The 453,831-nt window shown below is 43.0% G+C and overlaps 59 protein-coding genes and 1 long non-coding RNA gene across 128 annotated transcripts; 35 read left to right on the top strand and 25 right to left on the bottom strand.

Annotated features, from left to right (window-relative positions):
* Positions 1-20,295: 20,295 nt before the first annotated feature.
* Positions 20,296-32,995, bottom strand: LOC108113123. Its single transcript, XM_017223626.2, has 13 exons — positions 32,725-32,995; positions 32,583-32,665; positions 32,373-32,519; positions 32,221-32,313; positions 31,960-32,162; positions 31,735-31,900; positions 31,507-31,669; positions 31,392-31,449; positions 31,244-31,327; positions 31,044-31,176; positions 24,158-24,257; positions 23,186-23,864; positions 20,296-22,289 (listed from the first exon to the last, which is right to left on the bottom strand). Exons 1-13 carry the CDS (start codon positions 32,851-32,853, stop codon positions 21,463-21,465), a joined length of 2,865 nt encoding a protein of 954 aa, XP_017079115.1. The 5' UTR covers positions 32,854-32,995; the 3' UTR covers positions 20,296-21,462.
* A 432-nt stretch (positions 32,996-33,427) lies between these two features.
* On the bottom strand, positions 33,428-48,562 carry LOC108112999 (pikachurin). Of its 3 annotated transcripts, none has more exons than XM_017223410.2 (15): positions 48,056-48,562; positions 42,140-42,556; positions 40,471-40,587; positions 38,932-39,739; positions 38,579-38,721; positions 38,164-38,510; positions 37,916-38,105; positions 37,722-37,858; positions 37,442-37,659; positions 37,303-37,378; positions 37,089-37,241; positions 35,613-37,024; positions 35,444-35,545; positions 35,274-35,377; positions 33,428-35,212 (listed from the first exon to the last, which is right to left on the bottom strand). In XM_017223410.2, the coding sequence occupies exons 2-15, from the start codon at positions 42,264-42,266 to the stop codon at positions 35,058-35,060; spliced, it is 4,089 nt and encodes a 1,362-aa protein (XP_017078899.1). In that variant the 5' UTR covers positions 42,267-42,556; positions 48,056-48,562; the 3' UTR covers positions 33,428-35,057. The 3 variants fall into 3 exon arrangements, with proteins under 3 accessions (XP_017078899.1, XP_017078900.1, XP_017078901.1); XM_017223411.2 differs by having other exon boundaries at positions 38,579-38,697; XM_017223412.2 differs by having other exon boundaries at positions 38,579-38,694.
* Positions 48,563-50,585: 2,023 nt separating this feature from the next.
* Positions 50,586-52,154, bottom strand: LOC108112414. Its single transcript, XM_017222256.1, has 6 exons — positions 51,929-52,154; positions 51,732-51,854; positions 51,528-51,674; positions 51,135-51,252; positions 50,908-51,077; positions 50,586-50,805 (listed from the first exon to the last, which is right to left on the bottom strand). The coding sequence occupies exons 1-6, from the start codon at positions 52,125-52,127 to the stop codon at positions 50,627-50,629; spliced, it is 936 nt and encodes a 311-aa protein (XP_017077745.1). The 5' UTR covers positions 52,128-52,154; the 3' UTR covers positions 50,586-50,626.
* A 522-nt stretch (positions 52,155-52,676) lies between these two features.
* Positions 52,677-56,139, top strand: LOC108113017 (FAS-associated factor 1). Of its 2 annotated transcripts, none has more exons than XM_017223440.2 (13): positions 52,677-52,847; positions 52,997-53,065; positions 53,157-53,391; positions 53,465-53,593; positions 53,648-53,837; positions 53,894-54,095; positions 54,158-54,365; positions 54,429-54,574; positions 54,632-54,786; positions 54,844-54,989; positions 55,050-55,324; positions 55,386-55,505; positions 55,562-56,139. In XM_017223440.2, the coding sequence occupies exons 1-13, from the start codon at positions 52,809-52,811 to the stop codon at positions 55,718-55,720; spliced, it is 2,073 nt and encodes a 690-aa protein (XP_017078929.1). In that variant the 5' UTR covers positions 52,677-52,808; the 3' UTR covers positions 55,721-56,139. The 2 variants fall into 2 exon arrangements, with proteins under 2 accessions (XP_017078929.1, XP_017078928.1); XM_017223439.2 differs by having other exon boundaries at positions 53,450-53,593.
* On the bottom strand, positions 56,082-62,838 carry LOC108113018 (putative ferric-chelate reductase 1 homolog). 2 transcript variants are annotated; one of them, XM_017223442.1, is made up of 8 exons: positions 62,718-62,838; positions 58,331-58,810; positions 57,930-58,261; positions 57,717-57,868; positions 57,038-57,659; positions 56,859-56,971; positions 56,511-56,666; positions 56,082-56,449 (listed from the first exon to the last, which is right to left on the bottom strand). In XM_017223442.1, exons 2-8 carry the CDS (start codon positions 58,798-58,800, stop codon positions 56,330-56,332), a joined length of 1,965 nt encoding a protein of 654 aa, XP_017078931.1. In that variant the 5' UTR covers positions 58,801-58,810; positions 62,718-62,838; the 3' UTR covers positions 56,082-56,329. The 2 variants fall into 2 exon arrangements, with proteins under 2 accessions (XP_017078931.1, XP_017078932.1); XM_017223443.1 differs by having other exon boundaries at positions 56,511-56,639.
* Positions 62,839-62,993: 155 nt separating this feature from the next.
* On the bottom strand, positions 62,994-63,558 carry LOC108112448. The gene is made up of 2 exons (XR_001772653.1): positions 63,506-63,558; positions 62,994-63,443 (listed from the first exon to the last, which is right to left on the bottom strand). It is a non-coding gene; the product is annotated as an uncharacterized LOC108112448 (long non-coding RNA).
* A 243-nt stretch (positions 63,559-63,801) lies between these two features.
* On the top strand, positions 63,802-64,845 carry LOC108113369 (ER membrane protein complex subunit 7 homolog). Its single transcript, XM_017223936.1, has 4 exons — positions 63,802-64,193; positions 64,249-64,395; positions 64,456-64,584; positions 64,639-64,845. The coding sequence occupies exons 1-4, from the start codon at positions 63,861-63,863 to the stop codon at positions 64,762-64,764; spliced, it is 735 nt and encodes a 244-aa protein (XP_017079425.1). The 5' UTR covers positions 63,802-63,860; the 3' UTR covers positions 64,765-64,845.
* Positions 64,830-65,960, bottom strand: LOC108113368 (exosome complex exonuclease RRP42). The gene is made up of 4 exons (XM_017223935.2): positions 65,842-65,960; positions 65,598-65,794; positions 65,380-65,545; positions 64,830-65,328 (listed from the first exon to the last, which is right to left on the bottom strand). The coding sequence occupies exons 1-4, from the start codon at positions 65,896-65,898 to the stop codon at positions 64,858-64,860; spliced, it is 891 nt and encodes a 296-aa protein (XP_017079424.1). The 5' UTR covers positions 65,899-65,960; the 3' UTR covers positions 64,830-64,857.
* Positions 65,961-66,132: 172 nt separating this feature from the next.
* Positions 66,133-67,233, top strand: LOC108112788 (proteasome subunit beta type-6). Its single transcript, XM_017223069.1, has 3 exons — positions 66,133-66,296; positions 66,354-66,828; positions 66,994-67,233. Exons 1-3 carry the CDS (start codon positions 66,252-66,254, stop codon positions 67,146-67,148), a joined length of 675 nt encoding a protein of 224 aa, XP_017078558.1. The 5' UTR covers positions 66,133-66,251; the 3' UTR covers positions 67,149-67,233.
* Positions 67,230-72,757, bottom strand: LOC108112787 (monocarboxylate transporter 13). Of its 2 annotated transcripts, none has more exons than XM_017223068.2 (4): positions 72,593-72,757; positions 68,977-69,092; positions 68,436-68,909; positions 67,230-68,380 (listed from the first exon to the last, which is right to left on the bottom strand). In XM_017223068.2, exons 2-4 carry the CDS (start codon positions 69,052-69,054, stop codon positions 67,508-67,510), a joined length of 1,425 nt encoding a protein of 474 aa, XP_017078557.1. In that variant the 5' UTR covers positions 69,055-69,092; positions 72,593-72,757; the 3' UTR covers positions 67,230-67,507. The 2 variants fall into 2 exon arrangements, with proteins under 2 accessions (XP_017078557.1, XP_017078556.1); XM_017223067.2 differs by lacking the exon at positions 72,593-72,757 and adding an exon at positions 69,206-69,366.
* Positions 69,508-71,652, top strand: LOC108112786 (transcription factor grauzone). Its single transcript, XM_017223065.2, has 4 exons — positions 69,508-69,827; positions 69,885-70,831; positions 70,886-71,267; positions 71,325-71,652. The coding sequence occupies exons 1-4, from the start codon at positions 69,708-69,710 to the stop codon at positions 71,604-71,606; spliced, it is 1,731 nt and encodes a 576-aa protein (XP_017078554.2). The 5' UTR covers positions 69,508-69,707; the 3' UTR covers positions 71,607-71,652.
* Positions 72,758-73,226: 469 nt separating the features above from the next.
* Positions 73,227-74,011, top strand: LOC108112789 (ubiquitin-fold modifier-conjugating enzyme 1). Its single transcript, XM_017223070.2, has 3 exons — positions 73,227-73,451; positions 73,515-73,814; positions 73,878-74,011. Exons 1-3 carry the CDS (start codon positions 73,329-73,331, stop codon positions 73,947-73,949), a joined length of 495 nt encoding a protein of 164 aa, XP_017078559.1. The 5' UTR covers positions 73,227-73,328; the 3' UTR covers positions 73,950-74,011.
* On the bottom strand, positions 74,003-79,144 carry LOC108112785 (transmembrane protein 131 homolog). Of its 2 annotated transcripts, XM_017223064.1 has the most exons (4): positions 78,395-79,144; positions 75,423-78,339; positions 74,649-75,362; positions 74,003-74,593 (listed from the first exon to the last, which is right to left on the bottom strand). In XM_017223064.1, exons 1-4 carry the CDS (start codon positions 78,971-78,973, stop codon positions 74,154-74,156), a joined length of 4,650 nt encoding a protein of 1,549 aa, XP_017078553.1. In that variant the 5' UTR covers positions 78,974-79,144; the 3' UTR covers positions 74,003-74,153. The 2 variants fall into 2 exon arrangements, with proteins under 2 accessions (XP_017078553.1, XP_017078552.1); XM_017223063.1 differs by having other exon boundaries at positions 74,649-78,339.
* A 557-nt stretch (positions 79,145-79,701) lies between these two features.
* Positions 79,702-87,250, top strand: LOC108112827 (ATP-citrate synthase). 4 transcript variants are annotated; one of them, XM_017223134.1, is made up of 9 exons: positions 79,702-79,806; positions 80,904-81,069; positions 82,825-83,010; positions 83,072-83,798; positions 83,857-84,180; positions 84,742-84,889; positions 84,960-86,193; positions 86,256-86,596; positions 86,662-87,250. In XM_017223134.1, the coding sequence occupies exons 2-9, from the start codon at positions 80,911-80,913 to the stop codon at positions 86,828-86,830; spliced, it is 3,288 nt and encodes a 1,095-aa protein (XP_017078623.1). In that variant the 5' UTR covers positions 79,702-79,806; positions 80,904-80,910; the 3' UTR covers positions 86,831-87,250. The 4 variants fall into 4 exon arrangements, with proteins under 4 accessions (XP_017078623.1, XP_017078622.1, XP_017078620.1 ...); XM_017223133.1 differs by having other exon boundaries at positions 84,739-84,889; XM_017223131.1 differs by having other exon boundaries at positions 84,691-84,889.
* Positions 87,251-87,338: 88 nt separating this feature from the next.
* LOC108112831 (transmembrane protein 208) lies at positions 87,339-88,443 on the bottom strand. Its single transcript, XM_017223137.2, has 4 exons — positions 88,339-88,443; positions 88,118-88,273; positions 87,920-88,056; positions 87,339-87,864 (listed from the first exon to the last, which is right to left on the bottom strand). The coding sequence occupies exons 1-4, from the start codon at positions 88,342-88,344 to the stop codon at positions 87,639-87,641; spliced, it is 525 nt and encodes a 174-aa protein (XP_017078626.1). The 5' UTR covers positions 88,345-88,443; the 3' UTR covers positions 87,339-87,638.
* A 241-nt stretch (positions 88,444-88,684) lies between these two features.
* On the top strand, positions 88,685-89,696 carry LOC108112830 (peroxisomal membrane protein 11B). Its single transcript, XM_017223136.2, has 2 exons — positions 88,685-88,967; positions 89,021-89,696. Exons 1-2 carry the CDS (start codon positions 88,790-88,792, stop codon positions 89,572-89,574), a joined length of 732 nt encoding a protein of 243 aa, XP_017078625.1. The 5' UTR covers positions 88,685-88,789; the 3' UTR covers positions 89,575-89,696.
* A 62-nt stretch (positions 89,697-89,758) lies between these two features.
* On the top strand, positions 89,759-91,547 carry LOC108112828 (palmitoyltransferase ZDHHC3). Its single transcript, XM_017223135.1, has 4 exons — positions 89,759-90,207; positions 90,563-90,784; positions 90,859-91,071; positions 91,140-91,547. The coding sequence occupies exons 1-4, from the start codon at positions 89,920-89,922 to the stop codon at positions 91,296-91,298; spliced, it is 882 nt and encodes a 293-aa protein (XP_017078624.1). The 5' UTR covers positions 89,759-89,919; the 3' UTR covers positions 91,299-91,547.
* Positions 91,548-91,726: 179 nt separating this feature from the next.
* On the top strand, positions 91,727-119,731 carry LOC108112494 (titin-like). 2 transcript variants are annotated; one of them, XM_017222362.2, is made up of 10 exons: positions 91,727-91,857; positions 92,050-92,284; positions 93,491-93,668; positions 95,561-95,852; positions 96,010-96,494; positions 96,668-96,759; positions 97,103-97,315; positions 97,372-111,909; positions 118,110-118,820; positions 118,882-119,731. In XM_017222362.2, exons 2-10 carry the CDS (start codon positions 92,254-92,256, stop codon positions 119,679-119,681), a joined length of 17,340 nt encoding a protein of 5,779 aa, XP_017077851.2. In that variant the 5' UTR covers positions 91,727-91,857; positions 92,050-92,253; the 3' UTR covers positions 119,682-119,731. The 2 variants fall into 2 exon arrangements, with proteins under 2 accessions (XP_017077851.2, XP_017077853.2); XM_017222364.2 differs by lacking the exons at positions 91,727-91,857; positions 92,050-92,284; positions 93,491-93,668 and adding exons at positions 93,965-94,078; positions 95,229-95,455.
* Positions 112,475-121,514, top strand: LOC108112497 (muscle M-line assembly protein unc-89-like). The gene is made up of 8 exons (XM_017222376.1): positions 112,475-114,355; positions 114,416-115,198; positions 115,371-116,129; positions 116,288-117,910; positions 119,753-120,460; positions 120,524-120,696; positions 120,846-121,127; positions 121,276-121,514. The coding sequence occupies exons 1-7, from the start codon at positions 112,669-112,671 to the stop codon at positions 120,876-120,878; spliced, it is 5,766 nt and encodes a 1,921-aa protein (XP_017077865.1). The 5' UTR covers positions 112,475-112,668; the 3' UTR covers positions 120,879-121,127; positions 121,276-121,514.
* Positions 121,019-134,307, top strand: LOC108112495 (myosin light chain kinase, smooth muscle-like). 9 transcript variants are annotated; one of them, XM_017222370.2, is made up of 16 exons: positions 121,019-121,127; positions 121,603-122,926; positions 123,127-123,259; positions 124,235-124,403; positions 126,193-126,238; positions 126,300-127,171; positions 127,250-127,667; positions 128,102-128,480; positions 130,030-130,338; positions 131,006-131,280; positions 131,347-131,853; positions 131,910-132,251; positions 132,311-132,412; positions 132,469-132,646; positions 132,769-133,312; positions 133,848-134,307. In XM_017222370.2, exons 2-16 carry the CDS (start codon positions 121,707-121,709, stop codon positions 134,180-134,182), a joined length of 5,829 nt encoding a protein of 1,942 aa, XP_017077859.1. In that variant the 5' UTR covers positions 121,019-121,127; positions 121,603-121,706; the 3' UTR covers positions 134,183-134,307. The 9 variants fall into 9 exon arrangements, with proteins under 9 accessions (XP_017077859.1, XP_017077858.1, XP_017077857.1 ...); XM_017222369.2 differs by having other exon boundaries at positions 133,845-134,307; XM_017222368.2 differs by having other exon boundaries at positions 132,769-133,459.
* On the bottom strand, positions 124,411-125,988 carry LOC108112499. The gene is made up of 3 exons (XM_017222378.1): positions 125,783-125,988; positions 125,528-125,721; positions 124,411-125,464 (listed from the first exon to the last, which is right to left on the bottom strand). Exons 1-3 carry the CDS (start codon positions 125,917-125,919, stop codon positions 124,434-124,436), a joined length of 1,362 nt encoding a protein of 453 aa, XP_017077867.1. The 5' UTR covers positions 125,920-125,988; the 3' UTR covers positions 124,411-124,433.
* Positions 134,308-134,443: 136 nt separating the features above from the next.
* Positions 134,444-138,381, bottom strand: LOC108112498 (probable cytochrome P450 4aa1). The gene is made up of 4 exons (XM_017222377.1): positions 138,201-138,381; positions 136,014-136,197; positions 135,571-135,954; positions 134,444-135,511 (listed from the first exon to the last, which is right to left on the bottom strand). Exons 1-4 carry the CDS (start codon positions 138,216-138,218, stop codon positions 134,565-134,567), a joined length of 1,533 nt encoding a protein of 510 aa, XP_017077866.1. The 5' UTR covers positions 138,219-138,381; the 3' UTR covers positions 134,444-134,564.
* On the bottom strand, positions 136,873-137,484 carry LOC108112501 (cytochrome c oxidase subunit 6A1, mitochondrial). Of its 2 annotated transcripts, none has more exons than XM_017222381.1 (2): positions 137,034-137,484; positions 136,873-136,991 (listed from the first exon to the last, which is right to left on the bottom strand). In XM_017222381.1, the coding sequence occupies exon 1, from the start codon at positions 137,367-137,369 to the stop codon at positions 137,085-137,087; it is 285 nt and encodes a 94-aa protein (XP_017077870.1). In that variant the 5' UTR covers positions 137,370-137,484; the 3' UTR covers positions 136,873-136,991; positions 137,034-137,084. The 2 variants fall into 2 exon arrangements, with proteins under 2 accessions (XP_017077870.1, XP_017077869.1); XM_017222380.1 differs by having other exon boundaries at positions 136,873-136,979; positions 137,034-137,479.
* LOC108112500 (trypsin alpha-3) lies at positions 137,703-140,673 on the top strand. Its single transcript, XM_017222379.2, has 2 exons — positions 137,703-137,920; positions 139,676-140,673. The coding sequence occupies exon 2, from the start codon at positions 139,804-139,806 to the stop codon at positions 140,584-140,586; it is 783 nt and encodes a 260-aa protein (XP_017077868.1). The 5' UTR covers positions 137,703-137,920; positions 139,676-139,803; the 3' UTR covers positions 140,587-140,673.
* A 339-nt stretch (positions 140,674-141,012) lies between these two features.
* LOC108113067 (myeloid leukemia factor) lies at positions 141,013-145,202 on the top strand. Of its 7 annotated transcripts, none has more exons than XR_001772696.2 (6): positions 141,013-141,178; positions 141,844-142,064; positions 142,122-142,650; positions 143,208-143,408; positions 143,812-144,092; positions 144,518-144,627. XR_001772696.2 is itself a non-coding variant. In XM_017223506.2 (5 exons), exons 1-5 carry the CDS (start codon positions 141,123-141,125, stop codon positions 144,633-144,635), a joined length of 1,125 nt encoding a protein of 374 aa, XP_017078995.1. In that variant the 5' UTR covers positions 141,014-141,122; the 3' UTR covers positions 144,636-145,202. The 7 variants fall into 7 exon arrangements, 4 of the variants coding, with proteins under 4 accessions (XP_017078995.1, XP_017078997.1, XP_017078994.1 ...); XR_001772695.2 differs by lacking the exon at positions 141,013-141,178 and adding an exon at positions 141,660-141,792; XM_017223506.2 differs by lacking the exon at positions 143,812-144,092 and having other exon boundaries at positions 141,014-141,178; positions 144,518-145,202.
* LOC108113068 (thioredoxin domain-containing protein 15) lies at positions 145,148-146,263 on the bottom strand. The gene is made up of 2 exons (XM_017223509.1): positions 146,184-146,263; positions 145,148-146,125 (listed from the first exon to the last, which is right to left on the bottom strand). The coding sequence occupies exons 1-2, from the start codon at positions 146,209-146,211 to the stop codon at positions 145,254-145,256; spliced, it is 900 nt and encodes a 299-aa protein (XP_017078998.1). The 5' UTR covers positions 146,212-146,263; the 3' UTR covers positions 145,148-145,253.
* A 275-nt stretch (positions 146,264-146,538) lies between these two features.
* Positions 146,539-148,992, top strand: LOC108113252 (death-associated inhibitor of apoptosis 2). Its single transcript, XM_017223800.1, has 3 exons — positions 146,539-147,074; positions 147,340-148,372; positions 148,431-148,992. Exons 1-3 carry the CDS (start codon positions 146,703-146,705, stop codon positions 148,517-148,519), a joined length of 1,494 nt encoding a protein of 497 aa, XP_017079289.1. The 5' UTR covers positions 146,539-146,702; the 3' UTR covers positions 148,520-148,992.
* A 542-nt stretch (positions 148,993-149,534) lies between these two features.
* Positions 149,535-158,832, top strand: LOC108112937. 3 transcript variants are annotated; one of them, XM_017223331.2, is made up of 8 exons: positions 149,535-149,677; positions 154,243-155,113; positions 155,179-156,365; positions 156,429-156,596; positions 156,667-156,946; positions 157,008-157,792; positions 157,866-158,101; positions 158,160-158,832. In XM_017223331.2, the coding sequence occupies exons 2-8, from the start codon at positions 154,312-154,314 to the stop codon at positions 158,686-158,688; spliced, it is 3,987 nt and encodes a 1,328-aa protein (XP_017078820.1). In that variant the 5' UTR covers positions 149,535-149,677; positions 154,243-154,311; the 3' UTR covers positions 158,689-158,832. The 3 variants fall into 3 exon arrangements, with proteins under 3 accessions (XP_017078820.1, XP_017078821.1, XP_017078819.1); XM_017223332.2 differs by having other exon boundaries at positions 149,535-149,755; positions 156,432-156,596; XM_017223330.2 differs by having other exon boundaries at positions 149,535-149,755.
* An 859-nt stretch (positions 158,833-159,691) lies between these two features.
* Positions 159,692-213,857, top strand: LOC108112676 (protein slit). Its single transcript, XM_017222820.2, is given in 22 exon segments — positions 159,692-160,191; positions 174,982-175,050; positions 191,798-192,764; positions 196,975-197,046; positions 197,114-197,185; positions 197,620-197,691; positions 197,790-197,933; positions 198,789-199,024; positions 200,372-200,513; positions 200,606-200,749; positions 201,900-202,115; positions 203,419-203,576; positions 203,669-203,822; positions 203,914-204,132; positions 204,305-204,376; positions 205,851-206,219; positions 206,291-206,362; positions 207,006-207,149; positions 207,212-208,736; positions 208,800-208,959; positions 209,659-209,801; positions 209,863-213,857. Coding segments are annotated over 20 exon segments (6,480 nt in total). The 5' UTR covers positions 159,692-160,191; positions 174,982-175,050; positions 191,798-192,444; the 3' UTR covers positions 211,909-213,857.
* Positions 180,894-184,634, top strand: LOC108112677. The gene is made up of 4 exons (XM_017222821.2): positions 180,894-183,771; positions 183,834-183,989; positions 184,042-184,209; positions 184,263-184,634. Exons 1-4 carry the CDS (start codon positions 183,709-183,711, stop codon positions 184,428-184,430), a joined length of 555 nt encoding a protein of 184 aa, XP_017078310.1. The 5' UTR covers positions 180,894-183,708; the 3' UTR covers positions 184,431-184,634.
* A 563-nt stretch (positions 213,858-214,420) lies between the features above and the next one.
* Positions 214,421-219,303, top strand: LOC108112709 (telomere-associated protein RIF1). The gene is made up of 4 exons (XM_017222933.2): positions 214,421-214,643; positions 214,707-217,188; positions 217,250-217,533; positions 217,729-219,303. Exons 1-4 carry the CDS (start codon positions 214,542-214,544, stop codon positions 219,103-219,105), a joined length of 4,245 nt encoding a protein of 1,414 aa, XP_017078422.1. The 5' UTR covers positions 214,421-214,541; the 3' UTR covers positions 219,106-219,303.
* Positions 219,304-221,009: 1,706 nt separating this feature from the next.
* LOC108112711 (glycerol-3-phosphate dehydrogenase, mitochondrial) lies at positions 221,010-226,421 on the top strand. Of its 3 annotated transcripts, none has more exons than XM_017222935.2 (8): positions 221,010-221,073; positions 223,311-223,461; positions 223,518-223,674; positions 223,736-223,845; positions 223,917-224,029; positions 224,207-225,066; positions 225,349-226,052; positions 226,159-226,421. In XM_017222935.2, the coding sequence occupies exons 2-8, from the start codon at positions 223,360-223,362 to the stop codon at positions 226,291-226,293; spliced, it is 2,181 nt and encodes a 726-aa protein (XP_017078424.1). In that variant the 5' UTR covers positions 221,010-221,073; positions 223,311-223,359; the 3' UTR covers positions 226,294-226,421. The 3 variants fall into 3 exon arrangements, with proteins under 3 accessions (XP_017078424.1, XP_017078423.1, XP_017078425.1); XM_017222934.2 differs by lacking the exon at positions 221,010-221,073 and adding an exon at positions 221,919-222,052; XM_017222936.2 differs by lacking the exon at positions 221,010-221,073 and adding an exon at positions 222,206-222,331.
* Positions 226,422-226,435: 14 nt separating this feature from the next.
* Positions 226,436-229,357, bottom strand: LOC108112712. Its single transcript, XM_017222938.2, has 5 exons — positions 228,866-229,357; positions 227,928-228,041; positions 227,252-227,865; positions 226,974-227,184; positions 226,436-226,908 (listed from the first exon to the last, which is right to left on the bottom strand). Exons 1-5 carry the CDS (start codon positions 229,035-229,037, stop codon positions 226,436-226,438), a joined length of 1,584 nt encoding a protein of 527 aa, XP_017078427.2. The 5' UTR covers positions 229,038-229,357.
* Positions 229,358-231,222: 1,865 nt separating this feature from the next.
* LOC108112713 (protein N-terminal glutamine amidohydrolase) lies at positions 231,223-236,850 on the bottom strand. The gene is made up of 5 exons (XM_017222939.2): positions 235,688-236,850; positions 232,628-232,781; positions 232,409-232,557; positions 232,222-232,346; positions 231,223-232,160 (listed from the first exon to the last, which is right to left on the bottom strand). Exons 1-5 carry the CDS (start codon positions 235,744-235,746, stop codon positions 232,030-232,032), a joined length of 618 nt encoding a protein of 205 aa, XP_017078428.1. The 5' UTR covers positions 235,747-236,850; the 3' UTR covers positions 231,223-232,029.
* A 1,224-nt stretch (positions 236,851-238,074) lies between these two features.
* LOC108112202 (solute carrier family 2, facilitated glucose transporter member 6) lies at positions 238,075-241,334 on the top strand. Of its 2 annotated transcripts, none has more exons than XM_017222018.1 (4): positions 238,075-238,273; positions 239,264-239,740; positions 239,797-240,105; positions 240,432-241,334. In XM_017222018.1, the coding sequence occupies exons 2-4, from the start codon at positions 239,278-239,280 to the stop codon at positions 241,226-241,228; spliced, it is 1,569 nt and encodes a 522-aa protein (XP_017077507.1). In that variant the 5' UTR covers positions 238,075-238,273; positions 239,264-239,277; the 3' UTR covers positions 241,229-241,334. The 2 variants fall into 2 exon arrangements, with proteins under 2 accessions (XP_017077507.1, XP_017077506.1); XM_017222017.1 differs by having other exon boundaries at positions 239,261-239,740.
* A 9,429-nt stretch (positions 241,335-250,763) lies between these two features.
* LOC108112212 (paired box pox-neuro protein) lies at positions 250,764-259,326 on the top strand. The gene is made up of 5 exons (XM_017222029.1): positions 250,764-251,110; positions 254,580-255,088; positions 255,739-255,879; positions 255,947-256,026; positions 257,974-259,326. Exons 2-5 carry the CDS (start codon positions 255,076-255,078, stop codon positions 259,012-259,014), a joined length of 1,275 nt encoding a protein of 424 aa, XP_017077518.1. The 5' UTR covers positions 250,764-251,110; positions 254,580-255,075; the 3' UTR covers positions 259,015-259,326.
* Positions 259,327-265,796: 6,470 nt separating this feature from the next.
* On the top strand, positions 265,797-268,400 carry LOC108112324 (serine protease hepsin). Its single transcript, XM_017222154.2, has 7 exons — positions 265,797-265,999; positions 266,066-266,111; positions 266,168-266,331; positions 266,532-267,017; positions 267,078-267,132; positions 267,188-267,321; positions 267,374-268,400. The coding sequence occupies exons 1-7, from the start codon at positions 265,810-265,812 to the stop codon at positions 267,733-267,735; spliced, it is 1,437 nt and encodes a 478-aa protein (XP_017077643.1). The 5' UTR covers positions 265,797-265,809; the 3' UTR covers positions 267,736-268,400.
* Positions 268,401-269,384: 984 nt separating this feature from the next.
* On the top strand, positions 269,385-270,554 carry LOC108112086 (snake venom serine protease KN13-like). Its single transcript, XM_017221835.1, has 2 exons — positions 269,385-269,646; positions 270,025-270,554. Exons 1-2 carry the CDS (start codon positions 269,385-269,387, stop codon positions 270,552-270,554), a joined length of 792 nt encoding a protein of 263 aa, XP_017077324.1.
* A 2,836-nt stretch (positions 270,555-273,390) lies between these two features.
* LOC108112518 (PDZ and LIM domain protein Zasp) lies at positions 273,391-330,489 on the top strand. Of its 28 annotated transcripts, none has more exons than XM_017222420.2 (16): positions 275,587-275,774; positions 287,550-287,676; positions 308,827-308,978; positions 309,050-309,206; positions 310,462-310,595; positions 311,303-311,397; positions 312,990-313,395; positions 314,078-314,272; positions 315,323-315,431; positions 317,245-318,357; positions 318,820-318,970; positions 319,551-319,754; positions 326,304-327,891; positions 329,177-329,360; positions 329,432-329,671; positions 329,743-330,489. In XM_017222420.2, the coding sequence occupies exons 2-16, from the start codon at positions 287,566-287,568 to the stop codon at positions 329,818-329,820; spliced, it is 4,917 nt and encodes a 1,638-aa protein (XP_017077909.1). In that variant the 5' UTR covers positions 275,587-275,774; positions 287,550-287,565; the 3' UTR covers positions 329,821-330,489. The 28 variants fall into 28 exon arrangements, with proteins under 28 accessions (XP_017077901.1, XP_017077900.1, XP_017077903.1 ...); XM_017222426.2 differs by having other exon boundaries at positions 275,589-275,774; positions 327,567-327,891; XM_017222427.2 differs by having other exon boundaries at positions 275,590-275,774; positions 327,762-327,891.
* A 504-nt stretch (positions 330,490-330,993) lies between these two features.
* Positions 330,994-366,727, bottom strand: LOC108112777 (cyclin-dependent kinase 12). 2 transcript variants are annotated; one of them, XM_017223051.2, is made up of 7 exons: positions 366,170-366,727; positions 361,076-361,964; positions 356,928-358,798; positions 337,162-337,346; positions 335,254-335,482; positions 334,615-334,707; positions 330,994-332,365 (listed from the first exon to the last, which is right to left on the bottom strand). In XM_017223051.2, exons 2-7 carry the CDS (start codon positions 361,874-361,876, stop codon positions 331,855-331,857), a joined length of 3,690 nt encoding a protein of 1,229 aa, XP_017078540.1. In that variant the 5' UTR covers positions 361,877-361,964; positions 366,170-366,727; the 3' UTR covers positions 330,994-331,854. The 2 variants fall into 2 exon arrangements, with proteins under 2 accessions (XP_017078540.1, XP_017078539.1); XM_017223050.2 differs by having other exon boundaries at positions 361,076-361,952.
* A 13,153-nt stretch (positions 366,728-379,880) lies between these two features.
* On the top strand, positions 379,881-382,627 carry LOC108112317 (melanization protease 1-like). 3 transcript variants are annotated; one of them, XM_017222144.2, is made up of 4 exons: positions 379,881-380,121; positions 381,822-381,867; positions 381,934-382,088; positions 382,144-382,627. In XM_017222144.2, the coding sequence occupies exons 1-4, from the start codon at positions 379,896-379,898 to the stop codon at positions 382,551-382,553; spliced, it is 837 nt and encodes a 278-aa protein (XP_017077633.1). In that variant the 5' UTR covers positions 379,881-379,895; the 3' UTR covers positions 382,554-382,627. The 3 variants fall into 3 exon arrangements, with proteins under 3 accessions (XP_017077633.1, XP_017077632.1, XP_017077634.1); XM_017222143.1 differs by lacking the exons at positions 381,822-381,867; positions 381,934-382,088; positions 382,144-382,627 and adding exons at positions 380,212-380,257; positions 380,320-380,477; positions 380,537-380,977; XM_017222145.2 differs by lacking the exon at positions 379,881-380,121 and adding an exon at positions 381,477-381,731.
* A 3,420-nt stretch (positions 382,628-386,047) lies between these two features.
* LOC108112409 (CLIP domain-containing serine protease B15-like) lies at positions 386,048-387,262 on the top strand. Its single transcript, XM_017222250.1, has 4 exons — positions 386,048-386,278; positions 386,335-386,380; positions 386,438-386,592; positions 386,652-387,262. The coding sequence occupies exons 1-4, from the start codon at positions 386,053-386,055 to the stop codon at positions 387,125-387,127; spliced, it is 903 nt and encodes a 300-aa protein (XP_017077739.1). The 5' UTR covers positions 386,048-386,052; the 3' UTR covers positions 387,128-387,262.
* Positions 387,263-397,415: 10,153 nt separating this feature from the next.
* LOC108112222 lies at positions 397,416-398,142 on the top strand. Its single transcript, XM_017222040.2, has 3 exons — positions 397,416-397,489; positions 397,550-397,743; positions 397,797-398,142. The coding sequence occupies exons 1-3, from the start codon at positions 397,443-397,445 to the stop codon at positions 397,904-397,906; spliced, it is 351 nt and encodes a 116-aa protein (XP_017077529.1). The 5' UTR covers positions 397,416-397,442; the 3' UTR covers positions 397,907-398,142.
* On the bottom strand, positions 397,995-399,831 carry LOC108112221 (serine protease grass-like). The gene is made up of 6 exons (XM_017222038.1): positions 399,492-399,831; positions 399,277-399,440; positions 399,008-399,221; positions 398,910-398,949; positions 398,658-398,851; positions 397,995-398,602 (listed from the first exon to the last, which is right to left on the bottom strand). The coding sequence occupies exons 1-6, from the start codon at positions 399,586-399,588 to the stop codon at positions 398,193-398,195; spliced, it is 1,119 nt and encodes a 372-aa protein (XP_017077527.1). The 5' UTR covers positions 399,589-399,831; the 3' UTR covers positions 397,995-398,192.
* A 498-nt stretch (positions 399,832-400,329) lies between these two features.
* LOC121530518 lies at positions 400,330-400,706 on the top strand. The gene is made up of 2 exons (XM_041819688.1): positions 400,330-400,541; positions 400,615-400,706. The coding sequence occupies exons 1-2, from the start codon at positions 400,384-400,386 to the stop codon at positions 400,643-400,645; spliced, it is 189 nt and encodes a 62-aa protein (XP_041675622.1). The 5' UTR covers positions 400,330-400,383; the 3' UTR covers positions 400,646-400,706.
* A 14-nt stretch (positions 400,707-400,720) lies between these two features.
* On the top strand, positions 400,721-401,504 carry LOC108112293. The gene has a single exon (XM_017222117.1). The coding sequence runs from the start codon at positions 401,077-401,079 to the stop codon at positions 401,212-401,214; it is 138 nt and encodes a 45-aa protein (XP_017077606.1). The 5' UTR covers positions 400,721-401,076; the 3' UTR covers positions 401,215-401,504.
* A 509-nt stretch (positions 401,505-402,013) lies between these two features.
* LOC108112085 (chymotrypsin-like protease CTRL-1) lies at positions 402,014-403,670 on the bottom strand. The gene is made up of 5 exons (XM_017221834.1): positions 403,443-403,670; positions 403,343-403,388; positions 403,085-403,263; positions 402,545-403,016; positions 402,014-402,071 (listed from the first exon to the last, which is right to left on the bottom strand). Exons 1-5 carry the CDS (start codon positions 403,657-403,659, stop codon positions 402,014-402,016), a joined length of 972 nt encoding a protein of 323 aa, XP_017077323.1. The 5' UTR covers positions 403,660-403,670.
* A 570-nt stretch (positions 403,671-404,240) lies between these two features.
* LOC108112271 (serine protease grass) lies at positions 404,241-405,354 on the bottom strand. Its single transcript, XM_017222094.1, has 4 exons — positions 405,134-405,354; positions 405,026-405,071; positions 404,786-404,964; positions 404,241-404,723 (listed from the first exon to the last, which is right to left on the bottom strand). Exons 1-4 carry the CDS (start codon positions 405,348-405,350, stop codon positions 404,281-404,283), a joined length of 885 nt encoding a protein of 294 aa, XP_017077583.1. The 5' UTR covers positions 405,351-405,354; the 3' UTR covers positions 404,241-404,280.
* A 1,316-nt stretch (positions 405,355-406,670) lies between these two features.
* On the bottom strand, positions 406,671-407,737 carry LOC108112319 (serine protease grass). Its single transcript, XM_017222148.1, has 4 exons — positions 407,521-407,737; positions 407,414-407,459; positions 407,191-407,342; positions 406,671-407,134 (listed from the first exon to the last, which is right to left on the bottom strand). The coding sequence occupies exons 1-4, from the start codon at positions 407,732-407,734 to the stop codon at positions 406,734-406,736; spliced, it is 813 nt and encodes a 270-aa protein (XP_017077637.1). The 5' UTR covers positions 407,735-407,737; the 3' UTR covers positions 406,671-406,733.
* Positions 407,738-408,074: 337 nt separating this feature from the next.
* LOC108112084 (serine protease grass) lies at positions 408,075-409,106 on the bottom strand. The gene is made up of 4 exons (XM_017221833.1): positions 408,890-409,106; positions 408,792-408,831; positions 408,552-408,733; positions 408,075-408,472 (listed from the first exon to the last, which is right to left on the bottom strand). The coding sequence occupies exons 1-4, from the start codon at positions 409,104-409,106 to the stop codon at positions 408,075-408,077; spliced, it is 837 nt and encodes a 278-aa protein (XP_017077322.1).
* Positions 409,107-409,201: 95 nt separating this feature from the next.
* LOC108113380 (serine protease grass) lies at positions 409,202-410,466 on the bottom strand. Its single transcript, XM_017223952.1, has 4 exons — positions 410,143-410,466; positions 410,042-410,081; positions 409,801-409,976; positions 409,202-409,730 (listed from the first exon to the last, which is right to left on the bottom strand). Exons 1-4 carry the CDS (start codon positions 410,363-410,365, stop codon positions 409,333-409,335), a joined length of 837 nt encoding a protein of 278 aa, XP_017079441.1. The 5' UTR covers positions 410,366-410,466; the 3' UTR covers positions 409,202-409,332.
* Positions 410,467-410,766: 300 nt separating this feature from the next.
* On the bottom strand, positions 410,767-411,964 carry LOC108112181 (CLIP domain-containing serine protease B9). Its single transcript, XM_017221990.1, has 4 exons — positions 411,748-411,964; positions 411,643-411,688; positions 411,386-411,564; positions 410,767-411,330 (listed from the first exon to the last, which is right to left on the bottom strand). The coding sequence occupies exons 1-4, from the start codon at positions 411,953-411,955 to the stop codon at positions 410,897-410,899; spliced, it is 867 nt and encodes a 288-aa protein (XP_017077479.1). The 5' UTR covers positions 411,956-411,964; the 3' UTR covers positions 410,767-410,896.
* A 604-nt stretch (positions 411,965-412,568) lies between these two features.
* On the top strand, positions 412,569-414,458 carry LOC108113118 (protein Cep89 homolog). The gene is made up of 3 exons (XM_017223618.1): positions 412,569-413,049; positions 413,110-413,619; positions 413,679-414,458. The coding sequence occupies exons 1-3, from the start codon at positions 412,831-412,833 to the stop codon at positions 414,390-414,392; spliced, it is 1,443 nt and encodes a 480-aa protein (XP_017079107.1). The 5' UTR covers positions 412,569-412,830; the 3' UTR covers positions 414,393-414,458.
* Positions 414,404-419,237, bottom strand: LOC108113117 (importin-11). The gene is made up of 2 exons (XM_017223617.1): positions 417,026-419,237; positions 414,404-415,596 (listed from the first exon to the last, which is right to left on the bottom strand). The coding sequence occupies exons 1-2, from the start codon at positions 419,147-419,149 to the stop codon at positions 414,493-414,495; spliced, it is 3,228 nt and encodes a 1,075-aa protein (XP_017079106.1). The 5' UTR covers positions 419,150-419,237; the 3' UTR covers positions 414,404-414,492.
* LOC108113119 (chymotrypsin-like protease CTRL-1) lies at positions 415,871-417,008 on the top strand. Its single transcript, XM_017223619.2, has 4 exons — positions 415,871-416,096; positions 416,164-416,209; positions 416,266-416,447; positions 416,504-417,008. Exons 1-4 carry the CDS (start codon positions 415,880-415,882, stop codon positions 416,902-416,904), a joined length of 846 nt encoding a protein of 281 aa, XP_017079108.1. The 5' UTR covers positions 415,871-415,879; the 3' UTR covers positions 416,905-417,008.
* Positions 419,238-419,827: 590 nt separating the features above from the next.
* Positions 419,828-420,927, top strand: LOC108113376 (serine protease grass-like). Its single transcript, XM_017223945.1, has 4 exons — positions 419,828-420,048; positions 420,111-420,156; positions 420,216-420,334; positions 420,392-420,927. Exons 1-4 carry the CDS (start codon positions 419,877-419,879, stop codon positions 420,751-420,753), a joined length of 699 nt encoding a protein of 232 aa, XP_017079434.1. The 5' UTR covers positions 419,828-419,876; the 3' UTR covers positions 420,754-420,927.
* Positions 420,928-421,023: 96 nt separating this feature from the next.
* LOC108113374 (prostasin) lies at positions 421,024-423,503 on the bottom strand. Of its 2 annotated transcripts, none has more exons than XM_017223943.1 (7): positions 423,415-423,503; positions 422,730-423,092; positions 422,603-422,669; positions 421,772-422,499; positions 421,668-421,713; positions 421,488-421,609; positions 421,024-421,429 (listed from the first exon to the last, which is right to left on the bottom strand). In XM_017223943.1, exons 2-7 carry the CDS (start codon positions 422,941-422,943, stop codon positions 421,059-421,061), a joined length of 1,548 nt encoding a protein of 515 aa, XP_017079432.1. In that variant the 5' UTR covers positions 422,944-423,092; positions 423,415-423,503; the 3' UTR covers positions 421,024-421,058. The 2 variants fall into 2 exon arrangements, with proteins under 2 accessions (XP_017079432.1, XP_017079433.1); XM_017223944.1 differs by having other exon boundaries at positions 422,730-422,867; positions 423,415-423,501.
* A 187-nt stretch (positions 423,504-423,690) lies between these two features.
* On the top strand, positions 423,691-424,624 carry LOC108113229 (V-type proton ATPase subunit F 1). The gene has a single exon (XM_017223766.2). It carries the CDS (start codon positions 423,799-423,801, stop codon positions 424,171-424,173), a length of 375 nt encoding a protein of 124 aa, XP_017079255.1. The 5' UTR covers positions 423,691-423,798; the 3' UTR covers positions 424,174-424,624.
* A 111-nt stretch (positions 424,625-424,735) lies between these two features.
* Positions 424,736-426,739, top strand: LOC108113228 (mannose-1-phosphate guanyltransferase alpha). Its single transcript, XM_017223765.2, has 4 exons — positions 424,736-425,239; positions 425,443-426,145; positions 426,204-426,468; positions 426,529-426,739. Exons 1-4 carry the CDS (start codon positions 424,992-424,994, stop codon positions 426,627-426,629), a joined length of 1,317 nt encoding a protein of 438 aa, XP_017079254.1. The 5' UTR covers positions 424,736-424,991; the 3' UTR covers positions 426,630-426,739.
* Positions 426,740-427,260: 521 nt separating this feature from the next.
* Positions 427,261-447,536, top strand: LOC108112512 (RNA-binding protein fusilli). 8 transcript variants are annotated; one of them, XM_017222406.2, is made up of 13 exons: positions 427,928-428,571; positions 431,901-432,194; positions 436,464-436,718; positions 438,507-438,783; positions 439,135-439,224; positions 439,297-439,351; positions 440,237-440,347; positions 440,505-440,775; positions 440,841-441,167; positions 441,261-441,407; positions 441,474-441,720; positions 445,966-446,204; positions 446,371-447,535. In XM_017222406.2, exons 2-13 carry the CDS (start codon positions 432,066-432,068, stop codon positions 446,806-446,808), a joined length of 2,586 nt encoding a protein of 861 aa, XP_017077895.1. In that variant the 5' UTR covers positions 427,928-428,571; positions 431,901-432,065; the 3' UTR covers positions 446,809-447,535. The 8 variants fall into 8 exon arrangements, with proteins under 8 accessions (XP_017077892.1, XP_017077891.1, XP_017077890.1 ...); XM_017222405.2 differs by having other exon boundaries at positions 440,841-441,407; positions 446,371-447,536; XM_017222404.2 differs by lacking the exons at positions 445,966-446,204; positions 446,371-447,535 and having other exon boundaries at positions 427,924-428,571; positions 441,474-444,744.
* The last annotated feature ends 6,295 nt before the right edge of the window (positions 447,537-453,831 follow it).

Below are 453,831 nucleotides of genomic sequence, written 5' to 3'. Positions count from 1 at the left end.
ATCACTAACACAAAACGATGAACTAAGCTGCATATTATTTATTTAGTATGTACTCTAATTTATATGACAACCACGCGAACACAAAAACCCATCCACAAGGACACAAAAGGAGTTTAGTAGGCAAGCATTAGAGCTTGAAAAACACACACACACACAAGCCCATTTTATTAAGCATAGCATTTAAAACTCTTTTTTACTAATTAAGTTGAAAGTGGGAGAAGATGGCATGTCCTTTTTCCGGAATTTTTGGGCAGCTAAAGGACTTTCAGCTTGATTTGCTTAAGCTGAATTGTTTGCGTGTTTATTATTGTAATATGGCCATAATCATAATTGGCAATGTGCTGCATAATTAAGGGAAATTTCGAGCAAACGATTATGGGAACCTCCGAGGCAAGTTATGCACTTGCAGATGGTGGGTTTCTGATTGAATTTAGTATTTTATTTGCATTACGATTGGTTTTATATGAAATTAGAAAACCGGATGAAGGACATGTCGACGGGAGCTTTGATTATTTAACATTTTAAGAAGCAATCAAACCCACAATAGAGCTGCCAATAATCCAGGTACGATGCTCGGATCGTATTAGCCGTTTAAATACCAATCAATTCCTAATTGCCCACAAGTGCTTCCCACAGACAGACAAACCAACAGACCATATCCACCAAACACAACACGACACTCACACGAAACACAAATATTTATACGAAAATGGATTACTTAAAGTAGAACTTAGTTTTAAAATGATTTTTATGCGCTCCCCTTTGGATTATTCTATATGAAATCTATAGATTAGTTTATAGCTGCTAATTGGGCAGTACTTACTAAAACTACCACCCGTCCCCCTTCCCTGAATCGAACTAATACGTAGTGAGTAAACATTGATTTTATATGAACATATATATAGAGGAAGTCCAGGCCCTAAGTTAGAGCAATAATTGCATCAAGGGAAATTGAATTACTTTACGAGGACACTGATTTTGTCGTGTAAAAACGTTCACGCAAGTGCTACGTAATTGCCTATTAAACTAAGTATAATTAACTAATTTGTGTATTTGCATAAGCTCAACCGCTGAATTATTTACATTTTGTAATTTGTAATAGCGCAAATCAGCGACCGCAACAGCAATAGCAATAACAACAAACAACAACAGCAACGGTATCAATTTATTTTGAATAAAAAAATGCCAAAGATACGATTCTATTTTTATTATTTGCCATCATTATTTGGCTATATTTTACACACACACAGTAACACACAAACAAACACAAGAAGTAAGTAAAGAGCTAAAAAATAACAAAAATTGGTATTTCTCTAAATCAAATAAATAATTGTGCATATTTGTGAAAAATCGCCAGGCCATGGTCGAATTGCAAATTTAATTAATATATTCACACACAAATAAAGGGAAAACTACTGTATATTTAAATGCAAGCCATGTACTAATGCAATATGTTTGCCATTTGATTGGCTTTAATTGAGCGAGTTCTACCCTCCACACAGACACGCAGGCCGAAACAGACCGAAAAAACCAACATACAATAATTATAATAATTATTGAGAATAACTAAACGTGAATATAAGTACATATATCCGTATAGGATATATGCATGTATGGATTCTAATAAACATTTATATATATTTTGATACAAAAGAAGCTGAGTTTTATTTTTAATTGCTACATCTCAACTTCCACGTTCCATTAGTAATATAATTTGGGAAAAAATTCAATTTATGGAAATTCTTTAGCAAATTATGGAATCAAAGCGAGCAGGAAATCGAGGTGGCTTGGCAGGTGGCAGAATGGGGGGTGATGTGGCATGCGAAAAAAAGTCGAATCAAAAGCATTGCCATAATGAAGTAATACAAATTTGTTTTTCTTGTTGCTTTTGCCGCCTAATAAAGACATCCTTCCTCCATCACTCAACCTACCACCCAACAACACACCCACTCTTCTCGCAAGCTATTGATTCCCGTTACTTTGGCAACCAATACACGCCGGATGCTGGCACACATACTCATGCTAGCACATCCGAGCGTACATATTTGCTTGGCTTCGTTGACGCCAGCGGAATATTGTCTATCACGTGTGTGTTTGTGAGGTTGCATGGAAAGAAAATTTGGGATTTTTATTTGAATTCAAATCGGTGATCTTTAATTTGGAATCAAAAATTAATTTAATTTTAACGTCAAAAAGTAGACTATATATTTTGAATGCCTTTAAAGAGTATTTAAATTTACTTTTTCGAAGTATTTGAGCCATTTTAGATTTACGGAATTTAAAAAATAAGCTGAATCACTTAGATTTTTGAATCCCAATAATGATTTGATTTTTAGATCTTGGAGAGTTTTTCAAGTGTTCTGCTACTAAAAGTTAATACCTCCTTTCACAGTAGTTTAGATTCGAACATTTTATTTTTTTTAATAGGACAAAGTACTATAAATAGTTTTTACTTTTTTACAACCTTATAAAAATCTAAATTTACCTCCCTTTTGGAATAGGTTAGGTAATGAAAGGTTTTCAGTTGTTCCAGGAATTACTTATTCTTCCCAGTAAATCCTTTAATATTTTTTTCCATGTAAGGACACATTGTGGAGGTGGCTGGCATTGTTGTTGCTGTTACGGTTATTGTTATTATTATGTAATGCAGTCATTTAATTGGTAACAAATTGTATTGTTTGGCTTTGGCCTGGCTGCGAGCGAAACGACATTTCTTGCTTGTTTCGTTTGTACGCTTTTACGACTTTCCTAGGAAACGTAAATAGCAGCACCTCTGCCGTATCCTCCTCTCTACGCGTGTGTGTGTGTGTTAGCCACCCGGAGTGTTCGTATGGCAATGGCTTTAATGCCGCCCCCAGGACACTCCTCCTCGGAAAACAAGCTCACACCTGAACTGACTTTTTCCAGCGGTGGGAAAACAAAAAACTTTTTTGTTATATGGCGAATGTTTGGCTTTTAAACTTTGCCTGCTGAAAACATTTGTGCTCAGGGCTTTTCTCATCGCAGCTCTGATTTGGAAAATGCAAATGATAAAACCCTCGTATGACCTGTAATTAAAAAGTCAAACCACCGAAAAACAAAAACAGTAATGCTTAAAATAATACCAACTGCATAACTAGATTAGTTACATATGCAAAAAAGAAATTTTTTGCTGTGGCGAATTTTGTGCTATTACTGCGTGGGAGTGTTTTTACTATGGCTTGGGTGTCTACTAGGAACATTTTTCATCATAAATCCGTTGCTTGATTAACCTGAATATATAAGTATAATGATGCAAAGGAAATCCCTTGATTTTCTTTTCCATTAATTAACTTATCTGAAAGGTTATTTCATCTTAAGAGCAAACTTAAACGTATTCAATTTCCTATTTATTTAAGTTTCAGATGTCAAACATGTATTTGTTACTGTTTTATATGTATGTTAGTAATTACACAATTAGATTGTATAACTAGATTCGGTTTCATTTGCTGGAACTCTGTGGGGCGGGGTCCTTTATCACTGGCCGAACAGCTGCTGACATCGCGGCCCTTTTCCTTTCCGTTGCCATAACGCTCATTATCACCACCGCCATTTGACCCCGTCTGCCGGGCCAACTTTCTCTCTGTCATTGCTGACAGCCTTTTGGTCCGAATTGCGACACTGGCCATAATCATTTTTCGTCTCACTTTGACCTTTTATCTTTTGCGTTTTAAGTTACCAAACGAACAACAAAGCGTATAATTAACTTATAATCTTACATGCTGTCCGGCAAATTCTATGTTTTTCGTTTATAATAAAACTAGAAAAATGCACAAAAGATAGAATCCGCATTGGAAGTATCTTACACGTGCTTGGTTCATGTTCATACACACATATTTTTGGGAAGCAAATCTGGAATTTGAAAATAAAAAGAATCGGATCTCCCTTCAGTGGAACGTGCAATTTCAGTTGGCTTTTGTCTTTGGACATGGCCAATACAATGGGGCTTGAACGAAACGAAAACCATGCCCCTTTGTTTCCTTTGAAAGGATTGATTGTTGGCCCAGCAAAGAGTTAAATATATTTTCTTCTTTGAATACCAGAATTTTTCATCTCATCCTGCCCAGAATTCCTTCTGAGTTTCGCAACAAGTTTAAATTACATCAAATGTTTTTGCTTCTTGGAAATGAAATCCACACCTCCTGCCCCGAGTGAGAGAAAGAAAGACCTGTCACCAAGTCAATGTAAACATCCAGCAATCCGGCAGAGAAGATGTGGCATCAACAAATTGAGATTAATCACAAAGCAAACCCGGGCCAAAATCTCAAAAGGTGACAAATGCCGGAACAAACAGCACTCACACACAGACTTGCAAGCCGAGAAAGTTACAAATCGAAGTGAAATATTTGTAATGCCTGGGCAAACCCCATGATTTGTATGTGTCCACATATCGAGATATAGTTACCTATGTATCCTATGTATATATATATTTCATACACATTTAAGTTTCCTGCAATTGAACAACAGGGGACTGTTGAAAATCGTTTGAGAGGTCCCACGGCCAGGACACAAATCAATTATGTTGCCACGGGACAAAGGCGAAAGCGTCGAAAAAAATAATGGCAATACAAAAATGAAGGAGGGTTCGGGGCGTCAAAAGGAACAATGGCCAACATTGCCAATGTTGCTGCTGCGCTAATGCCGGTCTCAGACAAACAAACCCCCCGCCGAATCTCCTACTTCTATTCCCTTGAAAACATGCACAGTGAGAGATAAGTCTATATCTTTTTCTGGAAATTTAAATCAGGATTATTTTATGCTTCCTTTTTTGTAAGAACTTATAAAAACCAGTTTAGCTGACTTCATATTTGTAAGCCATAGCTTATGATAATTGGTGTTATAGAAGTTGGATTCCATATTTCTGTACAGTTTCTAAAACTATTTTTGATTTTTAAACTTCGATAGCAAAAAATCATAGATTTTTCTTGCCATGTACACTCTGGGGCACACGTATGGTGACACGCAGGAGGCTAACTCAAAGGAGGCGAGCAGCTGGCTCTGTCAACCAATTGAAAGAGCTCCGAGGGTCGGAGTCGTATACTCTGCCGGATACTCAGGATACTCTGGACACTCTATTGGGGGCTTTAGGTAAATTGCTTTTATTGCACACAGTTCGTGTCGCCGTTCGAATTGCACTTAATTTCAATCAGGCGCCCGCTGCTAAGCCACTTCGGCTAATTGTTTGGCTTTCTGGCCCCTCGCCAGCAACGTCTTTGTGTATGTGTAAGAGTATGTTTTATTTTTTGGGGGTCATGCCAATCTAGAATCGGGGGAATCTCTAGTCCTTCAGTCTTGGAAGCCTGAGCTAATTTGCAAATGCTGTGCAAGCTGCTAGGTAACAGCGTCCTCGAAGCGAAGGACTACTCCTGCAGCCTGCTCAGCGCGACTTAAGCTGGCTTAAAAATCAACTAGAGCGAGGTCGAAGGTCGTGGGGCTAGGGAAATGCGGGTCTTGCGTGCCATCCTGCAATGCTCCGAAATTAATTGTAGTGGATGCTGCGCACTTTATAATTTCACTTGGCGCGAGTGTATATCATTAGCCTCGGAACACTCCCACTAATCCGCGGCTCTGCCCCGTCTCGAAAGTCAATCTTCTGCGGCTAATGGAAGTTGCTTGTTGTTGGAGTTCTTAGCTCCTGCTCCTCATTTCCCCTGAAACCAACATTATATAGTTGCATACTTGAAGGCGCGTGGCCTGGCAACGCATCAATAACGCGTATCCTCCCCGTATTCAGATTACGTTCGGCTGAAATTCAAAACGCGAAACGAAAAGTATGTTCGCTTTAACCATTTGCCAAAGCTTCAAAGGCTGCAAAGAACAGTCAAACAATTCCCATATGGCTGGCGACTGTGACCTCATTTTCAAATCGAAAACTCAGCCAGCGCAAAGCCCCAAAGGAAGCTCGATCAACTTAGATTTAATAAAGTTACAAAACCCAGGGACCGCCAGCATATGGAGCCGGGGTGGATGGGGCCAGACTAGCTTGGGCCCGGTCAGGAGTTCTGGTCCCCGGTTTCAGGTTGCCATTGAAGCGGCAACAATAAGTAAATTAAAACTAGAGCTAGCTAGCTGCATGCCGCACGCGCTTTGAATACGTTTAAGGCGAGTAAATTAAAATGAAGCATAGCGGAATGATTTTTACACTTGCCACCCCCTTCTTTGGGAGGAGGAAGTGGGTGATGATGATGATGAGGAGGAGAGGCTGAACTGGGGTCACAGGGACATCCACTTGTCGTTCACGCATCCGCACGCACAGCTGGCGAAGCAGCAGACTGGCGCCAAAATTGTGGCTGACTTCACAGATTTCTCGCGACGATGACAGACAAGTTGATGCTGTGACTTTAGTTGTGCACTTAGGAAAATAATTGCTTTATTCTATATTCACATATTTATTGATTTATATATAGCTTTATGAGATATAAATATTATGTGGATAAAAAGGATTAGAAAAGTTGAAAAAGTACAAATTTGCAATTAGATGTAGCTTTCTGAAATTTTGAATACTTTGCTATAATTTCAAAATAAATACTAAAATAATTAAATATTTCTCCAAGTGCAATGGTGGAAGAGGATTATACATAAACTAGGAGCAGGGACGAGGTTTTGGAACCCGGCAGGCTGGTCGTTCGGGCTCGTTAATGCCGCCAGAGCGCCGCAGGATAGTGGCATTCGTAGCATGCGGCTCCAGTTATAGCTCCAGCCCAGCATCGGCCCAGTTCCTGCTCACCTCGATGCCGGAGTCGGGCCCACTTTGTGACCCACTGTACATGTGTGGGTGACATGATGTCTCCTTGTCCTCCTCCAACGCGCCGCAGTCGACGTTGTTGGCGCCAGCTCATCAACTAGTCCTGCCCCCTGGTCCTCCGTTATCCTGGCAACGCTCTGATCCTTGGGGAGTCGAATAGAGGGGGGAGGTGGGCAAAAGCGGAGGTCGGGTCGGTCCTAGCAAAGTGTCATTTGGGGGTTGCTCTTGGATGTTTTGTTTTTACTTGTCGCCGCATTAAAAAATAGAGAAAAGCCAACAGCAACTTGCTCCATATGGAAGCTTTGGCGCGACACAGCGCCATGCCACGACCCATGTCGAAGGTGGTGGTGGCAAAATCCAAGGGTCTAAACGCGGGACAGACGCTTGTGCCACCACCCGCTGGTGAACTCTGCTCGTTTTCATAATCGGGCGGTAATTGTACACCAATTTGACTTATGAATATAAATTAACTGTGAAACGTGCGACAAAGACATGTGCCACTGTCCTTATCTATCTCGTTCTTTCCTTTCTATGCGACCCAGGGGTTGGTTGAATGAATGAATAGATATATATATATATATATATAAATATCTAAAGGCGAGACGGAGCTGTGTAGATCATTATACAATATTGTGGACAATTGAGATTATTGCTCTTTGACAGCGGGAAGTATTAAAAAGCAAAATCCCTTGCATGTCGGAATTGAGGCGAAGAGGGATAAGAACTCCATTGAAAGCATTTGAATTTGGTTTCCTAGGACTACAAATATACTTTATGATAAGTACTCATAATGACCAATTATCTTAATCTTTTACTATTTTGTAAATCTCTAAAGAAATTTGTTACTAACTTAAAAGCTAACTACTTCTCTACTTTTGGTTTAACTTAACTTAAATAAATTAAACTTTACACTTTAAAAACTCTTAAAGTAATGCTTACTTAAATCTAAAAATTAAAAAAGAACTATAATTTATGCAGCCCAGCCACACAAACTTCATTCCATCTAATTGCCAGCCAGCCAACTCTAGAGATTTCTGTCTGCAGTGACTCATCAGGGCTATTGAATCCTTTTTCATCCATCATTAACAACTTCATTCTGGCTCACAACACATTCATAGCTCTAATCTACCAGTTTACCTCCCCCTATCTTTGTTGGCTAACTGCATTACGTATACGCCATGAGTGAAAAAAACCTCGGAAAGTAATTACACTCAGCCAGTTGTCCAATCGAACGAGAAATATCTGGACGGGATAACACATGTAATTGCCTCAAATTGTCGCAGTGTCCAGTACTCTGGACACTCCGGCTTAGCCAACAGCTTCTCGTTCTGTTCGGTTTTTTTTGGGCAAAAAGAAAATGCTGTGGAAGTGGGAAAGGAAAAGTACGGACACACCAAGAGATTTGCATTCGTAACTCGATTTGCGGTGTGAGCTCTCATCGCCACTCTCAGTCGGTTGCCCAGGATCCTGTGGCATGCAAAATGACAGCATGGGGCAGAAAGAGTAGGCGGTGCAGAGTGGGAGAACTAGAAGGAGGTCGCAGGACATAGACAGATGTCCCTGGGAACGAAGTAAAAGCAAGGGTGGAACCACCAGCGAGTGTATGTCAGCTTCGAATAAATCAAGAAAGCCAATTTATATTTGGTATATGGCCCATTAAATGAAATCTTATGAAGTTCGGATGACAATTACATGAATAATTACATGAAAGGGTAGACGCGAGAGTGTCTGCTTAGATTTCCCGCCCACACAAGGACACATATGCCGAGGGTTAGGAGGGAGGTGGGACTTAAAGGAAGATGTGCCATAGTACCACCATGCGACCATGCGACCATGCGAACCATAGAACCAAGTGGCAGTCTGAGCCCGAGTCTGGCTTTCTGTATTATTTATGTCGCGCACACGCATACCGCAAAAACCGAGCAAGGATATACAATTGCACTTAAAGCCTGCTCCATATGTGGCGGCACACAAGCGCCTTTGCCCCGGACACCAAGCTGTAACTCAATCCTGATGGGGTGGGCGGTGGCATGATGCTGCTGCTGCTGGCTTGTCACCGTTGCGTATACGCCCAGAACGCCGCATGGGTTGCCAGCATCAGCCTTAGCTTTAGCTCCAGCTCCAGCTTCAGCTTCATGTTCCGGATGCTGTTCACCATTCTCCTCTGGCCGTGTCCTTCTCTATTCCAGCAGCATTTCAAGTGCGTTTCATTTACAATTTCCTTCCTCGTTTTATGCGTCCGCCGTGCGGCACACAATGGCACACAAAGTGCAGTTCCAGGATACCGGGAACCCTGTTCACTTTGGCTTTCATGTCATTGTTATATGCTTATTGTGCCCATTGATGCCATTTCTCTGCCACTCCACCGCCACCACCAAACACCCCACAGTTCTTGGCTCTTGGCCTTTTTGGTGCCATTTTTTCTACTCTGGCTTCTCGTTGCCGTTGCTAAAACCGTTTGGCTGCAATCGCAATCGAATCACGGCGGCCGTAAAAAGATGCAAATGGCAACAAACCAAACCAAATGCACCCACCTAGACAGGAGTCAAAGCGGCGTGCCCGTACCTTCATCTGCATATCGAATCGACCAGGACACGCCTGTTGCTACACTGAAGGAAAATTGTTTACTGAGTATAATTAATGGTTGAAGAGGGGGAGTTCTTTTATAAGGATACTCATTGAAATTTTAATTTTAGTTATGAATGTAACAATATTTATGTTATATTATATAATATTATGGGTAACTGAAACTTTTTGGGATTAAAATTCTAAGTTTAAGATGTTTTTTACGTAATGAAGGCGCAAAACTAGAACTACAAATAGATTGAACAACCCATTAGGTGTTAAGGTAACAAAATTCATTAAAAGTTATTCCCTTTTCTATCACCAATCCTTACCTATCCCCTTTTAATCTCGGTGTATGCATATTAGAGCAGTCGAGAAGAGAACGCCAAAGAGGAGCAGCTGTTGCCAGATGGGCGTGTAAATGTGTTTAATGCCAGACAGAGGCTGTCAGGGGAGTCCCCTTTGCTTCTGCCCAGCGAATCGCGTCATAAACAAAGTGACGCCGAAGGATGGTCTGGGTGGGGCAGTGGGTGGCGGTATATGGCGGCGGCATCGTACAAAAGTAGGCCAAACACTCACAGACACACACATGCAGCAGCCCGTAACCCACACACCCATACATTCGCATCCACACCGATGAACAATCGTGGATTGTTTGGCTTGCTCTAGTCTGTTTGTTGTTGTTGTCTGCTTTGTCCGCTGCCTCAACAAGTTTATTTAATTTTTCCTGCGGCTCCGGACAAGGATTTGATTTATGATTGTGTTGAAGATTACCGAAAAGTCCTGCCAGTATCGTCGTGAGTCCTTGGAGAAAAGAAAGGTATAAGCTGGAAGACTTTCTCTGTTGAGGAAGCTCTTCTTTCAAAATGAATATGTTCCTTGGGTTATGCAAAATCCACTGAAAAAGGCGTAAGAGGTAATATTGCAAATCTCTAAGTAAGGCTGGCTTAATATTATTGTTATCTACACATTAATTATTGTGACTTCTGCAATATTTTGTTATTGGTTGCATGTCTATAGAAAGACATCTTAAACTTTTCATTTCCTGAACTACCAGATGTTATATAAAATAAGTTAATATAAAATTCTGTGTTCAGATTTCATCCTATGGTAAATTCATACTTATGTCTCATAAAACTCTATCTTCTTTTAGTGTCGCGACTTTTGAGTACCATCAAAAGAAAAGCAAAAAAGAACAGGACTGAAAGGTAATAGGATAACGAAAGTTCGCTATGCAGAAGTGTGAGAAGAAAATTGGATAAATGGCTATAACGACTTACGTCATGTATCTAATAAAAGGAGAATTTACTTTAAAAATTATAAACTTATTTAAAAACCAATCTATCTAGCAAATAAAAGATCGCGAAAGGTTAATCGATCGTTGGTAATTATCCTTTCAGAACTTTTTACCCGCTACTTGCCACTTTCCTGCATCCGGCTAATTGCTTTTGCCGCAATTTCTTTTGCCACTCAATTTCAAAGATCTACAGCTTGCCAAACACTCTATACTCCACTTTCCACATTCCTCCTCTCCCCCACAAAACTGCACTCCGCATCTCCAATTTCAGCCACAAGTTGCGGCAAATTAAAGTCGCTTAGCAAACTTCGATAACTTTGGCAGCAACAAGTTTCGCAAGGACTCCATTCCACTCCGGAAAACTAAACTCATTGCCGGATACATCCATCCGTTGGGTAGGTGGGTTTGGGACCCGATGGCTGCTATATGCTCGCTCGCAAAGTTATGCAGACTCGCCTCCAAAGCAGGCACAAACAATTGACTTTTGAGCATCGACTCTGTCGCCGCCTTAGTCTGTCTCCAGGTCCTCTATCTCTTCCTGCTCCTCCTGCCAATTTCAACTCATTTTTTTTTGTTCCTCCATCCTTGAGGTCCTTGTAGTTAGGTCCTCAGCGCGGTTGCCTTTGGCCTCGCTAAGTAAAAGGCAGAGAGCCAACATATGAGACATACTTGTTACTATAGCTCAAAGTCTCGCAACCGCCACCTCTTACCTTGCACCACATATGTAAGGTTTATCGAGTTGGAGGAGGAACAGGTGGAGGCCGGCGGCAAGGGGCAGGTAGGAACTTGGCTATACCGCACTTTAAATGCCAGCTCCGCCTCCATCGTCTTGTTTGCTTTTTTTATTTTTTTGTTTTTACAGCTTCTTTAATATATGTTAAAGCAAAGCGAAGAAAAAATCTAGAGACTTTGGAAAGCAAAGTTGGGAATACGCTTACACTTTTCTTTTACTACTATATGATGTAAGAATTAGGGTTAGGGTGAGAACTAAGGTTACATTTTAAGCCAACGATTTTTTCAATACCTTTTTTCATAGAAATTTAAAGTTAAAATTAATAAATCGTAAGAGATAAGTTACTTCCAGCGTGTGATCATACGCTATATCTCAATATGTCCTCACAGATCTTATTCTTTTTGATCTAAAACACAAAATCCTTAACAAAATGAATAAACTTCCTCCTAGAGTATAATTAAGCATAATAATAAGTAGACGAGCGGCGACCAAAGCTCCTAACAGCTCCAAACACACCCGCAGCCACAGCCAAAGCCAAGGCAGCAGATCCGACTCCGACTCCATCGCCAGCTCCAGCTGCGTCTCCAGCTTCAGTTTTTCCTCCAGAAGTTAGAGGAAAGCTGGGAAAAAAGCGCCTCCAGCTGCCCTGTATTTCGTATTATTATTACTCGCAATCGCACTCGCATTTTGCGTCTCTGTCCAACCGCTATTGACTCTCTCGCTCGCACCCAGTTGCCGACTGTTGCTTTTTCCTGCTGCTTGTTGCTTCACTTGTTGGCTAGCATCGCGCATGCGCCCTGTGGGCGGCGGTAATAACAGTAAGGCAATAGAATCCACACCCAAAACCCCACAAACCCAAACACACACACACATACCGAGAGAAAGAGAGTGTGTGTTACAGGTGGGTGGCATTTCTGGCGCCTGCAACAAATGCAAGCGGCTGGTTCCGCTTTTTTGTGCCGTGCAGGAGGTCAAGTGCTGCCCGCCCTCGATTTTCCATCAACTGGTTGCCGTTGTGGAATCCATTTTCCGGCAGAGAGACAGCAGAGACTGCGACAGAGGGAGCGACAGCGGCAGCAACAGCGACTGCGACAGCAGCCTCAACAGGCTGAAACGATTTTCATCCCTTTTGGTGAACCGTCACCGCGCCCAAGTAACCATAGATACCGAAGTGGGGAGACCACCCAGAAAACACCCACGGCCAACCCCCTTTAACCGCCTGCTGCCTGGCGGAAGGTGACGTCGACGGCGGCTGAGGCAGCGGCGGACCGGCGTTACCTAGACTTGCTGCCCGATAAATTATCAAACTTCATAACAGTCACAGTCTGACTGCCAACGGTTCTGGTTCCGCTCCTCCAGTCCTACAAAAAATCAAGAATAAAAACAAAGTGTTGCCCTCAAAAGTATGCCTTTAATCGAAGTCTATGAACGAGAGCCTATTGTTATAATTTTCCACCAACAACAAAAAGTTCGAGTGTCATTTCACGCCACACACAAACACACTCACATGATGATAAGTCAAAGCTAACAACGTGGCGTATACCTAACGCTGGCTGGCGGCATTGCCATATGGAGCTCGAAGTTCGAAGTGAAAACGAAATGGAAGCCGGTAACGCGAGATGGGGGCCACCATATGGTCGGGTAAGTAGATAGTACTCACGTTATTGCCACCGCTTTTATCGTATTAAATATTAAATATGAGTCCCGCTTATCGCACCTCCAAAAGGAAGCGGAAGTGGGCTCTTGCCAAAAGAGGCAAAAGGGGTGGCTGTTGTTGGTGTTGGAAAGCAAAAAAGAACGAAAAAAAAGAAGGCCAACATATGGCAGCAGAATTTATGACACAGATATCGGAATGAGTGAGCTAAAACCCCAAAAAAGCCAAACAAATCAAGCTGCAAATTGAATTGCACCGAAACCTTGGCCACAAGCAATTTGACATGTCCTGTTCGGCTCCTTCCGTTCCTCCTTTATGTTGGAATACCTATGTATGTGTATGTGTGTGATTGATCATTGTGATATATCGCCAACTGGCAGTGCTAACACCTAGACGTCAACTTTAATTAATGTCCTCCGGCGGGGGCCACAGCCAGGATTGGTCTTTGTCCCTGACATGGGTTCTGGTCGAATTTAATTTCGTTTAAATTAAAAACGACCAGCACACAGTAGGTTGGGGGGATATTGTTGGTCCGATGTTGGTTTAGTGACAGATAAGCCATAAACAAGGAATTGAAACCCAACACCTGTTGATAACCCATACGACCACCACCGACGACCACGACGACGACGACAAGCCTCGTCGGCCTCATTAATTGCGCTAAACAAACAGGAAAAACGAAGGCAATGAATGAGATTGAGGTTGAGGTGTCAGGTCAGAGGAGCCAGCGGAGGAAGCCCAGTTACTGGGTGCAGCAGTGGCAGCAGTTACGCCCTCGGCTGGCTCACAAAATTTATGACCAGCTCATATGCAGCCGGATGGCAAGGACAGAACCAGAGTGTGGCTGTCTGGCTGGCAAGGATACCCAGAAACTGCAGCTGATATTGACTTTTTATGCTGACTGCAGGGCAATAAAAAGAGGGAAATTATTTACCTCTCGGCTTATGCTACAGACAGCAAACACATCCGCATGTGTGTGTGTGTGGGCGAGGCCAGGACAGGGGGAGGAGCTAAAAACCATTCAGCCAAGAGTCGAATCTAATCCCAAAATACAGCTTAGCTTTAATGGTCTCAAATTTAAATATTTGAGCTAGCAGCCAGCGATAAAATCTAAGGGATCCAAAGGAGACGTCTAGGAAATACACATAATTCGTAATTGAACTGATGGTAAGTGATAGAAATCGTTCCTACGTGCTTAGAGTGTCAGAGGTGGTGAAGCCATTGCGGAAGTCTTTGATGGTGAACCCCGAAGAGAAATTACAATAAAATTCCATTAAATGCCAGCCTTACCTTGTAATAATTCCCCCAAATTGCCACACCAATTAATCGCACTTTCATCTGAAATCTTTTCACAACTTTTCGCCCCGACAGCTAGACATTTATTTCCATATAGCCAGCAAGACTTTTGGCAACTGGCTGGCTGACAACGCTGCGTATGCTTAATCTGCTTTAATCCCCCGCCAGGCGAAGTAAGTAAGCTGCTCCGCGTAAGTATCCGGCCAAGATTATGGCTTATAAATCTTTATATATATATTGAACATATATACACCCTTATATAGCAATATCAATATCTATAAAGCCATCGATAGTTACTTTTTTTCAACTTTTTTTCAATGACATGTGAAAACATCAAAATTGTTTTCTAAAAAAAAAGAGGCGAAAGTAAAGCTTTCAGCCAGCGGAACATTAAATGCCTTTAAGTGCCAATTAATGTTTGACTTACACGAAGGCAAGGAGGCGGTGGAGATGATGGTTGGTTGACCGAAACATGAGCGGAGCATTTGCGGGGTTGGTCCTTCGTCCTTGTACATATATTCCATCCTGTGGGTAATGCCCCAGCTGCCGGACTTATGACAAAAGTATATACTATAACGCCTGCGGCTCTATATTGTTAGCACATACTTATCGTAACTTTGGGAGCGCGCAGTAAGACTTTTTAAACATCAATTATATTTACGTATCGGAGCGTATTAATGCCGGACACCCCCCAACCAACTTATGTTATATCCCTCCGCCTCCTTCTTGTTGTTTCCGTGGAAATTCCAGCTTGCATGGCCACACCTGATAAGCCTGCTCCATCGTCCGGTATTTACTGGTCGTCAGTTTCATTTATGACTGAAACTAATTAAACAAAGCCACCTCAGTCCTTTCATATGCGGATTTCCCTTCTTTTTGGCCACTTCGTTAGCCTCGACATGGCCAGAATGAAGAAGGAGCTCAATTTGCTTACACTTGTTTCGGTGTTCAGACCTCGAGGTTTCAGTTTCACTGACATCTCACGTAATTAAAAAAGAGTCGAGCTGGAAGAACAAACTCTTGATTAAGTGGGTGCAAAGTGTCAACAAATTATTCATTTACTCTGTAGTTGCTTCACCCTACCAAAAAAAAAAGAAAACACAAACAAAAAGCCAGTCAGTTGCAACAAAAAAAGCCAAAAGATAACAGTGAAAGCTTGGTAGGAGGAGGTGGAAAACTGTGGGCGAGTCTGGTGGCAAACTGAATGGAGTTTTAATTAACAACACCCTCTAGACAGAACCAGACAAAGCTTTAAACTTAATCCCCTTTACTGTCTGTGCTGTGATTTCAATTTGCCATTAAAAAATGCACACAAATGTCGAATCCTCATGGCTCTTTACGAGTATATATGGCTCTACTCTTCCTATACCTCCCTATAAACTTGAGTGGAATTCCTTTCGAATGGGGCAACTATCGACACGGGCAAATATTTTAAGAAATGATCAAAAATTCACCCTTGACATGCGTATGTATATACGCATTTTCCGAAATCCTAAAAAAACCCGTATCCTGAAAATCCCAACCAAACAAAATCAAAGTTCCTTTCTTTTCCTTTTTTTTCTTCCACATACTTTGTTTACTTTTACAACATTTTTCATCCATTCTTTGTTGTTGCTATTGTTGTTGTTGTTGCTGGCACTGTTATTGTTGGGGCAGCAATTTTTGTTTGCATAAATAAATTTGGAATGAAATCATGTGTCACATTAGCAGCAGCATCTATGCGCTGCTGTTTCTATCATGGCCTCCATTATTCCGCCGCATATCGATCTGGATTGACGTATATCCTTCGAGTTATATTATCATGATGTTGGTGTGGTTGGTGGCCGCCACATCTAATGCCATGTCCAGCGGGAAATTTGATTACAAATCAAAAATAATAACCCTGGAAATGCATTTCCAATGTTATTTATCCCTGCAGTGGTCCTGAATGCCAGGACATTGCTTAATTAAGTTCAGCAAATGATTTTTCAATTAACACTGGCGGCGAGGCAAAAGAAATGAAAGCGGAATGAAAATATTTATATTTACACAACAGGGACGACAGTGGCAAGAATAAGGCGGCATTTCCTCCTCGGGGTCCACTTGCAGTCCTCTCCATTCGATGGAGGGCAATAGCAATGTGGGCGGTACGGAAGCGGATGCGCTGCTGTCAATGTTGGCACAAATTGTTTGTCACGCAGTGCAAATACTTCGTGCTGTTGCTCTGGTATGCGGTATTATGCGCGATTTATTTCTCTGTCTGTGTGGCAGGAGCAACAGCAACAACAACAACAACAACAACAACAGGAGCAAAAGCAAGAGCACAACAAGGAGCAACACGAAGACAGCAGCAACATCAGAGAACACCAATGCCCCGCAGCAATGCCAGCACACAGTAAATTTGATATTTGTTGATTTTTCCGTTTTCCTACGCATTTGACCCAGCCATTCCACCAGCTTCATCTCGATCCCTTCTCCAGCTTCCCTCTCATCCTATTAGTATTTCCAACACAATTAAAGCCAGAAAAATGTGTAATATTAGACTTAAATGGTGAATAATGTTATAAGCTTCGAGGGAAATCTGTCAGCTTATTAACTCAACTTTACCTGGCTTCGAACAGAAAAAAAAAACATCCAACTCGCACCAACTTTTAATGCATTTTTATGAAGTTTTAGTACGCCGGTCTCATGGACCTGGGACTTAATTTTATTTACATTTTGCATTTTGCGCTCTAAAGTTGCCAAAGTAGTTGATTGGCTTTGCCTGCCACCAAATTGCAAAATAATTGCCAGAGCAAAAAGTGAAGACGACGACCGAAGGAAGTGCTAGGGGCACGGGGCAAGGGGAAGGTGGCAAGAACGATTGCGAAACAAGCTAATTTCATTGAAAGTGATGCTCGTTTGTGGGCTGCCACGTGGGTGGTCCATTACAACCTTTTGCAGTTGCAACAAAGGCAACAACACAAAACACAAAAAGCACACAAACACACTGCCAGCCAAGCACCGATGACGGCAAGTTTGTGTAATGTAATTAATTAATTACGGTGAAACAACGTAGTTACATGTACAGTTATGGCAGGATGGAAAGTGGTGGGTCACCACCATCACCACTACCACGGCTACAACGATAGGACAGCGATATTCCTTCGGTTTTATTAGCCAGCCAAGAAGCGAACCCTTTCTCTTTCCCTTTCGAGGACATTCCACCACGCATAGTTTCGTGTTTGCCCGGTAACTTAATTACAAATTATAGTGCAATTAATTTTGCGGCTTGGCATTATTAGGCGCATCCGGTGGGTAACACAAAACCTAGAAATGGAACCCATTCTCAGACACCTGGGACGGCGTTACCTTTTGGTAAGTAGATGAAAATTAAATGGAATCTGCCGCAAAGTGACCGGATCCGATTACCAAACGAAGTGAGTGAAAGTGCCAGATCTTAGTTATCCCAGTTAACCGCCAAGTGGATTAAATGGTCGACGGCAATCTCCAATGGCCACGTGTATACTCGTAGCGATAACCTGATATCCAATGTTATTGCTTGAGAATACACGTAGTTCACCGAGATTTGTTCAGCAATCAAACCAAGCCACTGAAAGCTATAAAAAAACTGCAGTTACTAGTTAATTTAACTGGAAAAACAGGTAATACCATAAAGTTTTTTAATCTGGCCTAATCTGGAGGTTCTAATGGATTATAAAAATAAATCGAGAAACTAACTTAGAGATGTGTGTTTTTTAGGTTAAATAGATTTTTTTACATACTAAATTATGGTTTTGTCGTTACTAGTTACGTCTGTCATCATAGTTGGAAAGTCGATTTATTATTATGGTGTTTTTTAACATTTTAGCTGTTTAGTTATTTAGTAATTTTTTAATAGACCTTTAACGCAATATCTTCAAACCACAAATTAGGGAAAATCTTAAAATAATTAACATTTAATCCGTTTTATTTACATTTAATGAGAAATTATAGAGAGAAATGGATTCTCATTTCCTTGTCTAGGAGTTTTACGTTTCTTACTTTTTGCAGGAAAAATAAGGTTGATTTAGGTTTTAGACTTAGCAGCGTAAAGTTTCCTTTTATATTTAATAAATATTTCTGTGTTTTTTTTTATAATTTTTATACTGAATACATATGCCAATATATGTATATGTGCCAGAGCAATTGATTTCGATTTGAGTTAATTGAATGGCATTGAAAGAATTTGTGAATTCAATGCTATCAAAGTGAACAATAATCAATATAAAGAATTTTTCCTATTAGCAGATTCACACAAAAGGCGCCAAATAATTGAATACGAGTACAAAGGCAAAACAAAGCACAGGTTTATTACTTTGAACTGTCAGTTGTAGTTATTAAAATTTTAATTACAATTCCCAAATATAACATTCACCGCAGGTCCTTACAAAAACTAGTAAATTAGTGTGTATGTAGATATGTTAGTTATTAACTTGGGCCTTTATTTTTGTCGAAAGCCTTGAGGAAATATTTGCTAAGGAAATATAAATACCCAATTAAAATGTTGTGCCTGTAATCACAGCTGGAAAGTAGGCAACACTTTGTTTGACTTCTGATTAACAGCATCCTCGGGGGTTTTCCGGAAGGATAAAAGGGGTTGGGGTGGTTGAAAAAAGATACTGCCGCGAGGGTGGCTCTCCAGGCTTGTGGAAGGGGAATGGGATTTGACAAGCCTTTTAAAACATAAAACACACCCACACGCGGAGGGAGCTATGTATGTATATATGTATGTGTGATTTGCATTAATGAGATGCAAATGATTTGTTTATTTATTTTTTTTTTTTTGCTGTCAGTTGCCAGCTTTTTTGTGGGGTTGTCTTTATTGAAAAGTTCTTGGCTGCTCCGGCCTCTGCTTCTGCTCCTGCCGGATGAAATGAGCAAATAATAAGAAAATATTGATAAAGATGTTAATCAAAGGAAGCTCACGTTGCTCATATAGGCAGTCGAGTACTTGCGACATAATAAATATGTATGTTTTTTTCTCCTTCCCCCGTCTCCCAACAACGACCCATCGGCATTTCTTGATGGGATCGCTCCATATCCCTCTTATCCATCTCCCCCGCCGAACCGAATGGAATTCTCCGGCTGTCACGGCTGTCTGGCCCGGAACGCCAACACTCCGTCATCGTCGCCATGATGTCCCTGCTCCTGTCTGAAGTCGCTCAGTGTCGGCACATACGACACAACACGACCCGCTGTTTATTATTGTAAGATACTTGGCTTGCTCACATCAGCGAACTGGAAGATATGCGCTGTGACAGCACAAGTTGCCACGACCAGGAGCAGCAGTAACGTCAATAGGAGTAACATCCACCAGGAACAGCCGTCGAAGGAAGATGCTCTTCAGACAATTTGCATTGTTTTATTTACACATTTTTTGTGGCGAAACTTTTGGCAGAGTGCGCGAAGGAACATTCCAATGGCTATGGATCGTTTTGGTTAGGATTTTCACATTCAGGCGAATCTTTATAGTTAAATGTATACTCATATCCAGCTGCCGTCCACTTAAAATTGAGTTTGGCCTACATGAAGTGACATAATCTAAACTCTAAATCATAGTAAAGCGTACAGAAATTAAAAGTAAAGCTAGATGGGGCATCTGGCACGTGCCTCAAAAACTCATAAAAGACTGAAATTGTAAAATGAATGTTCTTTTTCAAAATAGTGCTGTTACCACTCAACCGAGCAATCTCTGTGTAAAATTTGATCCCCAGAATTGTTCGCCGTAAAATCCTTATCCTAGAAATATCCATCGTACGACTACCACGAATTGGTTTCGCTCAGTTTGTTTATAAGACAGAAATATGCAAAACAGGCATCAACTTCTGATGAAGCATAATTTGTTTGTGTTCCAGTCAAATTAAATTGCCAGCGAGGGCTATTAACATTTATGTAAATTACATAACCATTTTCGGATTCATTAGACCCAAAAACAACGTCCAGCTGGAGATGTTCACCCCGCAGAATATAAAAAAAAAACGTACGTATACTTGATTTATGTGGTATATATTTATACACATTTAGAAATAACATTTTGTTTTTAGCAATAGCAAATAGTCATAGCTACTAGTATTAGTTTAGTGTATAAAGTTAAGAATTATAAACCGTTTTCGAACTTCGATAATCCGACCTCCATTGCTTATTGAATAGCTAGTTCTACAAACATGTCGCCACACTCACTCAATCTTGTATTATAGATTGGAGTTACAATCAAATAAACCATGTACAAAGTAGGTATTAACTTAAAAGCAATCGAAAAACAATAAAATTACAAATAAAATAACTTCACAGTTATAATATTGCAAACTATGTGTATATATGTGTCAAACATTCAACGATATCTTCTTTTTTCATGAATATTCACAGTGTTGTTTTTGTGATGCCTTTTCTTGCGGTTTTTAATGATGTTTTAACAAACAAACAAAATATATTACAGTTGACAATTTTATGGTATTTCATAAAGTTAAAGCAAAGAGCTTGGGCTAACAGCAGCAGTGTTTGGCATAGGCATGGTTATCGGCCGGAAGGGCTTACGGCTGTTTGTCCGTCCGTTTGGTTGGTGTTGGGGTTCGAGGGTGAGCTCGGGATTCGTCGTGGGTTAAAGGCAGCTCGAAAGTTAATTAAAAATGTTCAACGCATTTTTCTCAATAAGCGGGGCAAACAAAAGATGGGTAAAAAAAGAAGGAAAGTTTAAAAAGCGACTAGCTTGTGGTATATTTCTCCGTACATGCGTTGCGGCTTCTCACGTATTTGGCTAATTAAAAAGGCGTGCAACATTATTAATATGTATATATGTATATCCTGACTTTTCCTTGCAGGTGCAAGCAGGTCAACTACGCGTTCCCGTTACTCGTTTTTAGTCGGAGCTCAAACACGTTCTCACACACTCACACACTCGTTTTACCCCACTCAGAATACCCATATCTACCCATCCATCCAGACCCTTACAGACACACACACGCACACACACATTTACACGCTCACATTCGAATCGGAGAGGGGCGTCGTGAGTCGTGGTTGATCTCCGGACATAAGTACACCAGACAAATTATCTAAAATTTACTAGCTCTTTTATGTATAGCATCTTGTTATGTGGGTAGCTATTTTCGGGATGGTTGGGTTTGGTTTTCGGGGGCTCGCCACTAATGCCTTGCTTATTCTGCTGATGTTTCTCCTGTTCCTGTTCCTTTTCCTGTTCCAGTTGTTGTTGTTGCTGTTTCTACTGCTGCCGTTGTCACTTGGTTTGATGTATGTTGTGAAGTTTTCATTAGCTGCTGCTCCTGTGCCTTGTGGTTTGTGCCAGCATTGAGTTGGCAATTTGCTGCTGACGTTGGGCTGTCGCCTTCTATAAAATCAACTGTTTGCCTGTCATCCATCATTGGCCTGGCTGCTGGCGGTCCCTCTCCAGCTCCTCTCGCTCCTACCTCTGTTGCTCCTGGCTCAGAGGATTGTTTTGACGTGGCAACTGCTGATGTTGCTGCTCCTGCTTCTGCTGTCGCGGGCTCGTCCGGTTTGTTTTTCTGCCTCTGCTGCTGCTGCTGGTCATTCATAATGCTGTGAGCTTGTAGTGGGCAGCTTTGCTTTTCACCTGATGCCATTGCTGCTGCGGATGCCCCCTCAGCTTTCAGCAACTCTGGCAAATTATTTTCTAATTGCCTCGCCTTTGGCTGGGTCTGATGGACACCGACGTGGGTGTGGATCAGGGTCTGATGTGGCTGTTGAGTGCCGTCCATTGAGGGCGTTGCTGCAACAGTAGTTTCATCCGACATATTTATAATATCCGCCGCAACGGAATTTAGATTTTCCAGCGTCTTGGACATGCTTGCTTCTGGCCCCTCATCCAGTTGTTTTTCCTGCTTCTCCGGACGCCCAATCTCCACCTCTTGAACGCTCTTGTCTTGAGCTGCTTCCGCTCCCGTTGCTACTGCATCATTTATGCCCGATGTTGTTGGCTGTTTGCGTCCCTGATTTGTTTCGACATCTGAAATATGCAGAGAATTTGAAGGCAGAGTGAAAATAAAACAGGAAATGACAAGCGAAACATTTACAGTGAATATTTTCCTGCGAATTGAGAAATAATTTCATGCATATTACGATTATTGTATACAGACAGACAGAAAGACAGACGTTAAGAGCAGCTTTGGTGCTCTTACTCTCTCTCTCTCTCCCTATGGCTATTGAATGTTCTTCAAAAATTGAGGGTTCCTTGGATCCCGGTTTTACTACCTCCATCACCAAGCCAATCCTCTACAGTTGGCATTTATTGCCACTGAATCCGTTATTTGCTTATTTGTATTGCATGTTTGGTTGTTACCAACTCACACACGCGCGTCCGGGGGCGAAAGGGATTTCCCGTTTGTCGAGTGGAATTCAAATTTGAATTTATCTTCCAAACGATTTCACACACAGCCAAAAAGGACTCTTCGTGGCAACCAAAACTGGTCTGGCAACGGAAAAAATGCTGGCTTACAATACTACTAGACGAAGTTAAAATATTCTTTAAATTTAAGCTTGCACTATGTAGTAATGTGAATAGTTAAGATTCAATTATGATAACCTACTTTTAGCTAATTACTCAAAGACTGGATTTTAATAAATTTTACTTTTCCACCTAAAAACAAGCTGATAATGCTAATAATAACATTTTATAACTCAATTAGTTCATTCAACGAACAGATGCAATTAAAATGCGAATACTGACGGCTTATAAAATCATATATTTCTTTGAAAAAATATCCTTTGATGCGAGTATTATGCCCACTGAAAGGGTATGCAAATGGTGGCCGCAAAAGTTAAGAGTTTAAGCCCTCAATGCGAAAGGCAATGAAGTGTGCTGGCCCCACTCAATTAAGGCGAGGGAATGTCGCCAAAGCTTACCTGCTGCTTCGTTTGTTGCTGTTGCTGTTGGCGTTGCTGTCGTGGTCGATGTTGCTGCTGCTGATGCTTCTGTAGTTGCAACATTGCCGCTGGTGGGTTCATCATGTGCCACCGCCTCGCCCCTTTGGACAGCTCCGGCTGCTGCCATGGCGGCTGCCACCTGATTGCGCAAGCCAGGTATATCGGCCACGTTAATACGCTGCAGACGCACCTGCATCAGGCGTGCGTTTCCGCCGTGTCCCAGAAAGACTCGGCGGACGGTGGCGAATTGCTCGCGGCCCTGCAACCACTGTCCCACCACAGGCAGTCTTCTCAGATTGGCCAAGGCCACGCCCACGGCGGCAGTGGGCCCAGGCTGTCGCTGTTGCTCTTGATGTTGTTGTTGCTGCTGCTGATGTTGCTGTTGCCCCTGGCGTTGTGCTGCAAGTTGGCTGAAGAGACGAGTGACTATGAGACGGGCACGTTGCATGGACGCCTGCTGGCCAACAGCTTCTCCTCCTCCAGCTCCAGCTCTTGCCTCTTCTCCAGCGGCAGCGCCACCAGCACCTCCTGCTGCCGCAGCTCCTCCCGCTGCAGCTGCAGCACCAGCTGCCCCCTGATTGCGTGTGATGATGAAGACCTGGTGCTGGGCCATGATGGCTGGCAACTCGTACCGGTGAAAGAAGAATACCATTGAGTGCTGGAAAATCGAGAGTAAGAGAGTCAGTCTCAGACAGATATATGGAGCAGATAGGATGAGAGGTTATGCCACGGTCGCCGGGCACGTGAGCCACGAATCGGTCTGCACGTGAGCCTCTGCCCGGCTGGAAACAATGCCACAATGCCAAAACCGGAGAATGGAGAATGGCAATTTGTCATGCACTTGACAGGCGTAAACATGGCCAGAGTTCGTTTCCATCATTGTCGCAGCGGCGTTGCATAACGCATTCATTACTCGCCATGGTTACGCCATGCGGCTACGTGTATACCCACCTGGATGAACAGGTACGACGAGAGCAGCGCCAGCGTCCTGTACTGTCCACTGAAGCGATAGTGATACGCATAGAAGGCAAAATGGTACAGATAGAAGAATCTGCAAGTGAACAAACAAAAAAGGTTAGCGCCAGGTTCAAAAACAATTGACACCGGGATAGGATGCTAGAGTCCTTTTACAGTCAATGATTTGGGAAAAGGTAATTACTTTAAGGCTGATGATTATGATTATATCTATATTCTTGGTAAAGAATTAAATTAAAATAGTGATAAAATAATATAGACAAGGGCACAATCTAGGGTTGCTATGTAAAGTGGAAACGGCATATTACTTTATCTGACGCTAACTAAAAAAACATTTACCCCACTTAAGTTGTGACCAAAGTGTCAAGCACTTAAGGAAATCGAGAACCAATCTTGGTATTGAACAGAAACAGTTTACATAAAAGAAACAGCTCTACAATCTGTTTTAAAGTTGCTACAAATCGTGTCTGTGGCTTCGGAACCCACATCAAATATCAACGATCGACGGGGTTGATGTTTTTGGAGCGTGATTACCATTCCACAAAAATGTATTTAGCTGACAAAAATAAAAAGCGAAAACATATTGGTTTCTATTTTTCTATTTTTCCGCCACCTCCTTGAAGCTGCCATTCTGTTTTTTTGTTTTTTTTTTTCGATGGGCTGAGAATAAGCTGCGGAGAAATGGGTCAGACATGTGGTGGATGGAGGAACGGCCCTGGGAAGCACGGGCCATGACATAAGAGTAACAAGTAACAGTAGCCGAGGCGGACAAATATCAAACTGCCAAGACAACAGAGGCGATGGCTAGAAACGGAAACAACAATGGCCGAAGGAAGGAGGAAGGCTGGCTGAAAAAACACTCAAGAGGATTTAATAATATAAATAATTGCTGGCCCTGTTAGCTGAATTGTTGCTGGCCAAAGACAACAAATAAAAAACACAATGGATGGCCATAACAACAATAACAACAAACAGAAGCAACAATAATGACAACGAAGGCGACTCATTGATAAGCAATGGACGAGCGGACAAACAGCTTGACAACCGGACAGAAGACCTTTTGGCGTGGCCAGCGGAATTCAACTTTAGTTTATTTTTACAGCCATCAGGAACGAGGGGGATTGGATCCATATCGGAATCGGGATACGGATAGGGTTTTGGGGGCATGTGGGCATGGCCATGATTGAGTTATGTTATTGAATTTAATTCGAGTTGATTGTGTGCACACACACACACACACGCACAAATACATAGACCGACAGATAGACAGACAGAGTAACCCAGAACTATCGACCATCAATATCAACAGCGACAAATGAAGACACACGACTCTTATTTAGCAAGCCTTTCCAGGGCATTGCGCAAGCAGAGGAGCATTGAGCATTATGGACATATCCCCGCCAAACGCTTGCTAGCAATTTCCTCAATTTCCCTCCGCCGCTCTGACACATGGCCACATGGCTATACAACACCACAGAGGACCCGAATCCTCGAATGCCGGGAAAAGGAAGTGCGGGCTGCAGACACGTAGACAACACTTATCGCCCGTTCGTTTCCGTTCCATTCGCTTTCCTAATGTAGCGTAGCGTTGACAAGCAGCAACGCCTTGTGTCCCCGCTTCCGTTCCTTTCCCTTTCCTTTGCTAATACTCCTTACCCTTTCTCTGTCGCAGCTCCTCATCAACCCACTTGCATTGCCTGCGGTGGCACAGTGCACTGACATCATCGTATCCTTCTTATTGTCATTCATTTTATTCATGTTATTGTGAAGTATTCTCATAAGGACACTTCAAGATTCCTTTTGTGGATGACCCTTTAAACTCCTAACTTTTCTATAAGACCTTAACCTTTAACCCTTTCTGTAGTAACTATTAAGATGTGAAAGATATTTAGTTTAAACTTACTTTTAGGTAACTTATAAAACTTAATTACAATCTTTGCAGCAATCTTGCTTTTACTGATAAAACAATCTACCTGTAATACACCTGCAAAAGGGTTTAGCCAAACTCCTTATATTTACCAGATATTCCCATTTGAGAAAAACAAATCTCAAAACAATGTATTAAGTCCAAGTACCTTTATTCCCTCCAAGAATTGTGAATCCCTATTCTCGTACAACTCTTTCACTGCAATGGCTCAATCAGTTTCCAGTCAACATAGACCAGTGTGCGATGTGGCAGGACGGATGTGCGCCAGGCAAATACTGTTGGCTTTCATATCCTTCGAACCGAGAGCGGAAATGGTTGGGGCAAGGGCGGAGGTAGGATGGCAAATAGGACAACTGTTGCATGTGTCTGGTTCTGAGTATGAGTACGAGAAGTAGGAGGAGTCTGAGTCTGAGCGTGGTTAAGTAAGCACCACAGCTCAACCTGATGGCAAGTGTGAAACGGTGCTGTTGGTCGTGTCAGTTCCTCCAGCAACGATGATCCGATCTGCGTCATAAGTGTTTATTTGTTGCAGGTAAACAGAAAGGGAGAATGCGAAGGAAGATGAGCGGGATGAGGAGAAGCAGCTATGTATGCATATGGGGGGATTCGTAATAGTTAAAGTGCTCAATGAGCTTGTAAGCTCTTCTGATGGTATGGTTGCTTTTAATAGCATTTGCATAGATGGGATTGCATATCTTTGGCACTAGTACCGAGTGCTGCAGGGTTAATAGCAGTATCAATTCCGCCTGATGCAAAAGGTGTATCAATGGGGTCGATTCAAGCGGGAGAAATTCAAAGGCGGGCTATCGCGGTGAATGAATGCAACTCGAAACTTAATTGAAATATCACAAAAAGTGAAGTATTTGTCCTGCAAACACTACTCTCCTCTCGCTCTCCTTCTGTCTCTCTTTGTTAAATGCGTGAAAACGACCCATTTTCATGCATAAATTGGAACAGAGATGTCGCATATGCAAACAGTAGACAAAGGCACGTTGCGCATACGCCATGTTAACAAACAAAACAAGCTGAAACTGAAACAAACAGAGCACAAACACACACAACAATGAAGCGATTTTGCCTCGTTATGAGCACTCATCAACTGCACCTTTGAACAACACCCAACCAACAAGGATACGCCCTGCCGCTCGCCCTAGTTGCCACCCATCAAAGACCTACCCACCCCTCCTCCCCGTCCCTTTATTTTCGAGCCACTTCTGTTGATGGGGGTCGCCGCCCGCGCGGTTGGACAAAAGTTATGGCAGAAAAACAAACTTGACGCAATTATACTTTGCGTAACATGATCTCAATCAACACGAAAACAGCCAAAGGAGTGCAAAGCGAAAGGAAAATGCCAGCCCATTCCCTTATTCCCAGTTTTCCGGGACCTCTTCACCATGGTTGCCAATGCCGTTGACGTTGAGGCTAACCCGCCGACACCGTGGCCACCTTTACAGACCGAGAAGCAATGGCAACAATGGCAGGCGAATATATATGTTATATGGTACCTCTACCAATCCTATATATATAAATATATATATATATATATTCTCTATGTTTGTTAGCGTAACAAGCGTGTAAACAGCAGGGCGAAAGCGGAGACGAAGGCGGCTACTTGAGGCGCGCTACTGTAACCGACCTAAACCCCTTCCCAATCATTTTAGCCCCCCTGGCTCCGGGTTCCTGGCATTTGCTCTTTGAAGCCTTGGTCCTCAGCTTCCTTACCAGCTTTCTTGGTGCGACAAACAATCTGCGCAAGACTTTGGATTTTGAGGAGGCAAAGGCGAAGGCAGAGGAGTTTGAAGTGGGGCCAACAGGCAGGTGTTTCTTTTAGCTTTTCCTGTGCGTTTGCAGCTCATTTAATACGTGTCGTCTGCCCCGTGCCTGGCAACCAGATTTAAGCACAAAAGAAGCATTACGCGCCACAAGAAGCCACAGGGCAAAATAAGAAGCCTGGGCCGGAGTGGTGAAAGGGCTGAGAGATTGGGGGTAAAGTTGGGTGTCAGGGGCTTATTATACTCCCATTCGTGGAGCGAGTATAACGAGTGTAGTTAGGGGGTAGTCGGGCGGCCTCGTTAAACGGCGATTAAGAAGAGCCAAGGCAGTCGCTCCTTTGATGACTTTAAAGTCCCTTAAAAGTCAATTAGAATGAATTGAAGGCAATTGACAGGAAGTTCAGAAGGTTAGTTGGCTGGCTAAAAGCCGAAGTACAAACTGGCTTTGTTGCCCCGCTTCAACGTTTGGCCACTTGACAGTTTTAAGCTTCCAACTGCCAGTCTGCAATTGCCATTTGCAATTCACGTTGATTGCAACTTTTAGCAAAGTTTAAGTACACAAATTAGTCTATGCAATGAAATTAATACCATTTGGCGGACTGCAAGGGAGTGGAGAGCGGGTGGCGGGTGGAGGGGATGGCTGGGCTAAAAATGTAGCTAAAAAGCGAAAAGCGCCGCCAGCTTGTTTGTCTTGTATGCTAACTTCAATGCCAGCCGGCTTGGGCCTTAACTGACTGCCTGCCTTCCACAGACCAAGTTAACCGCAAAAACAGGCGAGCAAATACGGAAGCAGGGAGCTAAAGGATCGAGCGAGTCATCCCCAACTCCTTGCTGCCAACAAGTCAGGAAGGAAGTCAGGAAGGAAGCAGCAGAACAAGCAATCCCGGCCCTGTAACCCATAACCGCAGGACCAACAACAGCGGCGCCAGCAAGAACAAGAAAAAAGCTCTAATTTGCAATAACGAAATCTGGAATACCCTTGTGGGTGAATATGGTAAGGTTGAAATCGCATTCTTTTAATTTGTTTAACTTAACATTGTGCGAAATATTAACTTAAGTTAAAGATCTACTCTCTAAAATCAGTTAATAAAGCGGTCGATGGAAGCAAGTACCAAAATCCGAATGTTTCGCCAACAAACTCCGCCTATATCAAATTACAGAACAACCCTTTGATAGGGTATAAAAATACTGTTCCGGAAACCCCTTTCACCGCTTGGGGCAGTCAATAACAGCAAAATTAAACCGTAGGAAAGCACACACACCACACTCCAACTCTCCTCTCACCCTCATCCAGAATACACCCTCCAGACATACAAAACACTCACAAACATGCATTTATGGTTCCGGTGGAGTGTCCTGGCCATATGGCATATGGATATAGCGAGGACCTAGCACTGAATTAATTTTACTTAAAGCAAAGTCCAAGCAGCTGCCCCCAAGAAGGAAGCTCCTTGGACTTGGACTTAGGACTCAAGCCCATACCCAATCAATGTCCTTTATAGCTACCTGTAGCACAAGCAACATCAGATATTGTTTGCCATTCAATTGCACAGAAAAGGATTCACCCCGGTACATTGCAATTGGATATTTTTTCATTCAAAAGTTTTGCAAAAAAGTTTGACAATCTGGGCGAGCAAATGATGAGTTATGCGAAACTCCAAGGAGCAGCCAGACACAAAAGATATTTCTTTTGGCCAGGTGCACATCACAACCTAACAGATTAGTAGCCTGGACTCGTCCTGGGGGAAACTATCATCGGAATCTAGACTACCTTTTCATCTTCACTGTCGATATTCGAGAGTCAAAGATGCCTTATGCGTGCCTTCCATAAATTTTTAATTTGTGGCCCAGTAGACATAAGAACACAAATATAGACAGCAAGGGAGCTGGAGGAGGTGCGCTATGTCCTCCTGTCTAAATGATGTTATCGTCTGGCCTTTTCCCAGATGCTATTTCCATAAAAATCCATGACAAGCTGTGGACAAACAAGCCGGGCACATTTAAAATCATTCGCGGCAATGAATCTTTAATGAATATAAATACGACAAGTGGTCCTCGAAGAGACGAGACACTCCACTCCTCGGTTGCCAACAAGATTTTTCGGAGCACTGATAGCCTTTTAATTCGGCGCAAATTACGCAAAATCAACACCGCAAGGCGGCGAGGCCAGTGATTGAGGATGGATGCATGCACATGAATTCATAATCAAGGCGTGCGGACCTTGGCCCATGGTAAAAAGGGAATTTTCGAGTGTCTTCTTGAATTATTGATGGTCCGTTCGGCGCATCGTGGAAATTGATGTCCGGAAAAGTTGCCGAAAAAAAAAAATAAGATGAAAATAATTTTTTGCGGCGGCCGTTCTCAATTATGCAAAGTGCGCGTAATAAACCGCAAAGTAGCTCCGCTTCTCGTGAAGATGGGGTTGTCCATCCGTTCCTGACGTGCATGGTCATTAATGTCGATCGAACGGGTATGAGCGACTCTAAATTTCCACCGTTTTTTTTCACTCTTCGCATTTCCCCCTTTTGTTATGGGGCAGCAGCGAGTTTATTTAAATGTTTGCTAATGGTGCGGCTCAGTTGGTTGGGGCAGATGGTCGGGAGCTATATGGTGGCTATATGGAAAAGAGGCGCTTGGGTTACGCTTGTTGACTTAAGTGATGAAATTCTCTGTTTGCCGGTGTCTGTGTATGAGTGGGTGGATGGACGAACTGTTAGAGGAACGGACACCCGGCCCCAGGCGAAGGGGTGGCCACTGGTCGATTTGTTCTGGCCCCGGGGGAGGCTTGCGCAAGCCAAGTTAATTTTCAAATAACAACCGGGACGCCAGCGGTTTGGACTGGGAGAAGAGTGCAAAATACCCGGACTGAGACCAAAAGGAAAGGAAAATATGCGAACCGAACGAAATGAACTGTTAAGTGCTGATGACGGAGGTGGGAAATGGGACGGATTGGGATGGCCAAGATGCCGGGTGGAAGCTATTATCTATGGCTGGGCAGAGGCAACATAGATGCTGGAAAGGATTGCAGACTTAATGTAATTGAATTTGTCATTTGTTCGAGCCACGGACGATTTCACAGTAACAGAAAAAAATAAACATGGTCGGAATGGAGAAACTCTTTTGGTCACAATTGAGAGAGTGTTGTTGCCAAATTGGTACGCACCTGAGCCAATGACGCTTGGTGATGCTCGTGTGACAGCAGATGGCATCATATTGATCCGCAATCCAGACAATCAGTATGATGTAGAAGGCCGTGGTAGTGTCATTGAAGAACTCTGACATGATGGCTTCCATTCCTGCAGAAAAACACATACAAAGGTTAATGGCAATGCAAATTAATCAGTTGACAGGGGTTTTCCACACCTACGAGCGCCAGTATGACAGTAAGCAAAGGAGCAATAGGAAACCGCGCGGACACGTTGTATTCCAACATCTGTAGCAAATCGACTGTAAAAGAAAATTGAGTCTTTAAAGTCTATCAAATCTTGACGAGGTTGTTGAATTTTACTACCTATGAAGACAAAGATCTGATGATGAGAGTAGCGCAGCAGCATGGACACCGAAAAGGTCTGAAACAAAATGTAATTTTAGTAACTATTTAGTCCTCATAATCTCAATTAACTTACAAATAACAGCATCACACAAAAAGCAGCTGGATAGCTGCTCCAGGCTGCCCACCACATGGACACAAAGCGATAATGCTCGCCGGTAATCACATTGCGCAAGTATCCCTTGTTTTCCTCCTGCTCGGCTATTGTTCTTACGGAGGCCATCAGTAAGTCATCATAGCTACAAGAGTAAAGGAATTGTTTAACAAATACAGCTTATACTCATAACAAAAAATCTATTTTTACCCCAGCATACGCTTCAGCAAGTATCGCGTCAGGCTGTCTCCAAAACACTTGTCCGTATCGGGATCCAGTTGAACAGTGAGAACGGGAATACGTAAGCGCTTACGCGTTGACGACGACAGCCGTAGGTGACCGTATTCCAGCGAATACTCCACAATGTACTGCTCCTCTGCAATTGAAAAGGTTATTAGAATGGTTCGTATGTAATCAATTAATATAATAACCTACCATCATCTTCTTCGTTCTTGAGCTGTATTGCATTGGGATGGTCGTAAGTGTCAAGGATGTTGACAGCATCAAAGTAGTAGTACAGGGATTCGTTACTGTAGGCAAACGTGGGTCTAACGGGCAGTCCCAGCCTGCTCAGAATAGACTCATACCGCTTGAGACTGTTGTGGTTTTCCAATGTTTGTGGTCCAATATTGTAGTAACTAAAATATATTAAGTAATGAAAATCAACTCTTTACTTCTAATGCCCTGTATGCTCACTAAGAATCTTTCAGGGAACGGACTATTTCTTGGTCCCGCTTAATGCCCTGCCAAATGGCCCGCTTTTCGGCGAGGTGGGGAATGATCTCCACTCTATATAAGGATAAATCAATTAAGAATGAATGAAGAAAGATTCCAAGATAAATCCCTGCCTTATGACGCCTTCGCGTGGCCAGTTTTTAACGCCCTCTAGGCAGGTACAGGGGTTCTTGATGAAGGAGTTATGCACGTAGGCGAGCGTGAAGAAGAACAGCAGGGCCTTGGCCAGCAGCAGGAACTCAATGGTCATCTGCACCTTTCTGGAAGAGGAGACATGTATGTAGAGATAAGGGTGGATAGATAAGGAGTCCAATGACTCTTACCGTGGAACCAACTCCGCATAGGCGGCCGCCGCCCGAAAATAAATGGCATGGAATAGTCGATCCCGCATATTCATCATGTTATTCTGCAAGTCAAGGCAAAGATAAGGGTGCTAAACAAACATGATGATCCATGGGTAATTACCTGGCCTCCACCGCCAAGTCCGCCAGGTAGCACCCGATTGCGCCCGTTCCCATTTACATTGCCGTTGATGTTATTGATTGCGTTGGCCACCGCGATCTCGGCAGCATTGTCCGGCAGCACAGCGGCCATGGTTGGAGTTGAAGGCTGTTACTTCCGCGTCTAGTTGGACGCTCTTCCGCAGTCCAATCCGATCTCAGTCTTTGAATATTCTCAATCTTAATCTCAGAGAGTTGGCTGAAATTCACTTGGCGGACCACAACAACAAAGTCCCCTGTAGCCACCACTACTGCTAGCGATAGCACTATCGATAGATTAGAAAAATATTTCAGTCACGAGATAGTGGAAAGGTAACAGTTTAGCTTTTTTTTTTAAATTTTGTAGTATGATATTTATAAAATAAGATTGTATTAAATAATACTTATTTATCCATCCACCAGATTTAATATACAAAAACATGTATTGAGAACACTTTAAATCACATTTAACAGTTAAAAGCTAATATGAACGAACACAAATACTGTTTTGAGCCAGTTCCAAAAGTTCACCGCAAGTGAGGAATCACCTCCAGCTATTATTCGGTTGAGCTAAATCAGTTTCATCGGTTAACCGGTAAAGTTGAATCAGTGCCAACGGGTAACCGCAAAAGAGAGCGGAATTCAAATTCAAAAAGTCTATTACTTAGAACACCAAAAAATAAACATCGTTTAGAATCTTTTTATCTTTATTTTCTGCAAACCAATGTACGAAATTAAATATCTCAATGCCTCGACTTCCATTTGTCATATAAATAAGCTACATTGAATGTCGTTTAATTTAGTTTTACATTGATTGGTGGTTGTGATTTCTTTATTCATTTTACGCCATTGTTTCTATAGTTTCTCATAGTCATATATAGTTACGCATATGTGTTTATGATGTATATATAACTACATACGTGGTTGTTATCTCATTAAGCTACAAAATTATACTCATAAGACGAATACAAACGTTTTCCCTCCTTAGTTAATTTTAATTTACCATTATTACCATACTTTGTTCGCTCTTTTACAATTGTTTCAACAGGCTATTCGGATTAGTTGTTTGTTTCGCATTTTAAAATTTCGCTATGGGATTGTTAAATTGCTTTGCTTTCGTTTTTGGTTTGTTTTCCATTAGCTAGTTTTTGAGTTTGTTCTTGTTGTTGTTTCTGTTTGTTGTTGTTGTGTATGTATTGTATTAGTATAAATTGTTAAAAATCGCTCACAAGTTTCAATTCTGGTTCAGCGTGTTTTCAAGTGTTTGTTTGTGTGTTTTTTGGTGTCCTTACGTATGTCTTAAGTTTCTTTGGTGTCTTTAGTATCTTACGATTTTGATATAAAAGTTAATATAGGCAGGCATGTGTTTGTGTTTGTGTGACTCTGTGTATATGTGTGTGTACGAGTGTGCCGACTTACGAGCTAATACACGCTACACATTTATTAACTTACCACTTAATATGTTTGTTTCTTCTTCTAGCTCTCATCGCCTCCTATTTCTTTCATCTCGTCTACCATCTAACCATCCTCCCACCTAACGGTCTTTGATTCGTTCGATTTTGGACTAGACCTTCCAAGAAGCGCCAAATAGTACAGAATGTACAGTTATACAGTTTACAGTTCATAGTTTAAGGTACAGCAATGCGAAGAACGAAAGAATTGCCAATATGCATTTGTTACCGTGTTAGTCGAGTGCGTGTTAGTGTACATGTTATTTTTGTCTGTGTGTGTGTGGTACAAAAAGATGGCAGCTTTGCATTTAAAGCGTAACGGTTCGTTCAAAAAAGCGACCACACACTAAAGTATCGCTATCGATATTCGTAATTTGTCAATTTCGTTAATTCGCCAATAGCAAATCGCGCCAAATGGACAGCTTGGTTACTCAGATTCTTCTGCACTTGTTTCATATTCTATATGACATACTTCTCTGATATAAATCCTTTGCTAAAGTTATATATAAACTATTCCGATCTGAAGTATTGACAGTCACAGGCTCTATAAGAAGCGTGCCTTGGTTTTTTTTGGATTTGGTTTCCTCTGCTTTAAATATATATATATATACCTATGTATGCCTTTGTATATATACTCAATATGCTTGTATATAATATGTAGTATGTTTCCCTTCTAGATTTAGTTCGTCACTCCTCCGTCTTCTGGTGTAAAAAAATGTTCCTCACCCTTCCAACTCTGCGTTTTCTCTCTCTGTTTTCGTTTTAAAAGCGTATTTGTACAAACACAAACCGACGAAGGACATTTGTGTGGTTAACATAACATTTAAACTAGTTGATATCAAAAGTCTTGAGGCGTGCGTGCAGTGTTTCATAGGAGGCCCGTCTCCACGTTGTGCTCCGTTCCCAGCGTATTCGGGTCGAAGTTCAGTTTCATTTCGCCGGCTAAAACGATCTCCGAGATGCAGCCGACAATGCCGCTGAAGTAGCGCTGGTGCGTAAAGTATCCCACATCGGGCATTCCACCTGCAAATATAGTATCTTATAGACTCCTATATGGGGATTAATTTATTTGTTAGATACTTACCCACATACAGGCCCGTGTCTGTATTAAGCTGACGGAGTTTTCCAGGGGCTCGTAGTGTGGCTGTCTTTCTTCCATCTACCTCTAGATAGCCCTCTTGAGAGTTCCTAGAAATGGCATGTATAAAGTTAGTGAGGATCAATAATCGTAAAGGTTTTATCTTTGTTCCTTACCTTATAGCTCTTACGCGATGCCACAGGCCATCGCTGACCTTGGTGCCATTAAAGCGTATGTCAACCTCACCAGATCCCAAATCATATCTGAAGTGCAAGTACCTGGTATTTATAGACAAAATGATTATTAAAGTTATTAATGCTTAATGAAAATCCACGAAGAACTCACCCTTGTTCGATGCCCAACGAAAGATAGTCATCGTGTTCCTCCGTCGTTCCCTGGCGACCTGTCCACAGGATCACGCCGTTTTCCGAATGCGTCTTAATACGCAGGTTGAGGTCGATGCTGTAGCTGATCACCTGGCTCATGGTGTCCGCGTCGTTGTAGTGGAAATAGCTGTCACTGCCAGCGAAGCAAGCTCCGAAATTCTTTCGAACTCCTTGAACTTGCGATTGATGTTCAGCGGATAGGTCGATCTTCTTCAGAAGACTCCAATCGGTGTGGGTCTGTGGTGTGCTGGATACATGCTGATCTGTCTTAACTTCTTCTCCGGCCTGCATAACAGGTGTCAAAAGCTCATCATCGTTGTAATCATCGCTGTACTGAGAAGTATCATCGTTGGGAGAACCCTCGTCTTGATTTGGCTGCGATGGGAACTGGACCTCAGCCTTCTTGTGGCTAGAGTGCGTATTCGAGTTGGACATGATGCGCTTCATGTCCTGAGCCAGCTGCTTGCGTTGGTACTCCTCTGTGCCGTCCGAGGGGTCGAACAGAGACTCATCAAACACAAAGGCGTCCTCATCATCATCGTTGTTTTCGTTCGACTTGGGGTTACCAGGGTTTCCATCCTCAAAGGCCAATGGCGCCTGACTGGCCGCCATGGCATCGCCATACTCCTGCTGCTGCAGACTGGCCACCCAGTCGTTGTTATCGTCGAAGGTAAGGATGTCGCTGTCGGGGTTCGTCTGGAAACTCTCATAGTGGGTGGGCAGGCGACTCAGCTTGTGGGTGAATGCTGCGTTTGGCTTCTGATGGTGCTCATGCTTGCTGGTGTGGTGCTTCCCTGAAAGCCTTGGTTTTGGTTTAGGCGAGGCAGTGGAGGTCGAAGTGGAAGAGGCTGTAGTAGACGTCTGCTGCCTATGCTTCTTGAGCTCTCTTTGCTGTTGTTGCTGCTGCACAAAACGGAATATGATATCATCTTCGATTTCCTCGTTGCTTAGCGCCCCAGCAGTGGCTTCCTCCGACCTCTCAGGAGCTTCAGTGGTTGTGGTGGAGGTTGAGGTGCTTGTGCTTGTGCTCGTGCTCGTGGCAGGGGTTGGCTTATGCAAATTCCTGTGCTTCTTGGAATGCTTCTTGTGCACCAAACCAGACACCTTCTTCACTGCCTCACCATTGTCCTTCGACTCAAGGACCTTGGACTTGTGAAGAGCCAGTTCGGGCAGTTGCTCGGGCGGCACCTCGGCGGCCTTGTTGCAGCGCTCGTTGTGGATGCTGCAGCGGCACTCGTAGCTCTCCATTTGCGGCACACACTCCGCCAGGGGGCCGCAGGGTCGCGCCACACAGGCGTGAGGGCAGTTGCCGATGTTGCTGCCACCCAAAGCCTCCGCCACAATGCCCAGCGAGTGGCCATTGATGTCAATCTGTGAGTGGTGAACAAAGGTATACAATGGAATTGAAAACGGAAAAGGGATGTTTATTACTCACCCTCTGGATGCAGCCAACGAAGAAGGGTTTGTACTTAAGGTCCAGAGGAAGGCGATCCACGTGGTTCACGCCTCCCACAAAGAGATTCTGGTCCAATGACAAGTGCCAGAAGCCGTTCGACGAGATAGTCATAACCTCCTGGTGCTGATCCACCTAAGAAATTGAAAATCAAGTGGTAAGTAAAGGAAGTTGAAAGACCTTTAATACTTCTTACCTTGAGCACTGCCAGTCTAGCTGTTCGGGAGATCTTAATTGTGTGCCATTGACCTAGACTGAGGGAATGCTCGCTCCTGGAAAGAAAAATCAAAAAGTTTATTTATAATCTTATTTAAAAACAGACCTAAACTACTTACCTCACTAAAGCTGGACCACTACCGAGATCAAAGGCAAACTCTACAAAGCCATCGCTTAGGTAGAGGGCTATGAAGTCTCCTCGATGTTCTGGACCTGAGTAAAGAATCAAACCGTCTGCCTGTTCGGGCTTTAGGGTTACCTTAAGCTCTAACCAGATGAGCGCTGTATCGCCCAGTGGAGCATAGCGTAGGAACGATGAACCATTAAAGGCGGGAACCTAGAAAAAACGATTATATTTTACCCACCGAAAAAGAGATCGATTATTATAGGATAACCCACCTGTAGGTCCATTCGAATCTCGCAAAGATCTCCAACGAATCCAATGGGACACAGGCATATAGCGCCCTGATCTGACGGCAGGCACTTGCCACCATGCTGGCAAGGATATCTCACGCACTTGTCCGTGGAACAGTCCTCTGTGGTTAGTTATTAATATTAAAGTTGGCTTAAAAGACAGTCATTAGCTAACTTACGTATATCAAATCCATTGATGACATCACCCAGAGGGTGTTCTGTGAACTTGTAATCATGTTCGTTGGCTACAAAGCGACGAATGCAGCCGGCGAAGCCCTCGGCTAGGGGCAGTCGCTTGGCCAATCCAGTGATGTTACCTATTCCACCCAGGAAGACTGGTTCCCGGAAGGTAATGCGTGAGAATAAACCCTAAGAGAGATTGAAGTCATGGAGAGAAGGCTTTCCAAAGTTAGAATAATCAACTTACATTCGATCTGCCCTGGACTTTTGTGCCATGATTGAGCACCAGCCAGGCATCCCATCGATGACGATAGATGATCACGGAGTTCCATTCATTTAACAAGATGGTCTCGCGAGATCTGACGCTGCCCACGCCGGAACCGCAGTCAAACCAGAACTCCACGAATCCCTTGTTTAGTAAAAGAGCCATAAAGTCTCCGGTGAGGTCATCGCGCTCCCCGCTCAATAGGATAATGCCGTCAAAAGACTCTGGACGGAATTCGATGCGCAGTTGAACGTGCTTGTAGGCGCCATGGAGAGCGGGAAATGCTAGCCAGGATCGCTTGGCGAAACGAGGCACATGGGCTCGAATATCTAAAGAAGTTAAATAGGAAATATAGTAGATTATTTTTTTATTCATTTTCCTTCAGATATTCACTTACCTTCCTGGCAGCCAGTGCCCGTTTTACCAAATGGACAAAGACATCGTGAGCTGGCGGCAGTGGCTTCCAAGGCACAGATACCATCGGAACCGCAATCCAGATTACATGTGGGAGTGCTGCTGCAGTTGGATAAGTTGATTAAACTATATAAATTTAATTTTAAAATACAGTTTAGCTTATGCAGCTTTGTCAACCACAATATGCACATTTAAGTGGATGGAGAATTCGTACAATTTCTGCATACTTAAGTTGGACATAACCAACAAAGAAACGTTCGCATGGAGTCAAAGGATTTTACATCCGAAATTGGTTAAGGAATTTTCCACCCCCCACGTTACATTTTTATGACCCACCTGTCTGTTGTCATGGTTGTTCCCACTCCAATCTGCTCCGCTGCTGATATGTTGCCAAGTCGGTTGGTCTCCCTTGTGATATGCATTTGAACCTTATTGCTGGTTACGTTTGTGTTCTTCCTCCTGTTCTTGGCTGTGTTAGTATTGCTTGTCTGCTGATATGTTTGCGATTTGCTGTTGCGTCTTAAGTTTAATTGATTATTGTTGACATCGTCGTAGACGGACATGTCCGACTTATAGCTGTAGCTGTAGTCATCACTGCCATCACTCTCCCCGTAATCCATATCCACTTGGTTTTGGTTAACCCTGGTGGCTCCAGTTGCCGTTGGGGATCTTCTGGTTGTTGTGGTGGTTGCTTTTGTAGTGCTTCTGCTGGAAGTCGGCGGCACTGAGGGTGTGGGAGGCATGGTGCTGGCCGCCTTGAAGTCGGCCACATCCTGCTCCTGGCCCTCGGACTCCGAATTGAAGTTGATGCTCTCCGCTGATATGTAGTAATCGTTTGAATTGACTTTCTGTTGCTGTTGCTGAAGATTCAGCGATTGCTGCTTCTGCTCCTGTGTCTCCGAATTGCTGTCCTCCAGCTCGCCATAATCGTAGCTGTCGCTTTCTGACCCAGACTCATCCTCACCGTTTCCGTTGCCCGAAGGCGAGTTGGATTGCGATGCAGATCCTACGAACGGAGACTTGGCCATCGTCTTGCCACCATCGTCATTAGCCAACTTGGCACTGAACGAGGCGCCCTTCTGGTAGAGAACATCCTCGTCCGATTTGCCACGCCCATCCAAACCATTGGCAGTGGCGTTAATTACTAGAAAATCAGAAAGGATATTGTTACAAGATCCACAACAGAATGAACGCCTCGTATCTGCTATTTTAATTAAAATCGGTAAATGAAGAGGGTAAACTAAGGAGATTCAATACGCGCTTTCCCTAAGTAATGAATGCTTGCATTAATTAAAATGTAAACTTGCATAAGTTCGATAATTAGAAATACCTTCAACTTATTGCTTGATAACTTAAAACAACTTAAATAATAATTTATTTAATTTCAACATTTTGATCTAGCTAATCATCCCTTCTATTAAATGAGGGTATTGCCTATTAGAAACGAACTAGTTGTAAATTTTTTTAACACGTTGTCGAAATGCACAAATTAAATGCAAAACGCACACACAAAATAATGGCAAAGTAACAACACAAAAATATCAATTTGTCGGCCTGCTGGGGGGCATCAACATGGTAGAGGAGCAGACAATTGCAAAATAATAATTCCCCAAATAAGTCTGGACAAAAATGAATAATAACAGAACGGTGAATGCAAATGTAATCGGGGGCTAATCCAACCCACTTGAATGCCCAGTTGTCCAGTTGCCCAGTTGCCCATCCATTACAGGTGATTTCCAAATAATAACCAAAATGGCAAATCAATTTTGTGGCCTGGCAGGATCTGCATCTATGTATGCACTGTATCTATGCATATCCCTACCCATACACATAACATTCCCAATCCCACGTGGGATGTGCCCATCCTGAACGCACCTTGACAGCTGTAACCGTTCTTGTTCAGCTCATAGCCCTCGATGCAGTCGCACTCGTACATTCCATCGTGGATCTCGTAGCATAGTTGCTCACAGGGGCTGGTGTGTCCGCAGTGGCCTGTTTCGTGGGGAGGGAAATAGAGGGTTAGGATTGTGAGGATTGTTCAGTTAGAATTGTTCCAAATAGATGGACGATGAACGATAACGGGGCGGAGCGTTTTCAGTCTGTTTGCTGGCAACTTTGGGTTTGGGCCGTTTTCTGGTCGAGCCGAGACTCGGTTTGGTTTGGTCTAGTTCATAATTTCAGTTCACTTCAGTTGAGTTTAGTTTCAGTCGAGTGTCCCTGTCCTGTCTGCCTGCGTGGCTGTCTACGTCTACGAGTACGTCCATGTCTCCGTTTATTCCTGTTACCGAGTGTGTGTGTGAGTGTCTTCCTGGGTGTGACCGACGTGTCCGCAATAAATTCTAATAAGCTTTAAGGACTTTGGGCCTGGTTTCGGTCTGGTCCTGACTATGGCATACGTTTTCTGAAATTTACTGCTGGCCATGGCAGCATTTCAAATTCACCTCCCCCATCTCGCCCGCACCTGACCGCACAAATTCATAATGACTACTTAAATAAGTCAGTTGGCCGATAGTTTCTTCGTAGTTATTTTTAAGGGAAAAGTTTTTCGTCCTCAGTTCGAGGGCAATTTAAATGCAAATTCCATAGGCGGAGCAGGAGGAGAACCAAAATCACAGCCATTTGGCTTGCATTCTCCAGCACTCACTTGACACCGAAATTGTGCCAGTGCAAAGAAGGAAACGGTTCAGAAAATATATAAAAAAAAGAAAAAAGGGAAAAACATTACAAGCATTACGCATACGCCCGAGTGGCCCGGCACTTACGTCACACACATTGTATTAAATGGAACGAACGCAGAGGCACTTTCTGAAGATGGAGACACGAACACGTCAGCTACTCTGTTAAAGTGCCATCCAAAAAAAGGGAGGGATTCACAGGGGCGTAGATGTGTGGCTGTGGGGGAAAGGCAGGGGGTGGACAAAGCTCGTGCATGCATGCAGGCTTGCTAGTTGATTAAGCAACTGTGGGGACGATTAAAGTGCACTGGACACAGAGGACAAGCACACAAACCCATTTGCATATGCACACAAGCCAGCTGGGCTGCCACACAGCGCTGGCCTTCCCCCTTTGAAACTTCTTTGCCCGCTGGCCATGCATTGCGTATTCAAATTGAAATTGAAAAATCGCATTTTGTATGCAATTGAAATCGAAGTGTCAGCAGCACACATCAGCATCGTCGCCAATGACTGATTTCGCCCCCATGGTCCTGAAAATTTGACAACCGCCATTGCATAACTTCCGATCCCTCACCGTCTGTCCTCGTTTGGTTTGGTTTGGTTTGGTTTTCTCTGGTTTTCTGGTTTTTGGCCCACTCTCACGCATAATTAAGTCGCTCATTAATGTCAAAGAACATACAATAGAGCCTCGTTTATTGATATGTCGAAGAGGGTCTGTCGGGCGGTCGGTCGTGCTCTTCAAAATTGAACTGCCAGTGCCAAATACCGAATTCCAAATACCCAGATATTCACAATTAGGCACTTGGCACAGACATTGGGTTGGGTCGTCACATTAGGGGGCCTCCGGGTGTACCGGATCTCAAACGCACCTTGAAAGGCCGCCTCCTCTGGCTCTGCAATCGCACTCACTGCGGCGCTGGCCGATGATGATGTTGATAGCAGGAGAAGGAGCCACACGCAGAGGACTCGGTAATGGTGATGCTTTGAAGTTGACATGCTGCACTCTGTCCACAGGTGTGCGCAATGGGGCGTATGCTTGATGCGACGAAGGGTTCCTCTTTTTTTTCGGCTCTCAATTCAATTGAGTTCGACTGCTGCTATTGCCGCTGCTGGTAGTGCTACTTTCTCTGGAGTCCCAGTTCCGTATGCGATTCCGTGGAGTCCTTTGGCCATCAGCCAGCAGCGAGCATGGAGCGTGCATGCGTCTCGACGTTGCCTCCGCGACTGTTGCTCCTGTTCCTGCTACCAGTCCTTGTCCCACCCAGCTGCTCCTACGGCGTCAGCACCTGAAAGTACACACACACAAACGCAAAAGCGACACAAGCGCGCAATTAGTAGGCGGTAAAAGCAAAGGCAAGAGCTCAAGCCAACGCAAACGCAAATCAAGTGGTCATTATAATATAACCACAAATTGCTAAACACGCAGTGGCCAAATGGAACATCGCTGGTGAAAGGGGGGATGAGGTGTGGGAAGAGGGCTGAACAAGGTGGCGAACATTAGGCACGTACACGAAAAATAAAATAAGGTATATATTAAGGAAAAAATAAAAATAATATGGAAAAACAACTTTTAAAAGTTACAAATTCTTGAAAAATATATAATTTTTTAATATTTTTATCTAGGTTAAGGTTAATTTTATCTCTCAGGATCCCACCTTACTGTTCCTCATAAAACGGAGTCTTATTTCTCTCCATGTAGACAGGAGCATAGGCTTGAGCTTTGGCATGATTCATGGTGTTGGTAAAATCAATAGGAGCCACCATGGCAACGCCGCCACAACAAATAGACAAAGCCCCACATCAAGCGTGGCCACTCCTATTACCCAAACCCAAACCAAACCCATCAAGCCCAACCGCCCAACCTCCCACCTGCCACCTGGCGTCCTACCTTAAGCCAAATACTGTGTGGCCGAGTAATTAGAAATCAATACGAACACAATTCGGCAAAGTGTCTACCCTGCATAGCAAATAAGCGGGCATGGTTACTTGCAGATAGCAACAGTAGTTGATGGGAAAATCGAACATGGAAAAATCCAAATTTTTCGTTTCCCATTTTTTTGGGCCTTTTCCTTTGGCCAATTTGAAATTGAAATGTCAAATGTCTCCAAGATGGAAGGAAAACGCGTGCAAATGTTGTTAAGCTTTGGTGGCACACATCTCCTTCCTCATTCTCGTTTCCTTTTTGTCTCTGTCTTTATGTCCTTCTCTGCCAGGGTATTGCTATCTCTTTCGCTGGCATCGCACTTAACCCGTGCTCGAGAAATGTGTAGCATACTTACTGGGGCAAACATTGCAGCCGCAGCATCTCCGCTGTTTCGGTTTTGGCTCTGCTGTTGCGATTGCTCTTCTTTCCTCCGCACTCTTTGTGCTTTCTGCTTTTATTTATTTATACTCTTTGGTGCCCCAACGGGGGAACGAGGCATCCAGATTCAGGAAGTCCCCCAGACGAACGGATGTTTGATTTGATTAATTAAGCTAAACCAACTGGAAGTTGCTTCTATTAAGTGTTTGCGCTGATGTGGCTTTATTCTGGTGTTTCGTTTACTATATCTATATATATCTTCTTTGTTTACTAAACGTAACTGTCTAAAAATAGTTATATAAAAGAATATCTATATCCATAATCTATTGGGTCTATTAGGATAGTAACTTATTTTATTTATTTTTCTTCAAATATATAAATGAAACGCAAAACGGAACTGTGAGAAAATTGACGTTCGTAAAAGATCATAAATGCTTGGCGATATTGGTCATCTACTTTGGCTTTAAAAAACCAATCCCTAAAGATTAAAAATCTAGCATAATATACAAAACTAGAGCTTAAATAAAAACCACTCTTAACTTCTCTGAAATCTATTTACAGCTACCCCAAAAAAAGATAGTGTAAGTTTGCAATCGCTGTTAAAACCCCGTTGCACGCGGACTATATATTTTTATGGCAATTTTCATATGCCTGCGCTTAAACTCGCGTTGACTGCCTATGGCCTCGGGAGGTTTTCCCCAACCTCCACATTCTTCTCCCCTCTCCCCTTTGGGGTTTTCCTTTGCTGCATAAGTGTGTGTGTGTTTTTGAGGGGTATGAGTGGGTAAGCACTCGCAATGGTTGTGCGTGCAAAAAAACTTTTCGTTTTTTATAAGTTTGACGTAAGGGCTAAAAAACCCATCGCCATTCCGCACTGTCTCAAGTTGAGTCAGTCGAGGTTTCGTTTTTCGTATTTTTTTTTGTTTTTTCGGGGGCGACCAAATGTTCCCGTATTCATTTATATCGATTTTTCCACCTTGGCTATTTACACACACACAGTCTCAGACACACACTACACTCATACACCCACATACCCACAGAGACAGAGACGGTGCACAGAGGTTGACATACTACCCACATACTTCTTTTTGTACGTTTGTATTTGCACACTCTCTACGTTATATTTTCGCATTTCTTTCATTCGGGATTTCCCCACTACCAACCCCTTTTTGTTATATTTTTTTTTTGCATTTTTATTGCGTTTTTAATGGCATTTCTTTCCGGTACGACGCCTCCGAATGGCCAGCAATGTAGAATGTTGAAGCCCGTCGCCCAGAATTCGCTTTTGTGTGGGTGCCAGTTGGGGGATTCCCCCAGTTTTACCCTTCCATTTTCCAACTTTTATTTTTTTTCTGTGAAGAGCCAAAATCCATGCCGTCGATGTGTGGATGGAAAAACTCATTATTCAGGTAAGCAGCGACACAAAAACGTGCGCTCATTTGCCTGGAAAATGCGACCTCAGAAACTAATTAGAACGCATCGGTATCGAACTTAATAGGCAGTCGCTCAATCCACACAAAACTTGACTCCTCCAAAACTACCATGAACATCCATTCTCAATTCTCATTTTGCGAAAAAGTTGATCCACCCAATTAGGCTAATGGACAAAAATGAATGCTTCAAGTGGCAGTGATTTAATTACACAATTAAGAGCTCATTGGGCAGCGGCCTTTCATCGTCGATGTCTGATATCTGATAGTTGGCTTTACAGAATCCATATTCGCCATAGTCAAAGCCTGGGTCATTTATCACAGATTACCGACTTTTATTTGAGTTGAGTGAAAGCTCTGGTATAAAGTTTATGCATCGTAAATCGTAAACTCAAAACTTTCGCCCACTAGATACTACGTGACCGACCACAAAGTGAGGAGGAATTTTTTGCCCGAATGCCAGAGTTTCCACCATAACAAATGATCAAATTGCTCTGGAGAGTCCGAAAACTTTTGTCCAGAGATATGCCCGAAAAACTATGGGGTTGCAGTGAAAGTGAACCGGATAAGTGGTAACCGAATTATTTGCATGCACATAAAGTGTTGCCTGCTTTTGAGCGATTTTTCCACTGGCTAAGTGGCATTTGTGGTTGAAAAATTCAAGAGGGCCAAATGCCTAAACCTCAGCTGCCTTTCAATTATTTAGGAACTGCTCTCGATACCATGGCTAGTTTATTGATTCAAAAGGCAAACAAGGCCAAACAAAATGGCAGCCAGCGGAATAATATCCATGGCTGATGTCACGCAAAAACTTTATACAGAAAGCCAATAAAGGGGAAGTCCCCGGGCGTACAGTATCAGACCCACAGAACGGAAAAGTTAAGTTGAAAACGAAACGAAACAAAACAAAGCGAAAACTATAACAGCAACAGCGGAATACAATAAAAGTGAAGAAAAGAAATGGAAACAGGAGCGGAAAACAGAAAACACAGAAAACAGAAAGCAGAAGCTGAAGCTGAGGCAGCAGCCAAATACAAAGGGAAAACGTTAGTCCAGCAATAAATTGTGTTTTTATAAGGCAGGTAAATAGAGCACAAAATCCGTGGAGAGCCAATTGGGTGGCCAGCAACCACAAAATACACACAAAAACAATGTTGTGGATAGGGGAATCTTGAGGGGAGGAACTCGAATCAACTCGATTCACGCATGCCAGACTTCTGACTCCCCCAAGCTGGCCAAAATGACAGGCAAGAGACAACCGAGCGACCACAGTGGAGATACGTTAATTGGGCTAATCTGCGACGCTATTCCAGAACATTAAAGCGGTTTCAGGGGAAGCCCCAAGAACACAGCAGATTTAAGAGGAAAAGTGAATAAGTAAATTACTCTCTAATTTTACTTAAACACGAAATCTGATAAATATGACCTTCTAACACAAGGCTTTTTCTTGAAAAATTCATAAAAGGCACGAAATCTAATAACTATAAACTCTTACTCCAAATATAATATAAACACCCAAAAGATTGAAATCTAAAACCTGTTTCAAAGCCCCTGATAACCTTAATAAATGTAACACAATAATTGAATGACAAATGTTGATTATTTTGCCTTTATTTTAATTTTGTTTGACTTTTAAACAATTAGTTAGTAAAATTAATCCCATTAAATAAAAAGTTGTGCGGCCAGCAACAGATGTAATCCAATTGGCTACCTTTGATCTACTATCTGCATCCGTTTTAATTAACTTAAAGTATTCGATTACCAAAGAAAAAATACATTTGCAGCTTTTATGTATGCAATATTCACAGCTTACATTGGAATCGTATATCTGTTTATTTAACTTTTAGTCGTAAACTAATATTAAAAAAATGTGATTCAAATCCAAATCGACGAAAATATAATACTATACAGTTGTAAAAACTTGTTTGTTCTAGTTAGCTTCCATAACAACATACGAGTATATGTTATTTTATAAGTATTAGGTAAACAGAAATATGCGATGATGCACTGAGAACAATACAAACAAAGTTCACTTACAGCATCAAACATTGTTTGCCAAATAATCAAAAGATAGCAAGGTAAGGTAGCTTCATATGGCTTTGAAATTATTCAAAAAGTGAAATTTCCAAAAAATAGTCTTTGTCCCTAGCTAAGAAGCAACAAGACTTTCTGCCTCAAAAAACTTTGTTGCATACTTAAAGACATATTTATAAAGGTTTTGAAAAATGTATTAAAGTTTGTTAGTAGTTTCAAATGAGACATAACAAGTTAGTTTAAAATTAATATACTCGTACCTATATTTAAGAGTTGGTAACAAAATTAAACGCTTTATATTTTCCCAGATATGTTAGTAGGGGTACTCTATCTTTAGTATCCACTGTAAAGCCCTGAGGTTTGGCGCGTTTTTCTTGCGGCTTATCCTGCCTGGTCTTTGAGTGCTTAGACAACGGGCTAACGTCGCACTAAATATATATCCTCCTATATGCGGGACGCGGGCCTAATTTATGGCGAATTCGCAGGTGCGCGTTTTACTTGAAAGCTGTCAAAGACCGCGTTCCTTGCCACAACGACAACAAAAGCAATACCAACAACAAAGTAATTTCCCAGCAAGGACCCAAGGACTAAAACAAAAGCGAGCACCCACACACACACACGCACCCATATACATATATACTCAGCTCGAGGGGGCTTTCTATGTATATGTTCGGGTGATTTTACGTGAGTGCTTGTGTGCGTTTGGATGGAAAAGGGGAACTCCCCCAAAAGACTTTTGAACTGCTGGCGATGTGAACGAACTGGTAATTATCAACATCATCATTGCAACTTTAGTTTGACCCAAAAATCGCAATAAATAAAAGTGGTGCTATGTATGAACGTATTGGTAAGTGTGTGCATGTGTCTGGTTATGTTGTAATGTTTGTGCGGAAGGGCAGTGGAGTGGCCACTTGAAAAGCGCTGGCCACATAAATTTCCATTATTTCATTTCGCATTTTTCCGTCTCCTTAAACTACACTCACACGCACACACACATACACACAGAAGCAAATCCTTACGGTTGCTGTTGCTGTTGCTGTTGCTCCTGCTTCTCTTTTGCTTCTTCTTCAACTGCCTCTGGCTTCGTCCTCGCTGATTTCTGATTCCTGCTATCCTCTCCTCTCCTCCTCCTACTCCTTCTTCCTTGTGCTTTATTTTTCGGCGTTCAGCGATTTTCGTGGTATTTACATTTACACACTCCTGCACACCCACGCACACTCTCACTCACTAGCACACACACACGGACACATTCAGCTGTCGTATAAGCTGACTTTCACATTGCACTTGCGAATTTTCAATCGTAGCACTTGAAAATCCACAATTACGGGGAATTTCCACGTTTTTGGCTAGTTTCCTGCAATTGCTTTATCGTATTCGTTGTGAGACTGTGTATATATATATATATATATTATTTTGGTTGTATCCTGCGAACGGATGTCTGATGACGGCGGATACGGATGATTTCTGGCGTTTCTGACGATTCCGTTTGTTTTCCGTGGAGCGTAACGTTTTTACACTCTAATTGACGGGAGACTACTGAGCGTATGAGTGTCGAACTATGGAATGGAAAAGCCACTTGCCACACGGGAGAGAAAACCGAAAAGAGAGTGTGGAGTACTAAGCCATCACAGGAAAAAAACAAACCCTCGGCTGACAGCTCGGAGAGAGAAAGTCAAACTCGGAGAGTCCTTGGTTCTTGACGTTGTTGTAATATCCGTTAGCCGATTATCCGTCCATGTAAAGAGGCGCCAATTCAATTCGCACAGTTAGCTCGGCTAATAGAGTTGTCAGAGTGAATAATTTTTAAAAACATATTTTTGCTTTTAAGTTTTAAAAATTTTAAGTTGATTCAGCTTCATAAAAGTTGTGCCTTGCTATACATTTGAAAAATTTTTTTTTCTTGTCTTTGCTTATTTTAAAATTTCTGGAAATAAAGTAAGTGAAAGTTAAGCAGCCTTTAGTACTAGAATCGAGTAGTGGTTATTAAGAAACTACCTTGCAACCCTAAACCAGGACCACCAGCTCCCACTCTCCCAATATGTACCCCCTTAATGTCCAGCCTGGTGGGAGCTCTCTCTATGTCTCTTTTTTGGGAGCTCTCCCACGCACGCATGCGCTGCAGCAAAGAGAATGCACAGAAAGAGAGGAACCAAACATTCCGGGCTCGCACTACAACAACAGACAGGCGAGACGTTAACGGTGAAGGACGTTGACGCTATGGAGAGCCGTGGAGAATGTTAAACAACATCTTGTTGTTGCCGCTGCCAGCGAGTTAACAGTTAACAGCACAATAAACACCTCCGGAGAGCCACACAGCCACACTTTAAGGGACATAAGCCCATAATGAACTCGACGACACGCGTGGACAAAAACAACACGAGACGCCTTGCGGTGGATGGGGGGTATATACACGGAGAAGGGGTAGGTGTGTGCATTGGCCAGTAAGTCAGCTGATCAGGTTGCAAGGGTTGTTGAAGGGTTGTTGTTTGCCTGCCGAAAGGAATGATAAAAAAACGAAAACATATTGAAGAAGGAGCAGGCATGTCCAGGCGGACAGGACCCAATCCTTCACCCCATATGCTCAACCCACTATGGTAACCGAGACTTGGCAAGTCTGCGGCAATGCTGTTGCTGCTGTTGTTGTTATTGTCGGCGTTGTTGCTGCATTGACAAGCCAACGTTACTAATGACCCAGCGCTATTCATGACCCCCGACAAAGGCAACGACATATAGGACTGATGTTTATATGTCTGTCTGCACGTAAAGAAATGTCTACTTAAGATTAGGTTGGTACTTTTGATATCTCACTTTAACTATAAGTCTCCTTAAGCTTTTAAAGAGCCTTATAACCAATGGTAAAGAATTTAGTATTGTTGTTCTTTTATTTTAGAATATTATTAACTTTAATTTTGCTGGTTGAAGATGATAACTTATATGATAAAATAAATTATAAGAAATAAATTTAGGGGCACTAAGTCCGAGCCTTACGAAAAGCAAGTTTATGTTTTTAGCATTACAAGGACTATGCGTTTTTCGCAGTGCATTTCCTTTGTTGCAGGCTTAGTAGGTGCATTCTCCCGTCCCCTGTTGCAATGCCAACCCTTCGACATTCAGCAAATGAGGCATTAATATCCAGCCGGGGACCTCCTGAACCCAGAACCCACAAGTCAGAGCCCAAAACCCAGCCGACGACCCCTTTCCTTCCGCAAGCCCTTGGGCTTCGCTGCTCCGGCTTCCATGTTTTCGAGTATGTCAGGGCAAATATTAGTATTCCACTTCAGTGTGAGCATTTTGTAATGGAAAGTGTTGTCGTCGTTGTTGTCGTCCTGCTGCATATCCATCAGTCGGGCAGCCAAGCGCAAGTAATGTGTCACATTACAAATGTTGTTTCCGTTCCGCCACTCCATTCCAAGTGTCCCCATACCCACTGAGAGTTCCTCATCCGCGATGCAGTTCAATAACAAAAGTATTAGCTAATCTACTGCTGAAATCGACACAACCATAAAAGCAATAAGCGGTACTTTATTAACTTATCAAGCACAAGCAGCAAAATTATGGAAGAGGAAGGAGGAGTTCAATAGATTAGGGGCTTAATGCAGCAGCAGCAGTGCATTTATATAGAAGACCAAGGCCAAATCGCTTATGTGCTGACTATCTCCGTCAGCAGCCAATATATCCTTCGGCGAATCCCCTTCCAGCCAGCTGCCAATTTCCATTACGTTGCGCCAGTTGACAAACTCATTGTACCCAAACAATCCGCAGATGGTGGCTGTGGTGTCAGAGATACGTATGTGTGGCAGAGATATGTGTCAGTGATACAAGCAAGGATAGCCCTTAATATACCATCCACAGCCCAGTGACCCAAGCTTACCTTGCTCCAAATACAGATCGCGATATGCGACAGGCAGCCCCAGGCTCCGGATGGCGTTCTGTTCGCGTTCCACCTCATCGCACTGACTCCTGGCTAGTAGTTCGTACACCTGCGGTGGACTGAGATGAGGGGCACACACCTGGTGCTGCAATACATAGAGCAAAAGAACCCTAGGAGAAGATTAAGCTTGGATGGGTCATAACGGGAAGACACTTATAATCACTCACTGGTGTGTCCTCTGGTATCCATATGCTGGTGCATCATTGGCCAGTATTTCCAAACATTTCGACGATAGCAGCTTGCATTTTGGGGGCTTTAACTCCACAATGTCCCGCAGGCAGAGATCTGCAAATATTGTAATAATATATATTTTAAAAGAATTTTTTGAACTTTTCCTTTGATTTTTAATAATTGTATTAAATTACTTTAAAAACTATATATTTCAATAAATTATTCTTCTCTATTGGTTAAATTGGTTAAGAATGAACAATCTTATCTTTAGTACATTGAAAAATTCGTTCGAGCTCGCTTGTTTTAGGATAGCTCACTTATTAACTACCCTACAATTATTATTAATTTGTGACCAACCAATATAAGAATATAAAGTATGGCTTACTCACCCGATTGTGTCCTGTTGAGCTGTCCCTCGTTGACGACTTTCGAGTAGATCTCAGCTAACTGTTCGTACTCCGCGTTGGCATCCAATTCCCCCAATCTCAATGAGGGAGGCAAAAGTAACACATTCTTCTGAAGAGCAATGTTTAGAACTACAAAGAAATTTCCATAAATAATAATACGCAGTAAGTTGTAGCAAACAAACATACTATCCCCCTGAACACCCTGCTCGCGAAGCAATCCAGATCGCTCCCTAATGTGCTCCATCCTGTGCAGCAGATGGTAGTAGAGCTGCCTCTCGTAACGCGTGGGCGCCACGTAGCGTAGTTTTTCTGCAATGGACAGGGCATAAATAAATACGCACATCCGTCATCCGTATCGCGAGTATACGGTTCATTGGGCTTACGTTTTATCAGGAACTGGGATAGCAGCAGGGCGAATATGGAGCTGGCGCTCAGGCTGCGTCCGTCGGAGAGTCCGTACAGAAGTCGGTAGATGCGATGCGGCAGCTCCTGGTCAGTTTGTGTACCAACTCCATTGATGGGGATCAGGGAACAACAGCTAATGGCCAGTATCAGAGTGTATTTCAGGCCCACAAGCAACATGTTGTCAGCTTACCAGTCCGGAGGCTTCTATACTACACTTTTATCCTGACTACCTCGAAGTAACATCGGACCGCATCTTTGATTTCGCCACTTCATGAAGATTAATTGAGCCGCATTTGTTCGCTCGGTAAAGCGGGGGCGAGTCCGGCTCTTTTATTCGTCCCCGGGGGGCAAAGTATAAAGTTTCTCATATTAATCACAATTTACAGCTGAATAAATTTCGCAGATTGAAGGATTGGCTTTCAGTTTTGGTGAGAATTCAAGATATACACATATATGTATATCCGTTGGAAGTCTTGTAAAACCGTATCCTTTTGAAGATTTCAAATTTGCTACGATTTTCGCGCCTTATAGTTTGAAATTAACATTACTCGGTTACGGTTAACAGAGTTAAAATTTAAGAGTTATATTTCTTGTCCCACATCCAGTGTGTCGTTTGTCATCAAAATTATTCAATATCTAATAAACAATAAGTATAAAAAAAGGAGAATAATTTAAATTAATCAAAAATATAAATGCAATGTGCCGTTAACAGAGCTTGCGTTACTCCGCATTAAACGCCTATTGCCAACTGGTCACACTGACCTGCCACTTTTTCTTTGTGTAATTTTTTGTAGTGAAAATCGTTAGAGTTTAGAGCACAGTTTATCGGCTAAATAAAGAGAACCACAAGCCTTTCCAATGTCGGAGAACAAGGAAGATACCCTGGCCAGCTTTCAGGTAATGCATTTCATCATAAACTACCAGGAATTATTTCAATTTCGCTGCGCACATTGCGATGCGTGTGCCTTTTTGGTGGTGTGTGGGTGACTTTGTCAGATAGTTCCAATATCGAAATACTATATGGTACGCTTTTTGGTCTTCCGCAGAACATCACAGGCATCGACGATGTGGGCGAGGCCTTCTCCCATTTGGAGGCCGCAGACTGGAACCTGATGGTGAGTGCACAAATCCTTTGTTCTCCTGCTTTGCCTGTTGGGTTTCCCATCTCCGCACATGCGTGGTCCTAATTGCGTTGTCCCTTTACAGGACGCACTGAGTCGGGTGATGCCGCACGAGGATGCGCCACTGGCCAGCCCTCATCCTATCCAGCAGATGGAGGCCCCAACTAGGAATCCCGTGGAGAGCACCAACGGCTTTCGGCCGCCTGGTTACGATGAGCTGCCTGGAACTTCGAATTCTTCGGGATTCTATGCTGCCGCCCTGCAGAACCACAACCAGAACCTTAATCTTAATCAGCCGCACCTCCAGCAGAGATTTCCCAGTGAGTTTAACATGATTGCGCCGCATTTGTGCCTTGACTTGAAACATATCTACTATAGCGTCACAATTGCTAGCCCAGCTGACGTCCAGCATCAACCTGGACCCTGCATCAAGCCAGAACAACAACCAGAACGTGATCGCCTTCAATATCCACTTCAACCAGCAGCTCTACCAGATCCGATTGCCCTCGGAGGCCACTGTTGGTAAGAATTAGCTGGAACCATACATTTCGTTTTAGTGATAAACCCTTTTATTAGAGCAACTCAAACGCAAAATCTTCGACGAGACCAGTGTACCGGTGTGCAGGCAAGCCATTCGCGGCTGGCCGCCGTCCAAGGCTAGTGATGCCCAGCAGCTGGGAACTCGTATATGCAACTTGGATCTCGCCCCGGAAAACGAATTGATCCTGGTGGATCTCACCGATGACGGTTTCATGGATACCGAACAGTGAGTTCAGAAGGAAAATAACTTAAAATGTTTGTAACCTATTTAAACTATTGCAGGGATGAAGTGACGCAACGAGTTGATAAGACCTTCACCATTCTCATACAGTTTGAGACGGGAAGTCCACTCACTCTTAACCTGCCAGGTCGAACAACAATGCAAGAGTTGAAGATGAACGTGTACGACATTAATAGTATACCAGTTCGCCACCAGGAGTGGACAGGTTGGCCCAATGGTTGTACAAATGAAACCACTCTGGCGGTAAGACGAAATTTAAATAATTAATTCAAACTTGTTGCTTACTAATGTTTTGATCCCTTTAGCAATCCGGAATAGAGCTGTCGCACAGATTTGCCGTACGCAGCACAGCGCGGGCGCCTCAAACAAATTCCAACCAGCACAATGCATTCGATGTGGTGACCGTGGACAGCGAGAGCTCGGCGGATGAATTCGAGGATGCCACGGACTTCAACAATGCCGAGTACATATTCACTGACTCGCCACCCGCTCAGCCCCTAAACAGACACTTAAGTAAGCATCTTTATTACTGACACTTCTCGTGCAGTGTAATATATTTATATTTGGATTTTCCAGTACCAAACAATACCGATGACGAAACTAGTGGCTCCACGCAATTTGTTGAGAACTACAAGGCGCGTTATGGTGAGCCATGTCCAGACTTTTTTGTTGGCAGTCTGGAAAGCGCCAAGCAGCTGGCCTGCCTCAGATCGGCCAAAGAGGTAATTTTCGTTATGTACTTCTCATGAGAATACACATTAAGTTTTCGTAAATTTTAGCGTAAGCTGCTGGCTATTTACTTGCATCACGGCAAGAGCATTCTCATCAACGTTTTCTGTGATCAACTGATGAAACACGAGAGCATTATCCAAACCTTCAAAGAGAAGTTTGTTCTTTATGGTTGGGATATGACTTACGAGAGCAACAAGGATATGTAAGTTGTGTTCGATGTCTTTTTATGTAATTTAATTAATAATCCATAATTCTGTAGGTTTCTTTCCTCGCTGACCGCTTGCATAAGCAGCAACGCCTCTATGACGGCCAGGAACATTAAGCTGGACAAGTTGCCGGCCATTATGCTGGTGGGGAAGAGCCGACAGTTGGGCAGCAATTGCGAGGTTTTATCTGTGATTCATGGTATGTTCACTGAATGTCTCATAAAAACTTTCCATTCAAAATATTTATTTACTTTTTTAGGTGACATTGGTCTGGATGATTTGCTTACGAGGCTCATTGAAACCTGTGAGATGTTCGAGGAACAGCTTCAGGTTGAAATACGTCAAGAGGATGAACGAGCGGCCCGTGATCAGGTGAAAGCCGAGCAGGACATGGCCTACCAGGAAACGTTGCAGGCCGACATGGCCAAGGATGCCGCCAAACGTCAGAAGGAAGCAGCTCAGTTAGCTGAGAGAAAACGAATAGAGTCCGAGCGAGCCGAAGAAAACGCTAGACGCGAGTCCATTAGATTAGTTGTAAGTTAAGAAGGCTCCTGGAACTAGATAAAAAAATTTTTTTAAAAAATCCACCCCTTAGGCTCAACAATCACTACCTCAGGAGCCGTCCGAGCAGGAAGCTGGTACTTCAAAGATCCGTGTGCGCAAACCCACGGGCGATTTTCTGGAACGACGATTCTTCACTAACAATAACCTGCAGGTATGTTCCACTGAATTAAATTTTAATGAATACCTAAAAACTTTGTATTCATCCAGGATCTGCTCAACTTTGTAACGGCCAACGGATTTTTAATCGAGGAGTACAAACTAATTAGCAGTTGGCCGCGACGCGATCTCACGGCCATTGAGAGCAGCCAAACATTAGAGATGCTCAAGCTCTATCCGCAGGAAACGGTCATCCTGGAGGAGCGATGATTTCGCTCGGTATTTTAAAGAAGTTTCGTTCGATTGGGTTTAGTTTTCACATTAATATTTGAGAAATGTAGAGTTACCTATAATTTACGTATTTGAATTAAGCGGAGCAAGCAAAAAGTTTACAAAAAACATACACACCACATACATACATACATATAAATCTATATCTAAAGATAATGATAATGTTTAGATGCAGTTAGAGTAAAGGTTTTATACAACTGAATACAACTGAATATATACATAGGAGATCCAATGCAATCGATCGAACAGCACGCCACAGCACCAGATAATACCGGCAAACATATACATATGCATATAGCGCAGCATAAAGAAAAGGAGCAAAGAAAGGAAACAAAATTACTGCATTTATGTTGGCTTGTTTTATTTTATTAATAATAAATTATATAACATGTACTGAACGCTCCGCCCTAGGTTACACATGCGCCTAATTACACTTAACAACACAACGCTGGAAGGGAAACAGGGGGATTTGGTGGGGGACAAGGGCAGAGCCGTGGGCGGAAGGGGTTAAACAATGAGCACATAAAACTGATACGAGTATTGGGAGGGGGACAGGGGGACGTGTCCTGAAACATTCAGATTGGGCGCCTAGGACTTGCCCAGGAATTGTTCGATGGGCGCCAGCACCACCAGCAAGATCAGCACCACAACGAAGAGAAGTAGAACAACGCCATAAACTCCCAGCAATCCCTTGCGCATTGCCGCGTACTAAAAAAGGGGAATCACCGGATTATAGGATTATGTATTTACATACAGAAGCTATACTCACCGGAGCATCCATCTTCCGCTCCATGCTCATGCCATTCCGCATGGCATGCTGCTGATGATGAGACATATCGCCCATTTGGAAGGTGTTCGCTCGCTGGCTTAGATGACGTTCTGAAGCCATGCCCGCAATCTGCCAATGATTAAAACACAAGCCGATCTACATGTTAAGGGACGTAGGCACGAGTTCTCAAGGGGATGATGGGTGACAGATGAATTAGTATCGAATGAATGAACTTTTAATGACACAACTAGAACCACTGTACAGGCAGGCGATGCAGGGTCTACTCTTTGTACATTTCAGGGTCACATGAAAGGGGAAAACCGAACCACCAGTGAACAATTCACTTACTGAGAATATCAGGTGGACTAATACGTGCACCACCACGAAGCCGACCAGGATCCAGTCCATCCACTCGGGCAGCTCTGCCTTTGGTAGTTTTACAGAGAAGAAGATGGTGACAACTGCAATGGAGACAGGGTATTATACATCAGTTGGGGTGATCCCTGATCTCTGATCTCTGAACTTACTTCCCAGGATGTGGGCCAAGTTACCGCCCAGCCAATGCCCCCAATTGAAGTATGGCCGCTTCTTATCGTTGGGTCCTGGTCGGAAAAGGGCTCCAATGGGCTGGATGAAGCACAGGATCACCGTGATCAGACCGATTATCGAGTGAGCATGCCACACTGCCCTCTTTAGCTCCACCCAGATAAGCACGTACGCTGCAATCGTTAGCGACCAGGTGGTAACCATGAGAAGGCGATGCCAAGCAAACCATTGATCTTTGCCGCAGCTTTGGCTGCCCACCCACGTCTGCTTGAAATAGCGTGCGAAAATTATGCCCAAAGATGTGGTTCCAATCCAAGCAGCAATCATGAAAGCTCCGTGGAGCTGCACCAACAGCTTGCTAGAACCGCCCAAATCCTGAACCTCCGCCAAATTGATTGCCTGTGCTGACGGCAAGCGTCCAATGTCATGGTAGCCCACACTGTTCTCCTTAAGGCTGCTGCCGGATGCTACGAGTAGATGGTATTTGCCGTTGCGCAGGTCAAAGGTGCGGCCCTGGACATTAGTCACTGCATCCCTTTGTACGCGGCAGTAAATCACACCATCTACAATGGAGGCGTCCAGAAGACGGGCTGAGTTTTGACTCTGAGAAAAAGTATGCAATGAATACTCATATTTTCTGATAAGGAACTCCCAACTTACCACACTAGATCTCACAGCCGCATAAGGAGAAGCTGAAGTCAAGGAAGAATAAAGATTGACCCTTCCATTCTCTGGTACACACTCGGTGGTCAAGTCGTCACCCATCTTAGCATCATCGGAAAGACCCACAGCAACGTAAGCGGCATTTGTTCCTGGAAAAATGATAGAAGAAGAATAAGAGCAGAACTAGATAGAAAACAACTTGTGACTCACCTTTTCCAGACTGAATCTCGAACTCGAAGACATCCCCCCTTACCGTAACCACGGTGATGGATGTGCAGGTCTTGGATGCCACGCAACCGTCTGGGAAACCAAAGCAGTTTTTGCTCTGTCCGCAGCCATTGTATATGGGATCCGCAGAAACTGCAGCCACGTTGTTAGGTGCCACGTAGTTAGGCGGAACATAGGGAGCACGGGTGGTTCCTGAAGCGGCAGAAGGACTCTGAGTGGGCAGTGTAGGTGCCGACACATCACGACGGACTATCTGAACAGGCTGGGAAGGCACTCCCACCCAGAATTCATTATAACTCTGGGCAATTGTAGCACTGAGAGTTACATATTCATTATACTCATTATCATTATATGTATGTATATTAAAAAGCCAATTGACTTACTTGAAGACCACCTGACCGAGGAAGTCCACTGGAGATTGCCACTCCAGGAGAACTTGCTGCTTGGGGCCAGCATTGCTATGAGTAGCCGAGTTATTTACTGAGTTTTCGCAGTTCATCAGTTTGATGGTGCCATCACGGGCAGGTCCAAATTGACCAACGATCTGATACGGTGGGTTACGATTCCTTGCCTGGATCATGTAGCCACCAAAACTCAAGCCCGCTGGTACGCCCGTAAGATCCACGCGAAGAGTTTGACCCTGGCCAAGGGTCGAGGAGGAGGTCTCTACGCTGAAGGGCGAAACGCTATTTTGTGGCAGCACACTACCGCCGGAGTGAAACGGCAGCATGGTGTCGCACACCGTTTCCGGAGCACCTTGCGGGAGACTCTGGCCCGGATCCGGCCAGGTGGCCACCGCCAAGAGCGCCGTCATCAGCGTCAGCCAACTCCGTATCGTCAGCGGCCGCGTCATCGTGAAGCACCTGTTGAGCAGACAATGCCGGTTAGAGTTGGTTGGTATCGAATGGAAATTGAGTGATCAGAAGCGAACCGTGTCCCGGCTTCCGTTCCCCTTTGTTTCCTACTGCCCCCGAGACAAACTATCTGAAGCCCTCGTCAGACATTCGTCATTTCCATCTTCTGTCGTCTGTTTAATTACCATGGCATAAATAATTGCTACCCCGCTTATCGGGGGCACGTTTTCAGCGAACCCGCAAACAATGAACTGCGAATGTATCTGTGCATCTACATATTTGATAACGATCAAAGTATCTATAACTACTGCATGGGTGGGCACTTCAAATACCCTGAATGGACTTATGAGTTATTGGTAAGTTATGATAAATATTATAAATTATATTAGAATCTCTTTAAGAAACAGCTCTCTTAAATATTTGAAAAGTTTTGCCATAAGATATTTACTTCCTGAAGGTAATTCAAAGAACTCTATACCAGGAGTATACCAACGTCTAACATTGTTAGCCAGCAGACTCCAAGAAAACTTTCCAGCAAATTATGCTGCACTCATTTAATTAGAAATGCTTCCGACTCTGGTAGAGATTGGGTCCCCCCGATATGGTTATATTTAGAGGCGGACGTATCGCTTAACACCGTTTAGCTTTCAGTTTGCTAGCCACTCAGCGCTTATCACTTTGGGAATATCGCTGGTCGTCAGGCTTCGCTGCGTATGCGTATTATTCCTAATAACTGCAAAACTGCAAAATATTACGCATAAGCTTATAAATCGAGCTAATGGCTAGTTAAGATAATTACCCGCTATTTGGGGCCATAAATTAACGATTAACTTTTATTGCACGTAAGCAAATCGCTTTATTATTTTCTGCTGCACTCGTTTCGTCATGGGGATTTACGGGTTACGGGTGCTACTTCTTACTTGGTCAACAAAATGTTTTTATTCGCAGGTTAAAAAAATATTAACGAGGTCAGTTCCCTTGTGAGTCAGAAGATGACTTTTGCTTTCGTTGTGATCGCCCAATCCAAGCCTTGATCAAGATCAATGAGGAAGTGAGTGGGCAGAATACATTATGTGCCTGGGACTTTCCCAAGTGCGGTGGGAATACAAACGACTGAAGTGATTCATCGACAACCTCACAGGTATCTGTATCTCCATTCTGTATGAAAGTCTCTACATATTTATCCCGCTCCATGTCAAGAATTCGAATTGAACTTGAATTTGAAAGCATTTACGATTAACCTTGACGAGGTTTATAGCTCATGTATCTCAGCGGCCATATATGAGTGTTTTTGTGTTTTAAATTAATTTGCCTTTCTTTGAATTGCCAGTAAAATGTTAATTAAAACGCGGCCTGAGCTTTAGCTCGATACAGTCATTGTTTTGACCATATTTTGGCCGCTGGTTGTTGGACTTTTGGGTTTTGGGTCTTTTAAGAACCGCACAATGGGTGTTCATATTTATCAGACCTTGAAAGTTAAAATTATTGATTGTGAGTGATTTATCTAAAAAGCATTCACCTAGACCTTCGGTATCTTTTAGGTATACACCTAAATACCTACTGCGGTGAGTACGCACAGACAAATGTATCTGGTAGTTCGCACTCTGTAGAAGGTAAAGTGAAAACAGAGAAATGAAATTTCACCAGCTGCCGTGGCATAGCAGCAGCGATAAATGCTTTCCATTAAATTCTTGGCACATTAATAAGTTTTCTGCGCTATATAGCCAATGGCCTACCCATATAACCACGACTCTGAAAATTCAACTTGGACTCGGCTTTTGTTTTTGAACGTGAGACAAAACTGATTAGCGACTTTTCCACAACAACAATGAGCCATTATGTGGGCCCGAACACTTGACTCTAACATGCTCATTGTGAGGGGTATATATGGTATATACATACATCGTATATATATAGCATTCATATATATGCATTACACACATAGAGCTTGCCATGCCCTTGTTAAAAAGCCAGTTTTGAAACTCATACAAAAAATAATCGCAATTTGAATGCCGTCGGTGTGTGTCTACACGAAATATCCACTCGTACGAATTTGACAGTCCAACTCTAATTGCTTCGATCAATGCGAAAGGTATGTAGATCGCGTAAAAAAGGTAAACGACTCGATTTAATTTGCTTTCCTGAGATGGTGACCACTTCAGGTTGTTTGCTGCAGATTGCTGAATCATCCACTTCACGAATTGCGTAAATTCTCATAATTGGCAAACGCCTGTAAGTTTATAAGAGTGCTCTTGACTTTGCTTAGTCCGTTAGATTATGGCCCAATCAGACCAAGAAATAAGGGTATATCTACACATTATTTTCGCTTTATCATCTATTAACCATGCTGGGTGGACTATTTCTGGGTAATTTTGTACCACACGCCAACTATTGACTTTTGACCCCAGTAAAAGAGTTCGAGGGGCATGCTTTTGGTATGTGGGCTGTTGGTCAAGGTGGTCAACCAATTTCCTTGCGTTGCAGCAATCTTGGACGGACATCGCGTGCCAGAACCTGTGTAAACTGGGTTAACAACAAGCCTGTAGTGCGCAGTTCCAGCGAATCCAAGCACTATACCCTTCCATCCAGAAGGTAAACTCACTAAAGAAACCAATCACTGAGGGTACTGAGGCTCCAGGTTGCCTCTATGCTTACATGGTAAGATTGATCAACATTTGGCGAAAGATAGTGATTGACATATGTCAAAGAAGGTGTTATAGATTAATGTTTAATCAAGCGATAGACTGACTATATGCCGTAATGTTGATTTTATATAGTTCATTTTTGAGCGATTCTTGGGTAACGTTTATTATAAGATAAGGGAAGTTAATCACAAAACAGAACATTTGTGTTACGGTTACCACAAAGAGTATACACAAATTCAAACCAATTAGGAAAAATGTGATTATTCCACATAAAATTTCCAAGCTTACAACCAAACATATTTCAAACGTAGTGCAAATTAATTGTTTGAGATCCAAACAGGTGTTCTCTGAAAAACCGCGTAAAATGCGTAAACTGTGCTAGCGGGGGGCCGAGTAAAGAGCCTTAACGACTTGAATATTGATTCATGGTATGCACATAAAACCTCCATTAGATGACATCACGAGTCGCAGATCGAGGAAATCGTCGATGAGTTAGGCCATAACAAAAAACTGTACCAATTGTTGTCATTAATTATAACTATTGAGCAGTTTTATACGTAGAAAGTGACTACTGTCACCGTTGATTTATCAACAGCGAATTGCATAAGCTATTGAACTCATGGCCGCGAGTGTGCCAATTCCTATAAAGGGACCAGGGCACGTACCGTGATTACCCCCGAATAAGTTCGTTCGTTTTGTTTTCACCAATTTTCCGCCGCGACTTGTTTACATCACCAACTTTGCGCAGGCGCGACGCTTGACATCACTCACTATTTCAGTTGCTGCTTAATTAATTAACCACTGCCATTGTGCTAGAAGACTTGCATTGCGTCTTGCCATTGAAATGTGTGTGCGAAAAAAAATAAACATAAATCTATGCAAGTCTACCGAAAGAGGGTGGAGGGGGAACTGTGATCTCAGCATCATTAAAATTACTGAAACCGGTTTCACTGTACATGCGACACAGTTCAAGTGGATAGAAACAAAAACACAGCAGCAACTTTGGAATTTTTATGGATTGATTAGGGGATCAGCTTCAAGTTTGATATCCCATTGACATTGCATATATACACCAGGAGATCTAAAAGTTAAACCTAAAGATTGTAGTTCAGCTTGAGCTTCACTTTCGATGAGTATGTTTCACGTTGTTATATTGCATATTGCATGTGGTATGTGGCACTTATTGATCATGGGCACACCTGCGCCCAGTAGAACTCCATCGCCATTCATTGCGAATAACTCAAAACCCGTTTGACAAAGCACGCACTAACCTAAAATCGCTGACAACAATATTCGAAAAATCACTTCGAACTCTTATAGCTCTTAGTTTTGTCCAATCAACCGCTTGGAAATAGCAAGGTACCGAACGCAACGAATTGCCGCCAACGACTGAAAAAGACGTCGGAAAGCGCCTAAAAAAGCTGGAAAGAAATATAAATGCTTCGGTCGTGTTACGATAGTTAAGTCAAAACAGCGATATCTCAAACCGCGAGCTATTGAGCTCTTTGCGTTCATCAGAGAAACTGGTTTAGAAATATTTCACTAACTTTCCGCAGAACATTTTTAAATTTATTTTATCAGCAAAGTTTTTGTTTTACATGTGTATAAAGCGGAGTAAACAGTTTTTCATTTTTTTGGTTTACTTTGGAGCATCCCAACTTTTTAAGAGGTTTCGATTCAATGTCTGGGATTATTCCGAGGCTTGCTATCGAAATTTGAAATTTTGAGAATTTTCTTGATTTTTCGGACCTCGCGTATCAGACGTTTGATCAAAGTCCTTGAATGCCGATATTTTTTGGAAAGGATTCTTTGAACTTTTAGGTTCTTGGTAATCATCTTAGCTTGCTCGCTAAAATTTCCGAAGTCGAAAGGATCCAGAGGATAGCATCTTACAGCATAAGGAAACGTCTTATGCCAGGACCATACCGGATGGGACAAAATAGCATTTCGTTCTTTGCTTTTATTTACGGGCGCCATTTGTAGTACACCGATTTCACCTGAGAATATGTTTTATTAAAATATATATTCTTATCGAATAGTTTTTTATAAATATTTTTACTCTAAAATTGATTGTTTCTTTCTGAGCGCGTTAGCTATACTAAGAAAGGCAAGGGATCCCTTTAAAAATGAAAATGCTTTAGTTATTCCAGGCTACTGTGTCGACATTTTTCTAACCCGCCATTAAGCCAAACGGAATTGCTTACAACAAAAGACAACTTATTTAAAAAATTTAATTTTTGATTTTTTAATAATTTATTTAATTAAAAAAAAAGGTTTAATATAAATTTACTTTATAAATGATTTTTAAGAAAATTATCCAGCCCTAAAATTGTTATTTTTCGCCAACCCAATAACGGTCACATTGTCGGCTGATAATTGAAAAATTAGTGGAAAAAATCAAATTGGGCTAGAGAATGTGCTTAAAGTTACTTATTTTCACGGCGCTTTTCGCCCTAGTTAACTGCGAGGTTGTCATTGGCCAGGATGAACTGGTGGACGAGATCTCCGGCCTGTACACAATCGAAGGACGAGTTTCCCCTCCCGATTCCATTTTTCCACCGGCTCAAGGTGGACGAGGTGCTCCGGAGAACAAGGATATTCCCAAGTGGCAAACGGAGGTTACCCTATCCATCAATGACGGCGAGTTCAAGGGATTCGTCCGCGAGGATGGTCAATTCATGATTAGCGGAGTTCCCTCCGGAAGCTATATCCTGGATGTCCACCACCCAGATGTGTTCTATGAGCCGGTAAAAATAGAAATCCTGTTAAGATTCATCATTTAATCAAAAATCCACCCTATAGGTGCGCGTCGAGATCAATCCGAAGGGAAAGTTCCGAGCTCGCAAAGTGAACTTTGTCCAGCCGGCTCAAATTATGCAGGTGCCCTATCCACTGCGTGTGAAGCCCCTGATGCCTTTCAAGTATTTCCAGACCAGAGAGCAGTGGAAGGTAAATCTAACACTCAAGATTTTTAAATCGTGAATCTAACTTCTTGATTTGTTGTGACAGATTACCGACTTCCTGTTCAGCCCTATGGTGCTGATGATGGTCCTGCCCCTACTGCTCATGTTGGTCCTTCCCAAGATGATCAACGATCCTGAGACCAAGAAGGAGATCGACAATTTGCAGTTCCCTAAGGTAAGTCAGATTTATTTACCTTTAAAATTATAAAAACAATTTTGTGTTTCACAGATGGGCAACGACATGCCCGAAATCAGCGAAATGCTAACATCTCTGCTGACTGGCAAACAGCCCGAACCCAAGGAGAAAAAACCCGCTCCGGCCGCGAGGCAGACCAAGAAGCGCAAGGAACAGTAGATCGTGTTTAGCCTTAAGCCAAAAAAGAGCCATCGAGCTCAACTTAAGTCAGTTTGAGTAAATAGTACATTTTCATTATAAGCCACGGCTTCTTTATTTAAGAAACCCAACGGTTTGCGGTCGCTTCGGTCCAACGCGTTCCTGCTCCAGATTTAACATCTTAGTGAGCAAGTGATTTAGGTGTTCTCCAATGGACAGGCCCAATTGAAGACAGTTGCGCATTGTGTCCCGGTGCATGGCGCCGCCACCGGTCAAGTGGGTGCCCGAAAGGAATGCCTTTCCATTGCGCATTGACACTGACACAACCACGCTAACTGTGCTGCAGACTTCCTCCTCTGCCGATGGATCCACAAGGCAATAATCGCCGATCTTGCAAACAGTAACCAAAAGCGGGACAGTCTCAATCCCTATACGGGTGCAGTCGTACGGGTTGTCTGATATGATGAGGTCTGTGATGCCGGCATCCAACAATGTTGCCGTCACCCTAGGTAACTTGGTGTTAAACAATGCCGCCTTCGCGGCCAGGGAGACTGCGTCATGGAGATTTCCGCCGCACTCCAAAATCTAGAATGGTACATTATAAGACTAGAATATCAAGGCCGATTATTGCCATACCAAGATATCTATGTAGAGTTTCCAACACTGCTGACCTGGAATGAGGCACAAGGTGCGGTAGTCGAAGGCCAGTGGTGATTCGTAGGCGTTCTGCAAGGACAGCACTAGTTCTTGAGCCAAATCTGAACCTCCGCGTCCCTCAAACTCTGGCGTTGCATTAGCAGAGCTGAAATATTTTTATGTTTTTATATATTCGACCAAATATACATTCTTCATACCAATCCACAAAAAACTCCAGTTTGCCGAATTCCGGCGTTAACGGATTGGGAACATCAATCTCCGTTTTCACGCCCACCAAGATATCTGTGTTAGCCAGACGCAAGCGAGCAGAGCCACTAGCGTTACTTACCAGTCCGGTTTCGAGTTCCATGGGCCGGTAATCCCGTCGAGAACGTCCGTCGCAGCGAAAATCATCCTTCAAACAAATTATAAAGGTAAGCCGAAAATTTCAAACTAACTCACCTCTACACCGTGCAATATATAGGTTTTTTCAGCCTCACTCAGTGCAACATAAGCCATATTAATCCTAATTTCATAAACAAAACAAACTCAACATGTGCCGCGGCCGATGATTTTTGATACTACTACCAAATATCGATTGTAAATGCGAAAGCTGAAGCATTTTTAACCATTGTATACGTTTATCCAAGTTCCAAACCAGGGTTGCTATATACTCTTTTTATCGATAGCAACTAAATTTCCATTATCATAATCAATTTGGCTGTTATCGATGATATAGGCGATAGCTAGGTTGTTGTCCAGCACTAAAACTGGGCTGACTTGCAGCACTGTCGAAAACAAGCCAGTCATTTCGTGCGGCTTTTTAACAAACAGCAACTGTAAATTGAATTGTGACAAATTTAAGGATCAAGATGCTTCCCGACTTTGACTTTACCGATACTCCGGTCAGCACTGGCGTAAGTAAATCTAAATCCCTTCTTTTGCCCATCTATTAAGAGCCCCATTCTTTACAGACCACCATCATGGCCGTGGAGTTTGATGGCGGAGTGGTCATTGGAGCTGACTCCCGCACCAGTTCGGGCGCATATGTCGCCAACCGTGTTACTGACAAGCTGACCCGCATCACGGATAAGGTCTACTGCTGCCGCAGTGGTTCCGCCGCCGACACCCAGGCCATTGCCGACATTGTGGCATACTCTCTAAACTACCACGAGAACCAGACCAACAAAGATGCGCTGGTCTTTGAGGCAGCCTCTGAATTCCGAAACTACTGCTATAGCTACCGCGAGTCCTTACTCGCCGGTATAATCGTGGCTGGCTGGGATGCCCAACGTGGGGGCCAGGTGTACAGCATTCCATTGGGTGGCATGCTCACACGGGAATCGTGTACCATCGGCGGCTCCGGCTCCAGTTTTATCTATGGATTTGTAAGGGAGCACTACCGCCCCAACATGCAGAAGGAGGACTGCGTTTCATTCGTCAAGAAGGGTGGGTAGTCCATTTTTAATTAGCAGTACCTAAAATTTAAAAGTTCAGATGGTAGGGATGCTTAAAATTTATTTTGTTTTTTGTTTAAACAAATTATTCAAAAATTACAAAGTAGACAGATGTATAAAAAGTCCCCAAAAACTGATACCATTGCTCTTTCCACAGCTGTCCAACACGCCATTTACCACGACGGCAGCTCAGGAGGTGTGGTTCGCATCGGCATCATCACCAAGGATGGTATCGAACGCCGTATCTTCTACAACACAGAATCGGGCGCATCCGCTGTCTCTAGTACTCCCAGCTTTGTGTCCGCAGAATAAATAGTAGGCATACCCAAATAAGATCGATTAGAGGCAGAGTTACAAACTCGCTTCATGGTAATAAACTTGGTTTTTGTAATACGGATACTTGGTTAATGTGTATTTTGGCTCTTCAGGCGGTACAAAAGATAAGTCTCTAAGAGTTAAATGGCAATAAATAATCGAAAACCTTATCCTAAGATGCATAGTTATACAAATAGTGTTGTTCCTGGCACTGGTCCTTTCTCACAACCCAGATAACTACTGCGGCGGGTTCTAAGGTTCCCTCCAGGGAACCCATTCTGCCGCCTATCACATGACAGTCAATACAAAACTCCCTCGCTTAAACACTAATCCAGACCAGACCAGTTAACAGCGTTTTAAGAATGGAGTTTGGTCACCTCTTCGGCTGCGTCAACAGTCTGTGTCTCCATGGACTTGGTGGTAGAACGTCTTTGCCTGCGGTGGCGGTACAAGATCTCCGGGGTCCAAACCAAAACAACCAGCAGCAGAATCGCTCCCTGAACGTACAGACAGATCAAGTAGGAGTCAGCGAAATCCCGCACCCATCCCAGCACCTGGCCCACTGTGATTACAATCACTCCTTTAGACATCATGCTTAGTCCCAAACCGCCTGCCAGTTTTTCAGAACGACAATGCGCTGATATAGTGAGATTGTTGTTAATCACAGTGGCTGACTTCATTATACCCGTCAGCACAGACATTGTAATGATGATGGGTAGCTCTGGGTTCTCGGCTAGCACACAACGAGCGACAAAGAGTCCTGCGATGCCGATGAGGAATACAACGCGATAGGGTATTCTCAAATAATCGGTTATGATGGGTAAAAGAAGCCGGCACACGATATCGGCTCCTGCTACAACAGACATGCAGAAGGCCACCAGCTGGCTGTTCAGTTTCGCTGTCTGTGCAAGAAATCCAGGAAAGATCATCGTAAAGTTAATTGTGGCCGTGTAGACTAGGGCCATGCCCACTATGATGCTCCAGAAAACCAGATCCTTTAGCAGTTCCAGATCCATGGCCTGAACTAGACGTTCTCCCATTCGGCTACACAGAGTATTTGTCTTTGGTAGACTAGCGTCGTACTTGCTTTGGCTAGAAGGAACAATCACCACTTGGAGGGGACTAGATTGCCTTTTCTCGCCATCCGTTTCCGCCAGAAGCCGAATGTGTTTGCGATTGTTGTGCTTAGCAGGCGGATTTAGTGGTTTTAGGAAAGCAGCACCGAAAAGCTGGAAATTTAATAGCAATAAGTATTGGTTAAAGAATAGTCTATTCTAAACTTACTCCAAGTAGTGACAGAGAGGACATGGCTAGAACTGCATATCGAAAACCGTAGTTTTCCAATAGGTAACGCACTAAATGAGGTATAAGCACCTGGCCAAGACCAGCACCAGCTAGGGACACACCCACCGCCCTTCCTCGCTTGCTGGTAAAGTACGAGTTGATTGCCATGAATGTAGAGGGTGAGATGAGGCCCAATCCGAAGCCCACGAAAAAACTGTAGCCCACAATAAAGTGCCAGCTCTCAGTAGCAAATGCGCAAAGAGCTAAACCTAAGGAGACTAGGACACAGCCTGAGGCGGCCACATTTCTTGCCTTGAAGCTTTTGATGGCGGGTCCAATAAAGAGGCCTGAAAAGTTTAGAGCCAGGCTGTTTAAATTGGTGATCAAAGCCGCCGTAAAGGTGTCCTCCTGCAGCTTCTGGAGTTCCCCCACAAATAGTTGGCCGAATACAGACAGAATGGACTGATTGGTCATCTGTGAATAGGGTATAATACAAAAATATATTAATATGTGATTCCTATAAGTAGTAATCACCACATACATTGATCAAGGCCACGGCGGCCACAACAATCCATCCGTAGCCGCCATCGGGGACAACGCGACTTGTCTGTACCTCCATCTCCGTGCTCTTCGGACTTCTCAAAGAGATTAAGCTGGCTGGAAATAAGCGAGCAAAGATAAGTGAGCCGTTAGTACATTTGTTTTTGTTTATGGTTTCTAAAGTCAGGTGTCGACATGTGCGTCCCGATAAGCAAGTAGATTTGACTTACACATAGGAGACGATGTGAACGGCTCGTCTCAATGTTTTTTTCAAACTGCGTGGCCATTTCGTAAACAAATTAACAAATTAAGCCGAATTAGAGACTAAATTAAAATAAATTAATCCCAAAGTCGCAAAACTTTGTGACAGTATGACCTGAGTGTGAATGAAATAAAATGTTTCTCTCCAAAACTGCGCATTAATACAATTGTAAATCAAACTACCAATAGGATGTGAAACATTTGTATTTTGAATTGTTTTGACTATTTCATCTTTTACTCACAATGTTTAACAGCGATTTAAAGCGAATAAAAATAAATTTAAAAAAAAAATCTATAACCAAAACAACCAATTACGCTGTGGGCATTTAAACAAACGCATAACGGTCTCATTATCCGCGGTTGGTCTATCGATAGCCGCTAGTGATGGTACCAATCAGCTGTGAATCCATCAGCTTTTATTTCTAAAATAAAGCGCATTTTAAAGCATTTCGTGTATTTACAGGCGACATTATGCCTTGCTTTCTGTGCACCCAGTGCACGGATGGCGCAGACGGAAACATAGAATTCGCGTCGGAGGAGGCTGATTCATTGGGACTGCGTTGCATGATCGAGAAACATTTCTGGCTTCAGGTAAACAAACCACTGATATATTTTAATTTGGATTGTATTACCAAGAACTCCCCACAGATTCCTGGCTCATGCAGTGGATATGTGTGCGGTAGTTGCTGGGGTCAGCTGTTGCTCTTTCACAACTTTTACTTGAGTGTGGAGCAGGCCCACAAGACTCTGGAGCAAAAGGTTGTGGAGAATGCACCCTTCCCAGAAGTGGATACTTCCGCAATTGAAGGACACTTGGTAAAGAGCGAGCAAGTTGAGAGCGTTGCCGCTGCCGTAAAGCGTCGAAGAGGACGTCCCCGCAAGGCCGTTCCACAGAATGACAACGAGGAATTAAAGCATGTGCTGGAGCAAATTAACCTAAATGAAATAAAAATCGAGTACCCGGAGGCAGATTTAACAATTGCTGATGTGCTGGAGGATCAGGAAGAACATGATTTCCTCGAGGACGAATGTATCAGCGGAGACCAAGAGGTAGATGACAAGCAAAACAAAAAAGCCCAGCTCAAGATTAGAAAAAAAAAAACACGCGGCAGACCAAGGGGTCGTGGGCGTGTTCGACTGCCGGAACGACCAAAAAAAACCGGCCTTCCCAACATTAAAAAGTCACAAGAGTTTAACGAATATATCCGTGAACATTATAAGGTCCAGTGCCACATTTGTAGTTCGCCCATGGAAGGTTTCTCTGAGATGTTGATCCATGTAAGACAAGAACACAAGCAGCGCGGTTACTCTATGTGTTGTAATCGCAAGTTTTTTAAGCGTGGTATCCTTGTCGATCACTTGCGCCGCCATCAGGATCCTGAGTTCTTTAAGTGCTCCATATGTGCACGCGTAATGGGTCATCGCCGGAGTCTAGAACTACACATGCGGATGCACGAAATTAAGTCGCGAGGACGCCTCTACCGTTGCGAACACTGTTCTAAGAGCTTCTTCAGCTCCGTCGTCTGCGATCGCCACAAGCTGACGCACATTCCTCGGGAGCAGTGTCAAGTGAAGTGCACCCACTGCGAAAAGACGTGAGTGCCCAAAATATATTAAAGTCCCCAAATTTCTAAATTTATATTCTTCAGATTTCCAACTGAGTATACGATGCAGCAGCACGTGAAGTTGGTCCATTTGAATTTATATGCCAAGATCTGTGATGTCTGTGGAAAATCCATTAGAGGTCGCGCAGCTTTAGTCAGGCACATGGAAGAGCACACGGGAACGCCACAAGCTGCTATTAAGTGCCACTTGTGTGATTCTATGCTAACTACTAAGTACGGACTGGCCCGCCACATAAAAATGATGCACACTGCCGAAAACCTGCAGCCGATGCAGTGTGAGTTCTGCCTAAAGATCTCGCCGAGTCTGCAGGCGCACCAGCACCACATTAAGTACACCCACAATACGGCGCGTAGTCATCAATGTCCTATGTGCGAGAAGGCCTTCAAGCGACCGAACGAGCTGAGGGTAACCTTAGGAATATTAATAATATACTTTATCTGCTATTCATAACCCTCTTTGCAGGAACACATGACCACTCACACGGGTGAGGTTTTATACACATGTCCTCACTGCCCACAGACTTTTAATTCAAATGCCAACATGCATGCCCACCGAAAAAAGGTTCACCGCAAGGAGTGGGAGGAGATCCGCAACCAACGGATAAATCGTTCTCGGAAATCGGACACAATCATAGCCGCTAGCGTACGTAAAACCACTGAGACAAGACAGGACTGTCCTACTACAGTCCCGTTAGTAGAAGCAAAGGCGATAGATACACCCAATAGTCCTGGAGCAGAGTGCTAGCTCTAGGCGACCCTTTGACCCAATAAAAACCAAATGAGACACTGTATGGCAATTGTTGTGATCAGAAGGATGAGCCGGGTAAACAATTTGTAAGATCTTTAATTGAAAACCCTGCTTTAATGGGATAAACCAGCTAAAACCGGTTTGTCCATCTGCACCCTGATCATCGCGAACTGGTATAACGGACATCGGAGCCGGCGTTATCAGCGATTAAGGTCGAATCTGGTAATTTATATAGACGCATATAGCACATGGTTCAGTTTTAATACTCTTATTTTGACGACGATCAAGACACGATGCCAGGCTCAGGCAGACGGGCAAACTGGTTTGAGTCGGTTAGAAAAAGTGGATTTTTTCCTTATCAGTGAATTGGTATTATCATGCTCAGTTCAAAGGTACCATCAATCGACGTGTGTGTACATATTCTAGTCTTCTGAGAAGACTTCAATCTGTGCCATAGAAATGACGAGCAAATTCTGGTGGTTTGTTTTTCATTCTTTGGTAACATCTTATTTACCAATGGAATTTTTTGCACTCCACAAAATTCGTCGACAACCACTGCCCCTATCTCTAACCTTTTTTGTACCTTCCCTACGTTAATTGTGGTTCCTATGGTTTTAAGTGATTTCCAGTCTATTTTTTTCATATTTAAATGGGAAACTATTATATGTAATCTTGGAAAAACGAATCGCAGAGCTTAACGAAAACAACCCTTAATTATTCTCTAAATGATAATATTTTATAATCTTAATTCCTAATCAATCGTAATCTTAATAAATCAAAAGCTAGAATCTAATAATAATATTTAAAATCGTAATATTGATGTAATTAAGCGTCAAAATAGGTAACCGTTTATTTTGCAATAACTTGGTGGAAATTATTTTAACTTCTAGAGAAATATATGTTATACTCTTTGTATTTCGCAAGGTTTTATTGCACATGTTCTTAATCTTCTAAATTAAGAAAGAATCAAGATTGACACTTACTTGTCGTAATTAGGTATTTTAAATATTTGAAGAGTCACTGGAGCCAAATCTGTTTACTTTTCAAGATTTTGTTTGTTTAATTTCACACTATCACTGTGCCGGTTTGGCTCTTCTAGATTTGATGCTTATCGCGCGACGAGCAAATATTGTTTAAACAGTATGCCAGTCCAAGCAGCCTTTATATTCGTGAATGGGATCTCAAAAACAATGCAAAATCGGCTATTTCCTGTTTATATGGCGGGATTTTATTTCGCAACGTAGTTTGGCGCCAAGGAATCGATGACTATCGATTACAGATTTATTAAATTACTACATTTTTGTTAATAATTTGCAGGTAATTTTACTGCAGCCAATTGTAAGCTTCAAATTACAATACTAATGACCATATATATTTTTCTTGAACATTATTCAAGCAGCAGTTGCTACACTCAATAGTTTGTTTGAAATACATGTAATAATAGGGGTGAAGAGTACGCTTGGTTATAATATAATGTTTTTTTCCATAAATAAATTGTAATCCTTTAATCAATTATGATGGAAATTCGGGATTTCTCCTAGAATAAGGTGTTTGCCAACAAACCAAACCCTTTAAGCAGTATACGACTACGCCTATGTCTGCACCCACCTCGCTCAGCTGTTGCAGTTGTCTCTTTCACCAGCACAAACGTGAACGTGTCAACTCAACGCATTTGTTTTCCTTTGCGTTTTCCTTAATTTTGACCATATTTCATACAAAATGGTGGACGACAGCACTCGGAAAACTCTGAGCAACATTCCCTTGCTGCAGACTCGCGCTGGGCCACGTGAAAAGGATGTCTGGGTGCAGAGACTTAAGGAGGAGTACCAGGCGTTGATTAAGGTATCCCAAATACAGATAAACCAGTGGTCCCTACAGATATCAGTAGCCCTTTTTTATTTGCAGTATGTTGAGAATAACAAACAGTCCGGCAGCGATTGGTTCCGACTAGAATCTAACAAGGAGGGCACCAAGTGGTTCGGAAAGTGCTGGTACATGCACAACCTGTTAAAATACGAATTCGACGTGGAGTTCGACATTCCAGTGACGTACCCAACAACTGCGCCGGAAATCGCCCTTCCGGAGCTTGATGGCAAGACAGCGAAGATGTACCGTGGTGGCAAGATTTGCCTGACGGATCATTTTAAACCCCTGTGGGCACGCAATGTTCCTAAGTTTGGAATTGCCCATGCTATGGCTCTAGGTGTAAGTATTCTCCATTTAATAATCAAGTTTAAAAATGTCTCAATGAATTATCTTTTTTAACAGCTTGCTCCTTGGCTGGCTGTGGAGATTCCGGACCTCATCGAGAAGGGTATCATCACATACAAGGAAAAGTAACTAACCTAATTATATGGAATTACTGGCAACAAAAAAATGAACAAAGTTTGATATGAAAGTTATTTATCTTTGCGTTTATTAGTCAAAAGTCAAATTGGAAAAGATCATTCAGCGTTCCTCCATCGTCGCGTATCCTAAGTTCCTAAGTGGTAAGAATTTCATTTGGTTGATTCAGTTTGATCAGTGAGCTTGCTCCTTATTTCTTCAGTTCATGTGGTTATGGTTGTTGCGTTGCGAGGACTGGCGCCATGTATCGGACCAGATTGAGCTGGGCGAGGTGAATGGATCGTACTGCGTAGGCAGGCTTTCACCGGGAACGGCAGGCCCAATTCCAGATGCCGCTCCCGCCGAGGCCGAAACTTGTGCAAGGTTATTGTGCGTCTGCCGTGCGTTCTGCTCCAGGCCTGGTGGAGGACGAATAACACCCATGCTAGATGTTGTGTCCGGCCAAGAAGAGTATCCCAAAGGTGACCAGTTAGTGGACCAGTTGCTTGGGTCCATAGCCCCCATATACGAAAGCTTTTCCTGCTGCCTTGGCTGAATCTCCAGTTGCTGGGACTGTTGAAGAACTATCTGCTGCTGCAAGACCAAGTCGCTTCGCTGCTCCCACTGATTCTCATCGCGTTCCCTATGCTCGTAGTTAACTGTTTGTGGAGGGGAATATTAGGAATTTAACTTTAAATTTCTAGTGTTACATACCATCTACTGGAGTCATTCTGTTGGCAAACAACGAACTGCTGTCCGTAGCTGAAAGCGGTTTCCAAGGCGATGGCAACGTTGGTGGCGTGGAGTTCTTGCGGCTGTCCCCAATTGGACCGAGGTCACTCGAAGTCGATCCATGACTCCAACCGAAGCCATGGTCCGATGGTGCAAATTGCGTTGCCTGCAGTGCAAATGGTGAGGTCACCATATCCCTGAAGGACACCCCACTGCTTGTCTCCCAAGTACTTATGCTCTTGAGAGCATCTGGCGATGCTGGTGGCGATGCGCTGTTTGTTGTAAGCCCAAAGTTTAGCTTTTGGCGCTGCTTCCGTTCTGGTTTTTTGTATCCCACTCCCGTCCCTGAACCGTTTGTCATCTTTTGGTCCTTGCGGCGCTCTCTTTCCCGCTCTCTTCCTGGAGTCTTACCAATTTTCTTGACCGACCCGTTCTGTTCCTTAAGCACGCGTGCTTCAGGAGTCTTATTGGGCTTGGGGGATATGTTCTCCTGCTGTGGGGGACTCGATTTGGCCGAGGGTTTTTCAAGTTGTTCTACAATAGGAGTTCCGGATTCCGGCTTTGGTTTAGGTAGCCCAAGGGGCACTACAGTCGGTTTTGCTTTTTTCTGGGGTCGAACTTGAACTGAACTGACAGCCTGGGGCGATGGAGTAGACGGTTTTTTTACGGGTTTTGCTTCTGGTAGAGGCGCGGCAGCTGGTGGTAAAACTGGAGTGTTTACTACTGTCTTTGGTTTTGATTTTTGAAGGTGCTTACTTAGCGCATTCATGTCCATGCTCCATGGTGACCAGGAGGACTTTGACTTTGACTTAGTTGTTGAGTTAACTACACTTCGTTTGCGTAGTTCTTTAAGTTGGCCATTTCTGGCCTTTTGTTGTTGCTGCATAGCCTCCGCCTTAGCTGCTGTTTCTTCCGCCTGCAGTTTCACTATATTCCGTAGATTAAAAGTGGGTTGCAAGGGTCCTTTGTTCCTGGCCGCATCATATGCACTTTGTTGAGCCATAATCGCTTTCGCATCAAAAACTGCCGCTACCAAAACAAGTCCAAAACTGACCATCAGCACTAAAAGAGCGGCGTTTTTTAAGGAGGACTCCCACGCAGGCCTTACCAGAAGAGAGGCGCATAGTTCCACACTTTCCGCAGGCATTTGTGCAAGGAGAAGATAGCTTATGTCGTAAGTGAGGTTCGTTAACAACGTCAGGGAGCGTTTTACCCTCGAAGAAGTAAAGTCCGCGCTGAAAGCTATTTCCACTTTTTTGGTTTCGTTTTCGCCAAGATCGAATCCTTCGCAGTCCATCACTTTGAAGCCAAAATCCTCACATGGCAATGAGCCAATTAGGAAGCCTTCGATCCTCATGGGAATTACACCAGAATTTCGAGCCGTAAAGCTACGAGTTGCTACCACTGCTCCGTTCCCAGACTTACAGCCCAGAAATTGGTCGGTAGCCATTTCAAACAGTAAGGGCGATGCTGATCCCGGTCGACGATTTCCAAACCGGAACTGCGACTGTACCGCACGGGCCTGCAGCCAAACTGCCTCATATAGTGTAAGATTGCTTCTCACGTGCAGCAGGGTACAGTACTTCTCTGGCAGCTGAGCGCTGAAGGTGATGGGGATATTTAGACTAGCACCTCCTGGAAGCAAAATGGGATCTCCAGCATCTGGCAGGGAAAAAACTTCCTTGTCGGTGAGATAGCAACTCGTAGAGCTCACGTCAATAACCTCGTGTGGAAGGGATAATTGTGTGCGACGTGCAAAAGCCGGATCCGAAAGGAAGTAATCGATCAGAAGCGGGTTTTGGGATGGATTTGTCAGCGTGATCCACTGGCGCTGCACTTGGCCAACTTCTATAGCCGGCGTTGGTGGAATTGGTTGAAACTGCACCAGCTTTGGCCACTCAATGGTTATGGAAAAGTCCAGCTCCAAAGGCGGTAATTCCCCGCTATGTAGCGTTAAAGACATGGATGACAGTTGGCGCCGCAATTGCCTAAAGAGTTCAGTGCGTTGTCTCAACTCCACTCCATCATAGAGGAGATTATTGTTGATTACGCCACCGTTTCCATCGCCTCCACCTGGAACATTGGGAAAGATGGCTAGATTATCCGTGGACTCCTTGATGTAGCACTGATTCCGACACACAGCTGCCGGCTCGAAATAAATGCGCCCAACCTTCGTCAGAGTTTGGGGGGCAATCGTAGTGCCCTTGGCGTTAAAGTCTTTGAAACGCAGGCCTACCGAAAGGGCAAAGGATATGCCTTTGACGTGCACAGGATGTGTGAAACTCGATCGTATGCTTAGCACTGCGGTGCACATTTTACCGGGAAAACAGTTTTTAAAGTTAAGCTGCTCCTGTTCAATCTCCAAGTGGCCAACAGAGGCCTCAAACTTGACGCGCACGCGAATTACCTCGTGCGGTGTCCACACCTTAAGGGTTCCAGACGTGGCATCCGCTTCGTACGTTTGTATGGCCACCTTAAATACGGCGATTTCGCCGGCACGAAGTTCTGTGCATAAATGCCAACCCTTAGTCTCGTTATCGACATTCACAAGATCTCTGCTTCCCGTGGCCCGACATCCCAAAAAGGTGCTCTGAGAGTAAACTGTTTTTGGGTGCTTGAAAAACCAATTAGTGATCTTTACGGGCACCGGGTTATCGTTGCGTAAAATCACGAAGCCGTCGCGCGACATCTCAGCAAATGGCACAGTGCCTAGATCTAGCTCCAGGTTATTTGATTTTTCCTCCAGCGGTTCCTGGCGAAAATTAAGCACAAATGGCTGCGTGGACACATGTAGGCGTCCACTGCATGAGACCAACGGAAGCTTAAAGACAGTGACGTTCGTTTCGATCTTCAAAAAGGAATTGAACGGCACCTGGTCGTTTAGTAGGTTCAGATGAAGCAGTTCCACGGATTCGCCTGGCTGAAGCTGTATTCTGGTATCGCCCAATAAGGTTACTTCTAAAATGGATTCGTCAACGGGCTCGGTGAGGCTTACGTTGAACAGAAGGAGAGGCATGGCGAAGTTGTTCCGCACCACTAGGGATCGCTTCATCTCCAGCGGTGCACCCTCTCCGCCTTCTGGTGAGGTGGTTACAAACTTTGTGACGTTTCCATCAAAAATAAGCCCTCCGTGGAAGATCTCTGCTCTCACCAGCACTGTGAATGACTCATCTGTCTCAGGACTGGAACTAGACTGGTTACTTTTGATCACCAGTAGATCATTTATGATTTCGCTGCCTTCAAGCATTCTAGGATCCAACACGATACTCGTGTTGTTGGCGTCAAATGAAAGACCCGGAATCGGACGAAGGTAGGTGCCGAAGAGTAGGCGGCTATCATCGTTCCGAACATCCAACTTGAACTGCAGGGCATCAGGGACATTTGAAGTGGCCACACGGCCGAAGTCCGCCAGCGGATTGCGGGCGTACGGAAAATGCCGTGGCAAGATTTCGAACTCGACTGGAATAACTAGGACATTCTCCAGGCCAAGATCCATTTCCTGCTCGGCGATCTTGATCCGTATGTATGCGCTGTGGTTGCCAGCGGTGCGGCCGTGGAAAGAGATCCTTATGACCGGCTTCAAAGTGTGTGGCGGAATCTCCCACAGATTTTGTGGACCTTCCGAACCACCGGTAGGCAGTTCCAACTGGAATTCGCCACCGCTGCTGTATATCTGAGGGAAAGAGTGATAATGATTTCTGGAACTACAAGTTTTTAAACCAGCTAACCTCGAGTATCTGCAACGGCCGTTCGTGCGGATTGTACATATGTATCTCCGGCGTAAGCGTCGCATTCATGGGCGCCTTGATACCCACCAACGGCTTTAGGCGGTACGGACACTCGCTGCCCTCACCTTGTACTGCCAATTCGGCCTGGCCGAAAGAGGTATGGATGAGCAAGTCGGCGGCAATGGCGCCCAGTTGCCGTGGCAGAAATACCACGCTGAAAGTGGTATTACCCTGTGGCGGCACCTCCCTAGTGCCCAGAAAGCTGCTGTAGAACGCCGGGCTTGGCCCTGCCACCGCATTCAGCTGGAGCGTTCGATTGGCGTGCTGATTGAACAGCGTTACCGTTTGAGAACGCGCCTGGCCGACGGACCACGTTCCAAAGTCTAGGCGGGACGGCACGAGCCGAAGGTCGCGCAGCAGTTCGCCCAAGTCTTGGACTGGTGGCTCCTGGAGCCCTAGAAAACCCTCTTGCAGAACCTTTTCGCCGCTGGCGCCCAGGGTAAGCAGGAAGATCAGAATGAGCAGGAAGGGTTCTGCGAATAGCCGCTGGAGCGGCCCCAGCTGGGTTTGTGTGGGCATGGCGTGTGTTTCTATGTATGTGTTTGGGCGGCTGTTCGCTGCTCCTGCTGGCCCACTTTCTGTCCAGCTGCTAATTTCGATCGAGGTTTCCTTGGCGATGCGCTTTATTTATATTATCCAATATCGCTGGCCAAAAATTATTATCGCTTTTCGGTGTGACCGTCGAGTAACAGATAAAACAAACCATCCGGCTCAAGATAATACTGAGTAACTGTTTATTTTTAAATACCACAAAAATACCATTAGATCAAATAAGTCTAGATCAAGAAGCATCAGGTGGGAGTGCAGTAATAGTTATTTGATTATTTATTATATGTTTTCAGAACGGATATGTTAAAAGTATTTTTTTTTAAACTACTAGAAATCTCAATGTTGCTATCATACTGTAACTGTTTGGTTACATAGATCGATGAACTTTAGGAAGAAAATATATTATTTTTGATGTTAATAAACCAAATCGTTTACCCATTAATCATTACAAAGTCTTATATGAATTGCCAGCTATAAGAAAGTATATTACACGTAGCATATTCTTTTATTCAAAGTTCTTATTCTCTCTGCATTGCTTAAGTACTGTATATGAACTTCCCAAATATTAATATTGCTGTATACCACCATGCCTTTTATGATTGCGCCGAAAAGTATGCTGTTGAAGCTTTATTTACAACACATATCGACATGTATCCAGGAGAAAACAGTGAAACAGTTATCGAGTTTCGACCATCGCGCATTTTACCATCTCTAGGTTTATAAGAAACGACAAACCAAAAGAAAGTTGCAGTTTAGTTTACGTGTTAAAATTAATCGCAGGTCGTGAAGCTGATTTAATTAAAGTGAGTGTCCCCGACTTAGGTAGTCCTCCGTGGCTATATCCGTCGTGTGAATTTAAAAAAAGAAGAGTTGGGGCAGCAGAAAACATGACCAGAAGAGATTTCGCACAGATCGCTCCGCTTGCTATACAAACACACGCATACATATCAACACATTTTCGCAGTCTTGCAGAATTATTAATGCGAAAATCTGCAAACGTTTTTCAATAAATAGTGGAGAAGACTGATGGCTATTTGACCCACGAACAGTGATGCAACAACCTTATTGATTTTGCCCACTTTCACCGCTTACAACATTCGAGCAGCGCCAGTTTTCGGTTTCGGTTTTAGTTTTTAGTTTCACCAGCACACCAGCCAATTTCCATACGCATCAGAAAGGCGTGAACTTCGTTTCCAGATGTAAATTAGATCGAGTGTGTAGGTACTTGCAAAGTCATCAGCCCCCTTAAAATGTGCTCTTTTTTGTGAATTAGATTCCAAGTTTTTTCCGTTTTGCGAGCACTATACGTAGCCTTAGCTCTATAGGTATTTTGGAGAAAGTTGAGCCCTCAGTTAATGTGACCCACTGACTAACTGGGCTTGGGTTTCGTTGCAATGATATGATGATAACCGGTTCCAACAAAATAAGTTCCCCCCACTTAATGGTCCAGGGTAAGATAGAGATCCCGTTGTAGCCCTAATCTCTGGGTAACTGGAAGAGAGCGAAAGCTATGCATATCACCCGAAATTCTAAAAACCCGAAGCCGAAGCTAAAGCCGAGGCAGCGCCACGAAATCGAAATCAGAATACGCCTGTTGCTGGCTCATTTTCATGGCTGGTGCTGTCGCATATTCGATTTCAGTTTACTCCCAGACCCGACGACGTGCAGGTTGACTAATTGCTTGGTTCCCCAAAGCTAAGGCCCAGCACGCACACTTAGAAACGAACTCAAAACCTATTGCACCTGCACACAGTCGCGCTCTAATCAATTCTAAGTAAATAAAATCAAAGTTTGAAAGTACAGGCAAAGTCAAACGGTACGCGCGAACACAAGACCTCCTTTATTCGTCTTTGAAGAATGCTATAAAAATCTATATTCCTTCAATCTTTTATAATTGCAGCTCCATCATGTCGGCGAAAGCAATCACGGAGGCCTCCGGCAAGGACATCCTGAACCGTCATCTCAACACCCACGGCGCAGGCGCGGCCACCTGCCGTTTTGCCACAGTGAACTCTACGACAGATTGGTCCAAGCTCGCAGTCGACCAGCCCTGGCTGCTGACCACGGTGAGTGCCAGTTAAAAATAGCTACGCAACTCGCCGATTGCGAATCAGCCGATATGCAAAAACAACAATTGGGCCAGCGACAACAAACGCTTGGCGGGATTGTCATTGAACTTGACCTCGTGGTGGACGCTCTACCACGCCGCCGGCGGATGACTAAGCGCGACTCTTGATAAGAGCTATTTGGGCGCCAGTCGTGCGAGTTATTCGTCGGAATCTGCGGCGTAGACAGACGGACGCAGGCTAAGTCGAACAGCTCACCCGATGGTGCACTCTAGTTTTTCTTTTATCAGACAGCCGGTCTCCCAGTCGCAGGTCGCGTGGCATGGCGTGGTCTTGGCCCGATTGGTTATCCGCTAGTGGATCAGGCTCACCTCATTTGTGAACACGATAAGCGTGCGTGGAGATTGGGATTCTCGATCACGCACCTATCTCTGATTGACCTTCCGATCGATAGTGGAAAATTTGACTGTAGCCATGTACTTATCTAGAGGGTGACGGTTTATTGTTGAGGTTGAGTGGGCAATTCGGGAAAGCTAATATGTCATGTTTTTGCAGAAAAACCTCTATCACTGAAATCCAAGTATTCAAAATCTTATCGTTAAAATATTTGTTGATTTTGGCGCGTTTTAATTTATTGGTCTTATCTTGCAGTTTTGCGAAGTGAAATGTTTTTTTTTTATAAATCCAACTAGCTACAGTGGCTAGAAGAAGATAGTATACCATGGAAACCAAAGATGTTGAAATCTTATCTTTGAATTATTTGTTGATTATAGAGGGAGCGTCCCAATTGTTTACCCAACCTAAAGGGGAATTTGTTAGGTGGAAATCCAATAAGTGGGAAATTGTTAAAATCCCATTGGAGTATTGGGGTTTTACTTTTTTGGGGAATAAACCAATATTATGATCAAAAAATTATAATCTTATCTCAGACTTTGGGTTCACTATCACTTAAGAAAAAAGTATTTCATATTTTAAAAATACTTCGATTCTTATCTTAAATGTGTGAACTAAATGTCAGGGCAAATTCTTTTCGTTAAAAGCTGCCAAATAATAATAATAACTTAGTGATTGTATTTTCTAAAGAATCCCCATTGTTTACCTCTCTGAAGAGCGATGGGTAAACACTCACTTCTAGTCTTAATTCACAATAAAAAGCAAACAATAACAATGCACGGTAGTATATTTAAGGTATATACGCTTTAATTCAGATGTTTTTTTCTTTTATTATTGACATACAAAAATTAATTTACTCTCATTTGTATAATTAAATTATACTATTTTAATGTTTGCTCTTGGAAAAACCGGAAATTTTAGGAGTTTTTTTATTTTATAAATTAAAACTTTAAAGGTACAAATTTATAATTTATTAAATAAGTTAAAAAAACTTCGCTGAAGAGATCTTTTTCGGCTATAATTACACTACAAAGATCGCCTGGCAACTCGAATGACATTTTGTACTCGGACTGTTTGCTCAATTTACACTCGTACGATCTTCTAATAAGCATATGAGATGTGTTTTTGTGTGGGCACAAGTACAAGTTCGGGTAAGGGTACGAGCGCTGGCATTGTCATTGCCAATGACGCGGGAACGACCCCTGGTGTTATCGGCTGATCTTGCTGACAGATGCTGATCGTTGGAACCGGCTTTTTGCTGACGCCCAGCTCAGAAGGCTTTAGTTCAACGATTTGTCGCTTATACTATTATATGTATATTTAAAAAACATTTAATTAGCACTGTCCTTTCCTTTGTTGCAGCCTCTGGTGGTCAAGCCCGATCAACTCATCAAGCGCCGTGGAAAGCTTGGATTGATTGGTGTTAAGAAGAACTTCGAGCAGGTGAAGCAGTGGATTGGTGAACGTCTCAACAAGGACCAGAAGATAGGAAATGCCGTCGGCAAGCTGCGGAACTTTATCATTGAGCCTTTCGTGCCGCATACTGATGTGAGTTATCAATGGTTTCTTTGTAAAAATATATATGTAATTTTAATATGTAATATATTAGGCTGAGGAGATGTATGTGTGCATTTACTCACATCGCGCAGCTGACACCATCCTGTTTTACCACCAAGGTGGCGTGGATATTGGTGATGTGGATTCTAAGGCCGTGAAATTAGATGTCCCTGTGAATTCAGCTCTGTCGCTAGCTGATGTCAAGAGCAAACTTTTAAAGGAAGTCAAGGACGCTAGCACCAAGGATCGCATTGCCAAGTTTATTAGCGCTTTGTACACGACTTATGTTGACCTATACTTCACATATCTCGAGATCAACCCTCTGGTGGTGACAGCCGACAATCTGTACATCTTGGATTTAGCGGCCAAGCTGGACTCGACCGCTGACTTTATATGTCGTCCCAAGTGGGGTGAAATTGACTACCCACCTCCATTCGGACGTGATGCCTACCCCGAGGAGGCGTACATCGCCGATCTAGACGCCAAGAGCGGAGCTTCGCTCAAGCTGACCATCCTTAATCGTAACGGACGCATATGGACAATGGTTGCTGGCGGTGGTGCCAGTGTCATATACTCGGACACCATTTGCGATTTGGGTGGAGCCTCTGAGCTGGCCAACTATGGAGAATACAGTGGAGCTCCTTCGGAGCAGCAGACTTACGAGTACGCCAAGACGATTCTCAACCTAATGACCTCCTCGCCAAAGCATCCAGATGGCAAGGTGCTGATTACAGGAGGTGGCATTGCCAACTTTACCAATGTGGCGTCGACCTTCCAAGGTGAGACAAAGTTTTCTTATCTTATCAACAATCAATCTAAAATTTATTGTCTGTACAGGTATCATCACCGCCCTGCGCGAATTCCAGCCAAAGCTGGTGGAGCACAATGTATCTATCTTTGTTCGACGCGCTGGGCCCAACTATCAGGAGGGTCTCCGGAGGATGCGCGACTTTGGCAGCACCCTGGGTATCCCACTCCACGTCTTTGGACCCGAGACCCACATGACCGCTATTTGTGGAATGGCACTGGGCAAGCGGCCCATTCCCCAAGTGGCCAGCGTTGAGTTCTCGACGGCCAACTTCCTGCTGCCCGGTGGACAGCAGGCCCAAGCGGATCTCAAGTCAGCCAGCGATGCCACCGAGGCTTTGACCTCCGGTTCCGGTAAGTAGTGTAGAATGGATTGTGATGTAGATGGGTGTTTTATGAGTTTATTTATGGATAACCAGGGATCTCACTAATCCATTTAAGTTGTAATTTAGTTAAATGTTTGTATCCCCGCTAAGGATTGCAACGCATCGACCGACCTCACTTATCTGATCTTTCTCTTTTCTCTCTCTGTATTTTGTATGTTTGCATTGCTCGCCCTCGACTACAATGACAACGAATCTTGTCGCCACACTCACCAAAAAACAAAAATATATATATCCACATAATCCTTCACCAAATTATTAACTAATCGAAATCAAATACCAATTTGAAATGCTCGTTTGGCCAACCGATCTGCACCCGAACTGATCCCTCATAACCCCGTGTTCGTGTAATGTTTATGTTTGTGTTTCGTACTGGTTTGTCAATCTTCTACACGTCCTGATCTCGCTCTCTGCTCCTCCATCATCATACAATCGATTCCCGACATCGATCTCGTCTCTCGACTCGTTCCATTTGGGATAGCCCTGAGCCCGACCGCAGCTAAACCGATTAAACTACCACCTATCTCAGCAGATGAGGGCGACAGCGCAAGCATCGCCGGTGCTCAGCGTAATGGATCGAGCGTGAACCGAAAGTTCTTTTCCAACACCACCAAAGCGATTGTATGGGGCATGCAGCAGCGGGCAGTGCAGTCGATGCTCGACTTTGACTTCATCTGCAGGTAAATCATAGTTTTGTCCAAATAGTGGAAGGAATAAATCCTGTAAAATACTTATCTTTTCATTTTTTAGACGCGACGAGCCTTCTGTGGTGGCAATGGTATACCCCTTCACCGGCGATCACAAGCAGAAGTACTACTGGGGACACAAGGAAATCCTCATTCCCGTCTACAAGAAAATGTCCGATGCCATCCATAAGCACAAGGATGTCGACGTTATGGTCAACTTCGCTTCCATGCGCAGCGCTTACGAGTCTACGCTTGAGGTGCTTGACTTTCCCCAAATCCGGACCGTAGCTATTATCGCCGAGGGAATTCCTGAGAACATGACCCGTAAGCTGATCATTGAAGCGGACAAGAAAGGAGTTGCCATCATTGGACCTGCTACCGTTGGAGGTGTAAAGCCCGGTTGCTTCAAGATTGGCAACACTGGCGGTATGCTGGACAACATCCTGCACTCGAAATTGTACCGTCCAGGCAGTGTGGCGTATGTTTCCCGTTCCGGAGGAATGTCTAACGAACTGAATAACATAATTTCTAAGGCAACCGACGGCGTTATCGAGGGCATTGCCATTGGAGGCGATCGCTATCCAGGCTCCACTTTTATGGACCATATTCTGCGGTATCAAGCTGATCCAGAGACCAAGCTGATCGTTCTGCTTGGAGAAGTTGGTGGCACCGAAGAGTACGAAGTGTGCGCCGCTCTAAAGGACGGGCGCATTACCAAGCCGCTGGTGGCATGGTGTATTGGAACCTGCGCTAGTATGTTTACTTCCGAAGTGCAGTTTGGCCATGCCGGATCCTGCGCGAATTCCGATCGTGAGACAGCTACAGCTAAGAACAAGGGTCTGCGGGATGCCGGCGCCTACGTTCCAGATTCGTTCGATACATTGGGCGAGCTCATCCATCACGTATATAGCGAGCTGGTGAAGACTGGTCGTGTGGTGCCCAAGGAGGAGGTGCCGCCGCCAACCGTACCTATGGATTACTCTTGGGCTCGTGAGCTGGGTCTTATCCGCAAGCCTGCTTCCTTCATGACGTCAATCTGCGACGAGCGAGGCCAAGAGCTGATCTATGCTGGAATGCCAATCAGCGAAGTGCTCAGCAAGGATGTCGGTATTGGCGGTGTCATCTCGCTGCTGTGGTTCCAGCGTTGCCTGCCTTCCTACGTGTGCAAGTTCTTCGAGATGTGTCTGATGGTCACTGCCGATCATGGACCCGCCGTTTCGGGAGCTCACAACACCATTGTGTGTGCTCGTGCTGGCAAGGACCTGGTGTCTTCAGTCGTCAGCGGTCTGCTAACTATCGTAAGATAACCTGATTAGCTTAAACATTCCTGTCCGCAACTTTATATGAAATTTCCTTACAGGGCGATCGATTTGGAGGTGCTCTGGATGGGTCGGCCCGACAGTTCTCTGAGGCGTACGATACCAACCTGCACCCCATGGAGTTCGTGAATAAGATGCGCAAGGAGGGCAAACTTATCTTGGGTATTGGCCACCGAGTAAAGTCCATTAACAACCCAGATGTGCGAGTAAAAATCATTAAGGAATTCGTGCTGGAGAATTTCCCAGCGTGTCCCCTTCTTAAATACGCCCTGGAGGTAGAAAAGATCACTACTAACAAGAAACCGAATCTTATCCTCAATGTTGATGGCGTGATAGCCACCGCATTCGTGGACATGCTGCGCAACAGCGGCTCATTTACCAGGTGAGCAGATGACTCTGGAGGTGACATAAAAATCCAAAAACTTACACACTCCATTTTAATTTCAGTGAGGAAGCGCAAGAGTACATCAATGTTGGCGCCATCAACTCTCTATTCGTTCTGGGTCGCAGCATAGGATTTATTGGTCACTACATGGATCAGAAACGTCTCAAACAGGGCCTGTACCGTCACCCGTGGGACGACATCTCATACGTCATTCCCGAGCAGTACAACTAAGGCGTGCAGAACGAGTCGCGTCGATGTTATATATTTACGTATATACAGCATATATATTATTCGGAAGTTGTTGTAGTTAAGCACAGATGTATGATGTTAGGCAAGGAGGTCACCGCTCCACTGGTTGGAAGGATCCATCCCGGTCTATCCGCGCATGTGCCTCTCCCCAGTTCCCTTCCCCTCTCACTTAACCTGCATTTAAAGTTCTTAAGTTACCATCATTGCCCTCGTTGTTTTTGTAAGCGGTGCGTGTCTCAGAGCCCGTAGGGGTTTTGGAATCTAGACCTAGTGAAATCTAGTGCTCTGAGTCGCACAACACAACAGTACCCAAAACATAACACTATTTGATACTTTTATACTTTAGTTTGGATGCTCACATTTGTCTAGCCAACAAGAGAATAAATTGTTGCAAAAGCTTAATTTTATTTTTACCGCTCTTTTACTGCTTATTATTTGAATCCCACACTCCTTTCGCCAGCATCTCAAAGAGAAACGGACACTGCACTAGTTCCTGCTGCACTGAAGCACATTTATTTATAAACAATAACACGAATATATTTACAATGCACCAAAAATTGGCGGCAACCTTGAGGAAATCCATTTTCCTCGCGGAGCCAGTCATCTTCGAAAATTCACCGTAATTAAATCGCACAAATGCTTTGACTAACTAAATCCGTGAATTGTCTTTTGTCTCGGTCAGTTTAATTTGCTGAATATCTAACAATACGGAAACGCACACACAACTAAGCATAGAATCTCATTAAAACCAGGAATTCCTCAACCGCTAGAGCACTTCGAGAGGTGGCTCCTATCTCATGCGTCGCATCTTGCGCTCCATCTTCTTCTGCTTTTTCTCGTCAACTTCAGGATTATCGTCCTGGCTGTTGCGCTGCGACAGCCATGGCTGGATGACAGTGCCCCAGAGCATCCAACCAGCACGAATGGGCGCCAGAAGCAGCACTAGCCAGAAGTAGTTGGAGATGAGGGCCAGCAGCAAAGTACCGGATGTGAGGATGATAAGATCCTTTACGTTTCTGCAAGGGAAATCACATAAGCAAATATGTTGTAGGCTTCATTGGTTACACTTACTCCGCTATGCCTCCCTCCATATTTAAATCGTTGCCGGAGTCAACTAGGGCACCGCTCTCAGAGTACTTTGCCTTCGACATGAAGGCCATAAACTGGTACGAACTGCCTAGGATCAGCAATGCCAAGATGTGCATAAACTAACGAAGGAGGAAAACAAGATTATTATATTATTATTAAATGGAACTCATAACGACTTACTACTGAGGTTTTGGTGACTTCAAAGACCAGGAAGCTTAGAAGCAGGGCGGGTGCAGCGCATCCAATAGCCATGTTCCGGTAGAAAGCCAGTGTCGTCTTGTTTTCCTCTACGATTTGCTTGGCGCCTTTCGTACCCTGTTTGCCCTTCTGTTGGGGCTGCAAATAGGGAAAGTATTTTATGTAATCCTCGAGAGCTATGTCATCCTGCTGGTTACACTTACAGCCATGGTTAATTTGTTAGTTGTGTGTCAGGTATTTTGAAAAATAAAATCGTGCCACTTTTTACGTGGCGAAAATACAACAATAAAAGTGTTGAAACAACAGTGTTGAAAAACGACGTCTCTTTTATGAGCATAGGCGTACGATTATCACTGGCTACTCATATTTAAATCGTGAATAAGAAATCATTTTATTTTTAGTACTTCTATTTTGGAATTCTTTCAGTCTTACCTAAAAAGCTATTTTATTTAATAATGTAGTTGAATTAATTTGTTTGACCCCTACCAATCATTCAACCGGCGACCATGTCTGCCGCTCTTTTAAAAAGAAGGCCTTGCCATTCACATGAAATCGAAGGAACAGCTGATGGCTCCCCAGCAAAACATTTGACCTTTGGATTTTGGATCTAGCTTAAATTTGAATCTGCTCCACAACTAGCTAAACGGTCACAACATGAGTATGGATCGGCTAGTGCAGTTGAACAACCAGGCTGGCGGTCGGGACAAAATCGCCCGCCTTATCCAATATGCCTCGCGAGCGATGTGGGACTCTTTAGAGTCCGCCAATTCCAGCCCATCGCTTGTGGACAACTTCAAGACGATCGAATACATTCTGAGCACCTTTCGGAAGTGTGGGTATCCGTGTACACCTCCTTAATGACAAGCTAATCTCTTTTAATTCCAGTGCTCCGATTTGGCAAATGCGTCGATGTGTTCTACGGCACCCTAAAGACAATTCACTATCCGGATCTCACCATCCGGGTGACGCTCACATTGAGCAAACTGTCACAATCACTGTTTCTCTTCGCCGATCATTTTCTCTGGCTGGCCAGGACGGGACTGACGGCAGTGAACGCCAAGCGTTGGTCCAGCATCGCCAACAAATACTGGCTCTTTTCAATCATCATGAACCTGTGCAGAGATTTCTACGAGATCATGAGGGTACTTGACCTTCATAGATCTGGCTGTAAAGCCGGAATTTCGCACTGCCGCATCCCCACGAGCATTAACTCTCCAGAGGATTTAAAACGCCTTGCACTACAATCATACGTTCTGATGCAGGGACATAAGGATATACTGGTAGACACGGTGAAGAACTTATGCGACTTCTTCATTCCGCTGACGGCATTGGGCTACACAAGTCTCACTCCTCGTACAATAGGACTACTAGGAGCGATTTCATCACTAGCTGGACTCTGGGCTTTATTAGAGCCTAAGGCCAAGTTAACGCCTGCATAACACCTGATACTGGAAACCTTGTAGATAGGAGCCCGTATTTCCTTGTATCTATTTTAATTGTTGTATTGTAAATGTATTTGTATTCGGATTAAGTTGAAAGATAAACGAACAATTTTATGAAACGCCACCTTACTTATCCTCCCACTGGCAGCGGCTCGTGGCGAATGGCTAGCAGCTGACGCCACCTCCCCCATCGCGAATGCCATATTTCTCTACGATTGTGTTTTGTGTTCCGTGTTTCCCTTTTATCAAACGCCTTTTGGCTAATGGTACGCAGTCCGGTCGCGTTATCAGGAAATTGACGAGTCCGATGCGTCACCTGTGCGTGTTCTGCATCCGGACACCATGAACTACTCGTACTCAGCTCTCTCTCCCAGTGGAAGCGGTGGATTCGGTGGCGTTGACCAGCACAACCGATGTTGTGGGAACAAGGCTTGGTGCGTTAAGGATATCTGCGGGATTGTCTGTGTGGTCATGACATGGCTGCTCATCCTGTTTGCCGAGTTCGTGGTCATGCGGCTAATCCTTCTGCCTAGTAACTATACGGTCTTTAGCACCATCAACATGATCGTATTCCAGGCTCTTGCCTTCCTCGCCTTTGCCTCCCACATACGCACAATGCTCTCGGATCCGGTAAGTGGGTTACGGCTAGTGATGATGGAGTTTTCACCTAGGTCGTTGTACTTTCATTTCATTTCGGTTTATCTATGTAGGTAGCAAAAATGCCAAATGAGCATGAGTTTTAAAAATATGTGCCCTATTATTCTAACCGCAGTATAATAATTCTATGTTATAATATTTAAAGTATTCTAATATTATTTTTACTTCACATAATATGTGTGTATGTGTGAATTCCATTATTATTATGTTGAACATAAATAAATTAAAGAGACAATATTTTATATTTTATTTTATTTTATTTTATTTTTATAATATTTAGCCAAGTTACTGAATAATAATAAATCTGATTCTCCTATATATATTTCAGGGCGCTGTACCACGAGGGAACGCCACTAAGGAGATGATCGAGCAGATGGGCTACCGTGAGGGTCAGATGTTTTACAAATGCCCTAAGTGTTGTAGCATAAAGCCAGAGCGGGCCCATCACTGCTCCGTTTGTCAGCGGTGCATCCGAAAGATGGACCACCACTGTCCGTGGGTCAATAATTGTGTGGGCGAGAACAACCAGAAGTACTTTGTGCTCTTTACCGTAAGTGCATAACTCATAGCATATTAGTCTCGCAGTTAATTGCTCTTTCCTTCCTTTCCCCTTTTGATCCGTAGTTCTATATAGCTTCGATCTCCGTGCACACGCTCTTTCTGGTGCTCACCCAGTTCGCGGAGTGCGTAAAAAACGACTGGCGCACCTGTTCGCCGTATTCTCCGCCGGCTACTATATTCCTGCTGCTCTTTCTCACCTTCGAGGGCCTTATGTTCGGCATATTCACCATTATCATGCTGGCCACTCAGCTTTCGGCTATCCTCAACGATCAGACGGTGGGTGTTTCGCTGACTCTCTGCATTGGATTATCCGGATAATATTCTCCCATCTCTCTTACCAATAGGGCATTGAGCAATTAAAGAAAGAGGAGGCCCGGTGGGCCAAGAAATCTCGCCTCAAGAGCATCCAGTCGGTGTTCGGACGTTTCTCACTAGCCTGGTTTTCGCCATTCACGGAACCCTCGTGTCGCACAAGATTTAACTCGCACTTCTACTCGGTCTGAGGGAAGCATTTGGAATTCGGATTAGCTTAATCGAACAATACTAACAAACTAACGTACAAGGTAACAAGTTGCCGCCACTTGTTGCACCGCTGAGTGCAATTTTGTATTTTGCAATTGCTATTTTTCGATCAATTGTCAACTATATTTACTATAAATTGTATGTATGTGTGTTTAGGCCTAAGCCAAAGGATTAAATATTCATTGCCTTAGCCAGGTTGAGATATGTACTTACCTGAGAGCCCTACAAAATGTGTTGTGTATATTTTTTATTTACCATCGGAAGAGAGTCGTCGAACCAGAAGACATGCGCGGCATCTCTGATCATCTTCAGGAGAGTTCGCTTGTTCTCGGAGCAGCCAAAATTATCCGACATTCAACATGGACAGACGACGCTGCTGCTGCTGATCTGTCTGTTCAGTGAGGTTCAGTTTAGTCTGAGAAAAACGATCGGAGATCCAGGAGGTGTCTGCTGGACGTGGTGTGCGCTATTCGACTGTCGATGCTGTGTTGTACATATTGTTTATATATAGAAAGATAGAACATCTTTGTGTTCCCAAACGTGAGTGTGAGTGTGCGAGTGTCTGGTGGATTTCAAATTGGAATTGAAAGAGGAATACGTGTATATCCGCTGCACCAGCACAGTTTTAAATAAAGCCACAGGCCGAAAATGTGAATATATCCTAATTACACATTTTCCGATCCATTGTGCCCGACGAATACGCGTAATTACCAGCGGAAAATTTCATTTCAGTGAATCGGAAACGGAAAAATTCAAATTTTTACCATCGTTTGTGTGCGGCGCATTCTAAATATAAATAAAAAGAAATAGCTTTCGGTTAATGCCGCATTGAAAATACCCATCCGACAATACTGCCCCCTAATCCTACACAGCAAGTCCTGAAAGTCCCATGCCAAAGTGGCCCTGTTTCGTCTAATTATATAGTGAGACCTGAGCATGGAAAGATCGCCAGCAGCCAATGCCGCGGGTAAGCATCATCCAAGTGCCCAGCTCGAAATGCCCGGCGCTGGGAAAGTGAGAGATTCTCCTGTTTTTTCTTGCTACTGTTCCCGTTCCCGGTCCCAAAACAGAGTACTATATGGCTATTTGTGGGTCTATTAATGTATTTTTAAGGCCTGCCACGGGCTCCGTCTCCGTTTTTCTCTTCTTTGCCATTTGTACGGCCACAGTGCGGTTACGTAATTGTGAATTGAGTATGAAAAATTTTCATAATTGTACGTTGGAATATGCGCTGGTCGAGTGTCATCATTGTGTCCGTATCCCGGCGAGGACCGAACCGTTCCCAAATGCCGAAATACTACTTACGAATCACATTTGATTACGGCTCCCATGCAGAAAGATTCGACATGCTAGCCAATAGTGCTTGTTGACGCGTATGAATAATATTTGGAACTATTTTTAGTGAATATTCTGAATACTCGATGTTTGTGCAGGGTATGCCGATGAGCACGGGACAAACGAACTTTATAGTGTAAACACAAACATTATTAGTCCAAGAACTAGAGTGTTTATTGAATTTGAATTGGGAATAAACAAATTTATTTTAGCTCTTTTAAGGAGAATTCCTTACATTAGTAGTTCAATTATTTTATAAACAAAAATTAAAAGTACTGAAAAATTATATTTTCCAAATTCTATTCTGTAAAGTTTTAATTTCTGGACATTTTCCTGATATTTTATATGAAAACATGCTTTACTTTCGAATCACAAATTATTTATGATTTTTTTTTCTGAAGTTAATTAAAATATATACTACAATTCTTTAGCTCATATTTATAACTTGTTTACACCAACTAAATTTTTGAAGATACATATTTTAATATAAAACTTTATATTATTATTACTGTAATATTTTTTTATTACTATTTTATAGTAATAATACTATATTATTTTTTTATTATTAAAAATTAAGAAATTTGTAGAAATTATTTTTATAATCCAATTATTACTCCGATTAGGGTATCCTGAAGGCGAATTCAGTTAGAGTCTACGACTCTTCGCCTTTGTTGCCGGCATAACTATGTGTGTTTATGTCTACCCGTGGCTACGGGCAATTCTTGACATTTCGCAAATATTTATGATAATTTGCTCTACGTCGGCATCCTCAGCCATCCAAACTTATAAAGCGATTAGTCATGCTTATAATTAACGCACTATACTGTTGATTTTGCAGAGCCTCCTGGCGAGGATGGAGGATTCGAAACGGGCCAACGTCCACCACCTCGCATCACGTTTAGCGAAAACTCCAGCTCCCTGATCCGCTGCATCCCCAACGAACGTGCCACGTTCTTCGTGAAGATCGACTGTGTCGAAGAGGATTTGCCGGAACTGCTGCCCTTCAAATTCGAGTGGTAAGTCATAAATCATTCGAACAAATATATGTATCTATTTTCCTTCGCTTACCTGTGCACTCGGCGCGTGAATCACCGTCCTTGCTCCGCCCGGTCTGCTCTGTGCATAATGCTAAAATTTGCGCATTAACATATGACTTCTCCTTCACGGCGACGGATTTGCTCAATTGAGCAGACCGAGAGGAGAGATCCACCGGCGTCTGCGCCGCCAAAGAGCAACAGTACATCTTTAGGTTTCCCAGCTTTCTCTGATTTTTTCGCTATGGGCACCCAAAGCTCTTGAGCGGCCAGTTCCACTTTGACGATCGGCGCATTAACATATCCGTTGCCCAGCGGGCGGACATAAAGAATTGTAGCAGCGGCAGTGCTATACGAGAGTTCTATATATACACCACTGCGTATACGTACTGGTTCGTGGAATCCGGGGGTGTCCATGCGGCGTATACTTAATAAATCACCTGCATATCGAAATCAATCAAATTGCGCGATAGTTCCTGCGGGACACGTTTTAAAAAAAAAGGAACATCAACGTTAGATGAGGGTGGCGGGATCGCTGGCCGAGATCTGTAACGAACGCCTAAATATAGCCACATTAACAAATCGCTGGCTGTCGCGTCCGCGGAACTTTCGTCTGCCTTGGATTTTCTTTTTGTTTTTGGGGGTTGACTTGGGGCAGCGAAAGGAATTTCGGCGGTGTGCGTCAAAAACGTTTCCATTTAATGCCCTAAAAGTGTTGAAAATAGTTTTTCTCAAACGAAATTGAAAATTACATAATAATACAAATGTGCCTGGCGAAGATACAAAGAGGAATACCTATGTAGAGAGTGCGTTCGGTTCGGTCAGATGTTTGGCAATATCCGCGAGAGCAAACGATAAATAAATAAACTGATTCTGGGCCCCCAAAAAATACAACAGACACACAAAGGAAACAAGAAACAATTTGAAAATTCTCGATCTCGAGGAAAACGACAGCGAAACAACAAGTTATTAGCGTTCAACATCAAAAAAGAAAAAAAATACACACAGCCCAAAAATAAATTGGCAAACTCGTTGTTGTCTAGCTAACGTTTAAATTATTGCAGTCCGCGGCTTTTGCCTAGTGAAGTGACTGAAAACGCAAAATACAATTAATAGCGAAGCTAAGCAAGTTCAAGCATTTATTTATAAACATTCTTGCTTCGATTCACAAATATTTTGGTCAATTTTCTCTTTCACAAAATTTGTTATTATGGTTCTCGTGCGATGGTGCTTGTGGCTTTTGTTTGTTTCCGTTTATTGAGCAATAATTATGCCACATAAATTAATGACTCTTACGCCTCAAATGGTTTGTTAAATGTTTGCACGTGCAACTCGAGTAATTAAGATAACCGGCTCATAAAAGAACATATTTTTAATTGTGATTTTATATATTTTTTATAAACTATAAACAAATGGCACTATATTGAAGGCTATGTAATAATTGGGTGATTAAAAAGAAAATTTAATTCAGAGAAATTGAATTTTATTTTCCTGTAAATCGCAAAATTTAATTTTGTATCTTTGAAATATTATTTGATTCAGACAAAACCATTACAAACTTTGCCTATATTTGGAAATAATGAAATAAGTTTAACATTCCGTGGGGCATAAATTGAAATAGTATTGAACAGTGAATCTTGGTTATTGGTAAATTTGGTCTAAACCAATTTCATCGCTATGGGCAACGGATGTTCCAAATGCTGCCAGTGCAATGAGCACAAGCAAATCAACGGCACACTCTCCTCGGCCTCATCGGTTTATAGAAAAAGGTGATCTAGTGACCACAATTATTTTTATAATGATTTTAGCGTTTTTATCAAGCTATTCTATATATATGGCCAAAATGTTGGTCCTTAATCCTTTGCTCCTCCCAGGACCCGAGGTGATGTCCCCATCGAGAACTCCGACCGCTTCCGCATTACGGCAACCAGCAATGCAGTCCAGCTGGCTGTGGAGCATGTGCAGCGGGAGGACGCCGGCCACTACACGCTGTTCGCCAGGACGAAGAGCCACGATGTGGTGCGCAGGCACGTGGAGCTCATTGTGGAGGACAGATCCACGGGCGATGATCCGCCGGTGTTCCTGCGCCGCCTGCTCGACCTCTCCGTCAAAGTGGGCACCCGGACACGTCTTCTTACCGAAATTCGAAGTTCCACAGATCTTAAGGTAAGTCAATCATGGAAACAAATTTAGTACATTTGGATATCCTTACTCAAAAATTGTTATATTAATTTTTTAAATACTTTGCGATTAAACTCTTTAAAAATTAAGATTATTTTTATTGTTGTCAATTAAATGAATAAATATGTTCTTTTAAAAATAGCTCACCTGGTACAGAAACGACCGGAGGGTGTGTGCCAACGATCGCATCGTAGAAATTAATGAGGGCACCTTCCATTATTTGGAGATTAGTCCTGTGACGCTCGATGACGGCGGTCAGTGGATGCTAATGGCAGAGAACTTTGGTGGTCGAAACTCATGTTTGGGAACGCTGAACGTCTTAGTGCCAAAGGCTTACAAGACTCCGGAGTTTGTGGAGGAGCTGCGTGCGGTGCTTACTGAGCAGGGAACCGTTTCGCTGGAGTGCAAGGTCGTGGGCGTGCCAACGCCGCATTTGCGCTGGTTTAAGGACTCCAAGGAGATCAAGGCTGGAGATATCTTCGCCTTGACTGCCAACGCAGATGATCCTACCTCACTTGGAACGTACACATGTGAGGCTCGCAACTGCATGGGCGTTACTTATTCCAGCTCCAAGGTACATGTAGTGGGACGCGGAAGTCGCGAAGGATCCCTCAAGCCGGCGGATAGGTAAGGGATTTTTATTTTCCTTTTTAAAATTAGTAAGTTGTATCTTTCGGACTATTTATAGTTCTAATGCTAAACTATTTTTGTTTCTATTGAAAATATTTTTGTTAATTAATCATTTGTAAGGCCATTTAGTGGAGTTCTCTTATTTTACGAATGTTCTTATCATTCCGCAGCGTGGCGAGCAATGCGCCGCCTCCGATATTCACGAACGAACTGCGAGATATGAGCATTCTCATCGGGGAGACCATCATTCTCGGTTGTCAAGGTGAGCACTCAGAGTGTAGTAGATTAGAGAAGATCTCCTGCTGGCACCGGGCCAACGTATTTTTGTTTATCTTCTCTCGGGCACTCGGACGTGCTAGCAAATTTGGTCCAATTCTCGCCGGCGCTTGTTGTTTTTAGATCGTGCTCTAGAAACTTGAACTCGATCGCGCGGTTGGAATGTCTCGAATGTTGAGGTGGGTCATCAACATTTGCGGCAAGTGGCGAGCAAAACAAAACCGCTAATTGCCCGCCAGAGAGAAGAAAACAAAATAACAAAAATTTCGAAGGCAGAGATCAGCATTTGAGTAGATTGTTTACATGATCATTCCTCCATTCCTTCGCAGTGGTGGTACCGCCGTGGCCAAAAAGCGTCTGCTGGTACAATGCAAACGGACGGGTGGATACCGCTGAGCGGTACAAACTGATCGAGGACGGTCTCGGTGTCTATATGATCGAAGTAAAGCCCTCGGAATCCTGTGATGCCGGCGAATGGAAATGCGTGGTGACCAGCTTTGACGGCAGTGTCGGTATTTCATCGTGTACCGTTGCCATGGACAGTGAGTGAATTTGATATCATTAAAGGATGATCGATTTCAATCCAATTATTTCTTAGTTCCCAGGAACTATCGCAAGCCCAGGTTCATGGAGAGTCTGCGCGCCGTTCTCACCGAGGAGGGACTTGTGTCATTTGAATGCAAGGTGGTGGGCTTCCCCACGCCACTGCTTAAGTGGTTTAAGGATGGGCACGAGTTGAAGCCAGGTGATGTCTACCAACTCACGGGCACCAACTCTTTGGGAACCTATTGCTGCGTTGCCAGTAATTGCATGGGAGGAACCAGTAGCACTGCCGTTCTCACCGTAGAGGACATCCAAAACCAGCTGACCGATGAGGAGCGTCTTGTCTTCTCCCAACAAAGCCAGAACCAAGCGCCAAAGTTTCTCACTGGACTTAAGAGCACGGATGCCAAGATCAACGAACCTTTCCAATTCAAGGTGGTGGTAAAGGCCACTCCGGATCCCATACTTTCTTGGTTCCGTGACGAGCTTCCTATTGATCCGAACGAACGATATAACCATTACCGGGGCGAAAACGAGGACTGGCTGCTGGACATTAATTCGGTGGAGTTTGTGGATCAAGCAGAGTGGAAGTGTGTGGCCGTAAATGATTTCGGCACTAGCATTACATCCTGCTTTCTGAAGCTGCAGATCCCCCGGCACTACAAGAAACCCCGCTTCCTGGAATGCCTGCGAGCGGTGCTCACAGAAGAGGGAGCCGTCAATCTTGAGTGCAAAGTCATCGGAGTTCCCCAGCCAGCCCTTAAGTGGTATAAGGATGGCGTGGAACTTAAACCCGGTGATATTCACCGCATAATTTCTGGACAGGATGGCACCTGCTGCCTTGGCACCTACACTTGTGAGGCCAGAAATTGCATGGGTGTCGTTGCCAGCTCTGCATCGCTTCTGGGTTTTGAAGATGCCCAGAAGAGTCAACAGCAGAAGAGCGAACAGTTACATGAGAACGAGCTGCAGAGGAATTACTCTTTGTCCACCATTCAGGAGGAGCGCACCTCACAGCTGTACGAGACGCCTGTCGGTGACATAACCATCGATGAAAAGGGTGATGTGTCGTTCTCTTTCGATGGCAAGGAGGTATCTGTTTCCCTCTACGAAACTCCTGACCTTACGGAGGAAGAGGCTCTCAAAATTGTGGAGATGTATGCCGATCAAATCTCTGAGCATGTCACTGAACACAATATTGTGGAACTGCCACCGTTACGTTTTGTCAAGGAGACATCGCAATCGGGAAAACTTCTGATGGAAGCCGTGGTCATCGATATTTCACCCGAATATTTCACAGTCGAAGAGGATATGCGTACAGAGGCTGATATGGATGACATTTCCATAAACGAGATCACAATACACGGCTCGTCAGGAAGGGAAGGAATAATTGACAAGGAGACTGAGCAATATGTCCAGGAGTCCTTTGATAAAATGGAGGAGGAATTATCCCTTTCAGCTCCAATTCGTAAGCGAAAGAAGTCCAAGCCAACAGAGACAGATGAATTCTTCAGCCTATCCAAAGCATCACCATCTGGCAGCCAAGGCGATGAGGAGGCGTCCGATTTGCAAACCTTTGCCAGTGCACAAATGTCCGCATCCCAAAAGGCCGCGTCTGAAGCTCAAACCAGTCCCGAAAAAGACAAAGATTCTGTGGCACCGCCGAAACGGAAGAAGTCAAAGAAACCGACAGACAGTGATTCATCCAAGACAACTGAGGATGATGCTCGATTGCAGGATATTTCGGGTGCAGTTGGCGATGGACTCTTGTTCACACCATCTTCTCAAGCAAAGGTGGTCACCGACGAGAGTGAGATCAATAAAAATTTAATTGCTCTCGTTCCTCTGGCCAAGTTGCTCAAGGTTATTGAGAATCATTTGGCAGCAGTGGAGAATGAGGTGATGGAACAGTCCACCATGATGATGACCCCGTCAGCAGCAGATCAGAGCATTGCCATCATTCGGAATATCATAGATCCCATCAAGCAAATCGAATCAAAACTGCGGGTCTACTCTGGTGAGACTCACATCGATGCCCTCATCCAATCAATGGACGAAGATATTCGGCGGTTGCACATGGGTCTGCAGGTCATCGAAAAGTGTGTGGAGATCGACGAGACGGGAGCAACGCTCATCCAACGCACAAGTGTCTGTATCATTGACAGCGTAGCTGACCAAATGAAAAGAGCTCTGGACGAGCTGAAAATTGTGAGCAGAAAGTTCGAGTCAGAGTGTCTTCGTGCCCAAATCGAACTGACTGCCGATGACATCCAACAGGGACTAGAAATCACGCAGGGCACTATAAAGTCGCAAGCCCTTCTCCAGGAGGCCCAGGAATTGGAGGCAGCTAAGCACTTTTCGGAAACTGTTGAAAAAATGCAAGAAGTGCCTGATTCCATATCCTTTGCCACCATATCGGAAGCCAATCTTCCCAGCGAAGCTAGTGCACTGAAGGAGATTTGCAAGCCAGTGGCTAAGATTCAGGAAGCCCTAGAACGCGTTGAAATGGAGCTGTCTTTAGAAGAGTCAGAGGAGCAGATTTATAAGAAAGTGCACCAGAAGGTGCTTGAGAGTATTGTGGAACCCATTAAGGAACTTCAAAACACTCTGCAGTCCATTGAAGATAAAACCGAATCCCTTGTGGGTTCTGAGTCAATGGAACAGAAAATAAACATGGCCATTCTTGATATTGTGACCCCTCCACTTTTCGAGCTTAATAAGGGTCTCGAAGTTATCCTTAATGAAAAATCAGACAGTGTGGAGGGAGGAATGCTGACCGTTAGCACTGTGGAATCGATGGTACCACCATTGCAGGAGATTCAGAATGGTTTGGCACAGCTGGGACAAGATCTGGAAAGCGGTCAGTCATCCATGCCTCACGAGGAACACCGATCTGAGCCTGGACTTGATGTGGCTGACACCCAGAAATTGTTGCAGTCGTTTGCTCAAGGTGTCTTGCATTTTGAGACGAATATCGAGAGGATCTCTCCGCGTCTCTCCTCCAACGTAAAGATTCGCTTACTAAATCTAAAGGATGAATTGTCAGTTTTAATAAGCACTATTTTGGAAAAAGACATAACCGGACATCATGTAGAGCTGCTGGATAGACTAAAACGACCAGTCGACGAGTTGAACTACTGCATCCGGCAGACAGAGGTTAAGAATATGACTGGGTCTCTAGCTGACCTTATTGAACCCCTCAGCATGTTGCAAGAAAACACCCAAAAAAGTCACGGCCGCTTGCTAACAGCTAGAGATCCCGATCAGCAAGCTCTTCAAACTTTGGACAATATACGCAGCATAATTCGTAACGTGGTTATTGACATAGAAGAGCATGAGTTTAAGATCCTTCAGCAGGAGATTCAGCAGGATGAGGAATACGCGGCGCAGCAGCAGGACAAATCATTTAGTGCCTTGCGGAAGGTACTAGAAACCAAGGTTTCCCTAGAGGAAGCAGTGGGCAACATCGAAACACTGCAGGAAGCATTGAACAAAATCAGCGAGAGCCCTAAATCTTCGGAAAGGGTGAAAACCTCCTCAAATGAAGCACAGGTATATCTCCTACGTATCCTGCAAATTGCCAAGGGTTTGGCAACATTTAGCGAGGCAGAGACAACGCTCGATGTCAACGAGGCCAACACAACCAGAATTCTTTTCGAGTGTGGCAAAAGTTTTGCTGACTTGGCTAAAGCCCTGGACAGTCCTGAATCTTTGACTGAGAATGAATTTTTAAATGCCCTGAATCAGTTTGGTGATATTGTTGGCCAACAAAAGCAATCAATGGATGAGAAGCTGTCTATTGCCAGTCCCCTCTCCAGCCTGATTCATGTGCTTGAAAATTTAAAGCCTTTGAAAGCTTCAATGGAGGACTTATCCACTTTGGATGATGTGTCAGTGCTTAAGTCAGCCGCAGAGTCTTTGCCCACTGATCCGGAGGCGGAAGTACCTTCAAGTGTCGAGAAACCCTCATCTGTTGCCGTCTTACTGACTGATTTGAATCAAGGAATTACTTCGGTTCTTTCACATTGCGAAGATCCTGACGTGGTATCTTTATCGGGTCCTGCTGCCCAGCAAGTCCAGGCGGCCCTTGTTAAGATGCAAGAACTGCAAAATAGTTTGGCTTTGGTGCAGGAAACACACGTGGTGGAAGCCGCCCATTCTCTGTCAGAGGCAAGTCAGCAGGGTACCTTCGCCGAAGCTCTCTGCAGTTTGGAACGCTGTGTTGTTCAGGTTGAGGAGTACATGGCCCACAGTGACGTTGAAAATTTGAGTGATCTTGAACTGTCCAAGCTCAAGGCATTGGCCAACCCAATACGTGATGTAAGACAGTACTGCGAACAGATTGATGTGCAACTCTTGGAAAATGCCATTGATATATCCACCCAGGGTGATATCTCGGAGTTAAAGAGCAGTGGAAATCAGCAAACTGTTTCAGATCATATCCAGGAAGTAGCTGTTGTAGAAGAAGAGCCAATTGTGGAAGTTTTTGATATACAACAAGGTGTCGCCAGTGGCATTAAGCAACTAGAAGCTTGTTTAGAAGTCACCCAGGCTGATGCCAACAAGGAACTCCAGCAAGTTGGTAAAATAATGGAGCAACTCAAGTCCGACTTAGAGAATATACAGACTGCTCTTCTAACGGATAGTGTTCAGCAGGAAACTGTTCTGGCTCAAGCCGAAATAGCCCGTACCATGTTTAAATTAAAGGAATCTTTGGTACATACTTATGAATCTGGTCTGGTTGATTCTTTGGAGAACGTGGAGAGTGCCTTCGAAGACATATTGCTTTCGTTGCCCATTTTAGAATCTCAGCTGGCAGAGGAAATGTTTGGAAAAATCGAAAAGTCTTTCGGAAACTTCGTTATCTACTGTGAGAAGTTAGAAGGTGCGGATTATCAAAACCTAAAAACTCTTAAGAGTCCTATTGAAAATCTTGTACGTTCCATTGGAGCTGTGGCCGCTCAACCCACCGTCGATGTTGATAAATCATCTGCGGTTGTTGTGCAGCTACAGACAAATCTAATGGCTGCTTTTCGAAGTCTAAATGAAGTCAGCGAGAAGGTAACTAACGAGGTCTTGGGTGGTCTTTTAAAGACTCAAAGTAGCCTAGTGACTGTCTTCGATTTCATTGAGAATAACGAAAACACAATTCGCGTCATAGAACTTTTACAGGAAATTGATTCCATTACCGCGGAATTGAAGGCATTAACTGAAATTCCAGTGGAGCCTACGGTGCCTATCGATATTAGTATTATTATAGAAAATGTTTCGTCTGGCAAAGCATTCCTCACCGAAATCGAGGAGGGACTTAAAGCTAATAATCCGCAATGTATCCTTTTGCTCGATGAGAACACGGATGATATTGCTCAGCTAGAGGCAACTCTTGTGCAAATTGAAAAAGAAATCCTTTCTCAGCCTCAACTTACTCAGATTACTAAGAAGCAATATACTCTAATAGAAACACTGCAGTTGCAGATTAATGTTTTACAGGAAAAACTGAACAAGCTAAACGTATTCCTTTCCGAACTTCAAAGTCAATCGGACGTATCTTCGCCTGAATCAGCCTTTGATACTGACATAGAAATCAAAGAGAGTTCAGAAAGCCCAGAGGATATTGGCCCAGAAGCCAAAAGACCCAAAATCTTGGAGACTGATCAACAACAAGATTCTAGCAAGCAACCCGAAACACAAAATATTACTCAGGATTTAACTAAAGAGGCCAAAGATGTTACAAAGAAAACGAAGGATACTGAATCGCAACTCCAAAGCGAAAAGAAATCACCTGAAGAGGAAAAGTCAGCTGACCAAAAGGCACAAGAATCTAAGCAAGAAGTTGAGCAAATTAAGGAACCACAATTGGTAGAAAAAAATATAGTCGAGTCGGAAAAACCATCAGATATTGTCCCTCAAAAGGCATCTCCACAAATTGTACTGGAAGCTCTAACGGAAAAGTTATCCCAATCTCTTAATAATGAAACACTTAATGAATCCATTAAATCTATTATCACAGAAGGACAAGATATTCTTGATAACATTAATGATGTCGACAAAGTTTCAAAATCTATATTCAAATTGAGAGAACATATAGTTCATACTTATGATGGTAAGCCACCTGAGGATCAGGTAGACAAAGAACTTGTCGAAGACTTTATAGAATCACTTTTGGAAGCCTGCCCAGAAGCCTCTGCACAAGTCATTCAAAACTACATTAAAGAAATTAAAACCAACATTATTTTAACAAAGGCAGCGATTCAACTTATCGATGATAGCAACTTGTTCACGAAGCCGTCCCTACTGGTTCCAAAATTGGTTAATCTAGAAAAAATTGCAGAAAAAACCCAGACGGATAAACATATTGATAAATCATCTGAAAAAATGATAAGCTTGCAGCAGAATTTAATGGACATTTTCATTGTATTTGATGACCTCTTAGACGAAAATACGGAAAAAATAAATCCTAAGATAGAAGAATTGAAAACCATATTGCTTAGCGAATATGATTATATTGAGAAAAAACAGGGTCAGCTCCATACTGCTGTGCTTCAAGGGAAAATACAAGTAATTACTCAAAGGATTCTTAATATTTGTGAAGAATTTAAGGAATGTATTGAAAAACAAAACGAACAGCAGGAAAAAGCAACTGATACAAATCTTCCTGAAGAAAAGACCGAAGATGTTGTAGACCACTCAAAAGCATGCACAGTTTTAGAAGATCCCAAGAAGTCGGAGATTATCGAGCCTGCAACTAAATTAGAGGCTGCCGATTCTTTAGTAGAGCTAAAGCCAGAAGATGTACCACAGCAACAAGCTGACATAGAAGTTGAACAAAAGTTCCAGAAACCAGAAGGATCTGATGATGTTGTTGAGAAGATTAGAGAGGAAAAGATTGAAGAACCACAGAAAGCCGAAATAAAGGACACTCAAAGCAAGTTAGAGAAGGGTGAAGCTTTCGATAAGCAAGTTCTTGAGGAAAAGCAGTTGGAAGTTGAGGCACAAAAGTCTGCTGACAAGAATGTCGATCAAAAGTCCCAGAAACCAGAAGTATCTGAGGTCGTCGCTGAAAAGATTTCCGAGGAAAAGATTAAAGAACCCAAGAAGCCTGAAATAAAGGACGCTGAAACGAAATCAGAGAAGGGTGAAGCTTTCGATAAGCAAGTTCTTGAGGAAAAGCAGTTGGAAGTTGAGGGACAAAAGCCAGCTGATAGAGATATCGATCAAAAGTCCCAGAAACCAGAAGTATCTGAGGTAGTCGCTGAGAAGATTTCCGAGGAAAAGATTGAAGAACCCAAGAAGCCTGAAATAAAGGACACTGAAACGAAATCAGAGAAGGGTGAAGCGTTCGACAGGGAAGTTCTTGAGGAAAAGCAGTTGGAAGTTGAGGCGCAAAAGCCAGCTGACAAGGATGCCGATCAAAAATCCCAGAAGCCAGAAGTATCTGAGGTCATCGCTGAGAAGATTTCCGAGGAAAAGATTGAAGAACCCAAGAAGCCTGAAATAAAGGACGCTGAAACGAAATCAGAGAAGGGTGAAGCTTTCGATAAGCAAGTTCTTGAGGAAAAGCAGTTGGAAGTTGAAGCACAAAAGCCGGCTGACAAGGATGTCGATCAAAAATCCAAGCAACCAGAAGTATCTGAAGTTGTTGCTGAGAAGATTTCCGGGGAAAGGATTGAAGAACCAAAGAAGCCTGAAATAAAAGACGCTGAAAGCAAGTTAGAGAAGGGTGAAGCATTCGACAAGCAAGTTCTTGAGGTAAAGCAATTAGAAGTTGAGGGACAAAAGCAAGCTGACAAGGATTTCGATCAAAAGTCCCAGAAACCAGAAGTATCTGAGGTAGTCGCTGAGAAGATTTCCGAGGAAAAGATTGAAGTACCCAAGAAGCCTGAAATAAAGGACGCAGAAACGAAATCAGAGAAGGGTGAAGCTTTCGATAAGCAAGTTCTTGAGGAAAAGCAGTTGGAAGTTGAAGCACAAAAGCCGGCCGACAAGGATGTCGATCAAAAGTCCCAGAAGCCAGAAGTATCTGAGGTCATCGCTGAGAAGATTTCCGAGGAAAAGATTGAAGAACCCAAGAAGCCTGAAATAAAGGACGCTGAAAGCAGGTTAGAGAAGGGTGAAGCGTTCGATAAGCAAGTTCTTGAGGAAAAGCTGTTGGAAGTTGAGGGACAAAAGCCAGCTGATAAAGATATCGATCAAAAGTCTAAGAAACCAGAAGTATCTGAGGTAATCGCTGAGAAGATTTCCGAGGAAAAGATTGAAGAACCCAAGAAGCCTGAAACGAAAGCAGAGCAGGGTGAAGCTTTCGATAAGCAAGTTCTTGAGGAAAAGCAGTTGGAAGTTGAGGGACAAAAGGCCGCTGATAAAAATATCGATCAAAAGTCCCAGAAACCAGAAGTATCTGAGGTCGTCGCTGAGAAGATTTCCGAGGAAAAGATTGAAGAACCCAAGAAGCCTGAAATACAGGACGCTGAAACGAAATCAGAGAAGGGTGAAGCTTTCGATAAGCAAGTTCTTGAGGAAAAGCAGTTGGAAGTTGAGGGACAAAAGCCAGCTGATAAAAATATCGATCAAAAGTCCCAGAAACCAGAAGTATCTGAGGTCGTCGCTGAGAAGATTTCCGAAGAAAAGATTGAAGAACCCAAGAAGCCTGAAATAAAGGACACTGAAACGAAATCAGAGAAGGGTGAAGTTTTCGATAAGCAAGTTCTTGAGGAAAAGCAGTTGGAAGTTGAAGCACAAAAGCCGGCAGACACGGATGTCGATCAAAAGTCCAAGCAACCAGAAGTATCTGAAGTTGTTGCTGAGAAGATTTCCGAGGAAAGGATTGAAGAACCAAAGAAGACTGAAATAAAGGACGCTGAAAGCAAGTTAGAGAAGGGTGAAGCATTCGACAAGCAAGTTCTTGAGGTAAAGCAATTAGAAGTTGAGGGACAAAAGCAAGCTGACAAGGATGTCGATCAAAAGTCCCAGAAACCAGAAGTATCTGAGGTAGTCGCTGAGAAGATTTCTGAGGAAAAGATTGAAGAACCCAAGAAGCCTGAAATAAAGGACGCAGAAACGAAATCAGAGAAGGGTGAAGCTTTCGATAAGCAAGTTCTTGAGGAAAAGCAGTTGGAAGTTGAGGGACAAAAGCCAGCTGATAAAAATATCGATCAAAAGTCCCAGAAACCAGAAGTATCTGAGGTCGTCGCTGAGAAGATTTCCGAGGAAAAGATTGAAGAACCCAAGAAGCATGAAATAAAGGACGCAGAAACGAAATCAGAGAAGGGTGAAGCTTTCGATAAGCAAGTTCTTGAGGAAAAGCAGTTGGAAGTTGAGGGACAAAAGGCAGCTGATAAAAATATCGATCAAAAGTCCCAGAAACCAGAAGTATCTGAGGTCGTCGCTGAGAAGATTTCTGAGGAAAAGATTGAAGAACCCAAGAAGCCTGAAATAAAGGACGCAGAAACGAAATCAGAGAAGGGTGAAGCTTTCGATAAGCAAGTTCTTGAGGAAAAGCAGTTGGAAGTTGAGGGAAAAAAGCCAGCTGATAAAGATATCGATCAAAAGTCCCAGCAACCAGAAGTATCTGAGGTAGTCGCTGAGAAGATTTCCGAGGAAAAGATTGAAGAACCCAAGAAGCCTGAAATAAAGGACGCTGAAACGAAAGCAGAGAAGGGTGAAGCTTTCGATAAGCAAGTTCTTGAGGAAAGGCAGTTGGAACTTGAGGGACAAAAGGCCGCTGATAAAAATATCGATCAAAAGTCCCAGAAACCAGAAGTATCTGAGGTCGTCGCTGAGAAGATTTCCGAGGAAAAGATTGAAGAACCCAAGAAGCATGAAATACAGGACGCTGAAACGAAATCAGAGAAGGGTGAAGCTTTCGATAAGCAAGTTCTTGAGGAAAAGCAGTTGGAAGTTGAGGGACAAAAGCCAGCTGATAAAAATATCGATAAAAAGTCCCAGAAAGCAGAAGTATCTGAGGTCGTCGCTGAGAAGATTTCCGAAGAAAAGATTGAAGAACCCAAGAAGCCTGAAATAAAGGACGCTGAAAGCAGGTTAGAGAAGGGTGAAGCGTTCGATAAGCAAGTTCTTGAGGAAAAGCAGTTGGAAGTTGAGGCACAAAAGCCCGTTGACAAGGATGCCGATCGAAAGTCCCAAAAACCAGAAGTATCTGAGGTTATTGCTGAAAAGATATCTCAGGAAAAGCTTGAAGAATCAAAAGACATAGAAACTAAAGAAGGAAAGGGAGTTCCTTTGGACAAGAAAGCCTTAGAGGATGCGACAAGGAGAACGAAAACCGAAGAGGATATTCTAAAGACTTTAAAGGACAACTTCACTAAATTAAGCAGGGCAGCGGGCTGTAGTGAAATTTTGACAGAATGTGAAAATATAATCAATAACCTTAACGAAGTTGAAGCAGTTGCCAAATTACTATTTAAATTAAGAGAGCAAATAGTTCACACCTACGATGGAAAAGCAGTCGAAGATCAAAATCATAAAGAACTCTTTGAATCTTTTATTGAATCGCTGTGCGAAGCCTGTCCCGAAGCAGCTGATCAAGTAATTCACAATTATCTTAAAGAAATTAAAACCAATGTGATCCTTACAAAAGCAGCAATTCAACTTATTGACGATAGCAATATGTTCACAAAGCCATCCTTATTGATACCAAAAATACTAAATTTGGAGAAAATATCGATAAAAATTCAATCGGAATCATTTGTTGATAAGTCATCGGAAAAAATGATTAGCTTGCAACAGAGCTTAATGGATATTTTCGTTATTCTTGATGACCTCTTAGATGAAAAGACTGATGTATTGAAACCAAAAATAGAAGAAATTAAAACAATACTACTGAGCGACTATGATTATATTGAAAAGAAAGATGGAGAGATTCATACAGCTGTTATTAATGGGAAGATTAAAATAATTACGCAAAATATTTTAACTATTATTGAAGATCTTAAGCAAGTGTCTGAAGAACCATCACCAACCATCAGAACGATTTCCGAAGAAAAGGTGGAAGAAGGCCAAAAGTCCGAAGTTAAGGACTCTGAAGAAAAGTCTACAAAGGCTAAAGTCCTAGAGAAGAAGTATGTTGAAGAAGAACAACTGGAAGAAAAGTTACATAAACAGGATGAGATCGCTGCTGATAAGAAGGCTCAAAAAGCAGAGGTTTCCGAGGATGTTGTCGAAAAGGTCTCCGAGGAGAAGGTGGAAGAGAGCCAAAAGTCCGAAGTTAAGGACTCTGAAGCCAAGTCTAAGAAGGCTAAGGTCCCGGAGAAGAAGTCTGTCGAAGAAGAAAAACTTGACGAAAAGAAACAAAGGCAGGCTGAAGTCACTGCTGATAAGAAGGCTCAAAAGGTAGAGGTTTCCGAGGTTGTTGCTGAAAAGGTTTCCGAGGAGAAGGTGGAAGAAAGCCAAAAAGCCGAAGCTAAGGAATCTGAGGAAAAGTCTAAGAAGGTTCAAAATGCAGAGGTTTCCGAGGTTGTTGCCGAGAAGATTTCCGAAGAGAAGGTGGAAGATAGCAGAAAGTCCGAAGTTAAGGACTCTGAAGCAAATTCTAAGAAGGCTAAGGTCCTGGAGAAGAAGTCTGTTGAAGAAGAAAAAATTGACGAAAAGAAACAAAAGCAGGCTGAAGTCACTGCTGATAAGAAGGCTCAACAGGCAGAGGTTTCCGAGGTTGCTCCTGAAAAGATTTCCGAAGAAAAGGTGGAAGAAAGCCAAAAGTCCGAAGTTAAGGACTCTGAAACCAAGTTTAAGAAGGCTAAGGTCCTGGAGAAGAAGTCTGTCGAAGAAGAAAAAATTGACGAAAAGAAACAAAAGCAGGCTGAAGTCACTGCTGATAAGAAGGCTCAAAAGGCAGAGGTTTCCGAGGTTGTTGCCGAAAAGATTTCCGAAGAAAAGGTGGAAGAAAGCCAAAAAGCCGAAGTTAAGGAATCCGAGGAAAAGGCTAAGAAGGCTAAAGCCTTGGATAAGAAATCCGATAAAGAGGAAAAACTGGAAGAAAAGAATCAAAAACAGGTCGATGTCGCTGCTGATAAAAAAGTTCAAAAGGCAGAGGCTTCCGAGGTTGTTGCCGAAAAGATTTCCGAAGAAAAGGTGGAAGAAAGCCAAAAGTCCGAAGTTAAGGACTATGAAACCAAGTCTAAGAAGGCTAAGGTCCTGGAGAATAAGTCTGTCGAAGAAGAAAAACTTGACGAAAAGAAACAAAAGCAGGCTGAAGTCATTGCTGATAAGAAAGCTCAACAGGCAGAGGTTTCCGAGGTTGCTTCTGAAAAGATTTCCGAAGAAAAGGTGGAAGAAAGCCAAAAGTCCGAAGTTAAGGACTCTGAAACCAAGTTTAAGAAGGCTAAGGTTCTGGAGAAGAAGTCTGTCGAAGAAGAAAAAATTGACGAAAAGAAACAAAAGCAGGCTGAAGTCACTGCTGATAAGAAGGCTCAAAAGGCAGAGGTTTCCGAGGTTGTTGCCGAAAAGATTTCCGAAGAAAAGGTGGAAGAAAGCCAAAAAGCCGAAGTTAAGGAATCCGAGGAAAAGGCTAAGAAGGCTAAAGCCTTGGATAAGAAATCCGCCAAAGAGGAAAAACTGGAAGAAAAGAATTTAAAACAGGTCGATGACGCTGCTGATAAAAAAGTTCAAAAGGCAGAGGCTTCCGAGGTTGTAGCCGAAAAGATTTCCGAAGAAAAGGTGGAAGAAAGCCAAAAGTCCGAAGTTAAGGACTCTAAAACCAAGTCTAAGAAGGCTAAGGTCCTGGAGAAGAAGTCTGTCGAAGAAGAAAAACTTGACGAAAAGAAACAAAGGCAGGCTGAAGTCACTGCTGATAAGAAGGCTCAAAAGGTAGAGGTTTCCGAGGTTGTTGCTGAAAAGGTTTCCGAGGAGAAGGTGGAAGAAAGCCAAAAAGCCGAAGCTAAGGAAAAGTCTAAGAAGGTTCAAAATGCAGAAGTTTCCGAGGTTGTTGCCGAGAAGATTTCCGAAGAGAAGGTGGAAGATAGCAGAAAGTCCGAAGTTAAGGACTCTGAAGCAAATTCTAAGAAGGCTAAGGTCCTGGAGAAGAAGTCTGTTGAAGAAGAAAAAATTGACGAAAAGAAACAAAAGCAGGCTGAAGTCACTGCTGATAAGAAGGCTCAACAGGCAGAGGTTTCCGAGGTTGCTCCTGAAAAGATTTCCGAAGAAAAGGTGGAAGAAAGCCAAAAGTCCGAAGTTAAGGACTCTGAAACCAAGTTTAAGAAGGCTAAGGTCCTGGAGAAGAAGTCTGTCGAAGAAGAAAAAATTGACGAAAAGAAACAAAAGAAGGCTGAGGTCACTGCTGATAAGAAATCTGAACAGGCAGAGGTTTCCGAGGCTGTTGCTGAAAAGATTTCCGAAGAGAAGGTGGAAGAAAGCCGAAAAGCCGAAGTTGAGGAATCCGAGAAAAAGTCTAAGAAGGCTAAGGTCTTGGAGAAAAAATCCGCCGAAGAAGAAAAACTGGAAGAAAAGAAACAAAAGCAGGCTGAAGTCAGTGCTGATAAGAAGGCTCAAAAGGCAGAGGTTTCCGAGGTTGTTGCCGAAAAGATTTCCGAGGAGAAGGTGGAAGAAAGCCAAATGTCCGAAGTTAAGGAATCTGAATCAAAGTCTAAGAAGGCTAAGGTCCTGGAGAAGAAGTCTGTCGAAGAAGAAAAACTTGACGAAAAGAAACAAAAGAAGGCTGAAGTCACTGCTGATAAGAAGGCTCAAAAGGCAGAGGTTTCCGAGGTTGTTGCCGAAAAGATTTTCAAAGAGAAGGTGGAAGAAAGCCAAAATGCCGAAGATAAGAAATCCGAAGAAACGGACTTGGAGAAGAAATCCGTAGAAGAAGAAAAACTGGAAGAAAAGAAGCAAAAACAGGCTAAGATCACTGCTGATAAGAAAGTTCAAAAGGCTGAGGTTACCGAGGTTACTGCTGAAAAGATTTCCGTGGAGAAGGTTGAAGAAAGTAGAGACACCGATGTTAAGGAGTCTGCGGCAAAGTCTAAGAAAGCTAAGGTCTTGGAGAAGAAACCAATCGAAGAAGAACAACGGGGTGAAAAGAAACTTGAACAGGTTGAGGGGGTTCCTGAATCGAAAAAGGTCGTGACCGAAGACTCAAATCTGACTAGAAATGTGTATGGCCTTGAAAACAAGGAAACAGCGATTTTGGACGAGGAAACCCTTCTTGTGAAGCGAAAGCCTTATGATGCACAAGATACTGCCGATTCTGTTAGCCTGCAAACGTACAAGTCCATGGATTCAGAGTACAAGGATAGAAAGGAATCCCGTAGTGCCAAACGTAAGCCAACTGTTGACATCCAATTGACTAATCGAAACACGGCGTCGGGCAGCGACCTCAAATTAACATGCGGACTATCGGGTCACGACATGAATGTGCAATGGTTCAAGGATAAGAGTCTCATCGAGAACGGTGCCAAGTACAGGAGGACATTGAACGACGGACTGTCGTGCCTTGAAATTAAATCGGCCGAACTTAGTGACTCTGGCATTTACCGCTGCATAGCGTCCAATCAAAATGGAGAAGTCGAAACTAGCTGTCTTGTGACTATATACGAAGCACCTTCAAGTAAATTTGGCACCCCTCCAATATTTACACGCAACATTCGAGGTAAGTGCCAATTGTACCTAGTGATCTAATGCCCGAATTTCAAACTTAATTAGTTCTTAATTGCGAATGAATATATTTCTTTTATTTCGCATTAAGCACCTTGCATTTGCTTGTATGTATTTGCATTTAGTATAGTGTTAGTATATAGGAAGCTAGTTCGTAAGTGTAAAGCGTTAATTTTATGATATGTCGGGCGTATTTACTTCTTGACTAACAAATCGATTCGCACTTTCGGTTCGAAAAAATGGCAAGTGCTCAATGATAAAGGTAAACGATGCACTTTATCATCGCACCCAAATAGATCTCTCTTTAAATAGCTAATTAAAATCAAATGGCAGCCGCGTACTCTCACTTATATAATTTCGTTTACTGCCTGCATTCAATAAAAAATAGTGGCTAGTACTTAAATAGAATCGCATTTTGGCAATCAATGTTGCATGCGTGTGTTTGTGGGACGTCGGCAGCGAACAAAACAGAATTCGTAAAATTGTTTTTAGCATAAAAATCGATCGATTGGGATTCGATTCGAGAAGGAATGTGTTTTCGAAATTTTCACCACGTTCGGTGACAGTCGTGAATCTTCTTTTGCATCGAACGGACGTCTCACGTCCTAAAATCTCGATCGAACCGTTGCGGGCTATATATATTGATTTAGAAAGTCATACATATACGACTCGGACGGATATCAATATTTTCGGTTTTCATTTACGAGTTTTATCCTTTTAAAAACCTAAAGAGGCCGTACGAAAACGATCCGAAATGGGAGAAACGGAGAACGGAGATATCGAGCCACGGGCCTCGGCCGAACCGGAGGGAGCATCTGCCCAGGATACTCTGCAGGTGCCAACGCAAAAAAAGCGCAAGCTTAAGTCCCCAACTCCTGGAAGCCTACGTGGACGCAGTGCAACGCCCATTCATGGCCGTAGTCAGACCCCGTTCACCCTATATATGACGCGACGCAGTGCAACGCCTTCGACATGGCGCAGCATTACTCCTTTCCTGAAACGCGAGGAAAAGGAGAAGACTCCCTTCGAACTGGGAAGGGATATTAAGAGCCAGACCACCTGCAATATCGCCGTCTTCGATCGCGCCCTCGTAATGGATATTTCCGAGCCGTTGGACGTGCAAAAACCCGTACGTTACATAACGTCCGATTTATCGGTGATCGATCGCGCTGCCGTAATGGATGTGTCCAACGTTGAGGTTATCTACGTTGTGGAGGAATATGAAGAGGTCGAGGAAGAGGAGATTATTGAGGAGGTTAAGCCGAAGAAGAAGGAGAAAAAGGCGAGAAAGCCCCGTGTCCAGCGAAAGTCTATTGACAAGGATATGAGTCCTTCCGGGGCTGAGGATGGCGAGGACTTGGGTGACTATGGCGGCGAGGACAGAGAGGACAGTGTCGATTTGGATGAAGGCGATGAGCCCGTCAAAAAGGGCAAGAAGAAGGCACCGCCCAAGAAGAAGGAGAAGAAAGAGAAATCGCCCAGTCCGAAATTGACCTTGAAACTGGAGATCGGCGGTGGTCAGAAGGCTAGCAAAAAGATGTTTGAACAGCAGCAGCAGCAGGCCAAGCCACCGCCGAAGAAGAGCAAAATGGTGCTCCAGATGGAGGAGCAGGCAAAGGCAGCAGCTAAGGCTGCCGAGGAGGCGGCTGCCCGTGCCAAGCCCAAGGGCGAAACCTATGAGGAGCGTCAAAAGCGACTCCAAGCCGAAAAGGAGGAGCAGGAGCGTCTGGAGGCCGAACAGCGTGCCCAGGAAGAAGCTGAGGCCGAGGAGGAGGAGGAGGATCCATCCGCCGTGGGTGAGGAGGGTGATGATGGCACCGAGGCCGGATATGGAGACGAAGACCAGGAACAGGAATATCCTGATGAGGAAATTGAAGATCGTGAGCCCGAAGAGGAGGAGGAAGAGGTGGCTGATCCAAAGAAGAAAGAAAAGCGACGTGGCAGCGACTCCTCTGACGACTTTGTGCGCCCTGATCCACACGAGGAGGAGCGCTGGCAGCGCATTGCCGCCGTTGAGGGAGAGGAATTCATGCAGCAGATGCGCAAATATAGCCAGGCCAAGCGGATCAGTGAGAAGGAGCGCGACGCCGACTGGCAGCGTCGCCGAGAACAGGCCCGCAATCCCAAGTTCATTAACTTCCTGTCCGACCGAGCCGTCGAAGCCGGTCAAAGTGTCCGCCTGGCCTGCGCCGTCGACGGTCCGGAGTTGTCAGCCAAATGGTACCATAACCGTAAGCAGTTGGAACGCGATGGATGCCACCGAATCATCAATAACAACAACATCCTTGTTCTGGAGGTGCTTAACACCACCATTCTGGACTCCGGAGAATACTCGTGTGTGATCTCGAACCAAAACGACGAGACGTCTTCGTCTTGCATTGTGACCGTCTATGAAATTTTCAAGGACGAACCCAAACCCCCTTCCATTCAGTATATCAAAGGTATTTGTCGGCGATTTCGATAACGCGGAGTCCCTAAGACCTTCTATTTGCCCATTTCAGAGTACTACCATCTGCGTGACGATGAACTGACCATCGAGTGCCACGTTCATGGCTATCCACGACCGGTGATCACTTGGTGGCGCGGTTGCTTCCAAGTCAAGCCCAGCTACAAATTCACCATGCTTGAGGAGGCCCACGGTGTGTGCAAGTTGCTGATCTACAAGCCGAGCAATAAGGATGGAGGCATCTATACCTTGAAAGCCATCAACTCCAGTGGCGAGGTGCAGATCAACCATACGGTCGAGGTGGCCAGGAATCTGCACTACCACGTGCCCGGCATTTTCCACGCCCGCGACAAGATCCAGCTAGACAGCTTGAAGCAGGCCAAGAAAGCCATGGAAGCGGCCCTCAAGTCCAAGGCCGATTCCGACCAAAGAAGGGCGGAAGCGGAAGAGGAGCAGCAGCGCCTGCATCCTGTCAGGGCTACTCCCGAAAAGCTGGTGCCTGCCAAGCAGAAGCTGGCATTTGCCACCCAGCTGCGTGATCGCATGGCTCTTGAGGGTTCCACCATTAAGTTCGTTGCCACTGTGATTGGGCCTGATCCCAATACCCGTTGGATGAAGGATGACAAATGGGTGGTAGTGGGCGGAAACATAAAAAATCTCTCTGAGGAGGGCAAGGCCATACTTGAGGTCAGCAACGTCACTAACGCCGACTCCGGTGTCTACAAGTGCGTGGCCAAAAACGATCTCAGCGAGATCGAGACCTCCTGTTACTTCAAGGTGTATGCGGCACAGGCGGATGGCGACGAGTCGGAACCCATTTTTGCCCTACCCCTGAGAGGTATTACCACCCATCTCCCATTCTATGTGTGTGTGCTCTGTGGCCAAGTGTTCTCGATTACACGATCCTCAGAAAGTCCCATGTACTTGTGTGTCCGACGTTCGATGTTTTTTGCAATTGAGGTCGATCGTGTACAAAAATAGCCAAATTGATTGATTGACTTTGTTCTCAGATGTGTATCATGCCTCGCAGAACGATCTGATTCTCGATACGAAGGTGCGCGGCAACCCCCGCCCTGAAATTTCGTGGACCAAGGACCAGATACCCGTGGTGCTCGACGATCGTGTTGTTCAGATTGAGCACTTGGACGGCATTTGCGAGCTGATTATCAACAAGCCGACGATCAATGACAACGGCATCTATGTCTGCACCGCCAAGAACAAACTGGGCAGTCAGTCGACCACCCACACGGTTGTCGTCGACACCACCCACACTTCGCGCCGATCAAGCATCCTGTCCGCCATCGCCATGCAGGAAGGAGGTGGAGAGTCTGCCGAGGGCCCCAAGGCCAAGGGCAAGAAGAAGAAGAAGGACGACGAGCCTGAGGCCGGCGGTGATGGTGGCTACGAGAGACGTAGCCGAATGCCTGATCCTTCGCCCAAGCAGATGTTGTACTTCACGGTCAACCTGTCCAACCGATATGTTGCTGAGGGCTCCAAGGTCAAGTTGCAGGCCGTTGTCGGTGGCCCGCAGCCCATGATCAAGTGGCAGAAGGATGATCAAAATGTCACTTACGGTCCCAACATTCGCAACATGAACCGTGATAGTTTGGCGGTGCTGGAATTCACCAATGCTCAAGTGGAGGACTCTGGCACCTACTCGATCATTGCCCAGAATGAGTCGTGCAAGATCACCACCTCGGCCATGCTGCATGTGTACCAGACCAAGGTCAACACGGATGTGCAACCCGTCTTTATTCGCTCTCTGAAAGGTAAGATATTGGGTAACGGATGAGTATTCGATCGATCGAATCATCTATATTTAGCAATCGACATGTGTATGATTGTGCAATGCCATTGATTGCAATCATTATGCAATATTTTTTTTGCACTGCTTTTTATATAACCAGTCTCGGTGTTTCTCTCTTAGAGACCTATCACCTGAACACCAATGAGCTGATCCTGGAGACAGCTGTTAGAGGTCAACCCACCCCCGAGGTCCAGTGGTTCAAGGACAGCATTGAAATCCAGAGTGGTGGTCGTTACCAGATCATTGAGCATCAGGATGGTACCTGTGAGCTCATCATCGATCGACCGGACAACAAGGACTCCGGCAAGTACGTTGTCAAGGCGGAAAGTCGCGCCGGCAAGATGGAGATCTCGCACTACGTGCTCTTCGAGGGTCAGGCCCATCACATTGCTGACAACATCCATGGTGTGTTCCATGCAGATAAAAGCTTGCTGCGACCAAAGGAGGTGGAGAAACCGGTAGAGAAGAAACCGGCTCCTGCTGCCGAGCCTGAATCCGAGGCTGAGGACGGCAAGGCGAAGAGGCGTGGCCGCAAAGAAGAGGATGACGGCGCATCCTCCGCCTACGCCACTGACTACGCCTCCGATACCGCTAGCTTGTCGAGCAAGCGTCGCGAAAAGAACATTGCGATCCACTTCAGCACTTCGATGAGAGATCGTGTGGTTGCCGAGGGATCCAAGGTTAAGATTTCATGCTTCCTGGAGGCCAAGGAGCCACAGGTCAAGTGGTTCAAGGACGGCGAGCAGATTCAGAACTCACCGAAGCTAAGGGGAAGGTACAGCGAGGGTCTGTGCCTGCTGGAAATCATGAGCGCCACGGCAGAGGACAATGGCGAGTACAAGTGCTGGGGCCGTGACGAGACTGGAGAGGCATCAACCTCATGCCGACTTGAAGTCTACGAGAATCCGGGCACAGGTGATGTACCACCCACCTTCACGCGCAACATCAAGGACACGATGCACGGCAAGATCAATGAGCTGCAGTTGGATGTCCATGTTCGCGGGCTGCCCACTCCATCGGTCACGTGGGTGAAGGATGGCGTCAAGGTCGAGAATAGCGACAAGTACCAGCAGGTGGACCATGACGATGGTACATGCGAGCTCTTCATCAGCCATCCGAAGCCATCGGACAGCGGCAAGTACGTGTGCCAAGCAGAGAATCGCGAGGGCAAGACAGAGATTGTCCACATGATCACTGTGGAGCCGCGAGTAAGGGCACCACGCATCTCGCCGCCAAGGGAGGGCAGGCCTCCACGTCCGGGAGGCGATGAGGAGGCTCCTCCAGCTGGAGAAGAAGGTGCCGAGGGAGCAGCTGAAGGCGGTGAAGGTGGCGAAAGGCGCCGCAGGAAACCAAAACCAGATGAGGAGGAGCAAACCAGCTCCAGGCGCGAAGTGCCACCACCTCCTGATCTAAGAAAGCGTCTGTACTTCCGTAACTTCCTCTCCAACCGTACCGTCAAATCGGGCAGCAATGTCAAGTGGATGGTGAATATTGATGGCCCGGAGCCAACTGCCAAGTGGTTCTTCGGTGAGCAACCGATCGCCTTCGGACCGAAGAGCAAGATGTCCATGCAAGACGGTATCGCCTGGTTGAACTTAGTCGGAGTTACGGAAGAGGATGCCGGAGAATACACTTTGAGGGTTAGGGGCAGTGAAAATGAAATCGTGAGCACTTGCAATTTGTTTGTGTACAGCACGGGCAAGCCGGAGGTTATATCGCCTACCTTTGTAGTGGGTATCAAAGGTAGGATTCTGTGTGTAATGGTGGGAGTCGTCTAACTGAGTGCGTTCAGGTGAATGTCTTTGTATTTACGAGTTAAGTGTATCTCTATTTGTAGTCCTAGAAATATTTTAAGAATCTAACAACCTTATTATACCTTCTCCTTCAGTACTTTGTCTTACGTGTCTTGTGTCTTGTCTCTTTATCTTCGTCCATATTCCAGATGCATATCATTCCCAGGGCAATCAACTCACTTTGGAGTGCAAGGTTTCGGGCAGTCCCAAGCCAAACATTTACTGGCAAAGGGATAACACTCTGTTGCCCGTTGAGGGTAATAAGTACCAGTATGCAGAGCAGAGTGATGGAGTGAAACTCCTGACCATAGCCAACTTTGACAGCAATGATTCCGGCTTGTACACTTGCTATGCGGAGAGCGAGAATGGCCAAATGAAGATAAGCAAGTTTGTGCAGGCCTCCGATTATATAAGGGAGCGAACTGCTGACAAGAGACCTATTGATAAGGTCATCCAAGAAATGAAACGGGAGGAATCCTCTACTTCCTCCGTTAACGACAATGCTGCAGCTAAGGCAAAGGCCCGTGAGGCCAAATTGAAACTGAATCTGGAGACCAGCTTAAAGACTATGACCATTGCTAGTGGTAACAAGGCTCAGCTCATCTGCTACGTGACCGGCATCATCGAGGATGTGCACTGGCTAAGAAACGAGGAGCGTGTAACTAAAGATGCTCGCCATAAGATCTACAACATAAACGGAGCTATCAGTCTCGAAATTTACGATGCCCGTGTGGAGGATAGTGGCCACTACAGATGCGTGGTGAAGAACAGCCGGCAGACTGTCGAAAGCGCTGGTCAGCTAAGTGTGCTCGATCAGTCGACTGGGAAGTTGCCGGAAAGCTTCTCCAGTGGCATAACAGGTAATTATCTGGGCACGTTTATCATTTTACCCAGCTGACCATTGAAATCTTTTACCTTCAGAATTCTACGATGCCCAGAAAAACGAGATTATACTGAGCTGCCAGGTCAATGGTCGTCCCAATGTTAGTTGGATGCGCGATGACCATTCGATTTGTAATAACCGCTACAGGACAATCGAAGAACCCGGTGGTATAAGGAAGCTGATTATTCGCAATCCCATTTCCTCCGACTGCGGCATCTTTGCCTGCTATGCAGAGCACGAGGATAGGATTGACTCCACCAGCACCACCATTAAAGCGGCCGATCTCAAGCGTCTAATCAACGTCAGTCAGGAGGAGAATCCAAGTATAGCCGATCAAGACAGCTCTCATTGGTCTCGCAGTCAGTCGTATTTGAGTTCGGGAAGCCAAGTAAATGGCAATGGAGAACTCCATAGAGCTGGAGATCGTGTCCTACGCAGCGTTGGAAAGGCCAAACCGCTTTTCCATACCCTACTTCACGATCGCACTGTTTGGGAGGGAGCAAATCTTCGACTGTTGTGTGCCGTATCTGGTGACGAGAACACTCACATTGAGTGGCTAAAGAATCACAAACCTTTGCCCACGGGAGACAATCGCTATCAGACCCTCTTCCTTAATGGTGAAGCTTCGTTGGAAATCTTTGCTGCGGTAGCCGATGATAGTGGCAACTATACCTGCTGTGCCACCAACGACTTCGGCGAAAGTTTAACTCATGCCCAACTTCGGGTATATAAAAACTTCAAGGAAGCCCCATTACCAAGTACTTTTACGCAGCCAATCCGAGGTATTACCCGTCTAAAACCAGCTATGGAAATCACCTTCGCTTTTATACATATTTGATGTTCTAACCGCTTCTGTAAACCCAATTTTTATGAAAATCAGATCCACTAACATATATCTCCCTTTTACAGACACATATTCTCTTAACGAGAATGAGTTGGTTCTGGATTGTCGCGTACGTGGTCAGCCACGTCCTGAGATCCAATGGGTCAAGGGAACCGAGCCCATTGAAAGCAGTGAAAAGTATAAGCTGAGTGACCAGGCCGATGGCTATGCCAAACTGGTCATCGTGAATCCCACGGAGAAGGACTCCGGCATCTATTGGTGCGTGGCCCGCAACGAGGGAGCAGAGAACAAAATCTCTCACCAGGTGGACTTCAAGGGTCGCCAGCACTACTCGCTGCAGCAGACTCACGGATTCTTCCACCGTGACCCCAACAAGCCGCACTTCCTGCTACCTTTGGGTAACCAAACTGTCTGCAATGGTGGCACCGTGGCCATTTCGGCGGAGTTCATGCAGACCAGCACACCCATTGAGGTTAAGTGGCTCCGCGACCGCCGGGTGGTGGACGGACCCAATGTCAAGGCCCTGTCCGATCGTGGTGTCTACACGTTGACCATCATGAATGCCGGACCCGAGGTTGAGGGCACCTATACCTGCCGCGCCTCCAATGCCTTTGGTCGCATTGAATCCAACGTCAATGTGGACGTCGCCGTAGGAGCTGAAAAGGATGAGCGTCCACCACTGTTCTTGTCGCGACCGGATACCGAAATGAAGATCGCCGTGGGTGATCCCTTCTCGCTGTCCTTCCGTATTGCCGGCGACCCGAAACCAAAGCGTAAGCGGGAGTTACTTCCTCTGATGTGGAGTTACTTCTTAAATGGTATTATTTATTTTGCAGTTACCTTCATGAAGGGCACGAAGGACATTACCACGTCCGATCGTGTCAGCAAAGAGGTGTCCGATGACTACACAAGATTCTCAGTGCAGCAAGCCCAGATCTCCGATTCTGGCACTTACTTTGTGGTGGCCCGCAACAACTTTGGCACTGACAGGATATTCGTCACTGTCACGGTAGGCTGTGTGTCTATATCTGTGTCCTGTTGGGATTCCAAAAAGGATTCCATTTGCTGTATTGCTTGTGGCTGTCCCTCTATCGCTTTCGCTAACTAACCTCTGCAATTCTTTCTCTCTTCTCTGCTTCTCTTTTTATTTTATTCCAGATTAAAATACCGAAAAAGAAAGAAGAAGAATAAAGCTTATTAATACAATTTATTTTGCAAATTTCAAAACGCCTCCCTCAACAAACACCAAATACAATTATATTTATATTACACTTAACCCTTGGTCTACTTTCCTGACTCTATGTGTTCATTCAAAGCAATATAATATATCGTTCTGACTACACAACTTATAGGTAAACCCGCGCGCTCGCTCCGCTACTCCAACGCAAACACGCTGGGGCCTTCCCCTGGACAGTTATAGTGACACTTCGTACTTCAGAGGTGAGTTATATTATGTTATTTGATTATAAATGGACCTCTAGACCATGTGGAAAGTCCCTTCATGTCCGTTACGTTCCGTGTTGTCCGTTGGTGTCCGTTTGTGTTCCACTTGAAACGAAACCAAAGACCCAATTTGCATCTCTTCCAGATCGGTTTAATCGCCCCAACAAACCACCAACGATAAAAGAAATTTCCTGTGAGATCGTAGATACCCAGCACATAAAAAACTATTCCTGTATTTATCTTTTGTTAGTATTTCTGAACGATTGACTTAATTACTTTTATTAACGTACCTACATATATAAATAATGTATTATATAAAGCACAGCAATCCAGCTTATACATTTACGTAGTGGAAACAAGAAAATAAAAAATATTTCTCCGGGGCGTAAAGCGTTTTAATTGAGGTCGTACTAAGTAGCATAGTTCCCATTTGGACTTCATTCATTTAAGAATCTTTTCTACCATCCCTCAGATCCACCGGGTTGCATTTCCACCGAACCACTGGTCGTTGATTCCGGACCCACCCACATCTCGTTGTCATGGGGCAAGCCGGTTAGTGCCAACTCGGCTCCGGTGATGGCTTACAAGGTGGAAGCCTGGATTGTAGGTCACGAGGGCGGAGCATATTGGCGGGAATTGGGCCTGACGCCCATAAACTCCTTTGACGCCTTTAACCTAAAACCCAATGTTGAGTACCATTTCCGAGTGACACCTAAGAACCGATATGGTTGGGGACCTACCGTCCAGACCAGCAGTCCTCTTCAAGTGGGCGGTGTTGAGTGCTTGCCTGAATTCGTAAAGATTCTGCCAGGACAGGCCAAGGCTCTTTTGGGATCCTCTTTCACCCTGCAATGCAATATGCGTGGAGCTCCAAGGCCACAGGTCACATGGTTTAAAGATGGCATTCAATTGAGCAGCAGTTCGGAACGCGTCAAGATCCGACAGATCGGTTCCACCTGTGCCCTTACCATCTCCACTGTCAGCGAACTGGACTCGGGTCGTTACACCTGCGAGGCCACGAACTCGAAGGGTAGAGTTTCTACCTTTGCCCGGCTCCAAGTTGTCTCTGATTCGAGGATCTATGAGGCGGACTCGCGATTGAAGGAGATCACCCAAGGTCGCAATGTGGCTGATGTGGGCGACTCGCTGCCCATCTTTACTATGCGTCTAAGGGACCGTCGCGTCCAGGTTACATATCCAGTTCGACTTACCTGCCAAGTTGTTGGCTATCCCGTCCCGGAGATCCTATGGTACAAGGACAATGAGCTCATTCATACTGATAGGAAACATCTCATCAGCGCCGAGGGACAGTTCTTCACGCTAGAAATTGCCGCCACCACGCTAGACGACAGTGGTACCTACACCTGTCTGGCGAAGAACGAACTGGGTTCCGTTTCGTGCCACAGCACCCTCGTCGTGGACAAAGGCATCAGGGCATACATCTCTCCAGATTTCTATGTGCCTTTGGATCCGTTCTATATATTCCGTGAGGGCTCTGAAATCCGTTTGTCCACAAAGGTTGAGGCATATCCATCCGTGGGCGTCACTTGGCATCGCAACGGCATGCGTCTGCGTCCCAGTCGTCGTCTAACCGCTACCTTGGACTCCAATGGATTTGTGGAGCTAATTATTGCGGACGCTACGGTGCGAGATGCTGGAATTTATGTGTGTGTTGCATCCAACGTCGTGGGAAAGGTAGAGACCATATGCCGGGTAGCCATCGAGGAGGAAGAAAACAAGTCGGTGGTTTCGCAGCGAACCCTTGAAATTCCTAGCATCAAGACTGATGATCTGCCGTGAGTATTCCTTAATTTATTAGAAACAATTTTAAACATTAAACATAACTTAAAAACTTAATTTTCTCATATTATTACATTGAATATTTTAATTTAATAATTATATAATTTAATAACCCCTAATAATAGTCAATAACAATTAAGAGAAAGGAAACTATTTCAAATACAAAAAGCAAATCTAATGATTCATCTTCTAATAGTTATTCCAAGGAGCCCCTGTTTGTGGTCAAGCCACGTTCCAGCGAAGCATACGAGGGCGACAACGTCATCATATTCTGCGAGGTGGTTGGCGATCCCAAGCCCGAAGTCGTTTGGCTACGCGATTTTTTGAATGTGAGTATGTGACGTAGCGCGAGAGTCGGCTTGTTGCACATGCGCAGTTCTCCCTCGGTCAGTCAGTCAGTTGCATTCGCGCCGTTAGCCAATGTGGGTCGTTTTATCACTACCTCCTCTCGGTTTTAAACCCGTTGCTTTATCAAAGCCTCAAGTTCAGGTGAAACAGTAACGTGGGCCCTACTGGCATTAGGAAGTTTAGATATAATTTCCGCTTATAAGTTAACTATAAAAAGGCAACTCCCAGTGGGCCACATACTTTAGTAGACTGTTTTTTTAAGTTGCCGCAGTTGCTCGCGCGGATAGAATTTGTATTTTTTGATTGATCCGCGAGCGCGAACAAAGTGTCCAAACAAGCGAAGCATCCCTCCTAGAGGTAACTAGCCCAGAACCCGATACGGTAACAAAGTGGCTACAAAAGCACGTGAAGAATAGAGTGCAGGGGCATCTGGCTCGGATTACGGACAAGTGCGTCATACTGAAACGGTTCGCGTTATACAAGACCACAGTCACTCAGATCTTACAAATCCGATTCGCTGTCAAACGCTAATTCAAGTTCAACCCATATCAAATAACAGGCTTGTTCACAACAAACAATTACGCTAGCCAAAAAGGAAAAAAGCGCAAAAAAACAAAAATATTATTAGCCACTGTCGTGCATTGTCGACCAAGGAAGCGAGCAGGCAGGCAGGAGAAGCAGGAGGAGTAGGAGGTCAGGGTGGGCAACGTATACCCATTACCAGTTTTCCTATTCGACAGTCTCGAAACTGAATTTTGTGCTTATATGGCCATAAGCTTAACACAATAATAACAACGACAACAACACAGCCAGCGTCAACTGCACCGACATTTGTATAAAGACAGTCGTGATTCATACTCTGCGGCAGCCGCACAAATCCTTATAGACGAATCTCAACTCGATGTGACCTTGAGTCATCCAGTCCACTCATCGCCAAAATTTTATTTTTCCCGCAGCCGGAGTACTACAAGGACGCGCCACACTTCCGGCGAATCGGAGACGGACCCGAATACAGATTGGAAATACCCAGCGCCAAGTTGGATTTCACTGGCACCTATTCCGTAATAGCCAGCAATTGCCATGGCGAGGCCAAGGCTGTAATATCCTTACAAATATTCGCCAAAGGTGAGTGTTAATTCTTTCGCTCTTTCTTTATTAACCGAACGAAGGGTACATGTTGATTAGGCGGGGCAATACAACATCACGCCAGAACTCCTCGGTCATGGCAAGCAAACTAGTCACGAATTCCTGATCGGCCTGTACCCAAACGTAGTGCAGAGCACCGTTAATTTCGAACGTCGGACTCAGCACACAATAGAGTGCTTTTTGCACGTTGGCTGCAAACATCTGGATCTGTATCTGGGCCATGTACTTGGGTGCTATAGATTCGCGAGCCTCAAGGTACCTTTCGAAGTCCTCTTCAGTCCTTGGCGATTTGATTTCGACAATGTGATCGTCAGTAATGCCATCAGGAGCAGCGCACACATATGGGTAGCATTCATGCAAAATAAGGCCACATTCGGTATACTTCTTGTTCTCCAGTTTCTCGGTCTGTTTCAATATGAATCGCTTGTGCTCTTTGTGCTGCATACGATCCTCGTTGTATTTGTCCCGTCCCTTGCAGAACATCATATTAAAGATCCGATCATCGTCTTGGTCACTTTTACGATTAATAATCAAGTGCATCATGGAGCAACGGATTCGCATGTACTGTGCCTCTACCCACAGTCGTGATTTGTACTGGCTTCGCGTTGCGTCGTAAAGGCTCTCGATGACTCCCATCTGAGCTTGCAGTTCCATGTGCTGTATGAAGCTGGGCAGATCGACGACGTTGTATTCTGCGGTTCGAAGCAGCACATGGTGAATAAATAGGGGCTCGAATTCATCGGTGGTTTCCACACATTGGCGATAGAGCGCCGAGTCCCTGCCACAAATCCCCAGTTCCTCTAGAACAGTCTCCAGGAAAGCCTGTCCCTCGCTAGCACTTAGCTCCTGAGAATTATGTACGCTCTCAATTCGAACATCGTCCTTTGGTATCAAATCGCAAATGCGAGTGGCAGTTGCAGGCCCTGATTTCACCAGATTTTCCAGTTCGTGACCCCAAAATTCCAACACAGCACAGGGATTTCGTTCTGTGCTCTTGTTAAGTAGCCAGAAAGTAAAGGCCACAATGTGGGCACAAGTACCTTGGGGTTATATATTAGAATATATTAATACTTACTTACTTACTTTAAAATTAGATCCCTTACCAGCTGTGCCGCACAGGCTGCACTGGCCATTCGTGATTATCCGCTCATTTTCCACGACTTTTAGCGCCACATTAGCATGGGTTTCCGTGTTGGCGAAATCAGCGGCAGGGAAGACAAGTCCTTTTAGGTCGCAATGATTTCCATATCGACGCATTTGAACATAATCCGTTAAGAGATCATTTTTATCCGTAGCTCTATGGGGAGAATTGGAATATTTTTAATATATTATGTAGGTGCGAAAGGGATGGCACTTACATTTGTTTTGATTTCTCTGAGGCAGTGGATAGGCAAAAATTATACACCATTCCGCTGTTTACCGCCGGTATATTATGATAGCTTGCCTTGCGGAAACCGGGTTCCAGGTCCATAGGTACTATAACCATGCCCTTCATTTTGTAACATTAAAATTCACAATGAAAAAGCACAAGCGCTACGCTAAAAATAATTGTTAGAGATGGAAAAATATTAGATCATTATCGATCTTTGAAAATACAACGCTGATGGTCACAGAAAAAATTCACTAGCGCCTTACTTAGCAAAGACTCGTACCTAAATAAAAACTGCTTGATATACAGGAAGCAGTTTATAACGGTCGCCAAATAAAAATTATTTTTTTTTGTTAAAAACATTTTTTTTAATATTCATGAATTTTGCAATCTCACCAGATATTCTCAACAAAAGCCGCATGGATAAAGTGCATACAAGGCATGGGTAAGAACAGCTTTATAGATAAATAGTATTAAGAAACAAAGCCAATATTTTTTAATCGCAGCAACATCGAGACCCTTCCCCGATTCGTTCGCAACTTGCGAAACCTGCGCTGTTGCGATGGGGATGCGATATCGTTGGAATGCCATGTCGAAGCAGATCCGGAGCCATTCATTATCTGGGAGAAAGATGGCCATGTTTTGCCCAGCGATCGGGACTACGTGATGTCATTCGATGGAACGAAGGCAACCCTGAGCATTCCGCGTGTGTATCCGGAAGACGAAGGAGAGTACACATGCGTGGCTAAGAACTCGGTTGGTCGCAGCCTCTCCTCCGCCTGCATTATTGTGGATGTCCCCGAAGAGAAGGAGAATATGTTGAGTCGCCAGCTAACACGTCCCACTGGGCTGCTCTCAGCGCACTCCACGCCTCGTTCCACGCCAAGATCAACGCCCGCAAGGAGCTTCTCCCCGCTGCGTTTATCCTACCGCACCAGCAGCATTGATTTGTCCGGAGTGGCGGAACGAAGACGAAGTGACGCCCGGAATGCCATTACGGCGCCCAAGTTCCTTGCCATTCCCTACAATCGAGTCGTCGAGGAGGGCGACAGTGTACGTTTCCAGTGCGCCATTTCCGGACATCCCACTCCATGGGCCACCTGGGATAAGGATGGCTTAATTGTCACACCCACGCCCCGCATAGCCGTCAAGGAAATCGATGATCTACGCATCATTGAGATTGATGAGGTGTCCTTCGACGATGCTGGACTGTATCGCGTCACGCTTGAAAACGATTTCGGTCGGATTGAGGCCACCGCTCGTTTAGATGTCATCCGCAGCTCCCGCTACTCCAAGTCCCCTTCCGTGCGCAGTGTGCGCGCATCGTCCTCCCGCCGAAATGCTCATTTGTACAGACGCATCATGGGTCCATCCACAGGTGAGTGAAAATTTAATATGGGTTTCCCTTTGTAAATTTGTATTTGTATTCCCAAAATCCCATTCTTAAATTCAACAGCAATTGGCGGACGCATGGCCTTGGCAAGTGGCTATCGGGGCTCATCGGTGCCCTCTGTGAGATTCTACCACAACAACGTGGAGATGGAGGCTTCTGAGCGAGTTCACATCCTACTACAGGAGGAGGAATCGATGGCACTGCTAATTGTAGACAATGTTACGCGAGAGGACGAGGGCGTATACACCTGCATCATAAGCGGCGACCACGACCCACTGATCAGCTCGACCACAGTCACCTTCCACGAACCGAATGCCGAGATTCAGAGACGTCGCGCCGTCATCACGGAACCACTGCTTGAGATTACTAAAGCGCTGGAGGGCGAGGTGATCGATCTGTGCTGCGCCATCGATTGTGATGAGCCCTACAGCTACGTATGGCTGCGAAATGGCGAAATTCTACCGGACAGCGATGAGTTCAAGTGAGTACATAATAGGTGATGGGAAATCACTAATTTGTTGTCTATATTGTTAATAGTTGCTTTAAGTTATAATAATTTTACTCTATTTAATAGCAAACTTAAATAATAAGCCATATTTAAAGTAAAATGCTGTACAAAATTGATAACTGATATTAATAATTGTCATTAATGGCTTGGTTAACATAAATAGCTTTTTAAGTTTCAAAACGCACAACTTTTCATATTCACTGAACCATTTAAACATAAAATGTTGTAATATTTCTCACTTCAATTAAATTCTGAGAACAATGCTAATGTGCTGACCACAATTGAGTGTTTTATAAGTACCCATTTTCGAACGATTAGCTTCGATTGAATAACAACATCGCTTTTTTCCCTTTGTGTTCACCATACGCAATGATAACTATTTATTTTACGTTTAATTCATATTGCAGTTACATTGATCACGGCAATGGTCGACTCTGCCTGCGAATCAACGACGCCTTCGACATTGACTCGGGCATTTACAGCTGTCAGGTGTTTACCTGCCTTACCAATGACTCCACCTCCGACTCCAATTCCATCTCCGATTCAATCAACATCTCCAGCGAATGCGATTGTTGCAGCAGCGGGGACTTGTGCGTTTTGGAGCGTGATCTCCACAAGCAAGATGAAGAGTGTGTCCAGCTTTTAAAGTCACCACTTCCCGTGGTCTGCGGATCCGGCGAAGAGGCCCTATTCTATGCCCGTGTTTTCCCCTGCGAAGCGGAAGCCGAATGGTATCTCAATGGACAACTTTTAGTAGCCCAAACAGATGACTCACTTAACATGACGGTGCGTATGCGTATTTATCGTAATAAAACCCAAACACAGTGATTCGCGTGCTCGCTTTTTGGCCCAAAAAAATAACAGAGCTCTTCATTTTCAACTCTTGCCTTGCCCCAGGCTGCTTGCTCGCACTTTTGGCGGTGAAAACAATAATAATAATTGTGTACATATAAATATATATATCTGGTCGAATGGCCGAAAGTGTGAGAGCATGCTCATTTGCATAAGCCACATATAGGAGACCCAAAAGATTGAAATACGGCGGCATGCGAGCTGCATGCCAACGATGTTGCTTGAGGGGAACACATTCGCTCGTCGGCGCTCAAGCGGCGCACATCTCGGTCGCCAAAGTTCCCGGTTTTTTTATTCATATAGACCCCGACAAACAGTCCTACTCCCCCATCCATTCATCCATCCAGATGCTTGGCAAATCAAAGTCCCAATCACTATCGACATCACAATCGAAACCTGAAAAACGGCGGCACAAGGGCGTGACAAGATGTCACAGGTAGGCAAAAGGCGAAACAAATGGATTGCATCCGAGTGAGAGTATCAATATCGATGGCATTTTGGTTTTAAGCCCTGTAACTATTCCCTTTCGATAAGGTATACGGATTGGGTGCACTTCTCGTGTCGTTTGTGCTCCAATGAAAATGAGAGCGGGCATGAAAGTGTCATTGTCACGATCGGTGGTCGGGTTGTCCGCTCATGGAATTCCGTTTGGCGAGGTCCGCTCGTAGTTCCATTCCCGATTCTCGCTTAATTGGTGCGTGCCACGGAGAGTGCCTTTCAGTTCTATAGCAACCTCAGAACGCGTCGCGTCATCGCTACCCGGCTCCGGATACGGTTAGGTCGCTCTCTCTCCAGACACTTGTGCATACAGTATATAATTGTTTACCCATGTGAACGGGGTACACCGAGAGAAAAAGTTATTAACCTGATTTGGAGTAATTTTGTGAATATGCTGTGTTGTTATTGAGTCAATAATCAACATTAAGTTGATTTTAAACATATTTATTCAGGAACATTTTTGTATAATAAATCTACTGAAAATCACTCATTTTCAAGATTATAAAGGTGTCTTTCAGTACGCACTTTCACGCCATAAAGCTGTAACTTGATGTATTTTATTATATATTTTTGGAGACATCAGTTTCGAAATCTACCTTTTTTTTTTAAAAACACCATTCTGTTTGCATTTCACACTTGGCATTCAATTAACGCAAAGTAAATATTTGATGGAACTAATTTCACTTTTTGAACAATATTTATGGTTGTTTTTAAGCACTTTTCAAGATGCTTAAAATACATTGGCTCAATCAAGACAGTAAAACAAATAATTCCAAACAATTTCGAACAATGACCATGCCTAATGACATTTATGGCTCAATAAAATTTCAATTAATAATGCTTTGAGAACGCTCAATAATGTGGTTCACTTAAAGAACAAATAGTTCTTTAATCAAGATTTTGATCATTAAAATAAATAAAGTCTTTTCCCGCAGTGTATAGAAGACTTTTAGCTAATCTTCCTTATGTTTTCTCTCTCCTTCAGTTGGAGTCATATCCAGAGAACGGCATTCGGCTACTGCGCATGCGTGACGTCAGCGCGTCAAGGAGCGGAGAGATCTGTCTGCAGGTGAAGCATCCACAGGCAGAATCCCGGCGTATACCCGCCACCCGTACTTACACCAGCCTTCTGGTACTGCCCGCCATCAGGGGCAACAGCTCCTGTTCCTCGCTGGCGGCCAGAAGCTGCATTTTGACACGCCCCGAGGATTGCACCGCCCTAATCGGTGGACATGTTCGGCTGAGCGTACGCTACGAGCCATTCCCGGGCACCAAAGTCATCTGGTACAAGGCGGTAAGTGGTCCTCAGAAAGTGGTGGTTATATTTAGGAATTTATAATATATAATATAATGGTAATCAGGCAGTAGGCTTATGGTAATTGGTCCGGTTTCGAACCAGAGTGAGTTGCGTTGTGCAATCTTGACCTAATTTGGCCAAAGCAGGCAGACTTAGGGATTACGGATCCATATTCTTTATCTGCCATAAGCCCACTCTGCACCCTATCTCGATAGCTCACTGTCTCGCTTTGGGCATATTTAGCCTAGGTCTCCGTCTCTGACTGCCATTGTGACTGTGTCACGATCAGTTTGCGGTGTTGTTCGGTTGGGTTTGCTGGGCCAGTTGGGCTGCTTGGGTTGCTTTGATTGCCTAGACTGTCTACGTAATGGTTGCAAACCGCAAATGCTGGGCGAGCCGCACCAACGAAGGTTGGCTGTTAGAGCTTCAGCTACACCATCTAAGCATTGGCAAAATAAATCACCCAAAAATTTAGTAATTCGTCATATCTTTATCTTGAAGAGCCACAAAAATTTATCTAATTTTCACACTAGAGGATATACAAACAATAACGTTTTTTGGGAATATATTACTTACATTTTTGTTATTTTGTGTTATAAAAGAACATTTTCTTAGAATCTTTAAAGATTCTTTAAACTTCAACAAATCCCTTTTTCCCCCACAGTGTCATCCCATTGTTGAGAGTTCCAATGTGACGATACGAACCACGGGCCAACAGTCGACGCTCTATATCACGGACATCTCAGCGGATGACAGTGGCAAATATACAGTGGAGGTGATGAACGACTACGGTGTGGAGGCTTCGGCTGCTTCAGTTGCAGTTGAAGGACCTCCAGAGCCACCCAGTGGCCAACCCAGCGTATCTCTGGGACCAGATCGCGTAGCAGTGGCCTGGTGTGGTCCACCCTACGACGGTGGTTGTATGATCACAGGCTTTATGTGCGTATCTAAACATTACAACGTTCCTATATAGACAGTATAATCCATATTGTTTTAAATCTCCAGCATTGAGATGCAGACCATTGGAGAGGATTGTGAGAAGGACTGGCAGCAGGTGACACGAGTGGTGGACACCTTAGCCTACACCGTCAAGAACCTCCAGCCGCAGATGCAATATAGATTCAGGGTTCGTGCTGAGAATATTCATGGACGCAGTGAACCTGGTCAGGCCAGCGAACTGGTACAGATAACCAGCAAGCCAGTGAGGTCTATATCAGAGGTCACCGATCATTTTGGCCAGTCGGTGAGCGTACAATCCGGCGGAGACTTCAAATCGCGATTTGAGATCATCGATGAGCTGGGTAAAGGCCGTTTTGGCATCGTCTACAAGGTGCAGGAACGTGGACAGCCAGAGCAACTGCTGGCCGCTAAGGTGATCAAGTGCATTAAGTCCCAAGATCGGCAGAAGGTGCTCGAGGAGATCTCCATCATGCGTTCCCTGCAACACCCTAAACTACTTCAGCTGGCTGCCTCCTTCGAAAGTCCCAGGGAGATTGTCATGGTGATGGAGTAGTAAGAATAATCGAGAATCTCTTAAAGATCTATACTAATCCTTAATGATTTCCTAGCATCACTGGCGGCGAATTATTTGAAAGGGTTGTGGCTGATGACTTCACCTTAACCGAAATGGACTGCATCCTGTTCCTTCGACAGGTTTGTGACGGAGTAGCCTATATGCACAGCCAAAGCGTGGTGCATCTGGACTTAAAGCCCGAGAATATCATGTGCCATACCCGAACGAGCCACCAAATCAAGATCATTGACTTTGGCCTGGCCCAACGACTGGATACGAAAGCCCCCGTCCGCGTTCTCTTTGGAACCCCAGAATTTATACCACCAGAGATCATTAGCTACGAACCCATAGGTTTCAAATCCGATATGTGGAGTGTGGGCGTCATTTGCTACGTGCTGTGAGTGGAAAACCTCGGTTATTGCATTCCAGATTCCCTTTAATGGGTTTATTTTCTAGACTGTCGGGTCTTTCACCTTTTATGGGCGATACCGATGTGGAAACCTTCTCGAACATCACAAGAGCGGATTACGACTACGATGACGAGGCCTTCGACTGCGTGTAAGTTACAAAATATAGCTAGTCCTTTTCTGTATATATTTAAACTTTTGCAATAGTTCCCAGGAGGCCAAGGATTTCATCTCGCAATTGTTGGTTCACCGAAAGGAGGAGCGTCTGACCGCCCAGCAATGCTTGGAATCCAAGTGGTTGTGCCAGCGCCATGACGACAATCTCAGCAACAACAAGATCTGCACAGACAAATTGAAGAAGTTTATCATAAGGCGAAAATGGCAGGTTAGTAAATGCTTCACACTAAATGCTCCTCCGGATCCTAACCCAGTGCTGCTACCTTTATAACACTGCTCCCTCCTGCTGCTTGCTGCTGCTGCTGTTGCTTCCTGCTGCTGCTAATCCAGAAAACTGGTAATGCCATCCGTGCTCTTGGCCGCATGGCCAATCTGTCGGTTTCACGAAGGAACTCCGCCATTGCCATGGGAGCACTGAGTAGTCCAAGGCCATCGATATCGGGCTTAAGTATGCTGACCGCTACTGCCATCGGTAGTGGTATGAGCTCCCAGATGTCTTCCTTGCACGAGGAGGAGGACGACTTCAGTGTAGAAATGCCGCCAGTGGAGAAGCGTACCGTCCTCAAACTGCGGGATAAATCACAGTGCAGTGAACGAAGTGATTCGGGTTACAGTGAGTGCTCCAATTGCAGTGGAGCCCAGGAGACGTTGCTTCTCTCACTGGCCAAATCCAAGCTAGAGGCGATAGCCAAGGCGAGCAGCTCGCTTACAGTAGTCCAGGATACAGAGCATCCGGACACCCTGGAGTTGCCCACCAAGGGTGAGGCCATCATGCGATCCGACTTCACCAATACCGTCAAGATGCGCAAGAAGTCACTGGAGGATAGCGCTGCTCGGGAGAAACCGAAGTCCAAGCCCCAAGTCAAGCCTCTGTGTGAGTCCAAGCTGAAGGTGTCCCAGCTAAAGGACAGGTTCCAGGGGTTCCCTGCTCCTGCTTCTGCATCCGCTGTTAACAAACCTCCGCTTGCCTTTGAGCCCATCAAAATAGCCAAGGTGGCGAGTGTGGGACGAATCAGTAGAAGTAATCTTTGCCCATGACCCAAAACGGATCTTCAAAGTATTGCAAAAGCTCTAAAATCTGTAACATTGAGAACGAAACTCATCTTAAATTTGTTTTTGCTTCCTTTTTTTCCACTTGCATAGGGATGCTCTAATCTTTAACCGTATTAGGCTTAATATAACATCATGTCTTTTAATATGAAAGAAAATTAAACAATTAACTGATAAATATTATATTAACTTTTATAAAATCCCTAACACAAAGTCTCATTATTACATTCACGGCTTTATCTTTTAATATGTTGAGGAGCCGCTTTACCAATCATGATCATATCTTTGAGAACCGTTTTGGGCTAGTCCTTAAATCCATCTGCACCACTAACCCTTATATTTTATTTACTTTTCAGCAGATGAGTCAGGAAAAGCTGGAAAAGTCACCGTATCCAGCATCGCCAGTGTCTCCTCTAAAGGCAAACCGCCTCAGGCTAGATCCATGCCAAGTTCACCGCTGCCCCAGCGATCTGCCACGCCGACGCGGCTGATGAGCCAACGTGTCCGTGAGGCGGCCGAGCGTCTTGCCCAACAGCATACGGTGGCCAGTGCTCAGCGGCAATTTAGCAATGGGAAAAGTAATGGCAATAGTAATGGTAATGGTAATGGGAACACGGCGGAGACAAATCGCGAATCACGTGCGCGACGTCTCATCAACCGATTCAACAACGAAACGCAGCATATCACGTCCTAGATTAAGTCGGTTAAATGCCGACCAGCATAACTTTATTACAGATATAGCAGATATAGCATTGTTTAAGCAAAAACAAAACCCCAAAAATGAAACTCTACGAACACTCGAATATATGAAGCGACCGCGACAGCGAATGCGAAGCGATTGGGGAGCACAAAGCACCCACCCAGCATCCAGGATCCATAATCCAGACCCGCACGCTCACACATACAAACACCCACTCACAGTAGGATATGTCTGCATCCGAGCGGATGCACTCCCTCCAGTCAGAGGAATTGTACTTAGGCTAGAGGAAGCTAAGTGTTTAAATTATTGTATCGATTTATATACATATTTACCGTACTAATTAAAGTTAATATAACGAAACAGGATCACATTGTTCTCAATGATCGGTTAGTGAATGATCGCGGGGCTTTAGGCGTACCCACAGACCACCGGATGCTCTCAGTGTGATACGGAAAGTGGCTTCAACGGTCGTTTTCCCAGAAACAGGGAGCAACTGGAAACTGCGTAGCAACCTGGAGACTATAGTCTTGATCTCCATAATGGCAAAACGGTTACCAATGCAATATCTTGGTCCAGCGCTAAACGGAATGAAGGCGTAGGGATGGCGGTTCTCCGAATTTTCTGGTGAAAATCTTTCCGGTACAAACTTCTCCGGATCGGGATAAATGTGGGCAAGACGATGGGTGGCATAAGCACAGATAAAGACATTGCTACCAGCGGGCAAGGTGTGCTTTGCCAAACGCACTTCCTCACCAAGTTTGCGGGCAATCAATGGGACACTGGGATAAAGACGCAGTGCCTCTTTGATGCACATCTCCATGTAACGCATCTCGTGCAGGTCAGTCATCGTGGGTGCTCTATTACTACCATCAAAAATTGATTCCAGCTCTTGGACACAGCTATCTTGACACTCGGGATTCTGGGTCAGCAGGAAGAGAGTGAAGGCCACAGCTGCGCCCACTGAATCCTGGCCAGCTAGCATGAACGTGCAAGCTTCGTTGACGATATCCTCCTCCGTAAAGTCCGGATTGCTCTCGGAGATTTCGATCATATGGTCCAGCAGGCACTTTCTCTCGCCATTCCCATTATTATTGTTTTGGATCTGACGGCGTCGCTGAATCATTTGGCGGGTGAAATCGTTTAGACGCTTCTTCTGGTTCAACTCATCGTTGGCCATCTTGGTCCAGTGGTAGATTCCGTCCAGCAGCAGCCAAGGATGGGTAAACCGCGTAGGCATCATAATCTTGCCCTGTCGGAAGGGTGAGTCCTCCATTATGTCCGCATCCTTGCCCCTCTTTATTATTGGCACACCCAAAACGGCTTCTGTAAATGGTTAAGAGATTTAACAAGGAAATAATTTAGTAAATCCCCTAGAGACCCACCATTTAGAATGTCCAGAACGCAGTTGTTCACGTATTTGGCAATGTTTATCTCTGTGCCTACGGCGGAGGCATCTAGATTCTCATATAGGGACTGCGAGGCATCCACAAAAGTGTCTATAAACTTCTCCAACAGGTTGTGATGAAAGGCAGGCTGAATGAGCCGGCGATGATTGCTCCACTTGGAACCACTACTGGTTATCAGACCATCTCCCAGAAAATTGTGCATCAGCCGGTAGAAGAAAACCTTATTGGTGTGCTTCTTAGAGGAAAGTATCACCTGCAGATCCTCTGGCTCCAGTACGGCAAAAAAGGGAAAGAGAAGAACCCAAATCCTTACTAGAGATCCATATAGATCAAAGGCCTTGCTTGCACATTTGCGCATCACTATTAAATAAATATAATTTAAATTTATTTCTAAAGAAAGTTTGAAGGTGAGCTCTTACAGTCCTTATCCGTGACCAGCATGCAGTTGCCCAAGAATGGCAGCGATGGTGGACCCGTGAGTCTTAGCGAAAGGAGCACCGATCTCAAATACGTATTCAGGGTGGCATAGAAGGTGTATATACTCAGACTGATCACCAGAAGGATCAGGATTGAGCACAGCTCTGATTTGGTAGCTCGTTCTAACTGTGGAGAAGATATACATAATGGCAAGTCAAATGGATAATTAGACATACTCATGGGTCAATATTTAGTTTGCTATCGAGAACTCAAGCTCTTGAACGCACTTCATCAGCTACGCACTTTTCGGCGTATTTGGAGTCTAATTAACTAAGATCTCGGAGCACTTAGATATTCGAACTTGGATGCCAGTACTTGCCCTTGCCGCGTGTCGCAAGTTTTCGGCAAACAAACGCTATCGTAATCGCAACGAAAGTATAAGTTATGTATCTAACTGCGGTGTGAATTGCTTGGGCCAACACGGCGTATGGGCGATGCCGTGCGATGCGATGCGATCTTTGGCATCGATGTAGATATGACAACGCGTACGTGTGTCTAAAAGATCGATTAAAGCACCTCGGGTCGTACGTGTTGGTGTTTGGTGCTTTGGTTTTTCGGCACATTCGAGTCAGTGGTGCAACAGGTTACGATGAGCACAAAAACATGACAAATGATGATCATCAGCCAAAAATCCAGGGACAGGCTTTTGTTGTCCAGTTCCCACACAGACATGCCTTTCAGCACCCCACACCTTTTCCCCCTATGTACCCCATTGTTCTCTGTCATTCTTGAGAAGAGTAAAAGCCCCAGATCATTAGCCAAATGCGACAGGTTCCATGGCCAAATGAAACCACAAATGACTCAGATCTCAATGATTAATTTATTACTTCGGAAGAATCTGCAAACCATGGGCTACAGTTGATATAATAGTTATTAATCCAAAATAAAACCATTAACCGAAGGGTATTCTGGAGTAGTTACTATGCAGTTATTAGGATAACGATAAGTTCTATCATTCTTACCGTTCGTTTTGTCGAAAAATCGAAACAAAAAGGTTATCACAAATGATAATCCTAGTCCCCTTCAGCAACTTCATCCTCATAACCCTCGGGCAAGGCATTCACTTCGGCATTGTGAAAGAAGCTCTTATTGCCGTCACCCCATGGAAATCGCTTGGTCCTGCGCCTCAAATACTCATACTTAGCGAATGGCTCTCGTTCGACGTGTTTGTGTCCGGAAAAAGCGTTTACGGCGCACAGGACAATGGCCGGAAGGGCCAGCAGGAAGGTCACCCGCTTCCACAAACCAGCGGTATTGGCGGGCATGTTGCCCAATTGCCGAATATCCAAGTTCGGCATGAATCAGGAAAATCACAATTTATTCTGAAGTAGTTTCGATAGGCTTAGTTCAGGTTTGGCAGCCCTGACGGACCAAATCAAGATACTGTAGACTGAAATCCAATTTAAATCTGATCCATAACGCCCACGCCTACTGCTCGAAATATAGTTTGCAATTAGGAACTCTCAAGGGGATCCAACACAAGGTCCAACAACCTCCCGTATCTTTGTTTAATCAGCTAAATGTTTGACCAAAAACCATTCAAGCGTCTAGAAGGCTTCCGCTCCACTCTGCGGTTACTTCTATTTCTTTACTTTAATATTATTTTATTTATATTTTTTGGGCACGGCGTATCCAGGCTGCGAGGTGTGCAGAACCTGCGTGTTTGCTTGTCAATTGGCACTTGGTCTCTAATAAATACACATCATGATTATTTCCCACTAATTTCATAAATTATCATAATGGTCTTCCGAAACGAGATGCTACTTGCTGAGACGGCCTGCTTGAATCTAACGCCCCAAAGTAATTCCGGTTAAAAATGTTTCACGTTTAAGATGCACCACAAAAACAGGTGAGATAATTCAGTTGAAAAATTAATGGATTTATATCTTTAGTTCTAATATCCTCAAACTATAATAAAGTTCTGGTTACTAGGATCGTTATTTGACTTCTAATAGGTTGGCCATTATGTAACTTCCTTTTCATATGTTCATATATCTAAATCCTTGGCAAACATTTGCTCATAAGTTAAATATTAGATTAGATTTTCAATCCCTTGATATTTCCGAATCTTTTCGTTTTTTCAAAAATTTTCTTCTTTAGTAATTATTTGTATATCTTTTCTCACTCACCACTTTTTCCACAAACATTTTCAGTCACTTTTTTTAAATCCGTTTAAAAATATTTTTCTAAATATTTATTCACATCTAAAGTCCTTGCCACAAACACTTGTCTGAGCCGTACACAGACGGTCAAGTCGATAGAAGGGTAAATCCGTGTATTGGTCTTTTTATCCAGAGTCACATCCGCCGACTGATGAGCTGCAAATGCGGGACCTCCGTTGGGCGGCATCTATTTATAACCGTTTTGGACCGATCGAGCTCGGCTTAAACCCGCCGAAAAAAAGATGCGCGGCACAAAATGCTTCCGAGCGTACGTGAGGCCGGACCTGAAGCTCTGCCTCCGTCCCAAATTCCCCCCTGTAGCCACCACGTCCAGATACCCCCCTAGAGTATCGAGTATAAGTAGTAATTGCCAACTAGTCGGCACTCGAAGTGCTAAGTAGCTAGAAGTAGAGGTGATGATGCTGGATACCCCGACCAAGTGGCATAGCAATTAATTATCCGTTTTGTGCCCTCTCTGGATCTCCGCTTGTTTGATGTACCCAACTACCCTATAGAGTTGGCCCTACGACTCTAAAAGTGCCACTACAATCTCAACAATTTGAGTGGAGATCTCCAGACGCGTGCCCAGTGGATTGAACTTTGCTCAGAATTTTTCAATCCGCTAGACGGGCTTCGTCAAGATATTGATTACATCAATAATTTATGTTTACAGTTTTGTCGTCAGATTTTGCGTATTACCATACTCAAGCTTTTAACGTCATCATAAATTCCTAAAAATTATAAATATTTGGGAATTATTTCCGCGAAAGTTCTGTTTACAATAGCATCTTATTCCAATATTTATTTGTTTGCGGAACTCGGATGTTCAAACTTTTTTATTCATTCACTAAAAACATTTTGATTTGCGGATAGGTGATAGGTGAAAGATATTTTAAGAGATAATTCTCACAGCTTTACAGGAGTGCCGACCCCGATTCCCTTACCTTATCTCCAAATTTTCCATATACACGCCTATTTCTTTCTTTAAAGACCCCATTAAGTAATTGCCTTATTTTAAATCGTTATGAACGCTTAAATTATTATTATGGTTATCAACGTGATTAGACTATCGTTCTACTGTTTGTACTGTATGGGTTTTTGTGCACCATCGATTAATATAGTAAAATAAATCTCTGCCTAGCTTTAGGACGCCACTTATCTGGTGACACGATTCCATGGATTTCGCGACTAAGATTACAGCTTTAGGCTAGACATCTTCGTCAGTGCTGACGAGTAAAGTTCAATGGTTAATGAAATAGGGCCGATCAGTGAGTCAACGGAACGATTTGCTGATAATCCCCATTGGTTTCCCCTTTACTAGCCAATTGACTTTCTTGTGGCTTTCTTGGTCAGTTGGTCTTTAGAAGACCACCGCCCAGTTTATAATGGATATAAAACGTATTGAGCTGTGTAGTCCTATAAACTTTACGATATCGTTGCAGAATTTTATGAAAATCCAAATTACCTATCGGGGATGATCGCTAAATTCGTCGGTTTGGTGATAAGTGATAAGCAGGTGACTTTAAACCTATATAAGAAGGCCAAATCGAACCACTTCTTATGATTTGAAATGTCGCTGTGCTTGGGATTGTGTCTATTGGGTCTATTTGGCCTGGTCATCCTTTCGGAATCCGCCTCTATAAGCCCTCACATTGTGGGTGGCGATCAGGTGGACATTGCGGACTATCCGTACCAGGTTTCCGTTCGTCTAGAGACCTATATGCTGCTCCACATCTGCGGAGGCAGTATCTATGCCCCAAAAATTGTGATCACTGCCGCCCACTGCATCAAGGGACGTTATGCTTCCTACATCCGGATTGTTGCTGGTCAGAACTCCATTGCCGATCTGGAGGAGCAGGGCGTAAAGGTCAGCAAGTTGATCCCCCATGCCGGATATAATAAGAAGACATATGTGAATGATATTGGTTTGATTATCACCCGAGAGCCCCTGGAGTACTCTGCACTTGTACAACCCATTGCCGTGGCTTTGGAGGCACCTCCTTCGGGAGCCCATGCTGTAGTGAGTGGATGGGGCAAGCGTACTGAGGAGGATGAGGCTCTGCCCGCCATGCTCCGTGCAGTTGAACTAGAGATCGTGGAGAAATCTACCTGTGGAGCCCAATACCTCACTAAGGACTACACAGTTACAGACGAGATGCTTTGCGCCGGATATTTAGAGGGTGGCAAAGATACGTGCAATGGTGATTCCGGTGGTCCTTTGGCCGTGGACGGAGTCCTGGTGGGAATTGTGTCCTGGGGCGTAGGATGCGGCAGAGAAGGATTCCCTGGTGTCTACACCAGCGTCAACTCCCATACAGCTTGGATCGAGGAGCAGGCAGAAGCATATCTCTAAAGCACTTAAAAGAATTTTTAACCTAAAAGCGAACAAATGAAACGAACAAATTATTACTTTACTACATTAATAAATTCCAAATGAGCATTTAAAAGTTTTTAATTCGATATTTTTGCAAGAATTTAATTACATCAACATTTAACGAATTTTCTAAATTCACATACCATTTTAAGAAAGGTTAGAGATCGTATTTGTGCAGTAGATAGCAAAAATACGTTACAAGTCATTTTTAAATATTACCTTTTTAACAGAATATTAAATATATATACAGATTCTTCGCATCTTGTACTGGATTTTATGGTTCCAGATCTTTAGTATAACCCACACACATAATGAAACCTTAAAATTTAAAAATATAAAAATTCACCTACTGTTTTTAAGCTAAGAAGTATACTTTTGGTATTTTTAAGTCACCGGTATTTTTAAGCCCCTAACGAACGGTCACACTAATAAGGAAATCTAGAGTATTCGTGAAAATTCTGCATACGGAAAACGGAAAATCCCAAGCAATTAACAGTTTATAAAAAACCACGAAAATGTCTTTATTCGGAGCGCTGATGGGGGACTTTGATGACGATCTTGGTTTAATGAAGTAAGTACAAAATGCTACGATATACTGGAAAATCATGCGGTTCTTGTTGAAGCCCCATTTATTTCCATACGTGTGCATTCAATGACGCCTTTTTAGGGCGTGTAAAAACAGAAAACCAATTGCAGAATGAAATGCAAGTCAGTAATTGGCCCATAATTCCCGAATCCATGTCAATTAAAAACCAAAAAATAGTAATAAATAGCGTGCCAAAACTTACATTATCCATCTGAGTGGGCATGCATGTGTGTGTGTGAGTGTGCAGCATGCGTGAAGAGAAGACGTAATAATCGATAATTTGAATCGAGAGACCGCAGGGAAATGCAATTGGAAAACGGCACTCACAACCGCTTTTTCAAAGGTTTCCCCCTGTCACTCGGTTTTCAAATAACAGTCCAACCACAAAGTGACCCATGAAATTCCTATCGGACCTTATTTTTTATTATAAAACAGCAGGCTATGTAGTGGCCTTTATCACTTCAAAACTTTGATATCGGGCTGCAAATTATTTAGTTTGGCTGTGGCAAAAACTATTTTTAGGCTCAGTTCGAAATGAATAACAAACGTAAAAAAAAATCACTTAGTAATCGTGGTAATCGCGCGCAAATGGAGCCCGAGTAATACAAATCTTACTCAAATCTTACAAAGTACTCATCTCTACTTTCCAGCAATCACATGAACCACACAATGAACGCGATGAACATGCAGATGCGATCAATGAACCGCCTGATGAACACCTTTATGCCGGATCCCTTCATGCAGGTATCGCCCTTCGATCCAGGCTTCCAGCAGGGCGCCCTAATGGAGCGTCCGCAGATGCCGGCCATGCCCGCCATGGGACTCTTCGGCATGCCCATGATGCCAAACTTCAATCGCTTGCTAAATGCTGGTGAGTATATAAGGTCTTCCCCCTCAAGGTACCTCTTTAAATTCTATTGCATTTCAGATATCGGTGGCAATCCGGGCGCCTCCTTCTGCCAAAGCACCGTGATGACCATGTCCTCGGGTCCCGACGGACGCCCGCAGATCTACCAGGCCAGCACTAGCACCAAAACCGGTCCAGGAGGTGTTCGTGAGACTCGCAAGACGGTACAGGACTCGCGCACTGGTGTAAAGAAGATGGCCATTGGTCATCACATTGGTGAGCGGGCCCACATCATTGAGAAGGAGCAGGACATGCGCTCCGGACAGCTAGAGGAGCGCCAGGAGTTCATCAATCTGGAGGAAGAGGAAGCTGAGCAGTTTGACCGCGAGTTCACATCGCGCGCAACGCGCGGAGCGGTACAGTCAGGACCTCGTGGAGGTGCGATGCAGGCAATCATGCCCGCCCGCCCGGCGGCTCATACCTCAACGTTGACCATTGAACCGGTGGAGGATGACGACGAAGATGATGACTGTGTGATCCAGGAGCAAACGCCAGTTCGCTCCTCCGCGGGCCGGCACTATTCCACTGCACCAACGGCACCGCTGAACAGGTGAGTGTAACGGATAATATATATCAATTTCTATACCTAAGTCCCTGTCCCGTGCGCGTGACTGTGTAGGATTAGCCAAATAGCACTTGCTGAAGCCCAATCCAAAAAGTACCCCCAACTAACCACAAATCCTGTCACACAACTGTTGCTAAATTGAAACGTTTGTATTTACTTGCAGATATAATTACTAAATCTAAAGTACATACAGTATATTTTACTAACTATCCGATAAAACTGAAAAAGAATTGCATACTATAAATTTCTGCTAATTACATTCCCAACTGCGTTCAAACGAAACGAATCGAATCGAAATCATATAATGCACAGAGGTAGGCGGCAACTTAAGCTCTCAAAATCTTTCGTTTGTTCCGTTTTCGTTTTGCCCAAGACTCCTTTCGTTCGCCATGATCTCACCCACTCACAACGTACAAAATCCCCGCGTTGAATGAACTGGATTGCCAACTAGCATAGCCCCGAATCCCAAAAGTATTGTTGTAATCTTTTCCAACTTTTCTTCGAATCGATTCCATACTACGACAACAACGACATCGAATCAGTGGCAACATTTCAACAACAGCAGCAGCAACATCTTCGCCAGTTACCTACGATATAAGCAGCGGAAACAACAACAACTACGTGAGCTCTCGTCGTTCGTACCTGCGAAATGGCCATGGTCATGGGCATGGCCTCGCCACGCCCCGTCGCCCACTCCGGACGCCCCCATCCTCGCCGCTGGCCACGGTATCCACTGCTCCAAGGTTTGTTTAGTTGAAATCGGCGGGAGCCGGCGATTTGGGTTTTCACCTAGTAACATAGACTACGTTAGCTTTGAACATCATCCAAATATGCTTGTTAAGTCCTAACCAAATCCGTATTCGGAATACCGAAGTTCATTACAAGAGTTTTGTCGTCCGACTTAAAGTTCAAATAAGAAAAATTTAGGTGTTGTTTATTATCAACACTCTTGATTTATTTGTAAAGATTAATTGACTTCAATTTTTTAAAGCTTTACATGTTCCTATTATTGTTTTAGAATTCGACGTAGACTCTCTGGGTAGCCACGATTTGATCTTGTAATATACCATTTAACCCAGTGTATTAACGACATCTCGATCTCTCTTCTCTTCTCCATCAACATTTTGTACTTTAAAAATCATGCAGAGACTGGCGTCTTTATAATTCACGGTACCACCGCAAGTAGAGCGGAAACCGTACCACAAACATAAACAGAAAACTTTATGCTAATCCAGATAATAATCATATATAATCAAAACAACGACGAGAAACACTTTCGGCGGGCCTCGACGTAACCACATGCACCACTACTAACTGAAGGCGCCACCAACGCTACGCTCCGTCTCATCGCCACAAGAACTTCGAACCAGCAAAACAACACCACATCTCCGTGCCGGCAGCGCAACATAACGGCCACAAAGCTACGTGTAAGGCCGCACTTTCCCACACACACCTAATTCTCTGTCTGCATACTCGCATTTTGACCCGCCCAAAAGTGCCTCGCCAATCCGTAATCCGTAGTCCACAATCGGCGAGAACCACACTCGACGATTCCCCACACTACGCGACGATCAATTGGCCATCGACGCTAATCAAAATTTTAACGTTGTTGCTGCTGCTGTTGCTGCGCCTCCACTAACGACTCTACGCGCGAATCCTACGACTCCATTACTAGCTTGCCTCATATCACTCATCATTGCTCTTTTGACCTTATCTTCCCATCATTAAATTTTCACTTGCGTTCCAATTGGCCTATGTACGAATGATTATGTGTATCTTATGTTTTGTATACATTGCCCAAAGATTTGTATGTAATAATATTAATTAATATATATTTTTGCTCCTCATATAGCATTCACACACATCCCTATGCCGCCAATCCGAGGCGCCATCAGCGCTTGAAGCATCAGCAGCACACGGAGGACGACGAGGCTAGCTCCTCTAAGACGAGCAAGCGCGGCAAGAAGTAATAGAAGCAGCGTGATTAGCTCCATACCAACATCTTCCAAACCGCACACTCACAACCACTGGGAAGCAAGCGTTGGTTCTGTTCCAGAGCATCTTTATGTTACAGCAGAATAACCATTTCAAATATTGTAAACCTTTTTCTTGAGTTGTTCTGTTATATGAGACAGCCTCACTTTAGCATTACACATTTGGCAAGTTGATGCTTTTTTGATGTCCACACTGGATATAGATCAACTAGCTTGCACTTACTTAAAACAAAAAGGACTATTCAACGCCGAAAGCATTACACTCTCACATCTAATCGAAAAATTCAATGAAAGTAATGAAAAATATATGGAAATCCTAAATATAAGTTTGAATTATTTGGTTAATTCTCAAGTTTCTAGATTTCGTTAGCAACTAAGCTTTAAATTACGGAGACCAAATCCTGATAGATGATGATTCAACGGCTCCAAAACCATAGAAAACTATAATTACCATTTACCAATTCCCCAATACATGTAATTCGTAAGGCTTAAGTAAATGTTGATGTGAATTTAATTAAACGGTAATTACATTATATTAGTGAATCCAATGCGTTCTACTTAAACAACTTAACGGGGATTAAACTAAATATCTGACTAGTCCACCATCTCCATCTGCGTCTCCTCAGATTCCCGCCAGTTTCGTTGCACCATCTCAACCAACTGCTTCCAAAATATTGTTTGCCGCATGTAATTAGCCAAGCAAGCTAAGATGAAGGCCCAGGACAAGCCCAAATAGTAATCCGTTTGCACAATGGGTACATTGGATAATGGTTCTCTTTTTGTCCGATTAAGGATGTCCGGATGAATCGCTTGCGGATCCACGGTCTTCACATTGGTATGCCTCATGATAAACCGCGCAAAGCTGCGTTTCTCAGAGTCTGACCACGACGGATCGTATTTGATGAGGGGCCTACCCTGGTGGAATATCATCAGAGTGGGCAGAGAAACGATACCGAACTCGGCATTGAAGCGTCCAAACTCGTAGGCATCTACATAGGCGATAGGCAGTGTGGGAAATAGATGCGGCAGCAGGTTCATCACCGGGGCCACACGGGCGCACTCCAAGCTGGAAGCGGTGCAAAAGTGGACCACCACACAACTCCCCGGTTCGTGGCGCTTGGTGGCATTCCCTACAGGCTTTAAGAGACCGACGATATCTTTGGCGCTACGCATTATCAGAAGTCCCGGCTCGGGTGCTGTTTCATTCTCTGGAGGATCCTGCTGTAGGCACTTGATCAGAATAGGTGGTTTCCGTACCGGAGGAAGCTGTGTCAAATGCAAAATGTGCTCGTCATCTGGAGCACAGGTCCGACGATCCTCCAGAAGCGCAAATGTCTCGAAACTGTATTGGCATTGGCCTCGAGAAACTCCCAGAGAATCCGATGTTCCATTTGAGTAGAGTCCAAAATAGTGGAGGGCACTCAAAAGTCCGGATAGTTCCGCCTGTGCCTGTGCGGCGCAAACCACTACGGGAGTCGAGAATGTTATTCTTCCAAAAACGACTTATTGTCAAAAATAACTCACAAAATATAAACAATAGATTTTGGTGCATTTTGTCGATGGTTTGACAGCTGTAAAATTAGTAGGCTGTAATATGATAATCGAAAAATCTATGCAAAATGCTTGCTTTTAAATATAAAAAAACTCAAGTTGAACTGCTTGCCTAGGTGTGACTTAAGTAAATTTACTTTATTTTAAAACTATTAGGTTATAAAGTAAAGTAAAAATTAACAAAAATTATAGCTAATGATATATTTTATTCCCAATATTTTTTACTTAAATTTAAAAAAAAAGTATTTTGTACTATTATTAAAAAATAGAGTTCTTTAGTGAGTACTGCTTTAACGTTTCCATTGCCCCACATTCGTGTGGCACCATCTCAACCTCCGGTCACACTGTCACTGGGATCAATAAGTTTACTTTTCTTCTTTTGCCTTGTTTTTATTTCCCTTTGGCGTTCGCTGGTGGTTCCGCTGGTGGTATTACATCATTGGAGGGTGAGGATTCGGGTCCGGCCAGCTAATCCCAACCAGTTGCGACACGATGACGGAGCTGCACTTGGAGCTAGAGAGTGTCCGCCTATCGACATTCGGGGAATGGCCCCTGAATGCCCCCGTCTCCGCTGAGGATCTGGTGGTCAACGGATTTTTCGCCACGGGTAACTGGCTGGAGGCCGAGTGCCACTTTTGCCACGTTCGCATCGACCGTTGGGAGTACGGTGACCAGGTGGCTGATCGCCACCGTCGCTCTTCTCCCATATGCTCCATGGTACTGGCCCCTAACCACTGTGGCAACGTTCCGAGGAACCAGGATAGCGACAAGGAAGGCAACAACGTAGTGGATAGTCCGGCATCCTGCGCCTGTCCCGATCTCCTGATTGAGGCCAACCGCCTTGAGACCTTCAAGGATTGGCCTGTAAGTAACCAACTTTGGAAACCCTCGCTTTCAATGCGATTGCTTGATGTATGATTCACCAAAGCGTGATCTTTTTAATTACAACAGGGCTTCAGTTTCAAGCTGAGCTATAAATACATACTTATACTTTTACGTACTTGATAAGCTGCATTAACAGTCCTATGGGAATCCCAGCCGAAATGAATACGTTAATAGTTACTCGGAAGTTAAATTCAAATTTATTTAACACTTAAGCATTTTTTTAATAAAATTGTTCTACTTTTAGAATCCCAATATCACTCCTCAGGCTCTGGCCAAGGCTGGGTTCTACTACTTGAACCGCCTGGATCATGTTAAGTGCGTATGGTGTAACGGAGTAATCGCCAAGTGGGAAAAGAACGACAATGCATTCGATGAGCACAGACGATTCTTTCCACAATGTCCTCGGGTACAAATGGGTCCACTTATAGAATTTGCCGCTGGAAAGAACTTAGACGAGCTTGGAATCCAGCCCACTACTTTGCCGTTGCGTCCAAAGTACTCCTGTTTAGAAGCCAGAATGACAACCTTTTCCGATTGGCCCATTGCCAATATCCAGCCTGCAAACGCGTTGGCTCAAGCTGGTTTATATTATCAGAAGATTGGCGACCAGGTGCGCTGCTTTCACTGTAACATCGGTCTGCGCTCCTGGCAAAAGGAAGATGAGCCGTGGCATGAACACGCCAAATGGTCGCCAAAGTGCCAATTTGTTCTGCTAGCCAAAGGTCCAGCCTATGTAAAGGAAGTTCTCGATGCAACGGCAGCCAACGCCAGATCCCCACCTGCCACTGCACCGGCTCCATCGCTCCAGGCAGAAGCACTGATGGACGAAGTCCCAGCCAAGGAGGCCCTGGCATTGGGCATAGATGGAGGAGTTGTACGAAATGCCATCCAGCGCAAGCTCTCGAGTTCTGGCTGCGCATTCACCACCCTCGACGAACTACTGCATGCGATCTTTGATGAGGCGGGCGCTGAGGCTGCCTTGGAGGTGCGCGAGCCACCCGAACCGAGTGCGCCATTTCTGGATACATGCCAGGCTACCACTAGCAAGGCGGCAACGGTGCCACCATGGGTGTGCGATTCCATCCCAGCCAAACCGCAGGCACCTCCAGTTGCTGAAACGTCCAAGATCACGGACCAGCTAGAAAAGCTGTCAGTGTCCACACCAAATGGCAACCTGTCATTGGAGGAGGAAAATCGTCAGTTAAAGGATGCACGCCTCTGCAAGGTGTGCTTGGACGAGGAGGTTGGCGTAGTTTTTCTGCCTTGCGGTCATTTGGGTAAGTCGATAAAGTACACTCCCATATATAATTAATTTATCTGTTGCTATCCTGATAGCTACCTGCAATCAGTGCGCCCCTAGCGTTGTAAATTGTCCAATGTGCCGCGCCGATATTAAGGGATTTGTTCGCACGTTTCTGTCATGAATCGGATTTCCACACCTTACCGAGTTTATCAGCTAGTTGTTAAGCGTAATGATTGATTGCACCCACACAAACTACTACAGAGAAGTTCAAATAATCCGGTGATTACCTAATGAAATACCTTTTATTGTCTACTAAGTACTTGGCCAACTGCAGCTATTTGTTTTTACCCTAGCTACTGTTGTAAGTTGTCGTTACTAACTATCGTCTTGTGTCCAAGCGAAAACCTTTTAGACCCGACATAAGCTCTAAAAGGACTTTATATTGATAGACAGCTCTCTATTTCACACTGAAAAGGGTATCAATGCTTCGGCACGACCGCAGATCACTTATTTCTTGTTATCATACTCTTATTAACACATATGTATATGTATTTTTGTTGATCATGTTTATAAGCCGCTGATAGTAAGGTCTACACACAACTATATGCAAAATGCAACCGCAAAATACGAATATATGTATATGTAAATGTTAAACGTGACTTTTGTTAATTGGTGGGGAAAATATGATGACTGTATTGCTATGGTATCACAAGAAGTGCGTTTTTTATTATTTATCTTAATTTTTGGATAGGGCAAAGTGAAAGTATGAACAAGAAAAATGTATATGTTATATCCATTTATCTGAATTATTCAATTATATTTGTTGGGATTACGCGTGATTAAGTACATGAGACATATTTAAAATCTTTATGTTGTTTTACATTTTTTTAAATTATACAAGTTGGTTCTTATGTTTTCAATATTTAATATATTTAAAAAAAAAACATATCTTAAAATATTTCTGCCAGTTAAACGGTGCGAAATTTGAAAAATATTTAAAAATAAATAAATAAATTTAAAAGAACCGCCAAGTTTTCTGAAGTCGATTTGTTCTCTTGTTTGTGATATTATGTGACGATGGAATCAGTCTATTATAAAAAAGGGCAATCTCGATATTCGTTGGCGGTCGATAGTCCTGCCCGTCATTAAACTATCGATACTATCGATAGTTACATCGATGTTTTGACAGCTCTGTGCAAAAGTACCAAAATATTGGTAACCAAGCAATCGTTTTCTGCTCTCCGCGTGAAGTCGTGTGCGCTGCTCCAAGGCGAGCCCCAATGTAGCTCTGGTCGCGAAAAACGCAGAAGCTTCATCGCGCCAAGCAGTGCATAACATAGTGAGGAAAAAATTAAGAAAATTAAAAGAACAAAACCAAAGTTACGGGGAATATTAAAATTAACAAACGCGCGCTCGTGTGAGTATTCTGCGTGTCAAAAAAGAATGTAGTGCAAGTGTGTGTGCTTGTGTGCTTCTGCTGCATTTTACAAACTGTGGGCGGGTGTGAGCGGGACAGAGAGTGCAGTGTGGCAAGCGGTGACCATTTCCCGCCCCAACCCCTTCCAGCTTGTTACCTTTTCATTTTGGAATCTTCTTTGAAAAACACTTTTTGTACGGTGAGAAACAAAGCGACGCACGCACACACACGCTCAGGTTGGAAGAGGGATGGAAGGAGATAGCGAGGAGGAAAAGAGAGCGCGACACGTATCTGGAAATCTCAATCTCGCTTCTACCCACAAAATACACACCAAAATTTCGTTTGTTGAGCGTGCTGCGCATACTCGCTTACGTTTATTCCATTTTCTTTTCGGGTCAGTCGCTGGAAACAGCTGTGAGCTACCCCGCCCCCCTTTCAATTTACCTACCACTAGAATGACCAATCCACCCATTAAGGTATTCCCCAGCGAACCGCAAAAGCCCAATCAGCGTTTTTTTATTTCATTTTCAACAGTTATTCATTTAAAACTCTGGATAAGCTGTGCGCTTCTGTGTATGTGTTGCCAATGTTTTGCAAATACACACAATTTCAACAGCGAAAAAAAAAAAAAAAAAAAGAAGCAAAAACAAAAGCAGGGCGGACTCTTTACCGTTCTCTTTCTTCCGCCTGCCAGAGGAGAATGCAAAAATAAAAAAAAAAATAACAAAATCCCGCTATCTCTGGATTGCGAATGTGCTCAGAATTTCTATATCCATGTGTATATATACAAACATGTGCGCCATCGTTTGTTTTGCAATTGACCCAGTGCTTCCCTTAAATATTGAACTCAATTGAAGGCGCAGTTGCAGTCTGTCGGGACTTTATTGACTGTATTACTCATAAGCGCAAAAGAGGGGGAAATGAATACCGCACCCCCTTTTACTCGCTTCACCTTTTTATCAGCTATCTGGGAAAACTCACATAAAAACGTGCCGATCCTTACGTTTGATGTTTTACAAGAGTAGATAGCTTAAGTACAGTGAGCATAAGCTAACATAAATTAAAGCTCAATTCTGGGAAGTATTATAGTGAAGCTTATAGTGAACTGAAGCTATGGAAATCTAAAGTTTCATTCAGTCAGCATGTGCTAAGAAAAATAGAAAGTTAATTCTAATAATTGCTGAATAGTTAATAGCTTAAGTACAGTGAAAATGGGCAGTTCTAAAGATAATAGTTGCTAAACCTTAAAATTGTCAAGTCATGGCTAATTGTTAGCTCTTTTTAAACTTATTGCAATTCCATTGACACAATGTTAAGAAAAAATCATTAAATATAAGGCGATTAAACGATTGCTTGTAAAAATAAATTGAAATTATAATTATTTTACTGCAAATAATAATTAGTTTTTTTTTGGCGTTTATTAATATAAAAAGGCAATAAATTTAAAACAAGGCATAATTTTAGTCATAATAAGAACAGCGTTTGAAGTTCATTAAGCCCATTTAGGCAAAATAACAGTGCTACTTTGTAAGTGATAGCAAAAACAAAAAAATATAAAACTTCATTTAAAATTCAGTTAAGTCATTACCTTTAGGATTAGGATTTTAAATTTGGACTGTTGCAGTTTGTCTTATCTAGCTCCCACTGTACGAGGGATGGAACACCTGCTTGCATAGCAGATTTAACCGTTGAAAAGCCCGCATCTCGCGATCAGCATAAGTTGCAACCCTAGTCGCTCACCAACACAATTACACATACATATGTACAACTCACGCACGATAGAGCCAGCTCCCCAGTTTAAATGTGTGTGTATGTATGTGCGTGGCAGCATTAACTTGTTTTATTTGTTTGGTGAATGTCAATTTCATTGTAATTGCACACTCTGTACAGATAGAAAAGGAAAACAAGTTGGCCAGCAGCGATGTTTGGTGATTAGTGCACCTGGGTGTTGCCATTTTCGACATTTGGCGAAGGTCAGATGGCCAGAGTTGCCGATTGATTGTGAGTTGCACTTGGATGCGGCAGCTCTAATTGTTTTGTTTACTTTTGTGCGGTGCGAAAATGTGAGAAATGCGAGAAAACGACAGCGAAATTTAACGGTACGTGGTCGCTATACGTTTGTATATATGTAACTATATATGCATGTGTGTGGATATATATGTACATATATATGTATGTGAATTTGCGATCAATGGCGCTGTTTCGCTAAATAATCTGACCTCTGGGCCAGCAATTAATGTGTGGATGCTGCCCATTCTATTACTACTATACCATACTATATACTCCGCATGTACATATATTATCATAAAGCAAAGAAGTGCAAGACAGGTTTCGGAGATTTTATGGCGGCGCCGAAGGTCACGGCTAAGCGTATGCAAAATAATATAAAACAAAACCAGACCCCGTGTTTAAGACTTCTGTGATTCAGTGAGATCGCAGAAAAATGTTAAGAGAACTTGACCAAGTCGTATTGCATATACCCTAAAACCTTTTAAAAGTCGTTTAATAGGAAAACCTAAGAAGTTTTCTAAAAAATGATTAAAGGAAAAGTTCATAAACAAGCTTCATTCCTGGTCCCTATGGAAACTATACCAATAGCTTATATGTTTTCAATATAATTAAAAATATTGGCCTACTATAGAAAGTAGTTATACAGTTTCATATTTTATTTCAGATACTTTTCGGTTTCTTCAACCTAATGGGTTACTTTACTAAAACTTTACAATTTCGTTTTATGTAAGGAGAAAGAATATAGGTAAATCCTTTAAAATGGTTATACTCTGTTGAAGGGTATATAATACAAATAAACAGAAACAGGGCAATAAAACAATTTTGACTTGAATCGAGGTAACGTGCCAACGATCTCCCCCTTTAAGGCCTAGACTCCAGCACTCCCTTTCCGACTGATTGTTTATATCGTGCTTTAAAAAGTTATTAACGGAAGTACATTCACCTGATAAGTTGAATGAACATGCGCTCTGCTCTTTTCTACTTTTTTTTTGCTTTGCTCACTTTTATTTATTATTAAAACTTTTTTCATATTATTTCTCTGCCATTTGACAGCAGCTGTTGTTGGCTTTTCATATTTCATATATTTATTTTTTTTATTGGCGGACGCTATTCACTCACGTGCAAACATCCGTAAAAACGTAAGAGCACGCGCTTGTTTGCATTTGATTGCATTTTTGCATATAATGCATAGTGATATTGTGATCTCGCCACTGACCTGTCGCAATCGGTGGTTCTGATTTGATTTGTGGCTTAGAAAGAAACGTTTATCTTGGTTTTGAATTAGTACGAAAGTGATTCCACTTTAATCTGTAAATGAACCTTGGATTTCCCGAAAAAACAACAGCAGTTTTGATTTGACGTAATCTGTATTTTAAATTAGAGCAGCTCTTATCGCTGGTAATACACGCAATTAAATGTTTTATAGCTTTGAGCTACACGAGAAGGTTGGATTACTCATAAAAATAATTTGATTTCGACTAATTTGTATTCCATTTGAGCTTAATCTTTGCTTGATGCCGAAGAATCTTCTTTTCATTGTCTTAAATTTTTTTATTAGCACATTTTTATTGGAATTCTTGTTCGCTAATTATCGTCTTTCGCTTCGGTTATTAAATTGTATGCTTTCAGCTAAATAACTTGTTTAATTTAGTACAAGTTGGTTAGTTAGCTTTTATAGCCAGAACAAATGGCTACTGGCTATTGTTAGTGGTCTAAAAAACAAAAGAAACTAAATTGGAAAATTCATGTCAATTAATTAGCTTAAGAAAATGATTAGTCATTACTGAATTAGTCACCATGCAGAAATTTCTGAGTGAGTCAAACTTTACGAAAAGGGTTTACCAGGATGTTCGTTTCTTATTGACCAACTTTCTCTTTTGAAATGTTCTACATGACTTCATTAAAAAGCATTCTGAAAGCATTTTTGCAAATGTTTTTATCCAAAAGTATTTAATCATAAACGTGTTGTTCCTATATAACTATCTTTATTAAGTCTTTATAAATCAATTCAGCTCTCTTAATGAATCATAATGACGTTAGACTTGCTCTTTCGATCTGCAAACTCATAAAGTTAAGCCATAAAAGACGTCGGTAAACTATGATAAATAAATATACTGCATAGGTTATTTCTCTAATTAATCGCATTATTAGTTGCCATTTCACATTTTTGAAACTTTCACCTTCAAAATGTTTTACACTTACCTTTTCCGGTTGGATTGTTCACCTTTTAAGTTTGTTATTTAGTTCTTAATACAAGCATATAAGCTAATCACCACTGGTTAGTCTATCTAGAGTTAGTTAGTAAGTTTCATCTTACTAAGAAATTATGAAAACTAAGAGAAAATAAGTTAATGGCCACTTTTACGCGATTCTACTTAATTTTCTCTTTTTTGGCTAAGCAGTTTGTTAATTAAATTTACTTTTGTTCCCATTTGAAAAAATGGATATTAACCAACACTAATTGTTATTCTGCGCAGGAACGAAACTAGAGCTTTTTAACCCTGCCGGAAGGACTAATCAGCTGTGACACCCGGCAATGCACCAAGATGAGCAGTAAGGAGCAGCATGCATTAGGCCGGGATTTTAAACGCAATTCGAACGCCTACGCCAGTCTGCCGCCATCAGGATCAGGAGTAGCACCCTCGGGAGCGGGGTTAGGAACGGGAACAGCGGGCAAAGCGCGCAGTAGAAAACAACAATTGGAGCAGGAACAGTATGGATTATCGAACAGTCTCTCCAGCGAATCGATACGACAGGCGTGTGCCTATTACGACGACGAGTTGAGCGACGAGGACCTCATTGAGATCCAGCAGACGCCGCAATCCTTTCACCAGCAGGCTAAACAACCTCTTCAGCTACAGCCTATTAGCTTCAGATTAGGAGATGACCTTGGAGACGAAAGAAGTGCCTTTTGCGGTAGCCAGGAGATGCAGCAGGCGCCATTGAGCACGCCCATTAAACAAGCTGCTGAAACGGACGAAGCCCTATGTGTGCTTAGCGAACTGGATGCCATTCTGGATGTGCATGATGTCTCTCAACTGAATGGCACTTGCTCAAGCTCATCCATGAATTCAGGCAGCGATGATGATAAGGTGGAGGATTACCTCATGGACCTGGACAACTACCTGGAGGAGATGGATAATGCGCTGAGCCGCGAAGAATCCCTGATCATTATGGGCCGCAACTCCAGCTTAAAAAGAGAACCCAGAACTCGAACTCTACCCTTAAGTAGGAAAAAGAAGTCCAATAAAAAGAAAAGCGAAGATCAAGATGTTTCTGGAGATTTTCAAAGGGAGCATCAAATAAGGAAGACCTTTAGCTGCTCGCTGAGGCCCACAAGCCAGACAGGTCAGTATTCTTTATAAACTATTATTATTATTGTCATAGGCCAACTAATCATCTCTTCTTTTTAGCTTCTTCTACTGCATCACTGGAGGCAGCCACAGAACCCGTAATGGACGTTTGGAGGCGTCAATCCTTGCGTCGGGCTATGGAGCAAGAGCAGGATAAAACCAAAGTTACAGCTGAAAGGGAAAGAGAGGAAGACGATGTGCCTACCTTATTGGTAGAGCTCCCACCCAGACGGGAGGCTGAGATTCGTCGTTGTTTCTCTCAAGGCGACTGTCAGACTTCAGCTGGAACTTCAGACGGATCACAGATGCTCACCGACGCGCACATCTTTGACAACCTGCTACAGACGTCCGCAAGGGCTTCAAGCGAGGAACCGCGACCCCGGCAATATGGTCGCCGCTTGGAAGGACCTCCCACACCAGTTCGCAGCTTGATTCTAGCCCAGAGTCGACCGCAGAGTGCTCCCACGCGTGTACAGATGAGAGAACCTCAGATACAGGAGACACCCACGCACCCCATTATGTCCACCTGCTCGGAATTGAGTTCGGCGCGTTCATCACGAATGCCCAGTCCTGTATCCCTGCCCTCAGATAGCAGCAGCAGTGGAAGCAGCTCTGCTGAACAGGAACAGGATCCGGTGCAGACCACGACAATGTGCAGTGCCAGTAGCACCACGCCCCTGGAACCCCTACACCAACTCCAATTGCTTCTGCGCGAGAAGTGCGGCTTCAACAGCCAGTGGCCACACTCTGGCAGTCGCACTCTGGCGCTAATTGGATGTACTTTAGGAGTCTTTAATATGTGCCGATTTGCCGTGCTAACTATTAATTTTGGTGGCAACTTTCTTCTGCAATTTCTCTTGCTCTCAGTGATTTTCGGAATCCCACTGCTATGGCTTCAGATGTGCCTAGGAGCTAAAATTCGAGCTGGTCCGGTTTCAATGTGGAAGATCAGTCCGATTTGTGCAGGAGTGGGTATAGCATTAGTGATGGAACAATGTTTCCTTGCCTTGTATTCCACGGTATCACTTGCCTGGATTTTAGTCTATCTAAGGGATGTGTTCCCGACAGCATCGCGGAGTGGATATCGCTGGCAGGAAATGGCATTTCCCTATCGATATGATGCCTCAAATGCAACCGGAAATCTCACGCAAACAGTGGCCGAGTACTTTAACGTGGTAGTGCTGCAGCGATTGCATCTGGCAAAGCATCCTGATGTAAGCGGAATCCGTTTCCATGTCAACGATCGGGTAAGTTCCTCCATCCCCTCGATCCCGCTTCTTATCTAACTGACTCACTACCACGTCCTTCAGCAGCTGGCCTTCTATCTGGCCCTCATCTGGGCGGCCGTGTTCCTCATCCTCTGCAAGGGCCTGAAATCCTTAGGCAAGTTAGCTTACATTATCTACACTCTGTCGTTGGTGGCTCTTGCGGCGGTGACCGCCAAGTTTGTCTATGTCGTGGACCCCAGCAGGATACAGGTGAGCACTGAAGATCTAAACGAAAAAATAGATTAAAAACAAACTAATATATATATCATAATTTTTTTAGAACATATTTGCGGCCAGCGATTTTGACGATTTTCTCGTAAATTCAAATAGCTGGACGGCTGCTACACAGGAGACCTTCCTTACCTGGGGCCTCTTAGGGGCCTCTGTAATCGCCATTACCAGCCGGAGCCACGCCAATGCGAACAAGGCGGCACTGAGAAGAGATGCTATTCTTCTCGTCTTGTTTACCCTGATCGGATTAGGTTTAATGGCCTTACTAGCTTTGTGTTGTGCTCAAATTCTGTGGCAACATGGATACGTTTATGTGCCAGGATCATTTGGTAAGTTTTTTACACTTTTAAAAAAAACTGAAAACTAATCTTATAACCCTCTCGTTTATAGAAAATCCTGATTGCTACACTTCAATTTATTCCCTGCAATCGAACACCAACCCTTATCTGCTTTCCTATCCGCGATCGCTGATTCCGCATTACTCCTCATTCATTGGAGAGACCTACAGAAGAAACAGGACCATGATTCATGTAGAAAGTGGCTTCCAGGCTTTGCGATTCATATCGGAAATCTTTCCGGCCGTACTCTCATTGGCCAGCGATAGTATTTCGTGGGTGTGGGCCGCAGTTGCTTTTGGAACCTTTGCGGGATTTGGTCTAGCGCAGCTGTGCGTGATGTGGAAACCCATCTCAAGTGCCTTAGGAAATTCCACGAGTTCGGTTTTGCTCAGCTGTGTTACTGGACTGCTATTAAGTATCCCATTTGCCACCGAGATGGGAATTGGGATCCTATACTATGTAGACTTTCTACTTGGGGGCTCCTGGTTTATTCCGATCATCTGGACCGCTCAAATCTTTGGTGTATTTCTGATACGAGGACGTCCATACAACGGAGATGATTTGGTGAATGACCTTCGGCTTTGTGGTTCCATGTCAGCTTTCCTGGCTTTGTCGTGGAACGTTTTGCTGCCCATTGGCTTGATTACGTTGTCTGTCGTAGACTACAAGGCCTCTTTGTCGAATCAATTTTACTATTGGCGTGGCAAGTCGTACTTTACATATTGGTCCAGGAAGATGGGCAGCCTTATTCAGATTGGAGTTCTATTGGTAATTCCTGTGACTGCTATAATTCAGATCTACCGGTATCTGGCGCATGGTCCTTCGGATATCTTGGAGGTAAGTTACTACATACCGTTTCTATTACGGTTTATACTAAGAACTTACTTGTATCTTTCTATAATTTAATTAGCGCATACAGCTGCTTTATCGACCGCCAGAGGATGGAGAAGAGCCTCGTCGTCCCTCTGCTCGTCAAAGTGCGGGTCAAGGTCGTCGCAATGCTGTGGGTCAGACATCTGATGGTACCCCGCACGATGCCCAAAACGATGCTCCGCCAAAGTACACACCACCTCCGTCCTACACCACGGCCACTGGAGCCCGCCTTGCCAAGCTTCTTCGTCAGAGCATTCGCCGTAGCGTTCGCAGGTATAAAACCAAATCTTTTAATGAAACCCAGAATTAATGTTGACCTATCCAACAACAGAGTTCTTGGGGACTCAAGTCGCACTCGCCCTGTGCTCTCCCTCGATGCAGAGTCCGCATCGCCGGCGGCACCGCCTGATTACCTTACCATACTGACCAACCCAGCTGGCAGTAGCTCCAATGCAGATCCTTCGGCTGCATCCAGCAGCAGTCCCGAGTCCATTGAAATTGGTCAGCGTCCCGCTGGCTACGCTCAACGCTCGCAATCGCTGGGCAGAAAACTGCATCGCTCAGGGGCTTCGACACTAGAGAGGCGCCCATATACGGCGGAGGATGTGGTGACCATACTGCGCTCCTCGGTGCGACACCGCCAGTCGCAGGGAGGTGGGCATGTGGGCACTGCCAGCACCCTGCCCCGACCCCCAACCGCCGCCATGTCCACCCATTTGGAGGACGCCTCGTTCCGTTCCATAGAAAATCTTGTTCTTAACGCCGAGCCACCAGATAGAACGCCCGGCGTGGAGCTAGAGCTCGAACTGGAGGCTGGACAAGCGGAGGAGTGCGCGCAAAATAATACATCTGTGATTTAACTGACTAATATCGTACCGTACATAGCGTAACTCTTATGCGATCCACATATCCGCTTGCTTTTTTAGACTTGATTAGCGCTAGTTATCTAAATACGAATATTACTTTGTAGTTATGCGAATAATAATGAAAACAACTAGTTGGTATTCCCAAGTGTGAGCTCTTTCTTGATCCCTATAACCGGTCTCGCCAGTCGATCGACCCACCCTGCTTTCGTTCCATATTTTAGGCTTAGGGATAGGGCCTGTCGACGCAGTTGCCCTTTAAATTATCCCAACAATGGGAGGTCTACGTGCCCTCTAGTCGAGGGCCATCTATTTAAAGGAAAACGTAGTAAGTCCTAAGCCGATTAATAAACGTGACCGGTCAAAAAAGTGAAAAATAAAGCGGAAGTCCAGAAGGGCATAGCCAACAAAGGCGCATAATGAGGCGGTTCGGGAAGTTAGTGCGTATTTTGATTAAAATGCACGCAATTTCCCTATGTTTTCTTTTGTGACTTGCAATGTTGCATAGGTTTTTGCCTGCAAAAAAGTTAATCTGGGGAATTTTTAAATTGGCACGTACTGGCGGTAGGGATTTTGAAGATCTGGCAACTATATCGAAATGAACCAGTTTGCTGGTTTGAGTCTTAGCTAAATTTTAAACATGAATCATAATTGTATTATTCTAGGTATCCTCGAAATATAAACTTAGATTTCTAAATAACTGTATGTTAATTTTAAAAATAAATGTATTTTTAAGTGGTATGCCAATATTATAACCAATGTAAAATACAAATTACAAACTAAGTTAACAAAATACAAAATTAGAAAAGATAATTTTACAAAAACTAATTTAGAAATAAGGTCAATAATTATTAAAAATATATATTTAACTTCATTTGAAATTTTTTGCGCGCTGAACTTTACAGGATTTTTTAGTAAATTTATGATTGCTCACAAGCATTTTGAGTTTAAACCCACTTCATCATCTGGTAACACTGAAGAACCATCAAAACAGAAAAAAAAAACTTCGAACGGCATCGGAAGTGAGCGGACGCACGCATCATTTTCAAACGCGTCGCGTCGAGCGTCAAACAAATTAAAGAGTGAAGCTAACAATTCGCAATTGGAAAAGTTTAGCCAAACAAAAAAAAACAACAAAGACTTGTTTATTGGCAATTAGAAGCGCGAATTGCTTTAAAGCTGATATTTGCATTAAGCCATTTTAAAAGCGAAGTTAAGGCCAAAGTTTTCTGCCGCGCCGCTTTTTGCTTCGCAAGTCGCAGGTCGAAAAGTGCTCAAACGAGATTTCCACTTGAAATTCCTGAATTTCGTTTGTCTGCGCGAATCGTAACGAATCGAATCCACAAAAGTCGCAAAAGTCGAATTTAAATTTGCGGCAACAGAGGTTTTTCTTCTTCTGCAAAGTGCCGAAATTAGTGTCTTTGTGTTAGTGCTGTAATTCTTTGTCTGTGTGGGTGTTACGAATTTGGATTAGCGGTGTTTTTCGCCTGATTAAAAACGGTAAGTGTCCTTTACGATGTTGCGATCCAGCGAGCAAAGTTAGTTGTTTGCTGGTGTTAAGTTCTGCACTCGCACACAACACACTGGCAAACTTATTTTGCCGCAATTTGCTCTAGTGTTTTGTATTAGCATTTTTATGTCCCGCCTCGCCAAAGTTGACAAACAAAACGTACACACACTGGCACACACGCACAGCGCACGCACACAAAGGATTTCATTACACTTTGGGTGGGACGTTACCGTTGTAACGGTATAACCCTCCCTCGCCATCGTACCATCTCTTTTCCTCACAATAGCCCCGAATGCTGTGCTACCGAATTTGTTTTTTCGCCTTCGCTCAGTTCCGTTCGTTCTGTCCTGTTTTTATTTATTTTGATGGCGTATTTTGCCATTCCGCTTTGTACGAATTGCGTAGCTTGTCGCCTGCTCTATCCTTATACAGTCCAAACTTGCTAAAAGGAACTTAAATGAGTCATAAGGGTTTCATGAATTAATTATTATTCACTATTAATATTCAGTTGTCTGTTTAACATAAAATATTGAAAGCATAAATTCGTGTTATAAAATCATCTTTTAAATTAATATTATTCAATATATTTTCATCGAATTCAAAAAGGAGCTGAGAAACATAATAATGAATATAAAATCTTTATTATCCTAATAAAAGCCACATTGAAATTAACATTTTTCTAGGGCAAATGGTTTCTTCCATAAAAGCTCCACTGTATATCCTTGGCTGTCAGCTTTTCCTGCTAGTTTCGGCCTGCATTGAAATGAGTTCGCAATAAATATTGCCCAATGTCAAATAAAAGGGCGATGAGCCAGCCTTTTTCCGCCGCCGCCTCTCTTACATCTCTGCCTATCTTCCTACATTCGCTCTAATCTCGGGGGACACTAATGTTTTACGACAATTCCTATGCCGCCCAGTACAAACTTAATGCACACATCAATGGCAAATTAGATATACTCCACAGCAAATGTACTAATAACAATCATCGAGTGTGTCTGCGTAAGTGTGTGTGTGCGGGCTTCCCACACCATAACGTACTATACGATACCATACCGTCCCACACCATAGGTCCTCTCAAGACGATTGTTTTGTTGATTTGGCTGTTACTTCCAATACATTGGCATTAAGGGGCAGAATTGGGATCCACTTATGCCTGCCTTATGTCTCATTTGTCGTCGGGCAAATGGAAATCGTTTTGTTTTTGTCTTGTCAAGTGACAAATTTTCATTGTCTCCCGCCACTAATCGCTTACTTAAAACAAAAAAAATAAAGAGAGAAGAAAAACGTACCGAAGACTTCAAACAAGAAATAAGACATAAGACAAGTGTAAATAAACACTTGAAGAGGGGAGCCAGGGATCGGCGGGAGCCACGACTAAACGATATCCTGTGAAAAGTGTGGGCGGAGGCAAATTCAATATGACATTATCGTAAGGAATGCCAGAAGTGTTTTTGAGGTATTACCTTATATTTAACTTTCTGGTTTAACGTTCAACGGCCTTTGTTATTTACTGCCATAAAAAGCTTTTTGATCGATATTCTTAACTTTCTGTCAATCTTTGTTTTTTCTTGGTAATGGATGTCTTTTTTAAGGCTGAATAAATTAAGAACTTTACCCTCATATCCTGGCATGCCCGCCTTTATAAAAAGTATGAGAAGTGACGCAAATGTATTCCTCCCTTTCAGTGTACTTTACTGTACACACCAAAAGGTTATTTGAATATTTTTTTATACTAGGACCTTAACCTTATCCCTAACTATTTCAATGTTGTCAAGGTACTTCATTCCCTCCCTATAAACTTAATAGGGTATTCCACCCAAATTTCCTGTTACTAATTATATTGTAAATGAAGGTCAATAGATAGTTATACTATTATTAGTTTTGAGTTATTACAAAGCGATTTAAAAAGTGCTCCTTTACCATCCTATATATACCTTTCCATACCCTCTAAATTCCACTGTACTTACTGTACTCACATGTACTTGCCTCCTTTGGTGGCATTGCCCGCGGCACCTTCACTTTGCGCAGCTTGCTTTAATTTCCAGCGGACAAACCACTTTGTTATCGCCACGCCAAGGGCCCTTTAATCTCTGGTTCTGCTTATACCCGCTGGTCAGGCCCTCCTCCGTCTGCCCATTGATTTACGTCTTTATTTTCCGAATGTAGTGCAATCGATTTAGATTGATTTTGTTTAAACAAACTGCACAGGGTGGGCAACAGCAGCAGCAGCATAGCAGCAGAAGCAGCCACATAAAAGGCAGCACTAAAAAAAAGTGTAATAAATAATTGGAATCGGATTCTCTGGGCTGATTTTAATGCCAGTGTTAATTGCGAGAGCCACCCAATTTCATTTCCATTTCCATGCCCAATCGAAATCCAAATGCCCTCCACCTCAATCCCAATCCCTTCAACATTTTCATGTCGGATGTCGACTGTCGAATGCCGATACCGATGCCGATGCCTAGGCCAATTCCAATTCCTATTCCATTCGATGCTTTGGTAATTAGTTGTGAATTGGATTGGGGATCACATAAAAGTGTTGATTACACACTCCGATGGCTGCGCCCCCTGCCACGCCCCCAAACCTCACGGCTGGGTGCCAAGTGTTTTGGTTGGTTTTTTTCTCTCTCTCGTCTTCGATGTGTCTTTTTGGGGTTTTTCTGAGGGAATTAGGGTTAGCCGTGCGTAGTGAAAGTCTTTGGGACTGCAGCAGGTGTTGGGTCCAACAATCAACAAAAGTTGGTCAGCAGGAAGCGCTCCAATTAATCGCTTTTATCGCAGGGAATTTCAACTACGCAGCCAATTAATTGGGAGCAGTTTAAGATGCCCAGATACAGATACAGATACTACAGATACAGATACAGAAATTCCCACAGTTAAGCGAGTTTAATTGAAATTGCTAGTTGGCTAGACATTCAAATTATACAAATGTTTCAGCAGATTTGATTAGCGGCAGGCGCAGTAAAGGCCAGGGCGAGGGCCTAACGCAAACACAAAACCATTTTGTCAATTACAAAAATGTTGAAAATTTTCTTTGCAAGTCATGGTCGGGGGTGGTTCCAGTGGGAAACATCTTCGCATAGTTGCAGCAGCAGCAGCAGCAAAAACATCAAAGTCATTTCATGTCTTCATAAATTCACTCACCAAAAAGGCAAAGGCAAAGGCAAAACCAGAAAGAAGTAAGGAAGAAGACCCTAGCCATCTCTTTCAGCCTCCCTCACTTTTGGCTAAGTGAAATGACCTGCCATTTTGTAAAAGGCTAAGAAAAAAGTAACCAAGAAAAACCGAAAACAAAAAGCTCAAGTCACAACTAATAAGATTGAGTTAAAAAAAACAGGTAAGAAGAGAAAGAGCGATCAGCGAGGGAAGGTTAATGTCTTATCGACATGCTGCAATCTATGTATTTAATTGACACGACTGCAATTATAGTGTACACTATATATATATATATATAAATGTATATATATATATATATATTGTAGTGTCTTCTTCCTGCAGATAAAACGTCGTAAAATGAAAAAGAAATACTTGCCTATAATGATTTCGCATAAATCGTGACTACTCGCCAAAATGAAAGGCGAGAATTTATACTAACAGTGTACGAGGTTGTATTTGTTGGAGCTACAACAAGTTACAATGTAGGCAACGCTCCATTCGCAATTCAGCGTGGAGTGTCGGTCGATGTCAGAGGCTAGTACCCCGACTCCCAGCATCCATTGGATCACCCCTCCCTACCTACCTACCTCCTCCCTCCCATCCTCTTGACTCCACTTGGCATGCCAATCGTTCGACGTTCCCCGAGAGTCTGTTGCTGAAGCTGGAGCTGGATTTTTTAGCCAGAGTCTGATGCCTTTGGTCAGCCAAAGTCAGGCAAAAAAAATCGGAGCCAAAAAATAAAATAAGAAATCGGCAAGCTGGTTTTGTCAAGTCGGAGATGGGATACTCTCTTTTTTGATGTTAATCATCATTTATGATGATTTTGATATAGGTTTAATAAGAGCTTATGACTGATCTATCTAACAAATGAAAATGTAATATGGGAAGGAATTTTTCTATTTTCTTCTGATTAGAAAGGTCTGGAAATCACATAGTAATGTGTCTAAGAGTATGCAACAATATATTTTAAACCGATTTTAGCATGCTATATAAGTGCTTTCAAATCGCTAAAGATTTCTGTGGCACTCCCAACTTGTATTTGTTGCCTTGCAAAAATCCCACCAAAACCTCTAACACCCTCCGCAAGGGTATGGAAATAAAAGAAAAGGCAACGAAACCTGTAAGCGTCCACAATTCGCGGCCAGGTCCTAGAGATGCGCACGTGACTTGGTCATCCTTAAGATTCCCTTTCTCTTCTATTTTTTTTCTTTTTTATCCCCCACTCCGAATCACGTTTGCCAACAAATTGAAATTTATTTGCGTTGTGCCACACCAGTTAATGCTTATTTATAACAACAATTAATCGCCCGACATAGATAAAGCGAAGGGAAGGTCTAAAAAATCAGAGCAAGAGGAGAGATACATATATACATTTTTTGAGAAATTTTTTGTTGTATTTGTGTGTGTGGAAATTAAAAGCAAATATAAAATATGTCCAACTATTTGCATATTTAATTTGTTTAACATAAAACCCCCGCGCTTAGTGGAATATTTGACAAGTTTATTGGTGTCCATAAACTGGGCTAAGTTATGATTTATGAGTGTGGATTATGCCATATTGTAGGAGGAGTGCCGTTTCCCACGTTCACGTCACCATCTCTAGGAATCAAAAGCTGCAAAAACATTTAGCCAGCGCTGGGTTAGGGACACTTGGACTGGCTGACAGACAGACGGATCCACAGATCCAAAGACGAGGGACAATGTCTCTGGCCATTGCCAAATCGTTAGCACTTGGCACTCTTGGCACATCGCATCCGCCAGATACTCGCTGCCTCATCATCATCGTCATCATCATCGCAATCCCCCAGCTCTCGAGACATGGTTCGTTTCGGGGCTTAGACTTTCAAGTGTGTAATGAAATAAAAATATGTATTTAAACTTTATTTGATTGTCGTTGATTTCGGACGACAGCTCACAGCTCACAGCTCTCAGCTCTCCCGTTCCTAATGAAAGAATGTAATAAACCAATTTAGTTTCTCTTTTTTCCTCCCTCCAAGCCCCCTGCCATTTGCATTCTTCCGGCCAGCCGGAGAAGAAGGAGGAGGCAGTCTTGTATAAATTTTGGGAAGCTAACCAGACGCGACATTCCCCCGGAGACCCGGAGTCCACTACCCATCATTAGGCCTGACAAAAGTTGTTCTTCCAACTCATTTGTACAATGGGAAATCTTCCCATAATTAACGGCAGTGCTTGGACAACTGAATCGGGTAGGAGGTGCGGGGGGAATCGGACTTGGAATTTCTATGCCTCGCTGCACACAAATGACGGACGGAGACGGAGACGGGGATTCAGGGGCAAAACCGAGGGACACTCAGACGACGGGCATTGCAATTGGATTGCCTGGAGTATATTCCTATTGTTATAGTTTGTCATTCCGATTGCCGTTGTGTGTAGGTGACCATCCGTTGACGTTCCCTCGGGGCGGAATTATTAAAAGTGAGCCAGACAAAACACAGAGAGAGAGAGAGAGAGTTGCCGGTTGAAACAGGAGGGGGGTAGCGGGACAGATGCAATGGCCAGTTTGAGAGTCCGACTCCCATTTGATATATTGCAGGCATCCGGTAGACAACGTTGACGTAGACGTGATGCTGCAATAAAATCTGCGCCGACTGACTCCTCATTATACATAATATACCCTGCCCCCTAAATGGGGTATGCCCATGAATTTATGGGATTTGTATGAGAAACATTTCCCTTGATTTCAAAGAATACAACTTTATTCAGAGTAAACATAAAATTAATGGTCGGAAAACATGTTAAGACATTTTTAGTAGTCATCAAGTTGTTTAAACTTTAATATTTACATAGTTTATCTTGGTATTCCAAGGTTTTCAAGTTCTTCTTTAATTTGAAATGACATTTTTTAAATGACTAACATGTTAAATATTATTCATTTAAATATTATTAAATGAAAATAGAAACAGAAATTTAAAACTACAATAAAAGGAAGTTAAATAAATGGGGCAAAGCAACAGCCCATTTAAGAGCTGTAAAAATCATGAAATATCCTTTGAGGTTTCCCCCACTTTCCCATTAGGGTATTCCCATTTCGAAGTAGAAGCTCCTAGAGCATTACTCTCTTTGCAGCAGCCTGTCATTGTTGTGGTTGTCACATTGTCGCCATCGTTGTCTCCATCTCATCATTTGAAGCCTACACACAAACTCACAAACAAACCAATAAAAGGCGCTGTCTGTTGTAGTTTTGCTCCCCATCCCCCTTCCCATCCCCGCCCTCTGCCGCCTTCTGCCACGGAACAGCTTCTTTTCTTCTTTAATTTTTGTTGCAACCAAATATTTGAGCCGCAAACAGTTAAAGCGAGACACCAAACGTTGTCAACCCACGTTGAAAGCCTGGAAAGAAGTTGAACATTTCTCAGGCTTTCCTCACCTTCCGCCTCATTTTCCCGAAATGTGTCGCATCGTTTTAATTAAATATTTTCAATTTTATGGGCTTGTTTGCATTTGCATTTAAATTTTCGGTTCGGTTTTTGGTTTAGTTTTTCCAGCTCCTCCACCGCGACGACGAGGGCCACAAAAATGTTTCTATTTGTTTGTTGTTTTTTGATTTGATTTCGGTTTATTTATTTTTTTTCCAAGTTGGTCAGCAGCAGAAGCAGCGACCAAGAAACAACAATAGGAAACCGTGAGATGGTGACACCTGGTGGTCTATTCCCAATCTCTGAGACTGGAGCTCAGAGACTGGTCGGCTGATCTTCATTTACATTCCCCAATCCCATTACGATGCGGCGGGCAACACATTTTCCATTTTTCATGTTCATCTTCTGTGTCGGTTCATTAGTTAGGATTACTGGACAATTATGTCGCATTTTGGTGCCGCTAATAGTTGTTTATTTATACAATTATAAAATTGAAAGCTCACATAAATTTGTCTGATTTTCATTTCAGAATTTCCTTTTGTTGGAAAGTCTTTCATGGCAACGAGTGAAAGTTCTTAAAATTTGAAAATCTCCCATTATGAGGGAAGTTGTCTTCTGCTTCCTTTTGAAACGAGATTTTTGGGGATGCGCCCGCTAATGGCCCTCATTCGGGTCTTATAGCGGTGGCTTATATCGAATTATGTCTTTCATTTGCCTTGCCCTGGGCTTTGTATTGGCATTTGAATTGATTTCAATTTGATTTCATTTAAAAATGATTTCAAATTAAGACTCTCATTCAGCATTCATTTGCGGGGTAAATTTGATGGAAATGTGAATTAAATAAACCGAACAAATTGCTTTAATTTTAACATTTTGCAATCAACGATAAATATTTACCATTCCCAAACGCTGGCTACTGATTAGTTATCAATTCCCACGAATGCATCCAGCACAGGCTTTTAGTATCCTGATCTGAACTAATGAATAATGCACTATCTTTTATAGATAGGCAAATTGTTTGCAAAGCTCCTAGAATTCCCAGTAATATGACTCTATATATGCAGCCTTTATCCCTCCCTGGCCATATCTTTTCATTTACTTTGGTTATCAGAAATTAAGTTTCCCAAGCTCTCTATTATTTTCCCCCCCCTCACTAGCCTTTTGTGTGTGCTCAGAACTTTAATAATGTAAGTCCAAAACCCCTCCCCATCCGAAAAAAACAAACACCGGAAACGTGGGCAATATTAATCGGTTCCCCCCTATCCCCTCCCTAAGCTTACATGTGCCTTACAGGCCATATTCATATATAATAAATGAACTTTATCGAAACCCCAAATCAATTTATTTATGTGCGTTGTGCGCTTTAGTGGAGCAAACAAAATGAAAAAAGCTTGGGCTTATCTTCAACACGGTCTTTAGCGTTTGATAAGGAACTCCTCCCCTACTCCCCCCTCCTACTCCCTGCTAACCCCCGATATGCATTCAGACGAAACCCGCTCGCAAAACTCAGAGCCAACGAAGCGTTCAAAACTCAACAGTTGAACTCTACCCCCATCCGTTTCTCAGGCTTTCTCCGCTTTGGTGGTGGTGGTTCTCCACGATCCCGGTGCAATAAAAGTACAAAAAGCAAATAGGTTCGACCCATGGGTAAATATATATATAGGGTTATGGTGTACTATGTCTACCCAGCGAGCGCGCAATGAATGAAATGTGTTTCCGCTTCGCCTTGCAATAATAGTTGGGAAATTGGAAAAATTGTGGCTGTCCTCAGGGGGATCCGTTAAATGTGTCTCATTAGGCGGCTGTTGGAATGTGGGCGTGGCTGGGTTGAGGGAAATCTCATATAGCCCGCACGCAGATCACTTTTCAGAATTTTCAGTGAGTGAGTGAGTGAGTGCGTGCCATGAATTGTCGTTTAAATTAAATTAAAGCCAGTTGACTAGGCGCAGGAATAAAATATAAAATATAAAAGGCAAAAGGGGCGAGCTACGGGAAATTGCAACTGCAACCCACCACCAACGATAGATGAGGATGCGGATGAGTCACCCCATCCTCAGGTTCATGGATAAAAACAATCTGTTTGCTGCCTGTCACAAGGCAAACACGACGTGTGTTATAAGGGGGGGGAAGTGAATCGGAGGACGGCGGCGAAGGAAACTCATAAAAATCCACAACGATTTGTTGTCGTTACGGCCAGGAGACGGATGACGAAAGGCGAAAGACGACCCACCGTTATGTGTGGTGTGTGGTGAACCTGATGATGGCACAGTGGGCCAGGCCAACGCCCGAGGGATGAATCCCATAATCGCAGATCGAATTGCCCAAGCCCGAAAGGGGTTCTGGGAATTATTATTTCTTTAATTAATTATTTGTATACATTGCCGGGATACCAGTATATTTTATAATTCCTATATCCTATTTCAGCCAGTTGTTGTTCAAGAATTATAATTGCTATGCACGTGATCTGTTATTAAATTACAGCTTGTCTAGGATTAGGAAAGTATTAGGATATGAAAAATTTAAAAGAGATCATTCTTTTAAGGAGTTTTAAGTTTCAGTTTCATCTTAGAACTTAAACTAATGATCCTTCTGTCTTAAGATGGGAATTTCTTATAGAAGAAAAGGGCTAAACTTACTTAAGCTACAATAATAATGAACCTTTTAAGGACATCATATATATCATCACACACAAAGATTAAGCAAACAAATTTATATCGCTCAACATGCATACATGTTTTTTTTATTAACCCATTGAGGCCGTCGGCAAGTAAAGAGTTATCGGCTAAATTTAATATCCTTGAACCCCAGAACTACCATTCCAAATCCCCTGGGTTCCACTGTAGCACCGTGGTTGATGTGTTTTTTGTGGGTTTTAATTTTTTCTCTCTTTCTCTCCCTTTGCCTCTTTTCTTCCGGGCAAGGTTATTGCAATCGCAACACCTCAGCCGCCGGCAGGGAACGTCCTTCGACCCAGGAGCGCTGTGCAACAGCCCAACCCACACAGGCCAGCCCATCTCATCCAATCTATATCCCGAACCGCTCCACCTCCCCCCTCTCGCTTCTGGGCATTTTTAATGCTTTTAATTTTTGCTGCGCCAACGAACAAGGAAGAACGGAATGAGCACTAAAAGTAAGCCCAAAAAAAGAGGAACTGGCAGTGGGATATACGCTTTTCGGGGGTAAGATGTTCAGTTCTGTTCGGTTAGGGGTTGCAAAAGTCCTGGAGAATGTCCATATATATATATATATATATATATATGTATTAGTGAGGGTGTGCATCCTTTGATTGCGTGTGTGAGTGGGTGAAGGCAACCGAAAATGTGCAAAAAATGGGCGTTGCTCGACGCGATATATCTAATGGCTTTGTTTCCGAGAGTTGTCGCCCCAACTCCGCGCACTTCTTGTTGCTGCTGCTGTTTAATGCATGTTGGCAAATGTTGAAATGATGTACTTGCCACCACTCTGCACCACTCCCAACCACCGCACCACCTACCTCCCCCTTGCCATCCCCTGCGGTGCGGAGGCATATGCCAGACTGCTAAATATGCAGCTGTTAATGGCTCAAAAATTAAAACATTAAGGCGGAGCACTCGTCATCATCATCGTCATCACAGTCAACGACTTTGATTGGAAATGTGTTCGGGGCTTCATCTAAGCCACCACATCGTATCCACCCACCGCCCTACTCATTTTCCCGGGAAAGCGCTGAGTAATGGGAAAAGTGCACCTTGCATGGGAAAGATTTGAACGGGCAGATAGAACTCATATTTGGGAAAAAGGGGACCCGCTAGTTGACTAAATAATTACACACGTGCTTCGAGCTCTAAAAGGTTGCTATATCTAAAAGGGTATTCCAAAAATATCAATGGTCTATATAGGTCTTAAGTCAAAAATAAAACTAGATCAGGGTTATGATGGTTTCCCAATATTCTTTTTACAAAAATCATTTCAGTATTTTTTATGGTAGTGTCTTTGACAATATTAAGCAATTCAGTCTGGAATCATTTCATTTTTTCTTCTCACGGTCTGATAAAAAGAACTGAGGAGATGACAGATCTGCAAGGTCTTGTGTAAGATTATTTTCCTTTGCTTTTTTTTGATTTGTTTTCCAATCTTTTTTCGAAGGGTCTGAATTCTTCGTTGTGGCCTACTTAGATTTTCCTCATTGAGTTATTTTTTTTATTTGGTTCACCTTTGTTTTGGTTGGTCTTTTGAAAGGGTTTTTTTTTTTGGGTCACTTTGCTGCCCCCCGAGTGCAAAGGGTTACGACTGCGAATGGTAAGGGAAATGGAAATATGGTAAAATATGTTAATTGAAGTAGAGACCCAAGTTCATAACGAATGGCGTTAGAACCCATTTACTTTGTGTGGTGAAAGTTCAATTACCTTTATCCGATCACAGCTCTGACAGCCGGCTGAGCACTAACTATAGTTTAGATTGTTATACATTTTCTTGGCTCATTCATTGTAGAAAGAGGGAAAAAAATCAATTAAAAGTGAATTTTTGGGGTGGCATCATCATTATTATTAATCGAATATGGTTTGAGAAATATTTGTATAACGGCACGGCAAACTCAAAAATTAATTTCCGTTCATTCACGAACCGATGTTTCTAACTGATTTCCTCTCAATGGCCAGACATCCGAGGGAAATTTCCTTGGGAAACTGTTGTTCTATTGTAGCATTTTCTTTGCTTTCCTTCAATTTCTGAGCCCTGCTTTGTCCTGCTTTATGTTTTCCCCTTCGTTTGCTCTCGGCACATTCATCCTTTTCATTTTTCGGCCAACTTTTCTTGGACTTGACTGACTCAATTCCCCAATTTTTGTTCTATACACAAAGACATACACACAATTCCCTTGGCGAACATTTCCGAGAAGCAACAATGCACCAACCAACCACCCACCCACCACCGCCGTCCGTGCTCCCCTTTTCTCTTAACTTTCCCCGGATTTTCCAGAGGCAGACAATAACAACGTTAAACAACATTGAGGCATAGACAAAGGCAGGCTACTTACAAGCCGCCAGTCACCACAAGATGGCCAGAACTCCCAGCCCCTTCTCCTGATTGCCTCCCCTCTCCCTTCTTCACCTGGCACATCTTATCTTATCGCGCAGGTGCACGCCACACGGCTCAAAAAGCGACAAGGCAGCGACAGTCGAGACGCAAGAAAAAAAAAGAGCAATTGCCTTGTCCCCAGGTGCCTACCAAAGCCCACCTCCTCACCGATCCCCCATTGGCCCCTTCTCAACCTGCTGCCCATGCGCACAGTACACGACATAAATGGCAATTCTTTGGGCAGCAAGAATTTATGAGGCGGCCTCTAAGAACAAGCTCAAAGATTCCTCAAAATGACAGAGACACACTCAGACATGCCACACAATTAGTCATTTTTGTGGTATGATCTTTCAGAATGCCGCTGTGGTTTTTAACTTTATTAAAACTAATTAATACTTTACGGTATAGTATAGTGGGTTGAGTTAGTTGCTGAATTAAAGGAAGTGTTTTTCATAGTGTTAAATCCAAAATTCCATTTTGAAATCCCAAAAGATTTCTTTGATAAATTCAATAAAGCATTTCATTTTTTCCTGTGCAGAAACAGAAATTTGAGTTTGGGTCATTGCTAGGGAATGCAAATCACTTGAAGTGAAAATGAAAATGCCTGGGCATAGGCATGGGGGAAGCGTACACTATATAGGCGTATATATATTAGCGTGGCCGAAGGAGAACATCAAAGGCAGAGACTGTCTAATGAGGAAAATGCATTATTTGACCCCTGGCCTCACCGAATTAGCCTTGTCTGCTCGCGGCTCTCGTTCCGTCTGGACCTGTATGTTCTTGGCAAATGGAGGGAAATTCCTTTCAGCGGCAAGGGAATGGGAGAATCAGAACAGCCAACAGCCAAGATGAGGCGAATTTATCAAACATATTTCAACATGCGGCGGGAAATGTGTTTCTGATGAAGGGAAAGCCAGCAGTAGCATCGACAGCGGCAGCGGCAGCTAATTAAAATGGCTTATAATTTTCATGATTTACACTTGCAGGCTGGTTTCACCAGTCCACCCATCCCCTGTTCTTATTCTTATGTTTGTGTTTTGGGTTAAAAGCTCATAAAATTAAAGGCCCCAAAAACATGGCGTGGGCTAAAGGGAGAATTTTTAGAGATGTGAACGGAGGAAAGTTTTTTTTTCAGAACAATGAAAATAACATGGTACGAATGAAATGAGGAAATGGTTATGGAATTTTAAAAAGGAATCTTCAATATTTCACCCGCAAGCCATATGTTAACCAAAAACATTTCTTAATTGACTTCAAATCAAGACTTTCTTGATTTAAGTGCATGGCCATAATAATCATCTCTTACTTTTAGTTACTAACAAATAAAGTAATCAAAGGTTGTTTTAGGGTTGGGCTGTACTTAAAATAAATGTCCACGAATTGCCATAAATTAATTATGAATTCAGTCAAATAAATTATAATCGCCTGACTTTGGCTTGGCATCATTTCGTGTCACGATTTTCATCCCTAGGAGACCCAACTTGCTTAAGCTTTTTGATTGTGCAAAAGCCAACAACAACAACTTAGTTGGAGTTGAAAAATGAAGAAAAAAATATGGAAAATTGTAGGCGCACATTTGGTTTTTATGCTATCCGGTGCACAAAATATAATTCAATCAACGCCAAGTGCCACGCCCCTCAATGCCGCCACACCATCCGCCAAGAGTGAGGGAATTCATTTTCTATTTTTTAGTTATTTTCGACTCTTGCATGCCGCACGTCAGCAGATGTTGGGCTAAGGGAAGGGAGGACTCTGGGGGGTTAAGGCAGAAGAGAAATGTTCCTCAAGATAGTATATATCGTCGTGTATATGAAAAATATGGCATATGAGCTGCTGCTGGTGCCCGACCCCCAAGACCAGATGATGGTCTTCTGACTTCACCTCGTGCCGCTGCTGCCCCTTTTTCGTTTGGGTATTGAGTAGGGGTAAGGTGAGGTGGTGCCCCTTTTGGTAGAGGGTTGGGGAGTGCTAGTAGTGCTGCTTTTGGTTCTGGGGTTCCGGAGTTCTGGGGCTGTCAGCTCACGGCGCGCGCAGCAGCATAAATCAACTTATTTCATTGGAATTTATGTTTTGTTGTTGCGCCTGTCGTTGATGCAGTTGCAGTTCTTGTTTTTGTTGTTGTTGCTGCTGCATTGGCATAGCCCTGTGCAACAAACACTCTGACGACTGACGCCACCATCATCATCCTCAAGCGATCCGGCAATCCAGCAAATCCACGAGGGGATTACACTTGCTTCCTCCTTGGATACTCTTTTTCCAAAAGCTGATTTGCTGTTCCTGGCAAAGCAGGATTTCAATTTGTAAGATAACAAGATATTTTAGTCAATCTTTAAGGATCTTTAGAATGTATCTTTAAAGTTGAATTTTAAAGTGTTAGATTGCTGCTTAAATTCCAAGAAACTTTAACCAAGCTAGTACTTATTTCCTGCTCACAGATATAAATAACCATTAGGCAAGAGTATCTCAAGTTCGATTAAATGTCAAAGATATTTTTCCCGAGTATTTCATGCTTGTTGGCTGGTTGTGTGTGCAATTGCTTCATTTGCGGCAATGTCTTCCAGGGGCATGAGGTGGTGGTCGGTGGGAAAGTGAAGTGAAAAGAGGTGGAGTGGTAGCAGATTCAGGAAAGTATAGAAGGAGTTGCAGGAGGAGGCACAGGCCGCGTGTTAAAATGTACACTTTGCATTTAAATCATTCCGGGAAGTTGGGTTCGTTATATTTATCTGTTGCCATTACCTTACACTCAACTTCTTTATGCCTCCATGCCTCCATGCCTCCATGCTCCATGTGCAACTGGCGGCAAAGCCTTCATCAGGAACTCAATCAGCAGGGCCAGTGAAATAAGCAGAGAATTGAAAAGCTAAGCACTTTCCTTTCTTATTTTCATCAGACTTTTGCTTTTTGGTTTTGCTGCAGATCAGCAGAGTGCTTAGAATGCGGCTGACTTGTGGCAGGAATATCCACTATATAATCCAGAGAGTGCGAGATTAAAGGCTCATACTAAAGCTGCCACATAAATTAAACTTACTGAGCTGATTTGAGGAATTGTTTGGTGTTGCTGTTGCTGTTGCTGTTTCCCTGGCCTGGCCAATAGATATGCTCGTATGGAAAGTTGCATTTTATTTTAGAATGATTTATAACTGAGTCTAGCTGGAAGGAATACTAAAAAGTTTATTCTTTATTTATTTGCAGGTATGTTGAACATAATGGCCATAAATACGACGCGTTGAAGGGGCAGAAGTTTAAGTTTTTACCAAAGAAGTAAGTCTTTACCAATCATATGGAAATTGAGGTGAACTTTAAGATAAGGTTGAAACTTTTAAAGGTGTGACCCATTTTGATAGAAGTCAACTAATCTATGACATTTGATTGATGACTTGGTAATAGTAAAAATAATGTTATTGGAGATTGAAAACTTATAAGTTAGTAAGTTACTTTTCCTTCATGAGCACTTTACTGCTCTTAAATTGGCCTTGGTAAATGAACTTCTAGATGTTTATAGATCCGAGTTCTGGCTATATTTCTCTGCCTGTTATTCACTCTTCACTCCATTTAATTTTTCCGAGAGTACTGCACTTATTCCAGACATTTTTCCCAAGAATATTTCCCTTTGACTTGGTAAATGACTTTGTCCGGTAATTTGCCCCGATGTTGTGCAACGTCTCTCCGTCTCTCTCAACAGGGGAGTATTCCCACACCCCCTTCTTCCCACCGTATAGCGGATAATTATGCCATGCTAAACATTGTCTCACACTCGTCAAGTCTTCTTCTCTTTCGCCCACACTTGGATTTATGGAATACTTAACGAACAAAGTTGTGAATACAAAAAACGGAGAAAAAAAAAGAAACAAAACAGAAAAATCGCTTCCCCTTCCAGCAATTAGACGCCATTTCCATTAGCGTTTAACCATTTAACATTTTTCTTCTTCATGAACACATACATTTTTTTCCTATTTAGTTGGTTTGTTTAACAAGTCTTCACACCTGCCCACATCTTGAGCAAATATATTTGAGCTGTAGAAGCATGACAAAAAAACAAAAAAAATAAAAAAACGAAGCAGGAAAAAATCTTGTCACTTGTTGCCAATTAAGAGGAAAAACAACGAGCACAGCCTGAGGACCCCGTGATGATCGTACATCAAGTGGGTTGTGGGGTGGGCATCTTTCACTGTCTCTCTCTAGATATGTCTGACTCTCCAGTTCTCCAAATCTCCAGTTTTGTGGAGAAGGAAGGACGGACAGAGGCGGTCAACGTCTGACGCTGGCGGCGCAGCTGCTTCAATTAGCTCAGTCTGTTTATTTGCAGATTTTTTGCCAGCTTTTGTTTTGATTTTCCCCCTTTTTTGTTTTTGAATGTGCAGATTTTTTTGTTGCCTGGAATGGCATGGCACATGTGAAAAAAAGCAGAGAAGGCGATCCAAAAAGAATCATTTCTTCAACTGTTTAATTGCAGTTGCCTTTGGAGCGGCTCCTCCTGCTCCTCCTGTTGATGTTGTTGTCTGGCTGCCTGGCTGCCTGGCTTTTGCATTTAATTACTTTGTTTATGGCCCCAGCAGCAACAATAAAACTTCAATTTATGTGTGTTCTCTTTGGCACCCACCCACCCATACCACTCTCCCTCTGCTGTAGTCGAATTCCAATGCACAAATTGACAGGCCACCCTCATCCTTCTCCCCTTTTCGCTGGCCTTTGTTATGTAAACAACGCGAACTTTATATTTTTTGTGTCGACGCTGCAATACTAAAACCAACTTAACTTAACTCAACTCGCCGCTATGCTCGCACCCCAACCCACCCAAAAAAGGAGAAGAAAATATATATAAAAAAAAAATTGAAGGAAAAAAAATAGAAAGGGAAAACCACCCACAATTCGCATTCTAACTGAAGGCAAAAGTTTTTCCTTGCACAAATAACTCGACTTCTGCGACTCAACTCGCTTTGAATGCTTTGCAATTTCCGCTCTTCTAAATTTGTTGAAAATATTTTTTACCCCTCCTCACCACCCCCTCTCCGGAATCCCTCGGAAATGCGAGAAAAACTTTTCTGCTGTGCTGTGTATGGGCCAGTAGAAAGCAACAACAACAACGGGACAGCAACCCATGACTGACTGCCCAACCTTGCGTAATATTTTAATAAATTTTGTCGCCAAGCATTGCCTTACCCTCAGAGCAAGCGGGACAGATAGAGCGGTGGGAGTGGGAGCAAGAAGGCAGAGCCTGTACACAATACCAACTCTGATTGCTGCCACTAACCTTTGTGTTTCGCCGTTCGCCGTTGTTCGGCGCCTGCGTCCTAATTAAAAACGCAGGCAAAAAGTAGGATAAAACCAGGCAAAAGTGCGTCGAACCTGTCAAGCAAAAATATAATAAAACACCGAAAAAAAATAAATTATGTGGTTGGACTAAAATTAATTATGATCTGCGTTAGCCTAGGCTTTAACTACTTTATTTTTATATATTTTAAATTATGCTAATTATTTTATTATTTAAAAAGTTAATCATTACTATCGAAAAGTAGACTAAAATTTGCGACTATTCGACCATAAAACATAAAATGTTCCCATTCATAAATTGCATTTTTCTTTTCTTAGGAGAGAAGTCCAAACGGAAATCCCTTTTTAGGATTTTTCTTTAAAAATATATTTGTGACATTTTCATTTCCTTAGAAATCAAAACAAATCTAGCAAGACAGGACATTAAAAAAATATTATTTTAGGTCAAAGGTTAGGCAAAATGGACAAAAATAAGTTATTTCAGAATAAAGTCCAAACAAATCAAAATCAAATCAAATCTTTTTTGTAGATATCTCGATAAGTATCTATTTACATAACCATAATTGTAATTTCCTCCCTGCGGAAAGATCAGCTAAGCAGCATCAGCAGCAGCAGGACATGACCTGTCAGTTGATTCCTGCGACAGAGTGGAGTGTGCTCCGTTGGAATTTCCATGTCAAAGCAGATTTTCTAACTGATTTCATGTCCAGCGATTTGAAGCGCTCAACAATTTCTAGTTTGCCATCGAAAGTGGCGGCCTGGCATCCCGCTTGCTCCTGTGTTGTCCTGTTCCTGTTCCTGATTCTGATTCTGTTCCTGTTCCTTGCCGATATGGTATGATGGCTGATGGCGTTGGCGGCGGCGCCCACTGATGTGGTAATAAACACCCCTTGTGCAGTCTAATGGACCGTAATTAACTCGTACGTCGACTGCGACTGCGACGGCAACAGCGACAGCGACAGCAACGTCGTCGTTGTACAAGCGATGAATAATAATTTTTTGCCAAAGCCACATAGCCGTAGAGTCGTCCAATCCAGTGGACAACAAACCAGGACCCAGCCGTCCCCTATAGAATATATATCCACAAGGCACAGTGGTAACGATTGCCAATTTAATGGCCAATAATTTTCGGTGCCTGATCGCCGGCCATTCGCATCGCATTTACATATGTAACTTGGTAAACAGGCAGGCCAGATGGTGGAAATTACTTATCGCCTGTCATTTCGGGTAATCACCGTTCCACATATTTTTGTTCGATTATGAGGCAATCTTTATGTCCACACCATATGATTTGTTGATTATCTGCTGAGTTGATCTATGTACTGTCGGGTAATTTCAGGATGAGATACGAGCTAGTTTTTATAAGGTGACAACAGATGTCAACAAAATGGAGATGGTAATTCGACCAAAGCGAGTGTTATTACCAGTCTAATGTGCTCGGGTTTTATGGATTGCATATATTAGGCTTAATACAGTATTAATATCTCAGATAGATTTCGAGATTAGTGCTGAGAATGTAATATAATTTACTAATATTTCGGCCTTGTTAGAATGTTAATAATAGTGCCATTTATATGATTATTTTAGAGAGATTGTTAAGTTTACTGTTAATGGTATAGTGGTAATGGTATAAATATAAGGGAGGGAGTATGGTTGTAGTTATAAAAACTAGATTGGGCTATTCCATTAAATCAGATCTCAAGATAGTGTTCTTTGTGAATGTTGATTTTAGATTAATATTTTACCAGAAACTCTTATAAAGAACAATATTCCAAAGAGCAAACCACCTACTCAATTATACCTGCCACTTGTGGTTATTTTCCGCTCCTTAAAAGCCCTTTTGAAAAGAAACTCCTATTCATTGAGATATAAAAATAAGCGTGTCATAACCCTATTCGGAGACAATTGCCTCTTCTGGTGGAACCGATTCTTACCATTGTACCACCATTGGCTCCAGATTACCATTGTTGTTGCTGCTGCTGGTCAGGGTGTTGCTGTTGCCGCTGCCGCTGCTGTTGCCGTTGCCGTTGCCGTTGCTGCTGCTGCTGCTGCTGTTGTTTGCGTGACGGATATTGCCTTGTCACTTGCATGTACGAGAAATGTTAAAACGTGGAGCCGCTTGGCTTGGGTTTCATCGGCTTTTGCTTTTATTTTTTTTGCCTAGCTCTTTTCCCCCAACATTCACGTCCACGTCCACTCAGGTCCTCCGCTCCTCGGTTGTTACCCCGCTCCTTGGTTGTTACCCCTTTTTGCGACCAGCGACCGCAGCAACCGCAGAGCGGCAATCAACGCACAGCAGCAACAGCAACATCCATTGAGTTTTTGTACCGTTCGAAAGTTGTGCTAAAATTTAATTAATTTCGCAATTTGCCTAGACGCTGGTCGATTGTAGATTGTCAATTGCAGGCTCGTCGACCAATTTCTATCTTTTCCCCTCACAAAAAAATAACCCCTTCTAAACCCCCTCCAAACCCCCCTCCATCGACGATTTGCGCTTTTTGTGCTTCTCAGCTGCGGCTGCCGAAAAATTATGATGATTGCCATCATCATCATCATCATCATACCGCTCGCTGCATTGCCTTGCCTGCACGTAATACCCATAGACGTATGTACTCGTAATACCCCACACTAAGCGCGGGGCGTGGCAAATGGGCGGCGATTTAGCCATGGCCATTATAAATACCAATTTAATGAGCGCAACATATGCAACGGGCACAAACCAGAGGCGCTGGCAAACAGGGGGTGTTGTGTTGCAAACGGGGGGGGCAGGGGGATAGCTGCTGCAGCGAACGTTTAATGCGATTACATGGCAGCGGCACATTTGTCATCGGGGGCAGAGTCGTCCAGTAACGGGCGTACACTGAGCCAAATTCGAAATGGACAGGGATTAATCACTTCGATAATTCAATAAGGAATTATTAATGGGCTTATCTTTGCAGTAGTAGTGGTTGAATTTTATTTTTGTTACGGTAAAGATATGTTTTTAAAAATATTAAGGGGTTGTGTATTACGTCTTAGCTTTAATATTGATTTATGAAGTATGTTAATTGTGAAATGAAAATGGGAAAATGATTTACTTTAAGACAAAGTTTAGTAATAATAGGTTTTTGGTAGTAAGAACTTCTCACTTGAAAATAATATTAAACTTTTTGTCTATTGAAGTTAAAGAATACGAAAACCAAATCATTTTCTTTCTGTAATTTAAGTTTTACTGCAACTTATATTATTTATTTTCACTGCATGTTACTTTATGATTTATGTAAGTTTTGTTCATTTATGATGTTATATTTTTGTGGACTTTTTATGAGCAGATTTTTAAGCAGATTAAAGGCATGTTCCTTTTGACGAGATTAATAGACAGTTTATGTAATTTGAAGCGATTGGAATGAGTGATAAGTGTTGCAAGTGGCGCCCAGAGTTAACTGCCATAATGACTTAATCCGCGAAAGAACTGCCTTAATAAGCGCATAATTGCGGCAAGTGCAGTGGCCCCCTGTGAACTTCAACTTTAACTGCAACTTGCAACTTGCAACTAGCAACCTTCTACTTGGTTCAGCATCTGTGTCCGTGTGTCAGCTTAAACAAATCAAGTCAAATTACTGCAATGCTAAACAACGAGTTGAGGAGAAGCAGAAAAAGAAACTGTGGCAAAACGAAATGTAACGAAGCAAAACAAAATGAAACTGGCGTACCAGCCGCAAGGTTTCGCATCCGTAAGATAGATTCTGCTATTGCAGATGCTACTGCTGCGACTGCGACTGCTACTGCCACGCCAATTGCATGGCCATCGTGCATAACTCCAGCTAGATTGTCTCTGGTCTGGGGTTCTGAGGTTCTGGGGTCTGAGGTACTGGGTACTGGGATCCCTGTCCTATCCTCTAGTTTTAGTCTGGCATGCGGGCCACTGCAGTAACAGTAGCAGCACAGCGGTGGAAATGCCAGTAAGAGGAGCTCCAGTCGCCGCTCATTAAGTGCCACTCTACGACAGTTGTCGCTAATGCCGCCGCATCGTCCCATCCTTTCCCCGGGTCGCTCACTGAGTCAACGTAAATTTGCAAATATTTGCTGGAATCGGACGAGAGCACAAGTGCGCCACCATGTGAAGCTGCTTTTGCTGCTGTTGCAGCTATAGAAGGGCAGTAAAATTCCTAGAATTTTTGCACCCAGCGCGAGCGGGACTTGAACTTAAATGAGTGTTAGACGAAAGAGTTGCAGATGATGGGCGGGCAGGAGGATCTGCAAATATGTCTGCTCTCCATTTCCCCTTTTCCGAAACTGCTGCTGGCCCTCGAAAGCCCTGAAGAAGTTTGGCACTTTAAATGCCAAATGCCAGCCGGGGGAACCACTCTCCACTAATCCAGTCCCTGAGTCTATTTTCCCCTCCCGCCTGCTTCGCAAACAGTCCGATGCAATTATCCCCGCCTGACCAAAAACCCACCTGAGGCTATCGGCGAATCTCTTTTTCATTTCCTTTATGGCCAACCGCATATGGTATATGGCTATAGCATATAGTTAGTGTGCCTGCTCCCCGCCTCTCTCTGGAAAATTTTCCAACAATTGTCATATTATACTTTTGGGTTCTATTCACTTGGTTCACTCCATTGTCCTCCTGCATTCAGTTGGCCACTCCCTGGTTTCCCTTTTGATAACCATGTCGGCGAAGGGCGCCACTTGCACCCTGTGTACCTGCAGCTGCAACCTGGATGGTTGGGATGGCTTAAATGGCGAGGAGTGCTCGAAAGTTATGGGAAATCTGTGGCAATGAAGAGAAAAGTAACGCCTTAAACTTTGATTAATAAACACGGTCATAATCCACTTATTAAGATGAAGAATCGTAAATGGAAGATTTTATAAATCATTTCTTAATTTGGAACACAACACCCACTCCCTTTTCTCTTGAATAAATAAACAATCTTCTCCAGTTCCAGAAAATATCCATATATATTGGGATCACTTATTTTCTTTCTGAGTTTTTTGAGTAATTTGATCACTTCCCAGCGATTTATTTTGAGAAGGGTGGCCACCAAATTGGGGTCAACTTTTGAAAGCTTGCATCCTGCGATTTGATGTCACCTTTTTTTTGAAAATTTTCGTTTGCCAAGATCAATTTTATAAACACAGCTAATTGGGTCTTTCATTTTCGTTATTGGAGGTCATTTTGGATCAATTTTTTAATGGGTTCTCCTTCCAGTTTGTACCATGGTATGTGGAGAACATTTGACAGCCAAGTGTGAGAACTTTTTATGGCCTCTACGGGGGTCCAACCACAAAGAATAGAATGAATATATATTTTACCACTTAGGATGGGGTCATCTTGTGAAGAGAAAGTTTAGACATTTGGCTAACTGTCTATGTGGAGCGTAGGGGTGTCACCATTTGACGGGGTCACCCCACAAATGGGGTCATCCAACAGGCATTTTTAAGACATTTAAAGGCACTTGCAAGGTGTCAACTCACTTGACTTGCCAAAAAGGAAAAAAGAAGTGGAAAAAAGAACATTCCAATCCGAAATAAGAAATCATCCCTGACTCTTGAGCAACCCTCGCGTGGACTAGGATCAAAAACTGGCGGGGTTTTCCCTTCGAAGCAGGGCGGTTAATGACCATTCATTGTCTTACCTGACCCACTTGTTCCAGTGCCTCCCGAGTTACGACTTCGAGTGGCTTTTGAGTTCAGGTGAGTCACAGTCTCGATGTATAATTTGTATTTAAAATGCAACAAACCATAATTTTAAAGTCGCCGCTGTGCGTGCAGTTTGTCAAAAAGGACAGGCAGAAGGGCATGATGATGATGAAGAGGCGGCCGAGGCAACCTGCGGTGCGACTGAAGAAACGGAATGAAATTATTAAGTATTTGCCTGGGCTGGCAGTTGGAGGAACAAAGGCCAAAGCTTTTAAATATTTAATAAGTATACAAAAATGGAGAGGCAGCGAGAGAAGGGAGTCGCAGAGAGTCGCAGGGACATTCGCCTGTTGTTGAGTCATGTCAATTGACTGACTGAGTGCCCCGCTGTGGCGAAAGAAATGGAAGTGGGAATGGGAATGGAAGTGGAATCAATACCATGGATGGCCGCCTGCAGGGTTCCCAAGTACTCGTAAGGATATATATACACTCACACACACACACTCTCTGACGTACTAACGGTGACAATAAATGAGTAAAAATGACTTCAACGAAACGAAAATGAAACGACAAACCGACGGACAGACGAACGGACGAAATCTGTCATCAACACGCCGCCAGTGAAGAGCAAAAGATACGCACCGAGATACGAGGGATACGAGGCACTCTCACAGATACCCGCGCACACCCATGCGACAGCCATGAAATTTGATACGATGCGTGTGCGTCAGTTGGATTGAAAATGGGGAATGAAGGACACAGGCAGGACACAAGACACAGGACAGACCAAAGAAATTTCCATTTAATAATATCAGTCGCCAGCTTTCGTGTATTTTCCAAAAATCTTATTTAAAACTTTAAATTTTATACGTTATCTATATATTATCTTTACGGTCTATTAGCCCGCCATCCGAATCATTAAACATTGATAATAACTATAATTAACCAACGATTTTTTGGTAGTTATTTTGTCTACAAACCGAATTCGTATTGAGATATTAGTAGCAGTGTGGTCATCGAAGTCCTATGATGTGCAAAAAGTTTGAATTTCTGCTTAATATGTTTTTGATCATATTTTTGGCCAGAGAAGTAAGTAGTTATAACTTTTAAAAAGCTAGAGATGTCTTCCTCAAGGCTAAGTTATATTTTAGGCGATTTCTCGGGTTGATTTCAAGAATATAAAGTGCGAATCAGTCGATAAACAGTTCTGTAGATTCGATACCTGTGCTTTGAAGTCAGTGAATAGGTCGTACAAGTATTTAACTGTTTACGTCAAACTCTTCAAACTTCCTGTAAGCGACGTTAAGGTATGAAAAGAAATGGTGCCTCTTTTCCAAAAACTGCAAATATCTAATTTAGGTTGATTTTGGACTCTATCAACGTCTTAATGGATACAAACCCTTTCTGTACAATTTCACGGTCGACGCCTGTAAATTCTTTAAGAATCAAAAGTCAAATCCAGTTGGTAGTTACTTTTATGAGTTTTTCAGAGAAACGTCGAACTTAAAATATTCATGTCCCTACAACGTAAGTGGTTGTTCAAAAAACAAGGAATATATTAATAAATTACTTATTTTCAGCATGATATTGTGGTGGATAAGGTATCTACAGAACTCTTTAATCACCGATTAACAAAAATTCTGCCATTTCCGGAGGGAGAGTACATGGTCCAAATGAATTGGCATGCCTATGGAATCAACAGAGGAATATTTAAAATATATTTTGCACTCTCAACGCCTATACTCTGAGTGCTTATTTGTTTTTGTAAATGCTCGGCTCATATCGACTTGCTCGCCCATAGGCTTTGAGCGCTAGCCGAACTATTACACTAACAAATTTTCGTTTTCCTCTTTCCGCTTCATTTCGTCGATAACTGTTCTTGTTTCTTCCTGGATCATCTACGGACACTTGCACTGGAAATCATTCCTTATAACTTCTGTTTGCACTTTGGACTTTATTTCTCATTTGGCAGATCAGTAAAATAAATGGTGAATTGGTTAGCAAAAAAGTTGTTCTTTCTCTCAGTGTACAGCTGCAGACGCTTTCTTATATTTGTGTTGGTAAATACTGTGCCGTAAAGCGAATTTGGGCACTCGTGCTCTTAAGTTTCTGCGTTACTGTTTCTCACAACTTAATAGTATTAGCCTTTAAAAATGTCTTCTAAATATATCACAATCGAACCGAAAGAGGGTGGCTCGTAATGTTATGACCCTCTAGATTAATAGAGCTCCAAAATTGGTTTTATTTGTTTTGCTGCGTCTGCCAGTCCTTAAAGATATTTACTTTATGCCTCGTCTAAAAATTAATAAGGAATAACGTGATTTATGTTGCTGGCTGGGGCTAAACTTCCGCTTTATTGGCCAGACATATGACGAAATGACAGTACTTTGTGGTTATGTTTCATTTATGCCTGTGTTTTTATTGAGCCTGGCAAAATATGAACCATTGATGGGATTTTATTGTTATTACCAGATAAACTGCGGGGTTCCCCTGCTTTTGCAAAGTAAAACATAATTTTAGTGTGCTGCGAAGCCAGGCGAATTGGTGTAATAGAGATTTTCATTAGGATATTTCATAGGTTATGTTATTATGTGGTTTTGGTTAGGATATTAAATCAAGAATTTATGAATTTTTCCTTGATGATTTGTTTAACCTCGTTGTGAGTTTGCATATACTTTGGGTGTAACAGCATTTTTAAAGAAATAGCAAGAAATGCCCTCCTTTACTCGTCAACCTTTTGACTCTAGAGGGCAACTCTGGTGGCTGTTGAAATTTACAACCTTACCTGTCCTAATCCCGGTGATGCAGCATGCTCGCAGCAACATATTTCACTTCTCCCGGCGAGAGAACAATGCGAAGGCTTTTAGGGGCGGCGAGGAAGATGCTACGCTCTACCTGACCCGAAATGCGGAAAACAAAAGCCGAGACAAAAACAAAACTACGTCGCAGAGAGCTCAACTGCAACACGCATTGCACCTGGGATTTTAGATGGGTTGGGATGGAATGGGATTGGTCCGGGGATTGGGTGGACCTAGCGCACGCCTCAGATTCTCTCCCTTTTGGTTTTCAGTTTTTTTTTTATGGATTTGTGAAACATTTTATAACTTTACATGGAAATGATGTGTGTATGCGAGTGTCGCAGGTGGGGCTGTTTATTATTATGGTAACCTCGAAAACAAGTTGAAACCGGAGACATAGCGACAAACTAAATAATGCCCAGCTTTGTATTTGTCCATTTCGATGATGAGCCCACACAGTCGAGATAAAGATAAATACGAGATAAACGAAGATTGCGTTTTGGGGCACTCGAGGCGCCATTGTAATAATAAAGCCACCAAAAAAAAAAAGCAAAAATAATAATAATAAAATCCAAGTCTAAATCAAATAGAGCATAATCTGCTCAGGGGACGACTTGATCGTCATTATCACTTGTTTGGGGGCAGATCAAGAAAAGACGAAAATGAAAACGAAATGAAAACGAATGCGTGGCACAAATTGAATCTGATTGTTGAAGTAGTCCGGGTCTCGGTCTCTCTGTATCAAATGTAAATCAGAGGCGGGCATCCGCCTCCCTCCCCCTGCAATCGCTTTATTCAAATTCAACTCAAAAACAGCTGCTACACTTCATTACCATAAGGTTCGCCTTGGCTAGCACTCTCAATCCCCTCCAGATTCCTCCCTCTCTCTCTCCTTCTCCTGTATGCAATTTGATGTGTGTGATTATGCCTTTTTGTTGCTTATCAAAATGAAAATTCAAATTCAACTATAACAGCACATTGTTTACAACGCCCCCGAACCCCTTTTGGCGTTGGACCGTGTGGACCCTGAAAACATCCAAACAAAACCCAAACAGACATAGCAAGAGGCAACATCGGCATCAACGGCAGCAACACTTGGAGAGCTGCAAAAGTGACACTTCTGAGAGATTAAAGTGACATGTAGTGGTCCGTATATTCAGGCTATATAGCGATGGATACCGACGGACTGTCTGACAGAGAGACCGACCCGCTGCCAACACCTTCCACCACTCGAAAGCAGTGGGGAAAGTTGAGGGGCACGGGACAGTGACAGGGGGAATTACGAGTCGAGTACGAGTATTTGTTGGGCTCTATGCATAGATTAATAAATTATAAGCCGCTTCTCTGAATGGAGTCGCTCTGATTACACTCAAAGAAAATGGGTGAAAGGCCTAGCTTACGCTCTCTTGAACAATAACAGAGGAAGAGAGATCGAGGGGGAGGAATTGTATGCCCAGAAGCAGGAATTAATCAGATTAATTAAAAGGGGTTGGATAAAAAATGCGAAATATCTAAAAATAAAACTTATGTCGTACCTTAATTAAGGCAATCAAAAAAAGTTTAAAGAGAAAACCGAAAATTTCGGGGAATTTAAGTTTAAAAGGTTAGTAAATTTTTCAGTTTTTCCTGTGCACCTTTCGCTACCCTGACCGCTTTCTTTTCCACTCAACTCCTGAGGGAAAACGGCAGTCAGTCCCCAGAGCATATGTACTCCACCCGTCGTCCCCTCTGGATCTCCCCAATTCATCCATCTGATTTTCCACAGCCGCCTTCGCCCCCGCCCCCGCATCAAAATGTGAATGTGAATGTGGAGCAATTAATGTTTGTGTTTTGTCATTTCAAGCCCGACATTGCCTGCGTCTTCTTCTCCTTGCTCTTGATGGGGATGCTGTTTTTGTTGTTCTTACATTTTATGCGCATAATTAAGTCGGTGTATCCGTAAAAGTATGCGACACTTCCGGCTTGGACAACTGTTCGGAACGAGGAGCAGTCGTCGTAGTCCCTATTGGTACCCAGCTTTGTACTCCCTTTTTTTTCACTGATTTTATTATTTCTCTTTATGTTTTCCCTTGGCTTGGCTTTTCCATTGTAATACAATTCATTGGGCATTGGACATCGGAACTCTTTCTTTCGGACATGTTCTTTGCCCTGACATTCTTTGGAGGGGGTGGGAACCAAAGAAGCTGCGGAAATGCCAAAGCACGTAAAGAGAAAGATGATGATGATGATCATGGGTATGAGCGTGAGCATGGAGAATCGTTGAGAAGGAAATTGGGGAAATATTTTGATGTGCTGTAAATTGTCGATTATATCGCTAGTCGCCCTTCATCAAAAGATACAATCTCGATTATCTATGTTGGAAATTATCATTTACATTTGACAGATCTTTCCTGTTCTCAGCCCGTAATTGATATCTGGTTTTTGTTTTATATTTTTTTTTTTTAAGGAAAATTATCATTTAGAACCTCTGCTTAATGTAATTATGGGTCTGTTTGACATTTCATCTCTGTTTTATTTCAGTTTTTAACATTTTATAGATCCATAATGTTGGGATACTTGAGCACTAATTGAGGGTCTCATGGCTTGTGGATTGGCCCCAGAAATTAGGGTGAACCTGTTTCAGGGAGTGGGCACCAATTCCAAATAGTTGTCTGGCTCTTCATAGCCAGCTTCATCTCCTTCTCCATCTGATATATTGATTGTTTGCACTTTGTTTTCCCCGTTTCTGCTTTGTCAACAATTTCCACGTATTTATTGTGATTTTCTTGCTTTTTATTTTGTTTTTCTGTTCCCATTGATTAAGACCTCCCGACATTTACTCCATCTGCAGCTCCGACATGTTTGACTTTGGCCACGCTGACTTCAGCTTAATCCCTCGGTGAGGGTGGGGCGGTAGAACTTTGATATGGCTTATCTCTGTCTCGGGTTGGTAGTACAAGAGCAGAGCGATTTTGACACATGTCATAGGCAATGGACAAACATAGACCACCTCCCCCATGAGAGATTCAACTTGCCCAGCACTAGCCACTCGCCGCCACTCCTCCTCATCCATGTAAGCCACAAAAAAACAAATCACTTGAGGGCAACCCCTCCATCTGGTTGGGGGCGCCCCCTGTGCTACACTCCCTACCGCCAAACCTCCCTTTCCCCAGTGGCATTATTTGAATTAAGTGCATACTTAAGCGTAATTTATTGGAAAATCCACAAGAGCCTCCAGGCGACTCTCGGCGGATTGAGCTGGGCGCCTCCTCCATCTCTACCATAAATCTATTGTTTCAGTTGGTGCGAGGTCGCGTCATTAATCTGCAGACGACTCTCTTAGTCTAGTCCGAGATTTCTGAGCAGCAGATGACATTCTATCTATCTATGTGTCTTGGGTTTATTTGTCCGGTCTCTATTTGACTAGTTCCCCCAGAAAATTCGTCTCAACCCGTCTTATCTGCTGCTGATGGTGATGGTGTCACACCAAATGGCAGTAAAAAGTCTGGAGATGTGGTGTGGAAAAATCGTTAGATAGGCTACAATTTACGGAGGATGGCTTGTAGTTGGGTTTAGGTTTTGGTTTTGGCGGGGGGGATTCCTGCAAACGACATCGATTTCATTTAATATGCCAAGTGCCCATTTTAGAGCCATGTTAACGGTCATTGTTTATGCATTAAAATAATCATTTCTGCTCATAATAATAAATGGAAATAATCGACAAATCAGAAAATTGATGCCAGCATTAGTGTGCCGAGCGAGAAATGAAATTGAATTCAACACATATTTTAATTACTTCTAAATAAATATTTATGCCAAATTGACACAAATATCTGCTTTGGTTTTAGTTTATTTATTTAACCAGAATAATGTTGGTGAAATTATAATCTTGTATGAGGAATAGTTGGAGGCAAATTTTTGGCAGACAATTATTGGAATTGCATTCATATCAAGTATTTTGGTAGTATTTCTAAATAAAAATTAGTTTATAATTTCTGTTAATGTATGAAGAGCCTATAAACTTGTTTATTTAACCAGAATTCTAATTGGAAATTTGCCTGTTTTCCATTTAATTTGCAAACACAAATCACTTTCTGGTTATAACTCTCAACTAAATTGATATTGAGTGCTTTGGATTCTTCTTGGTATCAAATTATTGTTGTTTTCCTGGCTTAGCTTAATTCATTGGCACTCTTCTGCTAGACCAACGACGTCCGCCCATTGGCAATTTCCAGTTTTAGTTCGACTTCAAACCAGGCTATGCCCTCCCTCCCCCTTTGGATTCTTAGGCTTCCACATCTTGGGCACAAGAAGAACGAGTTATTGGCATGCATTGAATTTGCTTCGGAATTTGTTGGGTTATGAAGAGTGAAGACCAAGGGATATCGGGGGAGGTGGGCTGTAAAGCTGTAAGGAGGAGTAGTCGAGCAAAAGAGTAGACAATCAGTGGCATGTATAGAATTTCACTGATTTATGTTTCATATGAGCCGACTATGAGGCACAGAGATTCCCTCAAGGCAGGAGCGTGTAGCATAACCATAACCGAGGGATGAGCAGCAAGGATGAGCTGCAGGATAGAGGAGCTCAATCCTCCGGGCCGGGTGACAATGCAGTGATTACATCTTTTGAGCATACATATATACACTCATACACACGCACACACACACGCTCGCAATTTCCGTGATGTGAAAGGCATGCCTTTGCCGCCGTTCAAAAAATATTTTCTCCAGAGTTTCGTCTTCGTGTGGAAAAGTGGGGGGTGGGGGGCTATGTATGTATGATAAATTTTTGATTAAAGGCCCCCATGCCTGCTCTTGATAGGTTCTCTGTGTATAATATGCATTCCGTTTGTATGGGAAAGCTTGCTCAAATTACGTTTGACATTCAATTGAGTTTAAGTTGATTGCCAGTTAAGTGAAACAGAGGAAGATATATCTATCTATATATATTCGAAACGAGGAAAGCGATTTTTGACAGCCCATCGCTGATTACTCCAGTTATCCAATAACTGAAAATTCCGCTTGGCATTCAGAATCCGAATCAGAATCAGAATCAATCGCGGCTGTCATTTATCCAAATGTTAATTTAAACAATTAATATCAGAAGCTGCCAGCGAACGGGATGGAGGAGTGCCTTAAACATGTCAATTTGCAAATTAAGTACACAACATGACAGACCAGCAGCGAAAGAGATGGCACTAAAGGGAGAGAAAGAGAGAGAAAGTGCAGACCACACAGAGCCAAATATAGATCGAATCTGAATAGTTAGCCTGGGGAATGTAAATGAAGACTGGCACTTGAGAGGGCAGAAGAAACAGAAACATAAAGAGAACGGGACGGGCATCCAGAGGGTCATTAGAAGAAACCAGAGATTTAATTGGGCCAGAGTGCTCTTAAATATGATTTGTGAGTTCCCCAGAGGAATCGAAAAGCGGAAGCCCAGAGATTACAGATGCGAGTAATTACTAGATGAGCTTCTAGATAGCATAGTTCCTTAGTTCTGGTAGGTTAGGGCAATATATAGTCGTTTAAAATGGAATATTAGGTCGAAGAAAACTGTTTTTTTTTCCTAAGACAACTTTGCCCTGAGGAGAGATGTAGACGAGAGTGATCTTAAATATGATTTATGTTTTCCTTAAAGAGAAGGCGGAAGCCTACAGGTTTCCAAAAAGCATGTTTCCTTAGTTTTGTCCAAGGTTATTACAAACATTAACTTGGACTTGTCTTTGTTTATAAGTTCTGGCTTTGATATGTAATAACTAGATATTGTAAAAATACCGAGAAATAAGTTCGATTTTAGATAACCAAGTTCATTGCTGCTGATAGGTTAAAGCAACATAATCACTCAAAAAGAAATTGTTTATCCAAAGAAGAAAACTCTTTTTCAATTTTCCCATGTTTACATATTGATACCGAATTTTCCCTAGGAAAACCCTGCCATATGCTATCCAAACAACTGATAATTGTAGTTTTTCTGTAGATGATTAGTGGTCGTTGCTACCGCTCATTCCGACAGGTGTTTCTGGGGATGGTTTTTCCTCTAAAAAAGAAAACATAAAAAGAGAGAAGCTAATTTGTGGCCAGGCCATATATCATGACATTACAGACGACAGTTGAGTTTTCGTACGTCCAACTTCTGCCACTCAACTTCTTCGTATATGTAGTTTTTAAGTTAAATAAGTATATATACTATATATATATATGCAGCTCAAAGCGCATAGGTTTATATTTAAACGCTCAGTCAATGGCAATTTCCTGCTGTTGCCGGCGATGCCTTGCCGAATTTATAGATAATTTTTCATGATTTTCCCGACACATTCTTTCCCAATCTCGTTGCAGATGTGCTCAGCAGGTCGCTGCGATGCCTTCGAGCTGGTGCTGCCGGCGATGCTGATGATGATGAAGTTGCTGCCGCTCTCGGTCCGCTTTAGCTGCTGACAGCCAAGTGCAGTATCCGAAAGATACCAGATACCCGAAACAAAGGAAAGGAAAAGTGCATTTCCTGCTGCTACCTAACTTGTGCGTGGAGTTCTACCTACAGACGTTGGATTCTACCTATATACGATTTTTCGGGAGGGAGTTGAAAAAGAGAGTTACTCGTTGTAAGAATACTCGCTACTCGTTACATTTTCGAGCGCTCGACGGCAAGACATCTGCCAGCCGCTCAGTTTGGTCAAGAAGCGCGTTCGCGACGGCTGCAAAAGAGCGTGTACCGCCGCCGTAAGAAATACCCGAGAAAAGAGAGCGCCTTGAAGCGCGAACGGACGGGATATTCAACCTCTATATTCGCCTGAAAGCAAAAAGGATTAACAGTGAAAATCAGTGAAGTGAAAGTGCCGGCAAACGCATCATCAATCCTTTTTTACCTTACCATCTCCCCCGATCTTAAATATTTACCCAGTGGTGATTGCTGTTGACAAAGTGGATTGGCATTCGGGGGACACTTTCAATTAGGCACGTTGCCGCTGCTTCATAAATGTGCCACAATGGCCACGCCGTCCAGGACGACGTCGATGCCACCACCCTTCCGGCTCCATCTTCGGCTATTGATACCTCTACTCCTGCTGCAACTACTCCTGCGCCATGATGCGGTCCATGCGGAACCATATTCCGGTGGATTCGGCAGCTCAGCGGTATCCAGCGGTGGCCTCGGTTCAGTGGGCATTCATATACCCGGCGGCGGTGTGGGCGTCATCACGGAAGCCCGCTGCCCAAGGGTCTGCTCATGCACAGGATTAAATGTGGATTGTTCGCATCGAGGACTCACCTCTGTTCCAAGGAAAATCTCAGCGGACGTAGAGAGACTGTGAGTATTAATCAAAATAAATATAACCGAATAGGGATTACCCTTTTGTGTGATTGAGGAATCTGTGTGTTTGTATGGGGGAAAGGATTTACTTTTAAGTTGAAAGATTCTAGGAAAGGTAGGATGACTTTGTGCATCTTAAGAGATGTTTTTATTTCCCAGTTTCAAGAACAACCTATTGATCTTACAACCCAAGGTTATTGGTTTCCCATAACTTCTTGCTTCAGCCATAAAAATCCTTCATTGATTTCAACTTAAAAATCACTTTGAATGTGACTGCTACTTTCAGCATTCAATTACCACTCCCCTCTGCAAATGCAGCCATAAATCAATATTAAATTCACAATTATATTGAAATTCCATTATGCAAACAATCTGGGCCTGGGCAGACGTAAAACCAACAGAAAGACACTTCCCCCATGGGACAACAAAGACTCTTCCGTTAAGTCCCGCACCAATGGCATATTGGTACATTGCCATTTCGATACGTTTAGTTAGGATCGCCATTCAATGATATATATACTTCCTTCTAGACAGTCGAGTCCATGACAAATTTCAATTATGGAATGCCCCCCCCATTCCTGCCTGCCCCATTGCCAATGCCAATTGTTCAAACATTGAGCTCGGCACACTCTATTAAAATAATAAAGCCGGACCCGGACGCACACGCCTGCTACTGGCCGGGATTGTTCCGATTTGTATTTATTTAAAAATCAGCATAGGCAAACAACCGAGCAGCGGTCAGGGTAGTTGGATTGGTATGAGGGAAATAAATAAAGCCGTGACCATGTCGTCGTGTCGATAGCGATAAAGGAAAAGGGTCCCCAAGGGTTTAGGTTCCGAGCCAAGTCCAGAACCATGTCCATTGCCAGGACCAGAACTAGCCTCAAGCCAGAAAGTTGCACAAAAAGAGAGTTGTTCCTGTTGCGAGCTGCTTACATTAAATCGCCATTAAGTTTATTAATTGTCGCCGAAGGAGCCGAGCCGCATAAGCGCATCAGTGGCCAGGCGGCAATAATTGTTGCATGTTGCGGAGTCGAATGCATTAAGCCAATGTGGCTGGCTGGCTGTGTGATTGCCATTCCGACTCCATCTCCGTCTCTGTCCATCGCTCACAGTCGCCACATAAATTAACGCGCCGGCAATTAGCAAGTGTATGCAAAATACCACCTCCCAGTTGCCTCCTTCTTCCCCTTCTCCTTCACCACCTCTCAACTCCAACCTCAGCGGCCTCAAAAGCCTGCTGTCGTGGCTGCAGTTTTTCTACATAAATTAATAACAGATATCAGCAACGGCAGTGGCAGCATTAACGTTATAGCATTATAGCCCAGTTATAAGCAGTCGGGCCAGCCAGCAGCAGGCCAACTCGGTTGCAAGTTGGCACTGGCAACGTCGCTCAGGGACACATTTGGCTGCTGCGTTGTTTGCACTCTTTTATATTTCTTTTTTTTTTTCTTGTATTTATTTCGTTTTTAATGCTGAAAACAGAGAGTAATATAAAACACAGAAACGAGCATTGAGCCAACAGAAACAGAAAACATATCAACATGCACGACATATTTGCATTTTAAAATAGAGAACCGAACTGAACACCCCACTGAACTGGCCACGACATACTCGTTCTCTTTATCGTATATATACTATGCACAGGGTGCCTCAGGGCCCCACGGCCCAATAATATAATATATGTTTCCATTTTTTGACTGACATTCCATTGGGCGGAGATGAGATTCCGGGTGTCAAAGTGCGCCCGAGAGAATGTGTCAAGAGTCTTAAGTAGAGCTTAGGCTGGGTCAGGGGGCGAAAAAGAATCAAAATGAGCGGCAGCAGCAGCCAGGTGAGGATGTGATGGAAAGGCTCTTGGGGGAATTATGATTTCAACAGATTATATACAAGCGGAGGAATTAATTCCCAAAAGCCATCCAGCGGGGGAGACTCTAAAGGTGAAAAAGACTTTTGTTTCAATGAAATTGAATACGGTCGGTCCGCTGTCTCCAAGTCGCATTGTCTGTGGCACGTATGAGTTTAAGTGACTATGAAAATAAGTGAGCTCAAATTTCTTTATCTTTTATTTATGTACTTAGCATAAAATCAAAACATAAGTCTCTTTGGCTGGCAATAGCTCAAGAATTCTAGTTAAATTTAAAGATTTTAAGCCTTGCAGTTATTTAAAGTCCATTATACCTCAGTTGGTTACGAGTTACAGTAAGAAATCTTCATGGATTATTTAGATTTCTAACACTAAGCCCAACCTTGAGTCACCCTAGTGCTGCATCGGGCAGAACCTTCTAACCCGGCACACAAGCATTCATCAAATATTGAACATGCCCACAACTATTGGGCCTGTCAATGTGCACCCAACGAGATGGCGAACGTAGGAAAAGATATACATATATACTATATATATATAGGAAACTATAGAGGAGCCTGAACAAAAAAACAATGGCAAGTGCAAACTGGGGCTCTGGCAAATTGTGTTCTTACCCCCTTTTTCATAGGGGCCCCTCCGCTCATGTCATTGCCATTTAATTACAAAGCCCCCGAGCGGTGAAAGGGAAGTGACCCCGAAGACCCCGAAGAGAAGAGCCGGAATAGAAGAGTTCTAAGCTGACAGGCTGCCAGTCACCCACACAGTTCATTCAATTGACACGACAGCATTTTTGCATATCTAATTTGTGGAAAACGGGGGTCTTGGCAAGGCAAGAGGCTTTGGTTAGCAGAGAAGGAGGTGGCCCTTCACACCTGAGAACGACTAATTTATAGCTGAGGTAACTGTGGCAGCTGCTTTTGATGTTGCTTGTTGAGTTACCAAAACTAAAAAGAACTAAAGATAAAAAGGAAAAAGGGAACCAGCCTGGCCGCAAAAGAGCAAACCCCAAGATGGCATCTAATTGGCAACGGAGAGGGGGTAAAACCAACAAAAGGCTTTTATATATATATATATTGGGGCCCACACGCATCTAATGAAGTTAAATGCTTAATTATAAGCCAGGGAAAACGGCAAAAATTATGCATACGACGGACGACGACCATTCCAACCAAAAGTGATTTAAACAAATTACATAAAAACGAGCGCCAGAAGCGTTTGAAAAATGTTTGGCAATTAGACGGCGACGAGCAATACTTTTGTTTTTATTTTTTACACGAACAAAGCCATAACAAAGCATATTGAAAATCTTGTACGACTATCTGATGTTGTTAAAGTTACAGAGAGAGAAAAACTGTTAAGAAAAGTGGGAAAAATCAATCTTAAGATAACCCTTAGCTTAAATATAAACTTATAGCTTAAAGCTTAGGCAACTTCTTAAACTAAAGAAAGTTTATTAACTAATAAGCCATCATCAAAATGAGATATCGTTATAGATTTTTCCCCGTGTAGTTACTTTGGTCGGTCGGCTGTAATCAGTGGGATCTGAGCAAGAGATGCCCACATCTCAAAGAGATATTAAGCTCATTAAAAAGACGTGCATGTGTGTGTGGAGCGGTATGGGTGAAGCGATGAGCAGGCTATAGTCGCTTCTTTTTCTTCGGCAACTTGATGCGAGATTCATTAAGGCTTAAGCCGCACAGAAAATATTTTACGTTTGGGTCGCCGAAGGTCTTCCTACCTGTTGGCTTGGGCCTCGAGACCCAGACTCGAACCTTACTCAAAAAGTGAGCAGCAGCTGAGAGACGAACTTGTTGTTGGGTTACCCGGTTGCCAGGTTGCCAGGTTGTTTTTGGTCGGATGTTTGTAGATGGTTGCGCATGCGCACACGGTTAAGTTAAGTCTTTTGTATCTCTCTCTCGGTTGCATTTCATTGTTATGACATCTACAGGTAACAAATTTTCTGTTTCTGTTTCTGTCCGAGAAACGAGTTCTGGCTTCGTTGGAGGGTCGTCGTATACGATGGGAGGGAGGGATATCTCTCGTACCGTGTTCAATGATTAAATATCATATTTTCGTTATCAGCAACAAGCGGCAGAAATCTCTTACTCTTTTCTCGCTGGATGCCCCCCTTTGGGTTTACCCTTTGGCAGCTGCATTCATATCTCAGATTGCTGTTGTCTTCTTGTCTTACAAGCAATTAAAAAAAATTATCGCCCTGTTTGTGTGTGAATGCCTCTTGGGTTGCATCCTTCTTTCCAGCAAGCAGCATCTTGCGACCAGCAAGTTGCAACATAATTAATGCAATTTCTGTAATCGTAATTTCTTTATCTATATTCGCAGCGAGTTGCAGGGAAACAATTTGACCGTGATATACGAGACGGATTTCCAGCGGCTGACCAAGCTGCGAATGCTGTAAGTTATAAATTATAGTAAATTAAATCAAAATTGACCGATTAACTTTGTTTTCGTATTTCCACAGCCAACTAACGGACAATCAAATCCATACGATCGAAAGGAATTCCTTCCAAGATTTGGTTTCCCTAGAGCGACTGTGAGTAGCCTTCAGTCAAGAATATGGAATAACTTGCTTCCTAATAATGCTAGTTGCATGGAATATATATACATTTTTGAATATCGAACTCACTACTAACCGATTTTTGATCATCTCCATATTGGATTTTAATCAATATATATATTTTCTTAGACATAGATGATATAGCTAGCGTGCAAATTGAATTTAGCTTGATGCCAGATTTAGTTTGAATTATTAACATTTTGTATCTGATTCCCGTTTTCATTCTTGTTTATTTTTATATTGCATATCTCTACCGTTCTTTGTCTCTCTCTGCTTTCGTTACGTTTCGTTTTGCGTACCTAAAAAATGCTCGTCTCTACACCAAAAAAAAACCAAAAAAACCAAATCAAACCAAAATCGATTTTAAAACACCAAAAATCAAATACAAATCCAACACTGTAATCAAACAGACGTCTAAACAACAATCGACTAAAGGCAATTCCTGAAAACTTAGTGACAAGTTCAGCGAGTCTTTTGCGATTGTAAGTAAACTCCAAAGTATCCGATAGTATTTATACACCTTTAAACCAATCTTATTCCAAACTATATAATCAAACTATAATTTTGATAATCCCCTTAGGGACATCTCCAACAATGCCATCGTCACGGTGGGCAGACGCGTCTTCAAGGGTGCCCAATCGCTGCGGAGTCTTCAGCTGGACAATAACCAGATCACCTGCCTGGATGAGCACGCCTTCAAGGGATTGGTGGAACTGGAGATACTGTAAGTACTAGAATATATCAAAGTGAAGGGACAGAATAACCAAATTAGTTGGCTAATCAATGGAACTGCGCGGCGAGTCGAAACGCGTAATTAATCAATAAATTAGTGGCTTTTTGGTTAATCAATCAAACTGGAATTAGTGAATGAATTAAAAATCAATCAGTTAATGCTCTGCCTAAATTACATAATAAATGGCTTAGCTTTGTGGCCAGATAAGCCAGCCAATCGCAACCGAAATGGTTGGTCATATATCAACTGATTAGAAGGGAGAGCCAGAAAGGCGCGACCAAGTTGATATATGGCCAAGTGCTAGTGCAAAAGTTAAACAGTTTGGTAATTGAAGGTTTAACTTTATTTATTATTTATTTATAGAATAAAAGGACCAGGCTTTAATGTATTATTTAAAAGCAATAAAAACTCAATTGTTTGTAAACAAAGAAATAAATCTGGGTCACATTGAGACTAAACAAAGCTAATTTCCTAGTTAACTGATTATAAATTCTGAACGCTTTAAATGAAAATGAATGTTAATTAAATATGGTATTAGCCAAGAGCAATGTAAAACAATAGCTTGTTATTGACTGAATCCTTAATTAAACGACACTTAATGCAGCTTGGGATAGTATCCATAAACCATTTTTAGTAGCTTGTACTAAAGCAAGATTAGGAAATTGAAAAGTCAACTCCATTTATGAATCAGGCAAAGCGATAGATAGTAACAACTTTAATTAAATTTCTGCGCTTTTGGCCAGGCCAAACCCTTAGAGCCATAACTGGCCTATAGATATAGTTAGTTGATAAGGCCGGATCATCTTCGCCATACTGACCATCCTCCTTTCCCACTCTCCATTACAGCACGCTGAACAATAACAACCTGACTTCTCTGCCGCACAACATCTTCGGCGGATTGGGACGTCTGCGGGCACTCCGGCTGTCGGACAATCCGTTCGCCTGCGACTGCCATCTGTCCTGGTTGTCCCGGTTCCTTCGCAGTGCCACCCGCCTAGCGCCCTACACCCGCTGCCAGTCGCCATCCCAGCTGAAGGGCCAAAACGTGGCGGACCTGCACGATCAGGAGTTCAAATGCTCGGGTATGTAATGGCCAATGGCCCGGTGTTTTGTGCAACATGTTGTGGCAGCTTCCACTCCCTCGAATGCTACCAAATATGGGCAACATTTGGCCGCTCCTCCACCCACCATCCTCCCCCTCTGCCATGTCCCCCCGGATATATATCCACCCGTTTCATAGTCGAAATTAATTAGTTTTTTGTATGCCAAAAAGCGAGGAAAACAAAGCATTTCGGGTATAAATCATAAGCAGTCATATGGGCACGCCCCCGCTGCCACGAACGCCCACGAACCAACCACCACATCAGCAGCATAATATCTGGCGAGAACCACTTGGTGCTTTTGGTGGCTTCATCCATTGGATTAACCCCCACTTCTCCAGCGAGGTCGTGTGTTTGCCAAAACGTTTAACGCCGTCGAAATCATTGCCTGGTGTTTGTATTTTTTGGCTTCTCCTCTTACCGAAAGATGCCGATGCTGATGCAGATGCTCAACGAACGGCTTAAGACTTGAGCAGGAGATGGAGATGAAGCTGCGGGCCAAGTGAATGGGTATGGGAAGTGGCCAAAACGAAAACCAAAGCTAAAGACTGAGCGTGAAGCGCTCAATGAAGCGGAAAATGCGCCCCAAAACGATGCAGCCATGAAACGAGTTTCTTGGCTCAGCCATTTCTGCTGAATGGTTAGGGTATCGCATTGTTTTGCGTTGTGGTTTCTGTTTTCTGAGGTTTTAGGAGCCTGTAATCGATATGAGTATGCAGATGAGAAGAGGTTTATATCCCTATATGACCCGTGTCAAGTTGAATAATACTTTAGTGGTGCCTATGGGAAATTATTTGGCTGAAGTTTTGTAATTCTGAGAATTTTACCTAGGGTAAGATTAATAACTTACTAGTTCGTATTATGGGTTAATTCAAATCGTTTTCCTTGTGCTTTCTTAGCTTAAAATTTCCACTCAAACTTAGTTTTCCTTCATTTAATACCAAGCCATAGACAAAGAGTATCCACACTTCAACCTCTCCATCAAATTGAACTATAATTCCTTGCTTGTTTGACTTTCGTTTTGTATGAAATGCTATGGAATTATGTGGGTAAACATTTATGACCAGCGGCTGGTTATAGTTGCACCTCCCCAAACCTCAATTCCTCAGACCGCTTTATCCCCTTTTCCCTGCCACCGGAGCGGAGCAACTGTGCAGTAGCATTGATAATTATGCTACTGCTTGTTGTAAAGCAAGCCAGATCCAAATCGGATGCTCGTTTGCTCAGCTACCGGAGCTGGTTAATGCCCAGCTTGATCTCGAACCGGAGCAAAACTAAATTCGCCAGCTACTTATCCCGATCTTGCAAACCATATTGTTTGTCCATCAGGTCTGACGGAGCACGCACCGATGGAATGCGGGGCGGAGAACAGCTGTCCGCACCCATGTCGCTGTGCGGACGGGATCGTCGATTGCCGTGAGAAGAGTCTGACCAGTGTGCCCGTCACCTTGCCCGACGACACCACCGAACTGTAAGTGGTGCATCTCATTTTGGATGAGGGACTCCTCACTGATTTTGCATTGCAAATCCCCCTTTTGTTTTTTCTTCTTCTCTGTTTTACAGCCGCCTGGAGCAGAACTTCATTACGGAACTGCCACCGAAATCGTTCTCCAGCTTTCGACGTTTGCGACGCATCGACCTGTCCAACAACAACATATCCCGAATTGCCCACGATGCCCTAAGCGGCCTAAAGCAGTTAACCACTCTGTAAGTAGATAATGCCCGCTGGTGCTGTCGGTGTTGGAGGTGGTGTTTGCCACTTTACTTGCTAGTGCAACAAGTAGCCATTGCAGAACAAAATGTGCACTCACTTGAGCTGCCCTGCTTGCTGCACTGGGGTAAACTCACCTGAACCACTGAGTTCCATAGAGGGGGGGAGTACGGGTATGAGGCAAAGAGCTGCCTTCGGGCCAGGCCAGAAGCGAGCTAATCGGCCCACGCTAAGCGTTCCTGCCAGCTCACACCGCAAGGCATTGGGCATCGGCTTACCTGTGTGTGGATCTCCTTCGCCCTGACACCCAGCTCTAGCTCCATCTCCTGCCCCCCCTTGTTCTTGACAAGCACGTGTGTGTTGGAGCTGGAAACGTGACACGGACTTAATTAATGGTGGCCACATTAAAAGGGGTTTTCTGTTTTGCATTTTTAAGTATGTGACCTTTTTAGGGGGTGTGTTTTTTAGAGTTTTAACTTGTTTAAGAGCTTATGGGTGTGTATTTATTATCGGGATAATGGAATTATAATGAAAGCTTAAGAGTAAAGTAGGTCCTTTGTAGAAGGAAGTATATAATTTGTAAATTTAAAAGAGATTTTGATTATATATTAAACGTTTGTAGACTTTCTTTTCTTTACAGTTCATATATTAGTTCCACAGTTTTAGAGATATTTTGTCAGGAGAAGACAGATATTAAAAATTATATTATAGTAGCATTAACTCGGATCGTAAAGTAAGGAGAAGGGCTAGTATTAGATCTTCCAAAATCTTTAGAAATAGAATAAGAAACCTAGAACTCTAGCGTGTCACGGTTCACGATTCAAGCTCATCTCTTAGTTTGGCAAAGCCAAACAAACCAGTTGCCGCCCGCAACAACATCAGAAGAAGAATGACAGCAGCAAGAACAACAACAGCAAGAACAACAACAGCAACAACAACAACTTAACCACTTTGTCTTTGCCCGCAGAGTGATTTTTATTTTTTGTAATTTTTTGTGCCACCTCCTGGCGGGGCTTGTGTATTTCTTTAAGCTTTTTTTTCGAGCTTTGTTAACATTCGTCGTGTGTTCTATTTGTGTTCTTTTCCATGTCGGCTCCACCCATCGTCAATGTGCGGCATTGTACCATCGTGGCATCATCCCATCAGCGTGCTGTATGGCAATAAAATAAAGGATTTACCCTCGGGCGTGTTCAAAGGACTCGGCTCGCTGCAGCTGCTGCTGTTGAACGCCAACGAGATCTCGTGCATACGCAAGGATGCCTTCCGCGACCTGCACAGTTTGAGCCTGCTCTCACTGTACGACAACAACATCCAGTCACTGGCTAATGGCACATTCGACGCCATGAAGAGCATCAAAACGGTGTAAGTACATGGAGTCCTCCACTCCTCCTCAACGCCTCCTCCTCCTTTTGAATGCCGCCCACTATCATTCCATCCATCCAGCACTTGAGTGGGGAACCAGGCCCATGTCGGGATCCCATCTTGAATGGAGCAGGCACTTTGGTGTTAAACCTCTGAAGTGCATTTAGTAGTTGCCTTTGACTGCGTCCCGCCTCCCTTTGCCTTCTCGTCTTGAGTCCGCTTCAGAGTTCGCGTTGACATTTGTTTAGCAGCAAACAAGAAGCTTCTCCCGCCCCCTGACACATCTTTCAGTATCCAGTATCCAGTATCCACCATCCAGCATCCACCATCCATACCCTACTCTGTGAACCGTGAAGACTTTCGGCCTTACCAGCGAACAAAAGACGAAGACGCCGAGAAGAATTCTCCTTTTGGCATCGATAAATGTACGCGAGGCTACGAGGTTGCAGAGAGCGAAAAAAAACACACTTGGATGGGCGACAGGGTCTGAAAGATGGTGTTTGGGGGGCAGAGGGGTGCCATAAGAGCCGCAGCCGAGGGGCTTTTTATGCTTGAGTGGGTTAAGTATTTGCCAGGGTTGTCAGCTTTCCGGTTAGTTGCATACGCATATTTCAGCGGAAACTTCAGAGATCTTTCGGTGGTCCCAAGAAGTGATGATGTGCTAATGATCGTATTAATAAATTGGCTTAACTAATTGAGGTGCTTATGTTTTGTTTGTATATGTTTAAGAAACGTTACATTAAAGGTAAAAGTAGGTTAAAGTATATTCCATATGAGCCTTTATGGTACATATGCACTTACTATATATGCTTTCAAACTTTTATGGTCCACAACCCTATCAACTCTCCCCCAGAACGCATAAAAAGCATTTTAAATAGTTGCCAATAAAATCGATTGAGTTGCGTCTTGCTAACAAGCTAAAATATTCTTGGGGGACTTTCGTCCTTAACTCAATTGAAATACTAAAAATAAAAACATTTACTATTTGCACAATCCCCCAATCGCTACGGCAACCCTGTTGGGAATCGCTTTTAAATAGTTGCAAAACAACAACGGCGAGCGAGGGAGAACAACAACGGAAATGTCGTAGCCACAAGGCTGGTGCACTTTTAAGACGTCTCAAGCCTCCACGGAAGCTTTCGTACCCTTCCCTTCAGTTACCCAGGCAACGTCTTGGTACCCTCCTCTATCCTCAAAAAAAAGTCCTGCTGCATAACCGTTACAGCCATTCAGTCGAATGCTCAATGCTACTTTCTTTGCTTACTTTCTTTCCATTTGCGCACGCACACTCGCCCATAAACAGACATCTGGCCAAGAATCCTTTCATCTGCGACTGCAATCTGCGCTGGCTGGCCGACTATTTGCACAAAAATCCCATAGAGACGAGTGGAGCCCGCTGCGAGTCACCGAAGCGGATGCATCGTCGTCGGATTGAATCGCTGCGCGAGGAGAAATTCAAATGTAAGACTGCACAACCAGCGTCCTTGTACTTAACCAGCCAACTGAAGCGCTCCCTTCAACTCTCCTCTTCCTTCTCCACTACCTCTTTTCAGGCTCCTGGGATGAATTGCGGATGAAGCTGTCCGGCGAGTGCCGCATGGACTCCGACTGTCCGGCCATGTGCCACTGCGAGGGCACCACCGTGGATTGTACGGGACGGGGACTGAAGGAGATTCCTCGCGACATTCCCCTGCACACAACTGAGCTGTAAGTCCACTTCCGGATACCATGTCCCTGCATCCTGCCACTGCCGCTTACCCCCCGCATCCCTAACTCAATATATTATTTCATTTGGCAGTTTGCTCAACGACAACGAACTGGGACGCATCAGCTCCGATGGCCTCTTTGGTCGCCTGCCGCATTTGGTAAAGTTGGAGCTTAAGCGCAACCAGCTAACCGGCATCGAGCCTAATGCTTTCGAGGGTGCCTCCCATATCCAAGAACTGCAGTTGGGTGAGAACAAAATCAAGGAGATCTCCAACAAGATGTTCCTGGGATTGCATCAACTAAAGACGCTGTAAGTCTATCTAAGTCTGTCTAAGATAAAAGCGGTTTAAAAACCATAACAATAAAACAACCTAATATAGCAATTATACTTTCCCATTTAAAACCTGATTACCCTTTAATTAGCGTAACCAGTAACCTGTAAACGTATACACCTGACATTATGTAATCTCTTTCCGTTGCAGCAATCTGTACGACAATCAAATCTCATGCGTTATGCCCGGTTCCTTTGAGCATCTCAACTCACTGACGTCCCTGTAAGTAACCAGATTCCCAGATTTCCGTCTATCAAGATGCCTCCGCTGCTATGCGTAGCAATTAAAACTGTGCCAAGTGCTCGGGATGCACTTCAATAGATAAATGATTTGGCTTAAGCATTAATTGCCAGGCGGGTGAGGATGGTGAGGAGAGCATCATCAGCTCCTCGCTCGTAAAATGAGGTTAATGGTTCTGATTGTTCTCCAGTTGAACTCTGTCTGATGTGGCTGCTCTGGCTCTGGCTGCTCTGTGTCTGCGTCTTCGTCTCTGTTATGCCTTCAAATCAGTTTTGCTTCTTCATGTGCCAGCCACCAAAAGCACAGCAAACTATTGTATATAATTCAATTGAACTTCAATTTATAGCATGGCTTGCTCCTCCCAATGTGTGTCTGTGTCTATGCCGCTGCTGCTGCTGCTGCGATAACAGATACCACTAGCTCCTCTTTCTTTCCAGCCAGCCACTGCTCCCCTCTGCCGCCCAACTTTTGTTGCTTGTAAATCATCCCCCAAGCACACAAAACCAAAAGGGAGAACACATACACTACCATGTGTGTCTATGTGTGTGCGCCTTCGATGATTTAATTAATTAAAATTGAGTTCAATGGAGAGCGCCCAAGCGAGTCGGCAGCAGCAGTAGAGAGAGACCGAGAGGTGCTGTGTGGTCCGCTGGGCTGCTCGCAAATTATTGTAAAATTCATTTAAGTAGCTAATAAATAGCATCAATGAAATTCATTAAGTGCTGTGCACCACATGACACCCACCACCGAAAGCTGCCCACCAACCACCGGGCACCCCACTTCGCCACCTTCAAAGGTGTTGCGTTTAAGGAGCGCAAAGTGTTAGTTAGCTGCCTGCGGCCTACACACAGTTATACACTGGGAGAAAATATTAAGAAGATAAGTCAAATAAACTGAGATAGTTTTGTTAATAATCAGAACATCATAATAATCGTTGATAGTAGAATCTCCCAGAGGAAGTTATGTCTGTTAGTCCTTGATTTAGAATCAATAAGTATCATATTTTCTTAATATAAATCTAGAAACTTTGTTTCCAGTGTATACTTTCTAACATATACACACATGTAATAGGTAGCTGGCATAGCTAGTGGCATGACAAAGCAGAATTGCTTATTAAATTAGTCTGGACTCGGCTGCAACTTTGGAATTGCCAATGTAATTTGTGCGCCATTGTTTCACTTGCTCCGCTCCTAAAACCCCTGGTCCGCATAATTAAAGTGCCTTGGCATGGGCATGGACATGGATTGGCCAGGGCGAGTAAGGAAGGAGTAACATATGCTGACTATATGGCACCCACCGAATGAATACGAAATTAATTTATCAAAACGCCCATATAAAGCTTTGGGTGGGAAAATTGAATTATAAGAACCCTTTATCAATGCCGTTATCGTAATCGTTTTTTGTGTGGTCTGTCACATTTTTTTCTTATATTTTTTGGTTTATCCCCTCCTCATAGGAACCTCGCTTCGAATCCATTCAATTGCAATTGTCATTTGGCCTGGTTCGCGGAATGGCTGCGCAAAAAATCGCTGAACGGTGGAGCGGCACGTTGTGGTGCCCCGTCGAAGGTACGTGACGTGCAGATCAAGGACCTGCCCCACTCGGAATTCAAGTGCAGCAGCGAGAACAGCGAGGGCTGCCTGGGCGATGGCTACTGTCCGCCGTCCTGCACCTGCACTGGCACTGTGGTCCGCTGTTCACGCAATCAGCTCAAGGAGATCCCACGCGGCATACCCGCCGAGACATCGGAGCTCTATCTGGAGTCCAATGAGATCGAGCAGATTCACTACGAACGCATTCGTCACCTGCGCTCCCTCACTCGACTGTAAGTATACATGTAAAGTTTCTATGCCCGAGGTTTTTTTAATAATGCGCTACTTGGCATTCCATTCACAGCGATCTCAGCAACAACCAGATCACCATTCTCTCCAACTACACCTTCGCCAATCTGACCAAGCTGTCCACGCTGTAAGTGCACCTAGGCCTAATGACTTTTTAATTGCTCCGCCGCAGCACGGAAACCACGAAATAACAGCAAAAGCAACACAAATCGAAGGCTCAAGAGGGCTTGACACAATTCTGTGCCAATTGCATCGTTTGTCGACCTGGTCAGGGTATTGGGGATTGGGTTTGGGCCATGGACCGGCGTCGGGGCCCGGTCTTTGGCTCGAGGTCTGTCCCCTCTGCTCAAAAGGCAGGCCCCAGCAGAGCAATGCAAGCCAAGAAGGCGCAGGCACGAAATTCATTCCGAGACGTAAAGTCGAAATCGTGACTCGTGCTTAAGCATTAGTCGTTGACGCGGACGTCGACGCCAACGTCAGTGGCTCCTAGCGGAACAGTGGGTTCTAATAAAGTAATCTTTGTGGGTAAAATGGTATTTCCCATAGATAGTCAAAAAGTCGAACCTTTACCCACTGTATCCGTTGGTGTGCGCTATCCACAATCAAAGCTTAGCCGTTATTTCTGGTGTTTCTCCTCCGTTTGCGAATAGAAAACGTTTTGCAATTACTTTCATTTCTTCATCAATTGCCGCATGTGTCTGTTTGTGACTGTATGTGTGTTGGTCTAATGCAATTTGTAAACGTCTTTTCGATTCTCCTGCCCTTTGCAGCATCATCTCGTACAACAAGCTGCAGTGTCTGCAGCGGCATGCGTTGTCTGGCCTGAATAACCTGCGCGTGCTTTCGCTGCATGGTAACCGCATCTCGATGCTACCGGAGGGCTCCTTCGAGGACCTCAAGACGTTGACCCATATGTAAGTAGATAGGGACAGTAGGAAGCATTTTGGACAGTCCACTGAACTTTTTTTTTATACAGAGCTCTGGGCAGCAATCCTTTGTATTGTGACTGCGGCCTGAAGTGGTTCTCCGACTGGATCAAATTGGACTATGTGGAGCCGGGAATTGCTCGATGCGCCGAACCGGAACAGATGAAGGACAAGCTGATCTTGTCCACACCTTCGTCGAGCTTCGTCTGCCGTGGTCGCGTGCGTAATGATATCCTGGCCAAGTGCAACGCCTGCTTCGAACAGCCTTGCCAGAATCAGGCCCAGTGCGTGGCTCTTCCTCAGCGAGATTACCAGTGTCTCTGCCAGCCGGGCTATCATGGTAAGCACTGCGAGTTCATGATCGATGCTTGCTACGGAAATCCTTGCCGTAACAACGCAACCTGCACAGTGCTAGAGGAGGGTCGCTTTAGCTGCCAGTGTGCCCCAGGGTACACTGGTGGTCGCTGCGAGACCAACATCGACGACTGTCTGGGCGAGATCAAGTGCCAAAACAACGCCACCTGCATCGATGGAGTGGAATCGTACAAATGCGAATGCCAGCCTGGTTTCAGTGGCGAATTCTGCGACACAAAGATCCAGTTCTGCAGTCCTGAATTCAATCCCTGTGCGAACGGAGCCAAGTGCATGGACCACTTTACCCACTATAGCTGCGACTGCCAGGCGGGATTCCATGGCACCAACTGCACGGACAACATCGACGACTGTCAGAACCATATGTGCCAGAATGGAGGAACCTGCGTGGACGGCATCAACGACTACCAATGTCGCTGTCCAGATGACTACACTGGGAAGTACTGCGAAGGCCATAACATGATCTCGATGATGTACCCACAGACCTCACCTTGCCAAAACCATGAGTGCAAGCACGGTGTCTGCTTCCAGCCAAACGCTCAGGGTAGCGACTACCTGTGCAGGTGTCATCCAGGATACACTGGAAAGTGGTGCGAGTATCTCACCAGCATCAGTTTCGTCCACAACAACTCCTTTGTGGAACTGGAACCTCTGCGTACACGCCCCGAGGCGAATGTGACCATAGTATTCAGCAGTGCAGAGCAGAATGGTATTCTCATGTACGATGGACAGGATGCTCACCTCGCAGTGGAGCTGTTCAATGGACGCATACGCGTTAGCTACGATGTGGGTAATCATCCTGTGTCGACGATGTACAGCTTTGAGATGGTGGCGGATGGAAAATACCATGCAGTAGAGCTACTGGCCATTAAAAAGAATTTCACGCTGCGCGTAGATCGCGGATTAGCCAGATCCATCATAAACGAGGGCTCCAACGACTATCTGAAGCTCACTACACCCATGTTCCTTGGCGGTTTGCCCATGGATCCAGCTCAGCAAGCCTATAAGAACTGGCAGATCCGCAACCTCACAAGCTTCAAAGGCTGCATGAAGGAGGTGTGGATCAACCACAAGCTGGTGGACTTCGGCAATGCCCAGCGCCAGCAGAAGATTACTCCAGGATGTGCGCTGCTCGAGGGAGAGCAGCAAGAGGAGGAAGACGACGAGCAGGATTTCATGGACGAAACGCCGCACATCAAAGAGGTGGGTGTTTTTAGGTGTACCCCTTGGTTTGGTATTTCTAAAGTTATGTTTATCTCTTTTTAGGAACCGGTAGATCCATGTCTGGAGAACAAATGCCGTCGTGGCAGCCGCTGTGTGCCGAATTCCAACTCTAGGGACGGCTACCAGTGCAAGTGCAAGCACGGCCAGCGCGGCCGATACTGCGATCAAGGTGAGGGCAGCACAGAGCCCCCAACAGTCACCGGTACATACATCTATCATGCTTTTGCTACTCACAACTCACACTCTGGGGGCCTATATGGGGGGTGTATGCCATTTATTTCTAACCATAAATATGGGTTCCGGAAAGCTACCCATAACTTATACCAGACTCGAAGGAAGGCTTATGTGGGGTCATTTAAAATCTATATAGCTGCCCATAAAACAGGTGTCCGCCTGCACCAGGCAATCAATAGAGTGCTGGCTTTTTTATGCGTTTCTTTTTTATGGGATTATGGATATTTAACTTAAAGAGCCAGTCATTAAACTTACATTTTGAAAGGGGGATTTTTAATTGTCCACAGGAAAAGCAAAAGTGGAAGTTTTTTGCGTCTTGATTATTTTTGAAAAACAAATTACTAACCTAAGAACTTGCTTGAATGTGAAAACATAGCCTTGTAGTAGGCAAAGGTGAAGTGAACTCTTAACGAAAATCAGTGGTATATGGCGAGATATTAACACCACCCCGTAAAGCTTAATTATTGGCACATATTCGCACACCCACTTACATTCATGACATTCGCTTCTCATGCTACTCATCCATCAAAGGAAAACTTCAAGGGGTTCTTGGGGAGGTGACACTGTGCACTTTGTTAGTTCTAATTATCCAGCCGCAAGGCTCACATTGCAGCCACTGCCTTAACCCACTGACTAATTGCGCTATGTTGACTCTTTCCACCCACAGCAGCGTCCACCTGTCGCAAAGAGCAGGTGCGCGAGTACTACACAGAGAACGACTGCCGTTCGAGGCAGCCGTTGAAGTACGCCAAGTGCGTGGGCGGCTGCGGCAACCAGTGCTGTGCGGCCAAGATTGTGAGGCGGCGCAAGGTAAGTTAAAACTAAAACTAAACTAATACAAAACTAATCGATTCCCCATTTCCAACTACAGGTGCGCATGGTGTGCAGCAACAACCGCAAGTACATCAAGAACTTGGACATCGTGCGCAAGTGCGGATGCACCAAGAAATGCTACTGACTGAAAGATGCGACTACCCAATTGCTCGAGCGGAGCAATAGCAGCTTAGATGTTAGTTTAGGAACAGGTTTAAATCTAACTTATAGTAGTAGTAATAGTAACGATAGTCTTAGCCATAGCACTAGGGATAGCACGGATGTTAGGGGGGCGAAGGATGATGTGGAGGATAATGTTGAAGCGGGGGTGACAACGGAGGAGGTGCGGGATGATAGTGAAGATTACCCCACGGATGGCATGCAGTCCGATCTCTACGACGACACCATCGATGATGATGATGATGATGACGATGGTCTCGATGATGATTATGCAGATGAAGAGGATGGGGAGGAGGATCCAGAGCAACTTCCCGATCCCAAGGGTCTGGTAAGTGTTCCGGACGAAGAGGAAGACATGGGCTACGACGAGGATGACGAGCGGATCGCCATGGAGAGGCCAAGAACGGTTAGGCCCAGGCCCGATGAGGAGCACTTCCTCAACGAAGAGGGCAGCGGCTTCGGTGGCTTTCGGTCACGGTTCAGGCCGAGCAACAGCTTCCGTGAAAGTCAGCTGGAGAACATTCGCAAGAAGCTGCTCACAGAATCCCAAACAGCTCCGGAAGCGGCCGTTGCGGTGGCCGTCCCGAGCACTGCGATCGATCTGCGGGAGAGCAGCGGCCACTTTGCCAACGATGACGAGGATGGCGAGGACGGCGATGACGGCGTCGACGACGAGTTCGCTGACACGGGTGAGAATCAGGGGCGCGGCTTCTTTGGCTCCCAGCAGCGCAAGAATGGTCCGTATCACCGCAAGAACGGCAATGATGCGATAAAGATCATCTCAACGCCACTTGGCAAGGTGAGCATTGTGTACCAGCAGACGGACAAAGACCAGAGTCCAGACAAGGACGCGCAGCAACCGCAGCAGAAGAAGCCGGCGCTAACCGACTTCGACGCCCTGTCACCGGACCCCGAGAGCAGTCATCGCTTTCCGTCGCCCCACCCCAAGATTACACCTGTTCTGACGCCCGATGGCAAGGTGGCGCTGCTCTATCGCGGAGACTCGGAGAGCTCCAAGTACGAGCCCATTCGCAACCTTACGCATAAGTTTGCCGGACAGCCGGCAAAGGAGCCAAAGGCTAAAACCGAAGACTCTTCATCCTCAGAGGACTCTGTCTACACGGACAGCGAGGATGCAGAGGACAGTAAAGGCGAATCAGGTGCAGGAAAGCCTTCCTTAGTGGCTAGCACACCAAAGCCACTGCAGCCGGAGATCTTAGAACCGCCGGATAATGTCCAACCAGGGGGATCCTTTATAATTCGTCCCACCTCCGACTCACTGCTGCCAATGATCAACCGGCCGCTGTCGGAGGTGCTGGGCATCAAGAAGAACCAGTTCCAGGAAACGAGAGTACGTGATCAGTTGCCCACGCAGCAGCCACCGCCTCCACTGCCGGAGGCTACGTCACGTAGTCCCGTTTCCGGACATCAGTTCCTTGCCAAGGTGAACCTGGCTGAGTTCCCGACGTCCGGAAGGACGTTGCAGACGCCGCTGCTCCCCAGTAGCCACGACTTTGACTTCAGCCGTGACAACACGATGCTGGATGAAAGGTCGCGGGTGCGTGAGTTGGAGAAGCAGCGGGAGCGAGACAAGGAGCACAACGAGGCCACCAGCAAGGGAGCCACCGAGGCGCACACTATTGCCAATGAGCAGCTACTCTCCAAGACGGAGGTTATCAATTTGGCTATTGTGCCGCAGTTCGATGAGGACATGGAACGGTTACAACGGCTGCAAGAGAATGGTGGTCGGCGGCACCATAGGGCGCGGCATCGTCATCGCCAAAAGACCGAAGAGGAACTGTCTGGCATCCATTGCATCATGCAGGTCATGATGGGCGTGGCCGCCGTGTCGACGGTCTTCGGCATGCTGGGCACCTTCTTCAAGCAACGCATCCTTGATCAGCTGCGAATGATGCACTGGTAGTACAACACGGGGGATTCGATGTCTGATATCGAATGCCCCACATCCCCTCACCCCATATCCGTTCCCTGCATCGTCATGATCATCATCCAGTCTATGGAGGCTAGTTGCCTTTAAGATGCGAGATCCTTCTACTACTAGCGCTCCTCCAGCACTCATATACTCCTATATATACTCGTACTCGTACTCGTACCATATGCCATATAATAATCGCATAATCTATGTAACACAGCGGCATCGATTTGCTTTCGTCCCCTTCCGCTTCTTTATATATATATATATATTTATATATCTATCTTATCCTTCGGCAATGTGCCTGCTCTTGCAGGCACTTCCTTGCCACACATGTATTCTATATATTCGCATTTATCAATTTACTAGTGCAAGCTACCCAGGCGATGTACATAATAACTAAACCATAATATGTCGATCGATCGATCCGGATATCTATGTATTTATGTGAGACGCAACTGTAGCCCCTGCCAAGTCCTCCGGAAATTAGCTGACCCCCAGTCACTTCTTCCCTGTTCCAATATTCTTTCGCACGTTGTGTGCCCCTTTCCCGTAGAACAGCATTCACATCACATTCGACCACATCAGCGTAAACAAGCTTTAAGCAAGTCATTGCATGTGCCACGCCCCCTTGAAATGAACGCCCTCCAACCCCCGCCCAGCATGAGCCCCACAGAAAATACATTCCCTAAACCCCCAACCATCCGTCATCAGAAGGCCAAGTCGAAGAACTCGGAATTGGACGTAGAACAGATTCCTTTTGTAGATAGAAAACGAAAAAGAAAAACAGTTGTTGGGAGATAACCAGATGAAGGTCGCATGACAAACGATAAATAATGATAAACTAAAAACTAAAGTTATAAACAAAACAAACAAACAAAAAAAAAAAACAGTAAAATCGCACAGAAGCACACGCATTACAAAACACAATCCTGCAACGGTCGTTTAAAACGCGCCGTTCAGGGGTCTCAAAGAAACGAGTTAAATGATAATAAGTGCATAACGAAAACCTTCTTTAGTCTAAGTTGCTCAAAGGAAAGTATTTTGATAGAACCAGAAATGGAACGAGAAACCAAGTAACCAAGAAACCACTAAAACCACAAAGAATCGAATTGAAATGAAACGAAACAAAGGCCCCCAAAACGTGTAACGAATTTCGAGCAAATTGTTGCAAGTGTTTTTCCTAGATATAGTCCTAATTAAACTAAATGTGTGCAAATCGAAGCGTAACTAATATTATAATTAATCTAAACTAATTGAGGAAACAAAAAACCTAAACATAAATCGGATAACAACATCTAAGCTGGGTAGTCGCATGTAAATCTCTAACAATTAACAATTACCAACCTAAGTTAGACCTAAAAACAAAAATCGAAACAAAATCGAATCGCATTTAAAGAAACCTACATAATAATAATAATTTATACTAATCTATATATACTTATATGTATGCTGTATGTATGTATGACCCTATATGTATATGTAAAATGTTTTTGACTATTTTTCACTATTTATATCCATATATATTATATATGCATATACGATACATGTGTAATAGCCCCTTTTGGTCATTTTAGTTGTCTTTTATATATATATTTAATACGTGTATTATTTTTATTAATTATTCAAGTATAACTATGCGCACCAATTACACGCATATTTTTATGTATAACCTATTGACAAATATATATATATATATATTATGTGTAATAGCTGTTGCTAAACCAAGTTTAATTATCAGTTTTTCATTTTCCCTTCATCCGGCGAAGCTTTCGACGGTTCACAGCCGCAAAATTGTGTTCATGCTAATCAATTAGAAAGAGAACGTGTCCCGCAATCGAAGTAATTCGAGAAACATTCGGGGAAATGACAATTATAGTATTCATTTCTGTGTGTAATATTTATTTCCTAATAAAAATGACAAAGAAAAATGTTTAAAATATAATTGATTTTTGTTTCTACGATGGTTTTTATATTCTCGAGGTTCTATTCTGTAAATTTCAATGTAAATTCAACACGCTGAATATCTCACTTTCAGGATATAATGTTGTTAAAGCTAGTGCAGTTTTTGGAAACTCAGAACTATGAACATGGTTTTATAATTAATTTATTCCAAAGGCCTTTGGAACCTTTACCAAAATGTGTCATTTTGGTTTCACAGAAATAATAGAAAAATAAAGATTTTTAGTTGTGACACATATCTCCGAGATTTCGTTATTTACGAGTGAATTATAGAACTGCATTGTTTTTTATTTGTCTGCTTCCGAAAAAAATTATAATATTCCTCAAGTTGACTTGGTCCTCCACATTTAAAATTCAAATTTTAACTCGAAATGTTAAAATGTTAACTTTGTAAGAATTTTTGTTTTGAATGACCTCAACTTCCCGCGCATTGCACATCTGGCAACTCGGAGTTTTGGTATATTTGGTATTAAGATATTTGGTATTTTAAGTGGACAGTAAGTTATCAATAATATGCGGAACTGCTTTTGCCATCTCTAGCTAAGGCAATTCGCGCGCTTTTCACTTCCACCTTCTTTAAACTGCGGGAAAAAACTTGTGGCAGTCAGATACGGAAAAGAATTAAATAATTAAATAGTATATAATCAAAGAATCCACTCGTCATGGACATCGACTTCGGCGCGGAGGCGGGGCAGTCCTATCGAACAGTGCAGCTCTCCGCGAAAGAAGTGCTCGCTGCTGGCCGCCGTCAGCATTATTGTAACGTAAGTAGAGCACCCAATTACAGAACTCCCTCACATAACCCCCATTTCACATGTATCCACCAGATGATTGACCTGTTAGCCAGTAGTTGCAAGAGCTCCGGATTAATAGATACGCTCTTCACGGACGATGAGCTGGTGGAGTTTTGGCTAGGTGACATCGTACCACTCATGTTCGATACGGACCGCAAGATTCAGGACTGCGCAGTCGCAGCCCTGGCGGAGGCATTGGTGGCCCTTGATGTCGCTGTCATCCACTCGACCAAGTGCTGGCCCCAGATTCGCAATGAATTCGTTAACAATTACACCACGCGAATTGGGGAGATGCGCGATGCCAAAAACTCCAACTGGCACAAGATCTGGACGCTGTTGGTGCAGATCATGGACGAGGATCTGCTCAGGGGCTGTGTATACATCAACAAGTTTCTGGCCCTTGTCGAACTGGGTTTTCGCAACCCCGACAATGGTGTTCGCTCAGAGGCCTTCCTTTGCTGGCGTGTGTTGATCAAGATCTTTGCCGCCTACGATGAGCTGGCATCCGTGAAGAGACTTCGCTTGCTTCTAATCCCCTTGCGAACCTCACAGTCACGATCCTCTCACGTGAGTGGCATTAAACTGCGTGTGTGGTGGTACCTTCTCAGTTGCCTGGATCAAGAGATGCCCAAATCTTTTGACAGTGCTGTGGAGCACTTTCTGGCCTTCATGTTTGGCGGAGGTCCTCGTAATCTGCCCACTGGTCTGGCCCATAACTACCAGACAGCCAGGGAGTTGGCTTTGCCCTGCCTGGTTTCACTTTGGGGCGTGGAGCCCAGTGAACCACTACAACGATTGCTAAGGGAACTGCGTCTGGAAACCTTGGGTCAACCGTCGCCTCTAATGAATCGAGAGGTACTGCAGCAGCACTGGGAACCACTGTTGGCATCAGCTGTTGCCGGTATGAAGCTACTCACCGAAAACGACGCCACAGAAGCAGAACAGCTTCTACTACAGCTGCTCGTACGGAATCTCTGCGTGGCCATGTTTCGGTTTGCATTGGCTCCCTTTAACGTGGCATGCTGCAGTGAAATGGAGAAAATCCTGGTTGCCGAAAATACCTCGGGTGGTCGGGTAGTACGTGCTTTCTTCAATACCATAGCCGGAGAGAATTTGGTGATGGAACGTGTCGCTGGAAGCGACCACCTTGATGTTCTAGAGGCTTACCTAAAGCTGATCATAAAGTCCAGGACAGAAGTGCCAGCGGCAATTCTGCAAAGGAGTATAGCATGGATCTTTGCCGTCGAACGCATTGAGGCGGGTAATCAGAACGAGTTCCGGATGCTTAGCTCTTTCGCTGAACTTCTGATGCAGGCCAACGATGAGGAGGACTTTGAGGGATTCGCAGTTAAGCTACAACTGTGGCGGCAAGTCTCGCACGCTTTGTCGAACTATCTGCGAGCCAACGCCCTTGAATACCGCGTGGCACATAATGCTGCTCTTCTGGACACGTGGCTTCTATGGCCGCTTCAGACATTGGCTGCATTTGCTGGACGTCGTGCTAGCAACTCCTTCGATAGCTCTTTTTGCGAGCAATGGCGCCACCTGCTAAATGCTGGCCAGAATGCATCAGAAAGAAAGAAGTTCTTGACAGACCTGAAGGCTACGCTTGCGGACCTTTTTAAGAGCAAAGACGAGCCGCTATTTGCGGAGCTCTTTGATGCTTATGTGGCCTCTGTAATCAAGCATGGACTCTGCAAGGAGGCACCTTTGTACAAAGATGTCTTTGGCTTGCTTCAAAACATTTTTGAGCACACCTCCTCCCAGCAGATGCTTGAGGCCTGTTTGAACACCCTCCGCAATTTGGTACTGGAGTTGCGCCAAAATGAACTTATGGTTGTGTTTGATACCCTGAAACCCACTTTGTCCTCTGCCATCCAGTGCTGGAATAAGATTAAGTGCGAGGGAGGATTTCTGGAGGAGTGGAAGCGTGCCATCCAAGAGAAGTTCCGGAAGTTACCCATGAAAACTATGGCCAATCAGCTAAGAGATCTTTTTAAAGGAAATGACCTATTCGTGATCATTCCCTCAGTGTGGAGCCTGAATCCCGAGAAGCTTACGGATCGTCAAAAGGAGCGCTTTGCCGAAAAGTCCGAAATTCCAGCTCTATACAATGACATGTCACAGTCACAGGATTCGGCTTCTATCAAGCCCTGGACGCCCAAGAAGGTAGTTATCGCAAAGAGCAAACAGGGTGAGCTGGCCTTAACCGGCAAGGATAACAACGAGGAGGTAGTCGATATTACAAATAGCCAGGAAACGGAAAAGAATCCAGTAACAACCGATGTATCCACCCCCATTCGAAAAGGACCCGGCCGTAAAAGTCGAGCTCAAAAAGAAGAGGAGGCCGCTACCAAGGCGTTGAATCCAGTTGAGGAGCTGCCAAAGCGTCAGACGCGTACACGGGCGGCTCAAAAAGATGTGGAACAGACGGCACAACCATCACCAATTCCTGATCGCCAGCTAAGATCACCCAAGAAATTGCCACCCCCACCACTCGCTCAATCCACAGCAGGTAAGAGTACCAAATAACAGGTGGGCTTAGGATGTTAATCCAAATACTTGAATTTTTGCAGCTGTCGGAAGACAGACTAAGGTTGCAAAACCCACCCCCGTTGTAGTAATTGAGCAAAGCGAGGATCTTTTCCCAGAATGTACCGCTGAACAGGGACCTGACACAGAACCGGTTAAGAAACCAGATGCTGCTACCGAACCGCAGTTAACGCCGCCACAAATTCCCGTAGAGTCCGTGCCCTCCACCCAACTGCCAGGAAGCAGTGGTGATGTTGCTCCTGCTGCGGCTGTGGTGGCTGCCGTGGAGACTTCTCCCAAGAAGCAGGGCACTCGAATATGCAATTTGGTAAGTGAAATCGAAGTTAATGAAAGATTCGGAATTTTTGTTTGTATAATATATACTTCTTGCTGAGATAATTATACAAAACTTGAATTAAGTCGTAAAAGTATATGGCAAACCGGTTTGGCAAAGCGACATTTAAAGATTGATTGAATTCTTTCCTAACTAATAATAACCTTCCTTTTTTTCTCCCCCACGCAGAATTCCCCACCTGATCGTAAGCAAACGAACAATTCCTCGAGTCCCACCTTAAGGCCAAAGCCCACAGGCCATCTTACCGGACGCGGTGCCCAGCTGATCAACATGATCCGCAACAAGAAACTTGACGCCGCCGCCGGTTCCCCTTATGCTTCCATGTCCACCTCTCGCCTGGTGCACCAAGTCACACCAGCCCGTGTCCAAGATCGCTCCGAGCAAGTGTCCACACCCACCAGCGAACTGAACGAACTGACGGGCACCGATCACACTTCCACACCGATTCAGGCTCCTGCCTCAAAGGACCTGCTGGTGTTCTCCAAACGACTGCCCTCGCCATCAGCCAGTCCATCGGTGAGCATTTTGAAACGCAAGCTACGTTGCGATAGCCTCGATGATGTCACTTTGGATTCGCCGGCCATGAAGCGAAAGCGGGTTAGCTTCCACGACCCACCGGTGTCCGTGACCAAAGAGTACCTGCGGGATACCGAGGAGACACGCAGCAGCTTAAAGCCCAAGCGATGCCTGCTAATGGACAAAGTGGCCCAGACCACCGAGATGCGCCAGGCGCTAAGGCGACGTGGTCGCCTAGACAGTATAATCGAGATCGAGCGATTCGCTAGTGAACAGACGGCCAGAACAGCGACGACAGACAAGGCTCTAGACAAGTCCACTGGAGATGCTGCCGAAGAGGACGCTTTTACCAGCCTGAAATGGAACGACACTGGAAACGCCCACAACACTAGTATTAGTGAAGAATCTGTTAAGGCCATGGAGGTGGAGCCAGAGTCAGAGCCAGCTGGTCAGGATCTAGACATGGATGCAGATGCCGCTCTTGAACTGGTCGTAGAGCAGTTACCACTGGAGTCCGTTCTGCAGCGGTACTTTGATAAGAGCCAACTGAAGAACGCCGGCATCTTGGCCAAGTTCCTGTCCGCTCAAATGGCAGGCAACGATAAACTAAAGACCAACGTATTAGAGACTCTGTCGGAGAACCACTCCAAAGACTTCCTGGACCACGCTGTGCGGGAGAACCTTTCATCGGTGGTGTGCGACCGCCTGAATCCCAACTCTGTGCTGGAATATGTTTGTGCCAAATCCAAGATCAGTAACAGTTGCCGCATCGGGCTGTTGGCCCAAGTGCCGGAAATCCTAAAGAGCGGCCCACGTTCCGATGGCGAGCGGCTGGCTTTTATGCAGCAGCTGCTGGTTCAGTGCAGCCCTGGTGACGACCAGCTCATCGATCTCATTGACCTTCTAATGCGTACGAGACGCGAGCGGAACAGCAGTATCCCCAGCCGCATTGCAAAAAGCGTTGTATCCGCAGCTGGAAGCCCTGACAACGTGGCCGAGACCGCGGCAGACTCCTCATCCAACTTATGAGTTGAGTTGAAATTTTACATGAAATTTTGCTTAGTTTGCCATTGACTTCGGATGGAAAATAGTTTTTATCTACTTAGTTTTAGAAAGTTAAGTTTAATTTGCATTTTGTTTAAGATATATTTTATGCCCGTTGGTGTATTACGTTTCGGCTGCAAAATTTTGCTTCATTTTACAATAAATTCAACATTTTATTTTTAATTAATAATGGAAGCAATGTTTGGCTAAAAATATTTCGTTTTTCATAGGACTTAATTCAAAGCTGTCACTAGTTGCAAAAAATTGATAAGGGAATCAAAACTCTCACGACTACGCATGTTTATCAATTATATAATTGCGATCTTTTGTTCAGATAAAAGTGAATGTCAATTTATAAATAACAAAGTGATTGGTTAAACTTTAGGTCCAAAGTCTAGACTTACACATACAAACATCATAACATAATCGCTTACCATTAAAACTAATCAAAAGTAATCTAATCTCTATAATGTTTCTGTTTATGTGTCATTTCGTCTGCGCCAATGCTGACGAGGCCGAACTGACAGATAAACAATTAGGATGATTAGTGGGTAATAGTTTTTACTATTCATCGAGATCAATGAATAAATTATTCAGTGATAAAATGCCATTAATAATATTTTGTTTAGGTAATGATGATGCAGAAAGATAAGCAATTAGGATAATTAGCACTTAATAGTAACCACATATCAAAGAGATCTATGAATGGTCAATAAATATCATTGATAAAATGTTGCAGGCAATCATGATGTTGTTAAATAACATTTTCTCTGTAAGAAACAGCAGATGGAACATGGTAGGAGATTCAAAAGTCGACGTGCTAAGGCTTTACTGGCGATAAGGTTTATGCTGGATATTTTGGGGGTCAGGCAGTGGCACCTTCAGTGGAGGGCAAGTTATACATAGGAACCTCCACCGGCGCCGGTCCAACCCTATCTGGTCGGTTTGTTGTTCTGGTCGCGGCAAAGTCAAATTACCCCGCCCTCCGTCGCGTCCACTGATAATGTTCACGTGCTAGCAAACAACGCGTCGTCGCCGACATCGGCAGATAGAGATACGACTGGCGATGCCGACGTGCTTTTAAAACATACTCGTATATATAAGACTATATGGCATAGGTATACACATATGTATATGTCTCCGACGTCGTCTTGCCATTTGTACAAATATACTAATATTCCAGCGTGGGCGTAGAGCGCCTCTGCACGATGCTGGTGCGTGTTAAACGTTCCGCCGGACAATCCGTTGGATACTTTGTATCAGTTACAGGCTGCGTGATAACTGCGCTTTCGGCACAATTAGCCAGGCGTTTCATTTTGGGAATGCCAAGGTCGTTTGTAGGTCTGTACTTGGGTTTGTCGATCGCCCGTGGATCGACGACGGGTCTCGCTGCGTATAAATAGCTATGGAAAGTTCTTGCTTAATTGCGCAAGTGAAACTGACCTACCTAACCCAAAACCATCTCGTGTACGATGACGTAGTCGAGATTCGCGTATATGTCCGTACTTGAGTCTCCTGGCTCGTCTGCTCTCTGTCTGCGCAACTGTCTCGCCAGCCGAACGAGAACTGGCTAATGGCCCCGCGCCCCCTAAAGATACTCATATATATTCATCCGCCGGGTGGGCCTTTCGTATCCATGATTCATTCATAAATGCGATGCCCTCGAAATGCGTAAGGCACTTGTGAAATGGCTGTTATCAATAGAGTGGTTCCTGATTCGATTTCGATGTGCCGGGGTGCCGTGGAAATTCACGGAAGAGCCAGCCGCCCCATGTGTTGGCAAGTGTTGTTGCTCCGCGATTCTATCAGCAATCGCCACATAATTGAATAATCTGCCGTGCCGAAGAGCGCGAAACAATAAAAATATCAGATACGCAGCCCGTCCGCTGCCAGTTACAGAATAAATACGCTCGGAACACAACGTGGGCGCATCTCGCAGGTGCCAAAAACGAGGTAGAAAAGAGAAAGAAGTGCGAGAGTTTAATACATATTTGAGGATCTCTATAGATGTGAGACCCGTCGGTTGGTTTTGCTAAATTCTCGGTGAAATAGTTTGTGACACAACATATACGTTTATATATATAGAAAACGGATGTTTTCTTTATCGCTTTAAACATTCTTGGGTTGTATTTCCCCAAATAAAAATAATACTAAAACGTTAAAAAATATATGATTACAAAGTTGTTGTGGAATGGAAAATTTCAAGCACTTTTGGCAAATTTGTTATGTAGTTGGACTACATTGAAATACAATTGTTGGTTGTTCATTAAGTGTTTGTTCTATTTTTTAATATCCAAAGTGCTTAAATAAAAAAAAATCTGAATATAAAATATAATATTAAGCAATATTGAAATTGAATGGGTTAAAGCACTTTTAGCGAAATTTCTAACATCATCAACGGGGATTTCTAATAAATCTATATTTCAACCCAATATATGGATATTACCTGCCTTAAATGATTTATTGGATATTATTTCTTGAGTAAAAACTTAGATAAAAATATTAAAATCCCTTAAAGGATATAGCCGTGACACTTAAGTTTTTTGAAACCACTTGAAATTGCAGTTCAAAGCGATTTCGGGGACATCTCTAATAAAAACAAGAATAGCCGCTGCAGCACGAGAATCTAGCAATTTGCATCTTGAGATCTGCCAATTGGCTAATTAGGTATGGCCAGAAGGGGAGCGCCGGCTAGCAAGGGGCGTGGCTCAACAGCTGATTGCGCCGAGCACGAGCCACGAACTGCACTGAAAGTTTTGTCGGGGGCAAAAAAAAGCTGCAGGCATTGCAGTTTTCGCAGAGCGACGGTGACTGGCGATTCAAACGGACGGAGCAAGCGGAGGATTCTCGCTTCCAGTTCTCAGCTCATCAGTTCCAGAATCGGAATCCGGAATCGGAATCTCCCTTCTAGAGTTATCATCCAGAGCAGTAGGTGAGCTCAATAACCGATTTGCCTTGGCCGAGTGCGGATGCGAGAAGCGGGAAAAACGTTGAAACGACGACGACGACGACGGTCGCGGAAAAGTGACTCAAACTCTGATGTAATCATTTTCACATGCTGTTACGCCCGCTAAAAACGTTCCGTTCGCATTGGCATTCACATTCGCATACTCATTATTCTCAGTCGTCGGAAATCGGGCGATTTCGGTTTTTTGGTTTCGCTTTCGGATTCAGTCTGTTGCTGAGGCGCTAGCGGGCTGGAAGACAAAAGGTAAACATGGTCTCAACTCTCGTCGAATCGGTTTGGATTGGATTGAATCGGATGGATTGGTACTGGGAACGGTTCGGTATGTGTTGGAACCCCTCCGAAAAGTGCGTCCAACCCGGAGCTGTGCGAATTACGTTCTGTTTTTGAATCGAGTGTTCCATATCCCAACTTTCGCCACCACCACACCGTATCTTCATCTGGTCATCATCAAGTATTGATTTAACACACATTCGGACTCCGATGGGATGGGATTTGGAATGGAACAGCCCTTCCAATGAGAGGAGAGAGCAAAATGTTGGCCAAAAGCTTTGCGCAAAAGCTTCAGTCAGCTGTGGACGAGAGCATTGAAACACTATGGGAGTGCAGATGACATGAGAGTGCAAATTAAATTCGGAATTTAATTAGCGCTCCCTAGTTTAAAGCGTTCTCTACGTTCTCTTGCTCTCAGAGTTATTTGTTGTTTAATGTCTGATTTTATGGTGTTTGTGATATCATCAAATGTGTATAAAAATTGATAGATATACACAAAACAAGTTCCAAGTTTAAGATTTTCAATCAGGTGTGTCACGGCAATATCGATAGCGGTTATAGAGTTCAATAGGTTTCAATTAGGCAATATAATAATTGTCTTATTGGCATTATAATTGCAACCCTATCATTGGGGTATAACTAAAACGAATATGGGTAACAAGATACAATATACCTCTATACAAAAACTATCTGTGAATATGAAAAATCTGAAAATTGGCTGAAGAAGTTTAGTTTTGAATAGTATATTCGAAAAATGTGTTAACTAATTGTGAAATGCTCCTGTATTCAAAAAACAAATATATTTTATTGTGAATAATGAAGATAAAAGAAAGTTTAATAATTTGAAATTCTGGAATTCATCCGTGTCACTTTTAATTGCATACTTATGAGCTGTGCCGTACTAAAAATAACTGGAATTAATTGTTGCGGCATTTTCTTTTCCCCTTTTCAGCACAATAAAATACTCGATCGTTTCTATAGTTTCGTGAGAGATCCCCGAGATGACCTCGCGAATGTTTAAGTTCGGCGTAACCGCCGCCAGCGCCTGCGTGGGTTCCGTGCTGGCCTCATACACCCTGGACCGCTGGAACTCCCCTCATGTGGTTCGTAATCCGTATACCATGTATACCTATATACTTAATTCTTTTTCTTTTTCAAGGTTAACAATGCTACGCAGCTGCCACCAAAGAGGAAGCGCACACTTCCCCCACGAGCGGATCAAATCAAATCTCTGATGAGCGGCGAGGAGTTCGACGTGCTGATCATTGGCGGTGGAGCCACTGGAGCGGGTTGTGCCCTTGATTCGGTTACAAGAGGTGAGTTTGAAATGATTCTAAAAAACTAGAAGAACTTTTAAGAAACTTCTCTCCAAAAAAGGTCTAAAGACTGCTCTGGTAGAGCTGGATGATTTTGCCAGCGGCACCTCTTCCCGTTCCACCAAGCTAATTCACGGCGGAGTGCGATACCTGCAGAAGGCCATCCTGGGAGTAAGTTTCTAAACTCAAGGCCTTTGGGGGCTTTTCCATTGTAGAGTGCTAATTATCATGTGTCACCTTAGCTAGACCTTGAGCAGTATCGCATGGTAAAGGAGGCGCTGGCGGAGCGCGCCACCATGCTCGAATCGGCACCCCACTTGACCCACCCTCTGCCCATCATGTTGCCAGTCTACACGTAAATGGAAACAATGTTCTTAGCAAAGATCTCACAGAAAGCTTTCATTCCTTAATCTATTCTAAGAGTACGCTTCATTACTCTTTAGCTAGTTTCAGCAAAGTAACTGGCTAAAAATCTGTGAGGTCTCTGCTTAATATTTTTGACTCCTCTAACAAGTTAATCGAAATTCCGTAGGTGGTGGCAGGTACCCTACTATTGGGTGGGCATCAAGGCCTACGATCTGGTGGCCGGCGACCGCAACGTAAAGAGCTCTTACTACCTCTCCAAGAAGGACGCCCTTGAACTGTTCCCCATGCTCAAGAAGGACAAGCTTTGCGGCGCCATCGTCTACTACGATGGCCAGCAGGATGATGCCAGGATGTGTCTGGCGGTGGCGTTGACTGCCGCTCGCCATGGAGCCACCGTCTGCAACCACGTTGAGGTTAAGGAGCTGCTCAAGAAGGATGATGGAACCGGCAAACAGGTGCTTTGCGGAGCCAAGGTCAAGGACCATATCTCCGGCAAGGAGTTCACCGTGAATGCCAAGTGCATTGTGAATGCCGCCGGACCCTTCACGGACTCCATTCGTAAGATGGACAATCCCACGGTGAAGAGCATCTGCTGCCCCAGTTCCGGAGTTCATATTGTACTGCCCGGCTACTACAGCCCTGACCAGATGGGTCTGCTGGATCCCTCAACTTCCGACGGACGTGTCATCTTCTTCCTGCCCTGGCAGAGGCAAACAATCGCCGGTACCACTGACCTTCCCTGCGAAATTACCCACAATCCCACGCCCACCGAGGACGAGATCCAGTTCATCCTTAGCGAGATCAAGAACTATCTCAACGCAGATGTTGAAGTGCGCCGCGGAGATGTGCTCTCTGCCTGGAGCGGTATCCGCCCGCTGGTCTCTGATCCCAACAAGGACGATACTCAGTCACTGGCTCGTAACCATATTGTCCATGTCAGCCCCTCCAATCTCATAACCATCGCCGGCGGCAAGTGGACCACCTACCGGGCAATGGCCGAGCACACCATTGATGCGGCAATCAAGGGTGAGTATCTGAAAAGTTTTTGTTAAATATAGAAGAGGACTATAGTCGTTACACTATCCCGATATTTGTTTTGGTGCATGTAAAAGATTTTCTCACTTTTTCTGCTGATAGTGCAAACAGAAAACCAGATAGTAGCCAGACAGACTACCAACTTTATCTACGCTTATCTAGGCTTATAGAAAATAATTTACAATAGCTGAGGCAAGAAAACAAATAAGGGAAAGCCTTTTTTTTTACCATTCTTACGAAATCAACTAACCCATACTAAAACCTTTTTAATAGCCTGCAATTTAAAGCCTGAGCGTGCCGAGGCCGTAACCTCTTACCTGAAGATCGAGGGTGGACAGGGCTGGACCCCGACCATGTACATCCGCCTGGTGCAGGACTTCGGGTTGGAGTGCGAGGTGGCCCAGCATTTGGCCAAGTCGTATGGCGACCGTGCCTTCGCTGTGTCCAAGATGGCTTCATTGACCGGCAAGCGCTGGCCCATCATTGGCAACCGCATCCATCCCGAGTTCCCGTACATCGATGCCGAGATCCGTTACGGAGTTCGTGAGTATGCCTGCACTGCCGTTGACATGATCGCCCGTCGTCTGCGTCTGGCCTTCCTCAACGTCCAGGCGGCCCAGGAGGCATTGCCAGTGATAGTGGACATCATGGGTGAGGAGCTGGGCTGGTCCAAGGACGAGAAGGAGCGCCAGATTAAGAGTGCCACCGAATTCCTGGCCAACGAGATGGGACACTCGGTCAACCGTACCTCCAAGGAGCGCATCCCAATCAAGCTGTCCAAGGAGGAGATTCAAACGTATATCAAGCGCTTCCAATTGATCGACAAGGACAAGAAGGGCTATGTCTCCATCAACGATATCCGCCGTGCCCTCAAGAGCTTCGGCGATGGCGACGTATCTGGCGAGCAGCTGCACGAAATTCTGCGCGAGATCGATACAAACATGAACGGCCAGGTGGAGCTGGACGAATACCTTCAGGTGGGTTATGCAGTTTATAACGTAATCATTCTATACCTCATAGTTCTAGAATAATGGTGAACATTATAAATTTATAACATTTATTAAAACATTCATAAAATTTCAGATGATGTCGGCCATAAAGACGGGCGACGTGGCCTACTCCAGATTTGCGCGCATGGCGGAACTGGAGGAGCAGAAGCACGAGGCTGCCAATTTGAAGCAGAAGATCAGCGTGGACCGGTCCGGAGGCGGCCTGTAAGAGCACAAGCGACTTAACAATGACGAACACATCACCCGGCCAACGGAGGCAAGGACTAGGCTTAAGATCGAACGGTTAAGATCAAACTTATTTTCATTTTGCTGTTAATAAAACTCTTTCAACTCACAGTTAAGCGATTGTCCTAGTTTATAAGGCATTTGGAATCTTCTTTTTTTTTTTCATCCGGAGTTTGTTGTTGCTTGGAGTCACCTCTTTTATTGGCATTAGTTTTCGGCTTCTCCCCAATCCCATTTGGATTGGTATTTTTAACGCTCACTGGAGAAGGAGTATCCACGTTGGCTGCCTTCTTTTCATTCGGTTTTGGATTTGGTTTGATATAATCGGTAACTAACTTTGACTTTGGCTTGATTCCTGTCTGGGCCTCCGCAGACTTTGGTTTTTCAGAAGTTTGACCCTTTGCCTCATTCGCTTTTGGATTGGATATGGTAGGCACCGTGCTGCTCTTTTTCTCATTCGCTTTAGCAGGAGTTGGTACCTTGACCTCTGTTTCGGTTTCAATGTTCTTCTTCGCACTGCATTGCTTTTGCATCGGTCTGGTCTTCTCGCCCTGTCCATTCGCAGGCTTATTTTCAGCCCCCTTGTTGGTGCTGGCACCTTTAAAGAATAAGCATATTATATTAATTACAGTTTTGATTTGGAAACACATTTTGTTTTAGTACAGAAAGAGGTCTGAACAGTGTTTTCGATGTCATCGGTAAGATTTCCGTCGGCTCGGCGAAAGGTGTATCCGACCTTACACACACAGTTATACATATCAGCTCGCTGGTCAACGGTTAAGTCGGCAAGCATGTCTAGTTTGGGATCCCAGAAGAATAGCAACTTGCCCTTTCTTGGGCTTACGGCTAAAGATTTTTCCAACTTGCCCAGCATCTGAAAAGATGAAAGTTTTAATAACAGATAACTCCTAAAGCAAGCGATGATATTTTGAGATATTTACGTCGATCGTAATCTCTTTGAGGGGCTTCTGCCAATAACTATCATGCCGTTCCTTCACCTCCCATAGGAAAAGCGTCTTGATGTAGTAGCTCTTTAGGTTAGCTTTGTTCTTGACGTTGCGGTGCTGTTTGAGCAGACGGATGGCGTTTTTAAGGTTATCTTTTCCGTGGAGAAGGGTGCGTTCAGCGTCGTAAAAGGAGGCCCTGAAGGACACATTATTGGGCAGCGCCGGCTTCATCGGTTTTGGAATGGCATCCCAGTATGGCGTACTGCCGAAGTGTTTCCTCTGCTCCGAGTCCAAAAAGACCTGTGCCGCTGACAGTCTGATGGCTGGAACAAAGTCCACGGAGTACTCATAATCGCCCCTTACAAAGATCGTGTGGGCCGGACCGCACTTTTTGTATGAAAGAGGCGAAACAACGCCGCCCACCTCAATCTGCCCGCCCATCTTTTTAAGTGTCTGGGTCATCACACCCTGCAACAAGCTCTGCAACTTGTCCTCTAGCAGCTGATTCTTGTTGTTCACGATCTTCTGCAGCAACTCGAAAACGGGTTTATTGTGTTCCTGGTTTCCGATGATCTCCATTACCTTAGTCATGTCCAGAATCACGTTGCCTATGCGAAACGGTGTTGTTACGAAAATAGAATCCATAGTTACATTCTAGGTTTATCCTTACCTGGCTTCCGGGGATCGCCCTTAACAATGATCTTATCGTTTTCCGGAAACGACAGGTGAATCACTAAGTCAAACTCATCTGGATTAGATACCTTAAGATTGTCGCCATAGCCACCTAAACGGAATAAATAAAATGTTTTGTAATCAAAGAGACCAATGTTGATAACGTCGGTCTTTATTTATTTATGGGCTTTTATTGCCTTTGAAGCCGTTTTCCAGGAATCTGCTTACGGAAGTTTGATAAAACAGCTTTGAAGTGTCTTGGAAAATCGAATCAATACCTGTCAAAAGTATAACGTATTTGCCTAAAGTCAAACGCAATGAGAATCTTTTTGTTGTATATTTGCTTGAGAAAAAGTTGTACTGACAAGAAGAGAAGTTTCTAGATTTTCATGTTCACTACACTACACTTACAGTACATGGATATAAGTATTTTTGTGCTTGCAACAGGAAGCTGAGAGTCACATTCTGCTCCATGAAATGTATATTTCTGACGTTGACCTTGATCTCGTCAAAAATCAAAATAAAATTCGAATATTTTTAAGAATTTTGCCTTTCCTATTTGTAGTAATAAGATTGTAAAATATTATGTATCAGGTCAGCGAAAATTGGTTAGAATTTAACAATATATAAAATTTTTTCGATTTACTGACGTGTTCCTTAGATTTTTAAACTTAACATCTTTTTGGAAGTGAATTTGCCGGTCAGGGTATTCCACTTTCGGGTTCCTCATTTCGGTCATGTTTAGTGAAACGTTTTTTCTTATCTCAGCTTAAAAGTGACGCCACAGCCAATACCAATTTTTTTTCTTATGCCGTATCTGAATAGATTATAACATCTTTGTTGCAATTTAGTCTCACTTTCCCGTTTCCGAACACTCAAACGTTGCATACGCAGACTGGAGAATTGAGAACCGACAACTTGGAACTTGCAACTTACCGCCCAGTGTGCATCCATTGACCAGCTTGCCCAGAACTTTGGCACCCTTCCACTCACTGTACACCTTGTTCCGCAGAGCATTGTAATGGGTGGTGTACTTCTCGCGGTGCTCATCGAAGTTAACATAGTTCCCATTTGCGTGGTTAAGGCTATTTTCCAGATTTCTTCCCATATTGCTACTGCTTCTGAATTGCTTCCGTCGTCGAACGCCGCCGAGTGCTATCTGAGCAATCAATTAAGCCGGTTGCCCTGAGGAAACGAGCTGAGGGCCGCTCTCTTAGTCCGCTCTCTGGATTGCCATATTGCCAGCTGATCAATGCTGCTGAGTCTCTCGGTATGCGAAAATGTGTCGACTTGAATTGTTTATCCTTTATGAAGAGAGAATCCCATCCTATTTATGTTTTCTTTATTGGATCTGGGGAATCACAGACTCAGCAGGAAGGGTTAGATCCATTTTGAGGATTTCCCTAAATAAGAAATGCTGACAAAACTCCTAAAAAAAATCAAAAGAAAAAATAAAATAAAATAATTTATGCATTGTTTGTTTAAAATGCAATTTCAAGAATATTTTATTGATCGGTATTTTAAATTTAAGTGGTATTCATATTGATTTTTCATTAGCGCGTCACATTTGCAGAATTGAGAGAACAATCATAATCCATTGATCCATAAATTGAGTGTTAATACAATTGCTTGTTGCTTGTGTTAGACATTGGTTTTTCACTTGCTTTATGTATTTATGCACATATGTATAAGTACTAGGGAGTTGCAAAAATATTTTACAATAACAATCAAAAGTACGATCGATAGTTGGTACATTGGATAATTGATAGATAAATAGATTAACAAAGGCGTAGGCCAATAAAGCATGGAGTCCGTTGTAAATCTTAGTTATCAACTAATGTGCGGGGGATGGAGGATTATGGAGGGTTTGTTGTTGTTTTTTTTTTTAATAGAGACAACACATGGAATTGAAACCACTTGCAGCTAGCGGGGTTGAAAGCGGATTTCTGATGGTTGAGGAGGAGGAGGAGGAGGTCGGAATTCGGAGGAGGTTAGCCTGACCTGATCTGATCTGAATTGTTCTTCTGCCGTCTCGGAGGTTAACTTTACTAACAGATGAATCTGAATGTTTGCGTTAATGCTCAGTTGCGATTTGTTCAGTTAAATATATATATATATATATACTTATGTAAAAAAGAGTAAAAAGACGCACAGCTTTCGCACTGGCGCCAAAACTTAATGATTAGCTTATAGCTAAGTATATATATATATAACTATATATATATATCTGCCCTTTAAATATCTATGTATTTGCCCAATATTGTTAATATGCCATGTTATATCGGGTGGTAGTAGAAAATTGGAAGAGAAAAAGAGTGGCGCATATGCTAAGTTACACGATAAGTATGTATGCTCTATCTATGCGAGTGTCTGTGTTTATTTATAATTGATTTTTACACACTTCATTTGCAATCGTTTGCTTGGTGTTCTATCGATTCAGCGATAACAATAGACGATCACCGATATCAGCCATCAGCCATAAATACAACACAAAGTTAATCGTATAAATATATGTATAGGTATCTATCTAATCGCAGATACTTTGAGAACATTGAGAAAAACGTTTCATGTTTTTTGCTTTATGTTTTGCTTTTGGTTGTTTTGCTAGAGTTGTATAATTAAGAGTTTAGGTTTAACTTTGAGACTTTTGCACAGCATTTATTTTTATACATTCTCGTTTATGTTCTATATATTCATATGTCTATATATGGTATTTCCCCGTACAAGTACAAATCGAGTAAAAACCTTTCTATACAAATCCAAAATCAATGTGTAAACAAGTTAATCAAAAATAAATGCGAGTTTTTGTTAACTAATCCGAGTGTAAAAAGTTTGGAAGCCGGACAATAAACCAATCGAAAAAACTCTAAAAGGACACTCTAGGAACGGGATAGATAGGAGGGAGGGAGAGAGAGAGAGAGAGAGTTGGGAGATAGGACTAGGATAGGCTAGGGGGAGCTGCAGCTACCGTAGAGCGTATAATGAATCAGTCTTTGCGCGTCACAAGTCATCAATCGAACGGGGAAACGATACGATAAATATATCGAAATCAACGCTAAGCGGGCGGGGGTTCGGTTTTACGGATTTGGGATATTTGGGGTAACTACTATAATGTGGATTCGGCTGAGGATCCTCGGGCATACAAACCGTACAAAAACTAGCTAGATACAAACATACAATACACATCATCAGTATTATCATCGATTCGATTCGATTTGGTTTCCGTTGTATACAAAGTAGATAATATTCGAATTACAATTATAATTGCGGTACGAGTACGTAATTAGTGTAAATACGGTAAAACAAGTTAACAAGCTTTAATGCAATAATTCCACCTCGAATTCGAATTCGATATCGCTTAGAGTCGAGGCTAATGTTAGTTTAGATTTAAGAGTGTAAGTTAGAGTTAGGTGTGGGTTAGCTTTGAGCCTAGCCAAGAATTGAATTACATAATCGAGAGCGTAGCGAAGTATGCAAAGTGGTAGTAGATTCATATCCATATCCATATGTATATCGGGCACATCGGCGTATATCCGATCAGATATCCGCCAACCGCCTTGTTTACTCGTAATTGGTGCTTTTCCATTTTCATATAGGTTTAGAGTTACAAAAAGTATTTGGAGGAGAGTAACGAATAAAAATCTCATATCTCTGCCTGCCCTCGGCTATCATATATGTGTGGTTGCCATTATCGAATACAATACAATACAATACGTACAATAAAAAAATGTATAATTAGATTTATAATTTCTTTAGAATTGAAGTTCAATGCAAATGAACGCCGCGAGCGGTCACGGCGCGTTTTAACCTTCTTCTGCATTTGATTTCTGTTAACCTGAATACAAAAATACATTATCATAAATATATTTATATGTTTGCGTGTATATGTATGTATATGTATATGTATGCAATTGGTAATTAACTGTCTTGTAACGACAACGACAAAACGATTTCGATACGGATTTGTATTTGCATTTTGGATGTGGTTGCGTTGCTGGATGCGTTCACCATCTGTGGGATGTCGGATGCATTTGGTGTGCATGATCCGGGTTTCAATCTGAGATTCCCCATTTCTGGATCCTCGATCCTGGCCCCTTCCTCTACTTGTTGTTTTGCGCCATCACGTGTGGCGACTTGTAGAAATTCTGCACGAACTCCGAGAGGCTGTATACCGCTCCAGGACCTTTGCCTGCACTCATGCAGATAAAGTCTCCCAGACAGTGCATGTTCGCTATGTAACATAAATAAGGATATAAGTAAGGGGTAATTTGATTTTGATCCACAATACTTACTGTTGGAGAGTATGGGTGGATACGAGGGCGGCGGCTTAATCCAACTGCCATCCGGCCGACGCATGTGACGTCGATCCGACGAGAACTCAATGAGATATGTGTCTGCGGGTATGACTCTGAAGAATCTATTGGATACAAGCAGCGAACTGATTATCTGACTCTTTTAAAGATCTTTTAAAGATCCAACCTGTGGTGCTCCGGTCGCAGGGCCAGATCGGAGCGGAACGTCTCCGTCACGTACTTGTGGAAATATGTGGGAAAGGGCAGCGTGGTGTCCAGATCGAACACCAAACAGCGATTCAGCGAGGGATTGTGCATGAAGAAGACGTGGTAGTCCTAAGAAAGAAATTCATATTAATAATGTATAAGATCAACCCGTTTAACAACTATATATTCCATTACTTACCCATATCACAACTTGATCATCGCCGCGACCGGCCTTCTGGCGCCACAGTGGCACGGTGCGACCCTCATTTGAAACGAAGACGGCGTAGCACTTGGACAACTCCTCCGGTCGTGTCCGCTTCACCTGCTCACAGAGCTTCCACACGTTCTCCTCGCTGGTTGGGTAAAACAGGGGATTAGCAATCGATAGATGCAGTGCTTAAGAGCGAGATTAAGTCCAAGTCACAGAACGAATTCCAGTCCGGGACTAATCCCTGCACGAAATGTCAAGTGGCTTAACTCATTCTAACCTTTATCAGCAACAGGCCGCCACTTTGGCTTTATTATTATAATAATCGATTTTCCCTGGCACGCGGCTGACTTTTGGCCCGTGCCTCTTACAAGTTTAGTGTTTATGGCGGCTCTTTCAAATAAATTCCAATCAATTCTGCTGCCACACATTGTTCCTCGCATGCTGGCAGGATGGATGGAATGGGCCGTAGTCTCAGGTGCATGTGAGTGGGGCATTAAACTAGGTGGCACAACAAAAGCAGCCATATCAGCAGTAACAGGTATAACAAGGACTCGTTGGGGTGGGTGGTTTGAGTGGCAAGAGGGCGGCCTAAAGGTGGCACAGCCCACTCAAGTGGCGCGGTCAAAAGTCGCGACTGAAAGTGGCTCGCGGCGATATCGTGAGCTGGCGTTATTAATGCCGTCAGGCAGAGATTGCTTCAAGGAGGCGGAAAGGCAGAAGGTTCTGTGGGTGGGTCTGGGGGTTTTCAACCCAAGACCCAATTTGAGTGGCTTCCCCGAAACTGCACAGAAAGAAAAAAATCCAATTTGTTAAAGCTATTTTCTGGATAAAGTAGTTTGGATTTAAATTGATTTTAAAATTACACACAAAATATCAATATTTAAACAATATATATACAATAGTTTTTCAAATATTTATGATTATCTTCATTTTTCCAAGTGCAGTGGCCAAAATGCCAGAAGGCAGTGTCTAAAACTTGCCAGTCGTTGCAATACGCGACCCACAGATGGCGCTGCTGTGGTGTGTATGCCGAGGAGAATGAGGAAAACGAGAGCGGAGGTGTTTTCCAGAGTTCTCCTGGAAGGAGAGATGAATCTGAGTGCAAATGTGAGTGCGCGAGCAGTTGCGAATTAATCAATGAACATGTCCTGCGGGAGAATGGGAGGAGGAGAGGTGGTGGGCGGTTGGGTGGCTGGGTGGTATGAGGTCAGAGAACGCGACGACATTTTATCTGGCCATGTAAATGGGTGTGCGTGTGTAAAAAACTTTTTTATGTTCTGCGCCTTTTACTTTATATTTTTTGCCGCTTTTTTTGTACATTTCTGTGTGTGTGTGGGTGGGAGGCGGCAGAACATAAAACTCATATCACGCGGCAGGATAAACAAGTCCCCGCCGCCAATTCATTGGGGGACCGCCTGCCAAGTTGCCATTACCTTGTCCTCGTCGTCGCCGCCATTGCCGCCATTTTTGCAATTAGCATTTTAAATATTGCACTAACACAGGGACATACATGCCACACACCACTACATGCATACACACATACAGTTTGTGGTATAGTATGTGTATTTTGTTTAATTTTTGCTTTGGTTTTCGAATGTTTTTGCTGTTGGCCGGTCGTTTGTTTTATAGTCGAAACGCGCCTCTCGCATGTGGCCATAAAAACGAACCCCCATCCTTCAGCCCGTCCTACCCCACGTTCACACACACATACAGATACAGCGGGCATACACCAACACAGTGGCACGCTTTTCTTGTTAGCAGACATGACCGTTTGACCTAATTTCTGGAGCTGCGCAGCGCCAAACGGCGCCGCATCAGGATTCTCAGAAACTGGATTCAAACTCGGGATGCCACAACGGAAAAAGAAAAGGGAAACGGAGCCGAAAAGGACGGTTGAGACGAGAAGCAGGACTCACAGGAGTGAGTGAGTAATGAGCGAATTTGAATGCAAAGCGGGCACACATCGACGACAGAGTAGAAGGAGGAGCGCTGGGATAATGAAAATCATCCGAAAAGAGGCGGCACAGCACGAAGGACATGGCTGCTCTAGAGTGGCGAATGTTGTTGCCAAAAGAGATAACGCACAAAAATAAAATATACATAATTAAAAGAAGAAACGCTGCTCGGCAGTTGGGACTGGCCAAGCATGAGATAATCATTCACAGAAGTGTGAAAGGCAGCGGGAATCATATGCATCAGGGGGTTTGTTGGTTGCCTAATCCCCGAAACAGTGGCCGCTTGCTAATAGAAACTTGTTGGTTTTTAAACAATCTAATTAATTGAATAAACTAATGCCGATTAACTTCATTTGACTATCAATATAGGAATAAGACCAAGATTGGCAAAGATATGTATGCAATAACCTTAGGTTAGTAGATGTGGTCTAATATAATACTAATTTCAAATCATTTTCTACTATCATTACGATCTGTTCTTTAGAAATCTGTTTTAATAACACTCTTTGTGATGATCCCTTAACTGATTACAGTTATTAAACTAACTTGTATGACCAGAAAAAACTATAAAATTGGTAATTTATGTACTTATTTGGAAAGAGTTATCTAATAAACCCATTAAGTTTGAGCCTAACTATAGACTATAACTTATAATTTCATTTTTAGCATTAGTAAGATGCCAAAAATAAACCTTACTAATCAAAAACAAAATTCCCATAAATTTGTAAGCCACTTAACGTCTTACTCTTTTTAATGCCTATCTGTGACATAACGAGGAGTGACCACTGTGCCTTAGTTTATTAGGCTCAGACGTATTCTCCACAGCTTTGAAGCTCCCCTGGGAGGTATCCTATATATCATAGCCATTAGCTGTACTGCCACTGTGTGTTAATATTCAGGTGCTGAAGGTTGGGTGAATGATTTTGGCTGCCTAATGAAAAAGTTTTCCATCTCCCCTGGCCCACTGCGTTCATCATTGTTGTTGTTTTCGTTTTGTCGTTGTTAGCTGTTGCTTTTGTTCCTGCCCGAGGGGATATAGTCGTAGTACTCCCGACTCGGCCATATCTCTGTGCATACATATATATATACTCACCAGTAACAGGACACGTAGGAGCAGTCCGCTATTTTGGGAAACAGAAAGTCCGTGGTCATCTTGATGCGTTACGGGATCGGTTGCCTCTATTGCTATTGTGGTAACGGGTTTTGGGTATGATGGCTATGGATATCCTGTGGGTGGATTTGCCGGGTGGGCCAGGAGCTAATTGTCACTGGGGGCTGGGAGTTTGCACGAGACACGAGACGAGCGATATATAATCACTGCATTATGCGCCGCTGCCTGGACAAAAGCAGGGTGTGTGTATGCGTATCTGTATCTATGTGTATGCGGTGGCATCGGAGGATGCTCTGGCCAGGCTAGTCCTTAGTCCTTATCCCGATCCTGCTGCTGTTGCTGCTGCTCCTGGCACTACCCTTAGCGGCATTCCTCCATTTCCCAGTCTATGCTGTTTTTATATTTTTGTTATTTTTCCTGTCTTTTTCGCTGGCTTCCAGGATGCTGCTCACTCACACTCTTGCACAATCACACACACACATACACAATTCACATGCACTGGCTCTCTCGCGAAGGAGCCGATTTCTCGTTTTTCGTTTCGTTTTCGATTTTTGCGAATTAAATTATGCTAAGGATGCTGGAGCTTTTATCTCTTGTCGCCGCTGCCTTGGCTGCCTTTTCACTTGTTTTGGGAACGCACACCTGCCCAAAAACAAACGGGCTCATCCCCCGCAGATTTTGCTCTTGTTTCGAATGGGGAGGGGGAGCAGTGATGGGCGAAACAAGGATTGGGGGGCGGATTGACCAGGTGACAGAGCCTGGGGCAACACACTCAGCAAACCATGCAAGTTTCTTCTTCGTTTAAATTTCCAAATATTTTTCAATCTGCTAATTTGGACGAATAGAAACCTCTTGAAGAGTCGTGAAGAATGCAGGTGAAGTGCGATTTTGGGAACCCTCTCTGTCAGCTTTTCCTTTTCCCTTCCACGCTCTGGTGGTGGCTTTTCCGCTTTTTTTTCTCGGCACACTCCGCTCCGTGTTGTGTACGCGTTCCCGACTTCACACAGTGTGACCCAACTTGGGGCACATCAGAATTCCAAAGGTGGTTCTATGCTAAATCTGACCAACTTCAAGTTTTCCACTGAACCGAAAAGAAAAACGCGCGAAATTTCAAAAAATGTACAAAATAATTTTGGGTAAAGGCTTAGTTTAATATCTGAAATAAAAAATAATTCTACTTTTGGTTTACAAAATGACATTTAAATTTTGACATTTTGTAAAGTTAAAAACATAAACAACTAGAACTAAAAAATTAAATATTAAAAAAAAATTCTTTTAAATTTTTTTTTAAATTTATTTTTATTTCATATTATTAACTATTTAAAAGGAATATAAGATTTAAAATTATATAAAAAAAATTAAAATAAAAGCTAACCAATTCCAATAAGATTCTCTCCATTGCAAATTCGAACAAATCCATTCAATGAGCATCACTACCAGAGCAGCGACTGACAGTGCTGCCCATTGCTCAATGATGAAAGCTAGCTTGCTATAGCATTCAGCAGACCTCACTGACAATTGTCCGTAGTTACAGTTCTGCAAGCTAACTGACACTAGTTATATGTTACAAAACCATTTAACGTTTTTTCGAATTTTCCTCAAGTTTTACTACCATTTGTTTGCCGCTAACACCTCCGTTAATCATTGCTATCTAATCACTCATAATAGCTAATGGCCAATTGACAGCACGCAGTTTCGGCAAAGCCAATTAGTATTGCCCGTCACTGTCTGTTTTTTTTACAACACTCGGCAAATATTGCGGCAGGCAAGGCGAAAAACCTTTCGTTCGATAAGATAAATCTGCGCAGTCTGTGTTGCCATTGTAAACGCTTCTTGAGTGGACTTCCTCCGCCAACACACCCAGGCAATGATGATGATGAACGCATTGCCAGTTAATCGGCGAAGCTGATAAGCGGCATAATATCTGTACAATATATATATGCCGCAGGTTGACTTAACCCACCCAGATCGGCAACAAAAGTCCCATTCGAAAGTTATGGACGATTTGATAGGTCGCTTAATGTCCCATGAACTGATAAGGGCGGGTGAAGGAGGTTATATACCCGAATGTATCGGCATATTGCCAACCCTTTATTCATTAAGAAGTCCGATCCGATCAGCATTAGCCCCATTATCAGTGATTGAAACGATCATGACACACAAAACGCAAATCTATTGGCGGGATGACGTTTCTTATATGGCACTAGTACCGCCTGTTTATCGCCTGTCTCTGTGCTGTTCTTGTTGTTGTTTTTGTTGTGAGCGGAGAGAGCCGCAGCAGCAGCAGCTAGCAGGCAGCGGCGACTATGAAATCCGTATAGTTTGGGGAGCCCAACGTGGCAAGCGGCGTTCAGTTGGCTCCAGCGCTTTACCGTCGACGGGTTCGCTCCGCTCCACTCCGCATTGCCGCGCATTTCGTTTTCGATCTCAGATCTTGGATCCATCCACATTTCCAGTCACGACACATATTTTTTGGTTAGCGGCGCAGAACCTGTTTACCCGTCTCGTGGATTTTTGGGCAGCAGGTTCTCGAATCCGGTGAAAATCCCATCCATCCCATCCACATCTGTAAGTAAGAGTTCCCCCAGTTGATTCGCCTGCCATGCGGACTCATTGAATGTTAATTGGCATCGATTGATCAAAGCAACGCGCTCAACTTGCGTTCCACAAACAAAACAGAATCACTTAGACTGAATCAGCTGTGAGCCAGTCCCACTCCCAGTCCCACTTTCCTTACCCAGTGGTCACCCAGAGAGAGAGAGAAACAGAGAAGAGGGTCAACAATCGCCGCACTTCTTATCGGCTATAAGTTAGTACTTGTATTAGCTGGCTGTCGATGGCAAGGCCATCTCGTGGAGGCACAATTATAAAAGTAATAAACAAGAAAACAGGAAAGGAAGGTTAGAAGCCCACACCGAAGTTATGGATACCCTTGTAGATCACTATTTTTCTAGCTCTCACATTTAGGAGTAATCCGGTTTTGGTTCGGATTCGGGTAAGGAAACAAGTTTCATAGTTCACTGATCATGGTGCTCACGATTCTGTAATCTTAAATGTTATAGTTTATAGACTAAATATAAAATGAAACTATCTTAACAAAGAGTTCATGTTAGCAAACTTCATACCTCACTCATTTCTTATAGTTACCATGTCATTTGGTGACTTAACCTCTCCATAATTAACGCTCTTAGTAAAAATATGATTCTCATAGTTATCTTGGTAACAACAAATGGGAAACCTACCTGTAATCTAGTGTGTAGTTAGCCAGGCAAATATACAAACCCTATACTTTTTAGTGGCTTTATAAAACTTAAGCTCTATGCAAAAGGCAAGCAACAAATGTGTAATCAAAAATGATGAATTGTTTGTTTGCTTTTCTCGGGACAATGGCATTTCGAGGCAAATTTGCATTACCCTTTGCTGGGATTTGGAGAGTAGCAATTCGCTTAGGACAAGTTATCTGAGCGGGAAGTGTTTTCCCAGCCGTGAGAATGCCAGCAAATGGCCAGGGCAGAGAAATCAAAATCATTTTCATTAAAAAGTTCTCCCTTTCAGCAGAGATAAGCCAAAAAATGAATGCGGAAGACCAACATCTTAATCAGAATGGCAACGAAGCCAATGGAAAGCAGGCCAAGATCGTTTCGGGATTGGATCGACCGCTGAAGACTCCACCGCCTGGTGAACAGACAAGAGCAGTACGCCGTCAAGTCATCGCTGTTATCCTGGCCAATGTGGGTGTTTTCTCCACGGGAATGACCCTGGCCATGCCCACTGCCACTATGTATCAGCTTAAGGACATTACGGAGCCAGTTCATCTGGAGGGTTCACAGTTCACATGGTTTGCCTCGGTTAATGCTTTGTCGGCCCCTCTGGGAGGTTTACTATCCGCGTTTCTGCTGGATAGAATAGGACGAAAGAGGTCCTTGATCGTGCTCAATGTACTCACTATCGTTGCCTGGATATTATTGGCTACACCAAGTCAAAGCGACTCAAAGGCCTTCTTCTGGCAGCTTATTGCCTCGCGATTCTTGCTGGGTGAGTCTAAGTCCTCTATTTTTCTGCTTATAAAATAATGATTCCTATATCTTTAGGCATTGGCATGGGACTGGCTAGTGCCCCTCCCGGAGTCTATGCAGCTGAAATCAGTGTGCCCAAGACGAGGGGAAGTCTCATCCTGGGCACATCCATTTCAGTGGCTGGTGGCATCACCATTCTCTATGCGATTGGGTACTGCATACGCGATGATTTCCGACTGATTGCCCTAATCTGTTGTGGTTACCAACTGGTGTCCCTGCTCTGCGTTCTACCCCTCATGGAAAGCCACTGCTGGTTATTGTCGAAGAAGAGGGTGACGGAGGCCAAGCGATCACTCAACTACTTCCGTGGATTTAACAAGTCGGGTAAGTTTTCTCCTGGTTTAACCTTCAGGGGAAACATGAATGAGAATTTGCAATATCTAGATCTACGTGAATCGATTTCGTCACAAGTATTATTTGTTTATAGCTGCGAACAAATCAAAGTCAAGTGGCGTCTTGTATCTAGGCAAGCCATAAAGTTATGATAACCTGCGGGCTTATCTTTATAGATTTCAAATCTAAAACGCCAAAGTACGTGAAGCTTCCCCAAAAAGTTTCACTTTTGGCACAGATATTATTATACGCTTATACTGACGAAATAGATTCCTAAAATCTATAGATTATATAACATTCTCATACTTCCCCCACAGATGAAATCACCCACCCTCAAGTGCTGGAAGAGTTCCAGTTACTACAGAAAGCCCTGCAAAAAAGGGACATGGAGGTGAAGAAGCCATTCTGGAAGAGTGTAAAAGAACCGGAGGTCCACAAGCCTTTACTCATCCTGATGAGCTTGTTTGCCTTCCAGCAGCTAACTGGAATCTTTGTGGTCATCGTGTTTGCCGTACAAATCTCCTCAGAAGCGGGCATCCAGATCGATCCCTTCATGTGTGCCTTGTTCATTGGTTTGGCCCGCTTGGTCACAACCTGTCCAATGGGTTACATCCTGGAAATGTGGGGTCGTCGGAGGGCTGGTATTATCTCCACCTTGGGCATGGCTGTCTGCATGTTTCTGTTGGCAGGACACAGCAAGATTGAGTTCTTGAAGGCAGTTCCTTATCTCCCAGTGATTGCCATTGTGGGCTTCATTGTGCTGAGCACCTTGGGCCTCTACACCCTGCCCTTCTTCATGATCTCTGAGCTTTTCCCGCAAAGAGTTAGGGGTCCGGCATCAGGTCTGACAGTGGCCGTGGGCATGTTCATCTCGTTTGTGGTCCTGAAGACCTATCCCGATTTCAAGGAATCCGTTGGAATGTCCAATTGCTTCATCTTCTTCGGGGTTATGGCTGTATTAGCTCTGATATTTATTTACTGGGCTCTCCCAGAGACCCGTCGTCGTACTCTTCTGGAGATCGAAGAGCAGTTCCGTTCGGGTCACAGTCGTAAATCTCAAAACCCAGTTGATGTAGAAATGAAGGAGGTTTTTGTCCGAAAGCCAGAGGAATAATGTTTGTAAGAAGATAGATGTCTCGTTGAGAGAGATTAATATACTTAAGTAGATCCCGACAAGTGCTTAGGACTGTGATAGACAATAAAAAATTAAACAAACAAAACTAAAACTAAAAGAAAATGTTATGATTTTGGTATATTTAACAAAAACTGTTTGGGAAAAAATGAACAAATTGGTTTGTGACACTTAAAATATAGTTTAAAATAAAGCAATCACTGCCGAAGTTTCAAAATAAACTTTAAACTTTTTGTCAGAAGCTGAAACAAACCTTTTTTGCTACCACTTAAAGCATTTTTAAACTTTAAACATCTAAGAACTTATCTAACTAATGTCTAAACAATATTGAGCTAATAATTCCTTAAGTATCTTTTGTTTACTTTGAGTAAGCAACGTGGAATCAAGTAGATTAAGTCAACCTAGACGGGGGACATTCACTGATAAGAGTAAAGGTAAATTCCTACCTGCTCACAGACACACTCTCACTCTCTCTCCCTGATACTCTCACGCACCTGCTCTCCTAGGCAGTGATATAAATTAGTGGCACGCACACCTACTTTTCCTCGTTCTAACCTCTCAATCATTCACGGATCTCAATCAGAACTTTGCTCTCTTTGAAAGTCAAGTTCGTGGTCAACGTCATTTGTTTTGCGATCGAAGAGAGCGAGTTTGAATATCAACTTTTAGTGGCAAAGAGAGGGAAATATAAAGCGTTAAATGAGAGTCTAAATCCGATTTGCATATTATAGAAACTGAACGATTATGCAAACTTTTAAAGGCGCGTCTGTTACGAGAGGAATAGAATATTTGAATAGTTATCTGCAGGTGAGACAGCGTATTATGTAAGTATTTGAGCGATTATGTGGTTGCACTTTTTTATTGCATTTCAGCCAGAAAGTAACCAGAAACTGCAAAATGCCAAAAACTATTCCTTAAAAGTGTATGGTTTAAATTATATGAAGTAAAAATCGCAAAATACATTTAATGATATCTTGGATAATCTTTTTGATCTACCTTTTCGTTCACTTTTCACTAATATCCCGTAGCCGATGATGCTTAATGAAATATTAATAGTAATTAAAAGACATTTCATGATAGTTAAAGAAGAATAAAAAGGTGTCCAAAGGAGTCTCCTCGACATGTGTGGTCAAACTGAAATTCTTTTTTCCACAACTTTTTTCGACTGCTTTTCAATGGAAGCGTAGCAGATGCAATTGCTAGCAATTAAGTGCCGATTTGCTTTATGGTAATATTAATGGTAATGGTCATGTCGATAATGCACGACTGCTGACAGACAGCCAGCTTCAGACTCGGTTCGAAAACTCAGCCCCAACATTACGCCAAGGGCATTCAAAAAATGAAGGAAAAATCTGTTATGCTTTGGTCGTTAACGAGCAGGAGTTTCGGCCAGATCTTCAAGATGCGTGTGCCTCGAAAACTCGAACTCCCTGCGAAGAGCGCGTTAAAAGCGCATTCTGCACTGGCCTTTCCGTTCCAGACCCTTTCCCTTCATGCCATCCGGATGTGAGCACTTGGAGAAAAAGATTATAAAAACAAAAAAATTTGAACTAACAAATTGATATGTAAGTAGCTGCAAGCTTAAAGGGCTGACCGAATCGAAATCGAATGTTAAAATACGAAAATATTCATAAAGTTATTAACAAATTACTTAAACTTAACTCCTTTTCGTACGTTTAAATCTCCACAAATATAAGTTTTGTTAACTAAATAAAGCGAGAAAGGTAAAACTTAAAAAGCAATTCCTCTCCGTGCATCACGTGGTTAGCTCCAGGCGTCGAGGCGTACGTTTATGTAATTATAATAAGTTTTCAATTTTATGGCTTAATAATGCGGTGGGCAGCGGGCAGCTACACCTCCATCCTCTCCATCAGCAGCTTCTTGGACCAAGACCAGGACCAGCTCTCAGGGCATCCGTCGCCGACTGGAGCTGCCCCGTCATTAGACGACAAGCGTTTAGGCCATGTCAGAAGCGGAGCAGCCGAAAAATGGACAAATTGTTTTGGGGCGATTAAGTCAACAAGACGGCGCTAACATGGACCAAAAAGGTTGAATGAACTGAGGCTGATGCTGGACGGGATAATGCCGAAAATTGATGAGCTGCAAATGTGCGAACATTAAAGTTTCCGCTGGCGATGTGCGGCCCAACCTCCGGACCACGAACTCGATCCATACCAGATTCCCTTTGCCCGCGTGATAATCCAGCCAACACCTGCCGTAAATTTCGCACTTGGGCGCATCAATTACGGGTTGGCAGATAGAAATGTCAACAAGGACCACAAAGGTACTCAATGGGATGTAACGATTGCTGTGCCAACAAGGAATTGGACAATCGTTGGAAGTTATATTCCCCCCGACTGCAGTCATGACATATGCGTAACTCAAAACAAATGCAATCTGTGCGGTTTTCCAAGGATTCATGGGCATATGCCCAGGAGGTGGAGGCCATTCGGGGCTATTCAATGATGTGTAAACCGCATCGGGGTGGGATGATCTGCCTCGGAAACATATCCTTGACGATCATCCCATTGCTCGCTCTTCGGATCTGTCATCATTATCCTCACAGACGACTCACAGCACGACGCGTGTTTGGGGTGGCGGCTTTGTTTTGTTTTGATTCGAATTTGATTATGTTTATAAGGTAATAAATTAGAAAATCAACACCACAACCACAGCCACTCGGGCATAGTCCCAAAACTATGACTATAACCGCTTTGTAGCGCTTTTGTTCGCAATGACAATGCATCGAGTCCATTAAACGGGTAATTTATGGTTGGCCCCGGTAGTTGAGTCCTCTTTTAGGGTCCTGGGTGGGTCTTCTTCCTGATCAACCCCTTGCCACCACCTCCCCCCGCGTAAATGACATTGTTAAAACGCCCCAAGTGTCTGCAATTTGTTGGTGCACTTAATGTAGTTATAATTCTTAACAGCACTGCACTTTCATCCTGGAGCCAATGGGCGCATTAAGGGCTAACCCTACCCCAGATCGCCGGAGCTGATTGCACACCTTGAGGATCGGGGCTCGTCAGCAAATTACAAGTACGCCAAAAAGGGGATCGACATAAGGATCGCTGGATTTGCGGATCTGGGGACTTATGCAGCTGCAAGTCGATTTAAAAAGTAAGAAACGTTTCAGGGAAGTTGGCAGACTGACAAATACCTATTAAAGTTGCATTTGGAATGCATTTCTAGGACTCTGAAAGGATCTTAAGAGTCTTTTTCTAAAGTTTCTTTAGTAAGTAGGTCAAAACTATTTCAATTTTATCTATGTTATTTATAGATTTCAAATCATTTCTTTAGTTCAACAATTTATAACAATTCCTCCTTAAATAAATCATTTCAAATGTCAAAAATATCATAAACCGATTGATTTAAACCCCAATCGTTTAAGCCTTTATAAACTGAAATAAATTTTATAAATTGAAATGACTGGAAATAAATCGTCGAATGCCTTGATTTATGTCGATTCTCCCAGCTGTATCATAACTCTAAACATAAACTTAATATACCCATTCGAGGCAGCCAGTACCTGGTATAAAATATAAACACACTCCCAAAAACCGATCATCGCACATCGATCAGCGAGGTGGGCAAAAACCAGAAGTGATTTTTGGCAGCATTACAAATTCGGCACTTGCAGGGGCTAGGAGGGCAGAGGGACTTGCAGCAAGGGTCCTGACCAGAACCTGTGTTTACCTTCGATCCGATAATCGCAGCGGCAGCCGGGAGGTTTGGCCTCACTCTTTAAAGTGTCTGTCGAAGTGTGCAGACTGCCACATTAGCGAAGAAGCTGGAGGAGGAGCTGGAGCAGAAGTGATTCAAGTTTTGGGCTGAACACCTTCAGAGGTGGATGTTGGGCTGGGAATGCCATCTCAGCTAGCCAACTAGTCTCCTAGTTTTGAATGTTCTGCCCCCTCCCTATTCCCAAACAGATCGAAGAGGAGCGTTGAGATGGGGACCAGGAATGCCGCAAGATTTATGAACGAATGGGGCGGTGGGCGTTTCCACCTCAACTGCTGTTGCCCTGGTGTAAGTACTTTGGCCAGACTTTAATTTTTCAATTAGTCGAGCTACCGTATTTGACTTTTTCTCTTCGGCAGCTAACTTATCCAGCCAAAGCCAAGCAAGACGACGACGACGACGACGACCACCGCCAAAGGGGCCAACGAACTGGATGATCTTCTTGGGTTTTTGGCTTTGAGGATTGAGCCTGGGATCGCACTTCACTCTGGACTCTGGAATTGACTGGAGACTGGACTGGGGGGTCGTAAAAATATTGCATTTAGCAGGCAGAGCGGCGGACGCAAACGCTTTCCGCGTTTTACGATTACGATGCAGCAGGATCATTCAACAGAAGCACCAGAAGTACCAACGGATTCGAACTGCCAAAGTTTTATGGTTACTTTAACACTTTTGCCTGTGCCTGGTATTTGGGATATGGGAACTGGCATCCGACAAACGGTTCTAGATGACCAGCGGATGAGTTGAAGGGCAGGAAACGGAGCAAGCTCGATGGCCTAGACAACCGTATAATTGATTTGGATTCTATGATGTGTACTGGCCGATTTCCAGAGGCGTTGCGAGCCATAAAACCATAATTACAGTCACACACAAGTGGAAGAGGTGAGATCAAGGAGTTGCCAGAAAATTGGTTTTGGATTTGGAAGGTAAAGAGGTGTTTGGGTAAGTTCTGGAGATGGTAAGTTTAAACTTAACTACAAGGCTGTATTCTTACTTATTTAACTATTATCTGTCTCTCTTTTCTATCTATAAAATGATTCTTAAGTCTATAGTAAAAGATTCCTGAATAATTTAAATTGGAGTTTCTACTTCTAGTCGAAATGTTCAAAGGTTTATGTTACTTTTAGTTTAGATCAAAAATGTTAAGGAGGAAAGACTATGGATTTAGCTCAATCAGTCAAAAATGGCATAAAACTCTAACTAACTAATAACTAACTAAAGATTCTTTACAACTTTTTAGATCTGTTTTGGCTTGAAAGAAATACAGCAAAGAAGAAACTTCCAAATAAGACTCCAAAGATTTCGAGTTCAATAATCGTGAAGAGTCCCAAAGGTAAGCCCAATTAAGGGAACATTTTTGGGAGCACCCTGTTTTCCGGCATCGATTATAGTGGCTCAATCTATAATCTGTATGTCCTTTGGCACATCCTATTATTAGCCTGTCAGCGGTTCAAGCTTCGTTGTTTGCCTTTGTCTCTGGCGTGTTTATTGTGTTTGATCAAATAATTTCTGTTTTTATGGCACAATAACTGTCCTGTTCGCCAAGAGAGTCCTTTAAGTGCCATGTCTCCTTCCCTCCTTTATTTGCCGACTCAGCTCCTTGGATGGCTTCTTCTTGTTCTTTTTTTTTCAATTTAGCCATAATTATGTCAGACATTTAATTTATCGTAAGCAAAAGGTTCTCGTCCTTCCGCTCGTCTCTTCTGGCACGCAAACTTTTTGGGCCACGACTCACCCTTACTTAAGGACTTTCTTTGAACTCTCTCTTTCTCTCTCTCTTTCTGTCTTTTTGGGGCGGCCATTTTGTGAGTGTGTCAGGGTTCAGTGGAGCGCAGGACGCGGCAGGACTCGTCCGGACCCGTCTCTTAATGTGAGAAAATGTTACAATTCGAGCGCCGCCAGCAAAGTCCTGTCAGAGTTCCTCCCGTAATTGCTCATTTTGCTTATCGGCCCGCCCAATCCATGGGCTCTGCAGGTGTGGAATGTCCTGCTCTATATGTAAGGGGGATCAATAAAACCCTGTAAACCCTGTAAACTCTCTATAAAAATTTCGATTTGTGGAAATTGCGTTTTTATTAATTGGCTCTGACATGCCAGTCACTCGAGTGTCCCAAATTTCTGTTTTTATGGCACTCGAAAATCGCGTGCCCTTTGTCCACCTACAAGTCGATGTCGAGGGAGGGAGGACATTACGACTATTTGTGCGACTCCTAGGAAAGGTTCATGATCCTTAGATCATTTTTATCTTATCGTTTGTCGGCAACTGTTTACGAAATTGCCTGATTGTTTCTTTCGATCTGTTTTTCTGCCACGCGCTTCTTGAAAGCAAGGTGCAACAGGATTCGAGGCAAGGAGGCTCCGAAGATCGGGAATAAGGAACGAGGAGGCGAGGCTGCAATGCAACCTGCCTGCCTGACTGCATCCATCATCGCGTGGCAGCAAATGCTCATGATTTCAGGCACATGCGTAACCTGCGCCAATTTGGCGACCCGCACACACATATACCAAAAATCGCCTTTGTCTTTATATATATATATATAATTCTTTTTTTTTGTCCCTTTTTTCGGACAATTTTCGGGACTCGGCTTGCATCTGCTGATTGCACAGAAAACGGGGGCCCCGAAGCGAACCCTCAATTAGGCCGCCCCTGCAATTAGAAAATATATTCCATACCAGGCTCCGTTTTTTCTCCACTTCAGAGAGGCATGCAAAAAACTGAAGAACAAAAAAGGGAAACCAACGGCAACTAATTTGAAGCAGGGTTGGGCGCAGCAGCTAATTTCAAATTAGATGGGCGCCCACGCCAAAAAGTCGCAGTTTTTGCTCGTTTCCCAGGCACATTCCTGCGGACACCGCTCATTAATGACCATGAAATCTAGACTCTGCCCCGGAGTCATTCGCCCAGACTGACCTCCAGGCACGAGCCGCCCTCAAATATAGCTCCTAAATCGGGAGCAGCTTCTGTTTGCTGGAGGTTTCTTCTTTCTTTTCGATGATCTAATGAGTTAGTGGCACGCAGTGTGGAATGCGTAGCCTGTGGCTGGATGAGTTCGAAATAATTTGATTAGCAGTAAAAAAAACGTTGATGTGGGTGTCGTCCTCAACCAGTCTACCAGTTCTTTCTCCTACCCTTTCCCAACCAGACCCAAATCACACAACGGCAAGAACTGGATTCCATTTCAATTACAATATAAGCGAGTGTAAGTTCTGCGATTGCGATCGCATTTGGGCGCGTGGTAAGCCAAGTCAATCGGAAGAAGTTAAGCCGCTTGTCCCGCCTCTTTTCATTACAGCTCGTTTTTTGCCTTGCCGGAGGTGCTCAACCCCTGACACCCGCCTAATAAAACCCGAAGCAAACCCACTTCCGTTGCTCATTTGAATGCCCTGTGATGGGAGAGTATGATGGAAGTTGCAATGGGTTGGTAACTAAGCAGGAAGAGTTAGGGATCTAAAACTTAATCCGAAATGTATAAAATGTTGGTAACTAAAATTGCTTAGTAAAGGTAAAATCATTCCCAATTATGTAAACAAATTTCTTACGCAAAACAGAAACTGAATACAGGGTATTTCCTAGTTGAAAGATTTCTAGAACATCCTTTTTTGCCGCCCTGCTAAACGCACTTCCCACACAGATTTGTGTGTGTGCGCCTTAATTGGGGCGTAGTTGGCTTTTTGGGCTCGGGCCAGGGTTTGGGTAATTGCTGCCACTTGAAAGGCTTTCCGTCGCATAATCGCCTTGTCAGATAGAGCAAGACACACGTTGAAGGACCCGCGGAGGGGGTGGGCGCGATGAACAAGCTTGCTGGGCGTTGGGCGTGGCGAGTTGGGTGGGCCAGAGGATTGGTAAAGGACTAAAGCACCAAAGGACTCTGCCAAAAGAGACAGAGAGGTGTGTGTGTGTGTGTGTGTGTGTGTGTTGATGCCACCACGCACGGCTGACTTGGTTGATCTTATTACGCCGCGCTTGGTTGCCTGGGAAAAGTCAGTGAGGCAGCTGCTCCTGGTTGCTGGGTATCCTCTTGTAGCTTGGTAAATGGCAAATGGTTACTGGTTGGCCACTGCTAGTAACCCAGCCCTTTGTGACAGTTTTATCTCTGGCCAGCAGAAGTTTCAGCCAAGCTTTCTCGCCATCATCCTTCCCTCTGCTCTGCCATGGAAAATCCTCGCTAAAAATGGGCCTAAGAATTATGCATGTTTTCGCACAGGTTTTTGTGGCTTTTTGGTGGCAAGTGGATTTGCATGCGCCACGCGGCTACAAAAAGGGTTTCGTTTCGTTAGCCAGTCTTAGACCGAAGAGTTCTTTAACCATTCCATGGCCCATTGATTTTCAAGTCATGGAAACTAATTTCCATTCATCAGGTTATGTCCCCTCAAATGGATCAATATTCCATTCTCCTCCCACGGAACAATCAACAGACAATATGACAGTTTTATCTTTCGGCAACAGTCGCCGTTGCCGTTGCCGTCGCCATCACAGTGTGGAAATTCATTTTCGATTGTGAATGCCGAGCGACAATTGTCGAATTCAATTAACGCCTGTGGCACCACCGAGCGTTACTTAACGCCACCACCCACCCAACGACCTCTGCCTTTCCCTCTTCTCTCCCTTGGGATGGTTTCCAGTGGGTGGGCAAGGACGAGCCGTAGCTGTGGCCGTAGCTGTGGCTGTTTCGCCAGGGTAACGGCTATGCAGTGTCACAATGCCGATGTGGACAGGGGGGTGGGAGGTTCTTCTTGGTGTGGGATATTATAGTATCTGTATCTCTTTAAGCTCGGGGAATGCAATAGGAGTGGGAGAGAGTAAGAGCGTTTGCGTGCTGCGTTGCCTCCGCCGATTGGCCGGAACGCGGCTGCAACGGCAACGGCAACGGCAACGCATCGGCTGCGGAAACGGCCACGGCTAAGGCTACGCTCTGCCGCAACGCTCTCTGCCCGGAACTCACACAGACCATCAATGTATGTGGACAACCCTTAAAGCGTTTACCGAGGCGAAGGCGGGCTGCACGGACGTCATGCATACGCACAGTGGGATGAAGGCTCTAAGGAAAGGAGAATATAGAAAGTTTAATTCCTTCTATATTTTTGATTTTAACTTTTATTATTCCATCTTATTTGTTTTTGATTCAGAGTTTTATTTTATAAAATCTCTTCCAAAACTCATAGTCATCGATAGTAGAAGCTCTCCTAGAAGAAGTACCCTATAAAGAAGCATAAACCTTTTTTAGGGGCAATAAAACTTTTAACTTTAACTGCTAAAAACATAACTAAATGATATTCAAGACACACCAAGACTTTACCTAAAAACAGTTGAGCAATTCTTTCACCATTAACTTCAATGTGATTTTGAAAGCTGTTAAAATCCGATTAAGCGTAGACCTAACCCACTAGCCTCTTCACACTTGACCCACTGTATCCGTGTCGATTTCGCTCCCAGAGGACGTGTCACCTGGCCCACGCCACTCTATGCGGAATTTGGCCAATGGCAGATCTCCATCAACGCAGCGGGCAACGCATGCGCACCGTGGTAGCTTGTCGTTGGGTTTTCATTGGCTGGCGACGAGCCAAATGGGGCTGGAACTGCGTTCAACGTCGCAGCCGTGAAAAACCGGTTACACCAGAAAAACGGTTCGTCTGTGAGTCCGTGAAGGCAGTTGTCGATGTGTGTGTACTTCAAATGTGTTAGTGTGTGTGAGCGCGGCGGTTTTTCGGTGGCGTTTTGGCCTGCTCTGCTTGGCGGCGCCTCAGTAGAAATCGTTGGCTGATGGACCGCGGGCGAGGCACGAAGCTAACTCTCAATTTCCACTGCCACTTCAACGGCCACTCCACTGCCACTGCCACCAAATTGATCTGATCGATGCGCCGGCACCGCGATTCGCGTGCAGTTAGTCGAATTTTTGACGGTCGAGTGACAAGGTGCGTCGCGTCGCAAACTCCCAATAAAAAGAATTAAACTAAAAAATAAGAGACTTCAGCCGTCGCGCCTCTTAACTGATTAAATAGGCCATTATCCAAGGGATAAGCCCACTGTGTATGCAAAACTCAAGCGAAAAGTGTTGTGATCAAGTGCTTAAAGGATCAAGTTCTAGTTTTGGATAGCCGCGAATAAAGTTCTTAAAGATTAAGGTGAGAAGATCCTTGAAACATAGATCTAAATATAGATTTAACTGGGAAATGTGTTCTGAGAAAAGGTTTTTTAATTACCACTTAAATGTCATTTAATCATTGGGAAAGTTATCATTGAACTTTTCAATATCTGCTAAAAGTTTTTAGTACTGACAAAGAGTTTTTAAATTTATCATTATTAATTAATAATATAATGGTATTTTAAAATTTTTAAACTGTTTTTCTAACCATTGAAGAGAATTTGTAGTTATTTAAAGGATTTTTTAATGAGACTTTGAAAATAGTATTGCCTGATAGCAGAGATGTAAAGATGTAAAGACGATTTATAAATGAAACTATTTTAAGGAGTTATTCAAAATGGTATGGCTAGAAGTTTGAGATTTTATGGGATTATTCCTAAAATTGGTAGTTCACAAACTTAAAGTGCTAGAAATATGATAATTTGTTTGTTTTTATTTACAATTTGAATTATTCACAAGCCAAAAACCAGTAATCAAGGAACTCAAATTCTATTTCTTGGTTCATTTTAAAATACATTTTAGCTTCACTTCTTCAGGAGTTTGTATGCATGGTAACTGCTTTATTAGTTCGCTGTAAAGGCCATTAGCTTACATTTAATATGTATAGCACAGGTGATTTTCCGGCAGATGTTTCTATCTAGTTCCCCATTCAATACCAGATAAGCCAAACTGCAATCGCTGCACTTGAATTTGGCTAAAAGAACATACATTGCTTTTAGAGGGCAGACCATATTAGCCAGACATATTGCCCGAAACCTTTGTATTATACCAACACTTGACAAAAGCTAACGACGATGACTTATCGACGACTTAATTAAGACCTGGCCGCATCGATCGACCTGCCCATAATGACCACCATAAACGATCGTAATCAATTTGTTTGCGCATAATTTGCTTTCTCAACAACTAAATCATTAAATCGAGTCGCTCCCGAGCAGGTTGCGGCATTTTTTGAAAGGCTTTAATAACGATATTTGCTTATCGTGTTCGACACATCGGTCTCAAGTCTAAAACCCCCTTCTACCTCAGCCCCTCTTAAAGCCGCATCGGCTTATTTCTTAATGAACGACGATCTGATCTAACGGATCGGAACGGAACGAGGTGATCGCCATTCAAGCGGCGGTGTTAGCTTAGACCAAGATTTGTTTTTCCAATATTCATATTGTGAATGAACTTAAAGATGCCACCGGATGGTTGACCGACCGGAGAGGCAAGAAAAAAGCAAGCAAATTTGCAATGCAAAACTACGGCCAATTGAACTTCCGCCGGGCTGAGATAACTCATTTGAAGCGGCCCAAATGATCGTTTGGCAGATCGATGACTGCCCTGCCATCTCGGCAAGCTTTTTTTTTTAGTTTTCCCACGAGTCCGGCGAGCGACAAAAGTCAAAAATCGTATGCTAATTAATTCTTTGTCATGCCGTCTTGAGACTTGGCCTGGCTACCATTATGGCTCATTGATTTGAGAGCTTTCTAAGCCACCGTCTTGTCGGCCAACGAGCTGCCGGACAACTTATTTAAGCGTGGTCCAGAAAGATCGAGCTAATCATATTCAAATGGTGAAGCGTACGTTTTATTATAATTTTTTTATTTTAATTAGCGGCTGTTAATGCCCCGGTTCGATCTGGCCATCGTTTCGGCCAAGCAATCGATCGATGTATCGATCCGCGGGGGGTACCAAAAATCCAAAAAAAATAAATAAAAAGAAGCATAGGGAGAGGGTCCGAAGCCGAATACAGAAGCTCGGCCAACCTGTCGGTTCCACTTTCGGTAATCGCACGAATTTAAATTATTGTATGTTTAACTAATTTCTATCGGTTTTTATGTCTGTTCCGCTTGACATGTGCACGAAGCTAATTGAGACTTACGAGTTGAATTCGATTGGGAGAAATCGGTAGCATATATACTAGTTTATATATTATCCCCCTTAAAAACCTGAATGGGGTTCTCCAGGCCGAGATTAGCTTCAGCTCTATATATAACCCGTCATTAAGATGGGAGATCATATTTAAAATTAAACTCGTAGCAGTTGAGACGACTCTGGAAAAAACCTTTGCTACACGTTTACATTTTATAAGGTCCGTTAAACTAAATGGGGAATTTTAGGTACTTCAGTTTAATTACCATACACTTTGGAGCACTACCTGGTGATTTTCTTATAGATAGGTTTGGGTACTAGATCTCAACTTCAACTTAGATTTCCCTAAGAAGATTTTAAGAATTATTCCCGCTTTAGCTCGTTTTCCAAACCAAAAAGAACCCCAAAAACATAATTAGATGAAGGGGCACAAAGAAGCCTGATCTTTGGCCATTTCAAGGGGTTGGCACCTGCCCGGAACTATTTAGTTTTGACTGCTCACTGGCCTCGATTGGGCCTACAAACATTCCAGCGAAATGGTCGAGCAGCACGACAGCGGGGAAATTAACCCTTTCATTGCGGCCAAATTGGATTTGACCGGAATGTCTTTTTCACTTTCTACTACAAAACTGGATGGAATGGAATGGAATCCTTATCGCACTGTTGGCCAAATCTTGGCCCCGGGCCAACTGCGAACTTTATGGCCTTAACGGCCAGCACGAGTTTCCCGTTCGCGGTGAGCGGTAACCACCAACCAAAAAAAACCAAAAAAAGGTGACTGAGACTGAGGAGAGTCCAAAAAAACCTAATGAACAACTTAATTTCGAGTTTTTTTTGTGGCTTTTCTTGTTCTGTTCTTTTTTTTCCACTTCAAAGGGGGAGTATGTGGTGCGTGTGGTGGCACGGTGGCTTAAACACGCGCATTTCGGTGGCTTTTACGAGCTGAAAAGTGGCAAGAGGCAGCAAAGGACTTCGGGCTCGGCAATTAAATCTAATGTGAATTCCATAATAACATGGCCATGACAAAGTGTGGACCGTCGCCAGGCAGTGGCCAGTTACACTTTTTGATTTATACGGTTCTTCAGCGCGTTTTCATGCCTCTGACAGGCTGCCGACAGGCCCAAATCCTGGCCAAAATAGGAAAGAAAAAAAAAACACAGGCATAAGTAGGGAAAACAGGAAGCGGAAACCACCGGCCGCAACTCGGTGGTGCTGAAAGCCCATTTGCATATCTCTTTTTTTTTTGGCCGGTTGCATATTTAACGAAATGAGCAATTGGCCAAAATTCATTTTAATTGTTACTCCTGCCTGGCCCTTGGCATTTGCATAGTTGGCCTATGGTTATGGCCGAACTCCTTTTTTTTAGAGACTTTGGGTTGGAGGGTTGTCGGGGTGTGGGGGAATTTCTCGATAATGGGCCAGCAGTTCACGCTGCGTTGGGAATGTGCCTGATAAGCAGCTAATTTGAGATACTCCCTGGCACTGGTCACCGGTCACTGGACATGGCCATTGAGCACATAAACCACTGCACATTAAACTCCCAGCCGCGTAGTTTTATAAAATAATTAAGTTTTATGTATTTTCCTTACTAGATTTTCACTGTTCACCAGAGAGCTCGGTTGTTCGGCTCGGTTTTGGTTTTGGTTTCGGATCGGATCGGATCGGTTTTGGCCCGGCCTGGACGCCGTACGATTTCGTGGAAGCCGTAAAAAAGTCTTCGGGGAGTGGGCCGCCAGCATCATCATCCAAGCATCAGTACGAGCATCAGTGCTGAGTCAAACAGCATTTAAGTCTAAAGACTGAGCATCCTAATAGCCCGGCGACCACGACGACATCCATCAAAGCGTTTTTATGACGTTCTTGCTTGAAATTTGATTAAAATTCAGCGATTAACTAAGCAGCAGCCTCACCAACGGGACGAAAGACAAAAAAGAAAAAACTAAAAACAAAAAAACAAACAGCAAATAAACCAAAATACTTTACGGAGGCTAAGCGACTGCGAACGAACGACTACCGATCGAATCGGATCGTATCGAATCACTTTCGGATTGGATTGGATTGAATTGAATTGTTGATCACATTTCAGCCATGCCGCATACAGGTGAGTCCCGCTAATGAACTCCGAAAGGAAATTAAACAAAAGCGCCAGATGCGATCTCTGGTCAACCATTTCTCCTCCTCAACCAACTCCTCCTTCCCTTCCAAATGGCCCCCTTGAGTATCCAAGATTCCATATAGAGAGCCAGCCACGGTTATTACTGGCGCACTTTTGCCGCCTGCGTTTACGATCCAGCCAGTTAGGTAAAGGTGAGAGAGAGATTAGCCAAGTCAACAGGGCAGAGCGGTTGCCAAACTACGGGCATTTAGCCCAGACGCGTGTGCCCATTGTAAATCTTCCTGGCTTAACCCGCTTTAGTAAATTACTTAGGAAACTGAGTGTGCTCAAACCATAAACTCTAAATATTTGTCAAGCTAACATTTGATCTTAATGCTTGTATACCTAAAGGTTTCTTAGATGAATTATTAGCTTTGCTATTTTATATACAAAATGTTTTTAAAGGTTCCTATTTTTATATTACTTAATTTAGATTAGGAAAAGACTTCTTCATGCTGCTTCTTGTACAGCAAAAACTTGTTAAATTTTAATCGATTGGCTCTTAAATGAGATTTTGGTAGCAGAAGGGAGCTTGGCTAAAGCTATCCATCTTAAGACTAAAAAATATTCTTTTTTCGTTCTCCTCATCCTTTCAGGACAAGCTGGTGTCAATCAGTTGGGTGGAGTTTTCGTGAATGGCCGCCCTTTGCCGGACTGCGTTCGTCGCCGGATCGTGGACTTGGCTTTGTGCGGAGTTAGGCCCTGTGATATATCCCGCCAGCTCTTGGTTTCTCATGGTAAGTCTACCAAAGAATATAGTCCTAACGCAGAGCTAAAACATTACATTCTGCTATTCTACAATAGGTTGCGTTTCCAAAATACTGACTCGCTTTTATGAGACGGGCTCCATTCGACCAGGTTCCATTGGCGGCAGCAAGACCAAGGTAAGTTGGTTCCAAATGGCAATGGGTCTTCGTATTGGACGGGGGGATGGAAACCAGATCTGGGGGGACGGGAAACCACATGTGGTCTGCTGTGGTGCATGAAATCAACAAACGATTATATAAAAATCAAACGCACAGCAGTAAATCCATAAAGTATCACAGATACACGGAAACAGATAGCCCAGATAAGCTTTGTAACCAGCAGCTAGTTTACATGTTCTCCCATTTCGATGACAGCTTTTATGGCCGCGTGGGAGTGGCAGGTGGAGGAGGTGGGTACTAGGTGGTAGGAGATAGAAGCTTGAAGGGCTTGCAACGGGGCATAGAGGAGTGGGCGTTCGAGTGGAGAGAGCGCAGCAAATCAATCTCGCCTGTTCGAGGATGATAACTGGAAAGTGGGCTAACCGGGCTGGTTGGGAGCCACCTGTGCGGTTCGCACGCCCAATCAAGTGTGGCTGCTACCGTTTAAGCCGCTGCTCGGCCGCTTCACGGCACCAGAAAAAAAAGTGACGACAATGGCACGTTGATAGTGGTGATTGCGCACTGGGTTACGGAATCAGCAATCCACCAGGAGCCACGCGATAACACCGAATCACGACCCATACGCACCATAGTTAACGATTTCCATGCGGTTATTGTAAAAATATTGCTTCTTTTATGGAATATTTTCATAGTTGTTAGGAATTTTTAAACTGTTTTTTTTTTAGCAAACTTTTTCATTTTATCTTTAAATTCTGATGTAAGTTCTAACCCGTCAACGCTAAGTTTAGAAAACTGAACTTTGGTTTCGAATTTTCTTGGCTATAGCGTTAGAGTTACCCCTCTTACGCTGTCGTTACTCTAATCTTTAGTTGGTTATGAGATTATAATAAAGTTCATATAGTGTAGTCTCACATTTATTTATATCCTTCCAGGGATATTCCCATTTTCTAACCCTAAAACAATCCATTCCACCATAAGTTCCCCTTCCTCCAAAGCAAACACTGGTTCAGGTGCGATGTTTGCCGACGGAACAGAACGCCTAATTAACGGTAGTTGCAACGCCCACAAAGTGCACAATGTACGCGGTGGTAACCCCCTACCACATCGGTTACCCACCCGCTTACATGGTGATTCAATAAGTGCCCTGCACTAGCTCGAACAAAACGCGCATTTAACACCTACGCTGGGTCAATAAAGAAGTTGCCCCCGCCCCTGCCCTTTATTTCCTTTTCCCCTTTTAGTGTATAGGAATAGAGGGCAGCGCTGGGGCAAGGACAGTGGTTGCAAAGAGTGAGCGCGCGTGTAGATTTCCGATAAGATCTGGCATGCAAACTTTGCTTCGCCAGAGGGGCTTCCGACCCCTCCTCGAAATCCCCCCATTACTCCCCCTCCCCCACCGCCTTTGATAAACTCCCTTTTAAGCGTATTTATGAATTTTTAATGAATTGCCGCGTCACACGTGAAAATCGGGCGCCAGAGGAAGGTCCTTTGAAATACTCGAACAAATTAACATATGCAAAAGCAGCTACAACGCCGCCCGTTGTGGGTCCGATGCAAATCTCCCCGCGAACATGACAGCTGAAAAGGGGGCGTGGCTGCATTCGCTGTCAGCCCTTTTTGCAATTGTTGCAAGTGCGCTTTGGTTTAGTTTAGTGCACAATTTAATTTCACGGTAATTAATCGTAGGGAACAGAAACAGAGACACCTGGGAGGTAAGGGGTTGAAGGCATGTAGTTGGGGGTTTTTCCTCTATGTAAGAAATGTTGTCACGGAAAATGTTTTCATGGGGAAAATATAATAGATCTGCGAGCGATATGCAGATTAATGAAACTATAAAAATATTGTTATCACGGGAATATATACCTAAGCCTTTAAGAATTGAAAGAAAACTTTCAACAAACCATTTTAAATAACTTTCTTTCCTTATTCAACCCATTTTAATCCCTTATATTTCTTCCCTTCCAGCAAGTGGCCACTCCCACCGTGGTAAAGAAGATCATCCGCCTGAAGGAGGAGAACAGCGGCATGTTCGCTTGGGAAATTCGCGAGCAACTGCAGCAACAGCGTGTCTGCGATCACAATTCGGTGCCCTCGATAAGCTCCATCAACCGAATTCTGCGCAACAGTGGTCTCTGGACGGACGAGATGACCTCCAGTCAGCAGAATGCGGCAGCTGCAGCGGCGGCGGCGGCAGCAGCGGCTCATCAAGCGGGCAATGGTCCAGCCAATGGATATGGACCCCAAGCTCCTCCTCCTCCGGTTACTGTGGCTCCACCCACTCCGGCAGCCACGCCCTCCGTTGCACGTTATGCAAAACCGCCGGCGATGATGATGAATACCGCCGGGGAAATGCCCATCAAACCCGCTCCCAAAATGCCGCCCAGCATGGGACATGGCCACAATCATGGCCTAAATCCCAATGTTTCTGGCTTGGATTTAAGTTACTCTGCTCTGCACAAGCACTGGCTGTGGAATCCCTCCCTACTCTACTACACCCAAGCTCACATTCAGGCTCAGGCGGCTGCCTCGGGTGGACAATTCCTGCCCTATGCCGGCGGCTATTTGCCCCATGCCATGGCAGCGGCGGCCGCATCTTCCACATCGTCTATGGGTGGTTTTACCAAGTCGGAGAGCTCCATCGATCTTTCGACACCCGGAGCTGCTGGCGATGCACTTAGCGATTGTGATTCCGGCAAATCTTCACCAGCGGCACTTTCATTAACCGCTTCTGGTGGTGGAGCCGGATCAGCTCCAGAGGCTTCTCCTGGCTCGGCACTGAGCCATAGTCGCAAGCGTAACCCTTACTCCATTGAGGAGCTGCTTAAGAAGCCGGAGAAGCGACTTCGACTCGATAGCAATCGTCTGGAGTGTCTGGAGTCTAGTTCCTGTGAAAGCAGTCAGGATAGTCCAGCTCCCCAGCCCTTGGAAATTCCAGAGGACGAGGATGCTGTCGAAGCGGAAGAGGATCAGGAGGAGGAGGACTGCAGCGTGGAGGTGGTCAACTGAATCAAAATGCACTATCCCTCTGACCCAGTTTTATGATCTGTGTATATATAGCAACGTAGTTTAATCCTAAACGCCCCTTTAATCAAGTTTAAAGTCAATCAATGGAGGAAAATGAGTTCATTTTTTTGGCATTTTCTTTTCCTTAAAACTGGATCTCTGATAATGAAGTTTTAAAATGGAAAATTGCTGGCTTAATCATAACATTGTTGAACTTATGTTTCATCAAAAATGATTGGTTAAATATTGATGAAAAGGGGTGATAATATAATAAAGTATTTAAATAAAAGAATTCGAGTATTTGTGCTGAGTGAATGATGTGTTTTCCTTGATTGGGGGATAAAGAGATTATAAATCTACTTAAAACTTCCTTAAACTATATCGTGATGGAGATAAGCTAGTTACTTAACTAACTAGTTCATATGCCAGTTTTAACTTATTAAAGAGTTAAAAGTATGTTAAACACAATAAAAACAATCAAGACAGATAATAAATTAAATTTCACGTTATTTTCTGCTTCACAATTCATGTAATTTGTATCGCGATGCCTATTTAAATGATGACAAAATGAAGTGTTTGCCACCGCCGGTGGTCGACGGTATCTGCGGCTTCTCCTTCTTAATTAACTTGCGCGCCAATGAAGTGTCAACAAGTTGCCAACATTACTGATGTAGGGATGAGGCAGAGGGAACGGCGAAATTACAGGATGTCTGACACGACCATAACTATCGATCGCCCGCGGAGGCAGTGGAAGATCGGCGGGGTCGGGTCTACCCCAGAAAGAGGCGACAATGGTTGCCAACTTGCAACTTGCAACTGCAACTTGAAACACTGCCACTGCAACTGCGAAGTGCGAAAATGGCATTGGAATCGGCATGGTGTGGCGGCAGACAATGTGAGCGGAATTCGTAAGCAGGTGCCTGGGGAGCAGAGAATGGCCATCCTGGGCAAAGGTGTGAAGTTGCGAGAAACTTTCCCAAGACCAATACTCTGAATATGCCAACAATAAATCAGTGGCTAAAAATAATTGCCGCGACAATTGCGCGCAGTTAAATTATGCAAAGCGGGCAAAAAATATTCCGGAAAAAAAGGCGCTGCCATAATTGTATCACGTGCATGCCGCCGCGATTCCGCATCCTGGCTGGCCAATGACCAATATAGCCGCTCCTTGCTCCACTCTCCACACACCACTTCATAAACAATGCTAAAAGGCGTTGAGGATGCGCGCAAGGAAACTGACGGCGAGGAATGCACAGCCAGCCAGCCAGCCAAGCAGAATATGCCAAGGAATCGCCAGAAGAAGCCTCCTGATCATGGCCAGATTGGAATGCCCTGGCATGACTATGACTGACAGCCACTGGGAGCATCAAGCATCAAGCAAAAACTTGGCACAGAGAGAAACAATGAAGGTTTCGCTAATTCTTATTATATAAAAAGTAATTTTACTTAAATCTTAAACCTTGAAAACTTATACATTTTTCTTATAGTGCAATCATCGAAAAACGAAGGGCTTCTGGATCGCCGGATCGATGATGATGATGACGATGATTTCTGCTGATCGCTGATCGCAGCGACGATCCCGCTCGGGCGACACTTTTAGGCCAGGCCAGGATTGGAATCAGAATCGGAATTGGAATCGGGATCGGGATCTCGGGATCGGCCGCGACAGAATATTTTTATACGCTCGCGCTCGAAATATCAATGAGGCTGAAACCAGGCAGATAGACGCGTTTTTGTTGTCGCACATTTGGCGCGGCAAAAAACGCGCGCGCCGCTCGCGTTTGGATTTCGCGCTCGCTTTTAGCCTTTTTTTGTGTTGCTGACCAGCTTGCTGTTGCTCCTCTTGTTAGCCAGGCAGCATTTGTGGGCCGGAGCTGAAGGAATCGGAGCTGGACGAGAAGCTGCAAGAAGCCGGAGTAGAGCCTGGCATGGATTGTTGCAATGTTTCGTCGCGCTGTTTGCGTTTGATTTGTGTTTTGCGGTTTTTGCCCGCTCGCCTCGGCGATTTTGGCATAAATCAAAATCCAGTTGGGGCATTGGAAATTGGACTCGGACGAGGAATGGGACACAAGATGTCGTCGTGGACGTTTCACCGAGCCGAGGCCCTTTCGCGCGACAGATATTATGGCAGAAAATTTATTTTATGGCGGTAATGGTGTTATGTTTTACGCGATTAGCAGATCCAAATGTTTGACATTGCGACGACATCGAGCTGGGAATGGAATGGAATCGCCAAGCGGATTTGCCCAGCCAATGAGGATGGTAATGGTTATTATGATGGCTTGACAGCAGCATGTACTGTAATTAATGGGTTTCAATTACGGATAAACTTAATGGATTATGATTATGATGGTGATGGAAAGCTAGGACATGAAGTTGTTGGGTAAGTTAGAGCTTTATTATAGTTTATATGTTTAATAAATGGTTTTAGATATATGCTTGTCTTTAGTTTAAACTAAGTCCTACCATTAACTTATATACAGTTATATATATAGTTATATATAGTTATTAAAAGGAAAGCAAACCTTTTAGGAAAGTTTTTCAAATGAATTCCTTTTCTATAACTATTCATCTCTTTCAGATCATTTGCCTATTATTTTCAGTTTCTAAAACAAAAAGAATCATTATTTTATATCTTAGTTTTTCTTTATAGAACTTGTATCTTTACTGCTTGTGTTTAACTCTTATCTAACGCTTTCTAATTAAGCTGTAAGAAATATGTCTCCAAACTGTTAATTTGCTTTTTATTAACCCCCTTCTTCCGTTGTAACTTGACTTCCTTCCCCAAAACATATATTATAGCAGTGGGTCCATCCATCGCTTCCGCTTTCTAGGCCAAAACCTCTGGCATCCGAACCCAGAGATGTGACCCAACGTCACTCTGGTTTTCTTTGGCATTTGGCTTCTTCGGCTGGCCCTGCCTGTTGGGACATTGTCTGGGTTGGTTTTTTTTTTCTTTTTAAATGAAGCAATTTTTTATGGTTAATTTCCTAAAGGTGCACTTAAATGCACCTCAGGGTTTGGGGTACGGGGTGACTCCTCGCAATCTCCGTCTGCTCTTCGGTCGGGACCTGAATCTTGGGCCTGCTCTTGGCCTCACTTGTCAACGCATTTCGAGATTGATTTCTCTGTTTTGTCTCTGGCCGTGGGCACAATTAAACCGTAAAAAGCGGCAAGCGGTAAGCGGCAGCAACAGGAGGAAGGGGCATCGCATGGCCAGGGAGGAAAGGGGTTAATTGGCGGTGCCAACAGAAGCAGTTATGTTCTCATTTAGAACGCTCCCGACAACAGGTTAGGACCCAATGTGAACTAATAAAAATTGAAACGTTTCGAGACCATTAAATTGTGAGTTTTGAGCGCGTTTCGGAATTGGATTTTGGAATAGGAATAAACATCACAGTGGGAATGATAATGGTAATGGGAATGGGAATCGAAATCGAAATGGGAGTAGGGGAAATGGATGAGAAAATGGAAACGACCATGGACAGTAGCAACTGTGTGACATTTACATAATTAACCTTTATTGTGCCCATTGATTGGGGCCGCAGGTACGGAAATGAACTGGCCCTGGGTGTGAACCGGCCGAAATCGAAAGATCTTTCGCAAAAGAGAGGCAATCGATCGATGGATGGTTGGACTCGATGTCCAAGTCGGAGCCAATGAGCCAATGACCCTTCGGTGGTCCAGCAACCGACTGTGCGGCAATAAAAGTCGAGTTAACAACTTACAGGAGCCAAACACGCCACACGTTGATGGATATCTCTGCGACTCCCTGCGCGGCTCTCCTTGAACAGCGGTGCTAGCTTTAGCTGGCTTGCAGACAGATTTAGCCATTTTTCAAGCATTTCATAACAATTACACTAAGATTTTATAGTATTTAAAATTGACTTAATTTGAGAAGGTGTTAAAGGTTGTAACGTTTTAACGTAAAAGCTACTGTGAAGATTACATTATTTTTATACTCCTTCTCAATGTAAAAGCCAAATTAATCTCTAAAATTCCGTCATCACTGTCCTGGATCGCTGATTCCCATTCTCGTTCTCCTTCTCGAGCTGGGACATCGCACCATCGCCCGCTGCGCCGCCGAAGTGGCACTCTCCGCTGGATGGTTGGATGGATGGATAGATCGATGGATGGATGGATGGATGGCATTCCCGCCCCTCAGATGCAAATGAGCCCCCGGACGGATGAGGCCCGAATTACGAATCACGGCTCCACCTCCGCTGGACGACGACGACGACGCAGTTAATTGGGAGCTTGTGTTATGACATTCTTATCGGCAAATGCGCGTCGACCCCACCTGGCGGCTCATAAAAGCGAGTTGAGAGCGTTTGGGTTTTAGGTGGCTTAGGTGATTCAGGCGGCTGGGCAGCTGCGGAGCGGCATCCTAATTGGCAGTAAGCCGCCGAAGTGGTAAGGAAGTGAAACGTTTCGGACATTCCATCAAATGCGGATCGTATCGAATGCGCTGCGAATCGGGCGAAATGCGCATACTTCCGCATTTTGTCAGAGGTTGGCCTGGCTTGCCGATTCACCTGCTCGTCAGCCTGCTTGGCGCGTTCTGGCCACATTAACACGGCCCGCATTATCCTTGGCCATCATTAGTTGCCGCTTCAGCTCGACTCGACTCGGCTCGGCAATTACGCCACTCAATTGTCTTTGACTTGCACTCAGGATCTCGGCGCAGGATCAGGAGCACACCTTACCTTGTTCCTGTTGCTCCCCTGGTAATGGAATTATAATTATAGCCTCACTTCCTCCACTGCTAATGTTGTCAGCGGACACGAGTTAGCTGCCCGATCCTCGACCCAAGCTTCAGTTTCAGTGTCGAGTCTTCAGCTTTAGGTTGATGACTGTCGCCACATTAAATTGTCAAATTGTTTGTTCCTGTTATCGCGATATCCTCATGGGCACGTGCCCAGCACTCTGCAGCTCATCATCCTCTTTCGGCCTTTACCACTCATAACGGTAATTCATGCTGACAAGTGCTAACAGTAAATAGTCGATCAATGCCTCAGACTAAAGGTATTTCAATGGATAAGAGGAAATGTTTTTAGAATTTGGCACAATTTTGAGTATCAATTCAATATTTTGTTTTGAAAATCAAACTAAATAAATCATCTATTTTTAGTGACTATTATCTAAGTAGTAGTTTGGCAAATTTCAAGAAGGAATTGTTAATTATAAATAATTATATGTTTATTTTCGATCTTAGAAATGAGATTTTCTGAATCAAACTTCTTATATTTAATAAGAATTTTCTATACCATAGCAAAGAATTTCAAAAGATTTCGTTACCATGCCTTTTTTGTATGTCTTTTAACTTGAATTCATTACTCATGAATTTCATTATTATGATAGCATTATCTGTGAAAATATTTTTTTTTTTTAAATTTTTGTTATGAATGGGGTTTTTACGGAAGGCGAATAGGAAGTAAAAAACCACATTGTACGATTATTATGTACGTTTTTACTCTTTATACAAGCTTACAACCACAACGTACTTCATTTCACAAAGTTAATTTATAAACCTATATTAATCACTTAAAGTATAATTTTAATTTAACACCAAAAGCAAACTTTCAATTAAATATTTTTGTGCAGATATATCTCTATAAAAATCCTGTCACTGAACATAACCTGTCTGACAGAACCGTTCTTAATTTAGTTAGTATAAATGATAGATTTAAAAAATAATGAATCCTTAATAATGAAATCCATTAATAATGAATTTAGTTTAAAAGGCATAAAAAGTTAGCAACTATTTGGCAAACCTACAGCTCTACCAAAAAGTTACCTAATCTTAGGAAAATATTTCAAAAACATGAACTGTAGGCTATCTACGTCTCTATCTACATGCATCTTACAACAAAATCTACAACCTTTATGTCCCAAAAACCGGTCCCAAGCAAAACGCCATCTATATTTTATGTTGTTGCCGACAGGTGAGCCAATTGCAAGTCGATTTTTTTTAAATTTGTTTTTGCACTGTATTTCTAAATTACAAGGATTTAAATTAAATTAACTTTAAAAAATAAAATTTATATTTAGATCAAATTGCATTATCCAATCTTCAATTTGTGAAATAATAAGAGCACCAACGATTGGTTTGACACTAACAAAAAATCGTTATCCACACATACTTCGCAGTAAACTTGCTTTTTTTTTAATTTTTATGTCGGGGTAAAGCTTAAGAGATTGATGTTCAATTGCAATATAAATGCGAAAGCTTTTCTGCCTATTACTCGCGTTTTATAGGGTAGTCTTGACTAACAAGCTAAGTCTTTGAACAGAGCTAAAAATAATTTCATTGAAAAACTGAATTTCTCTAACTGAAACGAAGGCTGGCTGCCTGTTTTTGGGGCTTGGGTAGCAAGAGATGTGTTCAGTTTGGGATTATAGGCTTGAAAGAGAGATTTTGATACCTCTTACACGGATGTGATGCACCACAAGAGACGGACAGCTGATGAGCTGCGCAGTTCTCAAGAGAACATTTATTTTTTGCGTTATTTTTAAAATTAAAGTTTAAACTAATATATAGTACATATTATTAGATATTATAGTTGAGTCAGATTTGTTTTTTAATTTTTAAGTATTATAACTAAAACTTGACTTTGGTTTGAGTTTCTCAAATACTATACATTTATGTTACTCATATATCGTATGAAATATATAAGACATTCTTTCGCAGTATTTGTCCCCAAGAATTGATAAGGCTCTCTGCCGGCTTCTCTTCTGGTTATGAGAATGAAAATTGTGATATTGTGTCAGTAGTACAGAAACTTTTCGCCGGGCATAATGTTTAAGTTTCTTCCGCTAGCTTTATTAACATTAGTGATTTGTCACATGAGCTCATCTCAACTCCTGGATGAAGAATGTTTGGACTCCGAAAATGTTGGGCACCAACGTCAACTGGAAAGTACTCCCTGGCTGGCTAGCGTATATAATTATAATAAATTTATATGCTATGGAACACTCATAAGCAATCGTTAGTATGATAATGTACTGAATATTTTTTGATAAGTTTTACTATATTAACATTTACTGCTTTAAGTCTTCGTTTTATCGTCGGCGAGTTGCACATGGAAACAAAACCAACTGTAAGTAAAACAAATATACGAATCTGATTGTGTTTAACTTTAATATAATTTATAAGATATGTGCGCTTGGGGCAGTATCATAGATCCTGCAAGGACTCGCGTTGCAATACCGTCGTACTGTTCGGAGTGGACGCGGTTAATATACATCGTAGCTTTCATCCAATCAGTGGCATAGGCGATATTGCTCTCCTAAAACTCATTGATGAGGTTAAATACAATGGTAGGTCTATGTACTTTTGGAGTATAAAAATACAGTACGTTCTCGAAAGCTTAAAGAGAAAATTACTGCCAAGAACAATAGAATTTCTCAGATAAAGATTTCAAGGCTTTGTATTCGAAATACTACTCTGCAAAGTTCTTCCATGTTTATATTTCGATTTTAATCAATTTACTAAGATTTTTTTTTTACTTCTTCTTTAGCATACATCCGGCCTATCTGTATAATCATGGATGACCTGGTTAATTCAGAAGAAATTCAACATTTGAAGGGCTTTGGATGGCACCATAAAAGACAATCGCTGGAGGCCATACAGCTGACTAAGAAGCCACACTATTATTGCGATCGAACTAATGAACCTCTGCAGATCTGTGCTGAAAATGAAAATAACTACTGTGGTATCCTCTCAGGGGGTCCACTGGCAGGTAATTTCCATTATAAGGGGGAAAAACTAACAGTACAATTTGGACTCGTTAGCAACGCCAATGAGTTCTGCGAATCGTATGGGAAACACACAAATGTGATGGCCTATAAAACCTGGTTATATAATACTATAAGCCATCAGGAGTCCCAACAAAATCGGGTTTTATACGACGATTGTTCGAGCAGTTGGGCTGATGAAGTCCTCGTTCGCCTGTGGGAGGTGTCACTGTTTCAAAATACTTTCACTGGTGCCTTGGTCACAAATCGTAAGTAGTTTACGAAAGGAATTTAAAACAGCATAAATATAGATTTCGGAATTTCCAAAGGTTTTGTGGTGACTGTTGCAAGTGCTTTTTATAGAAGTTCTTCCCTAACTCCAGTGTAAGTTTTATCTAAGTTATTTTAAGCATAATATTAATCATAATCTTACTTTCAGTAATGTAGTAACCAAATACGGTGAAAGTCTTAAAGTGGAATCTATACACATGCACGAAGAGTTTGGTTATTCCTCAACATCACTAAAGAACAATATAGCTCTGCTAAAGCTGGCTAAAAATGTGCCCAACTCAGGTAACTATGATTCAGTCCACTGCTTTATCTATTTAACGTTCTTCTGCTTCAGATCTTGTAAAACCAATCTGCATAGTCATTAATCCTAAAATCCCAAGGACATTGACTAAAATTATCAATAGAAACACCGAAGATTTCATGGGCTTTAAAAAAGTGACTTCCAGTCCCGTTGATAACTTTGTTTGTGGCCAACAGATTGGAATACCAGTAGAAAGTAACCAGTTTTGTGTGGAAGAATCTACCGATTTCTCTCATAAGACACCTGGCTCAATATTAGGCACATTCAGGAATATCAGCGACGTGAATAGATATATTCTTATTGGCATATTGAGCTTTGATAGGAACGGCATGTTCGTTTATACAAATATACAAAGTTATGTATATTGGATGGTAGATACTGTTAACTTATTGTAGCTACGAAAATTCATTAAAAAAAAATTTGTTTTTAGTAATATAAAATAGATTTTTAGTTCTAAGAAAAAGTTTACGACAGAGATTTTTTTGAGAAGTCCCAACATATAAATTCTTTATTCTCCATTATTTATAATCAGTAATTAATCTCATTTGTCAAGTAGATGTTGAGTAAGTTGAGCTTTTAGCCCAAAGCGCCATTGATAAGCAACTGTTATAAGTCATAGCTCACATTCCATTGTCAGAAATTATGAAATAAATCACTTATATGAAAGAAAAAGAATTTAAAATATCATCCTTTTTTTTTATTATTAAAAAATGGGAATTTTAGTTTTATGATTAGCACACTGCTACCCTATTGGCAGCTTAATCTAATCAGTTTCGATATAGATAATTACTGAGTCTAAGGGTTATTTAGGGTAAGATTTTTTTTCTTTTTTATGACATACCAACGAGTGAGTTTAAATTTTTATGTCAAAATCCGGTCCAGCAGATCTTGAGGGTAGTGTCGTTTAAGTCTTCTTTTGACTCGGTTGCTTGGTTCAGAGCTGTTTATAGCAGCGGTGCCAGCGGTTATCTGGTTAGGCTATTGGGATGCAAATTTATCCTATCCATGGTTTTCGGAGCCAGTTCCTGCAGCTTGCCTCCAAGTTTGAGTACGTTGAGATCACAATCAGTGTCTCTATTTCGGATAAACCACGAAGCCCCAGAGATCCTTCGTAATGTTTTCGATGGCAAAACCCGTATATTGTTTAGGTTGGATTCTGCCGCGATGCGAATATTCTTCAGCATTCATAACATTGACGTATTGCTTGTCACAGGTCAGCGCATCTACTTACCAGGCTAACTTATTTACCATGCCGATCACCCCAGTGGTAATAGTAAAGGCGGTTCTGAAGTTATTATAAAGGACTGTCTCAGAATTTAAAATAACATAAAAAGGTTCTAGCCCATACAAAAATTTTGATTTTAACAAAAACATTTTCGGCGTTACTTTTATTTGCCAACGTCATAACCTTTTATATTTAGTCGTTTACATTTTCTAATACTTTTTTAGCACTTGCAACACTAACTTAAGTATTAAAATGTAGTGTATAAATAAAGATTGTTTTTTTCCAACTAATCAGTAAACAAATACATTAGGTGCTGTAATCACTGCCGTAGCTCGTTGATATGCTTAATAAATTAATAAACTAGCTCACACATTCTATTGTGAGAAATTATAAAATAAATCAATTTCATGAAATTAAGTACTTTTAAAGATTTGCTTGACACATTTCGAGTGACATAAAAAATTTATAACATTCTAATCTTTACAAACTTAGGGTTTTAACAAAATTAGAGCATACATTTCGGCGCTGTTTATATTTGCCAAAGTCATAACCTTCTTTTATATTCATTCGGTTAGACTTTTTTCATACCCATAATAAAACACTTGCAACGCCAACTAAAATATTGAAATGTAGAGTATAAATAAATATTGTTATTTTACAATCAATCAGTACCAAGTTCAGCTCTTCCTGCTGTAAGCTTGTGTTGCACGTCAAGCAACGGGAGTCGCGAAAAAAAAAATATGATTAATGAGTTATGAATAAATTCCTTATCGGAGAAACAGTTGCACATATTTATATCAAGAATATATTGAAGGGAACATGGTGATTGAAAGTCAGTCATACAGGAACATAACTCAAGAAGCAATGCACTCCGCCGTGCTCTCATCAACACTGTTTATATTAATTCTCTGGAACGTGGCTTTCTGTCAGTTTCTGGATGAGAAGTGTCATGGAAGGGACACCTCCATGCGCCAGAGAATAATTGGAGGACGAGACGCCACAGTGAATTCAACTCCTTGGATGGCTGGCATTTACAATATCACAAAGGATTTTATTTGCGGCGGATCGTTGATTACAAAAAGTGATTACAAAACCAATTAAATAAAAGATATATTAACTTTGCCTACTTTTAGATTTCGTCTTGACAGCTGCACATTGTCTCCTTGAGCAGAAATTACTGTAAGTTGCTGTCTAGTAAATACTTAGTTAATGCTTAAACTACCATGATTCAGATTTGTGCGATTGGGGGAGAATGATAGATCATGCCCCGATAGGGAATGCAGAAGGGAGTGGCATAATGTGAAGACTGCAATGTTGCATTTTAATTTTAATCTAAGCACACTGATAAATGACATAGGACTTCTTGAGTTAAAAGAGGAAATAAGATACAGTGGTAAGCAAGTTTATGAACTAACAAAAATGAATATTAATAATTTTATAAATTACTTTGTATTCCCAGCACAAATTGCACCGATCTGCATTATTTTGGATGAAGGCCTTACCTCTGCGGGAATCGATAGATTTGCGGCCTACGGATGGGGTAAAACCCATCCAAATAACAGAGAAGGAAGCCAAATACTGAAAGTCATCTTATTGACCCGAAAGAATACACAGGAGTGCTATTCGAGGGGGGAGATAGTTCAACCCTCTGATAAACTGTTCTGCGCTGGAGCCGATGGAGGCGACACCTGTGGTGGCGACTCTGGTGGTCCCCTGGTATCAAGTACAAGGTACATGGAAAGGGACATCCGAGTGCAATTTGGAATCGTCAGCTACGGCACATTGTCTTGTGATGGTAATGGTGTCTATACGGATGTTATGTCCTATAAAAACTGGATAAAAACCCGCACCTCCGGACAATTTGATGAGAAGTTAGTTTTGTATGATCAGTGTGGGAGCAGTTGGTCCGGAGGGGTTAATATTCGCCTTTGGGAAGTCTCTCTATTTGAACAAAATTTCACGGGCTCATTGATCACAGACCGTAAGTAAAACCATTTAACCTAGCATTTTCCCTTGTTATGTTATTTTGATTCCAAAGGTTATGTCCTGACTGTTGCCAGTGCTTTTGTAACAAACCCCACTAATATGTAAGTAATTTATGGTTATATTCATATTCCCTTTTATTAATAAATCTACGCAGACAAGTTGAAACGAGATATAATGAGCGCTTTGATGTTGAAGCGATCATTAAGCACCCAAAGTTCGAAGCATCATCCTTGAGGAACAATATCGCTTTGCTTAGACTAAGTAGGACGGTGACCAGTTCATGTAACTACTTATTAGTTTAGACTCCTAACTTATCCTAACAATTTACATTTATTTTAGATTTCCTAAACATGATCTGTCTTGGCTTAAAGCCAACTCCCCCAACCTCGCTGACAGCCATTCTCTACAGTGATCGAAAAGATATAATTGGCCCTCAACTCGTAAATTTTAAACAAATTAGCAAATTTTATTGCTTTAAGGGAACTCAAATGCCAAAACAGCCGAACGAATTCTGTGTGGAGAAACCGAGAAGCGATTATACCTACGATATACCTGGTTCAGTAATGGGTACATTTTATCCCATTAAAGGGGCTAACAAGTACCATTTAGTTGGCATGATTAGCTATATTAGGAATGATTTGATTGTCTTTACAAACGTTACGAGCTTCATGGATTGGATTTTAAAAACAATTATCTAGAAAAAAAATTATAGAAAATTCAACAGAAATACTTACTATGAATGGCAAACGGAAATATGGAAAGTTTTCAAAGAATTGACAAGATTACTACCGATAGAGATACTTCTACTTATCTTTGTATTTATTATTATAAAATAAATTATTCTCTACTACTAAGTGATTATTGTAGTTATAATTCTGGGAATCACTGACTCTCTGGCGGATGAATGAAAATTATTAGATGGTTCAAGGTTAAGAGGCGTCTGGATGTAGGAAATTATCTGACCATTAAATAAATGAAATAATCAACAAGTTAATAATATAAAAATTAATCAAATTAGTTTTTTAATTGCAAGAAAATAAAGCTCTTTACCGAAAATCTAAAATCAATACATTTAGCTGTTTCAAAAACCTTATACAAATCGAACTTCCAGTTAAGGCCGCTCAGGTGGCGCTGTTATAGTGTAAAATAGATGTATAAAACGAAAGTTCTGCAAATGAACGCTAGATGTCTGTGACGAAGGTTACAACTTGAAATGTCTATTAAACGTTTGTTTTAGCGCCACCTTAATAAAAAATGAGTTTAATATTGTAATAGTAAGAGAGAGGGGAGAGAGAGAAAGAGAGAGAGAGAGAGTTATATCATAGATCATCTTTTAATTAAAGGAAAATACTATTTGCAGGAAACTCGCAAAAGCATTCATAAAAGTCACTAAAATTCATTCAGAATACATATGTCAACAGCTTATGGCTTATTCCCAGGCAATTTCATTATTTTACCCCTCATTAAATTGTGAAGCCAACTGTGTCCCACCATTGGATTATATAGTTGGACACATCCTCTTGGCCGCCGCACATCCTCAATGCAATTACGCGCATGCCGACAGCGCATGCGTGACATTTTCAAGATGACTGCGCGATGTCGTCGCATCCTCTCTGCCTCTTTCCCTGAACTGTTCTAAAGTCTGTCTTTGGGCCAGAAGTCCGCATCTGTGGACTGATCAAACAAAATAGCTGGCAAATGATTTATTGACGCTTTCGCGTGCATTAGCCAAAGTCATGGGGCCTAGCACTTTTGGTTTCTGTTTGTTTGTTCTTTTCACCTCCAAAACGAGTGGCCCGCTTCTTGCTCTTGGTCAATATCACTGCAAAAAGGCCCTTAAGCAGGCGTTCTGCAAGGCGGACAACCGGTTTCGGCCAACTGCGCAGTTTGATCGCTTTTTTCTTTTTGCCTTTTTTTGGGAGGGCCTGCATTTGGCGTAGTGTTACCCTTACAAAGGGCATTTCCATTTTGGCAGGGAAGTTGTTTACTGTTCTCGTGTTTTTTTTTATGAAATCTTCCGTTAATGACTTTGTAGGGCATTGTAATTTATGAAAAATCAACTTAAAGATAACAAATTTTAATAGAATGCATAAAAAAGTTAAGGAATTAAGTTATAAAATCCGAAGTCATAACTTTAAAATACATATTACACCCTAAAAGAGTGATCAACGAATATGCTTTTAATGACTTTTCAGATTTTTATTTTGGCGCTAAAAAGGAAAATCAGACATTGGTGGCCAATGGAGCGAGCCTTTTGGCCTGACCAGAATCGGGGTGTTGTGTTGGGGCCGCGGCCGCTGTTGTTTTGGGTTGTGTAGCCGTCACCCAGATTATCAGGAAACTGGAGGAACCAGTTTCGGTGCGATGTGGCATGCAACCTAAATATAGAATTGCAGCAAAAACAGCACGATTTGCTGCAAATTAGCTTGGCCAAATTATTGATCCAGGCCAGTTTACACGATTCCATGGCTAAAATGCTATAATCATAGGCTGCCAAAATCATGGCTAACACTTGCGTGTGCTGTTTGTTTATGTTTGCCTTGCTATTTTTCGGCTTTTTTTTTTTTTGTTTTACCTTATCTTATCAGCAAGTGGCGCACACGAGTGCCGCACATGCACAGATACATTGGCAGATACAGATACAGATACATTTGCGCACCTTTCGGCTTTTCGCTTACCTGTTGATTGAGCAAAGGAGAAAGAGAGAGAGAGAGTGACAAGAAGAGAGAGAGAGAGCGCGCGTCGAGTGCTCGAGTGTGGGTGAGCGGGAGTATCTGTGTGAGTCGCTCGTCTTACAATGCGACTCCAAACAACCCGTCGCAGCCGAGATCCATAGCCATCCCATCATTCGCTCGAACGCAACGATCGCGCGCGGTTGTCTCGCCCAACAGCAAAGAAAGATATTTAAACCCGGAACGAAAGATATAAGCCCGAGTAGTATCGAAGAACTGCAAAAAGTACTCAGAACGTCCAGCACTCGCCCGCCCGGTCACCGTTCCCGAAACGCTTTTCATTTTCGCAAATCAAAAAAAAAAAAATACAAAGAGAGACCCTTACGAATTGCGATTCCAACAAGTGCGAGTGAAGTGTAAGTGTCTTGGCCAGTTTCTTGTTATTTGTTTGTTTGCCTGCCTGCCCACCCCCTCTCCTTCTGCCAAAAAAGTTAATAAAAAAGAAATTCCAAAAAAAAATAATATAAAAACTGCCGAGAAAAGCCGGTTTGGAGCCACAGGGCTCGTGTGATTCATAATCATGGCTTCAAAAAGCTTGACCGTTGACTCAGCATCCCCGAAAAAATCAAAGACAGATTTAAGCAATTAACCCCTTAATAAAAAAAGCAAAAGTGTTAACCGCAAGTTATTGTGTAACTAACCGTTGTCATCGTTGTCATAAAAAAAACCAAAAGCAACCTAAAGATCATCTAGATGCGGTCTTTAAACTTAATTACGTCGGAATCTTAATCGACTGATAAAAAATATCGTAAAAAACCGCAGAAACAATGTTTTTTTGTGATTTGATTGAGTTGCGCCAGAATTGCCAGATTCTTGTTGTATTTTTTAGAGCACTCAACATGATTTAATTAAAAAGCCGAAATTGTTTTTTTCGCCCAGAGATAGGTGGCTGGCGGGTGGATTTATTATTATTTGTTTACTTGTTTGCCGTTCTTGTTTAAATCGCCTGAGCTTTTTACGCCGCGCTGGTTTAAAACATTCAAATATTATATTATATTATACATATTTATCTGCATAGTCAGCCATGTTTTCGTGGGCTTTTCTTTTATCTATTTTTGTGAATTGTTTTGCCTCGATTCAATTCAATTCGTTTCGTTTCGTTTCGCTGCTTGATTGAGCACATCAGCGCTGGCCAAAAAACATATTCGCGTTTATTTTTGTAAGCGTAGTGGCTATGGATACATTTTAACATATTAATGTTTTATGGCTCACTTTTCTCGTGCACTCGAAACTGAAATATTTTGGTGGAAATTCCGATTTAGCCAGAAGATGTTTTCCCAAAGCGACCTTCGATCTCTGAAAAAGGGTAAGGGTATGGGGGAATGTGTGACCCCGACGGAATGATTAATCGTTTATTGGGAAATGGATAATGGATCGGATAGATCATAGTCTCCTCCGATGGAGTCACCACCACCGCTGATTCACGCACTCAGGATCTTCTATTGTGACCCAAATTTCATTAGACTTTCCGGGGTTGTTGTTCCCATTTCGGCTTACATTTTGTTGTGGTGGAAAACAGATCACGGGAAATAGTTCACCAGCAGAGACTGAAACTGGTGGCAGACGAAAGCACCTGAACTTGTTCTCAACTTCAAAGAAACGTTCCAAATGTGCGTTTCATAGACATAAGGATGTCTATAATATAATATATGGATGTGAAAAAGGAACTAATGGAAAGTTTTAGGGTTTAGTTTAGGGTTCTCAGCGTAAAATTTGCAAAATTTTAATATTTTATTTCGGGATTTTAAATAAATAAACTACAATCGACTATCATATTAACAAATATACATTATTTTCTAATAATAACAATATTAATGAAATACTAAAATCCTTTTAATTAGCTGCCATTATCAGATTACTATGAGTTATAGCCACGAAACGGACTGATTGCACATCGGCATTTAGCTAGCTGCGCCGTTAAAAGCTTGGGAACGAAAACCAAATACAAACAATTAGCCAAATAACAAAATATATATCCCGAAACAAGAACAACAAATACAACAAAACCAAAATAACAACAAAAACTAAAGCATCGGCCACAAAAGCCAGACAGACATTGGCAGCCGTCTCCGTCGCCGTTGCTGCCGTCGTCGTCGTCTGGCGTTTTGTAGCTTTGCGGCTCTGCCGTCGAATCGGTTGGGAATTGAGAACCAACAATGTCTATATAGCTGCTATATAGCCAGCCTCTCTAGCACGGCCCAAAAGCAGCGACGTCGACTGAAAAGCCAACGGCGACAGCGACGGCAACGATGTGGTTGAAAAGATTTTTGTATTCGAAAACGGCACAAAATGCACATAAAAATTTTCTGTTTCGGTTTTTGCTTTAGTTGAGAGAAAATCGTCGCTTAGTTAACGTCGCCCCTTAAGAACTAAACTTTGGCAGTGCACCACGAAAACGCCACAAATATACGAAAACCGATCTAAAAAGTCAAACCAAATCGAAACCGATTCGAAATCCCAGCCAAAGCCAACCCGATCGGAATAAATATCGGTCAGTACCAGGTCGCATGTGAAATAAACAAATCTTTAGGGTATACATCTGCTGGTTATACAATAGCCAATAGCCAATAATCAATACTCAAGGATCGCTGATGAATCAGAGTCCGCAATCTCCTCCTATCCCCCATTTCCTCTGATTAGTGTGTGAATTTTTCTGTGAAGGTTAACAAAAACGTCTTAAAAACCCTTACGAAACCGAAACCGAAAAAAACGCGATTATATTCAATTGGTAAATTATCAAGGGAATTTCTTTTCGACTCATATATATCAAATTTGTTGGCCAGAGAGAAGAGATATATATGCAGAGGTACAGATACGTCGTAGATCTTCGGCTCGTTGAAATTAAATAAAATTATATAGTCAAAAAGCGAGAAAATTTTTAGAAACTTTTCAAGGTGAGTTTATTTTTAGCGCCCCGAAATGGCTGCGCGGATTGGATTTGTTTCCGAATATTCTCGCTCAGTCAGTCAGTCAGCGGCATTCGCCATCCGCCAGATATCAAGATACAATATCTGCCAGATACACAGATATACACAAATTGCGAAAGTGCTGCTGCGGATGTGGCAGCCACCTCCTGCGCCTTCTTCCTATGCTCAAATTGCCACTGCTGCTGCTGCGGTTTGGCGCCACAGTTTCTAAGACATTTTGAAATGTTTTTGAGCGATATATAGTCTATATATCCGGCGACAGCATAAAGCATCGCATATTAATGAAGCCGAAGCTCTCTAGGTCGCCTGCTCAAAAAATAAAAGTAGTTTCTTGTTGTCTTGGCAATAGCAATTGCGATTTTTCAGTGGCTGCTCTTTGGTTTTTCCTCTTCGCCTGATCTATTTTCAGCCATTTTCTATCTCTCGCTCACTCTCGCGGTGGCTATCTCCTGACATCACGTATACGCAGTGGTTGCTCTCCATTTCCATTTGCCATTTACCATTTACCATTTCCCATTTTCCAAATTCATGCCAGGCCACCAGCAAGCTGTTAGCCAGCCGCCTGTGATGTAATTTAGCCATGACCAGAACTTGTTGATTATCGTTCTTTGCCTAAGGTTCAGTGACCCCCAAAGAAAAAAAAAAACTATAATTAATCACCCACCTTCTTATCTTCCGCTTAACTTAACTGACGGTTGGTCACCTCTCCCATAATAGCTGTAAAGCAATCGAAACTTCTGCCGAATCAATCTTACAACGCCTCAGAAAACACCAATGAATCAATGCCCGATAAGATAGTAGTTCTATAAACTTGAATGAGCTAATAGCCATTGCCACTGCCCACTTGGACGAATGAATGAAATGTCTTTGTTTACACACTCGGGTTTATCAGTCCAGGGCGGAATTAATTACCCAGAGGATGTGGGGAAAGCGAAAAACACGAAAAAGAAAAATTTGTTCTAATTTATGAATGGAATTTGAAAATAAATATAGAAATTTGGCAAAAGAAAGGAGTAACAAAGAGAGAGAGTTTCTTAAGATAAGAAAAGGGAGGATTATTTTCGCTACAATTCTTAGATTTTCCTTATAAGTATAAACCATTTTCTCTCAGTGCCTAAGAAATACTTGCAGTTTCTTCCTTCTTTCGGCCGGGGATCGTAAATTAAGGCCGTCGCGGAAATGTTGCTGAGCTCATTAGAATGGCACTTCTCGCTCAGCTCACATCCTATTCCGTTCCTGGGTGCGTGACAATATTTCATGGCTTGACTTCACTTGACTCGGATTCGTGCACACATTGCAACAATCAAGGGGGTATATAGAGGGATTGTTGGGAAAAAGGAAGAAGGGGAGACATGCTCTAAAAATTTCAAACAGCATTGCGTATATTTTAATTAGTGCTCCGCTCTCTCTTTCTCTTTCTTGCATTTGGCAGTTCGTCTTTCTGCAGTTTGCAATTCGCTATTCGCTGTTCTCTTGCCACCAAATCATTTCTCAAGAATTTAACCTTCGTGAACTGTCATGGTAGATTGCATTCTCGTTCTCGTTCTTTCCCCTTGCTGAGACGAGCATTTTTCTCGTATCTTTGTTGGCTCTTTGGGGTTCGTATGTCATTCATGGCAAAACAAAGAAAAACGAAAGAAAAACAGCTAAATAACGCGAAACCAGACCAAAGTTAATGATTACAGAAAATTTTTACAGACTTTAATGGGTGGTTTCCCTGAGAAAGGTTGGGGTGTAGGTTGGTTAGCTTGGTAATTATGATATACTTTGGGTTGATCTTGAAGTGTATCTGTATCTGAAAGTTGACTTAGTAATGTGCTGTTCCTAAACTTTTCTTAAGAAATGTTTAGGCGTTGGAACCTCTGAGTCATACTTATCAACTTCTTTTATAGGAAACATTTCTGATTCACAATGTTTAGGATTTCCCAGTCATCTGCATAGGACTTTGGAACTCTTAAAGTATGATTTGATAAGAGCAAAGAAACCATTCAAATAGTGGTACTTAGTATCAGAAGATTCCCATAAAACCAGATCAGTACACCTTGCTTAGCCGAGATGACTGTTAGTTTCTTCAAGTCACTCCACTTCCAAGATTAAATGATATAAAAAACGTGATTTTCCCAAAAATAAAACTTGATATCTCCCACTTACCATACCCAACTTCGATCTGCAACCCTGACCTTAACTTCTGGCAACGAGTTTATCACTTTCCCCTGGCCAGCAATTTCGATGGCACACTTTCGCAGAGATATCTGAAATCGCAAGTGAAGGAGGCAAGTGGAGAGACAAGACAACGGAATTACACAATATTCGAGCGGCAATTTGACTAAAAGTAATCACGTATCTGACGCCTCGCAATTACATAACCGCAGTGCGTTGAAAATAAACGCCCACAGACGCAAAATCTTCCACGAAGAAGTGCAGACTCAACTCGACTGTGGATGTAGTTAGATGTGTAAGCCCCCTTTTTTTTTCTTCTCTGTATACTGGGGGAGCCACTGCTCTTTCTGCACCACAAACGTGACTGGCAAACAATTTTTGGTTTCATCGCCTCGCGCAAAAGCCACAAAAACCCATCGAGAGATTGCGATTGAGTCGGCACTATGGGCATTCGGTTAAAAATGGGGAAACCCGCATCATCCCAAGCCCAAACCCCAATCCAGACTTGATATTTTGTTTATGAATTTAACGAAGGGAAAATATTTATTTTGGCCATACCACGTTACGTTGAACAAATTATAAAATCTCGTGCGGCACGCGCTCATAAATCACAACAGCATTTACGTGCATCTCTTTTTCGGGAATCGAGAATTAATTGCTCGACATTTGCCAGCGCTTAAAAGGGCGATTGGAAATTAAAAGATAGAAAAAAATGTATAGAGGCAACATACCAAGAGTTTTCCTTGGAAAAATAGTTCAAAACGCGCTGGCCTTCCGCCCACTGAGATATCTATTCGAGGGGCATATTTCTGCGCCAAGTCTATTTTCGATCGACAGCCCCTGCAGACGACGTTGGACGTCAATGCCAAAGTCACAAATATCAAAAATATGTGATTGGCGAAAGCGAAAGCTGAAAGGTTGCCCGTTAAATCTCAATGAAAATTACTTTGCCTTAACCCCTTGCTGACCAATGCAGCTCCAATTACCCTCGAAAGGCAACAACACTTTGTGTTTGCCACCGAAATAGTCTACTCGACGGAATTCGTGCGGGGGAAAATGTGTAGATATATTTTGTTAATGTATTTTTAAAAGAATGCGACTGTGACACTTGCCACTGTCCATTACGAAGGCTGACAAATTGTTTGTTGAAACGAGCTGAAATGCAAATGCTAAGCATTTTATTTAGTCTTTGATTAATTCATATCTAAAAGATACTCGCATGCCAAGGGGGAAGATGTTTTTAACAAATTCATTCGGGTGTTCGCACAATGTTCTTCTTCAGAAAGGCAAAGAAGAAACAGCCCAGGCAGCCCAGGAGGAGCCGGGCACTTTGTCAGCCCTAATTGCAGCACTTTGTAAACTGTCACAGGGCAGGCGGCAGTTAAAAGGGGGAGGCGGTACGAGGCGGTACAGCAACAAGTGGAGGAGCCTCCTCCTGTACTGGAGAGTCACCATTTTTGATGGTGAATTATTGCCGCCCCGACGACTTTATCTGCCAGTTTCAATCTGCTGCTTGTCATTAGCCCAATGGACTAGGGGATATATATATTCGATGTACAGATGTATTTTAACCCTCCAATCATCCGAAAGAGAGAAATTTGCATTTCGCAATTGCATTACGCTTAATCGCATTTTGTTAACCCATTAAAGCCCACCAATTATGCACAAAAGGTAATTACAAACAACAAAAACAAAAACAAAAAAACAAAGAGAAAGAATGAAAATAGTTTTTAATTAATTTCATTTTGTTCATTAATGTTAAATCAAATGGCAAATCCATTCGATCCGTCCGTCTGTTTCGCTTTCAGGCCGATAATCTTGTTGACTGCATAATGCATTCGGCCAAATGTGATAAGTGGAATGAGATACAGATTGTCTAGCTAAAGATACTTTAAACATAAGCCAAAGAAGGAGAGTTCCTTATTTAAAGTATGTTTTTTTTTGGGGGGGTTTTAGGAGACTCTCCAGGCTGGGATTAAATTAAATTACCGCACAAACAGCAGCAGATTGACAAGCCTATTAAATTGTCATTATATATGCCACACAATTTGTAGACAAATTGCAAGTGGCGGGGTTAGAGAGAGGGAGTTGCAACTGATTGAGGGGCTTTGTTCTATGCACTTTGTGCGGCTAATTAAATAAATGCGTTGATAATTACGCTTTATTAGCTCAGAACAACTAATATGGCATTAACTATTCCAGTGACAGATTTAAAATTGTATTATTTTCTCTATATTTTTTCACAATATAATCTCTCTTTTTTTTGCTTTTGGTGTATTTGTTCAATCGGTAAAGCCGAGCGAGAGTTTAATTTATGGGATTTGGTTTTTTGATTGTTTTCTATTATATTTAATTACATTTTGTGCTGGCAAATAATGTGATATTTTGCCATATTTATGGTGGCATTTATCAGCGATCTCCCACCACTTATTAGCCTGCTTTTTGAATCCGTTTGCTTATTGATATCAAGGCTGGCAAAAAAGGCCCATATACGGGTATATCTTTCAGGGCCCAGTGAATTGTATCTGTAACGTGGAAAGTTTACATGTGTCAGTTTGACTTCGAACTTTAAATGCCATACAGACGGCTTAATAAATATTTACTTGCCACATTTTGCTTTTGTTCATGTTGATTTACTTTGGATCGAACGATGAAAATAGGTGAACGCGCGTATGGAAATTGCATTTTCAACATACCGAACTGTGTGCATCTCTGATTAAAATTTGCATTCGCATTGAATTTCACATTTCTCATAGAAAATATCCGCGAAATATTAATCAATTTTGTGCACAGTCATAGCACAATTATAATTCCCATATATACAAGCAATCAAATTGCCGCATAAACTACGCTTCTCACCGGGGAATGCTCCGTATATATATATGTTTGTATCTGTAGAATTTACATATTTTATTTGTGAAAATTTATGCAATTACAGGCAAATATTTGAAATTGCCAATTGAGAAAAAATTGCGATAAAAATCGAATGGAATTAATATACACATATGTATATATAGCATATAGTATATATATATCACAATGGCAGTCTGTTCAGTTTTTGGTTTATTAAGGGAATGCCGAAAAGGGATTCAATTGTGGTAACGAACTTATGGCCAACTAAAAAGTGTTACTGCAATCGTATCTCTATCTGTATCTTTATTTTTATTTCTATTTGTATCTGAGCGAGAGAGTTTTCCATGACTGTCGGTAAAATTGCCACATTCAATGTCACTTGCATTTTTCCCTCTCCCACTCTCTCTCTCTCTTACCATTTCCACTCTCTCTCGCACTTGAAAAGCAAAGAAAATAATCACAAAAGAAACAGCAAGAATGCATGCAAAGTGTCACTTTTGTCAGCTTTTCTCTCGGCTTTTTTGTTTTTCCCGCTGCGCCTAGTGCAGAAATATTAAAAATATCATACAAGCACACACGCAGCAACAAAAACAAAAACAAAAACAAAAACTTTTCCCTTGTGTTGTTTTTCCCCTATTTCTCCTTCTACATTTTTTTCAAATACTCAAGTGTTTTGATGCACTGACAGTTGCAGACGTGTGTGTGCTGGTGTGAGAGTGATTGCGAGTGAAAAACTTTTTTAGCTTTCAGCGCTTGATAAGCGCCGCGAAAAATACAAAAAGAACGAAACGAGAAAAAAATGAAAATAGGGGGAAAAACATGAAAAAAGGAAAGAAAAAAGTCGAGTCGTCGAGCCGTTGAGTTACGCCCATTTAGCACGCGCATTGCATTAGACAGACTGAAGAGCAACAGCGTCGTCATCATCAGCGGGGGAACGCGGGGGTGTTCTCTCCGGGGTGGCAGAGAGGCGAGCAGGGGCTTCCAGGCGGGAGGAGAAACATGTCCTGTTAGCCGCAAGCACGAGCGCACACATGACGTCACGTCACGTCACATTGCATCAGTGCAGGAAGCTTGGGAAAACTAAGTTCTGAGGTGACATTGGGGGATACCCTGGAGGAACTAAAATAATCTGACAAAAGAGGATTTATATATATCAAGCAAAGATATGATATATCTATATAAAAAACGGGATATTCTGCATTTTTTAACACAGTTTTATAAAGTTAGCATTAAGCTGACAGCAGTTTTACATTCTGAAATATGTTTCTAGGAATAAGCCTAAATCTTTGATGGCTATTAAGAGTCATTAAGATAGTAAAATTTAAAGATCATAAATTATAAAATATAAACCTTTTGTCCAGTAACTCTGTCAATTTTATACCAAAACATATCCAGTAAGTTAATATAAATAATAAACAAACCTAAAACTATAAAACCCAGTAAAAATATGTTTTCTGACACCCAAAAAAGTTGACTTCGCAAATATTTATGTTCTGTTGAGTTACTGAAAGACTTTTATAAGCTTTATTCTTGAAAACCGACAGTCTTGATGATCTACCTACCTCAATCAGACCGTTAATCCCATATACCCCAGTTTAGGGCTGTCTGAACGGTATTCAAAAATCACTCGCCCCCAGGCAGAATTTCTACGACTCGCCACCATTGAAATTCCCTCCACCACCTCCTCCATTACCATCGCCCCACCGGCAACTTCAGTTTCACTCAGCAGCAGCCAAAGTTTAGTTTTGGCCAGGCCAACAAAAGCGCGTCTGCGAAAAAAAAAGCTAAACAACAACAAAAAAGTTAAAGCGAAGAAGTTGAAGAGGAACCGAACGGGGGAGCTGCAAAAAAAAAAATAAAGACGAAAAAACGTTGAGCAGTTTGAAGTGTACGTGAAATTTGCATAAATGCGAAATCAACGCGTTCACTACTTGGCGCTGCCCTCCGTTTCGATTCGCCCCAAAAACCTCCTCCGCTCCCAGAGGAACTGCAAAGCACTTTGCCACACATATGGATATGGGGATGTGGCAGCATGGCAGCATGGCATTTGCATGGCTTGTTATTCCCCGACAGACGACGGGTCTGTTGACTGCGTTTTTCCACTCCTAATTTCAGCCAACTTCTGCCAGTTAGTGGGTGAATATGTCGCTCCGGCTTCACTTTTGTTTGGCCCAAAGAGCCAGCACATCAGGAGCAGCAGAGGCAGAAGCAGAAGCACCAGCAAAACCAACAAGATCTTTCAAGTAGTTTTCTTGGGCCTCTTGGACCACTTGACAGCCGAAATGGGGAAAAATGGAAATGGGATAAAATGGGATATGGGAAATGGAAAAGCTGTTGCTGCCTCACTCGAGTGGCTTTTTAATGAGCTGTTCCCTTATGCAGTTTATTAATGTGTTGAAATGGCCATGGCCATCTAGCCAAATGCACAATGTTTGCCCAATACCCGATTTGTTTAGAGTCTGCAGCACGTAATTAGTTGGCTCATTACAGATTGAAGCTGTTCCGTTTGATAAACAGATATTCCAGAATAAACATTAGACCAGACCAGACTGACTCCTCTATGTTTCGAAAGCGATTCTAATTTCGATTGGGATGTACACCGAAGGGAAAATAGTAAAGAAATTAAAGCTACAGATAAATATTTATGGTATTGGAGAGATTTTAGTTGCGTTTCTGGAATGCGAAAAGAAAATTATCTATGATTACCTAAGGCTTCTCATTTTCTGAGTATCATTAAAAAAGGTGATTTGGGATTGAGATGGCCTTTGTTTTCCTTTAACAACATTCTGTTTTTATAATCATTTTGCTTATATTTTGAAAAAATGTGATAGTTAAATGACTTCTTAAGATTTTATCTGAAAATCATTCAAGTTATCTGAACTACTTTATCTTTACCATCTTAACTATCAAATTAAGATAGTAGTTTTCTTAAAGTGTACTGTAAAGCAGCGTGCGAAATGGCCAAATCGAATTGTCGACCCCAAAAACCGCCTTCTCCTCTACTTCCCGTTCCCTTTTTTTGCCCCTGACTATGTATACCCACCATGACATCATCGGTGGCAAGCAGGCAGGCAGGCAGCAAGCCAGCATCATCATCATCATCATTGCCATCGACTTTGACTGCTGATGGTTCCAGTTTGGTTTCGGTTTCCACTTTTTGTACCCCCTCCGCCTCTTTTGTCTGTTTTCTACTCTATTCTGTTCCCACTGTTATTATTCTGGCTTTTATGGCGGGGGCCAAACTGCTAATGATGCTGTGTGCCCTGAAATCAATTTGATTCCTGCTCACTTGCTGCACGCCGCTGGTAATGGCAACTCATGAGCTGGCTTGCGATTTCCATTATGGTGCTCTTTCAGTGACAGGAAATCGGCTTACAAAATTCACTCACCAAGAACTTTTATAAATTTTCGGATATTTTACAGTTTTTGCATACCAAAAACATGCCACGCCCTCGGCTCTGCTCGTTCCGCAAAAATGTTGGCAATAAATCTTTGGAATTACCTCATGCAAATTGATTTGTTGCTCTCACCCCGAATCAAATGCAAACTGCATTTCAGGGGGGAGGAAAGGAGGTGTACGAAAAGGGGTGACTAACGGGGCATTGAAAAGTTGCAAGTGCATGGGGGGGGTCGCAACCATCAGTGGCACATAAATAAATTGTAATTTGCCAATTGTGTGTGTAAAAGTTATTAGCGATAACTCGTTTTATGACACTGCTGCTGCTGCCCCAGCACAACGTGCGATGTTTCACTGTACCCGGAAACGGACTACGCCGCTACGTGTTCCCCTTGGCTTTTCTGTTTCTCTCCCTCCTTTCCAGTCCAAAACCTCTCCATGATCCAGTGGCATTTGGTTATTAGTCATAAAGCTGCAATGGGATTGCCAACTGGACAACTTTGTTAATGATACATGGTTGACCAAGTTTGGATTTGTTGCCGCTCGTTGTTGTTGTTGCTGCTGTTGTTGTTTGTGCGGCGTCAAGTTGATAAGTTGCTGGAGCAACTTGAATGTTTGAGGATCAAATAATTTGTTTGCAAATTGCTTGCATATGGAAAGTTTGCGCCGCAGTTTGCCCAAGGCCGACTTAAAGTCGGAAAAGTGGGTCAGGCCCACACTCTGACGGGTTGAATGCGGAAAAGGGTTTTAAGATGAGAAGCAGAAGGAGTAGTAGCCTAATCCTGGGTCAAACAAATTTCACCATTTATTAAGTAGCTGCCTCTCTTGTCGTCACTCCAAGAGAAAAGGGTTTCTAAAAGCTGAGATGGAAGTTTGTCAAACAGATAAGTTAAAGTAAAGAAAGAGAAATTGAAAAGGTCTTTTGGAGTTAATCAATATTTTGGGATTAATATTTAATTATAAAGAGGTAAGATTGAGTAATTGAAAAATTAAATCTTTTAATTCTGAAAATTATCTAATCCAAGTGAAGTTACACACCCACACTTTTAACTCGCAGTGTGCTAAATCGTCGATGACATTTTGTCAGCCACAGAGCATCATCGTGGCAAGAGCATTTGAGCTAGTAATTAGCCAGGACTTCAAACGACTCCTTTAGACTCAGAACTCCCATTTTCCCCCTTTCACTCTTTCCTTCCCCTCAGAACTGAAGAGACGCGTTCGTGTTTGCGTTTTCGTGTTGTTGCGCTTTTAGCCTCTTTCAGTCTGGCACTTTGAATCCGTGGAAGAGTTTGCCCCACCTCCGCCACCGATCCACTCCGCATTTATTTAATATTTTAATTAAATTATTCCCGTGCATGTGCAGTTGGTTTGCCGGGGCGTCTAATGGCCCAACTTCATGGCGTACAAAGTATTTACATGCAAATGCCGTCAACGTGTTACGGCCTGTGCTCTTGGCTCTTGCCAGGAATTCGAGCCGGAAACCTGGAACCTGGACTCGAGATGGAGCCATTACCACCCGCACTTAACGTTAATTAAACTGCTGTGTGTGCTAAAATGTCTCTTTTCCATATGTGTATGAGTGTGTGTGTGTGCGGATATCCCAGGAACCCTTACACTGCCCCCTGGAATCCGCCCATCTCCACCGGCAGCTGCTGTCGTTTTAATAGCTTAATGTAGTTACTTCCACTTTGAGTGTCTTCTGTGGAAAGAGAGGGGCAGATGGGGAGCGAGCGAGACCGTAGAACACAGGGCAAATGTGTCTTTGCTAATAAAAAACACAACACTCAGCAAAATTGTTATGCAGCAAACTAAATCAACAGACACCCATGTTCCGCCCACTTTTTCATTTTCCCCTGACCCCTTTTCCATTGCTATATCTCCCTTCGTCTCCCTCCCCCCTTTCGACGCACGTACAAATTACAAAGCTATGACGGGAAAAAAGTGCGGCAGGACATGGAGCAGGACAGCATGAAAAAGGGGGAGAATGGGAGATAGGCAAGGGGTTGAGCAAGGACGTAAAGAAAGACGGGAACCCGTGTAAGCCACACTTACAACACGGCTCCATGTGCCGTTTGGGGTGCGCTTACTTACAGCACTCACTGTGGCCAGGACGAGGAATGCAGCGGGTCTTTCGCAGTCCTAGTCCTATTCCAAGTCCCCGTTTCCGTGGTGTGAGTTTCTGTGTGTGTGCAAAAAAAAGGCGATATCTAACAAAGTTTAACTCGTTTTATGTCCAACACCCTGTATAGGGACTGGAAAGATGGGGCATGATAGGATGCTTCAAAAGAGAGGGGAAAGCTGAAACCACTTTTAATTCAAATTGACACGACACCAGCCTTTAAATTTAGAAAATGTGATATAAATATGACCAAAGAATGATATAACAATGAATCAGATATAAAATATCCCAAACTCTGTAATCTTTCATACCTCTTCTTGCTTTTTGAAACCCCCAGGATATCACCCGGGTCGATCCTACCCTTGAACCACTTTCCTGGCTGCCTGCTGCATTCAGTCAGCCGAATATGTTGGCTCAGTTTGGCACACAAAACGACGCAGCAGCAGCTTTTCCGCATGCAGCTGCATCTGGCAACCGGTCCGTGGGTGTGGGGGAGTAAAGTGGGGCAGAACTTCTCTCTGTTTGGGGTGGCCTATGATTCGGGCACGGATATGTGATGGCAGGAGCAGTCTGACTGCTGGCAGGATTAGCCTGGACATGCCTGAATAATGTCTTTATTAGTGGCCAAAAAGGAGCAATTCGCAGCAGTCATATGTCTGCGTTGTTTTTTCGGTTTCGTTGGAGGGGGGGTTGGTTTTGATTTCATTAATTAGTCGGCTACGTGATATCAAGTATACGCCATGTTATCATGATTATTACTTACGATTGTTTCTCTGTCTCTCTCTCTCTCTCTCTTGTTTCGCCCCACAGTCAGCGCTAAAAGAAGATGGCCCAACCACAGCTGCTGCAAGTCAAATTGTCACGTTTCGATGCCCAACCCTGGGGATTCCGCCTTCAGGGAGGCACGGACTTTGCCCAGCCCCTGCTAGTGCAAAAGGTAAGTTTTCATATATATTTTTTTTCATTTCCCAACAATACCAAACATGTGGGAGAAAATCTGAAACAATTCGCTTATCGGGCGATTGACAAATGGAATTTGTGTGTTTCGGAAACACTCTCCGAAAAATCAAATTAAATTTACGCTGGCAACAAAGGCGAAAAAAACGAATATTAGTTGAGCAGTTAATTTATTTATGTATTTAAGTGCTCGCGTTTTTTTTTTTGTTTGTTAAAAATAAATCCATGGATATAAGTTTCACTTTTTGTGGTCGTTTTCTGTGCGATTTTGCGCACGTTACCCAAAGCAAATAAAAGCCGTATTTTTCCCAATTTTCAACAAATTTCCTCTTGCCATATTAATGCCGACATACATATAGATATATATATATATATATATATACTCTCCGTTAGATAAACCCACACAAACACAGAGTCGTCAACACACGGACACAGAAACCCAACTAAAAATTTGTTAAACATTCATAACAGATCTCGAAACATTTTACATTTGTGGCGACACGCAACTACAAAATTTGCTAAATCATTTTGACAACTTTATGAGCGCTTGCGGCGCGAAAATGTCGAAGGAATGAATGTATATGCCTAGTTTTATATTGATGTGCAGTCCGTTTCGCAACTGTAAATCTGCAATTAATTAATTGGACTTTAATGGATGCAGTTTTTGTTTAGCTCAAAGTTTATATGGATAAAATGGATTTAACTAGAACTACATTCCTATCTAATCTAATTTCCGTTTAAAGATAATATCGCAAGCAGAAAAACAACCTCTAACTTTGATAAACTAAAACATGAGCTAATACTTTAGTTAACCAACTGAAAATGCGACTTCATACTGAAACAAATTGTGAATCATACTTGTATATAAATATAGTATTATATATATGCATACAGCAAGAGCAACCCATAGCGATTTCATTTATGACTCAAATTACCTCTGATAAGTGAGACCTTTGTTTGTGTGCAACTCTAATCAGTAGCTAAAGTCGGTTGAATTCTTATTGCTCTCGTCATAAAGAGAATTGCGTTATTATTTTTTGGGAGCTAAAAACAATTGGCTAAATAATTTGGAATTATTGATTCGTCGTAGCTAGATAATTTCCGCAATGTTCTTTTGTTTTTGCCGCATCCAAACAAATTGTAAATATTTTTGTTCGTTCAGAAATAACACGAATTCTGGTGCGCTCTTTTTATCTGTTTGCTTTTCGTTTCGAGTGGGCGGCACTAGACATGGTGGGCGTGGCCCGAGCTAAATGCGCAATTTCTATTTAAACAGCTGTGGATTTGTGTCAATGCTATGCTATGCGGTCTGGCCTGGTCTCTTTTTCGAGCTGCATTTGAGGGCTATTTAAAACAAAAAAGTAAATAAAACAAGCACGGATTATCATGGAATTGAGCTGTTTCGATTAATTTCAATTGGGATAAACTGAAGCACTTCGCCCAATTAGCACACACACACACTCAGTCATCCCTGTTAGCCACTACAAAACAATGTTGGCCACAAGTGCAAAGCAGAACGGTCATTTAATCGAGGTGAAAAATTGACTAGGCAAATTTGTTTAAAATTTATGCGAAAATCACACAGCATGCATAACGCAATTTGAAATGGAAATATTTATGGATTACATAACGAAAAACAAAGCCAGACAAATCCCAATCGTTTTGTTAGCCACTCTCAGGTTCTCCTCTCCCCCATCCTTCTATCAGTTCATAAATCCAGACCAGTCCCGAACCCGAGATGAGTTGAGCTGCCTGGCGGCGGTGCGACATCTCCTGGCTGGCTGCCTTTTTGCCTCTTCGAACACTTCAAGCCCAATTGAATTTGGAATGGCGCACTTAAGCCGCATCCTCCTCCGCAGGATTTTGCGTAAAAACTTTGCTCGTAATGAGCCACACAGGGAAAAAAGGATAATCAGTTGGGAAAGATGTTTTTCTTTAAATTTGACGAAAACTAAGTACTACGAACAAGACAATTTGTTTAAGTTTCCTCTTTTTTTATATTTTAATTAATATTTACATTGTTTTAAGGGCTTTTAATATATCCTAACAATATCTCATCAAGAGCCCTATTGCCATAGAAGAATGTCATAATGATAACAAGATTTCTATGACATATTTCTCCCTGTGCCGACGCTGAGATCGTTGGTTGCCAGGACACAAGCTCCGCAGCGAAACTAAAACCTCCAACGAACTCGAATGAACTCCGCCACTCTGCCCAACTGAGCACTGGCACTGGAGAGCTCTCCTACCTTGACAACGAATCATCATCATCATCTCAGTCATCGTCAGCATCCAATCATGTCAGCTTCCTGGTTCTTGAGCCACTGCCAAACAAATTGGTCTCTTCTTTAAATGCTGCCGCAACTCATCAAGATGCAACACATGACATGGGGCCAGGAATAAATCCATCTCTTTCCCCTTACCCATCAAATTGCTTTCATCAAACAACAAAAACTGGTGGTTCGGAGTTTCTGGGTTGGCATAAAAATAAGCTACTGAGCTGCTTAAATCGGATTAATTTATGATTTCTCGCTGCGAGTTTCGAACCCCCTCAACAGTACAGTATATAAAGTCCTTTTCCTGTTGCTTCCGTTGTTGAATGTCCTGTGTCCTGTGTCCTGTGTGTGTTATAAGCCTTATGCCCACGGATTTTCACCCACTCGCACGAGAAGCCACGTTTATATATTTCATTATCAAGTGCAGGGTGGTCCGCTTTTTGGAGCGCCACAAAAAGCGTCGAACAAAAGGCCAAAGTCAAATAAAAGCGAAAGCACAAATAATGGACCAAATAAGTAATACAAGAGCACAAATTCGGTTTACTACAAATTTCTGGCTTTCTGACCAAAGTGCTCGTTCCACATACCACATACCATATCATACCAAATAAAAAGACAAAACCATACAAAAAAAAAAGAAGCATCAGTGTCGGCTATTAGCCAACTTAAAGTCTAGACTACCCCGGGAAAACTGGAGAGGACAGTGTATAACAAGCTACTGACGGCATCCAAGGCAACCGACGTGGCCGCCAGTCCCACTCACACACACACACATGATCCTCCAAGCCCAGCATCCTTTTGCCCGCCGAACTCCGCGTTTCGCTCATGCAAATCCGTTTGGCTTGTTTTTTTCTCGATGCCCTTGCAAAGGGTATGCTAATTTTAGCAAATTATTTCTAATAGGTATTATATTTATAAAGAATATCTATGCCAAGGTGATCTTATCTTGATATTTCCAAAATAGATTCGCTATCTTCCAAGATAGCTATATCAAGGTTATTTCAAGAAATAAGTTTCTTGACCTTTAAGTATTTTAATAATGAAGGCTCTATCTTAAGGTCTATATTGGTATATATAGTAAAAATTTTATATTAAATCACAGATCAGTAAAACTTCCTATTTAACAAGAAAGTGCATTCAAAAACATCGCTTTTTAGTTGACCTTCCTCTCGAGATTTTTTCTGGTTTCGCCTCGTTTCGTTTCGGTTCAGTTTCTGTTGTGTTTTTGCTCGTTTTAAGCTTGTTTGTTTGCCTTCCCCGGTTGGCCATTAATTATTTGACTCCTGTCTGGGGGCAGCCTTTGTGCTGGTGGCCGTGTTTGTCTTTGTCTTTGCCTCAAACTGTGGAATTTTCATAATTCGGACCTGCCTCTCTATTTTGTGGTACATCAGTTCTAGTAGAAAAGGAGCCACTCCATTTTCGGGGTGTACAGGGTATGCCACTAGCTGTTGTCACCCTGCCTCCATGTCAATGTCTGTTTGTGATTTATGCGAGGCAAATTATAGAAGCAAATTTCCTTTTGCTTTGATTACTGGCTTTTGTGTAATTGAATCAGCCATCAGCCCAGAGACTCAGATTGAGACACCCTGCTGTGGTCTCCACTCTCGATTGTTGACTCTGGATTGCAATGTATGGAGGAGCCTGCTGATTGAACTTGCACTTTTCTCGACCACAATGTCAACAGATGCAAGTGGTGAAAGAGATGCAGCTCTTCAGGAATCTCCGGCTGCGGTTGCTCTCAATTCACTCGGACATTTTATTAATTGCAATGAATGCCTCAAGTGGCATAGCTATTGCAGTTGTTGTTGCACATTCGTAATAGAGACATGAAAATTGCATTTGTGCACTTGGCAGGAAACTAAGAATGGTTGTTGAAATTTGCTTTTGCGGTTTGTCGCACTCAAGAACCACAGAAGGGTGCTGATTATTGGGAACATAAGACCCACCTGATCCCCATAGGCTTTTGACTTGAGTCGCCGGCTAATTCCACACCAATTACCAGAGCAACGTTAATTGAATTAATAAAGAGCTCTGGCTCAGGCTACGGCTCCGGCGGTGCAAACAAACAGCAACTTCGGTCTCGATGTGCAATGCTGATTTCCTGTGATTCATCTCTGTCAGTCGCAAAAAGGCGTAATTGATAAAAGTTAAGCCAGCGAAACAAAAAGGATAACCAGACAGTGATTAAGTGCCTGGCTGCGTCAGCGGCGCATTTGATTGATTATCAATTTTACCGGGCACCGCTTTAACGGACCCATGACTACTGACTCCGCATTGGCCCATTGGACATCGAACATCGGACATCGGGCATCGGTGCATGCATGCCACTGCATCGCATTGCCAATTTAAGAGTGTTGAAATTTATTGAAAAGCCCTCATACCCATAAAACCAGGCTGCCATCCCCACCAGGTTTCCATTTCCACTTCCGCTCTAGGGAATCGAGTGGTGCTTCCGTTTTGTTTTACAATTGTCCAGGGGAAGGAGTGGTTTCGTGAGCTAAGCGAAAGCTTTTTAATTGTCTCTCGGAAATTGCTTATATGCAGAAAAAGAAGTAAAGACTTCAAATAATTTTCCAATAATTCCAATATATTAAGAAATAACTTTATAAAGAACATTGTCTTTGAACAACTTTACCAAACATATGCTCCTTAAACGCCCAGCACTTCCAAACCTCACTTATATTTAGCAACTCTGTAGAATCGTGTCTGGAATCCGCATACCCATCCGCCTCACGTGCTCATCTCTCGTGCGGTCAGGTAGTTGGGACTATCTTTAGTCGCTTTAAGTTCACTTGCACTTCATTGCACAAATTCTCTGGCTCTTGCAGCAACTTCCATGCCGCAGTGTTGCTTAGGAGCAGGAGGAGGAGGAGGCCAGGACCGGAGTCGAGGCACGTCTTATTTAGATTTATCCTGCCTGCTACGCTTCAGTTGAGTTGTCGAATTCGTGCCTGCTGGTGCGCCGGTATCTGCCGATTTCACTCACCCCACCCAACCAACCACTCTCCTCGTCTTTGTGTGTGATATCTCTTTCGGGTTGCTGGGCTATATCTTTAATATATTATTGAATATTTTGTGGCCTGGACCGGAAATTGTACTAATGTCTAGCCAGCGCTGGCTATATCCTGTATCCAGCAGCAGCAAACCTCCACATGCAAAAGTCACATAAATTTCTGCTCCTTTCTTGTGCACACACTCCCATTCTCCTTGTGGCCTAATCCTTGTGCTACACAGAGCATTGCATCTCTTCTCCAATTGTTGTTCCGACTGCACAAGAAAAGTATCCCGCATAAGGAAAGTTTTGCAGCTTCTTTCGTCCTTCGTCTGGTATCTGTTGTCCTTGCTTTTAAGTTGCATGTCAGCGAGCATAAATCCTTCAGTGGAAAATGCTCGCTCCGCTGCATCTGGAGCACACACACACACATATATATCCGTACATTTAGTAGGGGATTCCAGATATCGCAGAGCTGTAAGCGGAGAAATTATTGGCCAAGCTCAACGCGTTGCATTATGTGCACCATAAATATTTATAACTTCTAAGCGTAAAGAGCAAACGCTTAAAGCGGAATCGATTCCACTCTGGTCGTTTTCTGGCCTGGAGTGGAATTGCTGGTACGGGGAATGGCGGTGGTTGGCAGCCAACTCTTGGAGCCATCGATTAGTCAGCTAATGGTAATGCATGGCGGCCTTTTGTTACCTGCTTGGGAAAATGATTGGGAATGATTCACTTCAGGTAGCCTTTGTCTTTCTTTCAGTCCTTCAATCCTCAAATTTATATCTCTGAGTCACTCGAGGGGCACAGTGAAAACTCTTGTAACGCTAACTCTGGTCATTTTAATCATTGTACTATCTAATTAATAGTTAATAGTTGATAATTTAGCACCAGATTTAAGGTATAATAGTTAACCTATTGTCAGCCAAGTTATTTACTGACTAGTCTGTACTGTGGCCACTTCTCTTACATTGTTTCCACTGCATTCTCCGCTTTTATCTCACCGAGTTGCTCTCGGGAGTCTGTGATTTAATTGTTGCTTAGTGGATTTTCGCAGCATCAGCGCTGGATAAGGGCAAACCAAGCGGAAACGGAAATTGCGCGATGCGCGCACACTTATCTCTGCCCCTGGTGTGCCAACGACTCTCCTGGTTCTCCTTACCCTCGACTCCTGGATATCTCACTTCCTGTGCGTGTCCGTGTGCTTGAAAAGGATGTGCCCGGCGAAAATTGCGTGCTGCGGCGTAATCGAAATAAATTATGAGCCGCACTTACATTGCGGCTGGCTCTCGGGATCCCTGGAATCCGGATTGAATGAGGGCTTTTAGCGCTCTGGCCGTATTTGTTTGGCTTTAATTGGCGACGAGCTTAGAGACGGTGGCGACAGGCGAAGTTTGTTCGGCAATTAGAGGCAGGTAATGACTCCCGCCGACATATGCTATTATCCGGGTTATTACTTTATTCTGATCTGCTTTTGGACCGTCTTTGTGGCCCCGTTGGGCATTCACATTTGCTGTAAATATATGTCATTGATTTGCCGTTAAGAAGACGGAGCTCGACCGGATCGATGTCATCCCCCTGGCAGCCATTACGCATCACTGTCCTTCGAAGTCGTACTCTCCATCATTGTGTGTCGTCAGGCGCCTTGAGGCCATGATATATTATGGCCTGTCGCCTTGTCTTGTTTATTTGCCGCACATTGTGTAGTAGGGCGGAGGATACGGAAAATGGGAAAATTTTTTTTTATTGTTATGACGCATATCTGCCTCGGAGAAATTGAGACGCTCTTGATTTCCTGGTGATTTATTGTCCATCCAAATTGATTGAATATTTACTAAACGTCTCCGGCAGTGCCAGCTAAATGGTTTACAGCTGCGCCTGCTCCATCGATCCCCCAAATCGAAATCGATTGGTTTGAACTTCTGCTTGAGCACGGGGGGGAGGTGCTGTTGGAGAAGGAAAATCTTCTCTGCAAAAAAGTCAATTTTGTTAATCAACACGAACGACTTAATCCAAATTGAATGAACTCGAACCTGGGAGCGCTGCCAAAGCGGATCAGCCGCTACACATCATCCGGGCCAAATGCGAGAAATAAAAGCGGGCGCAAATTTACACATTTTTCGCATTTCTGCACCAGATTCCGCCCAGTTTTTACCCCACAGATTTTTCCTTCCTTCCTCTTTTTATTTCATCTACGAAACATTTGCCAATAAGTGACTGCGAACCAAACTGAACCAAACCGAACCGAAACAAATCGGCTCAAGGCTCAGGGCTCACCGAGCTCAGGTGAGAGTCCGCAGGCCTAAAAAAGCGAAAATTGAAAAACGCAGCTGCCAGGGCCATAATAAAGCCCCCAAAATATCCAACAGAAAAAAAACTGGAGAAATGGGAACCAGCTGCGGGCACTGAACTTCGGTATACCCTAGCAGACTATAAAAATGTTTTTATAAATATTGTATTTTGGGTAAATTTGATTAATCTTTCATGAGGGTCTATAAAAAACGCTTATCTGGGAATAGGTTTTATTTTATAAACTTAAGAACCAAAGAGCCTAGAGCGTAATCTAATACTAAGAGATTACTTAGAATTGGGTAAGGGAAATCAATCTAAAAACTTAAAGTAATATGGTTTACCATGGGTTTGATCTTCAAATAAAACAATTTTTAAACCGCCAGAAACGTCCAGAAAGAAGGGTCAGGATTTAACAATTAAGATAAAGATCTGTTTACAGCCTTATAAATGGTACAGTTTCAGATCTTGAGTAAGGATAATTGCTTTACAAAGAACTTTTCTAAAGCAAATCACAGGTCAGGTCTATCTCGCAGCAGTAAAAAGGATGTAAAAATCTCCATACCCTTCGAAAGGATAAGAAAAATACGCAAACACACACACAAAGGGACTGAGAGGGAGAGTGAATTGCGTTTGGTGGACGAAACAGAGTGTGTGTATGGGTGGGCGTGGCACTGCCCATTGCCAGCTCAGCCACGCTTGAGGTGATAATGTAATAAGCACTTTTTATGACCCTGCCGGATTTAGACCTAAAATTCCACTCAACTCGAAATCCGAAGGGCATTGTTCTGTCTGCAAAGTTCGCTAGTTTTTCGACGACCAACAGGCACATCCTGAATGTTAGACCCCGACTTTGGAATCTCCTCCCCTCCATCCTCATACTCTCAACATTTTTTTTTTATAGACGGGCATGGATTTAGATTTTAGCCTGCAGTTGTTTGAGCTCAGCTGAACATATTGTCTTGCCTTTTTCTTTTTTTTTTTTGGAAGCAGGACTCTCGGACTCTGCTAATTGGTGGCATTCACAATACTGCAGAATGGGGAGCTCCCAAAATGGCAAGGAGTGCAGGTGTAGAAGTACAAGGGCAAATGGAAAATATGGAAATTCCAGACTTACCGACTTTAAATTGATGATGATGCTGCTGGATATGTTGCCTACCTGTTGGAAAATCAAATAATTGGTTAGCAAGTGCACGCAATTAGGGAAAAACATGTGATGTTTCAAATTACCTGTCTTTATTATTCCTTTCTTAATTAAAACATTCAAATTGATTCCATTTCACAGCAGTAAATAGCAGCAATTAAGAAACGATTGAGCTTTTTGTTGTGGGTGGTATTCAGTAACAGTTTACAGCCATTATTAAAAGATTTATTAAATTGTTTTACTTTTCACGTGGCTTTAGGAACAATACAATGAACTAATTCTTCACTTTTCACGGTTAAAATAGCACAAATCGTAACCAGAAACTTGTATTATCAAACGCTTGACACTTTTCCCTATTAACTTTCAACACTAATTTCACTTTAATTGGCAAATATTTGGCCAAATATTTCACTTTTCAACTTCTAGTGATGACAAAGCTTAGTGATGAACTATCGGCTTAAAGCTAAGCAGATTAAAATCGCTAGAAATAATGTTTGCTAATTGAAATGGGAAACCAATGAGCACAGCTATATATTATTCAACTAGTTTTTGGCAACTGCATTTTCAAATTAGATATTGCAATTGTCCCGCCCACAGTCACACACACAATTGAAATTAACTTTTCAACCGAAATCGATTGTCACGCGATCCCCCCACTCTAACGATGAATTATCGATGCCTTGACTAATTAGTGCACATTTTCGGGTTTCGTGTTGACAAATTTGCAATGTTGTTGCTTTTCGGAGTGCCATTAAATCGAACAAAACCGTAACATATTTTATCGAGCAACTCGCCATTAACGGTACCCATATGGCACAATGTTTTTTCTGCATTTAAGAGTCTTAAGTGATTAAGCGAGCGAGACGGAGCATATGAAGGGACATGCATCAAACATACTGTCATTAATATAAAAATGAAATTACCTTGTCCAACGCCAGATGCCATTAAAAAAAGAAGGTAAAAGAAAAGCGCTCGGGGAAAATAAGGACGAAAGCACTGCCCACGTTGATGTTTTTGTTATTGTGTTTTCTTTTTTGTTTTTGTTCTTGTTGCGCATCATCAAATTGAAAAATGTCAACGATAGAGAAGAGGAAAATGGGAAATCAGAGAACAATGCGGACAGAAAAGGACAGGTAAAACGCAAAGGTAAAGGTAAACTGCCACGCCCTTGGGGGCGTCCTGTTGTTGTCCCTGCAGCAAGTTGATGTTGTTTTTGTTGCTGTTGTTGTGATTCTGCTGCGGACGCGGCCCAGTTGCATTGACAATCGACAAATGAGGAAAGATAATGCAGGCATTAATCTTGCTACCAGCAATTTGTCAGCGTTCCTCCATCCTGCTCCTCTATTGCCATCTCTTTCCGTTCGAGATGCCAGTTGCAGTTCGAATTTCTCGATTTCCAGTGGCTACTAGTTAGAGGGGTTTCTTAAGCAAACTTTTAACAAACAATTTGCAACAATATTGCTGCTTTAGTGCTCAAAAGTGACTTGAGGGTTCAGCTATTACCTAAGGATATTTTCTTTTTGTTTTCCTGTATTTTCAATCATACATTTTCTCCCTACATTTTGCCTTAAGTATAGTTTTCGGGTATTATTTAAAAATTTGATGAATTTCCAAGTTTTTTCATGGAATCTACAATCTCAATCTTGCCTGAAATATAAATTCTAAACACAAATGAAGAGCTCAATCCCTGAACAATTTATTTAGCCACCACCCTTGCATTCCAGAGCCCGAGAGTTTGTCCCTGTCCCTTCTAAACGTTGCCTTCATCAATTAATTTACAATTTGCCAGACTACCGTGTCCGCATTCAGAGTCTCCAGCTCTCCAGCTCCACGTTCAGCTTCTAGTTCTCATTCTCATCTGTTTTATCCTGCCCTGTGTGGTCGGTCAGCTTGGCATAGTTTTTTCTATTCCTCTCGTGGCCCACTAATGGCCATGTCCTTGCATCCTTGCAACCGTTCCACTTCACCCATTTCGCCGCCCCCTGCATCCGTAAATTGCATTGCTTGCCAACTTGTTGAAAGGCGGAGCGAACTTAAATGCTTTTCAATGTTTTTCCATGCAGTGGTACCCACTTAAGGTCACAGATAGTGCACTGGAAAAATAGGATTATATTAAAGCATTTTAAAACCTTAAAAAAAACGAAAGTATGGTTGGTCTTACCAACTAAAGTTTGTACAATTTTTAAGCATAACAGATAGATCTAATCTTAAGCTTCTATATTAAGGGTACTAATTGATAAAGATAAAAAGGCACGGTTGATCTATAGCATTATACTCCAATAAATTTCTTTACTGTTTCCCAGAAGATTTTTTTTTCTGTAGGTAAAGCAGACAGTGACGCTGTGAACCCCGTTTAATGGTCACAATTTAGCTTTTAATTAGATCGGCAAATTTGTTTTCGAACCATTTTGTTCGCTCGTGCGGAGGACGAATACGGAATACGAATTCGATGTCCACGGGGAGGACCCCGCTAGGTTTTCCCACCCGGAATTAGAGTGCTTACGGTTTTTCATTTTAATTGTTTTTGTGCGGCGAAGACGACCCTTTGGCCTTCTCCTCCCCTGAGTTGCTCTGCCGTGTCGCTGATTTATTTATTTCTATTTGCTGGTTCTTGTTGCTTCTTCGGTTTTTTTTATTTGTTGTTGTTGTTTTTACTTATTTTCATTTTCCGCCAAACCAAGCGAGCGCAATTGCGGTCGCTGAGCGTCTGCCCCCCTTTCCTGGTTTTCCTACTTTTCCGCCCCGCAGAAAACCCCTCTGCAGCTGTCTGCGTGCCATGCTCTAGTTTTCTATTTTTGCTTTCCCGGCCGTAATGGCAACCTTAATCACGTAATGATTTTGAGCGAGTGAGTGAGAGGAGCGGGTGTCCGAATTGTACGCTTTTCCACCCAACCCACACTATACTCCTCCCACTCCACCTCCCAACCCCCATGATTTTCCCAGCGATTCTCCTCCTGCTCCTTGCTGTTTGCTCATTCATCGCAGCTCTTGTTTTTGTATTCCGCATTTCGCAATTGGCACAAATCTCGGCACTCGCCACGCTAATGGCCAAATGCTGTGGCGCTAATTGAAATTACATTTCTTAAAGTTAAATATTTAATTGAGAGCTGCCAAGCCGAGCGGACATCATCAGCAGTCCGATGAAGGCTCAAAAGTTGCTCGACTGCAAACAAGAGTCTCGGAAATTGGGCAAAATTTTTTGGGGGAGAGCAAAGAGAGGTCCTTTAAGCATTTTACAGAGCCTTCCATTTGGAAACTTATTTAATATGAAAAGCCTTTAAAACTTTTATTGAAAGAAGAAAATAAACTAATGACATTTGCTGACCCAATTCTCAATTTCAAATTGAGAAACCTTTATTATTTGTCTATTTGATTTTCATATTTGAATTTTCAGTTAAGGAATTGCTTAGGAGCCTAAAATATTAAGCTATAAAAAGCTTAAAAAGTACTTGTAGTTTGCCATATTGAAATGTACCCTAAAAAGGATGACATAATTAAAAACTTACAATTTATCCCTTTAAAGATACACAAGGAAATAGAGAGTTTAATCAGAATAAAACAAGGCTTTAATTGAAAGTTTGGAAAAGTGTCTCCTCCTTCCCACTTAGGGCAGCTCTGAGCTGCTCATTTCATCCTCGTGGAACGACGACATTTCGGCGCCTTTCATGTCAATTCCCCGGTGACAAGCGTTGGACCTTGCATCACGGCATCATGTCTGTGCTTCAACTTGGGCTTGTTGCATTCATTTTTGTTCCCTTTGGGAAATGCTGAGGGGAATCCGGAAGACCGGCAACTGGCAACCGACGACCGGAGAGCCGAAAAAGAATGACGATGTGGCATGCTTAGAATGCCCGACACGAAAGCGTCGCCAAATCCTAATTGCATTTGTCTGATTGCACCCGTTGCAGCTGCAACTTCTCCGATATCTGCAATGCTGCATTTCGAGAGGCCTATCCAAAGTTGGATAGCTATAGCCGAAACTCTGGAGTTGGCTGATGATGATGATCATGATGATGATGATGATGATGCCGATTCATTAAATTGGTCCCCGGCTCCCCTTTCGGCCTTATGACAGGAACATGTAAATGCCATTTACTGTTTCCATTTCGAATTCGGTTTCTGTTGCTCTGTTGCCCCGCCATTGTCTTGTCATCGTCATTGTCATTCTTGGATTGGAGGCTTGGTGGACCGTTCGATTGGAGGACAGCTGAGGCGGAGTCGGAGGACTGTCGGGTCTTTTGGCTCAATCGAAATTCCATTTAATGTAATTTGAGTGCCATCATTCATGCCTCGGATAACTGTGGCATAGAGATGTGTATGGGGGTGATTTTTGGTTAGTCTGAGATTACGTTTAACACGATTTCACGGCTGTCAGAACTGCGCCCAGGATTGATGGATGCCAGAGAGAACATCTTTGGCATTTCCAGGAACCCAAAAATCTTCCCTCGGCCTCTTGGCCCTATTAAGCCATCAGTTGTGTTTGTGTATAAGTGAAACATCAAACAAACAGGCATTTCCTGCACTGCCATGGAGTTTATTTAAAGGCTGACCCAAATATGCCACACACTGCAGTCCAGTTGCAATCATAGATACCAGATACTCGAGCATACATACATGTGGATGCAGATACTTTGGCAGCTGACTCACACGCCTCGCATTTCGACACGTTCGTGGGCAATGCGTAAACAATGGCCCAAAACCATTTGGCCACCGGGAAATTTGGTCGAGATGCGTGCCGGGAAATGCGAAAACACATTGCCGCCCAGCAGGTAGCAGGTTGGGAAAGTTTTTCTCTCTCCCATTACCATTATCATTCCCGAAAATTTCCAAAAAATCCACTGCTATAGAGCGAGAGTGTGTGGGCCCACACGTCTTGGTTATTTCCCGCAACCAATTTCGGGCTTCATTAGAAATTTCCACAGTCCCGCAGAAAATATAATTTATGCATGCTTCTGACACAATACACAAAGGGTTCAAGGCAACCGCAGCCGCAAAACCAGCTGAAGAAATAACAAACGGATTGCCTGGTCTCGGGAAATCCGAATTGGATATACCCAGTACAAGTTAGTTAAATTGAAGTCATAGAAAGGGATTTCCATTCATCATAGAATTTACATGACCTGTGTTTATAAAAAGCCTCGTCCCACGTAACTTAAAAACATTATCTTGTTATTTTTTCTTTGTCATTATAACCAAAATTAGAACAGGTCAAGGCAAGACTATAACCCAGTTAATGTCAGTCTTATCTTCTGGCATTTAAACCAACATACCCTTTTAATCTCAAATTAGGTACTGGGTAAAATCAGTAACAAACGACAGCGACAACGTTGACGCTGACGACACTAATTAAAAATGTTGGCCAACCCTTCAAATGGTTCATGCGGCGACTGACAAGCGCAGAACTCTGGTCAAAACCAGGATCCAGAAGCCAGAAGCAAGAGCAAGGCCGGATCTAGAGCTGCGGCCGTGGCTGAAATTGAAAAGCTGGCTAAGCTCCTGGCCGCAGTCAGCAGAAATCCGCTAAATTCCCAAACAACAACCCGTCGTCGCACAAAAACAAACACAGCGCACAGGGGTTAAAAGGTGATGGGGGCAGGACACCTTTCGACCTTGCGACCCGCGGCCCATTGATGATGTTAATGGAAAAAATCTCAACACCCTTTTGCTAACACACACACAGGCAGCTGAATAGAGATGGAGATCTATCTACCAAGGGACAGAACCAGAAAGAGAGAGACAGACAGAGAGAGAGGGATTCAAACAATGGCGCGTAATTTTGCGAAATTTACATTCCTTAATTAATCTTGTTTGCGCTGCGGCAGTTGGCAGTTGTCTGCCAACTCTGAACCCCTTTTGCACCTCCAACCCTGTTTGCCTTGGTTTTTGGGGTTCCATCCGCCGGTGGATCTGCCTCTGGGGGCAACTAACACCAAGCCACGCTAATGACATTCAAGTCACAAGATGTCAGCAGAGGTGGAAGCTATATACACACACACACACATCCTGTTCCCGCCTTATTAACCCATATATACTATATACATATATATATTTAGATGGAGGAACTGGATATCCTGTTGCCTAATGAACCCTTCTTGGCCCGGAGTTCAGGTTCAGGTTGCTGCGCTCGCTTTAATCAACAACTTGCGTACGCAGGCAACGCGGGACATGTGACATTTATTGAAATTCTAGTTTAGCCGGGTAAGAGGAATAGGAACTTGGCTAGGAACATCAGCTGAGAGCAATTTAAACTCAATTTCCAGTCTGAGACAGAAAGCGGGGCGACTGGAGCCGTAAATTGCTCCAAGAAGATGAGCCGCCAGATGAGCTTGTGTGTGAGCCAGCAAGTGGCGATGATTAAATTGGATCCAAGATGGGAGAGCTTGTTAAAGGAAACTATCTTTGAGAGTTAGCTAAAAAAAATACAAGCTAAATTGGATCAATTTTTTACTTTGGGGAGTTATAGAAAAAGAACCCTTTTAGAGTGTCAATTATAGAAAGATTTGATTTATAAAATGGAAAGCGTTAATTGGAACATAGGGTTGGAAGGTGACTTACGCCACATGTTGCAACAATGTATAAATCGTGTGCATATCTGCAGTAAAACACTTTCCATGAGTGACCGTAAAAAATCGCAGAAATTACAGAAATGTCATGCGTGAGTGGGAATCGTTTAAATTGTATCTCAGACTGAAAACCTGTCCCGGGAGTAATCAGCGAATCTATCACAAGCTCGTGCGTGAGCGGGACTTTCACCTGGACCATTTCGTGACTTGGTTTCGAGCTCCACTCACTGCCAGCTCCGCAAACTGCAATTGCCAATTTCTCACTCGTTTTTACACATTTTGCTGCTGTCACAACTCACAAGTGTGTCCAGCACAAATCCAAAGCTGAAGTTGAAGCCAAAGCCAAAGCCAAAGCCATAGCCAAAGTCAAAGCCAGAGCCAAGCCCCTCAAGGCGATTGTCGTTGCTTGAGAGGTGTTGCCTCAGCTGTCCAGGAAATCCACACACGCCATCCCACAGATCCGGAGATACCAGATACGAAGATACATCCTACCCATATGTTGGATTGGTTGTTTTTTTCCTCTCAGACCTGCTGGCCAAGTCCGGCATTAGCGGCAGATTAATGATCGGCAGGCTAGCTGCGCCCACGCAGCGGATTAGAAAAGTCCCTGGGTGGAAGTGGAAATGGAATTGGAATCAGCCTGCCGGCAGTAACTGCTCCACATACGAATTCCTGCTCATCCTCTTTCTCTTCTTCCTCCTGGGTTGGCCAACATTCATTAGCCGGGAGCTGGTTGCCGCAAAATGCGCGGCATTGTGGCAAACTTTTTCCCATTGCTCCTCGTTATGAATATGCAACATTTATATAAATTGTCACGTTTATTGCAGTCAGACTGTGTTTTACTCTCACGCTCTTTTTGCCTTTCCCTCCATTCATTTCCTGGGCCTGTGTGTGTGTGGGTAACTGCATCTGTCATTCTACCAAATCAGAAAGGGGAGATCTATAAAGTGATAACTTACTTTATACCCTAATTGGAAAATTTGTGTTTTTTGTTTCTGTAATTAAAATGTGTCTGAAATGGAAAGAGAAGTGTAAAGTTAAAGATTTAAGCTAACTGAAAATGATCAGATTATAGAGTCAAACAAAGTTTCAAACTTCTGAAGATCCACCTCTATCAAATGGGGATCCGATTATTGTTATTGGTTAAAGGTAATATTTCCATATTTGAAAATTTCATAATTCAAATTTCTTAGAACTCTAAAAGTTAGTTTCACTCAAATTTGAACCACTTTTACTCCCCAATTTATTGTTCAAAGAAATACAAAGAGAAAATTCCCAACAGAACTCCTAATACCCAAAATATTATAGAGTATAACAACCGACTTACAACTCGTCCTGAACGAAACGTAGCCTGCCTGCTGATGGTGGAACGCGCTTTTGTTGAACGTTGATTGCAATCATAATTTATAAATGTTGCCGACAGTTTGGCGGGTGCCACGATGTTGCAGTTACTGCCGCCCATATTTCGCCATCAATAAATAAATATTATTTGTCTGTCTGTCTGGCTGGCTTGCTGGTCAGCCCTGTAAAATGGACCGACGATGTGATGGTTAGAGGAGCGACGGTCAAAGCCGAAACCATTAGCAAGTGATTTGGTGACTTTTTCCAATCTAATTGAATGTGACTGTGGGACAGGAATAAAAAAAGCAAAGGAAGTCGAGGGCTTTAAGTTGAAGTATGGCTTGAAATGGAAAACCCAGAGACACAGAGATAGAGGGATTGCGAGGAGCACTTTAAACTGCCAGGAAAAGCGAAGTGGTAGTGAATTGTTTCTCTAGCCGGTAGTTTGCTGTTTTTCATTCACTCTTTGGCTTGGTTTAATCGCTGGCAGCTCAGTCTAGTTGCAAACTGTTTGCCCATCGGGATCCCAATCCCATTTCCCATACCATTTCGTTCCCATTCGCGCTGGTCAAGTGTTGTGGTTGCCATTTGTTTGTGCCAGAAAGCCGCATCACCAGCAGCGGCAGTGGAGTTCTCGGGGTCTCTAGTGATTTACTATGGCGAGGCTTTCTAGAGAGAGTAGGGGGGACAACGTGGCGTATGAGTGATGCGCCATGCATATTCATACACATTGAGATTCATTGTATTTGCGCTGCATTTCCGCAGTATTTTGTATTTTATCTGCTTTGTTCATGTTCGCTCTACTTACGACTTTTCCGCAATTTCTCTTTTTCGCTTTTTACGGCCCCCAAACCCCACTGCGGGCTGGAGATAGAGGTCTAAATGAGAGAGTGAGAGAAAGAGAGTGTGGCTGTCATATTGCTCGCCTCAGCTGGGGCTTTAAGCAGATTTATTTTCAATTAAACAAGCTCATAACTTGGCCGACAACTTGGCAGAACTTGGCTGGCTGTTAGGCCTCCACTTCACAAGTCCTGCGAGTGTGTGTCCTGGCTCTTGGTCCTGGCTTAATTTACGCCACAAATTCAATTTATTTGAGATACACCTAATCCACAAAAGCAAACTTGATTTATCAACATAAATATTTTGCATACAATGTGTGAGCATTTCCCATTTCCCATTTTCCTTACCATCCTTCTTCGATTTTCCCTCTTTAAGAAGAGAATGCATTTTCGGTTTTCGGTTTTTGTTCCATTGTTGTTATTTTGTCTCTGGACCATGTCGATGTGTGTGTGTGTACTGAACGAAATTCAATTTTAATGCACTTGAATGGATTTGAGCAGCGCTTAGTTGACTTGATTACGGGCCTTTGGCTTTGGCTTCGGTTCGGTCCACAGAATTTCATTTGCTTTATGGATTTTCCGATTCTGGATGGCCGAAACCATTTTTCCCTCGACTCTCTCACAAAATCAAACACTTCAACAACAACTCAGCAAACGAAACGAGACCGAAATTCTTCATACTTTTGTGAAAATGTTTGTCAAGCTGCCATCGACAAACCAACATCGCCACGAAAGCCACTTGGCCATATCTGGGAGTATTTGTCATAACGCATATAATTTCAAGAGCTCCTCTCAAGTGGCCACCCCACCGACGAAAGAAGCAGAGAACATACATATGCAGATGTGGAGTAAAATGCTAAATACATGCCAGGGAAATGCTGATGATAATGCAAATGAAATTATTTTTACAACATTTACTCTCTGTCGGCCAGGCATGTTTCATCCCAGGCTCTGTCCAGTCTCCTATATAAATCATCATTTAGTTGTTCTGGCCCCTGTGAGCTCCCACACACATGTAATGTGCCAGGACAGGGCATTAATGTTCTGCTCCCTCAGCGAGGGATGCCAAAAAGGAGCGGGATGATGTGAGGTTATGAGCTGTGGAAGTACCTAAAAACATTGCGTTGCATAGTGGGTGTGCCCAAGCGTTTTTGACTTTATGAAAAGTGCAGAGAAAGGTTTTAAATTGCAAGGACTTTTCACATTTGTGAGAAGCGCAGAGAAGGGCCTCTAAAAAGTAAGGAGAGTTTTTATAATAATATCAAATTATATACTACTGGGAACTAAGTTAAATCCTCAGTGTTACAATTTCTCCCTTTCGACTGATATACTCCACAAGGAAGATAAGTTTGTCATAACAAACAGCGCCAAATGGCCAACAAGCTCGACCTGTGGGACCTGGAAACTGGCAGCCAAACTAATAATGTGACCAGAAGAGGGTGGAGCTCAAAGCTCCTGGTAATGCCCTTTTCGGCCTTGTCCATCTCCTCGCACATCTGGCCTGCTCATAAGTCATTCGAAAGAGCAAAAACAAATGCTCTGTCAATTGTCGGCCAGCCGCAAATGCTATAAAGCTGACAAATGTCGAACGAGAGCGCCCAGAGAGATATTCGTATGGAAGGGGGACACAAACACGGATCGCAGGTACTCATAAAACTGTCCAAATGTCAATATCCCAAAACCACGGAGCCGTGCCAAAAAAACAAAAAAAAATACTTTTCAGGCCGCGTTCGCTTTGATTTCGGTTGCCTGACTGGCTGAATGATGAGGGGCTGAAAGGGGAGGGGGATGGGGGGCCGGGATGAGCAGGACGAGGAGCCAGGACTTATTTGTTGCTGTCTGGAAAACACCTTGGCCAAGCAATTTCAATTTTCCCCACAGCCGACAACAAGAAAATGAACATGTCAACGGCACACGTCGGATATGGACTTGGATTTGGCTTTGGTTTTGGCTTTGGCTCTGGGATTGGTTATGCACTGTATGAAATTCTGGTTAAGTTTGTTAAGAAAGCAATCCATATTTTTAGTAAAAATAAATCTTGAAAAGTAAATACCGAATCTCAAAAGATAGATTCTGAAGATTCAGATACGAAATATCACTTCAATTTCTTTTCTAGTATTTCTCTCAGTGTACATTTTTGTGGCTCGGTTAACCTGTCGGCTCTGCTCGGCTGCTCCGATTCGCTGCGCTTCGATTCAATTCGATTCGGTTTTCGGGCGAGGGCTTCGACGTTTTTTGGCAACTTTGTAAATATTACAAAATTTAGGTGTCTCGCTTGGTGAGTGCGCCAATGAAATATTTATGCTCACACACATACACACACACCGATGCCGCGTATCTGTATGCGAGTGTCTCTGTTTGTGTTTGTTTTTGCACGAGCGTCGCCCCGTTTTCTGCAAATATCAACCGACCACAGAGGAAAGGAGGGGGTTTCAAGTACGGGTGGAGTTGAGGGGGGCTTAGGGGGTCGGCGTCGACTGACTGACTGGGCCTGCCAGTTGTCTGATAAACAGACAATTTGCCAAAGTGGATACGTGCATGGCGCGTATAATTTTGGGGCACACCTGAGCCCCCGTTTCGGACCTCCTTTCCGATTCCACCCAACTTTTTGGCCTAGACCCCGAGAGGAGCAACAGGAGCAGTTGTCGTTACCATCCTGCCTCCCCTCCAACGTTGCTCCTCTGTGGCTGTATTTTGTGGCTGTGGACTTTAGCCTGATGAGTGTATCTATGTGTGCCAGGGATTGAGTGTGTGCTTAGTTGGTTAGTTTGGCTGATGAAGCGACATTGACAGGCCAAGTGACTTTCATACTAAGCGGCTTTAAATTTGCCGAAAGAACGATGAGTTCAAATGGAGTTAGAAAGATACTGGTTTTAAATAAAGAATTCATTTATAACCTTACCTAATCATTCTAAAAGACTTTTATTGGCTTTCCAACTTTGTAATTCACTTTTATAAATTTGTCCCAAAACATATTAGTATAAGTCGTGTATGCAATAGGACTGCTCAACGATTTGAAAACATTTTCTGCCATTTACATTGACTAACTTTATTTCCCCAAAAACTGAAACTTGGTAATGAATAGTTATTCAGAACCCTTCGTGCCTGAGTCACTACTACTGCCTTCTATTTCCATTTCAATTTCAAGTTTGAAATTTGAAAATTCTCTGCCGGCTGTATGCGTCAGTTCCGCCCACATAGCTGCTGGCCATATAGAAGAATCTCCGGCGTAACTTTTACGATTTTAATCGTGCAAATTTATGGCATTTTCCCGCACGATTTCCCCGCGGACGTTGAAGCGAATGAAAAACATACATACATATATATTCGGAAATAAATAAATGATGAAAACAAACAACCAAAAACGCACACAAAGCAACGCCTATAAAACTAAACTTCGGCCAATAGTTGCGGGCCAGAAAACACAGATATATAAATATATATATATATCTGTATCTGCATGTTGGGCATGTGGAATATATATATTCAGCTAAAGTCAGCGCCACCGCGAGTTTTGGACTCGGATTGCCGCTCATAATTTTTGCAGTTGCAGCATAATAAATTTAAAGCCCAGTTTGGTCAACTGGGCATTTTTCAGAGTAGTGAGTTATGGCCATGGCAAATCGAAGTTGAGTTGAGTGATGGTTACATGCTAACTGGGTTTTTTTTTCTACTCTGTTTTTTAGGTGAACGCCGGCAGCTTGTCCGAGCAGGCTGGCCTTCAGCCCGGCGATGCCGTGGTCAAGATCAACGACGTGGATGTCTTCAATCTACGGCACAAGGATGCCCAGGACATTGTGGTGCGCTCTGGCAACAACTTTGTCATCACAGTGCAGCGGTAAGTGGTTTAAATTACTTGGCAAAACAAAATGTACTAAATAACTTTCTGTTTTTTGTGCGATCCTTTAGCGGTGGCTCCACCTGGAGGCCGCATGTGACGCCCACGGGCAATGTGCCGCAGCCCAACTCGCCGTATCTGCAGACGGTGACGAAGACCTCTCTGGCTCACAAACAACAGGACAGCCAGCACATCGGCTGTGGCTACAACAACGCTGCCCGTCCCTTCGTAAGTGTACTAATTTGCAATCACGCAGAGAGTAGTATCCCCAAACTCCCCTATCCTTGCAACACCACATCATTTATAAAATTCATAAACTGGCAGCCCAAAGTTGGGAATGCGGAAAGTTTTAGTGGCCCAGCTGATGCTGACGTCCTGATGATGACCAATGATGTTGATAGTTAGTTCTAGACCGACCACCCCATCACCGCCACCACCCACATTTTGCGTTTATTTTGTTGTTGTCTGTCTGTGGCTTTTCATATTCATTCATTTCATTTTCGGTTGTTGGGCCAGGGAACCCCCGTAACCCCTGAATGAAACCCCTGAAACCCCAACCCCAACTCCAACACCAAACCCAAACCCGAAAAACCCTCTGTATGAGTTGACAACATTTGCATTTATACGATGTCTGTCTGTCTGACGCTCTCAGTTTGTTTGTGCGTAGTTTTGAAAAGTGTCAGAATGAGTAATGAATATGAGTGCTAGGATTATTTGCCTGGCAAGAATTAATGTGCAAAAGGTCCCTAACACACACACACACACACATACATCTGCATTAGTATCTGTGCCATGCCATGCATAGTAATGTCTCTGTTGGTGTGCTTGTGTGTGTATGATATGCATACATTTACGTATCTTTTATTGTTATGAATTTGTATAATAATAGCTCCAGCCAATGACAACGGACATGAAATTGATTTGGGATCATTTTATGTGCCAAGTTTCAGGAACAACATTATGGCAAGCATAGCAGCTTAATGTGATTTAAGGCTATGTGTATATGGCACAGTTGAGATGGTACCGAGTTATTGGTAAACACCTCCGGCTTTCGAATATAATTTAATATGCAAGTTCCAGGGGCAACCGGATACAGAACTCAATTTGGACTTAGAATATCTTCTTGCTAAGGCAATATTTTGAAAGACTTAAGAATATTGTATGAATATTTTGTGGGATTGTTATTGAATATTAATAACAACAGAAATCTATATCAGTTTAAAACATATCCATTTTACGAAATATAAAACAAAACAAAGAAACTTTTATAGACTTCAGAACAGGCTCCGTTTCAGTTAGCTAAATATTGTGAGATTCTCAGAGAAGAGCTCAGTAATGGAGAACAATAATCCCAATTACAATAAGTGCATGGGGGGATTTCAATTTTCCTTTATTCATTCCACCAGAAACTTCACTCATTTTACACTTTCTTAGACTGGCAGAAGTTCTCATGTATTTTTCACTTTTCCCACCCACTTTTCAGTCGAACGGCGGCGATGGCGGCGTGAAGAGCATTGTCAATAAACAATACAACACCCCTGTTGGCATTTACAGCGATGAATCTATTGCGGAAACACTCTCGGCCCAGGCGGAGGTTTTGGCTGGCGGTGTGCTCGGGTAAGTTTTTCCGGGAAAAAAAAAAGTTCAGATGGAAAGCTGGGGAAAAGGCAACAAACAACTGTCTGGGCCGCAGCCATGACAGTGCGAAATATCAGGAAAAGTTTTACTTAAAAATGTTCTTGCTTTGCCTTCCTTTGAGTTGAAAAAAGAACAGAAAAACCTGCAAAAAAGAAGAAAACTGAGAAGGCCAAAAGCAGGGCGTGCGAAGAACCGCAGGCCGGTCGAAACGGTGTGTGCAATTTGGCAAATGATAGCCATAGCGGCAGAAGTCGGGCCAAATGCTTGAGTTTGTGCCAGTTGTCGACTTCTGCGGGCCAAAATGCACGCGTGGGACCGAAGCTCGCGCCTTTAGCGCTTAATTTCTTTGGGGGATTTCTGGGCAACGCGGCGGATGCGTAACAATCTTGTTGCCGCCACTGACTCACTTAGTGGAGCATACTTTCGGGCTGCGCACTGTGCACGCTCGAAAGTATGCTATACCCAAGCACAAGTGCTCTTGGTTTCATTTACTCCTGCGTTGCGGGATTTCTTCCAATCGTTAGAGCTCACTTCACGCTGCTTTCTAGGTTTCTTAAAGAAGAGTTTTGCTTTGTTCGAAAGTCTCAGAAATTAAATAGTTTCCAAAGTGGTTTTTATACAATTTTTTAATATAATATATTTTTGATATAACATAATTAAAAGCCAATTAATTTCCCCCATTTCAGCGTCAACTTTAAGAAAAACGAGAAGGAATACCAGGGCGATCGCTCCGAGGTTCTGAAGTTCCTGCGCGAGGAGGAGACCGGCCAGTCCACTCCAGGTAATGAAGCCAACTATGAGTTGGCCCGCCTGCTGCTCATCCTAAACGACGGTATCAATCCGTTTGTTGGCGATGTTCTGGGCGATTAGCGATGGGAGGAGGGCTAGGTGGGCGGGCAGTCTGCCAGATGCTAGCCAATGTTGTCTTTTTTTTTAAAACGCCCAGCAGGGACCTTGAAATTGGGCTGCTTTTTATGTGCCAGACACAAACCAAATGTAACTAAATTGTTTTGTTCTTTTGTCGTTTAACCCCATCAGACCAGCAAAAGGAAATGGACTTTCGTTTTCTCTATTTGAAGACACATTTCTAGTGCCCACACACAGTCATATCTATAAATATATATATATATTAACCAACAGTTTCAAAGTCACCTGCACGGACCTAATAAGTCGTAGATATTAAAGTATTATTTCCAGTGAAGCGCAGAGTTTTGTATAGACAATCAGTTTGGTAGTTGATTGATAGAAGGGGTCATGTAGTAGTGTAGTTATCTTACTTTCAGGTCTGATTGTAGTTTAGAATATTGAATTATTTACGGTTATTTAGAGCTTTTTGTTTGAATTGCCAGCTCATTTCTGTCTCTCTCATTGACTGCTGAAGAAAACTTTAAGACACACCCATTGCGAAACCCACTTTCTGTCTATCTTTCTGTCTAACTCATGTTTGTATTTAAACTGTTTTTCATACGAACCAAAAACCGAATCAAACACCGCCCACAACAAATACATAAACAAACAGCATTCGGCAACAGCCACTACGAGCATGATGCACCACAGCAACAGCAACAGCAATACAACCAACAACAACAACATCAACACTATCATCAGCAACACCATCAGCAACAAAAACAACAACAACAACAGCAACAACTGCAATCGAGTGCCACTCGCCATGTCAGCGCCCCCGTAAACTCCCCCAAGCCCCCGAGCACCGGCGGACTCCCAACTGGCCAGAACATTTGCACCGAATGCGAGCGTCTCATTACGTAAGTGTCGCTAATTGGTTCTAACTTTCCTCGTGTAAAATAATACAGGGTATTAACATGTACTGATTGGGTGATAAATATTAGTAGCTCAGAGGCTTAAAGGGAATTATAACTATTGGAAGTGGGAAACTCAAACTGATTTTCATAAGTTTTCGATTTGTGGCAAGAAGTATTTTAACTTCTTTGTGCTATGCACATGTGTTTGTATAAAGTAAATAACTTAAGTTAATAATTACAAATTTGTTTCATAGCAATTCTATTGTAAAGTAAATTGTAAGTCTTCTTCCAACTATTTCACATCTTTTGTTCTTCTGAGAATCAAACACCTCTTTGTACTTATATTTATCACCTTATCAGACCGACTAAATACCCCACCGTCACGTGTGTGAATTAGCATTTGTGTATGCACATTGACTAACAGCAACAAAGGCGATGCTTTTGCATTATTAACTAATTCCCAGCCATTAGGGGGGTGCTTAGGGAATCAGTTTCCAGGAGCAGACTTTAGGCAGGTTCTATATGTATGTATGTATGTATGTACATGTACATTTTCCAAATAACTGACTGAGCTTTTCCGCTTCAATGATGATGCCATGCGAATATGTAGAACCACATAGTCCCGCCAACTTTTACTGGACACAAAGCCATGCAATTGGCGGCAATGAGCGACGCACTCCGCTGCACCATCAACATCAGCAGCTGCCGCTGCAGCAGCAGCAGCCGGATGAACGGATTGGGGTGCCACTGCAGTCGAACACATTGGCGCCGGAGGCATCACATAGGCCCAGTTTGCCAGTGGCCCAGAAGGATAAAGAAGAGCAGACCAGACAGGATCAGGAGCAGGCCGATCCGCGCATCATTGTCATGCCCATCTGTCCCACCCTCCAGGGACCCGAATACAAGGCCGAAATGGAAGCGGCAGCGGCGGCATTGGCCATCGACCAGGATGGACGACCACGTCCATTGGCCGCCAGCGGACATCCGGCCTGCCAGCTGTGCGGCGTGGGCATTGTGTAAGGATTCGTTGTTCGCCGTTCAATGATAATTCATGCGTCTGTTTCGATCTCCCCGCTTCCCCTTACCACCTTGTGTCTGCATTTTAATTCGCTTTTATTCCAACGGACCGGGACCGGGACTCAGGGCGGCGAAGTCAATTGTTTGCCATTCATGCAACATACCCAAACACCTGAGCACCCAACAGCCATGCCGCACGTATAAAGCTCCTGATCCAGACCAGATCCATGGGAACCATCATTTGTATTAATTTGTATGCCAATTTAATTGGCTCGCCATCAGAGCTTAACTCGATAATGCATTATAGCTTTTTTACATATTTCTCGCATTACCTCCCAACATGGCTAACAGCTTCGCCAGGGGAGACTGTTTTCGATGTACACACACAAATGCACAGCGAACTATCCAGAGTAGTAATTCAGTTATCAAGTGCTGTTCGATCATTCATTGAGTTGAATGTCTGCATAGTGTTCGAGGGGCTCTTCAATGTGGGAGAATGTGATTTGGCTTTATAGCAAACTAATGGGTAATAAACACCCTTTTTAAATAATACATTTGTAATGTTTAAAATTCTTCTTTGTTGCCGAATTCTGGACGTTCTCCATGAAGAGCTTCTCGAACTGCCCCTCCATTATTGAAATCCCTTTAATAATCCAAAATATACCTTTACCACTTTTCCAGTGGCGTGTTCGTGCGCATCAAGGACAAGAACCTGCACGTGGAGTGCTTCAAGTGTGCCACTTGCGGCACCTCTCTGAAGAACCAGGGCTACTACAACTTCAACAACAAGCTCTACTGCGACATCCACGCCAAGCAGGCCGCCATCAACAACCCACCCTCCGGCACCGAGGGCTACGTTCCCGTTCCCATCAAGCCGTAAGTGATCATCGGAGTTATCCCCGAATATTTCCTTTGATTTTATTTGTGGCATGTCCTTTTTACACGGCCAATTGGTCAGTGGTGGGTGTAAAAAAAGATGGAAAAGTCCTGGGTACAGATGAAAATGAAATATAAATAAATTCAGACAATTCGCTATATGCCAAAATACGACTGACATGCCGGTTCTCAAGCGGGAATTTACATATATTCGAAAAAGGCAATTGGAAATACTCTTTAAAGAGATATATATGAGTTTAAAAATAGGGGAGAAAAGGGGGAAAATCATTACAACTTTAACTAACTAGCCTTCAACTCTATGAATCTAAATTCCAAAAAAGATTTATTAGGCTATAAAATAGTAATTCCCTCATAATTTATTGATTCAAAATCACTTAAAAATGTTTACCAAAACAATTTATTTTAAAAGAGAATATTAATTTCCTATATCAGTTTTCATTTTTTTTTGTAAAGTTAGGGTATTTAGTTCAGCGAATATCTCCTTTCCCCACTTTGTTTTGTTTTGGTTGGGCAGTCGCCGCTTTTGGAAATGAAAGAGGCGACACTGATTGCTCTGCTGACGTGTCATCGGCTGTGCCGCAAATTTTTAATAAATGAATTGGCAGCATATGCCATGCGATTGTGTGTGTGTGTGTGCCACATACTTTGCATGCCAACTAAACTGGGAACGCACTTCCCCAGCTATCGATTGGGGTGTACTATTTTTGGGGCTGTAATACTTTGAGGGGCGTAGACCCCCTAAGGGTGTGCGATATTGCTGATGTGTCAAAAATATATATATATAGACGACCAGTGACAGTTTGCAATTTGCATTTGGCATTTGGAATTTGTTTGGGGTTTTTGGCGTGCTATTTGCTTAATTTAAAACGATGTTGTCGTTGGCCAAAAACCAAATTAAAGGTCTTGCACTGGGGGGCAATTAGGCGAATGGTTGGTGACAGGCAATTACCGCCGGCAAATCAGATTTATTGGCCACTTGTCTAACTTATCTTTTCTATTGTTTTCTATTTTCTTTCTTTCCTCCCATAGCAATACCAAGTTGAGTGCCTCCACCATCTCGTCGGCCTTGAACTCGCACGGATACGGTGGCAACTCGAACGGCTACTCCAATGGAAACTCCGCCCCCGCTCCGGCACCGGTAAGTAAAGACTTCTGGCCAGGTGGCAATATAAAAATAAAAAACACCACCTGTTAAGTGTTAACTGTTCCCTGCCGTGGCTAAAACAATGTCAGACACTCACTGAAAAACACAGATATATATATCTATAGACACAGATATAGAACACAGCTCAGGAGGAGAAATGTGTATGGGGAAGAAATCTCTCTACCAAACCTTTCACCTTTCTCTGCACCTGAATCTGCTTTTGCAACATTCAATTTTATCATATGTATATTGCTAGGAAAAATGTTTGCTTAAACTCAGCAAAAATTTCACCGGAAGCGACAGCATCCGACATATGCTAAAATGTTAAAAATCATCTGCAGAACAAGGAGCCCGGGCAGAGAAAAATGCAATATAATGCAAAAAGTTTTTGCCAGCAAAGAAGTTCAAACATCTCGGGCAATTTTATCAAGAAACGCTTCTTGTTTACTGTTTTCTTTGGCTGTCTCACTGCTCACCGCCGTTCCTCACTTTTCTTTTGGCCACAAAGCGATCAAATGAAAATGGAAAAGTTTTTATGCATTTGCCAAGGCACAGAGGAAAGTGATTTTGAAAGATGTTCATAAAAGATGTCAAAAGCATAGCTAAAAGATGACAGTTTAATATTTTAAAAAATATTTATTAAATTATTTAAACTGTTTTGATATTATTTTCTATTTATTTATCAAATTATTAACTTACACAAATTATTTTCTCTGTGTAAAAATTGTTTATGTGTTGTTTGCCTGTGTTTCTATCTTATTCTCTCTGTGTTTTTGCGTGAGTCCTCTGCTTGTCTTGCATGGAGTTATTGTTTATGTTTGTTGGATCGACCTACGGCTGATTGGGTAAGCAGATCAAGGGGACTGACTGCCAGGTGGAGGAGAAGGAGGAGCAAGTGGGTAAGATGTACTATAGCATTCATTGAGGGATTTCAAGTCTTCACCCTTGGCACGGGCGTTGGACACGTTGAATCAATCCGATCGACATGGCCAGATTGATTGCAAGGGCGTATAAATAGTGCACGGCGGCTGAATAGTTTATTTTACTATTTATCTGTTTTTGCCGCGGCCAGCGCATTTCGCGAAAATGTGCAATGGCTGCTAAAAGCTAAATATATATGCCAAGCGCTGCTTTTTACTCATTCGTTTTGGTTTTTTTTTTTATATATTTTCCTTTATTTTTTTTATTTTGTATTTTTGGGCATCTATAAAAAACACACAGCTGCAGCGGTTTGGCAACTTTTTGGCTGCCGTGGCCGCAGTTTCGTTGCGCCCTGTGCTCAGTGCGCATCTCGTTCCCAACAACCGTGTCCGTGTCCGCGAAGTGTCCGTTACTGTGTCCGCAGCGAGCGGACACCAGAGTAGTGACCAAGTAGCGACCGAAACGATCACGAAAAGTGTCCAGAAATCGGTTTATATATAGTATATGTAGAACTCCAACGACCAACGATTAGCAAATCAAGTGAAACGACTTTCTTTCAGTGATTTTAGGACAGGCGATAATCTTCTAGCAAATCTTTGCAAAGGTTGCATAATCATCCGTTTGGATTACCCAAGGAATATGGCTTCTTTTTCAGCATTTTCCTGCTGGGAGTGGGGCTCTTATTTAGCCCGCCCATTGACCTTGACCTATTAGCCATTTTTAGAACAACACCAGACCCACACACACATACACATAAGAACAAAGACACATACATACGCACAGGGGTTTTAGTTCATCAGCCGTAGGTTATGTACCACTTTCATTGCTCGTGCATTTTAATTAACTGCCTTTGTTAACCCACGCCTGCCCGCATTAACCCATTTAGCCTGAGTCTGAGAGCAGCCAGGAGCTGCCTCTGCCACCGCCTCCCTCGCCCACCCAGCTGCTGCAGTACGAGGCGGAGCAATTGCAGCAAGTCCCCCCGGAGCAACACCTGTCCACTACCCAGCAGCAACAGCATCAGCATAAGCAGGAGCACACACGCACCCACAGCAGCCTGTCATCCATTTCCAGTGGTTCCTCCTCGTCCGGAGTGGGCGGCAGCGGCAGTGGGAGTGGCAGCGGGAGTGGTGTTGGACAGAGTCAGCAAAGCTACTCATCCACCCTATCCCTAGACCGCTTCGGTTCGCCCATGCATTCGCGCCAGACATCCGGCTCCTCCACGTCACTGGAGGCGGCTTTGGCTGGTCCGGCCGCCGGTCAGGGCGATAATTACACAATGCAGCCGCCCTCTCCGCCGCCACCGCCTCCTCCGCAGACTCAGTCCGTGACGAATTACAGGCTGCAGGCTGCGCAGAACGAGAACGACATGAATACGCAGAACAAGAGCCCCAATGCGTACAACCAGCTGTTGAAAGAGTACTCCAACAAGCTGCAGCAGCAACACCACAACACCACACAGCACACGACAGCAACAGCAACACCCGCACAGAGACACAACAACACGGCCAAGCCATTTGGAGTGGCAGCAACTACTGCAACAGCAACAGCAACAACAACACCAACACCACATCAACACCTGCCACACCAACAACATCAACAACAGCCGCTTGTGGCAGCGCTAACGGCGACACTTGCTAATCAATTGAAATTTAACCCACATCAGGTTGCAAGCCCCCAAGCAACAGCAACAGTAGCAACATCAGCTGCAACACCAGCAGCAGCAGCAACAGCAGCTATACCAGCAACACCCTTACTAGCAACTGCAACAGATACCCCAGCTCCAGTAGCAACATCAGACAATATGTCGGCCTACGTGGCGGATGAGCCGTCTTCGATTTATGGCCAGATTAACACCAACTCAGGTGCTGTAGCACCACCACCACAAGCATCTATCGTTGCCGGTGGGAGCGATCAGCCCTTCGAGTACGTTACGTTAACCGGCAACGTTATCCGCAGCGTGCAAGCTCCCGGAAAGGGGGCCGGCCCCAGCTACAAGGTAATCCATCTCCCTCCGACCAGACCAATTAGACCAAGGTCGAGGTCAGTGAGCAACAGGAGAACAAGAGGATTTTTAAAGGGAAAAGAGAAAAGGTGAAGGATTAAATTTAACAAACTTAATCAATTTTCATTGGGAAAAAAAATTTTTTTCAATCAAACGAAAGAACTAACTAGAGAACTAAAATTTAGACAAGAATTTTGTTTTTTTTTTCTATAAAACCCTTTTGCTCACTGACCTTGCCCCTATCAATGACCAAACTCAACTAGCCAAAAAAGTAAGTACTTTGCATTCTGCTCCGCTCAGCTCGCGCCGCAGCTCGCTCAGATCAGCCCAAGAAAAACTAACTGACTTCCGTTAAGTGTTGTAAAGTGTTAGCCCTGAAACTGAAACAGAATCAAATCAAAATTGATTTAAAGGCTCCTTAACTAATAGTTAACATCCGTTTTTTCCATTCTAAAGGTGAACCAGGGCTATGCTCGTCCCTTCGGTGCTGCCGCACCCAAGTCGCCGGTGTCGTATCCGCCGCAGCAGCAGCAGCAGTCGCCGCGTCCCGCTCCCGGTGGCAACAATCCGTATGCCACTCTGCCACGCAGCAATGTCGGCCAACAAGGTAAGGATGATGATGACGACGGCTGTCTGTCAGAAGGTGAATGGGTCTAGTCGCTTAAGCCAATTGAGATTTTGTACCATATCTGTACCATACACCTTATATAGCCCACAGTTTAGTACCCTCTGTTGTTAGCCAAGCAAAAAAAAATGAGTGATAGATGATGTGTAGAGTGTGATCGAGGCAGTCGATCGATTGTTGTATAGTATTAACCGGATTTCTGTTTTGTAACAACGATGAGTTTTATATATATATATATACTTTTATTGATTGAAATAAATTGCACATGACTTAACTGTAAAACCGAAAGGAAAACTAACCAACAAAAATCCTCAAATTATCGAAATTATCGAGATGCTTCTGGCGAAATTTACTAAAACCATTTTCTGCTCGTTATACCCCGCCCCCACACGTGAGCAACTAAATGAAAACTATTTGGCAAATGTGGCTGCATAAAACATTTAGCATAGTTTAAGTTACTCTACACTCACTCTACCTATCTATCTATCTATCTATATATATATGTATATTGTCTGCTGCCCGTGTATATATACCGATTTCTCTGTGCTGTGTACATATGTAGGTCGTAATGTAAGGTACCAACAGCAGCAACAGCAATACAACAATCAGCAACAGCAGAAGCAGCAGTATAGGAACTCTTACCCCATGGGATCTAATTATAGCACCCCGAGTCAGTCCCCCTACATCACCTCCAACACTACCAACTACAACAACAACAACAACAACTATAGCACCTACAACAACAACAATAATAATGTTTACCGAGGTAAAATGCTGCCAAAAGAAAATCCAATTGCCTCGCAGCCAAAGTTTCTAGTTATTCAGTTTCAAAAACTCACTGCCATAGATTAATTCACTCGTTGAGTGCGATATCATCCGAATATGTTGCTGCTTTAAAGAGTTCTGCCCATTATATATAGTATATATATCACATATCCTCATATGCTCATACAAAAGCAAACCATTCAGGTTCACAGGCACAAGCACACACAAATGAATTTCATTAGCAGGTCCGATTATCCATCTGCCATCTCGCCGAATGCGTTAATAATGGAAACATTTTGTTGACAAACTCAATCAATAGGTGGAAACATTTTAAAATGTGTTTATCATTATTATGGGGGGGCCGCCAGACGGGAAATTGAAACTGACAATGGCCGATGTAACCGAGGTTCGGAAAATGGCAAGGGCGGTCCTATCGGCGGTTTCAATGCCAATGCGATTGCCATCTTCCACTTCCGTGTGCCAGTCGAAAGTGCTGAAAGGCGAATGCGAATGTAAAATGCGAAATCGAAGGGAAAACTGTAGGGAGGGATGGGTGGCTTTGGGGGGCTTGAAATGAGAACATTGGGTGGAGAAAAAGCAAACCAAACCAAACCCAACCGATCCGAAAAACCAAACCAAATGAAAGCAAACCAAACCGATACGCTGCGTATACGTAACGCGTTGCCAGTGCAACGAAACGAGACCCATTCATGTTCACAGAAATAAATGATATAAAATGTATTCGGTTACCGCTGCAATTCCTGCCTCAGCCTGCGTGGCTGGTTGCCATTGTGGTCGCCTCCTCCTCAGCTCCTTTTTAACCAGTAAAGGGCTTTAAATGCAGCGCAAATAACCCATCGGGGAAAATGAAGAAGGCCACAGACAGTAGGTGGCAAAAGGAAATATACCATATGAAGTCAAATTACAGGGTTGTAGATAACGAAATGTAGGAAAATTCAAGCCGAAATAATGAGAGAATGTTTACTACAAAATATTAATTGACTTAAGATACGTTGTTTTACAGATGATCTCCTTCCTAAAAGTACACATTAACTTCCAAAATTTTTAATAGTGTTCGTTCAATTTTCCCTCTCACTGTACCTGCGGCTTTACCAAGAACACTTTGGGGCCTCTCCCGGCAATTTCTGGTATTTTTTCTTCGCCAACTGCACATATATCCCTGCTCCTCGAATGTTTGTCTGTTTGTTTGTTTGTTTATCAATTACCGCGCCTCGCGATTCTGGCTGTCATAACGGAAATGAATTAACAACAAATATGGCGACGCCAGCAATTGCACATCAAATTTATGGGGCAATTTTTGCCAGTGCTGGCTACCCACATTCGTTAAGCAATTAAAAATGCAATTAGCAAGGGACGCGAACTGAGAGACTCTCTCTGGGTATAACATAAATCTTCATTTCGGCAGAAATCAATCTCCTAATCAAAGCGAAAATCACGCACGACCACAGCAATCATTTGGGGTTTCGGTTTTTCGGGTTTAGTTTTCCCAACCCAAACAACTCCAAAAAAAAAAAAAAGAAAAACCAGTGGCAGCATATGAGCAAATCCAGTTCCAATTTGCTTTCCACAGAGTTGGTGGGGTAAAAAGAAATGTGCTGGCAAACAAATGTTTGCCTTGCACAAATGCCGACACGCACAGGCAGCTTTCCCACACGGAGCGGGAAATGTAAACGAAAGCAGATAAATTACCAGCCATTATTATACGAACAAGCATCCGCCTCAGCTGCCCCCTCTCTTAAGCCCCTGAATTTTCCACAATTTTCTTGGTGAGAGTGGCCGAATATTGAAGCGTGCCAAGGGGCCATATATCACATGGCTTGGCATTCGTCAGGGAGAGACGAGGATTTATCGAGGGCACTTTGCCTTCTATTTGTTTGAATATTGGGCCGAACTATTGTCCTAGGCTCATTAAGCATAATCCCACGAATAACTTTTGTTTTCGGTTTCTGCTTCTTTTAGGTTACGGTTACCCCTACACGTATTAGAAAATCCCTATGACCCCCGCACACCACCCACAAAAACCCAACAATCAAAAGGCGTGCAAAGTTGGCGAAATTCTGGAAAAATAAATACAAATATATATAAATGTTCTACGAAAATACCTAAGCATACATACTATCAAATGGAATACTATGAGTTTTAAGCAAATAAACTGCGAATACTTCAAAGAATATATACCTCTATAAAGATCATTATAAGAATCATAGTATAAATGCTTCGTGCCTAACCGCAAAATGCTTAAAGCGCTCTGAAAAGTCTGTCTGATATAGAATATGTATATGTTACGAAATATCTATATCTATATAAGTACTAATCGAACTGTGTCCTCAGCTATTCTAAGAATTTCTTTCTTTTGCACAACTTTGCATGCCTTTTGTCTAAAAACAATAGAGGGGAATGAAAAACTGGTAGGGAGGGAGGGGGCCAGAAATAATAAACATAAAGAAGAACTTTTACCCAAATGCCCTGGCGGCCTCTTATTATGGTCGAAAAGTTTTCTGTTGCTGCTGCCAACATTTTTGATATGACAAAATATTTGCGGCAATAATTTCGTTTCATTTCGTTTCGTTTGGCTTGTTTGTTTTCCGTTTTGTTTCTGCCACAGAAACACTGAAACGATCCTTTTGTTGCCCCATCGTGTTGGTCGTGTGTTTCTGCCATTTTCAATTTCTGCGAAATTACAGCCAATACCGAATTATGCATAATAAAATCCAATGACTACCTGTCGACGCCATTTTTGTTCGCAACTGGAGTTGGTTTGGGGGGTTTTCCTACATTTTTTTTCTCTGGGTTGAGGGGTTGGAGGAGTCAGACGTGGGCCCATAAAAAATGGAAGTAAATATGCGTGCCTAGCGGAGAGAGTTTTTCCGGGCTTCTGTACACGCGTGTGTTTATTGTTGCTCGCCATGAAAATGGCTCTGAAAATAAGAAATAAAAAATTTATTTTCCCCGGCAAAAGGGGAATAAAACGTTGCCACCCCGCTCCCCACCACACGACTCGACTATTGTTGAATCGCATTTAATATTTTCCCTCTTTATATGGCCAGCCAGCCAGCGATACACCGTTGTTTGTTTGTCTGTCAACAAATTGCAATGGGGTTGGGGATGGGCGTGAAACTTTTCCGATCCCTCTCATTGCTTCGCTTCGATTGAGTTGCCTGACTTAACCGTCTTCCTGCTATGCCTTACCGTGTGTGTGTGTGTGCCTTGAACTTGACCATCCATATACACCACTCGAAGCACCACTCGAGGAACCACTCAGTCCATTACCTACACTAAACATACCACAAACTGAACGAAATCAGGATTGAGTTGCTTTAGTTTTTGTGCCGCCTCTTGCCTTGTAGTTTTTAGATAAAGTTGTGTCTATATAGTTATGTAATCGCCTTCGAATCCGCTGCCGCTGTCGCCGTTGCCAAACACCACTGATCCACTGACCTTTGAACCACTGACCACTGATCCAACACCAAAGCTCTGCCGCCTTCTCAGTGCCAAGGACTAACAAGCGCTTGTCTTTTGTTTCTTTCTGCTCTTATATTTGCCCTGTCCGCCAAAAAACAAAAACACAAAAAACCAAACTAACTCTGCACCATAAACACACAAACTTGTCCCCAAAAAACACTTGACCCCTGCTGTTTGACCCGTCCCATGGAAAAAGGTGGAGAGGCTGTTGACGAACTGCAGCCGGAATACGAGGAGGAGGACTGCTATGAGGTGGACATCGAGGTGGCGTTGGCCGCTAGTCGGCAATCGCAGCGTGGATCTAGCTTCACCTGGCCACCGCCGCAGGATGATAGCCACTTGGCGCCCACCGCCGCACCACTTTACATCCCTCCGCCGGAGACGCAACATGTGGTGGTTACTAATCCGGTACAGCAAGTACCACCATTACCACCTGGAGGAGCAACTGCTCGACTAGATCCGCAGCCTCAAGTGCAAGCCTCAGCACCTGGTGCTCCCCAATGGCAGAGTTACTCTGCGCCCCAACTAACCACCTCGAATGCCCGTCAATTGACGGAGCAAGAGTCCAGCTCGGATAGCTATACATCCACTTCGACAACGACGGCAACCACTTCGGAGGAATATCAGCGAATGTACGCTGCCCAGATCCAGGCCTATCAAATGCAGGAGCAATCTGGCTCTGAGTTCGATTACCAGGTGGATTATGGCAGCACCCAAGATTCTATACAGGAGTATGCTTCAGGGAGAAGAAGTGCCCAGGAGTGTGTTGACTCCCTAGCTGTTCCCTTGAGCAATTACAAGCTCGTTGATATGGTAAGGGAAGTGACACCCAGTCCCGTGACCACACCCACTCAAACTCCCGCTCCTGCTGCTCCTTCAACCCGTCGCGTTGTGTTCAACGATGAGCCTGAGATCAAGGAGTTGCCCCAACTACCCGTTGAACTGGAGACCATACCCGAAGCCTCGGAAGCTGTCGAAGATCGCGAAGGTCTTGTGATCGAACAGCGATGCCAGATCCTGGAGAGCGAACGCAAGTTCCAACCCACGCCAGAGATCAAGATTGAGATCGCCCCTGTGCGCCAAATACCTCCAACCAAGATCCCTAACCCAATGCCCAAGGAGTGGATAAATCCTATGATTCGTGTCTTGACCACAGCCCCGGAGGTTCCTTTCCATCTGGTGGAGTGTCCTTTTCCCCGGCCCTGTGGGGACGACTTCGAAGCTGAGGCGGCAGCCGCTGAAGCTGCTCGAGCCCAAGAGGTTCCTGCCCCTGTTCCTCCTCCTCCTCCATCGGCACCAGCTCCAGCTCCAGTTGAGCCATCACCTGCTCCTTTAAGAGAATCTCCTCCCCGAGGAACCCGGCTCACCCAAGCCATGGTAACTGCTCCCGAGTTCGAGCTTAAGTTCGCTCCTCCCGCTGATCAGGGCGTCCCACTTCCGGAGGAAACCGAGCCCTATATGCCACCACCCATCGACACGAAACCCTATTTAAGGGAGGATTACCGACCCAAATCACCATTTGTGAGTGCTCTAACCACTGCTCCCGATCGCCCCTTTGAAGGTCATTTCGACAAAGATGTACCCATCCACATGATTGACTTGCCCACTCCCAAAGAGCACCTGAGCATGTGCGATGCCCTGTGCACTGCCCCGGAACGTGGCTATACCCCCCTGAATCCCGAGAATGCCATGCATCGCATGGACGAAGAGCAAAAGCAGGAGGAACTTAAGAAACGTGAATTTCAGGTGCTGGATCATGAGGAGGAATTGGGCCTTCGACCGGAGCCACCACAGTCGGTGGAGTATTACGAGACGCGGAAAGATCAGCCTCGGAAATCCTCCGCCTTTGCGGCCATGCAAGCATTCCAGCCATCCCGGGAACCCCTGTCCTCGAACTCGGTTTCGAATGCTGGAAGTGTGCCAGAAACTCCACGTGCCTCGATTGTCTCTGCACTGAGGGAAGAAACTGATCTGGAATACCAGAAGTATCTGAAGGCGCAGCAGCGCAATCAGAAAAGATTGGACTACTTTCATCAAAAGGAAGAGGAGCTTAACGGTATCCAGGGTCAGCAGTTAACCCAACTGCAAAGGGAACTCTCGCATCAGCAACAGAGTCTCCTGAGCGAACAGCAGCTGCAGCAAACTAAGTTATTGCAACTGCAACAGTGTGCTCAAAGTCAAGAGTTGCAGCAACAGATACAGCAACTTACGCAAAAGTCACAGCAATCTTCTCAAGTCAACCAGCAACAACAGCAGCAGCAACAGGTGTCCCAACAGCAGCAACACTCCCAAGTAACCCAACAAAGAACCCAACAGCAACAGCAACAAGTGTCCCAAGTAACCCAACAACAGCAACATCAACACTCTCTGCTTTCGCAAACCACACTCGCTGAGACCCAAACCCTTCAGGCCAACGCCCAATCTCAGAGTTCCGCTTCCTACAGCACCAAAGCGACTGCTTGCTCTAACTCCTTTTCCACAGTCCCACCTGCCACCTCAACCGCTTTTGCACCTGCTCCAGCTACAGCTCCAGCTCCAGCACCAGCACCAGCACCAGTACCTCTTCCTGTTCCTGTCAGCACACCTGTCCGCCTACCAGCTATCGCTGTACAAAGTAGCCAATACAGCAGCCAGTTCGATGCCCACGAACTGATCGAGGAGACCGCCGAGGAGCTCGAGCACTCGGAGGTCCTATTTCCGCCGCCCTCCCCGCTGAGCCACCTGACCAAGCAAGGCAAAGCCGTACAGTCCGGCCTCCATAAGCCGGAAAGCATCCCCAAGTACCAGCGCAACTGGACGGTGCTGCCCACTCAGAGTCCCATTCGCACTCCGGAGCCCCAGGAGCTGCGCGAGAACGTACCGCTGGCATTCGTAGATGCCCCGAAAGCACCAGTCACTAGTGACTCTTCCACTGTACATAGACCCATAGCCATAGCCCAGAATGCTGCGCCGACAACTGTGGTTGCTCCTTCCCGGGAAAAGGAGAAGGAGCGGCGACCGCAGATGTCGGTGCCCATTATAGTTGAGGATCGTTCGGGTCCAGTAACGATGGCTTTCCAACCGCTAGACGAACTGGTGCGACCGGATCAGGCCCTGACGCCCACTAGGCCATACACCCCGTCGCTGACCAACAAGCCAGCTCCGATTGTGCCCTTCTACCAGACGGAGGAGAAGCTCGTCTTCGAGGAGTGTTCGGCTACTCATGCCAGGAACTACAACGAACTGAATGCTTCGCCTTTCCCAGATAGAACACGTTCCCCGGCTCCAGGACCGCCACCAAATCCCCTGAATGCCATTCGAGCTCCGAGGATGAAGGAACCTGAACCCAAATCGACTATTCTCTCTGTGTCTGGAGCTCCTCGTCTGCAAACAGGCTCCATCACCACGGGTCAAAGTTACCAGGGTCAACTCTTGGCCCACTCCGAGCAGAGTTCCCAGTCGGCCAGCCAAAGCTTCACCCAGCAACCACAAAGGATTACAGAACAGAGGGTGGGCAATCTAAACATCCAGCAAAGGGAGCAGTCTTCACAGCTACAACAGCAAGCCCAATCCCAGTCTCAGAGTCAAACACGCAGCCAAGTGGGAAATACTCAAATAGAAAGACGTCGCAAGGTCACCGAGGAGTTTGAACGTACCCAAAGTGCCAAGACTATCGAGATCCGAACTGGCTCCCAGTCCATCACTCAGTCTCAGGGTAAATCGCAATCTATTAGCCAGGCCCAGGCTCAATCCCAATCCCAGAATCAATCGGACACAGAGCGTCGCTCTTCATACGGCAAGACAGGATTTGTGGCCAATCAGGCAAAGCGATTGTCCTGCTTGGAGCAGGAGATCAGCAGCTTGACCAGTCAATCCCAGGCCATCAGTGCAAGGGCCTCTGCTCTCGGCGAGGGATGCTTTCCCAATCTAAGATCACCCACTTTTGACTCGAAGTTTCCACTGAAGCCAGCGCCCGTGGAGTCCACAGTTCCTGGTTACGGAGCCGTACCTGCGGCCAGCAACAAGCTAATGGCACCACCACCGGGTTTCCTCCAGCAGCAGCAACTTCAACAGCAGCAAAAGTCTGCTTTCTCTGGCTATCAAGCCACCACTTCATCGGTGCAGCAAAGCTCATATGCAAGCAGCTCGAAAGCCACCTCCTCATCGCTCTCATCCTCATCAGCATCTGCTTCAGCATCAGCATCCGTCGCGAGATCGTCGCAAAGTCTAACCCAAGCTTCTGCTATTACTACCACCACTAATAACCAGGCCACCACGGCCTACAGGAGCAGCAATGGCAGCAATATCAAGCCTAATCTGGCCTCGCGGCCATCCATCGCTTCCATCACAGGATCAGCAAATGCACCTGCTCCTGCTCCTGCTCCATTTGCAGCTCCAATTAAGGCTACTGCTCCATTCAAAACACCGATTGCCCCGAAATCGGTGATAGCGAACGCCGTTAACGCTGCTGCTCCGCCTGCGCCCGCTGTCTTCCCGCCAGACCTGAGCGATCTGAACTTGAACTCTAATGTGCCTGATTCCCCAGGTGCCGGAGGAAAGAGCGCTGGAGCCTTTGGAGCCACCTCGGCGCCAAAGAGGGGCAGGGGTATCCTGAACAAAGCAGCCGGACCCGGAGTGCGCATCCCATTGTGCAACAGCTGCAACGTGCAGATCAGGTGAACAGAGCATCCCAGAGTTTGTTGTGTTCCAAGTTTGATTTTGGTGTTCAATCTGTTTGTTGTGTTTTGAGGCTTTAAATGATCTTAGTTCGTCCTATTATCTGATCTTTCTAACGTTATTTAGTTAATCGTAATGTTACTTAGTATAAGAGTTATCTTTTTGGGATCAGCTTCCTACTGAAAAGCTTGATCCCATTCAAGAAATCCCAACTAATTTGCCTGGCCACCAATCTAACCCGCTAGCTTTTTGTGTTTTTGTTTCCCCCCGTTTTGTTCCAGTTCCCACAGGAGCTTCCAGCGCTGTCAAGGCCACTAATCCGCATGCTAATCCTCAATCCTTTGCTACTTTGCCACGCCCCCATCCTCAGGCAACTGACTTACCCGCCAAGGAATTAGAAAAAGGAAATCCTCAGGAGTCGGACGCCACTTCCATGCTTGCCGAATCCATTGGAAAGATCGATATGGGCGACAAAACCCACGCATTTATGCAAGAGGCCGGGAAAATCATTACCAATATGTTAGAGGCACGATTGGCAAATAATGGTGGTCAGAATGGTCCACTTTCCCATGCGGGGAGCTCTTTGAGTCTGCGCAGCAATAGCAGTTCAAATCTCTCAAAGAGTCCGATGATTGTACGCAAACGTCTAGATCTTGATGACTTTAAGAATTTGGATCCCACCCAACCGGTTACCCTGCAGCCTGTCATAGCCGTACATTCCCAGAAGGATCTGCCTACGGAGGTGGGCAACCAAAAGGCCCAACCTCAGGTTCCTCGAGTGGAACAGACCCTACAGATGGAACTCCCCGCTCAGCATCCCATGAGCAAGATTCTTGATCTCTGCGATAGCGGCAAGGCCATTGATACCCCCGAACCGGTGGCATTTAGGAATAATTTGAGACGTACTGGGGCCACTCATGCCGCTGACCGCAGATCCTACATAGAACCCAAACAGGGAGTAAGCAATGTACCATCTGTTACCAATCAGAATGCCAATCAAATAGAAAGTCAGCCAGGAAATCAGAATGGCAACCAAAACGGCTCACCCACCTACAGTGTTTCCGTTAAGGCCTTGGGACCTCATAGTGAAGATCAGACAACCATGTCAGAGGAGAACGAAAGGGCGGTGAGTCAGTTGCTTAAGGAGGGTAAGCGACCTGTGTGTTGTCAGTGCAATAAGGAGATCACCTCGTAAGTACAGCTTGCTTTTTATTTATTTTGTTTAAATATTTAAATTATTTTCGAAATCCTCAAAATTCATTCGGTTTAATCTCCCTTTCACAGAGGACCTTTCATCACGGCTCTTGGCCGCATCTGGTGCCCGGATCACTTCATCTGCGTGAACGGCAACTGCCGTCGTCCCCTGCAGGACATTGGTTTCGTTGAGGAGAAGGGCGATCTGTACTGCGAGTACTGTTTCGAGAAGTACCTGGCGCCCACCTGCAGCAAGTGCGCTGGCAAGATCAAGGTGGGGTTTTAAACTTACTCAAATCTCCTTTGAATTCCCTGACTAACCATTATAATTTCTTAATAACAAAGGGTGACTGTTTGAATGCCATTGGCAAGCACTTCCATCCGGAGTGCTTCACCTGCGGCCAGTGCGGCAAGATCTTTGGTAACAGGCCCTTCTTCCTGGAGGATGGAAACGCATACTGCGAGGCCGATTGGAACGAGCTGTTCACCACAAAGTGCTTCGCCTGCGGCTTCCCCGTGGAAGCTGGCGACAGATGGGTGGAGGCCCTGAACCACAACTACCATAGCCAATGCTTCAACTGCACGGTAAGAATTTATTGATATTTATATTTACTTTATATTTAAATATATTAATGAATAACATTCCTATTTTATAGTTCTGCAAACAGAACCTGGAGGGCCAGAGCTTCTACAACAAGGGCGGACGTCCCTTCTGCAAGAATCATGCGCGCTAAAACCGCCGATTAGATGATTTTGTTCGACTTCAGGGATCACGCACACTAACCAACAACAACAACAAACACAACTATATATCACAATCCTCGGATTAGTTGGATATGAGAGCTTGCTCTCAACACGTATCTAAAAGCTTATTATTGCAATTGTCAGAGTGAATAATGCGTAACAATTATTATTTCTATTTGTTTTATGAATTGTGCACACAAATGTTATCCTAATTTTAAATGATGAACGAATCACTCTAAATCAAAAAAAACAAAAAACGTAGCTTCAAACGACACGAAATCGAATTAGCTAGCAAATTATATGCCCCAAAACACACACACACAAAACAATTATTTATTCAAGAAAAAACATCGTATCATAACCGAACTACCGATCCCCCAGCTAAATATGTATGTACTGTGGCCAGAGTTAATTTTACTTAGTTGAGCCTGAAAACTGTTGATCAACCCCGAAAGCTAAATGCTAACAAATCGCGCGAGAGGATTTCCGCAACATATATTGGCGGCCTAATCGGAAGAGTCAGTAAAAGTCAAAACGAGGTTGTCAGCAGGCAGTTGCTTATTTAATTTCTAAATTTATGTTGTAAATTATCCATAATTCGATTGTAAATTGTAAATGATCAGAAAGTGAATAAATTTCGAAATCTTTTTCGCGTTTAATAAATGAGTTTTGTTCTGATGGTCGTAAACTGGAATCCTAATTTACTTCGTTTGTAATGTCATAATCGTTGGCAACTTCCGGTTTGCTGCGCACACGAATTCCACCGGCTGCCTGAAAGTATGCAACAGTGTTTTTTGTTTTCCGCCTGTATGTCGAACATACACATACTTACCGCCTTCCACCCAAACGAACACACACATGGGCACGCACTTCCACAGCAATTTCATGCTTAACCAATTTTTGTTGGTTTCATTTGAGCCTGGTATTTTATTTTTTCGGCTTTCGGTTTAAGGTGTGAGTGGGTTTGCTTGTGTTGGGTGTTAATCGCTTGGGCTCGAAAACCCTCCTCCGCCTCATTGAAATCCCTGGATTTTTACCCCTCTGCAAAACAAAAACTTCAGAGAGGCCTGACGATGGCAGCAAAATTCACGCTAGATTAAGCAGGATCAGGACGTGGAGGCATGTGCCACGCCCTTCGTGCGAGAAAGAAAAACAATTTGGGGTTTTTGTGGCATTTTTCAACGATTTGTTGGGTTTTATTTCTCATGTTTAGTTTACGTTGCCTTGCACATTACGTTAAAGGACTTTAAGTTAGTTTTCGAGTGTGTTTGTTTGTTTGTGTGTGTGTGTGTGTGTGTATGTATGTGTATGTGTTGTACTCGTGCAGGACACGCGTACAATTAGTCGTAACTTACATATCAATTAGGGGTAGGTCTACCTATTTTGTTTTATTTTTTTGTGCGAAACGCATTCAGAAATCGAAATCGACATCGAAGTTCAGTATTCAGTTGGATATTCGTGGTTTCCGAAAGTGCGCGCCAAATTTGTCACCGTAGCGTTCCGTTGCGAGTTATGTATACCCCAAGGGGATACTCATATCTACATACACTATATACTTAGTTTTTGCTCTTCGTTTCTGGCCTGGTTTATAGTTTAGTTGCTAGAAATGCATTCGAAATTTCATCGTATTTACAGTTTGATAGTTGTCGTCTGAGCTCAAAGTTTCTCTTGTTCAACATTTTTGTTTGTTTGTTTTTGTTTTTGTTTTTTTTTTGTTTTTGTTTTTGGATACTTTAATACTTTAATGGGTAGTGGCGTATGTATGTATAATTGCAAGTATCTAGAATTCGTAATAACTACGCTGCGCATCTGCTTAATGCTTACAAAAATAAATTCAACACATTCAAGTACAACAAACATCTTAACAGCTAAACGCCGCTTAAAGATTACAGGTTACAGATAGGGGTTACATTACATTCATTTAGGAGCAGCTTGAGTTCCGTACAAATAAATACCTTTGGGTTAACGAGTGTCTGAATCTGAAGTATCCAACTGAAGTTACGTAAGTTAGTTCAGTTCGATCGCTACAGATGCGCCAATATATCGATCTGATCGAGTGTGCTGGCCTGGCCAGCTGGATTTTGCGTTTGCGTTTGGGTTTGCGTTTGGCTGTGGGTGCTTCCAGGTGACTGGGAAATGGTAACTATCGTCACCAGATCCTTGTTTTTGCTCTTCGCTGATGCTCCTCCTGTTGTTGTTGTTGTTGTTGTGCTAGATTCTCTATCTGGAATCCTATTCGAGGACTCTATCTCCACAATGGCCGAGGTGAGCAATGTGTTCGACTGCAACGCCGTGTAGTCCGGCAATTGCTCCACCACCGATGGCTCCGGCAGTTGTAGATCTTCGTTGGCCAGCAGTCTGCCAGATGGAGCCGTCTCAATGTTCCGTTCACTGCACACAAGACTGGCGGGTGTGGCATTTCTGGAGCGGTAGCTGGGCGGTAAACTGTACTCCGAACCTCCCATGCTGCTGCTAATGGTTCCACCGGCATTGCCTCCCCCTCCCATTCCGGATCGCAAGGTGGTCAGTGGAGCTCTGGAAGTAAGTGAATCAAAGGAATGAATTATTTACACATGAGACAAAGTCAATCCGGTGCTGTTTGCCCTTCTCGGGCATAAGAAAATGGCAAATATGTTAACCAAATGCACAAATTTGCATCCATGAGATAGGGTCTCTTCAAAGGGATATATATTCCATGAGCTTTGTCTATATGAGTGCACTGGAGAAACCTTTTAAAAGGCTAAAGTCTTGTAAATTAAACAATAACTTAAAATCGTCTTCTTTAAATTTTGTACAGAAAATACTTTATTTTATTATCAGTAGATGTTTTTTCCAAATTGTTACTTGAAAATATTTCCAAAGCTCCGATAGTTTCTTTCAGTGCACCCAAAATGTCGACAGCAATCAGTATGTATGGGATATATGACGATTCTGTACCTTTTCAAACATATATACATGCGAGTGTGTATTCTCTATATTCCCATCTTTGTCAATTTAAATAACAAAAGGCCGCTGTGGCAATTGTTGCCATGTGCATGGCGATAGGTAAAATGAAAGGGATTTTCCGGGGGTAGGTTTTTCAAAAGGAGCTATTTTTAGTAGGTTTAAGGTTCAACGAGTGAGTAGGGGTGGAGAAGTGAAAAGAAGAGAACTAAACCCAAATCACAGACAATTCACACTTCAGTCGGCAGAGCACAAAAGTCAACACTCAAACGCTCATCTGCACATAATGGCCTGCCGGGTGCTCCAAAAAGGGGGCGTTGCCGTGCTTCTATGGGCGTGTCTGGTTGATTTCTCAAAATTCGAGAAGCTCGCACAAATTGTATGGAGCAATTTGGAGTATGTAAAATTGCATTTAATTGTTCCGACAAAAGACGCCGGGCGAACGGAAACAGGAAAATAAGTCATCGTCCAGGAATATGGACATCCTGGCGAATCGAGCCTATCTATGTATATAGATGTTGGCCTCCATTGTCCCAAAGATGCGATGATGTGATGTGCTGTGCATAACAGGCAATTTTCGCAGCACTTTGGCTGGCTCTTTGTTTGTTTAATTGACTTGGCCAGCGCAGCAAGGACAGTTTTCCGTCCTTGGAGCTAAGGGCATTTTCGCTTTTTCCCCTTACCCCCTAGGACTGCCTTTCCGGGCTGCTTGTTATGCGGCTTGGCAGGCTCTTCAGATGTGTGCGCGTGTGTGTAAATATTTTGCAAAATTTCCCAGAATTCTTTGCCAGTTTTTCCCCTCCGCACCAACACTAAAGTCATTTGAATACGCAGCTCGCATACACACTCGCTTTTACTTGAGAGCCCTGCCTTAAAGTATGCTGTGATTTCTTGCCACACACTTTGCATAAGTTTTGCTTTTTGACATACTTCTACCTACCGAACTCCCTTCCCTGACTGCTTCCCCTTCCTTCCGTTTCCGCTGGCATTTTTGGCTAACCTAAGTGTGCGGGGAAGCCCCGAAATCAGATTTCCCTGCTCCCGCTTTCCCTTTTTCCATTTGCATTGCACACATTATAAATATTCAAGTGTGTGAGTGAAGTAAATTAATTTGACATAAATACGTTACGTTACGGTTTGAATGGCAATTCTCTAAAACGAACTGCAAATACAATTTAAATACAAAATTCAAGCCGCCTTTGTCTTCTTCCTTTCGGCCAGTAATTTGTTTGGCCATAAAAATCAACTTTTCTCATTAGCCCAACATTATGCGTTCCGGAGCGATAATTATTCCAGGGCCACCCACTTTTCGGGGAAAGTCCTTGTCATTTAAATTGCCATTGTGTGAGTCATGTTTTTGGCTTTTGTATTTTCGAAGGGCGTAACGTAATCAGATTGCTCATATATATTCTGGGGAGGATTGCCTTATCTCTTCAATTAGTTGCCGAATCAATTGGCAAGTGTTTGCTGCCATCATCAGGCAATCTTTTGATTCGAGTCATCCCTTCGAATGGGAAAAATCGAAAATTCCCCAAAAACTTTTCAACCCCCCCATCGAAAGCGATGTGTCAATGTTGACACCCTTGGAAAACCACACAAAAGCCAAACCGCTATAGCAGAATCACCCCGGATCCCAGATCTCGTATATCCCAATCCCCCAAATTTTTCCTTGGCCCGCGCTCCACCTACTTTCGGGTAGTCTGGAAAACATTTTGCGGTTTGGCAGGCGCCAAACTTTGCAAATAACTCACGAATGGCGGAACGGAGAAGTCGGAGGACGCGTTTCAAGGGGAGATGGGTGTATAAAGGGGGGGAGTTGTGGCGGAAACGGAAGTACTTACCTCAGCAGGCTGCCCGCATGAGATCGATAAGTGGGCGGCGGCGAATTTCCACGCACCACGCCATTCTGGCGATCGCGGTCCAACAGCAAAAGTCTGCGGGAGAAAAGCGGAAAGGATTCGGTTGAGTTGCTATTGCAGTTGTTGTTGTTGGTATGTGGCACGACAGGAAAAAGGCGGCCAGCAAAGGGTTCAGGGTAGGGAAAATTCGGATGTGGACACTGGCAATAGATACACTGAGAGAATCGGAATCCCAGAAACAGGTTATATATTTATAAATCTGGCAAAATGGTTAAGATGAAGGCAAGACATTTAACATCTGATCTGAGAATAATACTGATTTTTAAGTTTAAGTTAAGATAATTTTAACTGCACTTGCAACGAATTTAGTTAAATTGAAGTGACTTTTAGTATTGCTTTATGTAACAACCCGAAGATTTCTCTAAGTGCTATTCGCGATTCTCTCAGTGTAACTACAAAACGCTCTGGCCGCTGCATAATTATGCATAATGCAATTAATTGCGCCAGGACATGCGAGTGGCGGACGAAAGCCGCAGGTTCGCCACCAACTGCTGTCCTTGCGTGTAATTTATGCACCAGCAGTTCTGGAACACCTTCTACTCCCAGTACTCAAACACTCACCTCAGCCGGTACTCCTGCATGCTGGCCTGGTACGAGGGCGGCGGTGGGCGGTGCTGGAACTCCGGATAGAGCAGTCCGTGCGGTGCTCCACCACCTCGACTACAGGGCCTACGACCGCACCGTCCGAGATCCACGCTAGTTCCCAGTCCAATTCCCAGACAGCTTTGGCCGCCCGGCGCCGTCATCCGCCAGGCAGCTCCACTTACAGTCACCAAAACAACGCCAACTCCTGGAAACAGGCAAAAAAAAAAAAAGAGAGGGGACTTAATTTCAGAGCTAGAGTTCGGGTAACGCCTCCGATTTTCCATTTAGCGGCGGCTTTAATTAGCCCACTCCTAAAATGGGCGTGGCACGCAATTACAGTTCCACTTAAAGCTTCAAATCCAGCTGAAACTCCCCATAGCCTAAGCCTAATCATGCCGACCATAGACTTTCACTTTTACTCCTGCCGCTGGCCAACTGGAAGGGGGCATGGAGCATGGAGCATGGGGCATGGGGCATTCAGTGGAGCATGTCATCATGGCAAATTTGCTAGCTAGGCATACGATTTTATTAGCGAAAATTGTCATGAGCATTGTGACATCTCTCCACAAAAGCCAAAGACCCCAAAAAAGACCTCGCCCATCATCGTGATGATGATGATGGCAGTGATGACGATGATGGTGGGACTCTACCACCAGCTCCATTATGTGTCTCTGTACATAGTTGGAGATTTGCTGACTGGCTGCCTTGATTGCCATTAAATTATGTAAAATGCTGCCGCACATATACTCTAATGTACGGAATGAAAACTTTTCGGTAATTGCCGCCGAAAATGGCGCAATGTCACGCTTCGCGAGCGCTAAACTAAACGCGCCGGCAATTGATTAGACGTCTCTCACACACACACAAAACTCAAACTGCAGACTGTATATATATAACAACTTAAAATAAAGTAAAGCTCTGCACTTGGCCCCGCTTTCAGTGGTTGCGTAATGAATGATTCATGAGTGGCCTCAAAAAGAAGCAGAAAAGTTGGCAGAATTGAATCGATGACGTTGTAATGCCAACGAGTTTCCCCCCAAGTGCATTTAATTTGAAAGAGTCGAGTGTAGTTCTCGTAGAATAGTTAGCATCCAACCTGTTGATTTGGCCAAATAGAGCGATAGCCTGGGCCAAAGAAATCGCAGCCGGAACTAAATGCTCTGGCAATATTGGCAGTTGGCTTGTCTGGCTGCAAATTTGTTTGTTCTTCGAACTGGGTCAGCAGATGTACCGAAGTATCGTACAAAAGCCAGGTACTCTCAGGCAGGCACAAACGCAGGTACAAACGTACTCAAATAGACACACCGGGGCAACTCCTCCTCCTCCTTCTCTTCTTTCAATGTGAAAAGAAAGAAAGAAGAGAGAAAAAACCCCAGCAGCAAACGACGGACAACACACCGAATGGCATTTATAATTGTAACAATTGTGAACAAACACGGGCTGGCTTTTCGCTGGCCAAGAGGGGATTTCCCACTGCCGCCCCGTGTGTCTTGTGTAAACATCAGCGAACATCAAAAGGCGTTCGTCGCCGACTTTAATGCCATTTTCCCTGCTCGATTTTGTGTTTTTTTTTTTTTTTTGCCATATTATGTAATCACCTAGTTTGCCTTGCACTCAGAAAATTTAAATAGTAATGCCATAAGCAGAATGAAAAATCACCCTTGGCGTGTAATTTAGTGTTTACTAAACCCAAATAAGGGCAAAAAGTGTAACAAGGTTGAAACGAGTTTTTGATGACTAAAAAAATCGATAAATTTTCTATCATTATCAGCATTAATTAGTTTAAAAATTCATTAAAATATAAAATAATGTATAACAAATTAAGTTTTCCCCTAAATAAACATTTTAAATAATATTATGGAATCTCATAAAAGTCTCACTCACCTATCATCAGTAGGGCGGCCGTGAGGTGGGAGTTGGGTGGTCCAGCGAGGCCAGTGGCGCCCAAGGCCGCTCCGCCCAAGGCGCAAGCTACACCCCCCAATGCGACGACGGCAATGAGGGCTCGCAGCGGCGGTCCGGCAAACCATTGCCCACAACAGCCTTTGCCCGATCTCTCCGAGGGGGACCTGAAATTGAGTAGAATGGAAAACAGATTTTTGAGTAAGGCAGCTGGAAAAATTGCAAAAGAAAATGGTAGGGGAAGGAAAAATAATAGGAGAAGATATGGTAGGGGGAAAAATTTGTGCAGCGCAGGTGGGAAGGCGAGGACAACAGATGCTTTGGTGCGAAGCAAATTGGCAAGCGGCAACGTCTCCTGCGAGGTCCTTTTTCCTTTATCCTTCGTTTGCTGCCTTCACAAAAGCGCAGCGAGTGCGCAGCAATTGTTGTAATTTGATGATTTATGAGGCAAAAGACCAAAAATTTGCGCACTGCCCGCCAACACGAAACAAGCTGAAAGGATCCCTGAATCTGTGGGCATCCTTGGTGGCTAGATGGTTGTTAGAGCTAGCAAAGGCAAAGGCAAAGGCAGCCAGACAACCAGACGACGTAAAATATTTTTGCGGAGAAAGGACAATTTATGCGACGCAGACGGCGACAAAGGCAAAAGGACGTGTGTGCGTAAATTCATTAGGATACGGCCAGCGTTTTCTACACCCGGCAAGACGAACCCTTGCCAAACAATTAGAGGACGAAATATTTATAGTCCTTGAAGGGACAGGGTAGGGTTTTGGCTTGGGGTTGGGTGACTGAGAAAAGCGTCTGGCGCTTTTGTTGTTTGTGTCATCGAAGCCGCTCCAACAAAAAGATGATAAATCGCTGGAAAATTACGTGCACAAACATACATCCGTAAACAAGTTGGGGCAACCGGAAATTTATGTTTAATAATTTGATGCTTTTCTCTCGCTGGCAAAAGGATTTCGTGCATTTCGGATTTACACTTTTATGGCGGAGCCATTAAAGAACAGGGTTTCCCTGGAACAAACAAAAAAAAAATAGAAAGAGAAGAAGATGAAGGGCAGAGTTCATGGCCTCTGGGGTCTCTGACACCCGTAATGCGGCGGCATGAATGTTTCATCAGCTGTCGTGTCATGATAAATTTGATCTTTTCAGCTCATCATCGCTCATGCCCTCGGAAATGAGCGCGCAGAAATGCCAAAAGGTGAAGTTTCCAGTCGGCACAATAACTATATGTGTTAAAGTTTCTACCAAAAACGCATTTCCCACATGGTTATCTTTAGTGTTAAACATCTGAAAAGATTCTCATTCATAGATCTTCTTCGGCACTTTTCAATCACGGCCCCCATGTGGTGACAAAAGTTCAACTACATCGTTGAATCTTCCCTCCAGCTGACGATAGCCCCCCATCGTGATTGAATGTTTCTAAACAGCAGATGATTGATTAGCTACAAATTAGAGGCGGAACGAGTCCCATTCCCATAACCATTTGCATTCCCATCTGGGGTCTCATTAAAACTCATTGCATGCGAGCAAATATTGCAATTGCGCACTTGCTATATGGTGAATATATATAGTATATGGAATAGTAAGAACACGGAGGAAAATGAAGCTAGAGATCGTGTAATGTATATTAATACAACTTCCAAGAAAATAGACTTTGATTAGAAACACAAACTTCATACTGGAGCTGTTGTTATGAAAGATTATTCAGTAGACTTTTTTCCATAGAAGCTTTAAGAAAATATCTAATTTTAATCCCATCATTTGATTTCTCTCTTAATTCAACTTTTTCTCTCACTGCACCTTTATCCACACATATGTGTGATGTGTATCCAAAGTGGTTCAGGGTCAGTTTTCGCTGTATAAGTCTAGCGAAGGCTTAGAAGCTAGAAGCTATTCAGCAGCTGGCTGACGGACAGCTAAGCCAGCTTAAAGCTCATTCAGTCAGTTAGTCACTTAGTCAGTCCGGCAGTCAGTCAGGCAGTCTGTCAGGCTGGCAATTATTCAATCAGGCGGCTGCATTTAATTTTCCATTTATTAATTGCAATTTGTAATTGCCAACATTGACACAGTTCCATCGACCGAACGTGTGTGTATATAAATGTATTTATTTTCGCGCCGATCGATTACTTATCGCTGAACTTTCATTTCTGCAGAGTTTCCATTTAAATGGCGTTTCCGTTTCCTTTCCTTGCCTCTCATTTCTCTCTCTCTGCTTTCCGGCAGCTGTCAGTTTGACATTTGCATGCGAGTGAACAGTTTCCAATTGATTAAGCAATTTGCAGTGCGTCAAAGACAAAGGCGGCTTCATTACGATAAGACTCAGTGAGCTATACTATATACATGAATATTTTCTTTTTTTTATTTATCAGGCCAACATCCGCTGAGTCAAACTATCAGCAAGAAAACCCAGCTTCATTCATGTTTTTTTTTATATCATAAAACTGAGACATTAATTCCAAACTTGTACACCCGCACGCCAATTAGAAGAAGAAGGCCTAATCAAAGTTTAATGGAAACTTAAAGCCACTCGTGAGAAATCAAGGCAGTGAAAAACTAATTAAATGCGAACGAACTGGCAGACAATAAAAGCGAAATTCGTGTTGAATTTCATTTACATGAAAATTTGATAATTTATTTAATTCATTGAGGATTTTCTTTTCGCTCTCGCTCAGTTTCAATTTCAATTTCCATTTCCATTTCAGCTTTGCCGCTTGCAGCTTGCAGCTTTAGTTTTTCCTTTCTTTTCACCTCGACTTATGTAATTAAATGTGGAAAATGAGGCAATCGCTGCGGGCTAAGCAAATGAAAATAATTAGCTGGAAAAGCATATTAACATTGGCACATTGGCACAAAGCTTTTCAAAAATGTTCGTTTGGCCCACTGACTAAGCTAATTTTTTTTGGTTTTTTTTTGGCCAACAGCTGCTTGAATGAAGGACGGATTAGGCCACAAAAACCCATTTTCAACTTTCAATCACAGCGTTTCCCCTGCAACTCTCCTCTCTCCCTCCTTACCGATTTTCCATCCCGAATGAGGCCATAATTACAGTGCGCTTTTCAACTTTGCCGCAGTTCTGATTTGTAATAGTAACTTTTTTTTGTTCCCTCATTGTTTTGCGGGCTTTTGTTGTTTTGGCAAGAAGGGTTTTTTTGGGGCCTGAACTACGAGCGCTGTGTTAATTTGGCCAGGCATTTGCGGGGAATGGCTTGTTCTTCAGGCTAAAGCTGGGTGATTTAAGTTCAAAAGATTGGCTCTGCACAGAGAGAAAAGTTCTCGATATATGCTGGCTTAAGAACATGGTAATTGATGTGTTTTTATGGCAAGAAACGAAAAGATGAGGGCGGAATTCCTATCTCATTGATAAAAACTACAAATTAATTTTAAAGAACCATGATTGATTGGCTTGTAGAAATCTTAATTAAATATTTAAGATTTTCTGGTTATTTATGGACGCCTTTTCTATGTGGGAAACTCCTATAAATCTTCTCTGCTGCTAAACAACAAAAAACAAGGTGAGATGGCAGAGGTGTTCTATTAAATTCCATGACACATAGAAGCTTTGAAATCTCGGAAAAGAAAAGGCGGCTGAGTAAATGCCCAAACATGCTTCTATTTTTATGGTAAAGTGTGTGTGTGTGTGTGGGTTAAGGAGACACATCAAATGAAAACCAGTAGCAATAGAGACTGGAGTCTCGGGGGCCCAGAACATGACATTCACCCGGCATTAAAATCGCAGTTGTTTGTTTGCCGCGTTTATAAAAATGAAAGCAAACAGCGACAGAGACTCGCAGACGGCAATAAAATATCCAAGCGAAAGAGACAAAGTCACGTTGTTGGGTGTATAGTACTCTTGTGCTATATAATTGTACATATATACATATGTATATATATATATAGCGAAGTAACAATTTCACACACAGCCGCAGAAACTTCTGACCTACTAACTGCAGAAGACGGAGAGCGAGTCTCTAAACTTGGGCAACGTTTTTCCAGTTAACTGAAAACGCTTTGACGCTTGACTGATGCCAGAGCAGCACCCAAACTCTGGCTAGCTTTAACTTTGGAGCCACCTTAAAGTGCCCAACTGGGTATCTGGGTATCTGTTTTACTTATTTTTTCTGTTGAGGGCGTAACTCGAGCACACGACTTTGATAGCGCCCCGAAATGGAGTATCTGCAAGTTGAGTTGTCGGAGGAGTTCTCCTCGGTTGTCTCAGCTTCAGACTTAGTCTCAGTCTCAGTCTTCTTGAGCTGACATGCTCTACTCCCTCGCATTTTGAGGGGCCAAGTGAGCTCTTAATGCGAGTGTAAAAGATTATATGGCAAAGTTGGCGCTGTCCATTGGCTGCGGAAATAGCTGCACTGGGAGAAAATTTTCAATTTTAAACTTCTAAAGAAGGGTTTTTAATGATTTGCAAAAAGTGTCTCTTTTAGATTAAACTTTCTTGGACAAAACATATTTTGCACTTATATAAAGCAATATATTTTTTTAAAAATGAAATGAAATTTCTCCCACCTCAGAGACAGATAAATGCAACTCAGTTTTTATTGACAACATTTTTTATGGTCCAGCAACGTTTTTATAGCTTTCTTTTATCAAAATCACTTGTCCCCCACAGCCAGCATAAATTTGAGGTGACTTTTAAAATTTAAAATTCTATAGCAGATGGATGAAAGGTATGTCTTTGTAATATTTAACAATATAAAGACTTTTGTTTTAAGTGCAGCGATGCAGACAAAGTTTTGGCCAGCGTTTATTGCCAATTTCTGAATGCATAAAACGCAAGACTTGCCAAGCAATTGACGCCCACGCATGGCTCCCAGTGGATGCTACTCTTTGGCCAGGAAATCTGGAATATAGGGCAGCATGCCAAGTGTGTGTGGCCAACTGCAGCAGACAGGCGGCCGGAATATATACATATATATGAAAAAAAAAAACATTAGCCACCCACGTAAGTATGTATATGAAGGGGGAGGGAGGGAAATAAATGGGTTGCCGGCAGGGAACAAGTGCCAAACATCGTGACGACGACGAAGAAAACGACAACGACAACTGGAGTCGCACTGGCATTGCGTCTCAGGCATTTCTAATTTGAGATCCGTTTCTAATTTCTGGCTTTCATGTGGCACAGCCAGGCTGGCAGCCATGGCCATGGAGTAGAAGCAGCACTAGCAGCAGCATGCGGCAGCATCCGGGTTGGCAATTACTTTTACATGTTGCCGACGCGACATCGCAGCAACAGCAGCAGCAGAAGCAGCAACATTGCTGCAAGAACCGCAGCCAATGTGGCGCGCTCTCTCGAAAACATACACATATAGAGACCGCTTAAGTGGCTGCGTCATTAGGCTATGAGATCTGATGTTGCTAGTGTTGGTCTTGTTGCTGTTGCTGTTGCTGTTGCTGCTCCTGCCAATGTGGCATTTTTCGAACTGGGATTAAGTCTGTCATGTATCTGTGTCGCTATATGTACGTACATAAATTAAGTTCTTAAATTGCTCGTTAGCTCATCATGAGGTTTGCTCATTCATTCATGCAGTCGCTGATGCTGCTGCTGTCGCTGGCCTATGATGGGCTACAATAACAATAATCTCGCTGCCAGCAACAACAACTACTTTGTGTTGGCCACAATGTAGGTCAACTCCCCCTGCTGTCCCCCAAACGATTTCCCTCGAATTCTATGCGCTTTTAATATCGCGCAGTGGCATCTTCAAGTGATTTAATTTAGCACCCAATGGATTCTCTTTGGCGGTCGCTTTTGTCTCATCTCAACTCAAACCAAAAAAATAATACGAGGGGTCTTTCGCTGGAAAGTTGTGGACAAAATTATGTACGCCAGTGGGGAGCTATTATATTTATATTTTTTTATTACCCACCAAGAGACTGAGATGCGGGCTACTCAACTAGCACAATTTCATCACCCAAGAGATGTTATCGGAGAGTTGTCATTAATTAGAATACATTAATGCCCCCGGACGAGGAGATGACAGTGCCCCGAGTGCCCAGATAGTTGGCTTTGTTCTTATGCCGAATGAATCACTCAACCAGTTCATACTCAAAATTTAACGATACAAATGTATCTGGAAGATACTTAAGCAAGAATCTCTGTGGAATACCTGATTTATGGGACACTCAACTTAATACCTATCTTTACCAAGGAGAAAGGGGTTTTATTTTTACTTCACCTAAAGATTCTCCGGGGCATATTAAATCCCATTCCATATCTATATCAGCCGATTAAAGAGCATTATAATTTGTCGCTTCAATTAGGCGCTTATAATGTGGCAATATCAATGGAAATAATTCGCAATCAATCGGAGTTGCATCTGCTGAACCGCTTTGAACTCTCACATTAATCTCAGAGAATCGATTTCTGGGTGGATGAGAATATATATACATATATATATAGTACATATTAACCCCAAGCAAACAAAAGATTTTCCCAACAACAATCGCCAGGCGATGCTCGGCATGAGGTCAACAACTCATTACGCTGTTGTTTAATAAACATTTCTGGGTTGGTGGCCTTCCAGAGATTAAACCCCTTCCTCGGCATATTTAACTTTAGCTGTACAAACAGCTAATTGCCCTGCCGTTTGAAGTGTAAGTTTTATTTGATTATGACACCTGATGACCTCGGGCTGTGGTCTGATGTTGTAAGGTGTGAAGTAGCTACTCGGAGGAGGAGAACTTCTGAGATGGTTTGAGTTTTTCAACTGAGGAAAATTCTTCACATTGCAGTGAACAAATTGAATTTCTGTTTCTGTTGAAAAATGCAAGAAATGCGCGGAGAAAGCCAATAAGAGCAAATGTCTCGAGTTATGCAAAATAAGAAAGAGAAAAACTTTGGCCAGCTTGAACAATTTATTGCGGAATTCGCTCGGCAGGAATCCAGTCTGCCAGCCCGCCCACTCCTTTTACGCGAAGGTCAACCGAAATGGCCAATAAAATGAAATTCCAGCGCCAAAGCTAGGGCCAATAAAAATGCAACCGATTCCAAATCGTTGACAAATCGAAGCTCGACTTGGGTGTGGGTTTCCCGTGTGGATTCTGTGTGGCATTACGGCGAAAAGTTTTGCAGTTTAGGGATGGATTTTCAGTGCTTCGTTGCGTGAGACAGCAGCAGTGGAAAAGCGAAGGAAAACTGTAAAACCGTAACTGGATTTTCTCACCTAACACCCCCATTCCGCCAACCTTTTCCTGAGTGGTGCTTCCAATTGAGTTTTTCCTTTGTTTTTCTCGGCCATAGCCAATTTGATGCGGCGGATTTCTGGAGTTTGTTTTTACGACGAGACCACTCTGCCATGTAAAGGCGGCATTTTCGTTTTTTGGCTCCTTTTTGTTTTTCGGTCGGTCCGGAAATTGCTGCCATCGATAGCTTAGCTATAACCTTCCCCCAGGATCCGCTGTCCATCCACCCACTTGAAGTCGGATCCTTTGGCCTTTGCAGACGACACTTTGGCAATTTATTTCCATTCCTTGGCTACGATTTGCATAAGCGCCAGTCAGACTCAGCCTCAATCTTACACGGCAAGAAATAAGGCATTTGAATTGCAGAGGAAAATTCTTAATGAAAAAAACTAAGTAAGGGAATGAAGTTTCCCAAGCCTAGATTATTCCAGAGTTTTAAAAGAAACTTTAACGCTAAGACAAGCAACAGCACTTAAAATTAGACCAACTTCCATCTTTTAACATAAATAATGCAATATTTCCATAGAGACTTTCCCCCATTTGCAAAGGTTTTCCCCCGTGTAATCCACTTTTTTCCATCCCGAATCCAACCATGAAAATGACACGGCAAAGGGGACCCAAAAAAGAAGTCACGAAGGCAGAAACGAAAAGGAACAGATTAAGACAAATACAAATCAGTGCATAATTTTTCTATTAAACAATTTAGGATGGGTGGTGGTGCTGGGTGGATGTCCACGCCCACTGGACGTGGAGGTGGACCCGAGCGCTGTGGACGTGGACCACCTGGCTCTAAATTCACAGTTTGAATGCTGATGCTGCTGCCGGGTCACGTGCCAGCCATCTATAAGCACGGACTTTTGTCAGAGTTTTGTGGACGCGTCCGAACATCCGGACGCAAGGACATTCCCGGACAATCCGGACACGTCCCGCTGGAACAGCTCGACTTTTCAATTTTGACGCAGTTTATATTCAATTTCGGGCCGCTTTAATTCGATGCCCATTCAGATGTCGCTTAGATCAAATGCCGTTGTCATAGTTTTTCCCCGCAATTTCTATGGAAACATATATATTGTTCTCTTTCTGTCTCTCTCGCTAACCATAGTTCGGTCTCTTTCGTCGGCATATGCAAATTGGTGCTCGCGAAAGTCGCGCCAAAATGAAAAGCAACAGCCGATTGAAATGAAATACACGGCAGAAATTAAATGAATACGTGGGACACATTGTTACTTTTGCTTTTTTTTTTTACTTTTTTCCCTCCATGTCTGCTTTTTATATGTCATACATATTCAATAACAGACAAAATGCAAATTTGCAAATGTCGAAAATGGAAAGTGATGGCTGAAACGGAAAACAAAAAGCAGCCAAACAATCGAGACGGAGCTGAGAATACTGAACGTGGAGAGGGTATAACCCTTCATTTCCAGAATCATCAGCATTCATATGCCGATGCCTAGATGTATCTACATGTGTCCTACTAGGCAGCAAACATGGCCAGCATTAGAAGTCAATAGGGAATAGATTTAAATGTCTGCTTTGGTTACAAACAGTCGAAGTGGGGAGTGATTTATAAGTGAAAGGGTCTTCTTTATAAGACATTTTTCTGATTTATTATAGTTAGTATTTAAGTGAGAAGTTTGTTCTTCAAGAAGTTAAGGCTGTCGTCTTTGATCAGAGAAAGTGTTTTCTATAAAACTAACTTTATTAGTTAGCTAAAAAGTTAGAAGTTTGTTTTCCAGGAAGTTAAGTTTTTTCGTTTTTGAAAAGGTTTAAGTCAGACACAGAAACTTAAACTAGACTTCAAAGATTATCACACATAAAAATCTTAAACTTCAGCTTAAAAAAGCTCATCATAAATCTGTTCATTTTATAGGAGATTCTACTGGATGAACCGGAAAAGATAGCTAATAAAAAACAGCAAAACAAGACAAATAAAAGCCAAATAAATGTGCTGATAAATCCGCTTGAGTGCCAGCTGCTGGTGCTGCTGCTCTAATAAAATGCAACTGATTAAAAAACACATGGTTTGCAGTCAAAGTCAAACGTATATTTACTTTATGCTCTAACCCAAGTCATGGCCAAAGCAATTTATGATTCAGATTGAAAAACCTGAACAAACACAGGTATCGCCTGATTTCGAGAGCAGGCAACATGAACTCTCCCCACCTGAGAACGATCGTTCAGCTCAATATCAAATAAATTTGAGCAGTCCGGGCATCAGCAGCGGCAGCCATGCATATTCATAACTCGACACGAAACAATAAAAAGCCCGAAGACCAAAATTGTGGCCAGGCACTGGGCGAAGATATCAAATATCAAGTGCTGGCCATAAACAACTTGACCTTGTGCACGTACCCGAGAGCTGCAGCATTTTCCCTCTACCCAACTCTGGAATTGGTAGTAGTAGTAGAAGTTGCCTTTGCTTGAAAAAAAAAGCCAGGCCATAAGCAAAGACAAAGTCTGAGCCATGCCCAATGCTCATCGATTACCAATTCACGTTCACACGTTCAGTGCGCTTCGTTTGTGGCTATGGAACTATGGTTTTGCTATGGTACTGTCCATGGACCACGGACCACGGACTGTGTGTGGAAATCCGACTTGGTCATGCTCATAAATGTGGCTAATTTGCAGTGGAGCTCTCGGGGCGATTGGCGATGCTTCTAAGACACCTTGCCACCGGGCACGTTGCCCGGATTGTTAGCTGTTGGCAGTTTAGCTGATTGAAATGCTGAGCGCTGGATTGCTTTCGTTTTGGCCAGAAATTGTACCAAAGTCGTGATTCAGCTAAAGTTTCTTTCAACTCAACTCTTTTTTTTTTTTAGTTTTTCTCTTTCCCTTCGATAACCTGCCGAATTCTGTAGCCACCTATAAGTATTTTCGGCACGCAACTGGCCCATTACCCTTGCCATTAACCGCTCTCTTTTTCCTGCTCTTTTTGGCAATTAGTTTTTGATTATTTGTGAACTGGAAATTGGAGCTGCTGCATCGATGACGGTAATGGCTCGTTTGGTATTAAGGTATCGAAATGGTTTTTCATTATAAGAGAGAGAGTGCATAGTACTCTCCTGGCTGTAATCACATGAGGTCATAAAAATTTAATAGAATTTCCATAACGATGATGTGCCTTAATGAAACGATGTCCTGCTGTCAGTTTGGTAAATGCAATCCGAACCGGATTTATCATCATCGTCATCATTGCATCTAAATGCCGATGCTAACTTATTCGTGCGAATTGAATCAAAAATGATAGCCTGACAGTCTGAAATTGGATCATTTGGGAGGCAGCGGCACACGCACACACATATTTGGCAATCCGTAAAACACATGGCTAGCCAATTACTTTGGCCATAATTCTAGCCTACCCGCCATTCAAAACTCGCATTTAGCCGGCCTGTTGTTTTCTGTTGCTAATGTGCAAACGAACTCAATTACGTAGATAAAATACAGTGCCGGGCAGCAACAAGCACAAAACGACAACAAAACAACACTCCATCCAAGTTCAGCTGGGCAAAAGCCATAAAAATGCGCATAAAGCGCAAAACTGATTGAGAGTTATATGGGAGAAATACACACGCAGTACACACAGAATGGCACACTCTCATGTACTTCATACAAGATACATATGAACACACGCAGATCCAGAGATTCAAAGGGGGCAGAGTATCTCGGACCGAGCCAAGGGACATCACGCCACAGCGCATTAAAGGAAATTGACGCGGAAACGAAGCGAATAAAAACTACCCAAGCTGGCCTCAGAAAGCAATCTGCACTTACAGAAAACTGAGCAGTTGGTGTCTATAGATTTATATCAATGTCAAATGATCTCTAAACAGCATTTTTCAAAACACAAAAGGGAAGTAACACCTTTTTTCTGATGTAGGTATACCATTTATTATTTCAGATCTTAACAAAAGTTCTGTCTTGATCTTTATTGTTTTGACCTGAAGTGTTTCTTATGAAAACCTCTTCGTAATATTCCTTATTTTCTATAACTCAAACTTCCCATTAACCAAAAAATCGATTTTATTATCAATAAACCATTAAGTTCTGGCTATAAACTATTTATGTGCCACCCTTAATATCAAGATTCTGGCATCTGAAATGACCAATTTTTGTGTGTTATTTATCTTCAGTGTATAAAAAGGGAGGGCTGGCCAAAAGGGAGGTCTCCGTTGTCTGTCCAACAAGCAATTTCCAGCTATCAACACAAGGCCCTCACCATACCACACCACATCACACATTCGCCCCGATAACAGAGTCCCCCTTTTCCGCAGAAAGTGCTTACTTCATTACGCATAATTTCCTGAGCCTGCGTTCAGCAACATTTTCATTTTCATGTCCATTTCCATGTCTCATTTTTTCCCTCTTGTGCTTTTCTTTTTTTTTGCTACCCGAATGACACAGAGAACTGCGAAGTGGTCAGTTCTCTGGACACAGTTTCAGTTTCAGTTGCAGAGTCTGAGTCAGAATGAGACCCCTAGGGGTTGGTTTTTGGTTTGGCCTTATCGAGGGTCTGCCAAATGAACTATGGGGCCATGGCCATGAGATACGATGAGGGTGTAGTTAGGTCCAGTCAGTCAGCCAGCGTGCCAGCGAGCCAGCCACATGTTGTTTCCTTCGTTTCGAATCGTTTTTATGTGCGGCTGGGCAAAAATTATATGCTGATTGCAGTTTGCCGATAAGCGGAACGAAACCAAACGAAATTATGACCATGCGGGTAGTATCTCTATCTCTCTAGAATGGAAGAGGAGGAGGGGATTCTCGCGAGAAGGTTGGCGGGGGGAGATGTATTCCGGGTAAATGGAAACTAACCGCAGCTGTGCGAGATTTGCAAAACTTGCATTGTAAAATGCAAAAATTGCATCCACTTGGGCAAAAAGGGATTTAGAGGTGGGAAAAGTGAGGGAAAAGCGAAGGAAAACTGTGGCGTGTCTGCGTGTGAAAAGTCGACGCAAGTGTGCGTTTAATAGCTCTGCGGCTTTGGTGAGGGAGCTCTGAAAGGAAAGATACTCTTCTCGATCCCGAAAGGGGTAAGAGACCCATCTTGGGCTCTTTAACTTGCAAAGTACACTGGCACACACACACACACATATACACATTAAACATACACACACACACACCATACACATAGATACAAACTCATGCAGATGAAGCGTTTAGCCGAGGAGAAAGTTTTCTCTACGTCTTTTGGCTTTTGTGGCTGAGAGATGAGAGTTGCCGTTGCTTTTGTGCTTTGTTTCACTTCCACTTGCCTATCTTTTCTATTTTTTATACAATTTCGCCCTCTTCTTTTCTTTTCAGCTGTTTGGCTACGCTCTTAGTTATTATAGCAAATTATTTGTTTTGACTTTTAGTTGGGCCGTCAACTTGGAGCGGCCTTGTTTGAGTGTTGGTGTAGATGTTAGCGTAGATGTGGCTGCAACAGTTGCTGCCGCGGCTGCTGCTGCTGCTGCTGCTGCTGCTGCCGTTTTCCCAGCTGCGTCAAATTACCGCCTTTGTCTCGTGCGGTTTTGCCCGAGCCAATGTTTCCCCATTTCTCATGTTTACCATGCGGCTGAGGCGGTGATTTTTCAGCATCTTCTCCATTAGTTTGGCTTATGAAAGTGCTCGTGCTTCGAGGTTCGTGCTCTCTAATTATGGCCCCCCCTTTTTAGCCTCCTGCAATACCGAACTTCAAGACATTTATAGTTGTCACTGTGGCGGGCAAACGAATTTCCAACCCTTTTTCAGCTTACAAATATCACGCATACGCCGCATGGGATCCGAAGACAAATTTTAAGTCTCTGTTTGCCCTTGTCCTCCATCCGTAAATGCTATGTATGTCTTAGTAATTATGAGAAACGCACACGCAAAGGGGAAGGTTTTTTAAGGGGGCGGGTGGTTGGGTGGTAAAGCAAGAAGCAACATAAATTATGCATTTTATTTGCTCAAGTGCTGAGGACACACACAAAGGATACGCAGAGATAGGATACCCAACAGCCACACGCGCATTTGTTAAATGTTTTAATTAATTTGCGAAACGCGCGTTGTTTTGTTTGGCTTTTTGTTGTTCTGCGCTTTACTTTACATTGCTTTGCTACAAAAACAGCAGCAATAAGCATTACATTACAAGCAAACTCTGTGTAAATGTTTCAGCCCCGTGTGCTTTTGTGTGTCTGTCTGTGTGGCAAGCAGATTTGCAGACAACGAACAAATAAGCTTTGGCAACAACTTTGACGGCAACAACATCGCCACGAAACTGCAAAACTCATTGCACTTTAAATTGAAATCAGTGCGAGATACAGAGGTCACCCCGAAAACGAACTCTTCCGAAAATTCGTGGCATCCTGCTGGAGCGTTTCGTTATTTTTTGTTGTTGTTGTTGTTGCCACAATCCTCTTTTTTTAGCGCTCGCATTTTGCGGTTGACAGTTGACACAGTGCAGTTGGTGGCAATGGCAATGGCAGGACTTTTGTATCTGCTTCGTTCCGCAGGGCAAAAGGAGAACATTTTCGGGGCAACGGATGGAGCGGACCCAGCTCCGCACTTGTGTCGTCTGGCAATTGGTTTTTTTGATGGGTAAATGCTCTCCTGTTTAAGCTAAAATGCTGCCATTAAAATGCGCTTTCCCCGCTCAACTTCCTGTGCCCTCATTACAACGTTTGCCGCATTTGCTGTATATATTGGTTTTAAATATTTAAGCACTTGCATTTGTTGTGAACGTTAATTGAAGCCAAACACGGAGTAGTGTCAGAGGGAATCGTAAATGATTTGGTCAAGTGATCATCCAAATGGATCCCATGGAGAGTGGGTGTCGTCTCTCTCTCTCTCTTTTTGATAGGCAAATGTTACCACCTACTGGCCATCGATCAAGAGATCTACACCGATCATCAGATCATCATCTACGCAACCAACAAGCTGAGAAATCGTTAACTTTCACCCGAAAATAAAACTGGTTCGCCAAATATTACCTCATGGCCCCCCGAAGTCAGAGAGGTTTTTAAAAGCCAAGAAAGAGGGGCTAATTATCGAAATGCCAGTTAAAAAGGCCTCAGGTTTAATTGCAGCATGTGCCAATATTACGATTATCCAACCAAAATTGAACAAACTCGAGGGAAATGCGCCCACATATCCGGTCATAATGCGGGTCAAGTGGTCTGCGCTCTCTGTATCAGCTTTAATACCGATTTCCATACAATTTTTAGCGAATGCTTTGCTTTTGCAAAACTGAACTTAACTGAACCCCTCTGTTTATATGGGTTTTATGGTAGTATAAATCCCCTCCCCAAATCAATGCCACACAGACACACGCCCAGTTGCCAATCCCATCGAACTCAGTTCATTGCACAAAAGCCAAGCCGCAGCAACAAAATAAAATTATAAAAAACGCAGAGAGAGAGAGGAGCTTAGCCATAACATAAATTATGGACTTTTGTTTAAAACCACAGCAGCCGCAAAAAATAAAAAAAACAAATAAAACAGAAAGAAAAGCTAGTTAGACTCGAACTGGCGATACCCCAGGTGAGGAATTGAAAGAGGAAACCACTTCAGAGGGGAATTTACACTCCATCCTGTCACTGTAACCCTCGTCGTATAGAATAACCTCAAAGAGACACGTGTTTTAGCCGGCAGTCTATTAACCACTGCTTACCCTAACCCTACCAACTGGCTTTCAGGCCAAAATATACACTTACGAGAATATTTTATTTATGCGCTTATTCCGAAATGATGCCCATCATGGGAATAATTGTATTGTGCTCGGCATCCCAAATTTGCATCAAACGCCGCCATTTGTTTTGGGCTTTTGTGCGAAATTCAGAATCTGAATTTACAATGAGATGGCCGTTGCTTTGTTTCGGTCTTGCCCAAGGCATTGAACTGTAATGCCCAGAATGAACAAAAAAAAGAAAAAAACTTCTGACAAACTGACAAAAAAAAGAAAGACCCGGCCAGACAGTTTCCCACTGCTCAAGGCCGGGCTCATTTATGGCTATTTAAAAACTTATTAAAACAATTTGACCACAGTTAGCAAGACTTAATTGCAGTGGCACAATTACGGTGGAAACCCCATTAGATTTGGCATTTTGCGGTTTCTGGGCCACACTAACCGAATCGAACCGAAAATCAGGCCCAGCCAAAAGCGAATCGAATCGAATGCACTCGGGTGACAATTTAATAAGCCAGAAGATTGGTCTGTCTATGTTGGCCCTTTGGCCATCGCAACTCTCTCTCTATGTTTTTTTTTTTTTTTCTTCGTTCGTTGGCAACTTGTTTGCGACTTGGCTCGTCTATTTTGTGATGTTGCTGGGTACTTGGGCATTGCTACTGCTGCTGCTGCTGATGCTGCTACCTCTTCTGTTGTTGCTGCCGCATTTTGCCGGCTCATTTCAACTTGGCCCGAATGCATTTTCTATACAAACACAGACACAGAGCCAGAGCCAGAAGCTGAGGCAGAAACAGACGGAGCTGAAGCAGACAACCGCAATTCAGTTGGGCATGGGTATGGCCGGAATACAGGGAGAAAAATTGAAAAGGAAAATGGTCAACGATTCGATAAGGATAAAGGATGGGTACAGTTTTTATTCGAAATGTTAGCTAGGTGATGTTTTAAAGGATATTATATTTGGTTTTTGAGAGGGTCACTAGCTTATGTTAGTTATTTTATAACATTTTACCTATGACAAGCAGGGAAAAAAAAGGAAAAACAGCACTTCAAAAATATTAAAAAGTAATTTTAAAATGATTGTTCCAATGATTCTTTTTGAACTACAATCATAGTTTGTATATCTCTCCCAAATGTACTTATTAGTTAAAACTTCTTTCTCTGTACAAAATCTCCTCCCTTAACCCATATCATTGCGACTGGAGAATGGCAACTTTTTGCTTTATTGGCTTTATTGACTTTTGGTAAGTTCTCTTCCCGGTTGACTTCCTTTCCTTTCGATTCGTTTTGCGGGCAGACGACAAGTTAAAAGTATTTGGTTAGGTGGTGGGAGAGACATCCTCTAAAGAGTATACCAACAGTCGGTTAGTAAAATCTCCACCGTGATTGCTGGCAGTGTTTATTCGCTTATAAAAATAAATAAACCCAACGCCACCGAATCAGTGAAAGAGCAGGATGGATGGAGGAGTCCAGGTCAGAGCAGGACAGAAGTTGGCAGTTGCAAGACCGTAAAACTGGAAAGTTGTTTGGTCAGTTCTAGCAACAACAATAACAACCACCACAGCGGCAGCGCCAGCAACATCTACCAGCAAAAACAACAACAACAACAACAGCATTTGGTGTCGAGTACCTGGCTCTGTGATTTTCTCGCTGCGAATGAAAATTTATGAAAAATCACTCAATTTTCCAGCTGCGGAAAAGTGTGTCATCCACCGAAAAGATTGCAGAATCCCCTAGCCAAGATCGCCGAGTGTCTTTCTTTGGTTTCGACTCGCAGTTGCAACTCGATCTTGGCTGGTTTGGGTTATTTCTTGTTGTTTTCGGCTGAAATCTGGTTTTTGTCTGACATCACCTATCTCTTTTGCTCCTTGTACAGCTGTCTCTTTCAGTGTTTTGTTTCTGATTCTGTTTCTGTTTCTGTTTCTTTTCCATTTGCATGACTAAAGTTGAATCATCGATGTCGATATCGACATCGGCGTATCTGGCAGATACTTTTGCACTTCTCCGCAAATGCAAATCTTGCCAGTTTTTCGGGGTATTTGGACTCTGGATTTGGCACTGGCCAACAAAACTGGTTTCCCGCCTCGATGAACAGGACCCATTTCAGTGTCAGCTCAGCAAATTCAGCATCAATCCGTCGATTCAATTTGCAATTAGCCACAGCGCCATAATTAATAAAAGAAACACGCGTCCAAATGATGTTAACTAAATTGTTTTTGATTTATGCCTCAAGTTCGAGTTCATTTCGGTTATGAGTGAGTGCCTGCCTGGGTAATTTTAAGCCAAATTTATGATAAGCTGTTGGCCATTTGGCCTGCGTTAACCTCAAGCCAGATTTTCTGATTCAGATGCAGATACAACAACAACAAAATATAAAGCCGAATGCGAAAGTGAAAGTGGCCGAAAAAAAAAAGACAGCACTCCTGATCCATCTCTCTCTCTCTCTCTGCGTTTGTCTCAAGTGATTTTATTACCGCCTTTTCTTGCATCTCTCTCCTACTCACTCTCAGCTCTGTGTTAAGTTTGGCTTTTGTTTTTGGCATCAGCGGAGTTTCAAAATAAAATTAAATGCTAAGAAAAACAAAACAAACAGAAAAAAAGGCAGCTAAGAGAGAAGAAAAAAATGATTACAACGATTTATACGTGAGTTCGGCATCACGTTTCCTTTTTATTGCTCTCTGAATTTGTTATTTTTGCTGTTGTCATTTTTCATTTCGGGTTCAGTTTTCGCTGGCTGTGTTTTTCTCGTTCGGTTATTTAATGATTTAAAGATTATGCACGGTCCACCAGGCGACCCTTTTACTCCTGCTCGGCACAAAGTCCACCTCCTGCTACTCTTCTTATATTCCCTTAACCCCCTTGAAAAAAAAGTTGAGGTTGAAAAACTTTCGCTTTTTTTACACCTTTTTTTCGGGGCAGGTAAAGGTAAAGGTAAAGTAAGCTAAAAAAGCGTTGTGTAAGAGCATGTTAATTTGGGACGAAGGCAGAAGGTGTTAAAATTGCAGATAATGTCTGCGGTTTGTTGTCTGAGCTCTCTTCTCTGGTCGTTTTTGGTACATAAACCCTTTCTTTGAGGGATTCTGTTCACACTCCAAATGGCATGGATCTCTATTAGGTGACCCAATTATCTGGAAATCTTTAGTCTCGGATAGGTGAGGTAACCAGCTTAGAGGGGTGATTATATGATAAATCACCTTACCTTACCTTTGCCTCATTCAAAAATACCAATTAATTTAATGGGCCAACTTTGAGTCACTGGAAACATGAACTCGTTCTTTATAAATATGCTAATCAGCCGGCGAACACGCCTCCATTATAGACAAAGTATATCTAATATTCTAGTCTGTCACAGTTTTGTAATTATTCAATGGGCAGAAAACACAATTAAAATTGTGAAACACGATTTGCTCTTGACTTGTGGAACGACTGTCGCAAAATGTCAAATGTTCAAATGGTGGGAGTTAAAGTTGTTTTTTTTGAAGACGTTTAGGTAGGCCATTAGACAGATAGCGCATCCGTCAGATACGAAAACAGCTACATTAGCGGACTCAGAAACCCAGAAACTGAAACAGATACAGAGATACAAATGGAGATACAAGTTCGAGTACACGCGGCATCGATTATTTTGTGTGGCCAATACAAAGCGATTCAATAGCAAACTGGTTCTGCCGGTGCCCCCCAACTATAGATAAGTGTTTCAGTGGTGTTCCAGGCAATAAATGCGTGGGAAAGCGACTAGTCCAATGGTCCACCAGTCCAGCAGTCCGCCAATCGCAGACGTATCGCAGAATTATGGCCAAGTCAGGCTAGGACAAAGCCAAGCTGTGGTGCTAGATGTGCAATTACAGATAAGCCCGAACTCATTATAATAAAAATGAGTTATTAAAGCCTCTGAAAGCTGAAGACCCAAAACTTTTCGCCCGAAAACTAGCCGAGAGTAATGGCCAAATGGCTCGACCTCTGGCGTTTTTGGTTTATTTTTTTGTTGGCCTAAACTTTAATTTAAAGCCCCTCGCTTGCTCTCTATCCTCTTGACCACTTTTCTTAGTTCTTTTTTTTTTGTTAATTTCTTGGAAGCTGTCAACGTTGAGAATTAATTTTTACACTACACAAGCCCAGCCTGGACCTGTGTACCTGAACCTGGTTTCCTGGTCTAGCCGGAGAATCAAATCATGCAAGAAATTTGTTACTGACATAAAAATTACCATCATTATAATGTCTGGCCCCGTCTAACACGAACACGAATACGAACACTGGAAAGCAAAGCAGGAAGAGCGGCACAAAAGCCAGTATGTGGTAATAGAAAATGTCGAAATGGACACTGCGAAAAATAATTCCAGGAATTTTGCTTGTCTCATGCCATTATATGAATAGGATCAAAAGATATATGGGAAATGCAAAATTCCCATCTCATCTGGGATGAGAAGAAGCTGAGATACTTTTTTGTGAACGGATGTTTTCTAAAGTAAGAAATTGTCAAACACATTAACCTCTTTCGGAATCTTTGGTTCCATTGGTAATAAGAATTATAAATAGATGCCGAAACATAGAACTCTTTCTCGATATCTCCCTGACTTGGTTTTGGGGTGGAAATTGTTAGATTTTCTTTCATATTACACATGTTTCCACTTGAAAATCCTTCGAAATATGTAAACTAAATTTAGCTCTTCTAACATTCTAAAAACCCTCAAGATCGATATAAGCAAAGATCCTGAAGAACGATTTAAGATGCAGCCTAACCCAACATTCATCCCCATTTTCCTAAGTGCACTTTTCACCGGGTAAGGGAAATGAAATCCGAGACTGGTCAAAGACGACAAGGGAGTGCCGGGTAGGATGAATGATCGATGCTGTCCGGGTGAGAGTGCCTGATGGGATTGGGCACTGAAAGTGGGAGTGGGGTCGCAACGGAACTCACCTGCGCATGATGGGCAGAGGCAGCGTGAAGCGTCCGTCGTTCATGAGGGGCGCTGGGAGTGGACCAGGCAGTGGCACCGTTGATATCACGGAAGTCAACGCTGGCGGTGGAGCCGGAGTTGCATGTTGCTGCTGTCCCGCTGATGCAGCAGCAGCCGCAGCAACAACAGTCGCCGGGGGCGGTGGAGGCGGGGCAGTGGTCATGGCCACGGGAACGGGTACGGGCAGGGCGGTATAGGGAGGCGGATAATGGGCGTGCAGGATGTCCGGCAACAGGGCACGGGCCAATCCCATGGCGGCGGGATGAGGATGGGGAAGTGGGTGGGGATGTGGGTGGTGCATGTGTGGGGGTGGGTGTAATTGGGGTGGAGGAGGCGGTGGCGGATGACGTCTCGGATGGTGTGGCGGAAGCTGTTGTTGTTGTTGCTGCTGCTGCTGTTGTTGCTGTCTGCGTTCCCTTCGCTCCTTGCGACGTTGCTCGCGTGTCCGGACTTGTTGTTGTTGCTGCTGCTGCTGATGTTGTTGCTGCGCCTGCTGCAGGCTGGATGATGTACTGGCTGAGAGATCATCCGTTTGGCATTCCGTTGAGGTGAAGGTGCGTGGCTGGCTATTGTTGTTATTGTTGCTGGCATTCACATTGATTATATTCACACTGTTATCAGGCTGCACGTGATTATTATTGCTAGCCGTGGCAGTAGCAGCAACATGTTGCTGCTGATCCCCGCTCGGGGGATTACCATTATTATTATTTAGATTATTTTGAACACTTGCACTGAACACTTTGGCTGCTGGCACACAATTATTAATTTCAACAACGCTGTTATTGTTGCTGATGTTGCTGGTGTTGCTGTCGTTGCTGCTGCTGCTGTTGGGGGTGTAGCTGCAGTTGACAACGCAGACACCGTTGTTGTTGTTGACGATGCTCGTGGGCGAAGCCACCGATACGCGATTGCCGTTATTAGTACCGTTAGTATTGCTGTTGTTGTTCACTTGGATCGTTAGGCTCGGCTGTCGCTGGCAGGACTTGGATGTTGCTGCTGCTGGCAGCACCGCAATATTGCTGATGCTCTTGGCCTCGTCGACAACTTGATTGTCGGTGCTGCTGCTGCCGGACACATTAAGAAACACACTACTGCTGCTGCTGCTGCAATTGCTGTTGTTGTTGCTATTGCTGCTGCTGGTGGCGCTACCAGCAGTGGCTGGCACATTTAGACGCATTTCGCTAGCGGTAACGTTGGCGTTGGCGTTTTCGTTGTCCAACTGGCTCAGACCGCGCTCGAATCTGCTTTCACTCGCGCGAAATTCGGCATACAGACGCTCGAGTTCTGCCAAACATTTGTTGGGTCGCAGCACGTTGCTGCTGCTGCTCGTATCGTACAGTGGGCGATAGTTGCCGCTGCTGCTGCTACTTCTATTGCTGCTACCTGCGTAGTAGCAATTCCGATTGCTCGCGTTCGTTGTTGGCCCGCCGAAAGTTGCCGAGAGACTGATCGCTGAGCGCTCGCCGCTGATGTTGCTGCTGCCGACGCTCGTGTTGCTGCTGTCTCGCGTTACTATCGTGTTGCTGGCTCTCAGCAGCTCTCTTCGCTCTCTGGCGGCACAGGAAACAGGTTGACTGACCTGCACAGCCACCGAGCTGGTTTCCTCATTCCCTCCCGATATTGCTGCTGCTGATGTTGCTGTTGCAGTTGCAGTTGCTGTTGCCGCTTCGTCTCTCTGTTCATTGATAATGCAATTCGCTGCGCTGCTGCTTGGGTTTTCCTCGCTTTGTTGTGATCTCGCATTCGTTGCTGGGCTTTGTGTTTCCGTTGCCGTTGTCTCAGTTTTGCTGTCATGCTGTATTGCAGTTGCTGGCGTGAATGGAGCACAATTCTGTGATTGAGAAAGAAAGAGGAAGAGAGAAAGAAAAAGAAAGAGATAGATATAGAGATGACTGAGACAAGTTTGCATATAGCGAATGACAAGATTTAAGTTTCAAGTCGTAATTAATGCTAATTGCCGGGGGATTACCCACTGCCGAGAAATCTCATTTTCCCCCGCATTTTCCCGCCAAAAAAGGTGGCAAAGAGGGATCCTTCGGGCTGGGGCATAAATGTGCGCTTAATTGAATTAATTAAGCCAACGCATAAACATAAAACCGTCACAAGTAATTGTTGTTGCTGCTGCTGGTGGTGGTGGTGTTGTTGTGGCTGCTGCCTGTGATGTGCTGATAAAGCTGTTGGTCCCTATCCAAATCCCGAGCCCAAACCCAAACCCAATCCCCCATCGACATGATGTGGGTTAAAAGCCAAGCGGATAAACATATCTCAGTACACTGTTTTCTGTGTATATGTGTGTGTATGTGTGGGTTCTAATTATGTTACGCTGTGTTACTTGCATTAATTACGTCACAGAAATATAATGTGATTTACTGTTAGCCCTACCATTTCGAAACCCCCCTCTTCGAACCCTCTCCTCAAATTTATTGTTCTAATGCTGCTCAGTCTTGTGCACTGTGATTGCTTTGCTGTCGAGTGCGTTGCAATCACAGCGGCAACATGGGTTAAGCAAAGGGATGGGCGGTGGAGACGGGTGCCGAAAAACCAAAACTCATCCTCGGCTAACGGTGCTTGCCAGTGGAAAAGCTCTGGCAACTTCATTACTTCTTGCCCATAAACCACTCGTCATGAGTCAGTCGTCAAAGCTAAGAGATATACTATATATGTATGTATGTATGTGCCGGGAAAGGGGGAAAAATAAGTGGGGCGGACAGTGGGTTCAAGAAAATGAAGAAGAGGAATATGAGCCATGAAGAGATTGACAGTGGAATTGGATTAAAAATCCAAGAACTTTAAGAATGTGGAGGGTTTCATTTTGGTGAAAGCTGTCTCTTCTAATTTGTCAATCGTCCATAATAAGAAATTTGAACAGGATAATTTGAAGAATACACATGATAGCTTAACTAAAACATTGAAATTTTCGATCTCAATAACTATTAAGAAAGTAAAACTTTAATAAACTTAAATATCATTCTGTAAAAGAAAGATATAAAAGACTTAAGGTCTATTTAGGAAGTCTGTTAACCTGATAGTCACCTTGAAAACCCCCAAAATTACCTATATTTTTACCTTCTCTAAAAGGTTAACTAACAACGTCTGATTTTATTTCATTTTGATGTGGTGTTTTATGCAATCGATATGATTCCATGTATTTTGATAGTATAATAAGTTTTCCAGAATTGAAAACTGATATTTTTATTTTTCCTACCCTCCCCCACCGCCGTTTGTGAAACCATTGTTATGCATTTTCCAAACCAACCCCCCCAACCAACCGCCTTTGTGCTTTGTTTGTCATTTTTGTGCGGTCAATTTTCCGTTTCGCTGACGCCACATAAACAAATTATGAAGTGTGCACAGAGAACACAGCCCCTATGCGAGAGTACTTTATGCCGTTCTTTATGCATATGCATATAAAATTTAATATGTGGAAACAATGCCCCGCCCCTTTTCGGTTTTGCAGCGGCCCCCCACCCCGTGCCCCTTTGGTGCGGTCCAATGTTCGATACTGATAGGCAACATATGGCGCTTATCTGCGAGGGATGCTAGCGGCACTTAAGGGCCTAAGTGAAGCATTAGCCCTTATCGGGGTTACAATGGGACGGTGCGGGGGATTTACCCTCACGAATATATTGCGGGGTACTGGGGGGGAGGACTGTCAATGGTCCCGATAAGGCGACAGTTCGACTTGGCGCTCCCATTTCGCGCTTGAGTCTCACAGTTTCCCATTGCGGGCGGCGCCAAGTATTTTGTGTTGAACCCTTGACATCAAATTTGATGGTGCTCCATTAAGCAGCTGAAAGTATCCGAGGAATTGGTGGTGGGGGGTGTTTCACGCTCACCGGCAATGGAAAAGGTATTCCATTTTCACCTAGGCAAGGTGCAAGGTGATTGCTAAAAGGTATTATATAATCTTGAGTTGGATATCTATAAAAGGGTTGCACTTTTATAAGGCAATCTTAATGTTTTATGCTTGGCATTCTTATGAGAATGTTAACCAGTTTTAACTTTAGTATATCCAATTATCAATTTGGTCTCTTCTTTGCAAAATAAATAATTGTCTTTAAGGAACAGGGATTTGGGTCACTCTAACTAGAAAACCATAAAAACTCACCTGCGAAATGTAGTCATCCGTAAAGGAGCGCCTTAGACCCAATCCAGCTGGAACTTTAGCCGTTAGTGGAGCAGCCTTAGATCCGGACTCATTCCGTTCCTGATCCTCGGCTGCTGCTGCTTTCGTTGGCGATCGTTGCGATCTATCACATGGTTCGAGGCCCACTCCCACATCCCCGCTGGCCTTAAAAACCAGAGACGTGGCAGGAGGAGCTCCAACCTTTGAGCTGGAGGCGGTGTACAGTGACTCGTAGGAGGGTGGCTCTTTGATTGAGGTGGCAGCGGAGGAGGAGCACCATTGGGTCAATGTGCGCGAAGGGCTTCCTTGGTAGGCGGGGAATGAGTACCGATTCCTTCTGCCACTCCCACCGCTGGTAGCGAAGCCCACCTTGGACAGGTGATCGAAGCCAGCGATGGCTGCATCAAAGGCGCTTAAACTAAACGGGGGAAACGAAGGCACGGGGGGCAGGAGCAGGGCAGAACCGCTGTCCAGAGCCTGCTGGTGGTGGGCAAAAAGGGCGAGGTGGGCGTGGTGGGGATGGTTCAGGGCCGAGGCCTCGTAGCTGCTATGGGACTTGCGAAGCTGTCTATTGAGCCGCTCATCGTCGTCCTCCTCCTCGGCCTCCTCCTCCGAGGAACTAGGCAGGGGTGTCCGCTCATAGGGAGTCCACAGCATTGAGGAGAGTGCCTCCTCCACGTCCGGTGGCCGCTGGCGATGCGTCCCGCCCGACAATCCACCGGACCCACCTCCTGCCCCTGCTCCCTGCCCATGGCTGGGTGTGTTCCGTTCCGACAAGGACATGCTGCGGTGGTGGCCAAAGTCCGGCGCCTCATCGCTCTGCTCTGTGCCACATCAAGTGGTTACATGCTGGGTTATCCTGAAAGAAAAACTATAAATTAAGTGCTAAAGATTAAATTTATAATGAAAATAATCATTCTTCATAATTTTTATAGTATTAACGAAGTTTTAATAAGTTGTTTTAAGTTTAATTTGCGAGCTTTTCCAATAACAACATACCTTTCAACATTTTTGGTGGGAATACCTTACTTTTAAATTTTCCCATAATTGTTTTCTTCAACAAAGGAAAGCCTTAAAAATGGAAACATTTCCAAACATGACTCTCCTACAAAAAAACATGTCGAACTTCTCCCATTTATAAATCCTTTCAAATATCTCATATAAGGGCTTTCAAATTTATTGCCGATCGAGAAACCAGACCCAGCAATAATCCCAGAAAAAACGCACAGGCATGTTACAGCTCGGATTGTAAATGGAAAATGAAAAACTTTTAACTAAGCAAATGGCTGACAAATTAAACGCTTACAATGCCCCAATTTCGAAGCCAGAAACTTTTCAGGCCAGGACTCGGCCTCTTCCAATTTGATAAATTGCGATTAAAGCATTTGAAATCGGTAGAGTAGGGTGGAAAGAGGTTTTCTAAGTGAATATGCCCGCCGGCCAGGGGGGCTTTGGGCATCGGAAGGGGGTTCAGGGTTGGGTTTGAAAAGAAAAAAGCCTAAAAATGGAAAACCCCAAAACGAAATAAGCCAGCAGACATGAAAAACAAGCATCCGTTTTGTGGAAAATATATGCAGAAAAGTTTGCGATGCAAAGTTTTTGGCAGCCTCGTTCTCTCTCGATTTTCCTCTGCTTCTTTTACGTTTGCCCCAAAGGAGTTAGGGAAAACTTTGCCACACACACACAGGGGATGGGGAGAAAATCGAGAACGTGTGTGTGCGTGTGTGTAGGCCGTGCCAAGCCAAGTTTAAACTGGCATCGAGTGGAAGGGAATGGCTTAACTGCCATCCGACTAAACGGGAGACATCGAAACGGAAATGGCTGGCCATCCAGTTGACTGCTGCAATGGCATTGCCACAACAGCAATAAGCACTTGGAGAAAACTCTTGTCCATGTCAAAACCGTTAAGATACAAATTTATATTTTCCTAATTAAACCAAGTTAAGATTTTCCTTGTATACTACGTAATTTTACTTAGATTTCAGATCGAATCTCGAAAAGATAGAGAAGCTTAAGCAAAAAAGAAATAAAACTAAACCTCCACAAATTGATTAACCAATTATCGTGATAATTTCTTCCAGTGCAGCACCCATCTAAGGCCCAATAGTGGGGCAAGTTGAAGGCTCTTGAAGTCGCTTTTCCAGCTTGGCTGGCAAGTTTTATGTGTTGCATATCCCGAGGCGCTTGACTGTTCTAATTTTTTCACTCGCCAGCCCGTTAGCCCTCTCTTCCGGCCCTTCTTTCAACCATTCTCATTCTTCTTGTTTGGCCGCTTCGTCTTCTTTTCAGGGTTTCAGTGTGTTTGTGGGCTTCCACCATTGAATTGGGTTCTTTCTGCCATTCTTTTTTTTTCTATTCCTTTTTTTTTGTATTCGTGTTTTGTGTTATGCTTAAATAAAGATTTGTGTTAGTGTGTTTCATTGTTGGTGTTTTTATTATTATTGTTGTTGTTGTTGTTGTTGTTGCGCACTTTCCTTGTGTTTGCTTGGCAAGTTTATATGCAGTGGCGGCCTTCATTGTTATCATTCTCAATGGTCGCCATTTCATTGTTGTTACGAAGGAAAAGGAAGCCCCAGTCCATGCAAGCACACACACTCATATACTCATGTACACTATGGCATTCAGGCCGAATTAATACGTATGTGCAACAATTGAGAGTGAGGTTGCATGAATGAGTGAGTGAGTGTGTGTAATATGCATGTTACCTACTTTTGTGAGCTTTTAATTAACAACAATCCCGGGCAGAACGAACAATGAGTAGAGCGAGAGGGACCGAGAAGAAAGAGTCCGAAGAAAGCCTTGAATTCGAGAAAAAGGCCTTTTGTGGGGATTTTGCAAAGTGTGTTTTCTTTCGGGTCGTTAAATATGCCTTGCATATTATATATCGCAAATTATGTGGGATTTGCAGCAGCTTAAAGTGCCATTGAGTAATTTTCGCCCTCTTTGAGGGTTAATGAGGCCAAATTATATTTGGAAATGGATGAATGAATTTCGCTTGGTATTTTGAAGTTCCATGGCAGCTCAAAGGGAAAAATCGCCACAAAGAAAATAAATAAGCAGTCAAATATTCAAATATTTACGCAGCAGCAGCGGAAACTCTGCGGAAAACGTCGCCCAAATGAGCACTGCACCAATTCAATGGAATTATTTACATAAATATTCACAGAGCGACCAAGTTGCTGGCATATTTTATTTTTTTTTTATTTTTATTTTTATTTTCATTTCTATGTGCCATTTTTATTTGACTAGACGTGCGTCAGTCAATCATGTTCCAGAACTTTTCGCCGCTGGGGGATTTCTTTTTCTTTTTTTTTGCAGCAGCAGCAGCAGCCTTGGGAGGAGTTTTTGGGGAGCAAAGAAATAAAAGAAGAACTTGGAAGCATCAGCAGAAGAAGCAGAAGAAGCGTTGCCATCGACAACTGAGCACAGAGGCAAATTGCTGCCAGTATGTTTGTAATGCAAACAAACTTTATCTAATTAAAGGAACACGTGTTACCCAACACGCCTCCCACTTTTCGTCTAGGGAGCATCTTCGTCTTGGGGATCGAGGTCTATATATCTGAATATTTCTGGGATGCCAGCAGCTGCTTTACATTGATGACGAGGCACTCGAAATGCTTTTGATGTCTCACTTTGCATTTGCCGATTCGACAGCTTCTCATGTGAGTGCGTGTGTGTGTATGTGTCTCTTGGAGATTGGGCTAGTATAAGTGCGTGTGTGTGCGTAACTTCCGCTTCCTGTTACCCCCTTAGGCCGTCACCCGCCTGCGACTCTCTTCCGGCTGACTGGGCTAGGTCTCTTCTAGTCTGGCACTGTCGAGTGCCTTTTGAGTTGTTTGTCAATATGTAGACCATTATTCAATCAATATATTGACACACATTTCATTTCCTCTCCGGCAAACGCCTGCCATTCTGCCATATAGCCATTCCTTGAAGTGAAACGACCCCTCTCTCTCTCTCTTGCCCATAATCCAGCCAAGTGCTAATCGCAAACAAAGTAGTTTTTGCTTGAGTTCCATTTCAATTTCTTTTGACGTCTCGTCTCACCCATTCATTTTGGCCCATTTTTATGGCTCGTGGCTGTTTGGTTTTTCGCTTCGCCTTCACCAATTCGATTCGATTGATTCCTTCGCCAGCTTTACGTACTTTGACACACTTCCAAGGATCCGTGATGCCTTTGCCCCCGGGGACTTACATTTCCGCTTAACTATTGTCGGGCCAGGGGCTTTAAGGGGGTGAAAAGGGAAAGTGGAGACTATACTCCCTCAAATTGAATTTGAAGACGGGCTCCCCTCTCTGTTATTTGCACACAAGCCGATACGATATTCCTCTTCGTGAGCTTCTCTGTTTTTAATTTAATTCGGCGCCTTTTGCTTTGGCACTTAAAAAGTTTTTCCCTGTGCCCGAAAGTAGGCAACCAATCCCGACCCGAATCCGAAACAGAAAAAATGGTGTTAAGGTAACACACTGAGGGAAAGATAGTGGGCTTTTGATAAGGTCACGAAACTTTAAAAACTGGTAGAAACTTTTTCAAAAATGTCAGGGAAATATCTATGTTTATCTAAAAAATAGTCCTTCTTACATTTTAAATATCTTCATTAAAAACTAAATTAACTCGACCTAAACATTAAAATTTTTCCCTCTGCACTAGCATCGAAATGCGCAAACGAATGTGATCGAGCTGCCAAATCACTTAAGCCATTCAAGTTTCGTTTTCGATTTTGAAGCGAGACAAGGAAAACAGGGAAATTCTGATAGAGAGATTACTATTGTAGTTAGGAGATTTGTTAGGGAAAGCCAGAGTAGCAGAGTAAGGAATTGACTTCTGAAGCGTGGCCCAATAATCCGCATTGAGTCGGAGCTTCTGGGTTTCCTTTTTTGTTTTTTTTTTTTTTTGGAGGGGGCGGAGAGATACATTTCCAAGGCTCGTGCAGTGCATAATTAAGTCTGGCAAGTGCATTATTCAATTTAAGTTTTTACGGACTTTTCCCAGGGCTTCAATTAACCAACTATAAACAAGCTGCTAACTTGGCCAAAATAAAGGACGGAGTCGAGCTGCAGGTACTCGCCACTTACCATGCAGTTCGCCTTCACTTCGGATCCTGGCGAGGGGCAAACACAAAACAGAACCTTAAAGCTGCTTTGACTGGCGGCTGCTCTTCAAAGTTTCAAGGCTCTGGCCAAGTTTTTTGTCCTCCTCCGAGTGCTTTGTGTAGTAGTTTTAGTATAAGGGCGACAGGGAGGCGTGGTGATGCGCTTAATTATGCTAAAAGCAGGCAGCAACTTTGCCAGCTAAGAGAAATGAATATTTACACCTTCCCGGATGCAAATGTGGCGCCAATGTCAAAGCCATCCACTGCGGCGCCAAAGGTAAACAAAGTTTGGATATGTATCATTCAACACTTTTTATTTTTCAGTTTTTTATTTCGTATATTTATATTTCACAGATCACATTTGAATGTCCGAAGTTTTGTAGGCTGGTCGTAAACTTTTTAACTGTCCTGCAAACACTTTTTGAAGTCGTAGCCTTTTCTTACGACTTTTGGGAATCAAATTCCGATTTAGTCCGTTGAAAAACACTGGACTTCGGGCCAGGCAATTGCGACGGAAAACGCGAACGAACTGACTGGCTTGGAAACTGAACAAAGGCTTTTCAATGCTAACTTGGCTTTCATGGGGGGAAAACTCAACATGCCGCTCTCTTCGATTTTTGGTGAGTCTGCGCAGGAATTTTCCTTCTCTGATAATCTACACGTGCATGTGGCTTCCAGGATAGCCTCTTTTCCCCGTTTCCCTCCAAAATGTGTGCGGAAAATGTTTGTTTACATTTGGCAGAACAACGTAAGAGGCGGAAGATGGGTGGAGAATCAGGCCTCAATTGGATGTTGCCTACTTTTCGGGGGGACTGTGAAATATGACTTCAGCAATCGAAGTGGAGATGCAATTGCATTTTGACCCTAAAAGAGCCCAAAGCGACTGCAACAAGCTGTTCCGGAAGTGTTAGTAATCCTGGCTGAAACCGATTCCTGGCACTGTTTAGATCTCGTTCTCAATTTCTCTATCTCTAATGAACTACCTCGCCTCGGCTGCTGATGGACAAACTTTTTTAATTATCATTAATGAACCCAAAAGGGCGGAGGGTGTAGGGCGGCGGTGGCGCAATCATTGGCCAAGTTGCGCTCTGCAATTATTTTAATGTTCAATGAGGTTGCTGCAGCAGTCATCGTCAATGATTTATTACCGCCCCTTAGCTTTTCCGAAGGCCAAAGTCCATAGTCCAGAGTCCAAAGTCCGAAGTATGTGAGAGCTGCCGACATTGGCAATTAGATAACTGGAAGGAGAACGGGAAGGTCCATGAAACAGCGTTTATGTTTAATGCGTTATAATGGCCGTTGTAAGTGTACATAAGTTGATATAAAAGTTTTATGGCCCGGGCGTGAGCAGCCTCCGGGATCCGATATGGTAAAAGGAAAATAGGAAGCGGAGGGCTGAGCTTGGGGAATAGTGAAACCACAATGGAGCCCAGCCAAAAGCAAACAAATCGATGAGTTATTCCCAAAGTTAGCGCAATTGAAATTTAGATTTAATTCCGCTCTCGACACTCTGGTCAAAAAATAAATTATTGACTTTCAAATTGAATTAGATTATTGCCAATGCCCGGATAAAGGCCGAAATTTATGATTTTTTTTTTTAGGGGGGAAAGGGAGATTTTATGGAAAACCACAAAGAAGGGCATTTTTTGAGGTTTCTCGATCGGGATCGAGCTGGAATATAAATTATTTAGCCCAGGCCATTTATTGAATTACTCAGATATTGCCAGCCATAAATTATGTATGTTCAACAATTTTCCATAATTTATGCGTGCTTCAAAACAATTTAACCCCCTGCTGCCCCATTTCGGGCACATAAAACACATCGATGGAAATAATTTCAATAGAAAAACCTAAGCCCAGGAGGTGGCGGAGCCCAAACAAACACGCACGAATACCTCCCCCAAAAAAAAACACGAGGACAACCACACACACGCACTTTCAACCGCTCCCGAACACAGCCACACACGTACGTGTGTTTAGACAGATATCCGTATCTATAACTGCCTCACAATTGCAGCGCACTTGCCGCAGAAAGACCGTTAAAAGAATAAACAAGGAACACTGTTTGGGTCGAGGGTATAGCTGAATCTTGAATACCCTATAAATCTGGAATTTCTGGTTGTTTTAGGTCTTATTAATGGTATAACCTATACCTTCTAAGCCTACATTATGAATTGACTTTTCATTAAATGAATTACATTAAGAGTATATGGCTAATACCCCTTCATAGGGCAGTTTGCCTAAACCACTTCCATTTCGCTGTTTCAACCCTGCCCTTGCTAGTGAGCCAAAGGACCCAGACCCCATTTATGACATATGCGCAGGTCGAAGGGCAGTGGTTCGGGTTGGTGTGCGGAAAGGGCCTGCAGCCAGCCGACGCATCGCCAGGACAACTCCAACCTCCAACCGCCCCTTTATTTCCACGCCCCAACTCCTGCCCCCATCCCTTCCAGCGGCAGTGGCAAAAAAATCTTCGGTTTAAGCGATTTCGCTTGCTTCGGGCAGAGTTTTTCCTTTTGATGCCGCTGTCGTTGGCGTTGCATGGAAAATGGTTGTATATGAATCGGAATCCGCAGATCCGTGCGTTCGCCCCTTATGACAAGCCGTGGCAAATGGAGAAAGTGGGGAAAGGCAAAGGAGGAGTCAGGAGCAGCTAGGTAACCGTAACCGTAAAATAGAATGTGGGGTTAAGGATGGAGAGCTGGGGGGTGGAGTGAAAGGCAAGAATTGCAATAAAACATAAAATTGCTGACTTCAATTCGTTTGCCATTTAGGTTTCGTTTTCCCTTTTTTTTTGCCATGCCCATCTGGGCCATTCTGTGTGTGTGCTTGTGTGTGTGGACGCATCTGACGTGCGTGTGTGTGTGTGTAGGTGGAGGGTTGGAAAAGTGGTAGGGTGGGCGTGTGGATGGGCGTGTGGCAACCTGCGTTTGCCCCTTTATATATTTTATTAGGTTTTATTTGATTTACACTTGTTTTGTGCTGAAAGCACTTCGCCCCTGAGCATGTGAGTGTGTGTGTGTGTGGGAGGAAAAGAGAGGTGGGGCAAGGAAGAAGAGTGAAAGGAAAAAGGGAATGCGGTGGAAAAACTTCCCGTTTTGAGTTCAGCATTTTATTTCTTGCCCTCTTGATTTCCATATAAAAATTGGAGGCTTTAAAAAACGAATATAAATCAAACCTTTAAGAAGAAAGTTTTTCCTTTTCATTTGGTCAATCTATGATATAAGTTTACAAGGACTTTGAAGACTTTTATTATTTTAAAATGATTTTTAAATTCATTTGAACAAAAAGTACTTAAGCTTTTACTGAAAAGTCCTTTCTATTGATTGTTTTTCATAAAGAGGAATATCCTGTACAAAGAAACCCTTTTGAAAAAATAATCTTAAGAGAGAGAATTTTTAAGAAATCATGTTGAAGAACAATTGATAAGAGTCCTACAAAAGCCTTTTTACCTGTATGTCCGAATGGCAATTAACCCTTTGTGTCCAGAACTGTCCCAAAGGGGGTATAAATGCGTTTCCTTTCAGTAGTGAGAATGACAATCCTTTCTGCCGCTGCCAGCTAAAGCACAATTAATTAAGCACGCACAGTGGAAGCACAAAGATTTTAATTAAAAATTTTGCTGAAGCTGCACAAGTGTCCCACTCCCCTTTCCCTTCCCTTTTCCCCTTAGCATCCTGTGTTCATATCCCATCCTTTGTCGAGCTTTTCGTGTTGCACTTTGTTTCATTATTTCATTACATGCCTGAGCTGCTATTGTAAGGCTTTCAATTTAAGCCGAAAACTGATGAACGGCAATTGGTAATTGGCAATTGACAATTGTCGATTGGCCATATGGCCGACAGTCCAACCAACAATTGCCTCACTTTGCCTACACCACCCACCCAACCATTTTTCAATCAACACACCCTTGACACACTGAACTGTGGCTAACAATTTCAACTCTTTTGCTCTACTTCCCTGAAGAGATAACCTTTATCAACTTATTGCCAAGCAAGCCAAGTGAAAGGCCTCTATGGACTAGGATAACTCAGTGGAAAATTCTAAAGAGCTGCCTTTGGGCCTTAAGGTGTTAATGAGTGCGATAAGATCCAAATTAGAATATTCATAATTCATCATGTTGCCGAGCGCTTTCAATGCGAGCTGCTCTTTGCCGGCCATGTTTGTTCAGGGCTCGAGGCCACTTTCGCCATCACGGTCCTCTTTAATCGATTTTAAGATCCTTACATCTATACATAAATGTATTTATAAATGGAAAAGTCGTATTTACCAAATTAGTTAGGTTGGTTAGGTTTAATTGTCCAAAAATTGAATTTCCAAATGTAACCGGAAAATTAATCCATCGTAAGTTTGGATTGTCAGCTGCACAAAGCAGAAGTTTTTTTAGCAACACGTATTGTTTTGGTCAATTTATGCATGGAAAACCTAGAAAAAATATTCCAATTATTGTTTAAAAATGTATGTTCTGATTTTGGCAAAAACACAGTACCTGATGCCTAAATGCCTAAAAATGGTCTAAATACGGAATGTGATAATTCGTTGAGTTAGTAAATTAATTTCTAGTCCGATTTGCATTTACACCTAAAATTATAATATTTTGGTAATTTTTTGAAAAAATCGAATTATCGAAAATGCGAAAATCGTTTATCTGAGATTTTCTCCTCAAAGTAACATTTTAATGTCTATAACTTAGCCAATAATGCTCCGAATAAAGAATGTCATATCTCGTCAAGTTTGTTATTAAATTTCTAATAAAACTGTATTCACACCTAAAAATGTCAATTTAGGTAAATTTTTCGCAAATTTTGATGATGCAACCCCTTAACATAAATCTGAAAATTTAAAAAAAAATGGAATGTTCAAAATTAATCGGAAAGTGATACTAATAGTTCATTTTGGTCGTTAGCTGCGCAAAACAATCGTTCTTTTTGCTGTGTGTCTTGTTTTGACAATTTTATAGGCTATTCACCTAATAAAAATATGGCAAATATTACTTAGGAATTGTTATTCAGATTTTTCCTTAAATAATTCTAAATTTTGTCTATAATAGTGCCAAAAATTGTCGGAACAAGGAATGTCATATCTTGTTGAGTTTGTAATTAAATTTCTTGTAAGACTGTATTCACACCTAAAAATGTAATTTTTTTTTATTTTTTGCAAAATAAAGACGATGTTACCCCTTACAAAAAATGTGAAAATTTTTCAAAAAATCAATATCATTTGGAAAATTATATAAATCCTTAGTTTGGGTCGTTTACTGCCCAAAACAGTTGTTCTTTTAGCTTTCCGTCATTTTTGACGTTGTCGGAACTAGTATAGTACCATAATATATGACGATTTTCTCCTCTTGAACACCTGTGTTTGCTTTTAAGCTTAGCGCCAGCAGCCCCAAAGACAAAAACAGCTTCACACGCTCAACTGATGTCGGTGTCCGTGTCCAGAACCAAGCTCCATGCTCCGTACTCCACACCATTTCGCACTCTGAACTCCATGTTCATGCTCGTGAGGTGGTCCGCAGGTATTAAGGTCAGAAGTATAAAACATGCAAAGCTGCCTGCCACCCAGCCAGCCCACCTCGAATCCCTGCCAGAGGGCAGAAAACGCAGGCAGTCCATCACAAAAACAAACACCCCGGCGAGTGTTAACCGACTCGGACTACGATTTCAACTAAGGGTTTACCCCGGAACCAAGATAGCTGCTGAATCATAGTTTTACAGTCCAGTTCAGTGGTTTTATGGTATAAAAAGGGGAATATAATGAATAGATTTATAATATATGGAATGAATTTAAAATAAAGTTTCTTTCAAAAAGGAGAAGATGGCTTTTAGCTTTTTCGAACTAGTTCTTGTCAAGTACTTACCTGGTTTCTTAAGGCTCTTATCTATAAGCCACTTTATCAAAAATAACTGCTAACCTTAAATTTCCCTTTGAAGAACGTTATTAAATATCTTTCTCAATGGGCAGCCAAGAAGCCTTCACCTGGCATCAGTATTTTGTCTGCGACTGTACTGGCTCTCAGAGTCTGGTATTTCCCTTATGTTGCGCCCATAAATATGCTACACTTTGGCGTTGGTCCCAGCACTCCTTAACCCCACAATTTCTCCATAACGCCCCTTTTCGACCTCTCCATCCTCGGTCTTTGATGTTTTCGCAGCGAAGGGAAGCAGTTTAGACGGACATACTCCCTTGTCATTTGCGGTTGCTCTGGTTTCCGGTTAACACGCACACACACCAACACAATCGCATTTGCACACTCACACACACACATACACTTGCATATGCATATGAAAGTGTTCACGTGTGAGTGTGTTACACTGTGTGTGTGTGTGTGTGAAGTTTGGCTTGTCTGTTTTGATCCCTTGTTAATAATATAAATGATGATTTATGACCCTCCAAGGAGGTCCAGCGGAGCCGCAGCGATTGTTGAGCCATGGGTCAGGTCAGCCAGCAGGGGGGTCACTGGGACTGGTCAAGGGTTGAGAGGGATGAGAGACAATGGCCTAATGAATTATTGATCAACTTAAAGATGGCTACAACTTTCAGACTAATTGTCAATTACCCTCCAAGACAAGTTAAGCGAACTTCAAGGGCCCAAACCAGAGCATTCCTCTTAGCCAAACAACATACATACATTTCCAACCCCCTTGTATTTTTTTTTGTTGGCAGGAGAAAATATTTAAAGCATTTGCCAGCACATTAAAATCGAATTTTGCATAGCAAAACAACGAAATAATAAAACCGAGGGAAGGAAAGAAACTTGGAGGGCATAAAAAAGCCACAGGGCTCAGTTCTGTGACCTAAAGCACAAAAACAGTAACAAAAACAACGAAAATTTATGCAAACGAATTAAATTGGCAGGCTGGCAGGAAGCCAGAGCCAAAAGCAAGCTGAATCAGAAACAGGACGATAAAAAAAAACACAGCGACTAGGATCAACGCCCCCCGCTGATTGTGCGCCTGCCAGAGCATAATGATATAATACATTATTTTTCTAAATTTAAATATTTGCCCGCACCTCTCACCTTTGCCATGCGGTCGAAAACAATTCCACTCACGGTCGATAAGCGTTAGGCCAAAACGAACTTTGGCAATTATCCCCCTTAAAATGTGGGAGGGAGGCCATCCAAAAACCAAATCGATCCCAGGAAAACAGTCGACCTAATTGGTATGCCCCCAGAGTTCAGATCGTTTACGCAATAACCAACAAGCAACGATGTGCCTGCTGCCTGCTTATGAAATTGAAAATTGCACAGAGCGACAATAATTCATTTCCACGCATAGAAGGAAGCGTAGGCTATGGCCATATCATAAGTCAGAGCCAACCCAGAAATATAACAACAGACGACGCATGCCAAGCACATATATCATCCTGCCAGTTGAGCGTGAATCGAAATGGAACTGAAACCGGAGCTGGGAACTGGGAACTGGGAGCTTGGAGTTGGAGCTTGGAGATGGTGCTGGAAAACGGGTGCCAAATGGCGGGTGAATGCAGCGAAATGAAAATAAACAAGCCAGAAAGTGTTTTGTGGCAGGGGGTTTGGATAAAAATGGAGAAAAACCAGCAGACTCTGGAAGAAAAATGCCACAATTGTGGAAATCGTATTATATTAAAAGTGTAAAGTGAGTTGGGGAAATTAAATTTGTAAAACTACAACTTATTAATATTGCACGTTATAATCTATAAGAAGGAATGATGATATAGTATAAAAACAATTTATATTACTAATAATAAGATATATTTTCCTAAGAATCTTCAGAAAATTGTCTTTAAGTCCGCCTATTTCTTTAGCAAATCCCATTACCATTTATTTTATAAAATATGTTGAGATATAAAATCAAATTAATAGTCAACAAAACTTAACCTATGAACCTTATTGTCATAATTTCAAGAATAGCTCTTATCACTTTATGGTCTCCAGTATTTGATTCTATAAATACGCCAGCGACACGATGTCCCTGGCAACTATTTATGGAAATGTTTTCCTTGAAATGATATTGGGCTGGGGAAATTCCATCGCCCAGCTATTTCTTCGAATCGGGAACTGACTCAGACCCAAGCAGAGGTCCGTGGCGAGAAGTTCAGCAGTGAATGACTGAGTGACAGGGAAGTAGCCCGCTGTGCTGCCACCCTGCTCCCCCCACATCCCCTTCTCACCATCCCTTTCGCACGTAGCGAATTTTCCATTGTTGGCAACATGGCAGTGTCCTTAGGCCAATGCATTTGATTGTGTTTGTTGGCTCACACAATGAGGTCTCCTGGTGTTGGTGGTGTCTGTGTGCGTGTCGTTGTCTTGACTTCCCGGGGAATTGTTGCTGCCGTGTTCCCATTTACATGTAACCCCCATCCCCCTCCTTTTTGGTCTACCGCCTATGTCCTTCTTCATTTGCTTCTTCTTGCGGCGGGCCCATAACACGGTTATTGCATTAAGTAAAGTTGTAGCCTAGATTTGAAAGCCGCCTGGCCCAGCCCAACCGTCGTCCCCTTTCCCTGGGACCTTCGCCTTGTGTTTAAACATTCAACGTTCATTACTTCTCCTTCGGCAGTCGCCGTGCTTTTCCGTTTTCCTTGCCATTTTCCTCACAACCCCCCAAGCGAACGCCCGCTGCTGCATATTTAATAAAGTTTTCAGTTAATTTTCATCATTCGCATTATTTTCGCGGCACATGCGTGTTAACAATTTATTCTTCGACGCCATCCATTCATCTTTTTTCATCGTTCCTTTTTTTTTTTTTGGTTTGGCCCGCAGCTTCCTAAATATTTATGAGCCAGTTTGGAGCTCTTCAGCGCGGTAAATATTTAAAGCGGAATTTTTCGGCCAGCTTTAAAAGTATAAATAGTATATATAGTGCCGACACACACGCATAATTTGCTGTCTGTATAATGCGATAATAATAATTTGATAGTCGACGATGATATAATTAAAAGTGACAATCTGCCGAGTTCGCGGCTAAAATGCTTTAATGGCAGTGGGTTGTGGCTGGCTGGGACTCTGCTCTTAAATAGAGGCCGTGACACGACAAAGTCATCCAGGCATTGACATTAACAAGCGAATGCGGCATTGTTGCTCCCCAGGAATACGCCAGGAAAACCCCAAAACGAATTCAAATGCAAGAGTGGAAGTTGCGATCCCAATGAAAACATACCATTGAACACTGCCAGAGTGCCAGTGCCACACAGAATGGTTGAACCTGGAACGTGTTCGCCGGGGAAAAAGCGAAAAACGAAAACAATGTCAAACACATCAAAGTCAAGCAGCGATTTCCCAAACTCCTACTCCCCACCAAAAAGAAACCACCGCCCGCCCTCACTCCTATGCAAATGGCAGGCAAATCAACTGAAAAATCACAACAAAAAGTGCCAGAAAAAATATATACATACATATATATAGATAGAGAGAGGAGAAGACTCTGCTGGGGAAAAAGTAAAAGGCAAAAATTTGTTGAGGGAAAAAGTGCAGTTTTGGCAAAAATGGAAAACGATGTCAAATGCAAATTGACAGCTTTCAATATCAATTCCAAAACAATCGGCGAACTGCACGCGAGGGAAATGAAATGCCAGCGAGCGAAGTAAAATCAATTTTCCTCGTCACGAGTGCAGCAGACAGAGAAGACATCTCTTTCTCATTGGTGGCCATTTTCACTAACTGCTGCCCGGCCATGTAACACTTCAACTTCATTCGATTGAAGCCATTCAAATGCAATCAAACGGCTTGACAGGTTAAATTAATTAAACCGGATTTATGTGGATACTCAAGAGTGATCATCATCATCAGTGGACAGTTCGCAAAGTCCATATGTCTCGCTCTCTCACTCACTCTATCACCTTTGCTGTGGGTTTTGGGTTGTTGTTTTGCTTTTGATGCGGTTTCCATTCGTCTTACTTGCATTTCTGGAATACCAAAGGCCAAAGGCTAAAGACCAAAGGGTCCAAAGCCAAAGCCATCGTCAAGAATCATCATCTCATCATCGCAGTCAAGCTGATGTGTGGTTTGGCTACATTTCGCAAATTACCCTTGCGGTGAGCTCTGTCCGTCACTGTTTGTCAATGGAATAAGTATTTAATCGCAAAATGAGTAATTTGCATAAATTAACTTGGTCTGACTTGGACTGCATTTGCATTAGCTGCGATAAGGATGTATCAGCATTTAACTTCCCTTGCTTCTCCCCTGTCAAAGTCAATTTTCCCCCTTCAGGGAAAACTCCGCAACTCGTTATCTTGGTATCCGCAGGAGCGAGTTCGAGAAAATTGCGCAACTTGCTGCATTTCAACGGCAAATTATTAAACCTGACAGAGCCCAACTGGCTGTCGAGAAGGCTGGCTGTGAGGAGGGGAAAAAAAGAAGAGGAAAACGGAAAATCGGACCAAGGAAATATAATGCGAAGGGGCATAAATTCAGGGCATAAATTTCAATGCCCCTTGTGCGCATTTTTCTTATCGGCAGGAAATTCCATGTAAGAGTTCGCAGACGAATCGAAACGAATCGAATCGATCCGGGGGAAATGGCAACGTTATGAAAATTATGAGGGGTCCGCAAGGACGAGCCATCGATTTTTGCTCAAGTTCAGGGCGGAGGAAAAAATAACAGAGGAAAATGGCAGAGAACCATCGCTGGAGAAGTCAGTCGAGCAGTGAGCCGTAGATTTGTAATTACGGGATTAGTCGGGCTCATCTTCGATTGGCTCCGCTTCCATGTGCAAACACAGACGACCACGACACGTGACCTCTGGCCGGGATCTAATTTGCAATTAGATATGTTTTCTAACCAACCCCCCCATCCTTACCCTATCCCCACAGACTTAGCGCCTTTGAAGTGGATGATAAATCCATTGGGGTGTAGAAATTATGACTTCCCTCGCCTCTTTTCCCGCTTGTGGCCATCAATTTGTTAACAAATCTCGAAAACAAATCATCAAACGCATCAGCTCACGCGATTTAAATGAAGTGGCCGCCGTTTTTAAAGCACAAAAGTGGGGCTTGCTTGTAGATGTATGCGTATGCCTGGCAGTCGGAAAACTCTGCTTTCCATCCGAATGAATTTCCAGAGACGCAGCAGCCAGCCATGACGAATGCGGGAATTTTTGGGCCGTCTCTCTCAGCCACCGACAAACTTCCGGATCTTCGCTTGTTTGATGGAGAGGAAGGGGAAATCCATGAAAAACTTGACTGCCTTTGAGGGTTCTTGTATTGGGGATTTAAGCCAGAGTCTCTGCCCTGCTGTTATTCTTTATAATTGCGCATATGACCCCGATTAATACAGTTCGCTGAGCAATTCGCCAACGAACTCAACTGAACTTGGCCGTCTGCCGTCTGCCGTCTTGGCCTTGTCTAAATGCTAAGTTGTGGGTTAGTGGGGCGAAGATATTCCCGCTGGCTGTTTTCCATTGACAATTGATGGCTAAATAAATGGCAATTAACTGACATTGATGTAACGGAATTCGGAGTGCAAAACTACGTTGTGACCATTAATCAAAGGCATCGGTCACTATCCATCTTTTGGGCCAACTCATTTGATAAGAGCCCACTTTGACACAGGTGTACATTTAAGGTATTCGATTTTGCTACAGTATTTTAGTGATGTTTTCACAGTGAGAAAAAGACAAAGCTTTTAAAGAATAACACACACTCAGTAAAGTTATATAACATAATAGCCAATTAGGAAGAAAAACCCCAAAAAGCTTTCAATTTGGCTGGCGGAACATATGAAAATTCTACTGTACTTGCCCTTTTTTTTTTTGTTCCAACCCTAATTGCTTGCTTTTTTTCTCCGTGTGGCCTTGGCTCCATTTTAATCTGGTAAGTGAATGTGTCAACTTTTTCTCACTTTGTTTGTTTGCCCTGCACCACGCACACCCCAGGGACACTGGGCACAACAAAGGCATCCAGCCAACGACCAACAATGGGTCTCATTTGGGTTGTTTTTCTTGCCTCATAACGTTCTATTATTCATTTCAATTTGCGTGTGTGTATGTGTGAGTGTTTGTTGGTGGGGGGAGGAGGAGTGAGGTCGAAGGTCCTTCAAAGGTACGGGTAGATTTTTCATCAGAGTTCATAGTCCAGCCCACAAAGGTCAGTGAAAGTTTGTTATTCTTTTTCGCCAGCTCGTTTATTAGATTGTACGTACGCCCCAGTGCCTTACCCTGTCCCTGTCCATTTCCCCTCCAGCTGACACATCAAAAAACTTGCCAGCGGCTGCTTCTGACAAGTCGATATGAAGTGGCATCGATGCCCGGGGCCAGGGGATTGGGATTCAGGAAAACTGAAACTGAAACTGGGGCTGGAACTGAAACTCATAAACACAACAAAAGTTTTTTGTTGCCCCCTCCCCCATCCAGTTCCTGTCGAAGCTGATCCGCAGAAGGGAGTTCATTATGGCCAAGACTAGCTGCTAACCACAAAGTCCGGGCGACTGATCCGACCCCAAAAGCTAAGTTATGTTCGAGTTTTTCTTTGTGTCGCGTACAGCTCATAAAACTTGTATAGTGATGATGGGGTTGGCCAGCTAATGTCTTTCTAATGGTTATCCTGATGGGGGATAAAAGGGAAGGTCCATCAATTGTGGCCAAGTAAATATTTTGTTAACATAATTGCATAAATCACAGTCAATTTTTCATATCGTGCGATAATTTCAGACGGCGCACACATGACTCCCTGACTCCCATGGCAAACATTGACTGGCCTCGGTAATGATGGCGTTGGGTAAATAAACTGTCAGTTTGCATGACTGCCGCCATCACTCATACGCCCCCATGGCTGATGGCTGAGATTTTGCGCCCAGCGAAATTGCCACGCTCGTACGCACTTCTGGTAAACAGCGAAAGCAGCTACAACGGCAACAGCAACAACAGCCAGACAACAAATGAAGTTTGGCGCTTCCGTTTCCGCTTCCCCGCCTTCTGACTTAACTCGGCCTGGGTCATATGCAATCATAATGAAGACATTTCCGGCTCATTGAACAGCCGAGCAACAGCCACAGCAAACCCAGTCTAATGAAGCCATAAGCGTTGCACACTGGACGGGGTAATTTGCCGCCAGTTCAGTGCATACTTAAATATTTCAAAGATTTCTTTTTTGGCAATCGACAGCTTAACAGTTCATTTCATTTCTCATCAGGTGGTAATTGGTTATGGGGTGGCAAAAGGTTTACAGTACGGAATTTTAGATAAGGGTAAGAGCAAGATCATTTGAATTTGGCGGAAATGATAACATTCCAGGAAAAATAGTTGGGTTTTTTAGTAAAAGTAAAATACCAAAATGTGATTAAAAAACTTTTTTCTATATACTATCCAAAAAAAAATTCAGGGAATTTCTATTCATCATTATATTATTTTTGCAGCTGATAAGCTAAATGAGAGATTGAGGATCAGGTCTAGTACATAGCTTTCAGTAACTTTGGTATAGATAAGGGTAAGAGCAAGATCATTTGAATTTGGCGGAAATGATAACATTCCGGAAAACCTAGTTTGGTTTCCGCAAGCCGAAATTATCAACAAAATTCGGGAATTCCTAATTATGATTGAATTAGTATTCATAAATTTTATATTGTTAAAGAGAGATTATTTTTAATGAAGCTTGAGCCATACTGAACTCGAAAATAAAAGTATTTTTCAAATGCTGATAAGCAGCTGAATTGGATAATAATCTCTCCGCTATAAAACGGGTGAGGTCTAGTATAGCATTCAGTAACTTTGTTTTACTGAAACAGAGAAGACATGAATACTCCGAGTGTGATTTTTGCAATTTTTGCTATTATTCTGCTTCGGCAGGAGGCTTTAGCTCAATTCCTGGAACCAAATTGCGGCCTCTCCAAGACTACGACTAAGATAATCCACGGCCAGAGTGCAGAACCCGGCACGAATCCTTGGTTGGCATACATTTACAGAACTGTCAATCAAAGTGAACCTAACTTAGTATGCATAGGATCTCTTATACACAAAGGTAAGGTGTCACAGATAAATATTTATAATCTAAAGATGAAATGGTATTTCCAACACTCTAGCACAATGCTTTTCTATTACCTATTTTCAGAATATGTTTTGGTAGGAGCTCATTGCATTTATGACGGAGACATTCTGTAAGTTATATTTTTAACCTTATTAAAAATCATATATTTGTATTTAAATCTCTTTAAATTAGTACCGTGCGTCTAGGACCATATAACTCGCTGGGCACTTTTAATAGATCCAGGGATTATGAAGTTAAGGAGGTCTTCAAAAAGAAACTTCTTCCAGGACAAGAGATATATAATCACAATATAGCAATCCTAAAGTTGGGACAAGAGGTGCAGTTTAATGGTAAGTAGTAACCTCCATCGACTAATCGAAAAGACTAATCCAAAAGGCATTTCCTTTAGATTACATCCAACCCATCTGCCTAATTACGGATTCTGCAAAAGTGCCAAACGTAAGAACATTTCAGGCAGCAAGTTGGTTAGGATATGATATGAGCGTATCAAGAGAGCCAAAAATATTGGAGCTTAATGAACTAAATGCAACAGAGTGCAAAAAAATGTTTTGGTTGAACTCAACAGATAACCAGATATGTGCAGCACAACCCATTGACGACCCCTGCGTGGGTGTTCCTGGAGGTCCTTTAGTCCAAGCAGTTAACATTGAGGGTAGGATGCGATACGCCCAATTCGGAGTAGCCAGTTTTGGAACTACGAAATGTCCTAGTCTGGATGTCTTCACCCGAGTTACCAGTCATATCGAATGGATCCTTAAGGTCCTGCAAGATGATTCGCTGCAAAATCAACCTATAATTTCTTTTTGAAATCAACCAAAAAAACAAACAAATTAATTAGCCTTTTTAAAATTAAACCTTGCTTTTATATAATGAAAAGAAGAAGTAAAGTAAAGTTAAGAAGAATCTGTATATCATATAAATGTCCCTTAGCAACACAGAACAATAAAATGAAAAATAAAAAACCCTCAATATTTGCATTGTATTGTTTTTGCACAACCCTGACGTAGAACTTGAAAGTAGAAAGAAAGTAAAAATACAAAACTAAACTAATATTTAATACAAATAGTCTTAGAACATTTAATTTTAAAGGCCGCGGGAACGAGATTACTTACAAAATTCGGGGGGAGCTGAATTATGATAAGATTAGTAAAAGTGCCTAATAAATTCTAACAAAAATGAGATTATTTACAGAGCATAAAAAATATTGAAATCGAAACACTTCATTTAATGGAAAAAGAGATTATACAAAAAAATTTCGAAAGGCGAGACAGTTCATTTAGTGAATGTTGATAAGCAGCTGAATGGATGAGCTGCATGGTGAGTAGAAAAGCCTTCAGTAAGTTTCGTTTACTAAAGCAGAGAAGACATGAAGACTCCGGTTCTTATAATTGCAATTATCGCTAATATTCTGCTTTGGCAGGAGGCTTTAGCTCAATTCTTGGAACCGAATTGCGGCCTCAATGAGGTAACGACTAACGGCTCTACTGCAGGACCTGCAGTGATTCCTTGGTTGGCATTCATTTACAAAACGATCAATCAAAATGAAACTGAGCTTGTATGCGGAGGATCTCTTATACACAAAGGTAAGGTAACTCAGATAAATATTTTTAATCTAAAGATAGAAAGATATTTCCAAAACTCTAACACTATGGTTTCCATTTCTATATTATCAGAATTTGTTTTGACTGCTACCCATTGCATCCATGACGATGATATTCTGTAAGTAACATTAGAAAACTTTAGTAAGGATCAGTATATAATTTCATTAAATTATTTAAAATTCAGTACCGTACGCTTAGGAGCGAATAATTCGCTAGTGGGGTCCCCTACATCCAAAGATTATGCAGTTAAGAAAGCGTTTAAAAATGAATATTTCTCACGATGGATATATTTTGATGATATAGCAATCCTAAGGTTGGGAGAAGAGGTGCAGTTCAATGGTAAGTAGAACCATTGTGGATTTAAGAAGGATTATCTAAAAGGCATTTCTTTCAGATTTTATCAGGCCCATCTGCATTTTTACGGATTCCACAAAAGTTCCGGACATAAAAACCTTTCAGACAGCAATTTGGGAAAAGACACAAAACGATAAAATATCAGGAGAATTAAAAATATTGCACGTGAATGAATATCATCGATCACAGTGCGAAGAAACCTTTTGGAAGAACATGACAGAGAACCAGATATGTGCAGGACCTCGAACGGGGGTCACCTGCGTGCGCGTCTCAGGAGCTCCGTTAATCCAAGTGATTAATATTAATGGCACGCTGCGATATGCGCAATTCGGAATAGCTAGTTTTGGAGCTTCCGATTGCCGTGGCTTGGAGGTCTACACCCGAGTAAGCAGCTATATCGAATGGATCCTTGATGTCCTGGGAAGTGATACGCTGGAAAAGCAATCTTAGCTTTCGAAGGTAACCAAACTTTAAGCAAGGGTTGGTAAAATATAAATAAACAAATAAAGAAGTAAAATCACTAATGAAGTCTAAATTGTTATCAGTTTTTTCAATCCAATGTTTCTGGGTCAAAGCTTTAAGCTTTTTACCAAGACTAACCTAGATGATCGGCGATTAAATTGTTTTCTTGTTGCATACTTTTAGGTACCTTTTGAGGTTCTCAGATCCTCAATTATTTTATATTTTAGGAAATCATTAGCTGACAAAAAACTGTACAACTTTTAAACCTAATTCGATAGGCTAACCATATTTTACAAAATGTTTTTGTTCAGTAAAAGTTACCAAGAAAATCGTATGAAATAAACAAATTCGGTTTACTTCAACCAAAACACAAAACTCCGCCAATAAAGTATGAAAATGATGGAGCCCAATGAAAATAAGACGATATCCCTTGTTCGTCTGTTAGAATAATAAGCCCAGCCACTGTCAACGTCGCTGATTTCGTATGCAGATTGAAAAGTGTTCGATAGAGACCCGTTGGACCCGTCACTCGCCAACCATTGTTGCAATTCCTGGGCAGACAATAAATATCTGCGCAGGCTTCCCAAGAAGCACTTTAAAATTGATTCTGCTGAGCTCTCCCCTAAGCGCTCCCAAGTGCATGCTACCTATTTACCCTGTACCCAACTCCATTCCTACCAAGTTGGCCATGTCCATGTCCATGGCCCAAACAAGACACGACAAATTGCCGGGAGAATGCCTTAGGAAAATGCTACCAGCAAACGTGTGGTAGGGGGGTTGAGACGTTCGAGAAAAAGCCTGGGAAAACTTATGCGCATTGGGCACAAGTCAAATTGCATTTAAAGTGACAAATGTGCCTGGCTTGTAAGTGGGTGGCCGAGGGTTGGTTGGGTGCTTCTTTTTGTAGGGACAGAAATTGACCAAACACGTGCTAAAAATATTTCCTACGGCAAACAAAAACCAAATGCCAGTTAACTTCCTTTCTTCATTCATTTCTCCGGCAAAACAAGGAGCAGGAAAAACCAAAGGAAGCGAAAGCATTTTTCATGCTTTGGTCAAACTACGCCCACACTCACATACGTCCTGCCATTGGGGGGCGTGGTCGCTGGCAGTGCTGACCCGGCATTAGAATTTATCGCTGTCAGCACTAGGGGGCCAAAAGGGGCGGGTGTACAGTATCCTGCTACTGGGTTTTCTTCTCCTTGCTTCTCTTTTTTTTTGTTCTTATTTTTCAGTGGGAAATGGAAAGCTAGGAGCAGGAAAAACTGTCGCTCCATGTGGTATCCAAAGTGGGCGGAATCGAAACGTGCCCATCCCACGCTGCATGTGACATGTGAGTTGGGGAATTCGGTGAATGGTGAAAAAAACAAAAAAGAAAAAGAAAAACAGCAGCAAGCCAGAACCTGGGCGAGCACCTTGAGGGCGCTTGATTAATGGCATTGTTCGCCTGTCTGTCAGCGAGATCCATTTGGGCCGACATTGATAAGGCGCGGCGGCTTAAAGCCAACTTTGCTCGTAAGTATCCGCATTAAGCACCAATTAGTTGGCGCCCAACGTGGGCCTTTCATACCATTCTGCGGCTCTATAATTTGCCTTATTAACAGTGCGTGCAGCGTGTACTGGCAATTGTTATTGTTATTGCCCCAACAAAGTTGCACACAATACAAGGCGCTGCTGCAATGGCAATAACTATGGCAATGGCAACGGGGAGCGGATGAAGAGCCAAAATGATGCTGGAAATTAACTCAGAAATCTGTTGTGAGCTCATTGTCAGCAACCGAAAGTTTTCTCGGGCACAAAAGTTGGCCCAGCAACTTTGCGAATGCAAAAACTTTTCGGCGAGAATTACAATCGTGATAAAAATTATGAAAATATTTGGAGTGCTCAAGTTCTTGAGCGACAACTTGGCGTGGCCACGTTGACTGCCTGCTCTTGCCTGCCTGCCTCCTGCCGCTGGCCTGCAAAATGTTTGCAAATCAAATCCAATTAAATTACATAAATGTGCAGAAATAGGAGAGTTCTGTCCCGACGGCGGTCCTTCCCCCCCTATTAAATTATTATATTTTTCAACGCAAAAATAGAGCAAATCTGAAAGAGCAGTCGCCATGCAAAACAGCATTTCCACCTGCTCGAATGCCAGCAATGTTCAATGGAAAAACTTTTGTAATCAAACTATTTGAATTGAACAAGCGTACCCTCACACACATACATTCACACTGGGAATTCATACAACTATTTTGTATTGGAGAAACTCATAAATCTGAAAGAAAACTATTGCAGGCCAGAAGAGAGTCGAGAATCGAGAATCGAGACAGAAAACTAGGACTCCAACTGCCTTTGGGCTGGAAAATTCTAGGTGGAAAAAGGGGTGCACGGCAGAGGGTAGAACAATGCCAAAGTTATTTGCTTATTTATGCAGTGTGCATATTGAACTCTCGTTGCCCTCGTCAACATGCAGCTGTCTTTGGGCCCTCTCTTTCCCAGTTTGCTCCACTTTTGACTAGAGTGGAAGACAGAGCTCAAGGGCCAACGAACGCACTTAGCGGCCAATTAGAAAAGTTCTCGAGGAAATCTTAGCTCAGCTCAGCCGGAGATGGAACTTGAGTTATTCCTGGCATATCAGGCCGACTTGATGTCTGTCGCAATATTTAAACGTCTGCTGTAAATATTTGATGCCTAATTGAATCATTCATTCGGCTGCAGTTGCTCATTGCCCCGGTCTCGCCTTCATTTCCCATTCTTCCCTCGCCCCTCGAACGAGTTGATTTGAATAAATTTGAAATTCTGCTGAGTCTGCCTGTGTGTGTGTGTGAGTGTGCCAGCATTTAGTCTGTCAGTCGCCCAGCGCAATTTTGTTGGCTCTGCATCTCGGCAGCTGCATTTCACCAGTGGGCGTGGCTGTTAGCGGGCGGTAGAGGCGGTTAGAGCATGGCATGGCATGGCATGGCATTGACTTGGCGTGGCATACTTTGCGGCGCATTATGCGGCGGAACGAGAGAATTGTGCAAATTAGCGAAGCGCGTTTGCACTTCCTAGGCACTCATCAATATTTGCACTTCAATTAGTGACGATATGACAAACACTGCTTACACATCCGCGTATTTTCAGGCATTCCTATATATATCTATAAGTATATATGCAACGAGTTCGATTAGTCAATGCAGCTGAAGCTGAATTATGTTGAAATTTAATTTTAAGACATTTAATTTTGAGGTTCTGGGAAAAGATTTTTACGAAATGCAGGGGGAACTGCATAATCTTTAACATTTCATTTAATTGATTAAAATACATAATTTTAATACAATAACATTTCTTGGAAAAGAGATTATTTAATCAAATTATGACTTTGTAAATGCATTGCTGTGCTCTCAGAAAAATAAAACAAAACAATAAGGTAATGCTGATAAGCCGCTTTATGAGAGATTATAACAAATGAGATCTAGTGCATCAGCTTTCAGTACGTTTGACTTTCTCCAGTAAAGAACACATGGGAGATCCGTGTGCTGTTTTAGCAATTTTTGCGATCTTTATGCTTCGGCAGGAAGCTGTTGCCCAATTCCTGGAACCCAATTGCGGCCTCACGGGGATTTCGACTAAGATAATGCATGGTCAGATTGCAGAGCATGGAACCAATCCTTGGATGGCGTACATTTACAAAACTATCAATCGCAAAGAAACTGAACTCGTATGCGGAGGAAGTCTTATACACAAAGGTGAAGGCATCACAGATTGTTTCCCAAACACTAATAATTAATTGAAATATTTTTAGAATTTGTTTTGACTGCAGCCCACTGCATCCTTAACGATGATATTCTGTAAGTTCTGTTATTAAACCTTAAAAATAAAATTAAAGTTAATTTTCCTAATTACAGGGCCGTGCGACTTGGCGCTTATTATTCAGAGAGCAGATCCCCTTCATCCAGGGACTATGCAGTTAACAAGGCCTTTCGGAATAAACTTTACAGTCGAGGGCAACATATCAATGATATTGGAATCCTAAGGCTGGTCCCAGAAGTGCAGTTCAATGGTAAGTTAAAACCCCCATTAGTGGCTGAAAAAGATTTATCTAAAAGGCGTTTCCTTTAGCTTACATAAGACCCATCTGCATTATTACCGACCCCACAAAAGTGCCGAACGTTAGAACCTTCAAAGCAGCAGGTTGGGGAAAAACAGAGAACGCCGATATGTCAAGGGAGCTAAGAACAGTGGAGTTGAATGAACTGGAAGCATCCCAGTGCGAACAAATGTTTTGGGTGAACTTAACTGAGAGCCAGATATGTGCAGGACATTCCATCCGCGACACCTGCTCGGGCGACTCTGGAGGTCCTCTGGTCCAAACGGTTCATATTGATGGCAGGATGCGATATGCCCAGTTCGGAATCGTCAGCTTTGGAAGTTCAGAGTGCCGAGGTCATGGGGTTTATACCCGAGTAAGCAGCTATATCGAATGGATCCTAAGAGTCGTAAATACGTATTCGCTGCACAGGCGGTCGAACTTACAGTTCCGAAGGCAACCAAACATTTATAGGAACTTTAGGGAAACAAAATCAGAATTTATATAAAAATTATATAAAATATCTTATTAAACCATATTTTCTTTTTACATAAGGATATGCCTTAATAAAGAGCTGAGCTTAGTTTATGTTAAGATAGAATAAAAGTTACTTAAAACTACCCGATTGATGGCCAATTTGGGTGATATTTTTTCTTTAAGTGGCCAAAGTAAATTGCAGCTAGAAATTTCTCATAATTCAAATTTTTATTGCCGGCCGGATGGTCGAAACTTTGTCCATTTCCTAAGCGCTGAGCTGCAAAAGTAACAAGTTTTTTGGTTGCCCCTGCTTTTGTCCAGGCTCATTACCGTATTGCGATCCCCTCCTGATTCCCTCCCTCTTAACCTTAGCCAAAAAAGGCAGCCTGCCACTTGCCGCTGGCTGCTTGTTTGTGCCGCAAATGAACGGAAATGGTGAAACTTTTAATTGAAACCATAAATTTTGCGTGGTTTCTGTGCCCACGGAATTTGTCGTACTCCGCACTCCGCCCCGCACTTCGGTACAAAAAATATAACCCACCATTCCAGGCACACCTTCACCTTGTTGAGAAGTGCAATTAGCGCGCTGTCCTGGAAGAGCCAAAATCCCTGGCCTGCATTTTTGACCAACCAACCAGTTAGGTAAGATGTCCTCGAAACTTTGCCAGCTGAGCAGGATTCAGATCCAAATCCAGAGTTTTGCTCCATGGTGATTGTGTGTGTGCACCGGAAATGGCGAATGATTAAAATGGGCGTGCCATAATTTCCGCCTGGCTCCGCCTGGTGAACGGGAAATTGTCGAGATGGCTGCTCCTAATTGAAAAGGACGAAGCCACTAAAGAGACGCTTCTGGCTCCAACAACAAGTTGTTGCCGCAGATTCGTATCATCATCCACATCACCAGCATCCCCTATCCATCCATCCAACGTTCGACGTGCGCATTTCAAAATTCAATTTCCTGCACTTAAATGGCTTGGCAGTTACTTTTGGCGACTTACCTCAGTGTTCTGTATCGATGATGCAATTTGCTATTGAGTCCGCTGATTGATCTTAGATGGGAATGAAGAACAAGTTAAATTGGTTTAAGTTACTTAAATATATTCTTAAATTAGTTAAAAGTATGTAAATATGGGAAAATACCTTGTGGGAAGAGACTTCCATAGGTAAAAATTAGGTCCCTTTGGTAACCTTTTAAAGTTCCCAAAGAGAAGTGCAACTTTTTTTCTTCCTACAAAGAAACTTAATGCGGAAATATTACATTACCACAGCTTTAATATTCTCCTTGTTCCCATTCTAAATCAGCTTAGGGCTTAAAGATAGAACTTGCATTAAATTTTCCTGCTTTCCACGAAAAATGTCATTCGGAAGCTGGGCGATATGTGTTTTTGGAGCACCGCGAGAATATTTGGGTCTGGCTAATATTTCAAATGACTGACTCCCCCAGCACCGAAATTCATACTCCGTCGTCCTCCAGTTTCTGTGTGCCACTTTCGATATTGATTTTGTTTGGCATAAATATGCTATGTTTGCTCATTTTTGTTGCCACTGTTGTGGCTGCCACTTCCACTCTGGTTACGTTTTTATTATTTCTCTTCTCCTTCTTTTTTTTCTCCTGTTTTGTAGCTAGTGGAGCAGAGTGCGCCTCCCCTTCCGCCCCTTGTGGCAATATTTTTAATTTGCCAAATGGCACAGTCAGCCAAGTGAAAGCCATACCTATACATGATACTTCTTTCTATACGAAGTGGTTGTGGGTTTCACATGTCTATGTCTGTGTGTGTGCGTGTGGCATGTGGCATTTGGCATGTGAAAAAGAGAAACCACAGCAGGAATTTTAATAATTCTAATGCGAGCATTGCGAGTTATGCTTGATAGTGAGCAGGAAATCGATAACTCTTGACTTGCCAATCGAATGATTTACGATGACAATCGAGCGAGAGACCCATTTCCGCCGGATGCAGACGCTCTCCACACGCATCATCGCCTCATTAGCGTGAATCAGCGGAAAAACCGCACAAACTTTTATTCATACTCACACACACACGCACACACACATACTGGAAATTTAATGCGCATAATTCATAGCATATTACCAACACTTCATTTCGGGCTCCGCTTAAGCTTCGGATGGCTGTGTTTTTGGCAATAAATTCGACGAGAATGGGAAAAATCTGAATGGTCGGAGGACAAACTTTTGTTGCTTAAGTAAACTTGAAAAGTTTCAAGACATAAAAGTTTGTTGTGAAAGTCACACGAAAGTTGAATGCAATAAATCTGCACGTTGCTTGCCACCGAAAAGCGAACCGAAAAAGGCATCTCTCTAAAATTGTGCAATGCGCTGGCTGCTCTCGGGCTCCGGCTCGGGCCAAATCCGTTAAAACCCGTTAGCATTTGCCCACCAAAAAGTTAAAAAAAAAAATCCAACAACCATAAAAAAGAATTCACTGAGAGCCGGAAAATAAAAAAAAAAGTACAGGGGAGGGGGAAAAAAATAAATGGAAAACTGCAAAAGGGATGAGGAAAACTTTCAGCGCATTCTTGGCTGATAAATGGGCAGTGAAATCTTGAAACACAGGCGCAGATTTCATCCAGTACGAGTACTATATATAACACATTCCGTGCCACGTCACGGCCAGAACTGCAATGCAGGATGACCACTCCTGGCCACTTCAGAATGCCAAATGGCCAGGAGCTCTCTTGCTCTCACTCCCTGTACGAGTATGTGTGTTTGTGCTAATTATTATTAAGGCCAGGTCATTGCTGGCTCAGGTGCGTGGGAATTGAGATTGAAAATGTGCCACCAACTTGACTGCTTATTAAAACTTTGACGGCACACACACACACAGACACACACATGTTAGCTGCAACTTGGAAGGAGCACTGCCTGGCTGCCTGCAAAGCAATCAAAAGTTGGCAACACTGCCTTTATGGCTGACAATTGAGTCGAGACATTTAAGCAGTCACCATGGAAATGGCTTTAATTTTCACGGGCCATAACGATGGCGGTCTAACCCAGTTAGAAAGCCAAAAGTGTCCTTGTGCCACATGCAAAAAAAAAAGGAACAAAAATGAAAAGAAAATACAGCACCAAGGGGCATGGATATGGCAGCAATCTTGGCCATAACTAGTGAAAGAGTGGATTCGTTTGCTGGCTGGCTTAATACGCAGTCCAGCACTACGCCCCTTTCACCTTTCTCTTCTCTCCATCCCCCCTCTGGCAAGTCCTTTATGCCAGGCAGGTCCCTCTTTTTATCATTATGTGGCAGTTGCGGCTTAATTGCAATGAAAGCGCACGGCTTCCTCGAGCAATTTGCAGTGCGGCCGAGACTTAATCACATGAACGACACGGCGCCACATAAACTTAATCTCTGCGCCAGGTGAGCGATGATGGAGGACAGGAAACAGGACGAAAGACCTTTTACATGCACCACTGTGAATGCACTTCGAGCTCATATTTCCCTCGCTTATTATTATTATAGTATCGATGTAGTTTCCTCAGTAAGATTTTGCAGTAAGTTTAAAGCTGGTTCCTTAACTAATTAGCCTCGTTTAAGTTACAGTTTTCCAAAGTTAAACACGCTCACAGACGCAATTAGCGAGCTTACCGAGTTTATGAAAGTTTTGCCAACACTCTTGCCACTTTTTGCAGCTAATTAATTTGCCTTGCCGAAAAGGGAACTTCGTAGTGACGCGAACTGTGTGACAGTCGGTGAAGTAGTAACAGTCCTACTACCACTATGCCAAAGAGGCTCATTTAGGGGGCAACATTTAAAAAACACTGCTTTTGAATTGATAATTTTTATGCTGCCCAACCGTAATTGGAAAAGTTTTACCCATTTTAATTAAAACATTTGACTTAATGCAAAATGCAACACAACAATAACACGAAAACGGGAGAATAACCAAAAAGAACCATGGGGGAAAGTTGTGTTGGACATTTTGAATGACTTTGCTTGGCTGGCCAAGTGCAACGCATCGCTCATACGCCCTGTGTGCTTTTGGGCGCCCACTGATGGTTAATTATGAATTGCCAGAGTGCAGAGTGGCCAATATTGCCGCCTATAAAAGCATTAAGCACTGACACTGCTTAAAGCTTCTCTCATATATAACACTCACATTACTCATACGCCCTGTATAGCACTCAATATGTTCACCATTGAGAAAGATCTCAGCTTGATTTTGCCCAGCTATGTGGCCGCATTCCGGATTCAGCTCGCAGCTTATGCGATTTAGCCGACAAGACAAATAGTTCCATGTAATTTGCTTGTATGTCAAACGACTCGCATATGTCAAATGTCAAACGCTGTCCCACAGCCATTTTTCTCCATCTCAGGCCAGCTTTGCCCTATATCCTCATCCTTTGGTGTCGACATGTGCGAGTTGCTGGCAAAGTTTTGCAAACAATAAATTACTATTACAATGACAATTCCACCCGTACTCGCAGTCGGACATTTTTTTACGCTTCGGTTACACATTTCCGTTTCCGTTTTTTTCGCTTGCGCTAAGATATATCGTAACCCATGATCAATGCAAGATCACGTTCTGATTCTTTGGTATGAGCCAGTGAAGCCAGTCCACAATGATGTCTAGAAAGCAAGAAGAGATGGCTGATAAACAAAAACAAAGTCCTCTTGGTTAGCCGGATGTCTGACCAGCTGGCTGGATTAACACTTGAGTTTTCTGGCAAAAAAGGAGAAGGAAAAATCCAAGGCAAATAAAGCAGCAGCAGTAGCAGCAGCAACAGCAGTCCCAGACACATCGACTTGCGCTAGACTGGGCAAAGAAAATATTGTTCCTGCCCCGCCGGCTAATGCCGAAATGTCAAAGCTTAAAGTCCGGGCAGAGTTAAGACTACGGGTACGGGTACGGTAATGCTGTGTTTTCCTTTTGGCCCGCCTTGTGTTTTAATCAGTCAGCAGACGTCAGAAGTAATTAAGTGAGTCTGGAGCAGGAGCTAGTTGCTAATTGAATGAGCTTACCTCGGCCGGTTTCCACTCGGCGTTTATTTGATTTATTAATTTGGCCAGGCCGCACTCCGCCACTGCCACAATCGATTACCTAAAAGGAAACTGGCTCGAACTGGCCTTCGATTGCGGTGGTCTTCCTTCTCGGCCAGAAAGGAAGTTTGCGTCAGCTTTTATTTACGCAAACCGAAACATATTAAAAATTTACGGCTCGTTTACTGCGATTTGTTCAATTAAGTCGATACGTTTCCGGGACTCACTTTCTTCCCATTCCCATTCCCTTTCTTCCCAATCCCAGGATCCTTGTCCTTCGACTGCCACCATCAAAGTTGGATGGCAACTTCAGTGTGCTTCGTCTGCTTCTCTTGGCTGCCACTTTTAATTTTCTTCAAGTTTATTTGCCGCTTTCCTGTGATTGCTTCATCCCTTTCATTCCGTAAGCCCCAACCTTCTCCTGCTCCTGCTCCCCATCAGAAGCTTTCCTTTTTAATTTTTATTGAATTGGCTCTTGTTACTGCTTAGACTTTGGATTGAAATTAAACGAGCGTGGTTTATGGCTGCAGTCGCCGTGGAAGGAGTGAAATTTAATCAAGTTATGCACTGCTTGCTGCCAGGGTGGCTGCCAACAAAGAAAACAAGTCTCGAGTGGCCGGCCATTGTTTAAGCCAAGGCAAAACTTTGCCAACTCCAAACTTAATTAAAAAAAAAAAGAAAAGAAAAAAAACGAGTGATTCGCACATTTACAGCCCCTTCTGCTACTGGATCATTCCCTTGAGCCAATATATACGAGATTATATATATATATATCCCTGGATAAGCACATATTTGGTTGAAATGAGCCTACTGCCCACACACACAAACACACAGCACAAAGCTAATGAAAGCCTCGACCGCGAAATTGCGCGTAACTTGGCATAATATTTGACCAATATGGCTAATTGTGTATACGCCGTGTAGGGCTCGAGTGCAGGAACTGACTGCAAGCCGACCGCAATCAGGCAAACACACACGTGGAGCAACCGCCACAAAGTGAAGCCGTGCACATCAACGTAATAATTGTAATAATACAAATGCCGACACTTGCGGACAACAACTGCGTCCTGGCAAAGAGCCAGGCAGCAGGTCAACAAGTAAGTCTATATATATATATATATATACATGTACACAAGTGCAACCAACATCTCCATCATCGTCGTCATCATCATCGCCGTCCTGATGGCCTGAGGTTGCAGGTCGGAGTTCGTAGGTCGCCAGTCCTGCGCTTGATAATGCTGTTGCGTCAGGAAACTTGAAATGAATTTGCATAAACTTCGGGTCTGGTCCCGAGTCCCAAATTGAAATATGCCAGGCTGCCAAAACAAAAGCCAGCGAACGGCAGCAGCAGCAGCAGGTGAAGGAAGAGCCAAAGCCTTCCCTTTATACTTCGCCCTTCGTCCTTTGCTTTACCCGACAAGGGTTAAGAAATAGGTTTTAGGGTTGCCACGTTGGCAAGCTGACTTTATTTGCAATATGGAAATATTTTTCATTACCTTGTCTCCATCTGAACCATTTTCCTCCCCTTTTCCATGTCAATCGCTGGCTGTCAAGACGCTGGATCTCGTATCTGCACTGCTTGTGGTGGTTCTGCATGCGGATATGCGGATGCGGCTCTTGTCTTGGCATATTTTATGGCAATATTTTTGATATTCCCTGTTAGTCGCTCAGCCACTTATATGCCAATTTCGCAGCCAAACTCGTCTGAAGTGAAGTGAAGCATGGCCAAATCTTTTTGGGCTCTGGGCTTTAACTTTTATCGAACAAAGGACAGCTCTTAATGGAAGTTTAAGCTGCAGTCAGCACTTAGAATGTTTAAGGGAAAGATGAAAGTGTATGCCCTGGCTTTAAAGACTTTAAGACTTCAGATTTTTTTACATTTTTACATATTACTTTTAACTAGCAATAAATATTTGTAACTGAAGTTAAAGTAATCCTCTATTATGTAAGTAATATGGGATTATATATACGTATCCATAGCTCTCCTGGCACTACAAACAACCGTGACCATATGCCAACCAATCGATCCCGGTTAATGGCCACTCGACCTGTACTGACTGCACTCAAAGTGCCTCTGCTGTTTGCTAGGCTGACAGATGCGGATGTGCTGATGAGGATATTGCAAATGTGTGGATATGCGGATATATGTCGAGAGTACGTCGCTGAGAGGGAAAGTCACAGGAGCTGGTCGAACAATTGAGCAATTGAGAACCAATGATGACTTCATCGAAAAGCATATATGCACTATACTCTGGTTACCAGGAGATATGCAGACTTGCGGCATTAGCGATAATCCGTAGTTTTGCCAGATTGTGCTTATGCCACTCGCTTAAATTGAATTGCCACGGCGCTGCGCCAGCGACTTTTAATGCGTTCCATGCAAATAGAGGCGCTGGCTCCTTCAGCGCCAACTGCCGGGCACGGACAACAATTACGCGCATTATCCTTTCGACTGGACTCGGACACGGACACGGACACGAATCCGGATCCGGACGATAACACGGCGTTTGCTTAAACAAGCATAAATGCGAAACGCTAAAAGGACACTAAAAACGAAACGGAAAAGGAAAATGTAGATTTCCTTGGACGAAAGTAAAATGCTCTAAAAATGTTAAAAAGGTAAACTTTTCATTTTGCCTGATACAAAAAATTTATACGAAATTTTCTACATGTTGTCTACATGTTTTGTTGTCTTAAAACTTACAATAAAAATGCAAACACTTAAGTAAACTTACAACAAATATGTCTTTATTTTGTTTAAGTCGAAAATTCGAATAGCTTTCTTCTTGTAGTAGCGTCAAGTAGCTCGACCTCGAGCAGCGTATAAAAAAGTGCTCTGCAATTTTAATTTGGCTAAGTAGCAGCCAGTGACAGACAGCGGCACTAGGATGCGAATACCTTGTTAGCGGGTAAGAAGCGGATTCGACCTAGAGATACCCTGCATTTCCCCAGGGAATTGAGTGCCCTTGGACCTAATTCCGTGGCCCAGAATGACCGAACTTCTCCGTAGCCCTGCTACCCTGTGGATCTTGAAAAAACGCTAATTTAATTTTAACTTTGTGCATCCTTTTCTCGGACCTTCTGCAAGTCCTTCCTGGCTGTTTGGCTATATATATATATATATATATCCTCATTCCATCCGCCTTGTGTTTGATTTCGCTGTCAGCGTCTTTGGCACACTTTTGCAGCGCATTAGAGGGCTCAACTTTTGGGCGAGAGTGGGCGGAAAGTTAAAGTCAGAAACGGAGATGGCGGGGAAAAAAAATGCGACGCGAAAGAGTAAAAGTAAAATATTTGTCCTGCCACGGCCATTGCAAGTGAACAGCGCTGATTGCGGCACTAAAACGAAACGGGTTCTTGTGCGGCGATAAGATTTCCAACACTGCCATCCTCCCGTTACCCAGACTCAGCCAGAAGTTAATCGGTCCGAAGTTTGGCCATCCCGAGTCTAATGTGCTTGGCCAAAAGTTTTTGGGCCCGGCTCAAAGGCAGTTGGCACCTCGGACCGCTTTCAGTTATTTACGCAACGTCGCCTGAACCTGACAATCAGCAGCAATTTGCCGCAGCTCCTGGTATCCCCCATTCGTATCCACATCCACATCCGTATCCGAATCCGAATTCTTATTCAGAAAGCATCCGATAAACATAACAGTTGTTGTCGTGCCGCCGGCTCACACCTTGGAAATGGATTTTAGGGTGGGTTCTGGGAAGCAGTGATGAGCATAAAAAGGTTGTAACAATGCGTAGGGCTTTGAAGTAGATTTAAATTTTAAAATATATTAATGGTGAAATGCTCAATTTGTTTTAAGAATTTCAGACCTTCAGTTTGTATTTGATTTTTTTTAGTTTATACAAATTTTAATTTAATTTTGTATTTATTTATTTAATTATAATTTAAACTTCATTGACATGAACTCTTAATATTTAAAATCTTAAATTTAAAAAAAGAGGTTACATTAACCACCAACTCCTTTAAAAATAATAACAAAAAAAGGTCAAATTGTCACCTCTGTTGGTTTTCGGTGGTTTTTCAGTGGGTGGTGTGGCCGTTTGATGGCGGTTCGCTGCTGCCAACAAATCGTCGCCAGCTGGCGGCGACAATAAAACGTTTTACAATGTAACCAAGGCGACGACAAGGAGCAGGATCCGTGTGGCCATGTGTGGCCAACAATGTGCAACAAAGTTCATAATTGTTTATGGCGACGGCTTCGATTTGATTTTTATGTCTTCAAGGGCTTGGGAGGGCAGTGATTGAGCGTCGGCCCAGCGATAACAGGAGGTCATATAAGCCTCATGCCTCTAAATGTTGAGGGAAGAAAAATCTCAAAAAGTTTTTATTTCTAGGGTCAGCAAACTTGTAAGGCATTTAAGGGACTTTTATTCCTAGTTTAAATCAATTAAATATTTGTTTAGATTTGTAAAGAAAAATATTATTTCTATTTTAAAAAGAAACTGACTGTCAAAGAAAACCATTTAAAGCCTTCCAAATAAAATGAAAAAATCCAGAAAGGGGATTAAAAATCCCTTGCATTTGGCCCCATGTACTCGTATTGTATCTTCAAGATACAACATTTTAAAACATAAGTCGCTTTTCGTTCTTCACTTGGCTTAATAGCATAGAAGCATTAGGGATGAAATTTCAGACTTTATTATTCCCCATCCTGTGGGCTCCAATCCCCCTAGCCTTTTGGCTTCATTATATTGAAACTTTGACGTCGTTCTTTTGCATAATTTACAGCACGCTTGAATGCAGCAGCGAAGTATATTTCTATAACTACACCGAGGATGGATGAAAATGCGAAGGAAAATGGTAGTGGTCGGAGAGGGATATGGAGGTGAGGTGAAACTGTGCGTGTCGGTTGTCAACGTTACTACCTTGGCACATGCGAAACGTGAACTTCGAGACATCGAGTTAATGATTCGCACTTGTTCGCCCCGGCCACCACGCCCTCTCGACTTTTGTACACCAGTAATGAAGTTGATTTATTGCATTACAAGACATTCAGGGTACCCTTCGATTTCTTTAGCTCAAAACACACTCGCACTTACACACCCAAGAGCAATGAACTCTGTATCAATCGAATCGAAGGAAATATGCAGACCAAAATAGATGTGCATTGTGGCTGGCGGAAGATGCAGCTGAACTGCATCTGTTCCGCTAGTTCCGTTGGATTGAACTATTTCCTAGATATCTATAAATAGACGGTATACCCCCGATCTTAGACACGCGTCTGCGATTGTCTTGCCGTCTAAGTGTTAAATTTAGAATGTGGAGAAGTAGGGCCCGTCAGCCACCCAAAAAAAAACAGAACCAATGTCTGGAGCTCCAACTTCAGTTTCTTCAGAAGCGCCATGGAGTGCAGAGCTGTTCCCATTCTTCCCACCTACTCACAAGCCTGGTTGGTAGTGCTTAGTATCTTAAAAGTCCGAAAACCTAAAGATTATATGTCCCCAAACAGCGGTACTTCCCTGCCTCGAAAGCCATCCCTCTGCCGGACACTCTTCGATTACGGACCTCTTAATGATCCTGTGATTATTCTCATTACCCTAGCCGTTGTGGTTGGATCTTTCTGCCTCCTCAGTGGTTTCATTCTGCTCTGTGTGGTGTCGAAAGCATGGCAGGATGAGACATCCGAGGCTATTCTGCTGATGGGTAAGTCGATCTATCATAATCTTAGAGTCCCAAGCTAAAGTTTTCCTTCCCAGCGATTGGATTCTTTATCACTGCCCTCTCCTGCGTATCCTGGAAACTGACAAGAGCCCAGCGAATCAATCATCTAGTGGATGTCCTTAGTGTAGAAACCCAAACTATCTGACTTAAGAGTATTATTTATCGGTCATAAGTAAACCAACTATAGAATAAGTGAGAGACAAACTGAAGCGTACAAAGATGAACACAATAACTTTATTTATATTTCATTGATTTAATGGTAAAAAAAGAAATTGATTTCATTATCTTAATGACCTATTTGCTAATCTTTTTTGCTCTTATAAGTAGACAGACAGCAAGCGATTAGAAAAGCACTTAAAAATTATACGATTTCTAGTTAAACAAACCTTTTGTAACCTCTTTTAAGAATATCAACTCATGATAGCCTAAGCCTAAGCCCTAATGTTCTGGGTTATCCAGGGTACAAATCGAGTAACATCTGTATAGATGGCCGAAGACCCAGCGCCGCAATCTCTTGGTCCCTTACTGACGATACCTGTCTGAACGAAACGCTGTTGGCCCAAATACAAATAAGGAAATAATAGAGGTCCTCCGGAATCTCCTTTGCAGCTGTCCTGTTGATAGGCACTGACACACAACTGATTTCCAATGAGCGAAATATTCCGATCATGATTGCATTGGTCGAGTGTCAAACGTCTCACACTGGCCTCTTTGGGCACATCGGATGGCATATCCCCCTCTGTAATGCCCCAACCTGTGACCTTCTGGTTCGGTCTTTGATTATTCCAAATACTCTGCCTTACTTCCTCATGCAGAGGCAGGCAAATGGGTTTGATAAATTCTGTAAATTGGAAAGACTTAGTTTTCTATTAGATTGATAAATACGGAATATTCACTAGAGAACTCGACGGATCGTGCCAGACGGACCAAGGCAATGTCATAGTGAAGTGTGATATTATCATAACCCTCATGCACAACATAGTTTTCCACTGAAACATCCTGGTATGGAGGCAGACAAACTTCCGTCGAGCCGTAGGTCTCACAATCCCGCTCTGTTGAGATCTTGTGCTCTCCCAAACGAATGGTAATCCTAAAGGAAGTTCGATCTCGTTTAAATCTTATTTCAAATCCCATTTAGCAGTACTTACAGCGAATCTAATATGCAATGGGCAGCTGTTAGGATATAGCCTGTTCGAAATAACTTATTAACAAAGATTCTCAAAGTCGAAAACTACTCTAAACTTACGCGACGTAATCAATGTGCCTCCGCACTTGAAGGCGGTCCTCTCATGGGCATCTTGTATATCGTATTTGAGCAGGACCATCCAGGGTCGAGAACCCATTCTGATTTCATTTCCCCCAGTGACCTTGTTATCACCGAATACTCCGCACACCGGTTCACTGGCCCTGAGCACCTCCAAACCCGAATCATTGATGGATTCCTCACAGCATACAATTGTCTATAAAAAACTGAAATCACACACCACACTTTCTCCTTGGAAGAGTGATACTTACTTTACTTTTTTCAGAACAAAGGCAATGTTTAAATATTTCAGTTTCTCTGGGTGTCAGCTTCACCTTCGCATTCATCTTTGCCACTATATCAAGGATGTATGGACATTGTCTGTAGTCTACACATTTACCTGGTTTATTATCGAAGGTGGTGCAGTATTCGGGATCTTTTAAAGATAAAGGTTACTAGAGGTTAGCCTTTGTTAGCTGTTACTTACAGATTTCCTTTGTTTGGTTACCAGAAACATCTGCCAGGCAGAGTTCCTCACCCAGAACAAGGAATATTGCCAGAAACCAAAAACGCAGCTCCATCATTGCTCCTCGAAGCTCAGATCGCAACTGACTGCAGAAAGTCAGTCCAGCTTTTGATTAATCTCAATGGATGCTCTGCTTGCGAGCCACTCTATCATGATTAAATGTCTCAGTGGCGTGGTAAGAAGGGTTTTGCATTGCAAGTTGGAAATTTTGATTACATATTCCAATTATAGATATTTTTGGAGATAAGGAATATTATTAAATAATATTTTGTAATATTTTTGGGGGTTTTTGATTTTAGGTTTATACGAAGCATGTCCATCAGAACGATTACATTTAAGACTTCTTATCATTACAAAGTAATATACCTGAATTGATTTAAAAATATTATTAATCAATATAGATTCATTGAGTTCTTGAACCAAAGATTATGTAATCAGTTTACGCCGATATTTTTATTTTAATTTTAAAGCAAAATATATTTAAAACCCTGTTTCGAAAGAGACTAATAAGAAGTCATAAACATATTTAATTTATTATATTTAGAAACCAGAACACGAAAAGCATTTTTTATACAATAAAAAATCAAAACCAATATTCAGAACCTTCTATACCTATACCCATATATTTTCTCAGTATATTTTCTCTCAAGATAATTTTCTTTTGTCCTACAAGTTGCCAATCGTAGGTAACCATAACTAATTCCTCACCCCATTTCGCTCTCTCAGACATGACCTATCTCTCAACTTCTTGGGCGGGAAAAGAAGGCAGCTGCTTCTGACTACCTAAGATCGATTTTCCTTCTGTCCTCAGTCCGCAACGAGACCTCATCGAAGGAAGCCACACTTGCAAAACATGGATCGGGATTTACCCCTGCACTGGACCCTGAATCCCATTCGGATATCACGAAGTCTTTCATTGAATACTCTTTCTCTATATCGAAAGATTTCCCGCAATATGTGGCGCTGCTGCATCCAATTCTGTCACAGCCCCAAGTTTCAGCGATATGTTAGGTGAGTTAAATAGTTATTATATATATACAGAGAGAGAGAGAGAGAGAATCCCAACTTTATCTTATTCTTACAGATTCATCGAGTCCAGTCTGTGTCAGTTCTAAAGAGCAATGATCCAAGAAAATGCGCAGCTGCCTGGTCGCATTCAAACTGATTGCTACCGATTTGCAATCATCACACGTAGACGATGCCAAAATGTGTTAGTTGAATATATTATAGCCAAGCTCGGTGCGGCAGTCAACGATCTTGTTTCGGAGAGGTTTGTCAATTTATTCTCGTTCTTAGAATGCAGTTAATGCATGCTTTTGTGGCAAGACGCCAGCCGATTGGGGCATTTCCAAGCCGGCAAATATGGGAAACTACCCTTAGGCCGGCGATCCCACAATACGACCACCAGTTGGGGGAAAAACACACTCGCTTTGGAGCTGCAATAAATTCCGTGGCTATCAAGCCGAGAGCTCAGTCTCGCTTCAAAATCCGACGCGTTAAGATTGCTAATTGCTAAGCTCCAACCAGTTGTCGATCATCAGAGAATATGGAGAACATACGATTCGTGGGACAAGCTCTCAGAGCCCTGATCTTAGGCAGCCTGCTCCTCCTGATGACAGCCATTTACCGGGACGATAACCACGCCGGTTCCCATTATATCCATCCAAGACATACAGTGCAGTGATGATTACCATGGTCTCCGAATTTTCAATTCAACCTAGTCCACTGTCGTTCGAGAATGCGCCAGAATAACCGGTTCGGATATATTGCCGGTTCGACGACATATCATAATTATCGACTAACTGCACAAATAATATTATATTTAGCTTTAGAAATATATTATTATTTAAAACTCATCCCCTCGTAAAATAGGTTAACTAATCTTGTATATATTATAAAAAAATATATAAATGTGTTAATTATTAAAATAACAAGTAAGAATAAATGAACATCACAAAGAGTTCTTAACTAATATTGATTTGTTTTTGTTTAAATTACACGTTCAACGGTACTGAGTCAACTTCCATGTGGTCTGAGTTCGGGATGGGCCCACAAAAATCAATTAGCAAGTTCCCCCTTCGCCCCTCAAACGGGTTGCAATTTGAAGCCACCCGAGTTTGTTGATAAAATAACGTATTTATTATAAGCACGTGTAGGCCAACATGAATTGACTTCAGCACGAATATCTTTCTTTATCCCTGACTTAATTTAAAAGCTGACCTTAGCTAATAACCCAAATCACGTTTATGCTATTGAAACAGGTGTTTCTCGTGTGGACTAGTTTTTAGGCTAACGGGGAATTTTTAATAGGAAAGATTTTTGCAATCAACAAAACAATGTGTGTTTCTTTCTAATATAAAATTTTTTAAAAATAATATTTTTTACATTTTATTTAATAGCATTTTATACAGACGCTAGCCACAACAACAATTCACGTATACTACGTACGAAGTAAGAAGTTATTTTACATTTCCAGAACTTAGTCAGGTTTTCAACCAGGGATGAATGAGGTGTAGAATGTATACTTTTACCATTTCGACCCTGTAATTAAAAATGCATATTTATCAAGGTGATCATTTAAAACTTCATCTATTGTACGCTTTTTATTATTAGTAGACAAAAAACATCATTTAAACTTAAAATTAGTATAATCAAATGTAAATTATTTATCATATTCTAATCAAAAACTTCAAATAAGTCGAAATTCTAAATTTCATATAAAAACTAGAATTATTAGTTTCGTTTTTAGTTTCTTTTATAATACTTAAATAATCTATACAGTCTATACTATATTTTATGTTTATCAATGTGTTAAAAGAGAACTTTTAATGCGCTTATTCATAGCATTTCCCAGAAGCATTAAAGAGCTGATAAGCTTTCTTATTATGTGGATTGTCAGCTTGAATAAGAACTAAGTTTTGGTTTAGCAAAACACATTATGGGGCTTTATAAAATAAATAATTTAATTCAAAAATCGTAGCTACAGTGTAAAACTTTTCCTAGAGCCTTCTTACATGAAATCCGAGAATACCGGTAATGAAACATTCCGGTTGGATGGGAAAGGGACGTGCATATCACTCACGGGTGAAAACTGCCGTACCACCCTTTCGATCCAGTAGCCGTAAATCGAAAGATCCGTGATGATGCTCGCGCTCTCGCACTTATTGTTTATCCAACTTGAGATGCCCAACTGGACGTAGCGGTCCTTCTTGTTGTACATCATTTTTTGTATCTGCGGGCCGCCGGAGTCACCATGACACAGACTGCTGTCAGTGTTGCCGGCACAGATCTGTCCGGAGGTCAAAGGTGTATTAAAGATATGGGTGCATGTCACATTGGGTAGTCGGTTGATTCGCATTGTCTGGAGAACGTTGCTCGACCTGCTGGTTTTGGTCTTTCCCCAACCGGTAGTGGTAAACCAGGTCAAATGATCCACCTGTACTTTCATCTGATCGTCTACAAATATGCAGATAGGCAGAATGTGAGCTATAAAAGAAGAAGAATAATCTTGATTAGAGAAAAAGAAAATCTATACTGGCATTAACTTAACCCACCATGATATTCCACCCTACTCCCAAGACGCAGCAAACCGATGTCGTTGCTATGCTCTTGAGAATTGTATTTCATATGCTTGAAGGCCATGTCCACATCGTACTTTTGGGCCCTTCCCTGACACCAATAGCCAACGCAGTCCACTTTTGTTTTTATATTGTACTCGCCCAGGTGAACCGTTCTGTAAGTAAACAATTATTATCCGTTCTTTATAGACTCCAATTGTTTTTAATTTTCATGTTTCTTAATAGATTACTTACATATTTAAATCATCGGGAATGCAATGAGCCGTCGTCAAAACGAACCCTGAAAGGTAATCTTTTAGTATTAGCTTGACAAGAGTTCAAATTTTCAACGTACAGTGATTAATAAGCGTGCCAGCGCAATTATATTCGGTTGGGGTTTCCAAAAAAGCCATCCATGGATTTTTTGCCAATTCTGCATTATCACCGTTAGATATCCTAGGACCCCAACTACGTACAACTCCACAATCCTCATCCAAGATTGGAGATTTCTGTCCTTGTACTTGTAGCCACAGGGAGGCTATTACTGTTATGACGATGACGGAGTACATCATTGCGCCGCGAGCTATTCACATCAACTGATGCTGCGATTCTTGAGAGCAGGCCGCAGAGGCATTCTTATCGCCGGACAATTCCGGGGAATAACCTATGTCCACTGAGAGAATATAGCTAAGCAATGACTTACGAAGAACATTTTGTAGTTATGACTCATGTTGAGTATTCAGCATTCAAAGGTCAATAAATTTCTCAAGATAAGCTTATTTTTATATATATTTGGCGTCCATAATAGTATAATGTGTGTCTTAGTTTGACGTTGTATAATATTTTTTTCTCAATATTATCGAATTACCAAAGATTTTTCAAATCGGAACATTATTTCGGTATTTATGAAGAAATTTAGCTTATAAGGCCTTACATGGGCAGTGACGTCACTATCAGTTACTCAACATGCTTTCTCTGACAATAGGTGGCGCTTTGTAAATTTCCCCTAACAAAATAAATATTTTAAAATTGTGTAAAACAGTAACGGGTATCTTATAGTCGCGGCACTCAATTATAGCGTTTCTTCTTGTTTATTTTAAATTTGTTGTTTTTGATTTTTCGATGAAACAATATGTGTACTACGTGTTTTTAATATATATTTCTTTATTTAACTGTTTAATACTTTTATGTTATTATACCCTGGAATATGTCCGATTGTCCTTGGGACCATAATAATTAACTATTTGCTTTATCCAGTCGCCATACATCCCGACGTTCGTAAGAATGCTAATCCTCCTACATCCCGTTTTGGTATAGCTGGCGATTCCCATCTGAACGAAGCGCTCCTCGCCGTCGATTTCCATCATTCGCCCCTGTGGACCACCGGAGTCACCCTCGCATAGATTACTGTCATCATTGCCAGCGCAGATTTGTTCGGAAATTAAACGTTGTTGGAAACCCAAGAAGCAATCTATATTCTTGCGGCGGTTTACGCGCAGTTCTTGGAGAGTGCGACTCGTTTTGGCATTGGGTTCCTCAGAGGTTCGGCCCCAGCCGGTGGCCATGAACCACGAGTACTGATTCACCATCCACTTTGCATTGTCACCCACCATAATGCAGATGGGTTGGATGTGAGCTAAAGACGAAATATACATCACGATTAGAAGGATATTTGACGTTGGCGTATACTTTACCCACGTAAATATTCAACTTTCATGGTCAGCTTTAGCAATCCGATGTCATGGACGTAGTCATCGTTATCGTAGAGTTTGTGCCTGAAGGCCGTGTCCACATAGTACTCCTGGGTAGGGCCCATTTCCAAACTATTCTCACGGTCTATCGGAGTGTCTCTATTATATTCACCCAAGCGAACAATTCTTAAATAAATTAAATATTTATTAGTGTTTGATTAAAAATTTATGCCAGAAGCTTACTTACAAATCTATAGTGACGGGAAAGCAATGAGCCGCTGTCAAGACGAACCCTGAAAATTGTATATTTATTAATTTTTAAAGAAACTAGAATATGATTTCTTAGCAAACGAACAGTGATTAATAAGAGTTCCGGCGCATTTAAAATTTGTTGGGGTGTGCAGGAAGGCCATCCAAGGATAACGTCCCAATCCAGCAGGCTTCGCATGTGTCATCCTATAGCTCGAATCAAATGTCAACCCACAATTTGGCTCCAAGTACTGGGATGATGATCCTTGAACTCGAAGCCAAAGCCACACGATTATTGCGAACCCAGGGAATACAGTCTTCATGACGCCTCAAGTAGTTCTCCAATACTAATTCTTCAAATTGGAGAGCCTTGTTTGGTTTCATTATCGCTGGCATTAGTCAGAAAAATAACACAGTGGTGACTCTTATCACTTACTCACTCATATGCAATTCAAAAATCCCCAAAAGTAAATTCTTGTCTTGACAGAAAGAAAGCTAAGTTTCAAATTATATTTCCCAATTTTTATACCCGTTACTCGTAGAGTAAAAGGGTATACTAGATTCGTTGAAAAGTATGTAACAGATAGAAGGAAGCTTTTGTGACCCTATAAAGTATATATATTCTTGATCAGGATCAATAGCGAAGTCGATTGAGCCATGTCCGTCTGTCCGTCCGTCCGTCCGTCCGTCCGTCCGTCCGTCCGTCCGTCCGTCCGTATGAACGCTGAGATCTCAGGAACTATAGCAGATACAAAGCTGAAATTAAGCATGAAGATTCTTGAGGTCCCGGGACAGCGCAAGTTTATTACAGCATCCTGCCACGCCCACTCTAACGCCCACAAATCGCAAAAAACTAAAATTGCTGAAATCTCAGGAACTATTGCAGATAGAAAGTTGAAATTCAGAAAGTATAATCCTTAGATGACAGCGCATCTTATAGTGGTACTACTATCCGGCCAAACCCACCCATACGCCCACAAGGCTCAAAAGACGGTTTTCGGATTTTCTAGAAAAGCTGATATCTCGGTAACTATAAGAGATAGAAAGTTCGGATCAAGCATGTATATTTCTATGATGCTCCCAATGCGAATTGTTTTTTTCCGATCACGCCACGCCCACTCTAACGCCCACAAAACCCGAAAAACCAAAAATGCAAAAATCTCGAAAACATTAAAAGCTACACAATTTTGCTTAGGAACACGTATTTAGGAGATGCCTCTGCAACTTGCCACGAAGTTGCATCCGGCCACGCCTACTCTAACGCCCACAAACCGCGGAAAACTGTGGAGTCTATAATATTATTATGAATGCCTTCGTTTGACCTTGTGTAACTTATTTCTGTTAATATCTATCGATTTACAAAAGATTTTTCAAATCGGAACATTATTTCGCTATTTATGAAGAAATTAAGGTTATAAGGCTCCACATGGGCAGTGACGTCACTATAAGCATACTCAACATACTTCCTCTGACAATAGGTGGCGCCTTGTGAATTTCCACTAGCAAAATTAATATTTTAAAATTGTGTAAAACAGTAACGGGTATCTTATAGTCGCGGCACTCGACTATAGCGTTTCCTCTTGTTCTGTTTAAAAATCATGAAAAAATAAGAGTAACTTAGTTCTTTATAATATTTATTAAATATTCACTTAATTTTTTTATTGGAAATATTTTTATTTCAAAATCTAGTAGTTCTAATTATAATGTTAAATCGGTTTTGGATCATAAAAAGAATGGCTAAAGAGTGTAACCACATCCTGTAGCCACCAGTAGTAACTCAACACATCGGTGTAACCCTGGGCTTCCTGGCACTCCATGTTGCCCAAGGACGCGATACCAAACTGAATGTGCCTCTTTTCTTTCATATATTTAATACTTTGAGTTAAAGCTGAGCCGGGGAGTCCATTACAGGAACCCAAATTCCCCACGATGCCGCCAGCACAGAACTGGGTGTACAAATCTAAACCTCTGCAGAACTGCGGCTTACGTTGAATGGCAATGGGGCCATACTGGTTCTCTTGGTCTTGACCCCAGGCTCCTCCGATGAACTCATTCACGGACAACTTGCGCTCTGGGTCTAGTAAAATGCAGATCGGCTTTATGTATTCTGTGGATGATACTTGCAGTTAGAGAAAATCCTTATAGTCGTACTGCAAAAATTACCTTTTAAATCCACATTTTTAGTTAGCCTCAGTAGACCTATGTCGTTGGAGAGGGTTTTATTGTCGAAATGACGATACCTGAGGGAAAACTGAACCATGTGATCTTCAGCGAGCTCGTTTGCTTGTCTCCCAAACGCTCCTAGGCGAACTTCGCTACGGAGAATTAAATTTAATCATTAAGTTTATAAATAAACACTGCTTAAAAATCAATTTGATATACTTACATAACAGCATTAGCTTTAATACAGCTGGCAGCAGTTAGTATAAACCCTAAAAATTAATTTCAAAATCATATTACTTAATAATGCTTCTGGTTTACGAGTATACACACTGTTAGTGATGAGTGTCCCGGAACAAAAGATATTTCCCTTCTCGTGCAGTAGAGCTGTCCAGGGACCGAGGGTTTCTCCAGAATTTTCTCTCCTAAATCCGCATTCTTCATAAAGATAATGCGCCGATCCGTAGTTGGAACAGATAACCAACAAGCCAACCAGCACTTCGATACCAGTTACTCGCATGTTCATTGCGATTGAAACAGCGAGCATGAACTAAACCACTGAAATTCTTTTACAAATGATTGCCTTTTGAAAAATCCTCTCAGTTTCTCTTTTGACTTTATCAGCAAACTGGCTGGCATTTAGGGTCACTCCGATTATTCATTGGAAAACATAATGAAACATTTCTATAATAAGATGACTTTTGTATGGCAAGAATTTTGAAAGCATTGCAGAGAGTTCTCAGAACTTTAACTTTAACTTTTATTCTTTTCAAACAAATTTAATTCACTTTAAAAAGAAATATTTATTTAAAAAAAACATAATTACTAAAGTGATAAGATTCTTTTGAAACATAAATTGAAATTTTTAAAATGTTAAGTTCTTTAAATTAATTTCCATTTATCCTTATTGAGGATTTAATCCAATCAATGTAATTAGGCACAAAAGTATAGACTCCTGGACTCATACACTTGTTAGGGCCGTAGCTCACGATTCCCAGCTGCAGGTAGCGGTTAACCCCGTCCAAATTCACCTTGGCCACCAAAGGTCCGCCAGAGTCGCCTTTGCAGGTGTCCCGATTATCAAAGCCAGCACAAATCTGATTGCGGGTAAGTAAGGAACCAAAAAACCCGTTGCAGTAGTCCCTGCTGTACGGTTTTAGTACTGTGGTCTGAAGGACGTTGGAAGTTCTAGCGAAGGCGGTACTTCCCCATCCGAAGGCAATATATTCATTCACTCGGGGCGAATTAGCCGGATTAAGAATAAGGCAAATGGGCTGGATATGTACTGGGGAACAGAAAAGTTAATTCATTTAAATATAATATCCCAATGAATAAAAATTTCAAAATTACTAGCTACAACTCACTATTAAACCTGATGTTCCTAGTCAGTTTGATTACAGCAATGTCATTTTTTATTGAACTTTCATCGTAGTATGCATGTCTCGATGCCATTTGAATCTCATACTCCTCAGATCGTGGAGAACAAATGTTTGGCCCCTGACAGTCGGGATTCGAATTAGTATCATGTTCCCCCAAACGCACTTTCCTAAATCGCAGAATCAAAAGTTTATAAAACAGTTTATTCTGCTAAGAATTATACTCACAGACGTGGAAAGATACAGTGAGCGGCAGTCAGTATATATCCTAAAACCATTTTCATTTAATAAAGATAATATTAGGGCTTAAATTGTAATTCACATACTTGAGTTAATGATCGATCCGCCGCAAAACAAATCGGTTGCGTTGTACAAATACGCCATAAATGGGGCTGATCTTAGTACAGCATCTTTACCGTTCATGATCCTTGGGCCGAGAAATGGTTCATAGGACACCCCACAGGTTGGATTCAGGAACACAACGCTCTCCACCATCTGCTGAAAGATCAGGCAGATCACAAGCGAAGCTAAAGAAGTTCTCATATTGCTTGACGGATCCGTAGTTACTAAACTCAATGGAACTGACGATGCTGATTAAATATGCTTGGATTATAAGCTTTTAAATGGAAATGGAAAACCAACATTTCATTTCCAAGAACTGTAACTTCGACCTTCTGGATTTCTGCTATGTAGTTAAAATATGATCATCTTTTATTATTTTTTTTCTATTTTGAAGAGTTTTACAAAGGTCAATATCTATTTTCGCTGCCTAATGTCCATATGTCTGCATAACGTTTTGGATCCAACTAATATAATTCGGAACAAACGTATATACGCCCGGATTTCTGCAAAGTAGTTCGCCATAACTCACGACACCCAGCTGCAGATTACGGGTTATTCCATCGTAGTTGACTTTGACTACCAGAGGTCCTCCGGAGTCGCCATGGCAAGTATCGGTATTGGGACTCCCAGCACAGATCTGATTTTGAGTGAGTGGCAATGACAGGATATTTTGGCAATAACTGGAAGCATAATGAATTAGCGTCGTAGTCTGCAGGACATTCGAAACACGACCTCTTTCGGTCCGACCCCAACCAAAGGCCTGGTATTGATTCACGTTGGGCGAATGAGCTGGATTAAGGAGCAAACAGATCGGTTGAATATGTTCTGAAGAGAAAGATATTTAATACATTTAGTTTGATACTAAGGCCATTGATCATTAATCTAAAAGCTTTACCTTTAAACACAATGTTCCTGGTCAGCTTAAGCATAGCAATGTCGTTGGTCAATGTTCTACCGTACATTTTATTTCTGATGGCCCTTTCAACATCAAACTCCTCAGCAGGAGGTGAACAGGACGCGCCCTGACAGTCGGATTTAGTGCTTACATCGTGTTCCCCCAGTCGAACCTTTCTGAAATTGAATATCAATAGCTTGTTGTTTATCATATGGATTTAGTGTAAGAAAGAAATACTTACATTTTGGGTTCTATGCAGTGAGTGGCAGTTAGAATATATCCTAAAAATAAAGAAGTATTTAGCACAAAAAATGATAAATTCATAAATTTCAATGTACCAACTTTGACTGATTATTGATCCGCCGCATGTAAGTTTGTTAGACACATACAAATAAGCCATATACGGAGCCGATTTAATTATGGCAGTTGATCCGCGCATTATTCTGGTAGAAAGATTTGACTCATAGGATACTCCACAGGTGGGATTCAGAAAATAGGCAAACACCGCCGTCTCCTGAAAAGTCAGGCACAAAACAATGCAAATCCAAGCCGGGAATGTCTTCATTTTGCGTGACTGAGTGTTGGTTACTGAACTCTTGGCAGCTGGCGTTACTTGTTAAATGAGAATCGAGCAGAGAGCTTATCGGAAATGCAATTCGATTGAAATATAAGCAATACACTGAAAAAAATGATTAATATTTCGAGGGACAAATTGGAATTAGTACTTTTGATATAAAAAAACTTTTATAACTGAAATTTTTATTTATTTATTCATTATATTAATCAGTAAAATTTCCATTTAGACTTGATATATCAAATAAGAGACTCTGAATGCGTTAATGGATTAAAAGATAACTTTGAAGAAATTGTGTAGTTAGTCAACATTTTTTACCAAGTAATGGATTTTACTTAAGTTCAAGTGATTTTTTCTTTATCAGTTCACAGAATTAATTCTATATATGTACGTATATTAAAAAATAACTCATACTACGTTATTTATTACGTTTCTTTAAATTAAATAAGCATCCATATATCAAAAAGTAATCTGACTATCTCTGGTCATCTGTGGCCATGGCATTGAATATAATCTGACAGATCATTTATTGGGCCATTTTGGTGCAGTTACATTGGTGTTTAGCCGCACAATTTTTTCAATCCAATCGATATAGCTGTAGACGTCCGTGTAAACGCCGAGTCCATCGCAATCCCTACTGCCGTAGCTGACCACACCTAACTGCACCGATACCACCTTTCCTTTGTGGTGCACACTCCGGACGAGCGGACCACCGGAGTCACCGCCACACGTATCGCCTCCGTTGCTTCCGGCACAGATTTGACTTTTATGGATAAAGTTGCGAAGATTATTAACACAGCGTTGTGGATCGTAACGGTGAAGTCTAACGACCTGGAGCACATCTATCGTCTTGTTCGTATTGGTTTCGCCCCAGCCAGTGGCTATAAACCACTGAAGTCGATCGATTTTAGCTCTCAAATGGTTATCCAAAATTATGCATACGGGTCGAATGTGAACTGAAAAAGGAAAGCTTAGTGTTTTCTTAAGGAAAACTTGATTCTTAGGACCCACTTTTATATTTCACAGCTCGTTCCAAGCGAAGCAGTGCTATGTCATTCACATGACCGCGAAGAGAATACTTTCCATGTCGAAACGCCATGTCAATGTTGTACTCCTCGGTTTTCAAGTTACAGATCTTGTCGTCGCAGTCAAGTATGGAGCTAGCATTATACTCTCCGAGACGAACCTTTCTGATCAAAGCAAATCATTAGGAAATATGCCTTTAGGGTGGAACACAATTTGATTTCTCTCAAAGAAAAATTCCTTACACTGCCATTCCATTACCAACACAATGCGCTGCTGTGAGGACAAAACCTATTCAAGGAAACTTACGTTACAGATCAAATAAAAATTCACATTCAAGAAATACCCACGATTAGTAATAAGACTTCCGCCGCAAATTAGTTTCGTTGAGGAATGGATGAAGGCCATCCACGGATATTTATTTATTTCCGCATCCTTGCCGCCACTTATTCTAAAACCAAAACTCACACTACAATCTGGATCCAAATATTCACCAGCTGCCAGCATAGAGCCTACTCCTATGGCGAGCACTGTGATCGCTATAATAACACCCCTCATCGCGACGATTTAATAGCCGACTGTTCGAGCTGGAAGTTGATCTTCACCATATATATGCTCATAGAATGCTTATCTCAAAGTCATTCATAAAATTCCCAATGCGGCATCGGAATGCCCTTACACTAATCTTGTATTTTAAAGAATTTCATAAAGCTAATTTAGGTTTCACAGAAAATTTATTAGAGTTTTGCTCTTCGGTGTTTTTTCATAAATAACATTATTTTCCGATTATAGCGATAAGTTATGAATTCCTGAGCATATTACCAACCAGGAGTCATTCGAAAATAATACTACCTCTTATTATAGTGCTTATAGTGAATTCTTTGAATTGAAGAAGAAAGCGTTTCCGGTCCTAAAAACCATAGAGTATAAAGTCATTTTCCTGTGTTCGTATGTCTATACCATGTCTATGGGAATCTCGGGAACTGGAAGGGTTAGATCGTTGAGATTATGCAGATTTTCACGCCCTCTCCAACACGACCCAATTTTATTATTCTTTTTGTTAGTTGTTTTTTGCTAAAAATATGTTAAATCGTATAAATTCTTAATAAATTTGTAAGTCATTTAAATTAAAAAGATCTGAAATGGTTTCTTCATACTTTTGTAAACACTTTTAAAAATTATTATACCTCGCACTCTTCCATAGTCAAGGGAAAATTTCCAAAAAACAGGTATCGATACATGTACTTTCTAGAGGGCGGGTTACCCTTTCCGGAAGAGGGTGGCTGACAGGCGGGCCGAAAAACAGGGTCAAACACCCGAAGGGAAGCCATGGCAACGTGGCCAGGACACGGGTCTTGGGACGGGTGTGGTTTTACCTTTGTTTACAAGCAGCCCAGGCAGAAAGTGTCAGGATTTGAGAAAGCGAAGCCAGAATGAGCACGCGAAATGTGATGATCACGGACCTGGATCAACCAGATCCGGAGCAACACCAGCAGCAGCTGCAGCCGAAGAGGAACCGGAAGGTCCTTCAGACGCTGTCGGGTAACTTTAGTCGTCGCTCACGTAGCGTAGAGGTGGAAGTGAAACAACGACAGGATATCTCGGGCTCTGTGCAAAAGGACCGCAGGAAAGAGCGATCCTTCAACACGTTGGTAAGCTCCTAAAGAAGTCCCATATGATTCCCTGATAACTACCATGCAAAATTAACACAGTTGCAGGCCAAGGAACAGCAATTGGAACAGCTTGTCCAGCGGTTAGCCACCCTGCATCGGTACAACGACCAATTCGCCAAGGAGAACGACCAACTCCGACAGGATAATGGTCAACTGGAACGGCGTCTGGCTGAGGCAGAGCAGCAGGTGGCCAACTGCACTCGCTGCCAGCAGCTTGGTCAGCGCATGGACACTGTTCTTGGACAGAATAAAACGCTATCCAGTGACGTGGACATGCTTAAGACCCTTGTCTTCAGACTAAATGTGCAGATCGAGAGCTACCAGGACCAAAGACGACACGGGGAGGAAGCTTTACCATGTGGAGGATCCGCGAAAGCAAACTCGTCATCTGCATCATGTCCACCGTTACCAACCCACACGCTGGGTCCACTCCTGCAGGCCTACGATGAGTCATTAAGGGATAAGGATGCACTCTTGGCTCAATTTAACACTGAGTTCGAACACTTTACCGGGGAACTAAAGAGAGCTTTGGAGGAGAACACCAAACTGGTAGGAATTTAGACAACGCTTAGGAAATGGAATTTAACCTTAAACCCCATCCCATACAGCTGCAATCCCAGGAGCAACTGCGCCGCGATCTTGGCGGCTGGCGTGAAGAGCGCGTGTGCCTACAGGCCCAGTTAGGCGTTTGCCGCTCCAAGGCAGAGGCCCAGACCCGCAAGACAGACTTGGCCAAGGAAAAGCTGGTGGAAGTGATGCACTGCTATGAACAGCGCACGCAGACACTGCTTCTGGACATGGACCACCTGCAGGCTGCTTATGCGCGAACTAAATCAGAATTGGCAGCCCTTAAAAGTGTTCCATCTGCTCCTGCACCTGCACCTGCTCCGGTTCAACAACCTGTTCCCGCCGAATCGGAAGCTGTGAATCAGTGCAAAGCCCTGCTGGAGCAATTGAGACAGGAGCACGCAAGGGAGCGAGCCTCTCTCCAGGATCAGCTGCAAGCAACAACCGCACGAGCAGCTTCACTCGTCCGTAGCACCGAGAAGGCCAAACACGGTAGAGATCGGCTAAAGGCTCGCCTGAGAATGGCTCTGCAATGGGCGCAAAAGCTAGAGGCTGGTCAAGCCGAGGTACGCGACACATATGAGTCGGTGCGTCGTCTGGAAGTGCTTGTCCAGCACAAAGAGTCGCAACTTCGCGGACTCCACGCCCGAAATGCTGAGGAGCTGGACAAGTTGCGCCACAAACTGCAGCAGAAGGACGAAACGATACGCACGCTGCTAAGAGGCAAGATGGAGCGGAGACCAGCGGTGGATTAACTACTAAAATATAGTTTTTAACAATTAAAAATATATAATTTCAATACAAAATACATTAATAACTTAGCGTAGAAAGCTTTTGAAGCACAGCAGTCCGGGATCAGCCGGACTCGACCGGTTCGGAGAGCGTCTCGTCCGTAGGCGCTCCCGATCCGGAGCCGGAGCCTGCGCACACCACGCAGGCCTTGGGCACCGTCTGCTCTATGTACAGTGTAATCCTTTCCAGTACCTCGGGAACCACGGAGCACATTAGCTGCTCGTAACGCTGGGATCCCAGCTGTGCCTGCAACGACTGCAGCTGCCATTTGAGATACTCGGTGAGGGGGATCTTGTAGACGGGGTCTTTGAGGATCAGCTGCCGGTGTCGATCGTCGTGGTAGGTCTTGGTCGGATAGGCTTTGCCGTGAAAGTCCTCGCCACCGCCACCGCCTAGCTGCTGCTGAAGCTCGTCCAGTTCGTGCTCGTCATGTATGACCAATGAGTCGTAAAAGCGTGGCGTGGTCTTGGACGCACCCTCCTCGGCAGCGGCATACTGCTTGTCCATTACCTCCCCTAGTGTCTCGTCCACCAGCTGCAGAATATGGGGAAGGCGAGCAAGAAGCAGTTCGTTGCTGCCGAAGATCGATGCGAAGGCCAAACAAAAAAGCTTACGCTTCTCGGCGTGCGTGTCTGGTACCTTTGGGAACATCTCAATCCACACATCGAGGATACAGGCTAAAGCGTCCGCTTGCGGTAACTGTTGAACTACCGACATGAAAACGGCCTGGTCGATGAGAAGGGTGCGTGCCACGATCGTGAGATACCATCCCATAGTCATCGGATACTCCTGCTTAAGGCACACCTGCTGGAAGACGAAGGGCAGTGCCGGTCGCACCAGTCGTAATCCCATCGCCGCGTCCGTCTTCAGGCATGTCTCGAAGATGCGCAGCATGGCGATTATGCCTTCGACACGAATGTCCTCGAAAGAGCGTACGCAGTACGCAACGAATCCTTCACCGTACCGACTCAGATAGGCCTGAGCATCTAGTAGTATATAGGCGTGGATCAGCTGCAGAACGGTGCGCAGATTCTCTGATGACATCTCAATGATGGGCAGCAGGTGGTCGCATAGCGCAAGTAACTCGGGCGTCAACGCCGTTGAATTTCCAATCACCGCCAGCCAAAGCATAATACCATCCTCGATGAGGTAGACGTGTGAGTGTTGCTGCGGACATAAAAATGGTTCGTCAAAATTGCATATAAAAAATTCTTAAATATACATAAATGCTAAAATAATACTAAACTCATGATTAATTTTATATTTTTTTTTAAATTACCCATAAAAATACTTTGAAGATTAATAAAAACTTATCTTTGCAAGCAAATAAAAATATATTATATATATAGAATATATTAATGTTATATATTGATAAGAGTGGTTGGTTTCTATTCAATTATTTCATTCTAGCTAAACCGCCGAAGGAAACTGAACTCGTGATAGAGTCCAAATGAAATCAGTGTGGATTTTGGTATTCGCTGTGCTTATTTTTCAACAAATGAAGCTAAAAGCCCAGTTTCTAGAACCCGATTGCGGAACCACCATCAACCTTCCAGCGACAACAAGAATCGTTGGGGGCAGAGATGCAGAAATAGGATCGAGTCCTTGGTTAGCATATTTGCACATCAACTCGTTTTTAATTTGTGCTGGCACTTTAATCACAAGAAGTTTGTAGTTACTTAATACAACAATTTATTATAGTTAAGTTCTGAACTTAATCATCTTTTCTCCTAGGGTTTGTATTGACCGCAGCGCACTGCATGGATCAGGCCCATATGTTGTAAGTAGACAGAACTCCTAATTTGTGCAGGAAGATCTTAAGATCCTTCAACGCAGAACGGTTCGTCTGGGGGAACATGATATATCTACAAAATGGGATTGTACAATGTACATTTGCATGCCCCCTTATGAAGAGTATGAGGTAGAATATGGCTACCGACATTATTTATTCGATAAAAATATAGGACAGAGCTACGATATTGGATTGCTTAAACTTAAGGGGACCGTCGAGTTTAAAGGTAAGATGCAAAGAATTATAAAACACATTATTTTAATACCCAAAACTGTTTTGCAGTTCACATCCGACCGATTTGTTTGATCAAGAATCCAAATCAGGTCCGCCATAGTGCCACATACGAAGCCACGGGTTGGGGTAAAACCGACCTTATCAATTCGGCTACTACTTTGCAGACAGTGACCTTGATCAAGCTAAACCCCAGCGAATGTGAGCGATCCCTGCGTACTTCCTTAGGTTGGGGACAGATCTGTGCAGGTAAGAGACGAGCGGACACTTGTAGTGGTGACTCGGGTGGCCCGCTGGTGCACAGAATGTCAAATGGCCAAATAATCCGGACCATTCAATTTGGAATAGTCAGCTATGGCAACAAATTGTGTCGCGGACCCGGAGTCTACACAGATGTCTTGAATTTTACGAACTGGATAGTAGACGTCACTCGCTGGGCCTCCTATTCTTAGGAAATTTTCGACTAAAGTCATGACAACTTAAAGCAAATTGAAATATACATAGAAAACTGAGCAACCTTTCTAGTTAAAGCTCCTACCTTAGTCGCAAATTTTATATTTATGCATAGCTCACCTGGAGGTCAGTGCTCAACTCGATAACGCTGTAGAGGAAGGGCTTCATTGGCTCTGGGACATCCCTAATAGTTCGTACGAGCTGCTCTAGGGTACCAATGATGGCGCAACGCAAGAGGTCGTACTCTTCGCTCTCGCGCCAAAGAAGCGGCAAATACGCAATGAACTGAAGCGCTTGCGGCTCAATGTACTCGCTCATCTTCTCTACAAGTAGCGTCATGGTTCCGAGAACAACGATCTTTGTGTCGCACTCGCCGGCCTCATGGAGCAACAGGAAAAGGGCCTCGAAGAGCGATGGGAAATACGGATGAAATGCCTCCGGCATGAATTCAAAGTCGTCGATCAGCAAATTTAAAGTCCTGGCAGCTGCCAGCCTCGTAGGCATGTCTTCCTGCGGTCGAAGAAGATGCAGGCAGGCCTCGTAAGCCAAAGGGCGTAGCTCTCTGGGTAACTGCACGCCCACCCAGTGGCCCACCAGCCAAATGATCCGACGACGAAGGATACGAAAATTGGGAGCTTCTATGCGCAGCTCTGCCAGCAACTGCGATGTAAGCCAGGCTCCAAAATCCAGTTTGTTAAAGAAGTGGAAGGCAGCCTGCCCTACGGCATTGTAAATGGCGTCTTTCAGGAGGATGGCCTTCAGATCAGATTCCGGGGTAAGCTGCAGCTGTTGGGCGCGTCTAACAAAGCGAAGAACCTCCTGAATCATTACTTGCGAGTGTTGCGTAAAACAGGTGAAATATAGAGTCTCCACACTGGGCCTTAAAGCGTACTTCCAGGCATCGCCACCGCCGTCATCCTGGTCATAGCCTTCCGGATCCTGTTGCCATTCCTCCAACTCTTGCTGCGTGAGCAAAAAATAGTGCGTCACGATCTTCTCGCATATATAGGTCACTCTTTCCGCCGTGAAGAACTTGGCATGACTCTGGGCAGCACTGGCTAACAGCTCTTCCTCTATAGAAGCTCCACCCTCGGGCGGAGCACTGATGCTATCGTTGCCGCTCAGCATGATACCTTTAAGCATGTTTAGCGCTTGTATTGCAAAGTTATCAAAGTTGATGCGATTTCCAGCATCGAAGATAAGGGCGGTGCCCTCATGGAACACATAGTGGAAGCTGAACTCCAAGGCCACCGGAACGAACCTCGCAAAGGAGACCGAATGCCGCTCCATCAGTTCATTGAGGGTCTTCATCATCTTAATCACAAAGCGCTCCAGTTCGGTGAGTATCGCGGCAGTTCCAGGCGACGCTGATCCCATCCTCAGTTCATAGCGCAACTCTAGGCACTGACGCAGCCGCTGGAAGAGCTGCTCCACAAAGTTCATATGATCTGTGGATTTGTACGGCTTAGCGCAGCCGTAGACTACAAGTTTTCGTAAGGATCTCATCACTACATAGGTCCGCTGCAGAGCACTGAGAGCCAAGGCTTCCTCCTTGCGAACGAGCTGCAGGAAACGGGTCGTTAAAGGGGCCCATATGTCCCAGGCCAGATAGGCAAAGATCTGTGAACCCAGCTCTTCGAAGGCTCGCTGCTCGGCCATAAGTCGCCGGGACGCCAAGGCCTTGAGGACATAGTGCAGGACAATGAGAATACGCTGCTGGAGGGCAGATTCCGCATCCGAATTGCAAGCTTGTAGCTGCTTCATTAGTGTGGGAAGCAATTCCGGCCAGAATCGCGGATAGTCCGTTCGTGCAAGGCGACCCAAGAGCACGGCTATCTGTAGGGCCACCTGGGGCACCTCTTCCGCATCATAATGTCGCAACAAAACCTCGCGGATCTGCTGTTTTTGATCGGCGGGCAGCTCCTGCCGTGAATTGGGCCGCCAGTAGCGCTCTACGCCATTCTTCAAATAGACTGCCGCCATCCAACGCACCTTTACCTCGGAGTCCTCCGTGCTGGAGGTCCCGCCATGCTGGGCATCGCTGCAATTGCTTCGCCGCATGCTCAGCCGGGCAATCGTGGGAAAAAACCCAGGCTGCTGCTCCCACTCACGCAGCTGCGCCTCCGCCTTCTGGACGATCTCGTGGCTCGGATTTGTGGCCGCCTGCAGTGTCTGGGCCACCAGCTGCTCCACGGACGCCCCTGCTCCCGCTGCTCCAGATCCTGCTCCCGTTGCCATTGCCATCTCACGACGCCTCCTCTTGCGACGATTTCGAGGGCGAAAATTATTGGCAAATTTCTGCGGCGCGTGCTGCTTCTTGCTTGAATTATAGTGTGACCGACCTTAAATGATGATTTTTAAGAACTGACCGGGAAAAATACTAAAATATTGTTTCCTAAATATATACATATTTAGCATTTTATATATGTAAGTTTTTTTTCTAATGAATATTTTAAATGTTTTTAGGACTATTATAGCAAATCGATTGTAATTCCTGAATTACAGGTACTCTATATCGATCTATATTTAGCTTAATTTCTCGAAAGTTGCTCATTAATTACCAAAAAAATTATTAACTAAAAAAATTATTTATAACTCAGATTTTTTCCAGTGCGACAATTTTGACAGCAAATTTTTTAAAAGCATATTATGTTAATAAATATCAAACTTTTGGTAGTCCCAACAAAATGTAAAAATAAATTATTATAATTAGCTTTTGGGTTTTCTGTATTTAGCTCGGTTCCCGTTAACTGGAAATAACTTAAATTTTTATTTAAAGAGTTTTCACTTAAACAAAAAAGATAGATCATATATTTAGATTTTTTCGGAAATTGAGTAACTCTTAGTCGGAAAACTTGACATTATCGCTCTTGGTTTTTATAGGTCACGCAGCGCAAAGCGTGTATTGATAAATTTCTTCTCAGTTTTCCTTCTTTGCTGTCAGTAAGAAGTTATATTTTGTCACGAAATAATGTGTTCCGTGACTCTCTCTATGTTAACTCTTATAGCTTTGGTGATTTTCCATAAAGGATTATCCCAGCTCTTGGATGAAAACTGCATCGACCAAGGAGGCTCTGCTTCTTGGATGGCAAGAATATACAGTACCATGGGTTTCGTTTGCAGTGGAACATTAGTTCACAAACGTGAGTTTTAAAAGCATTTTAAATAAAATCCTTCAAGTATATAAGCTTTAAACCATTTCTAGGTTTCGTCCTTACAGCTGCTCACTGTGTAAAGGGACAGAAAACACTGTAAGTACCCATTAGCTTTTGGTCATATTCAATTGAAGTATCCTGATTCCTTGGCTTAGATATGTGAACTTGGGCATGGCGTCATATTATGTACATACAGTTTCTATTCATCGGAATTTCAATGACACGACTAATGATATAGCAATGCTAAAACTAAACAATGAAGTTATTTTCAAAAGTAAGTTAGTGTAAAAGATATCAACGTCGTTTTCCGTTTAATCATTTACTTCCGCAGCTAACAACCGCCCTATTTGCGTTGTCTTAGATGATGAGGTTATATCAGCGGCTATACCAATATTCTCGGCTTACGGCTGGAATGAATCGGTTTCGGGATCAGGCAGTCAGCCAATCCTGCAAAGCCTTTATGTTACCCAAAAGAATGAGAACGAGTCGCAACATGGCCGGACGCAGATCTTGATCACTGGACGATCAGTCGATTCCGGCTCTCCACTGACGGCAACTTTAAATTACCGTGGAAAAATAATCATCGCACAGTTTGGGATCATGAGCTATGGCCATGATCCTAGTGTCTATACAGATGTTACGTCCTTTAAGACTTGGATATCTAGTCGAATTAAAGCATCTGAGCAAAATTAGCAGTTAAGAAAGTGAATGAAAAAAAAGCATAGAATTTACACCATCAAACAATCGCTCATAGAAAATAATGAAATTTGTGTCGAGGAACCATATTTGGGAACATTTCAAAAGATGAAAACCTTTTTTTTGAAATAATTAGTCAAAATATAAATGATTTAATACTTTTTACAAATATCCAAAGATTGGGAATACTTAGTAAAAATGTAAATTACAGTACTGATCGTATTGTATTTTTCAAAATTGTTGTCATATAATATTTGATAGTTTTTTTTTTTATAAAATTATGATGTTGAAATGAAAGGCTTTTACACTATAGCTCCGATCCAATCCATATAGCTCAAAACATTGGTATAGACGTCTGGTGAGTGGTCCTCGAGACGACCAAAACCGGCCAAGCCGACGAGTGTGAATGCCCTACTATTGCCGTGACGAAGCGGCTTGACCAAGGGACTGCCCATGGCTATGCTTACTGTATTAGGATGCTCCATGCACATTTGTCCATCCCCGATCTCCTGGTAATCCTGGTTGTAGCATTCGCTGGAAACCATCCGCCGAATAAGCTTCGCCTTCGATATGCCAACGACAGTGAGATTCTGCTCATCTTTCGCCTTCTTTTGGAACTTAATCTGCTCAATTTTGTTCTTAGGTGAGGGCAAACAAATTGGCTTTATCAATTCTACTCAGATTGAGAAAACAAATTATCGATAAGTAATTCGGTTTGCCTAAAAACTTACCTGTGTACTGGACTTTTCTCTCCAATTCAAGTAAAGCTATGTTATTCTTCCCAAGATCCACGAAATCATTGTGAATATGGACAGTTTTGACTTTGTAGGTGTCCTCACCCAATATAACTTTTCTGTAAAAAAATATTTTAAATAAAAAATGCCTTCTAGTTAGAAAATCAAACTACTTACAATGAACTATTGGCGGGTATAAACTGTGCAGTTGTCACCACAAAACCTAAAAAAAATATAATATTTTTAATCGAAAATAAAGGAAAATCATAGCAAGTACAAACGGTTGGATATGAGTGCTCCATAGGACAGCAGAAAAGAGTCAAAATAAACCTCAGCAAGCCATGGGAATGTATCTGGACCCGATCTTTCACTGGTTGGTAATTTTCCATCGTCTAGGCAACTTCTATCCAGCAAATCAATCTTTGGGAGTAGGACCTTGATATCTGACATCAAGACAATTTGCTTTATGAAGTCAATATGGCTCATTACATCGGTGTAGACACCTAATCCGCCACATTGCTCGGACCCATAACTAATGATACCAAATTGAGTATTTCTCCATACGCCGCCGTAGAAAGATTTCGAATACAAGGGACCTCCTGAATCACCTTGGCAAGTATCGGCCAAGTTTCCAGTGCCACCACATATTTGTGCGTCATTTAAAGCCCTCCAAAAGTGCCTAATACATCGTATTTTCTCGATTCTATTGATCTGAACACTTTTAAGTACATCACTTAGATCTTTACTCTCTGTTTTTCCCCAACCGGCTGCAGTGAAACGTTGTACATCATCTGTTCTAATTTTTTGACGACCATCCAACAGAACGCATATCGGTTTAATTTGATGACTGTAAATCACATTTCTTTCTAATTCCAGCAAAGCTATGTCGTTTGACGAATTGACATGTTCAAAATTAGGGTGTAAGTGAGAATTCACAACGCGAAAACGTTCATGTAGATGACCAGATTCCCGATCCGTTGTTCGATTATGAACTCCTAAGCGAACAAAGCTGTCAATTAAATAGAATTTCTAATTACAATTCATTCAGGAGTTGTGCTCTCAAATACTTTTGTTAGCTTAAATATTACCGAAAATTCACTGTAAAAACTTACAGATCGTTGTGTTTGTCTTTGCAATCATTTGATTTGCACATACAATGAGCAGCCGTCAAGACGAATCCTGTTAAAATTTTACAAATTAGTTATATATCCATGTCGAACTTCTCTCCGGAATACCAACGTTGATTGATAAGCGTTCCACCACAAACATAGTCATTCGCAGTTTCAACTACAGCCATCCAGGGATTAGAAAGGGGTGTCACCTCAGGACCATTAATAATTCTTTTTTTATAAGCATTTGAAACACCACAGTTCTCATCTAGAAGTAAGGCCGATCCTTGGGTTAGCATAAGGAAACCGAATAAAATAATCCATGCTGCCGCTGACACCGTCATCTCAGTTGAGAACAGCTTTTCAAAATGAAGTCGTTATTCATCAGCAAGAAGTCTATAAGCTGGTGTTATCAGTTGGGTTTTTTTGCTTTTATGAAATTCCAGCAAACCATTAAATTATATTTTTTTATTCACATACTTGTGCATATGACCTCATAGTAGATTATAACAAGAAGAAAATAAGTCGAAAAGATAATATTATTTTATACGATATGTATATATGTATAACAGAAAAACCTGTAAAATCATTATTTATATTCAATTATCAACAGATAAGGAGCATGAAGAATCTTGGGGCCACTGTTACGCCCACTAAGCTAGAAAGACGGTTTTCGTATTTTGGAGAAATGCTCGGTAAGGATTAAGTCAATTGTATTTTCCCATCTAGCCACGCCCACTCCAACGCCCACAAAACTCGAAAAACCGAAAATGAGAAAATCTCTGGAACTATAAGAGCTAGAAAGTTAAGCTTACGAATACGTAATTTAGAGAGGCCACTGCAGCTCGGCGCGAGTTTTCATCCAGCCACGCCCAATCTAACGTCCACAAACTGCGGATCTACTCGATCTACCAAAGATTTTCGAAGTCGGAACATTATTTGGCAATATATGAAGAAATGTCAGCTATAAGGCCTCACATGGGGCATGGTCCCACTGCCTTAAAAAACGTTAAATATTGGTATTTACTTACTTCCATAAAAATACTGAAAAAACACTGTGATGTTAAACGCATTCCAGTGCTGTTAAAAGCAATTGGGTCATGTGATAGAAACCAGCTGACCCGAACTTTTTTCCAGAGTCAGGTTTTATTTTCGCTGTTCACATCGCTCCCTGAAAAAATACAGAAAAATCCAACGAAATGGCTCTCCACTCTGCAATTAAGGGTAAGCTAATCAGCGTTATTGGCGACGAGGACACCTGTGTGGGATTCCTTCTCGGCGGTGTTGGCGAGATCAACAAGAATCGTCATCCCAACTTCATGGTGGTCGACAAGAATACGGCCGTCAGCGAGCTGGAGGACTGCTTCAAGCGATTCCTGAAGCGGGACGACATCGACATTATTCTAATCAACCAGAACTGCGCGGAGCTCATCCGTCACGTGATCGACGCACATACGTCGCCCGTTCCTGCTGTACTTGAGATCCCCTCGAAAGATCATCCTTACGACGCCAGCAAGGACTCTATTCTGCGTCGCGCTCGCGGCATGTTCAACCCTGAGGATCTGGTGCGCTAATTTCACGGATTCGTATCGAGGAGCTCCCATACACTGTTTCGTATTGCTGCTACCGTCAGAGTATTTGCTTTACAGCATGTAAACAACTATCCATAAATTCAGTGCTACGCCTTTGTTCTTTTTGTGTATTTAAAGACATTTATTAAATGGTTTTCGTTGTATAAAATAGATTAAAATCAAATTGTTCCAAATCATGTACTGGAAAATTAATTCAGTGTTGGGCTAAGCATAACTGGAGATTTCCCACTGGAAAGTATTTCTAGTGCTGTACCGGTAACAGTCTTCCAGCTCAGATACAGTGCGCACTCACAACTTAACTTAGATATTTGTTTGTGTAATGTTTATATTAATAGGGTAGTGATTTTCAATTTCCGTATAATTTCGCAGTAGAATTAATTATCAGTTTATTGCCAATATTACAAATAAATAAAAATAAACCTTTTCTGATGTGGATGATGATGTAGATTAATTAATACTTCGCTTTAAGAACAAAGAAGTTCATTTATAAAATACATTCACAGAAAATTGTCAAAACATTATCTATGGAATAGTAATGGAAGAAAATACTTAATTAATTAAATATTTATCAAGCATAAACAAACTTTATTATTTATACAAAATACATGCTTATGTTAAGTTAACGGCAATAAACTAGCGTGCTGTTAAGTCTGTTATCAGTTATTCCAAGGGCTGTTAGCGCAGTCAGCTGTTGTAGTACCGAATATTTTCTAGCAACGTAAACATAAAAAATACGTCCTGGTGAATCTGGCCACGAATTGATCGATCGGCATTAGTCACCTGTCCGCTGTACGCACATCATGCTGAAGGCCGTGATCCTGATCGGCGGTCCCCAAAAGGGCACCCGTTTTCGCCCTCTTTCTCTGGACACGCCCAAACCGCTTTTTCCCCTGGCCGGTCGTCCTTTAATCGCTCATCATATAGAGGCCTGTGCCCAATTACCGGACCTCCGGGAGATCCTGATTATCGGTTACTATCCACAGACCCAGATGGAGGGATTTGTGGGCGACATGCAGACCTTATACAGCAGCAGCAACATCAATATCAGGTGGGTACTTCTAGGTGAACAAATGGTGCGTTCTTAGAGGATCCTGCAAACCAACTGGTTTATACTGATCAAATTGGAATACTCACCTTACCTTACTATTACTATTCTATTTTTTGAACTTTAATAGCAGATATATAAACAGCAATGTTCTTATTCAGTTAAAACTAAATCTATACCTTACAATGACGTGTCCCTGATTCTAGGTATCTTCAAGAGTTCACTGCCTTAGGAACTGCAGGTGGAATGTACCACTTCCGGGATCAAATAAGAGCTGGAAATCCACGTGCCTTCTTTGTTCTCAACGGAGACGTCTGCGCTGATTTTCCATTGCAGGAACTATGCGAGTTCCATGAGAAGCGTCCATCGAGTGCTCTCGTGACCATCATGTCCACGGAGGCAACGCGCCAGCAATCGCTGCATTATGGATGTCTGGTTTTTGATAGGAGTAGCGGAGCTGTCTCCCATTATGTGGAAAAACCAAGCTCCTATGTGTCCACTTTCATCAACTGCGGAGTGTATGTCTGCTCTATGGATATATTCACTGTATTGGCTCAGATTTTCCACTCAAGGGGCCAGGAATACGGCTGCCAGGGATTCTGCAATGGAAACGGAAATGGAAATGGAAGAGAGCAAGGCCATATCAAATGGGAGCAGGAAGTGCTCACTCCGCTAGCTGGAACTGATAAGCTCTTCGCCATGCCGGTGCCTAATTGGTGGTCCCAGTTGAAGACAGCCGGATCGGCCATCTACGCCAACCGTCACTACTTGGGCCTGTATAAGAAAACGCATCCGGAGAGATTGGCCAATGTGGGAACCAAACGTGGAGAAGGAGACGGCAGCTTGATATGCACAGTTTTCCCCGATGTCTATGTGCATCCCAGTGCCACTGTTCATCACAGCGCAGTGGTGGGTATAGAAACCAAGGAATCTCTTTTCAAACTGTGTAAATAAACGTATTTCTTAGCTTGGACCCAATGTGGCTATAGGACCTGGAGTGACAATTGGCCCAGGTGTCCGCATTCGTGAATCGATTGTTTTAGAGCAGGCACAAATCCTAGACCACACGCTTGTCCTTCATTCGATTGTGGGCAGGGGTTCCACCATCGGAGCTTGGGCACGCGTCGAGGGCACACCCAGTGATCCGGATCCTAACAAGCCTTTTGCTAAAATGGAAAACCCACCGCTTTTCAACAACGAAGGAAAGTTAAATCCTTCGATTACCATATTGGGTAAGAATCCTTGGTAGAATCATTGGGCCTCTTTTTCTAAATAAATCTTAATTTTTTCAGGCTGTTTCGTGCAGGTGCCCGCCGAGAAGATCCTACTGAACAGCATTGTACTGCCGCACAAGGAGCTTAGTCGCAGCTTTAAGAACGAGATCATCTTGTGATGATGATTACTAAATATTTTCGGTCTTTATCCTTATCAGTAGCCATTTTATATATTTGTATTGTGCAATATTCCAAAAATCTATCTATTAAATGTGCCCTTACTCTTGCATTATTTCGATTTTTGGTTTGGTTGCGGAGTTTTAAGGTTAAATAATAATAATATAATAATTTTAAATTATATTTTTTATTTTATAATTTTAAATGTATAATTCTTGAAAACTTAACAAATATAGTTTTTAAATATTTTCAAAACAAATAAACAAAAAATTAAACCCTTTTTTCGGAGAAACCTTTGCATACTTTCTAGCATCGTTTTGTATTTATAATATTATATTATTAATACTCTTTAATGATGTTTTTGAATTTAACGGTATCAAAATTAGAAAATATCCAGTATTCCGCTAACAAATAATTTAATAATTTAAATATATATATTTTTAACCTTTTTTATATTATGTGGTAATTGAAAAGAGCTGCACTTCTAAATCAAAGGAGTTAACATACCGATAACGATATTTTATTGTCTTACGTGACACGCTATGCACAGGTAAGCAACCTACGCATACCGACACCTGCGCTCTCTCTTTTCTCTCTCTCTCTCGTTGGTTTTGACCAAAACGCGTTTACGTTGCTCGACTGTCAGCCAGTTAGTCTTCGTCGCCTGTTGCTTTTGCTCTGTCTATCTCGCTAGCTCAACAAAAAACAGTGATATTAACTTCTAAATATAATCTCAACTAACTTATAGTTAATAGCTGTCAATGATGCTTCTGGCCAAAAGGAAATGTAAACAGGTAAGCAGACTATTCTACGTAGGCAGTCACTATTCTCCGTTGGTAATTGAGCAAGCGAAGAAGAGGAAGACTATGAAACAGAAGAAGAAGAGCTGGGCAAACAGTGTACAGGTGTAAGTGTGTGTGCAAGGGTGAGAGTGTTGGTGAAGCAGCGCAGGTAACTTCCAAGTGTGAGAGAGGGAGATAGAGAGCGCGGGTCATGCTCATTGAGCGTATCTGTCTTGCGCAGCGTGGGAAACTAACAGAGAGGGAGAGATCAGCTTAACGGATTAGCTCTCATTTATAAGTCAAGCTTTAACGGTGGAGTATGTATTACTCTCTCTATGACTCTTTCCATTGCGTTGCCAACTACTGCGATAGCCTATTGGCAAACACATACACCTGGGTATGTTGTTGTTTTTATTAGTATGTGCGTGCTGGAATCTTGTTTGGCCTCTCTCGCTCTCCCTCTCTTTTGGTAAGCACAGCTCACTCACCTCATTTTACCTTCGTGGTTACCTGCGTTTCGTTGCGGCGATCAGTTGTTTTTTCAACTTGAAACCAAGCGGATGCGCGACGGTCGTTAATAAAAAAGTTAACAAAAAAGATCCGACTCACAAACACACATATAGAAACGCTCGCACGCATACTCACACCAAATAAAAACTAGAAAAAAGACAACAAGACAAAGTGGTAGAAGCAACAGGTCAAGAAGAAGAATAAGACTTGTTTGCTGGCTTTATATTAAAATAGTTAACTATTTAAGAGGCCAAAAAATAAAATTAAAACGTAAAGGCGTTGTATTAACTGTCACTTATGTATGTACAGGCATTCAATGCTTGAGTGTGTGCGAGAGAAAAGAAAGTGCAATAAAAACCAAAAATTGTGAAAAGCCAACAAGTGCAGTGTATACAACGTGTTGAACGGATAAAAACCTAAAACAAGAAAACAGTAAAAACAGTTAAGTTACCGCGCAGCAAAAGAGAAATAGAAAAAGAGAGTAAGAAGGCGAAGAAGCAGTGGAAGAGGAGTAAGTGGAAGCTGTAGATATCATTTACCAACAACCTGTCGCATCTCACCAAAGATCAAAAGCAAGAAAGAGAGGGGGCGAGATCAAGAGCGCCAGCGAAAAAGAGGTAGAATATCCGATTGAGAAGCAGTTGTTGTTGCTGTAAGTCAAAAAATCTATTAAATATACTGAAATGAATGAACAAAATCAACAAAAACAACAAAGAAACAACAGTAAGACGATGCTTCAAACAAAGTGAAAACAAATTTACAGTTACCTGCGACCAAAACGAAGATGCAGAGAGAAAGAGAACGCAACTTGTTTATGATACACTTCATTGAAAAAGATGGACTTCGTTTTAAAGGAAACTTAAGTTAAATCAATTTCAAAATATATTCTTGTTTAAAGACATTTTATTAAAACTTGCATATTAAGAGCCTGTTCTTTCAAACAGTTGTTAATAACAATAACAATGTTGTGTTGTTTTTTAGTAGTACATTTTTCCATGATAAGATATTGATTAAAATTGAAACTCATGCTGCTTAGGGAAAATTATTGTTTACTAATTCAATTTTAAAAACAAAGTAGGATAGGGCATTAAAATTTCGCCTTGTGCTGAGACTTTTTCATCTGCAGAATCACAGCAACAATATAAGAGTTGCACTTGTTGCTTGCGTGAGATCCAGTTAAAAGGGGGAAAGAGATAAAAGTCCAGATAGAGCGAGTCTAAAATATTTTCCTTCTTCTCTGCGTTTTTGTTGTTGTTGTTTGAATAACTTTGGCAATTGGCATTTCTCGCTAGCAATTTTGCGCAATCATAAGTTTCCTGTTGCTCCAACAACAACAACAGCTAACGGCACACGCCAGCAGCAACATCAATAATAAAACTGTATTTGCAAGCGGGGAACAATGTATAAAACAAAAACCGTAAAAAATAAACTTGCGCAATTCATAATTTAATAAGCAAGCCCGAAAAAAGAAATACTGAAAAAACAAACAACCAACAAGTAAAATCTGCTCACTTTCTGGTTTACCAATCAGCAGGTAGCAATTCATTAATTGCAATAGTTGTTGGTCCGTTGTCGAGGAATTAGCTCGGTTTTTATTGCACTCCTGCTGCGCCTGTCACTAATTCGTATTTAATCACAATTTAATTGTATTGTCTTTCAAAAAGTGTGGAACAATCAGAGATTGATCTTTGTTAACAGTTAACTTCTACAAACGCCAGACTACCAGGTTTATCTCTTTAAATAATGATTTTTCTATCTTATCATCATTATAGCACCAAGATTATAAACAATTTTCCTTTAAGAATAAGAAAACCCGATTTTGAAGACATTAGAAAACTGTTAACTAATTTCGTATGAAACAAAAATATTTTGTATTTATCATAAAATACACAGGTCATAATATCAACTAAAGATTTTTAATAAAGTCCATTATGATTTTCCCTATGGAATAACACAATTTAAACCCTTAAAAAGGATAAGTATAAGTATGTTATATTTATTATTACCCCATCTAATGAAAGTTCAAGTTATTTAAGTTTCACTGTAGTTTGATCTGCAGTTAGAGTCTACGTTTCGGGTTTCATAATTTTAATGACGACCCCAGCGCTTTCCCATTGTCTTTTTGGTCATTCTTTATTGTACTTAATTGGACTCCGACTTGCGTACCGTTATTCATTAATGAAGAGAGTACCTTTTCCAACGAAAGGGAAAACTTATCAATGCGTGTCTGCTGCCCTTTTCGTATAATAGTATCTCTCTATCGTTTCCATTGCAATCAATTAAAAGCACATAAACCAACTCATAAGCCCATAACTTATGATATGCAACTCTCGAGAGGTTGAGGTAAATCAACAGGTTTTAATAGTCTGGAATGGCTTAAAGTCTCGGAACAGGAAATAGGGCACTTTAGGGCCTCTAGTTTATATATTGCAACAGTGAACTTACCGCTTTACGGTTTAACTAACCCCAGAGGTCAAAGAAAAGTGTCAAGATTAAGAAACTTACGAACCCGTTTTGGTTTTTTATTTTATAAACTCAGAGGTAGTTATTCTTTTTTGGGGAGTAAGAAATCGTGGGAACCTGTATTGATGATGATTTCCTGCTAACGGAATAAAGAGTTACAACCAAAGGGCAGTGCAAGATGCAAAAAAAACGTTAAACGTTAAAAACCCGTAAAAGGCAAACGTCATAAATTGCACAAGACCCGAGATTATAACCACAATCGCTCATTACCACACGGTCGCTCTTCGAGATGATAAATCCCCTCCAGCACTACGAGTTCCAAGTCAAGTGTGGACTATAAAAGCAGAGCGTTATGCTACAGTCCAACTTCCATAAGTTCAACATTCAAAATCAAAATTCTTTAAGTGGAAATGAATGGAAAATTTCTCTTCTTATCGTGTTGTTGGAACTTGGAACTTTGAACTTCTCGAAGTTTTAATTTAAATTTATAGATGTTATCATATAATGAGTTAACGTTCTTTGGAGGGATCACCTTTAAGTTTAAAGCTTTGAACTACACGAAAAACGAATTATGATTTATTGATGGTACAACTTAACATGTCTAACACTTGTCAAAAACTTTAAGTATAATAATTGACATATGTGAAAGATTAGAGTTCGAGGTTGGACTGTATAATCCAGCTTCCGTTCCGATCTGATCAGATCCGACAAGAGGAGCACTTAAAGTGGCACAATTACGAAAGTCTGGCCTTTTTGCACGTATGCATTATTTTAAATTTTAATTACAACAAAGAGCCATCATTTCGACTACAAAGAGCGAGTTGCGCCTGCGCGCCCGATTAACCCATAAGCGCCATTTTTTTTTGTTGAACTCTGAGGGTCTTGTGTTTTCATTAAGAGTAAAACTTTTCACATTAAAAATGCTCATAAAATTGCACTGTAATTTTTTTGTTTCGTCTCTGGTCTCCGGTCTCCGTTCGCCTTTTCGTTTGTTGGGGCGAAATTAAATTTCAAATCGCCAGCCAGGGGTTAATACTTTAATTTCAATTTGACCCCCTTGACGTCAGCGGTGTTAGAAGCTCCATTCCGAGCCAATTACAAATGCAGCTGAAAAGCGGCAACGCGACAGGAAAACTGACAACGTCACATGGGTTAAGTGACGGACGGACGATGGATTGCATATGCAAAATGTCGCCGCTGTGTCAAGCGTTTTGCCAAGTTTCGAGCGAATCACCGGACTTTGGCTTTCTTTTCGAAGTTTTTTTGTCATTTTGTTTTAGTGCAAGCTTACAGTACTATATATACTATATAGTAAATATATATCTTTATAGTGGTTTCGCTATTGGCAAACTTTGACTCTGCCACAAACCGATTCGCTTTGTTTGACATTTCTTGAACGCACTCGTAATTAGTGCTTACTTAATATGCAGCCCAAAGTCCAAGTGTGCAGTTTTCCAGTATCGATTGTATAATCACTAATTCACCCTATCCCTCTCCCCCTTCTTTTTTTTTTTACAGGCACAACCGCTGGCGGTGCAGCCCTGAGATGCAGATCAACCAAAGCTAGTCTGGTATGTGGCTTCAGTTCAAGGAGCAGAATCACTAGCAATAACATTAATTAAGGGATCCAAAGGATCCAATATCTTCAACACGATCATCACAGACGAAGAGATTGACAACAAAATGCAGGTACCCGAACACGTTGTTTCACTGTACATCGCCACCTGTGGCCAAAATGGACCCGGTCTGGGATCGGACGAGAAGGAGATCATTCTGCTGGTCTTTGTTCTCTTGGAGGCCACCACTGGACAGGTGAGTTAAGCTAATCAAATTGATTTTATGTTTATGAAAGGGATAGAATTAGAGTTAGGATTAGCTTATATATATTATATTTTTGAGGTCTAAACTATCTTTTTAACTTGACATGAGAAAGTGGGAATCTCAGCTAGCGCCGCCCACTGACCACCATTTTGTTGGATTGCTCGGCTCTCATCTACTCTTTAATTAATGAATGCTGGGCGATAACAGACCCCTCGAACACACACACTGAGAAACGAGCGCTGCACTTTCAACTGTGTGGAATGGCGATCGTTTATTATGTTACAGCTCTCGATTTTGATTCGCCAAAAAAGAGAGAGCTTTAATAGGGTAAACCATTTTGGAAATACTTGAAAATAATACCAAGATTACTCTTTTGATGATGATCGGTTAAAAATAATATAAACAATAATATTTTTAGATCTCCATGGCTATGAAAGGGCTGCGATAGCAATTTAACCTTTCAAAAATTCACTTATTTCATAGTAATAAAGAAAATTTGCGCTGACCAAAGGGCTCTCAAAGGGAAATGCTTGAAAATATCAGCGATTACGTTGCACTAGACTGCAATCACTTCCAGATGTAAAACTAATTACTGAGTCTAACTCTTACCAGCATATATTTACAAAGTGCGAGAAAGGAATTTTGAGATTAACACTCTCGAACCCTGTCATTTCGGTAGACTTTTCCAAGCTCCACGTGTCGTTCTCCATTTAGAAGTGACTACTTATGTTGTTTTTTCGGGGAGATCCCTACTAAGTAAAGGATTGAGTTGCACATTGTATTTGGCTATTTGCATATTTTGAGTTTGCCAAGCGATTGACACTAATTGTTTGGAAAAAATCTTTAAACATCCGAGGTGGCTAAGGGCAGGCCAACAACCGAGACTTGCAGTCTCGTCGAAAGCCCTCATCTTAGACCGCCCCACAGCATTACGAAATCCAAGCGACAAACTATCGCCGGCCATTAAAATTTATTTGTCAAACGGCAAAAACTAATTTTCCAAGAAAGCAAAGAGAAGATTTTTTCAAATTGCTAATGATGTAATGATGTGGGCTGGCCATCCTTTTGGAAAATGTTTTACCATAAAAAGATTTAGCAATGTTTTTCAGACCATACTTTGTATTTTTCTAAGATTTTATGGAGAGGTTTGAGTTCTTCCAAAAAGATTAAGTCTATCTGTTTCGCCCTTAATAGAGTTTTTTGGTTTTTTTTTAAACGATTTGTTTTTGATTTTCAAAACTTGGAATAATTTATTCTCCTCATTATCGGTTGCATTGACTTGGCATTCGATTTTCCCCATTTCGATGCAGTTCGTGGGGCTAAGTTATGTCGCTTTCAGTACGCAATTTTATTTGCCTACAGCTTGACAATCTCGAGAGCATACAAAAAACCCGTATCGTATTGGGGGATTACGTGGGCGCTTCGATTCCGGCGGAGGCTGCGTGTTCAGAGGCATCGACTTGGGAGATATTACTTATATATAAATATATATATATAGTGGAGGTTGTTTTCGCACCGACTAGAACTGATGAAGGAAATTGCCGGCCATTAGATAGGTCTGTGTGTACCTTCGGGTCGGGGCTCTTGAGGTTATTTGCTGGCATTAGCCGGGGGTATCGGAGATGTTTGCCTGACATTGTCGCGATTTTATGACGAGCACGCAACATTTTAGTAAGTGCAGCTAGCTCCCTGCCCGTCCTGCCTGCCAGCCTCGTGAGCCCTCCTCCTGGTTGATCTTAAGTGGTATTTAATGGCGACATTGGGGCTCAGCAATTACGAATGCTTCTATTTAGAGTTTGAGTGAGATTTTTTTGCAAATTCAATACATTGGAAGGCCCTGACCCGCTGTCAGAGCAGTCAGCTTCAGTCTTTGTTGGCTGCCAAAAAAAACAAAAAAAATAATATTATGTGAATTAATTAGCTGAACTTAAACTCTGGCTTCCAGCTAAGTGGCTATATGTTGGCTTTCGCAAAACGTTTCCAGCTCTGGGGTTAATTTTTATGTTAATCTTTGCGGTGAGTCCCCGCAGACGCAGATTATTAGTATTATTATATCGCTTTCCTCTTGCTATTTTTGGCCTTGGGGTCATGGGGTCAGCGGCAGACGAACGAATTTCTCCAAAATCCTTACCTTTCTCTGCACCCTCTCGATCATTTGTTTTCGGTTCCTAATGAACTTAACAACTAGCATAGACCAGACTTTTGCGGAATATCTATATAGATATATGGATATATAATTCAGATGTCTGGGCATATCTGAATAACAAATTCAGTCTGCGAAATATATGCTAATATCGGATACACATTATGATTAAACTTCGCAAACCAGTTGAAAGTGGCTCTATAACTTAAAGATAGTGTCACTATTTCTATGACTTGACCGAATTTTCAAAATAGTTTTAAGTTACCTTAAACTTGCTGAATATATTTAACAATGAGCAGCAGACAAAAGCGTGATTGTTAATAACTATAAATAAAATGTATAACGTAAAGTAAGATTTAAATAAAATAAGAGAAAGTAGTAAAGACGTCATGCAAAGTGTATATTTTATTAAACAAATATAGATCTTAAAGCGTAACTATTAAGATTGTTATAGGAATTAAAAACTAATATCAATATTGGTCTAAAGTGTCACAGTGAATCCTCATTTAGTAGCCTCGCATCATCGTGATCGTAATATTCCATTGACAGCAATTGGTTTTGAAGGCCCGCCTGCCATAGAAGTCGACAGGGAATTATAATAATAATGGCCAATATGCTGACCGATTCTGACTGTCATTTGGCTGCCTAATGGAGCGACTGAGGGTCTTTTTTTTTTGGACAGCTGACGGGGGGAGTGCGACCAAACTGTCAAATCGGATCGTATTGATTATGGCATTTGTTTGGCCAGCGTGATAAGAGTATATATATAAATGGACAGTAGACTTTCCACAACGGAAATATCATTTTCCGTCTCAGGTTATCCATTTTCATGTCAACCTGATCTGATCTCAAATTGAAATTTCTCTGTTATAGATTTCTTGCTGGAGTGCAATTTTCTTAATTCGATATAGCCATACACTCACTAGCACACTCGCTGACTTACATATACCGGTGCAGTAATTGGCATGTTAATTACAGGCTAGTTATGACTCGTATGGCAACAATTAAAGTTAATTAACATTCGAAAACGAACTGCAAAAAAAAGCCGTCTAAATAGAGTGGCCGAGAGGCAAGACGGGGCATGGGGGCCTACAGTTTGAGCCTGTTCTTAATCTCTTGAACCAATTAGAACTCTTGGCTGAACTTTTAATTAACCTATCGGTGTTTATATTGAGTTCTATTGAGAAATCAGTGGGTTAATGTAAACTCTGGGGTATATACCCTTTCCTAAAATATTAAGATCCCTCAATGCTGGCATAATTAGGGGAAGCTCTTCTTAACCCCCGAGTGAAGCCCACATTCGTGTCCGTTGAATTTAACATGACCGCAGCTCATGCATTTTTCATTTCCTTCGGAACCGTACTTTTATATACCACGTTTCCCATTTTTTTTTCCACCTCCAGCAGTTTTAGTATTGTTCTGACATTCAAAGCCTATGTAAATTCGATTTTGAACGCCGGCAGAAGTTGGAAAACAAAGAAAAGCACCATTTTTAGTTTTCTTCCTAAGGCCTACGCCTTGTGATTTGCATAGCGCCCAACTACCTGCAGGGAGAGAGCCTCGATTTCGATTCGGATCGAGACCATCTTTGCATATCCGCTGACGCAAGACCTAGTCTTTGTTCCCTTGGGATTCGGAATTGTGGTTTCCAGTTGGCACTAAACATGAGGTTTGTAGGAAGAAAACTCGGTTAAAACTCTCCCAGAAAGCACCAGAAACATAACATTACGTGCTGGGTTTCAGGTGTACTTGACTATCGGATGTTGGTGATAGGAAAAATTGACTCGGTCAAGAGCGGTTTCTGTTCCAAATGATAAGACTGGGAACAGTCATGCTTACTGTGTTTTTGATTTGGGCAAGGGTGTGGGTACAGGTACACCCAAGTTTTCTTAAATTTTATAAAATATTTTCCTACTTAAGACTTAAGACCATCACTAGAACTTTGTATATTAAGCAACGCCTAAAATTACCAAGTTATTATAAAATAATAGTACCTTTTGATAGAGTACCTATATTACATATCTAAAACTAAGGTTTATATCACCCCTATCATTATGACAGACACTTATCATTGTCAAGGTAAGCTAATGAATATTTCTCCTCTATTTTCATTCCAGATTGTGGGCACTAAACAAATACTCGTGCGGCCGGATGGCTACTTCATCAAAGATCGCACCATCTCTGGCTCCTCAGACAATTCGAGTGTGGCCAATAATACGGCCAGTTCACCGCCCCTGGCTATTGGAGATACCAATAATGGCGGTGGAACTGGAAGTGGCAATGGAAATAGTTCGGAAAATGGATCTGAAATGATCCTACCCATTGCAGAGGCCCAGGCGACGGGCAAACCTTTAAGCGAGGCCATCGAAGAGGTGAGTCTAATCCAATCTGATCCATGCGGTAATCAGAGCACGTTGTTCGGGTTGTTTTGGATTGTTTGGATTTGAGTCGGTTATCAGCTGATTGTGATAAGATTACGCTTGCACTATGCCACCACGAAATGCACATGTTTTTTCGGGGGGAAAATCTGTTGGGTCTATTTTTGGAATGCACCCTCTAAAATAGAGAGTGAGTCGTTGTTGGTCCTTGCCCCGAGTTTTATGTGGCACGCTGTATCGGTACTTATCAATGGGCATCGAGTTACTGGAGTGGTGGAACTACACAGAGGAAAATGTAATATAAATGGTAGACCTATTAGGTAGATATTTTGGTATTATAACAAATGTTATATCGTGAGTTAAGATCTAATATTAGCTACTATTTACATAGGAAGTATAAATTACCCTAGTCCAGCTGTTGTTATGTATAGTTTTTAGATAAAACCTTAACTATTTTTAGAACAACATTAAGCTCAGTAGACTTATCAAACATTAAAATAAAAAATCATTCTAAAAAAGAGAAGATGAATGATATTAGCCATATCAAAAGTTCTCTGATAAGCTCGTATGCCAGATCTAATTTTGATTTTTGGTAGTAACGATGACTAAACTAGTTTCTTGCGCAGTCATGTCGGGTTGCATTATCCTCTATGTAAAGACCTTTGCCACACCGAACAGATTCCACAACCATTCAGAATGCGAGCAGTATAACCCCTTGAGCCCTTATCTGACCCACTAATAAGACACACACTCCAGGCAAGCCCCCGATTACATATTTAGCTGCATTCTGACAGAGGAACTGAAAAGCAACGACATATATTATGACCAGCTGATTGAGATAAAATATCTCGATATGAATGTAGTGTTTTGAAATGTTTGAAGAGTGGAATCATCATCTTTGAAAGGCAACTTCAAACATTCGATGCCCTCTCAGCCTTGACTAATAATTCTTAATAGTTTATTTAACGAATTTCTGTTTTAATGATGGCTATAAACTTGAGTGGGCAAACTTTTTATTATTTATGGTTTACGAGTTGAAAAAAGTTGAAAAAGAATTGGCTAGCATAAAGTTATAACCCAAATCTGAATCTGAATGTTTCTGTAAAAAAAATCTATAAATAATTCCAATTAATGACTGAACTTTAACATACGATTTAATCGTTCTAAAGTTAATGAATTTATCTAATCTTCTTTGTATGATAGCCCATTGGTCAAGGCAATTACTTAGCACGATTTAAAACTGCATCTGGAGAACCTTTGTTCCCTGTCCAGAGAGAGTGTGAGATTGAGAGAGATCAGCGCGTGACGCATTGGGAATCCGGCACAAGTCTGGCATACTAATTGGCCAAGTCAATAGGGCCAATAAAGCCATTGGCCGGGGAGATAAAGATGCATTCGAATGGGGTGGGAAGGTGGCTTGAGTTTAGTGATGTCATCTGGATTATACTCCTTGCTGTGCCACGATTTCGAGCTAGTAATGCGACATTAAGCCGCGTGTTATATTTACTCACCATGACACGGCTGAAAACTGTTCACTTAATTGGCAATAATTGCCGGCCAACAAACGGGTTTAAGCCAATGTCATTTGGGGCGATTGTGGGGAATGTGGCACTATCAGTGACCCAAAGTAACTACTTTTCCTCAACGAGCCAGTGGAATGTTTGGGGTATTTTTTCCTATCTATACTAGACTTAACCTTTAACCCTCTCCATCTCTCTCTCTCTTAACGACAAGTGCTAATTGCTATTGGTTACTAATTACTCTGCTATCTCTGATATTTAGTTTGATGCCTATCTACGATCTCTGTCGCTCCACGATACGGAGATCAAACTGGTGACTGACGGCCAGTTGCCCCTGAGGCAGTGCCTCCATCGGGAGGCCAGTGCCAAGGACGTGGAGCTACCGACGTACTATAATCGTTTTAGCGATCTCCGCAAGGAGTTCTTGCGCTACAAGTCCGGCGACCTTGCCCGCGCCCTCGTTCCTGTTAAGGATGTCAAGAAGATGCTGCAGGCACCAACGCAGCCCATGCCCCAATCCATTGCTGAAATGCTTGGAGGTAAGTTTCAAGATTGATTGCGAACATATCAGCTGGCTTTGATGCAAAAACGTTTATTTATATGCAAATATCTTTGCTTTGAGCTTTGTGTTGGTATTTAAATAATCTTCGATTAAGTTAACTAAGTGCAGATTTCGCTAATGGGTTATTTTAATTGAACTGGTTTATGGCTTCATCTTGAAAAGCTTTTTGTCCTTCAAGCTTTAAGCAGAAACTATTGCTTGTAAGGGATGATGAAGTCTGCTATTTTATCCCTTTCTATTTTTATATAAAAAGTGGGTTCCATAAAACAATGGTTTAATTAAGAGTACATCTGTTTTAATTAGTTTTTGTTTACTTTTATCCCAACAGAGCTCAACACCTCATCGGTGGAGGACAATGACTTTTACATTCGCGAATCTCGCGACATGGTCACTGTGATCCAGACCCTGCTGCAGGCAGGTAAGTCTATATTAAGCCCACATCTTTTCTTCGAATTCTCTGTGTACTACCTGAAGTTATTTTCTTGTACAGGTCACAAATTTGCTGCTAACGAAGTGGTCAACCTGGTACTGGAACCTGGAATTTGGTAAGTGTTTCAAAGCCCATCTGAACTAGTTCGCCGGTGGAAACCCAACTCGACCGAAGCCCCTCTCAGCTGATCCAAGCACTATTTCGAGTGGAAATCATTCACTCAAAAACTCAAAACGATCGAATTCCGAGACACACAGAGACCGAGCCCACAAAGAAAACCACTCAAGAAGGCCCCAACAAATCTGAGCTGGGAGCGTCGCTCGCGTCAGTCTTCGCATGGATTGGGAGGCGATAAGAGCTAAGTCGTAGAGTCGCGTATAATATTTTCCAACTGGGAATCGGGATCAAGATCCAATGGTATTGGATGGCATCGTAACACGGATCAGAGGCAACGTGAACGCTCGGTTCTTGTTATCGCGAGATCGCCTAGGAAAATTTAATTTTACCTACCTAGCTCGAGGTCTGTTTTTTCTTTCGGTCCAATCATTATAAAATATTCAATTAGCGCAGCTAACAGAGGTAATCTAAGTACCTTGCCACTCGCCGAATGGCAATTTTCTAGAACTCCTTGTTGCCCCCGCCGTCTGCCAACTTTGAGATTATTCATGTTTTTATTTGTTCGCGCTGCTCGTTTGGTTTATTTTAATTTTTTATTTTTTTTTTTGCTGGCCCATTTATGCATGACATTCGGTTATATTTGTGCGATTGTGTGTGTGTGTGTGTGTGTTTGCGGGAGAGTCAGCAAAAATGTTTATGCGACTTCAGTAATCGTCAAGAACTTTGGCTGCACATCGGAACGTGACTGCGACGCCTTTTTCTCCTACTTCTCCTACTTACCCCAAGAAAAGAGGTCCCCACCACATGTTGCATAACCTGCTTTTTGGATATGGGTTTTCCAATAGCTCAAAACTAATGGATTTTCTTGATTATTTCTCCACAGCTCCATAGACGACGAAATCGACGGTAATTGTATAGTAAGGGCCAGAGGATTACCCTGGCAGAGCAGTGACCAGGACATAGCCAAGTTCTTCCGAGGCCTCAACGTAGCCAAGTAAGTTATGTGGAATGAGAGAGGGGGGCTGGCTTACCCAAGCCCACGCCAACCCATTGATAAGATAGTTCACGGGGTCGGCCGTATCGAGATTACGAGCGACCCACTTTATGGTCTCCCCACCCGCTAACCGCTCCTCTTCTTCGAATTCTTCTAGGGGTGGCGTAGCCCTCTGTCTGTCTCCGCTGGGACGTCGTAACGGCGAGGCTTTGATCCGCTTCGTGAGCCAGGAGCATCGTGATATGGCGCTCAAGCGGCACAAGAATCACATGACCACCCGTTACATCGAGGTTTATCGGGCATCGGGTGAGGATTTCCTGGCCATAGCCGGCGGAGCCTCCACTGAAGCCCAGGCATTCCTGTCGAAGGGCGGTAAAGTGATCATTCGGATGCGAGGATTGCCCTATGATGCCACCGCCAAGCAAGTGGTAAGTACTGGGAGTAAACCAGCTAATAATCTAAATAACTAACTTCATAAATTCCCCATCCCTAGCTGGACTTTTTCACCACAGGCGACAATGCGCCCTGCCACGTTCTAGACGGAACCGAAGGTGTGTTATTTGTTAAGAAGCCGGATGGAAGGGCCACTGGAGATGCCTTCGTACTTTTTGCCCACGAGACGGATGCGCCCAAAGCGCTGGGACGGCACCGTGAATCCATCGGACAGCGGTACATAGAGCTATTCCGTTCGACGACCGCCGAAGTTCAGCAGGTGCTCAACCGGTCGATGGACCCCAAGAACTACGAGTCGGGCAGCGGGCACAGCCAGCCGCCGTTAATCGCCCAACTGCCATCGATGCAGCTGCCGCTGCTGCCGCAGGTGGGTGCCCACAGCCTCACCCACAGCCTCGGAGCCAGCCCCGCTAACCTGTGCCCCCCCGTGCCACCTCCCGCTCTCCCTCTCCCCACACAGCACCTCATCACATCGGGTACCACCAAGAACTGCATCCGGCTGCGCGGACTGCCCTACGAGGCGATGGTCGAGCATATCCTGCACTTCCTCGATGACTTTGCCAAGCACATCATATACCAGGGCGTTCATATGGTTATCAATGCGCAGGTGAGTTTTCATATTGATTGCTCCATTTGGTCAACTTTCTAATATTATTTGCTTGATCTCTTTTAGGGCCAGCCAAGCGGAGAGGCCTTCATCCAGATGGACCAGGAGGAATCGGCTCGTCTGTGTGCCCAGCGCAGGCACAATCATTACATGATGTTCGGCAAGAAATATCGTTACATCGAAGTGTTCCAGTGTTCCGGCGACGATATGAATATGGTCCTCAACGGTGGCATCGCATCGCCGGTGGCCCAGCCGCCGCCACCACATCTTGGCCACGCTCACAAGCAGCAATCGTTGCTGGCCGCCACCACGGGTATGTTTAGTTCGGCGGGTCAGTCGCCGACGACCGTAGCCGCCGGTACAGCTCAGTCGCCGCTAGGCGGCACCCATTCACATACTCACCCGCACTCACATGCGCATGCGCACGCCCCGGGCCACGCCCATGCAGCAGTCGCTGCCGCTGCTGCGGCCCATCACGGATTGTCCGCCTCGTCGGCCATTTTGCCAGGCCTCTCGGCTGCCGCTTCTGCATCCGGATTAGCTTCTTTCATGACCGCCGGTCAGACGACGGCAGCCGCAGCTGCTCATTCCGCTGCCTCGTTACAAAATGCCGCGGTGGCTTTGACCCCGCAGGGCTATGCCCTTAATCCTTTCTCGCTGCCGCCGCCAGGATCTTCGGCTGCTGCAGCAGCAGCCTCAACACCCGCCCTGCTGGCCCAACAGCAGGCTCAGTTTATAGCCCAACAGAGTTTGCTGGTGCGACAGCAGGCTGCTGCCTTAGCCGCTGAACAACAGCAGCAACAGCAACAGCAGCAGCAGCAACTCTATGCCAGTGCAATGTTGCAACAGCACCCGCTGTACTTGCAACAGCAACAGCAGCAACAGCAACTGTACGCCAGTGCCATGTTGCAACAGGGTCAGCCACAGTTTGTGCTTATGCAGAGGCCCTCGTCCGCCTATTTGCCGCCCTTTCCGCTCGGCTATATGTCCGCTGCGGGGGCGGCATCAGGAGTGGGCGTGGCGCCAGGAGCAGCAGTTGCTGGGGCAGCGACGTCAGCAACATCGGCCACCGCCAGCAACGCTTCGCTGAGTCAGTCGATGAAGCGGTCTTATGAGAACGCCTTCCAGCAAGAGGCAGCGGCAGCGACGGCCAGCGCGGCCAAAAGAGCCTTAACCCGTCAAAACGGCTATTACAATTCTTACTACAATTCGGGATTGTAGATCCCAAAAAATAAATTAAACAAAAAGAAAGAAAGCTAACCTGAAATAAGAGCTCCAACTCCAGCACTTCGGGCACATTCCGCGAGTGGGTGGGGTGTTCATATAATACCTACCTTAAGGCGCACACCAATAACCATATCATATGTACCATCATGGCCACACTCACACTCTCACTCACACACATACACATAGCGCATACCAGACATTCTCTAGAGCTTAATTATTACCAATTCGGAATGTAGACTTAAGTACTTTTCTTGTATGGAGTACTCGTAGTAGCCTAAGCATACTTGTCTATGGTCTAAGCGAATAATACTTACTATATATATATATTTAATATAAACCAACATACACACACGCGGGCAAACACACACATATACACCCACAAGCACTGCTCACCCATACACGCATAAGTACACCAGCTAACAGAGGGAATTTATAAAAAGGATCAAAGATCAATGATCCTGATCACTTGTGTTCTACTAAGCGACATTCCACACTTATGGATATTGTTTTGATTTTAATTTTGATCTACGCTTGGTGTGAGTGTGTGTGTGTGTATGCACGCGTGTGCGTAAAGAGGGGCAGAACCTTGGCTGCCCTTCGATTCGAAGGCAATCAACAGAGGCTAACGTGGCTCATGGAGGGAGCTAGATGCTGTGGACGCGTTTCTGGTGGCCACCACCCACGCCCATTCAGTGCAATCTAATTTTAGTGTTAACCCTTTGGAACCCTCCTTAAAATATATATATATATATATATATATCGCCATGAGCTCTCTCCTCCCCCCATGAACCACGTCAGGTGTTGGCTCAAGCGCAAATTTAAACTGAATTCGAAACTGAAACCCTTAAAACGAAATCAAAAACCGAGAACTGTTTACGGGCTAACAACACGAGTTAAGCAAATATCACGAAACCCTGTTTTCTGTAAGGAAAAACGTTTTTCTTTTTCCATGGAATAACCGATCGATGGGTGGAGTTGTGTGCCTATCGACGACTTATATACCAACATTTTATACACGCTAGCTTTAAGATTGTGCGACTTGTAAAATGGTTTTGCATATATATCATATATATATATATTAATATATATATTAATTTAACCCGGCGATCTTTTCCCGTGTCTCTCCATGGCCGCTAACAATCAATTATTAATAATCTCATCTCGTCTGACTTGCAATATCCGTAAAACACACCCTATATAAATAGTGTCTAGATCTTATGGTGTAGCTATTAAGTGTGCGTAACTGGTGTTAGTCGCAAATGGGATAAAAATCTCTATACTCTACCTACCTATCACAACCCTCTATCTCTCGATATCACTGTTTGTGTGTGTGTTCTCTGTCATCACTAATTTAGTCGGGTTCAGATCTTGATCTAGTATAGTCTAAAGCTTGTTGTAAGTTTGGGCCGCTTTAGTGTCTATATCTATATACATAAATAGTGTGTCTAGTCTGCATAATCGGATGTTAACTGGTTACTGGTGACTTGGGATTACATCCCTGCAAAATGCTTATTAACTTTAAGACTGTCTTAGCTTTGAAGGAATTATGATTTTAAAGTGATATGATAATGAAAACTTTTAAAGTAACTTACTAAGCTAAGATTGGCCTTTAGTTAATAAGCGTTTTGCAAAATGTTTTTTACACACATGCGAGCTTTTGTCCGTGCCTTACAGAAAGAACATTCCTGACCTGTCCTATATCCCCCTAGCTTTACCTATATCCGTTCTCCTGCTGCGTCTAACACTGAGTTCCGCTCGGCTTTTTAAAGATCGAGTTTAGCGAGGGAAAGGCATGGGAAAGATAGTCAGCGCCTAGCCTAATCCTTAGCCTAATATAACCATTAGTTTTAGATGTAGTATGGCAATCGAGTGGCTTCAGAGCGGGTTCTACGGCCACTTTAAAGAAACTTAAAAAAAACAAAAACAAACACATACACACACACCCATAATCAATAATATTTACTTAACTAGTTTGTAGGCAAAGAAGTTTTTAATGTTTTTTGGAAACGATTTACGATTTTTGATATTCCATTCTTTTTTACCACTAGATGTTAGTGAACAATCTTTGATTAATTTTTTACATCAATAAAAATACGACATACCGCCTAAACTAAGCCCGCTCTCTCTCTCTCTATCTATCTATCTCTTTCTCACACTGCCACCATCCCTTTCGCTCTATTGTGTGTTGTTACCCGAAGAGTAGAGGATCGTACCCCAAAAAAAAAACCTACTAATAACCAACATCATATCATAATGGGTTTACTTCCTTACTAACACAGATGATCCCCTTATCGAGAAGATGAGAATAAGCCCTGCTCCCAAGATCCTTCTTCCTAGTCTTATCCCTTATCCTTGCAACACTATCCCCCATCATTGAAACACCTATATATGTACATGTAACTGGGGTATCGGGCTTGGGCTTAGCTTTACACTCGATCGCGTTTTCAGCGCCTCGTCCAAGGGCAAAAACAAAAAAAAAAAAGCTGGGAGTGGATATCCGGAATCGGCATTTGGAGTTTGTTTGGTTTACTGTTTCCGTCACTGTTCTAGCCACATAAATACTATCGTAACTCTAAGTGGAATGTCCATCATGATCGTACTAGTCATAGTCGCATCCTGTATGTAACTCGACGCAGTCTGTACCTTCGGGCGCATACTCTATAATCTCAATTATGGTTCCTCTCAGGGGCCTGGTGCTTGGATTAAACAAAAAAAGAAAAAACAATTAAACAAATATTGAAAAAAAAACTGAAAAACAAAATCAAAATTATCAATACAACAATCGGCAAAAACATGTTCAAAATTTGTACTCGTACTTGTGCGCAACTGTTTCATGGTCTCTGGGTGAGGTGGTAAGATACTCGTTCCAAAATACCAACTATATATGTCTCTCCTACCATTTGCAATGTCTAAACGGTGAGTGATTTGAATACAATTTTGCCCCTGCTAATCGACTACTAACTAAACTGGCCAATTAATTACGGAGATAAGATCACTACTAACTAACCTAGTAACAACTAAAATTATAGATTGAGCTACAAAACGATAACTGAGTGGCTTAATTACCACTATAAAGAAAGTATACTACTGAAACTAAGAAGATTGGTTGATGCATATCCTTAGACCCACGCATATATACCTGTATATCTTGTATATGTCTGCTGATCCCTCTTTCCTGCCCCCACCCCCTCTTCAACAAGCAAAAACATTACTCACAACACTGATTACCCCGATATTCCCCCCGATTCGAAACCCACCTCTTTATCGTTGAGGAACCCCTGGAGAGGATAAGATTGCAATGGAATAATACGTGTTCTTTGTTTTCATATAGGTGCCACTGTGCTAGGCGCTCACTTTGGCGGGCCCTTCCCGGCCTATGGTGCGGCACCGCCACCACCGCCGCCCCACACACCCTTGCTGGCCACGCCTCGATCGCACCACCATCCGCACCATCACCCGGCGTCTGCATTCTACCCACCGCCGCTCGTCTACTGGCCCTACCCGAGTCCGCCCGTCTCGCCAACCACCTACTACAGTCAGCCGGGAGCGCACTCCCCTTCACAGCCACTGGTGAGTGGAATTAGAGGAGTTTTCACACTCCATAAAACGTAACACTCCCCTGATAAGCTAGAAAATGTTTTCTTTAATGTTAAATAAACTTATAATTTGTTATCATAGCAAGGCTAAGCTTATAAAAAATTGGTAATAATTATTAACAACTTTATTTACATTCCAGTACCCCTTGGACTTCTTTCCACCATCGCCGCTTTCGCCGCCCAACGTGGCCATTCCGAACACAACTGCTGGTTTGATACTCACGCCCACCAAAACGGCGGTGTCCTTTGTGCCGCCCAAGCAATTCTCACCCACCACGACCGGAAGCGGAAGTGTCAACTCCAGTACCGTTAAGATACCTGTTCAGGTGGTACAAGCTAATCAGCCAGCGATCGCTTTGAATGGAAGGGTGGAGAATGCCACTCCTACAGGAGCAAATGCCACGCCCTCAACGCCTCAAGAGGCAAATGCATCACAAACGCTGTTAACCATAGACACCAACCATGCCACGCCCACAACAGCCGCTGCGCCACCGCTAAAGACAGGCAGTCAAGGGGTGTCGGGCCCAGCTGCCACGCCCATTGTGAGCAACTCCTGCGTGGAACTTTTCATCTCGTAGAGGTGCAAAACGGAAAAGCTGAGCTTTTTTTTTTCTTGCCAATCGAAGAAACCTATTCGTTAGTCTAGTTAAGAACCACAGGCCAAGCTAACTCCAGCCGAGTCGCAAACCTGCGTGGTGAGTTTTGAAACGGCGGCGAAACAAAACTCAAAGTTGGAAATTTAAAAACAAAAAAACAAAAAAAATTGGCACGAGCAAAAATCAAATGGAATCTCGCCGCCGCCCCTCATGAATTTCTGTAACAATTTAACCCCAGCTAATGTTAAGTAGTTAGGCTGCCCAGTGCAACTCATTCGATGTTCTATTATTATTTATTCCGCTGCAGGCATTGCTGCATTGCTGCTCCATTCTATCCAAATATAACATACACATTAGCCAATTAGCAAAGTGAGAAATACGAAGCAAATACGACAAATTTATCCCTAGTCAATAGTCAAATTATTTATACAATTATCTATTTGTAAATGCATGTTAATGTTATCGAAGCCGCCAAATCAGTCAGCGATTATCCATGTTTATTATCCCTAGGCTTAGACCATCAAATATTGTTATTATCCTTGTGTGCACGCCCAGAAAAAAAGGAAACTTCAGAAAAACAACAAAAAACACCTTTTTGCAATCTGTTTTGTTTGTTAGCCCATTCTACGCAATGAAAAGATATTATCGTTTGTTTAAAATATACAAATAAAATTTTTATTTTAAATTACAAATTTTTTGAGATTTATTTATTAACAGTCGAGTTCGAGGTTAGCTAGCAGATTAAAATTAATTCACGTAGCCGGATGCAATTACGAATCAATTAATGCCACTATCGATGGACGGCAGGTGCAAGACGACATCATAAATAATCCCTGTTACGGACACTGATAAATCGTTGACAAATGGCGTTACAAACGGACGAAAGTCCCACCGACCAGTTTAAAGGACACGGTCGTTGTGAACCATCATCCGGTCGCACCGTACCATTACCATGTGACCGGTATCGCATTTAAAATAGATTAAAAATTGTGTCGCAGGTGAAACGGGGTTAGTTCTATGCAGCAGCAGGAGCAGCATCATCATTTGCTGCAGCTGCCAGGAGCTTCCTGGTGTCCTGGCATCCTTTTGCTGCTTTCCACTGCTCACATGATAATTTATCAAACGTTGGCGCCGCTGCAGTGGACACCACTTCCTTCTTTCCGGTTACCGCTTCCTGGATAGCCCAGAGCCTATCAAAAGGACATTAGGCGTGCCGCTCCCGTTGACAAGTTGGCCAACTGCGAACAAGAGAGAAGTAAATGAAAAAGCGTCGGTTAATGCGCCAAGGCCAAATGGAAAAATATGAGGCCAACGGTTGCAGAAGTAATACTGTGATTTTTTTGTGTTTTTTTTTTTGGGAGGGTTCTTTATGGCCGCACACTTGACTAGGCAGGCGCCCGTCCTGCACTTCCTCTAATGGCTCGGAAATGGCCGTATAAATCTCATTTGTAATCGCAAAGCCGAAAAAAACTATCGCCAGACAACGCCTAAAGTAGGCAGCCCGAATAATGGAGAACTTGCCGCGCAAGAAGAGTTGTTGCAAACTTTCCACCGCTCTGCTGCCACTCGAAACTAAGTCAATAAAAAATATAACCCAAAAAAGGAAGAAAATAACAAAAATAGTCAGCGGTGCAGCAGGGAATGCAATAACAAGGATCCCAATTGGCGGCAGCGGCATATTTTCGACGACTTAGCGACTGTCGTCGCCACTGCCACCGAAAAACGGATTTTCCGTTTTGGTATTAAGCCATCGAAACTTTTATTGATTTAGGGGCTTTCGTTGCGTCCCAGCGAGCATTTCAGTTGACAGGTCTGCTGGAGACAACTGCCAAAGAAAATGAAACAAAAAAAAAATCACTTTGCATAGCCGAAAATTTAAGCCAGGATGTGCTTTTTCATTGGTCTTAAATCATGGAAAGTCAATTATGTTATTGGGTTCTTGAATCCATAATTGTTTTGACTTGCTTTCTAAGTAATTTTCTATATTAAATTATGCAAATAGCTTTCTTAATATTAATCCTTAAAATTCAGTTTCAGTTTCAGTTTCGTATTTTTGTAGTACTTTGCCCTGCTTTCCAGCTAAGAAGTTCAAATAAAAACAGGACCCAACACCTGCACGACAATTTTTGACCAAATATTTGCCAAGTACCTCAAATAAACGCCTCCTTGGCTGCCCCTGCAGCCAATTGTGTCTCCTTTTGAGTTGCTGTTGTTGCTGTTGTCTGGCGCAACAAAAAATCAATTTCGGGCACATTACCAGCCTGGCAACTTGATTTTATTATTTACTCGTATTTTGCCGTTTGACAGATTCGCCTGGCTGCCCTCAAAATTTCAAGCGCACTCATACTCCTTTCCCTTACTTGCTTTTTTTTTTGGTTGGCGTTGGAAAATCGGAAAAGCGAGGGGCTTTAAAATTGCCCAAGGGGGCCCAAGTAAAATGACTGCAGTGCGCCTTTCGCAAGGAGCAGATAAATCGAAATAATAAGAAAGAACAAGCTACAGCAAGAAAAAAAAACATATATGTACAGAGAAAACGAAGCAAAATCCATGTATGTTTGCTCACAAATCTTGGGCAAATAAAGCTGGAAAATTCTGAAGGGGAAAATTCAGGAGGGGGGGAAAGGGAAAAGCGGGTAAGTGCGGCTGGATTTTACGTTTTCATTAGAGACTGTCTCGGGGAATCCTTTTGCCAGAGAGAGATCCAAGTTTACTGCAACTTTATCCTATTTTACAAACTACTTTAGGCAATTGATTGTCTGCGAATGTGTCTATAAGTGTGTGTGTGTGTGTGTCTCAGCGGAGAGTGTGTTTGAGCATCTGCAAGTGTGTGCGAGTATCTGAGTATCTGTGTATCTAAAAGGTGCCGGCAACTGAGCCAGCGCTTTTTGATGTCTCTTCTTTACTTTTTCCCTTCACTGCTGCTACTCTTTGCTCTTACACGATTTCATTTACTTTGTGCAGCACAAAGCCTAAGCACTCTATGTGTGGGTGTGAATTGCCAACTGTGCATGTGTGTGTGTGTGTGTCGTACAGTATCTCAGTATGTGTGTGTATCTCGGAGGCAATGAAGTGCATTTGAAGCGCACTTGATGCACGTACGGCACGCAGCGCCTTTTTAGACGTATTGTAAATGACTGCAGTGGGCGGTAAAAGGGGGCGTGTGAGGACAGCGCGGTTCGTTAGTTTGACACACACAAACCAATACACACTCAGAAACACACATATGCGAGGTGAAAGGAGAAAGAAGAGATAGCTATACAGACAGACAGGAAGTGAGTGTGTGTGTGGGCGTCTGTTTGATAAGTGGCAGCAATTTTTTTCGTCCCCCGTCAGCTCTTTTCTGTTTTTTCTTACTTACTGCTCTGCACAGTGAGAAAATGTCATAGCGATTGATCAGTTATTCGGTGTTTAATTAAGTCTAAATATAATTTTCATGGATAAATATATGTTAACACGATTAGGCAGTACATAAAAGGGCAAATAAAAACAAATTGTTCTTCTTCATTGCCTACTTTTAGATTGTCGAAATATTTTGTATGTTTCAAATTTGTTTTCCATTTTCTTAGGCCCTGAACTCCGCTTACATATTATTTCCAATAATCATTACCAATTTAATCCTCGAATATTTTTTACTGTGCCCTGCTGTTGCTTTTCGTTTTTTTTTCCATTCTCCGACTGACACTACGTCATCTCCTTGAACCATCCTTCAGCATTCCGCAGCCAGCAAGCGGCAACCAGCATTCAGTCACCAGTCTCCTGATGCCAGTCGCCAATCTTCAGCCTTCGTCCTGCAAACGGGGGCCACTAATGAAATTGTTAATTTTTGTTAGCAAAGTCACGTACACGATGTGTTGATGACGCTGAAGAGCCGTCGACGCTGATGCCGCTGGCAATTGGCCTGGGCCAAGGAAAACCTGAGATGGCCCAAAAGGGATGGTGATGCTTGGCGGGGCCGGGTGAAATTGGGGACTACACCACTCATAAGTTAAATGGCCCTTGTAGTTTCAGTTTTTTCTTTTTTTTTGTATTTTTATGGCCTGCCTTCGACAAATTGCTGGCTGGCATATTTATGAGCAACAGTTTTCCATTAGCATTCGATTACTTATGGGAAGTTTGTCTTTTTTTGTGTTGGGAAATCTGTAAAGTTTCAAGTGATTTGTATGTTGCAGCAATGGATAGATATACCAAGTACATATAGATATGTATATGTATGTAAAGAGACGTTGCACGTGCAACATATACAGAAAAGACATCAACAGCCAAAAAGCGAAAAAGTCGCATTGCAGCTATTTCTGTTACGCTTGCCAACTGCTGCCAAAAAGAAGGTCCTGCCATTAATACCGTTTACCTCTCGCTCTCTCTTCTCTCCCTTTTTTTGCTTTCCTTGTTCCCCTGCCTTGGCACGTAGCCATTGCAATTGTTGTTTGTGTTTTTGCTGTGTTGTTTCTGTTGTTGCTGCTGCCCAAATGCGAATTACGTATACGCCAAGTGGCCCGCTGGCTGGTTGCCTGACTGTTTCGCCTCAGCTGAGTTCGGTTTGCATTTGTTTGGCATTGCATTTTATTCGGGATTCTTTTTCCTTTATTTTATACCTCTTTTTTTTCTAGTACTTTCTTACTCTCTTTTTTGTTTATTTCATTTTTAGCCATTGTACTTATGCACAAGTGCAGAACGAAACAAAACTGAAGGCGCAATGTGGCCAGCAACGGCTAGATCCTTTGTTAAGTTTTGCATAAATTAGAATGCATGAAATTTCATTGCAGAACGACGACCACAGGCACCGAACAATTAAGTGGGATTTGTGGAGCATATGAGCAGCAGCAGCGGGGCGAAATTTGAATTTGAATTTGAATTTTTATGGCACACTTGCAGGCGGGGATTACAGATGTCGACGTCTTGCTTGGCTGCCACCATCTCATCACTTTTCGCCTATTTTTTTCAATTTGGAATCTGCGTAGCTTGCTGGCCATTAGGTTGCGGGAGTCCTGGCATATTCTGCTTTCCTCTTTTCATTTTTTTTTTTTTTTTTTTGCTTTTGCTCCCACGCTGCTTACACGTAATCTGTTTAAATACACAATAAATAATGGCTGGGAAATTTGCATGAAAAGCCCGAACCGGAACAATGTGCGATATATGGGGAAATGGAAAGGAGTGGGGCTCTCACGTATTTTTCGGGGCAATCATGAGCATGCCATAATGGCTGTGACCACGACTATTAAATCAACACGCGGCGCCAGGCCAAAACATTGGCCCAAATGGCAAAACGCTGCCAACAATGTTGGTGGTAATATTACACACATATATAGAGTATAACATACATGTGCGTATGAAAATATATATTTGCCATGATTTATTATTATTCCGTGCGGTTGTTCTTCTCTCGTTTTGCCTTTTTTTCCATCGTTGTAATCGTTGTATTTTGCTATTATTTAAATTTTAAATAGCTGCAAAGTGCACAAACACACACACACACACAGATGCAAGCTCGTATGTAACTCCCACTAGAGTATATTTCGCTGTGGCCATTAAAAAGGTTTGCCTTTTCAGCTGCTGCTGCTGTTGCTGCTTTTCCTACTGCTGCTACTTTTAGCTGCTGCTGCTGCTGCTGTGTTGCTGTTGCTGTTGTGTCATTATTATTATCGTTCATTGTTTGCTGGCATGTTGTTGTTTGGCAGCCATTTTGTGGTAAATAGAGTCGTTTAAATGCATACACACACACACACACACACACACACACACAGCTAGCGAGATTTTATAATAACATTCATAATGCAACGTTTGCATGTCATTCGCAAAGGCAACAACAACAAGAAGAACAGCGAATGCAACTGCAACTGCCAGGCAGTAAGGACACGCAAATTGTAATTCGTGTAGCATACTTTTCAGGGCACACTCGCTCGTGGGTTAATGCAATCAGAAGTGGAAGTGGAGGGCACACGACAGCTAATGGAATCAGCCAGCCGAATCCCAGGGAATTTAATAAACTATGCAAACTTAAAGACTCACACAGCTTTTTCAGCTCCTTACCCAAACCAACCGTCGGCTTTTCAAGCTCATTACATGTCAACCCGCGATGATGAGCATGTGTCTTCTTGGGTGCTTAGCGGATTTTCCGCCTGCCAAATACCAATCATTTGCCATGAGCTCTATCGATTTTTGTTACCAGCCCCTATTCCCCCTCTCAAATAAAGACAAAAGTTATTAGCGCCTCGAGACAGGGCAAAAAGAAAAAAATATATATAAGAAAAATTCCAAATGCCGGTAGATTTCATTATCATTCTTTGGGCATACTAACTTTTGGGTGTTAGCTGGAAAATGCAGCTGCTACTCTGGAGCAGGTTGAGGAATCAGGACAGAACAAGACTCGAGTTGAGAGCCAGGAATGAAACAGAAAAAAAAAAATAAAACAGGAACAAAAACCAAAGCAAATCCAAGAAAAGCAGCAACGCTTTTTATTTTTGCACGCTTCGCTGAGGAGAGGAGGGAAAATGAAGGGGAGGCCAGTTGGCTCCGACATAACTGCCATTGTGCCGGGGCAACGAAAATAGAATGGCGAAATAAAACAAATAGGAATTTATTGCCTGGAATTTATGACAATTCTCATTCCGCCGTCAGCCGATGCACTCACGTTGCCTGCATGTGGCCTGAAATCAAATGTTTAAAATTAAAAAACATAAAGGCAGCAGCTCTCCAAGTGGGATTTTATGACGTGAACAGCTAACCGACAGCAGGGAAATAAAAATGCATCTTAAAACAAGTCACTTATGTTAAGGAGTCAATTGAAAGGGAATAAAAAGCTTAATCAAATGGGAATAAATATTGAAAAACTATAAAAATCATAGATTAAGTGAGTACAAGTTGGGTAAAACTTACATGGGATTTAAGGAGTTAAGTATTTGATGGATTTTTGCAGGACTTCTAAGTAAATGAGACATATTAGGTGCTTAAAAACTTCTTAAAAGCAACAACAAAATATGAAAAACTCATGTATGAGGGCTGTAAAAG

Source organism: Drosophila eugracilis, unplaced genomic scaffold, assembly GCF_018153835.1.
Source record: "Drosophila eugracilis isolate 14026-0451.02 unplaced genomic scaffold, ASM1815383v1 contig_90, whole genome shotgun sequence".
In the NCBI taxonomy this organism is placed as follows: domain Eukaryota; kingdom Metazoa; phylum Arthropoda; class Insecta; order Diptera; family Drosophilidae; genus Drosophila; species Drosophila eugracilis.
This window is presented reverse-complemented; position numbering and strand designations above follow the sequence as displayed.

Excerpts from the sequence above, each read along its gene's own strand:
- LOC108112221 (XM_017222038.1), bottom strand. The coding sequence starts at position 399,588 with ATGATGGAGCTGCGTTTTTGGTTTCTGGCAATATTCCTTGTTCTGGGT. Across the intron at positions 399,222-399,276 it reads TTTGTTCTGAAAAAAGTAAA|ACAATTGTATGCTGTGAGGA; the intron begins GTAAGTATCACT and ends AGTTTTTTATAG. Across the intron at positions 398,950-399,007 it reads AGGCACATTGATTACGTCGC|GCTATATCCTAACAGCTGCC; the intron begins GTAAGTTTAGAG and ends TATTTCGAACAG.
- LOC108113068 (XM_017223509.1), bottom strand. The coding sequence starts at position 146,211 with ATGCACCAAAATCTATTGTTTATATTTT. Across the intron at positions 146,126-146,183 it reads AAATCTATTGTTTATATTTT|TGGTTTGCGCCGCACAGGCA; the intron begins GTGAGTTATTTT and ends CGACTCCCGTAG.
- LOC108112495 (XM_017222367.2), top strand. The coding sequence starts at position 121,707 with ATGGCTTACAAGGTGGAAGCCTGGATTGTAGGTCACGAGGGCGGAGCA. Across the intron at positions 128,481-130,029 it reads ATGACTCACTTAACATGACG|TTGGAGTCATATCCAGAGAA; the intron begins GTGCGTATGCGT and ends TCTCTCCTTCAG. Across the intron at positions 132,647-132,768 it reads TCATAAGGCGAAAATGGCAG|AAAACTGGTAATGCCATCCG; the intron begins GTTAGTAAATGC and ends CTGCTAATCCAG.
- LOC121530518 (XM_041819688.1), top strand. The coding sequence starts at position 400,384 with ATGGATCGGGATTTACCCCTGCACTGGACCCTGAATCCCATTCGGATA. Across the intron at positions 400,542-400,614 it reads AAGTTTCAGCGATATGTTAG|ATTCATCGAGTCCAGTCTGT; the intron begins GTGAGTTAAATA and ends TTATTCTTACAG.
- LOC108112937 (XM_017223331.2), top strand. The coding sequence starts at position 154,312 with ATGAGCAGTAAGGAGCAGCATGCATTAGGCCGGGATTTTAAACGCAAT. Across the intron at positions 156,366-156,428 it reads GTTTCCATGTCAACGATCGG|CAGCTGGCCTTCTATCTGGC; the intron begins GTAAGTTCCTCC and ends CACGTCCTTCAG. Across the intron at positions 157,793-157,865 it reads GTCCTTCGGATATCTTGGAG|CGCATACAGCTGCTTTATCG; the intron begins GTAAGTTACTAC and ends TAATTTAATTAG.
- LOC108112828 (XM_017223135.1), top strand. The coding sequence starts at position 89,920 with ATGAACTACTCGTACTCAGCTCTCTCTCCCAGTGGAAGCGGTGGATTC. Across the intron at positions 90,785-90,858 it reads AGTACTTTGTGCTCTTTACC|TTCTATATAGCTTCGATCTC; the intron begins GTAAGTGCATAA and ends TTTGATCCGTAG. Across the intron at positions 91,072-91,139 it reads CTATCCTCAACGATCAGACG|GGCATTGAGCAATTAAAGAA; the intron begins GTGGGTGTTTCG and ends TCTTACCAATAG.
- LOC108112181 (XM_017221990.1), bottom strand. The coding sequence starts at position 411,955 with ATGAGGGGTGTTATTATAGCGATCACAGTGCTCGCCATAGGAGTAGGC. Across the intron at positions 411,689-411,747 it reads CGGAAGTCTTATTACTAATC|GTTTTGTCCTCACAGCAGCG; the intron begins GTGGGTATTTCT and ends TTCCTTGAATAG. Across the intron at positions 411,331-411,385 it reads ACGAGCTGTGAAATATAAAA|TTCACATTCGACCCGTATGC; the intron begins GTGGGTCCTAAG and ends TTCCTTTTTCAG.
- LOC108113380 (XM_017223952.1), bottom strand. The coding sequence starts at position 410,365 with ATGAAGACATTCCCGGCTTGGATTTGCATTGTTTTGTGCCTGACTTTT. Across the intron at positions 409,977-410,041 it reads CACTGCATAGAACCCAAAAT|AAAGGTTCGACTGGGGGAAC; the intron begins GTAAGTATTTCT and ends ATTCAATTTCAG. Across the intron at positions 409,731-409,800 it reads CAGGAACATTGTGTTTAAAG|AACATATTCAACCGATCTGT; the intron begins GTAAAGCTTTTA and ends CTTTCTCTTCAG.
- LOC108113374 (XM_017223943.1), bottom strand. The coding sequence starts at position 422,943 with ATGACGGTGTCAGCGGCAGCATGGATTATTTTATTCGGTTTCCTTATG. Across the intron at positions 422,670-422,729 it reads TGGAACGCTTATCAATCAAC|GATTCGTCTTGACGGCTGCT; the intron begins GTTGGTATTCCG and ends AAATTTTAACAG. Across the intron at positions 421,714-421,771 it reads TGGAGCACTCATATCCAACC|GTTTTGTGGTGACAACTGCA; the intron begins GTTTGTACTTGC and ends TATTTTTTTTAG.
- LOC108112500 (XM_017222379.2), top strand. The coding sequence starts at position 139,804 with ATGTCGCTGTGCTTGGGATTGTGTCTATTGGGTCTATTTGGCCTGGTC.
- LOC108113067 (XM_017223505.2), top strand. The coding sequence starts at position 141,728 with ATGAATAACAAACGTAAAAAAAAATCACTTAGTAATCGTGGTAATCGC. Across the intron at positions 141,793-141,843 it reads CGCGCGCAAATGGAGCCCGA|CAATCACATGAACCACACAA; the intron begins GTAATACAAATC and ends TCTACTTTCCAG. Across the intron at positions 143,409-144,517 it reads ACGGTATCCACTGCTCCAAG|CATTCACACACATCCCTATG; the intron begins GTTTGTTTAGTT and ends CTCCTCATATAG.
- LOC108112785 (XM_017223063.1), bottom strand. The coding sequence starts at position 78,973 with ATGCCCACACAAACCCAGCTGGGGCCGCTCCAGCGGCTATTCGCAGAA. Across the intron at positions 78,340-78,394 it reads GGCCGTTGCAGATACTCGAG|ATATACAGCAGCGGTGGCGA; the intron begins GTTAGCTGGTTT and ends TCTTTCCCTCAG. Across the intron at positions 74,594-74,648 it reads CAGAATGACTCCAGTAGATG|TTAACTACGAGCATAGGGAA; the intron begins GTATGTAACACT and ends CTCCACAAACAG.
- LOC108113117 (XM_017223617.1), bottom strand. The coding sequence starts at position 419,149 with ATGGCAATGGCAACGGGAGCAGGATCTGGAGCAGCGGGAGCAGGGGCG. Across the intron at positions 415,597-417,025 it reads AGTTGAGCACTGACCTCCAG|CAACACTCACACGTCTACCT; the intron begins GTGAGCTATGCA and ends TTATGTCCGCAG.
- LOC108112512 (XM_017222403.2), top strand. The coding sequence starts at position 432,066 with ATGCAGGTACCCGAACACGTTGTTTCACTGTACATCGCCACCTGTGGC. Across the intron at positions 438,784-439,134 it reads CATTGCTGAAATGCTTGGAG|AGCTCAACACCTCATCGGTG; the intron begins GTAAGTTTCAAG and ends TTATCCCAACAG. Across the intron at positions 441,408-441,473 it reads ATATGGTTATCAATGCGCAG|GGCCAGCCAAGCGGAGAGGC; the intron begins GTGAGTTTTCAT and ends GATCTCTTTTAG.
- LOC108112789 (XM_017223070.2), top strand. The coding sequence starts at position 73,329 with ATGGTGGACGACAGCACTCGGAAAACTCTGAGCAACATTCCCTTGCTG. Across the intron at positions 73,452-73,514 it reads AGTACCAGGCGTTGATTAAG|TATGTTGAGAATAACAAACA; the intron begins GTATCCCAAATA and ends TTTTATTTGCAG. Across the intron at positions 73,815-73,877 it reads CCCATGCTATGGCTCTAGGT|CTTGCTCCTTGGCTGGCTGT; the intron begins GTAAGTATTCTC and ends CTTTTTTAACAG.
- LOC108112222 (XM_017222040.2), top strand. The coding sequence starts at position 397,443 with ATGGAGTGCAGAGCTGTTCCCATTCTTCCCACCTACTCACAAGCCTG. Across the intron at positions 397,490-397,549 it reads CCCACCTACTCACAAGCCTG|CGGTACTTCCCTGCCTCGAA; the intron begins GTTGGTAGTGCT and ends GTCCCCAAACAG. Across the intron at positions 397,744-397,796 it reads CGAGGCTATTCTGCTGATGG|CGATTGGATTCTTTATCACT; the intron begins GTAAGTCGATCT and ends TTTCCTTCCCAG.
- LOC108113119 (XM_017223619.2), top strand. The coding sequence starts at position 415,880 with ATGAAATCAGTGTGGATTTTGGTATTCGCTGTGCTTATTTTTCAACAA. Across the intron at positions 416,097-416,163 it reads TGGCACTTTAATCACAAGAA|GGTTTGTATTGACCGCAGCG; the intron begins GTTTGTAGTTAC and ends CTTTTCTCCTAG. Across the intron at positions 416,448-416,503 it reads GGGGACCGTCGAGTTTAAAG|TTCACATCCGACCGATTTGT; the intron begins GTAAGATGCAAA and ends ACTGTTTTGCAG.
- LOC108112293 (XM_017222117.1), top strand. The coding sequence starts at position 401,077 with ATGGAGAACATACGATTCGTGGGACAAGCTCTCAGAGCCCTGATCTTA.
- LOC108112831 (XM_017223137.2), bottom strand. Across the intron at positions 88,057-88,117 it reads AAGTCACCAAAACCTCAGTA|TTTATGCACATCTTGGCATT; the intron begins GTAAGTCGTTAT and ends CTCCTTCGTTAG. Across the intron at positions 87,865-87,919 it reads ATGGAGGGAGGCATAGCGGA|AAACGTAAAGGATCTTATCA; the intron begins GTAAGTGTAACC and ends TTTCCCTTGCAG.
- LOC108112777 (XM_017223051.2), bottom strand. The coding sequence starts at position 361,876 with ATGTCCTTGTCGGAACGGAACACACCCAGCCATGGGCAGGGAGCAGGG. Across the intron at positions 335,483-337,161 it reads GGCCGCCCTACTGATGATAG|GAGTTGGCGTTGTTTTGGTG; the intron begins GTGAGTGAGACT and ends GCCTGTTTCCAG. Across the intron at positions 332,366-334,614 it reads CATGCGGGCAGCCTGCTGAG|AGCTCCACTGACCACCTTGC; the intron begins GTAAGTACTTCC and ends ACTTACTTCCAG.
- LOC108112414 (XM_017222256.1), bottom strand. The coding sequence starts at position 52,127 with ATGTTGCTTGTGGGCCTGAAATACACTCTGATACTGGCCATTAGCTGT. Across the intron at positions 51,855-51,928 it reads ATCCCAGTTCCTGATAAAAC|AAAAACTACGCTACGTGGCG; the intron begins GTAAGCCCAATG and ends TGTCCATTGCAG. Across the intron at positions 51,253-51,527 it reads GCTCAACAGGACACAATCGG|ATCTCTGCCTGCGGGACATT; the intron begins GTGAGTAAGCCA and ends CAATATTTGCAG.
- LOC108112827 (XM_017223131.1), top strand. The coding sequence starts at position 80,911 with ATGTCGGCGAAAGCAATCACGGAGGCCTCCGGCAAGGACATCCTGAAC. Across the intron at positions 83,799-83,856 it reads TGTGGCGTCGACCTTCCAAG|GTATCATCACCGCCCTGCGC; the intron begins GTGAGACAAAGT and ends TTGTCTGTACAG. Across the intron at positions 84,181-84,690 it reads GGCTTTGACCTCCGGTTCCG|CCCTGAGCCCGACCGCAGCT; the intron begins GTAAGTAGTGTA and ends CATTTGGGATAG.
- LOC108113118 (XM_017223618.1), top strand. The coding sequence starts at position 412,831 with ATGAGCACGCGAAATGTGATGATCACGGACCTGGATCAACCAGATCCG. Across the intron at positions 413,050-413,109 it reads AGCGATCCTTCAACACGTTG|TTGCAGGCCAAGGAACAGCA; the intron begins GTAAGCTCCTAA and ends AAATTAACACAG. Across the intron at positions 413,620-413,678 it reads TGGAGGAGAACACCAAACTG|CTGCAATCCCAGGAGCAACT; the intron begins GTAGGAATTTAG and ends CATCCCATACAG.
- LOC108112711 (XM_017222935.2), top strand. The coding sequence starts at position 223,360 with ATGACCTCGCGAATGTTTAAGTTCGGCGTAACCGCCGCCAGCGCCTGC. Across the intron at positions 223,462-223,517 it reads GCTGGAACTCCCCTCATGTG|GTTAACAATGCTACGCAGCT; the intron begins GTTCGTAATCCG and ends TTCTTTTTCAAG. Across the intron at positions 226,053-226,158 it reads AGCTGGACGAATACCTTCAG|ATGATGTCGGCCATAAAGAC; the intron begins GTGGGTTATGCA and ends ATAAAATTTCAG.
- LOC108112677 (XM_017222821.2), top strand. The coding sequence starts at position 183,709 with ATGATGTGCAAAAAGTTTGAATTTCTGCTTAATATGTTTTTGATCATA. Across the intron at positions 183,990-184,041 it reads TTCCTGTAAGCGACGTTAAG|GTTGATTTTGGACTCTATCA; the intron begins GTATGAAAAGAA and ends TATCTAATTTAG. Across the intron at positions 184,210-184,262 it reads AATATTCATGTCCCTACAAC|CATGATATTGTGGTGGATAA; the intron begins GTAAGTGGTTGT and ends ACTTATTTTCAG.
- LOC108112999 (XM_017223410.2), bottom strand. The coding sequence starts at position 42,266 with ATGTCAACTTCAAAGCATCACCATTACCGAGTCCTCTGCGTGTGGCTC. Across the intron at positions 37,025-37,088 it reads TCGTTGGCTGCATCCAGAGG|ATTGACATCAATGGCCACTC; the intron begins GTGAGTAATAAA and ends CACCACTCACAG. Across the intron at positions 35,546-35,612 it reads TCGTTGGGCATCGAACAAGG|GTACTTGCACTTCAGATATG; the intron begins GTGAGTTCTTCG and ends TATAAATACCAG.
- LOC108113369 (XM_017223936.1), top strand. The coding sequence starts at position 63,861 with ATGTGCTTAAAGTTACTTATTTTCACGGCGCTTTTCGCCCTAGTTAAC. Across the intron at positions 64,194-64,248 it reads CAGATGTGTTCTATGAGCCG|GTGCGCGTCGAGATCAATCC; the intron begins GTAAAAATAGAA and ends TCCACCCTATAG. Across the intron at positions 64,396-64,455 it reads AGACCAGAGAGCAGTGGAAG|ATTACCGACTTCCTGTTCAG; the intron begins GTAAATCTAACA and ends TTGTTGTGACAG.
- LOC108112499 (XM_017222378.1), bottom strand. The coding sequence starts at position 125,919 with ATGAAGGGCATGGTTATAGTACCTATGGACCTGGAACCCGGTTTCCGC. Across the intron at positions 125,722-125,782 it reads TCAGAGAAATCAAAACAAAT|AGCTACGGATAAAAATGATC; the intron begins GTAAGTGCCATC and ends TTCTCCCCATAG. Across the intron at positions 125,465-125,527 it reads CAGCCTGTGCGGCACAGCTG|GTACTTGTGCCCACATTGTG; the intron begins GTAAGGGATCTA and ends TATAACCCCAAG.
- LOC108112317 (XM_017222143.1), top strand. The coding sequence starts at position 379,896 with ATGAATACTCCGAGTGTGATTTTTGCAATTTTTGCTATTATTCTGCTT. Across the intron at positions 380,258-380,319 it reads ATTTATGACGGAGACATTCT|TACCGTGCGTCTAGGACCAT; the intron begins GTAAGTTATATT and ends TCTTTAAATTAG. Across the intron at positions 380,478-380,536 it reads ACAAGAGGTGCAGTTTAATG|ATTACATCCAACCCATCTGC; the intron begins GTAAGTAGTAAC and ends CATTTCCTTTAG.
- LOC108113228 (XM_017223765.2), top strand. The coding sequence starts at position 424,992 with ATGCTGAAGGCCGTGATCCTGATCGGCGGTCCCCAAAAGGGCACCCGT. Across the intron at positions 426,146-426,203 it reads CTGTTCATCACAGCGCAGTG|CTTGGACCCAATGTGGCTAT; the intron begins GTGGGTATAGAA and ends CGTATTTCTTAG. Across the intron at positions 426,469-426,528 it reads TCCTTCGATTACCATATTGG|GCTGTTTCGTGCAGGTGCCC; the intron begins GTAAGAATCCTT and ends TAATTTTTTCAG.
- LOC108112084 (XM_017221833.1), bottom strand. The coding sequence starts at position 409,106 with ATGAGAACTTCTTTAGCTTCGCTTGTGATCTGCCTGATCTTTCAGCAG. Across the intron at positions 408,832-408,889 it reads CGGATCGATCATTAACTCAA|GATATATACTGACTGCCGCT; the intron begins GTATGTGAATTA and ends AAATGGTTTTAG. Across the intron at positions 408,734-408,791 it reads CACTGTATCTTTCCACGTCT|GAAAGTGCGTTTGGGGGAAC; the intron begins GTGAGTATAATT and ends TCTGCGATTTAG.
- LOC108113018 (XM_017223442.1), bottom strand. The coding sequence starts at position 58,800 with ATGACGCGGCCGCTGACGATACGGAGTTGGCTGACGCTGATGACGGCG. Across the intron at positions 57,869-57,929 it reads CGAGATTCAGTCTGGAAAAG|GAACAAATGCCGCTTACGTT; the intron begins GTGAGTCACAAG and ends TCATTTTTCCAG. Across the intron at positions 57,660-57,716 it reads CGGCTGTGAGATCTAGTGTG|AGTCAAAACTCAGCCCGTCT; the intron begins GTAAGTTGGGAG and ends ACTTTTTCTCAG.
- LOC108112212 (XM_017222029.1), top strand. Across the intron at positions 255,880-255,946 it reads CCAGCTCTTGGTTTCTCATG|GTTGCGTTTCCAAAATACTG; the intron begins GTAAGTCTACCA and ends ATTCTACAATAG. Across the intron at positions 256,027-257,973 it reads TTGGCGGCAGCAAGACCAAG|CAAGTGGCCACTCCCACCGT; the intron begins GTAAGTTGGTTC and ends CTTCCCTTCCAG.
- LOC108112319 (XM_017222148.1), bottom strand. The coding sequence starts at position 407,734 with ATGCTCGCTGTTTCAATCGCAATGAACATGCGAGTAACTGGTATCGAA. Across the intron at positions 407,460-407,520 it reads CGGGACACTCATCACTAACA|GGTTTATACTAACTGCTGCC; the intron begins GTGTGTATACTC and ends ATTAATTTTTAG. Across the intron at positions 407,343-407,413 it reads ATTAAAGCTAATGCTGTTAT|CGAAGTTCGCCTAGGAGCGT; the intron begins GTAAGTATATCA and ends AATTCTCCGTAG.
- LOC108112709 (XM_017222933.2), top strand. The coding sequence starts at position 214,542 with ATGGACATCGACTTCGGCGCGGAGGCGGGGCAGTCCTATCGAACAGTG. Across the intron at positions 217,189-217,249 it reads ACTCGCTCAATCCACAGCAG|CTGTCGGAAGACAGACTAAG; the intron begins GTAAGAGTACCA and ends GAATTTTTGCAG. Across the intron at positions 217,534-217,728 it reads GCACTCGAATATGCAATTTG|AATTCCCCACCTGATCGTAA; the intron begins GTAAGTGAAATC and ends TCCCCCACGCAG.
- LOC108112271 (XM_017222094.1), bottom strand. The coding sequence starts at position 405,350 with ATGAAGACTGTATTCCCTGGGTTCGCAATAATCGTGTGGCTTTGGCTT. Across the intron at positions 405,072-405,133 it reads CGGAACTCTTATTAATCACT|GGTTCGTCTTGACAGCGGCT; the intron begins GTTCGTTTGCTA and ends TACAATTTTCAG. Across the intron at positions 404,965-405,025 it reads TTTCCCGTCACTATAGATTT|AATTGTTCGCTTGGGTGAAT; the intron begins GTAAGTAAGCTT and ends AATTTATTTAAG.
- LOC108113017 (XM_017223439.2), top strand. The coding sequence starts at position 52,809 with ATGTCGGAGAACAAGGAAGATACCCTGGCCAGCTTTCAG. Across the intron at positions 53,594-53,647 it reads GCCCTCGGAGGCCACTGTTG|AGCAACTCAAACGCAAAATC; the intron begins GTAAGAATTAGC and ends CCCTTTTATTAG. Across the intron at positions 54,787-54,843 it reads TACGAGAGCAACAAGGATAT|GTTTCTTTCCTCGCTGACCG; the intron begins GTAAGTTGTGTT and ends ATAATTCTGTAG.
- LOC108112202 (XM_017222018.1), top strand. The coding sequence starts at position 239,278 with ATGAATGCGGAAGACCAACATCTTAATCAGAATGGCAACGAAGCCAAT. Across the intron at positions 239,741-239,796 it reads TGCCTCGCGATTCTTGCTGG|GCATTGGCATGGGACTGGCT; the intron begins GTGAGTCTAAGT and ends CTATATCTTTAG. Across the intron at positions 240,106-240,431 it reads CCGTGGATTTAACAAGTCGG|ATGAAATCACCCACCCTCAA; the intron begins GTAAGTTTTCTC and ends CTTCCCCCACAG.
- LOC108113229 (XM_017223766.2), top strand. The coding sequence starts at position 423,799 with ATGGCTCTCCACTCTGCAATTAAGGGTAAGCTAATCAGCGTTATTGGC.
- LOC108112786 (XM_017223065.2), top strand. The coding sequence starts at position 69,708 with ATGCCTTGCTTTCTGTGCACCCAGTGCACGGATGGCGCAGACGGAAAC. Across the intron at positions 70,832-70,885 it reads TGCACCCACTGCGAAAAGAC|ATTTCCAACTGAGTATACGA; the intron begins GTGAGTGCCCAA and ends TATATTCTTCAG. Across the intron at positions 71,268-71,324 it reads AGCGACCGAACGAGCTGAGG|GAACACATGACCACTCACAC; the intron begins GTAACCTTAGGA and ends CCCTCTTTGCAG.
- LOC108112501 (XM_017222381.1), bottom strand. The coding sequence starts at position 137,369 with ATGCCGAACTTGGATATTCGGCAATTGGGCAACATGCCCGCCAATACC.
- LOC108112518 (XM_017222412.2), top strand. The coding sequence starts at position 287,566 with ATGGCCCAACCACAGCTGCTGCAAGTCAAATTGTCACGTTTCGATGCC. Across the intron at positions 318,358-318,819 it reads GGGCCGGCCCCAGCTACAAG|GTGAACCAGGGCTATGCTCG; the intron begins GTAATCCATCTC and ends TCCATTCTAAAG. Across the intron at positions 329,672-329,742 it reads GCCAATGCTTCAACTGCACG|TTCTGCAAACAGAACCTGGA; the intron begins GTAAGAATTTAT and ends CCTATTTTATAG.
- LOC108112085 (XM_017221834.1), bottom strand. The coding sequence starts at position 403,659 with ATGATGTACTCCGTCATCGTCATAACAGTAATAGCCTCCCTGTGGCTA. Across the intron at positions 403,389-403,442 it reads TGGCACGCTTATTAATCACT|GGTTCGTTTTGACGACGGCT; the intron begins GTACGTTGAAAA and ends ATTACCTTTCAG. Across the intron at positions 403,017-403,084 it reads GAGTAGGGTGGAATATCATG|CTCACATTCTGCCTATCTGC; the intron begins GTGGGTTAAGTT and ends CTTCTTTTATAG.
- LOC108112713 (XM_017222939.2), bottom strand. The coding sequence starts at position 235,746 with ATGACCACGGACTTTCTGTTTCCCAAAATAGCGGACTGCTCCTACGTG. Across the intron at positions 232,782-235,687 it reads TCCTACGTGTCCTGTTACTG|CGAGGAGAACGTGTGGAAGC; the intron begins GTGAGTATATAT and ends TTACCCAACCAG. Across the intron at positions 232,558-232,627 it reads ATGATCAAGTTGTGATATGG|GACTACCACGTCTTCTTCAT; the intron begins GTAAGTAATGGA and ends TTTCTTTCTTAG.
- LOC108113123 (XM_017223626.2), bottom strand. The coding sequence starts at position 32,853 with ATGGCCGCTGTGCTGCCGGACAATGCTGCCGAGATCGCGGTGGCCAAC. Across the intron at positions 31,450-31,506 it reads TTTGTGTGATGCTGTTATTT|ACCTTTTCGGTGTCCATGCT; the intron begins GTAAGTTAATTG and ends ATTTTGTTTCAG. Across the intron at positions 24,258-31,043 it reads ACCAAGCGTCATTGGCTCAG|ATTCTTCTATCTGTACCATT; the intron begins GTGCGTACCAAT and ends GTTCACTTGCAG.
- LOC108112324 (XM_017222154.2), top strand. The coding sequence starts at position 265,810 with ATGTTTAAGTTTCTTCCGCTAGCTTTATTAACATTAGTGATTTGTCAC. Across the intron at positions 266,000-266,065 it reads TGGAACACTCATAAGCAATC|TCTTCGTTTTATCGTCGGCG; the intron begins GTTAGTATGATA and ends TACTGCTTTAAG. Across the intron at positions 267,322-267,373 it reads TAAAAATGTGCCCAACTCAG|ATCTTGTAAAACCAATCTGC; the intron begins GTAACTATGATT and ends CTTCTGCTTCAG.
- LOC108112788 (XM_017223069.1), top strand. The coding sequence starts at position 66,252 with ATGCTTCCCGACTTTGACTTTACCGATACTCCGGTCAGCACTGGC. Across the intron at positions 66,297-66,353 it reads ATACTCCGGTCAGCACTGGC|ACCACCATCATGGCCGTGGA; the intron begins GTAAGTAAATCT and ends CATTCTTTACAG. Across the intron at positions 66,829-66,993 it reads CGTTTCATTCGTCAAGAAGG|CTGTCCAACACGCCATTTAC; the intron begins GTGGGTAGTCCA and ends CTCTTTCCACAG.
- LOC108112830 (XM_017223136.2), top strand. The coding sequence starts at position 88,790 with ATGAGTATGGATCGGCTAGTGCAGTTGAACAACCAGGCTGGCGGTCGG. Across the intron at positions 88,968-89,020 it reads TCTGAGCACCTTTCGGAAGT|TGCTCCGATTTGGCAAATGC; the intron begins GTGGGTATCCGT and ends TTTTAATTCCAG.
- LOC108112497 (XM_017222376.1), top strand. The coding sequence starts at position 112,669 with ATGGGAGAAACGGAGAACGGAGATATCGAGCCACGGGCCTCGGCCGAA. Across the intron at positions 115,199-115,370 it reads TTTTGCCCTACCCCTGAGAG|ATGTGTATCATGCCTCGCAG; the intron begins GTATTACCACCC and ends CTTTGTTCTCAG. Across the intron at positions 120,697-120,845 it reads GGATATTCGTCACTGTCACG|ATTAAAATACCGAAAAAGAA; the intron begins GTAGGCTGTGTG and ends ATTTTATTCCAG.
- LOC108112498 (XM_017222377.1), bottom strand. Across the intron at positions 135,955-136,013 it reads GCTGGTCACGGATAAGGACT|TGATGCGCAAATGTGCAAGC; the intron begins GTAAGAGCTCAC and ends TTTATTTAATAG. Across the intron at positions 135,512-135,570 it reads CGTTCTGGACATTCTAAATG|AAGCCGTTTTGGGTGTGCCA; the intron begins GTGGGTCTCTAG and ends AACCATTTACAG.
- LOC108112787 (XM_017223067.2), bottom strand. Across the intron at positions 68,910-68,976 it reads CCGCCGTGGCCTTGATCAAT|ATGACCAATCAGTCCATTCT; the intron begins GTATGTGGTGAT and ends CCCTATTCACAG. Across the intron at positions 68,381-68,435 it reads CCTCTCTGTCACTACTTGGA|CTTTTCGGTGCTGCTTTCCT; the intron begins GTAAGTTTAGAA and ends TTAAATTTCCAG.
- LOC108112409 (XM_017222250.1), top strand. The coding sequence starts at position 386,053 with ATGGGAGATCCGTGTGCTGTTTTAGCAATTTTTGCGATCTTTATGCTT. Across the intron at positions 386,279-386,334 it reads AGGAAGTCTTATACACAAAG|AATTTGTTTTGACTGCAGCC; the intron begins GTGAAGGCATCA and ends AAATATTTTTAG. Across the intron at positions 386,381-386,437 it reads ATCCTTAACGATGATATTCT|GGCCGTGCGACTTGGCGCTT; the intron begins GTAAGTTCTGTT and ends TCCTAATTACAG.
- LOC108113252 (XM_017223800.1), top strand. The coding sequence starts at position 146,703 with ATGACGGAGCTGCACTTGGAGCTAGAGAGTGTCCGCCTATCGACATTC. Across the intron at positions 147,075-147,339 it reads AGACCTTCAAGGATTGGCCT|AATCCCAATATCACTCCTCA; the intron begins GTAAGTAACCAA and ends TTCTACTTTTAG. Across the intron at positions 148,373-148,430 it reads TCTGCCTTGCGGTCATTTGG|CTACCTGCAATCAGTGCGCC; the intron begins GTAAGTCGATAA and ends CTATCCTGATAG.
- LOC108113376 (XM_017223945.1), top strand. The coding sequence starts at position 419,877 with ATGTGTTCCGTGACTCTCTCTATGTTAACTCTTATAGCTTTGGTGATT. Across the intron at positions 420,049-420,110 it reads TGGAACATTAGTTCACAAAC|GTTTCGTCCTTACAGCTGCT; the intron begins GTGAGTTTTAAA and ends AACCATTTCTAG. Across the intron at positions 420,335-420,391 it reads CAATGAAGTTATTTTCAAAA|CTAACAACCGCCCTATTTGC; the intron begins GTAAGTTAGTGT and ends TTACTTCCGCAG.
- LOC108113368 (XM_017223935.2), bottom strand. The coding sequence starts at position 65,898 with ATGGCTTATGTTGCACTGAGTGAGGCTGAAAAAACCTATATATTGCAC. Across the intron at positions 65,795-65,841 it reads ATATATTGCACGGTGTAGAG|GATGATTTTCGCTGCGACGG; the intron begins GTGAGTTAGTTT and ends ATTTGTTTGAAG. Across the intron at positions 65,329-65,379 it reads AACTCTACATAGATATCTTG|ATTTTGGAGTGCGGCGGAAA; the intron begins GTATGGCAATAA and ends GTACCATTCTAG.
- LOC108112086 (XM_017221835.1), top strand. The coding sequence starts at position 269,385 with ATGGTGATTGAAAGTCAGTCATACAGGAACATAACTCAAGAAGCAATG. Across the intron at positions 269,647-270,024 it reads CGGATCGTTGATTACAAAAA|CACAAATTGCACCGATCTGC; the intron begins GTGATTACAAAA and ends TTGTATTCCCAG.
- LOC108112712 (XM_017222938.2), bottom strand. The coding sequence starts at position 229,037 with ATGGGAAGAAATCTGGAAAATAGCCTTAACCACGCAAATGGGAACTAT. Across the intron at positions 228,042-228,865 it reads CAATGGATGCACACTGGGCG|GTGGCTATGGCGACAATCTT; the intron begins GTAAGTTGCAAG and ends TATTCCGTTTAG. Across the intron at positions 226,909-226,973 it reads CACTGTTCAGACCTCTTTCT|GTGCCAGCACCAACAAGGGG; the intron begins GTACTAAAACAA and ends TATTCTTTAAAG.
- LOC108112494 (XM_017222362.2), top strand. The coding sequence starts at position 92,254 with ATGGAAAGATCGCCAGCAGCCAATGCCGCGG. Across the intron at positions 95,853-96,009 it reads GAAGTTCCACAGATCTTAAG|CTCACCTGGTACAGAAACGA; the intron begins GTAAGTCAATCA and ends TTTTAAAAATAG. Across the intron at positions 97,316-97,371 it reads GTGTACCGTTGCCATGGACA|TTCCCAGGAACTATCGCAAG; the intron begins GTGAGTGAATTT and ends ATTATTTCTTAG.